General features: G+C 44.0%; 1 protein-coding gene across 3 annotated transcripts; it reads right to left on the bottom strand.

Annotated features, from left to right (window-relative positions):
• Positions 1-25021: 25021 nt before the first annotated feature.
• Positions 25022-451162, bottom strand: tmem178bb (transmembrane protein 178Bb). 3 transcript variants are annotated; one of them, XR_009513640.1, is made up of 5 exons: positions 450382-451162; positions 366281-366394; positions 78830-78967; positions 34844-37293; positions 26135-26271 (listed from the first exon to the last, which is right to left on the bottom strand). XR_009513640.1 is itself a non-coding variant. In XM_059977743.1 (4 exons), exons 1-4 carry the CDS (start codon positions 450758-450760, stop codon positions 26021-26023), a joined length of 882 nt encoding a protein of 293 aa, XP_059833726.1. In that variant the 5' UTR covers positions 450761-451162; the 3' UTR covers positions 25022-26020. The 3 variants fall into 3 exon arrangements, 2 of the variants coding, with proteins under 2 accessions (XP_059833726.1, XP_059833727.1); XM_059977743.1 differs by lacking the exon at positions 34844-37293 and having other exon boundaries at positions 25022-26271; XM_059977744.1 differs by lacking the exon at positions 34844-37293 and having other exon boundaries at positions 25022-26201.
• Positions 451163-464323: the final 13161 nt, after the last annotated feature.

The following is a 464323-nucleotide window of genomic DNA, read 5'->3' as shown; positions in this document are numbered from 1 at the left end:
AGAGGAGTGGATCATGGGAGAAACGGAAGGAGGGGAAGGGAAACAAATTACCATAAGCTGGAGAAATCAATGTTCATGCCATCGGGTTGGAGGCTACCTGGATGGAATATGAGGTTTTTTCTCCAACCTGAAGGTGACATTATCATGGCAGAAATGGAGGCCGTGGACTGGCGTGTTCATGAGGGCTGGGAGATGTGTGGGGAAATTGAACAACAGAGTAACTGGACTGTCACATAGATAGGCTGCGCTATCAGGTACCTTTCTTCAAACATCAACACAAGGTAGGTTACTGATCCTTTGGGTGCCAGCTTAATATAAAATCAGTCACATGCCAGTAAAACAGACCCAGCCTCATTACTGTGCTGCCTTATGCCATCAGCTCTTCAATTGCCCCTCCCCCGGACACTTAGTGCTCAACTAGATCCATTCCGTAAAGGCAACCTGAAAGGCCAATAGCCATGTCAGGTGGTTTAAAAAAGGTGCACAAGGGGAAACGGCTCCCAAACTTCAGCACCCTGTCTTGTTCTTATTAATTTACCCTCTAGATTGCTGGCTCTGTGCCAAAGGCGATCTGTAGCATTAGCATCTGATGTATAGGGCCCCGATGGTGTCTGCACAGTTAAACCATCTGCACATGAAAGGGAAGTCTGTTCCTGCCCTCCATATGCCCTCTCACAATGCACACATGCTGCACATACACGCACACTAACACGGCACACATCACATCCAAATGCACACAACTACATCCGTAGGCGTGCACACCATACATACATATTTCTCCGTACACTGATCTCCCTCCTGCTGTGCATGTTCATCGGTGTGACTGCCCCCTGCATGTCATCTTTCATCCTGAATTTGGTCTAAGCTTTGTCTAGGAAGGAGCTTGTTTCAAGCAGGCATGCTGGGCTCTGTGTTACCTGCAGCTGCTTGGTATATTCAGCTTGTCAACTTCACAGCTTCTTAGTAGTTCCTCAGCATTGAGGATGACTTGCTTCCACTCCAGTAGGTTCTGAGGTAACTTGGGACCATAGAGCATAAGACATAGGAGCAGGATGAGGCCATTCAGCCCACTATGTCTGCTTTGCTATTTGATCATACACTTTCTCTATCAACCCTGTTCCTCTGCCTTCTGATAACCTTTGATGCTTTTACTAATCAAAAACCTATCAACCTCCACTTTAAATATATCTAATGACTTGACCTCCAAAGCTGTCTGTGACAATGAGTTTCACAAATTCACCACCTTCTGGCTAAGAAAATTCCTTCCCTGCTTTAATGGGTAGACCTTGTACTTTCAAGTTGTACCCTCTGGTTCTAGACTCCCATCACTGGAACATGCTATGTGCATCCACTCTATCTAGACCTTTCAATATCCAATTGGCTTCAATGAGATTTCCCCTCATTCAGTGAGGACCCATCAAATGCTCCTCATATGTTTCATTCCTGGAATAATTCTCACAAGACAAAGGAGCAGAGGTAAGCCATTCGGCCCATCAAGTCTGCTCCGCCACTCCATTCTACTATGAACTAAACTATTCTCCCACCTAGTTCCAATTCCCGGCTCTTTCTCCATATTCCTTGATACCCTGACTAATTAGATATCAATCTATCTCCTCCTTAAACACCCTCAAAGATCGGGCCTCCACAGCTGTATGTGGCAACAAATTCCATAAGTTCTCATGAACTTCCTCTGGTCCTCTGCAATGCCAGCACGTGTTTTCTTAGATAATGGGCCCAGAAGTGCTCACAATACTCTTAAGTGCGGTCTGACCAATGCCTTATAAAACCTCAGCATTATATCCTTGCTTTTAAATCTAGTCCTCTCAAAATGAATGCTAACATTGCATTTTTCCTTCCCAACACCAGCTCAACCTGCAAGTCAACCTTTTTGGGATTTAGAGATGCACAAGGACTCCCACGTTTCTTCACACCTCTTGAGTTTTGAATTTCCTTTCCATTTAGAAAATAGTCCGTGGATTTATTCCTTCTACCAGTGTGCATGACCATACATTTCCCTACACTATATTCCATCTGCCACTTTGTCCATTCTCCCAATCTGTCTAAGTCCTGGGGACTTCCTGCTTCCTCAACACTTTCTGCCCTTGCATCTAACTTTATATTGTCTACAACCTTGGCCACAAAGCCATTAATTCCATCATCTAAATCATTGACATATAATGTGAAAAGAAGCTGTCGCAATTCCAAACCCTGCAAAAAACACGTCACTGGCAGCCAAGCAGAAAAGGCCCCCTTTATTCCCATTATTTACTCCCTGCCCGTCATCCAATCCTCTATCCATGCTAGTATCTCCCTATGTTACCATGGACTTTCATCTTGTTAATTAGCCTTATGTGCAGCACCTTGTTAAAGGCCTTCAGAAAATCCAGGTAAACTGCATCCACCAACTCTCCTTTGTCTATTCTGCCTGTTATTTCCTCAAAGAATTCCAACAGATTTGTCAGACAAGGTTCCCCTTAATGAAACCATGCTGACTTTGGTCTATTTTATTGTACACCTCCCAAGTACCCTGAACCCTCATCCTTAATAATGGACTACAACCAATCACTGAAGTCAGGCTAGCTAGCCTCCTTTATTTTGTTTCTCTTCTTAAAGAGCAGAGTAACATTTGCAGTTTTCCATTCCTCCAGAACCATTCCTGAATCTGATGATTCTTGAAAGATCATTATTAATGCTTCCACAGCCTCTTAAGCTACCTCTTTCAATAGCCTGTGGTGTAGTCTATCTGGTCCTTCAGACCTTTCAGCTTCCCAAACACCACCTCCTTAGTATTAGCAACTACACTCACTTCTATTCAAATTTCTGACACTGCTACTTTTTTCCACAGTGAAGACTGACAAAACTCTTACTGTTCATCTGCCATTTCTTTGTACCCCATTACTACCTCTCCAGCATCATTTTCCAGCTGTCTGGTATCCACTCTTGCCCCTCTTTTACTCTTTATATATCTGGGAAAAAACTTTTGATGCCCTAATTAATATTATTAGTTAGCTTTCCTTCATATTTCATCTTCTCTTTCTTCATGGCTTTCCTAGTTGTCTTCCATTGGATATTATAATCTTCCCAGTCTTCTAACTTCCCACTAATTTTTGCTATATTATAAACCCTCTCCTTTGCTTTTATGCCATCTTTGACTTAACTTGTCAGCCATGGTTGCCTCATCCTCCCTTTAGAATACTACTTTATCTTTAGGATACATCTATCTTGTGCCTACTCAATTGGCCTAGAAACTCCAGCTATTGCTATTCTGCCATCATCCCTGATGGTGTCTGCTTCCAATCAGCTTTGGGCCAGCTCCTCTCTCATGCCTCTGTAATTCCCTTTACTCTACTACTAATAGATCTGACTTCAGCTTCTCCTCCTCAAATTGTAGGATGAATTCTATCATTATCACTGCCTCCTAAGCGTTCCTTTGCCTTAGGCTACTTAATCAAATCTGGTTCAATACACAACATCCAATCCAGAACTGCCCTTTGGCTTGTGGGCTCATTACAAACTGCTCTAGAAGTTATTTCATATGCTTTCTTTTGGGATCTAGCAATAACCTGGTATTCCTCAGAGAAGAGCACTAAGAATGTAACTCAAAGGTGTGGAATCAAAACCAGGTTTATAATCACTGACACACAGTATGATGTGAAATATGTTATTTTGCAGCAGCAATACAGTGCAATGCATAAAAATCACTTTAAAAGTAAATAAACAGTTCAAAAAAAGGAAAAAGTAAGATCATGTTCATAGGCTCACAGACCGTTCAGAAATCTGATGGTGGATGGAGAAAAGGCTGTTCCTAAAATGTTGAGTGTGGATCTTCAGACTTATGTGCTTCCTCCCTGATGGTAGTAATGAGAAGAGGACATGTTCTGGATGAAGAATCCTTAATGGTAGATGCCGTTTTCTTGGGGTACTGCCTCTTGATGATGTCCTTCATGGTGGGGAGAGTGCCCATGATAGGACTGACTGTCTACAACCTTGTAGAGTCTTGTGGTCCTGTCCATTACAGCCTCAATACCAGACTGATGCAACCAGTCAGAATGTTCTCCACTGTACATCTGCTGAAATGTGCAAGAGACTTTAGTGATATACCAAGCTCCTAATGAAGTAGAGTCACTGGTGTGAATCAGGTTGTTTAAGATAGTGACTCGGGAGAGAGTGACCATAGTATTATAGAATTCAGCTTACAGTTTAAGGAAGAGAGCTGACATCTGATGTAAGACTATTACAGTTCAGTAAAGGTGTCTACAGAGGCCAAGAGGGGAGCTAGCCAGAGCTGATTGGAAGGGGACTCTAACAGGGATGACAGTGAAGTGGCAGGGACAGAGGTTTCTGGACATCATTTGGGAGGCATAGCAGAATTTTGTGCCAAGGACAAAGAAGCACACTAAAGGAAGGATGGGGCAGCTGTGGCTGACAGGAGAAGTCAGGGATAGGACAAGAAGGTACACCATTTGGCAAAGATTAAGGGGAATCCAGAGGAATTGGATGCAGTTACTAGCCAAATACTGTAAAGGGAGTTAAAAATACTGTAAGGGAGGAGAAGATGAAATATGAGGGTAAGCCAGCAAATAATATAAAAGATTACAAAAGGTTTTTTTTTGGTAGACGCATGAAGGTAAAAGAGAAGTAGGAGGGACATTGAATGGTGGAGAAATAGTAATGGAGAACAGGGAAGTGACAGATGGTTTCTTTACAGGATGGCTACCAGTAACTAGAGGAGTTCCACAAGGATCAGTGTTAGGCACCACAACTTTTCTCATTATACATTAATGATCTGGGTGGAGGAACTGGTAGCAATCTGGCAAAGTCTGCAGATGGTTTACAGATAGGTGAAGGAGCAGTTTGTGTTACAGAAACAAGGAGTGTGCAGAAGGGCTTGGACAGGTTGGGAAAGTGGGCAAAGTAGTGGCAGATGGAATACAGTGTAGGGAAAGATTTCAAAGGTACATTTAATGTCAGAGAAATGTAAACAATATATATCCCGAAATACTTTTTCTTCACAACCATCCATGAAAACAGAGAATGACAGTTAAATGTTAGAACCCCAAAGCCCCCCCAGCTCCTCCCTCCCACACGTAAACAGCAGCAAAGCAACGATCCCCCCATTACAACAGCAAAAAAAGCATCAGCGCTCCCCACTGAACACGCAAGCGTGCAGCAAGCATCAATATAGACCCAGACTTGCAGTGCCCCCAAAGACTACTTGTTCACCCGGTAATTCAACATACCACAGGCTCTCTTTCTCCCTAATAAGGGAAAAAGAGGTGTCCCTGTTTCATAGTGAGCAGGGAGACATTTACAATGTTAAAAGTCCAATGCATTGCTTTTTCCGAGCTCTGTGCCTAAAAAACTCAGGTCTCTGGGTACACAGCCAGCTCGCTGCTTTCGATCTTCCATCTCCCATGACACACCAGATTCCTGTGGAGACAATTACCTCAATTCTGCCAGAACCCTGAAGGCGCACTACAGTAGCCTTAATAGACAATAAGTGCAGGAGTAGGCCATTTGGCCCTTCGAGACAGCACCGCCATTCAATGTGATCATGGCTGATCATCCACAATCGGTAATCCGTTCCTGCCTTCTCCCCATATCCCTGGACTCTGCAATCTTTAAGAGCTCTATCTAACTCTTTCTTGAAAGCATCCAAAGAATTGGCCTCCACTGCCTTCTGAGGCAGAGCATTCCATAAATCCACAACTCTCTGAGTGAAAAAGTTTTTCCTCAACTCCGTTCTAAATGGCCTACCCCTTATTCTTAAACTGTGGCCTCTGGTTCTGGACTCCCCCAATATCGGGAGCATGTTTTCTGCCTCTAGCATGTCCAATCCCTTAATAATCTTATATGCTTCAATCAGATCCCCTTTCATCCTTCTAAATTCCAGTGTATACAAGCCCAGTTGCTCCAATCTTTCTTCTAGGCTGTCTCCTCGGTATATCGAATCGGCCAGTTGTGAGACCCTCAGAGCAGGTCTCATTCCTGCAAAGAACTGAAGTCAGCGTGTAACTCCAGGATCTTCAAAAGAACCCTGAAAGGGAAAAATAGAGATATTAAAGATAGAAATAAAGCTGTTTCTGAAGATGCAAGCAAGCGAGTCGCTGTTAGGCGCCATCATCTCCTAAGTTATAGGTTTGATAGGAGGAATAAAGGTGTAAGCTATTTTCTGAGTGAGGAGCTGCTGTAATTCAGAAGTTGAATGTACAAAGGGACTTGTTCAGGATTCCCTAAAAACAACATCTAGGTCTAGTTAAAGGTAAGGTTAGCAAATGAAGGTTTACATTCATAAAAGCGAGGATGTGCTCCTGAGGCTTTATATGGCATTGTTCAGCTCACATTTGGAATTGTAGACCCACATCTAAGAAGGGATGTGCTGGCCCTGAAGAGCTTCACAGGAAGGATCCTGGGAGTGAAAGGCTTAATGCCTGAGGAGAGCTTAATGTCTCTGGGTACTCGATGGAGTTCAAGATAGTGAGAGGATCTCATTGAAATCTACCGAATACTAAAGGTCCTGGACAGAGTGAGTATGGAGAAGACGTTTCCATCAGTGGGAGAGTCAAGGATCTGAGGATACAGCCTCAGAATAAAGGGACATCCCTTCAAAACTGAGATGAGAAGGAACTTCTTCAGTCAGAGGGTGGTGAACCTGTTAAATTTGTTGCCACAGAAAGAGGCAGAGGCCATGTCTTTTGGTACATTTAAGGCTGAGATTAATAGGTTTCTGATTGGTAAAATGGTTAAGAGGCATGGAAAGAAGGCAATCACCCATGACTAAATGGCAGAGCTGATTCAATAGGCCAAATGGCCTCACTCTGTTTCTATCTCTTATGGTCATTAGGTTGGAAAGAGTGCAGAAAAGACTACCAATGCTGTCGCTAGGACTGAAGGGATTGAGTTAAAGGTAGAGGGATTGGATGGGTTTGTTTTTCCCAGAGTGCAGGAGACCGAGTTACAGAGGTGTATAAAATAATGAAAGGTGGCTTTCCCAGGGCAGGCAAGTCTAAAACGGGAAGGCGTAGATTTGAGATGAGAGGAGAAAGCAGGTGATAGAGTAACTGCTTTACAGTAACAGAAACCCAGATTCGATCCTGACCGTTGGGGCTGTCAGTGTGGAGTTTTGCATGTTCTCCCTGTGTGCATCAGTTTCTTCTCACATCCCACAGATGTGTGGATTATTAGGCTAATTTGCCATTGTAAACAACCCCTAGTGTGGAGATGAGTGGTAGAATCTTGGGATAGTTGAAGAGAATGTGGGGAGAATTTTTTTTAAAAAGTGGGATTTGTGTGGGATTGCTACAAATGGGTGATTGATGCTCAGTGTGAACTCAATAGGCCAAAGGATCTGTTTCCATGATTGATCTCTCAAAGGATCTATGACTCTGGCAACATTCTGGAAGCTTCCTCTGTCACTCCCCAAGACCAAGAAATCAGCTTTAAGGATCAGTCAGCAGTAAATTCCAACCGATCGTAAGCCTGCTATCGCGTGCAGCTTGTTTCCAAGGAAGAAATGCTGAATTTTTAAATTTGAGGAGATGATTGGGGTAAGAAAAAAACATTTGAAGAGAGGTTTCAAAAGGAGACCAAGGTAGTTTCAAACATACAGATCTTAAAATAGCTCTTATTGCTCCGAGTTAGCTTCACAATCTGTCGTGAGGAACAGACGTGTTGAGAATTTTAAATGAGCAGGAAGTAGGGCTCCTGGGAAATCAGTGGGGTCTAGTGTTCACCAGTAGATATATGGAGATGAGATCCCCATGACAAGGACCTGACAGGATGTAATTTGGAAGACTGTTCAATGTGCACCTTCTGTGTGGCTGCAGGGATGGGACAGCATGACATCTTGTCAACCATCTTGGACAGGACCCAAAAAGGCTCTTGGCTAACACTGGTCAGTGTAAACATCCTCTTTCCTTCCCATTTAGCCCTTGCTTTCACCCTGATCATTACGTACTTCTTTCCTGCATTAATTTCTAGGTTTCCTTGAATCCTGTCCCCGGCATCATCTCTTCAAAATCAGAATCATGTTTATTGTCACTGACATATGTCATGAAGTTTGTTGCTTCATGGCAGCATTATAGTACAGGGCATAAAAATTGCTATAAGTTGGAAAAACTACAGTACTGTGCAAAAGTCTTAGGCATATGTAAAAAGTTGTGAAAGGCAAAGATGCTTTCAAAAATTATGAAATGAGTTTCTAAATATTAAAAAAATTACTATTAAGAGCAAGTAAACAGTCAAAAAAAAAACCAAATCAACATTTGGCGTGACCACCCTTTGCCTTTAAACCTGCCTCAATTCTCTTAGGTACACTGTTATGCGGTTTTATAATAAAATTGACTGGTACATTATTCCAAGCATCTTGGAGAACTTGCCACAGTTTTTCTGCAGACTTCAGCTGCCTTGCTTGCTTCTGTCTCTTCGTGTAATCCCAGGCAGCCTCGATGATCAGAATCAGGTTTAATATCACTGGCAGACATTGTGAAATTTGTTAACTTTGTAGCAGCAGTACAATGTTTTGTACAGTTTTTTTCTACATAATATAAAAAACTGAATTGCAGTATAAAATATGTGTATAAAATAGTTAAATAAGTAGTGCAAAAAGATAGAAATAAAAGAAATGATGATATAGTGTTCATGGATTTAATGTCCATTCAGAAATCAGATGGTAGAGGGGAAGAAACTGTTTCTGAATCATTGAGTGTGTGCCTTCAAGCTTCTGTACCTCCTTCCCTGATGGTAACAGTGAGAAGAGGGTGATGGAGGTCCTTAATGATCGACGCTGCCTTTTTAAGGCATCGCTCCTTGAAGATGTCCTGGATACTATGGAGACCAGTGCCCATGATGGAGCTGACTAAGTCTACAACTCTGCAGCTTACTTCAACCCTGTGCATTAACACCACCGCCCCCCCACACCATACCAGACAGTGATGCAGCCACCCTTAGGCTAGCTAAAGAACATTGAGGATAAAGGAGCTCTACAATGTCAAGGACATGAGGGAGAACATTAAGACACCAGGACATTAGAACCTTTGGACAGCAGGTGCCCTAATGGGCCAAAGAAAGATTGAATGTTTATTGTGAACCTAGAAAGGGATTCAGATCAACTCCTTTAAAAACTTTAAAAGAATGTCCCAGACTTTAAAGGAGTAGATCTGAGCACTTGGAGGTGATGTGGTCTGGACTGATGCTATGAGAACATGGTTGCCTTTTAAGGAGAGACTCAATCAAGATTGTGAGCTTTAGTTAAATGTTATCTGATGCCATGTTCAATTCAAAGATAGCTTCATAGGGTCATTTCTGGGAAGTTGTTTCAAACAATTGCATTAGCATTGAACACATTTAACAAGGGGACATCTACTGCCCTCTGAAGAAGTAAATTCCAGGCAGTCATCATCTTGGGTGGAGCAATTTCTGCTCATCTGACCACCTTTATACTGGGGTTACATTCCCCACCTCCAGAATTCCCAGCTTAATCTTGTATAACAACCTTTTCTGTAGCACCTGTTTTACTTTTTGGGAAAACAAAGCACCCTCAATATACTACATCCACTACCCCCCCCCCCTTATCCATCCTGAAATTGTGATTTAAGCATAGTACTTAACAGCTTTGAATGAGTTGCCCAGTGATCTCCCTTTAAGCCTTTCTCCCCGATCCGTGATTGAGGTGAAAAGTGCAGTAGGTATCTGCACAAGTTCAAATGGATCAGGAAAAGTTAGGAGTCTTAGCAGCAAATCGCCAAGGTCTGTTTTGGAACCTGATGGATTCCAGCGCCATTTGCCAGGGAGGTAATATTTGGGCTCCAGCCACTGCTCAGCTTGGTCTAGGAGAGGACACTGACTTTAATTCTGCTGCCAGAAAACATCAAATTTCATATTGTATGTCGGTGACAATAATCCTGCCTCAGAGCTGATTTGCTAATTGTGCCGGCAGGCTCAACGGATTTCACAAAGATAGCATGCAGTACCTCTCCAGTGCCTTGAGATGCCTGCAGGAGGGTTTCTGCCATTGACTATCCCTATTTATTTTTTGCACTATTTTGATTTGTCACACATTTTATAGTAATTTTATGTCTTTGCATTGTACTGTTGTTGCAACACATTTCACACTATATAAGTTAGTGATAATAAACTTGCTTCTGATTCTGACCATTAGCCCCAATTGCCACTACTCTAATTCTTCATCCAGCAACACCCCACCCCACCCCCCACCCCGGTCAGCCAGCCTGTGGCATCCTGCACTGTTACAATATGGCCCAAAGGTACACCTGAGGAACAAAATCTCATCTAAACTGTGGGCACACTACAGTCTTCTGGACTCCATACCAAACACAATACAGAGTAAGTCACTGAATCTGTGTGTATCACAACTGACCAGTAGACTGTTGTGTAGACTAATTTCTAAATGGGCAGTGAATTCAGGAATCTGAAGTGCCAATTGATCTAAGAGTCCTAGTGCAGGATTCTCTGAAGATTAACTTTGAGGTTGAGTCAGTAGAAAGGAAGGCAAGTGCAATGTTAACATTCGTTTTGAGATGACTGGAATATAAAAGCAAAATTATAAATGCTAAGCTTTATAAGGCATTGATCAGATCACGTTGGAGTACTATCAGCTGTTTTGTATCCCATATCTAAGAAAAGCTGTGCTGGCATTGGAGGATCCAGAGAAGGTTGCCAAGAATGATCCCGGCAATGAAAGGGTTAATGTGTGAGGATTGTCTGATTGTTCTGGGCCTGTTCTCATTGGTGTTTAGAAGAATAAGGAGGGACATCATTGAAACCCATCAAATATTGAAAGAGGATAAAGAAGATGTTTCCTATAGTGGGAGAATCTAGAACCATAGTCTCAGAATAGAAGGACATCACTTTCGAACAGAGATGAGGAGGAATTCCTTTAGCCAGAGGGAGGTGAATCTGTGGAATTCAGTGCCATAGATGCCTGAGGAATCCAAGTCATTGGGTATTTTTAAAGCAGACGTTGCTAAGTGCTTAATTAGGAAGGATGTAAAAGCTTACAGGGAGAAGGCAGGAGGATGGGGCTTAGATGGAAAAGATATCATCCACAATCAAAATGCACAGCAGATTCAATGGGCTGAATGGCCTAATTCTGCTCCCATGTCTTATGTACTTAGGACCAGCTCTGTGGTGGGCTCCCATCTACAGTATGGACTAGTTTTCCTCTAACATGCTGAACACTTCCTGCTGTTTAACTTTTCACTATTTCAACATGTCCTCCCTCCCTCTCTGCCTGTCCTCAGTAATCTAGCTTCACCAACAACTTATCCTCACGTCATCCCTATTAACAATATTCCTTTTGTCTATTCTCCTTTCCTCAAACCCTCTGCTTCTTAAAACTAACATTTTCTTTTTGATGAAGGGTGTTTGATCTGAAGCATTAACCCCATTTCCTTCTCCACAGGTGCCTTCTGACCTACTGAATGTTTCCAGTATTCACTTTTTTGAAAATTAAGAAGTAGTTTCTAGCTTGCTTTGAAGCTAAGAGAATAGAAGAAATGGACAGCCAGAGACTTTTTCCTAGGGTGGAAATGACTAACACAGGGGTATAATTTTAAGGTGATTGGAGGAATGTATGGGAGTGTGTCAGAAGCAGGTTTCCTGCACAGAGAGTGGTAAGTGTGTGAAACATGCTGCCAGGGTTGGTGGTAGAAGCAGATATATCAGGGGCATTTAAGGAAACTCTTAGAAAGGCATATGAGTGATAGAAAAATACAGAGCTATGTAAGGAGGAAAGGGTTAGGGTGATCTTAGAGAAGGTTGAATGGTTGGCACAACGTCGTGGGCAGAAGGGTTGTAAAGTTCTATGTTCTATGGTGTTCTGTATTCTAAGTCAAACCCTGTATGAAGGAATTTGGGTGAGCACAACATTGACAACTGCATTGGTGCTGTTTCATGCACCCATGCTCAGCTTGTCAATTTCATCAACTTTGCCTCCAACTTCCACCCTGCCCTTAAGTTCACTTGGTCCATTTCTGACACCTCTCTCGCCTTTCTCGATCTCTCTGATGCCATCTCTGGAGACAAACTGTCTACCAATATCTTTCATCACCTACCGATTCCCATGGCTAACTTGATGATAGCTCTTCCCACCCCGTCTCCTGTAAAAAAAAATGCTATTCCCTTTTCTCAGATCCTTCATCTTTGCTGCATCTCTTCCCAGGATGAGGCTTTGCTTTCCAGAACTTCAGAGATATCCTCTTTCTTCAAAGAGTGAGTTTTCCCTTCCTCCAGCGTTCAGCAGTCTGCATCTGTATCCACACACGCCATCTTCCCACTGCCTTAACAGGAATAGAGTTCCTCTTGTCCTCACCTACCGTCCCATGAACCTCCACATACGGCACATCATTATCCACAACTTTCGCCATCTTTAACAGGATCCTACCACTAAACACATCTTTACATCCACTCCACTCTCTGCATTCTGCAGGGATCGCTCCCCCTGAGACTCTCTTGTCCATTCATCCCAACCCATTAATCTCCCTCCAGGCACATATATATCCTTGCAAGCAACAGAAATGATACACCTGTCCATTCACCTCCTCCCTCACCACCATTTAACACCCGAAGCAGTCCTTTCAGGTGAGGCAGCACTTCAAATCTGTTGGGGTCGTCTACTATATCCTATGCTCCCAATTCAGTTTCCTCTGCGTTGGTTACACCCAACGTAAATTGGGGAACTGCTTTGTCGAGCACCTCCACTCCACCCACAAAAGACAGAAGTCTCCAGTGGCCAGTCATTTTAATTCTTATCCCCATTCCCATACTGACATGTTTGTCCATGATCACCTCTTCTACCACAATGAGGCCACTCTCAGGGTGAAGGAGCAACATTTTATATTCTCGTCTAGGTAGCCTCCAACCTGATGGCATGACCATCGATTTCTCCTTACAGTAGTTGTTTTCCCCTCCCCGTCCCTCTTTTTCTACTCCCTTCTAACCTCTTCTCCTCACCTGCCAACCACTTAACCACTGGTGCCTATCCTCCTTCCCTCTCTCCCATGTCCAATCTCCTCTCCGATTAGATTTCTCCTTCTTCAGCCTTTTGACTTTTTCATCCATCACCTCAAAGCTTCTTCCTTCAGCCCCTCTCCCCACCCACCTGGCTTCACCTATCGCCTTCTAACTTGTCCTCCTTCCCCTCCCTCTCCTCCTTATTGTGGCATCTGCCCCCTTCCTTTCCTGAAGAATGGTCTCAGCCTGAAAACATCGACTGTCTTATTCCTCTCCATAGATGCTGCCTGGTGTGATGAGTTCCTCCAGCATTTTGTGTGGGTTGAGATTGGTGTGATTGTTAGATTAAATTTTCATACTCCACATCATTTTATAAACTTCTGCATGAATCTCTCAAATCTCTTCTGCCCCCTCTACAGCTTGACAATGTTTTCTTACAATAGGGTGACTAAAACTGTACACAATACTCCAAGTGCAGCCTCACCAAATGATCACTAAACTCAGTGCCCTGACTGATGAAGACCAGCATGCTAAATGCCTTCTTCAAAACACACAAAGTGCTGGAGGAAGTCAGCAGGTCAGGCAGCATCTATGGAAAAGAGTATAGTCGATACTTCAGGCCAAAAAGAGTTGGTCTGTAGGTCTTGTGTACTTGCCTTTGGTTCAGTAGCTTTGTGTGAATGTAAGGTGTGAGATGGGGTTTCAAAGTTCAAAGTAAAATTTATTATCAGAGTACATACATGTCACTACATATAACCCTGATATTCTTTTACCGTGGGCGTAGTTAGCAAATCTATGGAACAGTAACTGTAAACAGGAACCACAAACAACAAATGTGCAAATAAATAACAAGCATGAACTAACACGAGAGTCCTCAAATAAGTGTAGTTATCCCCTTTTGTTCAAGAGTTTGATGGCTGAGGGGTAGTAATTGTTCTTGAACCCAGTGGTGTGAGTCCTGAGGCACCTGTACCTTCTACCTGATGGCAGCAGTGAGAAAAGAGCATGGCCTGAGTGAGGAGGATCTTTGATGGATGTTTCTTTTCTACGACATTTCAATGGTTGGGAAGGTTTTACCTGTGATGTACTGGGTCGAATCCATTACCTTTGGTAGGATTTTCCGTACAAAGGCATTGGTGTTCTCCTACCAGGTCATAATGAAACCAGTCAGCACACTTTCCACCACATATCTATAGACATTAGCCAAAGTTTTTGATGACATGCCAAATCTCTGCAGCATCCTGAGGAATTAGAAGCACTGTTGTGCTTTCTTCACAGTTAAATTTATATGGTGAGTCCAGGACAGGTCCTTTGAGATAGTAACACACAGGAATTATTGACTGTCCTCACCTCTGATCCTCCAATGATTACTGAATCATGGACCTTTGGTTTCCCTCTCCCGAAGTCTACAATCAGTTCCTTGGTGTTATTGACATTGAGTGAGATGTTGCTGTTATTACAACACTCAGTCAAATGTTCCTTCCTATATACTGATTCATCAGTATCTTTGATACAGCCCACAACAGTGGTATCATCAGCAAACTTCTATATGGTTGTTGAGCTGTACTTGGCCACACAGTCATAGGTATAAAGTGAGTAGAGCATGGGGTTAAGTACTCCTGTGCTCCTGTGCTGATAGAGGTTGTGGAGGAGATGTTTTTGACAATCCAAACTGACTGCGGTCTACAAGTGAGGAAAACCAGGATCCAATTGCACAAGAGAGTATTGAGGCCCAGGTCTTGGAGTTCACTGATTACTTTTGAGGAGATGATATTTAAATACTGAGCTGTAATTGATAAAGAGCATCCAGACGTATGCATCTTTGCTGTCCAGATGTTCCAGGGTTGTGTGAAGAGCCAAAGAGATGGCATCTACTGTGAACCTGTTTCTTCCCTAGGTGAATTGGAGTTGATCTAAGTCGCCACTCAGACAAGAGCTAATGTGCTTCAAAGCCAGCCTCGCAAAACACTTCACCATTGTGGATGTAAGTGCCACTGGGCAGGTTTGCCATGCTCTTCTTGTGTACCGGTATGATCGAAGCCTGCTTGAAGAAGATGGCTACCACGTTGACAGGGTGAGAGGCTGAAGATAGCCGTGAATACACCAGCGCATGTCCTCAGTACTCCGTCTAGACTGGATGCTTTCCTTGGATTCATTCTCTTGACCTTCACCTTCAGATACTGAGACCAAATGATCATCGGTGACACGGAGGTGCGTGATGGTTCCTCCCTGTTCTGGTGTTCAAAGCGAGCAGGGAAGCCATCGAGCTCATCTAGAAGTGAAACTCTGCTGCTCCTTATGTCGCAATATTTAACTTGGTAGGAGGTTGTGGCAGTCAAACCCTGCCACAGCTCTTGAGCATCCCTCGTTGATTTTAGTCTAGTCTGGAATCTCCACTTCGCCCATGAGGTGGCTTTCTGGAGGTCACACCTGCACCTCTTCATCTCCAGACTCAAATGCCTCTGATCTGCCTCTCCTTAGATTCCAGATTTCATTCCTCATCCAAGGTTTTTGATCAGGCAAAACCCTGAATGATTTTGTGGGGACACACTCATCCACAGCTGTTTTAATAAAGTCTGTAATGACCCTGGTGTAGTCATTCAGGTCATCAGATGAGTTCTTGAACACGGCCCTGTTCACTGACTCAAGGCAATCCTGTAATCATTCCTCTGTCTCCCACGACCACCTCTTGGTTGTCTTGATCTCTGGAGCCTTGGTCTTTAGCCTGTGTAACCTCTGTATGGAGGAACAGGAGTTCAGCCAAGTAATCCAGCTTGCTGGAATGTGGTCTCGGGAAGGAACGACAGGCGTTCCTTATCGTAGAGTTGCAGGTCTAGTGTGTTGGGACCCCTGGTCCAACAGGTTACGTGCTGGTGATAATTAGGCAGGGTTTTCTTCAAACAGGCCTGGTTAAAGTCGCCACCTGTAATTTGAAATGTGCGGGATGTTTCTTGTTACAGACAACGTTGCGCAGTTTCACAAGTGTGATATGTAAACTCCAGTCAGGATCATGGATGAGAACGCCAAGCAAATAGGATGGTCTACATTTAATCATTAGTTGTTCCAAGTCAGGGGAACAAGAAGTTGACATAACCCCAACAAACACGAGGAAATCTGCAGATGCTGGAAATTCAAACACACACAAAATGCTGGTGGAACACAGCAGGCCAGGCAGCATCTATAGGGAGAAGCACTGTCGACGTTTCGGGCTGATGAAGAGTCTTAGCCCGAAACGTCGACAGTGCTCCTCCTTATAGATGCTGCCTGGCCTGCTGTGTTCCACCAGCATTTTGTGTGTGTTGCTTGAATAACCCCAACATCCGTGCACCAACGAGAATTGACTAAAAAAACACACACCGCCACCTTTTCCTTTACCAGAGATCGCGGATCGATCCATTCTGAAAGTCGTAAGGCTGGGTTTAGGGTCCTGGTAAGTACTTGCATGTGTGTGGGTGTGCTGAGTGAGTTCAATGTTACGGAGAAGAGTTAACAGATGGAAGCCGAGTGCTCTGTGAGTAATGAGGATCTGAGACAGTGCAGGCGTCTGGTGATGCAGTTCCTTACGGATCACCCCATGGGTGATTCATCAAAACTCTAGATGAAATGCATGGACTTTTTTTTATATTTGTTTTCTTTCTTGTAAAATTTGGATATAATTTTTGTTTAATTAATGTTTTCTTGTGAATGCTGCTTGTATGAAGCTATGTGCCTGTGATTGCGCGATAGGTAGACAATGTCTCCCCCACCCTGATAACCACCTTCATGTGTGGCTGTATCAGGCTGCCTGTGGAACACTACATGCCGAGATTCTACCTGTCTCTGGTCTATCCCTGCTCTACTCAACACCACAGTCAGCTGGACATTGCTACACTACCTGTCATTCGTGAAAATGTTCTTCCAGACCAACACCTTTGACCACAAGACCATCAGGCAGTGGTCAACACCGAACATCCTGCAGACACTGCAGGAGAAGGACTTGATGGATACAATGGGGTTGTTTACTGAGCAGACTGTCCAGACCGTCTGGCAGAATGCCTCATTGACGGACCTCACCAACAGGAACCTAGACCTTGCTTGACTAGCGGTGAGAGGGGCCCTCCCAGTCAGATCCCTCCTGCATCACTCTGACCGCTCACTGCCCGTGGGATGGCTGTAGCGGTCTGAGGTGGTCATTCACTTTTTTGTGGACTGTGGGTTTGTGGAGAAAGAGGGAAGGGTCTGTATCACGGTCATACCACGCAGCAGTGTGTCAGAGGACTCGCTGATCTGCGGGCCCTTCTCGGGGACGTGTGCACAGATGGATATCAGGTGCTGCTGTCAGATCATCAACTCAGTGACAGACGCCGTTTGATCTGCTGCAACTTATTGATCTGCCAGCATATCAAGACGTGGTAAAGGAATGCTGCCAACTGGCATATCCCAGGTTGCAGGAGCACGTGCTGAGGGGCACACTGAAGCTCAGTGCAGCCACCTCAAGGGCTCGGTGGGGAAGGACCACAGCATAGGGTTGGTCTACTACTGGACAAGGGGAGGCTGGGCTGGGTGAGGAAGTCCCTCAGTTATTGTAATGCATCATCCCAAGGGGTCACATGAGTGACAGTGGTGCTACCGGTTTTAAACAATGAATTAAACTCTAAATGCCTCTGTCTACGAATGTAAGAAATAAACAGCTTTGCATAGTTTATTCTTATAAATCTTTTTATTACAAAAAAGTTTATTTTGGTTAATTAAAAAATTCCCTCATGATCCAAATCCATACATCCCTCAAGGTCGCTGCACAATTTGATAGGGTAGTTAAGAAGGCCTATGAAGCTAGGCTTCATTAACAGGGGGATTGAGTTCAAGAGTAGAGAGGTCATGTTGCAACTCTACAAATCTCTAGTGAGACCGCACTTCGAGTATTGTGTTCAGTTCTGGTCAACTCATTATGGGAAGGATGTGGAAGCACTAGAGAGGGTGCAGAGGAGATTTACCAGGATGTTGCCTGGATTGGAGAACAAGTCATATGAAGCACGGTTAGCAGAGCTGGGACTTTTCACTTTGGAGCGTAGAAGAATGAGAGGGGACTACAAGATTATGAGAGGCATAGATAGGGTGGATAGTCAGTACCTGTTTCCCAGGGCACCAATAGCAAACACCAGAGGGCATATGTACAAAATTAAGGGAGGGAAGTTTCGGGGAGACTTTAGGGGTAAGATTTTTTACACAGAGGGTTGTGAGTGCCTGGAATCACTTGCTAGGGATGGTGGTGGAGGCTAAAACATTAGGGATATTTAAGAGCCTCTTGGACAGGCACATGGATGAAAGAAAAATGGAGGGTTATGGGGTAGTGTGGGTTTAGTACTTTTTTTTAGGGATTATATGGGTCAGCACAACTTGGAGGGCTGAAGGGCCTGTACTGTGCTGTAGTGTTCTATGGTTCTATGGTTCTATCCTAGCCATCATTTTGCCTTCTTATCCACGTTCTCCTTGGGCATGTACGGAATATGATTGGGATTAGAAATCAGGACCAATATCTCATCTTGTATCAAGTTAATTGATAACTTGGATGCAGGGATAAAGATATTAAGAGTGTGTGTGTGCCCAAATTGGACGCACACAGATTAATTGACTGAACTAATTAGGCAGTCAAACCATGGAACTTAATATGGCGTGTATGAGATCATCCTCTTTGAAGGTAAGTCAGCATAGCTTGTCAAAGATAAGACTATTTATGGGCACTGGCACTGACTGTGCAATACTGCTGTTATATGGCTGTATTGGTATTGGTGTTGGTATTGGTTTATTATTCTCACATGTACCAAGATACAGTGAAAGTCTTGTCTTGTATACTCTTCATACAGATCAAATCATGGCAAAATGCATTGAGTTAGCTGGGAGAGGGGAGAGGAGAGGAGGTCCGGGGGGTGGGGGGGGGGAGGGTGGTGTAGTCTTTAAGTATGCTGGCTGTTTTATTGAGGCAACACAAAGTATAGACAGAGTCAGTAGAGGGGAGGCTGGTCTCCACGATGTGCTGAGTTGTGTCCACAACAATCTGCCAGCAATTGAAGAGCATTTACCATACCAATCAATTATGCACACAGATCACAGATGCTTTCCATGGTGCATTGTCAGCAGGGACATGTCCAATTTCTCAACACCTGCAAACGATGGTTGGAATATTGATCTCCTTTATCTCAAAGGAGCTGGACTGCATAGCAGGACAAATCCAGTTTTGGTAATCACCAGCATATCAATCTCCTCTTAGTCAACAGAAAAGTGCAGGAAAGAGTCATCTCCTGAGCTATCATGTGACATGTAGCAAAAGCTGCCCACTGCTGCCCAGTGTGGGTTTCTCCAGGTCCAGAGATTATCATAACCTTTGTCCACACATGGACAAAGTCCATACTCCAGAGGTGAACTGCCCAAGGGCAACATTTTGCTGAATGTGACATCAAGAAGCCCTCATTAAACTGAGATCCGTGGGCAGCAAGGGGAAAACACTCCTGTCTGGATGCAAACCTTATCCAAAGGAAAGTGTGGTACATCTCAAATGCTAGTCACCCCAACCCCAGGACATCACTGGTGGATTCCTTGGGGCAGGACCCAGGACACAACCTTCCTCCTGAGCTCAGATTTGGGAATGTCAATTTTTGGACCATGTTCAGTTTTATTCACAGTTCCTCAGCGTGGGAGAGTTCACGTCTGCATGCCACGAGGCCTGGACAATGCTTAGCCACTGGCTGGTTAGTAGAAAGTGACATTTGTGCCCTTGAAGTGCAGACACTGACCATGACCAACAAGAGAGAGTTGAACCATATGTGCATATTATTCAGTGGCACTATCATTTCTTAGTTCCCTGCCATCATTATCCTGGATAATTACCTTTGATCTGCCACTCAAACTGGACCATGAATAAAGACAGGAGGGTAAAGAACACACTCCAGTTGCCTGTTTGAATGTAGCTCCAAAAGCACGCAAATCGCTTGGTGCCAATCAGATCCCATAAAACTGTAAGGCCATGACATAGAAGAAGAATTAGGCCATTCGGCCCATTGAGCCTTCTCTTCCATTCTATCGCGGCTAATTTATTATCCCTCTCCCCCATTCTCCTGCCTTCTCCCTGTAGCCTTTGATGCCTTGACTAATCAAAAACCTACCAACCTCCACTTTAAATATACCCAATGGCTTGTCCTCCATAGCGGTCTGTGACAATGAATTCCACAGATTCACCACCCTCCGGCTAAAGACATTCCTCCTCATCTCTGTACTAAAGGGATGTCCTTGTACTCTAAGGCTGTCCCCTTCTAGTCCTGGACTCTCCCCTATAGGAGATGTCTTCATGTTCACTCTATCTAGGCCTTTCAATATTTGATAGGTTTCAGTGAGATCCCCTCTCATTCTTCTAAGCTCCAGTGACTGCCAGCCCAGAGCCTTCAAACGCTCCTCATACCTTTCATTCCTGGGATCATTTTCATGTACCTCCTCTGGACCCTCTGTCCATATGACTGGAACCCCATTGCCTAGCAATCCTGTGTGTTCCGTCCTTCTTCCCATCACCACCCAGAGTCTGATTCCACCACCTGCTGGTTCCCTCCACACCATAGTGGTTGTACGTAACTGCACGACATCTTGATGTAGAAACTTATTGGCTGTTCCTTCTTTGTTGTTGGGTCTGAATCCCAGAAATTTTGCCCCAACAAAGGGAGGTAGACTGCAGTGATTCAGATTGGAGAGCAAAGGAGAGGGTCACTCCTACTGCCTCAGGAGCAATGAATTTTGGCCTTGACAACACTTCCCATAGCTTGAAAGATGAATTGAAACGAAAGAATGCATCCATCAGTCCGAGCTCGGCACTGCTTCCTTGTGGAATGCTGGGATCAGTGCTGGGAAGTCAGCCACAGGTGGGTGAGATGCCTTTATACAGATCCACCAAAACAGCATTGGGAAAATTAAAGGTCGAGCAGGAAGAAGCCAGGAAGTGCATCTCCACACAAGGGAAGACAGAAGCCTGCTCCTCTGTCTCCAAGGAGATCTGTGTGATGGAGTTTCATGCTGTGACTGATGGATTGTTTTAGGTAAGGGGTAAGGCTGCAAGTGAGTCTGGAATTGTAATGTTTCTGCCAACAGAGGAAATACCTCATTTTCATAATTACCTTATTTACCTCAGAATACCTCATTATAATTACCTTATAATACTTCATTACAATTATCTTATAATACCTCATTTTTATCTCATCAGACAAGAAAGCGTGTTCTTTTCCAAATACATTTTGTTCGTGCAGTGCAGTTGCCTGTAATTTATTGCGTGGAGATTTTTTTTTCAGGAGAAAACATTAAGAGTTGTTGAAATTCAGAGGTGGGATTGATGACCTGGGATGACAGCACGAGCTTTTAGAGCTCCTGTGGGTTTATAACGTCAGTGGTGGGAAATCAGGCATCCAATCAGGGCAAGTTTGATCCCGAGCATCTCATTAATCAGTCAGTTAAACAACCTCGGAAATTTGTAATCCTTTTTCTCTCCCTCTCAATATTCACTAATGTTGTTGTGTAAGTAAAGTATAGCCTGTGAGGAGAGTTTGAGTCACCTGGGACTATTCTCGATAGGATTCAGAAGAATGCAAGTGAATCTAATAGAAACATATTAATGTGGGATAGATAATATAGAGACAGGAAAGTTGTTTCCACTGGTAGGTGAGACTGGAACTAAGGTCATAGCCTCAGAATTAGAGGGAATATATTTGAGGGAAGAAATGAGAACAAACTACTTTTCCCAGAGACCAGTGAATCTGTGGAATTCTCTGCCAGGGAAGCAGTAGATGCTACCTCATTAAATATATTTAAAACACAATTAGACAGATTTTTGTACAACAGGAATTAAGTGTCATAGGGTAAATGTGGTTAAGTGGAGCTGAGTTCACAGCCAGATCCGCCAAGACATTAAATCTGCAGGCTCAATGGGGCAGATGGCCCACTCAGGCTTGGCGGGCCAGAGGGCCCACACTGGCTCCTATTTCTTACGTTCCCATAATTTATACTAAATTAAGGTTATGTTAATTTTTGTTAACAATGTACTGCCATCAGGTTCTTGAACCAACCTTAAATCCCTAATTTTACCTCAAACTGTATTTCCCTCAGTTTGAACTAATACAGTTACATTATTTTTGTTTATAGTGTCATGTAAGTTTTGTAACTGATGTTCAACATGTTTGTAAAGAATCGTGCTGCTGCAGTATAAAGCTAATTTTCATGGCATTTATACTTTGGTTATGTATGCTTATGTCAACAAACTTGAACTTGCATATTAATGTTATGTAATAAGATCATCACCTTGTCGTGGTGAAGAGGCTTGTGAGTTCCTGAGAGAGATGCTGTCTGGAGTTTAGCTCCTGGTAGGGTCACCCATGGCGGTAAGATCAGGGGGGAGGTTCCAGTCAAAGGGCGATCCCGCCAAGATCTCAACGGTGGAGCTGCTGGAGGACAAAACATCACAACAGCAGTGAAGGTGGATGTAGGCTGCAGCTGTGAAGAGCCCTCAGTCGTCTTGCATTCAATGCCACTGGACTTGGATCCCAATCTGTCAAGGACCCCATGACGACTGTCTGTGCTTCAGCCTCCCCACATAAAACAAAGTTAACCACAGCTGTTCTCCATTAAGGGAATCCACCCCAACATCCTGGATTAAATTCAGTGTTGAAGGAAACAGGATTGTGAGGTCTGGAAGTCCCTGGTCAAAATATGGGGATCCCGGATCAGCCTCTACAGCCAAGTGTGGATCCCCTTTGGAGATCGACTCGAGTGATCACACCAGTACAATGTAAAGTCACAAGGTTGGGTGGGCGCTGAGTTCAGAAAAAGCCTGCACCAATATTTGGGCCTGGTGGTGTGTCGTCTGATCAGGGGAGGGCCCTTGACTAACACAATGTGTGCACATCCGTACACATGGTGCAGTGGGTCGACGATAGTTTGTTAGACTCCACTTGAACAAGGCTGATGGTGAGACTAACTTGGATCCCAAGCTAGGCCTTAACTAAAGAACTGAGGCCCAGTTTTGGCCTTATTTAAAGCTGGGCCGCTATTGAAGACTCCCATGTTTGTCCAGGTTCTTCCCTCTGTTACTGATCATCTACCCCTTTCCTGTGTGCTGGTCCTCAGTAACCCCAGGTCCCTTGGCCTGTGAGCTCCGCCACTCTGCAACCCACTGTGTGACTCCCCTCTTCAATTTGAAGGCAAGAGAAACTGCAGATGCTAAAACTTGGAAAAAGAAGGTGGAAGAACTCAGTGGGTTGAGCAGCATCTGTGGAGGTCAAATGAGTAAGTCACCTTTTCATGCTGGACACCAGGGATCCTGATGTGAGGTCTCGACTCAGGATGTCGACTTACCCCCATAGATGTTGCTCAACCCACCAGTTTCTTCCAGGTTTCATCTTTTCTTTCTCTCTTTCTTTTCCGACCTTGACAAGTTGCCTTCTCTATTGTGTGTGACCACACTGAGTCCTTGAAGGAGGATAATCTCTGTGTCCATCCACTGGACTGATCCGAGTGTTGGTGTGTGCCGAACTGGTGGGGAGTATAGCTCCAAGACAGGAGGTTGGGACTCTGGGAATGATACACAGAGAAGGTTCTTCCCTCGAGGCATTTGTCTATTTGGATTGTGAACATCCACTCAGAGTTAGATTCTAGGGGACCAATAGAAATGGAGACTGTGCAGGAGAGTGGAGTTGTAGTGGAAGACCTGTCTTGCTCAGCAAACAACCCTGCAAAGTTGTGCCTGTTCCTGTGACAAAACATAACTTCTAACAACTTGGATTTCTTTCCTCAGGAAAGGTTTTGGAAAACTGCGTAGATCTTTCTTCGAGTCATGAAAGGTATACAATGAATACTAGAGAGGTGTAGCTTATTTTATTTATAACCCATTGAAAGAGTGGAATTGACAACTAAGCATTAGGTGATTGAAGGCAGTGAAAAAGGAGCGCTAATATGGATTTCCCTACACCACGAAGGAAGGTCATTTGGCCCATCTAGCTTCGGCAAGCAATCTGAACAATCCTGTTTATCACTAATTTTGCCTGCAACCTATTCTTCCCTCATTTCCCTCTGATTCCACCATTCATCTACCCACTGAGGATGATTTATTAACCTATCAACCCCCACATCTTTGGGATGTGGGAGGAAACCACTGCAGTTGGGCGGAACCCATGTGGTTCCAGAGAGATGCTCCACATGGGACTGGATGTGAGGTCCCTGTTCATGGATTATTAAAATACAGTACGCAGAAAGACCTGTGCGAGGCTGGCTTTAATATCTCTGGGGCTGGAATACTGGGGAGTAGGAGTTATTCTGTAGCTGTACTGAGTTCGGTTCACACCATTTCTGGAGCAGTTCTAAACATTGTATCTTAAGAAGATTCAATTAACTGGACACATTTGGTGGAGAGAAAACTACATCGAGTTACTTTACGTACATGGATTTCCCAATCTGGGTTGTATTTCCTAGAATTCAGAACATTGGGAGCAATTGAATATGTTCAATGGAACTAATACTTTGAAAAAATATAAAGACCAAGTCTCTTGGTTTTGGGTGGCAAAGTGCTCAACTGGGAGAGACACCAGAGACAAGGGTTCGATCCCAGCCTCATGCTGTCAGGGTGGAATCTGCATGTTTTCCCCATGACTTGGCCAGTTCCCCTTGGGTATTCCAGATTCCTCTCGTGTATCCGAGACGGGTTGTTCGGTAAGTTAATTGGCTGCTGTAATTTGCCCTTAGTGTGTAGGTGAGTGGTAGAATCTGGGGGGAATTGATGGGGATGTGGGGAGAAAATGTAATTAATAGAGAATTAGTTTAAGTGGTGCTTGATGGCCAGCCTGACTCTGGAGACCAATTGGCCTCTCTTGTTGTGGCTGGAAAGTACAGCTTTAAAGCTGGTGGTAGATCTTTCAAACGTGGCCAAAAGAGTGATCGCAGAAACAAAAGAAGGAGTAATTCAAAACCCTCTGTAAATGGCTATTGGCTCTCAGTGAATTCAAAATAAATTTATTATCAAAGTATGTATATGTCACCATATACAACACTGAAATTCATTTTCTTGCAGGCATTCACAGTAGATACAAAGAGATACAATAGAGTCAATGAAAAGCTACACACAAGCAAGGACAGGTAAACAACCAATGTGCACAAGGAAACAAACCATGCAAATACAAAACAAAAACAAATAATAATGAATAAATAAGTAATAAACCATGTTGAGAATATGAGTTGTAGAGTCCTTGAAAGTGAGTCCATAGACAGTGGAATCAGTTCAGTGTTGGGGATGAGTGAAGTTATCCATCCTGGTTCAGGAGCCTACTGGTTGAAGGTAATAAATGTTCCAGAACCTGGTGGTGTAGGACCTAATAATTGTTAATCTTTGACCTGAGACAGTGTTAAAGGACACAGGACAAGGCAGCGTTATTTCAAAGCCCTGGTCTGATTGAGCAGTAGATTACAATAACCATCTCAAAGCCATTTGATGATGGGGTTGAACTTTAATTTTAAAAAAAAATGTAGATCGTCACACATTACCAAGGCATAATTCAGCCCCTGTTCAGACTCAGTTTCCAGTACAGTTTATTTCTGCAGGGAAGAAAATAAAATTACACTTTCACGAGTTACATTGATCATAAAATACACGCACGCCCACACACGCACACATGTTGGTATGAAAGTGAATGTGAAAATACATCCGACACACAAAGTTCTGGGCTTTAATGGAGGAGGTGTCTGTATACTACATCAGGGGGCATATCCACCATGATAAACTTGACTAATCAAATCTATTCATCGGCACAACCAAGATGTGGGAGTGTTGACCATTTCCATTGAATGGAACAGTATAGATACAGCATATACATTTGTGTTCTTCTTCATTCAGAGAATTAAGACTAACATATAAGTCAAGAATTATACACAGCTCAGGGTTTGCTGTTGAATAACTTCTGGCTTGTGCCATCAAAGGTCCATCAAGCCAGGCACCACGTGAGCAAGACCCCTGGCCTGGTCCCCCCTCTGAATTGGCCGCATCCGTGGAGCTCTAGCAGACAGTCCCATTCTCCGGTCTGGATTTTGGGTAGCTTGTCCTGGGGACGGTCTGGACTGAGGGCGCCAGGGTGCAGAAGAAGCCGGCGATGAGCGTCAAGCCGAGGCCGCCCCAGGCGCAGAACATGGACCAGCCGTAGCCGTGGCTGATGTCGTCGGGCAGGCCATACAGGTATCTGGGGTAGCGGGAGAGTTCAAAGTTAATTCCAGCGACGCACGTGCACAGAGAAATGATGCAAAACGTCCCTGTGAAAAGAAACAAGAACTTTGCATTAAATCCCCATAGTAGCAATAACGGTAGGAATACTAATGCACAGACAAAGCAGACCAAGAATCTTCCAGAAGCAGATTACCAGTGACATTGTGCTGTGGCCTTTCATTCAAAGGTTGTGTTGAAGGATTTCCCTCCCCTCTCCATAAAGCCACAAGATGTCGGTGCAGAATTGGGCCATTCAGCCCATCAAGTCGGCTCTGCCATTCCATTATGATAATTATCTCCCTCAACCCCACTCTCCTGCCCTCTCCCTGTAATCTTTGCCCCCCTTACCAATTAAGTACCTGTCAAACTCCACTTTAAATATAAATATACTTAATGACTTAGCCTCCACCTCTGTCTGTGGCACTGAATTCCACAGATTCACCACCCTCTGGCTAAAGAAATTCCTCTGCATCTCTTTCAGCTGTAAGGTCCTGGTTTCACACTGCCTCCTCCTCGACTGTTTGCTGTTTCCTTATACCTCCCCCCCACATAAGAAGGAGGTGAGGAATAAGATCATTGAGTAGAGACACGCAGGCACACAGAGTGAATGGTGGGGAGTCTATATAAACCATATAACAATTTCAGCATGGAAACAGGCCATCTCGGCCCTTCTAGTCCATGCTGAACGCTTACTCTCACCTAATCCCACCGACGCGCACACAGCCCATAACCCTCCATCCCTTTCCTGTCCATATACCTATCCAATTTTGCTTTAAGTGACAATACCGAACCTGCCTCTACCACTTCTACCGGAAGCTCATTCCACATAGCTACCACTCTCTGAGTAAAGAAATGCCCCCTCATGTTAAACTTTTGCCCCCAAAGTCTCAACTCATGTCCTCTTGTTTGAATCTCCCCTACTCTCAATGGAAAAAGCCTATCCACATTAACTATCTATCCCCCTCATAATTTTAAATACCTCTATCAAGTCCCCCCTCAACCTGCTATGCTCCAAAGAATAAAGGCCGAACTTGTTCAATCTTTCCCTGTAACTTAGGTGCTGAAACCCAGGTAACATTCTAGTAAATCTTCTCTGTACACTCTCTAATTTGTTGACATCTTTCCTATAATTCGGTGCCAAAACTGTACACAATACTCCAAATTCGGCCTTACCAATGTCTTGTACAATTTCAACATTACATCCCAACTCCTATACTCAATGCTCTGATTTATAAAGGCCAGCATACCAAAAGCTTTCTACACCACCCTATCCACATGAGATTCCACCTTCAGGGAACTATGCACCATTATTCCTAGATCACTCTGTTCTACTGCATTCTTCAATGCCCTACCATTTACCATGTGTGTCCTATTTGGATTATTCCTACCAAAATGTAGCACCTCACACTTATCAGCATTAAACTCCATCTGCCATCTTTCAGCCCACTCTTCTAACTGGCCTAAATTTCTCTGCAAACTTTGAAAACCTACTTCATTATCCACAACGCCACCTACCTTAATATCATCCGCATACTTACTAATCCAATTTACCACCCCATCATCCAGATCATTAATGTAAATGACAAACAACATTGGACCCAGTATGGATCCCTGAGGCACATCACTAGTCACCGACCTCCAACCTGACAGTTATCCACCTCTACTCTCTGGCATCTCCCATCCAGCCACTGTTGAATTAGTTTCACTACTTCAATATTAATACCTAATGACTGAACCTTCCTAACTAACCTTCCGTGCGGAACCTTGTCAAAAGCCTTACTGAAGTCCATATAGACAACATCCACAGCTTTACCCTCATCAACTTTCCTCATAACCTCTTCAAAAAATTCAATAAGATTTGTCAAACATGACCTTCCACGCACAAATCCATGTTGACTGTTCCTAATCAGACCCTGTCTATCCAGATAATTATATATACCATCTCTAAGAATACTTTCCATTAATTTACCCACCACTGACGACAAACTGACAGGCCGATAATTGCTAGGTTTACTCTTAGAACCCTTTTTAAACAATGGAACCACATGAGCAATACGCCAATCCTCCGGCACCATCCCCATTTCTAATGACAATTGAAATATTTCTGTTCGAGCCCCTACTATTTCTACACTAACCTCCCTCAAGGTCCTAGGGAATATTCTGTCAGGACCCAGAGATTTATCCACTTTTATATTCCTTAAAAGCACCAGTACTTCCTCCTCTTTAATTGTCATAATTTCCATAACTTCCCTACTTGTTTCCCTTACCTTACACAATTCAATATCCTTCTCCTTAGTGAATACCGAAGAAAAGAAATTGTTCAAAATCTCCCCCATCTCTTTCAGCTCCACACATAACTGCCCACTCTGATTCTCTAAGGGACCAATTTTATCCCTCACTCTCCTTTTGCTATTAATGTAACTGTAGAAACCCTTTGGATTTATTTTCACCTTACTTGCCAAAGCAACCTTGTATCTTCTTTTAACTTTTCTAATTTCTTTCTTAAGATTCTACTTACATTCCTTATATTCCTCGAGCACCTCATTTACTCCATGCTGCCTATATTTATTGTAGATATCTTTCTTTTTCCTAACCAAGTTTCCAATATCCTTTGAAAACCATGGCTCTCTCAAACTTTTAACCTTTCCTTTCAACCTAACAGGAACATAAAGATTCTGTATCCTCAAAATTTCATCTTTAAATGACCGCCATTTCTCTATTACATCCTTCCCATAAAACAAATTGTTCCAATCCACTCCTTCTAAATCCTTTCACATCGCCTCAAAGTTAGCCTTTCTCCAATCAAAAATCTCAACCCTGGGTCCAGTCCTATCCTTCTCCATAATTATATTGAAACTAATGTCATTGCGATCACTGGACCGGAAGTGCATCCCAACACATACCTCCGTCACCTGACCTATCTCATTTCTTAACAGGGGATCCAACGCTGCCCCTTCTCTAGTTGGTACCTCTATGTATTGCTGCAAAAAACTGTCCTGCACACATTTTACAAACTCCAAACCATCCATCCCTTTTACAGTATGAGCTTCCCAGTCCATGTGTGGAAAATTAAAATCTCTCACAATCACAACCCTGTGCTTACTACAAATATCTGCTATCTCCTTGCAAATTTGCTCCTCCAATTCTCGCTCCCCATTAGGTGGTCTACAATACACCCCTATAAGAGTTACTACACCTTTCCCATTCCTCAATACCACCCAAATAGCCTCCCTAGACGAGCCCTCTAATCTATCCTGCCAGAGCACCGCTGTAATATTTTCTCTGACAAGCAACACAACACTTCCCCCTCTTGTCCCTCTGATTCTGTCACACCTGAAGCAATGAAATCCAGGAGTATTTAGTTGCCAATCACACCCCTCCTGCAACTATGTTTTACTAATAGCTATAACATCATATTTCCAGTTATCAATTCATGCTCTAAGCTCATCCACCTTTCTTACAATGCTCCTAGCATTAAAATAAATACATTTAAAAATTCTCCACCTCTTCCTCTCTGTTTATCTCTAACAGTACAAAGAACTTTACTGTTTTCTTTTTCTTCCTTCTCCCATACATCTGTTCCTACACTCTGGTTCCCCTCCCCCCTTGTATCTAGTTTAAATCCACTGGATTCTCTCTAGCAAACCTACCTGCAAGAATATTTGACCCCCTCCAGTTCAGATGTAAACTGTACCTCCGGAACCTTCCCTGGAAAACTGCCCAATTATCTATAAGTCTGAAGCCCTCCCTCCTGCACCATGTCTTCAGCCACATGTTGATCTGTACTATCTTACTATTTCTAAACCCAACTGCACATGGCACTGGTAGCAATCCTGAGATTGCTATCCTGGAGGTCCTGTCCTTTAACTTGGCACCTAGCAACCTAAACTCACCTTTCAGGACCTCCTCACTCTTCCTACCCACGTCACTAGTCCCTGCATGGACCACAACATCTGGCTGCTCACCCTCCCTCTTGAGAATACTGAGAACTCGATCCGAGATATCGGATCCTGGCACCAGGGAGAAAACAGACCATCTGGGATTCGCGATCTTTTCCACAGAACCTCCTATCTGTCCCCCTAACTATCGAATCCCCTATCACTACAGCTGTCCTCTTTTCCCCCTTTCCCTTCTGAGCTGAGGGTCCAGTCTTGGTGCTAGAGATGCAACCACTGCAACTTGTCCCTGGTAGGTCGTCCCCACCAACAGTATCCAAAACGGTATACTTATTGTTGGGAACGGCCACAGGGGTGCTCTGCTCTTCCTGTCTATTCCCCTTCCCTCTCCCGACAGTCACCCAACTACCTACCTCCTGACTCCTAGGGTTGTCTATCTCCCCGAAACTCCTGTCTATTTCGGCCTCTGCCTCCCGAATGATCCGAAGTTCATCCAGCTCCAGCTCCAGTTTCCTAACACGGTTTGTCAGGAGCTGCAGCTGGATGCACCTTTCGCAGGTGTGGTCATCAGGGACAGCTGTGATCGCCCTGACTTCCCACAAACTGCAAACGGAGCACTCAACTGCCCTAACTGCTGCCTCTATTAGCTACTTCTAAGCTAATTACATTAATTAAAGGAGCTTACCCGGCCTTACCTCACCTGGAGTGAAGCTCGTACTCAGCCTCTGCTCGCTATTTAAATTCTCCCGCTGCCTCTCGGGCTGACTTTCACGCGCTTGCGCAGTTATGCCCCGTTCAAACCTCGCCGAAGCCCGATTGAGCCAAAGCCGACCCACTCCGGCTCAGTCACTCCGATGATGGCCGTTGTATATAGCAGTCTTTCTTTTTAAACCTTTGGCGCCACGTCACGTGCCTGCACAGTCTAGCCTCTTTACCGCGATCGATTAAAAACAACAGCTTCTCTTCGAGCTTTTTTTCTACCTCTTCCCTCTCCGCCTCTTGCTGCGATTTAAAAATCGGAAATAGAGTCCTTGCCTCTATTGCGTAGACCACGGAACAGTTCCGCTCAGGAACAAGCCCTTCAGCCCACAAAGTTTGTGACAAATTAAACCAATTCTTTACTGCCTGCACATCATTCAGGTGCCTATCTCCAGCCTCTGATACACCACTGGCTCCACCAGTGACAACACATTACCCATCACTCCCTGTTTAAAAAAATTATCTCTCTTAAACCTCCCTCTCTCACCTGAAGTGCATGTCCTCTGGCGCTTGACATTTCTACGCTGGGGTGGGGGTAGAAAAAGATTCTGACTGTCCACTCTATCTATACCTCTCATAACCTTACAGACTTTAATCAGGTTTCTCCTCAATTTCGAGAAAACAACCCAGGTTTGTCCAAACTCTCCTTGTAGCAGTTGGTCCGTGTGAGATGACAGCCCATTGAAAAATGAGGCAATATCACAGGAGCAATGATTACAGCAATGCTAAAGTGGCAGAAGAAGTGCCCCCTCTGGTCTAATAATTGGCATGTGAACCACTTTGAACCAATGATTTGCACTTATTGCCATCAGTAGGTGTGGCTAGCAGAACTGCTATCGACAGCACCAGTGACCCAGGTTCAATTCAGTCTCCACTGCTGTCTGTGTGGAGTCCACGTGTTCTCCCGGTGTGGGTTTGCCCTGGGTGCCCTGCTTTCCTCCCACATCCCAAAGATGTGGGTAGGTTAATGGGGGAGGGGGCACTGTAGATTGTCCTGAGTGAGTGCGTGTGTGTGTGTCTGGGTCTGTGTGCATGTTTAGATGTGTGTGTGAGTGGGGGTGTTGGTACTAGAATCTGGGGCAAATGATGGAAAATTGGGGAGAATAAAATGGGATTAGTGTAAATGGGGGTGAATAGTCAGTTTGGATGGGCAGAAGGGCCTGTTTCTGAGCTATAGGACTCTCTGTCTTGCTCCCCTGTGTGATATGAACAGAATCAAGGTCGGCTCTAGCCGACAACATTTCCTGACCGCTGTAAGAACTGCACAAGCTTATACTGGTTTCCTTTGGTTTTCTGTACTTTGTTCCTTGTTGCTGATTGGCGAGTGAAGGGATATGTTACTTTTTGTACCAGCGAGGGGTTGGGGATTTGGAGTCTGTTGATCTATTTGGTGTTTTCTGTGTGGGCGATCTGTTAGTTTTTGTGTGTGACAGAGGGGTTGGGGGTTTGATGCTCTTGTCGCTGTGCTTTTTTGGGAGGGAGGGTGCTTGGGGTTTGATGTTATTGTTGCTGGGGGGGGGCGTAGTTGATGTCTTTTCTTTCAACAGTGCTCATGGTCTTTCTGAATTTCATGGCTATCTGGAGTTGTATTGTACATACATACTTAGACAACAAAATGAACTTTAGAACCATGGGGTGGTAAAGCATCCCTGTGAGTAGAGCTGAGTTGAGTGAAAATTCAGCTTGAATATGTACTCCAGCTATGATACAGTTACAAATCTGTCCTTAGCGGTACTGCAGCCCAGTGTTATACTGTGACAGACCCATCCCCACTAGTACTGTGCTCCTGAATCATACAGTGATAGACCTGACCCCACCAGTACTGAACCCCAGTGTTATACAGTGACAGATCTGTCCCCAGTGGTATCATACCTTAGTGTTATGCAGTGGCAGACTTATCATACTGTGCTGTATTATAGAGCACAGACTTGTTGGCATCAAAGTGCCTTTCAGAGTTTTAACCCAACTGCGGAGGGATGGACAGCTTTTAAACTTCGCATGTCCACTACCAGCTAATGGATTTACTGGCACGGATTGCCCTGCGGGCGATAATGTTTCTCACTAACGCGTAAAATGCTGGCTAGAGCGCAGATGCCCCATAAGAAGAGGAAGGTGAGTCAGTGTTCACACAGCAAGGGCTTAAATGGAGCTGACGAGGGGAGAAGGCTGCAGTGAACTCGTCTCGCTGAAATGTTGACAGATTGAATGTTTCATGCGGTCTGAAGTGGAAGAGTTCAGGTGGGCTGAACCCTCTGATATACAATTATGTTCATAAAGGAGGAAACGATTGTTCAATCACACACTTAAAAATACATTTCCATCATTATGCACTTGACAGAACAGGTTGCTAAATGGATGGCATTTCAATTCAGTGAAATGTTGGATGGGTACATATTAAAATAGTTTTTTTATTTTAAACTGCCTCTAAAGTCTTCAAAGCACCTATAAATTAACCAAGAGTGGCTGTGCCATTATTAAGCAATATTTTCTTCCAGAAATTACTGATTTAGGAAGTGGTTTGATCAGGTGGTAATTGTACACATCTTCACCCTTCTGTCTAGGCTGCCCTGCATATAATCATAAGACAGAGGAACCTGGCCAATCGCCTCAATAGATCGGAATCATTATGTGTACTGGAATAGTGCTGACTTCTTCGCTTTCTCCATGCAGTAACAATTTGCTGATTGTGCATCCAATTGGCTCGAGGCAAGAGAAAATATAATTGGTACAGGCGATGGAAAATAAGAGAGGGAAAAGATACATTAATGAAGTAAGGACCTTTCCCTGCCCTTGGTGATAGTGCTGGCAATCTCACCTTCCAGACCAAAGATGAGCTCATAACTTAGTTCTACTAAGTAAACTAGGTTTACTAAATAAACTCAGTAAAACTTCATTCTACTATGTTTTAGGAACAGCTTCTTCCACTCTGCCATCAGATTTCTGAACTGACAATGAACCAACCCATCAACACTATGTCACTATTTTTTCCTCTCTTTTTGCACTGCTTATTTAATTTAAATAAATAAATATACAAATTAAAAAAACAAATTTCACTACATATGTCAGTGAAATTAAACCTGATTTTGATTCTAGCTCAGAAGTGGAAAGAGTGAGCAATTTCAAGTTCCTGGGTGACAAGATCTCTGAGGACCCAACCTGGTCCCAACATATCAATGCAGTTATAAAGAGGGCAAGACAGCGACTATATACAATCATACAAAATGACTAATTGTTTCAGACTATATCGAATTCTGTGAGAACACCTTTGTGCCAGCAGGACTGTACACAGGTTCCCCAACAACAAGCCCTGGATCACCAGTGACCTGAAGGAAGTTTTGAATATGAAGAAGAAAGCCTTCAGACAAGTACTAAGGTGAGTATTGAGTGAACTGAGGGTAAAGCTGAGGGTGTGGAAAGAATCCTACGAGATACTGGAGCACAAGCTCCAGCAGAATAGCCTTAGGGCATGAAACAGATTACTGGCTTCAATGTTATGGAAAGGAAGATCAAGGGCTGCCTGGACAGGGCCAACAAATTGGAACTTGTTTTTCCAACAGGTTCAGCATGGGAGCTCCTGCTGACCCCTCCCCCACTTGCCCAAACCCCACACCCTCCCTGCCCCCAAAACCACCTCCCTCCACCCCTGCCTCCATGGGAATGACCACCCTCCCCTGCCTGACTGTGACAGCAGGTCAGATTAAGAGACTGCTGGAGAAACTACATAATGGCAAGGCTGCTGGACTGGATGGTATCAGCCCCAGGGTACTGAAGACCTGTGTAAGCCAGCTCTCTGGTATTTTGCAGCACCTTTACAATCTGAGTCAAGGAAAGATATTGGTGCTATGGAAGACTTCCTGCTTAGTTCCTGTACCCTAGAAGGTGACTAGATCTGAACAAAGACTACAAACCAGCTGCCCTCACATCTCATGTGATGAAGGTATTGGTGAGGTTGGTCCTGACTTACCTTGGACCACAGGTGAGATCTTCATTGGACCCTCTATGCAGTTTGCCTACCAACCTCATGTGGGAGGGGATCATGTCATCATCTACCTGTTGTAGTGAGCTCATTCCCACCTGGGTGATGCTGGTGGCATTGTGAGAATCACATTCTTTGATTTTTCTAGTGCCTTCAATTCAGTCTGAGTGAGGAGCTGCCAAGGATGGGTGTAGACAAATCTCCTGGATCATTACCTGACAGACAGACCCCAGTTTGTACGGCTGGGTAGTTCTCTGTCTGAGATGGTGGTGCTTGGCACTGGAGTGCCACAAGGGACCGTCTCATCTCTGTTCACACTGTACACCTCAGACTTTCAGTACAGATCAGAGTCTTGTCACTTGCAGAAGTTCTGATAACTCAGCGGTGGTTGGGTGTATCAGAGATGGGCAGGAGTCAGAGTACAGAGGACTGGTGGACAAGTTGTTGCGGGGGGGGGGGGCACTGAGGAGGGCCCAAGTGCAGGACACCGGCACGTCCACTCAGTTGGGAAGGCTGGCGTGGACCTGAACGTAGAACAGGAAACCAGAGGAATCTTGAAGTGTGCCCCCACTGTAGAACCTGTGATCGAACAGCATCGGGTACAAAGAGGAGATTGGGAGGTCCGGTGTCTGGGGCGGGTTGCGTCCTTTGTTCCTCTTTGACTCTAGACTCGATCTCCCAGGTTAGGGCAGCCACTACACAGGATGGTGGAAGAATGGTCTCGGGGTTGGAAAGATCCTCCTCGGGCTTCCAGTTCTTGGACCCCGGACGATAGGTGAGGGAGAATCTGAACTGGCCAAAAAATAGTGCCTAACGGGCCTGGCGGGAATTCAGGCGTTTGGCGGTCTGGATATATTCAAGGTTCTTGTGGTCTGTCCAGACAATGGGTGAGTGTTCCGCCCCTCCAACCAGTGCCTCCATTCTTCCATCGCCAGATTGACCGCTAGTAGCTCCCGGTTCCCCACGTCGTAGTTTCGTTCAGCGGGAGACAGTGGACGAGAGAAGGCGGCACAGGGATGTAGTTTCTGATCCGGGCCCGAACGTTGGGACAGTACCGCTCCCACCCTGGAGTCAGAGGCGTCACCCTCCACAATGAACTGACAGGAGGGGTCTGGTTGAATCAGAACGCCGAGTCCGCCTCGGAGTTCCAAAGGGAAGGTGTGGCAGGTGAGGTAAGTCGGGTAAGGGGAGCCGCCACCTGACTGTAGTTTCTGATGAACCGGCGATAGAAGTTCGCAAACCCCAGGAACAGTTGGAGATGCTTGCGGTCCGTGGGTTTGCGCCACTCCGCCACAGCCCAGATCTTCTCGGGATCAGCTCTCACCTGTCTCCCCCCACCCCCCTCGATGATTCACCCTAGGAAGCTGACCGAGGGGACGTGGAATTCGCATTTCTCCGCCTTTACAAATAATTTGTTCTCCCCCAGCCTCTGCAGGACTTGACGGACATGGTGCATGTGTTGCTGGGGACTGCTGGAAAAGATCAGGATGTCATCCAGGTAGACAAACACAAAGCGGTTAATGGAGTCTCTTAGCACATCGTTAATCAAGGCTTGAAAAACGGCGGGGGCGGGGGATTGTTGAGGGCGAAAGGCATGACCAAGTACTCGAAGTGGCCTAAAGGGGTATTGAAGGCCGTCTTCCACTCGTCCCCCTCCGTTATCCAGACCAAATGGTAGGCGTATCGGAGGCCCAGCTCCGAGAAGATGGTGGCTCCATGAAGTGGCTCGAAAGCAGAACTTCAAGAGTCAGTGGGTACTTGTTTCTAATGGTTATGATTTAGGCCTCGGTAATCGATGCAGGGACGGAGGGAGCCATCCTCCTTCCCCTCAAAGAAGAATCCAGCGCCCACCGGGGAGGATGAGGGTCGAATAATGCCCGCCGCGAGAGACTCACTGATGGAACCTTCCACTGCTTCCCTCTCTGGCCAGGACAGGTTATACAGCCGACTGGCGGGTAGAGGAGCCCCGGGGAGAAGGTCGATGGCACAGTCGTTGTGGAGGCAGGGAAAAGGCGCATTGTTCACTAAACATTTGTACCAGGTCGTGGTACTCCGCTGGACCCCTGGACAACTCAACGGCAGACGAGGTCGTGGTGGTCCTTACAGGGGAAAGGGCCGACTGTAGACAAGTGGAGTGACAAAACGGACTCCAGCTGACGATCTTCGCGGTGGAAGAATCAATGCAAGGATTATGGCGGCTTAACCAGTGGTATCCAAGTACAATCGGGGCTTGAGAGGAGAGGAGATTAGGTTAAATTGTACCTGCTCCCGATGATTCCCAGAGAGGATCAAAGACAGTGGTGGTGTACGGTGAGTGACTTGAGCCAGAAATCCTCCGTCCAGTGCCCGGGCTTCCAGAGGGGTAGTCAACGGCTCCCGAGGAATTCCGGCCTGGACAGCTATGTCTTCATACAACATATTCCCCTCAGCACCGGAGTCTATCAAGGCAGACAAGAACAGGGACTGTTGGTTGTAGGTTACAGTAGCTTGGATCTGCATCCGGGATTGGGGGACAGAAGGGAATGTAGTCTGGCTCACCAGGGTCCCGCTTCCTACTGGTGAGCCCTCCCTTTTGGCCGAAGGGAACAGGTACCATGAAAATGGCCAGACTGACCACAATCCCCGACTCTGAATCTCCGGAGTCACCCTGTGGGAGAAAGACGGCTCCGTCCCAGCAACATTGGTTCCTCTCCCGGGGTGGTGGAAACGGCCGGGCCGGCTGCTATTCTAGGAACGGGAGGAGGAGAGGGGTTAGGGCTGGGAGTAGATGGTAAAACGTGCCGTGGGGTGGCCAAATGGGCAGGGTGGCCGGTTCTCTCCCTCTGCCGTTCTCGGAGTCGGTTGTCCAGCCAGTTGGCTAGGGAGATCACTGAATCCAGGCTGTTAGTGTCATCCCTAGCCGCCAGCTCGTCCTTTACCTTGTCACAGAGGCCGTGCCGGAATACCTCCTGGAGAGCCTAATCATTCCACCCCGAGTTGGCCGCTAGCGTCCGGTACTCCACGGAGTATTCGGTAACACTACGTGAGCCTTGACTGGCGGCATCCCTACCGCGGACGGGATAGTCAAAAATCTTCCTCATCTCTGAAATGAAGGTGGGCAAGGAAGAGCAGGTGCCAAATCGCGGTGGCCCGAGCTAGGGCATTTCCTCGCAACAAGCCCATAATGTAAACTATTTTTGCTCGGTCAGTGGCGTATGTGGATGGCTGCTGCCCGAACACCAAGGAGCATTGCAGAAGAAAAGCCCGTCACTTCCCCAGATCCCCGGCGTAGGGTTCTGGTTCGGGGACGTGCAGTGGACGCATCGGGCGTCGCCATTCTGGGTTGGTCAGACAGAGCTCCCGGGGGGTCGACGAGGTAAGATGGACGGATACTCGGTCAACCTGTTCACTGACCCTCTTTCCGTCTCCTGACAGGGAGCGGAAGTTCTTCATGACATCGCGAAGCTGCTGATCTTGTTAAAGCACAGTAGGGGGCCATGGCTGGCGAGGGCTTGTTGCAGGGAATTCGTGTCCGCTAGGTTCATGCTGGCCGGTTTGTTCTGTCGCGGGGGTGGGGGCGACTGAGGAGAACCCAAGTGTAGGACACCGGCACGTCCACTCAGTTGGGAAGTTTGGCGTAGACCTGAACGTAGAAGAGGAAACTGAAGGAACCTTGACAAGGAGACGGGATTTACAGGGACTATCTAGAAACTAGAGCGGAATTTAGAATTAAAGGTTCTAATCGGACTAGGGAACGAATTATCACATGAGAATTTACCATCAAACTGGCAGCCTACGATAGAGTCGCCATTGTTTTTATCTCCCAGTCTCTGATGAAAGCCAGGTGTACGGTAATTGGGTCAACTGGCAGCAGTTGACTGAAATTGGGGCATAATCGGGGAGAAGGAAGTGTTAAAGGGGAACGGCCTACCGGAACCATGACACAAGTTTGTGGAATGGTGTGGGAGGAAATCACCTGCTCCTGAATGTGGCCAAAACCAGGGAGATGGTGATTGAGTTTAGGAGGAAGAGGACTGTGACGAGTTCTGTATACATTCTGGAAGAAGTTGTTGTAGTGATGGGAGAGTACAAATACTTGAGTGTTCACCTCGGCAACAGACTTGACTGGAAAACCGACACCAAGGCTGTTGGCAAGAAGGGGATGAGCAGACTCTGTTTTCCAAGGAAGCTGAGATCCTTCGAAGTGTGCAGCAGGATGTTGGAGATCTTTTACCAGTCTGTTGTTGCGGGTGCAGTCTTCTTTGCGGCGTTATGTTGGGGGAGGAGCAGCAGTAGTGCTGGTGACGCAAAAAGTCTAAATAAACTCATCAGAAAGGCTGGATCCATCCTCAGCTACAACCCGGACTCTTCTGAGTTAGCGGTGGAGAGGATGTCCCTGAACCCATCGTGGCCAACCTGGCACATCCTCTCCACGACCTACTGAATTAACAGCGGAGCACCCTTTTGAACAGGTTTATTCAGCTGCACTGCCACAAGGATCATTACAGAGAATCTTTCCTGCCAAATGCAATGAGCATATACAACAGTTCATCTCTGTGCGACAGGGAAACACGCATCAGTGTCTGCTTTATTATTTTGTATGTTATTATTGCACATTGTTAAACTATTATTTTGCATATTATTCTGTACTTATTAGTCAATAGTATTATATTTACTATCATTGCTGTGTGTTTTTAAATGTTGCTGCTGTAACAAAATAATTTCCCACTCGGGATCAATAAAGTACTTATTATTATTTCATTAGGAGTTTCAGGAGATTTGGTTTGTCACCTGAAACACTCAAAAACTTCTACAGGTGTGTGTGTGTGTGTGTGTGTGTGTTCACAGGAACGAAAAAAACTACAGAAAGTTAAAAAATTAGTCAGCTCCATCATGGGTATTAGCTTCCGTAGTAACCAAGACATCTTCAAGGCCGGCGTCTCAAAAAGGGGGCATCTATTATTAAGGACCCCCATCACCAAGGACATGCGCTCTTCTCATGGTTACCACCCGGGAAGGAGATACAGAAGCCGAAGGTATACACTCAGTGAGTCAGGAACAGCTTCTTCCCCTCTGCCATCCGATTCCTAGATGGACATTGAATCCGTGAACACTACATCACTTTTTATTATTTCTGCTTCTGCACTACCTAATACATATTTACTGTAATTGATTGATTTATTTTTTTCTATATTATCATGAATTGTACGGCTGCCGCTGTTAACAAATTTCACACCATATGGTGATAATAAAGCTGAGTCTGATTCATTGCACTGTGTACTGATTCGATCTGTTTGAACAGTATGCAAGTCACTGCACCTCTGTACTTGTGACAATAATAAACTAATTCCAATTCCAGTAACAGATAGCGTCAGGTGTCCCTCCCACCTCTAGACAGCCCGGGGGGAAAAGCAGAAGGCGAGATCTTGCTTTCAGAAAAAAAAATCTGGATGTATGGGTCATATTGGAGGAGGAAGCAGGGAGAGATTTATAATTCTTGCAGTTCTGCTCCTTTGGACTGCTTGGAAATTAGAATTGTTTTCCTGACACGTAGAAGAGTGTTGCGGAGAAATAATTGATTCATTTTGATTTATATAACTCTTTCCCACGCGTCTCTGGTTTAGTCTTTCTATTGAGTTTGCGACTTAAGACGGCTTTATTTCATGGACTCTGGTGGGAGGAGGGAAATCTGCTGCCTTTACACCTGTCTCTCTAAATACCCCTTAAATGCCTTTATATTGTATCTGCTTCCACCAGTTCATCTGGCAGCCTATTCCAGGCCCCATTACCATCCGACAAAGCAAGGTTTTTTTTACACATCTCCTTTAATCAACCCCCCTCCAAAATTTGACAATTAATTACTTCATTATTAAACTCCTCTCGGGCTTCCAGCCCGGTATAAGTATTAATCCGCTATCTGTTCAGGATCTTGGCGATCTTTCCAGAAACCGTGGAAATACAGGGAAGACAGGCGGTAGCGATGGGTTCCTCCTAATTGTTAGCTTTCCTGGTTTTTCCGTCGGCCCTGTGAAGGCCCGATTGATTTCCCTCACCTCGTAGGAACGTCGTGCGTAATCGTTTTACTTCCCCGGGGCGACCCTCCGGGCCCGATATAGTTTTCGAACAGTTAATGCTATCAACAATAACGACCACCATCACGCCTCCCAACGGAGAGTGATCCTTTCCACTTTGATTAACCGCACGAGAACTATTTCGGTCCCGGAGGGTCTCCCCGAGGAAATAAAACGATTAGGCACGACAGAATGGCTACAAGGTGAAGGAAATCAAAGGGCCCTCAGAGGGCGACGGAAAACCTAACGACGAAGAACCCGTCGCTGCCGCATGCCTTCCCTATAAATCCACGGTTTCTGGAAGGATCACCAGGATCCTGAAGAATTACAGGACTAATACTATCCACAAACTCTTAAAGGGAGCTCAAAACACAGCCCATGCGTGCCAAAGATGACCTAGGAATCAGGACGACCAGCGTTACGGGATTCTCTGTGAATGCGGATCAATGTATATCAGCACGATGGAAACCCGCATCAAGGAGCAGGGGAGGTGTATCCGTTTGGGTTACCCGGAAAACACTGCATTCGCAAAGGCCATAGGATTGACTTCGACGGCACAAAACTACTGTGCCACGCCGATGGCTTTTGGGACCACCCGGTAAAGGAAGCCACTGAAATACAACTAGAGGGTAAAAAATAACGAAGACGAAGATATCGCTTAAAGAGCTGGAATACGATTGTAAACAGGGTGCGAAAGCAGAAGCCTGATTGGATGAGGACTAACCAATCAGGAGTGAATGACCACGGGGTTATAAATAGCACCGGACCGGCCCAGGCATCATCCCTGATGAAGATGGCAGAGTTTGTCAACGAGAAATGTCGGTTATAATCGATGTCTGTACCCGCTGAAAGCCCGATAAGAGTTTATTCGTCATATGCACTGGGAAAGCAACAGTTTCTTTATTATTTCATTATTGTTTGTGGGTTCTCACTATATTTGACCTAACAACAGCAATCGATTTGCAATGTGATATAGAAATGATAACGTTCTTGCTGAACAATTGTTGCCTCAGACATCCATGAAACTCACATCTAGAATGAGCCTGTAGCTCAGAAAATTGAGCCCTGCGAGGGGTAGGCATCTTTGTGATAATGTCAAGTCCTGATAAAGGGTCTCAGTCCAAATCCTTTCCATAGATGTTGCCTGACTTACTAAGTTCCTCCAGCATTTTGTGCTACACTGCGGCGCTCGTTTGTCACTACTTAACAGGACCACTTGGAAACATTTGCTCTCTTCCTTTTGGGTGATTAGTTTGTCCAGGATGGGTTCGGTGCCTTTCAGTGTCTCACCCAAACAAAGACTTCATCAGTAATTGCCATGAATGAGTCATTCATTCATTCATTACGTGCCGTGTCATATGACGGGGGTGGGGGGCGCAATCATGCTCTTGGCCATGAATATTCTTGGCAATTTTTTTCTACAAAAGTTGTTTGCCACTGCCTTCTGGGCAGAGTTTTTACAAGAAGTGTGACTCCAACCATTATCAATACTCGTCGGAGATTCTCTGCCTGGCTTTCGTGGTCCCATAACCAGGATGTGATGTGCTTAAACAACATCCACCACCTGCTCCCATGGCTTCACGTTACCCTGATCAGGGGGTTAAGCAAGTGCTACACCTTGCCCAAGGGTGACCTACAGACTAGCAGAGGGGAGGAACGCCTTACACCTCCTTTGGTAGATACGCATCTCCATCCCGCCACCGAACACGAATGATTAGATTACATGAATCATTTTAGTTGATGTCTTTGATGTCTTCACTTTAACACTTACTGCTGATTCTTTGTTAGGTTAGTGCCTAGATGCATTTACCAATGTTCATTGATCCGGACCCTGGGAAGTTCCATCATCTGACTCTTTGCTTCCAGTAATGTTGAACCTAAATGCTTGTCTTCACTTGCCTGAAACTGTATCTCGAGGCACTCTTTAATGGCGGCCATAACGCCCATAATCCCCTGAACTCCAGAAAATGCTCTATCCATTGGATGCTTGCATCCTATAAACTGTCAAGCCTCAGCAGGGCATTAGAAAACACTCGTGATTTTCCATGGGTTCTTTGCAGGGCTAATCTTTGACGCAGGAGACTCCAGGCGAGCTCCATATGAAACAGAAATTGAATGAGCCAGCCTGCCAATGTCTGTGCATTTCAAACACTAACATTCCTAGCTGGGTCTCAGGGGAAGAACTGAGTGAGGCTTTCTCTCTACAATCCGAGAACAGCTGTTTCCCCGCCTGAGCTGTCGACTGCAACCACTGTTTATAAAACAAAATCTCAGTCCTAGGAGATCGGGTTCTGTTACCGATTGGCCGATCACTGCAAGATGTTTCTCCCAAAGTCTCTGAGTCGGTCACATATTGGGCACTTTTTTTTGCCTAACATTGTCTGATTTCTCCAGCAATCGCTTCAGTTTGATTCACTCACTGGACCGCAGCTATCAGTTGTACCAGGCCACATTTCGATTCTGAGTGCACAACATCCCACACACTAAGCTTCTCCCCTTTCATCCCATCCAGATCGAGGCGGGCACCCCGTCCACTACGTGGAAAACGGTTACTTAGTGACCCGCCGCCTCTCCCCATAGCCACGTGGGTTTCCTCCGAGTGCTCCAGTTCCCTCCCACATCCCAAATACCTACGGGTCAGTATGTTAATTGGCTGGTGCAGGCTGATACTATGCTGTATCTCTAAATAAATAAAAACCTCCTGTAGATCAGAACCAAAGTCAGGTTAGCCTTGGCAACAGTGCAATGACCTTAGGACATGGCCTGGGTGATGGGGGTCCTTAACGATGGATGGCGGCTTTTTGATGCGTCGCTCCTTGAAGATGCCCTGGAAACTATACAGCTCACTAATGTAGTATGTGCCATCTACAAATTACAGCCCTCCCCCTCCCTCCCCACCCAAACTCATCTGTCCCTCTTCAAAGCAGGCCGATCCATGGGGAACAGCCCTTCCTGACGTGAAAGTGTACCATAAATTGTGGGATACTGAAGATTGGGAGAGAGTGCTGAGGAGATTTCTGCAGGTGTTTCCGAGGTTGGCGGTTGTGACAGGCAGTGATTATTAGGACAGAGGAAGTTCTGAGGAGATTTAAATGAGGTGCACGTGCTTTGAGATGGAGAGTATAAGGAAGGACCTGCTTCCTTTAGAAAGGAAAAACATTACAGGAGCATCATTGAAAGCTTTCTTTACGCACAGAGTGGGAGGAGTCTGAAGGAAGAAACTCTCTTCTCATTAAAAAAAAACTCACTGTTCACGCTGTGTGCCATAAACAGTGTGTGCTACATATGAGACCACGTACTTTTAAGATGTGTGCGGCCTTGATGTTATCAGATGCTGTTTGTTTGATTTCAAAGTGGCTGCCTTGAACTTCAGATGTGCTGTTGTAAGCCCAGCCTAGACTAAACAATAGAACTTGCAGCCACATTTAAATGAGCCCATAGAATCCAGACATCAGGACAATGGGCCAACCCGAGCTGCTACTCGGGTTGGATTGAAACATAGAAACATAGAAAACCTACAGCACAATACAGGCCCCTTGGCCCTCAAAATTGTGCTGAACATGTCCCAACCTTAGAAATTACTAGGCTTACTCATAGACTTTTATTTTTCTAAGCTCCATGTACCTATCCAAAAATCTCTTAAAAGACCCTATCGTATCCGCCTCCACCACTGTTGCCTGCAGCCCATTCTGCGCACTCACCACTCTCTGAGTAAAAAACTTATCCCTGACATCTCCTCTATAACTACTCCCCAGCACCTTAAACCTGTGTCTCTTGTGGCAACCACTTCAGCCCTGGGAAAAAGCCTCTGACTATCCACACAATCAATGCCTCTCAACATCTTATACACCACTATCAGGTTACCTCTCATCCTCCATCACTATAAGGAGAAAAGGCCAAGTTCACTCAACCTGTTCTCATAAGGCATGCTCCCCAATCCAGGCAACATCCTTGTAAATCTCCTCTGCACCCTTTCTATGGCTTCCACATCCTTCCTGTAGTGAGATGACCAGAACTGAGTACAGTACTCCAAGTTGTGTCTGACCAGGGTCCTATATAGCTGCAACATTACCTCTTGTCTCCTAAATTCAATTCCACGAATGATGAAGGACAATACACCGTACACCTTCTTAACCACAGAGCCAACTTGCGCAGCTTCTTTGAGTGTCCTATGGACTTGGACCCCAAGATTCCTCTGATCCTCCACACTGCCAAGAGTCTTACCATTAATACTATATTCTGCCATCATATTTGACCAACCAAAATAAACCACTTCACACTTATCTGAGTTGAACTCCACCTGCTACTTCTCAGCCCAGTTTCGCATCCTATCGATGTCCCGCTGTAACCTCTGTCAGCCCTCCACGCTATCCACAACACCTTTGTGTCATTAGCAAATTTACTAACCCATCCCTCCACTTACTCATCCAGGTCATTCATAAAAACCACGAAGAGTAAGGGTCCTAGAACAGATCCCTGAGGCACTCCACTGGTGACCAACCTCCATGCAGAATATGCTCCATCTGCAACCACTCTCTGCCTTCTGTGGGCAAGCCGGTTCTGGATCCACAAAGCAATGTCCTTTTGAATCCCATGCCTCCTTACTTTCTCAGTAAGCCTTGCATGGGGTACCTTATCAAGTGCCTTGCTGAATCCATGTACGCTACATCTACTGCTCTTCCTTCATCAATGTGTTTAGTCACATCCTCAAAAAATTCAATCAGGCTTGTAAGGCATGACCTGCCCTTGACAAAGCTATGCTGACTATTCCTAATCATATTATACCTCTCCAAATGTTCATAAATCCTGCCTCTCAGAATCTTCTCCATCAACTTACCAACCACTGTAGTAAGACTCACTGGTCTATAATTTCCTGGGGTATCTCTACTCCCTTTCTTGAATAAAGGAACAACATCCACAACCCTCTAATCCTCCGGAACCTCTCCCATCCCCATTGATGATGCAAAGATCATTGCCAGAGGCTCAGCAATCTCCTCCCTCGCCTCCCACAGTAGCCTGCTGTACATCTCATCCAGTCCCAGTGACTTATCCAACTTGATGCTTTCCAAAAGCTCCAGCACATCCTCTTTCTTAACATCTATATGCTCAAGCTTTTCAGTCTGCTGCAAGAAATCACTACAATCACCAAGATCCTTTTCCATAGTGAATACTGAAGTATTCATTAAGTACCTCTGCTACTTCCTCTGGTTCCATACAAAGTTTCCCACTGTCACACTTGACAGGTCCTATTCTTTCATGTCTTATCCTCTTGCTCTTCACATACTTGTAGAATGCCTTGGGGTTTTCCTTAATCCTGCCCTCCAAGGCTTCTCATGGCCCCTTCTGGCTCTCCCAATTTCCTTCTTAAGCTCCTTCCTAGTAGCCTTATAATTTTCTAGATATCTATCATTACCTAGCTCTCTGAATCTTTTATAAGCTTTTCCTTTCTTCTTGACTAGATTTATTACAGCCTTTGTACACCATGGTTCCTGTACCCTACCATAACTTCTCTGTCTCACTGGAACATACTTATGCAGAACTCCACACAAATATCCCCTGAACGTTTGTCACATTCCCTCTTTACTTTTCCCTGAGAACATCTGGTTCCCATTTAAGCTTCCAATTACCTGCCTGATAGCGCCATAATTCCTCATTCCAATTAAACACTTTTCTAACTTGTCTGTTCCTATCTACCTCCAATGCTATTGTAAAGGAGATAGCATTATGATCACTATCTCCATAATGCATTCCCACTGAGAGATCTGACACCTGACCATGTTCATTTCCCAATACCAAATCAAGTACAGCCTCTCCTCTTGTAGGCTTATCTACATATTGTGTCAAGCAACCTTCCTGACCACACCTGACAAACTCCACCCCTTCTAAACCCTTTGTTCTGGGGAGATGCCAATTGATATTTGGGAAATTAAAATCTCCTATCACAACAACTCTGTCATTATTACACCTTTCCAGGATCTGTTTCCTTTATCTGCTCCTCGATATCCCTGTTACTATTGGGCAGCCTATAAAAAACACCCAGTAAAGTTATTGACCCCTTCCTGTTCCTAACCTCCACCCACAGAGACTGCATAGACAATCCCTCCATGGTGTCCACCTTTTCTGCAGCCATGACACTATCTCTGATTAACAGTGCCATGCCCCCACCTCTTTTGTCTCCCTCCCTGTACTTTCTGAAACATCTAAAACCCGGCACTTGAAGTAACCATTCCTGTCCCTGAGCCATCCAAGTCTCTGTAATGGCCACAACACCATTGCTCCAAGTACTGATCCACATTCTAAGCTTGTCCGCTTTGTTCACAACACTCCTTGCTTTAAAATAGACACATCTCAAACCTTCGGTCAGAGCATGTCTCTTCTCTATCACCTGCCTATCCTCCCTCTCGCACTGTCTCCTAGCTTTCTTTATTTGTGAGCCAGCCACCTCTTCCCCAGTCTCTTCAGTTTGGTTCCCAACCCCAACAATTCTAGTTTAAACTCTCTCCAGTTGCCTTAGCAAACCTCCCCGCCAGGATATTGGTCCCCCTGGGATTCAAGTGCAATCTGTCCTTTTTGTACAGGGTTAAATAGCTCTTTAATTGGCAGCTTAGACACAATTGACCAAGTAGCCTTGAACTGAGCTGTAAACATCTATGGTTTGGTGACACTCTGTCGGTCAAATAGTGAACTCTCAGCCTGATGGTGCTGTATAGTGTCCACTGGTTGGGCAGCCGCTGTAAGAGTCACTACTTAAGGTCTGGCCAATAAATACAAGATGCAGAAACACACACAGCCCAAAGTTGAATAAGAAAGAAATAATTGTATTCCTAACAGCAAGTTTCACAACTGCCTCAGAATGGGAAAGTGTTTCTGTAAAGTTGGATGTGATTGTATATAGCAAGGTCCTGGAAGTAGCAATGTGATAACCACAAGACAAACATGCTGGATGAACTCAGCAGGTCGGACAGCATCCGTTGAAATGAGCAATCAACGTTTCGGGCCAAGACCCTTCATCGGGGCTGAAGAAGGAGGGGGCAGGGGCCCTAAAAAGAAGGTGGGTGGAGGGTGGAAGGTGCCAGGTGAAAAAGCAATCAGAGGAAAGATCAATGGGTGGGGGAGGGGAAGCAGGGAGGGGATAGGCAGGAAAGGTGAAGAAGGAATGAAAGGGGAAAGCACTGTGGGTAGTAGAAGAAGGCAGAGTCATGAGAGGTGATAGGCAGCTAGAAGAGGAGGCAGAGTGAAAGTGGGATGGTGGAAGGGAGAGGGAGGTAATTACCGAAAGTTGGAGAATTCAATGTTCATACCAAGGGGCTGGTCCACTTCCCCCTCCCCACAGATCTCCCACCTGGTACTTATCCCTGCAAGAGTAAGTGCTACACCTGTCCCTACACCTCCTCCCTTACCACCATTCAGGGCCCCAAACAGTCCTTCCAGGTGAGGTAACACTTCACTTGTGAGTCTGTTGGGGTAATCTATTGCATCCGGTGCTCCTGGTGTGGCCTCCTCTACATCGGCGAGACCCGACGCAGATTGGGGGACCGCTTCATCAAGCACCTCCGCTCCATCCGCCACAACAGACAGGATCTTCCGGTTGCCACCCACTTCAACTCTCCTTCACATTTCCATTTGGATATGTCCATACATGGCCTCCTCTACTGTCACGATGAGGCCAAACTCAGGTTGGAGAAGCGACACTTCATATACCATCTGGGTAGTCTCCAGCCCCTTGGTATGAACATCGAATTCTCCAACTTCTGGTAATTTCCTCCGTCTCCCTTCCCCCATCCCACTTTAACTCTGTCTCCTCTTCTAGCTGCCTATCACCTCTCTCATGATTCTGCCTTCTTCTACTACCCATAGTGCGTTCCCCTTTCATTCCTTCTTCACCCCTCTTGCCTATCCCCTCCCTGCTTCCCCTTCCCCACCCCTTGATCTTTCTCGATTGGTTTTTCACCTGGCTCCTTCCACCCTCCACCCACCTTCTTTATAGGGCCCCTGCCCCCTCCTTCTTCAGTCCTGACGAAGGGTCTCAGCCCGAAACGTTGACTTCTCCTTTAAACGGATGGCTGCTCGATCTGCTGAGTTCATCCAGCTTGTTTGTACGTGTTGATTTGATCACAGCATCTGCAGTGTACTTTGTGTGATAACCACAAGAGTCTTTTATTGATAAGGGATGGGTAAATCTTGTCTAGGAGAATATGTGTTACACCTGAGCTCTTTAGAATAGTGCCCTGTGGTCTTTTACATGCAGAATCAGAATTATTATCACTGGCCTACAATATGCTGTGAAATTTGTTGTTTTGCAGCACCAGTACAGAGCAATACATAAAAATAATTTACTATAAGTTACAATAAGAAACAAGTACATGGATGGGAAGGGTATTGAGTGCTACGATTAAACTAATGGCGCAGATTGATGGGACTAAGCAGGATAATAGTTCAGCATGGACTAGATGGGCCAAAGAGCCTGTTTCTGCATTGTAGTGCAGAAAGAGAGCAAAAAGAAGCCCTATCTCTCTAAACTTGAGAAAGATGGGGCTTCTGACCTTGCAGGATGCCCTCAGAACTGTACTGGAAGGCCTGTCGTGTGGAAGGGAGCTTAAACTCTGGATCTGATGACTGGTAGAGAAATGAACAGCCATCAGGCTCCTGAACCGGCATGGATAACTTTACTCATCTCATCTCTGAATGAACTCCACAATCTACAGGCTCATTTTCAAGGACTCTCGAACTACAACTACAACTCAGGCTGTCAGTATTCTTTATGTATTTTGTGTTTGCACAGTTTGTCTTCTTTTGCACATCGGCTGTTTGTCAGTCTTTGTTTATGTATTATTTTTCATAAACCCTATTGCACTTCTTTATTTATTGTAAATGCCTGCAAGAAAATGAATCTCAAGGTAGTACATTGTGACATGTGCATACTTCGATAATAAATTTAATTTGTCTCTGACTTTGAACTGAGCTTCAGTTAATATAAAGTTGAGGGGAAACTTCTAAAGATCCACCCACGTCATCACCAGTGTCGGACTAACTATAGACACTGCAGCACCATTTCAGCTCAACGCACCAAATGTCTAATAAAGTCTGCAGGCTTTATATGCATCTTTATTGAGCAATCTTACACCAATGAAGCAAGTAATGATCAAAACCCATTTTGATCAGAAGCTCCTCTAATTCTCCTCTGCTCTGATCTCTCAGGTAGCCACCTGGGGCTATTTGCAGTTTTCCGTAGCTCTCGCTGCACGCTATCAGCTCTTTATTGCTTTGCTGATGATCCCACTGGGACTTGGCCAGCACTCCAGGCCTTCCATTCTTCACTCCCGCCATTCCCTCCGTGTCCGCATCCCCTCACTTCCAGCCCCACCAGCATCCCCACAAGGTCCGTACCACAGAGGTTTGATGTATGTCTTTGTTTACCTTACTGATGAGCATTTAATTGGCACGACAGCACAGACACAGGTCCGCTGGCTCAGCGAGTCCATGACTGCACGGTTTTCTGCCTTGTCCCATTTACCTGCACCTGGACTGTAGCCTCCATACACCTCTCATCCACGCACCTACCCAAACTAATCTTAAATGTTGCAGTTGAACCCACATTCATCACTTTTGCTGAAGCTCGTTCCACACTCGCACCACCTTCTGAACGAAGAAGCTCCCCCTCAGATTTCCCCTTTCACCCCAGACCTATGACTTCTAGTTCCAGTCTTACCCACCCTGAGGGGGAAAAGCCTGCAGGTACAATACTTATCCCATCTCTACCCTCCCATAATTTGCGTACCTCAGTCAGCAGGAGAAGAGCAAGATTAAGAAGGATATCCGAATGTAGCGTTAGACCTGCCCACAAGTTTGAACATTCTCAGCAGCAATACAGCACAGTGTTCTATGCAGAGCACAAATCGTACATACAGATCAAATCGTCCTCCATCTTATCCCATTTACCACCCCAAGGCTAATACAAAGTGAATTAAAGTTCTCTTCAGTCAAACAAAATGGAGGTGCTGGAGGAACTCAGTAGGTCAGGCAATGTCTGTAGTAGAAAACGAACAGTCTGATTTTCAAGGTCAAGGCCTTCATCTGGACGGAAACAGTAGAGGGCAAACAACCAATATACAAAGGTGAAGGGGAGGGGTGGGTTAAGAGCTAGGCCCAAAAAGAAGAGGGGTGATTGGCAAATGAAGCCAAGTGGGAGTAGGGAAGGGTAGAGACAATGACAGAGGTGATCAGTGGAGGCAAGAGTATCCTCTACGTTGCCTCAAAGCTGGGACAGTACAAGATTAGATCGAGTGTGAAATTTCATCTGCAGGTTCCTGTTGAATACGAATGTGCTGTACCAATGAACACAAGGATCAGAGGATTCGAGGAGAAGGTCTGACAAGGGTATCGATTAGGGGCCAAAGAAGCCAAACCCTGGAGCATCCATCAAGTGCTGCCAGCATTACATCTGTGCATCTGGTTGGAAAATTGGAAATCAATGTCAATAATTCACTAATTATCTATGCATGCTTTGGAATTACAACGCATGATCTGCTCGGTATTATTAATCAAGTGGTGACATCTGATCAATTAGTTGAATATCATCAGTGGATTTATACTGTTGTTATTTATTACCCTGCATGGCTTCTGGTTCAAAGCTCAAAGTAAACTTATTGTCAAAGTACGTAGATGTCACCAAATACAATCCTGGGGTTCATTTTTTTTCAGGCATTCACAGTAACTACAATAGAATCAAAGAAAAACAACACACAAACAAAGACTAACAAGCAACCGATGTGAAGAAGAAGACAAACTATGCAAATAAATAATAAAGAAAGAAACAAACAAATATTACTGAGAACATGAGTTGTGGAGTCCTTGAAACCTGTAGGTTGTGGAATTGGCTGAGCTGAGTGAGGTTATCCACATTGGTTCAGGAGCCTAATGGTTGAAGGGTAATAACTGTTCCTGAACCTGGTGGTGTAGGACTTAAGGTTCCTGTATCACCTTCCTAATGGCAGCTTGTCTGTCAGTGCAGAAAGTGCATGGTTCTGCTTGCATTAAAAATTGCCCCAGATTGTAGGTTCAATCGGGTCTCCTTACAGGTACGTACCATTCTGAATACAGTGGTATTTTATCTGCACAACATGCACTTGGTGTGTGATAGAGTCATTCACATGAAGAGTTACACACCATGGAATTAGGCCCTTCGGCCCACCGAGGGTCTGCAGACCACCAAGCAGCAGATGGTGACCTATATCTACAAAAGGGTACGCTGGCATTGGAGAGGGTCCAGGAGGAGTTGACAAGAATGATCCCAGGAATGAAATGATTAGCCTATAAGGAGCATTTACTAACTCTAGGGCTGTACTCATTGGAGTTCAGAAGAATGAAACCCACAGAATATTGAAAGCCCTAGAGTGGATGTGGAGAAGATGTTTCCTATAGTGGGGGAGTCTAGGACCAGAGGGCACAGTCTCAGAACAGAAGGATGTCACTTTATAATAGAGATGAGGAGGAATTTCTTTTATCTGAGGGTGATGAATCTGTGAACATCATTGCCATTGATGGCTGTGGAGGACAAGTCATTGGGTATATTTAAAGCAGAGGTTGTTAGGTTCTTAATTACTAAGGGTGCCAATGGTTATGGGAAAGCAGAAGAATGGTGTTGAGAGGGAAAATCAATTAGACATGATTGACTGGCAGAACAGACTCGATGGGCTGAATGGCCTGTGTCTTACAGTGCCTGTACTGCTGCTTCACTCCAGGAGCAAAGGAAGAGTGTTCAGCAGACAATGTTTCTCTGCCAAGTGATTTTGCTGAGCAGCCTCAGCCAATTCAAACCACATAGGCACAAAGGGATGCTAGCACCATACCTCTACGGTCAGTCAGGTCTGCAGGAGCCCGACACCGCCCAGCTGAGTGGGGACCAGACATCTCCACTGCAAAATAATACACTCTTACAACTCAGCAGCTTGGAGAAACAATACTTCGTATTCTGCTTGAGTAGCCCCAGCCTGATGACATGAAGATCAATTCTTCTAACTTCGGATAATTATTCCTCTCTCACATCTCTCTTTTCCCATTCCCTATTCTGGTTGCCCTCTCACTCCTCCCCATCTCCTCAGCTGCCATCACTTCCCAATTGTTCCCCTCACCTTTCCCTTTCTTACATGGTCTGCTATCCTCTCCTATTAGATTCCACCTTCTATGGCCCTTTACCTCTTCCACCTATCCACTCCCAGCTTGTTACTTGATCCACCCTCCCCCCCCCCACCCAGCTTCCTTCCATCTCATCTGGTCTTACTTACCACCTACTAGTTTGTACTCCTCCCTCTCTCCCCACTTTCCTATTCTGACTTCTTCCTGCTTCCTTTCCGGTCCTGATGAAGGGTCTCGGCCCGAAACATCGACTGTTCATTTCCTTCCATATTTGCTGCCTGGCCTGCTGAGTTCCTGCAGCGTTGCTCAAGAACTCTTGCATCTGCAGAATCTATTGTGTCCACTCTCTCTGCAGCCCTGCCTTCCACAAGACAGGAGCATGTGGAGGAGGGAGGGATGACAGATCTGGGACAAGTGCTCCTTTCTTTTCTGTGAACGATCCATCTGAGAGAGATTCCTGCAAAAACAGACCTAATTACTAACAGCCCTGAAACTCAATTGTCTCTATTACTGACACACCATAGAGTTAACCATAAAGCAACAATGAATGCACGAGTCTGAACCTTCCAGAAAAAAATAATTGATGCAAGAACACCTTTTGTATACGATGGCAACTACTCAGTTTATGCCTGCCTCCCCTGTGTGCTTGCAAGTGCCAATGTCAAAGTCAAGTTTATTGCCATGTACACAAGTACGTGTATTCACAGGAGCAATCAAAAATGTACCTGCAGCAGCATCACACATAAATAGCATCATACAAAGTGCTTACAAGGAAATCATAATTTAAGCATAAACTATACACACTCTTACAAGAAAGAATTCAAATAGAAGGAAAAAACAAAGACATGAGAGATTCTGCATTGCTGGAAATCATCAACAATACACAAAATGCTGGAGGAACTCGGCAAGTCAGGTAGCATCTGTGGAAGGGAATAAACAGTCTACATTTCCGACTCTTCATCAGGACTGGAAAGGAAGGGGGCAGAAGCTAGAATAAGATGGCGGGGAGAGGAAGGAAGGAATAAAAGCTGGCAGATGGTAGGTGAAAAGGAAGGTGGGTGGGTGGTGGAGAGGGCATGATTTGAGCGGCTTGGAAGTGATAAGTGGGAAAGGTAAAGGGCTGAAGAAGGAAGAATTTAATAGCAGAGAAGAGTGGACCATGGGATAAAGGGAGGGAGGAATGGAACAAGTAAAAGGCGATGAGCAGATGGAGAGAAGGGGTGAGATGGTTACCAGAATGGGGAACGAAAAAGAGAGAAGGGTGGAGGTGGAACCAATTACCGGAAGTTAGAGATGTCAAATAGACCACAGTCTATTTTAGTGCAAAGTGATCATTGTGCTGCTAAACATTAGTCTTAGGGATGTGGAGTTTGGTTCAGAAATGAATAGTTGAAGGGAAGTAGCTGTTCCTCCGGCTTCTGATGGGGTTGTGAGAAGATGGCATGTCCCATTTTGAGGGATCTTGGATGATGGATGTTGCTATGCCATAAGGAAAGATATAATTAACAGCTAAGCCACCTTGCTCTGCAGTGAGCTAGCACTGGTGATCTCCCCTACTGAGCTCTAGTCCATTTGACTAGGGCAGGCCAATCTCTTGTATGCTTCCTCTAAAATGAGACGTAGTGCTGGGTTCCAAACTGGTTGTTGTGGGGACAGCAGAGTCCCAGTGTGTTTGCATTATCTCCTCTTTCTGGCCAGGCGAGCGGAAAAGGGGAAAACATTTGTGACAGTATGGGGAAGGGGTTGAGAAGGAAGATGCTTGCATTGTTTGTTCGTGGGTCAGAAGAGAGTGTGCCAAGGGGAGATAGAACATGAAAGGAAGCTCTGGGTCTTTGGTGTCAGTCCAAACCTATTTGGCTATCCCAGCTCTGACCATCAAGGTGAATGATCAGAATCCAAATGTGAAGCACGTTTATTATCATATGTCTTGACGTTTGTTGGCCCATGCAGCAAGATATAAAAATTACTATGTTTCATTAAAAATAGTGAAAAAGAGGGGTAGCAAGGTAGTGTTCATGGAAATCTGATGGTGCAGGGGAAAAAGCTTTTCCTGAAATGTTGAGTATGTGCCTCCAGGTTCCTATACCTTCTCCTCAATGGTAGTAATAAGAAGAGGGCTCATCCTCGATGGTGAGGGTCCTTAATGATAAGACGCCACCTTTTGAAGACTTCTGTGATGGAGCTGGCTGAATCTACAACACTCTTCAGCCTCTTTCGATCCTGTGCATTGGCACCATCATACCAAGTCTGAATGATCTCCACTGTACATCTATAGAAATTTGCTAGAGTCTTCATTGACGTACCAAATCTCCTCAAACTCCTAATGACGTATAGCCACTGACATGCCTTATTCATGATTGCATCAATATATAGGGCCCAGGATAGATCCTCTGAGATGTTGATACCCAGAAACTCGAAGCTGCTCACCCACTGCACTGCTGATCCCTCAATGAAGACTGGTGCGTGTTCTCTTGATTGCCCCTTCCTGAAGTCGATAGTCAATTCCTTGGTCTTGCTGATACAGAGAGCAAGACTGTAGTTCCGACACCACTCAACCAGCCAATCTATCTCACTCTGGTATGCCTCCTTGTCACCAGCTGAGTACTGTCCCCTGTTGTGCCAGGTCTGAGGTTCTCCAATGAGTGCTGTGCGAAGTGTCCAGACACTGAGATGTGGGTGTGAAGCCCACCTTAGAACCAGTGAGTGAGGATACCAGCATGAGCTACCTGATGGAGATGCTTGGTTGGTGATAACATGGATGGTGACGTATCTGAGGACAGGGTCACTGATCTTGGTGCTGTATGAAGTCATCATACAGGATGTTATCACTTTGCACGCAGACACCAGAGACTGCAGACACTGGAATCTGGAGCAACAAACAGTCTTGACAAAGAAACTCAGTGCGTCAGGCAGCAACTGTGGGGAGAGGTGGAAGGTTTTGGGTTGAAACCCTGCACTAGGTCCCAGATGAGCAATTCCTTTCCACCCACAGGTGCTGTTCGGCCTACTGAGTTCCTCCAGCAGTTTGCTTGTTGCTGAGATATTGCACTTTGGGACATGACAACTGAACTCAAAGGTCAAAGAGGTTAAAAGTAAATTTATTATCGAAGTATGTATATATCACCATATATACCATATATCACATTGGGATTCATTTTCTTGCAGGCATTTACAGGAAAATAAAGAATTTATGAAAAACTAAAGACTGATAAATAACCAGAGCTCAAAAGAAGACAAGTCGTGCAAATAGTAAAACAAAATAAGTAAATAATACTGAGAACATGAATTGTAGAGTGCTTGAAAGTGAATCAATAGCTTATGGAGTTAGTTTAGTGTTGAGGTGAGTGAAGTTATCCACACTGGCCCAGCAGCCTGATGGTTGTTGGGTAATAACTGTTCCTGAACGTGGTAGTGTGGACTCGACACTTATAGGTTTGTATTCTCACCTCTCTCCCAATTCACATCCCAAGGGTCTGCCCTGTGGATTGATGGAATCTTTTTAAATCTGTGTTATCAAAGTGCTCTGGATCCTTCTTCTTCCTTCCCCGTGTCCGCAGGTCTGATTCACTCCCTTCACAATTACAGGGCTCGAGTCCTGCCACATCCCTTGCGAGAGACGCAGCTTGACCTTTAACCAGCCTGAGTTAGCTCTAATGTGAGTGAGTTGCAACAATGGGCCCCCAGTGGAAACTAGGATGGAATTGAAGTGTTGAAATGAGCATCATAAAGTTGGGAACCTGTGTGATGAACACTAATTCACACTGTCAGTGCCGGTTGAAAAGCTCTCCATTTTAGTGAAACAAGCCTTGAAGAAATAAGTCATGAAACATCGGTCTCAAATGGATGGGTACCTGTTCGTCCCATGAACACCTTAAGTTGCCATAGTGTTCTTTTAGCATTGCTTGTACTTTCAGCACACACCGATTAAATGTGTGCTACATGAGTGCTGACACAAGAAAGCAACATCCATCATCAGGGACCCTACCACCCAGGCCTTGCTCACTTCTTGCCGTTCCCATGGGGAAGGCGGTTCAGGAGCCTTAGGTCCCAAACCACAAGGTTCAAGAACAGTCATTACCCTCTAAGCATTAGGTTCCTGACCCAAAACAGATAACTTCACTCTCCTCAACTCTGAACTGATTCCACAACCTACAGACTCATCTTCTCAGTATTATTTATTTGTTATTGTATTTGCACAAGTTGTCAGTGATTCTAAATGACTCTGATTCCTTCTCTCTCTGTTTCTCCTTCTCCATTTCCTTTTCCATCATCTTCTCTTCTTCCTCTCCTTCTCTTTCTTCTCTCTGTGCCTTGTTTTCTCTCCTTGACTCTAAAGTGGGGCTACGGATGGTGGGGATGGTTGGGTAACAACACAAACACGACTGAACACAGTACTGGATACAGTTCCCTCAAAAACACTTCACCCAGCTGCTTCATCACTCCAGCGATTGATCGGATGTTGACCACAGGAGACACTGGGATGAATGTGTGCTGCTTGGGGCCAAGTCATAAATGAAGAAACATTTCCAAGGAGCTTTTTGTTGCCTTCAAAATCAATTTGCAGGAATTGCATTTCTTTAGATAAATGCAGAATAGGTTCTACTGGGTCCCTTTACTCATTGAGAGAGAGAGAGAGAGAAATAAATTCCATATCTTCATGAAATGCAATAAAATAGATTTTTCTTTTCAATTCATCTGAAAAGAATACAGGGGGGAGCAGAAATTGAACTTTCAGCACCAGGGAGGTAATCCCCTAGGTAAAGATTCTGCACAATGGAAGCTGCAGAGATAGCAGCCCCAGACCTGTAACACTGCAGTGGGGGTAGCACAGAAAAACTATGTGAAAATGCAAGATCTTATGGAATGGAGACACAAGAGATCCAACAGATGCTGGAAATGTTTCGGGCCAATACCCTTCATCAGATCAGCAATCAGAACCATCATCAAGACAGTGCAAGGCATAAAAACATTATTATAAGTTAAAATATAAAAAAATATATAGTGCAGAAGAGGAATAGTGAGGTAGTGTTCATGGCTATTCAGAAATCTGATGGCGGAGGGGAAGAAGCTGTTGAGTATGGGTCTTCAGGCTCCTGTATTTCCTCCCTGATGGTAGTAATCCTACAGAATGATGGGACAGGATTGAGGGGCTAATTCGGCTCCTAATTCTTAAGATCCTAAACAATTGAACTTGACTTCTCCTATTGCCACTGTGGGATTTGATGGTTCAGACCCCGGCTCTTGGTGCTGGAGTTTAACCAGTGAACAACTCAACCCCTGTGTCGCTGGGCTGCGTACTCAATCTCAGCCCACTCAGTCCATGCCAACCAGTTATACCAATCCCATTAACCCATTAACCTCGCATACCTTAGATATTCAGATATTTCTTCAATATTGTGAGAGGCTCTGCCTCCAGCTCCCACTCCAGATCCCCAATCACCCAACGGCAGAAAAAGTTCTTCCACAGATCCTCTCTAAACCATGTAGACTTTGCTGTATACATATGCCCTATAATTTAGGATACTTCTGCTCTGGGTAAATAAATAAATATCCTGCCCATGCCCCTCATCATTCTGTACGACCTCCCAGGTAATGAATGGGTCTCATTTGCATAGATATTCTCAGTTCAATTTTGTCGATAAATCAGAAGCTGCACAAAAATTACTTGATGCGGTCACAGTGCCTTAACAGCATTGTAATAACTAGCATTCAAAGCACATGTCACCCACCCTATGTTAGACTGTAAGACATAGGAGTAGAATTAGTCCATTTGCCCGTAAGTCTGATCCGCCGTTCAATCATGGCTGATCCATTTTTTCCCCTTCTCAGCCCCACTCCCCAGCCTTCTCTCTGTAACCTTTAATGCTGTGGCAAATCAAGAATGTATCAATCTCTGTCTTAAATACACCCAGTGACCTGGCCATCACAGCTGCCTGTGGTAACAAATTCCACAAATTCACCAACCTCTGGCTAAAGAAATTTATCTGCATCTGTTTTAAATGGACGCCCCTCTATCCTGAGACTGTGCCCTCTTGTACTAGACTCCTCCACTATGGGAAACATCCTTTTCACATCTACCATGTCTACGCCTTTCAACATTTAAAAGGTTTCAATGAGATCCCCCCATGCTAAATTCCAGTGAGTACAGGCCCAGAGCCATCAAACGTTCCTCATATGATAACCCTTTCATTCCTGGAATCATCCTCGTGAACCGCCTCTGAACCCTCTCAAATGCAGTACATAGTTTCTCAGATGAGTCCAAAACTGTTCACAATACTCAAGCTGAGGCCTCACAGTGCCTTGTAAAGCCTCAGCATCACATCCTTTTGCATCTCAAATTTTTTGATTTTCTCCCCATTTAGAAAATAGTTTGCACATTTATTTCTTCTACTAAAGTGCATGACCATGCATTTTCCAACATTGTATTTCATTTGCCACTTTCTTACCCATTCTCCTAATCAGTCTAAGTCCTTCCGCAGCTTTCCTGTAATACCACGGGCTCTTAACTTAGTAAGCAGCCTCATATGTGGCACCTTGTCAAAGGCCTTCTGAAAGTCCAAATATACAACATCCACTGCATCCTGTTAATCTATCCTATTTGTAATCTCCTCAAAGAATTCCAACAGGTTTGTCAGGTAAGATTTTCCCTTAAGGAAACAATGCTGACTTTGTCCTATCTTGTCCTGTGTCACCAAGTACTCCATAACCTCATCCTTAACAATTGACTCAACATCTTCCCAACTACTGAGATCAGGCTAACTGGTTTTTAATTTCCTTTCTGCTGCCTTCCTCCTTTATTGAAGAGTGGAGTGACATTTGGAAATTTCCAGTACTCCAGAACCATGCCAGAGTTAAATGATTCTTGAAAGATTATTACTAATGCCTCCACAATATCTACCACTACCTCTTTCAGAACCCTAGGGTGCAGTTCATCAGTTCCGGGTGATTTATGTAACTTTAGGTCCTTCAGCTTTTTGAGCACTTGCTCCTTTGTAATAGTAACTGCACTCACTTCTCTTCCTTTGCACCCTTCATCACCTGGCACACTGCTAGTGTCTGCCACAGCGAAGACTGATGCAAAATATTCACTTAGTGCAACTGCCATTTCCTTGTACTCCGTTACTATTCCTGTGGCCTCATTTTCTAGCAGTCCTATATCCACTCTCATCTCTCTTTTATTTTTTCTATACTTGAAAAAGACTTTTCAATCTACCTTGATATTGTTTGCTAGCTTGATTTCATATTTCATTGTTTCTCTCCCAATGATTCTTTTAGTTGCTGTCTGCAGGTTTTTAAAAGCTTTCCAACCCTCTACCTTCCTGCTAATTTTTGCTTTGTTGTATGCCCTCTCTTTTGCTTTAACATGAGCTTTGACTTCCTTTGTTAGCCACAATTGTACTATTTTACCATTTGAGTATTTCTTTGTCTTTGGAGTACTTCTATCCTGCACCTTGTCCATTTTCCCCAGAAACTCATGCCATTGCTGCTCTGTTGTCATCCCTGCCATCATCCCCTCCCAGTTGACTTTGGCCAACTCCTCTCTCATACCACTGAAATATTGTTACTTGACTTTACTATCTCCCTATCAAATTTCAAGTTGAACTTAATCATATTGTGATCACTGTCTCCTTAAGTTTCTTTACCTTAAGCTCTCTAATCACCTCAGGTTCAGCACATAACACCCAATCCAGTATACAGTATAGCTGATCCCCTAGTAGGCTCAACAACATATAGCTCTAAAAAGCCATCTCATTGGCATTCAACAAATTCATTTCCTCGAGATCCATTATCAACCTGATTTTTGCAATCTACCTGCATGTTAAAATCTTTACAGTTTCTTAATCAGAATCCACAAGAATTCAACATCTTCCGAATCTACGTCACATCTTTCTACTGATGTGATATCATTCTTTACCAGCAGAGCCACGCCACCTGCTCTGTCTACCTTCCTGTCCCTCCAATACATTCAGCTCCCAACTATAACCATCCTTCAGCCACAATCCAGTGATGGCCACATCATACCCAACAATCTGTAAAAGCGCAACAAGATCATCACCTTATTTCTTATACTCCGTGCACTGAAATATAACACTTTGAGTACTGTATTTGCTACCCTTTTTGATTCTGCACCCCTAATGCACTGATACTCACCCTGCTGGCTGCAATGTTCAGATAGTCCTGCACCAACTTTCACTTAATATATATATAATCTGTCAAAGCATAGAAGCTAAACTTAGGTATAAAGGTTACACTCAGCAATTACTTTTACATTGTGTTTTATAGGAATGTTTTTTATATTGATATTGGTAGTGATTTTCATTATTATTTTGTTTTTTATGCTGCATTGAATCCAGAGTAATAATCATTGTGTTCTCCTTTACACTCGTACTGAAGAATGACAATAAACAATCTCGAATATTGAATAAGACTGGTAAGAAAGAACAATTACTAAAGGCTGAGGGGGTGGGAAGTAGGGGAGGGAATTGGGGAGAGAGAGATAGAAAAGGGGAGGGGGTAGTGAGAGGGACATGGTAAAGGAATGGGAAAGTAAGAGGGAGAGGGTGATTGTGAAGGGGAAAGGGAGAGGATGAGGGTGAGGGTGAAGGGGAGAGGGTGAGGGTGATGGCTAGGATGAGGAAGAGGGAGAGGGAGAGACTATTTTTGTGGCTCATATGTGCATATTATCAGACTGTTGAATTCACTAACTTTATGTGGGCTCATCCACATGTCTTTGTAACCTTGGGGGTGGCTTGGTTAACTCACTCAACTATTCCCTCAGCATCTATTGCTTGAAGGAATACAAATCCAGGCTATCCAACCCCTCCTTAAGAAAATGCTGCATTGTCAAAGGCACCTTCTTTTAGATGCAATATGAAATGCAAGCCCTGCCAGTTTTCTCGTGGACGTAGGAGGTGCTTGTATCTTATCTATATGCTAGGGAGTTGCTCGTGTTTACTTACCAACACACATTTCTCTATTAATGTCCCCAAAACTGACTGCATTGTTGTTAATGGAATGACACTCCTGTCTGTGGGTAGTGACTGTGTGGGGCTTGGGGGGGCTGTGTGCAGTACAGCAGAACCTATACTTCAAACTCAATTCAAAAGTCTGCAGACATAAATGGATGTGTTGTAAATGTATAATTTTCCTTCAAAACATCCATCTAAAATTATTTGCAGTAACACATAGAAAATGCTGGAGGGACTCAGCAGGCCAGGCCTCTGGTTGGAGAGGATAGGGGTCAACAGGAGAAAGGGAAGGAGGAGAGAACTCAGGGGAAGTAAAGGGTGGGTGAGAAGAAGTGAAAGGTCAGAGTGGGGAATAGAAGTGGGAGAGACAAAAATCATTCACTGGAAGGAGAAATCGCTATTCATGCCATCAGGTTGGAGGGGCCCGCTGGTGGTAGATGGCGCAGAAGGGCTCGAAGAATTAGTCCCCCAATTTATGACAGGTCTCACCAGTGTAGAGGAGGCCACACCAGGAGCACCAGACACAATAGGCAGCCCCAGAAGATTCGCAGGCAAAGTGTTACCTCACCTGGAAGGCCTATATGCAGCCCTGAATGGAGGTGAGGGAGGAGGTGTGTGGGCCGGTGTAGCACCTAGGCCGCTTACAGGAACAAGTGCCTGGGAGGGAGGGGCAAATGGTCAAAGGAATCACAGAGGGAGTAGAGGGGGTTGGGAGGTAAAGATATGTTTAACCCCTGTGGTTTCCCCCCTCTGTTATTGATGCTACCCTCACCTGCATCTTCTCAATTTCCCATCTTCCTGCCACCGTAATAATGATAGAATCCCTCTTCTCCTTACCTAGCACTCTATCAGCCAACACATTATCCTCCTCAACTTCCGCCATCTTCATCAGGATCCTGCCACTAAACATATCTTCACCTCCCCCCTCCACTTTCCACAGGGATTGTTCCCTCCATGATTCTTTTATCCACTCATCCCTCCACACTAATCTCCTTCCAGGCACTTACCCCTGCAAGTGGCATAAGTCCTATATCTGCCCCTACACCTCCTCCCTCACCTCTTTCCAGGTGAGGCAACACTTCTCCCGTGTCCTGTCTATTGTGCCCAATGCTTCTGATGCAGTCTCCTTTACATTTGTGAGACCCATAGTAAATTGGGGGACCATTTCGTCAAGCACTTCTGCACCATCTGCCACAAGCGGGATTTCCCGGTGGTAAAATATTTAAATTCCGATCCCCATTCCTCCTCTTTTGCCAGGATGAGTCAGGGTGGAGGAGCAACACTTTATACTCCATCTGGGTAGCCTCCAACCTGTTGGTATGAATATCAATTTCTCTTTCCAGTGAACAAATATCCTCCTTTTTCCTCTACTCCTTTCACTTCTTCTCATATGCCCATTACTTCCCCCTGGGTTCCCTCCTCTGACTCTTTCTCCTGTTCATTCTCCTTTCCTATCAGATTCTTTCTTCTCCAGCCCTTGACCTTTCCCACCTGCCTGGCTTCAACTATCACTTTCCAGCTAGCCTCCTTCCCTTCTCCCCCACCTTTTTATCCTGCCATCTTCCCCCTTCCTACTCAGTCCTGAAGAATCAACTGTTTACTCTTTTCCATTCCTCCTGCGTTCTGTGTGTGTTGCTTTGGATTTCCAGCATCTGCAGACTTGCTCATGTTGGTCAGAAATTATAAACCCACTTCCGGGGTGATACTGACATTGGATTCAGAATCAGGTTTATTATTACCAGCATATATTGTGAAAATGGTTGTTTTACCGCAGGTGTACAGTGTAATACATTAAAAAGAGCTATACATTACAAGTGTTATATGATACAGTATTGTGCAAAAGTCTTAGGCACCCTAGGTTTTTAATATAAATTTTGTTTTAGATGCGTATTTTTTTGTCTTCTGCAGTGGCATTGTCAGTGGATAAGAGCAAATTTTAGATTTTCAGACATACATTTTCCAAAAAAAAATTAAAATTAAAACTTGATTACTTAGTATGTATATAGCCCAGTGCATGATTAAGCAAAGATAACAATAGGATGCTAATGATCAAAGACATAATGAGTTGAAGGAACTAATCTGATTAACTGAAACAGAAGTGGGTGTAGAAGGAATCAAACTGGGTGATGGACAACCAAACTAAAAGGTGAGGGTGTGGCAAATGTGACAGTTTAACCTTCAAATCATCAATTCTTACACCATGGCAAGAGAGAGCAAAGCAGCAAGTCACAAGGTGGTCATTCTGCATCAGCAAGGTCTCTCCCAAGCAGAAATTTTGCGGCAGACGGGAGTTTCAAGACGTGCTGTCCAAGCTCTTCTGAAGCAGCACAAAAAATGGGCAAGGTTGAGGACCAGAAATGCAGTGGTCAGCCAGAGATACTGAGTGCTGCAGACGGGAGAGATGTCAAACTGACATCTCTTTTAAGTCAGAAGTCCAGCATTGCTATCTGCTCTGATCTTACAGAAACCACTGGAACCCAAGTACACCCTTCTACATTCTAGAGAAGTCTTGTCAGAAGTGGTCTTCATGGAAGAATTGCTGCCTCTGAAGTGGAAGCAAAGCCAAGAGACTCACCTATGCAAAGAAGCACAAGGACTAGGGTGCTGAACAATGGCAGCAGGTGGACTGGACTGACAAGTCAAAATTTGAAATTTTTAGCTCAACCAGGAGGTATTTTGTCTATTGAAGAGCTGAAGAGTGCTACATGGATGAGTGTCTGCAGCCAACAGCGAAATATGGTGGAGGTTCCCTGCAGGTTTGGGGTTGCATTACTGCAAATAGAGTTGGCAATCTGGTCAGAATTAATAGAATCCTCAATACTGAGAAGTTCATCTCAAGGAGGCAGCTGACTGGCCCAAGTTCAATCCACAACAGGACAAGCACCCCAAACACATGGCCAAGATCATAAAAAACTATCTTTGAAAAGAAGAACAAGGAGTTCTGCAACAGATGGTATGGCATCCGCAGAGCCCTGATTTCAACATCATCAAGACTGTCTGGGACTATCTGGAGAGACAGAAGCAAGAGATACAGCCAAAGTCTGCAGAAGAACTGTGGCAAGTTCTCCAAGTTGTCTGGAACAGCTTACCCACAAATTTTCTTACAAAACTGCACGACAGTGCACCTAAGGAACTGATGCAGTTTTAAGGACAAAGGGTGGTCACACCAAATGTTGATTTTGATCTAGTTTCTTACTGTTTCCTGCTCTTTATAGTAATTTTTGATACTTAGAAACTTTACATTTAATTATTTTTGAAAGCATCTTTGCTTTACAGAATTTTTTAACATGTGCCTAGGACCTTTGCACAGTACTGTATATGTGTGTGTGTGTATATATATATATATATATATATACACACACACAAACATTTGTATATATATACACCCCCACCTTAAATAACTATATTAATAAAAATATGAATGCAAAAAATAGTGAGATAGTGTTGATGGATTCATTGTCCATTCAGAAGTCTGATGATGGAGGGGAAGAAGCTGCTCCTAAAACAGGGTGGGGTGTGTGTGTGTGTGTGTGTGTGTGTGTGTGTGTGTGTGGTGTGTGTGTGTGTGTCTGTGTCTGTGTGGTGTGTGTGTGTGTGGTGTGTGTGTGTGTGTCTGTGTGTGTGTGGTGTGTGTGTGTGTGTGTGTGTGGTGTGTGTGTGGTGTGTGTGTGTGGTGTGTGTGTGTGTGTGTGTGTGTGTGTGTGTGTGTGGTGTGTGTGTGTGTGGTGTGTGTGTGTGTGTGTGTGTGTGTGTGTGTGTGTGGTGTGTGTGTGTGTGTCTGTGTGTGTGTGGTGTGTGTGTGTGGTGTGTGTGTGTGTGTGGTGTGTGTGTGTGGTGTGTGTGTGTATGTGTGTGTGTGTGTGGTGTGTGTGTGTGTGTGTGTGTGTGTGTGTGTGGTGTGTGTGTGTGTGTGTGTGTGTGTGTGTGTGTGTGGTGTGTGTGTGTGTGTGGTGTGTGTGTGTGGTGTGTGTGTGTGTCTGTGTGTGTGTGGTGTGTGTGTGTGTGTGGTGTGTGTGTGTGTGTGGTGTGTGTGTGTGTGTGTGGTGTGTGTGTGTGTGTGTGTGTGTGTGTGTGTGTGTGTGTGTGTGTGTGTGTGTGTGTGGTGTGTGTGTGTGGTGTGTGTGTGTCTGTCTGTCTCTGGGCTCCTATGCCTCCATTCTGATGGTGTCAGTGAGAAGAGGGCATGTTCTGAATGGCGAGGATCCTTAATGATGGATATCGCCTCTCTGAGACATCGGCTTTTGAAGATGTCCTTGATGGTGAGGAGGTTAATGTCCATGATGGAGCTGGCTGGGTTTACAACCCTCTGCAGCTTTTTTTCTGATGCTGTGCAGTGGCCCCTCCATACCAGATAGTGATGCAACAAGTTAGAATGATCTCCACAGTACATCTATAGAGATTTGCCAGAGTCTTGGTGTCACATCAAATCTCCTCAAACTCCCAATTAAATATAGCCACTGTCATGCCTTCTTTGCAATGAAGTTCACACCCAGGAATTTTAAACTGCTCACCTCTTCCACTTCTGATCCCTCAATGAGGACTGGTTTGTGCCTGCATGACTTCCTTTTCCTGAAGTCTACAATTAAAACACTAGCAGACTTGCAGAGATTCACAGACCCAGGTCTCCAGCCAACAGGCTTTGACTTCTGGTCTCTGTGAATCTACTGGTGTCATGAAAGACATGAATTGTTACTGTCTGGTGTTTGGGACTGGCTGCCACAGAATGGCCCAGGAATCAGGAGCTTAGCTGCTGGTTGCCTACTGAGCTACAGGAGTGGATAGCTTATCATTAATGTCAAGTATCCCATGATAGATTTTGCAGTGCTACCAAAGGCTAGTTCATATCTGGTTGATATTGTCATCAGAGAGTTTGGAGCTTGAGGCATGGTGTTTGGTGAAAGCAGTTTCTATGGTTAATGTTGAGATCAAGGCCTGAGAATCGAATTGAAAATCTGGAAGTCAAAGCCCATTAGCTGTAGCCTCAGATCTGAGAATCTGTTGGGTTGGTTGAAGGCCCGTGATCTGCATGTTGAAGGCCGCTGGAAGCTGGAGGCCGAAGGAAATGGACTCCATTGGGGTTAGAGGACTGTGTACGTGTGTGGGTGTGAGGGAGGATTGGGGCTTGTTTCTGCTGACGTTTTCTCTGTTGTGTTCTGTGTTGTTCTGCTGAACATACTGGGCCCGCTGTGTTGACACTGGATTGTGTGATGACACTAGTGAGCTGCCCCGCACCCTCTACACTTGAGTGTGTAGTCATTAACCCAAACAATGCATTTCACTGTATGTACCAATGTACAAGTAACTAATTAACCTGAATCTTGAATATTGAACTCCTTGACATTGTACAGTACGTGTCGCAGTGTAAAGCTCTTGGCTCCTGTTTCTCAGCACTGTGTCTGTCGCACGGTGAAATGTACAGGAGTTAATTTTTTTCTGCTTTTTCTATTCTTACTTGGACTTTCACTTCTTCAGTTTTGCTCTTAAGAGTTTCCTTCACTGTATGCATTTTAAACCGAGAACTCTCAGCAGAGATCTGCAAGACAACAAGACTTCTTCTGCCATTGAGAAATAGATGGATCAGTTAAATGCCTGGAGTTAGGAATAACTGATCACTGAGCAGAAACATGGGAGTGGGAAGGATAATGCAGATGGGGAGGAATGTGTTTTGGCTCTGATTGGTGGTTTCAATTCTCTGCAATTACCCGACACAGTGGTTAATGTAACACCTGTAGGACCAGTGACCTGGGTTCAATTCCTGCCACCGTCTGTGAGGAGTCTGTACGTTCTCTCCATTACCCCCTGAATTTACTCTCCTCCCACATTCTAAAGACGAATGGGTTAGTAGGTTAATTGGTCACATGGGTGTAACTGGGTGTCACAGTCTCATTGGGCCAGAAGGGCCTGTTACCATGCTGTGTCTTTAAATTAAAAAAAAATAAATCAAACAAAATCTGCTAACAGGCAAGGATGCAGGGTGCCCCCAGTTTGGCACTGTGCTGGAAGTAAATCTGTGTCAGGTAGGGATATTTAAATAAAACTGACTTTGGATCAATGCTCCCATTTAAAGAGGGTTATTTGTCTACCTGCTTCTGCCCTTTCCTTTCCAGAACTGAGTCCGAAATGTCGACTGTTTATTCCCCTCCATGGATGCTGTCTGACCTCCTGAGTTCCTCCAGCATTTTGTGTGCTGCGCATGATTTCCAGCTTGGAGCTGAATACTTGTCCATCTGCACTGCGCTTCCTGTACATTAACCCTACATTTTGCGTTTTGTTTTCTTTTCTCATTTCCTTGATGTAATTACCTTTCCAGCAGGATCTACCTGGATTGTGCATGTGACAATACTGATGCCAGTATCCTGGATGTCTTGTCATTCAGCCGAGAGCCGGGGAGGAGGGGGGAGGTGGACTCACAATGGGAACAGTGCTGGCTGCTGCGGCTTATGCCCTTTGCAAAATTATCCTTTAGCAACCCATAGGGGAAAACAGACACACTAAAGTATCCCAGGGTGATTTCTGAGCATTGAAGGCAACTACAGTCAACTGAAGGTGGTTATTAACTGGGTTTGTCTCTCAAAGACATTTACACTCTTTGGCCACTTTATTTGGTAGCCCTGAATATCTGCTTGTCACTGCGAATGTCTAATCGGCCAATCAAAAAACAGAACTCAATGCATAAAAGCATGCCAACGTGGTCAAGAGGTTCAGCTCTTGTTCAGACCAAACATCAAAACATAGAAGAAATGTGATCTAAGTGACTTTGACCGTGAAATGACTATTGACGCCACACAGAGTGTTTTGAGAATCTCAGAAACTGCTGATCTCCCCTGACCCTCACGCACAACTGTCTCTAGAGTTTTCAGAGATTGGTGTAATAAGCAAAAAAAAAAACAAACACATCCAGTGTGTGGCAGTCTGAGGGTGAAAATGTGTTGTTAATGAGAGAGGTACGAGGAGAATGGCCAGGGTGATTCATGCTGACAGGAAGGCGACAGTACACTCAATACCCACATTACAACAGTGGTGCACAGAAGAGCATCTCTGAATGCACAACACATCGAACTTTAAAGTGGATGGGCTACAGCAGCAGAGGGCAACAAACATACACTCAGTGATCATGTTACTAGGAACAGGATGTACCTAATAAAGTAGGAACTGAGTGTATCTGGCAGATCAAACCACTCTGGTCTTTCACAACTCACTGGTGCGACAGAATCTAGAATACTGCTTGGACATGATATTCAAAAGGGCACCTCGGCTGTACTGATGCCTCGGGATGAATGAGAAGAATCCACAAGAGACTCCCAGAGCCAAGTGAATTAGCAAGGTGAAAGGAGAATAATTGGGAGGACATGATCCTAATTCAGAGGCTGAAGCGCAGTGCTTAATTCGAGCAGTGAACGTAGAGTGCACTGACAGGAATATGAAATGAATAAACCTGTTTAGTTTTCCTTTTGCACTGCAGAGTAATGGACCTGGAGAATCAATTACTGGCTGAACCATTAATATTGTGTCAGTTATTGCAATGAGAAAAGTGTCCTGAAAATTGCATTAAGGAGATGGTTGGGGTTTGCGTAATCAATGCAGATTGCTTCTGACATGTACTCTGTTGAGTGTGATGGTATCTCAGTCCTAGTAATTATGCCACCGAAGCAAGTTTTTTTGGCCCATCTTGTCGATACTAACCATTAAGCATCTTGAACAACTTTTCGTACTAATCCCACTTCTCTTCTTGCATCACTGTTAACTTCAACCACTCCCCCTCCTACACAACTTGAGTACACTAGGAATAATTTAAAAGGGCCTGTTAATCTACCAACTCTCAAGTCCTTGGGATATGAGAGGAAAATGAAGCACCTGGAGGAAATCCATGTGGTCAACAGCTTCAAGTTCCTGGACTTCAACCCTCAGAGGATCTATCATGAAGGCAGGCTGCCAGTGGCTATACTTCATTAGGAGTTTGTGGAGATTTGCTTTGTCACAAAAGTCTCCAGCTTACTTCTACAGATGTACCATGGACAGTGTTCTGCCTAGCATGGAGACTCCAATACGTAGGACTGAAAGAGACTCCAGAGGGTTGTAGGCCCAGCTAGCTCCATCATGGGCACAAGCCTCTGGAACCTCTTTCGATCCTACACATTGAGGACGTCTTCAAAAGGTGGTGTCTCAAGAAGATGCCATCTGTCACTAAAGACCTTTATAATCCAGGACATGCCATCTGCTTGTTACTGTCATCAGGGAGGAAATACAGGAGCTTGAAGACCTACACTCAATATTTTAGGAGCAGCTTCTTCCCCTCTGCCATCAGATTTCCAATCAATGCATGAACCTATGAACACTACCTCTTTATTCATCTTTTGCTTTTTTTTGTATCTTATAGTAATTTTTTATGTCTTGCACTGTACTGCTTCCACAAAATGGCACGCTTCTCAACATATGTCAGTGATAATAAATCTGATTCTGACCCAAGGTTTGGTTTGAACTGTGAGGCAATGACAGTATGACACAGTTGGATTATTGGTATTGTCATGGTGACACAATTTGTCCCACTGACCCCGTGCTGTGACATCTGGGCCATCTCCACCTTACTCTTCCCTTTGTGGCTTAAGAGTGAAAAAAAACACAGCAGTCACTGGAAGTCTGAAACAGAAAGCAGAAAATAGTCACCGGGTCAGGCAGCATCTGAGGAGAGGGAAGCAGAGATGGTGTTTCAGTTCAACAATCGAGCATTAGCACAGGGACTAATGAGAAAATAGGTGTGGTTTAATTTGTAGAGGTGTAGAGAGAGCGGCAGAGGAGTGGGGGGGAACAGAGGGAATGTGTGAGATAAACAAGAGTCTCAGGAGTACCCTGGCAACAGAGGTGATGTTCCTGGAGAAGATTTAAGTAGAAGGACACAAACACCAGAGATTCTGCAGATGCTGGAAATCCAGAGCAACACACATAAAATGCTGGAGGAACTCAGTAGGTCAGGCAGCATCCATGGAGGGGAATAAACAGTCAATATTTCAGAATGAGATTCTGTCCCCTTCCTTTCCGGTCCTCATGAAGGGTCTTGGACCAAAACGTCAAGATTATTCTCCTCCATAGATGCTGCCTGACCTTCCAAGTTTCTCTGGCATTTTGTGTGTGTTGTAAATAGAAGGGAATGATCTTTTTTCTCATCTCTTGTTCTCATTCATTTCCTTCCACATGTCTTCCCTGGATTCCAACAGGGTTCTGGACCTGAGAACTGCTTGCAACCTGAGCCATTTACTGTCCAGAAATGTGGCCACACAATACGTTTAAATAAAAACATAGACCGGCCAAGGACAACATACAGTTAAACTGGGGTGTTTAACTCAAGCACTCAGACATTGACACAAAACGAGTCCCTATATGGCAGAAAATGCCTACAGCTTCACAACAGCCAGCAAATCCACCCTGCTGCTCTCCCAAATGTTTCTTTGCATGTACAGGCTGTACGTGAGCGGGGAGATCGTAACCTGGGGAGAATCTGCATTCATCCATCAACAGTAACATCCATTCTCTCAGGCTCCACCCTCCTGCAGACATTCCCTCTCTTCTGTCCCCTCGTTCCACCCCTTCTCTGCAACGTAAAGCATGCGGCTCCCCTCACTTTTCCCCGGGTCTGACGATGCTGCCAGGCCAGCTCAGTACCTCACTTGAGCTTCCGGTTCCTCAATGGTGTGTGAAGTAAAAGGCAGTTGTCCTTGGTCCCAGTCCTGATGATGGGTCTCAGCCTGAAAGGTTGATTGTCCATTTCCCTCCTTAGATACTGCCTGATCCGATGAGTTCCTGCAGCATTTTGTGTGCGTTGATGCAGGAACTGCTGCATCACTGTGTGGTATCGAAACTGTACTGGGCAGAGAGGAGGGCTGTACAACAGCTAGTTAAAACTGTCCAGTGCATCTCTGGCACTAGCCTACCCAACATCTGCATATACCCTAGATACAGGAACAGGCCAGTAACATTATGAGGGGTCCTACCCGCCCTGCTTATGGACTGTTTGTTCCACTCCCATCAGGGGGGAGGCTACACAGCATCCACACCAGACTCAAAAACAGTTACTTTCCCCAAACAGTAAGGCTGATCCACACCTCCACCCATTAACCCACCCCATCACTACTTTATCATTTCCTGTCAGAGTCACCTTATGTAAGACACTGCTGTGCCTAGCATCACTTTATGTCCATTCTGTCAGTTTATGTATACAAACAAATCTTATGCATTTAAATTTATTATGTTTTTCTTAGGCTTCATTGGATCTGGTGTAACAGTTATTTTGCTCTCATACTGATGAATGAGAATAAACAATCTTCAATCTTGAATCTGCCACCAGAGGAGATCCGGGCCATTTGGTGATAGTTCTGCCATTTGCCCTCTCTGCAACAGCTTCACAAGCAGCAGAGGTTTAAAGAGGCAGATGGAGGCAATGAGATGTCCTTGTGAATGGACGGGGTGAGCCACTCTATTTGCAGGGGAACTCTCCCATCAACCCTTCAGCCTTTCAGATACTGCAACGTGTAAAATAATGCAGGACTGATGGAATGAGAGCAGGTAAACATTTACATTCTGTCAATGCCACCTTGACTGTAAGGTTCTTTGGTGATGTTTCGGAATCCATTTACGTTAACAATTATCTTCAGGATTTTCGTTCACATCCAGTCAATCATCTTAATTAAATGGGGATAATCTGCTTGTGAGAGACAAAAAATCAAGGCCTGACAAACAGAGGGATGTGTTTAATTAGGATTCAAGTGTGCTGGGGAGATCAGGTGACAGTCCCAAAATAGACCAAAGACTGAAGAAATGACAAGCTTGTCAGTTAGTTTGGACAAAGTTGTTCCTTTGGATCCTGTATAGAAAAATGCTGGAGTGATCTGAAGCTCCTATTTTTGCGAATGTGGCTTAAGGGGATTTTTGAAAGCTCGGCTGGTAAAATGTGTAAGATAGCTTAGCAAGTAAACTCCAATGTTCTCTCCAGCACAGGGAAAGGAAGTGGTGAATTGATAAAGGTGTGCAAGATGATAAATGACATAAACTGGATGGCCAGAGACTTTTCCACTGGGTGGAGATGACCAATGCAAGGGGGCATAATTTTAAGGTGATTGGAGGAACATTTAGGGAGTTGTCAGAAGTAAGTTCCTTACACAGAGGTTGGTGGGTGCATTGAACGACCTGCCAGGGGTGGTGGTAGAGGCAGGCACGTTAGGGGAATTTAAGATAGGTGTGTAGGATGATAGAAAAACAGAGCTATGTAGGAGGGAAAGGGTAGATTGATGTTGAAGTAGGTTAAACAGCACAACATTGAGAGCTTGTTCTGTGCTGTAGTGTTATGTTCCATGTTCTTGAAACAAAGAGGACTGAGAAAGATAGGAAAATGGTGAGCAGGAGAACTAGAGACACAAGAAGCAGCTGATGCTGGAATCGAGAGAAGCAAATGAGGTGCTGGAGAAGCTCAGCAGGTCAGGCAGCATCAATGGAGGGAAGTGGACAGTCAACATTTTGGGTCAAGACCCTTCATCTGAACTTAAAGATCAAGGGGAGAAGGCCAGTATAAAGGGGCAAAGGGAAGTGATGGGGCAAGAAACTGCAGGTGGGTTAAGATGGATTTAGATGAGAAAGGTGTGATTGGTAGATGGAGGTGGGAAGAGTAAGGATAGCACTAGAGGCTGGGAGGTGATTGACAAAGGGCTGCAGAAGGGATCTAATAGGAAAGGTGGTACATGGAGTCAAGAGAGGGAGGGAAATTGGGGATAGTGTGGGTGGTGGGTGGAGAAAGGGAAAGAAACTGAGTGATAGAGGGCTGTGAAGGTGTTGGGTGTTTGTAAGACAACATGGGTAAATCTGAAGGAGAGGCAAAGGGGCAGGATAGGTCCCAGGATAACTCCTCTGCCCGCTTTGGAAGATTACTGAGCAGGGAGGGAAGCCGAGCTGGCAGCTGAGCAGCACTTCACATTACTGTCAGTAGAGACCCTGACTACAGAGAGGGAGGTGCTGCAGTTCTGTTCCCGATCTGCCCCAGTGAGCCCCCTGTGGGGAAGTGAGGTGGAGTCACACACACAGATAGAGGCTCTTCAGCCCACCATCAAGCCATTCAAGTCTGCCAGCACTTTCTGGCCTGGTGACCCAAATCCTCTGGAGATGTTTCTTGAATGTTGGGAAAGTAGACAGGCTGAGGATGGGCAAAGCTCTGTCGAGAAGCTTGCGGGGCCTACCTATGACAAAAAGACCTGACACCTGTTGAACATGGTAGACGATTCCTAACTCCCCCAGATCCACGTAGTAACAACTTAGTGGAAGGAAATGGGTCCCATGGTTGTGATTTTAATGGGAGTTCAGTTTGCAACACCCTGTGTTCCTTTGTCACCATGGGTTCACCCAAAACAAACCCCCAAACAGAAAAATGTGTTGTGCTCTGTGTAAAGGGTAGCAGCTGTTCCAAGAGTCCTGCAGAGGGGGCCAAGCTGGATTCTGGCCCTGACCATCTCTCTACAGACTTAGCCAGTAACTGCAGACACTAGCACATCCCCTCTCCTGCTTTATATCCGTACAGTGGATTCCCAGCCACCATTGCCTCATCCCCTCATTTTACCTTTCGACCTTAAAGTCCAGCGGTGACACGGAAGCATAGCGGGTAGCGTAGCGCATTGCTGTGCAAGCGATCGGGGTTCAATTCCCACCACTATCTGTAAGGAGTTTGTAATTCTCCCCCATGTCTACATGGATTTCCTCTGGGTGCTCCAGTTTCCTCCCACAGTCCAAAGACATGCAGGTTAGGGTTAACAGTCTGTCAGTATGGTAAGTTAGTGCTGGAAGCGTGGCGATACTTGCGGGCTGCCCTCAGGACATCCAAAAGCAACATATTTCACTGTATGTTTCAATGTTTCGATCTACATGTGACAAATAGGGTTAATCATTATCTTTATCTTTTTCATACACTGCACATTGAGTCCCTGTGGTGTAAGGGATTCCAATTCCCCACCTTTGACATTACTCTCTCCGGTGAACATCAAATTCATTACTGGATGTTTTTTTCCAATCTCCAAACATCTTTCCAAACATTGATATTATCTACTGTTAGCGTCGGGCACCTGAAGAACAGACAATAGATTTATCCATAATCCTTCAGGGAAAGTGAAAGCGTGGTTTCAGCAGATTGTGATACTGAATCTGAGAGACTTCAGCCAACATCACCATCTTAATGACTTTCTCACTTCTAGTGGATGCTACAAGAACATTAAAAGGCAATTAAATCTGTATCATGGGCGCACATGAGGGACAGAATATGCCAAGGATGGAGTTAAAAGAGAATAACATGTGTTGATTGAGTCCTCATTTATAAGCCCGAAAATCATAGAATCACAGAGTTATATAGCACCGGAACAAGCCCTCCAGCCCAACTTGTCTGTGCCAACCGAGGCACAGAGCTGAGGTAGTCCCACTTGCCCACGTTTGGTCAATGTCCCTCCAAAATCATTCCTATCCATGTACCTGTCAAAATGTCTATTAAGTGCAGTCACTATACCTGCCTCCATCACTTGCTCTTGTAGTCTGTTCTAGATATTTTACCCTTCAGCCTCTGTGTGAGAAACTTGCTCCTCAGGTCCCCATTAAATCCTGCCCCTCTCACCTTTATACCCTTTAGCTTTAGGCCTCATCCACACTAGACCAGATAAATCCGTAACCGAAGCCTTTTCTCTTCATTTTGACCCTCTGTCCACACTGAAACAACGTTTTCCTCCCTTGAAAATGGAGCTTTTCTTAAACACTCTCCAGAGTGTGTAAATCTGAAAATGCCAGCTGGGCGGTGTAGTGTGTATGGGGTAACCGGAGCTTTTTAAAAATGCTGTCATGACATGCCAGAACAGATGGCAGCGGCAGCACGGCACTTAATTGTTTTCTTGAACTAAGAGGAGGAAACGGAAATAGCATACTGTTTCTTCTTCACTTGTTTTCTGTAGATGTGTCCTGCGCACGTGCCCAGTAGGAGGAGATTCGCCCAAAGACCCGTTTTAATGTGGACGGAGGTATTTTCAAAAATACCTGGTGTGGACGCCTTTCATTTTTTTCGTGACGCCGGCATTTTCAAAATTCACTAACTCAGTGTGGATGTAGCCTTAGTCTTCACTGTCCTTGATTGTGACCATACACCTTATCTACACCCCTCATGATATAAAAGTCTATAAGGTCACCCCCTCAGCCTCCTTCACTCAAGGGAAAACAGTCCCAGCCTGTCCAGTCGCTCCTTATAACTCAAGCCCTCCAGTCTTGGTAACATCCTCGTGAATCTTTCCCTCACCCTCTTGAGCTTAATCACATTGTACTGTCACCAGAACTGCACAATACAATGTCATAATCCTTTCTGAGGCTACTGTCTCCATAAATTATCTTCAGAACATCAAACATAAAACAGTACAGCCCTTCCAGCCCTTAATGATGTGCTGACCATTTAAACTACTCCGAGAGCAATCTAACCCTTCCCTCCCACTCAGCCCTCCATATTTCATTCATCCATGTGCCTGTCTAAGAGTCTTGTAAATTTCCCTAATGTGTCTGCCTCTACCACCACCCAGGCAGCAAATTTCATGCACCCACCACTCTGTGTGTAAAAAAAACTTACCTCTGATTTTCGCTATACCCTCTTCCAATCAACTTCAAAGTATGTCCGCTCTTATTAGCCATTCACATGCTCAGAAAAGAGTGCTGGCTGTCCACACTATTTATGCCTCTTATCACCTTGTACACCTCTATCGAGTCTCTTCTCACCCTCCTTCATTCCAAAGAGAAAGGTCCAAGCCCACTCAACTTTTTCTCATAAGACATGCTGTCTAATCCAGGCGGCATTCTGGTAAATCTCTGCACCCTCTCTAAAGCTTCCACATCCTTCCTATAATGAGGTGACTAGAAATGAACACAAATATTCCAAGTGTTTATAGAACTGCACCATTATCCTGAGACTCTTGAACTCAGTCCCCCTGACTAATGAAAGCCAACAGACCATCCTATCACTTTTTGCGGCAAAACCTCAGGTTACCCAGGTATATCACAGTTCCTTCCTCCTGGAGGCAGGGGCTGCCTTGGTGCTCAGTTCCAGCTATTCAGGTTTGCAGCAGAGTGATCAGAACTGGATAGTGGCATGCATTTCCAGGCAGAGAAATTGATAATATTAGCACTTCTTGAAAATAGGACAGTGGTGAAACTCGCTGAGAAATTATGGTCTGGATATGAGATCGGAACCTTAATGGTGGCACGAGTATTCAGATGGCATGTTTCTATCAGAATCACGGGCCATGGGCTTATATTGGGAGGGTATCTGCATGTTTCTACTCTGGCAGATTGGAAATGGTATGATCTTATTGCCATCCAAAAGATGGTATCTGGGTCCTCAAGCTGGTATCTGGGCTGGAAAGTTGGCACTTGTGTGCTGCTTGGTGTCTGTGGCTGGAATATAGTTGAGGGAGGGGAACTTGGTGTCTGAGGTGAATATCTGGTGCTGAGGGTGTCTGGGGCAGGTTTATGGTGCAGGGGTTGGTGCCTGGGCTTGGTATTTGGTACTGAGTTGGCATTTGGGTCTTGTATCAGTGTTTTGGAGTTGGTATCTGGGAATGGTGTCTGGGCTTTGTATCTGACCTCTGTGATTGGTATCTGGGGTTCATATTTGGTGCTGCAATGGAATTTGGGGTTAGTGTTTAGGATTGGTATTTGGTATTTGCCTAGGCTGGTTTCTAGGACTGAACTCTGGGACTGATGTCTGGGGTGTGTCTGGGACTTGTGTCTTGGGTTGGAATCTGGGATTGGTGTCTGGGCCTGGTGTGTGGGGTCAGTGTCTTTGAATTAGGATTGGGAAGTTCAACTGTCGATTGATTTCTGCATCCTTCAATTCTGGACATTTCCTTGAAAAAAAATGATTTATATGTAACGCCCTGGCAAAGGTTTAACTGCGAATGTTGTAGGGTATTTCATGTAATGGTCTTCCTGTAGAAGCAGTGTTTGGGTTACTGCTTAGGAGAGTGGAACAGAGAGAAGGCTCTAGAGAAGGTTGGAGGAGTGGCTTTTGTGACTGACTCCAGTGTGGCTGAAGCCTGGTGGCTGTTAATGAGGGGCTAATGAGCAATTTCTAAAGATGCCCAATAACAAGGGTTTCAGATATTATCTGTCTTGGATAATAGAAATAGTGGTTCCCAGATAACTTCACCCCATTAGCCCTTCTCCAATTGCTACCTTCCAGCTTGCAGCCCTTCCTCTAGGACCAAAATGCACTTTTATTTTACTTTTAATTTCAGGAGCTGGCGTCAATGAAAAGGGCTCCTGAGAACTACTAGGTTCACCTTTAGGGTCTCGACCACTTCTGATGAAAGGCCATTGGGTATTAGTCCAAGACGTGGACTGTTAATTCTCTTCCATTGATGCTGCCTGATTTGCTGAGTTCCTCCAGCACTTTGTGTGCATTGCTCAAGATTTCCAGCATTTCATGTGTTTAAGAGGAATCCTATCCTTGGTCAGATGAGGGGTTTGTGGGAGAACGATGGGGTTTGATATGAAGGGATAATAGCGTATGGGGTTGATTAGGAGGGGTGATGAGCCAGTCCTGATGAAGGGTCTTGGCCCAAAACAGCAACTGTTAATTCTCCTCTATAGATGCTGCTTGACATGCTGAGTTCCAGCATCAGCAGAATCTGGAATAATAACTTCTTCCCTTTCCTCAAATGCTGCCTGACTTGCCAAATGCTTCCAGAATGTCCTATCAAGTTTACATCACCGGCAGTAACCTTGCCTTGGGACACGACCTGAAGGCATGGATGGATGGACAACCTTACCTCCCATAAGGAACAGTAAGCCAGCCACGTACTGCATCAGTCCCCGGTCCCAACAGCAGCCCAGGATCCCGATAATCCAGCCAAAAAGGATGATAGCAACTGCCATTCCCATGAATCCAGCTGTCATCCGACGGAGATCTGTAGAAGGAAAAGAAAAGAGAAGGCAGAGCTCATTAATCTTTACAGGGGAAATATAAAACGCCTGCTTAGACGATTGTTGTACCTGTCCTTAAAGAACTGTACAATAGGGAAACAGGCCCTTTGGCCAAATATGTCTATGCTGACCCTTTTGTACTTATTTAGATCAGTCCCACTTACCCGCATTTGGTACGTAGAGTTTAGTACTGGTCCTAAAAGAATGGGCTTGTCACACAGAGAGCAAACTCAGCAAATAATTGGGTTAGCAACTGACTCAGAAATCAAGGAGCCTGAAATGGTAGAATCAAATCCCAAAAGCTCAGCTTGTTTGTTGTTTTTTTTTATAAACCCTTTCCTTCTTTGAGTGGAGGATGTACCCACCTTGGCCAGCTAGGCTTATCTTCCTGCTCTGCATTTTTACACTTTTTCATCTATGTTCTCATTCATGACTGCTCCCAATCACTCAATGACGGGATAATCTTGTCTACAGCCTAACCTCACAGCCTACCAGAGATGTCCCCTCTCTGAAGCTTAATGAATTTAGCACACAAAATGCTGGAGGAGCTCAGAAGATCAGGTAACATCTATGGGGGGGAAATCAATAGTCGATATTTTGGGCCAGGTCCCATCGTCAGGATTCTTTATCATGAATTGACTGTTCATTTCCTCTCCATAGATGCTGCCTGACCTGCTGAGTACATCCACCGTTTTGGGTGTGTTGCTCCAGATATCTAGCATCTTCAGAATCTCTTGTGCCTCAGCTTAATGAGCTTCTCCCTCCTTCCAAGCTCTGACAAAGATTCTTTGTCCTGAAATGCTAACTCCTGCTTCTCTTCCTACAGACTGGCTGACCTGCTGTGTGTTACTATCATCAGGATAGAGAAAAGGCTGTCAAGAATTAGTTAATGAACAGTCTGATTAGTTCCCCGTTGGCTGGGGAAGTGGGGTTCCCTGATGACTGATGTGTCAGATGACCAATAGCAGGTGAGAGGTCGCAAGCTGAACTGGTCCAGTCAGAATTGGAAATCTTAGACACTGGAGCATTTGGCAAGAGTTAGCCTGCAAATTTGTCACCACCAGTGACTAATACTAGGGGCATAATTTTAAAGTGATCTGGAGGAAATTAAAGAGGGATTATCAGAGGTAAGTTCTTTATACAGAGAATGGTGGGTGTGTGGGATATTTAAGAAACTCTTAGATAAGCACATGGATGAAAGAAAAATGGAGGTCTATATGGGAGAGAAGGGTTAGTTGGATCTTGGCATAGGTTAAGAGGTCAAAGTTCAAAGTAAATGTATATGTCAAAGTATATATCAAAGTATTATCAAAGTATGTATATGTCACTAAATACTACCTTGAGATTCATTTTCTTGCAGGTATTTCACTTTTGAACAGAGAAGTACAATAGAATTAATGAAACACTACACAAAGACTGACAAACAACCACCATGCAAAAAGAAGAAAAACTGAGCAAAGAAAAAATAAGTAACTATAGAATATTGAGAACATGAGCTGTGGAGTCCTTGAAAGTGAATCCATCAGTTGTGGAATCAGTTCAGAGTTGAGGTGAGTGAAGTAATCCACACTGGTTCAGGAGTCTGATGGTTGAGGGGGTAAGAACTGTTCCAGAACCTGGTAGTATGAGATCTAAAGCTTCTGTACCTCCTTCTTGATTGAAGCAGTGAGAAGAGAGCATGGCCAGGATGGTGGGGGTCCTTGAAGATGGATGCTGCTTTCTTGTGGCAGTGTTCCTTGTAAATTTGCTCAATAGTGGGGAGTGCTTTTCCTGTGACTGTCAGGCAAAATCTCAGCACAACATTGTGGGCCAAAGGGCCTGTACTCTTTTGTATGTTCTACATTGTATGTTCTGTGATGGTATTGGGTTTGCTGACTGTGAAGTTCTAACCTCAAATGAAAACCCTAAGCCCGATTGGTTATAATTAGTCATGAGTACACTTACTAAAGGGAGATTATATTGCAGCTACCCAATCTTTAAAGACTATGTTACTTCCCTGTTTATTCTTCATAATGAGTTTAGTTGCCAATATCGACTAACTGAGCAGAGGATCTCCTCTCCCTACCAAGAGGAAGATACTTCCAGCAAACAAAGTAGTTTGAAACTCAAACAACACACACAAAATGCTGGTGGAACACAGCAGGCCAGGCAGCATCTATAGGGAGAAGCACTGTCGACATTTCGGGCCGAAACCCTTCGTCATGACCTTCAGGACGAAGTGTCTCAGCCCGAAATGTCAACAGTGAGTCCTGACGAAGGGCCTCGGCCTGAAACATCGACAGTGCTTCTCCCTATAGATGCTGCCTGGCCTGCTGTGTTCCACCAGCATTTTGTGTGTGTGTTGTTTGTATTTCCAGCATCTGCAGATTTCCTCGTGTTTGCAGTTTAAAACTCATTTCATTTTTTTTCTTTGATGCATGGTTAAATCCAAACAGCATTCTTAAAATACATTTAAAACACACAGAAAATTTCTATCTTATACATTTCCAAATTGCAAACCATTTCTAAAATACAAAACATTCCTGAAGCACAAACGATAAAGGATTTCCAAAACACAGGTACAATTCCTGTAAACTAAAAAGACATACCAAAGATGTAGATGAATGAACCGTACGTCGCAGGAACTGAAGCTAGAGGAATGGATTCTACTTCACCCCATGTTTCTTCCAGGTTTCTTGATATTTCTTATCCCATTCTCAATGAGTCTGAACACTTATACCCTTTCTCTGCCACGTGAATGACTTCACATGCATATGATATTTCCTCAGATTCCCTTCTTACGCAAATCGATTTGGAGATGCAGTTCTCAGCTTTCCACCATTAATGCCGTAAACCTAACTTCCTTGAGTACATAAAGCTCCCAATACATCAGCTATTTGATATGCTAAATGCTATTATCCATCAGGTCTATAAGTTTCCTTGAACTAAGCAACTTATTCAGCATGTCTGTTTTGCAACAAGCTGTTTTATAGACAGTGATAGTACCAAGTGGTTGAGCTTTCAGGAAGGTTCGACTGCATTAGAGAAGTAAACAGGCCTGTGAAGTGAATCACTAACTTGTAAAATTTATCATCTCTCTCAAAATACATCATCAAGACCTATTCATGGAACAACACAGCACTGTGGAAGCCCACCACTGGTTAATTTAAAGAATAACCCATTTAAGGCCGTTCCCTGCTCTTTCACTACACTATTGAAATTATACGCTTTCATACGCTACAGCTGAATTGTTGTTCAGCACTGCATCCGACTGTGCCAATCACTGCCAATCAATATGTCAATGTGTGGAGGTTCTGAATCTTTAACCATTCTCTCTTATGCTATGCCCCACCCCCTTATTATCACGTCCCCCTCCCACTGGACACAACTTAACTTACTTACTTTGTTTAAGTAATTATTATTTTCCATGCTTTCAAAAGCAGGAGACCGCGGGTTTAAATCTCAAGGATGAACACCTCACAGTGCACCTCCACTGTCTACTGTTTGCCAAATCTGCTCATGTCTCCAAGTGCCCGTATGTTAACAAACACCACAGCCAATTTTCTTACCATGTGGTCCCTTTCATGGGAAACCTGCCCCAAAATGGCTTGCAATCAATGAATTGGTGGAAGGCTGCAATGCAAGAGTTGATTTGCCACATCAACATCCCACAAAAGTTACACAATTACAGCCAGAGCATCAGTTTTTGCTGTGCGTGACAGGGTACATATTAACCAGGACACCAGCAGAGTTCTGTGTAATTTTGTGAATACCTCTGGGGGAGCCATGGGCAAGAAAACTCACCGATGCCTCTACTTCTTCAGGAGGCTAAAGAAACTTGCCATATCCCCATTGACTCCTATCAATTTTTATCAATGCGCCATAGAAAGGATTCTGTCTGGACGCATCACAGTTTGGTTTGGCAACTGCTCTGCATGTGACTGCAAAGAAAACTACAAAGAGTTGTGGACGCAGCTCAGCACATCACGCAAATCTATGGACACTGTCTATACTTCTTTCTGCTTCAGAAAAGTAGCCAGCAAAATCAAAGACCCCACCAATGTTCCCACTAATTTTTTTTACAGCCGCATGGACTAACCATTGCTCTGAGCATGAAATTTTTACATGGCTTGAAAACTGCACAGCACTTCAAAAATTATTTTTGTAATAATACATACCATGAATTTTTTACATGAGAATTTAAAAATCATGTACTTTTGATTTTATTTATTAATTGAATGGTATAATGAAATTCAGTACGAGGAAAATATTTCACGTTTTGTAACTTTTTCTGTCTTTATTACAAATCCATTGTCTATGAACACTGTCCTGATGAATTTCGCATCAAGATGAAAGATACATTTTAATCTTTATTACATCATCCAAATGTTTCACTTCAAGTCTGTTTCTGGATTTACATTTGATTGAATTCTTAAGACAGATTTCACGTTCACAGTCAGCACTAGAAGCTTGAAGTGTTCCAACGATGTCAACAAAAACTGAGTTTTTCAAACTCTTTGTTTCTAAACATGTAGTTTAAAATTTCAGAAAATGTCTTAGATGAACCAATCTTAAGTTTCTCAGAAAGTTGAAATGGCAAATTTGAAGTCACAGTATTGTTGTCATATTTTTGAGGCAAAGCTTTTGTTGTAGTTCATAGCTGTAGCTGAATATTTTTTGTCAACCATTCAACATTCTCTTTTCTCAGTGTTGTAAAATGTTTCAAAGGAAAGGTTGTGGTGCATTTATTATATTCAGAAAATTTATGGATTGTATTCAACAATTGTATTGCACAACATCGTGGGCCGAAGGGCCTGTAATGTGCTGTACTATTCTATGTTCTATTCCTTAACACATAATTTCAGAATATTTCACAATTATATTAATATAAATTTCAAAATTACATTATACAAAAGAAAATTCCAGCTGCATGGCACCAAAGTCTACGTGCACAGGAACATTTCAGTTACTGTGCAGCCGTGCACCTGTATAGCTTAGCAAGAACAGTGAGCTCCACCCACCCTGGATTCTCTCGTCTCCCCTTTCTCATCAGGCAGACGATACAAAGACCTGAAGGCATGCACTACCAGGCTCAAAGACAGCTTCTAACCCACTGTTATCAGATTCTTACACAGACCTTTCATAAAACAAGATGAAGTCTGGTTTTACAAAATAGGACACTATAATCTTGTTCTTTATTGTTTATCTGCACTGCATTTCTCAGTAGCGTTTACACTTTATTCTGCATTGTTATTGTTTTACCTTATTCTAGCTCAATGCACAGTGTAATAATCTGATCTGTATGCAAGATAAGCTTTTTAATAGTAAAGCAATACCAATACAGGTCCACAATCCCTTATCCGAAATTCTGAAATTCAATAAGCTCCGAAAACCGTAGTCTTTCTCACCAACAGCTAACGTCACTCAGGTGTGATGTGGCAGCACTAGCAGAGGCCGCCAGTCGTCAGTTGTGGCTCAGCTCTCATACTGGTTACACATGCATTTGCTATTTGCTGATATTTTGTGTTCACTGTTGACCTTGTGTTTAATTTCACTGTGAAGATGTCAAAAAGTGCTGCAGATACCCCTATGAGTAACAATGAGAAAAAGAGAAGGAAGCATCTATCATTATCAATGATGCAAAAAGTGGAGTCATTGCAGAAGCTTGATCATGGTGTGTCCGTGCAGTATCTTACTGAAGAATATGGTGTCGGAACTACCACTGTATATGATTTAAAGAAACAGAAAGACAAGTTACTGAAGTTTTATAGTGACAGTGATGCTCTACATTTATTCCAATAAGTCATTTACCATGTGTCGGATTCGGTTTGTTTGAAGCTGTATATTTTTATGTTTTACTGAATGTTTTTGTTGGAAATAAAATATTTTTCTTGTCATTATTCCCTAAACAATACAGTATAACAACTATTTACATTACATTTACATTGTGTTAGGTATTCTAAGTAATCTAGAGATGATTTAAAGTATACAGGAGGATGTGCGTAGGTCTGGAGGTCTGCCGGGTCCTAAAGTCTACCTGCACTGAGACAGGTTAAATAAGGGACTTGCGCATACTTGATTTTTGGTCCCGGAACCAATAAGGAGGGATAATGACATCCGAAAAATTCTGAATTCCGAAATGCAACTGGCCCCAAGGATTTCGGATGAGGGATTGTGGACCTGTATCTGATTTGAAGTGTCAGACAAGAGTCTAGAAAGGGATTTATCTTTTAAGGGTGTTAATATAGAGTCAGAGGCTCCAGAATCAGAATCAGATCAGGGTTATTATCATTGTCTTATATAACATGAAATATATTATTTTACAGGAGCAGTATTTGCAAAGACAGCGGAATAGTGAGGTAATGTTCATGGGTTCATGGATCATTCAGAAATCTAATGGCAGAGGGCCAAAAGCTGTTCCTGAATTGTTGTGTGTGGGTCTTCAGGCTCCTGTATCTTCACCCTGATAGCAGTAATGAGAAGAGGACATGCCTCTGATGGTGAGGGTCCTTAATAATGGATGCTGTCTTCTTGAGGTACAACTTCTTGAAGTTGCCTTCAGTGGTGGGAAGGGTTGTGCCCATGATGGAGCTGACTGGAGTTCCAAATAGATTCAAAGAAATCTATTTGGAAGGTGGTGGTAGGGGATCGATAGGTGAAAGCAGGTGAGGGAGAATGTCAGTGGATGAGGGAAGGGGATGAAATGAAAAGGTTCCCCCCCCACCCCCATCTTCTGGCTTTTCCCTCTTCGTTCCAGTCCTAATGAAGGATCTCAATCCAAAACGTCAGTTGCTCATTCCCCTCTATAGATGGTGTCTGACTTGCTGAGTTCCTCCAGCATTTTGTGTGTGTTGCTCAAGATTTCCAGCATCTGCAGAATCTCTTGTGTTTCAGATAGAGACCTACCTTTACCTAGCTTCTGGGAGCAAGAACCTTCACCTCAACGGAAGAGGGGGAAAACTGAGGAGCTCACCTACCAAAAGCAGATGGTTCCAAGTATCCAAGCTGTGACTGGGGCCAGGGCCCTCTGACACTGAGGCAAGATGTCACTGCCCAAGGCAAGCTGACACTGTTATGACTGTGCCCCAACTCTGAGGGGCCAAAGGGTACAAAGTAGCCCCCTCCTTTTTGAGAATCGCAAGATCACTATTAATGCGGGTGTGGGACCCAGGAAATAAGAGAAAGACATGCAGAATCCACAAGGGGTTTGGAATGTCATGGCCCCTCGGCAATACAAAGCCACAGAAAACGGCCATTGTCTCTTGGAGATGGAATTGTGTATTGAGCACTGTGCTATTCATCGAAGCCCTCAAGGAATGATCAGAGGGGGTTGGATGAGGGATTGCATCATCCCAACCTGATTGACATCTGAGACCCAGTGAGTAAGGATAAAAGAGGGTCTGGGGAACAACCCCTTTAGACGCACCAGGAGAAACGCTAGAAATCCCGTGACAGCGTTTAATAGAGACAGCCAGTGGAGAGCCCACGTGTGTCCTTTCCCGTTGCCTGGGATTGGGGCCTTACCACGGAATATGGCTTAGCTAAAGAAGAGATCACCACCGATGACACTTTGAAGGATCGACATAGTAAAAAGGAAAACGGGCAAGTTCTAAACCTCCGTCTTTCTCTCCAACCAAAAGCTGCTGCCTGAATGAACTGAGTGACTTTTATATTTCCATCGGACAATACATTACCCCCTAGACAACGATAGAGCTATTTCTTATTGATTATTATTATACCCGCGCTTTCAGATTTAGTATTGACGACGTATATTATCTGTATGTTTGCATTGATATTATTTTGTGTATTTTTATCAATAAATACTGTTAAAAATAATACCATCAGACTTCAACGGACCTCTCTATCTTTGCTGGTAAGCGACCCAGTTACGGGGTACGTAACAGGGAGAACAACTCCAGTAACAGTGATCATGATGGAAGCCTGCCCCACCCATAGTTAGAAGGTTACCTTAGCAACGTGTTTCCTGAAAAAGGCTCTTCAGCCCACCGTCAATGCTAATCATCAAGAACACACAATCCTGTGTTATTCATTCCTATCAACTCTCCACAAATCCTCCCAACCACATACGTACTAGGGGCAACTTATAGTACATTGACGGTGATATGATAGCTGCTGTTCCAGCTGCCTTCTGTCTCCTAGTATTCATGTGAGTCTGGCTGAGTCTCCCTGATCAACATTGGCATGGTTCTGCTAACAGTGCTGTTTAAATGCAAGCTGTTCTTTGTTTGCTTGGTTCTTGTGTCTACAAGCCATCCTGTATCAGTCAATGTTTCAGCTGTGCCCAAGTCTGTCCTCCCCAGATTTACCTGAGGATTTGTGGAGAGTTTATAGGAATGAATAACAAGGGATTGTTGTTTTGTGTACCTCTCCTCGCCTTGTATTTTCCTACTGCTGGCTAAGATCATCTTTTAGGAATGAATGGAAGGGTAACCTTCTCCTCTCAGTACAAACCAAAGTTGCTTAATTAGGGACTTGACATTAATTAAATGCTGAATATAAAATGAGAGGTGAACTGGATTGTCTTGCTGACAGCACTATTACATTTACGAAACCAGTGGTGATGTGATCATTCGAGTTGAGTGTGATGTTCTTCTAAGGAGTTGTCTATAGGTGGGTCCTCAGATGACTGTGGAGGCTGATCTAGGATCCACATATTCAGGTGCAGTGTGGGCAAGAGCACGTGGTGGCTGTGGTTAGTGGCCGGGTCTTTTGTTTGTTCAGTCTCTCCCTTCACAGCTCCCACATTTTCTCTGCAGACCAGCGGAGCTCATTTCCTATGTAGCACAGCTCCCTATTGAACGGAACTCTTCCAGGTGTATCTATTGGCTTCCCTGTTTTTTAGATGTAATGTTGAATTTCTTCAGGCAAGTGAAACTAAATAAGTCCGGATAAGAAGCCAATTGGAAGCTCCAAGCCCTTTGGCTCATTTAGTTCATTCCCTTAACCCCAACTGAAGGCTGGCTTGGGCTTCCCATGGGGTCACATGCCCAGGAATGCATCGGTGAGCCATATCAATCCCTGGAAAATGTGGCTGGGACACAGTGACTCACGTGTGGAGGTGGGTGCCAGAGCTCCTTGAACAGAGGGGCTGGACTTGACAACCAGAATAAATCAGCCATGATCAAATGGCAGAGCAGATTCAATGGAGCCAAATGGCTCCTATGTCTTATGGTCTTATCGTATTATTAGTGTGAGGTAACATTTACATTATTGGAGTGGTGTCCAGAGAATAGACCATAAGACATTGAAGTTGAATTAGGCCATTTGGCCCATCATGTCTGCTCCACCATTCCATCATGGCTGATTTATGATCCCTCTGAACCCCTTTCTCCTGCCTTCTCCCTGTAACTTCTCCCCAGTTATATACAGGCCTCTTAACAGCCACAGTGATGTAGACTACAAATTACAACAGGAAATAGAAAAAGGTTTGCCAGAAGGGCAGTGTTATGATAAATGTGGGGGATTTTAACACGCAAGTGGATTGGGAAAATCAGGTCGGCACTGGATCTCAAGAGAGAGAATTTGTAGAATGTCTACGAGATGGCTTTTTAGAACAGCTTGTTGTTGAGCCCACTAGGGTATTGGCTGTACTGGATTGGGTATTGTGTAATGAACCAGAGGTGATGAGAGAGATGGAAGCGAAGGAACCCTTAGGAGGCAGCAATCACAACATGATTGAGTTCACTGTGAAATTTGAGAAAGAGAAGCCGAAATCCGATGTGTCGGTATTTCAGTGGAGTAAAGGAAATTACAGTGGAATGGGAGATGAACTGGCTAAAATTGACTGGAAAGGGACACTAGCGGGAAGGACAGCAGAGCTGCAGTGGCTGGAGTTTATGCAAGAGCTGAGGAAGGTGCAAGACAGATATATTCCAAAAAAGAAGAAATTTTCGAATGGAAAAAGGATGCAACTGTGGCTGACAAGAGAAGTCAAAGCCAAAGTAAAAGCAAAGCAGAGGGCAAACAAGGAAGCAAAAATTAGTGGGAAGACAGAGGATTGGGAAGTTTTTAAAAGCTTACAAAAAGAAACTAAGAAGGTCATTAAGAGGGAAAAGATGAACTGTGAAAGGAAGCTAGCAAATAATATCAGAGGATACTAAAAGCCTTTTCAAGTATATGAAGAGTAAAAGACAGGTGAGAGTAGATATGGGACTGATAGAAAATGATGCTGGAGAAATTGTAATGAGAGATAAGGAGATGGCAGAGGAACTGTACGAGTATTTTGCATCAGTCTTCACTGAGGAAGACGTCAGCAGTATACCAGACTCTCAAGGGTGTCAGGGAAGAGTAGTGTGTGCAGTCACAATTACAACAGAGAAAGTACTCAGGAAGCTGAATAGTCCAAGGGTAGATAAATCTCCTGGACCAGATGGAATGCACCCTTGTGTTCCGAAGGAAGTAGCTGTGGAGATCGCAGAGGCATTAGCAATGATCTTACAAAGGTCAATTGATTCTGGCATGGTTCTGGAGGACTGGAAGATTGCAAATGTCACTCTGCTATTTAAGAAAGGGGCAAGGAAGCAAAAAGGAAATTATAGACCTGTTAGCTTGACATCGGTGGTTGGGAAGTTGTTGGAGTCGATTGTCAAGGATGAGGTTACAGAGTACCTGGAAGCATATGACAAGATAGGCAGAACTCAGCATGGTTTCCTTAAAGGAAAATCCTGCCTGACAAACCTATTGCAATTTTTTGAGGAAATTACAAGTAGGATAGACAAGGGAGATGCAGTGGCTGTTGTGCATTTGGATTTTCAGAAGGCCTTTGACAAGGTGCCTCACATGAGGCTGCTAAACAAGATAAGAGCCCATGGAATTATGGGAAAGTTACGTACGTGGATAGAGCGTCGGCTGAATGGCAGAAAACAGAGAGTGGGAATAAAGGGATCCCATTCTGGTTGGTTACCGGTTATCAGTGGTGTTCCACAGGGGTCTGTGTTGGGGCCGCTTCTCTTTATGTTGTATATCAACGATTTGGATTATGGAATAGATGGCTTTGTGGCTAAGTTTGCTGATGATACAAAGATAGGTGGAGGGGCCGGTAGTGCTGAGGAAACAGAGAGTCTGCTGAGAGACTTGGATAGATTGGGAGAATGGGCAAAGAAGTGGCAAATGAAATACAATGTTGGAAAGTGTATGGTCATGCACTTTGGTAGAAGAAATAAACGGGCAGACTATTATTTAAATGGGGAGAGAATTCAAAGTTCTGAGATGCAATGGGACTTGGGAGTCCTCGTGCAGGATACCCTTAAGGTTAACCTCCAGGTTGAGTTGGTGGTGAAGAAGGTGAATGCAATGTTGGCATTCGGTTCTAGTGGAATAGAGTATAGGAGCAGGGATGTGTTGTTTAAGCTCTAAAAGGCACTGGTAAGACCTCACTTGGAGTACTGTGTGCAGTCTTGGGCTCCTTATTTAAGAAAGGATGTGCTGATGTTAGAGAGGGTTCAGAGAAGATTCACTAGAAAGATTCTGGGAATGAGAGGGTTAACATATGAGGAACGTTTGACCGCTCTTGGACTGTACTCCTTGGAGTTTAGAAGAATGAAGGGGGACCTCATAGAAACATTTCGAATGTTGAAAGGCATGGACTGAGTGGACTAAATGGGAGATTGGATCAGCTCATGATAAAATGGCGGAGCAGACTCGATGAGCTGAATGGCCGACTTCTGCTCCTTTGTCTTATTATCTTCTGTTAACCTTTTGACACCATTACTAATCAAGAACCTATCAACCTCCACTTTAAATATACCCAATGACTTGGCCACAGCCATCTGGGGTGACAAATTCCGCAGATTCACCACCCTCTGGCAAAAGAATGCAAGTTCAAATCCTTCTGTGACAGTCTGAGCATTTCATCTCAACACAAAATAAAACAGCAAATTATGCAAATGTGCTCTCAATTAAAGGTGGACACGAGCCATGGGGTTTCTGTAAGCCATAAGTAATCTGAAGTGGAAAGGTATGGATGCTCTTAATGGTCTGACCCCCATCTCACACGCTGTGGCTGGTCCTTAACCGTGCTTTGGAGAGATGCAACTAGACCTCAGTTACATCTGTATCACAGAGTGAGTGTTTGCACCCTGTGCCACAGTGAGCCCTCAGATGATGCCTGTACAATCCAGCAGAAGCCGTTCAGTGGATTGCAGCAGTATTAACTCTATATGATGGTTATCTTCCATTCCAATGATGCCACAGAAATCCAAAGGAGATTACCCATGGTTCCTTATCAGCTGCTGTCTTCTCACATCTGGGAGGACCTGAGGGTCATGGGTTCCCACTCCAGAATCCAGTAATGAGTTTCTGATCCACACCGGAATATCAACCTAAGTTGCCTTGGAGGGGGTGGTGAAACCAAAACTCCAACCCTCTTAGGGAGATGAAAAAGTTCTTACACAACTGTATCAAAGAGCTCAGTTTGAAAGGCCCACGGTCATGGTCAGCAAATGCTCATTACCACATTCTCATGTGTAGCTCAAGATGGCAAATAATTCTACGCCACACAGAACAAGGCGATTCGGCCCATCAAGTCTATGGCAGCTCTCAGACTATCTATCCTATTCTCCCTGGGCAATACAGGCAAAATGCTGCTGGAATTCATCGTCATGCAGTATCTATGGAGGGAAACAAACAGGACACTCATCAGGACTCAGTCTGGACCAATTCCCCCACTTATTTTCTGTGGAACTAATTCCTTTACCTGCCCATTAATACCTCACTGATTCCTCTATTTCCTAACTACAATGGAGGTAATTTAAAGTGACCAATTGACCAAACAACCTGTGTATCTTCGGGATGTGGCACCCAGAGGAAACCCAAGAGATCCCAGATACAACGTACAGCTCCGCTGGCGATCAGGATTGAACCTCGGTCTCTGGCACTGCGAGGTACCAGTTGCACGCGATGCCCTTAAATCCCAAAAACAAATGAAAATAAAGACTTGCAGGCAGTTTCCAGAATGGCAGTCTGGGCATTAGTGAGCCTACCTGGGGTTTTCTATTCTCCCTCCTCTCCAGCCTCCGCGAGGGAGGCCAGGAGGTTCCCTCTGCACCTTGGCTGTGTTCATCCTTCAACCAAGAGCACAAAGACAAATTATTGTGATCATTTCTTTGTAGTTTGAGTGACTTTGCTCAGTGCAAATGATCTGCCACTCTTTCCCACAGTGTCTGCACAGCATAACAAGTACTTCATTGGCCATGACCTGCCTTGTTACATCGTGAGGAAGTGAAGGGCACTGTAGTAACACACCTTTTTTTCCCTCTTATCCCTGTGATCTTTGCTTTCAAGGGAAAGATTAAAATGTAATTAGATGAACAATTTACATAGAATTATAAAGTACTGTGGCACGGAATCAGGCCTTTTGGCCCATCCAGTCCATGCTGACTCAATCTTCTGCCTAGTCCCATCCACATGCATCTGGACCATAGGCCTTTATAGCCCTATCATCCACATACTTACTGAACCTTCTTTTATATGTTGCAGCTGACTCCGCATTCATCCCCTCCACTGGCAGCTTGTTCGACACTCGCACCACTCTCTACGTGAACACAATCCCACTCAGATTCCCCTTAAATACTTCAACTTTCACCGTGAACTTATGACGTCTTGTTCTTGTCTAACCCAAGCTCAGGGGAAAAAGCCTGCCTGCATTTACCCTATCTATATCCCTCATAATTTTATATACCTCTATAAGATCACCTCTCAGTCTCCAGTGCTCCAAGAAATAAAGCCCTAACCTATTCATCTGTTCCCTATAACTCAGGTCTGGCAAATTCTGATGTTTGCAGATCTATCCTTAAGTCATGGCAACATCCTTGTAAATTTTATCTGCACTCTTTCAAGCTTATTGATATATTTCCTGTAGGTAGGTGACCAGGTCTGCAGACAATACTCCAAATTCCTCACCAACATCTTATAGAACTTCATTATAACATCCTGTACTCAGTGCTCTGATTTATGAAGGTCAACGTGCCCAAAAGTCTCGTTACAATCTTATCTACCCATGACATGCAAGGAATTATGGATCTGTCTTCCCAGGTCCCTTTGTTCTATTGCACACCTCAGTGCCCTACCGTAAGTAAGTTACTCCTTCCAACTTGGAACACCATGTATAGGAAGATTAATGCAGGTAACGTTAGTCTAAGTAGGACCTCTAAGTAGTCACCTTACAAAGTATGATGAGCAGGCAAGATATATATAAAATGTTAAATAAATAGTGCAAGAAGAGCAAAAAAGGAAAGAAAGCAATGTGAGGTAGCGTTTGGTGGTTAATTGTCCGTTCAGTGGGGAAGAAGCTGTTCCTAAAATATTGAATCTGTGTCTTCAGGCTCCTGTACTTCCTCCCTGATGGTAGCAATGAGAAGAGGGTTTGTCCTGGTTGATGGTGGTCCTTACTGATGGATGCTGCCTTTTTAGGCATCACCTTTTGAAGCTGTCTTCAGTGCTGGGGAGGCTAGTCCCCAAGGTGGATCCAGCTGATGGAGATGCATGAGTAATCAATGGCAGTGTTAGTGAGGCAGTCAGAGGTGTATAGAGTGTTAATTGGTGTTGGTTTATTATTGTCACATATACCAAGACACAGTGAAAAGCTTATCTTGCATATACAAATGAAATTATTACGCAGTGCATTGATCAACATTAAACAGTAACAATGCAGAAAATAGAGTAAAAGCAACAGAGAAAGTACAGTTGATAAAGTGATCACAACGAGCTAGATTCTGAAGACAAGAGTCCGTATTATCATACAAGAGTCTGATAATGGTGGGACAGAAGCTGTCTCTGAGCCTGGTGATACATGCTTTCAGATTTTTGTATCTTCTGCTTGATGGCAGAGGGGAGAAGAGGCAATGTCCAGGTTGGGTAGGGTTTTTGATTGATAGTACAGGCACAGGTGACTGATGTTTGAAGGAACTGTTCCTCAAGTTCTGGCTGCTCTTCAGTCCCATGCTTCTGAATTGGTCAGGGGATCTCCTGGTTGGTTTGCCCCTGGGCTTGGCCAAGGTGGCCATTCACAGGTGTTATGAAATCCCGTAACTGGATCACTTACCAGCAAAGATAGAGAGGTCCATTGAAGTCTGATGGTACTACTTTTAAAAGTATTTATTGATAAAGGGCACAAAAATAAGATTAATGCAAACACACAGATAATATACGTCGTCAATACTAAATCTAAAGCGCGGGTATAATAATAACCAATAAGAAATAGCTCTATTGTTGTCTAGGGGATAATGTATTGTCCGATGGAAAGATAACAGTCACTATCAGTTCGTTCAAGCTGCAGTGTTGTTGAGTTTAAGAGCGATGCGGTTTAAACTTGCCCAGGTCTTTTATGATGCCAATCCGTTGAGTCAGGGGAGCGGATTCCCCTGTTGTTACCCATTGTTACCCGTTGGAACCCCGTTGAGCTGTTTTCCGTGGTTCCAGCCACCAATTCCCGCCATGGAATTGAACGCACATGGCCTCCTTCAGATGACTTCCTGCTGTTACGTGGTCGCTTAACTTTTCTTCTGGTGCGTCTGAGGGACTGTTCTTACAGACCCTCTTTTATCCTGACTTGCAGGGTCGCAGATGTCAATCAGGTTGGGGGTGTGCACTCTCTCCCTCAACCAGTCCACTTTGCTTGAGGGCGTTCACGTAGTATAGTAGCTCAATCCACAAATTGGTCTCCAAGAGACAATGGCCATGTCCCGTAGCTTAACATCGCCGGGGAAACGAGCCAGCCTCACGTCTCTTTTCCCATTTCCTGGGCCCCTTGACCCAACTCAACAGTGATCTTGCAATTCTCACAAAGGAGGGGGCTACGGACGTAACACAGGCGATGGGCAGTCATGAGTTCTGCCCTCTTCTGGGGTTATACCCATGCCTTTGTGTTCCTGGAAGAGGAGCATGCAGGGTGCATGGGTACAATGGGGGAGTTCTAGGACTGGTGGGTATCTCAGGTTTGAGTGAGCAATGACCATCTAATACTTGAACCTACCTTATTCTATTCCAAGCTCAATCTAACCGTTCCCTACCACAATAGCCCTTCATTTTTCTTTCATCATGTGCACTATTGGATTAATGTAGCACGATAGTGTGGGCTGAAGGGCCTGTTTCTGTGCTGTACGGTTCCATGTGCTTTGGGGATGGGAAGAGATTTTATGGTTTTTCAGAGGTGGGCAAGGACACATCAAAATGGAATATAATGTGAACAAATGAGGTCTGCAGTTAATGTTTAAGAAAAAAAAAGACAGTATTTTTTAAATGGTGGTGGATTGAGAGGATCTGAGTGTCCTTGCACACAAATCACTGGAAGTTAACGAGTATGTTGAGGAAGCTGTAAGGCAGGCAAACGAAATGTTGACCTTTATTGTGAGGAGGATCTGTCATAACTACAGAATCTGCTGTAGGGTTTACGTGCCCCTGCAGGTGGGCTGCGCAGCAGATTCGGCAATTGCAGTTGTGAATATGCATGTTTCAGCTAATTATTCCTTCATTATGGCAATACTTAACTCCCGTCTTTTTGTTGTAGCACTTGTCGAGACTTGAACAAAGCACAGCAACATTACACTGCCTGTTTGCATTCAGCCTTGCCTTAGAAAGTGAACTGTTGAGTCTAATGACGCTGAAGACCAGTGGCACACATTTCATGTTGAGATATTCCTTTCAGCTGCGGTGCTGGCATCTAGTTTTCCATTTGGGAATTTTAGTTAACGGCCCTGTTTGACCTAGCATTTATTGTTTTCTTTTCCCTCAAAATCCTATTCGCATTAAAGTCTGCTTCATTTTCAGTCTCAGTCCCCCTCCCTCCCCCTCTCTTGAAACTGCTCATCCTTTCCACTTCTCATCCTCTGATGAGGACTGGTGTACGTTCAGTTGATTTCCCCTTCCTGAAGTCCACAATTAACTCCTTGGCCTTACTGACATTGAGAGAAAGTTTGTTGTTGCAACACCTCTCAACCAGCTGATCCATCTTGCTCCTGTATGCCTCCGTGTCACCATCCTGAAATTCTGCCAACAGTACTTGTGTTGTTGGCAAATATATAGACGTTGTTTGAGCTGTGCCTAGCCACACAGTCGTGAGTGTAGAGAGTAGAGCAGTGGGCTAAGCATGTATCCTTGAGGCATGCCAGTGTTGATCGTCAGTGAGGAGGAGATGTTATTTCTGATCTGTACAGACTGTGGTCTCAAAGTGAGGAAGGAAGGATCCAGTTGCAGAGGGAGGTACAAAGGCCCAGGATTGGAGCATGGTGATTAGACCTGAGGGTATCATGGTGTTGAACACTGAGCTGTAATCAATGAACAGCAGCCTGATGTAGGTAATACTATTGTCCAGGTGATCCAAGACTAGTGAGGAGCCAGTGCGATTGTATTTGCTGGAGACCTATTGTGGTGGTAGGCAAATTACAGGTCCTTGCTTAGACCGGAGTTGATTCTAGCCATGACCAACTTCTCAAAGCACGTCATCACAGCAGATGTGAATGCAATTGGACGATAATCACCGAGGAAGCTCACCTTGCTTGTCTTGGTCCCTGGTATGATTGTTGCCCTTTTGAACCAGGGAACCTTTGATTTCAGTAGTGAGAGATTGAAGATGGCCTTAAGCACTGCTGCGAGAGGGTTGGTACTGGTTTTCAGAGGCCTACCAGGTACAACATCATGGCCTGATCCTTGCGAGGGTCCTTGCTTTTGAAAGATGGTCTGACGATGGCCTCCGAGATAGAGATCGCAGGATCACCGGATGCTGCAGGAATTCGCATAGAATAAGTTTTATTCTGCCTTTCAAAGTGAGCGTAAAAGGTGTGGAGCTCATCTGGGAGTGAAGCATCACAGCCATTTATGATGTTAGTTTTGCTTTGGAGGAAGTAATGGCCTGCAAAACTTGCCAGAGCTGACGTGCATCTGATACTATCCCTAATGTCAAACTGATTTTTTGTTTGCTCTTAAAATAGCCTTCCATTGGTCTTATCTGAACTTCTTGTACAGTTTTAAATCATTAGTCTTAAATGGCAGAGATCTAGCCCTCAGTGCACAAGGAATCTCCTGGTTCATCCATGTCCTTTGACTTGGGTATGTCCAGCATGTTGATCATACCTTCTTGATCGTCACCACTGGTGCTGTGGTCTTTAGTCTCTGCCTATACACTGGGAGTAGAAATATAGCCAGGAGATTGGATTTTCCTAAGAGTTCTTGATGGTGGTGTAACAGTGGTCATGTATATTGGCTTCTCTGGTTCCACAGGTGATACATTCGTGGTGGTTGTTCAGAGACTTCTTCATGCCGGCCTGGTTGAAATCCCCGGCAGTGACAGGGAAGGCATTAGGCTGTGCTCTTTTGTGCCTGCTGATTACAGTGCTCAGCTCCTCTAGTGCCTGCCTGATGTTGGCTTGAGGTGGAATGTACATCGCTACCAGGACGATGGCAGAAAACCCCTTTGGCAGATAATAAGGATGATGTTTGATTGCTAGATGTTCCTAGTAGGGTGAGCAGGAATGGGACAGAAGTGCCATGTCTGTGCACCACAATGAGTTAATCATAAAGCATACTCCACTTCCCCTGCCTTTAAAAGACTGAGCTGTTTTGTTTCTGCAGACACTGGTAAAACCATTAAGCTGCAGCACTGCATTCAAAATGGCAGGGGAAAGCCATGTCTCCATAAAGCAAAGTACACAGCAGTCCCTGATGTCTCTCTGGTACAGCAATCTTGATCTGAGGTCTTCAGTGTTATTTTCCAGAGACTGTACGCCAGCAGGGTAGTTGGGAGTGGGGAATCTAAACCATCTGCTTTCTTGATCAGTTCTTGAACTGATCTGAAGAACTCTAATTCTATCTTGGACGATATTTCCCTCAATTTGCACAAATGTCATTGTTTTTGTTTATAATGTCTTGTAAGTCATGTTTAATTTGTGTTTATGCAATTGAAGTATGTAACATACTGTTCTACTGCCACAAAAAGCTAGTTTTCATGGCTCTTACATGCTGGCACATGACAACAACCGTGAACTTGATCTTCATTGGGGTGAACCAGGTGACACTGTTTTACTGTCTAGGCTGAAAGGTTTGTTTCTGTGCTGCAGTGCTCTATGACTCTATGACTATGAGGTGTTGTCCATTTGGTCAGAGATAGGAAGAGAGAGGGCATTATTTGCCCAAGAGGATCAGCCACTGAGTGCGCTCAAGCTAAAACCCTTGATGTTTTTACACAGTAAGAGAGTTGGGGCATATAGGACGAGTACAAAAAAGTAGTACTGAGGGATAAGAGCAACCATGGTCTTTTTGAATGGTGGAGCAAGGAATGAGGGGCTGAATGGCCTTCTTGTGTATCTATTTCTCATAGTGATTGGTGCCCCCCACACATCATCTCCTCACCACTGAATAATGATAGTGGCGTCCCAACAATGGAGTAGTGATTGGACTCAAGTTCAAAGTAAATTTATTGTCAAATTACATAACTGTCACTGTATATTTCCCTGAAATTCATTTCTTTCAGGCATTCACTATAGAACAGAGGAATACAATAGGATCAATGAAAAACTACGCACAAAGACTGACAAACAACCAATGTGCAAAAGAAGACCAACTGTGCAAACACCCAAAAAATAATAAATAATCAAAATGCAAGCAAAGAAACAAATAAATAACAGTGAGAACATGAGTGCAGAGCCCTTGAAAGTGAGCCTGTAGGTTGTGGAATCAGTTCGGTGCTGGGGTGAGTGAAGTTATCCACATTGGTTCATGAGCCTAATGATAAAAGACTCTGTCTTTTAAACAGTGATCATTGCCTGGCACGTGCAGTGCCAGTGTTATTTACCACGTCAGCCCATAGCTCTTGGTTTCCCTAAGGAGCAATGTGATTCTGACTCCCTTCACTGAAACCACAGTGCCCTCAGCCTCTCCTGGACAGAGTGGCATCTGAGGATGTGACTGCTTCCCCTTTCCCTGCTCCACCTACCGCACCCAGCCCCCACCAGTCCGTGGCTCTCGGAGAGCCACCAGCCACCAGACTCAATAGATGGCAAAGAACTGGGACGTCAGCTTTAGGCCACACTATAAAGTATCCTCTCATGCTCTCAGTTCTTATGAAGGGTTTCTTCCCAAAGCATCAGCTCTTCATTCTTCTGCATAGATGCTGGCTGAGCTCCTCAGCATTTTATGTGTTATCCTCTACAGGACACATGAAGACACTCTTTGCTCTTGGATTTACGGATCTCCAGCCAATGCCATAAGTCCATAAGACATACGTGCAGAATTAGGCCTTTTGGCCCATTGAATCTGCTCTGCAATTCAATCATAGCTGATCCTTTTTCCCCTCCTCTACCTCACACCCTGGCCTCCTTGTAACCTTTGATGCCTTGGCCAATTAAGAACTTATCAATTCCCACCTTATATACACCCAACGACCTGGCCTCCACAGCTGCCTGTGGAAACAAATTCCACAAACTCTCCACCCACTGGCTAAAGAAATTTCTCCACATCTCTGTTTTAGATGGACGCCCCTCTATCCTGAGGCTGTGCCCCCCCACCATGTGCCCACCTTGCCATGTGGTTACCATGCGGGTCACACCTCTTGCTTAAGTACAGGAAGCGCCAGTCCTGCATTGTTTGGTGGGAGTCTCAGCTTCACCTGTTAATGATCAATTGAAATGATCAAACTGTTGTGGAGTTTTGGTGGAATTTGATTGCCGGGCGAGCTCGAGGAGTTTCTGCTCCCCCAACCCCCTGCTCCTCCGAGAACCATCTGCCACGAGCTGAACTGATGGAGATTTACAGCTCTGAAATAGGCCCTTCATGAGTATATTAACCACTATGCCCTATCTATACCCCCCCAGGTATACTCCTGTGTAGGATCAGGGTGGGGTCAGGACTGCCTTGCTTGACCAAAGGAATGTCGCCACAGCATTGTATTTCCAAGTCCTCACTTCTTTCTCAGTGCCGAGTGACACCTTGACATTGACAGTGTCTCACCTCACTGTATTAGCCAATTTACAGAAGCTGCGGTCATCTCCTTAGTAGTACTGTAAACTGAGAGACAGCCATTTCACAAGGACTGCTGACTTCCCAATGCTGTGAAGCGTTACGCTAACTGCTACACTACACTAGTGTACAGTGCCACCCAGTCCTGCTCCAGTTCCATCTTTCACTTCAAGGCAGAGTCAGATCAACCCAGGGAAAACCTCCAGATAAGAGGCTTCTTCTCAGGAAGCTGTTCTTAGACTGGGTGGTATGTGCTTTCAGGCTGTGGCTTCTTCTGAGTGTCCAGGGTGAGTAGAGTCTCTGATTATGCAGGCTGCACTGTGCTTGCAACTTTCATGGAAGGCCTGAAACAATTCAGCACCTTTCAAGCTGAAATATTAGGTGCTACACAACCCAAAATTGCAATGAAGGATTTACTTTTCTTATCTCGTGTGACTTCTTACTGATGAAATATGGCCCTGTGATATAATAAAAATGGAGTCACAGCACTAAGTTCAATGTGACACCAGCACGTGCAGGTCCTCTCCACATCACACATCATCCGGGTTTGGAATGATCACTCCTGGATCACTCTTCCTTCCAAATCTAAATTAAGGAACTTCCCCTCTCAGCAGCATAGTGGGAGCATCTTCACTCAGAACAGGACTTCAGGAAGGGGCTTACCACCATCTTCATCTTAGCCTTCATCGGTGGATAAAGCTGAAGGTTGAAGCACAGAACTCGGTGAATCCGGAATCAAGAAAGGTTGAAGACTGAAGTGGGTGAGTCCTGGAGTTAGAGGCCTAAAGGATGAGTTCTGCGAGCCCGGTCCAGGGGCTGAAACTTGGAAGCTTGACGACTGCGATGTCTGCGGGGCCAAGGACTGGCGGCATCAAGGTGGCCTGTCTATGTATGTGAAGGGGTGGGAAGGGCTTGTTTTGCTATTGTCGTGTTGTGCTGTTGCTGCTTGTACTGTTCTATTAAACACTGTGGGTTTGCTGTATTGGCTCAGAAATGCATGGTGACACACGCAGGCTACCCAGAGCACACCTGTGGGTTGTTAGTGAAAACGATGCATTTCACTGTAGGTTTCCATGTACGAACATGTGATAAATAAATCTGATTCTGAATCTGAATCAAGGGCAACTAGAGATGGGAAATAAATTAATTTTAAAGGCAGTGATGGAATAGAAAATTGGGTGAAGAAAGGAAGTGTAAAGTATTAAGTATTGCTCTGCGACTTAGCAGATCAATAGATATGAGTTCCCTTGAATAGACGGCCAATGCCTCTGTCTGCCATGTGCAGATGGGTTTCACCTGCATGACTGGTTTGGGAGCAGTGTTAAGTATGAAGTTCAAAAGATGCACAAATATAAACAACTGCTAGAAGGTGGAGGCAGGCTGATAGAATGTGCAGATAAGATTGTAGCAAACACACTGTGGAGAGCCTTCTAACTGATTGCATCACCATCTGGTATGGAGGCACCAATGCACAGGATTGAAAGGGGCTGCAGGGCATTGTAGATTCAGCCAGATCCATCACAGGCACAAACCTCCCTGCCATCGAGGATATCTTCAAAAGGCAGCCCTTAACCCATCATTAAAGACCCTCAGTATCTGGAATATGCCATCTTATTGTTAAAACCATCAGGGAGGATGTATAGGAGCATGAAGACACGCTTTCATCATTTTAGGAACAATTCTTCCCTTCTGCCATCAGATTTCTGAATGGTCCTTGAACCATGTACACTACCTCACTTTTCCTCTTTCACATTATTTACCTAAATTGTAATATTGTGTGGGGCTTTTCTCTTTGGAGCAAAGCAGGATGGAAGGGAACTTGAAAGAGGCATGTAGATGATGAGAGGCATTGATAGATTGGACAGCCGGAGCCTTTTTCCCAGGGCAGAAATGGTTAATGTGAGCAGGCATAATTTCCAGGTGATTGGACGAATAGATGAGGAGATGTCAGAGATAGGTTTTTTTACAATAAGTGGTGGGTGTGTGGAACACACTGTAGGGGTGGTGGTAGAAATGGACACATTAGGGAGATTTAAGAATGTCAGGCACATGGGTGATTGAAAAAGGATCTTGCAGCCTAACCATGCTCATCTATACTCATGTTATTCTACAAGTGCACAGTAGGGGGCATCCTAACAGGCTGCTTGGTAGGGAAATTGCACTGAACTACCTAACAGGAACTACCTGATGCATCACCAGCCTACCCACCATCAAGAACATATATACAGAAAGGTGCCATGAAAGGGCTAGTAACATCATGAAGGCTATCTTAAGAGTGAAACAATAATTCCAATTGAGTTTAGAAATGGAATTGGATGCACATCAGCTCTGGCAGGGTTTGCATGCCATTACTTACTACAACTCAAAACCCAACATCATGAATGGTTGTGATGCTCTCCTCCCAAGTGAGCTCAATGCCTTTTGATGCATGCTTCGAAAAGGAGAATAAAAGTACGCCAGTGTGAATCCCTGCAGCATCTGGTGACCCTGTAACCTTTGACTTGGAGGCCAACATCAGAACATCTTTCAGGATGGTGAACCCTTGCAAGGCGTCAGGCCCTGATGGCGTACCTGGTAGGACTCTGAAAATTTGTGCCAACCAATTGGTGTTCAATAACACCTTCAGTCTCTCACAGTTATAGTCAGAAGTTCCCACCTAATTCAAAAGGGCAACAATCATACCAATGCCCAAGAAGAGCAGAGTGAGTTGCCACATTGACTATCCTCCAGTGGCACTCACATTCAAAGACTCAAAGTATATTTGTTATCAAAGTATGTATGGAGTATACAACCTTGAAATTGTCTTCCCCACAGACAACTCTGGTCTACTACATCTACTGTGATGAAGTGCTTTGGGAGGTTGGTCATGGCTAGAATCAACTCCTGCCATAGCAAGGACCTGGACTTTATGCAACTTGCCTATCACCACAATAGATTCACAGCGGATCAATCTCACTTGGTTTCTGCTGAGCTTTGGATCACATGACTTGGACAATAGTAATACTTATGTCAGGCTGCTGTTTATAGACTACAGCTCAGCATTCAACACAATCATACCCTCAATTCTAATCAAAAAGCTCCAATACCTGGGCCTCTGTACGTCCTTCTGCCACTGGATTCCTGACTTCCTCACTGGGAGACCACAGTCTGAGCTGATTGGAAACAACATCTCCTCCTTGCTGACAAGCAACACTGGTGTACCCCAAGGATGTGTGCGTAGCCCACTGCTCCACTCTCTCTACACTCACAACTGTGGGGCTCAAATGCTTTCTATAAATATGCCAATGGCACAACTATTCTTAGCAGAATTTCAGGCGGTGACAAGGAGGCGTACAGGAGTGAGATAGGTCAGCCGGTTGAGTGGTGTTGTAGCAACAACCTTGCACCCAGTGTCAGCAAGACCAAAGAACTGATAGTGGCCTTCAGGAAGGGTAAGATGAGTGAACATATACCAGTCCTCATCAAAGGATTAGAGTGGAAAGGGTGAGCAGTTTCAAGTTCCTGGGTGCCAACATCTCTGAGGATCTACCTTGGGCTAAACATATTGATGCAATTACACAGAAGGCATGACAGTGGCTATACTTCATTGGGAGTTTGAAGAGACTTGGTATGTCACCAGAGACATCCACAAATTTCTACAGATGTACCGTGAAGAGCATTCTAACTGGTTACATCACTGTCTGGTACGGAAGGGCCACTGAATAGGATTGGAATAACCTCAGTCAGCTCCATCATGGCACTGGCCTCCCCGGCATCCAAGACACCCTCAAAAAGGTGGCATCCATCATTAAGGACCCCATCACCCAGGACATGGCCTTTCTCAATGCTACCATCAAGGATGAGGTACTGGAGCCTGAAGACATACACACTCAACATTTTAGAACAGATTCTTCCCCTCTGCCATCAGGTTTTTGAATGGACTATGGACCCATGAACATTTCCTCAGTATTTTTCCCTCATTTTTGCACAACATTTTAAGTATGTTTTTATATATACTTGTAATTTATAGTCTTCATTACTATGTATTGCAATGTACTGTTGCCACAAAGCAACAAATTTTGCAACTTATGCCAGTGTGATTAAACTTGATTCTGATTCTGAAGGATTCCATCCACCCTGCTCATGGACTGTTTGTCCCACTCCTATCAGGGAGAAGGCTACACAGCATCTACTCCAGGACCATCAGACTCTAAAACAGTTACTTTCCCTAAGCAGTAAGGCTGATCAACACCTCCACCCACTAACCCACCTCTCTACATCCCCAAATGCCACTACTTTATCATTTCCTGTCAGTCACCTTATGTACAGACACTCCTGTGCCTAGCATCACTTTATGGACATACAATCAATCTATGCATATAAGCTATCTTGTGTATTTATATTTATTATCTTTTTTATTATTATTGTGTTCTTTACCTTATTGTGATTTATTTTGTGCTGGAATTACAATTATTTCATTCTCCTTTACACTGGAAATGACATTAAAGATGAAACAATCTTGAAACAAATAATGGTTAGCACAACATTACGGCTGAAGGGCCTGTAGTTTTCTATGTTCAATGTAAGTTATTTGTTATGTCTTACACTGTACTACTGCCATAAAACAACCAATTTCATGACATATTTCAGTGATAAGAAACCTGATTCAGATTCTCATGAAGGAATGTCCCCTGCAACACACTTAGGGTATTAAAATGGGGAATGGGAACGTAAACTCCTTTGAAGGTAGTGGATGTTAGACTTGAAGATTCAAATACTGGGACTGGGACCACAGAGAGATAAAAGCCAGTAGAAATTTGTGTCACTGTATAGAGTCATAGTGCTCAAGAGTGTTAAATCATTGAGGACATTTGCAACGACATGCGAAGGTTTACAGAAAGGACATCAAAGCCATCGAGATTATAGGCTGCAGGAGAGACCTTTTACAATTTTTATTTCTGCTGGAGACGAAAAAGGCGACATTTAATGGATGTTGCATTACAAAACGTCTTTCTGGTGTGGATAAGGAAAGGTTATTTCCTATGGCTGTGAAAGGAGACTGCTAATTTAACATAGTCATTTAATCCCCAGAGTTCCAATTGGGACCAATAGATAAGGGTGTGGAGTAACAAACAGTCTGCTGGAGGAACTCAGCAGGTTGAGCTGTGGGAAGAAAGGAGTTGGCCACGTATGGGTTGAAACACCACTTCAGAATTAGTGGATGCTTTACGGTCCGGCAACTTATCGATTCTCTGGAACTGGGCTTTCAGAATTTAAGGTGATTGAGTTCTAATAGAACTTGCAAGATTCACAATCCAAGCTTATTTCTCACGTTTACATCGAAGCATACAGTGAAAGGCATCATTGCTTTAACAACCAACACACCCATGGGTGTGCTGGGGGCAGCCCACAAGTGTCGCTACACATTCCTGCGCAAGCATAACATGCTCATAATGCTCGGCAAAACAACATCACCAAGGACCCCCAGCATTGAGGCAATGCTCTCTTCTTGCTGCTGCCATCAGGAAGGAGACACAGGAGCCTTAGGTTCCACACCAACAGGTTCAGGAACAGTTATTACCCTACAACCATCAGGCTCCTGAACCAGAGCAGATAACTTCACTCACCTCAACACTGACTTGACTCCAGAATTTATGACGCACCTTGAAGGACTCTACAACTTATGTTCTGAGTATTAATTAATTCATTGCTTGTTTGATTTTAGCATTTGCACAGTTTGGCCTCTTTTGCATATCGATTGTTTGTTAGGCTTTGTGTGTAGTTTTTTATTGATTCAATTATATATTCTTTGTTCTACTGTGAATGCCTGCAAGAAAAGATTCTCAGAGTAGCATACAGACATATATGTACTTTGATAATAAACTTCCTTTTAATTTTGAACAGAGAACACTAGTAACAAAACAATGACAGCCAAACAAGCCTCGTAGTGTGGCAGAATGAGTTAAAACAGTCAATTGAATAGTGGAGGTGGATTATAGGACTGAATGGATTATCTTCTACCCCTATTTTTATCCTGTTCCCTTTAAATGGCCATTGAATATTCTCACTCAGGTACGTTCATCTTCATGACCCTATCAGTTACACGTCAGGCAAAAGGGAGCTTATTTGAAAGAGAAAGTTATGGACGTTTGTATGAAGATTTATCACATACCTACAGGCCATAGACTGACAATGACACCACACAGTCCGGTCACACCTATTGTCCCATTGATCGACTGCCATTTGGTTTCTTCATTATGTGATTATTCTTCTGCTTGACATGCAATATTCCGCTGACAAATGGCATAATGGAGTTGGCAAGGAAGGCAGGAGATTGAATCTGAGGAAGCAGTTTGTGGCAGGTACACAGTGGAATTAAATTTTTGATGTCATAAATCACCGGGGAGGGTGAATGTTCTCAAGGAGCTCATTTTTGCAGTGTCATTTACTTCGAATCTGCTGCTGTTCCAGTTCCATCTTTCACTCCAAGACACAGTCAGATCAACCCAAGGCAAGACTTCAGATAAGGAGACAGTTTAAATCGGGCAGTGGAAATTGTAATTAAGAGCGGAATCCATTTAGGACAGCCACAGAACACTCCTTTGTACAAAATATGCTTTCTTGGACACTCGAGTCTCGTTCATCCCTCAGTTAATTCAAGACTGACTTCAACTTCACCTCTATTCACCCACCCAGCTATCTATCCAACATCAGAGATAACCAATTAACACCCCCTACCCCACAAATAGAGAGTAATACTGTACCGAAACAGACTCTCTTTTTCCACTGAGGTTGTGTGGGACAACAACAAGAGGTCATGGGGTAAGGGTGAAAGGTGAACTGTTTAAGGGGAATCATATCTTCTCTCAGAGGGTGATGAGTGTGTAGAACAAGCTGCCAATGCAAGTGGTGCATGTGAGCCCAATTTCAACATTGAAGAGAAGTTTGGATGGTAGGGGTATGGAGGGCTATGGTCCTGGTGCAGACCGCTGGGAGTAGGCAGTTTAAATGGTTCGGCACGGAATATATTGGTCGACGGGCCTGTTTCTGTGCCGTAGTTTTCTATGACTCTCTGGTCCAACCTTTCCATGGTGATTAAGCTGCCCATAGTGGCTCACATTCTTCCAAAACTTTCCTACCCATGAACCTGTCTAAATGTCTTTTAAAGGTTGTTTATTATTTCCGCCTCAGTCACTTTCCCTGGCAGTGTAGACCTCCCTCTGCATGAAGAAGTTGCTCCTTAGGACTGCTTTCAATCCTTCCCCCCTCACCTGAAACCTATGCTCCTAGTTACATTTGGGGCATCGAAGGAACTCTTGATAGGCACATGGATGCCAGCAAGATGGAGCGTGGTGTAGGAGGGAAGGGTTAGATTGATCTTAGAGTAGGTTCAAAGGTTGGCACAACATTGTGGGCCCACTGTACTGTGCTGTGCTGTACTGTTCTTTGTTCTGTGTTGAGTTTGGCAGGAAAATATAAGTGTTTAGGAGTAATTAGCCAAGCAGGTCCACCAGTCCTGCCAGTGGGACTGGATTTATCAATGAATTGTGACAGAGAAACCTTGCACATGGTCAGGAGAGAATGATTATGCACACTGCTGCTTGACCAGGAGAGCTCTCCAGGTCAGACCCCAGCCCTTGAGTGCGAGAGAGCAGGATTTCTCACGATCAGCTGGGCTGGGAGAAACTTTGAATGAGGTGTCATAGTCAGCAACGTTGACTGATTTTATCTGATATTGTTTCCTATTGATTCCAGTTTTAGTTCTGCTCTGTTTTGAAGCAATTGACCTGGCTTGCATGGCCAATTCGTCAGCAGATAGCATTGAACAAAGATGGACGTGGATTAACAAGTCAGGCTGGGTATCCGTCTCTGAAGGACATCGGAAAAGGAATTCCCAAAAATGGGTCAAATTGAACAGCTTGTGACTGACAATAATAAACATTCTTAGCCTGTGTGGGAAAGAAAGCCTTTGATTTTTAAGGGTGAGTGTGTTATTGGGAAGTCCGTCATTTAATGCTTCTCCCTAACTGCCCTTGAACTGAATGGCTTGTTTGGTCACAAAGTCATTTAAGAGCCAGATGAACCAAGTGGATTTCTGTGAAATCCGCTATTTTTGTGATCATTGTTATGAAACAACATATTGAATATTAAGTTCCAGCTGACTGACAGAACATAAATTCCACAGCTGCCCTGGTGACATTCGAACTCAGGTTTCTAAACTGGTAGACCAGATCTCTGGTCTTGTAACTTCACTGTGGGGCACAGGAGGACTGACAATAGGCTATTCAATATTTCCTTACAACATAGAAGGAAGCAGTTTCGGCCCATCCAGTCTGTGCTGGCTCACAGAGCAACTTCATTCACCACTACTTTTCCTTGTAACTTTTTCATCCACAATCACACCAGTTCTACCACTTTTCCATGCTATTTATAAGAGCAAAGTAGCAGTTAATAAATATAGCAATGATCTAAAGATATAGGAGCAGAATTAGGCTATTTGATCCATCGAGTCTGCTCCACCATTCGGTCTTAGCTAACTTATTTTCTCTTTCAACCCCATTCACCTGCATTCTCCCTGTTACCTTTGACATCCTACTAATTAAGAAACCTATCAAACCCAGCTTTAAGTATACTAAATACTTAAACTAAAATATTTAAATTTAAATATTTAGCCTCGACAGCCATTCAGAACAATAAATTCCACAGATTCACCAGTCTCTGGCTAAAGAAATTTCTCCGCATCTCTGTTCCAAAGGAACATCCTTATATACCGAATCTGTGCCCTCTGGTCCTAGACTCCTCCATGACAGGAAACATCCTCTTCATGGCCACTCTGTCTAGGCCTTTCAATATTCGATAGGTTTCAATGAGATCCCCCCCTCATTCTTCTAAACTCTCACTGTCCTGTTAGTCAGTGACACATGCCCACACACAAAATTGTTATGATTGGAAATGAACCTCATTAGAAAACTTGGCTATATAACTGCAGTAGAAATGCACAAATCAGACACAAATGGAAATCGTTTGCCTTGCATTATATTCTCCCTGGGGAAGGAATAAATTTGGGGCCGGTACTCAATCTGAATGTAGCGCTGGGGATAAGGACTCCACCGATAGGAATTGAAACAACTGCCTGGTGCCTGAAAGCCAGAGGCACCGTAGCAAATGGAGCAGTGACATTTCCAGCACATGCTCATTATAATGTATTGGGGAGACATGCACATCACTCTGCTCTGTCAGGCTTTGTTATAATGTGCCACATTTCTACTACGTCCATCTATCCATATACCTGCCTCCTTCCGAATGCTCGCGTATCTGTGCAACAGGCCGTGCTCTTATTGCAAATGACTGGATTAACCTTGCTGGTTTGACTGAAACCTGGCTCCATGCTGGTGGTACCTCACCACTCTCTGAAGTCTTCCCACTACCACGTCTTCAACCATTTTAGCCTTGTCAGCAAACCCCACTTGTATCAGTCCCCTGGCTTGGTCTCTTTATTCAAGAATCTCGCCTCACACCATCACCCAAGTCATCCTACCGAGATATTTCCAGCACTCCTCTCAGTCATTCTCACCCTCACCGATCCCATCCTCCATCTTAGCTCATCATCCTTCTTCTGCTCCCAGTCTTCAGTCCTGCCTTTAATCTTCTCTTCTACAGAAACTCTCCATCATGTTGCACTTGTGATCCTTCATGCCAGTTCTCCTCCACCTTCAGAGCCAACACCAACCATCCTGTTTAGATTCTTCCTCCTGCTCCAAGATGTAGGGAATAGATTTCAGACAGAGATGAGGGGAAACTGCTCTTCCCACAGAGTAGTGAATCTGTGGAATTCTCTGCCCAGGGAAGCAGTAGGAACAAGCAGGTAGGTGGAGCCGAGTCTGCAGTCAGATCTTATTGAATGGTAGAGCAGGCTCATTGCGTCATTTGGCCTACACCTGCTCCAAGTTCTTATGTTTATGACCCCACTTTTTTTCCTCTACCTCTCTCTCTCCCTCTCCCTCCTTCTTTCTTTCTTCTTCTTTCTCTCTCTCCCCCACATTTGTCATTCACCTGCCCTGACCTTCCAACTCCACCTCACTCACCTCCCCTACCTGGCACCTCCTGCCTGGCATCTTACATCCCCCCTCAACGAATCTCAAGGTAGCATATGGTGGCGTATGCATACCTTGATAACACATTTACTTTGAACTTTTCCTTAGACCACCAAATGCTTCGGAATTGTTTTTACCACCCCCTTCCCCTCTCCGTGCCTGCCGTGCTGCCTCTCCACTGTCAAGTACAAGAAGGGAGTGCTGAGGGAAAACAGCAACCGTGGTCTTGTTGAATGGTGGAGCAAGTAATGAGGGGCTGAATGGCCTTCTTATATAACTATTTTACATAGTTATTGGTGACTGCTCCCACTCACCATCCACGTCGCCACTGAATAATGATGGTGAGGTCTCAGCAATGGCAGTAAACACCATGGGGGACCGGTTAGACTCAAAGTTCAAAAGAAAGTTATCATCAAAGTATGCATATGTCAACTTATATTTCCTTGAAATTCATTTTCTTGCAGGCATTCACTGTAGAACAAAGAAATACCATAGAATCAATGAAAACTACTGATAAATAAGCAAAGTGCAAAAGAAGACAAACTGCTGAGATATTGAACAAGCAAATAAATAAAACTGGGAATCATGAGGTCTAAAGTTCTTGAAGGCGATTCCATAGGTTGTGGAACCAGTTCAGCGTTGAGGAGAGTGAAGTTATCCACTCTGGTTCGGAAGCCTGATGTCTGAAGGGAACTTGGTGCTGTGAGACTTAAGGCTGCTGTACCTCCTGCCTGATGACAGCAGTGAGAAGATAGTAGGGATCCTTGATGAAGGGTGATGCTTTCTTGTGGCAGCACTCCTTGCAGATGTGGGGAAGCTTTCCCTGTCATGCACTGGGCTGTATTCACTACTTTTTGTCAGCTTTTCCGTTCATGAGCATTGGTACTTTCCAAGCAGTTGGTTTAGATTCCCAGAGGCCCACTCTTTGCCCTCTACTCTACCAAAACAGCCCAACAATTGACTACGACCTCAGTGCTCCCTACTTTAAAGTTAGAAAAATATTTGCTTTTCTCTCATTTCGAGGCATCTCTTGGCATTCAGCAATTTACGGAAGATTACCGCCAGAATTCCTGCAATTTCCTCCCTTATTTCCTTGAGAATCCTCAGATGCATCTTAATCACGTACTGAGGCTCATTTCTTGACAAACTTCGCACAGCTGCTTGGCAGCCTGACTGGCATTATAACCTATCCCTTTCCTTTCCCGACCAAGCAAGTTAACCATTTCCTCTTCGGTAACAAGACTGGAATAAAACATAGTTACCACCTGGCACTTAGCACCAGTTATCCAGCACTCCCGGGCTGCTTTATTCCCCAACACTTTCTATCACCACTTTCTTTCTCCCCATCCATGGATTCTGCTTCATGGGAAAGCAGCCAATATAATTAAAGACCCATTTCACCCTCTGCTAACCCCTTTCATCAGACAGAAGATATAACAGCTTGAAAACTTGCTCCTTCAGGCAGCTTCCACCTATTGTTATAAGACTGCTGAATGGAGATCTTGTACGTTGAAGGTAAAATATGAACTTCAAACATCAGAGGTTCACAGGAACTTAGGAATCCTCGAAGGGGACTCCCAGAAGGGTAATTTACAGGTTGAAGCTGTGATAAAGAAGGCAAATGCAATCTTGGCATTTATTTCAAGGGGAATAGAATACAAAAGCAAGGAGATAATGCTGATTTTTTTACAAGACACTAGTCAGGCTGCACTTGGAGTGTTGTCACAGCTTTGGGACCCATATCTCAGAAAGGATGTGTTGTCATTGGAGAGAGTCCAGAGGAGGTTCACAAGGATGATTCCAGCAATGAAGGGGTTAACATATGAGGATCATTTGGCAGCTTTGGGCCAATACCCACTGGAATACAGAAGAATACGGGGGATCTCATTGAAACCTACTGAATGTTGAAAGGACTAGATAGGGTGGATGTGGAGAGGATGTTTCCTATGGGGGGGGGGGGAGAGATATCCAGAACTAGAGGGCATAGCCAGAAAATTTTAGAACAGAGATAAGGAGGAATTTTTTTTAGCCAGAAAGTAGTGAATCAGTGGAATGCCCTGCCTCAGACTGCGGTGGAGGTCAAGTATGTGGGTATATTTAAGGCGGAAGTTGATTGTTTCCTGATCGGTCAGGGGAGGTGTGTGGGGTTGAGTGGGACACAGGATCAGCCATGATGGAATGGTGGAGCAGACTCAATGGGCTGAATGGCCTAATTTGCCGCTATGTCTTATGGTCTCATAGTCGACATCATCGAGGCCATGGCACCTGCACTGCCCTCTTGCTGAACTGTAACACTTTGTTCTGCATTCTGTTCTTGATTTCCCCTTGTACTACCTCAACATTTTGAAATGATCTGCACGGATGTCTTGCAAAACAAAGTGTTTTACTGTACCTCAGCGCACATTACTTAATAAACCCATTACCAATTACCATCTACCTGCACTTGATTCATTGTCTTCGTTGCCATGGTGATGATCAGAATCAGAGTCAGGTTTACCATCACTGACATATGTCATGAAATTTGTTGTTTTGGGGCAGCAGTTCAGTACAAAACATAAAATATACTACATATTACAATAAGAAGAGTATATGAACAAATAAATTAGTGTAAATAAAGGGCAAAATGCAGTGTTCATGGGTCTTCAGAGCATTCAGAAATCTGATAGCAGAGGGGAAGAAGCTGTTCCTAAAATGTTGAGTGTGTGATTTTAAGGCTCCTGCACATCCTTTCTGATGGTAGTAGTGAGAAGAGGGCATATCCTGGGTGGCGGCGGTCCTTAACGATGCTGCGTTCCTGAGGCATTGCCTTTTGAAGATATCCAATCCTGAATCTACACATTCCCTGCATTTTTTTCCAGTGGCCCCTCCATCCCAGACCAGTGCCAGATACTTATACTTAACAGGGCAGGAATGCCTTTAGGCTTGGGGCAGTACTGGCAATTCTACACATTGTTTATCTGATTGCAGAATTCCCTTCTTCAGTCACTCTGCCCTCACAGAGACTAGCACCAATCCATCAATATTACTCCAGTGATCAATGCTATTTTTTAGCATTTGGTTAGCAATTCTTGCCCATGTGACCGCTGGTGCTCATGACACACCTGACTTTGTTCTGAAGGACTGAGGGATTTATTACCTGATCAGCTCAATGATATTTTCTCCCCTTATTACCTCTTCAATGAATCAAGGCACGAAACAGACCACTGAATCCAGCTTGCCTTCCAATGCAGACATTATTATTCCAGCCAAAAGCTCATAATTTTTGTGTTCCTGGCTATTGCGACTGATCTCTTCTCTCACAGCTATAGATCAAAGCTTTCACCTTGTCATATGGCCGCATAACAATACATCACAGAAACAGGCCTTTTGGCCCAGAGCCCATACTGATCATCAATAACCCCTTTACACTTGGCTCATACCTATCAGCCCCCGCATATGGAACTAACTCAGAGTCATAAGGAGAGCTTGCAAACTCCACACAGACAGCTGATGTCGGGATTGAACCTGATCCTTGGCACTGTCAAGCAGCAGCTCTAACCACTGTGCTATGGTGCTGCCCTGTCACACTGACCCCTTTCAAAAATTCACCCCTGTAATAAAATGGTTCTGCACCTGTCATTTCTGCCTTTAGCTCCTCTCTCACACATGCCTCCCTACTGAAGTTGAAATATACTGTTACAGTGTCCACGTCTCTCCTTTCATGGCCTCATCTGAACGATTTATAACCATCCAAATATGCCTCCCATTGATTGGAATCATTCTACCATGCCCAGCAATGTTAATATCGTGCAATTCATCAACTCTTGCAAAGCTTCACAGGTCACATCCTACTTGTCAGCCCCGTGTTCATGTACTAATCCAACACAGTTAACCAGTGCTATATTACACGTCACCCCAGGCTCCATTTTCACAGAAGTCTTTTAGTCAATTTTCTCTGTGCTGGAAAATACCAAGAAATCAGTCAGTAAGGTAACCAAATCTCCTCAGAAATGTCATGACTGGAATCAAAATACAACCTAGAATGCAGAATTAGTAAAAGTGAAGAGACGGGGAGAACTAGCTCAGCCACTCTTATGTCAGATTTTCAACTTGATATTATGGGAGTTTGGTCTACTGCCTGTTAAAGAGACTCCAATAAACAGGATCAAAGAGAATTTTTTTTTCTCCGGTCCTGCTGAAAGGTTTTGGCCCGAAACGTTGACTGTTTACTCTTCTCCTGGCTGGCTTGGCCTGCTGAGTTCCTCCAGCATTTTGTGTGTGTTGAAGGTGTGAGCCGGTTGGCCAAACCTCTATAATCTGTAGCATTGTCTGAAAGTACCGAGCAGGTCATATAAGCATGGATGAAATAGAGTGATCTTGCTTATATCTCTGTCTCTTCCTCTCTGTCTTTCTGTTTCTCTGTGTCTGTCTACTGTCACTCTTTCTCTCTCTCACACTCACACACACACACACACACACACACACACACACACACACACACACACACACACACACACACACACACACACACACACTCACACTCTCTATCTCTTTCTGTCCCCTGAGTACTGGCTGTTTTCAGTCGAGTTGTAAACAAGTTGTTACTCTGCAGGGGGAAGCCAAAATAGCTGAGGGCTTGTGGAAAGTGACGTCACATGGAAGCAGCGTTTAATTAGCGAGAACTGAAACTGCTTCTGCAATACTTGGCTGGGTAATTGTCTTCATTCAGAAATTGTCTCCAAGGATAGGGTTGGAGGGGATGTTAGGTCCCTCAAAAGAGGGAAGGAAGAATCTCTGGAGGCCTCAGAAGAAGAGACGAGGGTAGAGTACCATCTCAGCAGCAAGACCAGCTGAAGGACTGGAGGGGAGGGAGTACATCCCACCTGGTTACAGTTGTCTCTCTGAACTTCAGTGGAGAGTATCCCAACTGGTGCATCATGTACCGGTGTGACCCATCATCTCGACTGTGCTGACATCGAGAAGGAGGTACAGGAGCCTTAAGCCCCACACTGCCTTCAACCATTAGGCTTCTGAACCAGCATGGATAATTCCACGATCAACACTGAACTGATTCCACAACCCATGGACACACTTTCAAGGACTCTACATCTCATGTTCTCAGCATTATTTATTAATTTTTAAAAATTATGACTTGCATGATTTGTCTTCTTTTGCACATTAGTTATTTTGTCAGTCTGTATGTATAGTTTTTCGTAAATTCTATTGTATTTTTTTTATTTTCCTCTAAATCACTGCATGAAAAATTAATCTTAAGGTAGCACAGGTATATGGTGACATATACATACTTTGATAATAAATTTAGTTTAACTTTATTTTGACTTTAACTTTGCAGTCCAGGTTAGTTTTGCTGATAGGAATACTGACATTAGACTGCTGATTTATGATTACAGCTCAGCTTTCAACACAATCATAAGTTCTAATCAACAAGGTCCAAAACCAGGCCTCTGTATCTCCCTCTGCAACTGGATCCTTGACTTCCTCACCAGGAGACCATAGTCAGTGAAGGTGAGAAATAACATCTCCTCCTCGCTGACAGTCAACACTGGGACATTTCAAGGATGCAGGACTAGCCCACTGCTCTACTCTTTCTGCACTCATGCTTGTGTGGATAGGCTCAACTCAAATGCCTTCTATAAATTTGCTGGCAACGCAACTATTGGTGGCAGAATTTCAGATGGTGATGAGGAGGCATACCGGAGTGAGATAGATCAGCTGGTTGAGAGGTGTTGCAGTAATAATCTTGCGCTCAATGTCAGTAAGACCAAGTAATTGACTGTGGACTGCAGGACGGGGAAGCTGAGGATGTCAGGAAATGTAGAGGAGGTTTGACCCAAAAGCAGAGCAGCAGAGACAATTTAGCATTAACCAATACTTTACTAATAAACTGCAAACTAACAAACCATGAGGGGCCACATAACAAGAGAGAACAGATATTTAACACAACAAGGAAATGAAGTGACTGAAGGCTAGGAGCAACTGGTTGAGGCAGGCTAGTTCAATAAGTAAACAAGGACTGTGGATGAGAGCTGGGTTTAAATAGGCTGCAGGTGATGAGTTAGAAACAAGTAGCAGGTGACTCCTGTTAGCTGGATGGAGACTGAGAGGTGTCTGCCTCTACAGGCCTGACAGGACTCACCCTCCTACAGCTGCCCTCCTACTCTGGATGGCTCCAGTGAAATTCCTTGATGGATCCAAGATGAAAGCGGACGGAACCCAAGACCTCTCCTCTGGGCCGTACCCTTTCCAGTTGACCAGGTACTGTCCACAATGATGTGAATCCATCAACTGGCAAACCGTGTACACTGGACCACCTTCCACCATCCTTCTCAGGTCCAGGTCCATGGACAACAGGCTTGAGGCATGACACGTGGGTGGTAGTTGTGATCCTGAGGGATGGTGGCAGCTGGAGACAGTAAGTGACTGACTGGGTTGATGTGATCGGTAATCTTAAAGAGACCAGTGAACCAGGGCGAGAGCTTGCAGGAGTCGGGGTGCAGGGGCAGATATTAGGTTGCCAGCCAAACATGATCCCCAGGCTGGAGTAGTGTGGCTGGGCACTGATAGTGGTTAGCTTGGTGACGGTAGATGCAGTTGACAGCTAGGATGACCCTCCGTGCCTCTTCCAAGCAACCCAACATCATCAAACCGCTCTGCCATGAGTGTCCTAAATCCCATGGTGTAAGTCAGCATCAAGTGAGTGTCTTGACACAGGCAAAGTAACTGACCAGATGGTCAAAAACCCAGCGCATTTCAGTGGTGAATTATCCATATTTATTGCACATGGTTGTTTTATTGTCCCAGTTAGTGGCAGCCCAGGTCCGAGCTCGCCCAGTCAGGAGAGAAATAATGAAGGCAGTCTTGGCTCAGTCCATCAGAAACAGAGATGGCTGGAGCTCGAAGTGTAAGAAGCACTGGGACAGCAAGTTGCAGTATTGGGTTGGGGTCCATCGATGTATTCGGCCATCAGAATCTGGGGCTCTGATGGAGGAGGTTGATTGGCATGGGGTTGCTCTATTGAGAGAAAGAGTTGGTTGAGAGTGGTGAGTAGATAGTCAATGGTTTCCTGCTCCTTCGGGATTGTGCTCCCATGTTGATGGATGACTGCCTTTAGGTGGGCATCTCTGCTGGGAAAATCATTGCTTCATCTAATCCTGTCAGGAAATGTAGAGGAGGCTTGACCCAAAACGGCAGCAGCAGAGATGATTTAGCAGTAAGTGATATCTTACTAATAAACTGCAATAAGGGGCCACCAACAAGAGAGAACAGATACTTCATCACAACAAGAGAATGTGGTAAAAAGGTTAGGAACATCTAGTTGAGGCAGGCTAGTTCAATAAGTAAACAAGGACTGTGGATACGAGCTGGGTTTAAATAGGCTGCAGGTGACGAGTTGTAAATGAGTGGCTGATGACTCCTGTTAGCTGAGCAGAGAATGGGAGGTGCCTACCTGTGCGGGCCTGACAGAGGGCACACACATCAGTCCTCATCAAGGGTTCAGTAGTGGAAAGAGTGAGCATTTTCAAGTTCCTCGGTGCCAACATCTCGGAGGATCGATCTTAGAGCCAACATATTGATGAAATTACAAAGAAGGCACAACCGCAGCTATATTTCATTGGGAGTTTGAGAGGAATTGGTATGTCACCAAAGACACTTGCAAATTTCTACAGATGTACTGTGGATTGCATTCTAACCAGTTGGATCACAGACTAGTTTGGAGGGGGTCACTGCACAGGATTGGAAAAAACTGCAGAAAGTAGTAAAGTCAGCCATCTCTATCATGGGCACTAGCCTCCCCAGCGTTGAGGACATCTTTAAAAGGCAGTGCCTCAAAAAGGTAGCCTCCATCATTAAAGACCACCTAGAGGTTGGTGTAGGGAGGTGTGGGCAGAGGGGGATGGTACCAACCAGCTCAGCTTCAGTCTCCCCTCACCAACTGCAAAGTGAAAGTGGTACCAGTGGGCTCCTAGCCTGAGGTCTCACTCTCCCTCAAGACAGAGTAGACGTGCAGAGGATGTTTCCAATAGTGAGAGAGTCTAGGACCAAAGGGCAAAGCCTCAGAACTCAAGATTGTCTCTTTAGAACAGAGACGAGAAAGTGAATTTCTTGGTGAATCTATGGAATTCATTGCCATAGACAGCTATGGAGGCCAAGTCTTCAGAATATTAAAAATGGAGGTTATTAAGCATGTCAAAGGTTATGGGGAGAAGGTAGGAGAATGGGGTTGAGAGAGAAAATAAAATTCAGCCATGATGAAGTGGTGGAGAAGACTCAATGGGTCAAATGGCCTAATTCTGCTCCTATATCTAGGGTCTTCTCTTGCCCTGTCTTTTGTTCAAAGGATGCTCCTGCTTTCTTTTGAAAGAATTAACCTGCATCCTTCACCCCTGCTGGCAGTGCTGACAAGTCAATAGCAATAAACCCCTTTTCTTTCCTACCACAGCTTTTATGCTCAATTATTTGAGATCTGTGAACTGTATCCTGCTGCCAGACATAGTTTCATTTGGAAGTGTCCATTCACGTCCTTCATAGCGACGACTGAGTCTCTGACATCAGGCAGTTGTGGGATAAACTGAGCAAATTTGGCACGTTCCCTTGCCATCAGCTCACTGGTTAGGACTCCTGGACAGAACGGTGGTGGAGCGGGTAGAGCCTCTTCCTCGTAACACCGGACACTGAGGTTCAATCCCCACCTTGGGTGCCATCCAGGCTCCTGGTGCTCCGGTTTCCTCCCAAACATATGCACCTCAGTTGGTTAATTGGCCATTGTAAATTGCCCCTTTTGCGTTGGTGAGTTGTTGAGTCTGAGGGTGGGGGTGTTGATTGGAATGAGAGAGAATATAAAGTGGGATCAGTGTAAATCCTACATTAGGATGGTCAGTGTGGATTGTTAGGCAGAAGTGCTTGTTTCTGTGCTGTGTCTCTCTGGGCAATTATACAGCCTCATATAAAAATCAGCTTTTTACAATAACAAGTTCAGTTCTCAAGTTACTACAGGGGAATAAAACACAGAATGTAGAAATTACAGTACAGGCCCTTCGGCCCATGATGTTGTGCTGATCATTTAACCCACGTCAAGATCAACCCAACCCTTCCCTCTCACATAGACATCCATTTTTCTTTCATCCAAATGCCTATCGAAGAGTCTCTTAAATGTCCCTAATATATTTGCTTCTACCACCTCCCCGGCATTGTGTTCCATGCACTTGCCTCTCTCTGTGTAAAAGACTTATCTCTAACATCTCCCTGCAATTTCATCCCAACGTCTTAAGTTATGCCCCCCCCCCCATATTAGCCATTTTCATCTTGGGGAAAAAGTTTCTGGCTGTCCACTCACCCTATGTGTCTGATCATCCTGTACACCTTTATCATGTCACCTCTCATCCCTCTTCTCTCCAAAGAGAAAAGCCCTAGCTCACTCAACATATCCTCACAAGACATGCTTTCTGGTAAACCTCCTCTGCACCCTCTCTATATTTCATTAGGAGTTTGATTAAGAGATTTGGTTCTCACCCGAAACACTTGAAAACTTCTATCGATGTACCATTGAAAGCATTCTGACAGGCTGCATCACTGTATGGGAGTGGGGGAGCTACTGCACAGGATCAAAAGAAGCTACAGAAAGTTGTAAAGGTAGTCAGCTCCATATTGGGTACTAGCCTCTGTAATATCCAAGGCATCTTCAAGGAGCAGTCCCTCAGAAAGGTGGCACCCATCATTAAGGACCCTCATCACCCAGGACATGCCCTCTTCTCATTGTTATCATCAGGAAGGAGGTACAGAAGCCTGAAGGCTCACGCTCAGTGATTCAGGATCAGCTACTTCTCCTCTGCCATACAATTCCTGTGGACATAGAACCCATGAACACTACCTCACTTTTTCAATATTATTTCTGTTTTTGCACTATTTTTAATTTAACTACTTAATATACATATATATACTTCCTGTAAAAAAAAATTGATTTACTTTTTTTTCTATATTATCTTGTATTACATTGTACTACTTGCTGGTAAGCAAACAAATTTCACAACATAAGCTGGTGATAATAAACCTGATTCTGATTCTGAAGTTTCCACATCCTTCCTATAATGAGGTAACCAGAACTGAACACAAATACTCCAAATGTGGACAAGCCAGGATTTTATAGAGCTGCAACATTACCTTGTACCTCTTGAACTCAGTCCCCTGAAGGCCAACACTCTCTACGCCTTCTTAACCACCCTATCAACCTGTGCTGCAACATTGAGGGATCTATGAAGGAGAACCCAAGATTCCCCCCACCTTCCTCCATACTGCTATTAATTCTATATTCTGAATTACTTCACACTTATCTGGACTGACCACCATCTACCATTTCTCCACCCAACTCTGCAATCTGTCAATGTCCCATTGTAATCTACAACGACCTTCTACATTATCTACAATACCACCAACCTTCATGTCGTTTGCAAACTTTCTAACCTGTCCTTCAACTTCTACTCCATGTCATTTATAGAAGTCTCGAAGAACCGGGGCCCCGGAACAGATTCCTGCAGAACATCATGGGTCACTGACCTCCAGGCAGACTACGGTCCATCTGCAACCAGTTCTGCCTTCTTTGACAAAGCCAATTCTGAATCCACACAGCCAGAGTTTCCCTGGATCCTGTGCTTCCGGATTTGCAGGGTGAGCCTGCCATGGGGAATGTTGTTAAATCCATACCCATAATGAATTCAGTTTTCAAATTCCTATGGTGGGATACAACCTCTGAATTATCAGCCTAGTTCCCAGTTTAGCGGTACAGTACTGTAAAAGAGTCACTCTGATACTTTACTCTCCAGTAAGCAGGTTAAATATTAGTTGATGCAGTCTTCTCTGAATTGCTCCTGACAGCTGCAGAAGGCACACTGCTGTCCCTCGGGGAACTGATAGGATCACTGACTCCTTGGCAAGGAGTTTTCATTTCTCACCCTCACCTGTCACACTCAACTTCTCGCTAGGCTGAGCAAGGTGCACGGCTAGGGGGAGGAAGGGGTGCAGGCAGTGGAGGTGTGGTATACGCTCGACGAGCCTTCCAAGCGAGGAGTAGTATCTGGGGGGAGGAATGGAAAGAGCTACTGCCCAGGAGGGTTATAGGAGGATTTTACAACACATGGACAGTACACTGGAGCTGGTAGAGCTGCTGTCTCACACCTCCAGAGACCTGGGTTCCATCCTAACCTCCAATGCTGTCTGTGTGGTGTTTTACAGTGCCCAATTAACCTAATCTGACAAATGTGTCCTGGATCTGCCTGTACGATCTTAATATACTTATGTTTGGAATTCAGTATTTTAGGAACAGCTTCTTTTCTTCTGCATTCTCATTTCTGAACGGTCCATGAACCCATGAACACTACCTCACTCTTCAGTTCTTGCACTATCATCTACTGACTTTTAACTTATAGCAATTTTTATGTCTGGTATTGTACTGCTGCCACAAGACATCAAATCTGACAACATTCGCCAGTGATAATAAACCTGATTCTGACTCTGATCTGCTTGGAAGGCATGAAAAATAAAAGTGTTTTCACCTGGATACATGTGACAATAATGAACCAATTGCCACCTATCGCCAAGTAACCAAACATTTTGTTGCTGTGGGATCTTGACATGCCACTCCGTCAACAGCGTGGACTGAGAATATGCTCCACTGCCGCTGGACTGTGGTGATTCCTCCCACCCAGGAAGATGTTCCACCTCCACATTCTGAGTGAGAAATGGTAAAACCCCAACAATATCTGGGGGAGGGGGCGGCTGGGGAAGCATTGCCTCAGTCCTAGCCTTCTCCACTGTCTGTGTGGAGTCCGCTTGCTCTGACCGTGACTACGTGGGCTTCAGTTGGGTCCTGCGGATTCCGTCCACCGCTGAAAGACGTGGGAGTGGGTTGGTAGGTTAATTGGCCCACTGTAAACTGCCCTTGGTATATGGGTGAAAAGGGGGGTTGGTAGGAATGTGGGCAGAGAAAAATGAAAATAGTGTGGGTGTGTGTTTGATGGCTGGAGTAGAGTAAACAGAAAGAGAGGAGAGAGAGAAAGTTACCGAACAGAACGAGAGGGAGAAGGGCAAGGGAGGGAGAGAGAGAGGAAGAGAAAGGCAGACAGTCAGAGGAGAAACAGAGAGAGATGCACAGAACAGAACGAGAGGGAGAAGGGCAAGGGAGGGGGAGAGAGAGGAAGAGAAAGGCAGACAGTCAGAGGAGAAACAGAGAGAGATGCACAGAACAGAACGAGAGGGAGAAGGGCAAGGGAGGGGGAGAGGGAGAGAGAGAGGGAGGGAAAGAGAGAGATAGAACAGAAACAGAGAAAGAGAAAGATGGAGAGATGGACAACAGATAGAAAAAGAGAGGGGGAGAGAGGGATGGAGATAGAGAAAGGGGAGGGGGAGAGAGGAGGGGGGAAGAGAGATTTATTTTATGGTTTTTGTATCTTCTCTCTGTGGGGAAAGGAGAAAGGACAGAATGCCCAGGGAGAGAGGGGACCCCTCAGTTGTGTAGGCTCTTTCCTGAGGGAGTGGGAAATGCAGACAGAGTCAATGAGTTGGTTTTCATGACTGAGCTGCGTCCACACCTCCCTGTAGTTTCTTGTGGATCTTAGGCAGAATAGTTGCAACGCGAAATTGTGACATATCTAAATCGAATTCTTTCTGTATTGGCTGAGATGAAATGCTGGCTGGCCCCCTGGAAAGAAATACCCTCACATATTGTAATGGGAGGGGTATTCTTTAGCCTCCACCTATCCTGGACAGATGTTAAATCCAAATTCTCTCAGCTCAATGCTGAACTGATTGCAGAGCCTATAGTCTCACTTTCATCGACGCTACAACTCCTTATGATTTATTTACTGTTTTTTATTATTTGTACAATTTGTCTTCATTTGCACATTAGTTGTTTGTCACTCTTCAGAGATTTCCACAAATTTGATGGTATTTATACTCCTGTAAATGGCTGCAAGAAAATAAATCTCAAGGTAATGGTGATATATGGCCACATATACATTCCTGTGCAAGTCTTAGGAACGTATAAATAGCTAGGGTGCCTAAGACCTTTGCACAGTATTGCAGTCGTTTTATGCATTGCACTGTGCTGCTGCCACAAGCAAAAACAAATTTCATGACATATGTGAGTGATGATAAACCTGATTCTGATACGGGTCTCTATTGTGGACTGCGAGTGGGAAGAAGGCAAGGAAAAGGGGAAGGGAGAGGGAAAGGAGCAGGAAGTACCAGAGAGACATTCTGTAATGATCAATAAACCAATTGTCTGGAATCAAATGACCTTGCCTGGTGTCTCGGGGCTGGGTGTGTCTACATCTGTGCACCACCCACCCTTGGCACTGCTTCCCTGCCATCTGTCCCCCACCCCTTCCGTGGCACTCCACCCTCGCCATTCCCAACATCCTTTGCTCCTGCTAGACCTACAAACTTGCTCACCACTGCACGTTGACAAATAGAGTACAGTACAAAAGTTTTAGGAACCCCTAGCTACACATTTATGTTCCTAAGACATTTGTGCAGTACTATACGTACTTTGATAATAATTAGTTTTGAAATTTGAACTAGAACAAGAGGTATTGAATGAAATGTTTGATACTCAGTCCTTGCTCTAATGTACCAACCTACCTTATATCTCAAGGCCTAGAACCACGTCTGCTACAGCACAGGGGAGAGTGCTACTAAATAACTCAAGCTGACATGTGCAAAATACCTTTAAAAGGAGAGCATTATAAGAGCAGAAAGCAGCCTCTGATGAAGGGTTTATATTTCTCCAAGGGAAGTCCAAGTGCTAATGAAATGTGAACAACAGAATTGAAAGGCCCGTCATCTTCTCAGTCTCTCAGGCTGCCTGTATGTTGCAGCTGTAAAGAGGACAGCGTGCCGACAGAGGTGAGCACACAAGGGGTCCTGGCTGCTTTATGCAACGTTCGCTCTTCAATGGATCACTGCGTGCTTTCAGTTAGAACAGGAAATGCATAAGATAGCAGGTGCACAATGAGTTCATTTACTAAACCAATCTGCTGAAACTCTGAAGAGATAAGCAATGAATAGCGGACCTGAGATATGACTTCTTCCTTTTGATAGAGCACTTACTGCATGAGGAGAACCTGTTCTTCTCAAAGGCACAGTGAAAGTGCTCTCTACAATACAGCCCATATGTCTGCTGCTTCACACAGCGCCAGCTCCTACTGCAAAGCCTCAGAGAAAAGACTTGAAGTTAAAAGATAAAGATTCAGATGGGCTTTACTCTAGTTGTCATGGACACTGAAACATACAGTGAAATGTGTTGCTTTTGCGCCAGCACGGTCTGATGACGTGGTTGGGTGAGTTCCGCACCCATGTAGCATGCCCACAACCCACTGACCCTAACCTGTACATCTTTGGATTGTGGCAGGTATCTGGGACACCCAGAGGGAACCCAAGTGGTCATGGGGGAACATACAAACTCCTTAAGGATAGGGGTGGGAATTGAACCCATTCGGTGATCGGTGACATCGTAAAGCAACTGCGCTGACTGCTACGCTATGGGAACCTGGTGAGCTTGAAATAGGATGCTTTGGGCTAAACTGTGACAAGGTTTGGGGCCACAGATTGGCAGGGATGTGGAAGAAAAGCAAAAAGAGGGAATAAAAATTAAAATTGTCATCCTTTGAATTTCTGTGTAAGGATGAAAGGGAATGAGTGAGGGAGCCATACACAGACATAGGAGCAGAATTAAGCCATTCAGTCCACTGAATCTGCTCCACCATTCCATCATGGCTGATCTATCATCCCTCTTAACCCCACTCTCCTGCCTTCTCCCTGTAACCTTTGATGCCCTTAGTAATCAAGAACCTATTGCATTTTGCTTTAAATTTTCCATTGATTTGGCCTCCATAGCTGTCTGTGGCACGAATACTAAATTCCCCACTGAAAAATGAATCTAGTCCTGTCTGATGTGATTGAAGTCTTACAGGCTCATGTATACAAGCCCTTCGACCTCATTCATTCATACTGACCAAACTGTCTCCCTGAGCTAGTCCATTTGTCCGTGTATGGGCTATATCCCTCTAAACCAGGGGTTCCCAACACTTTACTGCCATGGACCAATATCATTAACCCCAGGTTGGGAACCCATGTTCTAAACCTTTCCTGTCCAATTACTGTTCCAAATGTCTTTTAATTATACCTGCTTCTACAACTTCCTCTGTCAACTTGATCCATATACCTATCAGCCTCATGGACTTTAAAAATTGTTCCCTTTTCATCTTAAGCATACATGCCGTACTTCTTGATTCCCCTAGGTCAGGAAAAAGACCCCAACATCTACCTTATCCATAGCCTTAGTTTATTGATGGTGAATTTAAAATCTGCATGATTCCTAAGTACTATCATCCTCAAGCTTCCCTCCAAGCAAGGTTGTACCCAGGCGCCCTGCCATGATCCTGGAATCGGGATTAATCAGAAGCTACAGAGATGGGGAAGGAGGGGAATCTCAGATGAGTACATGAGGAGGCTGGTTGAATGGTGTGTCAACAAAGTTGCACTCAATGTCAGGAAGACCAAAGAATTGATTGTGAATTTCAGAAAGGGAAAGTTGTGAAGACACACATCAGTCTTCACTGAGGGATCAGCAGTGAAGAGGTTCACGTTGCTATGGGTCAACATCTCAGAGGATCTATCCTGGACCTAGCACACTGATGCAATCATGAAGATGGCATCCCAACAGCTGCATTTCATTAGGAGTCTGAGGACATTTGGTGTATCACCAAAGACTCTGGCAAGTTTCTACAGATGTCCAGTGAAGAGCATTCTGATTGGTTAAATCACTGTAGGGTGTAAAGGCTCCGATGCACAAGATCAGAAACAGCTGGTGAGGGTTGTAAACCCAGTCAGCTCCAACGTAGACATGAGCCTCCCCCCTTCATCAATGACGTTAACAAAAGGTGATGCCTCAAAAAAGTGACATCCATCATTAGGCAACCCACCATCTGGGAAATGCCCTTTTCTCATTGCTACATTGATCGGAGGTACAGGAGCCTGAAGACCTACACTCAACATTTTAGGAACAGCTTCTTCCTGTATGCCATCAGATTCCTGAATGGTGCATGAACCCATGAACACTACCTCACTAGTATGAACGTTGAACGCTGCCTCGGATGGGCAATCAATATTGGTGCAGCTGATGAAGCTCAGATCTAATAAAAATGGATGTAAGTAATAGAACTTGAAGTTGGGAAGGTCATGCTAGAACACTAATTAGAACATTGCATTTCATTCTGCTCATCACTGTACAGGAAAGATATGATACAGAAAGAGAGGGTGCATAGGGACAATATGAGGATGCTTGCAGGACTGAAGACTTGTAGCGATGAGATTGGTTAGGCTGGAGTAGTATATAATTGATAAAGCTGAGTGGAGGCTTAATTAAAGTCTATGAAATCATACGACACTGAGGCAGACTAAATGGGAAAGATAAATTTCCCTCATGAAAGACATCAAAAACCAGGTGGAACGGATTTAAAGCCTTTGGTAAGGAGAATTAAAGGGAAGACAAGGAAAGATGTTTCACCCAACACACATAAACGTGTAAGAGAATGAGGGGGGGATTTAATAGAACTATACAATATTATAGGTAGGGTAAATTCAAGCAGGCTTTTTTCTAAAAGATGATAGGCTGAGTGCTGGGTGGGGGGCTCTGGCTGGGGAAGCTTCCTCACCACTGACAATGGGCTGAATGGGAAGTTCCTTCAACTTCAGAGAACCAGTCTTGCAAAAAGAGTAGGTTTAGCCCCAGCCCTAAGTTTCCACCTGTGTGGGTTTTACAGTCCAAGCATGTCCTTCATTACCCAGACAGCGGCAGATTAATAGCTCCTCGCTCTGCTAAAAATGTTTATCTCCAAGGTGTTTATCCACCCTGTCTGACTCACATTGAATTACCGGCTGGAGTCCAACAACAAGCAGCAATGCTAAACACCAGCATTAAATCACAGCTGCCTGCAGATGCTCAGTTACAGCACTTAACTGTCTTAGGGGGGAGGGTAGGAGGGACGTTGGCGAGGTGTGGTGGGGGGGGTGGAGAACAGGGAGAGAGGAAGCAAGAGGAGGGGATTGGAGGAAAGAAGGGAAAGGGGCGGAAGAAAGACACGTAATTGGGAGGGGGTTGTTAAGAGGAGGAAGGGAAGAAGAAGCGGAGAGGAGAAAGTGAAGTGCAGAGGGCCGGGATTGGAGAAATAGTTGTAGATTATGAGCCACGGTTCTGCTACACACTGCTTGGTGAATGTGTGTTCTGGGCTTCACTTATTCACAACCTGAGGATGGGCAGCATTGTCTAAACTGCATCCAAAACAGAGGGAAGCTTTGTTGCTGATGTGTGGAGGGGAATGGATATCTACCTGATATCTGTTCCACTGTTCTCGGCGTCTTTGCTGACTGGGAGAGCCATTCAGCGAGCACAGACAAAATGCTGGAGTAACCCAGCAGGTCAGATTCAAGATTGTTTGATGTCATTTCCAGTACACAAGGGTAAAGGAGATCAAAGTAATCGTTACTCCAGATCAGAAGCAACACACAAAGAAACACAATGAAGTAAGCAACACAATGGTAACAGAGCACAATAAATACATGTAATTACATAGGATAGCTTACAGACAGAGGTTGAGTGTATGTCTGACTGAGGCCAGGCACAGGAGTGTCTGAGTGTCTGTACAGTCGGTGTCTGACTGGAGATGATAAAGTAGTGGTGATGGGGTGGGGGGGGGGGGGGAGTGTTAATCAGCCATACTGCTTGGGGAAATGGACATTCTCAAATGCTCCAGAGAAAGCAACCCTAGTTTGTCCAACCTCTCCTTACGGCACAAGTTCTTTAAGCAAGGCACCTTCCTGTGATGCTATACGTGTGTCTCCAGCAAGGCCAGCATTTATTGCCTGTGAGAACGTACGAGTGATCTGCAGTCCTCCTGGGGAAGGTGCTGTTGGAGAGGCAGCTCCAGGAGTTAGACCCATTTTGCAGATGGAGCACATTGCAACCACTGTAAGGCAGTGGCGGTGGGAGTCAGTGCCACCGGGGTTGATGGAGTCTAATGGGAAATCAATTCTGACACACTGATGGAGGAAGGGCACACACCGTAAAATAGTTAACCCAGAGCACAAAAAGAAGAAGTCTCACATGGTATAAAGGGGCGTGAAACACACTTCATATTCTAGGAATAAATTAATCAATACAATATATTGAAAATAAATTGTGGGAAACTCTTATCCATACTCAAGTATGTACATAGACACCCCCCCCCCCCAATATAGTATTCACACACAGATATATACACAGGCCCCACATACACACACACACAAACACACACACTCAGACGCACTCACACAGACACCCACATACACACACAAAAACAGACACTAACACCCACACATAGAGTATACACAGACATCCATACACACACGCTCACACACAAACATATACATGGACACTCACATACACACACAGACACATACAGACAGATAGACACACACACGCATGACGAAAGTGAAAATGTAATGTCTCCTTTTTTAATCATTGAAGTCAAAGAACTGAGATATGCCAATGCCAGTGGATACAAACGAAAGGACTCCACCTCTTCAGGGGTGGAATGTTGAAAGGCGTTGGACGACAGAACTGAAAACTACTCCCAGCACAATACCTTGAATGTAATGAATTGGTCTGACTTGCTAACTCACATTGCCTTGCCCTTCTTAACTTAATAAACGATCAAACCACTTTTCCTTAATCATTTGCGTAGTCAAATTTCCGCAGCAATATCTGTTGGCTAGGGCTTGGCTGTTACCTGATATGAGTAATTATATAATCCATGCCAGATCTGTTTGCAGCTCTGGTGTTATTGTTCCATTCACCAGCCAAGCGGCTGCATTCATCCCTGCCCGGTGATGCTGTGTGCTGGCTTTCATCATACGTCGAGTCACTTATTCACAAGCTGACGGTGGGCAGCAGTGCTTAAGCTACATCTGACGGAGGGAGAAGCTTTGTTCTTGATATGTGAAGAGGAAAGGGTAACCAGAACATGTTACCCTGGCAACAATTTATAATAGCTGATGTAGACCCTCCGTTGATCAAGCCAAACGTGGTTGTTGCACCCTAGCTGTCTACTAGGAGTCCGGAGGTAAGCCAGGGCAGTACAACACATAGAGCAAGCTGTTGTCCATGCAGCACGCACCCCGGCTCCACACAGCAGATGACCCCAAAGAAACAGCAGAGGCCGATACAGTTCGGTACCAGTGGTGTCACAGGAGTTGCCAGTCAGCATTGAACTCAATGCAGGACTGCCTTAGGAACTCCAACTCCAGATTTTTCCCTCGGGGTTTACTCCTGAAGTCCTTCCCCATGAGTGAGTATAGCCACAAGGCAACAAGGTTTGAAATCAGAGTTTTTCTTCTCCTAAATGAGCTGGCAACCACGGCTGACGAGCCCCATCTGCCTGAAGCGACTGGTCTTTAAGGTGCCAGTAACCTGCCTTTGCCCCTTCTCCTGTCAGTGGAGTTCCACTGGGCTTAGTTGCTAAGCCGTACGTGAAGGCCAGGAGCCGGACTTGGTTGTCAGAGGCTATTTGAGACCTTAAGGTTGTCATAGCTGAGTGGGTGAGTGGGGATAAGCTCTAACTACCTATTAAATGCTCCCAATGGTGTGGTTGATGAGAACCAGTGTAAATATAGGTACAGGCTCCATAAACATAATCCCAGGACAAGAATAACCAAACAACTCCATTGAAACATTGCTGGTTATAACATGAACAACTAGTACTCTGCATTCACATTGGGTTTCTATTTTATGCATGCATTTGGGTCTTTTGTAATGAACCAATAAAGTTCTGCTAAACAGACCAATGTTAGCGACGCAGTCTTAAGATTGCAATGTTAATATTCATTTCGAGAGGACTAGAATAGAAAGGCAAGGATGTAATGCTGAGGCTTTATAAGGCATTGGTCAGATTGCAGTTGGAGTAATGGCCCCCTTATCTAAGAAACAACATGCTGGCAATGAAGTGTATCCAGAGGAGGTTCAGGAGAATGATCCTGGGAATGAAAGGGTTAATGAATGAGAGTGTTTGAGGGCTCTGGGCCTGTACTCACTGGAGTTTAGGAGAATGAGGAGGGATCTCATTGATACCAATTGAATATTGAAAGATCCAGATACAGTGTACTGTAGGTGGAGAGGATGATTCCTAAAGTGGAGGAGTCTAGGTCCAGAGGGCACAGCCTCAGAATAGAAGGACACCCCTTTAGATCAGAGATGAGGAGGAATTTATTTAGCCAGAAAGTAGTGAATCTGTTTATTTCATTACCACAGACAATTGTCTGTGAATATATTTCAAGTCATTGAGTACATTTAAAGTGGAGGTTCATAGGTTCTTGATTGGTCGGCATCAAAGATTACAGGGAGAAGGCAGGAGAATGGGGTTAAGAGGGATAATAAATCAGCCATGATGGAATGGCCAAGAAGACCTAATGTGCCGAATGACCTAATTCTGGTCCTAATCAAACCCTGCGTTGATGGGGTAATAAATTTGTCACGTGTATTCTCTTATTCCTGAATAAGATTACTGTTGGCTACCTTCACCTGTCCCACGAAAACCCTCCAGGACACTCTCTGGTCCACCTGGCCTTCCCACTGGTCAGTCAAACATCAGGAGCACAGGGCTCTACTTCAGCCAACTATTAAAGAATTTTACATCGTTGAACACGCGAGGTGGGGTTTGTGATTGAATTCACCACTGCTTCAATGAACCCAGATCAACTGAAGAGAAGGGTGTCTGAAGATCAAGACTTCAGACAGGGCTTAAGATTCATGGTCTGTTAAGCAGTAGTGACCCCCCCCCCCCCCCACCTTCTGTATGCTTCTGATGTCTGGACTAGCTACAGCAGGCACTACAAGGCACAGTTCTAGTGTCCGCACCTAGGCTGTTATCTCCAGTATTGAGACCCAAACAACACTGGACAGGCCATGTTAGACCCCCAAAACTCTGAGCTCAGTCTTGGGAAGGGATGAAAGAGAGGACAGAGGGAAAAAAAGTTCATGGATACTTAAAGGGAGACCAAGGTTAAGTACAGCAACTAAAGGTTAATCTGTTTAATTCTCTGGTGGGAAACACTGATTTGAGATGGGACTAATAGTCACCTGGGTGAAAATGGATTAATTAAAACAAGTCAGCACACACTTATGGTAAAGAGTTAAGAATAAAGTTAATCTGATAGAGTTTTAGGATGAGATAACAGAATTGATGAAGGTAATGCAGTTATGTGGTGTATAAAGAGGTAACAATTTGTTCTATTTGTTACATGAACATTGAAACATACAGTGAAATGCATCACCTTGTGTCAAATCAAATCAGCAAGGATTGTGCTGGGGCAGCCCGCAAGTGTCACCATGCTTCTGGTATCAACACAGCATTCCCAAAACTCACTAACCCTAACCGTATCTCTTTGGACTGGGAGGGAACCAGCGCACCTGAAGGAAACCCACACAGTCATGAGAAGAATGTAAAAACTCCTTACAGGCAGCAGTGGCAATCAAACTCCGACCTCATATGGCTGGCGCTGTAAAGTGCTGCGCAAACTGCACGCTGTCTTGCCAGACTTGAAGAGTATGGTGCTTTCCAGGTTGCATTGACAAGATACTCCACATGTGTGTAATGTGTAAGCTCACCTTCAGTCACAGTGTGGATTTGCGCATATTCAGGCAGGGGAGTTTGCAAATGTTCCCGTGTCTACATTGTGATGAACAACCAAACTCTTATTTTATGTTGCTGAAATAACTCTCACTAATCTCATCTGTCCTCCCTCCTGGTGACGGATGGCTTATCAGGGACACTGTCACCAGCTTTGCAATGAGATTTGCAAGTTCGCTCAGCACATGCAATCACACCAGGCCAAAGATGGATGCAGCATGGAATTTCTCGGGAAAATGGGCTTCAATCACTGCAATCCTTGGGGAGTTGACAAGCAAGAATCTCTCCTAATGCAGTGGCTGCTGTTTAAACTCCATTCCAGAGCTGAGCATAAATCCAGGCTGCGGTGTCAAGTACATCACTGAGGGCATTTGGGAGACATTAAACCAAGGTTCTCCATTCTGAGGTAGATTTCCATAGAGTCAGAATATCTACAACAGGGAAATTTGTGGTCCATTGTAAATGTGATGACCTACAGATACAATGAAGGGCATTTATAGTGAGGATCTACAGGTATAATGTGTTCTGTATTTAACATCAGTAATATTTGAATAATATTGTAAATATATTGTTTGATTAAGCATTCTTGTTGTTTAAATAATTCATTATGGATTGAATGTGAATGGTATACATCATCACACCACTGCATCATACGTGCCCACTCCACTTCAAATAAAAGCATAACTAAGACAAGGTATTCCCAGCTCAGTATTTTATTTCAATTAGTTTTATGTTTTGGAGTTACCCATAAGATGTTATCCCTTACGAGTAAGACATCCTCCACAGAAATTAAATCTTTAGGCTTGAGTGGGACACTTTAAAATTTACTATGCTGTAGATGTCCATGTAGTAGTTGTATTATATAGTACACTGTATATGTATATAAATTGAGATGCATTCTGTATTGAGTTGGAGTTTATAGTTAAGCAGGAAGGAGTGTTGTGTATGTAATATTTGAGTAATATTATATGTAAAAGTATGTGAATGGCTTATGTCATTATGCCACTATGTCATACTTGCTTAAAATAAAAACAAAACTAAGACCTGCTCTCTTGGGCTTCCGTCTTTTTCTTTCAATTAGTTTTATGTTTTGGAGTTTCAAAACATAACAGGATAAAGGAGACTCATTGTATCTACGAGAGTCTGCAGATGGAATGAAGTTGGTTCATTGTGTCTGTGAGGGTCTAGAGATACTGTAGGAAGATGGTGGTACATTGTGTCTGTGAGGGTCTAGAGATACTGTAGGAAGATGGTGGTACATTGTGTCTGTGAGGGTCTAGAGATACTGTAGGAAGATGGTGGTACATTGTGTCTGTGAGGGTCTAGAGATACTGTAGGAAGATGGTGGTACATTGTGTCTGTGAGGGTCTAGAGATACTGTAGGAAGATGGTGGTACATTGTGTCTGTGAGGGTCTACAGATACTGTAGGAAGATGGTGGTTCATTGTGTCTGTGAGGGTCTACAGATACTGTAGGAAGATGGTGGTACATTGTGTCTGTGAGGGTCTACAGATACTGTAGGAAGATGGTGGTACATTGTGTCTGTGGGGGTCTACAGATACTGTAGGAAGATGGTGGTACATTGTGTCTGTGGGTAGAAGCTGCCCTTGAGCCTGGTGGTACATGTGTTCAAGCGTTTGTACTTACTGCCCAATGGAAGGGAGGAGAAGAGAGGATGTGTAGGGTGGCCATGTGATTAACAGAGACAAAGAAAGCCTAAGACCATAGAAGATAAAGGTGGCTATGACATTTGCACAGAAAATTGGCAAGAAGAGTTTAAGTAGGAGAAGTGTGAGATAATGCATTGGCGATTTGGAACCAGGCACAGAAGTATATAATAAATGGGAGGATATTGCACTACAGGGGGAACAGAGGGACCTTGGATTGCAGCTTCCAGACCTTTAAAGGCAGCAGGATAGGTTAGTGAGGAGGGGAATCAATGAGGGATCAGAAGTGGGGAGAGTGAGCAGTTTCAAGTTCCTGGGTGTCAAGATCTCTGAGGATATAACCTGGTCCCAACATATTGATACAGCTATAAAGAAGGCAAGACATTGACTATACTTTATTAGGAGTTTGAAGAGATTTGGTATGTCAACCAAAACACTCAGAAACTTCTATAGATGTACCATGGAGACAGGCTGCATCACTGTCTGGTATTGGAGGGCGGGGGGGGGGGGGCTACTGCACAGGACTGAAAGAAGCTGCAGAGGATTGTAAATTTAGTCAGCTCTATCTTGGGTACTAGCCCACAAAGCACCCAGGACATCTTCAAGGTGCAGTGTCTCAGAAAGGCAGCGTCCATTATTAAGGACCTCCAGCACCCAGGGCATGCCCTTTTCTTACTGTTACCATCAGGTAGGAGATACAGAAGCCTGAAGGCACACACTCAGCAATTCAGGAACAGCTTCTTCCCCTCTGCCATCTGATTCCTGAATGGACATTGAACCCATGAACACACTTTTTTAATATACATTATTTCTGTTTTTGCATGATTTTTAATCTATTCAATATATGTATACTGTATTTGATAGATAGATTGATTTTCTTCTTCTATATTATGTATTGCATTGAACTGCTGCTGCTAAATTAACAAATTTCACATCACATTTGATAATAAACCTGATTCTGATACTAATTCTGAAAAACACATTTGGGATGGCTTCCTGTCATTAGTTAAGGTGTAGAGTGGAAGAGTAGGGAGGCTATACTAGAATCATACACAACGCCAGTTAGATTACTGGTTCAGCAGTACATACAGTTCTGGTTTAAACATCACAGGAGAGTTGTGACTGTCACAGACATGTATGAGGAAGTTCTCAAAATAGGAAAATTGTAGCAGTGTGGAAAGGCGTTTCCTTTGAATCAGAACAGACTGAGTGGAAACTTCTTCGAGCTACATAAAATTATGATGGGTTTACAAGAGTAATTTGGAAGGTCTGTTCCCTCAGCTGTGGGTCAAAATCCAGAAGGAATATGTATAAAGAAATTGGCAATAGGATTAGAGGGGAGATGAGGGCCTTGTTTTTCACTCAGATGGTAGTGAGAACCAGGAATTCATGACCTGAATAGTGGGTAGAGGTGGAAAAACTCATCACCTTCAACCAGGATCTGGTTATTTTGGTGAAGTGCGGGAAGGTGGGATTAGACTGGGCAGTTTGCTTTCACAATCATTAGGTGTAATCATGGAATGGTTAGAGTATGTAAGTACACCATTTGGTCCATTGCATCCAGACCAGCTCAATATATGCTTGTGCCTCTCCATTGTCCTTTTCCCAGTGCAAATTCTTTCCTTTTAGGTATTTAGCAGTTTACGTTTGAACACCGCAACTGAATGTGTCTCTATGCTACATCTGACAGTAGATTGTAGACCTCAACCACAAAATGTGCAGCAAAATTTTCCTCTGATTCCTTTGCCAAGTACCTTCATTCTATCTGAAGACCCTAGTGGACACAGTGAACCCATGAACAGTATTTCACTGTTTTGCTTTTTCTCTACTATATTGCACTGTAACTGAACCACCTTCATTCAATCTCTAGACCCTCACGGACACAATGTACCACCCTCTTCCTACAGTATCTCTAGACCCCCACAGACACAATGTACCACCATCTTCCTACAGTATCTCTAGACCCGCACAGACACAATGTACCACCATCTTCCTATAGTATCTCTAGACCCGCACAGACACAATGTACCACCATCTTCCTACAGTATCTCTAGACCCTCACAGACACAATGTACCATCTTCCTACAGTATCTCTAGACCCCCACAGACATAATGTACCACCATCTTCCTACAGTATCTGTAGACCCTCACAGACACAATGTACCCCCATCTTCCTACAGTATCTCTAGACCTCCACAGACACAATGTACCACCATCTTCCTACAGTATCTCTAGACCCTCACAGACACAATGTACCATCTTCCTACAGTATCTGTAGACCCCCACAGACACAATGTACTACCATCTTCCTATAGTATCTCTAGACCCTCACAGACACAATGTACCACCATCTTCCTACAGTATCTGTAGACCCTCACAGACACAATGTACCACCATCTTCCTACAGTATCTCTAGACCCCCACAGACACAATGTACCACCATCTTCCTACAGTATCTGTAGACCCTCACAGACACAATGTACCACCATCTTCCTACAGTATCTACCCACTGATATAGGACTATTGAATGGTCCTTCTACATTAAGATAGACTCTTGACCTCACAATCTACCTGGTCATGGCCTTGCACTTTATCATTTGCCTGCTCTGCACTTCTCTGTAACAGTACAGTCTCCATTTTGTTATTATTTTCCCTTGTACGATCTCAATGTACAGATGTGATGAGATGATCTGCAAGGATAATATGCAAAACAACTTTTCCAATGTGCCTGGGTACATGTGACAGTAATAAATCAATTTATCAATTTTACTGATTTATGTACTGACTGCAAATTTCTTTATCACATCTGCCACCTTGAAGTCTGCATTATTAATGCACAGCAGAGAAAGAAAGGGGCTTAATGCTGAGTTCAGTGGAAACCCAAGTTATTCTTCTAGGTGAAGGGACCAGAAAGAAGCAAGAGGTAGTATAGGATTGGATACAAAGGGGGGGAAACAGGATCATCACCAGCTCCAGCCATCTGAGAAATTGGCATGTGATTTGAAACACATGGGGAATGGTTGCAGGAAAGCGGCATCCATCATCAGGGACCCCCACCACCCAGATCATGCTCTCATCTTGATGCTGCCATTAGGAAGGAGCCTCAGGACCCACAGCACCAGCTTCAGGAACATTTATTACCCCTCAACTATCAGTCTCTTGAACCAAAAGGGATAACTTCACTCAGCTTCACTCACTCCATAATTGAAATGTTCCCACAAGCTATGAACTAACTTTCAAGGACTCTTCATCTCATATTCTCAAAACTTATTGCTTATTTATTTATTATTATTGTTTCTTCCTTTTTGTATTTGCAGTTTATTTTCTTTTGCACAGTGGTTGAACACCCAAGTTGGTGCCGTCTTTCATTGAATCTATTATGGTTATTATTCTGTTATGGGTGTATTGAGTATGCCCACAAGAAAATGAATCACAGGGTTGTATATGGTGACATATATGTACTTTGATTATAAATTTACTTTGAACTTTGAAGTGCCCCAAAACAAGACCATAGGAGCATTTGGCCTGTTGTGTATGCTCCGCAATCCCACTATGGCCGATTTATTATTCTTCTCAATCCAGTTCCCTGCCTTCTCCCTATAACCTTCGACAGCCTCGCTAATCAAGAACCTATCAATTTCTGCTTTAAATATACTCTATGACTTGGCCTCCACAGCCTGAAGGAAGTTAATGGACCAAGATAGGAAGCCAAGCTGTTGGAATATTGCACACTTTTTGACAGAGGTCCCACTTGCCGTGGGTTTACCCTTACTCTATGGGAATATAGGCACAGGGTTCTGTAATAGAAACCTGGAGGTTTCACAAACACAGAACCTATCCTGGACATGCCTGTTTCCTTTCATTGATGTGGATAACCTGTTCCTCCTCAGCCTCCTGCATCATCTGGCGAGATCTGTTGAGCATCTTTCACTGGAGACACTGCTCTCTGATTTAGTATTTACTTCTGTTACCACAGTGCTTAGTTAACACAATGCTGGTGATATTGATGCTGATTCTAACCCTCTCCTGTCCCACTGCTCACTGTTAGACTCACACCTTTGAAACATCTTTTTCTCCTCAACTGACTGGCTTTATATTCCAGATTATACAAGACTGGTGAGTCCCAGAACCCCAGACATTGCTGAGTTCCATCCTAGCTTGCAGATCTAATGAAACAATCAGTTGCTTGTATGTTATCTCTGTGCTGGATCGCTGTGGGATCATATTCTACTCCATACGTGGATGTCGGCTGAATAGACTCCAACAAAGATCCCTGAAGGTGGCAGCACATAATGAAGATAATGAAGGCAAGTATCCCACATGCCCTTTTCAGATTAAAAGATTAAAGATTCGCTTTATTTGTCACACGTACATCGGAACATACAGTGCTGTTTGTGACAAATCAAATCAGTAAGGTTTCTGCTGAGCAGCCTGCAAATGTCACCACACTTCTGCCAACAACATAACATACACACTAGTCCTAACCTGTACGTCTTTGCGACGTGGGAGGAAACCCATGAGGTCACAGGGAGAACGTATAAACTCCTTACAGGCAACGGCAGGAGTTGAGTTCTGATCTTACAGCTGGTTCTGTAAAACAATGCACTAAGCTACTGCACTGCCCACCTTTCATAACGTGATGGAAAGGGCATATGGAATACTTGCGTTCGTTAGTTAGGGCTTCGATATAAGAGATAAGATATAAGATATAAGCTTATGTATGTTTTCAAAACATGGGTCAGTCCATGCCTGGTCAATGATCCATTGGTAGGACATGTTGCAATGGAGACGGTACAGGATGTTGCCTGTGATGGAGGGTTTTCAGAGGCACGGGACGGGTTCCACTTGCTTCCCTTTGAGAACTGGATCCCTCTCGAGCCCTCTATCAGGACAGAGGATCCAGTAGAGATACAGAGAATTAGGAGGGGGCACTGCTAGGACGATAAACTTTTCCTCATAGCAGAGGAGCCTAAAACAAGAGGGGGTAGGTTTGGGATAAGAGAAAGAGAGGGAATCTGAGCAAGAACCTTTTCCAACTGGAGAGTGGTGGGAATCTGGAACGCACTGCTGAGACTGTGCCTCTCACAATAGGAAATAGCATTTGTCAGAATGAATAAAGGCAAATCACAATCCTCATTGTGATATTTATCAAAATATTTCTGTGTGCTACTCAAGATTTCTAGCATCTGCTGAATATCTTGTGATCACAGTATTTATGAAGTACCTAGACAAGACATAATAGGTTAAGGAGCTGGTAACTGGGGCTAGTCTATTGGTGTACAGAGGTCAGCATAGTCATTGTGGGCAGAAGGGCCTGTTTCTATGCTGCATGGTTCTACGACTCTACGGCATCAGACCTCACGTAAATATGCAGTTGAAGATGAACCAGCGCATAACTCAGTAATACAGAGTGGCCAGAAATTCACTATCTCCCTGATCAGCTTTTCGAGTGGGCAAAGTAATAAAACGGTCGGAAATCTAAGAAAGCTAATCCTGTTCAGATTTGTTTAAAGGATACAATGCATTTGTTCCTCATATTCCATATCACTGTGGGAGTTGAATTGAGCAAAATAGCTTTTATTAAAATTCAGTTGATTCTTCCCCATGGAATTCCTTTCTGTAACATTCAAGTAGACGTCCCTTTTAATATCTTAGAAAAGGACAAGTTTGGAAAATAATGCCATCAAGTTTAAAATGGAACTACGTTTCACAGAATGAGCGAATGATAAATCTTTGCTTTAATCTCCACTCCTAGCCAGCCTGATACAGCAGAAAATGTTGAAATAAAAAGTGCAGGTATATACACTAAGTTACCACTTAATTAGGTACTGGAGGTGATCTATATTTGTGGTCTTCTGCTGCTGTAGCCCATGTGCTTCAAGGACCTACATTCGGAGATGGTCTTCTGCACACCACTGCTGTAACGCATAGTTTTTGAGCTACTGTCAGGTTGACCTAGTCTGGCTATTCTCTTCTGACTTCTCTCTTTAACAAGGTGTTTCACTCACAGAACTGTTGCTCACTAGACGGATAGAAAAATAAATAAAAAATAATTAAACACTGAAAACAGGAGTTGTGGAGTCCGTGAAGGTGAGTTCATAGATAGTGGAATCAGTTTGGTGCTGGGGTGAGTGAAGTTATCCACTCTGGTTCAGGAGCTTGAAGACTAAAGGATAATATCTGTTCCTGAATCTGGTAGTGTGGGACCTAAAGCTCCTAAACCTCCTGCCTGATGATAGTAGCGTGAAGAGAACATGGATGTTACCCTAATGGCACATCCAGATCCTCTGCATCTAGAAGGATAAGGCCACATGGCACAATGGAATAACAGGTAGAGAGTGCCTCACAGTTCCAGTAACCTGGGTCAGTCCTGACCTCTGGTATTGTCCGTGTTGACTTTGCATATTCCCCCAATGACTGAGTAGGCTTCCACTGGGAGTCCTGGTTCCCTCCCATCTCCCAAAGACTTGCAGAGGTTAACGAGGAGTTGGCCTCTAGTGTAGCGGTGAGTGGTAATATCCTGGAGGTGGAATTGATAGGCAAGTGGGGAGAATAAAGTGAGATTAGAGTAACTGTGTGCTTGAAGGTCAGCATGGGCTCAATGCACCAAAGGGCCTGGTGCCATGCTCTACGCTCCAAGTCAGGACCGTGTGTTCCCATTTCTCTGGGACCTTAACAGGAAAGAAGATGTTCCTAAAGCATTGAGTGTGTGTCTTCAGGTTACTGTAACTCTTCTCTGATGGTAATAATGAGAAGAGGGCATGTCTTGGGTGGTGGGAGTTCATAATGATAGATCCCGCCTTTTTGATGCATTGCCTTTTGAAGACGTTCTCGGTGCTGTGGAGGCTAGTGCCCACGATGGAACTGGCTGAGTTTACATTTCTCTGTAGCTTTTTCTGATCCTGTGCAGTCGCCCCTCCATACAAGATGGTGATGTAAACAATTAGAATGCTCTCCATGGTACATCTGTAGAACTTTGCTATATAGCCACTGACAAGCCTTCGTCATATCTGCATCAATATGTTGGGCCCAGGATAAATAATCGGAGATGTTGATACCCGGGAACTTGAAATTGCCCACTCTTTCCATTGCTGACCCTTCCAAAGGGGGTCAGTGATATAATGAATGGTTGTATCAGGGAAGGGGGCCACTGGACTGCTACAGTGCTCAGTGGGGCACACAGGCCATTCAGCAGGTCACCAAATATAACAGTGGTGGGAAAGGTTTGTGTGATACCATGGGTTCCCATGGGAGTGGGAAATAGTGGAATGTGGTGAGACTCAGATAGGCTAGATAGTGTCTGTTTCCTATGGGAGCAATGTTTAAAACCAGAGGTCTCATGTTTAAAGTGAAGGGGAGGAGGGTTGAAGGGGATTCTGAGGGATAATTCTTTTACATGGAATAGATGGTATCAAGAGTTAACTGCCAGAGGAGGTGGTGGAGGAAGAAACAAGAACAGGTTCAGGGTCAGTTATTACCCTTCAGGCTCCTGGACCAAAGAGGATAGCTTCACTCAACTCCACTTGCCCCATTATTGAAATATTCCCACAACCTATGGAATCACTTTCAAGGATTCTTCATCTCATGTCCTCGATACTTACTGTTTATTTACTTACTTATTATTATTTTTTCCTTTTTAAAATTTGCAGTTTGTTGTCTTCTGCAGGCTTGTTGAAAGCCCAAGTTGGGCAGTCTTTCATCAATTCTGTTATGGTTATTATTCTGTAGATTTATTGAGTATGGCCACAAGAAAATGAATCTCTGGGTTGTATATGGTGAAATACATGTACTTTGATAATAAATTTAATTTGAACATTGAACACTTAAAGAGGATCTGGACAGGTACTTGAAGGAGCAAGGTATAGAGGGATACAGAGTTAATGCAGGCAAGTTAGATTAGTATAGAAAGGCATGATGGTTGGCTTAGAAGCTGGCTGTCCTTCACAGGCAAAGCCCTCCCCACCATTGAGCACATTTACATGGAGTGCTGTCCAAGAGAGTAACGTCCATCATCAAAGACTCCCACTGTCCAGGCCATGCTTTCTTCATCGGTAGGGGATACAGAAGGCATAGGTCCCACACCACCAGGTTCAGGAACATCTCACTCCCCTCAACTCTGAACTGATCCTATGGTCTACAGACTCACTTTCAATTACTCTTTACAATCATGTTCTCAGTATTATTTTTATTTACACAGATTGTCTTCTCTTGCACACTGGTTGTTTGTTAGTCCTTGTCCGTTTATGCATTGTTTTCATAAAATTCTGTTGTGCTTCTTTATTTCCTGTTAATGCCTGCATGAAAATGAATCTCAAGATTCATTTTCAAGTGGTAAAATACTGTATATGTATTTTGATAATAAGTCTACTTTGAAGATTGAACTTTGATCGATATATTAGGCTGAAGGGCCTGTTTCTATGCTGAACAAGTAACAGGAACAAAATTTAAGAGGCATATGGACAGGCACTTCAATGAGCAGGGCACAGAGAGATAGGGAATTAATGCAGGTAAGTGAGATTATAGAAAGATATACTGGTTGGCAGAGATGTGTTGGGCCAAAGGGCCTGTTTCTATGCTGCATGTCTCTGTGTCTCAACGAGTCATTGGGAACAAGGTATCAAAGCTGCTGATCGGATAGATTCTATATCAAAAGGAATTTTCTCCTGATGCCAAGGGTAGTTACTCTCTCTTCCCCTCTAGGATCCAGCTTTTTTGGTCTAGCTCACAGGCTGAGTTCCTGGGCGAGACCCAGGCTGTGCCAGAATGGATGGGTTATTGATGAGTTGTTGCATTGTTGACGGCAGCCAACCTTGCATTGTTGATGATCGAGTGTGGGCTGTTGAGTTAGTAATTAGCCACAGTGGATCTGTCCTGCTTTTTCTGAGTGGGATGCACCTGGGCCATTTTTCAGGTTGGCGGTAGATGGCTGCTTTGTAACTGCAGTGGAACAGCTTGGTTCAAGACGCTGCTTGCTCTGAAGAACAGAGCTAGCCTTTGCTGAGTCCTGCACTCTCAGCCATTACATGATATTATTAGATGGAGTGAATTGGCTGCAGAGTACCTTCTCTGATGAAGGGAACCACCTCTCTCCAGTAGCCTGCTGACATTGAAAAATCTAGATAGAGTAGAAGTGGAGAAGATGTTTTGCAATAAAGGGAGAGTCTAAGACCAGAGAGTATAGATTCAGAAAGGGACTTCAGATGAGGAGGAAATTCTTTAGCTAGGGTCATAGTGCCATAAAACATTAAGTACAGAAATAGGCCCCTCTAGTCCATGGTGAACAATTATTCTACCTAGTGCCATTGACCTTCACCCGGACCACCATACCCCTCTCATCCACATACTTACCCAAACTTCTATTAATTGTTGAATTCAAACCCATATCCACCACTTGTAAACTTGCAACATTAGTCAGTTCCATCATGGGTACTAGCCTCCACCGTATCAAAGAAATCTCCAAGGTATGGTGCCCCAAAAAGGTGACGTTCATCATTAAGGATCCCCAACACGCAGGACATGCCCTCTTCACACTATTACCATCAGGAAGGAGGTACAGAAGCCAGAAGGCACACACTCAGTGATTCAGGAACAGCTTCTTCCCCTCTGCTATCCGATTCCTAAATGGACATTGTACTCATGAACACTACTTCACTACTTTTTAATTTTCTTTTTGCATGACTTATTTTAACTTTACTATTTAATAGACATGCTTAATGTAAGTCGGACTTTTTTCTCTACAATTATCATATATTTCATTGCACTGTTGACATCAACAAATTTCACGGCATATGCCGGTGATATTAAATCTGATTGAGCTTGTTCGACACTTGCACCGCCCTGTCAGTGACAAAGTTCCCTCTCATGTTCCCTTTAAATATTTTCCCCTTCGTCCTGAACCTATGACCTCTAGTTCTATTCTCACACAACCTCCATGGGAAAAAAAAAGCTTGCTTGCATTTACCTATCTATATCCCGCATAATTTTGTATACCTCTTAGAATAAAGTCCTAACCTTTTGTTATAACCCAGTGGATGGTGAACCTATAGAATGTACAGGACAAATTATTGGGTTTACTTAAAGCGGAGACTGATATGTACTTAATTTCTAAGAATAGCAAAGGTTATGGGGAGAAGGCAGGATAATGTAGTTGAGAAGGAAAATAAATCAGCCATGATTGAATTGTGGAGTGAACTTGATGGGCTGAATGGCCTAATTTGCTCCTATCTCTTTTGTTCTTATTGCCACCTCCATTCACAAAATGAGAGCTTTGACCTGACCTGTTTAAGTTTTGAGATTGTTTCACTCTGTCGTTGTAATGCTGTCTTTGCCGGTCAGCACAGGCGGGGAACTGTTGCAATTTTGCAAGGCTGTCGCCCCCCCCCCCCCCCCAGTTAGGAATACTTGGTGCTGTTTCCATCATGACCTTCTGTAGTCTTCATTGCACCAGAGGCTAATCTCTTCACTTGGTAGCAGTGGTAGTGAGGGCTACACCAGCTCTCTGATTCTGCTGCTGCCGGACCACACATCCCATCAGTTTGGGGTTTTATGCTGCTCCGTCCCATTTGCCACACGATGCAATGGACAATAATGCAAAGGTGGGACTCCTACTAATGTTGCCTTAGTGATAGGTGAGGTTGCAGCGCTTTGATCTGATCGACAAGTTCGTGAATGGCTGCTTAACTTTGCTGTACTGCTGATTTTGCTGGACAGTGACTGGAAAACCTAGGGCTATTTTCTTCCCCCTTTGAATTTAAACTTGATGGAGAGAAATTGCTTCCAAGGCAGCAGCAGCCCGAAGAGACAGATTTAAAATAATTGCCAAAAAATTCCAGATGGGAGGCGAGAGTATTTTTTACATAGAGCTGGAGGGGGTGCTGGAGGCACACTCAGTAATAACTAATTAAAGGAAGTAGATCTCCCTGTTAAAGATAAAAATACATGACCCATTTGAGGAAGGAGTAGTGGACTGTAGTAACTCATCCATTGCTCTTTCAACAGTGAGATAAATAGCCTCATTCTGTAGTGCATTGTAAAAATTATGGAATGGGATTTCAGGTTCTGGCAAGAGGAGAGAAACTCTCTAATATCTGCTCGGGGTTATGTGTTCAAGGCTCTGGATTAAAGCTTGAACCTTGATTATTTACAGCTACGAGGACTCCAGTACCAGTCCAGCTTCCTAGCAAAATCTGCATCCAAACAGACACAGAGTTTTTCAAATGCAGAAGAAACAACTTCAGAAGTCAAGCAGGTGTCACAAGACCCAATCCCCAGGGCGAAGAACTGCGGTTACCCGTAATTAGTGAGTCACTCTCTTGAAAGTACAGTCGGGGTTTTTTTTTTGTGTGATGAAATATTCATCAGCAGAAGATAAAGTAGAAAGCCGTGCTAGGAGAAAGGCGGATTCACCTGATCTCACTCCCTCAGAGGGAGCAGCCAAAGCACTAGTGGGTAGGGTGTGGGGAGGGAGGCTGTAAGGGGAGACGGGCAGAGGGGGGCACACAGCTGGGGCAACTAGAGATAGTCCAGACAATAGGAAAGAGGGGGCTGCTCACTCCCTCAAGCTTGGTCCTCGCATGGGCTCCTGATCCACACCAGACTCATCACGCCTCACTAGTGCTGGGGTACAGAAGGTGTAACCACCACAACCCCCTCATCCCCAGCCCCAACCTCAGTCCTCTCTTACAAATCAGAGTACAGAAGTTGGGATGTTAGGCTGACATTGTATGACACCTTGGTGAGACCTGACTGGGAGTATTATGTGCAGTTCTGGTCATCTACCTACAGGAAAGATATTAATAAGCTTGAAAGAGTGCAGAGACGATTTACAAGGATGTTGCCAGGACTTGAGGACCTGAGTTATAGGAAAAGATTGAACAGGTTTGGACTTTATTCCCAGGAGCATAGAAAAATGAGGGGAGATTTAATGGAGCTATGCAAAATTATGAGGGATATTGACAGGGTAAATGCAGGCAGGCTTTTTCCACTGTTGGGTGAGACTAGAACTGGAGGCCATAGGTTTAGAATGAGAAGCTGAAATATCTAAGGGGAATCTGAGGGGGAGCTTTTTCACACAGAGGGCAGTGTGAGTGTGGTACGAGCTGCCAGAGGAGGTGGTCGATGTGGTTATCTATTTATTTTTATTTGGAGATGCAGTGCTGAACAGGCCCATCTGGCCCAATGAGTTACTCCGCCCAACAAGGTATTTTACCTGATCACAGGACAATTTACAATGACTAATTGACCTATTAACTGGTACGTCTTTGGACTGTGGGAGGAAACTGAAGCACCTGGAGGATGTCCACGTAGTTTATGGGGAGAACATATGAACTCTGTACAGGTGGCGCCAGAAATGAACTCCGAACTCCAGAACACCCTGAGCTGTATCTGAGCCATGCTAACTGCGACACCACCACGGTGCCCAGATGAATTGCAACACTTAAGAGAAGTTTGGCTAAGTACATGAATGGGAGGGTACGGACCCTCGGGTCGATGGGACTTGGCAGGGTAGGTTTGACACAGACTAGATGGGCCCAAGGGCCTGTTTCTGTGCTGTAGTGCTCTATAACTCCATGACTTTATGATAAGGGGGATGCAGAGGGTAACGCCCAGATTTATTGAACATTCGGCACCAGCTGAAAATGCATTTGTGAGGGTGGATCATGGACCGTTTTTTGTAACTGTACAACTGGGTGAACCCCGTACAGGGCAGCAAAGGCTCAGCTGTGCCAGTGAAGTCTGGATCCACCTACACACCAGAGCCAACAAGGTGACACATCTCCTTGCCTGTGCATTGGAGTGAACTAGCTGATGTTGTCAAGTAACTTGGCCCCTAGCCCCTAGCCTCTTCTGAACAGAATCAGGATCAGGTTTATGATCACTGACATATGTCATGAAATTTATTATTTTATGGCAATGGTACAGTGCAAGGCATAAAAATGATGAAGTTACAATAGGAAATATATTAGAATAAATAAATGATGCAAAATGACCATATGATATAGGAGCAGAATTAGGCCATTCAGCCCATCAAGTCTGCTCCACCATTCCATCTTGGCTGATTTATTACCACTCTCAACCCCATTCTCCCTCCCTCTCCCCATAACCTTTGACACCTTACTAATCAACAGCCTATCGACCTCCACTTTAAATATACCCAATGATTTGGTCTCCACAGCCACCTGTAGCAAAGTATTCCACAGATTCACCACTCTCTGGCTAAGGGAATTCCTCCTCATCTCTGTTCTAAAGAGACATTTCTCTATCTGAGGTGGTGCCCTCTGGTCCTAGACTCCCCTACTATAGGAAACATTCTCTGCACACCCACTCTATCAAGATCTTTCAATATTTGATAAGTTTCAATGACACCCCAACCCCCCCCCACCCCAATCTTCTCAACTCCAGCAAGTACAGGTCCAGAACCATAAACTGCTCCTCATGCATTAACTTTTTCATTTCTGGGCTCATTCTCATGAACTTCCTCTGGACCTTCTCCATTGTCAGCACGTCTTAGATAAGGGGCCCAAAACAAGAGAAGAAAGTAGTGAGGTAGTGTTCATGGGCTCATTGTCCATTCTTATTTCCAGCTTGCTAAAGCCAGGTGGATAGATCTGGAGATTTCTGGGTTAATTAGCACTGGATTATCATTCCAGGACTAGAACTGCCAAACCATCCAGGGAATGATCTTCAAAGTGTTATAAACCAAGCTAATCTCCAAAGCAAAACTTATCTTCTTCTTGCTAACTGGCATCCTCAAATGGAAGCCTTAAACCTTCAGGTTGTTTTCACAGAGTATAAAAAAATAAAATTTAAATGACTTTGTCACTGCATAGTTGAGCTGTCTGATGTGCAGCTGCTGATCCTTTGGATTTTAAACCACAAAGCGGAGTGCTTGAATTTCACATTCATATTGGATCTGGATTTAGACAAGCACGACGTTACCAATTACCAATCTACTCCCTCTTCCCACACTCTGGCGTTTCTTCCAGCGGTGTGACTGGTTCTTAAAGCTACTGAGGGAAGAGACAGCAACTGGCAGAGATAGAGAGTCTTCTGATCCTCTTGAAAAAATACTCATACATATCCAGCAAGGAGAAGGTGGATTACCTTTTAGGAAGAGTCAGAACCTGTCAGCATTTTAACTCCACTAACGATGCCTCACCCAGAACACCATGTGTATGTGGCAGCAGTACAATGCAAGACATGAAAAAATTACTATAAAGTACAATAAAACTGTAAATATACAGTGCAAAAGAGGAATAGTGTGGTAGTGGGTTCATGGACTGTTCAGAAATCTGATGGCAGAAGGGAAGAAGCTGTTCGTAAAACATTGAGTGTGGGTCTTCAGACTCCTGTACCTGCTCCCTGATGGTAGCAAAGACAAGAGGGCATACCACAGATGGTGAAGTCCTTAGTGATGGATACTGCCCTCTTGACGCACCACTTTGAAGTATGTCCTCCAGTATTTGACATATTCATCCTGGGAAAAATGAGTCTTTCTACCCTATCTAAGCCCCTCAGTTTTATAGACCTCAGTCAGGTCACCTCTCAGCCTCTGTTGCTCTAGAGCTTGTCCAACCTCTCCTTCCAAGTCTGAATACACTCTAGTCCAGACAGCATCTTGGTGAACCTCTTTGGTACCCTCTCCAAAGCCTCCACATCTTTCCTATAATGGGCCAACCAGGACTGCACATGCTATTCCAGATGTGATCTGACCAAAGTTTTCTATGGCTACAATATGGCTTCCAGCTGTTATACTCCATGCCCTAGCTGATGAAGGCAAATATACTGTACAGAATCTTTACAACCCCACCCACATGTAGTGCCACTTTCAGGGAGTGATGGACTTACCTCCTAGAACCCTCTGTAATCGAAGCCCCAGAGGACCCTGCCAGTTACTGCATACTCACCTTTGAACCTGGTGTGGTTTTCGGCTGCTGCTGTAGCCCATCCACGTCAGGGTTCAACATGTTGTACATTCAGAGATAACGCATGGTTATTTGAGTTACTGTCAGCTAGTCATTCTCCTCTGACAGCTCTCATTAACAAGGCGACTTAACTGACAGAAATGCCATTTAAAATGTATTTTTGTTTCTCACACCATCCTCTGCAAACTCTAGAGACCGTTGTGCATGAAAATCCTAGAAGGTCAACAGTTTCTGAGGTACTCAAAACTCTCCATCTGGTACCAACAAACATTCCATGATCAGTCACGTGTACATCACATTTCTTCCCCATTCTAATGTGTAGTCTGAACAACCACTGAACCTGTTGCCATGTCTGCAGGCTTTTATGCATTGAGTTGCTGGTAAATGATTGGCTGATTAGATATTTGCATTAACGAGTAGGTGTATAGGTGTTCCTAATAAAGTGGCCACTGAGTCTATATTTTCCTTTTATACTGCAGCTCCCAAAGTACAACACCTCTCCTACAAATTCCATCCCTTCTTACCCCAGGGCTCACAAGCCAAAGATGCTCTCATTACTTTGGATTGAATGGATTCTGGACCCTCAGTGACTGGCTCTGAAACAGCTCGGAAAACCTCTCTGTTCAGGAGGAATAATGGGCATTTCAGCGGTTAGTGCTGCTGCCCAGTTCCTGAGACCTGGGGCCGAGTCTGCTCACGGCTGCTGTCTGCATAGAGTTTGCTCGTTCTCTCTGTGACCATGAAGGATCCTTCTGGGTGTCCTCCCACAGCCCAAAGATGTGCGGGTTGGTCGATGAATTGCCCCTGGAGTGGGTGGGTGGGTGGTAAGAGAATCTGGGGAGATGAGGGATATATGAGAGAGAAGAGGTTAGGAGTGAGGAAGTAGTGCAGTAAAAGAGTATTATTGTGAATATGTACTTGATGGTTGAAACAGCCCCAGTGGGCCAGAGGGCCCGAATCATATTGTGGTGTAGTCCATCGTTTATGATGGCAATAGATGATTGTTCTAGAGGTGATGTCCTTATGTTGTGAGCAAACTAACAGAAGGTAGGGCGGATCAAGTAATAATGCCCGATTTCTTTCTTGAAAGAAACCATTGAACCAGCGAGAGACTCGAGAGAGACTGCAGATGTTGGAAATCTGGAGTAACACACAAAATACTGTAGGTTGGGCAGCATCTATGGAAGGAAATGGACAGCTGACATTTAGAGCGCACACCCTCCCTCAGGACCCTAAACGTCGACTGTTTGGCATGTTGCATTGAACCTGTTGAATGTTTAATGCTGGATTCACAGTCAGAGTTATTTATTTTAGTTTTCTTTTTTGTGCAGATTTTCTTTCTCTCTGTTTGCTCTGTAGCCTTCTGATTTTGGCCTGTGCCAATGGCAAGCCATCCTTACTTTTAGCTCATGACACCGGAGGCCATTTGGCCCATCATGTTCATGCCAGTCCCCAAGGGAGCAGTCCCATAAATCCCCTTTCCCCTTCCTGACTTCACTGTATTCCTGCAACAAACCTCAAGATTCAGGGAATATATTTAGGACAGAGATGAGGAGGAACTACTTTTCCTAGAAATTAGTGAGTCTGTGGAATTCTCCACCTAGTGAAGGAGTAGAGGTTACTTATTAAATATATTGAAGAGAAGGTTAGACAGCTTGCATAGCAGAGTAATTAAGTGTTTTGTGTAAAAGGCAGGAAGTTGGGGCTGAGTCCACAGACAGATCAGCTATGATCTTATGATGGGCCAGACTCAATGAGCCACTCCTGCTCCTGTTTCTGACATTCTAAGGTCACACATGGCCATTGTTTGATTGTTTTGCTATCAAACATTCTGGAATGGTTAACCATACAGTGGCCAATTAGGCATAGCTTTGGGAGGTAGGAGGAATTCAGACTCTATGTCAAAACAGGGAGGATATACAAATCCATGCAGACAACGGTAGAGGTCAGTGTCAAAGCAGGGTTGCTGGAGGTGTAAAGGGGGCACCACTGCCTTCAGTTTTACCAGTTTACAGGAGAATTCAGAGGGCAGGTCTAGGCACAAGGACTGGGCAGAGGAAATATGGAGGACCAAACCAGAATGGCTGATCATGCTGGACAACAATTTTTTTCAAAAGTGTTGCTTCCTCAAAAATGTTTCTTGGTTATGATATGGCCACTTGAAGATGGGCACAAACATAATTTCAGACTACATGTATCAAAGAGGAATTTAGAGAAATGAGAAATTAACTTTTTTGAATATAATGTGTTATAATTGAATAACCATGCTGATGCTGTGCAATAGCGCAACTAAGCTAAAAATGTTTTGTTCATGATTTTTGTTTGTACTTGGTGTCGGAGTCTTCTTGCTTAAGTGTCCAACCAAAATTAGCCAGCGTTGATGGATTCCAGTCGCCCTGATGCAGTTGCTCCATGACCACAATGTCCTGGGGAAACCTTTCACCACCCTTGTCACCTCCGGTGCCAAGGTTTGCAGGGAAGAAGTATAAATGCAACAGATGTGAGGATCCCAGGCCTTGTCTTGGTTGCCAACTTTACACCCAAAGTAGAGCTCAAAGGCTTTCTTAATAAGAGGAATTATGCTCCATCTTTGAGACTTAAGTGTATATACTCACCACAAATATAACAGAAAGTATCGCGGCTGTTGCAACATTGGCGTGACATTTTGCTATCACAGATACTCCTGAAAATACAGTTACTATATTGTAATGAGTACACACAATATGTTATGCATGTAGAGCATGTGCATCAACTTGATCGCAAATCGATATGCATGTAAACACAATGTATAGAGCAGTGCGCGTGATGCTTTTATAGCCTTTTTGAAGCCTGTCCTACCATGCAAAATCCACCCTGCCTGAGCATGCCCAGGCCTGCTGGACAAGATTTCTGAGCTTACATCGTGGGCAACATTTTAATTGTCTTGAATTATGAAATGAAATAACAAGTATAGGCGATTACAAACAAAATAGTGCATGATAGGGAAATTTCATGGTGATTTTCATGATCAGCAGTCAAAATCCATAAGATACACCCCAAAGTATTCAGGAAACAAAGTCTTTGTTGTCCAGTGTAATTAGCTCTCAGATGGGAGAAGCAATTTAAAATGGGGGAAAGGAGGGAGGCCCCATCAATGAAGACATGGTACGAGAAAATACTTTGTGAATGTCACAGTGCATTTGGCAGCTAACTCAAAGTTTTTTAAAATTATGAGGACAGCCAGTCTGTAAATAGGCACAAAGCCCACCAGCACAGCCAGATGTTTTACCGAGGTCGCCAGGGCAACCATATTGGTCTGGATCCTGGGGGCAAACGCCCCGGCTCTTATTCAAGTTACTGCACTAGATTTTTTTGCAGCCCTGCAATAGGGCAAATGCAGTCTGAGTTTAAAGAGGCACAGCTCAAAACACTACAGAGAGGATATTAAAATTCAAATAATTAAAAATAAATCTGGAATTTAAAATAGTAATGATATTGGTAATGGTAAATATGAAACCACCAGATTGTTGTAAAGTAGTTCACTAATGCCATTCAGAGGAGGAAGCTGGCCGTCATTACCCCCTTCCTGTCTATTGGTGACTCCTGGCCCACCGATCTGGTTATCTGGTTGACCTTTCCCAACCTCCTCATTTCAGAGGGGCCATAGGGGATGGGCAATAAATGCTGGCACTGCCAGGGACCTCACGTCCCATGAATGAACGCGTTTTGGCAAGTGCCTCTGACAGTGCAGCACACCCTCGGTAAAGGAACGGCAGCCAGGACTGTGCAAGGAAGCCTTTGGAACCGGTCCTGAGATGCTGCGGCACACTAATTCACAGCTGACACCTTGTGTATGACACAGTGTTTCGGAGGATGGAGACACCCGAGGCTGATGATGATCTGGCACAGGCCGTGTGAAAGGTCGGCCCGCACTAGGTTTGCCATCTGTGCTTTGCACTGAATGCAGGATGGAGATATCACGTACAACACTGCAACTCCCTCGCCTCTGACAAATTAGCGCTGAAGTCATCCTGCACGCCAGCTTGCTTCCACCTGGGAGGAAAGTCATCTGTGGAGATACCGTTCTGCAGATGACAATGCCATGTCCTGTTTACTTCCCTTGGTTTGGGTTTATTTGTGTCGAACGTGATTTCTATCCTCACTGTGCTCTAATTTCTTTAAAGAGCAAACCATGTTGGCCCAAATACAGAAATTTAAAAAGTTCATGGAAGTAGGGCACAAAACAGAGACATACAGCTTGGAAACAAGCCCTTCGGCCCTACTTGTCCATGCTGACTACGTTGTCTACTTAAAGCTAATCTTATTTGCCTGCACCTGGCACACTTCCCTCTAAACTTTTCCTATCCTTGCACCTGAAATGCTGTAACTCTAGCAAGGTAGAGGGATGTTGGCAGTCAGACCTGACTGAATCCTTGCCTGCCTTGAGTTTTTAGCGTTTTACCTTTCTTTACAGATATTGGGGAGGGGGGGGAAGAAAAAGAGGTAAGAGGGGAGAATGACCGAGATATGGAAGGGGAGGAGAAAGAGTGGGAGGGTGGGAGGAGAGCAGTGGATAAAATGAGAGTGAGTGGGTAATAGAGAAACAGAGGGGAAAGAGGTGAGGGAGGGGAAAGAGAGAAAACATGGGCACTGAGGCACTAATCACAGGATAGACAGAGAGAAAGAGAGGAGACTGAGAAAGGGACAGTGGGAGGCCAGAGATAGAGATAGGTGAAAAACTGGAAAAAGATAAAGATCAGAGTAAATAGATAGTCTGACTGGGTGGAGGGGGGCGGCGATAAGAAAGAGAGATGCAGTGTTAGAGTGGGAGGGTCAACAGAAGGAAACAGTAGAAAATGGTGCCTGTAATGGGCAGCCAACAACCAACTGGGGGGCCAGCTCAGAGTGAAACTGAGGCTGTGGTAGGTCTCTCCTCAAGATTGTGAAGAGAAATCACTTGGAGTTCAGCTACACAGAACATCTCTCCAATACAGTCTGGGCTCCGTGAATTGGAGAAAGAGGTGTTCTTCTGCAAGTTTATTTGTTCAATTAACACACTAAGCTGAAGGGGAGGGATGTCAGGGACAATGCAGATCAGCAAGATGTATGCCCTACCTATTCTGCCTGGGAACTCTGGGACACTTGTGCATCCTGGACAACCACGAGTACAGGAACACAGGGGATACTGCAGATGATAGAAATCTTGAGAAACACACACACAAATGCTGGAGGAACTCAGCGAGTCTGACAACATCTGTGGAGTGTAGTAAGCAGCTGATGTTCCGGGCCAAGGCCCTGGAGCATCACTTGTTTATTCCTCTCCATAGGTACTGTCTGACTTGCTAAGCTCCCCCAGCATTTTGTGTGTTTTTCTCAAGTATAGGAACTTGTGTAATGCACACACATAAAATGCTGGAGGAACTCAGCAATTCAAATAGAATCTATGGAGGAATTTTGTGTCAACCGCAAGAGTTTGAGGTTCGTGTTGTGGTGCTTGAACATCATCTGACAGCCCTGGAATCTATCTGTGCATTAGTAATCTGAGGGTCACATATTTCTGGACATGGTCACCCTGATGAATGACGGCAGAGAGGGGAGAGGTAACTGCCAGATAGACTAAAAGAACAGGTGGATAAGCTCAGCAGAGAAATCCACTTGCAGTATCTACAGGGTCTGGTGCAGGTTTTCCTCTGTCTTCTCTCATTGTCCAATAAAACTCTGTGCTGATTCTGTCCAATCAGAGGCACAGGGGACATGATTGCATGATCTTCACAGTGTGATGGTCACAGAAAAATGCAGGGGAGCGGCACTAGCCACAATACACAAGCCCCTTAGCTAAGAAAGCATGTGCCGACATTGGAGAGGCTCCAGAGGGTTATCGTATGAGGAGCATTAAATGGCTTTGGGCCTGTCCTTGCTAGAGTTCAGAAGGGGGAAGGGGTGATCTCATTGAAATTTATCAAATATTGAAAGGCATAGATTGAGTTGACATGGAGAGGATATTTCCTATAATGACTAGAAGGCACAGCCTCAGAATAGAAGGATGCCCCTTTGGAACAGAGATGAGGAGGAATTTCTTTAGCCATAGCATGGTGAATCATTGCCACTGATAGATGCAGAGGCCGTCAGGGGCAGTACAGTAGCGTAGTGGTTAGTGAAATGCTTTACACCGCCAGTGATCCAGGTTCAATTCCTGCCGTTGTCTGTAAGGAGCTTGTATCTTCTCCCCATGACCACATGATTTTCCTCCAGATGCTACGGTCTCCACTCCTTTCCAAACATGTAGGTTAATTGGTTACATGGGTATAATTCGCTGGCACAGGCTCGTTGGGCCAGTAAGGCCTGTTATTTGGTATATTTAAAGTGAAAGCTGATAGGTTCTCGATTAGTAACAGCATCAAAGGCCACTGGGAGAAGGCAGAAGAATGGTGTTGAGAGGGAATAATCATCAGCCATCATGGAACCTTGAAATCTTCAGCCCACAATGTTGTGCTAACCATTAACCTGCTCTAGAAACTGCCTAGAATTTCTGTACTGCATAGCTCTCTATTTTTCTAAGCTCAATGTACCTATCTAAGAGTCTCCTAAAAGACCCTATTGTATCCGCCTCTACCACTGTCCCTGGCAGTGTATTCCACACACCCACCACTCTCTGTGTAAAAAACTTACCTCTAACATCCCCCTTGTAACTACTTCCAAGCACCTTAAAACTATACATCCTCATGTTAGCCATTTCAGCTCAGGGAAAAGCCCAGGATAGCCTCTGGCTATCCACACGATCAATATCTCTCATCATCTTATACACACTTATAACGTCACCTCTCATCCTCCGTCGCTCCAAGGAGAAAAGACTAAGTTCACTCAACCTATTCTCATAAGGCATGCTCTCTGATCCAGGCAACATCCTTGTGAATCTCCTCTGCACTCCCTCTATAGTATCCACATCCTTCCTGTAGTGAGGTGACCAGAAATGAACACCATACTCCATGGGGTCTAACTAACGTCTTGTATGGCGGAGCAGATTTATTGGGATGAATGATCTAATTCTGTTCCTATTTCTTACCATCTTTACAGAATAGACTCAGTTCCACAGTGGAAATTTCAGGTTAAAATTAGCTTCAGAACAGTGCAAGTCTGTTGTCAGAAGTGGCCCATCTGACATCTGACATCGGAAACGCCCATCTGGTGTACTGACGCCTCGAAGGAGGGACGGACGGACAGACACACACACTTCTACGGCCCTTTGGCCTAGTGTGGACCCCGATTACACACTGGCGAGGCTGACGCAGTGACCCCGGGTCACTCAGCTCCGCCACCGGTGATCGAAGGATCAAAGACGGCCCAGCGTATCCTTGAGGGGTGCCAGGTAATCAACCCCTCACCTCACGAAGGGACGCTTGTAATCGGGAGGTGGGGAGAGACGCGGCCAGTTTTCAGAGCCCATGAAGGGTACTGTGTTCTCCAATATCGGCGAGAGTGAGTGAATGGTAACTGTCCTTCACGGCTCACTGACACCCTTCGCAGGGAACAGGGAATTAAACAAGACAATTGTCGCAGCGGCAAGCTGGCTGTTTTCCATCATCCCTCTCCCCCCAAGGCCCAACTACTCTCCACCCCCCCATCCAACTGGACCCTGCTCCTCCCTTTCTCCTTGCGCCAATCCCTCAGCCCGGGCTGAAAAGGCAGGTGCGAAATGAGTCGGGTCCTGATGCACAGATGGCTCTCTCTCGCCGGAGAGCACTTCTCCCCTGTTGCGTGCACGGAATTAAAGCAGATTCACAGAGACTGGAAGTGAGCGGAGATGAGGTCCAGCGCGCACCCTTCGTGAGCCTCGACACAGTGTGGAGGATGGGGGGCACTGCCGGCTGCGCTCGGAGGCGGATGGGCAAGGACGAGGTAGAACAGAGGCAACACGAACTCTGCCAGTCGAGACGCACAGCGGACAGTCCGAGTTTGCTCATGCATTGGTCTGAGGAGACAGACGGGGAAGGCCGATATACCTCGCTCTCCTCTCACCAACCTCTCCCTTCCCTGATTTCTGGACAAATTCCCCTGAACCTGAAATGTACTTTCTCTGTAGCTGTTACACCGTATTCTGCAATGTTATTGCTTTTCCTTGTTCTCCATCAATGCACTGTGTAATGATCTGATCTGTATGAACAGTTTCAGAAACAAGCTCTCCACTGTATCTCCGTACTGGTGACAATTGGCACATGGGTGGCAGAAAACTGGAGGGCTAGGTGGAAGGGAAAGGTTTAGTTGATCTTGGAGTAGATGATTGTGGGCTGAGGGAACTTTGCGGCACCGTTCCGTGTTCTATCAACATGAATCCCACCTCTTCTTCCTTCATATTCATGCTGGCGTAGAGAGAAACAGTCACACCATTCCCACTCTCCCAATCCCCACAGGGCAGGTTGCACAGAGTAAAGAATGACCACCATTATACAGCAGGACATGCCAGAGGCAGGTTACACTTAGCAGGTCAAGAAAAATAAAACTCAGCCCTTATCCTTTACCCCACTCTACTTCACTGTTATAAGACTACTGAATGGTTCACTAGAATGAAGATGGACTCTTGACTTCACAATATACCCTGGTATGATCTTGCACCTTATTTTCTACCTGCACTGCACTCTCTCTGTAGCTGCTACACTTCATTCTGCATTCCATTATTGTTTAATCTTCTCCTTTCTCAGTGCATTGTGTAATGATTTGGCCTGTGGTATGCAAGACAAGCTTTTCACTATATAACAGCACATGTGACAATAATAAACCAATTCCAATGTCAAACAAATTGCCTCATTCATTCATCTGAGAGGAAAGCCAGGATACTGGTGTAATGTTATGTCTAATGGATCACTGAGCGTGCAGAGGTATCTCCATAGCTGTTTGCCATACTTCGCCTCATCAATTCTGTGACAGGATGGATCATAGTACAGCCTGTCTCAGTACTTACTGAGACCAGATGAGATATACCCCAGGCTACTGTGGGAGGTGAGGGAGGAGATTGCTGAGCCTCTGGCGATTATCTTTGCATCATCAATGGGGAAGGGAGAGGTTCCAGAGGATTGGAGGGTTGCGGATGTTGTTCCATTATTCAAGAAAGGGAGTAGAGATAGCCCAGGAAATTATAGACCAGTGAGTCTCACTTCAGTGGTTGGTAAGTTGATGGAGAAAATCCTGAGAGGCAGGATTTATGAACATTTGGAGAGGTATAAAATGATTAGGAATAGTCAGCATAGCTTTGTCAAGGGCAGATCATGCCTTACGAGCCTGATTGAATTTTTTGAGGATGTGACTAAACACATGGATGAAGGAAGAGCAGTAGATGTAGTGTATATGGATTCAGCAAGGCATTTGATAAGGTACCCCATGCAAGGCTTATTGAGAAAGTAAGAAGGCATGGGATCCAAGGGGACATTGCTTTGTGGATCCAGAACTGGCTTGCCCACAGAAGGCAAAGAGCAGTTGCAGATGGGTCATGTTCTACATGGAGGTCAGTGACCAGTGGAGGGCCTCAGGGATCTGTTCTGGGACCCTTACTCTTCATGATTATTTATAAATGTCCTGGATGAGGAAGTGGAGGGATGGGTTAGTACGTTTGCTGATGGCACAAAGGTTGGGGGTGTTGTGGATAGTGTGGAGGGCTGTCAGAGGTTACAGCGGGACATCGATAGGATGCAAAACTGGGCTGAGAAGTGGCAGATGGAGTTCAACCCAGATAAGTGTGAGGTGATTCATTTTGGTAGGTCAAATATGATGGCAGAATATAGTATTAATGGTAAGACTTTTGGCAGTGTGGAGGATCAGAGGAATCTATGGGTCCGAGTCCATAGAATGCTCAAAGCTGCTGTGCAGGTTGACTCTGGTTAAGAAGAAGTATGGTGTATTGGTATTCATCAATCATGGAATTGAATTTAGGAGCTGAGAGGTAATGTTGCAGCTATATAGGACCCTGGTCAGATCCCACTTGGAGTACTGTACTCAGTTCTGGTCGCCTCACTACAGGCAGGATGTGGAAACCATAGAAAGGGTGCAGAGGAGATTTACAAGGATGTTGCCTGGATTGGGGAGCATGCCTTATGAAAACAGATCGAGTGAACTTGGCTTTTTCTCCTTGGATCGATGGAGGATAAGAGGTGACCCGATAGAGGTGTATAAGATGATGAGAGGCATTGATTGTGTGGATAGTCAGAGGCTTTTTCCCAGGGATGAAATGGCTGCCACAAGAGGACACAGTTTTAAGGTGCTGGGGAGTAGGGACAGTGGAAATGTCAGTTTTTTACGCAAAGAGTGGTGAGTGAGTGGAAAGGGCTGCCGGCAATGGTGGTGGAGGTGGATCCGATAGGGTCTTTTAAGAGACTTGAGACTTTTGGATAGGTACACGGAGCTTAGAAAAATAGAGGGCTATGCATAACCCTAGTAATTTCTAAGGTAGGGAAATGTTTGGCACAACTTTGTGGGCCAAAGGGCCTGTATTGTGCTGTAGGTTTTCTGTGTTTCTATGTTTCTTACCCTCACAGTACAGACTCCCTCAGTACCAACCCTCACAGTACAGACCCCTTCAGTACCAACCCTCACAGTACAGACTCCCTCAGCACCAACCCTCACAGTACAGACCCCTTCAGTACCAACCCTCACAGTACAGACTCCCTCAGCACCAACCCTCACAGTACAGACCCCTTCAGTACCAACCCTCACAGTACAGACTCCCTCAGTACCAACCCTCACAGTACAGACTCACATGACATAACCATTTAATTGTTGACTCAAACTGTCCACAGATAATGCCCTTCGTTTGTTTTGACCTCATGTACTTCCCCTCCAATGAATGGTGAGCAGTACTGTTCCCTCTAAGCTGTACAGGTGCGTGGCAAAACGGTAACTGAAACACTCCCGTGCACACAGCTATTGTTGCTGCACCACTGGAATTTTCTTGTAAATACCATTTAATTAAAGTGCTGCACAGTTTTCAGGCTGTGTAAAAATCTCCTGCTCGGAGCAATGGTCCACGCAGCTGTAAATAAAAAGTAGTGGGAATTGTAATGAACAGTAGGACATGGACATCCCAAGGCTGGGTGGGAGGAAGTGAAGATTATTGAATCTTCCTCAGTGTGTAGGTTCTGATGGGCAAAGCATTCACTCTACTCACCTCCCAACTTTGCATTGCATTCGACAACCCCTGCCACCTCCTACCCCAGTTGAAACCTGAACCTTCAGACCCTATGAGTTACTTTCAGTTCAGGACAATAACGCGAGGATGTTCCAATCCGGAGTTATGTCTGAAGGCAGCACTGAGCTATCATTTGTATCCGACCAGATGGCACGATGCTGGGGCAGGGAAAAATTGAGGCATCTCAACACTGTTTTTTCACTCTCAGTACCTTGCCTCCCAGCTCCCCAATGTATAGCAAGTAAGGTCTCTCCACTTGCAGATCAGAGGTGGTGAGATCTTCAACTCAACTGACACATCCTTGATTTCCGATATGTTGCTATTACCATTTAGAAATTGAGTTAAATTCAAGAACTCTGCCCCCAAATACCTTCCCTCCACCTTTAAGAATCCCCCTCCTCTCTGACCCAGATTTTGCTCACCTGCTATGTGGTAAGGTCTTTTAAAAGACCAGCAACACTGGTCTATGAGCATTGAACATACTGTCAAAATATGTCATTGCAACATTTGGAAACTCCATCTGTTCCATTGTATAATTAAAGCAGGTCAGCACAGTTTTAGAAGTCTTGAACCTTTCTGCCATACAGCGGTTTGATCGGGGTGATTGATGCGGATTTGGGCGCTTTGGCGAAGTGGCCTCGCGGCCTTCGTTGGTTAGCGGCGTGGCACTGAACTGAACTAAACTGGATATGGCTGGGCTCCTGGTTTGATGTTTGATGTTCTATTTGTCATTTGCCTGCTTTTAGCTGTTTGCGCAATCTGTTGCTTCTTCAACTGAGAGTGACTTTAGAGAGAGCAGGACTAGCTTGAAGGGTCTCGGCCCAAAACGTCGACTGTACTTTTTTCCATAGATGCTGCCTGGCCTGCTGGGTTCCTCCAGCATTCTGTGTGTGTTGCTCAACATTTAAGAGGTTTGGATAAGTACATGGACAGGTTGGGTATGGAGGGCTATGATCTAGATGAAGGTAGAAGTGACGAGGCAGAATAAGATCAGCATAGACTGGATGGGCCGAAGGTACTGCTTCTGTGCTGTAGTGCTCTATGACTTCTCTAGCATGACTCAAAGAAGAGCTGCCAGCTCTCTTAGCACTGATCTGATGATGGGGGATGGCTGCCCGGGAAATAAGATTTGTTGCAGGGAGTGACGTATGTGTGACATGAAAGATATTTGCCACTTATCAGCCATACCGGAATCAGAAAAAGTCGGAAACACTATCAATGATTCTTCAATAACTGTTTCCTATCATGCTGAGTATTTGCAGCATTTTCTGTTTTTATGTTAGGCTTCCCGCATCTGCAGTTTTGCTTTGATTTTCATTTATTGAAGTGATGTTGCGGACTTTTTGCAGGAACAGACTGCTTCACTACCTGCGGACAAACCATCAGAACAGAACGCTAGGGTCAACCATCACAAAGACCCAACTTATTACAGCAGCACAAGAGATGAGTGTATGAGAGCTGCATGATGGACCATCAGGATATGATCCCCACTACCCTATCAGATAAATCACAAAAATAAACTACGTTAATTCTTCTCAAACAGAGAGTAAGTACTTTAGCCTCAGTGACAGAGGTTTGCTGATTCAAGTTCTGTTTCTGAGACTTGGACACAATATCTTAGCTGATAGTTGAACAGATCTGAGATCTATCTATCTTGTTTGGTAGATGAATGAGAAACGATATTGTTATTCAATGAGCTTAGGGGTTTCCCTCTACTGTACGCCTCTCAAACAATACAACATAAAGTAGGTGATCTGCTCATTATTCCCTTGCTGTCAGTAAGCATACTACCACACTTCCTTATGTAACACCAGGCGTTACTTGGCTGGGAAATATCTTGATTGGCTCGAGGATTTCCAAAAATTCTTTATCCTTCATCATCCAAAACACCTTTTGATAGAAGCGTGGTGGATAGCTCATAACCAGAAGTAGGACAAACAATTCAGAGATCTGTTTAATTTCCAATATGATGGTACTGTAAGTGAATTTAAATTCATTTGTAAACAATATGGAATTAAAAAAAATACAAACTATCGAATTGTCATGAACACCTACACCAAGTAGCCTCTTTATTAGGTACCTCCTGTACGTAATGTGTGGCTGTGCAGTGTATGTTTGTGGTCTTCATCTGCTGTTACCCCTCCACTTCAAGATTCACCTTATGCATTCCAAGATGCCCTTCTGCACACTGTTGTAACATGTGGTTATTTGAGTTATTTTTGCCCTCCTGTCAGCTTGAACCAGTCTGGCCATTCTCCTCTGCCATCTCTCATTAACAAGGTGTTTTTGCCCACAGAACTGCTGCTCACTGGATGTTTTTCTAAGTTTTTCACACCGTTCTCTGTAAACTCTAGATACTGTTGTGCATGAAAATTCCAGGAGATCAATAAAGATAATCAAACCACCTTGTCAGGCACCAATCACTCCATGCTCAAAGTCACTTAGACTTTGTTTATTTGTTGTGTTTTTGTTATTTCAATAGGGATCATTTTTTCCCTATTCTGATCTTTGATCTGAACAATAACTGAATGTCTCTACCATGCCTGCATGCTTTTCTGCCGCATGATTGCTTAATTAGATATCTGCATTAACAAGTGGGTATACAGGTGTACTTAATAAAGTGGCCACTGACTGTATTTAGTAACAAATTAGGTTCAGGGGAGGAAATCTGGCCTCCTTCCTGATCTGGTTTCTACTTGAAACCAAATCTGCAACAAGGTGAATAAATTTTAACCACTGTGGCACTGGGAGCAGCATCAACCATTGTATACGATCTCCTTCAGATTTACTAAAGCCTTTGACTCGTTCCAGTGAGTAGGACTATTGAGCACTCTCACACAGTTTGTATGTCCACAGACAGTCATTGATTGACTCTATCCTGCATGGTGGCAGATAAGTCATGATGCCAAAGAGTAATTGTATGATTGGCCACAGGATCTTAGATGTGTTTCTGACAAACATGGCTATCTTTACATATAGACAATGAACTTGAACTTTACATATAGACTGGAGAAGTCATATTAGCAGAAATTAGAATGTGAGAGCGTAAGACACAGGAACAGAATTAGGTCATTCAGACCATCAAGGCAGCTCCATCATTTCATCATGGCTGATTTATTATTACTCTCAATCCATTCACCTGCCTTCTCCCCATAATTCTTGATGCCCTGACTAATCAAGAATCAACCTCTGCTTTAAATATACCCAATGACTTCCCTTCCATAGTTGTCTAGGCAACAAATTCTACAGATTCACTACCCTCTGGCCAAAGAAATTCCACCTCATCTCTGTTGAAAAGAGACGTCCTTGAATTTCGAGGCTGTGCCCTCTAGTCCCAGACTCCCCCATTATAGGAGATGTGCTCCCCACATCAACTCTATTTAGGCCTTTCAATATTCGATAGGTTTCAATGAGATCCTCCCTCATTCTTCTAACCTCCGGAAGTACAGACTCGCTTCAAACACACCTCATGTGTTAACCCTTTCATTCCCAGGGCCATTCTCGTGAACCCCATCTGGATCCTCTGAAATGCCAGCAAATCCCTTCTTTGATAAGGGGCCCAAAACTGCTCACAATACTTAAGTACCACACAATAATCAGGTAGAAGGCAAATACTTGGTATGTAGAGTAGATAGTTTTGTAGGCCAATGTATTAGTAAATTGGCTTGGAAAAAGGAAATTTTAAGATCTAGAGTTGTACAATGGGAAAGGTTAATTAAATATCTAGTTGTAGTCTTGTAGGGAAGAGAGAGCATAATTTGACAGAAGTTTACACAGGGTCTTAAAGCTGACCAGGGATACAATCAAGGTATGAGTGGAGGTTACAATGTGGTTGATTTGTAAATTTTAAAAGTTATGACAGTGGTTGAGCAAATTCTTATATCTAAAAGTAATGCATGATCTTCAAAACAAAAACAGCATTATTTTACCCCATAAAATCACAACTGGAGAAGTATTCCATCCATGCTGACAGGAAGAATTAAAGGCAATATTATTTTGAAGGAAGGGGCTTATGAAAAAGGGATAGCTGGACAGGGAGACTTCGGGACATTTTGGAATGGAAAAGGAAGACCATGAGATTGACAAAGATGGAATATGAGGAAATCAAGAATTTTAATTGGTTTTTAGACCTTTGGAAGGCTTTGATAAGGTTCCACAAAGAGGTTGGTCAACAAGGTTAGAGGACTTTGTTGTGTGTTACAAACTAGCACAGACTGAGACCAGGCAGGAAGCAGTGAGGGAATTAATGTGTTTTTCTTGGTTTGACAAGATGGCAATTCAAAGCATCAGACTTTGTAGAAAGCTCACAGTTTACCAAGCAGCAATGACCCCTTCCCTCTTGTATACATCAGAGCTCTGGATGCACAGTAGCGTAGTTCTTAGTGTAATACTTTAGAGCACCAGATATCGGAAGTTTGTGGTGAAATTCCTGCCACTATCTATAAGGAGTTTATGCTCGTGACCGCGTGGGTGCTCTGAATGCTCTGGTTTCCTCCCACATTCCAAAGACATACAAGTTAGTGTTAGTAAGTTGTGGGCATGCTATGTTGGTAGCAGAAGCATGGTGACACATGCAGGCTGCCTCAGTACATCTTTGAATTGGGGTGGTCATTGATGCAAAAGGCACGTTTTACCGTAGGTTTTGATGTTTCGATGTACATGTGACAAATAAAACTCATCTAAAAAAATCTACGTTGACCTGTAACAGGAAGCTCAAAGCACTGGAAAGATTCCACTAACACTGTCTCCGCAAAATCCTCCAAATCTGTTGCCAGTATGAGTTCTTGGCTCCTGACTGATCGGACACCATCTGGGTTTGGCATTGAGATCAAAAGCCGGCAGCACACAGTAGAACAATGAAATCAAAGTGACCGATCACCCGTCCTGTCAGTACCCCCTGGTCCATCTGTGGAAGAGACCACGGATCTCACATTGGCTTCATCGTTTTGTCAATGCACTTCAGAAAGTATGCTATCCTGATGCAGGACCGGCTTGCACATGTCTGCAAGAAACTACAGAGGGTTGTGGACAGAGCTCAGCACATCACAGGAACCAGCCTGTCCTCCCTGGGCTCTGTCTACGCTTCTCGCTGCCTTGGAATAGCACCCAACGTAAGTAAGCACCTCTCCCATCCTTTACATTCTCTCTTCTCCCTTCTCCCACCGGGCAGAAGATCCAAAAGGTGGAAAACACGCACCACCAGGCTCAAGGGCAGCTTCTACCTGGCTGTTTTAAGGCTCTTGATCAGAACTCATGTAGGTTATGGTGAGTGTTGAACTCACAATCTACCTTGTCATGGCCCTCACACCTTATTGTTGGCCTGTGCTGCAGCTTCTTTCTAACCACAACATTTTATTCTGCATTCTGATATTGATTTTCCTCATTGTACTGATGTTTTAAAATGATCTAAATGAATGACATGCAAATCTAACTTTTTCACTGTATCTTCATACATGTGACAACAATAAATTAATTCCAATTCCACCTCACCTCAGAACCCACAGAACCTCAACCCAGACAAGGGGTCCTTTCCCCCTCTGACTTCAGTCAGATATTTTTATGCCAGTTGAATTGGAGCTGAAAGAAGTAATTTTTCAGATGAAAAAATAAATCACTCTTCTAAATTCAGTGCTAATTTTCTGCAACATTAAAGAAGCTGTTATCTGTAGTTTGGGCTTCACCTTGCTTTTAATCACAATTTTCCCAGTGTAAAAGTACTTTGTGATTAGTCTGGTGTGAACAAGTTCTGAATGGTGGTTCTCGTTTGACAGATTCTATATTTAATTTACTTTCGCTGCTGCGTCTGTAGCTATCAGTGTGCAAAGTGCAATGGCGAGGAGTTGATCAGCTCACCGTTCCACACTCCAATTTGCAACCAACCTCCTCCTCTTACCATAATAGACAGACAAGGAGTATCTCAAGGTCTCTGCATTTGCCCATTGGCACAGGACAATTGTACAACTGTCCTCCAAACTGCCGGGAAGATGGAAAGGTCAAAATATAAAACTTTAAAAGAGCTAATTCTACAGAATATTGCAAAATAATGAAAACATCAGAAGGAGTATTAACTTCCCTTAATGCCCCTCCTCCCCTTCTTACCCCAGACCTGATTTATTTATTTTCCCCCCTCCCCTTTTTGTTCTCTCTCTGCCCATTACTCTGCCTGTTCTCCATCTCCCTCTGATGTTCCCCTCCCCCTTTCTTTCTCCCTAGGCCTCCCGTCCCATGATCCTTCCCTTTCTCCAGCTCTGTATCCCTTTTGCCAATCACCTTTCCGGCTCTCAACTTCACCCCACCCTCTCCGGTCTTCTCCTATCATTTTGCATTTCCCCCTCCCCCCACTACTTTCAAATCTCTTAGTATCTTTCCTTTCAGTTAGTCCTGACGAAGGGTCTCAGCCTGAAACGTTGGCAGTCCTTCTGCCTGGCCTGCTGTGTTCCACCAGCATTTTGTGTGTGTTGCTTTATCTCTTGGCTGTCAGGAATGAAATATTGTAACGTGAAGCAGGGTCAACAGTAGAAATCTCTGGTGGTTCAGATTTAGGCAGCAGACTGGACCTGAGGTGGTCTGATTTCTCATCCCAAATGCAGATATATGGGCCGGGGAGGGCACTGCAGTCCAGATTAATCAGAATCAGAATCAGACTCATTATTACCCATATATGTTGTGAAATTTGTTGTTTTGTGGCTTGCGTGCCTCAATGACCCGAACAGCTCTGTTGGCTGGAGTAGGGGCCTTGTGCTTTGACTCTTGCTAGGATCACCCATGCAAACAGGTCAAAGGGTAGAGGCCAGAGTAAGAGTGGTCCACCGGTCCTCCAGGTTCGGGGGTTCAGCTCAGGGCTAAGACTGTTCAAAAAAAAACCCAATTGCTATGGAAATAGCAATGAAGGATCCTTCTGCATCTGCGTGCGATCAAGGGCAGAGATGGAGGACCTTCATTGCTGCCCTGAATGCCAGCAGTGCAACGGGCAGTAAGTATGACCATGCACCTTCTCTTCACCCTGCGATGCATCTTCTCTGCAACTGTACCACTGTATTCTGCATTCTGTTATTGTGTTTTCCTTGTAATACCTCAGTGTACTGATGTATGGATTGACCTGTATGGATGCATACGAACAACATATTTCACTTTATCTCTGTACATGAGACAGCATGAAACCAATTATAGATTCCTTTCCTTTTGGCAGGTCTGAAATAAGGGGGCATATCTTTAAAATTAAATGTGCCACCAGGATGATATCAGACACCATTCTTTCATACAGACAACTGTTAAAGTTTGGGGGGGTGGGGTGAGGAGGCAATAAAAAATGTCAAAATTGATGTTGCTTATCTGGCAAAATACAGCGCATTTGAAGCTAACTGATCTTTTAGCTCGCTGAGGCTGAATGAAACATTAGTTCACTTTAGTCGGATCAGCGCAGCAGGGTGGCATTGTAGTGCGGCTGCTAGAACCTCGTCCTCACAGTGCCACAGACTCAGGTTCGATCCTGACCCCTGCCACTCTCCTCCCACACCCCAGAGACGTGTGTTGGTGGGTTAACCAGCCACAGCAAACTTCCCCTAGTCTGTAACTGAGGGGTAGAATTGGGGGGTGGGGGAAGAGTGAATTTAGTGAGAATATGTGGATTAAAAAACTGGGATTAGTGCAAGTGATGGTTGATGGTTGGCACAGAGTCGATGGGCTGAAGCGCCTGTTTCCACGATCTATCCTTTGCAGACTCTATCCTATGACTGTGTGCTTACTAGCATTGTTTCAATGTGTGCACTGCTGGGATCTCTTTTATAAGTACACTCAGCGGCCACTTTATTAGGTACCACTGAGTGTGTGTTCATGGTTTTCTGCTGCTATAGCCCATCCACTTCAAGGTTCAACGTGTTGTGTATTCAGGAATGCTTTTCTGCACACCATTGATGTAACTTCTGTTTGTTTGGGTTACTGTCACCGTCCTGTCAGTTTGAACCAGTCTGGCCAGTCTCCTCATTAACAAGGCATTTTCACCCACAGAACTGCCGCTCACTGGATGACTTTTCTCTACAGACTATTGTGTGTGGAAATCAAAGGAGATCAGCATTTTCAGAGATACTCAAACCACCCCATCTGGCACCAACAATCATTTCACGGTCACAGTCACTTAGATCCCATTTCTTCCCTATTCTGATGTTTAACAACTGAATCTCTTGACCATATCTGCATGTTTTTATGCATTGAGTTGCTGCCGCATGATTGGCTGATTAGATATTTGCATTGATGAGCAGTTGTGCAGGTGTACCTGATAAACTGGCCACTGAGTCTATATACAGATCATCCTTACATGAGAAAATTGTCTCAGCACTGAAAGTATGGAAGATTGGAGACAGACAGTGTGAGGAAAGGCAAAGGGAACAAACAGGAACTTCAAGAAGCAAGTCAATTTATGATTCACCTCATCCAGGTATCACGACCTTTGAATCATTCAATTAAAAGAAACCTGAAGGTCAAAGACTTACTCTGTTGCATATGTCTCTGCATCTCTCTCGACTTTGCACCGCTTTGTTCTTACTTTCATCTGTTCAAGGGTAATGATCACATGATTTTGCCCCATCACCATCAAAGGCAATCAGCATTTAAACTGACATTTATGTTATCAGAAGGTGAGAGATGATGATGGTAGTGACAATTTAGATGTGAGGTGTGCAACCAGCTACGGAAGGTTGGTACCACGGGTGAAGAGAAAGTAGTGATTAAATTCACTCTTTCATGTCATTATCATAACACCTCTCAACACCTCGGGACATGCAAAGTGCATTACAATCAACTAACTACTTTTCAAAAGTGATCTCTGCAGGAAATACTACTGCCTGGAATTACAACAGCTAATCTGTGCACAGCGAGCTTCCATTAACAACAACCTGATAATGACCAGACAGTCTGTTCCACTGCAGTGGGTGAGGGATTAAATACCACCGAAGACAGCTTAAGAACTCCCCAATTCCCCTTCAAAGTTCACTATAGGAAGGATGGGGAATCTTTAGAGAAGGTGCCGAGGAGATTTACCAGGATGCTGCCTAGACTAGATGGCATGCCTTATGATGACAGGTTAAGCAAAGGAGAGTGAGGGGTGATTTGCCAGAGACGTACAAAATGATATGAAGCACAGCTAGAGGCTTTTCCCCAAGACAGAAATGGCTAATAGAAGGCAGCATAATTTTAAAGTGATTGGAGGAAATCATAGGGGATTATCAGAAGTAAGTTTTTTTTTTACACAGAAAGTGGTGGGTGCATGAAACATACTATCGGGGTGGTGATAGAGGCAGATACATCAATAGGTTTCAATTGGTACATTTAATGTCAGAAAAATGTATACCATTACAATATACACCCTGAAATTCTTTTTCTTCCCAAGCATCCACAAAAAGAGGCGTGCCCCAAAGAATGAATGATAGTCAAATGTTAGAACCCCATTGCCCCCCCAGCTTCCCCCTCCCACGCACAAGCAGCAGAAAGGCAATGGTCCACCCTCACCCCGTCCAGCAAAAAAGCATCGGCGCCCTCCACCGAGCACTCAAGCATGCAGCAAAGCATCAGTAAAGACACAGACATGCAGTACCCCAATGACTACTCGTTCACCTGATAATTTGACATATCACAGGCTCTCTCTCTCCCCCAATAAAGGAAAAAGAGGTGTCCCCATTTCACAGCGAGAGGGGAGACATAACAAAAAGAGGGGAGACATAACAGGGATATTTAAGAAACTTTTAGACAGGCATGGATGATAGAAAAATGGAGGGCTATGTGGGAGGGAAGGGTTAGATAGATCTGAGATTAAGTTAAAAAGTCAGCACAACATCATGGGCCAAGGGGCGTGTACTGCGCTGTAATGTTCTATTCTATAATATGTTCATTGTTCTAAAGTAGTGTCACAGCCACTTTCACAATCAGCTGATGAGGCCTCAGATAACATCCAGTCCAGAGCCTTCTGAAGGAGCAGGCTCATGTGCCCAGGGGAGTGGCAGCTGGAGTCATGTACCTACGTGGCTGGAATGGAACCTGAATTCCCATACCATTGTCAGCCAATCCCAATCAGCCATTGTGGCCTGGCTGGCAGGCAAACATCATCAAACATGTCACTGTGTTGCTGTTACTTGGACCACAAGTACTCATGTGCTGTGTGACACTGATTGGCTGTCTACTCTCTGACTTGTCAGACCAATGTGCTGGATGCCACTGACTAGCTAGTCTCTGACTCATAACATTCCTGTATTGTGTGCCACTGACTGGCTGGTCTCCAATTAAAACAACAAATGTGTTGCGTGCCTCTGACTCTTGCTCCCTGATTTGTAAGATCAATGTGTTGGGTGCCAGTTGCTGGCTGATCTCTGGTTCATAAGACCAATGTGTTGGCTCCCACTGATTGACTAATCTCTGACTGATCCAACCAATGTAATGGATGCCCCTGACTGGCTGGTCCCTGATTCGTCAAACCAATGTATTGGGTGTCCCTGATTGGTTGGTCTTTGATTCGTCAAGCCAATGAACTGTGCGCCACTGAATGACCTCAGATCCATTGGACTACACTAAATCATTTGGATTATAAATTGCAGATTTAGCAATCTCAACATTATAGCTGAGTAGCCTGCCCTTAAAATTGCTTCACTGGGGCAGAGGGAAACAGATGAACTGAGAAGGGATCTCCTGCCAGGCTCTTCAATTAACAATTTAAGGACAATCTGCAAACCCATCTGATGCAAGTCTGGCAAAGTAGAGGTTCTTTCGAAGATCCATGGGCCTGCAGAAGGATTGAAAATGATTTCAATAGGCCACTGTGAATAACTCAAGGTATAGGTAGGCACAAATGTTGAAATGGGGGAAGGGGACAGTTTTTGTTACAACTTAATCAGAAGCATGGCAGCTATCAATGCTTAATGGGCGGAGCCTGACTCAACCTCAACCTGTGCAATACCAGCTGCAGGGACTGATTACTGGGCACCCTATTTCATGTGTGCTGCTGAGTCCCTTCAGCCCATGGGTCTTGTGCTGGCCATCAGGCACCCTCCCAATCAATCTATACCAATTCATTTTATTTTCCCTGCAGTCCCATCGACTCCCCCCAGACTCCACCACTCACCTACACACTCAGGGTGATCTAAAGAAGGCAATTAACCTACTCATCTTTGGAAACAACCAATTAACCTCTGGAATTTTCTGCCCCAGAGGATGGAGAAGTCTAGAACATGAAATATACTTAAGATGGAGATAGATAAACATAGAAACACAGGAAACCTACAGCACAATACAGGCCCTTCAGCCCACAATGCTGTGCTGAACATGTACTTACTTTAGAAATTACCTAGGGCTACCCATAGTCTTCTATTTTCTAAGCTCCGTGTACCTATCCTAGTTGAACGGTAAAGGGATTATGAGCTGTCGGGCATTGGAACAGAGGAGGAGTTGAGTCATGGTCATATTGGCTGGTGGGGTGGCTGAAGGGGCCCAATGGCTTTCTGCTCTTACCTACTTATATTCACATCTCTTTGGGATGTGGGAGGAAGGAAACCTAATTTTTCTTTCTGGGGGGCACAGTGAGCAAAGCTGCTGCCTCACAGAGACTGAGGTTCAATCCTGACCTTGTGTGCTGCCTGTGGAATTTGCACATTCATGGACTTCTTCCTACATCCAAGATATTTTGAAAGGTAGATTGACCAGTGTTAATTGCCCCTAGTGTGTAGGTGCGTTACAGAATTTGAGCAGGAATTGCTGAGAAATTAGGGTGAATAAACAAAACTATGAGATTGGTGTAAAGATGGGTGGTGATGGCTAGCACAGACTCATTGGGCTGAAGAGTCAGCTTCCATACTGTATCTCTCTGTGACACCAAGAAGGTGGCAGTTCTTGCATCAGGAATGTCTGATGCAGAGTAGCGGATGCCCTTGAATGCACCATGCATCCATAAATATTAAAGATTAACTTTAACGGTGATATGTACATCAAAACATACAGCAAAATGTATTGGTTGCATCAAGGATGTCCCGGGGCGACCCATAAGTGTCGCCACACTTCACACACGCTCACAATTTAGTAATCCTATACCTAATCCATACATCTTTTGGAATGTGGGAGGAAACCGGAGCACCTGGAGGAAACCCATACAGTAACAGGGAAAACAGACAAACTCCTTTCAGGAATAGAACTTTGATCAGTGATTGCTGGTGCTGTAAAGTGTTATGCAAGCCACTAAGCTACAGCGCCCACTGAAGTTAAGCCGGGGAAGAGGGATCAAATGGTGGATGAACTGATATTAGGTGTTAAAGCTGAGTGACTCTATGCTTACTGGTGCTCTGCTTATTCACTGTGCTATCCTTCGGTGTGTAGGCTAGCTGCTTATCTTATCCCTCAATATTCACAGGCTACACCGTGACATGTTTATCTTTTCATTATGCCCAATCCATCCTTAAAATTAAGGAGAGAGGATAATCAGTAGAGCAAGTCATCCCCCTGCTGTAAATTATCTACCTGGCAGAGCCTTTAATTGGCTCCTGAGCAGGTGAGGAAGAACAGGGGAGGGTGGTGGTGAAGAGAGGTACTGATGCTAATGCACTGTTCATCACTTGGACAGGGGCTGGCTGATGATGACAGCATGGGCTAATGCTTGGGGCAAGGCTCACATCAATCAATCCCACTCAACAGTTCATCATGTTATTACAAATTAAGCAGAGAAGCCTACCACTTATCTGGCACTTCATCACATCTCTCGGCATCAGTTCAAAATACTGCATGTGGAATGAGTAACTTTGAAGTACCTACCTGAATCTTGTTGGAAAATGTGGCAGCCATGTTGCGTAGTATAGAATCCCAAGAATTGAAACAGATAACCAATTAACTTGTTTGATTCCACAATCTACAGACTCACTTTCAAGGACTCTCCAAATCATGTTCTCAGTATTATCTATCTGTCTATCTATTTTTACTTGCATATTTTGTCATTTCTGCACACTGGTTGTTTTTTCAATTTCTGTTTATGTATAGTTTTTCATAAATGTTATTATATTTCTATATTTTCTTGTAAATGCTCACAAGGAAATGAATCTCAAGGCAGTATATGGTGACATCTATGTATTTTGAAAATAAATTTACTTTGATTCTGATATCTTGGATGCTAACTGAGGGAGGGACACTCAAATAAAGACATCATGTCATTTAAAGAGCTGACCTCAATAAAAGACACACACTCACCAGAATGCCAAGAGAAAATAGAATGGATGCTCTGTCAGATTTTGACACACTTTCAGAAGGAATATAATTTTCTTTTACAGAAACATACAGAAATGAAGCTGAAAACATCAAATCCAACAGCTTCAGATAACCTGCCCCCCCCCCCCCCCCCCCCAGTTTGTGTTAGCACTTCTCGGTTGTAATGTAAAGTTGTCACCCTGAGATGTGAATGCCACTTTTAGGCTTTCCACAGATGTTGCATGATCTGCTGAGAATATCCGGTGTTCTCTTTTATTTCTCTTCTATTTCCAGTAGTTGTGATGTTTTGTACCCTACAGTTCCATCAGGGTTTATGTTTCCTCCCGTCCTTCGGCATTCACCTCTTCGTGTTTACACTTCCTTCATGCAGATCGTCCACACCTAACCGGCCTCCAACAGCCTCTTTCAGCCAGCACCATAACCATGTGTCATGCAGCTCCTTTTGGTCTTTACCCTATCACAGACATTCCCTTCATTCCTTCCACCCTTTCTCTGCAATGATTTATGTTCCACCCTTTCCCGTTTCTGATGAAACGTCAGCGAGTAACCCTGTTTCTTTCTGCACAGTCCTGGAGGAAAAGCTCCCATTTCTGGAAGCCATGGATAGTTTCTCAGTGTATCTCGGGATATGATCCCTCCACAGCTAGGTGAGCACCGGTTTCGTCATTGGTGAACGATCGCAGACTCTTCCCCAGGGTAAGGGAGTCCAAAACTAGGGTGACATAGATTTAGGGTGAGAGGAAAAAGATTTAAAAGGAAACTGGGGGGGGCAACTATTTCATTCAGAGGGCGGTGAATGTATGGAATAAATTGCTATAGAATATGGTTGAGGCAAGTCCAGTAGTATCATTCTGGGATCACTTGGATAGTTCAATAGGGGTGGCTGGATAAGGGCATCGCGGTAGCATGACTGTTAGCATTAACCTTTACAATGCCAGCAATCGGAAGGTTGGGGTTCTATTCTATGAGGAGTTTGTCCATTCTCCCATGACCATGTGGGTCTCCTCTAAGTGCAATGGTATGTCCCCAGCACATACTCAGACCAAACAATGCATTTCACTGTAAGTTTTGATGTACACGTGACAAATAAAGCTAAATCATTCATTACATGGAGCTACTTACAGCAGACTGAAACACTTGAGCATGTAGACATTAAGAAAGAGGATGTGCTGGAGCTTTTGAAAAGCATCAAGTTGGATAAGTTGCCGGAACAGTACCCCAGGCTACTGTGGAAAGCGAGGGAGGAGATTGCTGAGCCTCTTGTGATGAAATTTGCGCCATCAATAGGGACAGGAGAAGTACCAAAGGGTTAGAGGGTTGCAAATGTTGTTCCCTTGTTTGGGCTGAATGCAGGAAATCACTATTAACTGGGTAGGCACTGTGGTCAGCATGGACTCATTGGGCAGAAGGGCCTGCATCCATGATGTACTGGCCTGTGACATAATGTTTTATTTTTTTTTATCGCTGAAAATGTTGCAGGAACACAAGGAAGTCCTGTGAGACCACTCTGGCATCCTGTGAGACTGTGGGATGGCACAGTAGCACAGTAAGCTGAGCTGCTGCCCCACAGTTCCAGTGACCCAGGCATAGTTCTGATCTCAGACACTGAAGACACAAAAGAATGCAAGATGCCAGAACCTGGAGCAATAAAACAGTCCGTGGGAGAAACTCCGAGGGTCGAGTGGCATCTGTGGGAGGGTATGGAACTGTCATAGTTTCAGGTTCTGGTGGTAGGTTTTCACCTGAAGTAGCCGCAGGATTTTCTTGTTGCTCCCAACTTTTAGTGCTGACTGTGTGGAGTTTGCATGTTCTTTCCAAGAAATTCCATTGGGTTTCCCCCAAGAACTCATTTCGTCCCCCATCCCAAATAAGCACGGGTTGGTAGATTGGTCCTATCCTGTGTGGCAGCATCTGGGGTGGTGGTGATTAATGGAAAATAGGAAGAATAAAAAGGGATTCATGCAAGATTAATGCAAATGGGTGATAAATGGTCTATAAGTTGGGTTGAAGAGCCTCGTTCTAGATGATATCTCTCCACTTCATCCACCTACCCCTTAATTCCCCATCTCTCAATCCACCTGCCACAACCTACAGCTAGAAATGTCCAGAATTCACAGTTATTTGGGCAAGAGTTCTCTGATTTTCCTGTGTGTAAATTCTGCCGACAATAAAGCTTGGATATAAGGCCATTACAAGGTAGATTGTGAAGACAGGAGTACATCTTATTGTACAATGAAGCCATTCAATGTTTTGATAACAGTGGGATAGTACCTGGCCTTGAGCCTGGTGGTACATGCTTTGGGAGGGGGAAGAAGAGAGAATATCTAAGGATGGAGGGAATAATTCTGTTTTCAAAGTCAAAGTAAGTTTATTATCGTAGTGATAATATGTGTTTGACATCTCTGTTTTTAATGTTTCTGATGATTTTAATAGTAATGGTATAAGTAGAGATGCGATTTCTATCATTTAGGGGAGATGGATGTTTTGTTGGCCGGGAGAGATTTCGGATTTTAGAGAGAATTGTAAGCTTCTTAATGGCAAATAAGGATAAAAATTCTAAGGTTAATAGGAAGAAAGTTGGTGTAGAGACAGAGACATACACTTACACATATCCCTAACTGTTCTCTCAAAATTCCACAATCTTGAGACCTTGAGTGGAAAACTCTGGTTAATAAATACCTCCAGAGAGAGTTGACAGGGACTGCACATCAAATTAAAAGCAAAATTGTTGGTTTAATTTAAAAAAAATCTGCCAATAAAACATGGACTTAATTCATTCTCGAGGGGGTTTTGAATTTTAGCTTTAGCTTCTCGTAACCTGTGACACCCTGACTAATTAAGAACCTGTCAACCTTTGCTTTAAGTGATTTGGCCTCCACAGCTATCTGTGGCAATGAATTCCACAGATTCACCACTCCCTGGCTAATGGAATTTCTCCTCATCTATGTTCTAAAGGGACATCCCTCTAGTCTGAATCTGTACCCTCTGGTCCTAGACTCACCGACTATAGGAAACATCATCTCCACAACCATTGTATCTAGGTCTTTCAATATTGGATAGGTTTCAATGAGATTCCCCTTCTGAACTCCTGCAAGTAAAGGCCCAGAGCCATCAAACACTCCTCATACGTTAACCCTTTCATTCCTGGAATCATTCTTATGAACCTCCTTTGGACTCTCTCTAATGCCAGAGCCTCTTTTCTTAGATAAGGGACTCAAAACTGTTCACAATACTCCCAATGCAGTCTGGCCAATGCCTTGTAAAGCTCAGTTTTATAAGCCTCAGTATGCAGTGCAGCTTCTCTGTAATTCTTTACTCTGCATTCTGAACCGTTTTCCCTTGTACTACCTCAGTGTACTGATGAGATAAAATCTCCTATATGCACAAAAACTGGAGGAGCTCGGCAGGTTAGGCAGCATCTACGGAAGGGAATAAACAGTCGATGTTTCAGACTGAGACCCTTTATCAGCCTTGGCTGCATGACCTGATGAGTTCCTCCAGCATTTTGTGTGTGTTGCTTAAGATCTCCAGCATCTCTTGTATCTATGCTGAAGTGATCTGTATGGATTTCATGCTAAGCGATGTTTATCATTGTACCTCAATGCCTGTGACAATACTAAACCATTTTTTCCAATTTTAACAATTTACCCAACATTTTGCAAGATCGTTCTTGCTGCAGTGTTACTCTTAGCAAAATTCCTATAGGATTGGAACCATCCTTCATCACTAATGGAAAACTGTGAGACCTATGGACTCAGCGCTCAGAACCACGGTTGCCCAAGCCTCAGTAGTGAGAAGTGGCAAGCAGGAGAAGCTGGTGATCATGCACAGTCAGGGACTGAGCCCCAAGCCTTGTTCAATGAAGGACATGAGAGGGCAGGTCTTACACTCAGCATCTGCTGGGGAATAGTTCTCCACCACCCTGTCCCCACTGCACAACACCACCCCCAACGGCGAAGGCTCTGGAAAGTGTGGACCACCTCCTATACGTCAGGAACCAACTACACACCAGCATGCACACAGATTATAAACAATACACCCTACCCACAAATTCACACAGACTACATACCAACATACATCCTTCTATGATTACAGAGACACTGACACAAATGAATGCATACTTAGACAACACACACACACACACACACAAAATGCACTATCACAGACCCTCTCTCTGTCTCTGCCTCTATCAAGCTCAGTGCCTCTTTCCTCAGCCCTAGCTATTTGGTCAGCTCGGATGCTCAGAATCCAACATGCTCCAGCCAACATCCACTGCCTGTCTATAAATGATCCTCATATCAGTTTCAGCCAGTAATGTGCCAGCATTTGTTTATGATGATAATCAAAGTGGCATTAGGGGCTCTCGCTGGGAATTCATTCCACACATTCACTGCCTTGTGGGCAAGACAAACAATCCATCTGATTTCCAATCTCATTGCAGACTTGTTAATGTTCTCAGTATATGCCCCAGTGCTAAGCTTGCAGTGCAAGTTGATAGGCTACCTGCCCCAGTGAAATACAGTTTGTTCATATTTTATAGATCTGTACTCAGCCTTCTCCAAAGCCCTGTTTCTGATAGACAGCTTACAATTTGCAGGACGTAATCAGCCGCGTATTACTGATACCGCTTCCAAGTGTGTTTGAAATAAAACTGACATACTCAGTTGACAGAGTCTCTGTCCTTGTGCCATCCATATCCTCAGCCTAATAAAAATAGGGAAGGCAGGAACAATTTACATATGTTGGAATGGAGACAGTGCAGAGCAGATTTAACTGTTCAAAAGGAAACTGGGTTTGAGCAGAGGGATTTGGGCAGAGGGACAAGCCGGGTTGCTTTTGCAAAGGGCTGCCCTGGACATGATGGGGTGAATGGTCTCTTCTCCATGCTATAACCTTCCTGCAGTTCCACCTTACTCAAACTAAGATGAAATGGTTATCAGTAAAGTCCATACGCATAAAATGAGGAAACATAAACTGAAGACACCAGCAGGGAGTTTGTGAGCGTCTTTTTATCTACCAACAAAGCAGAACCTGGAACCAGCTACATGAGGATTAGCGGAGAGCAGAGCATTGATGCGTTTGAGGGAGAAAAGATTAAAAGGAATAGCTGTTAAGGTGAGGTGAAGATTGGTGGGAGGAGGCTTGAGTCGAGCATAAATACCAGCACCGGGGTGTTGGGCTGAGTGGCTTGCATTGTTCTATTTAAATACAGGATTTATTCCACAGCATGCAGGGATATCTCTGCACACTGGATTAATTCAAGGTTCATGTCAAATCCTGTTAGAGATAGGAGGGAAATGACAACGCTTTTTCACAAGAAAATAATGTAACTCATGACTAAAGTAACTTGAATCAGTGGGCATTGAGAGAAAACTGCATTTCTATCACTTCAGAATGTCCCACAACCCTTCACTGCCAGTTAACTGGTTAATGGGATCTGACCATCACTGCAAAGTCGGGAAGACAGCGACTGATCACCACTACAAGAGGGACAGGGAAGTAACTTTAAGTAATGATGGGTAGGGCACCAGGAAGAACACTTCACCAGAATTGACCAAGTGCTTTGTCCAGAAATGTTAGTTGATTCTCTCTCCACAGACACTATCTGACCTGGTGAGTGTTTCTACCTGTGTGGTATGAGACTATTGAATGATTCTCTCATACTATACGATAGACTCTTGACCTCAACCTCATTATGATCTTACACCCTTTTGTTCAGAATCAGAATCAGGTTTATTGTCACTTTGACATTAGTTGTGAAAGGTGTTGTTTTGTGGCAGCAGTACAGTGCAGGCATGACAAATTACTGTGTTACAATAAATAAAACAGGTAGTGTTCCTGGGTTCATGGGCCATTCACAAATCTGATGGTAGAGGGGAAGAAGCTGTTCCGAAAATGTTGAGTGCGAGTCTCCTCCTGATGGTAGTGATGAAAAGAGAGCGTGTCCTGGATGGCGAGGGTCCTTCATGATGCCTCCCCCCACACATGGACCAGTCAAGGGTCCATCACCCTCTGCCTTAACCATACATAAATGGTTAGCCTCCACAGCTGCCTGCGGCAAAGAATTCACCACTGTCTGGCTAAAATCTGCCAACTACAGCGAGAGGAATTCTGAATAAGAAAAAAAATCTAAGGATTTCATTTCTGGTTGTCTCACTACAGGAAGGATGTGGAAACCATAGAAAGGCTACAGAGGAGATTTACAAGGATGTTGCCTGGATTGGGGAGCATTCCTTATGTGAATAGGTTGAGTTAACTCGGCCTTTTTTCCTTGGAGTGACGGAGGATGAAGGGTGACCTGATAGAGGTGTATAAGATGATGAGAGACATTGATCCTGTGGATAGTCAGAGGCTTTTTCCCAGGGCTGAAATGGCTAGCATGAGAGGGCACAGGTTTAAGGTGCTTGGAAGTCGGTACACAGGAGATGTCAAAGGTAAGTTTTTTACACAGAGAGTGGTGAGTGCATGGAATGGGCTGCCAGCAACAGTGGTGGAGGTGGATATGATAGGGTCTTTTAAGAGATTCCTGGACAGGTACATGGAGCTCAGAAAAATAGAGGGCTATGGGTAACCCTAGGTAATTTCTCAGGTAAGGACATGTTCAGCACAGCTTTGTGGGCCGAAGGGCCTGTGTTGTGCTGTAGGTTTTCATGTTCTATGATGGATGCTGCCTTCTTAAGGCACCACCTTTTCAAGATGCTCTCTATAGATGCCATTTGCACTGTGCCTAGCCACATTGTCATGAGCGTAGAGCAGTAGGCTAAGCACACCTCCTTGAGGTTAATCTGCACTACATTTTCTATGTAGCTGTTATAACTTATTCTGCATTCTGTTATTGTTCTGCCTCAATGCACTGTGTAATAGCTTGATCTGTATAAACAATATGCAAGTTAGGTTTTTCACTGCATCTCACCACATATGAGAATAATAAACCAATACCAACACCAGTTCCAGCCATTCCTGTCTTGATTTCAGATCTTCAGCATCTGCAGTTTGATTTCCAGGAGGACCTCCCTTACTTTCCTTCTGCACGTGATGGGATCATTGCTATCCACCACATCTCATCTCAAAGGGACTGCCACTGAAGTTTGAGCACACTGAAGATTATAAGCTGACTTTGTGCTGAGACAACCAGCTTCTGTGGGTGGCTCAGTGGTACAGCTAACAGCACGGCTGCGTCACAGCCTCAAAGACCCGGGATCAATCCCCACCTTTCTGTGTGAAGTTTGCATACTCTCCCTATAACCATGTGGGTTTCTCCATGGCGTCCCAGTTCCCTCCCACATCTCAGGTTGGTCAGCTAATTGACCATGTAAACTGCCCCTAGTATGTAGGTCCATGGTAGAACGAGGGTAGGGAGAGCTGTTGATGGGAATTCAGGGAGAGTAAATGGGGTAATGTAAAATGGGTGATTGCTGGTCAGTGTAAACTTGGTGGAATGAAATCTGTATTGTACAACTCGATGAGAATCACAACTTCTCCCAGAGGCAAAAACATAAGCTCCACATTTCTTACCCCCTTGAGCTGAGCTGCTCTTACAGCAGCGGGTCTACAGTCTGTGGGTATATTTAAAGTACAGGCTGATAGGTTCTTGATTAGTAAGGGTGTCAAAGATTACAGGGGAATTCAGAAGAATGGGATTCAGAGGGAAAATAAATCAGCAGTGATGGAATGGTGGAGCAGACTCGATGGACCGAATGGCTTAATTCTGCCTGGTGCCTTATGGTCACGATCACAGATGGACATTCAATGTGCTGGACAAAGAACACGAGAGTGGAGATGTGGTGATGGGTGGGAGTAGAGGGAAAGGGGAGCGAAAGTTGTTCAAAGGCAAGTGCTACAGAGCCTTAGACTCCACAGTTCAAAGTAAATCAAAGTCAATTTATTATTAAAGTATATATAAGACCATAAGACATACAATTAGAATTAGGCCACTTAGTCCATCAAGTCTGTTCCACCATGACTGATTGATTACCCCTCTCAATCCCATTCTCCTGCCTTCTTGCCAAAGCCTTTAATCAAGAACCTACCAACCTCTATTTTAAATATGCCCAATGACTTGGCCTCCAAATTCATCTGTGTTAATGAATTCCACGGATTCATCACCCACTTGCTAAAGAAATTTCTCCTCATTGCTGTTCTAAATGCACATCTGTCCAGGTCTTTCAATATTCCATGGGTTTTAATGAGATCCCCCCTCATTCTTCTAAACTCTGGTGAGTACAGGCCCATAGCCATCAAACGTTCCTCATACATTAACCCTTTCATTCTCTGAATCATTCTTAGAACCTCTTCTGAACCCTCTCCAGTGCCAGCATATCCCTTCTTAGATAAGGGGCCCAAAACTGCTAACAATACTCCGAGTGCAGTCTGACCAAAGCCTCATAAAGCCTCTGCATCACGCCCTTGCTCTTATATACTAGACTTCTTAAAATGAATGCTGACATTGCATTTGCCTTGCTTCTCACCAACTCAACCTGCAAGTTAAACTTTAGGGAATTCTGCCTTAAGACTCCCAGGTCCCTTTTTACCCCAGATTTTTAAATTTTATCCCTGTTTAGAAAATAGTCCATGTGTTTATTCCCCCTACTGACGTGCATGATCATCAACTTCTCTTCACTGCCACTACTTTGCCCATTCTCCCAATCTAAAGTCCTTCTGCGACTCCCTGCTTCCTCAACACTACCTACCCCTCTACTTGTCTTGGTATCATCCACAAACTTGGCCTCAAAGCCATCAATTCTGTCATGCAAATCACTGGAATATACTGTGAAAAGAAGCGGTCCCAACACCGACTGCTGCAGAACACTACTAATCACCAGCAGCCACCCAGGATAGCTCCCTTTATTCCCACACTTTGCCGCCTGCTAGTCAGCCAATCTTCTATCCATGCTGGAACCTTTCCTGGTATACCGTGGGCTCTCATCTTGATAAGCACCCTCATGTGCGGCACCTTGTCAAAGGCCTTCTGAAAATTCAAATAAACAACATCCACTGACTCCCCTTTGTCTATCATCCCTGTTTCTTCCTCAAAGAATTCTAACAGATTTCCCCTTCAGGAAACCATGCTGACTTCACCCTATTTAATTGTGCGCCTCGAAGTACACCAAAATCCTATCCTTAAAAATGGACTCTAACATCGAACTAGCCATAAATAAGACTGACAAACAGCCAATGTGCAAAAGAAGGAAGAAATTGTGTAAATAATAAAAAATAATAGTACTGAGAATATGAGTTGTAGAGTCCTTGAAAGTGAGCCTGTAGGGTGTGGAATCAGCTCAGAGTTGAGGTGAGAGAAGCTATCCATGCTGGTTTAGGAGCCTGATGGTTGTAGGGTAATAACATCAGTTTGGTGCAGAGCTGTCTTGGAGAAGCCAGCGAGAGAGCAGACGCAAGAGAAATAAACGCTCAGTGTTATTACTGATGTGTATCACTGTGCTTTCTGTCCTCTGGAGACTGCAGCCATTCTATTAATATTCTCCAGACAAGCTGAGCCATTTCATGCATATTTCTAAGCAATTTATTTTTTTTTATCTAGCTGCTACCTTCTTGAGAAGTCATTTGAAGCCAATTTGAAGTTCTGACTATATCTGAGAGACCAATATCTCATTCCTGAGTCACATTCACTCACCTTCTCTCTCACACTGTTGCCTTGTGTTAGATGCAGACCTAATGAGACACCCCATACAGCAGGCCATTGTTCCAGTAGGTTGACTCCTGAAGTGCCACAAGACCACTTCCTTGCAGTAAGGTCACAAAAACACTCCATGTCAGTAAGACCATGGAATTGATACTGGACTTCAGGAAGAGGAAGTTGAGGGAACACATACCAGCACCAGCAGTGGAAAAGGCGGACAGTGTCAACATCACTGACCATCTATCCTGGGCCCAACATACTGATGCAATTACAGTGGCTATATTTCTTTAGGAGCTTCAGGATACTTGGTATGTCACCAAAGGCACTCGCAAATTCCTACACATGTTCTGTGGAGAGCATTCTAACTGGTTGCATCACCATCTGGTATGGAAGGACCACTGCACAGGATCGGAAAAAGCTGCAGAAATTTGTAAGCTCAGCCAGCTCCATCTTGGATGCTATACTCCCCAGCGTCAAGGTCACCTTCAAAAGATGATGTCTCAAAAATGTGACATCCATCATTAAGGATCCCCCATCACCCCGGACATGCTCTCTTCTCATTGCTACCATCTAGGAGGAGGTACAGGAGCCTGAAGACACACATTCAAAATTTCAGAAATAGCTTCTTCCTCTCCACAAGCTAATTTCTGAATGAAGAATGAATCCATGAACACCACCTCACTATTTTGTCCCTCTCTTTTTGCACTCTTTATTTAAATTTGTATACTAATAGACTAGTAACCTGAAGGTCACTGGTTCGAGCCTCAGCTGAGGCAGCGTGTTTGTGTCTTTGAGCAAGGCACTTAACCACACATTGTTCTGAGACATCACCGGTGCCAAGCTGCATGGGTCCTAGTGCCCTTCCCTTGGACAACATCGGTGGCGTGGAGAGGGGAAGGCCTGCAGCTTGGGCAACTGCCGGTCTCCCATACAACCCTGCCCAGGCCTGTGCCCTGGAAACTCCGGGCACAGATCCATGGTCTCTTGAGACCGACGGATGCCACCACGGTGTACAGTAAGCTAGTGGTGTTAAACCTGATTCAGATTCTGATTCAGCAGTAGGCAGCTCAGCCCCATAGCACAATTCCTGAGTTCATCTGGTGCTGTGTGGGTGTTCTCCCTGTGGCCCATGTGGGTTTACTCTGGGTTGTCTGGCTTCAATCCACATCCCATATGTTGGTAGGCTACCTGGCCTCTGTAGGGCAGGTAAATAGTAAAAGTAGCAAAGGGAAGTCAATGGGTATTAGCGAGAGAATGGGTTGGAATGAGGGGATTGCTCTGTTGAGAGTCAGAGATCTGATGGGCAGAATGGCCACCTGGGGTGCTGTGGAAAGCAGGATTCTGTCTGCCCTGAGTTGGCTGGATTCTTCTTTCCTGCTCTTCTGAGGCATGCAGGCCAATTCCAACGTCAACAACAAAAACTCCATGTTCAACACCAACACCACCACCTTCAATTCTAACTCAAAAGCAAACTTCACGATCAGTTTCAACAACAACTCCAACACCACCGTTCTCATCACTGACCCATCACTAACATCAACACCAGCAGCACACCAAGACTAACAGCAGCTCTAACTCCACCAACTCCAACACCATTACCTTCCACCCTAACTCTGAAACAAACTCCATGATCAGATCCCAACACCAATTCCCATTCCAATACCAACCCAGTTTGTGTTTTACACAGAAAGTGGTGAGAGCGTGGAAACACTGCCAGTTATGGTGATAGAGACAAATACATTAGGGACATTTAAGAAACTCTTAGATAATCACATGAATGACAGAAAAACAGAGGGTTATGTCAGGGGAAATGTTCAGATTGATCTTAGAGTTGGTTAAAAGGTGGGCACAACATTGTGGGCTGAAGGGCATATACTGTATTCTATGTTCTATGCAAAACATCGAAGCATACAGTGAAATTTGTTGTTTGCTTCAATGACTAACACAGTCCAAAGATTGTGCTGGAGGCAGCCCGCAAATGTTGCTGTTCTTCTGGCACTAACATAGCATGCCCACAGCTTAGTAACCCTAACCTGTATGTCTTCAGAATGTGGGAGGAAACCAGAATGGATTATACCTGGAAAATGGCTTCTGGGATAGAGAGATGGGAATTCCAGTCTGGATATAGAGATGGGCTTGAGAGAGACGAAAGAGGGGATGGAACCTGGAGCAGGAGGTGCAGAGAGGACAGTCCTGCTGAGTACTCTCCTTTCAATGTTCTAAATCTGAGGAGGGACGACAGAGGAGAGGGACAGAGGGAATGGGAAATACGAGGGAAGTCAGCCAGCTAATGATTGGGACAGGGGAAGGCCATTTTGTCCTTGGTACCTGCTCCGCAATTTGTTAAGACCGTGGCTGAGTATTTCTCTCAGTGTTACTCTCCTGCACTAACCTCCGTATCACTGAAAGGAATGAGTCAGAAAGTCCCAGAAGTCGAGGCCTGTTGACCACAGCCAAGCATGTGAATCTCTGTGAGTACGCGGGGGAAGCTGAAGCCCTGGGTCTGCTGGAGGCTGGAGGCTAGAGGCCTGTCCCGGGGTTAAAGGATTTGTGTAGATGCGAGGGAGGAACTGGCTTGTTCTGCTGCTGCTGTGTTGTTGCTAGTTGCGTTCTGCGTTGTTCTGCCAAACATTGTGGGCACGCTATGTTGGCACCAGAATGTGTGACAACACTTGCGGCTGCCCCCAGCACACCCTGTGGTGAGTTGGTTGTGAGCGCAAATGATGCATTGCGCTGCAGGTTCCAATGTACACGTGATCAATAAACTTGATTCTTCAGCCTTGGAATTCAGTCCTATGTCTGGTCTCCAGAAAATGCTGGCTGCCTTTCACTGAGCCCTTCTCTTTCAACTGGGAGGAGGCATGGACCGTAGTTTCCACATACCCCTCACCCCTTGGAGCACCAGATATGGGCACGGCGCAACTGCTAAATCTGCTGAGTTGAACAGTGTTCACCAAAGCCCTACCGGAGATAGCGTGACCTGGTCAGTGGGAAAACCAGAGATGGGTGGATAAATACCTATAACTCTAGAAGCTTTATGGTTATAATTTGGGGATTATATCCGAGAGAGTATAGAGTATATCCCAGCGAGTAGAGTCGTTGCCTCACAGAGCTGTGGGTTCAACCCCGACCTCAACTGCTGTTTCACTTTGTAACAAAAACATTCAATTAATTCAAGGAAAGACACGTGGAGTCCAAAGAATACAGGTGTAACTATGAGTTTACTTTAAGCGAGACACATATGTGATGATGTATACTATTCACATATTTCTACATATAATCCCATAAACGAACAAGAATGCTTAATAAAACAACATGTATACATTATTAAAATATTATAGAAATATCAAATACAGTCTGCATTGGTTTACCGTGAAGCTCCAGTTTACTCTCACATCCCAACTCGCTCAAGTCGGCGGGTTAACTAGCTGCCACCCCATGGCAGATGGCCAGTGGGATCTGCGGGGAGAGTGACGTGGGATCGGTGCAAATGGATGCTCGGTGGTCAGCGGAGTCTTGGTGGGGCTGAAGGGCTGACTCCCGTGAATGCGCCTGTCGTCGCTCGGTCACGTGAGCCCTTGAATGAAACCTCGATGGTTTCAGAGGCACCGCCCAGGCCAAGGGGATTATCCCCACTCCCCACCAGCACTCCTTCCACCCCCCCCCCAGGTAACACGAGGCCTGCCTCTCGCCTGCTGCCTGAAGCAAGGTGCTCACCCTGTATCGGCGAGGTTAATTGGGTTTAAGCCACGTGTTTATCCAGAGCTGCTCTAATCTAAAGGAAGCAACGAACAAAAGCCAGGGCCTTATTCTCCAGAGCCGAGAGCGTACTATTAATATTCAGGCCAGGGTGGCAGGGTGTCACGGTTACCATGGAAATGGAGGGGAGGCAGCTGTTAGCGACAGACAGCTGGAGAGGGGAAGAGTAATGAGCGCGGTCCCAGTCACAGAGGGAGAAGGGAGGCTCAGGGCAGCGAGTGTGTAGAACAGATAGCCGCTTTCATTTCAAGCTGCTGTTCCTCCTTACACTAACTGGGCCATTGAGATACATGGGCTGGTAGGTAATTCAAGCTCGGGTTGGCCTGCTTTTAGACCAGCAGACAAGGGAGCATAATTGGGCCATTAGGCCCATTGAGTGTGCTCCACCACTTGATGTCTTCTCCCTCTCAACCCCATTCTCCTGTCTTCTCCCCGTAAATTTTGATGCCCTGACTAATCCATAACCAGTGTTCCCACTGTTTGGGGCCTAAGAGATCAAAGCGCTTGATACTTGTCTGGCCCACGTACTCTCTGACCTGGATTTTACTGTAACACCTTCACTTGCATTGCAGCTTGTAACGGACACTGCCCTGCCCATGACCGCAAGGAACTGCGGAGAGTTGCGGACACAGCCCAGTCCATCAAACAAAACTGTCTTCCATTGACTGACTCTGTCTACACTTCCCGTGCCTTGGCAAAACAACTAACATAATCATGGACACCTTCCACCTCGGTCATTCTCCCATTTCCCCCTCCCTTTGGGTAGGAGAATCAAAATCTTGAAAGCACGTACCACCAGGGTCAAGGCTCTATCCCACTGTTATCAGACTCCTGAACAGACGTCTTATACGATAGAGAACTTCTGATCTTGCAATCTACCTCGGCATAGCTTTTGCACCTTACTTAACTTCTCGGCACTTTCATAGAAACACAGAAGACCTACAGCACAATACAGGCTCTTCAGCCCACAATGCTGTGCCGAACATGTCCTTACTTTAGGAATTACCTAGGGTTACCCATAACCCTCTATTTTTCTAATTTCATGTACCTACCCAAGAGTCTCTTAAAAGACCCTATCGTATCTGCCTCCACCACCATCGCCGGCAGCCCATTCATGCACTCACCACTCTCTTCGTAAAAAACCTACCCCCGACATCTCCTCTGTAACCACTTCCAAGTACCTTAAAACTGAGTAACAGTAGCACTATGTGCCACATTCTGTTATTGGTTTGCCTTTCATACTGCCTCGATGTGTGGGATCACCTGTCTGGACTGCATTCAAACAGAAGCTCATCACTACCTGTCTCTCCATGTGGCAATAATTATTATCACATGGAGAGAGAATTATATTATAATTATTATAATAAACCAACGATCAATACTTGCCGTCTAGGTATGACTGGCAAAGTTGGCAGCCCATGCCACACTCCAGTTCACCCCTGTTATCTGCTCACCTGGTGGTGAAGGACATTACTAACCAGGGTTCAAACAATGCATTGTTTGGCGGTGTTCCCACGCGCCTGCTCTCTTCTCCCATTGGTGTGTTCGATGGGGGGGGGGGATGTTCCCGCTTTAGTTTTGGCATCCAATCACGACGCACTCCTATTGATCATTGCACCCAACAGCATAGTGGCACATCTCACAGTGCCAGAAACCCAGGTTTAGTCCTGACCTGTGGCGCTGCCTGCGTGGAGTTTGTACGTTCTCCCTCTGACTCTGTTTCCTCCCACGTCCCAACAATGGGCAGTTTGGTGTGTGTGGAGAATAAAACAGAATCAATTGTGTTACTGGGTGTTTGTGGTTGATGGTTAGCATGGCCTTGATGGGCTGAAGGGCCTGTTCACACACTGTAATCTGCCAATAATTATAATGGCCGACTCTTGATCCACAGAATCACAGAAGTGAACAGCACACAAGGAGGCCATTCAGCCCCTTGTGACCACGCCAGCTCTCTGAAAAAGCAGCCCCCTATTCATTCTTATGACTTTCTTCATGGTTCCATCACTCTGGCAGTGCAACTCGATCATTCACTGTGTTGCCTACTGATGGCGCACTAGATGTCCCTCTTCGCTGTAATAGCTGGTCTAGCGAGTAGTGAGGTCTGGAATTGGTTTACTATTGTCACATGTATCGACTGGCAGTGAAACACATAGTGGTGAATTCATTACACAGTGCATTGAGTTGGTACAAGGTAACACAATAACCAAATTCAAACTGAAGTGTAATAACTACAGTGAAAGTGCAATGCAGGTAAACAACACGGTGCAAGCTCATAATGAGGCAGACTGTGAGGTCAGGAGCCTATCTTATCATACCGGGAAACCAATCTTATAACAATGAGACGGAAGCTGTGCTTACACTTGCTGGTACGTGCTTTTAGGCTTTTGTATCATCTGCCTGATGGGAGAGAGGTGAAGGGAGAATGTCCAGGGTGGGTGGGGTCTTTGATTATGCCGGCTGCTTTACTGAGACAGTGAGAAGTATAGACAGAGTATGTGGAGGGGAGGCTGGTTTCTATGATGTGCTGTCTCCACCTCTACAGAAATGTTCAAATCCATTCACAATTTTGAACATTTCTGTTTGATTTTTCTGTGGATTAAGAAAAAGCAAACATCATTTTCTCCTTTCCACATTTTTGTTTTGCATTCTCAGCAATGCTGTCTGCTCACCTTACTTTACATCAGTTCTAATGGTTTAATTCTGTGCTCCCATTATATCACAACACCTGCCACTTGGCTGTCTGGTAGGATTTCTTCTCCTGTTACAGGCTTGGAACTATTCCCATTCAACAGGAGCTAATGGACAGCACAATCAGGCGGGCATTGTGTCAAAAGTGTGGGGGGAGGGGTGCAGAAGGGAAGTGAGGAAGTGAAGGAAGAGAGGCGTTATCTGACTGACAAAGGATGTGCTCAAGAGGGGAAGAGGATCTGCAGGGAGCCAACATGCTGGGATTACAAACTGATTTTCAGGTAACGAGAATGCAGAGTTTCAATCCCCTTCTTGCTAGTGCTGCAGAGTACTGTGAATGCTTCATTCCTTTTGGGAACTCTACTGCAGAGACCCAAGGCCACTTATGCCTCCATTCCAGCTATTCCGCAAGGGAACAGAGGTAGACGGTGTAAGAGCATTGTGCCTATGCTCGAACTGCATACACAAGTTAGACTGCAGCTTGACTACAGTCCATCTGTTTACAGTAAAGTTACGTTCATGGAGGGGAGGGTGCAGTGGAGATAAAAGAGGATGTTGGCCGGACTGGTAATAGGCAGCTGTAGAGATAGGTTGGATAAGCAAAAATTGCTTTCTTTGGAACAGGGGAAGACTGAGTGGAGGTTTGTGTGAGTCACAGAGTACTACAGCACAGAAACAGGCCCTTTGGCCCATCTATTTCATGCCAACCTGGTTTTCTGCCTAGTTCCATCTACCCGCACCTAGACCATTGCCCATGTCGCAAATGAACCCACATCTAACAGACTGGCAGTCTTTTCCACTCTCACGTCACCCTCTGAGTAATGAAGCTCCCCTTCAGATTCCCCTTTCACCCCAAACCTATGACCTCTAGTTACAGTCACTCTGAGCCTGAGGGAAAAACACCTGTATGCATTCACTCTATGTATACCTCTCTTAATTTTGTATACCTCTATAAGAAATCCCCTCATTCTCCTGTGCTCTAGGGAATAATGTGCTAACCTGTTCAACCTTTTCCTGTAATTCAAGTCCTTAAGCCCTGGCAACACCCGCGTGAATTTTCTCTGTACTCTGTCAAGGTTTCTGTTGTGGCCAGCATAACACTTCATCTTCAGCCTCTCTAACATTTTATACAACTTCAACATAACATCCCAACTCCTGTACTTAACACCCTGATTTATGAAGGCCAATGTGTGAAAAGCTCTCTCTACAACCCCATCTACCTGGGATACCACAATCAGGGATTTATGGAACTGCACTCCCAGATCCCTTCATTCTACTGCACACCAGTCACTATGTACGTCCCGTCCTATTAAAGTACAACACCTCATACTAGTCTGCATTAAATTCCATCTGTGAGGGGATGTGGGGGGTAAGTTTTTTACTCAGAGACTCACGAGTGCCTGGAATGCGCTGCCTGGTATGGAGTAGAGGCAAGTACATCAGACGCTTTTAAGAGATGTTTGGATAGGCACATGGATGTCAGGAAGATGGAGGGATATGGAGATGGTGTAGGTAGGAGGGATTAGTGTTTGGGTGTTTTTGATTTACTATTGTGTTGGTTCAGCACAATATTGTGAGCTGAAGTGCCTATTCCTGTGCTGTACTCTTCTATGTTCTTTATACAGTTTTCATAGAAATGATGCAGGAGGTGGCACTTGGGCCTGTCGGGCTTATGTCATCCATTGCCACCGGCAGAGCGCAGATACAGGAGCCTGAAGCCACACACTCACACCCAGTGTTTCAGCAACAGCTTCTTCCCCTTCACCATCAGCTTTCTAATTGAACAATGAACTCGTGAGGGTGCAGCTCACTATTCCTGCTCTCTTTTGCATTACTTAATTTTTAAAATATATATAACTTATTGTAATTAATAGCTTATTGTAATTAATAGTGTATCATATGTAATGCACTGTACTGCTGCTGCAGAATAACAATTTTCACGACATATGCCAGTGATAATAAACAAGATTTCGATTCTGCCTCTCCCATCTCTTCAGGTAGGGAGTTCCACACCCCAGTACTCTCCAGATAAAACATTTTTCCCTCACCTCCTCTCCAAAATTTAAACTCATTATTTTAAGACTGGCTTATTAAAGTAATGGGCTTTTAATTTATTTTAAATCACTCCCTGGTTTTCAACCTCTCTGCTATGCGAAATACTTAACTCTGTTTAGGCCGCTTACAATATTAGATGCCTCAGTTCACTCTCCCCTCAGCACCTCTGTCCAACGAAAACAGCCCCAGTTCGTCTCATCGTTCCTCATAGCTGCCATGTTCCAGTGCTGAGAACATCTTCTCTTCGCCCTGTAATGTGGTGACCTGAACAGTGCACAGTACTCAAGCTGTGATCTAACTAGTGTTACAAAAAGTTCCAACAGATGCTTCCTGCTTTTCCATTTCATGCCTTGGTCAATAAAACAAAAACAGTCTATGTCTCCTTCTAACCATCAGTGCCCTGCTACCTTTAGATACGTCTGCACATGAACGCCAGGGGCCGCTCTGCCCCTCCACACTTCTCAATCCCCCCTATTGACTATGCAGTTTTTATTTAGAGAGGCAGTATGGTACCAGGCTCTTCCAAACCAATGAGCCGTCGGCGCCCAAGTGACCAATTAACCCACTGACCCGTACGTCTTTGGAATGTGGGAGGAAACCAGAGCACCCAAAGGGAACTCTTGCAGCTACCAAGGGAACGCACAAACTCCTTACAAACAGCGGCAGAATTGAACCGGGGTCACTGGCACTGTAGTAAACGTTTCGCTCCAGTGTTGCTGCCCATCTCCTTGCATCCCTACTTCCCTTTTTACCCCTGCACCCCAATGCAATGTATTACTTCACAGTCTTCAGGACTGAATTCCATCAGGCACATTTCTGACCAGCTCACCAAGTCATTGGGGTCTTCCTGTTGCCCAAATACTGTCAATCACATGGGCAGCCTGAGTATCATCTGCAGAATGCATCTACTGGATGTCACTTCTCCGGCCAGCAATCAGCTACATTTTGTGTTGTAAATGTACCATGACTTTAACACAGGAGGTGTTACAATCACAGTACCTGTACAATACAGTTCCTCCAGTATACAGGAGCAGCAACATGAACAGTATCTCTACTGTGACAAAGCCATTACCAATTCCAGTGGATAGGTCATGTCATGTGTAACTCGAGTCTCCGCACATCGATCCTTTCCTCCCAGCTGAAGGAAGGTTGGCAAGTCTCTGGTGGCCAAAGAAAATATTTCAAAGATAACATCAAAATCAGCCCGAAGGAATTCAATATCACATCTAAAGATTGGAAGACGTTGCATTCTGGAGGAAATCTGTTCAGGAGGGGGCTGTGTTATATGAGAGTGACCTCCACCGTGCCGCAGAGAAAAAAGCGGCAGCTGTGAAAGGAGAGACTGAGGAGCCAAAAGACCCGGCCACTAACCACAGATACCACTTATTCTTGCCTACACTGCACCAGAATATGTGGATCCCAGATCAGCCTCTACAGCCATCTGAGAATCCACCAATAGACAACCTCTTTGGAGAACATCATACTCGTGTGATTGCACTACCGATACGACGATAAAATTAGAAGCACCATCTTCCCAATGAGACATAAAACAATACCAAATCTCCCCTCTCAACTGAGCCTCCAATATGGGAGAAGGGGAAGGGTCCTGACCAATATCTGTTCCTCACTAAAACTGGTTACCGTGATGTTATTGCAGCCTGTTCACGTCAGCTTGTGGAGTACAAACTGGTCGCTGTATTTATAACTGCACGCACTGTGACACACTTCATTAGCTCATCGCAGTCTACTTTCAGAAACTCCAGGCTCGTCTTTTACATGTTCAACTGAGTCAGAAACACAAAATGGCAGGTGGAGTCTTGAGAAAGAAGTGCAGCCGGTGACTTGCCTGTGTCACGCTGGGAGCCCAACAGGGACTGCAGTGGCTGCTTCCCTGACCTTTACCTCAGCAAGCCTGATGCTTAAACTGTTAACATGAGCTAATCAGTTCATGGTGAGGCTTGACATTCATCAAACAAATGAGGCCAGGAAAATGCAAACAAAGTGTTGCAAGTTAAGCAGAATTGGAAAGCAGGATGTTAGGACACATCAATATCAAACCGGAGGCAGAATGCCCTTTGAGGGCAGTGAACAGGTTGGCTCACCATGTTCTGAACGTAGGCCGGATCTAGGCACTGAGGTATCAGTGCAATGAAGTTCAAAGTTCAAGTATGTATGACATATACAACCTTGAGATTCATTTTCTTGCAGGCACCCATAGGAAAACAAAGAAACACAATAGAATCCCTTTAAAACACACAAAGACCAACAAACAAAAGAGAAAAAAAACTGCAAGTAATAAAAAAATAACAAATAATACTGAAACACGAGCTGCAAAATCCCTGAAACTGAGTCCAGAGGCTGTGGAAGAATTTCAGGGATAATGCCCTAATCCAGAAAGTAACTAATGTGTAGATACAGGGGGTAGAAAGCAGTGATGCTCTTAAGATAACAGAGGATAACGACAAGGGTGTAAGTAGGGGCCTAACTTTAGTGGGATGGATTGAAGATGAAGAGTTGTAATAGGGGTTTGAGTGGTTTCTAAGCACTGATCTCCCCTGTCAGCTTGAATGGTTTGCCTCTGGGATGGAAGTTCTGGCACAGACTTCAAGTTCCTGGACATCAACATCTCAGAGGATCTGTCCTGGGACATCATATGATGCAATTACAAAAAAGCATGTCAGTGGCCAGACTTCATCAGGAGTTTGAGGAGATCTGATATGTCATCAAAGACACCAGCATGCTCTAAGACCATAAGACATAGGAGCAGATTGAAGACATTCGGCTTGTCGAGTCTGCTCCACCACTCAATCACGGCTGATTAATTATCCCTCTCAACCACATTCTCCTTCCTTCTCTCCATAACCTTTGATGCCCCGACTAATCAAAAACCTATCAACCTCCACTTTAAATATACTCAATGATTTGTCCTCCATTGCCACCAGTGGCAATGCATTCCACAGATTCACCACTCCCTGGCTAAAGAAATTCCTTCTCATCTCTGTTCTAAAGGGGTGTCCTTCTATTTTGCAGTTGTCCTCTCTGGTCCTAAACTCTCCCACTTTAGAGAACATCCTTTCCACATCCTATTTAGGTCTTACAATATTCAGAATATTTCAATGAGATCCCTCCTCATTCTCCTAAATTCCAGTGGGTATAAGGCCCAGAAGCATCAAACACTCCTTATATATTAACCGTTTCATTCCCAGGATCATTCTTGTGAACCTCCACTGGAGCCTCTCCAATGCCAGCACATCTTTTCTTAGAAAAGGGGCCCAAATAGACAAGGAGTCTCCATTGTACTGTTCCATACCTACTTACTGCTTGTTACACCTGCTGGGCAACAATGCAGATCCTCCATCTTTCTGTCCTTGGCTATCTTCGCTATTGTACCCCAACTGTAGTTCAGGGTCCACCATGCAAGTCCTGGGTGGAGACTCAGGAATACTGTCGCTCATAGATGTAAAAGGATTCTTCATTGCTGTTTCTGTAACTGTTTTGTTTGACCAATTAAGGTTGTTAGCCAGGAGCTGAACCCCCGAAGCTGGACGACTAGTGGAGGGCCAGGGGACCTCTCTCAGTCTGGTGTCTACAATTTGGCCTGTTTGGCATGGGTGACTCTACCAGGAGCCAAAGCACAAAGCCCTGACTCCAGCCAGCATAGCATGGGTCATTAAGGTACACAAGCCTCCAAACCATGACAAGGATGTGGTCCTCTTGGAGATGTACTCTTTCATGTCTTTTGTTAAATGAGGCATTCGGAACTTCTTATTATGTTCCTGTTGTGGTCTTACCTGTGCCTCAACTTTATGCTTTCCCGGTTCTCTATCACGAACTGCTCTCTCAACATGCCCTCCCTCTTTCAAGGATAGAACTACAGACACAGGTCACTCTGTAGTTGTGCAGAAGAGATAATAGTTGAAGTGCTATTCCACCAAGAGCACAAGATGTGAGGAGGTCTCATGTCGGGCAAAGGACACTTCAGTTTAATGCCCCTCCTGAAAGTTTTATATATATCAAACTGAATATCAGCTTTTATTTATCTTGCTTGGAGACAGTAGTCTACCCTGGTTATATATTAAAGTTCTGGAAAGTGGTCCTACAGCTGACACGCAGGTGGTCAAGTCTTGCCCGCTTTAGGATGACAAATGGTAGAAGTATTATTCAAATTGCACAGCAGTAGTTTTGCTCAATGCTATTAAATGCTTGTCATCTTCTGTTTCAGGGTTGGAGATTGCAGTGATATTAACAGTGATGAGCATTCAGAGAAGGTACAGCCATTATCGTCTTGTGATCCATATCGAAAGAAAGGACACTTGCGGAGTGCACCAGAAAGACTACAGATGCTGGAGTGACACAGAATTTTTAAAAATTGCTGGAGGAACTCAGTGGATCAGACAGTGGAGGGAAATGGTCCATGGACATTTTGGGCTGAGAACCTACATCAGGACTGGAAAGAAAGAGGGCAGAAGGCAGAATACAAGGGAGAGGGTAGAGGAAGGAGCAGGAGCTGGTGGGTGAGCAGTGAGGCCAAGTGAGATTCACTTATCACCCACCAGATGGGGAAATGGGGTGAGAAGATGGGAGGTGATAGGGGGAAGAGGCAAAGGGCTGGAGAAGATGGAATCTGATAGAAAAGGACAGTGGGTCATGGAAGAAAGGGAAAGAGGAGGGGATCCATAGGGAGGAAGACAAAGGTGATGGGCATTTCACCAGTGCAGGGGAGGAGAAATAAAAGGGGTAATGGGGATAAAGGGAAATGGGGGGGGGGGGAGTACAGGAACAGGGGGGAGTGGTTACCAGAAGAAAGAAAAATTGATACTGATGCCATCAGGTTGGAGATATCAAGATGGAATATGAGGTGTTGTTCTTCTATTCAGTTTGGGAATCAGAATCAGGTTTACTATTACTGATATACGAGGGGTGTTTGATAAGTTTGTGGCCTAAGGTAGGAGCAGTCAATTTTAGAAAACCTAGCGCATTTACTTTTCAACATACGTTCCCTCCCACATTTACACACTTAGTCCAGCGGTTGTGGAGCAAACGGATCTTGGACCTCCAGAAAGTGTCCACAGAAGGATGATTGAGAAGTTTGTGGCCTAAGGTAGATGGAGATGAGTTATACAGCTCTCGTTACATGCACATTCAGTTCAATTCTTTGAGTGATTATGCAGAAAGTTTGAAGTTAATAACTCATCTCCTTCTACCTTAGGCCATGAACTTATCAATCACCCCGATGAGTTATTAACTTCAAACTTTCTGCATAATCACTCAAAGAATTGAACTGCACGTGCATGTAACAAGAAAGTTTGAAGTTAATAACTCATCTCCTTCTACCTTAGGCCACGAACTTATCAATCACCCATGCTGTGGACACTTTCTGGAGGTTCAAGATCCGTATGCTCCACAACCGCTGGACTAAGTGGGTAAGTGTAGGAGGGGACTATATTGAAAAATTAACTTATCAATCACCCCTCGTATGTTGTGAAATTTCTTGTTCTGTGGCGGCACTACAGTGCAAGACATAAAAGTTTGGTATAAATTACAATGAAAAACAAAATAAGTAAATAATACAAAATAGTGTTCATGAGTTCATGGGACGTCCAGAAATCTGACAGCAGAGGGGAAGAAGCTGTTCCTAAAATGTTGAATGTGGGTCCTCAGGCTCCTGTACCTCTTCCCTGAAGGTTGGAATTAGAAGAGGGCATGTCCTGGATGGTGAAGGTCTTTAATGATAGACGTCACCTTCTTGTGCCACTTCTTCGACTGGTAGGAGAGGAGGCTATGAACAGATGTGCCAGTGTGGGAAGGGGAAGTGGAATTCAAGTGGCTGGCCACCAGGAGATACCTGTTGCTACGGCAGGCCGAGTGAAGATGCTCAGTGATGGACACGTCCTCCCCCTAATCTGCATCGGTTCTCACTGATGTAGGGGAGGCCAAACCGGGAGCAGCAGATTCAATAAATGTCACCATGTGAAGTGCTGCCTCGCCTGGAAGGACTGAACGGTGGTGATGGAAGAGGAAGCAGGCAACTGCTATATTGTTTGTTCAGCTGGAAGCCTATAGATTCAATAGCTATTCTGGAAGGGAGCAGACACACTATGCTCCCAGTTGTACGTTCAAGCTAAAATAAAATGCTGGAAATATTCAGCAAGTCAGGCGGCATCTGCGGTGAGAGAAACAGAATCTATGATCTAAAATCAGAACTGGATGAGTGACTGATCAAGCATGTTTAAAACTGCAGGTAGTGGGAGGTGTGGAGAGATCAGGCAGAATGTCTGTGGTTGGATGGAGACTATGAAACACAGGTGGTAGTGTTGGCTAGGAGAGGGTAGTGGAAGGTTGCTGAATGCGCCTGTTCTGTCTGCAGGAAGTGTCATAACAGAGAGATGCACGTGATGAGAAGAGAGAAGCAAATTCTATCAGACTGCAGTATACAAAAGCCTGCAGTTGCTGGAGTTCTGAAATAAAACAGAGAACACTGAGAATACTCAGCAAGTGCGGCAGCATCTGCAGAGAGAGGAACAGAGTCACAGTTACAGGTTGATGACCTTCCATCAGAACCATCAGTAGGGGAGATTCAAGCAAGAGGACATGAGTTGAGAGTAAGGGGGCAAAAGTTTAGGGGTAACACGAGGGGGAATTTCTTTACTCAGAGAGTGGTAGCTGTGTGGAACGAGCTTCCAGTAGAAGTGGTAGAGGCAAGTTCGATATTGTCATTTAAAGTAAAATTGGATAGGTATATGGACAGGAAAGGAATGGAGGGTTACAGGCTGAGTGCAGGTCAGTGGGACTAGGTGAGAGTAAGCGTTCGGCACGGACTAGAAGAGCCGAGATGGCCTGTTTCTGTGCTGTGATTGTTATATGGTTATTTCACATTGGACTTCAGTGGAAAGGCTGAAAACTGAGAGATCAAAGTGGGGCTATGATCCAGAGCTGAAATGACAGGCATCCGATGGTCAGGATCACTTTGCAGGCTATACCGAAGCATTCTACAATGCAGCACCCAATCTATGTTTGGTTCTGTGGAATTCATTGCCACAGATGGTTGTGGAAGCCAAGTCATTAGGTATATTTAAAGTGGAGCTCGACAGGTTCTTGATTAGTCAGGGTGTCAAAGATAACAGGGAGAAGGCAAGGGGAATGACATTGAGAGGGATAATAAATCAAGCAAAATGGAATGGCAGAGCACACTGGATGGGCTGAATGGCTTAATTCTGCTCCTATGTCTTATGGTCTTACAGTAAGCTGCTCAGGTAGCACTCTAGATTGGAAGAATCATTGATTCACTTGGAAAGACCCTGAAGAGTGGGAAGGGCAACAATAAAGGACATTCGTTGCTTCTCCAATGGTTGTGAGAGATGGAAGCGTGAACCAGGATTTGTGAAGGAGCAATCGTTTTGGAAACTGTGGGGAAGTGGGAGATGTGACTTGATAGAGGTGTACAAGATGATAAGAGGCATTGATCAAGTGGACCATCAGAAACTATTTTCCCAGTACATAAACAGTCAATACGAGGAGGCATCATTTAATGTTGATTGGAGGAAAGTACAGAAAAGATGTCAATGGTAATTTTCTTTAAACATAGACTGGTGAGTACATGGAACACACTGCCAGGGATGGTGGTTGAGGTAGATTCATTAGGGACACTTAAGAGGATGACGTGTGTGTGTAGAATATCATCCTACAGAAATAGAGGTGTATAAGATGATAGGAGGCACAGATGAATGGGCTGCCAGCAATGTTATAAACATAACATCCTTGTTCAAAAGTAGGTGCAGGGGTAAATCCAGGGTATCAACAGTAAAAATAAGTTGGCTAGGACTAGAACACTAGAAACTGTCAAAGTGGCTGAGTGCATCCATCAGAGGTGCTGGAGAAAAAAAAATGTTTCTCTTTCCACAGAACCTGCCCAACTGCTGAATACTTCCAACATTTTCTCCTTCAGTTTTCCAAAATATGCAGTTTTCGATAGGTATCAAAGCTTTCTATCTTAACTGTCTGTATGGACTTATTTCATATTTCAGTCACATTTGATGTTTTTTATCTCTGTCTGAACAGTTTCCTCAGAATCTGTGCAATTTTTATTCAATTTTGTAATTCCAGCCCCTCATTTAATGGGGCAACAGGAGGTCACCTTCCAATGATGTGAAGTCAATGTGACCCTCAACTCTCCCCACATGTCATATAAAAGAATCACTTCACACTCCAGGAAAAATTACATTAAAATTTAATGTCTAGCCGTCACACTCCCTGACTTTTAAAGCATGGCTATATTTTCTACAGGGATTTATACCGGCTCAATAGCAGGGGAGAGAAGGAATAATCACCTTCATTACACCTTAGGATGGAATAGCGGGGAAGGAACAGGAGTACAATGGAAAGGAAGATGCATTTAGACAGCAGTTCTTGTGATGTTGAGAGGTTCCAGTGTACTGGTCATTTAACCATTACAGCAACAGGCTGTTAGGTTGGTATTTGATGACTTGATGCTATGATGATGAAGGTCTGATACTTCGTGTATCTATGGTTACGGCAGTGTGTGGCACAGTAGCACAGTGAATAGAACTACTGCCCACGATGCCAGAGACCCAGGTTCAATCCTGACCTCGGGGGCTGTCGGCGTGGAGTTTGCATGTTCTCCCTGTGAAGTCTCCTCCAGCTGCTCTGGTAACCTCCCACATCCCAAAGATGTGCGGAATGCTAGGTTAATTGCTCACTGTGGATTGCTCCTGAGTGATGAATCAGGTGGAGTTGATGGGAATCTCTATGTCAGAATAGACTCAATGGGTTGAAGGGGCCTCCTATATCATATTGGATTGCATCTCGCTGTAGCTATATGTGGATTTATACAGTGATCCTGAGTGGATAGGTTAACAATGTCAGACACATTGTCTACACTACCAGCTTAAAGTCTCAAGCCTAAGCTTAAGGGTTCTGCCTTTAAAGTGGTGGTTCAACTTATCTGTAAATAACTTGCAAACTGAAGGCAAGGAACGGAGCTCTTCTTCAGGATTTCTAAAAGGCACTGAATACATTTCCTGGGGAAGGTCTAGGGTGGTTTCACAGATTTTGTACTGTGTTGTGCTGCCAATCTCATTTATTGATGGTCTCTGTGTTTACTGAGAGAGTGAGTGTACATTACTGCAAGGCAGGGTGGAGAGGGGTGCCAGGTTTGGCTTATCACAGGCACGGCTGAATGGGAATGAGAAAAGAGGGCTAAATCTGGAGTCTCTGCATGTGTGACTGCATTCGAGAGCCATTTGGAATGGAAGAGGGATGTTCTTTAAAGCGAGCAATATCACAGAAGCTGCAGGAGATTGCAACACTTCGAGAGGCCAATACCATATGGTAAGTGTGCGTGAAACAAAAAACAATGATCCTGACAGAGAATGGGCCAGAAACTTGCGGCTCAGTGAGAAATCTTCCCACTGAGATGAAGGATATCATGTTTAATGATGGACAATCACTTTAGTCTAAAGTTGCAAGAAAAACTTGAAAACTACACATTTGGGACCAGGGTGAGACAACAAGCGAGCATCTTGTTTCATCTCGTCCTTGGCTCTGCAGTTTTGGTGCTTGATCAGAACGTGTTCCCCCACCCACCAGCCTCACCATCTCCCCAGTGTGGGGACTGATAGGGCAGTGGGATCAGATATGCCTAGCCTGATGCCCACCTCTTTTCTCTGAGACCGTGCTGGGGAAGTACTCAGAAACAGAACTAGAGGACGCGGGTTGATCAGTAAAAGCCAGCATGGATGTCAAGGTAAATCATCTTTAAGTCACACAGCATAGGAAGATGCCTGTCAGATTGTTGTATCCAATAAGTACTGTCCCTATCTACTGTAGCCCTCTCTGTCACAGGATTTCAAATACTCACCTGAACATTTCTTAAACATTGTGAAGGTACCTGCCTCCATCACCAGTGCATTTCTTTCTTCAGTGTAATATTCCCCAAATCACCTCTAAGCTTCTCATTCCGCACCTGACAAATATTGTTGTTCCTCTCCGAGCCTTATGGTGCATCAGGTGGAGACCTTGCCATTTCTTTAGCATTTGTCTGGGTGGTTTAATGAGGCCAAGTTGCTAGCTTGACGCTCAACCTAGCAAGGATGGAAAGCGTGCAAGGAGCCGGCTGGATTTGAACCCGGGACTACTCGCCTGAAGTCTAGTCTGGATGCCACTACACCACCTGATAAACATACCCTCAACTTATAGGATCAAGAATCAACTTTATTCTCCACGTACATTACCATGCATTAGGAATTAGCTGTGAATTAACATTCAACAATTCTAAAGAACAATTATACAAAAATAAGTTAGAAGTTAAAGCACAGATATTAAATAAAATGTGCATAAATACATAAATACCAACATGTAATTGTAAACAGCATGAACAAAGTACTTGGAGTGCAGTGCAATGATTGAGGTAATAGTTAGAGGGGTGTGGGGGTGAGGGGCTAATTGGAATGATTGAACAGATTAATTGCCCAAAGGAGGAAACTTCTAAGATGGCATGAAGTTTTTCTTTAGGTAGTCCTATAGTGCTTTCCAGAAGGGAATTTTTGGAAAAGGCAGTTTGCAGGGTGGGTAGTGTCTGCAGTGACTTCCCCACCTCCTCCGTTTCTTTCTCCAGGAAAAATACAAATTCTGTTGTGATGGTAGAATGCAGTCAATGACGTTTTGCTGACCTGTCCTCTACTATACCGAAAAAATTTGCACCATCTGACCTATCATAATTACGTGAATTTTTTACAGGTTCCCCCATTGGTTTTCTTGGTTCCAAACTATTCAGCCTCTCTTCTTAACAGTTGCATTCCATCCCAGGGAATAGCGTGGTGAATCTCCAGTCTAATCACCTGTTCTCCAGGGGTTGCTGCTTCCCTTACGTATATAGTAGTTGCTTGGACTTGGGAGTACAGGGCACAGTTTCCAATTTTGCACATGACACAAAATTTAGAGGTATGACCAACCATGAGGAGGATGAAGATCGATTTCCTAAAGAGATGGACAAGCTGATGGAATAGACAGGAACATGGCAGGAAATGTTTAATGTAGTAAAGGGTTACATTTTACTGCAAAGGACAAGAGAGTTCATGTACACCAGAGAGCACAGTCCTAAAGGGGCACAGGAAGAGATGGATCTGGCAGCATATGTGTATAGTCTTTGAAAATACTCGAGCAAGTTTAAAAAGAAATCCATGGAACTTGGGTCTTATTGACAAAGAAAGACAAGAAAAAACCCTGTTCTCCATCATGGTCAGACTGGATGAAAGGTTTTTTTTCCTGTTCTACGTTCTATGACTAGAAGGCCTACTCTGGGGTAAAAGAGTGAGAAAAGATGTAAAAACATTGGAGTGGGTACCAAAGAGATTTACTGGGATAATTACAAGGACAAGGGTTGATAGACTGGTTGTACTTGGACTCAGGGAGGTTGTTGAGACATCTGATGAGGTTATTGCAAACCGTGAAGGGTTTGAAAAGAGTGGGAAATTTTTTCCATTGGTGGAAAGGTCATCAGCGAGGGCTCATAGAATGAAAATGAACACGAGAAAAAAACCATGGATATAATATGAGAAAAACAGTGCACCAGTAACCTCAGCAATATGGTACTGGCTGAGTAAAACCGCAGCGGAGGCAAAATCAGTTGTTCAAAAAGGATTTGGAGAAGTGTATATATGATCAATAAAGGACAAGGCAATGGGCAGAAGATGGGGTAAATACACCAACTAGACTGGTCTTATAAGCAGCCAGAGTATTCTTCATTTTTCCATACTGTGACCTTCCTATTATTGAATAAGGATTTGTCATCCACTTTGTCCCAGTTGTTCCATTGTGCTCCACGTATCAGCCGTGCTTTCAGCTATGACCTTTCTGAATGAAGCAGTCTTGGAAACACAGAGTAAGGCAGCCACACTCTGAAGAGAAATAATCAATGATCACTAAATTTCAGATGATGTGGGCCTAAGGAAGAGGCAACAGTGAAATCCGCCACATTCAGGCCAAATGCCCAAAAGGCAATGACATACTGTCGACAACTACTCATTAAAGTGATAGACACATTCCATATATTTCAAACAATCATGCGTCAAGCACACTGTACACTTCAAATAATAATCTGTCAAGAAAGCGATACACTTCAAAAATAATAGGTCAAAAACACAATGAACTGAAAACAATAATGTGTCAAATACAGTGTGCACCTACACACATCCTCTCAACCTCAATCACTGAAGACTCGTATACATGGCCTACAGAGCAAATAATCATGCAACTGGCACACCTTCATCTCCTCAAACACCGCAACTATGATACACTCTCACAGTCACAAACACCATAAATGTGACACACTCTCACCTTCTCAAACACCGTAACTGTGACACACTCTCACCTTCTCAAACACCGTAACTGTGACACAGCTTCATCTGCACAATCACCGTAGCTGGGTCACACACTCGCCTTCGCAAACACTGTAACTGTGACACACTCTGACATCCTCAAACATTGTAATTGTGACACTCTCACAACCTTAAACACCGTAACTATGACACTCTTATAAACTCAAACACTATAACTGTGTCACATTCTCACATATTCAAACACCATAACTGTGACATATTCTCACTGTCTCAAACACTGTAACTGTGACACACTCTCACCATCTAATACACCATAACTGTGACACACCTTCATCTGCTCAATTACCATAATTGTGTCACCCCCTCACCTTCTCAAACACCATAACTGTGACACACTGTGACAATCTCAAACATTGTAACTGTGACACACACTTACAGTCTCAAACAATGTAATTGTGGCACCCTTACACTTCCCGAAACACCATAACTGTGACACACTCTCACCGTCTCAAAAACCAAAACTGTCTCACAATCTCACCGTCTCAAACACCGAAACTGTGATATGCTCCGATTTTCAAACAATGCAACTGTGACACAGTCTCACCATCTCAAACACTGTAACAATGACATGCTCTCACCATCTCAAACACCATAAATGTGACACACTCTCACCTTCTCAAACACCGTAACTGTGACACACTCTCACATCCTCAAACACTGTAAGTGTGACACACTCTCAGCTTCTGAAACACCATAATTGCAACACACTCTCACATCCTCAAACACCATTACTGTGACACAACCTCACCGTCTCAATCACTGTAACCGTGACACACTCTCACTGTCTCAAACACCGTAACTGTGACACATTCTGACATCCTCAAACACCCTAACTATGACACTCTCTCATATCCTCAAACACCATAACTGTGACACATTATCAAAGCCTCAAACACCATAACTGTGACACACTCTCACATCCTCAAACACAATAACTGCGATAAACTCTCACATCCTCAAACACTGTAACTGTGTCACCCTTTCACCATGTCAAACACCGTAACTGTGAGATACTCCGATTCTCAAACAACTTGACTGTGACACACTCTCACCGTCCCAAATACTGTAACTGTGACACATTCTCATCTTCTCCAAGACTGTAACTGTGACACACTCTTACCATCTCAATCACCAGAAATGTGAAACACTCTCACCCTCTCAAACATCGTAACGGTGACAGTCTTACTGACTCAAACACAGTAACTGTGACAATCTCAAACAGCGTAACGGTGACACATTCTTACCATCGCAAACACCGTAACGGTGACACACTCTTATCGTCTCAAATACTGTAACTCTGACACACTCTCATCTTCTCCAGAACTCTGTGACATACTCTCATGTCCTCAAAACATGTAACTGTGAAACACTCTCACCTTCAGAAACACCGTGACTGTGACACACTCTATCCGTCTCAAACATCGTAACTGTGACACACTCTCACCATCTCATACACCATAACTGTGACACACCTTCATCTGCTCAATTACCATAATTGTGTCACCCCCTCACCTTCTCAAACACCGTAACTGTGACACACTGTGACAATCTCAAACATTGTAACTGTGACACACACTTACCGTCTCAAACAATGTAATTGTGGCACCCTTACACTTCCCGAAACACCATAACTGTGACACACTCTCACCGTCTCAAAAACCAAAACTGTCTCACAATCTCACCGTCTCAAACACCGAAACTGTGATATGCTCCGATTTTCAAGCAATGCAACTGTGACACAGTCTCACCATCTCAAACACTGTAACAATGACATGCTCTCACCATCTCAAACACCATAACTGTGACACACTCTCACATCCTCAAACACTGTAAGTGTGACACACTCTCAGCTTCTGAAACACCGTAACTGTGACACACTCTCCCCGTCGCAAACACCATAATTGCGACACACTCTCACATCCTCAAACACCATTACTGTGACACACCCACCCTGTCTCAATCACTGTAACTGTGACACACTCTCACTGTCTCAAACACTGTAACTGTGACACATTCTGTCATCCTCAAACACCCTAACTATGACACTCTCTCACATCCTCAAACACAATAACTGTGATAAACTCTCACATCCTCAAACACCATAACTGTGTCACCCTTACACCATGTCAAATACCGTAACTGTGAGATACTCCGATTCTCAAACAACATGACTGTGACACACTCTCACCGTCTCAAACACTGTAACTGTGACACACTCTCATCTTCTCCAAGACTGTAACTGTGACACACTCTCACCATCTCAATCACCGGAACTGTGAAATACTCTCACCTTCAGAAACACCGTAACTGTGACACACTCTCACCATCTCATACACCATAACTGTGACACACCTTCATCTGCTCAATTACCGTAATTGTGGCACCCTCTCACCTTCTCAAACTCCGTAACTGTGACACACTGTGACAATCTCAAACATTGTAACTGTGACACACACTTACCGTCTCAAACACCGCAATTGTGAAACACTCTCAACTTCTGAAACACCGTAACCATGACAGACTCTTACCATCTCAAACACTGTAACCGTGACACTCTCACCATCTCAAACACGGTAAATGTGACACACCTTCATCTCATACACCGTAGCTGTGACACACCTTCATCTGCTCAATTATTGTAACTGTGCCACCCTCTCAACTTCTCAAACACCGTATCTGTGACACACTCTCACCGTCTCAAACACCGACACTGTCACACACTTACCATCTCAAACACCGCAATTGTGAAACACTCTCAACTTCTGAAACACCGTAACCGTGACAGACTCTTACCATCTCAAACACTGTAACCGTGACACTCTCACCATCTCAAACACGGTAAATGTGACACACCTTCATCTCATACACCGTAGCTGTGACACACCTTCATCTGCTCAATTATCGTAACTGTGCCACCCTCTCAACTTCTCAAACACCGTAACTGTGACACACTCTCACCATCTCAAACACCGTACCAATGACAAGCTCTCACCATCTCAAACACTGTAACTGGGACACACTCCCACCATCTCAAACACCCTAACTGTGACACACTCTCACAGCCTCAAACACCCTAACTGTGACACACTCTCACATCCTCAAACACCCTAACTGTGACACTCTCTCACAGCCTCAAACACCCTAACTGTGACACACTCTCACATCCTCAAACACCCTAACTGTGACACTCTCTCACATCCTCCAACACGTAAGTGTAACACACACTAACCGTCTCAAGCACCGTAACTGTCACACACCCTCACATGATCAAACACCGTAAGTTTGACACAGTCTGACCATCTGAAACACCGTAACTGTGACACACTCTCACCATCTCAAACACCGCAATTGTGAAACACTCTCACCTTCTGAAACACAGTAACTGTGACAGGCTCTTACCATCTCAAACACCACAACTGTGACACAATCTCACCATCTCAAACACCATAACTGTGACACACTCTCACTGTCTCAAACACCGTAATAATGACACGCTCTCACCATCTCACACACCGTAACTGTGACACATTATCACATCCTCAAACACCGTAAATGTGTCACCCTCTCACCATGTCAAACAACATAACTGTGACACTCTCTCACCGCCTCAAACACCGAAAATCTGAGATACTCTCACATCCTGAAACACCGTAACTATGACACACTCACCATCTCAAACACCACAATTGTGAAACTCTCTCACCTTCTGAAACACAGTAACTGTGACAGACTCTTACCATGTCAAACACCGTAACTGTGATACACTCTCATCTTCTCCAAGACTGTAACTGTGACACACTCTCACCATCTCAATCACCGGAACTGTGAAACACTCTCACCTTCTCAAACACCGTAACTGTGACCCATTCTCACCACCTGAAACACCATAACTGTGACAAAGTCTCACAGCCTCAAACACCCTAAATGTGACACACTCTCACATCCTCAAACACCCTAACTGTGACACTCTCTCACATCCTCCAACGCGTAAGTGTAACACACTCTAACCGTCTCAAACACCGTATCTGTCACACACCCACACATGATCAAACACTGTAACTTTGACACAGTCTCACCATCTCAAACTCTGTAACTATGACATGCTCTCACCATCTCACACACTGAAACAGTGACACACTATCACATCCTCAAACACCGTAACTGTGACATACTCTCACCATCTCTAACACCATAACTGTGACACACTCTCATCTTCTCCAAAACTCTGTGACACACTCTCATGTCCTCAAAACATGTAACTGTGACAGACTCTCACCATCTCAATCACCGGAACTCTGAAACAATCGCACCTTCTGAAACACCGTGACTGTGACACACTCTATCCTTCTCAAACACCGTGACAGTGACATACTCTCACCGTCTCAAACACCGTAAATCTGAGATACTCTCACACCCTCAAACACCGTAACTATGACACACTCTCACCATCTCAAACACCGCAATTGTGAAACACTCTCACATCCTCAAACACTGTAAGTGTGACACACTCTCAGCTTCTGAAACACCGTGACTGCGACAAACTCTCACAGCCTCAAGTACCGTAACTGTGACACACTCTCACTGTCTCAAACACCGTAACTGTGAGATACTCTCACATCCTCAAACACCGTTACTATGACACACTCTCACCATCTCAAACACCCTGACTGCGACAAATTCTATCCGTCTCAAACACCATAGCTGTGACAAACACTCATAGCCTCAACTACCATAACTGTGACATGCACTCACATCCTCAAACACCCTAACTGTGACACTCTCTCACATCCTCCAACGCGTAAGTGTAACACACTCTAACCGTCTCAAACACCGTAACTGTCACACACCCACACATGATCAAACACCGTAACTTTGACACAGTCTCACCATATCAAACTCCGTAACTATGACATGCTCTCACCATCTCACACACCGTAACTGTGACACACTATCACATCCTCAAACACCGTAACTGTGACACGCTCTCACCCTCTCAAACACCGTAACGGTGACACAGTCTTATTGCCTCAAACACAGTAACTGTGACAATCTCAAACACCGTAACTGTGACACATTCTTACCATCGCAAATACCGTAACTGTGACACACTCTCATCTTCTCCAATACTCTGAGACACACTCTCACATCCTCAAAACATGTAACTGTGACAGACTCTCACCATCTCAATCACCGGAACTCTGAAACAATCGCACCTTCTGAAACACCGTGACTGTGACACACTCTATCCTTCTCAAACATCGTAAATCTGAGATACTCTCACACCCTCAAACACCGTAACTATGACACACTCTCACCATCTCAAACACTGCAATTGTGAAACACTCTCACCTTCTGAAACACCGTAACAGTGACAGACTCTTACCATCTCAAACACCGTAACTGTGACACACTCTCACGTCCTCAAACACTGTAAGTGTGACACACTCTCAGCTTCTGAAACACCGTAACTGTGACACACCCTCACCGTCTCAATCACTGTACCTGTGACACACTCTCACTGTCTCAAACACCGTAACTGTGACACATTCTGACATCCTCAAACACCCTAACTATGACTCTCTCACATCCTCAAACACCATAACTGTGACACACTATCACAGCCTCAAACACCGTAACTGTCACACACTCTCACATCCTCAAACACCATAACTGTGACACACTATCACAGCCTCAAACACCGTAACTGTCACACACTCTCACATCCTCAAACACCATAACTGTGACACACTATCACAGCCTCAAACACCGTAACTGTCACACACTCTCACATCCTCAAACACCGTAACTGTCACCCTTTCACCATGTCAAACACCGTAACTGTGAGAAACTCCGATTCTCAAACAACATGACTGTGACACACTCTCACCGTCTCAAACACTGTAACTGTGACACACTCTCATCTTCTCCAAGACTGTAACTGTGACACACTCTCACCATCTCAATCACCGGAACTGTGAAATACTCTCACCTTCAGAAACACCGTAACTGTGTCACCCTCTCACCGTCTCAAACATCGTAACTGTGACACACTGTGACAATCTCAAACATTGTAATTGTGACACACACTTACCGTCTCAAACACCGCAATTGTGAAACACTCTCACTTTCCGAAACACCGTAACCGTGACAGACTCTTACCATCTCAAACACCGTAACCGTGACACTCTCACCATCTCAAACACGGTGAATGTGACACACCTTCACCATCTCATACACCGTAGTTGTGACACACCTTCATCTGCTCAATTACCGTAACTGTGCCACCTTCTCAACTTCTCAAACACCGTAACTGTGACACACTGTGACAATCTCAAACACTGTAACTGTGACACACACTTACCATCTCAAACAATGGAATTGAGGGACCCTTACACATCCTGAAACACCATAACTGTGACACACTCTCACCGTCTCAAACACCGACACTGTCACACACTCACCGTCTCAAACACCGTAACTGTGAATTGCTCCGATTTTCAAACACCGTAACTGTGACACACTCTCACCATCTCAAACACCATAACAATGACAAGCTCTCACCATCTTAAACACCGTATCTGTGACACACTCTTATCGTCTCAAACACTGTAACTGTGACTAACTCTCATCTTCTCCAAGACTGTAACTGTGACACACTCTCACCAACTCAATCACTGGAAATGTGAAACACTCTCACCTTCTGAAACACCGTAACTGTGACACACTCTCACCATCCCAAAAACCAAAACTGTCACACAATCTCACCGTCTCAAACACTTTTACAATGACACGCTCTCACCATCTGAAACACCATAACTGTGACACAGTATCACATCCACAAACTCCGTAACTGTGATACACTCTCACCCTCCCAAACACCGTAACAGTGACACAGTCTTACTGACTCAAACACAGTAACTGTGACACATTCTTACCATCGCAAACACTGTAACAGTGACACACTTTTATCATCTCAAATACTGTAACTGTGACACACTCTCAGCTTCTCCAAAACTCTGTGACATACTCTCATGTCCTCAAAACATGTAACTGTGACAGACTCTCACCATCTCAATCACCGGAACTGTGAAACACTCTCACCTTCAGAAACACTGTGATTGTGCTACACTCTATCTGCCTCAAACACCGTAACTGTGACACACTTTCACTGGCTCAAACACTGCAATTGTGAAACACACTAACGTTCTGAAGCACAGTAACTGTGGCAGACTCTCACCATTTCAAACACCACTATTGTGAAACACTCTCACCTTCTGAAACACCCTGACTGCGACAAACTCTATCCGTCTCAAACACCGTAACTGTGACACACTCTCACCGCCTCAAACACCGCAAATAGTGAGATGCTTCGATTTTCAAACAACGTAACTGTGACACACTCCCACTGTCTCAAACACTGTAACTGTGACACACTCTCATCTTCTCCAAGAGTGTAACTGTGACACACTCTCACCATCTCAAACACCGTAATAATGACACGCTCTCACCATCTCACACACCGTAACTGTGACACATTATCACATCCTCAAACACCGTAAATGTGTCACACTCTCACCATCTCAAACACCATAACTGTGACACACTTTTGTCGTCTCAAACACTGTAACTGTGACACACTCTCATCTTCTCCAAAACTCTGTGAAACACTCTCACGTTCTGAAACACCGTGACTGTGACAAACTCTATCTGTCTCAAACACCGTAACTGTGACACACTATCACATCCTCAAACAGCGTATCTGTGTCCCACCTCACCATCTCAAATACAGTAACTGTGAGTTACTCCAGATTTCAAACAACTTAACTGTGACACACTCTCACTGTCTCAAACACCGGAACTGTGAAACACTCTCACCTTCTGAAACACCGTAACTGTGACACATGCTATTCTTCTCAAACACCATAACTGTGACCCATTCTCACCACCTGAAACACCATAACTGTGACATGCTCTCATAGCCTCAACTACCGTAACTGTGACACTCTCTCACATCCTCAAAGGCGAAAGTGTAACACACTCTCACCGTCTCAAACACCAAAACTGTCACACAATCTCACGTCTCAAACACCGACACTGTCACACACTCTCCGTCTCAAACACTGTAACTATGATATGTTCCGATTTTCAAACAATGTAACTGTGACAGAGTCTCACCATCTCAAACACCGTAACAATGACATGCTCTCACCATCTCAAACACCGTAACTGTGACCCATTCTCACCACCTGAAACACAGTAACTGTGACAGACTGTTACCATCTCAAACACCGTAACTGTGATACACTCATCTTCTCCAAGACTGTAACTGTGACACACTCTCACCATCTCAATCCCCGGAACTGTGAAACACTCACCTTCTCAAACACCGTAACTGTGACCCATTCTCACCACCTGAAACACCATAACTGTGACAAACTCTCACAGCCTCAACTACCGTAACTGTGACACACTCTTACATCCTCAAACACCCTAACTGTGACACTCTCTCACATCCTCCAACGCGTAAGTGTAACACACTCTAACCGTCTCAAACACCGTAACTGTCACACACCCACACATGATCAAACACAGTAACTTTGACACAGTCTCACCAATTCAAACTCCGTAACTGTGACACACTCTCACCCTCTCAAACACCGTAACGGTGACACAGTCTTACTGCCTCAAACACAGTAACTGTGACAATCTCAAACACTGTAACTGTGACACATTCTTACCATCGCAAACACCGTGACTGTGACACACTCTCATCTTCTCCAAAACACTGTGGCACACTCTCACATCCTCAAAACATGTAACTGTGACAGACTCTCACCATCTCAATCACCGGAACTCTGAAACAATCGCACCTTCTGAAACACCGTGACTGTGACACTCTCTATCCATCTCAAACACCATAACTGTGACACACTCTCACTGTCTCAAACACCGTAAATCTGAGATGCACTCACACCCTCAAACACCGTAACTATGACACACTCTCTCCATCTCAAACACCGCAATTGTGAAACACTCTCACCTTCTGAAACACAGTAACTGTGACAGACTCTTACCAACTCAAACACCGTAACTGTGATACAATCTCACCATCTCAAACACCGTAACTGTGACACAATCTCACCGTCTTAAACACTGTAATAGTGACACTCTCACCATCTCAAACATCGTAAATGTGACACACTTTCACCATCTCATAGACCGCAACTGTGACAGACTATCACATCCTCAAACACCATAACTGTGTCACCCTCTCACCATGTCAAACACCGTAACTGTGAGATTCTCTGATTTTCAAACAACATAACTGTGACACACTCTCACCACCTCAAACACCGTAAATCTGAGATACTCTCACATCCTGAAACACCGTAACTATGACACACTCACCATCTCAAACACCGGAACTGTGAAACAATCTCATCTTCTCAAACACCGTAACTGTGACCCATTCTCACCACCTGAAACACCATAACTGTGACAAACTCTCACAGCCTGAACTACTGTAACTGTGACACACTCTTACATCCTCAAACACCCTAACTGTGACACTCTCTCACATCCTCAAACGCATAAGTGTAACACACTCTAACCGTCTCAAACACTGTAACTGTCAAACACCCACACATGATCAAACACCGTAACTTTGACACAGTCTCACCATCTCAAACTCTAACTATGACATGCTCTCACCATCTCACACACTGTAACAGTGACACACTATCACATCCTCAAACACCGTACCTGTGACATACTCTCACCATCTCTAACACCATAACTGTGACACACTCTCATCTTCTCCAAAACTCTGTGACTCACTCTCATGTCCTCAAAACATGTAACTGTGACAGACTCTCACTCTCTCAATCACCCGAACTGTGAAACACTCTCACCTTCTGAAACACCGTGACTGCGACAAACTCTATCCGTCTCAAACACCATGACTGTGAACCATTCTCACCACCTGAAACACCATAACTGTGACAAACTCTCACAGCCTCAACTACCGTAACTGTGACACACTCTCACCTCCTCTAACACCGTGGCACATGCTCTCATGTCCTCAAGCACCACAACTGTGACACACTCTCACTGTCTCAAACACCACAATTGTGAAACACTCTCACCTTCTGAAACACCGTGACTGTGACACTCTCTATCCATCTCAAACACCGTGACTGTGATGCACTCTATCCGTCTCAAACACCATAACTGTGACACACTCTCACCGTCTCAAGCACCCTAAATCTGAGATACTCTCACACCCTCAAACACCGTAACTATGACACACTCTCTCCATCTCAAACACCGCAATTGTGAAACACTCTCAACTTCTGAAACACCGTAACCGTGACAGACTCTTACCATCTCAAACACTGTAACCGTGACACTCTCACCATCTCAAACACGGTAAATGTGACACACCTTCATCTCATACACCGTAGCTGTGACACACCTTCATCTGCTCAATTATCGTAACTGTGCCACCCTCTCAACTTCTCAAACACCGTAACTGTGACACACTCTCACCATCTCAAACACCGTACCAATGACAAGCTCTCACCATCTCAAACAACGTAACTGTGACACACTCTTATCATCTCAAACACTGTAACTGGGACACACTCCCACCATCTCAAACACCCTAACTGTGACACACTCTCACAGCCTCAAACACCCTAACTGTGACACACTCTCACATCCTCAAACACCCTAACTGTGACACTCTCTCACAGCCTCAAACACCCTAACTGTGACACACTCTCACATCCTCAAACACCCTAACTGTGACACTCTCTCACATCCTCCAACACGTAAGTGTAACACACACTAACCGTCTCAAGCACCGTAACTGTCACACACCCTCACATGATCAAACACCGTAAGTTTGACACAGTCTGACCATCTGAAACACCGCAATTGTGAAACACTCTCACCTTCTGAAACACAGTAACTGTGACAGGCTCTTACCATCTCAAACACCACAACTGTGACACAATCTCACCATCTCAAACACCATAACTGTGACACACTCTCACTGTCTCAAACACCGTAATAATGACACGCTCTCACCATCTCACACACCGTAACTGTGACACATTATCACATCCTCAAACACCGTAAATGTGTCACCCTCTCACCATGTCAAACAACATAACTGTGACACTCTCTCACCGCCTCAAACACCGAAAATCTGAGATACTCTCACATCCTGAAACACCGTAACTATGACACACTCACCATCTCAAACACCACAATTGTGAAACTCTCTCACCTTCTGAAACACAGTAACTGTGACAGACTCTTACCATGTCAAACACCGTAACTGTGATACACTCTCATCTTCTCCAAGACTGTAACTGTGACACACTCTCACCATCTCAATCACCGGAACTGTGAAACACTCTCACCTTCTCAAACACCGTAACTGTGACCCATTCTCACCACCTGAAACACCATAACTGTGACAAAGTCTCACAGCCTCAAACACCCTAAATGTGACACACTCTCACATCCTCAAACACCCTAACTGTGACACTCTCTCACATCCTCCAACGCGTAAGTGTAACACACTCTAACCGTCTCAAACACCGTATCTGTCACACACCCACACATGATCAAACACTGTAACTTTGACACAGTCTCACCATCTCAAACTCTGTAACTATGACATGCTCTCACCATCTCACACACTGAAACAGTGACACACTATCACATCCTCAAACACCGTAACTGTGACATACTCTCACCATCTCTAACACCATAACTGTGACACACTCTCATCTTCTCCAAAACTCTGTGACACACTCTCATGTCCTCAAAACATGTAACTGTGACAGACTCTCACCATCTCAATCACCGGAACTCTGAAACAATCGCACCTTCTGAAACACCGTGACTGTGACACACTCTATCCTTCTCAAACACCGTGACAGTGACATACTCTCACCGTCTCAAACACCGTAAATCTGAGATACTCTCACACCCTCAAACACCGTAACTATGACACACTCTCACCATCTCAAACACCGCAATTGTGAAACACTCTCACATCCTCAAACACTGTAAGTGTGACACACTCTCAGCTTCTGAAACACCGTGACTGCGACAAACTCTCACAGCCTCAAGTACCGTAACTGTGACACACTCTCACTGTCTCAAACACCGTAACTGTGAGATACTCTCACATCCTCAAACACCGTTACTATGACACACTCTCACCATCTCAAACACCCTGACTGCGACAAATTCTATCCGTCTCAAACACCATAGCTGTGACAAACACTCATAGCCTCAACTACCATAACTGTGACATGCACTCACATCCTCAAACACCCTAACTGTGACACTCTCTCACATCCTCCAACGCGTAAGTGTAACACACTCTAACCGTCTCAAACACCGTAACTGTCACACACCCACACATGATCAAACACCGTAACTTTGACACAGTCTCACCATATCAAACTCCGTAACTATGACATGCTCTCACCATCTCACACACCGTAACTGTGACACACTATCACATCCTCAAACACCGTAACTGTGACACGCTCTCACCCTCTCAAACACCGTAACGGTGACACAGTCTTATTGCCTCAAACACAGTAACTGTGACAATCTCAAACACCGTAACTGTGACACATTCTTACCATCGCAAATACCGTAACTGTGACACACTCTCATCTTCTCCAATACTCTGAGACACACTCTCACATCCTCAAAACATGTAACTGTGACAGACTCTCACCATCTCAATCACCGGAACTCTGAAACAATCGCACCTTCTGAAACACCGTGACTGTGACACACTCTATCCTTCTCAAACATCGTAAATCTGAGATACTCTCACACCCTCAAACACCGTAACTATGACACACTCTCACCATCTCAAACACTGCAATTGTGAAACACTCTCACCTTCTGAAACACCGTAACAGTGACAGACTCTTACCATCTCAAACACCGTAACTGTGACACACTCTCACGTCCTCAAACACTGTAAGTGTGACACACTCTCAGCTTCTGAAACACCGTAACTGTGACACACCCTCACCGTCTCAATCACTGTACCTGTGACACACTCTCACTGTCTCAAACACCGTAACTGTGACACATTCTGACATCCTCAAACACCCTAACTATGACTCTCTCACATCCTCAAACACCATAACTGTGACACACTATCACAGCCTCAAACACCGTAACTGTCACACACTCTCACATCCTCAAACACCATAACTGTGACACACTATCACAGCCTCAAACACCGTAACTGTCACACACTCTCACATCCTCAAACACCATAACTGTGACACACTATCACAGCCTCAAACACCGTAACTGTCACACACTCTCACATCCTCAAACACCGTAACTGTCACCCTTTCACCATGTCAAACACCGTAACTGTGAGAAACTCCGATTCTCAAACAACATGACTGTGACACACTCTCACCGTCTCAAACACTGTAACTGTGACACACTCTCATCTTCTCCAAGACTGTAACTGTGACACACTCTCACCATCTCAATCACCGGAACTGTGAAATACTCTCACCTTCAGAAACACCGTAACTGTGTCACCCTCTCACCGTCTCAAACATCGTAACTGTGACACACTGTGACAATCTCAAACATTGTAATTGTGACACACACTTACCGTCTCAAACACCGCAATTGTGAAACACTCTCACTTTCCGAAACACCGTAACCGTGACAGACTCTTACCATCTCAAACACCGTAACCGTGACACTCTCACCATCTCAAACACGGTGAATGTGACACACCTTCACCATCTCATACACCGTAGTTGTGACACACCTTCATCTGCTCAATTACCGTAACTGTGCCACCTTCTCAACTTCTCAAACACCGTAACTGTGACACACTGTGACAATCTCAAACACTGTAACTGTGACACACACTTACCATCTCAAACAATGGAATTGAGGGACCCTTACACATCCTGAAACACCATAACTGTGACACACTCTCACCGTCTCAAACACCGACACTGTCACACACTCACCGTCTCAAACACCGTAACTGTGAATTGCTCCGATTTTCAAACACCGTAACTGTGACACACTCTCACCATCTCAAACACCATAACAATGACAAGCTCTCACCATCTTAAACACCGTATCTGTGACACACTCTTATCGTCTCAAACACTGTAACTGTGACTAACTCTCATCTTCTCCAAGACTGTAACTGTGACACACTCTCACCAACTCAATCACTGGAAATGTGAAACACTCTCACCTTCTGAAACACCGTAACTGTGACACATTCTCACCATCTCAAACACCATAACTGTGACACACTCTCACCATCCCAAAAACCAAAACTGTCACACAATCTCACCGTCTCAAACACTTTTACAATGACACGCTCTCACCATCTGAAACACCATAACTGTGACACAGTATCACATCCACAAACTCCGTAACTGTGATACACTCTCACCCTCCCAAACACCGTAACAGTGACACAGTCTTACTGACTCAAACACAGTAACTGTGACACATTCTTACCATCGCAAACACTGTAACAGTGACACACTTTTATCATCTCAAATACTGTAACTGTGACACACTCTCAGCTTCTCCAAAACTCTGTGACATACTCTCATGTCCTCAAAACATGTAACTGTGACAGACTCTCACCATCTCAATCACCGGAACTGTGAAACACTCTCACCTTCAGAAACACTGTGATTGTGCTACACTCTATCTGCCTCAAACACCGTAACTGTGACACACTTTCACTGGCTCAAACACTGCAATTGTGAAACACACTAACGTTCTGAAGCACAGTAACTGTGGCAGACTCTCACCATTTCAAACACCACTATTGTGAAACACTCTCACCTTCTGAAACACCCTGACTGCGACAAACTCTATCCGTCTCAAACACCGTAACTGTGACACACTCTCACCGCCTCAAACACCGCAAATAGTGAGATGCTTCGATTTTCAAACAACGTAACTGTGACACACTCCCACTGTCTCAAACACTGTAACTGTGACACACTCTCATCTTCTCCAAGAGTGTAACTGTGACACACTCTCACCATCTCAAACACCGTAATAATGACACGCTCTCACCATCTCACACACCGTAACTGTGACACATTATCACATCCTCAAACACCGTAAATGTGTCACACTCTCACCATCTCAAACACCATAACTGTGACACACTTTTGTCGTCTCAAACACTGTAACTGTGACACACTCTCATCTTCTCCAAAACTCTGTGAAACACTCTCACGTTCTGAAACACCGTGACTGTGACAAACTCTATCTGTCTCAAACACCGTAACTGTGACACACTATCACATCCTCAAACAGCGTATCTGTGTCCCACCTCACCATCTCAAATACAGTAACTGTGAGTTACTCCAGATTTCAAACAACTTAACTGTGACACACTCTCACTGTCTCAAACACCGGAACTGTGAAACACTCTCACCTTCTGAAACACCGTAACTGTGACACATGCTATTCTTCTCAAACACCATAACTGTGACCCATTCTCACCACCTGAAACACCATAACTGTGACATGCTCTCATAGCCTCAACTACCGTAACTGTGACACTCTCTCACATCCTCAAAGGCGTAAGTGTAACACACTCTCACCGTCTCAAACACCAAAACTGTCACACAATCTCACGTCTCAAACACCGACACTGTCACACACTCTCCGTCTCAAACACTGTAACTATGATATGTTCCGATTTTCAAACAATGTAACTGTGACAGAGTCTCACCATCTCAAACACCGTAACAATGACATGCTCTCACCATCTCAAACACCGTAACTGTGACCCATTCTCACCACCTGAAACACAGTAACTGTGACAGACTGTTACCATCTCAAACACCGTAACTGTGATACACTCATCTTCTCCAAGACTGTAACTGTGACACACTCTCACCATCTCAATCCCCGGAACTGTGAAACACTCACCTTCTCAAACACCGTAACTGTGACCCATTCTCACCACCTGAAACACCATAACTGTGACAAACTCTCACAGCCTCAACTACCGTAACTGTGACACACTCTTACATCCTCAAACACCCTAACTGTGACACTCTCTCACATCCTCCAACGCGTAAGTGTAACACACTCTAACCGTCTCAAACACCGTAACTGTCACACACCCACACATGATCAAACACAGTAACTTTGACACAGTCTCACCATTTCAAACTCCGTAACTGTGACACACTCTCACCCTCTCAAACACCGTAACGGTGACACAGTCTTACTGCCTCAAACACAGTAACTGTGACAATCTCAAACACTGTAACTGTGACACATTCTTACCATCGCAAACACCGTGACTGTGACACACTCTCATCTTCTCCAAAACACTGTGACACACTCTCACATCCTCAAAACATGTAACTGTGACAGACTCTCACCATCTCAATCACCGGAACTCTGAAACAATCGCACCTTCTGAAACACCATGACTGTGACACTCTCTATCCGTCTCAAACACCGTGACTGTGACGCACTCTATCCGTCTCAAACACCATAACTGTGACACACTCTCACCGTCTCAAACACCCTAAATCTGAGATACTCTCACACCCTCAAACACCGTAACTATGACACACTCTCTCCATCTCAAACACCGCAATTGTGAAACACTCTCACCTTCTGAAACACAGTAACTGTGACAGACTCTTACCATCTCAAAGACCGTAACTGTGATACAATCTCACCATCTCAAACACTGTAACTGTGACACAATCTCACCATCTCAAACACCGTAACTGTGACACAATCTCACCGTCTTAAACATTGTAATAGTGACACTCTCACCATCTCAAATGTCGTAAATGTGACACACTTTCACCATCTCATAGACCGTAACTGTGTCACACTATCACATCCTCAAACACCGTAACTGTGACACACTCTCACCATCTCTAACACCATAACTGTGACACATTCTCATCTTCTCCAAAACTCTGTGACACACTCTCATGTCCTCAAAACATGTAACTGTGACAGACTCTCACTCTCTCAATCACCGGAACTCTGAAACAATCGCACCTTCTGAAACACTGTGACTGTGACACACTCTATCCGTCTCAAACACCGTGACTGTGACACACTATCACATCCTCAAACAGCGTTTCTGTGTCACCACCTCACCATCTCAAACACCGTAACTGTGAGATACTCTGATTTTCAAACAACTTAACTGTGACACACTCTCACCGTCTCAAACACCAGAACTGTGATACACTCTCACCTTCTGAAACACCGTGACTGAGACAAACTCTATCCGTCTCAAACACCATAACTGTGACCCATTCTCACCACCTGAAACACCATAACTGTGACAAACTCTCACAGCCTCAACTACCGTAACTGTGACACACTCTCACCTCCTCTAACACCGTGGCACATGCTCTCATGTCCTCAAGCACCACAACTGTGACACACTCTCACTGTCTCAAACACCGTAAATCTGAGATACTCTCACACCCTCAAACACCGTAACTGTGACAGACTTTCACCATCTCAATCACCGGAACTCTGAAACAATCGCACCTTCTGAAACACCGTGACTGTGACACACTCTATCCGTCTCAAACACCGTAAATCTGAGATACTCTCACACCCTCAAACACCGTAACTATGACACACTCTCACCATCTCAAACACCACAACTGTGAAACACTCTCACCTTCTGAAACACAGTAACTGTGACAGACTTACCATCTCAAACACCGCAACTGTGACACAATCTCACCATCTCAAACACCGCAACTGTGACACAATCTCACCATCTCAAACACCGCAACTGTGACACAATCTCACCATCTCAAACACCGTAACTGTGACACAATCTCACCATCTTAAACACTGTAATAGTGACACTCTCACCATCTCAATCATCGTAAATGTGACACACTTTCACCATCTCATAGACCGCAACTGTGACACACTATCACATCCTCAAACACCGTAACTGTCACCCTCTAACCATGTCAAACACCGTAACTGTGAGATTCTCCGATTTTCAAACAACATAACTGTGACACACTCTCACCGCCTCAAACACCGTAAATCTGAGATACTCTCACATCCTGAAACACCGTAACTATGACACACTCTCACCATCTCAAACAGCACAATTGTGAAACACTCTCATCTTCTGAAACACAGTAAATGTGACAGACTCTTACCATCTCAGACACCGGAACTGTGAAACACTCTCATCTTCTCAAACACCGTAACTGTGACCCATTCTCACCACCTGAAACACCATAACTGTGACAAACTCTCACAGCCTCAACTACCGTAACTGTGACACACTCTTACATCCTCAAACACCCTAACTGTGACACTCTCTCACATCCTCAAACGCTTAAGTGTAACACACTCTAACCGTCTCACACCCACACATGATCAAACACCGTAACTTTGACAGTCTCACCATCTCAAACTCTAACTATGACATGCTCTCATCATCTCACACACTGTAACAGTGACACACTATCACATCCTCAAACACCGTAACTGTGACATACTCTCACCATCTCTAACACCATAACTGTGACACATTCTCATCTTCTCCAAAACTCTGTGACACACTCTCATGTCCTCAAAACATGTAACTGTGACAGACTCTCACTCTCTCAATCACCCGAACTGTGAAACACTCTCACCTTCTGAAACACCGTGACTGCGACAAACTCTATCCGTCTCAAACACCATAACTGTGAACCATTCTCACCACCTGAAACACCATAACTGTGACAAACTCTCACAGCCTCAACTACCGTAACTGTGACACACTCTCACCTCCTCTAACACCGTGGCACATGCTCTCATGTCCTCAAGCACCACAACTGTGACACACTCTCACTGTCTCAAACACCGTAAATCTGAGATACTCTCACACCCTCAAACACCGTAACTATGACACACTCTCTCCATCTCAAACACCACAATTGTGAAACACTCTCACTTTCTGAAACACAGTAACTGTGACAGAATCTCACCATCTCAAACACCGCAACTGTGACACAATCTCACCATCTTAAACACTGTAATAGTGACACTCTCACCATCTCAAACATCGTAAATGTGACACACTTACCCCATCTCACAGACCGTAACTGTGACACACTATCACATCCTCAAACACCGTAACAGTGACACACTCTCACCATCTCTAACACCATAACTGTGACACACTGTGACAATCTCAAACACTGTAACTGTGACACACACTTACCATCTCAAACAATGGAATTGAGGGACCCTTACACATCCTGAAACACCATAACTGTGACGCACTCTCACCGTCTCAAACACCGACATTGTCACACACTCACCGTCTCAAACACCGTAACGGTGACACAGTCTTACTGAATCAAACACAGTAACTGTGACAATCTCAAACACCATAACTGTGACACATTCTTACCATCACTAACACCGTAACTGTGACACACTCTTATCGTCTCAAACACTGTAACACACTCTCATCTTCTCCAAGACTGTAACTGTGACACACTCTCACCATCTCAAACACCATAACTGTGACACACTCTCATGTCCTCAAAACATGTAACTGTGACAGACTTTCACCATCTCAATCACTGGAAGTGTGAAACACTCTCACCTTCTGAAATACCGTAACCGTGACACACTCTCACCGTCTCAAACACCATAACTGTGACCTATTCTCACCACCTGAAACACCATAACTGTGACAAACTCTCACAGCCTCAACTACCGTAACTGTGACACACTCTCACCTCCTCAAACAACCTAAGTGTCAAATGCTCTCATGTCCTCAAGCACCATAACTGTGACACACTCTCACCATCTGAAACACCATAACTGTGACAAACTCTCACATCCTCAAACACCATAACTGTGACACACAATCACATCCTCAATCACAATAACTGTGACAAACACTCACATCCTCAAACACAGTAACTGTGACACACTGCGACGATCTCAAACACCGTAACTGTGACACATTCTTACCATCGCAAACACCGTAACTGTGACACACTCTCACCATCTCTAACACCATAACTGTGACACACTCTCATCTTCTCCAAAACTCTGTGACACACTCTCATGTCCTCAAAACATGTAACTGTGACAGACTCTCACTCTCTCAATCACCCGAACTGTGAAACACTCTCACCTTCTGAAACACCGTGACTGAGACAAACTCTATCCGTCTCAGACACCATAACTGTGAACCATTCTCACCACCTGAAACACCATAACTGTGACAAACTCTCACAGCCTCAACTACCGTAACTGTGACACACTCTCACCTCCTCTAACACCGTGGCACATGCTCTCATGTCCTCAAGCACCACAACTGTGACACACTCTCACTGTCTCAAACACCGTAAATCTGAGATACTCTCACACCCTCAAACACCGTAACTGTGACACACTCTCACCGTCTCAAACACCGTAACTGTGACACACCCTCATCTTCACAGAACTCTGTGACACACTCTCATCTTCTCCAATACTCTGAGACACACTCTCACATCCTCAAAACATGTAACTGTGACAGACTTTCACCATCTCAATCACCGGAACTCTGAAACAATCGCACCTTCTGAAACACCGTGACTGTGACACACTCTATCCGTCTCAAACACCGTAAATCTGAGATACTCTCACACCCTCAAACACCGTAACTATGACACACTCTCACCATCTCAAACACCACAATTGTGAAACACTCTCACCTTCTGAAACACAGTAACTGTGACAGACTTACCATCTGAAACACCGCAACTGTGACACAATCTCACCATCTCAAACACAGTAACTGTGACACAATCTCACCGTCTTAAACACTGTAATAGTGACACTCTCACCATCTCAAACATCGTAAATTTGACACACTCTCACCGTCTCAAACACCAAAACTGTCACACAATCTCACGTCTCAAACACCGACACTGTCACACACTCACCGTCTCAAACACCTTAACTATGACATGTTCCGATTTTCAAACAATGTAACTGTGACAGAGTCTCACCATCTCAAACACCATAACTGTGACACAATCTCACCATCTCAAACACCGTAACTGTGACACAATCTCACCGTCTTAAACACTGTAACTGTGACACAATCTCACCGTCTTAAACACTGTAATAGTGACACTCTCACCATCTCAAACATCGTAAATGTGACACACTTTCACCATCTCATAGACCGTAACTGTGTCACCCTCTCACCATGTCAAACACCGCAACTGTGAGATTCTCCGATTTTCAAACAACATAACTGTGACACACTCTCACAGTCTCAAACACTGTAAATCTGAGATACTCTCATACCCTCAAACACCGTAACTATGACACACTCCCACCATCTCAAACACAATTGTGAAACACACTCACCTTCTGAAACACCGTAACTGTGACACACTCTCACCTCCTCAAACACCCTAAGTGTCATATGCTCTCATGTCATCAAGCACCATAACTGTGACACACTCTCACCATCAGAAACAATGTAATTGTGACACTCTCTCACATCCTCAAACAACATAACTCTGACACACTATCACATCCTCAAATACCGTAACTGTGACACACTCACATCCACAACCACAATAACTGTGACACACTCTCACCATCTCAAACACGGTAAATGTGACACACTTTCACCATCTCATACATCATAACTGTGACACACCTTCATCTGCTCAATTACTGTAACTGTGTCATCCTCTCACCTTCTCAAACACCGTAACTGTGACACACTGTGACAATCTAAAACACCATAATAATGACACACTCTTACTGACACAAACACTGTAATTGTGGCACAATCTCTCATGCGGATACACCATAACTGGGACACACACTCACCAAAACTCAGTAACTCTCACCGTATAAAACACGGTAACTGTGACACACTCTGAGTTTCAAACAGCATTACTGTGACACTGTCACAACCACAAACACCATAACTGTGACACACTATCACATCCTCAATCACCGTAACTGACACAGTCTCACTGTCTCAGACACCGTAACTGTGAAACACGCTCACCCTCTGAAACACCGTAACTGTAACACATTCTATCCGTCTCAAACACCATAACTGTGACACACTCTCACATCATCAAACACTGTAACTGTGACACACTCTCACCTCCTCAAACATCGTAACTGTGACACACTCTCTCCATCTCAAACACCGCAACTATGAAACACTCTCACCTTCTGAAACACCTTAACTGGAACACACTCTCACCATCTCAAATACCTTAACTGTGACATATTCTCACCGTCTCAAACACGGTAAGTGTGACACACTGTCACTGACTACAACACCATAACTGTGACACACTCTCACTGTCTCAAACACCGTAGTTGTAACACACTCTCAGTTCCTCAAACACAGTAATTGTGACACACTCTCACCGTCTCAAAAACAGTAACTGTGACACAGTCTGACTTTCTGAAACACCATAACTGTGACACACTCTCTCCATCTCAAACACTGCAACTATGAAACACTCTCACCTTCTGAAACACCTTAACTGCGACACACTCTCACCGACTACAACACCGTAACTGTGACACACTCTCACTGTCTCAAGCACCATAAGTGTGACACACTCTGACAAAATCAAACACCGTAACTGTGACACAGTCTCACTGTCTCAACCACCGTAAATGTGACACACTCTCACCATATCAAACACCATAACTGTGACACTCTCACAACCTCAAACACTGTAACTGTGACACAGTCTCACTGTCTCAAAAACCGTAACCGTAACTGTGACTTTCTGAAACACTGTAACTGTGACACACTCTCACCATTACAAACACTGTTAATGTGACACACTCTCACAGACACAAACACCTTAACTGTGACAAACTCTGACCTTCTCAAACACAGTAGCTGTGACACACTCTCACCATCTCAAACACTGTAACTGCGACACACTCTCACCTTCTGAAACACCTTAACTGGAACACACTCTCACCATCTCAAACACTGTAACTGTGACACACTCTTGCCTTCTGAATCACTGTAACTGTGACACACTCTCACATCCTCAAACACAGTAACTGTGTCACACTCTCACCGGCTACAACACCGTAACTGTGACACACTCTCACTGTCTCAAGCACCGTAAGTGTAACACACTCTCACCATATCAAACTCCATAACTGTGACACTCTCACAACCTCAAACACTGTAACTGTGACACAGTCTCACCGTCTCAATCACCGTAACTGTGACACACTCTGACAAATTCAAACACTGTAACTGTGACACAGTCTCACTGTCTCAAACACCGTAACTGTGACACACTCTCTCCATCTCAAACACTGCAACTATGAAACACTCTCACCTTCTGAAACACCTTAAATGGAACACACTCTCACCATCTCAAACACCGTAACTGTGACACACTCCCTCCATCTCAAACACCGCAACTATGAAACACTCGCACCTTCTGAAACACCTTAACTGGAACACACTCCCACCGTCTCAAAAACCGTAACGGTGACACAGTCTGACTTTCTGAAACATCGTAACTGTGACACACTTTCACCATTGCAAACACTGTTACTGTGACACACTCTCACTGTCGCAAACACCGTAACTGTGATGAACTCTGACCTTCTCAAATACAGTAACTGTGACACACTCTCACCGTCTCAAACACCGTAAGTGTCACATGCTCTCATCTTCTCAACCGCCATAACTGTGACCCATTTTCACCACCTGAAACATCATAACTGTGACAAACTCTCACATCCTCAACCACCGTAAATGTGACGCAGTCTCCCCATCAACACCGTAACTGTGACAGTCTCACAACCTCAAACACAGTAACTGTGTCACACTCTCACTGACTACAACACCGTAACTGTGACACACTCTCACTGTCTCAAGCACCTTAACTGTGAAACACTCTCACCTTCTGAAACACCGTGACTGAGACACACTCTGACAAATTCAAATACTGTAACTGTGACATAGTCTCACTGTCTCAAAAACTGTAACTGTGACACACTCTGACTTTCTGAAACACCGTAACTGTGATACAGTCGCACTGTCTCAAATACTGTAACCGTGACACACTCTTAACATCTCAAACACTGTAACTGTCGCACACTCACACATCCTGAAACACCGCAACTGTGCTACTCTCTCACATCCTCAAACACGGTAACTGTAACACAATCTAACCGTCTGAAACACTGTAACTGTGACACACCCTCACATGATCAAACACCGTCACTGTGACACACTCTCATCGTCTCAAACATTGCAACTGTGACACACTCTTACCATCTCAAACAGCATAACTGTGACACACTCTCACCATCTGAAACACCATAAATGTGACACACTCTGAATTTCTGAAACACCTTACCTCTGACACACTCTCATCAAACAAGGTAACTGTGACAAACTCACCGGTCTCAAGCACCGTAACTGTGACACAGTCTCACCCTCTAAAACACTGTAACTGTGACACACTCTTACCGTTTCAAACACCGTAATTGTGGCACACTCACACATCCTGAAACACCATAACTGTGACACACTCTCACCATCTCAAACACCGCAACTGTGACACACTCTCACTGACTCAAACACCGTAATGTTGACACGCTCACTGTCTCAAGCACCATAACTGCGACGAACACTGACCTTCTCAAACACTGTAGCTGTGACACACTCTCACCGTCTCACACCCTGTAAAAGTGACACACTCTCACTGTCTCAAATACCGAAACTGTCACACACTCACCGTCTCAAACACTGTAACTGTGACACAGTCTGACAATTTCAAACAGGGTAACGGACACACAATCTCACCTTCTCAAACAGCAAATCTGCCACACACTCTCACCGTCTCAAACACTGTAACTGTGTCACACTATCACATCCTCAAACACCGTAACTGTGACACAGTCTCACTGTCTCAAACACCGTAACTGTGAAACACACTCACCCTCTGAAACACCGTAACTGTGACACACTCTATCCGTCACAAACACCGTAAATGTGACACACTCACACATCCTCAAACACCATAACTGTGACACACTCTCTCCATCTCAAACAACGCAACTATGAAACACTCTCACCTTCTGAAACACCTTAACTGTGACACACTCTCAGCGTCTCAAACACTGTACTGCTGACACGCTCACTATCTCAAGCACCGTAACTGTAACACACATTCACCTTCTCAAAACGTAACTGTGTGACACTCTCACCGTCACAAACACCGTAACAGTGAAACATTCTCACCTTCTCACCGTTGCAAACACCGTAACTGCGACAAACACTGACCTTCTGAAACACTGTAGCTGTGACACACTCTCACCATCTCACACCCTGTAAAAGTGACACACTCTCACTGTCTCAAATACTAAAACTGTCGCACACTCTCACAACCTCAATCACTGTAACTGTGACACTCTCACTATTTCAATCACCAGAACTGTAAAACACGCTCACCTTCTGAAACACTGTAACTGTGACACACTCACACCATCTCAAGCATTGTAACTGTGACACACTCTGACAATTTCAAACACCGTAACTGACACACACCCTCACTTTCTCAAACACCAAAACTGTCACACACTCTCAGACTCAAACACTGTAACTGTGACACACTATCACAACCTCAAACACCATAACTGTGACACAGTCTTGCTGTCTCAAACACAGTAACTGTAAAACACGCTCACCCTCTGAAACACTGTATCTGTAACACACTCTATCCATCTCAAACACCATAACTGTGACACACTCTCACATCCTCAAACACTGTAACTGTGACACACGCTCACCTCCTCAAACACTGTATCTGTAACACACCCTATCCATTTCAAACACCATAACTGTGACACACTCACACATCCTCAAACACTGTAACTGTGACACACGCTCACCTCCTCAAACACTGTAACTGTGACACACTCTCACCATCTCAAACACAGCAAATATGAAACACTCTCACCTTCTGAAACACCTTAACTGGAACACACTCTCACCATCACAAACACCGTAACTGTGACATATTCTCACTGTCTCAAACACGGTAAGTGTGACACACTCTTACCATGTCAAACAGCGTAACTGTGACACAATCACACCGTAATGTTGACATGCTCACTGTCTCAAGCACCGTATCTGTAACACACTTTCACCTTCTCAAAACGTAACTGTGAGACACTCTCACCGTCACAAACACCGCAACTGTGACACACTCTCACCTTCTGAAAAACCTTAACTGACACACTCTCACCATCTCAAACACTGTTACTGTGACACACTCTCACCTTCTGAAACACTGTAACTGTGACACACTCTCACATCCTCAAACACAGTAACTGTGTCACACTCTCACCGACTACAACACCGTAACTGTGACACACTCTCACTGTCTCAAGCACCGTAAGTGTGACACACTCTGACAAAATCAAACACCGTAACTGTGACACAGTCTCACTGTCTCAACCACCGAAATGTTACACACTCACTCTCACCATATCAAACACCATAACTGTGACACTCTCACAACCTCAAACACTGTAACTGTGACACAGTCTCACCGTCTCAATCACCGTAACTGTGACGCACTCTCACTCTCTAAAACACTGTAACTGTGACACACTCTCACCATCTCAAACACTGTAACTGTGACACACTCTCACTGACTACAACAGCGTAACGGTGACACATTCTCACTGTCTCAAGCACCTTAACTGTAAAACACTCAGTTCCTCAAACACTGTAATTGTAACACACTCTCACCGTCTCAAAAACCATAACTGAGACACACTCTGACAACTTCAAACACCGTAACTGTGACACAGTCTCACTGTCTCAAAAACTGTAACTGTGACACACTCTCACCATCTCAAACACCGGAACTGTGAAACACGCTCACCTTCTGAAACACCGTATCTGTGACACACTCACACCATCTCAAACACTGTAACTGTGACAAACTCTCACAATTTTAAACATCGTAACTGACACACACTCTCACCCTCGCAAACACCAAATCTGCCACACACTCTCACCGTCTCAAACACTGTAACTGTGTCACACTATCACATCCTCAAACTCCGTAACTGTGACACAGTCTCACTGTCTCAAACACCGTAACTGTGACAGGCTCTATCCGTCACAAACACCATAAATGTGACACACTCTCACATCCTCAAACACCATAACTGTGACACACTCTCTCCATCTCAAACACTGCAACTATGAAACACTCTCACCTTCTGAAACACCTGAACTGCGACACACTCTCACCGACTACAACACCGTAACTGTGACACACTCTCACCATTACAAACACTGTTAATGTGACACTCTCACGGACACAAACACCTTAACAGTGACAAACTCTGACCTTCTTAAACACAGTAGCTGTGACACACTCTCACCGTCTCTCACCCTGTAACAGTGACACACTCTCACCATCTCAAACACCGTACCTGTGACACTCTCACAACCTCAAACACCGCAACTATGAAACACTCTCACCATCTGAAACACCTTAACTGGAAAACACTCTTGCCATCTCAAACACTGCAACTATGAAACACTCTCACCTTCTGAAACACCTTAACTGGAACACACTCTCACCATCTCAAACACTGTAACTATGAAACACTCTCACCTTCTGAAACACCTTAACTGGAACACACTCTTGCCATCTCAAACACCATAACTGTGAAACACTCTCACCTTCTGAAACACCTTAACTGGATCACACTCTCACCATCTCAAACACTGTAACTATGAAACACTCTCACCTTCTGAAACACCTTAACTGGAACACACTCTCACCATCTCAAACACTGTAACTGTGACACACTCTATCCATCTCAAACACCATAACTGTGCCACACTCTCACATCCTCAAACACTGTAACTGTGACACACTCTCACTTCCTCAAACACCGTAACTGTGACACACTCTCTCCATCTCAAACACTGCAACTATGAAACACTCTCACCTTCTGAAACACCTTAAATGGAACACTCTCTCAGCATCTCAAACAATGTAACTGTGACACACTCTCACCTTCTGAAACACCTTAACTGGAACACACTCTCACCATCTCAAACACCGTAACTGTGACACACTCCCTCCATCTCAAACACCGCAACTATGAAACACTCGCACCTTCTGAAACACCTTAACTGGAACACACTCCCACCGTCTCAAAAACCGTAACAGTGACACAGTCTGACTTTCTGAAACATCGTAACTGTGACACACTTTCACCATTACAAACACTGTTACTGTGACACACTCTCACTGTCGCAAACACCGTAACTGTGATGAACTCTGACCTTCTCAAACACAGTAACTGTGACACACTCTCACCGTCTCAAACACCATAAGTGTCACATGCTCTCATCTTCTCAACCGCCATAACTGTGACCCATTTTCACCACCTGAAACATCATAACTGTGACAAACTCTCACCGACTACAACACCGTAACTGTGACACACTCTCACTGTCTCAAGCACCGTAAGTGTGACACACTCTGACAAAATCAAACACCGTAACTGTGACACAGTCTCACTGTCTCAACCACCGTAAATGTGACACACTCTCACCATATCAAACACCATAACTGTGACACTCTCACAACCTCAAACACTGTAACTGTGACACAGTCTCACCGTCTCAGTCACCGTAACTGTGGCACACTCTGACAAATTCAAACACCGTAACTGTGACACAGTCTCACTGTCTCAAAAACCGTAACCGTAACTGTGACTTTCTGAAACACTGTAACTGTGACACACTCTCACTGTCTCAAGCACCGTAAGTGTGAAACACTCTGACAAAATCAAACACCGTAACTGTGACACAGTCTCACTGTCTCAAGCACCGTAAGTGTGACACACTCTGACAAAATCAAACACCGTAACTGTGACACAGTCTCACTGTCTCAACCACCGTAAATGTGACACACTCACAACCTCAAACACTGTAACTGTGACATAGTCTCACCGTCTCAATCACCGTAACTGTGACGCACTCTCACTCTCTAAAACACTGTAACTGTGACACACTCTCACCATCTCAAACACTGTAACTGTGACAGACTCTCACTGACTACAACACCGTAACGGTGACACATTCTCACTGTCTCAAGCACCTTAACTGTAAAACACTCAGTTCCTTAAACACTGTAATTGTAACACACTCTCACCGTCTGAAAAACCACAACTGAGACACACTCTGACAACTTCAAACACCGTAACTGTGACACAGTCTCACTGTCTCAAAAACTGTAACTGTGACACACTCTCACCATCTCAAACACCGGAACTGTGAAACACACTCACCCTCTGAAACACCATAACTGTGACACACTCTATCCGTCACAAACACCGTAAATGTGACACACTCACACATCCTCAAACACCATAACTGTGACACACTCTCTCCATATCAAACACCATAACTGTGACACTCTCACAACCTCAAACACTGTAACTGTGACACAGTCTCACCATCTCAAACACCGGAACTGTGAAACACGCTCACCTTCTGAAACACCGTATCTGTGACACACTCACACCATCTCAAACACTGTAACTGTGACAAACTCTCACAATTTTAAACATCGTAACTGACACACACTCTCACCCTCGCAAACACCAAATCTGCCACACACTCTCACCGTCTCAAACACTGTAACTGTGTCACACTATCACATCCTCAAACTCCGTAACTGTGACACAGTCTCACTGTCTCAAACACCGTAACTGTGACAGGCTCTATCCGTCACAAACACCATAAATGTGACACACTCTCACATCCTCAAACACCATAACTGTGACACACTCTCTCCATCTCAAACACTGCAACTATGAAACACTCTCACCTTCTGAAACACCTGAACTGCGACACACTCTCACCGACTACAACACCGTAACTGTGACACACTCTCACCATTACAAACACTGTTAATGTGACACTCTCACGGACACAAACACCTTAACAGTGACAAACTCTGACCTTCTTAAACACAGTAGCTGTGACACACTCTCACCGTCTCTCACCCTGTAACAGTGACACACTCTCACCATCTCAAACACCGTACCTGTGACACTCTCACAACCTCAAACACCGCAACTATGAAACACTCTCACCATCTGAAACACCTTAACTGGAAAACACTCTTGCCATCTCAAACACTGCAACTATGAAACACTCTCACCTTCTGAAACACCTTAACTGGAACACACTCTCACCATCTCAAACACTGTAACTATGAAACACTCTCACCTTCTGAAACACCTTAACTGGAACACACTCTTGCCATCTCAAACACCATAACTGTGAAACACTCTCACCTTCTGAAACACCTTAACTGGATCACACTCTCACCATCTCAAACACTGTAACTATGAAACACTCTCACCTTCTGAAACACCTTAACTGGAACACACTCTCACCATCTCAAACACTGTAACTGTGACACACTCTATCCATCTCAAACACCATAACTGTGCCACACTCTCACATCCTCAAACACTGTAACTGTGACACACTCTCACTTCCTCAAACACCGTAACTGTGACACACTCTCTCCATCTCAAACACTGCAACTATGAAACACTCTCACCTTCTGAAACACCTTAAATGGAACACTCTCTCAGCATCTCAAACAATGTAACTGTGACACACTCTCACCTTCTGAAACACCTTAACTGGAACACACTCTCACCATCTCAAACACCGTAACTGTGACACACTCCCTCCATCTCAAACACCGCAACTATGAAACACTCGCACCTTCTGAAACACCTTAACTGGAACACACTCCCACCGTCTCAAAAACCGTAACAGTGACACAGTCTGACTTTCTGAAACATCGTAACTGTGACACACTTTCACCATTACAAACACTGTTACTGTGACACACTCTCACTGTCGCAAACACCGTAACTGTGATGAACTCTGACCTTCTCAAACACAGTAACTGTGATACACTCTCACCGTCTCAAACACCATAAGTGTCACATGCTCTCATCTTCTCAACCGCCATAACTGTGACCCATTTTCACCACCTGAAACATCATAACTGTGACAAACTCTCACCGACTACAACACCGTAACTGTGACACACTCTCACTGTCTCAAGCACCGTAAGTGTGACACACTCTGACAAAATCAAACACCGTAACTGTGACACAGTCTCACTGTCTCAACCACCGTAAATGTGACACACTCTCACCATATCAAACACCATAACTGTGACACTCTCACAACCTCAAACACTGTAACTGTGACACAGTCTCACCGTCTCAGTCACCGTAACTGTGGCACACTCTGACAAATTCAAACACCGTAACTGTGACACAGTCTCACTGTCTCAAAAACCGTAACCGTAACTGTGACTTTCTGAAACACTGTAACTGTGACACACTCTCACTGTCTCAAGCACCGTAAGTGTGAAACACTCTGACAAAATCAAACACCGTAACTGTGACACAGTCTCACTGTCTCAAGCACCGTAAGTGTGACACACTCTGACAAAATCAAACACCGTAACTGTGACACAGTCTCACTGTCTCAACCACCGTAAATGTGACACACTCACAACCTCAAACACTGTAACTGTGACATAGTCTCACCGTCTCAATCACCGTAACTGTGACGCACTCTCACTCTCTAAAACACTGTAACTGTGACACACTCTCACCATCTCAAACACTGTAACTGTGACAGACTCTCACTGACTACAACACCGTAACGGTGACACATTCTCACTGTCTCAAGCACCTTAACTGTAAAACACTCAGTTCCTTAAACACTGTAATTGTAACACACTCTCACCGTCTGAAAAACCACAACTGAGACACACTCTGACAACTTCAAACACCGTAACTGTGACACAGTCTCACTGTCTCAAAAACTGTAACTGTGACACACTCTCACCATCTCAAACACCGGAACTGTGAAACACACTCACCCTCTGAAACACCGTAACTGTGACACACTCTATCCGTCACAAACACCGTAAATGTGACACACTCACACATCCTCAAACACCATAACTGTGACACACTCTCTCCATATCAAACACCATAACTGTGACACTCTCACAACCTCAAACACTGTAACTGTGACACAGTCTCACCGTCTCAGTCACCGTAACTGTGGCACACTCTGACAAATTCAAACACCGTAACTGTGACAGTCTCACTGTCTCAAAAACCGTAACCGTAACTGTGACTTTCTGAAACACTGTAACTGTGACACACTCTCACCATTACAAACATTGTTAATGTGACACACTCTCACAGACACAAACACCTTAACTGTGACAAACTCTGACCTTCTCAAACACAGTAGCTGTGACACAATCTCACTATCTCACACCCTGTAACAGTGACACACTCTCACCATCCCAAACACCGTAACTGTGACACACTCTCACCATCTCAAACACTGTAACTGTGACACACTCTCACCTTCTGAAACACCTTAACTGGAACACACTCTCACCATCTCAAATACTGTAACTGTGACACACTCTTGCCTTCTGAAACACCTTAACTGGAAAACACTCTCACCATCTCAAACAGTGTAACTGTGACACACTCTTGCCATCTGAATCACTGTAACTGTGACACACTCTCACATCCTCAAACACAGTAACTGTGTCACACTCTCACCGACTACAACACCGTAACTGTGACACACTCTCACTGTCTCAAGCACCGTAAGTGTGACACACTCTCACCATATCAAACTCCATAACTGTGACACTCTCACAACCTCAAACACTGTAACTGTGACACAGTCTCACCATCTCAATCACTGTAACTGTGACACACTCTGACAAATTCAAACACTGTAACTGTGACACAGTCTCACTGTCTCAAAAACTGTAACTGTGACACACTCTCACCATCTCAAACACCGGAACTGTGAAACACACTCACCCTCTGAAACACCGTAACTGTGACACACTCTATCCGTCACAAACACCGTAAATGTGACACACTCACACATCCTCAAACACCATAACTGTGACACACTCTCACATCCTCAAACACTGCAACTATGAAACACTCACACATCCTCAAACACCATAACTGTGACACACTCTCTCCATCTCAAACAACGCAACTATGAAACACTCTCACCTTCTGAAACACCTTAACTGTGACACACTCTCAGCGTCTCAAACACTGTACTGTTGACACGCTCACTATCTCAAGCACCGTAACTGTAACACACATTCACCTTCTCAAAACGTAACTGTGTGACACTCTCACCATCACAAACACCGTAACAGTGAAACATTCTCACCTTCTCACCGTTGCAAACACCGTAACTGCGACAAACACTGACCTTCTGAAACACTGTAGCTGTGACACACTCTCACCATCTCACACCCTGTAAAAGTGACACACTCTCACTGTCTCAAATACTGAATGTCGCACACTCTCACAACCTCAAACACTGTAACTGTGACACTCTCACTATTTCAATCACCAGAACTGTAAAAAAAGCTTACCTTCTGAAACACTGTAACTGTGACACACTCTCACCATCACAAACACCGTAACTGTGACATATTCTCACCGTCTCAAACACGGTAAGTGTGACACACTCTTACCATGTCAAACAGCGTAACTGTGACACAATCACACCGTAATGTTGACATGCTCACTGTCTCAAGCACCGTATCTGTAACACACTTTCACCTTCTCAAAACGTAACTGTGAGACACTCTCACCGTCACAAACACCGCAACTGTGACACACTCTCACCTTCTGAAAAACCTTAACTGACACACTCTCACCATCTCAAACACTGTAACTGTGACATACTCTCACCTTCTGAAACACCTTAACTGGAACACACTCTCACCATCTAAAACACTGTTACTGTGACACACTCTCACCTTCTGAAACACTGTAACTGTGACACACTCTCACATCCTCAAACACAGTAGCTGTGACACAATCTCACTATCTCACACCCTGTAACAGTGACACACTCTCACCATCCCAAACACCGTAACTGTGACACACTCTCACCATCTCAAACACTGTAACTGTGACACACTCTCACCTTCTGAAACACCTTAACTGGAACACACTCTCACCATCTCAAACACTGTAACTGTGACACACTCTGGCCTTCTGAAACACCTTAACTGGAAAACACTCTCACCATCTGAATCACTGTAACTGTGACACACTCTCACATCCTCAAACACAGTAACTGTGTCACACTCTCACCGACTACAACACCGTAACTGTGACACACTCTCACCGTCTCAAGCACCGTAAGTGTGACACACTCTCACCATATCAAACTCCATAACTGTGACACTCTCACAACCTCAAACACTGTAACTGTGACACAGTCTCACCGTCTCAATCACCGTAACTGTGACACACTCTGACAAATTCAAACACTGTAACTGTGACACAGTCTCACTGTCTCAAAAACTGTAACTGTGACACACTCTCACCATCTCAAACACTGCAACTATGAAACACTCTCACCTTCTGAAACACCTTAACTGTGACACACTCTCTCCATCTCAAACAACGCAACTATGAAACACTCTCACCTTCTGAAACACCTTAACTGTGACACACTCTCAGCGTCTCAAACACTGTACTGTTGACACGCTCACTATCTCAAGCACCGTAACTGTAACACACATTCACCTTCTCAAAACGTAACTGTGTGACACTCTCACCATCAAAAACACCGTAACAGTGAAACATTCTCACCTTCTCACCGTTGCAAACACCGTAACTGCGACAAACACTGACCTTCTGAAACACTGTAGCTGTGACACACTCTCACCATCTCACACCCTGTAAAAGTGACACACTCTCACTGTCTCAAATACTGAATGTCGCACACTCTCACAACCTCAAACACTGTAACTGTGACACTCTCACTATTTCAATCACCAGAACTGTAAAACACGCTTACCTTCTGAAACACTGTAACTGTGACACACTCTCACCATCACAAACACCGTAACTGTGACATATTCTCACCGTCTCAAACACGGTAAGTGTGACACACTCTTACCATGTCAAACAGCGTAACTGTGACACAATCACACCGTAATGTTGACATGCTCACTGTCTCAAGCACCGTATCTGTAACACACTTTCACCTTCTCAAAACGTAACTGTGAGACACTCTCACCGTCACAAACACCGCAACTGTGACACACGCTCACCTTCTGAAAAACCTTAACTGACACACTCTCACCATCTCAAACACTGTAACTGTGACATACTCTCACCTTCTGAAACACCTTAACTGGAACACACTCTCACCATCTAAAACACTGTTAACGTGACACACTCTCAACTTCTGAAACACCTTAACTGGAACACACTCTCACCATCTCAAACACTGTAACTGTGACATACTCTCACCTTCTGAAACACCTTAACTGGAACACACTCTCACCATCTAAAACACCGTTACTGTGACACACTCTCACCTTCTGAAACACTGTAACTGTGACACACTCTCACATCCTCAAACACAGTAACTGTGTCACACTCTCACCGACTACAACACCGTAACTGTGACACTCTCTGACAAAATCAAACACCGTAACTGTGACACAGTCTCACTGTCTCAACCACCGTAAATGTGACACACTCACTCTCACCATATCAAACACCATAACTGTGACACTCTCACAACCTCAAACACTGTAACTGTGACACAGTCTCACCGTCTCAATCACCGTAACAGTGACACACTCTCACCATCTCAAACACCGTACCTGTGACACTCTCACAACCTCAAACACCGCAACTATGAAACACTCTCAACATCTGAAAAACCATAACTGTGACACACTCTCTCCATCTCAAACACTGCAACTATGAAACACTCTCACCTTCTGAAACACCTTAACTGTGACACACTCTCAGCGTCTCAAACACTGTACTGTTGACACGCTCTCTATCTCAAGCACCGTAACTGTAACACACATTCACCTTCTCAAAACGTAACTGTGTGACACTCACCATCACAAACACCGTAACAGTGAAACATTCTCACCTTCTCACTGTTGCAAACACCGTAACTGCGACAAACACTGACCTTCTGAAACACTGTAGCTGTGACACACTCTCACTGTCTCAAATACTGAATGTCGCACACTCTCACAACCTCAAACACTGTAACTGTGACACTCTCACTATTTCAATCACCAGAACTGTAAAACACGCTTACCTTCTGAAACACTGTAACTGTGACACACTCACACCATCTCAAGCATTGTAACTGTGACACACTCTGACAATTTCAAACACCGTAACTGACACACACCCTCACTTTCTCAAACACCAAAACTGTCACATAGTCTCAGACTCAAACACTGTAACTGTGACACACTATCACATCCTCAAACACCATAACTGTGACACAGTCTTGCTGTCTCAAACACAGTAACTGTAAAACACGCTCACCCTCTGAAACACTGTATCTGTAACACACTCTATCCATCTCAAACACCATAACTGTGACACACTCTCACATCCTCAAACACTGTAACTGTGACACACTCTCACCATCTCAAACACCGCAACTATGAAACACTCTCACCTTCTGAAACACCTTAACTGGAACACACTCTCACCATCACAAACACCGTAACTGTGACATATTCTCACCGTCTCAAACACGGTAAGTGTGACACACTCTTACCATGTCAAACAGCGTAACTGTGACACAATCACACCGTAATGTTGACATGCTCACTGTCTCAAGCACCGTATCTGTAACACACTTTCACCTTCTCAAAACGTAACTGTGAGACACTCTCACCGTCACAAATACCGCAACTGTGACACACTCTCACCTTCTGAAAAACCTTAACTGACACACTCTCACCATCTCAAACACTGTAACTGTGACATACTCTCACCTTCTGAAACACCTTAACTGGAACACACTCTCACCATCTAAAACACTGTTACTGTGACACACTCTCAACTTCTGAAACACCTTAACTGGAACACACTCTCACCATCTCAAACACTGTAACTGTGACATACTCTCACCTTCTGAAACACCTTAACTGGATCACACTCTCACAACCTCAAACACCGTAACTGTGACACACTCTATCCATCTCAAACACCATAACTGTGACACACTCTCACATCCTCAAACACTGTAACTGTGACACACTCTCACTTCCTCAAACACCTTAAATGGAACACTCTCTCAGCATCTCAAACACTGTAACTGTGACACACTCTCACCTTCTGAAACACCTTAACTGGAACACACTCTCACCATCTCAAACACCGTAACTGTGACACACTCCCTCCATCTCAAACACCGCAACTATGAAACACTCGCACCTTCTGAAACACCTTAACTGGAACACACTCCCACCGTCTCAAAAACCGTAACAGTGACACAGTCTGACTTTCTGAAACATCGTAACTGTGACACACTTTCACCATTACAAACACTGTTACTGTGACACACTCTCACTGTCGCAAACACCGTAACTGTGATGAAATCTGACCTTCTCAAACACAGTAACTGTGACACACTCTCACCGTCTCAAACAGCGTAAGTGACACATGCTCTCATCTTCTCAACCGCCATAACTGTGACCCATTTTCACCACCTGAAACATCATAACTGTGACAAACTCTCACATCCTCAACCACCGTAAATGTGATGCAGTCTCCCCATCAACACCATAACTGTGACAGTCTCACAACCTCAAACACAGTAACTGTGTCACACTCTCACTGACTACAACACCATAACTGTGACACACTCTCACTGTCTCAAGCACCTTAACTGTAACACACTCAGTTCCTCAACCACCGTAATTGTGACACACTCTCACCATCTCAAAAACCATAACTGTGACACACTCTGACTTTCTGAAACACCGTAACTGTGACACACTCTCTCCATCTCAAACACTGCAACTATGAAACACTCTCACCTTCTGAAACACCTTAACTGTGACACACTCTCTCCATCTCAAACACTGCAACTATGAAACACTCTCACCTTCTGAAACACCTTAACTGTGACACACTCTCAGCGTCTCAAACACTGTACTGTTGACACGCTCACTATCTCAAGCACCGTAATTGTGTGACACTCTCACCATCACAAACACCGTAACAGTGAAACATTCTCACCTTCTCACCGTTGCAAACACCATAACTGCGACAAACACTGACCTTCTGAAACACTGTAACTGTGACACACTCACACCATCTCAAGCATTGTAACTGTGACACACTCTGACAATTTCAAACACCGTAACTGACACACACCCTCACTTTCTCAAACACCAAAACTGTCACATACTCTCAGACTCAAACACTGTAACTGTGACACACTATCACATCCTCAAACACCATAACTGTGACACAGTCTTGCTGTCTCAAACACAGTAACTGTAAAACACGCTCACCCTCTGAAACACTGTATCTGTAACACACTCTATCCATCTCAAACACCATAACTGTGACACACTCTCACATCCTCAAACACTGTAACTGTGACACACTCTCACCATCTCAAACACCGCAACTATGAAACACTCTCACCTTCTGAAACACCTTAACTGGAACACACTCTCACCATCACAAACACCATAACTGTGACATATTCTCACCGTCTCAAACACGGTAAGTGTGACACACTCTTATCATGTCAAACAGCGTAACTGTGACACAATCACACCGTAATGTTGACATGCTCACTGTCTCAAGCACCGTATCTGGAACACACTTTCACCTTCTCAAAACGTAACTGTGAGACACTCTCACCGTCACAAACACCGCAACTGTGACACACTCTCACCTTCTGAAAAACCTTAACTGACACACTCTCACCATCTCAAACACTGTAACTGTGACATACTCTCACCTTCTGAAACACCTTAACTGGAACACACTCTCACCATCTAAAACACTGTTACTGTGACACACTCTCACCTTCTGAAACACTGTAACTGTGACACACTCTCACATCCTCAAACACAGTAACTGTGTCACACTCTCACCGACTACAACACCGTAACTGTGACACACTCTCACTGTCTCAAGCACCGTACGTGTGACACACTCTGACAAAATCAAACACCGTAACTGTGACACAGTCTCACTGTCTCAACCACCGTAAATGTGACACACTCACTCTCACCATATCAAACACCATAACTGTGACACACTCTCACAACCTCAAACACTGTAACTGTGACACAGTCTCACCGTCTCAATCACCGTAACTGTGATGCACTCTCACTCTCTAAAACACTGTAACTGTGACCCACTCTCACCATCTCAAACACTGTAACTGTGACACACTCTCGCTGACTACAACACCGTAACGGTGACACATTCTCACTGTCTCAAGCACCTTAACTGTAAAACACTCAGTTCCTCAAACACTGTAATTGTAACACACTCTCACCGTCTCAAAAACCATAACTGAGACACACTCTGACAACTTCAAACACCGTAACTGTGACACAGTCTCACTGTCTCAAAAACTGTAACTGTGACACACTCTCACCATCTCAAACACTGTAACTGTGACAAACTCTCACAATTTTAAACATCGTAACTGACACACACTCTCACCTTCGCAAACACCAAATCTGCCACACACTCTCACCGTCTCAAACACTGTAACTGTGTCACACTATCACATCCTCAAACACCGTAACTGTGACACAGTCTCACTGTCTCAAACACTGTAACTGTGACAGGCTCTCACCTTCTGAAACACCTTAACTGCGACACACTCTCACCGACTACAACACCGTAACTGTGACACACTCTCACCATATCAAACACCATAACTGTGACACTCTCACAACCTCAAACACTGTAACTGTGACAGAGTCTCACCGTCTCAGTCACCGTAACTGTGGCACACTCTGACAAATTCAAACACCGTAACTGTGACACAGTCTCACTGTCTCAAAAACCGTAACCGTAACTGTGACTTTCTGAAACACTGTAACTGTGACATACTTTCACCATTACAAACACTGTTAATGTGACACACTCTCACAGACACAAACACCTTAACTGTGACAAACTCTGACCTTCTCAAACACAGTAGCTGTGACACAATCTCACTATCTCACACCCTGTAACAGTGACACACACTCACCATCCCAAACACCGTAACTGTGACACACTCTCACCATCTCAAACACCGTAACTGACACACACCCTCACTTTCTCAAAAACCAAAACTGTCACATACTCTCAGACTCAAACACTGTAACTGTGACACACTATCACATCCTCAAACACTGTAACTGTGACACACGCTCACCTCCTCAAACACTGTAACTGTGACACACTCTCACCATCTCAAACACCGCAACTATGAAACACTCTCACCTTCTGAAACACCTTAACTGGAACACACTCTCACCATCACAAACACCGTAACTGTGACATATTCTCACCGTCTCAAACACGGTAAGTGTGACACACTCTTACCATGTCAAACAGCGTAACTGTGACATACTCTCACCTTCTGAAACACCTTAACTGGAACACACTCACACCATCTCAAGCATTGTAACTGTGACACACTCTGACAATTTCAAACACCGTAACTGACACACACCCTCACTTTCTCAAAAACCAAAACTGTCACATACTCTCAGACTCAAACACTGTAACTGTGACACACTCTCACATCCTCAAACACAGTAACTGTGTCACACTCTCACCGACTACAACACCGTAACTGTGACACACTCTCACTGTCTCAAGCACCGTAAATGTGACACACTCACTCTCACCATATCAAACACCATAACTGTGACACTCTCACAACCTCAAACACTGTAACTGTGACACAGTCTCACCGTCTCAATCACCGTAACTGTGACGCACTCTCACTCTCTAAAACACTGTAACTGTGACACACTCTCACCATCTCAAACACTGTAACTGTGACACACTCTCACTGACTACAACACCGTAACGGTGACACATTCTCACTGTCTCAAGCACCTTAACTGTAAAACACTCAGTTCCTCAAACACTGTAATTGTAACACACTCTCACCGTCTCAAAAACCATAACTGAGACACACTCTGACAACTTCAAACACCATAACTGTGACACAGTCTCACTGTCTCAAAAACTGTAACTGTGACACACTCACACCATCTCAAACACTGTAACTGTGACAAACTCTCACAATTTTAAACATCGTAACTGACACACACACTCACCTTCGCAAACACCAAATCTGCCACACACTCTCACCGTCTCAAACACTGTAACTGTGTCACACTCTCACATCCTCAAACACTGCAACTATGAAACACTCTCACCTTCTGAAACACCTTAACTGCGACACACTCTCACCGACTACAACACCGTAACTGTGACACACTCTCACTGTCTCAAGCACCGTAAGTGTGACACACTCTGACAAAATCAAACACCGTAACTGTGACACAGTCTCACTGTCTCAACCACCGTAAATGTGACACACTCTCACCATATCAAACACCATAACTGTGACACTCTCACAACCTCAAACACTGTAACTGTGACACAGTCTCACCGTCTCAGTCACGGTAACTGTGGCACACTCTGACAAATTCAAACACCGTAACTGTGACACAGTCTCACTGTCTCAAAAACCGTAACCGTAACTGTGACTTTCTGAAACACTGTAACTGTGACACACTCTCACCATTACAAACACAGTTAATGTGGCACACTCTCACAGACACAAACACCTGAACTGTGACAAACTCTGACCTTCTCAAACACAGTAGCTGTGACACAATCTCACTATCTCACACCCTGTAACAGTGACACACTCTCACCATCCCAAACACCATAACTGTGACACACTCTCACCATCTCAAACACTGTAACTGTGACACACTCTCACCTTCTGAAACACCTTAACTGGAACACACTCTCACCATCTCAAACACTGTAACTGTGACACACTCTTGCCTTCTGAAACACCTTAACTGGAACACACTCTCACCATCTCAAACAGTGTAACTGTGACACACTCTTGCCATCTGAATCACTGTAACTGTGACACACTCTCACATCCTCAAACACAGTAACTGTGTCACACTCTCACCGACTCCAACACCGTAACTGTGACACACTCTCACTGTCTCAAGCACCGTAAGTGTGACACACTCTCACCATATCAAACTCCATAACTGTGACACTCTCACAACCTCAAACACTGTAACTGTGACACAGTCTCACCGTCTCAATCACCGTAACTGTGACCCACTCTGACAAATTCAAACACTGTAACTGTGACACAGTCTCACTGTCTCAAAAACCATAACTGTGACATACTCTGACTTTCTGAAACACCGTAACTGTGACACACTCTCACCATTACAAACACTGTTAATGTGACACTCTCATGGACACAAACACCTTAACAGTTACAAACTCTGACCTTCTTAAACACAGTAGCTGTGACACACTCTCACCGTCTCTCACCCTGTAACAGTGACACACTCTCACCATCTCAAACACCGTACCTGTGACACTCTCACAACCTCAAACACCGCAACTATGAAACACTCTCACCTTCTGAAACACCTTAACTGGAACACACTCTCACCATCTCAAACACTGTAACTGTGAGACACTCTTATCATCTCAAACACCGCAACTATGAAACACTCTCACCTTCTGAAACACCTTAACTGGATCACACTCTCACCATCTCAAACACTGTAACTATGAAACACTCTCACCTTCTGAAACACCTTAACTGGAACACACTCTCACCATCTCAAACACCGGAACTGTGACAAACTCTCACAATTTTAAACATCGTAACTGACACACACTCTCACCTTCGCAAACACCAAATCTGCCACACACTCTCACCATCTCAAACACTGTAACTGTGTCACACTATCACATCCTCAAACACCGTAACAGTGACACAGTCTCACTGTCTCAAACACCGTAACTGTGACAGGCTCTATCCGTCACAAACACCATAAATGTGACACACTCTCACATCCTCAAACACCATAACTGTGACACACTCTCTCCATCTCAAACACTGCAACTATGAAACACTCTCACCTTCTGAAACACCTTAACTGCGACACACTCTCACCGACTACAACACTGTAACTGTGACACACTCTCAGTATCTCAAGCACCGTAAGTGTGACACACTCTGACAAAATCAAACACCGTAACTGTGACACTGTCTCACTGTCTCAACCACCGTAAATGTGACACACTCTCACCATATCAAACACCATAACTGTGACACTCTCACAACCTCAAACACTGTAACTGTGACACAGTCTCACCGTCTCAGTCACCGTAACTGTGGCACACTCTGACAAATTCAAACACCGTAACTGTGACACAGTCTCACTGTCTCAAAAATCGTAACCGTAACTGTGACTTTCTGAAACACTGTAACTGTGACACACTCTCACCATTACAAACACTGTTAATGTGACACACTCTCACAGACACAAACACCTTAACTGTGACAAACTCTGACCTTCTCAAACACAGTAGCTGTGACACAATCTCACTATCTCACACCCTGTAACAGTGACACACTCTCACCATCCCAAACACCGTAACTGTGACACACTCTCACCATCTCAAACACTGTAACTGTGACACACTCTCACCTTCTGAAACACCTTAACTGGAACACACTCTCACCATCTCAAACACTGTAACTGTGACACACTCTTGCCTTCTGAAACACCTTAACTGGAACACACTCTCACCATCTCAAACAGTGTAACTGTGACACACTCTTGCCATCTGAATCACTGTAACTGTGACACACTCTCACATCCTCAAACACAGTAACTGTGTCACACTCTCACCGACTGCAACACCGTAACTGTGACACACTCTCACTGTCTCAAGCACCGTAAGTGTGACACACTCTCACCATATCAAACTCCATAACTGTGACACTCTCACAACCTCAAACACTGTAACTGTGACACAGTCTCACCGTCTCAATCACCGTAACTGTGACCCACTCTGACAAATTCAAACACTGTAACTGTGACACACTCTCACCATCTCAAACAGTGTAACTGTGACACACTCTCACCTTCTGAAACACCGTAACTCTCACACACTCACCGTCTCAAACACTGTAACTGTGAAACTCTCACCATCTCAATCACCGGAACTGTGAAACATGCTCACCTTCTGAAACACCGTAACTGTGACACACTCACACCGTCTCAAACACTGTAACTGTGATACACTCTGACAATTTCAAACAGGGTAACTGACACACAATCTCACCTTCTCAAACAGCAAATCTGCCACACACTCTCACTGTCTCAAACACTGTAACTGTGTCACACTATCACATCCTCAAACACCGTAACTGTGACACAGTCTCACTGTCTCAAACACCGTAACTGTGAAACACTCTCACCCTCTGAAACACCGTAACTGTGACACACTCTATCCGTCACAAACACCGTAAATGTGACACATTCACACATCCTCAAACACCATAACTGTGACACACTCTCTCCATCTCAAACAACGCAACTATGAAACACTCTCACCTTCTGAAACACCTTAACTGTGACACACTCTCAGCGTCTCAAACACTGTACTGTTGACACGCTCACTATCTCAAGCACCGTAACTGTAACACACATTCACCTTCTCAAAACGTAACTGTGTGACACTCTCACCGTCACAAACACCGTAACAGTGAAACATTCTCACCTTCTCACCGTTGCAAACAGCGTAACTGCGACAAACACTGACCTTCTGAAACACTGTAGCTGTGACACACTCTCACCATCTCACACCCTGTAAAAGTGACACACTCTCACTGTCGCAAATACTGAATGTCGCACACTCTCACAACCTCAAACACTGTAACTGTGACACTCTCACTATTTCAATCACCAGAACTGTAACACACGCTCACCTTCTGAAACACTGTAACTGTGACACACTCTCACCATCACAAACACCGTAACTGTGTCATATTCTCACCGTCTCAAACACGGTAAGTGTGACACACTCTTACCATGTCAAACAGCGTAACTGTGACACAATCACACCGTAATGTTGACATGCTCACTGTCTCAAGCACCGTATCTGTAACACACTTTCACCTTCTCAAAACGTAACTGTGAGACACTCTCACCATCACAAACACCGCAACTGTGACACACGCTCACCTTCTGAAAAACCTTAACTGACACACTCTCACCATCTCAAACACTGTAACTGTGACATACTCTCACCTTCTGAAACACCTTAACTGGAACACACTCTCACCATCTAAAACACTGTTACTGTGACACACTCTCACCTTCTGAAACACTGTAACTGTGACACACTCTCACATCCTCAAACACAGTAACTGTGTCACACTCTCACTGTCTCAAGCACCATAAATGTGACACACTCACTCTCATCATATCAAACTCCATAACTGTGACACTCTCACAACCTCAAACACTGTAACTGTGACACAGTCTCACCGTCTCAATCACCGTAACTGTGACGCACTCTCACTCTCTAAAACACTGTAACTGTGACACACTCTCACCATCTCAAACACTGTAACTGTGACACACTCTCACTGACTACAACACCGTAACGGTGACACATTCTCACTGTCTCAAGCACCTTAACTGTAAAACACTCAGTTCCTCAAACACTGTAATTGTAACACACTCTCACCGTATCAAAAACCATAACTGAGACACACTCTGACAACTTCAAACACCATAACTGTGACACAGTCTCACTGTCTCAAAAACTGTAACTGTGACACACTCTCACCATCTCAATCACCGTAACTGTGACCCACTCTGACAAATTCAAACACTGTAACTGTGACACAGTCTCACTGTCTCAAAAACCATAACTGTGACATACTCTGACTTTCTGAAACACCGTAACTGTGACACACTCTCACCATTACAAACACTGTTAATGTGACACTCTCATGGACACAAACACCTTAACAGTTACAAACTCTGACCTTCTTAAACACAGTAGCTGTGACACACTCTCACCGTCTCTCACCCTGTAACAGTGACACACTCTCACCATCTCAAACACCGTACCTGTGACACTCTCACAACCTCAAACACCGCAACTATGAAACACTCTCACCTTCTGAAACACCTTAACTGGAACACACTCTCACCATCTCAAACACTGTAACTGTGAGACACTCTTATCATCTCAAACACCGCAACTATGAAACACTCTCACCTTCTGAAACACCTTAACTGGATCACACTCTCACCATCTCAAACACTGTAACTATGAAACACTCTCACCTTCTGAAACACCTTAACTGGAACACACTTTCACCATCTCAAACACCGGAACTGTGACAAACTCTCACAATTTTAAACATCGTAACTGACACACACTCTCACCTTCGCAAACACCAAATCTGCCACACACTCTCACCATCTCAAACACTGTAACTGTGTCACACTATCACATCCTCAAACACCGTAACAGTGACACAGTCTCACTGTCTCAAACACCGTAACTGTGACAGGCTCTATCCGTCACAAACACCATAAATGTGACACACTCTCACATCCTCAAACACCATAACTGTGACACACTCTCTCCATCTCAAACACTGCAACTATGAAACACTCTCACCTTCTGAAACACCTTAACTGCGACACACTCTCACCGACTACAACACTGTAACTGTGACACACTCTCAGTATCTCAAGCACCGTAAGTGTGACACACTCTGACAAAATCAAACACCGTAACTGTGACACTGTCTCACTGTCTCAACCACCGTAAATGTGACACACTCTCACCATATCAAACACCATAACTGTGACACTCTCACAACCTCAAACACTGTAACTGTGACACAGTCTCACCGTCTCAGTCACCGTAACTGTGGCACACTCTGACAAATTCAAACACCGTAACTGTGACACAGTCTCACTGTCTCAAAAATCGTAACCGTAACTGTGACTTTCTGAAACACTGTAACTGTGACACACTCTCACCATTACAAACACTGTTAATGTGACACACTCTCACAGACACAAACACCTTAACTGTGACAAACTCTGACCTTCTCAAACACAGTAGCTGTGACACAATCTCACTATCTCACACCCTGTAACAGTGACACACTCTCACCATCCCAAACACCGTAACTGTGACACACTCTCACCATCTCAAACACTGTAACTGTGACACACTCTCACCTTCTGAAACACCTTAACTGGAACACACTCTCACCATCTCAAACACTGTAACTGTGACACACTCTTGCCTTCTGAAACACCTTAACTGGAACACACTCTCACCATCTCAAACAGTGTAACTGTGACACACTCTTGCCATCTGAATCACTGTAACTGTGACACACTCTCACATCCTCAAACACAGTAACTGTGTCACACTCTCACCGACTGCAACACCGTAACTGTGACACACTCTCACTGTCTCAAGCACCGTAAGTGTGACACACTCTCACCATATCAAACTCCATAACTGTGACACTCTCACAACCTCAAACACTGTAACTGTGACACAGTCTCACCGTCTCAATCACCGTAACTGTGACCCACTCTGACAAATTCAAACACTGTAACTGTGACACACTCTCACCATCTCAAACAGTGTAACTGTGACACACTCTCACCTTCTGAAACACCGTAACTCTCACACTCTCACCGTCTCAAACACTGTAACTGTGAAACTCTCACCATCTCAATCACCGGAACTGTGAAACATGCTCACCTTCTGAAACACCGTAACTGTGACACACTCACACCGTCTCAAACACTGTAACTGTGATACACTCTGACAATTTCAAACAGGGTAACTGACACACAATCTCACCTTCTCAAACAGCAAATCTGCCACACACTCTCACTGTCTCAAACACTGTAACTGTGTCACACTATCACATCCTCAAACACCGTAACTGTGACACAGTCTCACTGTCTCAAACACCGTAACTGTGAAACACTCTCACCCTCTGAAACACCGTAACTGTGACACACTCTATCCGTCACAAACACCGTAAATGTGACACATTCACACATCCTCAAACACCATAACTGTGACACACTCTCTCCATCTCAAACAACGCAACTATGAAACACTCTCACCTTCTGAAACACCTTAACTGTGACACACTCTCAGCGTCTCAAACACTGTACTGTTGACACGCTCACTATCTCAAGCACCGTAACTGTAACACACATTCACCTTCTCAAAACGTAACTGTGTGACACTCTCACCGTCACAAACACCGTAACAGTGAAACATTCTCACCTTCTCACCGTTGCAAACAGCGTAACTGCGACAAACACTGACCTTCTGAAACACTGTAGCTGTGACACACTCTCACCATCTCACACCCTGTAAAAGTGACACACTCTCACTGTCGCAAATACTGAATGTCGCACACTCTCACAACCTCAAACACTGTAACTGTGACACTCTCACTATTTCAATCACCAGAACTGTAACACACGCTCACCTTCTGAAACACTGTAACTGTGACACACTCTCACCATCACAAACACCGTAACTGTGTCATATTCTCACCGTCTCAAACACGGTAAGTGTGACACACTCTTACCATGTCAAACAGCGTAACTGTGACACAATCACACCGTAATGTTGACATGCTCACTGTCTCAAGCACCGTATCTGTAACACACTTTCACCTTCTCAAAACGTAACTGTGAGACACTCTCACCATCACAAACACCGCAACTGTGACACACGCTCACCTTCTGAAAAACCTTAACTGACACACTCTCACCATCTCAAACACTGTAACTGTGACATACTCTCACCTTCTGAAACACCATAACTGGAACACACTCTCACCATCTAAAACACTGTTACTGTGACACACTCTCACCTTCTGAAACACTGTAACTGTGACACACTCTCACATCCTCAAACACAGTAACTGTGTCACACTCTCACTGTCTCAAGCACCGTAAATGTGACACACTCACTCTCATCATATCAAACTCCATAACTGTGACACTCTCACAACCTCAAACACTGTAACTGTGACACAGTCTCACCGTCTCAATCACCGTAACTGTGACGCACTCTCACTCTCTAAAACACTGTAACTGTGACACACTCTCACCATCTCAAACACTGTAACTGTGACACACTCTCACTGACTACAACACCGTAACGGTGACACATTCTCACTGTCTCAAGCACCTTAACTGTAAAACACTCAGTTCCTCAAACACTGTAATTGTAACACACTCTCACCGTATCAAAAACCATAACTGAGACACACTCTGACAACTTCAAACACCATAACTGTGACACAGTCTCACTGTCTCAAAAACTGTAACTGTGACACACTCTCACCATCTCAAACACCGGAACTGTGAAACACGCTCACCTTCTGAAACACCATATCTGTGACACACTCACACCATCTCAAACACTGTAACTGTGACAAACTCTCACAATTTTAAACATCGTAACTGACACACACTCTCACCTTCGCAAACACCAAATCTGCCACACACTCTCACCGTCTCAAACACTGTAACTGTGTCACACTCTCACATCCTCAAACACCATAACTGTGACACACTCTCTCCATCTCAAACACTGCAACTATGAAACACTCTCACCTTCTGAAACACCTTAACTGCGACACACTCTCACCGACTACAACACCATAACTGTGACACACTCTCACTGTCTCAAGCACCGTAAGTGTGACACACTCTGACAAAATCAAACACCGTAACTGTGACACAGTCTCACTGTCTCAACCACCGTAAATGTGACACACTCTCACCATATCAAACACCATAACTGTGACACTCTCACAATGTCAAACACTGTAACTGTGACACAGTCTCACCGTCTCAGTCACCGTAACTGTGGCACACTCTGACAAATTCAAACACCGTAACTGTGACACAGTATCACTGTCTCAAAAACCGTAACCGTAACTGTGACTTTCTGAAACACTGTAACTGTGACACACTCTCACCATTACAAACACTGTTAATGTGGCACACTCTCACAGACACAAACACCTGAACTGTGACAAACTCTGACCTTCTCAAACACAGTAGCTGTGAAACAATCTCACTATCTCACACCCTGTAACAGTGACACACTCTCACCATCCCAAACACCATAACTGTGACACACTCTCACCTTCTGAAACACCTTAACTGGAACGCACTCTCACCATCTCAAACACTGTAACTGTGACACACTCTTGCCTTCTGAAACACCTTAACTGGAACACACTCTCACCATCTCAAACAGTGTAACTGTGACACACTCTTGCCATCTGAATCACTGTAACTGTAACACACTCTCACATCCTCAAACACAGTAACTGTGTCACACTCTCACCGACTACAACACCGTAACTGTGACACACTCTCACCATATCAAACTCCATAACTGTGACACTCTCACAACCTCAAACACTGTAACTGTGACACAGTCTCACCATCTCAATCACCGTAACTGTGACCCACTCTGACAAATTCAAACACTGTAACTGTGACACAGTCTCACTGTCTCAAAAACCATAACTGTGACATACTCTGACTTTCTGAAACACCGTAACTGTGACACACTCTCACCATTACAAACACTGTTAATGTGACACTCTCACGGACACAAACACCTTAACAGTTACAAACTCTGACCTTCTTAAACACAGTAGCTGTGACACACTCTCACCATCTCAAACACCGTACCTGTGACACTCTCACAACCTCAAACACCGCAACTATGAAACACTCTCACCATCTGAAACACCTTAACTGGAACACACTCTTGCCATCTCAAACACCGCAACTATGAAACACTCTCACCTTCTGAAACACCTTAACTGGAACACACTCTCACCATCTCAAACACTGTAACTGTGACACACTCTTACCATCTCAAACACCGCAACTATGAAACACTCTCACCTTCTGAAACACCTTAACTGGATCACACTCTCACAACCTCAAACACCGTAACTGTGACACACTCTATCCACCTCAAACACCATAACTGTGACACACTCTCACATCCTCAAACACTGTAACTGTGACACACTCTCACTTCCTCAAACACCGTAACTGTGACACACTCTCTCCATCTCAAACACTGCAACTATGAAACACTCTCACCTTCTGAAACACCTTAAATGGAACACTCTCTCAGCATCTCAAACACTGTAACTGTGACACACTCTCACCTTCTGAAACACCTTAACTGGAACACACTCTCACCATCTCAAACACCGTAACTGTGACACACTCGCACCTTCTGAAACACCTTAACTGGATCAAACTCTCACCATCTCAAACACCGTAACTGTGACACAGTCTCACTGTCTCAAACACCGTAACTGTGACAGGCTCTATCCATCACAAACACCATAAATGTGACACACTCTCACATCCTCAAACACCATAACTGTGACACACTCTCTCCATCTCAAACACTGCAACTATGAAACACTCTCACCTTCTGAAACACCTTAACTGCGACACACTCTCACCGACTACAACACTGTAACTGTGACACACTCTCACTGTCTCAAGCACCGTAAGTGTGACACACTCTGACAAAATCAAACACCGTAACTCTGACACAGTCTCACTGTCTCAAAAACCGTAACCGTAACTGTGACTTTCTGAAACACTGTAACTGTGACACACTCTCACCATTACAAACACTGTTAATGTGGCACACTCTCACAGACACAAACACCTGAACTGTGACAAACTCTGACCTTCTCAAACACAGTAGCTGTGAAACAATCTCACTATCTCACACCCTGTAACAGTGACACACTCTCACCATCCCAAACACCATAACTGTGACACACTCTCACCTTCTGAAACACCTTAACTGGAACGCACTCTCACCATCTCAAACACTGTAACTGTGACACACTCTTGCCTTCTGAAACACCTTAACTGGAACACACTCTCACCATCTCAAACAGTGTAACTGTGACACACTCTTGCCATCTGAATCACTGTAACTGTAACACACTCTCACATCCTCAAACACTGTAACTGTGACACAGTCTCACCATCTCAATCACCGTAACTGTGACCCACTCTGACAAATTCAAACACTGTAACTGTGACACAGTCTCACTGTCTCAAAAACCATAACTGTGACATACTCTGACTTTCTGAAACACCGTAACTGTGACACACTCTCACCATTACAAACACTGTTAATGTGACACTCTCACGGACACAAACACCTTAACAGTTACAAACTCTGACCTTCTTAAACACAGTAGCTGTGACACACTCTCACCATCTCAAACACCGTACCTGTGACACTCTCACAACCTCAAACACCGCAACTATGAAACACTCTCACCATCTGAAACACCTTAACTGGAACACACTCTTGCCATCTCAAACACCGCAACTATGAAACACTCTCACCTTCTGAAACACCTTAACTGGAACACACTCTCACCATCTCAAACACTGTAACTGTGACACACTCTTACCATCTCAAACACCGCAACTATGAAACACTCTCACCTTCTGAAACACCTTAACTGGATCACACTCTCACAACCTCAAACACCGTAACTGTGACACACTCTATCCACCTCAAACACCATAACTGTGACACACTCTCACATCCTCAAACACTGTAACTGTGACACACTCTCACTTCCTCAAACACCGTAACTGTGACACACTCTCTCCATCTCAAACACTGCAACTATGAAACACTCTCACCTTCTGAAACACCTTAAATGGAACACTCTCTCAGCATCTCAAACACTGTAACTGTGACACACTCTCACCTTCTGAAACACCTTAACTGGAACACACTCTCACCATCTCAAACACCGTAACTGTGACACACTCGCACCTTCTGAAACACCTTAACTGGATCAAACTCTCACCATCTCAAACACCGTAACTGTGACACAGTCTCACTGTCTCAAACACCGTAACTGTGACAGGCTCTATCCATCACAAACACCATAAATGTGACACACTCTCACATCCTCAAACACCATAACTGTGACACACTCTCTCCATCTCAAACACTGCAACTATGAAACACTCTCACCTTCTGAAACACCTTAACTGCGACACACTCTCACCGACTACAACACTGTAACTGTGACACACTCTCACTGTCTCAAGCACCGTAAGTGTGACACACTCTGACAAAATCAAACCGTAACTGTGACACAGTCTCACTGTCTCAACCACCGTAAATGTGACACACTCTCACCATATCAAACACCATAACTGTGACACTCTCACAACCTCAAACACTGTAACTGTGACACAGTCTCACCGTCTCAGTCACCGTAACTGTGGCACACTCTGACAAATTCAAACACCGTAACTGTGACACAGTCTCACTGTCTCAAAAACCGTAACCGTAACTGTGACTTTCTGAAACACTGTAACTGTGACATACTTTCACCATTACAAACACTGTTAATGTGACACACTCTCACCATCTCAAACACTGCAACTATGAAACACTCTCACCTTCTGAAACACCTGAACTGCGACACACTCTCACCGACTACAACACCGTAACTGTGACACACTCTCACCATTACAAACACTGTTAATGTGACACTCTCACGGACACAAACACCTTAACAGTGACAAACTCTGACCTTCTTAAACACAGTAGCTGTGACACACTCTCACCGTCTCTCACCCTGTAACAGTGACACACTGTCACCATCCCAAACACCGTACCTGTGACACTCTCACAACCTCAAACACTGCAACTATGAAACACTCTCACCATCTGAAACACCTTAACTGGAAAACACTCTTGCCATCTCAAACACCGCAACTATGAAACACTCTCACCTTCTGAAACACCTTAACCGGAACACACTCTCACCATCTCAAACACTGTAACTGTGACACACTCTCACCTTCTGAAACACCTTAACTGGAACACACTCTCACCTTCTGAAACACCTTAACTGGAATGCACTCTCACCATCTCAAACACTGTAACTGTGACACACTCTTGCCTTCTGAAACACCTTAACTGGAACACACTCTCACCATCTCAAACAGTGTAACTGTGACACACTCTTGCCATCTGAATCACTGTAACTGTGACACACTCTCACATCCTCAAACACAGTAACTGTGTCACACTCTCACCGACTACAACACCGTAACTGTGACACACTCTCACTGTCTCAAGCACCGTAAGTGTGACACACTCTCACCATATCAAACTCCATAACTGTGACACTCTCACAACCTCAAACACTGTAACTCTGACACAGTCTCACCGTCTCAATCACCGTAACTGTGACACACTCTGACAAATTCAAACACTGTAACTGTGACACAGTCTCACTGTCTCAAAAACCATAACTGTGACATACTCTGACTTTCTGAAACACCGTAACTGTGACACACTCTCACCATTACAAACACTGTTAATGTGACACTCTCACGGACACAAACACCTTAACAGTGACAAACTCTGACCTTCTTAAACACAGTAGCTGTGACACACTCTCACCGTCTCTCACCCTGTAACAGTGACACACTCTCACCATCTCAAACACCGTACCTGTGACACTCTCACAACCTCAAACACCGCAACTATGAAACACTCTCACCATCTGAAACACCTTAACTGGAAAACACTCTTGCCATCTCAAACACCGCAACTATGAAACACTCTCACCTTCTGAAACACCTTAACCGGAACACACTCTCACCATCTCAAACACTGTAACTATGAAACACTCTCACCTTCTGAAACACCTTAACTGGAACACACTCTTGCCATCTCAAACACCATAACTGTGAAACACTCTCACCTTCTGAAACACCTTAACTGGATCACACTCTCACCATCTCAAACACTGTAACTATGAAACACTCTCACCTTCTGAAACACCTTAACTGGAACACACTCTCACCATCTCAAACACTGTAACTGTGACACACTCTTACCATCTCAAACACTGCAACTATGAAACACTCTCACCTTCTGAAACACCTTAACTGGATCACACTCTCACCATCTCAAACACCGGAACTGTGAAACACGCTCACCTTCTGAAACACCGTGTCTGTGACACACTCACACCATCTCAAACACTGTAACTGTGACAAACTCTCACAATTTTAAACATCTTAACTGACACACACTCTCACCTTCGCAAACACCAAATCTGCCACACACTCTCACCGTCTCAAACACTGTAACTGTGTCACACTATCACATCCTCAAACACCGTAACTGTGACACAGTCTCACTGTCTCAAACACCGTAACTGTGACAAGCTCTATCCGTCACAAACACCATAAATGTGACACACTCTCACATCCTCAAACACCATAACTGTGACACACTCTCTCCATCTCAAACACTGCAACTATGAAACACTCTCACCTTCTGAAACACCTTAACTGCGACACACTCTCACCGACTACAACACTGTAACTGTGACACACTCTCACTGTCTCAACCACTGTAAATGTGACACACTCTCACCATATCAAACACCATAACTGTGACACTCTCACAACCTCAAACACTGTAACTGTGACACAGTCTCACCGTCTCAGTCACCGTAACTGTGGCACACTCTGACAAATTCAAACACCGTAACTGTGACACAGTCTCACTGTCTCAAAAACCGTAACCGTAACTGTGACTTTCTGAAACACTGTAACTGTGACACACTCTCACCATTACAAACACTGTTAATGTGACACACTCTCACAGACACAAACACCTTAACTGTGACAAACTCTGACCTTCTCAAAGACAGTAGCTGTGACACGATCTCACTATCTCACACCCTGTAACAGTGACACACTCTCACCATCCCAAACACCGTAACTGTGACACACTCTCACCATCTCAAACACTGTAACTGTGACACACTCTCACCTTCTGAAACACCTTAACTGGAACACACTCTCACCATCTCAAACATTGTAACTGTGACACACTCTTGCCTTCTGAAACACCTTAACTGGAACACACTCTCACCATCTCAAACAGTGTAACTGTGACACACTCTTGCCATCTGAATCACTGTAACTGTGACACACTCTCACATCCTCAAACACAATAACTGTGTCACACTCTCACCGACTATAACACCGTAACTGTGACACACTCTCACTGTCTCAAGCACCGTAAGTGTGACACACTCTCACCATATCAAACTCCATAACTGTGACACTCTCACAACCTCAAACACTGTAACTGTGACACAGTCTCACCATCTCAATCATCGTAACTGTGACACACTCTGACAAATTCGAACACTGTAACTGTGACACAGTCTCACTGTCTCAAAAACCATAACTGTGACATACTCTGACTTTCTGAAACACCGTAACAGTGACACACTCTCACCATCTCAAACAGTGTAACTGTGACACACTCTTGCCATCTGAATCACTGTAACTGTGACACACTCTCACATCCTCAAACACAATAACTGTGTCACACTCTCACCGACTATAACACCGTAACTGTGACACACTCTCACTGTCTCAAGCACCGTAAGTGTGACACACTCTCACCATATCAAACTCCATAACTGTGACACTCTCACAACCTCAAACACTGTAACTGTGACACAGTCTCACCATCTCAATCATCGTAACTGTGACACACTCTGACAAATTCGAACACTGTAACTGTGACACAGTCTCACTGTCTCAAAAACCATAACTGTGACATACTCTGACTTTCTGAAACACCGTAACAGTGACACACTCTCACCATCTCAAACACCGTACCTGTGACACTCTCACAAACTCAAACACCGCAACTATGAAACACTCTCACCATCTGAAACACCTTAACTGGAAAACACTCTCACCATCTCAAACACCTTAACTGGATCACACTCTCACCATCTCAAACACTGTAACTATGAAACACTCTCACCTTCTGAAACACCTTAACTGGAACACACTCTCACCATCTCAAACACAGTAACTGTGACACACTCTTACCATCTCAAACACCGCAACTATGAAACACTCTCACCTTCTGAAACACCTTAACTGGATCACACTCTCACCATCTCAAACACCGGAACTGTGAAACACGCTCACCTTCTGAAACACCGTGTCTGTGACACACTCACACCATCTCAAACACTGTAACTGTGACACACTCTCACCTTCTGAAACACCTTAACTGGAACACACTCTCACCATCTCAAACTGTAACTGTGACACACTCTTGCCTTCTGAAACACCTTAACTGGAACACACTCTCACCATCTCAAACAGTGTAACTGTGACACACTCTTGCCATCTGAATCACTGTAACTGTGACACACTCTCACATCCTCAAACACTGTAACTGTGACACAGTCTCACCGTCTCAATCACCGTAACTGTGACCCACTCTGACAAATTCAAACACTGTAACTGTGACACAGTCTCACTGTCTCAAAAACCATAACTGTGACATACTCTGACTTTCTGAAACACCGTAACTGTGACACACTCTCACCATCTCAAACACCGGAACTGTGAAACACGCTCACCTTCTGAAACACCGTGTCTGTGACACACTCACACCATCTCAAACACTGTAACTGTGACAAACTCTCACAATTTTAAACGTAACTGACACACACTCTCACCTTCGCAAACACCAAATCTGCCACACACTCTCACCGTCTCAAACACTGTAACTGTGTCACACTATCACATCCTCAAACACCGTAACTGTGACACAGTCTCACTGTCTCAAACACCGTAACTGTGACAGGCTCTATCCGTCACAAACACCATAAATGTGACACACTCTCACATCCTCAAACACCATAACTGTGACACACGCTCTCCATCTCAAACACTGCAACTATGAAACACTCTCACCTTCTGAAACACCTTAACTGCGACACACTCTCACCGACTACAACACCGTAACTGTGACACACTCTCACTGTCTCAAGCACCGTAAGTGTGACACACTCTGACAAAATCAAACACCGTAACTGTGACACTGTCTCACTGTCTCAACCACCGTAAATGTGACACACTCTCACCATATCAAACACCATAACTGTGACACTCTCACAACCTCAAACACTGTAACTGTGACACAGTCTCACTGTCTCAAAAACCGTAACCGTAACTGTGACTTTCTGAAACACTGTAACTGTTACACACTCTCACCATTACAAACACTGTTAATGTGACACACTCTCACAGACACAAACACCTTAACTGTGACAAACTCTGACCTTCTCAAACACAGTAGCTGTGACACAATCTCACTATCTCACACCCTGTAACAGTGACACACTCTCACCATCCCAAACACCGTAACTGTGACACACTCTCACCATCTCAAACACTGTAACTGTGACACACTCTCACCTTCTGAAACACCTTAACTGGAACACACTCTCACCATCTCAAACAGTGTAACTGTGACACACTCTTGCCATCTGAATCACTGTAACTGTGACACACTCTCACATCCTCAAACACAGTAACTGTGTCACACTCTCACCGACTACAACACCGTAACTGTGACACACTCTCACCATATCAAACTCCATAACTGTGACACTCTCACAACCTCAAACACTGTAACTGTGACACAGTCTCACCGTCTCAATCACCGTAACTGTGACCCACTCTGACAAATTCAAACACTGTAACTGTGACACAGTCTCACTGTCTCAAAAACCATAACTGTGACATACTCTGACTTTCTGAAACACCGTAACTGTGACACACTCTCACCATTACAAACACTGTTAATGTGACACTCTCACGGACACAAACACCTTAACAGTGACAAACTCTGACCTTCTTAAACACAGTAGCTGTGACACACTCTCACCGTCTCTCACCCTGTAACAGTGACACACTCTCACCATCTCAAACACCGTACCTGTGACACTCTCACAACCTCAAACACCGCAACTATGAAACACTCTCACCATCTGAAACACCTTAACTGGAAAACACTCTTGCCATCTCAAACACCGCAACTATGAAACACTCTCACCTTCTGAAACACCTTAACCGGAACACACTCTCACCATCTCAAACACTGTAACTGTGACACACTCTTACCATCTCAAACACCGCAACTATGAAACACTCTCACCTTCTGAAACACCTTAACTGGAACACACTCTCACCATCTCAAACACTGTAACTATGACACACTCTCACCGTCTGAAACACTGTAACTATGACACTCTTACATCCTCAAACACTGTAACTCTGTCACACTCTCACCGACTACGACACCGTAACTGTGACACAATCTCACTGTCTCAAGCACCGTAAGTGTGACACACTCTGAAAAAATCAAACACCGTAACTGTGACACAGTCTCACTGTCTCAACCACCGTAAATGTGACACACTCTCACCATATCAAACACCATAACTGTGACACTCTCACAAAGTCAAACACTGTAACTGTGACACAGTCTCACCGTCTCAGTCACGGTAACTGTGGCACACTCTCACCATCTCAAACACCGTACCTGTGACACTCTCACAACCTCAAACACCGCAACTATGAAACACTCTCAACTTCTGAAAAACCATAACTGTGACACACTCTCTCCATCTCAAACACTGCAACTATGAAACACTCTCACCTTCTGAAACACCTTAACTGCGACACACTCTCACCGACTACAACACTGTAACTGTGACACACTCTCACTGTCTCAAGCACCGTAAGTGTGACACACTCTGACAAAATCAAACACCGTAACTGTGACACTGTCTCACTGTCTCAACCACCGTAACTGTGACACACTCTCTCCATCTCAAACACTGCAACTATGAAACACTCTCACCTTCTGAAACACCTTAACTGCGACACACTCTCACCGACTACAACACTGTAACTGTGACACACTCTCACTGTCTCAAGCACCGTAAGTGTGACACACTCTGACAAAATCAAACACCGTAACTCTGACACAGTCTCACTGTCTCAAAAACCGTAACCGTAACTGTGACTTTCTGAAACACTGTAACTGTGACACACTCTCACCATTACAAACACTGTTAATGTGGCACACTCTCACAGACACAAACACCTGAACTGTGACAAACTCTGACCTTCTCAAACACAGTAGCTGTGAAACAATCTCACTATCTCACACCCTGTAACAGTGACACACTCTCACCATCCCAAACACCATAACTGTGACACACTCTCACCTTCTGAAACACCTTAACTGGAACGCACTCTCACCATCTCAAACACTGTAACTGTGACACACTCTTGCCTTCTGAAACACCTTAACTGGAACACACTCTCACCATCTCAAACAGTGTAACTGTGACACACTCTTGCCATCTGAATCACTGTAACTGTGACACACTCTCACATCCTCAAACACAGTAACTGTGTCACACTCTCACCGACTACAACACCGTAACTGTGACACACTCTCACTGTCTCAAGCACCGTAAGTGTGACACACTCTCACCATATCAAACTCCATAACTGTGACACTCTCACAACCTCAAACACTGTAACTGTGACACAGTCTCACCATCTCAATCACCGTAACTGTGACCCACTCTGACAAATTCAAACACTGTAACTGTGACACAGTCTCACTGTCTCAAAAACCATAACTGTGACATACTCTGACTTTCTGAAACACCGTAACTGTGACACACTCTCACCATCTCAAACACCGTACCTGTGACACTCTCACAACCTCAAACACCGCAACTATGAAACACTCTCACCATCTGAAACACCTTAACTGGAACACACTCTTGCCATCTCAAACACCGCAACTATGAAACACTCTCACCTTCTGAAACACCTTAACTGGAACACACTCTCACCATCTCAAACACTGTAACTGTGACACACTCTTACCATCTCAAACACCGCAACTATGAAACACTCTCACTCTTCTGAAACACCTTAACTGGAACACACTCTCACCATCTCAAACACTGTAACTGTGACACACTCTTACCATCTCAAACACCGCAACTATGAAACACTCTCACCTTCTGAAACACCTTAACTGGATCACACTCTCACAACCTCAAACACCGTAACTGTGACACACTCTATCCATCTCAAACACCATAACTGTGACACACTCTCACATCCTCAAACACTGTAACTGTGACACACTCTCACTTCCTCAAACACCGTAACTGTGACACACTCTCTCCATCTCAAACACTGCAACTATGAAACACTCTCACCTTCTGAAACACCTGAACTGCGACACACTCTCACCGACTACAACACCGTAACTGTGACACACTCTCACCATTACAAACACTGTTAATGTGACACACTCTCACAGACACAAACACCTTAACTGTGACAAACTCTGACCTTCTCAAACACAGTAGCTGTGACACAATCTCACCATCTCACACCTTGTAACAGTGACACACTCTCACCATCCCAAACACTGTAACTGTGACACACTCTTGCCATCTGAATCACTGTAACTGTGACACAATCTCACTGTCTCAAGCACCGTAAGTGTGACACACTCTGAAAAAATCAAACACCGTAACTGTGACACAGTCTCACTGTCTCAACCACTGTAAATGTGACACACTTTCACCATATCAAACACCATTACTGTGACACTCTCACAACCTCAAACACTGTAACTGTGACACAGTCTCACCGTCTCAATCACCGTAACTGTGATGCACTCTCACTCTCTAAAACACTGTAACTGTGACACACTCTCACCTTCTGAAACACCTTAACTGGAACACACACTCACCATCTCAAACACCGTAACTGTGACACACTCTCACCATCTCAAACACTGTAACTGTGACACACTCTCACTGACTACAACACCGTAACGGTGACACACTCTCACTGTCTCAAGCACCTTAACTGTAACACACTCAGTTCCTCAAACACCATAATTGTGACACTCTCACCGTCTCAAAAACCATAACTATGACACACTCTGACTTTCTGAAACACCGTAACTGTGACACAGTCTCACTGTCTCAAAAACTGTAACTGTGACACTCTCACCATCTCAATCACTGGAAATGTGAAACACGCTCACCTTCTGAAACTCTGTAACTGTGCACACTCACACCATCTCAAACACTGTAACTGTGACACACTCTGACAATTTCAAACACGGTAACTGACACACACCCTCACCTTCTCAAACACCAAATCTGCCACACACTCTCACCGTCTCAAACACTGTAACTGTGTCACACTATCACATCCTCAAACACCGTAACTGTGTCACTGTCTCACTGTCTCAAACACCGTAACTGTGAAACATGCTCACCCTCTTAAAAACCGTAACTGTGACACACTCTATCCGTCACAAACACCGCAACTATGAAACACTCTCACCTTCTGAAACACCTTAACTGGAACACACTCTCACCATCTCAAACACCGTAACTGTGACACACTCTCACTGTCTCAAGCCCGGTAAGTGTGACACACTCTGACAAAATCAAACACCGTAACTGTGACACAGTCTCACTGTCTCAACCACTATAAATGTGACACACTCCCACCATATCAAACACCATAACTGTGACACTCTCACAACCTCAAACACTGTAACTGTGACACAGTCTCACCGTCTCAATCACCGTAACTGTGACACTCTCTCACTCTCTAAAACACCGTAACTGTGACACATGCTTACCATCTCAAACACTGTAATTGTCGCACACTCACACATCCTGAAACACCGTAACTGTGATACTCTCTCACATCCTCAAACACGGTATCTGTAACACACTCTAACCATCTGAAACACTGTAACTGTGACACACCCTCACATGATCAAACACCGTCACTGTGACACACTCTCATCGTCTCAAACATTGCAACTGTGACACACTCTTACCATCTCAAACAGCATAACTGTGACACACTCTCACCGTCTGAAACACCGTAAATGTGACACACTCTGAATTTCTGAAACACCTTGCCTCTGACACACTTTCACCTTCTCAAAACGTAACTGTGACACACTCTCACCATCTCAAACACCACAACTGTGACACACTCTCACTGTCTCAAACACCGTAATGTTGACACGCTCACTGTCTCAAGCACCGTAACTGAAACACACTTTTACCTTCTCAACCACTGTAATTGTCGCACACTCACACATCCTGAAACACCGTAACTGTGATACTCTCTCACATCCTCAAACACGGTAACTGTAACACACTCTAACCGTCTGAAACACCGTCACTGTGACACACTCTCACTGTCTCAAACACTGCAACTGTGACACACTCTTACCATCACGAACAGCATAACTGTGACACACTCTCAGTGTCTGAAACACCGTAAATGTGACACACTCTGAATTTCTGAAACACCTTACCTCTGACACACTGTCATCAAACAAGGTAACTGTGACAAACTCACCCTGTCTCAAACACCGTAACTGTGACACACTTTCACCTCCTCAAACCATGTAACTCTGATACACTTTCACCATCTCAATCACCGGAACTGTGAAACACTCTCACCTTCTGAAACACGGTAAGTGTGACACACTCACACCATCTCAAACACTGTAACTGTGACACACTCTCACATCGTCAAACGCCGTAACTGACACACACTCTCACCTTCTCAAACACCAAAACTGTTACACACTCTCACCATCTCAATCACCAGAACTGTGAAACACTCTCACCTTCTGAAACACTATAACTGACACATTCACACCATCTCAAACACTGTAACTGTGACACACTCACTGTGACATAGTCTCACTCTCTAAAACTCCGTAACTGTGACACACTGTGACAATCTTAAACACTGTAATTGTGGCACACTCACACATCCTGAAACACCATAACTGTGACACACTCTCACTGTCTCAAGCACCGTAACTGTAACACACTTTCACCTTCTCACACCCTGTAACTGTGACACACTCTCACCTCCTCAAACCAGGTAACTGTGATACACTTTCACCATCTCAATCACCGGAACTGTGAAACACTCTCACCTGAAACACGGTAAGTGTGACACACTCACACCATCTCAAACACTGTAACTGTGACACACTCTCACTGACTACAACACCGTAACGGTGACACACTCTCACTGTCTCAAGCACCTTAACTGTAACACACTCAGTTCCTCAAACAACATAATTGTGACACTCTCACCGTCTCAAAAACCATAACTATGACACACTCTGACTTTCTGAAACACCGTAACTGTGACACAGTCTCACTGTCTCAAAAACTGTAACTGTGACACTCTCACCATCTCAATCACCGGAAATGTGAAACACGCTCACCTTCTGAAACTCTGTAACTGTGCACACTCACACCATCTCAAACACTGTAACTGTGACACACTCTGACAATTTCAAACACGGTAACTGACACACACCCTCACCTTCTCAAACACCAAATCTGCCACACACTCTCACCGTCTCAAACACTGTAACTGTGTCACACTATCACATCCTCAAACACCGTAACTGTGACACTGTCTCACTGTCTCAAACACCGTAACTGTGAAACATGCTCACCCTCTTAAAAACCGTAACTGTGACACACTCTATCCGTCACAAACACCGCAACTATGAAACACTCTCACCTTCTGAAACACCTTAACTGGAACACACTCTCACCATCTCAAACACCGTAACTGTGATGCACTCTCACTGTCTCAACCACTATAAATGTGACACACTCCCACCATATCAAACACCATAACTGTGACACTCTCACAACCTCAAACACTGTAACTGTGACACAGTCTCACCGTCTCAATCACCGTAACTGTGACACACTCTCACTCTCTAAAACACCGTAACTGTGACACATGCTTACCATCTCAAACACTGTAATTGTCGCACACTCACACATCCTGAAACACCGTAACTGTGATACTCTCTCACATCCTCAAACACGGTATCTGTAACACACTCTAACCATCTGAAACACTGTAACTGTGACACACCCTCACATGATCAAACACCGTCACTGTGACACACTCTCATCGTCTCAAACATTGCAACTGTGACACACTCTTACCATCTCAAACAGCATAACTGTGACACACTCTCACCGTCTGAAACACCGTAAATGTGACACACTCTGAATTTCTGAAACACCTTACCTCTGACACACTTTCACCTTCTCAAAACGTAACTATGACACACTCTCACCATCTCAAACACCACAACTGTGACACACTCTCACTGTCTCAAACACCGTAATGTTGACACGCTCACTGTCTCAAGCACCGTAACTGTAACACACTTTTACCTTCTCAACCACTGTAATTGTCGCACACTCACACATCCTGAAACACCGTAACTGTGATACTCTCTCACATCCTCAAACACGGTAACTGTAACACACTCTAACCATCTGAAACACCGTCACTGTGACACACTCTCACCGTCTCAAACACTGCAACTGTGACACACTCTTACCATCACGAACAGCATAACTGTGACACACTCTCAGTGTCTGAAACACCGTAAATGTGACACACTCTGAATTTCTGAAACACCTTACCTCTGACACACTGTCATCAAACAAGGTAACTGTGACAAACTCACCCTGTCTCAAACACTGTAACTGTGACACACTTTCACCTCCTCAAACCATGTAACTGTGATACACTTTCACCATCTCAATCACCGGAACTGTGAAACACTCTCACCTTCTGAAACACGGTAAGTGTGACACACTCACACCATCTCAAACACTGTAACTGTGACACACTCTCACATCGTCAAACACCGTAACTGACACACACTCTCACCTTCTCAAACACCAAAACTGTTACACACTTTCACCATCTCAATCACCGGAACTGTGAAACACTCTCACCTTCTGAAACACGGTAAGTGTGACACACTCACACCATCTCAAACACTGTAACTGTGACACACTCTCACATCGTCAAACACCGTAACTGACACACACTCTCACCTTCTCAAACACCAAAACTGTTACACACTCTCACCATCTCAATCACCAGAACTGTGAAACACTCTCACCTTCTGAAACACTATAACTGACACATTCACACCATCTCAAACACTGTAACTGTGACACACTCACTGTGACATAGTCTCACTCTCTAAAACTCCGTAACTGTGACACACTGTGACAATCTTAAACACTGTAATTGTGGCACACTCACACATCCTGAAACACCATAACTGTGACACACTCTCACTGTCTCAAGCACCGTAACTGTAACACACTTTCACCTTCTCACACCCTGTAACTGTGACACACTCTCACCTCCTCAAACCATGTAACTGTGATACACTTTCACCATCTCAATCACCGGAACTGTGAAACACTCTCACCTGAAACACGGTAAGTGTGACACACTCACACCATCTCAAACACTGTAACTGTGACACACTCTCACTGACTACAACACCGTAACGGTGACACACTCTCACTGTCTCAAGCACCTTAACTGTAACACACTCAGTTCCTCAAACACCATAATTGTGACACTCTCACCGTCTCAAAAACCATAACTATGACACACTCTGACTTTCTGAAACACCGTAACTGTGACACAGTCTCACTGTCTCAAAAACTGTAACTGTGACACTCTCACCATCTCAATCACCGGAAATGTGAAACACGCTCACCTTCTGAAACTCTGTAACTGTGCACACTCACACCATCTCAAACACTGTAACTGTGACACACTCTGACAATTTCAAACACGGTAACTGACACACACCCTCACCTTCTCAAACACCAAATCTGCCACACACTCTCACCGTCTCAAACACTGTAACTGTGTCACACTATCACATCCTCAAACACCGTAACTGTGACACTGTCTCACTGTCTCAAACACCGTAACTGTGAAACATGCTCACCCTCTTAAAAACCGTAACTGTGACACACTCTATCCGTCACAAACACCGCAACTATGAAACACTCTCACCTTCTGAAACACCTTAACTGGAACACACTCTCACCATCTCAAACACCGTAACTGTGACGCACTCTCACTGTCTCAACCACTATAAATGTGACACACTCCCACCATATCAAACACCATAACTGTGACACTCTCACAACCTCAAACACTGTAACTGTGACACAGTCTCACCGTCTCAATCACCGTAACTGTGACACACTCTCACTCTCTAAAACACCGTAACTGTGACACATGCTTACCATCTCAAACACTGTAATTGTCGCACACTCACACATCCTGAAACACCGTAACTGTGATACTCTCTCACATCCTCAAACACGGTATCTGTAACACACTCTAACCATCTGAAACACTGTAACTGTGACACACCCTCACATGATCAAACACCGTCACTGTGACACACTCTCATCGTCTCAAACATTGCAACTGTGACACACTCTTACCATCTCAAACAGCATAACTGTGACACACTCTCACCGTCTGAAACACCGTAAATGTGACACACTCTGAATTTCTGAAACACCTTACCTCTGACACACTTTCACCTTCTCAAAACGTAACTGTGACACACTCTCACCATCTCAAACACCACAACTGTGACACACTCTCACTGTCTCAAACACCGTAATGTTGACACGCTCACTGTCTCAAGCACCGTAACTGTAACACACTTTTACCTTCTCAACCACTGTAATTGTCGCACACTCACACATCCTGAAACACCGTAACTGTGATACTCTCTCACATCCTCAAACACGGTAACTGTAACACACTCTAACCGTCTGAAACACCGTCACTGTGACACACTCTCACCGTCTCAAACACTGCAACTGTGACACACTCTTACCATCACGAACAGCATAACTGTGACACACTCTCAGTGTCTGAAACACCGTAAATGTGACACACTCTGAATTTCTGAAACACCTTACCTCTGACACACTGTCATCAAACAAGGTAACTGTGACAAACTCACCCTGTCTCAAACACCGTAACTGTGACACACTTTCACCTCCTCAAACCATGTAACTGTGATACACTTTCACCATCTCAATCACCGGAACTGTGAAACACTCTCACCTTCTGAAACACGGTAAGTGTGACACACTCACACCATCTCAAACACTGTAACTGTGACACACTCTCACATCGTCAAACGCCGTAACTGACACACACTCTCACCTTCTCAAACACCAAAACTGTTACACACTCTCACCATCTCAATCACCAGAACTGTGAAACACTCTCACCTTCTGAAACACTATAACTGACACATTCACACCATCTCAAACACTGTAACTGTGACACACTCACTGTGACATAGTCTCACTCTCTAAAACTCCGTAACTGTGACACACTGTGACAATCTTAAACACTGTAATTGTGGCACACTCACACATCCTGAAACACCATAACTGTGACACACTCTCACTGTCTCAAGCACCGTAACTGTAACACACTTTCACCTTCTCACACCCTGTAACTGTGACACACTCTCACCTCCTCAAACCATGTAACTGTGATACACTTTCACCATCTCAATCACCGGAACTGTGAAACACTCTCACCTGAAACACGGTAAGTGTGACACACTCACACCATCTCAAACACTGTAACTGTGACACACTCTCACTGACTACAACACCGTAACGGTGACACACTCTCACTGTCTCAAGCACCTTAACTGTAACACACTCAGTTCCTCAAACACCATAATTGTGACACTCTCACCGTCTCAAAAACCATAACTATGACACACTCTGACTTTCTGAAACACCGTAACTGTGACACAGTCTCACTGTCTCAAAAACTGTAACTGTGACACTCTCACCATCTCAATCACCGGAAATGTGAAACACGCTCACCTTCTGAAACTCTGTAACTGTGCACACTCACACCATCTCAAACACTGTAACTGTGACACACTCTGACAATTTCAAACACGGTAACTGACACACACCCTCACCTTCTCAAACACCAAATCTGCCACACACTCTCACCGTCTCAAACACTGTAACTGTGTCACACTATCACATCCTCAAACACCGTAACTGTGACACTGTCTCACTGTCTCAAACACCGTAACTGTGAAACATGCTCACCCTCTTAAAAACCGTAACTGTGACACACTCTATCCGTCACAAACACCGCAACTATGAAACACTCTCACCTTCTGAAACACCTTAACTGGAACACACTCTCACCATCTCAAACACCGTAACTGTGACGCACTCTCACTGTCTCAACCACTATAAATGTGACACACTCCCACCATATCAAACACCATAACTGTGACACTCTCACAACCTCAAACACTGTAACTGTGACACAGTCTCACCGTCTCAATCACCGTAACTGTGACACACTCTCACTCTCTAAAACACCGTAACTGTGACACATGCTTACCATCTCAAACACTGTAATTGTCGCACACTCACACATCCTGAAACACCGTAACTGTGATACTCTCTCACATCCTCAAACACGGTATCTGTAACACACTCTAACCATCTGAAACACTGTAACTGTGACACACCCTCACATGATCAAACACCGTCACTGTGACACACTCTCATCGTCTCAAACATTGCAACTGTGACACACTCTTACCATCTCAAACAGCATAACTGTGACACACTCTCACCGTCTGAAACACCGTAAATGTGACACACTCTGAATTTCTGAAACACCTTACCTCTGACACACTTTCACCTTCTCAAAACGTAACTGTGACACACTCTCACCATCTCAAACACCACAACTGTGACACACTCTCACTGTCTCAAACACCGTAATGTTGACACGCTCACTGTCTCAAGCACCGTAACTGTAACACACTTTTACCTTCTCAACCACTGTAATTGTCGCACACTCACACATCCTGAAACACCGTAACTGTGATACTCTCTCACATCCTCAAACACGGTAACTGTAACACACTCTAACCATCTGAAACACCGTCACTGTGACACACTCTCACCGTCTCAAACACTGCAACTGTGACACACTCTTACCATCACGAACAGCATAACTGTGACACACTCTCAGTGTCTGAAACACCGTAAATGTGACACACTCTGAATTTCTGAAACACCTTACCTCTGACACACTGTCATCAAACAAGGTAACTGTGACAAACTCACCCTGTCTCAAACACTGTAACTGTGACACACTTTCACCTCCTCAAACCATGTAACTGTGATACACTTTCACCATCTCAATCACCGGAACTGTGAAACACTCTCACCTTCTGAAACACGGTAAGTGTGACACACTCACACCATCTCAAACACTGTAACTGTGACACACTCTCACATCGTCAAACACCGTAACTGACACACACTCTCACCTTCTCAAACACCAAAACTGTTACACACTTTCACCATCTCAATCACCGGAACTGTGAAACACTCTCACCTTCTGAAACACGGTAAGTGTGACACACTCACACCATCTCAAACACTGTAACTGTGACACACTCTCACATCGTCAAACACCGTAACTGACACACACTCTCACCTTCTCAAACACCAAAACTGTTACACACTCTCACCATCTCAATCACCAGAACTGTGAAACACTCTCACCTTCTGAAACACTATAACTGACACATTCACACCATCTCAAACACTGTAACTGTGACACACTCACTGTGACATAGTCTCACTCTCTAAAACTCCGTAACTGTGACACACTGTGACAATCTTAAACACTGTAATTGTGGCACACTCACACATCCTGAAACACCATAACTGTGACACACTCTCACTGTCTCAAGCACCGTAACTGTAACACACTTTCACCTTCTCACACCCTGTAACTGTGACACACTCTCACCTCCTCAAACCATGTAACTGTGATACACTTTCACCATCTCAATCACCGGAACTGTGAAACACTCTCACCTGAAACACGGTAAGTGTGACACACTCACACCATCTCAAACACTGTAACTGTGACACACTCTCACTGACTACAACACCGTAACGGTGACACACTCTCACTGTCTCAAGCACCTTAACTGTAACACACTCAGTTCCTCAAACAACATAATTGTGACACTCTCACCGTCTCAAAAACCATAACTATGACACACTCTGACTTTCTGAAACACCGTAACTGTGACACAGTCTCACTGTCTCAAAAACTGTAACTGTGACACTCTCACCATCTCAATCACCGGAAATGTGAAACACGCTCACCTTCTGAAACTCTGTAACTGTGCACACTCACACCATCTCAAACACTGTAACTGTGACACACTCTGACAATTTCAAACACGGTAACTGACACACACCCTCACCTTCTCAAACACCTAATCTGCCACACACTCTCACCGTCTCAAACACTGTAACTATGACACTCTTACATCCTCAAACACAGTAACTGTGTCACACTCTCACCGACTACGACACCGTAACTGTGACACAATCTCACTGTCTCAAGCACTGTAAATGTGACACAATCTCACTGTCTCAAGCACCGTAAGTGTGACACACTCTGAAAAAATCAAACACCGTAACTGTGACACAGTCTCACTGTCTCAACCACTGTAAATGTGACACACTTTCACCATATCAAACACCATTACTGTGACACTCTCACAACCTCAAACACTGTAACTGCGACACAGTCTCACCGTCTCAATCACCGTAACTGTGACGCACTCTCACTCTCTAAAACACTGTAACTGTGACACACTCTCACCTTCTGAAACACCTTAACTGGAACACACTCTCACCATCTCAAACACTGTAACTGTGACACACTCTCACTGACTACAACACCGTAACGGTGACACACTCTCACTGTCTCAAGCACCTTAACTGTAACACACTCAGTTCCTCAAACACCATAATTGTGACACTCTCACCGTCTCAAAAACCATAACTATGACACACTCTGACTTTCTGAAACACCGTAACTGTGACACAGTCTCACTGTCTCAAAAACTGTAACTGTGACACTCTCACCATCTCAATCACCGGAAATGTGAAACACGCTCACCTTCTGAAACTCTGTAACTGTGCACACTCACACCATCTCAAACACTGTAACTGTGACACACTCTGACAATTTCAAACACGGTAACTGACACACACCCTCACCTTCTCAAACACCAAATCTGCCACACACTCTCACCGTCTCAAACACTGTAACTGTGTCACACTATCACATCCTCAAACACCGTAACTGTGACACTGTCTCACTGTCTCAAACACCGTAACTGTGAAACATGCTCACCCTCTTAAAAACCGTAACTGTGACACACTCTATCCGTCACAAACACCGCAACTATGAAACACTCTCACCTTCTGAAACACCTTAACTGGAACACACTCTCACCATCTCAAACACCGTAACTGTGACGCACTCTCACTGTCTCAACCACTATAAATGTGACACACTCCCACCATATCAAACACCATAACTGTGACACTCTCACAACCTCAAACACTGTATCTGTGACACAGTCTCACCGTCTCAATCACCGTAACTGTGACACTCTCTCACTCTCTAAAACACCGTAACTGTGACACATGCTTACCATCTCAAACACTGTAATTGTCGCACACTCACACATCCTGAAACACCGTAACTGTGATACTCTCTCACATCCTCAAACACGGTATCTGTAACACACTCTAACCATCTGAAACACTGTAACTGTGACACACCCTCACATGATCAAACACCGTCACTGTGACACACTCTCATCGTCTCAAACATTGCAACTGTGACACACTCTTACCATCTCAAACAGCATAACTGTGACACACTCTCACCGTCTGAAACACCGTAAATGTGACACACTCTGAATTTCTGAAACACCTTACCTCTGACACACTTTCACCTTCTCAAAACGTAACTGTGACACACTCTCACCATCTCAAACACCACAACTGTGACACACTCTCACTGTCTCAAACACCGTAATGTTGACACGCTCACTGTCTCAAGCACCGTAACTGTAACACACTTTTACCTTCTCAACCACTGTAATTGTCGCACACTCACACATCCTGAAACACCGTAACTGTGATACTCTCTCACATCCTCAAACACGGTAACTGTAACACACTCTAACCGTCTGAAACACCGTCACTGTGACACACTCTCACCGTCTCAAACACTGCAACTGTGACACACTCTTACCATCACGAACAGCATAACTGTGACACACTCTCAGTGTCTGAAACACCGTAAATGTGACACACTCTGAATTTCTGAAACACCTTACCTCTGACACACTGTCATCAAACAAGGTAACTGTGACAAACTCACCCTGTCTCAAACACTGTAACTGTGACACACTTTCACCTCCTCAAACCATGTAACTGTGATACACTTTCACCATCTCAATCACCGGAACTGTGAAACACTCTCACCTTCTGAAACACGGTAAGTGTGACACACTCACACCATCTCAAACACTGTAACTGTGACACACTCTCACATCGTCAAACACCGTAACTGACACACACTCTCACCTTCTCAAACACCAAAACTGTTACACACTTTCACCATCTCAATCACCGGAACTGTGAAACACTCTCACCTTCTGAAACACGGTAAGTGTGACACACTCACACCATCTCAAACACTGTAACTGTGACACACTCTCACATCGTCAAACACCGTAACTGACACACACTCTCACCTTCTCAAACACCAAAACTGTTACACACTCTCACCATCTCAATCACCAGAACTGTGAAACACTCTCACCTTCTGAAACACTATAACTGACACATTCACACCATCTCAAACACTGTAACTGTGACACACTCACTGTGACATAGTCTCACTCTCTAAAACTCCGTAACTGTGACACACTGTGACAATCTTAAACACTGTAATTGTGGCACACTCACACATCCTGAAACACCATAACTGTGACACACTCTCACTGTCTCAAGCACCGTAACTGTAACACACTTTCACCTTCTCACACCCTGTAACTGTGACACACTCTCACCTCCTCAAACCATGTAACTGTGATACACTTTCACCATCTCAATCACCGGAACTGTGAAACACTCTCACCTGAAACACGGTAAGTGTGACACACTCACACCATCTCAAACACTGTAACTGTGACACACTCTCACTGACTACAACACCGTAACGGTGACACACTCTCACTGTCTCAAGCACCTTAACTGTAACACACTCAGTTCCTCAAACAACATAATTGTGACACTCTCACCGTCTCAAAAACCATAACTATGACACACTCTGACTTTCTGAAACACCGTAACTGTGACACAGTCTCACTGTCTCAAAAACTGTAACTGTGACACTCTCACCATCTCAATCACCGGAAATGTGAAACACGCTCACCTTCTGAAACTCTGTAACTGTGCACACTCACACCATCTCAAACACTGTAACTGTGACACACTCTGACAATTTCAAACACGGTAACTGACACACACCCTCACCTTCTCAAACACCTAATCTGCCACACACTCTCACCGTCTCAAACACTGTAACTATGACACTCTTACATCCTCAAACACAGTAACTGTGTCACACTCTCACCGACTACGACACCGTAACTGTGACACAATCTCACTGTCTCAAGCACCGTAAGTGTGACACACTCTGAAAAAATCAAACACCGTAACTGTGACACAGTCTCACTGTCTCAACCACTGTAAATGTGACACAATCTCACTGTCTCAAGCACCGTAAGTGTGACACACTCTGAAAAAATCAAACACCGTAACTGTGACACAGTCTCACTGTCTCAACCACTGTAAATGTGACACACTTTCACCATATCAAACACCATTACTGTGACACTCTCACAACCTCAAACACTGTAACTGTGACACAGTCTCACTGTCTCAATCACCGTAACTGTGACGCACTCTCACTCTCTAAAACACTGTAACTGTGACACACTCTCACCTTCTGAAACACCTTAACTGGAACACACTCTCACCATCTCAAACACTGTAACTGTGACACACTTTCACCTCCTCAAACCATGTAACTGTGATACACTTTCACCATCTCAATCACCGGAACTGTGAAACACTCTCACCTTCTGAAACACGGTAAGTGTGACACACTCACACCATCTCAAACACTGTAACTGTGACACACTCTCACATCGTCAAACACCGTAACTGACTCACACTCTCACCTTCTCAAACACCAAAACTGTTACACACTTTCACCATCTCAATCACCGGAACTGTGAAACACTCTCACCTTCTGAAACACGGTAAGTGTGACACACTCACACCATCTCAAACACTGTAACTGTGACACACTCTCACATCGTCAAACACCGTAACTGACACACACTCTCACCTTCTCAAACACCAAAACTGTTACACACTCTCACCATCTCAATCACCAGAACTGTGAAACACTCTCACCTTCTGAAACACTATAACTGACACATTCACACCATCTCAAACACTGTAACTGTGACACACTCACTGTGACATAGTCTCACTCTCTAAAACTCCGTAACTGTGACACACTGTGACAATCTTAAACACTGTAATTGTGGCACACTCACACATCCTGAAACACCATAACTGTGACACACTCTCACTGTCTCAAGCACCGTAACTGTAACACACTTTCACCTTCTCACACCCTGTAACTGTGACACACTCTCACCTCCTCAAACCATGTAACTGTGATACACTTTCACCATCTCAATCACCGGAACTGTGAAACACTCTCACCTGAAACACGGTAAGTGTGACACACTCACACCATCTCAAACACTGTAACTGTGACACACTCTCACTGACTACAACACCGTAATGGTGACACACTCTCACTGTCTCAAGCACCTTAACTGTAACACACTCAGTTCCTCAAACAACATAATTGTGACACTCTCACCGTCTCAAAAACCATAACTATGACACACTCTGACTTTCTGAAACACCGTAACTGTGACACAGTCTCACTGTCTCAAAAACTGTAACTGTGACACTCTCACCATCTCAATCACCGGAAATGTGAAACACGCTCACCTTCTGAAACTCTGTAACTGTGCACACTCACACCATCTCAAACACTGTAACTGTGACACACTCTGACAATTTCAAACACGGTAACTGACACACACCCTCACCTTCTCAAACACCTAATCTGCCACACACTCTCACCGTCTCAAACACTGTAACTATGACACTCTTACATCCTCAAACACAGTAACTGTGTCACACTCTCACCGACTACGACACCGTAACTGTGACACAATCTCACTGTCTCAAGCACCGTAAGTGTGACACACTCTGAAAAAATCAAACACCGTAACTGTGACACAGTCTCACTGTCTCAACCACTGTAAATGTGACACAATCTCACTGTCTCAAGCACCGTAAGTGTGACACACTCTGAAAAAATCAAACACCGTAACTGTGACACAGTCTCACTGTCTCAACCACTGTAAATGTGACACACTTTCACCATATCAAACACCATTACTGTGACACTCTCACAACCTCAAACACTGTAACTGTGACACAGTCTCACTGTCTCAATCACCGTAACTGTGACGCACTCTCACTCTCTAAAACACTGTAACTGTGACACACTCTCACCTTCTGAAACACCTTAACTGGAACACACTCTCACCATCTCAAACACTGTAACTGTGACACACTCTCACTGACTACAACACCGTAACGGTGACACACTCTCACTGTCTCAAGCACCTTAACTGTAACACACTCAGTTCCTCAAACACCATAATTGTGACACTCTCACCGTCTCAAAAACCATAACTATGACACACTCTGACTTTCTGAAACACCGTAACTGTGACACAGTCTCACTGTCTCAAAAACTGTAACTGTGACACTCTCACCATCTCAATCACCGGAAATGTGAAACACGCTCACCTTCTGAAACTCTGTAACTGTGCACACTCACACCATCTCAAACACTGTAACTGTGACACACTCTGACAATTTCAAACATGGTAACTGACACACACCCTCACCTTCTCAAACACCAAATCTGCCACACACTCTCACCGTCTCAAACACTGTAACTGTGTCACACTATCACATCCTCAAACACCGTAACTGTGACACTGTCTCACTGTCTCAAACACCGTAACTGTGAAACATGCTCACCCTCTTAAAAACCGTAACTGTGACACACTCTATCCGTCACAAACACCGCAACTATGAAACACTCTCACCTTCTGAAACACCTTAACTGGAACACACTCTCACCATCTCAAACACCGTAACTATGACGCACTCTCACTGTCTCAACCACTATAAATGTGACACACTCCCACCATATCAAACACCATAACTGTGACACTCTCACAACCTCAAACACTGTAACTGTGACACAGTCTCACCGTCTCAATCACCGTAACTGTGACACACTCTCACTCTCTAAAACACCGTAACTGTGACATATGCTTACCATCTCAAACACTGTAATTGTCGCACACTCACACATCCTGAAACACCGTAACTGTGATACTCTCTCACATCCTCAAACACGGTATCTGTAACACACTCTAACCATCTGAAACACTGTAACTGTGACACACCCTCACATGATCAAACACCGTCACTGTGACACACTCTCATCGTCTCAAACATTGCAACTGTGACACACTCTTACCATCTCAAACAGCATAACTGTGACACACTCTCACCGTCTGAAACACCGTAAATGTGACACACTCTGAATTTCTGAAACACCTTACCTCTGACACACTTTCACCTTCTCAAAACGTAACTGTGACACACTCTCACCATCTCAAACACCACAACTGTGACACACTCTCACTGTCTCAAACACCGTAATGTTGACACGCTCACTGTCTCAAGCACCGTAACTGTAACACACTTTTACCTTCTCAACCACTGTAATTGTCGCACACTCACACATCCTGAAACACCGTAACTGTGATACTCTCTCACATCCTCAAACACGGTAACTGTAACACACTCTAACCGTCTGAAACACCGTCACTGTGACACACTCTCACTGTCTCAAACACTGCAACTGTGACACACTCTTACCATCACGAACAGCATAACTGTGACACACTCTCAGTGTCTGAAACACCGTAAATGTGACACACTCTGAATTTCTGAAACACCTTACCTCTGACACACTGTCATCAAACAAGGTAACTGTGACAAACTCACCCTGTCTCAAACACTGTAACTGTGACACACTTTCACCTCCTCAAACCATGTAACTGTGATACACTTTCACCATCTCAATCACCGGAACTGTGAAACACTCTCACCTTCTGAAACACGGTAAGTGTGACACACTCACACCATCTCAAACACTGTAACTGTGACACACTCTCACATCGTCAAACACCGTAACTGACACACACTCTCACCATCTCAAACACCAAAACTGTTACACACTCTCACCATCTCAATCACCAGAACTGTGAAACACTCTCACCTTCTGAAACACTATAACTGACACACTCACACCATCTCAAACACTGTAACTGTGACACACTCACTGTGACATAGTCTCACTCTCTAAAACTCCGTAACTGTGACACACTGTGACAATCTTAAACACTGTAATTGTGGCACACTCACACATCCTGAAACACCATAACTGTGACACACTCTCACTGTCTCAAGCACCGTAACTGTAACACACTTTCACCTTCTCACACCCTGTAACTCTGACACTCTCTCACATCCTCAAACACCATATCTGTGACACACTCTCACCATGTCAAACACTGTAATTGTGACACTCTCACATCATCAAACACCATAACTGTTACACACCCTCACATCCTCAAACACCGTACCTTTGACACACTCTCACCATCTCAAACACTGTAACTGTGACACACTCTCAGCGTCTCAAACACTGTAACTGTGACACACTCTTACCTTCTCAAACACTGTAACTGTGACACACTCTCGCCGTCTCAAACACTGTAACTGTGACACACTCTCGCCGTCTCAAACACTGTAACTGTGACACACTCTCAGCGTTTCAAACACCGTAACTGTCACACACTCTTACCTTCTGAAACACCGTAAATGTGACAGACTCTGACCATCTCAAATACCAACAGATGTGACAAAACTTCATCTCCTCAAGCACCAGTAGCTGTTTCACACTCTCACCTCCTCAAACACTGACAGATCTGGCAGACTGTCGACAGCCAACACACCTGAGCGATCATATTGTCAAGTATGTCACATCAGTCTGCATAGTTAACTAAATTGATGCATTTATATTTACTGTGTTCTTTATGCTGCATCTGATCCAGGGAAACAATCATTTTGTTTGCCTTTACATTTGTGTCTTGGTAAATGACAAAAATCTCAAACCTTGAATTAAACAAGACTGACACACAGACTACACCTCAAACTCTAACAGGACCTACACACTGATTACCCCTCAAACACTAACAGGTCTGACGTGCTGTCTATAACTGAGTCACTATGATATATCACAGATTGTCTGCACCTCAAATACAAGCAGCTCAGACACTGTCTACACCTGAACAACTGGGTAGTTTGACGCATTACCTACCCCTCAAATTCTAGCATATCTGACCCAAAGTAGCACTGTAACTGTTGAGAAAACAGAAAGATACACAGAGGTTAAATCAAGTTTGTCTTGCTGGCAGGTCAGGCAAGGGGTATGGAAGGTCTGGTGCTCTAAGCCACATTCATTTTGTGACGAATGGCCTGACAGGAAAGGAAGATGTGTTCAGAGCACGGACAGCCACATGGGATGTTGATATTATAGCTATTACGGAAACATGGCTGAGGAATGTGGAGAACCGACAACTCAGTGCTCTTGGGATGAGTTAAGAGAGGAGAGACAGCTGCACTATTGATTAGGGGAACATTCAGGAATTCTCAGAGAGAATATTCCCAGGGGAACATCCAATGGTTTCTGAGTGGAACCTAACAATAAGAAAGCAGTGATTACTTTATTAGGCTTATACTACAGGTCCCCAATAGTTAGTAGGAATTAGAGGAGGGAGATTGCAGATAACTGCAGGAATGATAGTAGGTGATTAAGGATTAAAAATTAGTTTTCTTTGTCACATACAAATTGAAGCATACAGTGAAATGTGTGGATCTGCATCAAATCAGATCAGTAAGGATTCTGCTGTGCAGTCTGGAAGTGTCACCACATTTCCAGCACCAACATAGCATGCTAAAAACTCCCAAACCTTAACTGTATGTCTTGGAAACCAAGAAGGAACCCATATGGTCATGGGAAGAATGTACAAACTCCTTACAGACAATGGCCGGAATTAAACCCCGATCTTATAGCTGGTGTTGCAGAGCTTTACACCTCAGAACAAGAAGGACATGGAAGCTAGTGAGGTCAGGGAAGGGAACAGTGATATCCTAGATAATATATAGGAGGAGGTGTTTGTGTACTTGAAAAGGATAAAGGTGGATAAATCCACATGGCATGAGTAGGTGCATCCTTGGATGTTATTGGAAGCAAGGAAGGAGATTGTTCAGGCTTTGGCAAGAAATGTTTGTATTATGTTGGCCATAGAAGAATTACCAAAAGACTGGAGGATATCCAATGTTGTGCCATTTATTTAAGAAGAGCAGCAGGTATAAGCTGGGAAACTATGATTGGAGAGCCTTACCTCAGTGGTGGGGGAAAGTTACTGGAAAAGGTTCTGAGGATCACAATGTATTTGAATTTGGAAAAGCAAGTATGGATTAGGGATAGTTAACATGGCTTTGCATCTGGGTAATCATGATTCACCATTGAAGTGAACTTGTTGATGATGTGACCAAGAGGATAGATGGGAGCAGGGTTGTGATGTTGTCTTTATGGAGTATTGCAAGGCTTTTGACAAAGTACTGCATGGTAGGCTGGTGTGGAAGGTTAGATCACTTGGGATCCACTAGCACTGAGTACAAGAGCTGTCATGTCAAGCTAAGGCTGCACAGTCTATATAGACAATAGACAATAGGTGCAGAAGTAGACCATTCAGCCCTTTGAGCCTGCACCGCCATTCTGAGATCATGGCTGATCCATTCCTATCAATAACCGGTTCCTGCCTTGTCCCCATATCCCTTGATTCCCCTATCCATAAGATACCTATCTAGCTCCTTCTTGAAAGCAGCCAGAGAATTGGCCTCCACTACATTCCGAGGCAGTGCATTCCAGACACCCACAACTCTTTGGGGGAAGAAGTTTTCCCTTAACTCTGTCCTAAATGACCTACCCCTTATTCTCAAGCCATGCCCTCTGGTACTGGACTCTCCCAGCATCTGGAACATATTTCCTGCCTCTATCTTGTCCAATCCCTTAATAATCTTAGATGTTTCAATCAGATTCCCCTCTCAATCTCCTTAATTCCAGCGTGTACAAGCCCAGTCTCTCTAACCTCTCTGTGTAAGACAGTCCAGACATCCCAGGAATTAACCTCGTGAATCTACGGTGCACTTCCTCTACAGCCAGGATGTCCTTCCTTAACCCTGGAGACCAAAACTGTACACAATACTCCAGGTGTGGTCTCACCAGGGCTCTGTACAAATGCAAGAGGATTTCCTTGCTCTTGTACTCAATTCCCTTTGTAATAAAGGCCAATATTCCATTAGCCTTCTTCACTGCCTGCTGCACTTGCTCATTCACCTTCAGTAACTGATGAACAAGGACTCCTAGATCTCTTTGTATTTCTCCCTTACCTAACTCTACACCATTCAGATAATAATCTGCCTTCCTGTTCTTACTCCCAAAGTGGATAACCTCACACTTATTCACATTAAACGCCATATGCCAAGTATCTGCCCACTCACCCAGCCTATCCAAGTCACCCTGAATTCTCCTAACATCCTCATCACATGTCACACTGCCACCCAGCTTAGTATCATCAGCAAATTTGCTGATGTTATTTTCTATGCCTTCATCCAAATCGTTAACGTAAATGGTAAACTGCTGTGGTCCCAATACCGAGCCCTGTGGCACCCCACTCGTCACCACCTGTCATTCCGAGAAACACCCATTCACCGCTACCCTTTGCTTTCTATCTGCCAACCAGTTTTCTATCCATGTCAATGCCTTCCCCCGATGCCCTGAGCTTTGATTTTACCCACCAATCTTCTATGTGAGACCTTATCAAATGCCTTCTGAAAATCGAGGTACACTACATCCACTGGATCTCCCCCGTCTAACTTCCTGGTTACATCCTCGAAAAACTCCAACAGATTAGTCAAGCATGATTTACCCTTGGTAAATCCATGCTGGCTCGGCCCAATCCTATCACTGCTATCTAGATATGCCACTATTTCATCCTTAATAATGGACTCTAGCATCTTTCCCACCACCGATGTCAGGCTGACAGGTCGATAGTTCTCTGTTTTCTCCCTCCCTCCTTTCTTAAAAAGTGGGATAACATTAGCCATTCTCCAATCCTCAGGAACTGATCCTGAATCTAAGGAACATTGGAAAATGATTACCAATGCATCCGCAATTTCCAGGGCCACCTCCTTTAGTACCCTAGGGTGCAGACCATCTGGACCTGGGGATTTGTCAGCCTTCAGTCCCATCAGTCTTCTCATCATCGTTTCCTTCCGAATGTCAATCTGTTTCATTTCCTTTGTTACCCTATGTCCTTGGCCCATCCATACATCTGGGAGATTGCTTGTGTCTTCCTTAGTGAAAACAGATCTAAAGTACTCATTAAGTTCTTCTGCCATTTCTCCGTTTCCCATAACAATTTCACCCAATTCATTCTTCAAGGGCCCAACATTGTTCTTAACTATCTTCTTTCTCTTCACATACCTAAAAAAGCTTTTGCTATTCTCCTTTATATTCCTGGCTAGCTTGCGTTCGTACCTTATTTTTTCTCCCCGTATTGTCTTTTTAGTTAAGTTCTGTTGTTCCTTAAAAACTTCCCAATCATTTGTCCTCCCTCTCACCTTAGCTCTGTCATATTTCCTTTTTTTAAAAATGCTATGCAGTCTCTGACTTCCTTTGTCAATCACTGAGGCCCCTTTCTCCCCTTTGAATCCTTCCTTCTCTGGGGGATGAACTGATTTTGCACCTTGTGCATTATTCCCAAGAATACCTGCCATTGCTGTTCCACTGTCTTTTCTGCAAGGCTATCCATCCAGTCAACTTTGGCCAGCTCCTCCCTCATGGCTCCATAGTCTCCTTTGTTCAACTGCAACACTGACACCTCCGAGCTGCCCTTATCCTTCTCAAATTGCAGATAAAAACTTATCGTATTGTGATTACTACCTCCTAATGGCTCCTTTTCTGCAAGATCGCTTATCAAATCCTGTTCATTACATAACACTAAATCCAGAATAGTCTTGTCCCTGGTCGGCTCTCGTACAAGCTGTTCCAAGAATGCATCCCGTAGGCACTCTACAAACTCCCTATCCTGGGGTCCAGCACCAACCTGATTCTCCCAGTTCACCTGCATGTTGAAATCCCCCATAACTACTGTGACATTACCTTTGCCACATGCCAGTGTTAACTCCCTATTCAACTTGCACCCAATAGCCATGCTACTGTTTGGTGGCCCGCAGACAACACCCATTTGGGTCCTTTTGCCCTTACTATTCCTCAGTTCTATCCACACAGACTCTACTTCTCCTGACCCTATGTCCCCCCTTGCAAAGGACTGAATCTCATTCCTCACCAACAGGGCCACCCCACCCCCTCTGCCCACATTTCTGTCCCTACGATAGCATGTATACCCTTGTACATTAATTTCCCAGGTCAGATCTCCCTGCAGCCATGTCTCCGTTATCCCAACAACATCATAGTTACCCATTCGCACCTGGGCTTTAAGCTCAAACGCCTTATTTCTGACACTTCGTGCATTCAGATATAGAATTTTTAACCCATTTCTCCTCTCTCTGTTTGAATTGCTGCCTATTGTGCTTAACCCAGCTCCCCGAACTCCCATCAGGCTATACGCCCCTAGAATTTTGTTGTCCTTCCTACATTTACTTATTCTATCAACACATTTAACTCCATGTTCCGTCAGACCATCCCTCTGTACGAGTCCTCCTTATCACTTGTTCCGCCCCACCTTCCTCTACTACACACTTAATATTCCAGAACCATGATGTCCCCATCTGTCCTTTATTCTTCCTCTCGCTATCCTCTCTCTCATTCTGGATCTCCGCCCCCTGCAAATTTAGTTTAAACCCCCCCAAGAAGCTCTAGCAATCTTCCCTGCAAGAATGTTAGTACCGCCCCAGTTCAGGTGTAAACCGTCCCTTCGGAACAGATCCCACCTTCCCTGGAACAAGGCCCAATTATCTACAACCCTGAAGCTCTCCCTCCTGCACCATCCTCTCAGCCACGTATTAATCTGTATAATCCTTCTGTTCCTTGCCTCACTCGCACGTGGCACGGGTAGCAATCCTGAGATTGTTACCCTGGAGGTCCTGCTCTTCAGCTTCGCACCTAACTCCCTGAACTCCCAACACAGGACCCCCTCACTCATCCTACCCACGTCGTTGGTCCCGACATGGACCACAACATCTGGGTTCTTGCCCTCCCTCTCAAGAATAACCTGCACCCGATCTGAGATGTCTCGGACCCCGGCACCAGGGAAGCAACATACCATCCGAGACTCCCGATCTTCCCCACAAAATCTCCTATCTGCCCCTGACTATAGAATCCCCTATCAACACCGCTCTCTCCCCTTCCCTCCTCCCCTTCCTAGTCGAGGGTCCAACTTCAGTTCCAGAGACAGGACCACTGCAGCTTGTTCCTGGTAGGTCATCCCCACCAACAGTATCCAAAACGGTATACTTATTGTTGATGGGAACGGCCACAGGGGTGCTCTTCTCTCTCTGTCTGCTCCCCCTGCCTCTCTTGACTGTCACCCAATTGCCTATCTCCTGTCTTTTCGGTGTGACTACCTCCCGATAACTCTTATCTATCTCTGCCTCTGCCTCCCGAATGATCCGTAGTTCATCCAGCTCCTGCTCCAATTCCCTAACTCGGTCTGATAGGAGCTGCAGCTGGATGCACCTACTGCAGGTGTGGTCATCAGGGACAACTGTGTTGACCCTGACCTCCCACATACTACATACGGAGCCACACCACTGCTCTAACCGTGTCCCCCATTACCTGATCCCAGATTAGTCAGAATAAACGAAAAGCAGGCTTCTTGTCAAAGTCCTCTTGCGCCGAAGCCCAGCACTCTGCTCCTGCGCACTCTGCTGCCCACACCGACGCTGCCCGCTCCTGAAAGTGGGTCGTTTTTTAAAGCCCGCACTCGCCACTGACGTCACCCGCGCTTGCGCAGCTTTGCCTTCCTCCTCAGGTATTCTCCAGGTAGGTCCGAGGGTCTCGGCCTACCTACAACGGCTGATCCTCCGATCTCCAGTCGTCTGTCGATCACGAGCACTCCTTACTCCCACTCCGCTGCCCGCACCGACACTCGAAGTACTGTATACACTTCTGGTCAGCTAACTACAGGCAGGATGTGATTAGTTCAAAGGTCAAAGTAAATTTGTTATTGAAGTATATATGTACATGTACCCTGAGATAGATTTTCTTGTAGGCAGTCACAGTAGAATGAATACAATAGAATCAAGACTGACAAACAATCAATATGCAAAGAAGACAAACTGTTCGAGTACAAAAAATATAATAAATAGCTAGAGAGAGCTAGATAGAGAGATAGAGAATGAGGTATAGAGATAGAGATAGACAGAGAGAATGGAGAGATAAATGGAGAAATAGATAGACAGATAAAAAGAGGTAGAGATAGATAGATACTACTGAGAATATGATCTGTAGAGTCCTTGAAAATGAGTCTATAGGTTGTGGAATCAGTTCAGAGTTGATTAGGATGGAAAGGAAGCAAAGATTCACAAGCATGTTGCTGGGACTGGAGGGCCTGAGGTATAAGGGGAAACTACGCAGATATTTCTCCTGAAGTGAAGTGGACTGATGGGCTGCCTCATAGGGGTTTATAAAATCATAAGGGGCATAGATAGGGTACATAGTCACAGTGCTTTTTCCAGAGTGCCAAAAACCTGCATTGAAAGGGGAAGAGATGTAGGAGATCTGAGTGACAAGTTTTGTACACCGAGGGAGGCGAGTGAAAGGACCTGAAATGCTGAAGGAAGTGGTGGAGGTGGGTACAATTATAGTATATAAAAGACATTTGGATGGATACATAGATAGGAAAGGTTTATAGGGTTACAGGCTAAACTCAGGCAGTTGGGACTAGCACAGGTTGACACCTTGGTCAGCATTGATGAGTTGGGTTGAAAGGCCTGTTTTCATGCTGTAATACTATATAGCTCTGTGACGAACAGTTATCACCCTCTCTCTGCACCACAAGCAGTAATGGGTCTGACATATTGTCTACACTAACAGAACTGACATACCTCCTGCATCTAAAATACTGTGGAATCGGACACACTGTCTACATGTCAAACACCAATTGATCCGAAACTGTCTACACCTCACACATATGAGTAGATCTGTCACACTTAATGTATGTACCTCAAATACTAAGTGCCCTGTCACACACTCTAGCCCCTCAGTCATTAATGGGACTGACACCTGAAATATTAATGGCCTGACACAATGCCTACAGCTCAAACATTGTCTTCCCTGAAATAGTAATACCGTTCACACACTGTCTACATCTCAAACCCTATTGGGTCTGACACACTGCCTACATCTCAGGCACTAACAGTGCTTATCCTGTCTATGCCGGAATCATTAAGGTGACTGCACATCATTTACATTTCAAACAGTAAAGTGCCTGACACATTTTATACATCTCCACTGATGGGTATGACACAGTGTCTACACCAAAGTACTAATGGGATAGACACATTGCCTACGCTTCAAATACTATTGTATCATACACTGTCCACACCACATGATCTAACAGTCTGGCATATTGTCCACATATTGTCCACCTGAAACATTAATGAATCTGAAAAACCACAGGAGATTCTGAAGATGCTGGACGGACACACACACAATATCTATGGAGGGGAATAAACCATTGACATTTTGCGGTGAGACACCTTAAGAAGACTGAGGACCTTGGCTTGAAAGATCAGATGGGCCTGACACATCGTTTGCACGATGATCACTAAAAGATTTGACACACTGTGTATACATCAAACACTAACTGTTTGACACGTTATCTTTACTTCAACCACAAAAGATATGCCATCCTGTCTGCATCTCAAATACCTAATGTTCTGATACACTGGCATCAAGTGGACCAACACATCTTTCACACCTCAAACACTAACAAGTCTGATTTATCATCTACAAACAAAACACTTAATTGTTCTGACAAACTGTCTACAACTCATTTGCTAATGGGTCTCACACTGTCGACATCAGACACAAATAGGCATGACGCTCTCTACATCTCAAACACTTACAGGTCTGATAATCTGTCTATAACTCCGTATCTCCAACACAAATGCATCTGACACACTGACCATACCTCAAAGTGTCTAACACACTGACTACATCTCAACCATTGATGACCTGATGCAGTGTCTACACCTCAAACACTAACAGTTCTGATACACTGTCTGCACTTCAAACACCAATGGTCTGATATGCTGTTACACCTGAACCATCAATAGTCTGATACACTGTCTGCACCTTAGACATCAACAATCTGATACACTGTCCACACCTTGAAATCACTAGCAGGTCAGGTAAACTATCTACTCAGATACCAGTGTTCTGAATCACTGTCTACACCTTAAGCTCCAATGGTCAGATATACAGTCTACACCTCAAATATCAATGGTCTAATCCATTGTCTATGTCTGTAACACCAATGGTCTGATATACTGTCTTCACCTCAAACACCAATCATCTGTTGCACTGTCATCACCTCAAACGCCAATGGCCAGGTATACTATTTGCACCTCAAACTCCAGTGATCTGATTGAGTGTGAACCTCAAACTCCAATGGTCTGATACATTGTCTACACCTCAAACTCCAATGGTCTGATACATTGTCTACACCTCAAACTCCAATGGTCTGGTACATTGTCTACACCTCAAACTCCAATGGTCTGATACATTGTCTACACCTCAAACTCCAATGGTCTGATACATTGTCTACACCTCAAACTCCAATGGTCTGGTACATTGTCTACACCTCAAACTCCAATGGTCTGATACATTGTCTACACCTCAAACTCCAATGGTCTGATACATTGTCTACACCTCAAACTCCAATGGTCTGGTACATTGTCTACACCTCAAACTCCAATGGTCTGATACATTGTCTACACCTCAAACTCCAATGGTCTGATACATTGTCTACACCTCAAACTCCAATGGTCTGGTACATTGTCTACACCTCAAACTCCAATGGTCTGATACATTGTCTACACCTCAAACTCCAATGGTCTGATACATTGTCTACACCTCAAACTCCAATGGTCTGGTACATTGTCTACACCTCAAACTCCAATGGTCTGATACATTGTCTACACCTCAAACTCCAATGGTCTGGTACATTGTCTACACCTCAAACTCCAATGGTCTGATACATTGTCTACACCTCAAACTCCAATGGTCTGGTACATTGTCTACACCTCAAACTCCAATGGTCTGGTACATTGTCTACACCTCAAACTCCAATGGTCTGGTACATGGTCTACACATCAAAAGCAATTGTCTCACACCTCAAACACTAACAGTATCAAAACAAACACTATCTTTACTTCAAACACCAGCGGTCTGACTCACTATGTGCATGTCAAACTCTAATGGTATGATACACTGTCAGCAGCTCAAGCACCAATCATCTGATACACTCCACACCTCAAACTCCAAAGGTCTGATTCACTGTCTACACCTCAGACAAAATGACTTGATACCCTGTCCACACCTCAAACACTGATGGTCATATATACTGTCTACACATCAGACACCAATGTTCTAATACACTGTCCCATCTCAAACATCAATAATCTGATATGCGGTCTGCACCTCAGACACCAATGGTCTGATATGCAGTCTACACATCAAACACCCACAGTCTGATACGCTGTCCAGACATCAAACACCAATGTTCACTTACAGTACCTATAAAAAGAATTCACAACCCCTTGGAAGTTATCATGTTTTATTGTTTTACAACGTTGAATAACAGTGGATTTAATTTGGCTTTTTTGACACTGATCAATAGAAAAAGACTCCCCCATGTCAAAGTGAAAATAGATCTCTACAAAGTAATCTAAATTATTTACAAATATAAATCACAAAATAATTGATTGCATAAGTATTCACCCGCTTCAAATCAGTATTTAGTAGATGCACCTTTGGCAGTAATTAGAGTCTTCAGTCTGTGTGGATGGATCTCTACCAGCTTTGCACATCTGACACTGCAGTTTTTCCCCATTCTTCCTTATAAAACTGCTCAAAATCTGTCAGATTGCATGGGATCATGAATGAACAGAACCTTTTCAAGTCCAGCCACAAATTCTCAATTCAATCGAGGTCTGGACTATGACTTGGCCACTCCAGGACATTAATTTTGTTGTTTTTAAGCCGTTCCTGAGTATCTTTGGTGTCATTGTTTTGCTGGAAAACAAATCTCTTAATTCACAATTCTCTTACAGACTGCATCTGGTTTTCCTCCAAGATTTCCTAGTATTTTGCTCCATTCATTTAACCCTCTACCTTCACAATCCTTTCTGGGCCTGCTGCAGTGAAGAATCCCCACAGCACAATACAGCTGCCACCACATTTCATGGTAGGCATGCTGTGTTTTGGATGGCGTGTGGTATTTGGCTTACGCCAAGTATAGTGTTTAGCCTGATGACCAAAAAGCTCAATTTTGGTTTCATCAGACCATAGAACCTTCTTCCAGTTGACTTCAAAATCTCCTACATGGCTTCTGGCAAACTGGCTGAGATTTCATGTGAGTTTCTTTTTCAACAGTGGCTTTCTCTTTGCCACTCTCCCATAAAGCTGAGAATGGTGAACCAGCTGGGCAGCAGTTGTTGTGTGCACACTCTCTTTCACATCAGCCACCGAAGCTTGTATTGTACCTCCTCCAGAGTTGTCCTAGGTCTCTTGGTGGCTTCCCTCACTAGTCCCCTTCTTGCACGATCACTCAGTTGTTCAGGACGCTTGCTCTAGGCAGATTTATATCTGTGCAATATCCTTTCCAATTCTTGATCATTGTCTTTACTGCAAAGGATATTCAGTGACTTGGACATTTTCTTGTAACCATCTCTTGACTCGTGCTTTTTGATAACATTTTAATGGAGTTACTTGGAGTGTTCTTTTGTCTTCATGGTGTAGTTTTTGCCAGGATACTAACTCACCAGCAGTTGGACCTTCCAGATACAGGTGTATTTTTACTACAATCAATTGGAGCACCTTGACTGCACACAGGTCTCCAAGAACAGATCTCCATTTAACTAATCATGTGACTTCTAAAACCAATTGGCTGCACCAGTGATGGTTTGGTGTATCATAATCAGGAGGGGGGTGAATATATATGCAATCAATTATTTTGTGTTTTATATTTGTAATTAATCTAGATCACTTTGCAGAGATCTGTTTTCACTTTGACACATAAGTCTTTTTCTGTTGATCAGTGTCATAAAAGCCAAAATAAATCCACTGTGATTCAATGTTATAAAACAATAAAATATGAAAACTTCCAGGGGTGGGAGGATGAATACATTTTATAGGCACTGTATACTGTCTACACCTCAAACACCAATGGCCTGATGCACTATCTTCACCTCAAACAACAATAGTCTGATACACTGTCTCAAGCACCAATGGTCAGACATACTGTCTGTACCTCAAACATCAATAATCTGATGCTGTCCATATCTTGAAATCACTAACTGGTCGGGCAAACTATCTGCATCTCAAATATCAGTGCTCTGAATCATTGTCTAGACCTCGAGCTCCAAAGGTTGATTATACAGTCTGCATCTTAAACACCAACAGCCTGATTCACTGTCTAAACCTTAAACACCAATGGTCAGACATACTCTCAAACACACTCTCAAATACCTCTCAAACACTATTGGTCATACGCACTGTCTACACTTCCAGCACTAATGGTCTAATACACTATCTACACCTCAAGCACCGCTGGTCATATATACTGTCTATACCACAAATACCAATGTTCTAATACACTCTCTGCACCTCAAACTCCAAATTTCAAATACACTTTTCACATCTCAAACACCAATGACCAGATACACTGTCCGTACCTCAGACACCAATGCTCTGATACACTGTCCGCACCTCAAATGCCAACAGTTTAAGTAGACTATCTATACCTCAAACACTAGTGATGCACTGTCTCCAGCTGAAACAGCAATGATCTGATTCATTGTCTACCCCCAAACACCAATGGTCGGATACACTGCTTTAACCTAAATGCTAAGAATTCTTCATCAGAATCATGTTTATTATCATTGGCATGTGACTTGAAATTTGTTGACTTAGCAGCAGCGGTTCAATGCCATACATAATACAAGAAAAAATAATAATAAATAAGTAAATCAATTACAATATATGTATGTTCAATCGGTTAAAAATCGAGCAAAAAACAGAAATACTGTATATTGAAAAAAGGTAGTATCCAAGGGTTCAATGTCCATTTAGGAATTGGATGGCAGAGGGGAAGAAGCTGTTCCTGACTCACTGAGTGTGTACCTTCAGGCTTCTGTATCTCCTACCTGATGGTAACAGTGAGAAAAGGGCATGCTCTGGGTGCTGGAGGTCCTTAATAATGGACACTGCCTTTCTGAGACACTGCACCTTGAAGATGTCCTGGGTACTTTGTAGGCTAGTGCCCAAGATGGAGCCGACTAGATTTACAATCCTCCTTAGCTTCTTTCATTCCTGTGCAGTAGCGCCCCCCTCTCCCAATACCAGACAGTGATACAGCCTGTCAGAATGCTCTCCACTGTACATCTATAGAAGTCGTTGACATACCAAATCTCTTCAAACTCCTAATGAAGTACAGCCACTCTCTTGCCTTCTTTAAAACTGCTTCGATATTTTGGGACCAGGTTAGATCCTCAGAGATCTTGACATCCAGGAACTTGAAACTGCTCACTCTCTCCACTTCTGATCCCTCTATGAGGATTGGTATGTGTTTCTCCGTCTTACCCTCTCCGAAGTCCACAATCAGCTCTTTCGTCTTACTGACATTGAGTGCCAGGTTGTTGCTGCGGCACCACTACAGGCATATTTCATTCCTGTACACCCTCTCATCACCACCTTGGATTGTACCAACAATGGTTGTATGGTCAGCAAATGTATACATGGTATTTGAGCTACACCTAGCCATGCAGTCATGGGTATATAGAGAGTAGAACAGTGGGCTAAGCACACACTCCCAAGGTGCACCAGTGTTGATCGTCAGTGAGGACACTTTGACTACACCTTAAACACTCATGGTCAATCCTCAAATCTTCCACCTTTAATTCATGTTAGTCAGTCACCCTGAGCTCCTTTTACGTCCCCTCATTTTATTTGGCTCCACCCCTCCTTGGTGTAAAAAAAAGCACTTCAAAACCTGACCTTTTCCAATTTGTATTCTGCTTTAACACTCGCTCGGACCTGATTGGTTTCAGCTCCCTTGGTACTTTCTCCTGGAACCAGCCCAGCATGGTGGTGTTGCAAGCTTGCAGAAGTCCTGCTAGAAGGATTGCACCCTGCCACTCTTCTTCATCAACTGAACCCACAGTGAATGGATTAGTGGCCATTTCCATTCAAAGAGCTATGACTCACTCCATTTTATTTGAATAATTTAAATCAATTGGTAGAAAACTGTCCTCAGCTCTTTGTTAATGGTTATTATATTGTGGGAAAGCTGCAGATACTGCAATAACCAGTGGATCGCTGCATCCGTCTAACATTCCTTATCCTTATTATGGAGTGAAGCATAGAGACATTAAGTGAAGGGCTGGCAGGCAGTTATGTGGAGTCTTCTTCTATCTTAGGATGTCTCAGAGTTTTCACAAGCAGTAAATGGTTTATTTTTATCTGCACTCAATGATGTAACAAAGGAGTAGATAAGGTATGTACAGCAAAATAGTATTCGAAACTCGATTCTCAAATCGGTTAATTCAACCGCTCTTTGTGCTCGCCATTGCCTTTTACAGTTTAAGATTGTTCATAGAGCCCAAATGTCTAAATCTAAACTATCTCGATTTTACCCTAATATTAGTCCTCTCTGTGATAAATGCAAAAGGGGCGAGGCCTCTCTCATTCATATGTACTGGTTTTGTCCTAGCTTGGAGAAATTTTGGAAAGATGTCTTCATAACGTTATCTTATATTCTGAATCACCACCTATAACCTAACCCTTTAATTGCTTTGTTTGGTTTTTTGGATGAGACAGATTTATGTCTGAGTTCGACTAAGTGTCGAATATTATCTTTTGCTTCTCTCCTGGCTAGATGTTTAATCCTCCTTAGATGGAGAGATGTTGCCCCGCCCATGCATGCTCAATGGCTTAATGATATTATGTCCTGCTTAGACCTTGAAAAAATTCATTATTCAGTTCTTAATTCGGATATAAAGTTCCATAAGGTCTGGGGACCTTTTATTGAGTACTTTCATAACCTTCCTCTTAACTAAGGTTTTTTTTTCGGTCCCTTGCTTTCAGCTCCTTTTTTTTGGTAGTAGGCATTAATATCTTCTGTTGCTAAGTGTATTTACAGTTTTGGGGGTTTGAATGTCCTGATGTATACTCTCTATATTGTGTTGTGGTTGGTCTGGAGTTTTTTTTGTTGCAGGGCTTGGGGAGGATACTAATTTTACATATCTTCAATTTGGGTGCTTTCTCAATGATCTTCTTTTGTATTATATTATTATTGTATGTTTAGTTTTGCACTGTATTAATGTTCTTCATTTCAATCTGGGTTTTTTTTATCTGTAGCGATATAGAAAATGTATAAAAAAACTAATTTAAAAAATAGTATTCGAACCAGAAGCATAGAATCATGAGCAACAGGTCTTTCAGCCCATCTAGTCCATGCCACCTGTTTTGCTGCCTAGTCCCATCTAGCCGCACTTGGACCACAGCCCTCCATATCTCTCTCATCCATGTACTGTATCTATCCAAACTTCTCTTAAATTTTGAAATTGTACCCACATCTATTACTCCTGCTGACAGCTCATTCCAGCCTCAGAGTAAAGAAGTTTTCCCTCAGGTTCTCCTTATATATTTCACCTTAAACCCATGGCCACTAATTCTAATCCCATTCAATCTGAGGGGAAAAAAACCTGCATGCATTCACCACTCATAATTTTGTATGCCTCCATAAGATCTCCCCTCACTCTCCCCAATTCCAACATAAGAAGGGGCTAGTTAGTTAGTTTAGGTGCTGGTCTGAGGTAAATGCATCACATTCTACGAGGACTCTCAGAGAGCACAGCAGTCCCTCTCACTGCACTGAAGTGTCCATCATGACTGGAGCGAGGAGTGCAAACTCCTGTCTCCAGCTCAAGCTTTCACTGAGTCATCGCTTCGTTAAGCATCTAATGTTTTTCAGCCGCAGTGAGCCGGATTTGTCCCTGGCCTGTGTGGAGTTTGCACACATCCTTCCTTCAGTTTCTCTGCCTTTTCTATCACACCCCAGTGAGGTGTAGTTGTGTTAACCGGTTAGTGCAAAGCAAAGTAGGTGGTCAGAGAATTAGATCATAGAGGAGTGACCCAGAAACAGACCCTCCTGCACTGAACATCAGCTACTGATTTACACCAATCCTGCATAAATCCCATTTTATTCATCCCAGGTTCCCATCAACTCCATCACCACCCCAACCAGACTCCAGCTCTCACCCACACAGGAGAGGCAATTCTCAGAGGCCTGTTAACCTTCCATTGGGATGGGGAGCAACTGGAGGAACTCCGCAAGATCACACAGGGAAAATGTACGAACTCCACACTGGCATCCGCTGAGGTCAGGATCGTACCCAGGTCTCCAGCGGTCTGAGGCAGTGGCTCTACCCGCTACACCACTGGGTTGCCCGAGCTAATGGGTATGTGAAAGAGATCGGGAAGTAAGTGGGGGAATAGGACAGGTGGGAGTGCTCTGTGAGTCAGTACTAACTTACTGAGCTGAACGGCCTCCTTTTGTTGCAAAGTACACTTGGGGCCACTTTATTCGGTACTCCTGAACAGCAGCTTGTCAATGCAAATATCTAAAAAGCTAAATATGTGGCAGCCACTCAATGCATAAAAGCATGCTGATGTGGTCAAGAGGTTCAGTTGTCATTCAGATCAAACATCAGAATGTGATCTAAGTGACTTTGACTGTGGAATGATCTAACACACTGGTGCCAGATGGGGTGGATTGAGTATCTCACAAACTGCTGATCTCCTGGGTCTTTCACGCACAACTGTCTCCAGAGTTTACAGAGGATGGTCAGAAAAACAATAAAAATAAATTCAAAGAGCATAAGTTCTGTGGGTGAAAACCCCCTTGTTAGTAAGAGAGATCAGAGGAGAATGGCCAAACTGGTTCAGACTGACAAGAAGCTCACAGTAACTCAAATAACCACGCGTTACAACAGTGGTGTGCAGAAAAGCATCTCTGAATGAACAACACATCAAACCTTGAAATGGATGGGCTACAGCAGCAGAAGACCATGAGCATACACTTAGTAGTTACTTTATTAGGTACAGGAGTAACTTTATAAAGTGGCCACTGAGTGTATGAGAACTCTGGAAGTACTTTGCATTGCCCTGGTCCTCTGATTGGTTAGAACTAACCTAATTACCACTGAGGAGAATACCAACCAGTATCCCTCTTCCCAGCTCCATCACCGCTGTGTGTTAGTGTGGAAGTGTGAACTCTCGGGGACATTAACCGTTCCTAGCATCTATTTATACTGAATTGTGTCCAGAACTTTGTGTCTAACACAGCTCCCACGATGGTCCCAGGTCTCACACACAGGCCACTGGGAGTCTGTGGGACTTTAAACTACTGAGCAGAATTATTGAACAAGAACCAGTTTAATATGAAATGGGTTGCTAAATCTAACATCTGTGGTCTGCCATCTAAGCAAAATTTCAATAATGAACCAAGACTGGTCTTCAGACTGATGTGGGCTGGTCCTAATATCAATCTTAAATGGAGTTGGTCCAGTCAACTGGGTGGAGGTTGGCTCCTATTGCTTATGGGATAGGAAGAGTAATTTATCAGGGTCATCTACACAAGGATGCCTAAAATTGTCTAATAGAACAATGTACAAATGAACCACCAAGCAAAGGACAACTAATTTACTTGGCACTGATCACCAGCAGAGCATGACTAAACTCCATGTCTCTGTACAACATTGTGTCTACAACCAAACCAACTGATTATACAACCATATGACCACATCCAAACCAGCTCTTTATGCAACTATATGCCCACAACCAAACCAGCTCTTTATACAGCTACACATCCATCAGCTCTTTGTACAGTCATATGACTACAATCAACTGAGCTCTTTATACAGACATATGACTACAGCCAAAGTAGGTCTTTCTGACCATATGACTGTAACCAAAACAGCTATTTCTATTCCTGAAGAGTACAACAAAACTGGCCCCTGCAGTACAACAGTTAGGCTATGTAAGACTGAATTACCTGATAAAGTACTACCAGATAGGATCTCACCACTCAGTTAGTCTCTGTACATCTGCCAGAGTATGGGTGCACTTGCAGAATCTCCGCAGCTCATTGAACATACCTCCCTGCTTATCACTGCTCACCTTGTGGTATATAACTTAACTAAATGTGAGCAAGTGAGTTAGCACACCAGAACCACAGGTACTTGAACACCCAGCGGAGTATGGTTCAGCTGGCTGGCTTTCTACATCTCACAAAGTGTAGCACAATCGACAGCCCCTGGAGATCCTGACAGAGAGGTGCTTAACTCACCTCCCGTAATCTAGATTGTGTGTGTGTGTGTCTGAGAGAGAGAGAGAGAGAGAGAGAGAGAGAGAGAGAGAGAGAGAGAGAGCGAGAGCGAGAGCGAGAGAGAGAGAGAGAATGAGTCACAAGCACATTTAGCAGAATGAGGATGTTTGAAACACCTTTGTCCACACATACGTAAGAGTACAGACACTCTGCAAACTCCTGATCACCATTCTTGTGGCTCTATGCCTTTTCCCCAGGGCAGGGTGTAGGTTTACACTGAGAGAGGATAGATTTAAAAGGGACCCAGGGGACAACGTTTTCATACAGAGGGCGGTGTATATATGGAGCAAGCAAGCCTGTGGAACTGGTTGAGGCAGGTACAACAGTATCATTTAAGAAGTACTTGGATAAGGATGACACTATTCCAGTCCTTGACTAGGGCTTGGGCTGGAAGTAGGAAATTGGAACTAGTTTGTTGGGCACTGTAGACATCATCCATCAAAGGGGTATCCATTATAAAGGACCCCCATCACCCAGGACATGTGCTCTTCTATTGCTACCATACAGGAGTCTGAAGACACAACACTTTAGGAGCAGCTTCTTCTCTTCCGCCATCAGATTTCTGAATGGACAATGAACCCAATAAACCATCTCTTTTTGCACTATTTATTTAATTTAACTTTCTTTGTTTGTATGTACTTCTTATTGTAACTTTTATCTTTTATTATTATGAATTGCAATGCACTGCTGCCGCAAAACAACAAACTTCATGACATGATGCTAGTGATACAAAATCTGGTTCTGATTCACGGGTTGGTTGGGCTGTATCTGTTCTGTACTGCTCCATGATTCGTATGAATATGACTGGACCCATTATCTCTATTCACAGAGCAGTGAGACTCTTTGTACTGATAGAGGGAATCCAACTGAACCCATTTCTTGTGTAGACTCTCTAGTGACAGCTCTGTATAAATGGTATAGACACTCCAGTGTGGGACTGAACTTTCCTCTGGCACTTCTCCAGGACAAAGTGACTAGTGGTGACTCCTCATGCTGTAGAAGGGTTTCAGCACTTCCCCCCTTCCCCTGGAGGCAGCAACACAAACTTCTCATTAAAGGCTGCTGCTTTAACTATTCAGTCATGGCAACACAGCAAGGCGCAAATAACAGGGTGTTCTGTATGTGATTGAAAACTAAAATCCGACTGTGCTGGAATCAAGCCTACTGCTTCCACTTTGCTCCTTTCTTAAATATTACCTTCCTCACCCTTTCTGTTCCTGAATGAATATAAAGATCCTGCGTTGGCACTAGCTGATAGATACAGGGCATCAGCCTGATGGTGGGACATTAGGATTATTTTATGTGTGAGACTCAGTTTCAGTTGTACTGCTGTTCAACTCAGCTCTACAGCAGCTCCAGCTCTTGAGTGTCAACATCTCAGAGGATCTGACCTGGGTCTAATCCGTTGGTACAATCATGAAGAAGGCACACCAGCAGCCAGCAGGGATGTGTGCTTAGCCCAGTGCTCTACTCTCTCTACACCCATGACTGTGTGGCTAGGCACAACTCAAAAGCTTCTATAAATTAGCTGGTGATACAACCACTGTTAGCAGAATCTCAGCTGGTGGCGAGAGGGCATACAGGAGCGAGATTTACCAGCTAGTTGAGTGGTGTCGCAGCAGCAACCTTGCGCTCAACATCAGTAAGATCAAGGAATTGATTGTGGATTTCAGAAAGGGTAAGACAAGGGAACTTACACTAATCCTCGTAGAGGGATCAGAAGTGGAGAGAATGAGAAATTGCAAGTTCCTTGGTGTTAATATCTCTAAGGACTTCACCTGGACCGAACATATCAATGCAGCCACTAGAAGGCAAGACAGGGGCTATATTTCATTCGGAGTTTGAGGAAATTTGGTATGTCACCAAAAACACTTGCAAATTTCTACAAGTGCACTGTGGAGAACATTCTAACTGAATCACTATCAGGGTACGTGGAGGGGAAGGCTACTGCACAGGATTGAAGTAAACTGCAGAGAGTTGTAAAATTAGTTATCTCCATCATGGGCACTAACTTCCATAGTATTTTGGACATCTTCAAGGAGTTGTACCACAAAAAAGCCTCATCCACCATTAAGGATCCCCATCACCCAGAACATGTCCTCTTCTCATTGTTACCATCAGGAAGGAAGTACAGGAGCCTGAAGGCACAAATGCAATGATTCAGGAACAGCTTCTTCCCCTCTGCTATCCAATTTCTGAATGGACATTGAACCCATGAACGCCATCTCACTACTTTTTTATTTCTATTTTCTGAACTACTGATTTATTGTATGCATACTTACTGCAATTCACAGGCTTTTCTCTTTATCATTACATATTGCATTGTCCTGCTGCCGCAAAGTTATCAAATTCCATGATGTATGCTGGTAATATTAAACATGATTCTGATTCTCATACATAATTAGAAGTTTGAGGAGATTCGGTATGTCATCGAAGATGTATGGAGGAGAGTATTTGACTACTTGCATCAGCACCTGGTATAGAGGCTCCAATACACAGGATTCAGTTAGCCCCATCACGGGCAGAACCTTCCCCACCGTAAAGGGCATCTTCAAGAGACAATGGCTCAGGAAGGTTGCATCCGTCAACAAAGACCCTCACCATCCAGGCCATGCCCTTTTCTCTTTATTACTAAGGTACAGGAGCCTGGAGATACACAATCAACATTTTAGGAATAGTTTCTCCCCCTCTATCATCAGATTTCTAAATGGTCCATGAAGCTATGATCACTGCCTCCCTATTCCTCTTTTGAACTATTTATTTAGCTATTTTTATTTTAACTTGATTTTTTTTTTGTTAGGTATGTACTGAGCTGCTGCTACAGGATAACAAATTTCACGACGTATACAAAATGCTGGAGTAACTCAGCAGGTCGGGCAGCATCTATGGAGGGGAAAGAACAGTTGAAGTTTCGGGCGAAGACCCTTCCTCAGTCCTGTTGCCTTGCAGCTCCGGTGATTTGGTCTCAATCCTGACGTCGGGTAAAGCCTGTGTGGAGATTGCACCTTCTCTGTGTGACTCTGGGCGTGTGGGCCAATGTAAACTTGCCTTAATGTGCAGGTAGGTGGTAGAATCCAGGGGTAAGGGGGTGAGGGTTGTCAAAGGGAATAAAGTGGGTTGTTATTTCCACTGTCCCCTACCCAATCTGCCCTTCATGCCCTCCTCACCTGGACCTACCTATCACCTGCCAGCTGTCACTTCAGCCTTTCCCCTGTCCTCCTTATACTGCCTACTGCCCCCTCCATAACACTATAGGATCAGCAGTAGGTCATTCATTCCTTTGAGTCTGCTCCACCACGTGATCATTGCTGAGTTATTTTCCCATTCAACCACATTCAACTGCCTTCTCCCTGTAATCTTTGATGCCCTTTCTCATCAAGAACATATCAAACTCTGCTTTAACTATACCCAATGACTTGGCCTCCACAGCCGGACAAGGCACTGAATTCCACAGATTCACCACCCTCTGGCTAAAGGAATTCCTCCTCCTCTCTGTTCTAAAGGGATGTTCTTGTGCTCCGAGGCTCTGGCCTCTGGTCCTGGACTCTCCCAATTACTGGAAAAATCCTCTCCACATCCACTCCATCTCGGCCTTCCATTTCTCTAGTTCCGATGAAGGGCCTCAACTTGAAATGTCAACTATCCCTTTCCTTGTTCAGATGCTGCCCGACCTGCTGACTTCTTTCAGCATTTTGTTTTATTCCTCCAGATTCCAGCACCTGCAGTCCCTTACATCTCCGGAATAAAATGATCACCGTGGAGAATTAGTGTGTATGGGTGCTCGAGGGCCGGCACAGATGCAGTAGGCTGAAGGGCCTGATTCTGTGCTCTACTCATGGCCTGAGTGTATTATATGAAAAGGGCCTGATAGGCTGAATGAATGGGAGGAGTGCCAGGCACATCTTGCTCTTAAGCCGACTGACTCTGGGTTCTGAGCTGAGAGCAGGCAGGCTTTGCAGTGCCAGTATAAAACAGGGATTGTTGCTAATCTGTCACACAGCAACAGCCCACTGTTATCACCAGAGAAAGAATAGCAACCCCAGTGCAATTTAGATTAGCAGCACAGCAACACAGCATGGAGTGCAGTGTCTCAGCAGGCCGGATACAAAAGTCTGATTACTTCATTTAATCTGCTTCCAGGTACATGCGCGAGAGAGGGAGGGAATTTATCTTCTTGTTGAACTGCCCACATTTGGCAGAGAACAAACAGATTAAATTTGCCAGGGAAATCTGTGGGTAAAATGCCCTGCAGGTTGTGATGGGGGGTGGGGGGGGGGGGGGGAATGAATATGACACAAGCTGCAAACTGCCTCTACCTGCCAGATAATTTGAGTTTCTCTACTCTGAGCCCTATGGGAACGCCTCAGCACCTAGAGAAACCCCACACGTTAATTAGAATCTAAACTCCCTGCAGAAAACGAAAACTGCATGCAATAATGCAGGAGTTTCTTTAGTGACAAGACCCGGCAATTGCATTCAATCTTTCTGGCCCAAAAAGGGAGTTTTAAACCACAGGGTCTGAAAGCTCTCCGCTTCTTCGGGGAGGATATTGTGAGCAGTTTTGGGCCTCTATCTAAGAAAGATAACTAGGTGCTGACATTGGTGATAGTCCAGAGGACGCTCAGGAGAATGATCCAGGAAATGAAAGGGTTAATGTATGAGGAGCGTTTGATGGCTCTGGGCCTGTACTCACTGGGGTTTAGAAGAATGAGGGGGACTATCATCGAGACCCATTAAATATTGAAAGGCCTAAATATAGAGTGGACATGATGAATGTTTCCTATTTTAAGGGAGTCTGAAAACACAAGGCCTGCCTCATGCCTTTAGAAAGCAGCCATGATGTAAATGGTGGACCAGAGGTTCGATGGGCCGAATGCCTTAATTCAGCTTCCATGTCATGGTCTAATGGCCTTTCTGGACAACAGACTTACCAACTCCCCTCCTCCACCTGGTGGAACTGGTCCGCACGGTCAACCATTTTCCCATTCGGCTCCTTCCATTTTCTTCAAATCCAAGTTTTAGCCATGGGCACCCACCTGAACCTCAGCTATGCCTGCCCTTTCAACCGTTACGTGGAACTGTCCATGTTCTAACCCTACACCGCCAACGCTCGCCAAATCTTTCTACACTACTTTGCTGAGTGCATTGGTGCTGCTTCCTGCACCCATGCTGAGCTTGCCAATTTCATCAGTCTTGCCTCCAACTTCCACCCTGTCCTCAAGATTACTTGGTGCATTTCTGACACCTCTCTCCACTTTCTCAATCTTATTGCCTCCATCTCTGGAGACACACTATCTACTGACATCTTTTACAAGCCTACTGACTCTCACTGTTATCTTGACTACACCTCTCCCCACCTTGCCATTTGTAAAATTGCTATTCCCTTCTCTCAGTTGCTCTGACTCCATCACATCCGTTCTCAGGATGAGGCTTTCCATTCTGGGATGTCTAATATGTCCTGACTCTCAGTTCTTTGAAATGTCTGTAAACATTTTAATTGTTCACATCTGTCTGCCACCCTCTCCTTTCTACTTGTGATACACACCCTTCCCTGTTGTCCCTCTGAGGGAGATACGTGGCCAGTCCTGCTGTTCACATTGGATCCCAATGCCCTCACTGCCCTCCCTGCAGTTACCATCGCACAACCCCATTAAAAGAACTGTAAGCCAAAGTGTTATGGGCAAAGGCCTGTCAGACCAGGGACATCCATCTCACTCCCTGCAGCATCTGATTCTGAGCCAGAGGCTACCACTGGAATGCCCAAGTTGGGATACTATTGTAACATATGCACGGAGAAATACCAACAACGGAGCAGATGGATTAAATATTATGTTCACTGTTGTACATACTGGGCAACTTTCAGTGCGGGAGCTACAAACCAGGCCAGTTGAGACAAAGCATGTGCATTTGAAAGCTCATGGGATAAAAGAGAGCCTGCCAAGCCTACAAGGCCCAATCGATCGGCCGCAGGGGCCCCTGCCACATTCACACAATCCATCTGATATGATTCATCCCTCCTCCCTATAGACAGGAACCACAAAGGAAGGGAATGTGTGTGGTAAACAGAGAAAAATTATGAAATGTCTGTCCTGCTTGGTACCAGTCAACTGGGTGGTGTACCCTTGTGGACTGGCTCAGGGAGGAGGCAGATTGTCACTCTGTGCTTTCCTGGTTAGCTGATGCCGAGCGCAATGTGTTGGATGTGCTTCAATTATAAGGTGAGTTTGGATTGGACTGATCCCTTTGTACTTGTCTTCAAATCAAGTGAGGTACAAGTAAACGGTATCATCCCCATCTCACGTTAACCTCAAAAGTTTGATGTCCAGAGCGTGCAAGATTGATTGCTGGCTCTTGCTGGAGTGAGATACAATAGGGGAACAGGCTTATTGGCCCATCTAGTCCATGCTAACCACCGAGGACGATTTACATCCCAGTTTTTTTTCATTCTCTAGATGTTCATAGAGAATTGCCAAGAAGAAGTGTGTGAGGTGAGCACTGATACATTTCAGTGACTCCAGCCATCTGCCCTTGTCTCAGCCCCAGTAAACCAGGACAGGATATACACAGTGAATGGTAGGGACCTGGAGAATGTCTTTGAGCAGGAAAACTTAGGGATACAAGTAGTACCTGATTCTGACAGTGATACATGGGTGGAAGAGGTGATGAAGAGTGGCATGCTTCAGTGGCTGAGGCATCGGATACAAGAGTTGGGATGACATGTTACAGTTACAAAAGATGTTGGTGTGTGGTCCTGGTTCCTGTACTATAGAAAGATCGTGATTAAGCTAGAAAGGATGCAGAAAAGATTCATGAGGATATTGTTGGAAATGCAGAGCTTACAAAGAGAGGCTGGAATGGATCAGCTGCAATTGGTTTCCCTGGAGTGAATGAAGCTGAGGAGTGATCTTGTAGAGGTTTGTACAATTATGAGGGACATGGTTAGGACAGATCATCCACAGTATGTTTCTCTGGATAGACGAGTCCAAGACTAGGCAGCATAGGTTAAAGGTGAAAGATTTCAAGGAGGCATGAGGGGCAGGTTTTTCACACAGAGGGTGGTGGGTGTCTGCAACAAGGAGGAGGTAGAGGCAGGTACAATGACAATGCTTAGAAAATTATTTGGCTAGGTATGTGGATGGGAAAGGTTTAGCAAGATATGGACCAATGCATGGAATGGAATTAGCTTAGTCAGGCAGCTGGTTGGCATGAATGAGATGGGCCAAAGGGCCTATTTCCATGACAGAAGAGTTTCGCAGATGCTGGAAATCTGGAGCAACTCACACCAAATGCTAGAGGAACTCCATAAGCTTTCATCAGGACCTTCTTGTTGAAGGGTCTTGGCCTGAAATGCCGACTGTTTATTCCCCTCCATAGACACTGCCAAATAGGAGGAGTAGGTCATCTCGTTTTGCCATTTATCCTAATCATGTCTAATTCAGGACCCCATTTTCATGCACTCTTCCCATATCCTTTAATTCCCTTAACAGCCAGAAACCTACCGATGAATCCTCAATGTGTTCTCTCTGCCTCTAGTGTGCTAAGGCCTGTGCGTATCTTAAACATAGATTCTACAGATATTGGAAATCCAGAGTAACACACAAAAATGCTGGAGGAACTCAGCAGGCCCACCCCCTACCTTTTTATTTTGGTTTCTTTCTCCTTCCTTTCCTGTCCTGATGAAGGGTCTCAGCACAAAACACTGACTGTTTATTCCTTTCCATAAATACTGCATGACCTGCTGAGACCCTCCAGCATTTTGTGTGTGCTACTCTGTACGTAAATGGTAAAATTTCAATTTTTTTAAATTCTAGAGAATGCAGGTGCAGTCTACTCAAACTCACTCTGTAAGGCCAGCTCCTGTCACTGAGCTGAATCTTCGTCACACTCCCTCTATGGAAAGTGCATCTACTTCTTTGGCCAAAATATGAGGCAAAACTCCAGGTGCAAGCTCCCCACTGCTCTCGATAATTACAGTAAGGTATCATTACTCCTGTCTGCAAATCCTCTTGGAATAAAGGCCCACGTGCCATCTGCCTTCCTAGCGGTTAACACAGCTGCACATTATCTCTCGGTGATGTGTGCAAGGACACCCAGGTCCCTTTGCACATCAAACGCTCCCCAATCCATTCCCACATATAAAACACTCAGCACTTGTGCAACACAGTGGGCACCCTCGCCTTGTCCCAGAGTACATTCAGTCTGCACGTGCACCTCCATTGTGTAGATTGCTGTAATACAGACAGTGGTGGAAGGTACAAGAGCACCTTTTGAACTAGACTGGTGGGGTTTGAAAAAGAAGTTAATTTTTGAACGACAGAATCACACAGCACATCGGGGGGGGGGTCTTTCAGCCCATTTAATCTATGCTAACCCCGGAGTATATGCCCACTAATCTCATTTGCCTGCATTAGGCCTGTATCCTTCTATGCCAGGGGTTTCCAACCTGGAGTCATGGACCCCTTGAGTTAAAGGTAAGGGTCCCTGGCATAAAAAAGGTTGGGAATATATGCCCATCCTGTCAAAATATCCTACTTAAATGTGCTTTAAAAAGGTACTATGGTATTACACTTTGGGGTGTTGAAGTTCAGAGTTTAACTCCAGCATCGTCTCTATGAAGTTTGTACGTCCTTCCCATAAGCTCGTGGATGTCCTCCGTGGGCTCCAGTTCCCTCCCACAGTCCAAAGACTGTGGAAGGAAACTGGTTAATAGGTTAATTAGTCATTGTAAATTGTCCTATGATTAGGCTAGGGTTAAATAGGTGGGTTGCTGTGCAGTGGGGCTCATTGCACTGGAAGGACCTGTTCAGCACAGTGTCTCCAAAATTTAAAAAAAATGTAATTCAATCTGCCTCCACCACCTTCTCTGGTAGCTTGTTTAATATACCGATCATCCTCTGTGTGAAAAATCTACCCCTCAGATTGCCTTCAAATTTCTCCCCTTTCACTGTATTCATGTGGCCTCTTGTTCTAGCCATCCTGCCCTGGGAGAAATTTTCCATTCTGTGTCCCTCACCATTTTATTCATCTACATTCCAATGAGAATGAATAAACAGTTGACGTTTCAGGTCAAGGTTCTTCATCAGGACCAGAAAGGAAGGGGGAAGATGCCAGAATAGGAAAGTGGGGGAGGGGAAGGTGATAAGTGAAACCAGGTGTATGGGAGAAGGGGGATGAAATAAGAAGCTGGGAGATGGTTAGGTCTAAAAAGTAAAGAGCTGGAGAAGAAGGAATCTGATAGGAGAGGAGAGTGGATCAGAGGGGAAAAGGAAGGAGTTGGGGCAATAGGGGAAGGTGAAAGGCAGGTGAAGAGAAGAGATAAGAGGCCCATTTATTTATTTTGCTTACTCGCTCTCTCTCCCTCCCTCCCTCGATACCACATCCCTCCTGTAATCTGGTGACCAGAACTGTACACAATAGTCCAATGTGGTTGGGCCAGAGTTTTATACAATTGCAACATGGTATAGAAGTTCTTATACTGAATGCCTCAGCCTTTGAAGGCTATCACACCAAATGCCTTATTCACTTGTAACTTGTGAAACCCCACCCTATCTCTGTAAATCAACACTCCTAAGGTCTGTACCATATGACCTACGAGAATTTGACTTCCAAAAATGCATTACGTCACATTTGTTTGAACTAAGTTCCACCTCCCTCAGCTTCGCCCAATTTTCCAGCCAATCTGTGATCTACTGTATCTTTAGTCAATTTTCTTTGCTATCTTCAACTCCAACAATTTTCACTTCATTTGCAAACTGATGATCAGGCCAATACCACTTGCCACTGCTTGTTGCTAAGTTGTCCAGTGAGCTGTAGCAAGGAAGGAATACCTCATGGAACACAAGCTGCTTCAGTTATTGGAAAGGGAGAGCAGCTTCAAGTTGCCAGGCCTCAACATCTCAGAGGATCTATCCTGAGCTGAGCATGTTGATGCAATCCTGAAGAAGCCATGCCAGCATCTACAATTTCATTAGTAGTTTGAGGAGATTTGATATGCCATCAGAGACTAGCAAAATTTCTACAGTGGTACAGTGGAGAGTGTTTTGACTGGTTGTATCATAGCCTGGCATGGAGGCTCCAATGCACGGGATCAAGAAAGGTTACAGAGGCTGGTAGACTCAGCCAGCTCCAGCGTGGGTATAAGCCTTCCCACCATCAAGGGCATATTCAAAAGGTAGTGCCTTCAGAAGACAGCATCCATCTTTAAAGAACTGCACCATGCAGGACATGCACTCTTCTCATTGCTATTATCAAGTAGGAGGTACAGGAGACTGAAGACTCACACTCATTGTTCAGGAGCAACTTTTTCCCCTTTGCCTCTTGATTTCTGAACAGTCTTGAACACAACCTTGCGATTCCTCTTTTCGCTATTTATTACTCTTATTTCTAATTGTACGTTGTGGTAATTTTTTATGTCTTGTGTTATACAGCTGCCACAAAGCAACAAGTTTCATAGCCTATGTTAATGATAAAAACCTTATTCTGATTCCAGTGTTGACCCCTCCGCTGTCAGCCCATGGATTTGCCAGCCTGACTCATCCTTCAGACAACTCCACCCACTTTCACATTGATATGGACAGGGGTCTGGCAATTCAGGGGTATCAGCTGCTCTGGACTCTTGCATTGGTGGCTTAGACCAGACTCAACTGGACCTCAGAACCCAGACACAGGCACTGTCACCCCAGCCAGCCCAATGCTGCATACACTCCGTCTCTCGCTCAGGAGCTCAGTTGGGCCTCAGCTGATGCCGGCAGCTACGCCAGCTGGGCAGTAGGACCAGGCAGGCTCGGGGAGCAGATGGCAGTTTACAATGGCCAGAAGCGGGAGACCTCCAACCTCTGCCCATCGCAGGTCCAGGGTGACCTGTCGACAGCAGGAGCTGTCACATTTATGCTGCACTGTGACAACAGAAGGGAAGTGAAGGCTGCTCAGGTAACTAATGGCACTATTAATGTAACAATCATTTCAATGTCCTGCATGAGTGCCCTACATTACTCAGGTGTGCTCTCCAGCAGTGCTCCAGCTCTCAGCATAGAGAAGCTGAAGTGCGGTGCAATCATTAACCACTGCAAGGCACAGTGCAATCATTAATCACTGCAAGGTACAGTGCAATCATTAATCACTGCAAGGTACAGTGTAATCATTAATCACTGCAAGGTACAGTGTAATCATTAACCATTGCAAGACCCAGTGCAACCATTAATCACTGCAAGGTACAGTGTAATCATTAACCATTGCAAGACACAGTGCAACCATTAATCACTGCAAGGCACAGTGAAATCATTAACCATTGCAAGGCACAGTGTAATCATTAACCACTGCAATTAATGTTTGATGGTGTGGCTCTGTCAGTAAGAGATGGAATTACATCTTTAGAAAGAGGTGACATAGGGTCAGAGAATGTTGAATCTTTGTGTGGAGTTAAGAAACTGCAAGGGTTAAAAAAAAGCATTATGGGAACCATATATAGGACTCCAAATAGTAGCCAAGATGTGGGGTTGAGATTGCAAAGGGAGCTGGAAAAGGCATGTAATAAGGGTAGTGACACAATTGTAATGGGGCTCTTCAATAAGCAAGGGGATTTGGAAAATCAGGTTGGTGCCAGATCACAAGAGAGGGAATTTTTTGAGTGCTTACGAGATGGCTTTTTAAAGCAGCTGGTGTTTGAGCCTACTCAGGGAAAAGCTATCTTAGATTGCATGTTGTGTAGTGACCCAGATCTTATTATGGAGCTTAACGTAAAGGAACCCTTAGGAGGTAGTGATCATTATATGATTGAAGTCACACTGCAATCTGAGAGGGAGAAGCATGAGTCACACGTATCAGTATCGCAATGGAATAAAGGGAATTACAGAGGCATGAGGAAGGTGCTTGCCAGGTGGAGTGGAGGAGGATACTGGCAGGGATGACAGCAGAGCAGAGATGGCTGAAGTTTCTGGGAATAGTTCACAAGGCTTAGGATAGATATGTCCCATAGAGGAAGAAGTTCTCAAATGGCAGGGTAGGCAACTGTGGCTGACAAAGGAAGTTAAGGACTGCATAAAAACCATGGAAAGGGCATATAAGGTAGCAAAAGCAAGTGTGAAGTTGGATGGTTGGGAAACTTTTAAAATCCAACAAAAGGTAACTAAAAAAGCTATAAGAAGGGGGAAGATAAAATATGAGGGCAGACTAGCCAATAATATAAAACAGGATCCAAAACGTTTTTCAGTTTATATAAAGAGTAAAAGCGAAGTGAGTGTTGATATTGGACCACTGGAAATTGATGGTAGTAAATGGGGACAAAGAAATGGCAGATGAACTTAATGGATACTTTGTATCTGTCTTCACTGTGGAAGACCCTAGCAGTGTGCCAGAGGTCCTCGAGTGTCAGGGAGCAGGAGTGAGTGCTGTTGCTATCACAAAGGAAAAGGTGCTAGGCAAACTCAAAGGTCTTAAGGTGGATAAGTCACCTGGACCATATGGACTACATCCCAGAGTCCTAAGAGAGGTTGCTGAAGAGATAACGGATGCATTGGTCATGACCTTTCAAGAATCACTTGATTCTGGCATGATCCCAGACGACTGGAAGATTGCAAATGTCACTCCACTCTTTAAGAAGGGAGGAAGGCTAAAGCAAGGAAATTATAGGCCAGTTAGCCTGACTTCAGTAGCTGGGAAAGTGTATTATTAAAGATGAGGTTTCAGGGTACTTGAAGACAAATGATAAAATAAGTCAAAGCCAGCATGGTTTCTGTCATGGGAAATCATGCCTGACAAATCTGTTAGAGCTGTTTGAGGAAGTAACAAGCAGGGTGGACAAAGGCAAGGCAGTGAATGTCATTTACTTGGATTTTCAGAAGGCATTTGATCAGCTACCACACATGAGGCTGCTTAACAAGATAAAATCCTATAGCATTACAGGAAAGATACTGACATAGATAGAGGAATGACTGACAGGCAGGAGGCAGCGAGTGGGAATAAAAGGGCCATTTCTGGTTGGCTGTCGGTGACTAGTGGTGTTCCTCAGGGGTCAATATTGGAACTGCTACTTTTCACATTGTTTATCAATGATTTAGATAATGGAACTGATGCCTTGTGGCAAAGTTTGTGGATGACATGAAGATAAGTGTTGGGGTAGGCAGTGTTGAGGAAGCAATGTGATTGCAGCAGGACTTAGACAAATTGGAAAATTGGGTAAAAAAAGTGGCAGATGGAATACAGTGTTGAGAAATGTATGATAATGCATTTTGGTAAAAGGGACAATAGTGCGGATTATTATCTAAATGGGGAGAAGGTTCAAACTTCAGAGGTGCAGAGGGACTCAGGAGTCCTCCTGCAAGGCTCCCAGAAGGTTAATTTTCAGGTTGAGTCTGTGGTAAAGAAGGCAAATGCAATGTTGGCATTTATTTCAAGGGGAATAGAATATAAAAGCAAGGAGATAATGCTGAGCCTTTATAAGACACTAGTCAGGCCACACTTGGAGTATTGTCAACAGTTTTGGGCCCCATATCTCAGAAAGAATGTGTTGTCATTGGGGATAGTCCAGAGGAGGTTCACAAGGATGATTCCAGCAATGAAGGGGTTAACATATGAGGAGTGTTTGGCAGCATTGGGCCTGTACTCACTGGAATTTAGAAGAATGTGGGGGGGGGGGGAATCTCAATAAAACTACCAAATGTTGAAAGGACTAGACAAAGTGGATGTGGAGAGGAAGTTTCTTATGGTGGGGGTATCCAGAACTAGAGAGCACAGCCTCAAAATTGAGGGGGTGACCCTTTAGACAGAAGTAAGGAGGGATTTTTAAAGCCAGAGAGTAGTGAATGTGTGGACTGCTCTGCCACAGACTGCGGTGGAGGCCAGGTTCGTGTGTATATTTAAGGCAGAAACTAATCGTTTCCTGCTCGGTCGGGGTATCAAAAGATATGGTGAGAAGCCAGGTGTATGGGGTTGAGTGGGATCTGGGATCAGCCATGATGGAATGGCCTAATTCTGCCCCTACGTCATATGGTCAAGGCACAGTGCAATCATTAACCATTGCAAGGTACAATATAATCATTAGCCACTGCAAGGCACATTGTAATCTAACACCAGCACAATGCCAGGATATGCAGTGTAAGTGAGCACCTGGAACTTAGGATGAACATCAAGCCGGGCATCTGTCTAGAGAGGGATTCTGGATTGGACTGTGTGTCCTAGTGACAGGGAATCTGGGATCAAACTGGATATTCCATTGTGGGTGAGAATGGATTAGACTGACTGTCCTCTGTGGGTTAGTCTCGGATCAGTCCGTGTGTTCCACCGTGAGTGAGTTTGGGATCAAACCGGGTGCCCTACTATGGAGGACTCGGGGGATAAACCAGGTTTTAGTGAACTGCATGTTGCCGAGCTCCATGGCTCCATGGCCATTGAGAAGGTGGTGAGGGTGAGCTGCCTTATTGAACCACCGCAGCTGTTCAGTGAAGTTGTGTCCAAAATGTGGTTGTGGAGGCTGCTCCAGAACTTACACCTGGTGGTGATGATGGACTGGTGGTATATTTCCAAGTCAGGATTGTGGGGAAGCTGCAGGTGGTGGTGTTCCCTCCACTAACTGTCCTCAGTGGTAGAATTCGTGAGTTTGGGAGCAGTTGTTGGAGTAGCCTGGTAGAATGCGAACATTGCAATTTGTACCTGCTGCTCACTACAGCTGATGTGCGCCAGTGTTCGTTGTTTAGAATGGATCATGAGGTAATGTCTTAGAGAAACGCTGGAGCTGTAACCAGCCAGCAAATGCAGAGTGCTGCATCACTGAGTTGTGCCTCACGTGAGGACCTTGGGGTTTCAGGAGGCGACCCACTCACGGCGGTTACAAAGCTTTTGATCTGCTTTAAATTCCTGCTCTTTCTGTAGCTGGGGCCATTGATTCGCTCGTTATTGGTCACTCTCAGCAAGGGGACTTAGTGATTGTAATGTCATTAAACGTCAAAAATAAATAATTAGACTCTTGTGTTGAAGGCAGCACAACAGTCTGTTAGTTTGGTAACAAGATTGTTACTTGCCACTGAGCAGCCTGTGTCTGAACGTTATCTTGCCTCACGCAGGCATAGGCTGCTTCATTTGCTAAGGAGTTTTCTATGCGATTGAACATTATGCAATCATCTTGTAAACATCCTCACTTCTGACCTTATGGCAGAAGGAAGGTTACAGATGAAGTAGCTGGAGACAGTTGGACCCAGTACACTGCCTTAAGGAACTCCAGCAACCACAACTGGCTTTGGTATGCCACCATTTTGTATGCCAATATTTGCTGTGTCTCCAAAGACTCTATAGATGTACAGTGGAAAGCATCATGGAGGTGCCAATGCACAAGTTTGAAAGAGGCTGCAGAAGGTTGTAGGCCCAGCCAACTCCACCACAGGCACAGGCTATCCCACCACTGAGGACATCTTTAAAAAGTGGCATCTCAAGAAGGTAGTATCAATCAGTAGGAACTCTCACCATTCAGAGCAGGCCCTCTTCGTGTTACTACCATTGGGGAGGAGGTACAGGTGCCTAAAGACTCACTCAGTATTTTAGGAACAGCTTCTTCTCCTCCACATCAGATTACTGAACATTCCATCAACCCATGAACACTACCTCACTATTCCTCTTCAGTACTATTTATCTATCTTATTATAACTTACCATACTTTTTTATTCTTGCATTATACTGCTGCTACAGAACAACAAATTTCATAACCAATGGCATTGACAATGAACCTGATTTTGATTCTGAAAGTCTGGCTTTTGAACTCTCAGTCCTCCCTGTCAAGAACCTCCTCTAGAACACCAGTCCTCCAAGAGTTTCCTTATTACTTCCTGTACCACTACAAGAAGTGTAATCCCTGCACTCTCAGCTCCTGTGTTGCCAGTGTTGTGGCTCTCTACACAGGTGAGCTAGTGATGTCCTTGTTCCCTAGTTGCTTCACCAAGTTAGCTGCCCGTGCTTTAGTCTCCCCTGCAGTGAGATTGAAGCAGGCTCCACTCTTCCCCTTTTTTAGTCAGAGGCAAGAGCTAGTGACAGAATTCACCCTTCTCCCATCATTTCCCTGCCCTTCACCATCTCCCAAGGCAGTTCTTACTTCATCACTATCTTGGAAGCCCCGCCAGAAGTGACGAGCCCTCACCAAGGCCCGCCACCACCACGTCACTTCCAACAAGGTTTGGCTCGGGGCTCTTTCCTTCCAAATCCTGCCCTTCTCAGGGACCCTGCTCCTTCCATTCCACCAGAACCAGAGCACAAATCAGGCTATGCGTTGTCACGTCCACTGGTATTGCTTTTAATGGCCTCATCAGATACATTAATCCCCCAGTGCTGACGAGGATTAGGGGCACAGCTCACAACGGAATCAGTTCACATTTATCATGTTGATCATCCTAATCACCCCCACTCCCCTCTGCAAGCGATATTTATTCTTCAAAACCACAGATTTAAAAGGAAGTATGTCTTTTTGGTAAATGTGATTCAAAGGTCCTGCAGATATTTATTCAGTGACTCAAATCTCCTGCTGGTTTTATTCAGCTGCAATGGATTTTTTTCTTTTATTTCTCTTCCCCCCAGCCCCCCACCCATCTCTCTGTCTTTCTGTTTCTCTTTATCGCTATCACTCTCTCTCTAAATATATCTCTCACTGTCTGCCTCAGGTTGTCTCTATCCTTGTCTCTGTCTCTTGTTATCTCTGTCCCTGTGCTTGTCTCTTTCTGTGTCTCTCTTTTTGTCTGTGTCTGTCTCCACATCTAACTCTCCCTCTGTCTCCATGCCTGTCTCTCTCTCATTCTCTCTTTCGATCTAGCTCTGTTGGATAGGCTTCACTGGTCAGCTCCATTTGCTAAAATATCCCAAGTAAAAATCCTGTCACTCAGTCAGTCCCACCAACAAAGCTTACACGGGTAAGGGCACGTGTGGATACATCACCAACCTTGTGTTTCATCGGTATCTCCTTTCATAAAGCTAGTAAGGACGTGTGAAATACAGGGCCCTCCAAAAACCTGCGCCATTCTGAAATGATTAAAATCATCTGTATTTTAAGTTAGAAGGAGGTTATTTCATGAAGCCTACATTGGCTCTGTGAATAGGGCGGCACGGTAGTGTAGTGGTTAGCACAATGCTTTATGGTACCAGCAACCCAGGTTCAATTCCTTTCACTGCCTGTAAGGAGTTTGTACGTTCTCCTCACAACCACGTGGGTTTCCTCCGGGTGCTCCGGTTTCCGACCACAGTCCAAAGACATACCGACTAGTAGGTTAATTGGTCATTGTAAATTGTCCCATAATTAGGCTAGGATTAAACTGGAGATTGCTGGGCAGTGTGGCTCAAAGCCTATTCCCTGTGTATTCCAAAAAGTAATAAATTCTCCTGTAATCTCTTCTCCCCACTTTCCCCTCAGATTCCACCGCTCACCCACACACTAGGAGCAGCTTGCAGTGGCCAGTTAACCTACCAATCCACACAACACTGGGATGCAGGAGCACCTGGAGGAATCTCATTTGGTTACAGGGAGAACGTGCAAACTCCACACAGTCAGTGCCGGAGGTCAGCATCGAACCCCGGTCACTGGAGCTGAGGGGCAGAGGCTCTGCTAACTGCACCACTGTGCCAACAGATCTGCCTCTGTCACTTTGGCAATAATGAATGAATGAATTAAAGTTCTGGTTCATTCTTCAGGTTCAGTTTATCCCATTACTCAGTCGTCTTCCCAAGTCCTAAGATCCCAATTTTAAAAAGCAGGCCAAGCAAATGGTAATATTTATAGATCATCATGCAAAAGTATTTCACACCATAAGCTACAATAGTTCCCACTGGACACAGTTAGGTTAAGCAGTACAATTACCTTAAGACCATAAGAGATTTGATCCATCAGGCATGCCTTGTTGTTTCTTCCTGGCTGATTTATTTTCCCTCTTAACCCCTTTCTCCTGCCTTCTCCCCATGACCTTTGATGCCCTTACTCATCAATAACTTATCAATGTCTACTTTAAATATAACCAATGATTTGGCCTCCGCAGATGAATTCCATAGCAATGTATTCCACAGATTCACTGCCCTCTGGCTAAAGAAATTCCTCCTCATTTTCATTCTAAAAGGAACATCCTTCTAGTTAATTACCTCAAATTTGTGAACAGGCCTTTTCCCCCAATTAGGTCATTTCACCCAAACAACTGCAGCCACTTTATTAGATACACCTATATCCCTGATCATTTATACAATTATCTAATCAGCCAATCATGCAGCAGAAACTCAATGCATAAAAGCACGCAGACGTGGTTAAGAGGTTCAGTTATTATTCAGGCCAACATCAGAATAGGGACAAAAGTGACTTTGACCATGGAATGATTGTTGGCATCAGACAGGGTGGTTTGAGTATCTCAGAAACTGCTGATCCCTTGGGATTTTCACATGCAACAGTCTCTAGAGTTTATAGAGAATGATGTGAAAAAACAAGAAGTGTTCAGTTAGAGGCGGTTCTGCAAGCAAAAACGCTGCATTAATGAGCGGTTTGAGGAGAATGGCCAGACCGGTTCAAGCTGACAGGAAGGCGACAGTAACTCAAATAACAGTGGTGTGCAGAAGTGCATCGCTGAATGCACAACACATTGAACCTTGAAGTCAGTGTCCACCAACGTACAGTATGTCCTTGGAATAGGGGAGAAAACCAGAGCACCCGGAGGAAAACCCATGGGTCACGAGGAGAACGTACAAACTCCTTACAGGCAGCGGCAGGAATCGAACTCTGATCTGAGATTGAGTAAAGCAATTGCGCTAACCGCTCCACTACCGTGCGACTTCTTACACTTACTGTGCTGGTTCCCCTACCCACCCCTCTTCCATATTTCTCCAGGTGTTATCTATTCCTCAAAACCACATACTTAAAACAAAAAACATCATTTTGGTAAATGTGATTGAAATGTCCTTGGCACACTCCACTAGTTATGATTCTCCATTTTATTCTGACTATCTTCTGTGTAATAACCAGTCTTCAATCCAAGTTAATGCACTTTCCCCAATGCTTCAAGCTCTTATCTTGTGAACCAGCTTTTCATGTGGCACCTTGTCAAATGCCTTTTAAAAGTCCGAATACCTTATCTGGTGTTAGCAGATGAGAGGGATGGGGCTCAGTGTAAAGGGGAAATATGTCACTAAAGGGGAATTCATGGTGCGATGATAATGATGCTACAGAGAGCATCAATTGTACTACAGGGATTTTTAGGGGATTGTTTAATTAAGACTATTAGGATTCAGAAGGGGCAAGTTTACCAGGAGAGTAAACTAAAGAGTGATCAGATAGTACGGGATCGCACTGACAGCGCTACCTGCCTGCAGAGAAATCTCTCCCGCCACAGGCTTTCCTCCCCTTCCACTGAACTCAAGGAGCTAGGAGCAGGAGGAGGCCACTCGGCCCCTCAGTACCACCCGGCCATTCAATATGATCGTGGCTAAACTGCCCCAGCTCTCACTTCCTTTTCTTACCTGTCCCACACAACCCTGAATTCCCTGATGTTTCAAAAATGTACGGAATGCTTCTTTAAATTCACCCAATGATCTGACCTCTGAAAACCCCCGGAGCAGAGAAATACGGAGGATTACCACAGTCAGCAAGACATTCCTATGTACTTCAATACTGTCCCCTAATCTTATAATTATTTTCCCTCACTCATGACCTTTGCACTAGTGAAAACATCTCAGCATCTAGCCCAGGCATGGGCAAACTACGGCCCGCGGGCCATATGCGGCCCGTTAAACTTTTTAATCCGGCCCGCAGAACTTGATGAAATTATATTAATAAACCTTGTTAACGTTTTTTCCCCGCAATTCTGGCGTTTTCCCAATAGATGACGCACTCTATATACATTGACCTTTGTTGAGGTGCAGCGTATTACTCCACATTTGCGCTTTACTCTTTGTTCGGCTCGACCTATTTGTGTGAACAGGCGTTCAGCGTCATGAACATCAACAAAGCCAGCCACAGATACAAGTTAACTGACCAACACCTCAGATCCATCCTGAGAATCGCCACAACAAAACTAAATCCAGACTTTGATGCGCTGGCTAAAAAGTCATTAATTTCTGTTCCCACTGAAATTAAAAATAAGTTTCTTCGTTGTGTTATGTAAAAAATGCATTTGAAAATATTTTTTTCAATAAGCCTTACATGTTACATGTCATTTCTTTTAAGTGATGGACATGAGTAGGGCGCAGGTGCATGTACATTCTCAAAATAAAAAAAATGCGCTCCAGTTCAAATAACGCGCTCCACATACTGGCGCGCTGTCACTGGTCTGTCTTTGTGCTGGTCGTTGTTGAGTTTTGGCACAGGGGACAATTGAATAAGAAGGAGCAGGACAAGTAGACCTGCATCTCCTACCGTTTTTGAAATAAAGACGGTCAGGAGGAGAGTGATGATGATAATATCTTGAAGGATAACAGAATTTTCAGTGCTTTAAAATAATAACTGTTACTATTAAAAAAAGCTGTATTTTATTCATTGAATTTTCAGTTTTTTAAAAGTCATTTCAATAAATAGCTAAATACCATGGGACTTCAAAGACAGATATTTTGTAATGCATTTGTTCATTTTCAATTGAAATTAAAGCACATGTTTTCTACATATCCCATGATATTTTATTTTCTCTTATGAGGTGTATTACCAAAACACTCCGTCCATCTGCTCCTGGTCCGGCCCCCCCTGTCAAATTTTAGAACCCTTTGTGGCCCACAAGTCAAAAAGTTTGCCCATCCCTGATCTAGCCCATTGCATCCGATCGGGATCCTATGTGTTTCAAAGAACCCCTTCATTCTAAACTCCAAAGGATACAGATCCAATTTCTTCAGCTTCTCTTAATAGAACAGCCTTCTCAACCCAGGAATTAGCTTAATGAATCTCTTTCCGACTGCTTCCAAAACCAATCTTCTTACAGAAGGGGAACTAAAGTATGCACAGTATGTCGAGCCAAACTCACCAACACCCTCTACACTGTAACAATACTTACAAACTCCAGCCCACGTTGCAATGAAAAGCAACAGACCATTTGCCTTCCTGTTCAGCTGCTAGACCTACCCTGTAGTGTTTTGTGACTCGTGCACCAAAACACCCAGCCCTCTCCGAAAATTATACTTTGGCAGGCTCTCATCATTGAGATAGTAATACGCTTTTTGATTCCTCTTATCCGAGTGCATAACTTCACACTTTCCCACACTGAACTCTGTGCGCCAAGATTTTAACCCACTCGCTGAATCTATCCACACCCCACTGCTTGCTCGAGCCCTCTCAGCAATTGCAGAGTCAACAGCAAACATCCTGTTCCCTCCGCCAAGACATTGATGCAAATGAGAAATACCTGAAGGTCAAAGACTGATCGTTGGCACACTCCACTAGTCACAACTCTTCAGTCTTAAAAGGACCTGTTTGTTCTGACTCTTTATCTTCTATGTGATAACCAGTCTTCAATCCACGTTAGCACTCTTCCCCCGACACCTTCAGCTCACATCTTGTGAACCACACTTTCATATGGCACCTTTTCATCTAAATATGTTATATCTGCAGCTTCCCCTTTAGGAGAAGAGATCATCCTCATAAGCTGCATCTCTCCATAACATGGAAACTGCACTACCGCAGTCAGGAGGGCTCTATCATGAGAAGTCAATGCCCCATGCATCACTGGCACCAGCCTACCCACCATCAAAAGGATGTACTGTATATACAGAAAGGTGCTGGGAAAGGGCCAGTAGCATCACGAAGGACTTCTCCCCCTCCCAATGCTGCTCATGGGCTGTTTGTCCCAGTCCCGTCAGGGAAGAGGCTACGTAGCATCCACACTAGGACCACCAGACGCAGAAATAGTTACTTTCCCCAAGCAGTAAGAATGATCAACACCTCCACCCACTAACCCACCTCTCCACTCTCCCAACCACAACCATTTTATTATTTCCTGTCAGTCACCTTATGTACAGTGCCCAGCATCGCTTTGTGGACATACAATCAGTCTGCGTATATAGGCTATCTTATGTATCTGTATTTATTCATTTTATTATTATGTTCTTTATCTTGTGTTTTCTTGAGCTGCTGTGGATCTGGAGTAACAATTAATCTGTTCTCTGTTACATTTGTGTACTGGAAATGACATTAAAAAGTCTTGAATGGACCCTGTTTATTGTACCATTGAACTCTGGCAAATTTGTCAAACATGATTTCTCTTTCATAAAACCATGTTGATTTGGCTTGATTGCAGTGAGCTTCTATAAATGACAAGTTAATTTTTTCCATGATTATTTCACCAACAACAGATGTTAACCAACAGGCCAACGGCTTCCTGCTTTTTGGCTTCCTTCCTTCTTGAACAAGGACACCACGGTCACAGATTTCCAGTCCGTTCCTGCCCACCCAGAACTCAGTCAATTTTGACAAATTTCAACCAATGGCTCCACTCTCTCAAGTCACTTCCCTTAAAATCTTTGGATGCAGGCCATCAGCTCCTGGTGACTTGTTGGCCTTTATTCCCAGTTTGTCCCCTGTACCTTGTTATAGGGATTGATACAGTCCTTTTCTTGCTACTTGAACCCAGCCCGTCTATCATCTTTGGATTTTTTTTAATGTCCTCTACCACTGTCATGAATCCCGTAACTGGATAACTTACCAGCAACGATAGAGAGGTCTGTTGAAGTCTGTTGTCACTATTTTCAAACGTTTTTATTTATAAAGGGACACAAAAGTAGGGTTAATACATACATTCAGATAGTGCACATCGTCAACATTCAATCTAAAGCGCGGGTATAGTAATAATCATCATTAAGAAGTGAGCTCTGCTGGTGTCTAGGGGTTAATAGATTGTCCGTTGGAAAATATAAAAGTCACTCTGAACGTCTGCGGGCCTCAGCTCTTGGAAAATCGCTGGGTTTTGCGTGGGGCGACCGAGAGAGAGAGATTGGGGGAGAAGAGAAAGAACTTGCCGAGTCTCGATGAATCTTCCGTGAAATCGGGGGAGCGTTGGTTTCCTCTCCCCGATGTTAGTTAAAGTGGTTTTCTGTGATTCCAGCCACAAATTCCAATCCCGAAATCTAACGCACGTGGCTTCCTTCAGAATGGCTTCCCACTGCTGCGGGAACACTCTCATGTCTTCTTTGTGCGTCTCAGGGGGCTGTCCCCCTGAGACTCTCCTTTATACTTCCTCACGGGGTCGCAGGTGTCAATCAGGTTGTGATGATGCAATCTCTCTCTCAACCAGCCCACCTTGCCCGAGGGCTTTTCACGTGGTCTCCATGAGACAATAGTCGCTGTTGTCTTTATTCTGTATCCCTGGTGGTACCTGCAATTTGGCACGTCTCTCTCTCTCTCTCTCCGACTGGGTCTACTGACCCCCCCCCCCTTTCGACGGGTGCTCTTGCAATTCTCACAAAGGAGGGGGCTGGGATCATAACACCATAAAGACAGATTCGAAGTACTGGTTTATATTACCTAGCATTTCTGTGTATCCCGTTAATAATTCCCAATCTTACTCTCCAAAGTCCTAACTTTCCCATAGCTGTCATTTTCTCTTTTAAACATCCATAGAAGTCCTTGCTGTATGTTTTGATAGTATTTTCAGGTTTTCTCTCATAATTAATCTCCCTCTCTTTATTGGTTTCCATTGGCCCTCTCTGTGGGTTCCTGCGAAGTTTCCTGTGTCCCACTAACACTTGCCAAAAATGCGCAGGCTTTGGTTTTCAATTTAATAACTTCCTTGATCTCCTTTGTTATGGAATCCCTCTTTCCAATCCGGAATAATTTCTGCTGTACGTTAGGAGTCTCAATGACTGAATGTCACGACGTTTGCTGGCAATATTGGAACCCTCGTGCAGAGGAAAAAGACTCTGATCACAAAGAGAGTTTATTCAGAATTCCAAAAGAACATCACTGCTCAGCTGAGCGACCCCGTGAGAAGTAACATTCACAAAACTAGGATCCTGTGATTAGCGCTAATTGGGCATCCGCTTAAATAATCCAAGTTACACAGAATCTGCAAGCCTATCAAAATAAACTGATCAAGCTTAAACTGAAAGTGCCAGCAGACTGCAACACAAAGAATGAGTTGCTTGAGAAAAACACAAGGATCTCTAAACGATTAATGGCTGTCGTTAAGCAACAATTAACCAATTCTAACAAGCTCAGAGCCCAGCACTCTCCATTTCTTTTTGGATTAGAGAAATCCAAAAGTTAGAGAAATCAAAGTTCATGCCATCAGGTTGGAGGCTACCCAGACGGAATATAAGGTGTTGTTCCTCCAACCTGAGTGTGGCTTCATCTTGACAGTAGAGGAGGCCATGGACATATCAGAATGTGAATGGGACGTGGAATTAAAATGTGTAGTCACTGGGAGCTCCTGCTTTCTCTGGTGGACCTAGTGTAGGTGTTCAGCGAAACGGTCTCCCAGTCTGCTTCAGGTCTCACCAATATATAAAAGGCCACACCGGGAGCACCCGACGCAGTACATCACCCCAGCAGACTCACAAGTGAAGTATTGCCTCACCTGGAAGGACTGTCTGGGGCCCTGAATGGTGGTGAGGGAGGAAGTGTAAGGGCAGGTGTAGCATTTGTTCCGCTTACAAGGATAAGTGCCGGGAGGGAGATCGGTGGGAAGGGATGTGGGGGACAAGTAGATAAGGGAGTCGTGTAGGAAATGATCCCTGCAGAAAGCAGAAAGTGGGGGTGAGCGAGGGAAAGGTGTGCTTGGTGGTGGGATCCCGTTGGAGATGGTGGAAGTTACGAAGAATTATACGTTGGACATGGAGGCTGGTGGGGTGGTAGGTGAGGACAAGAGGAACTCTATCCCAAGTGGGGTGGTGGGAGGATGGGGTGAGAGCAGATGTGCATGAAACGGGAGAGATGCGTTTGAGGGTAGAGTTAATGGTGGAGGAAGGGAAGCCCCTTTCTTTAAAAAAAGGAAGACATCTTCTTCGGCCTGGTGTAAAAAAAACTCATTCTGAGAGCAGATGTTGCAGAGATGGAGGAATTGAGAGAAGAAGGTGGCACTTTTACAAGTAACAGGAGGTGAAGAGGAATATTCCAGGTAGCTGTGAGAGTCCGTGGGCTTATAATAGACATCAGTAGATGAGCTGTCCCCAGAGATAGAGACAGAGAGATCAAGGAAGGGGAGGGAGGTGTCGGAAATGGACCAGGTAAATTGGAGGGCAGGGTGGAAGTTGGAGGCAAAGTTGATGAAGTCAACGAGCTCAGCATGTGTGCAGGAGGCAGTGCCGATGCACTCGTTGATGTAGTGAATGAAAACTGGGGGCAGATACCAGTATAGGCTTGGAACATGGACTGTTCCGCATTGTCAACAAAAAGGCAGGCATAGCTGGGACCCATATGGGTGCCCATGGCTACACCTTTAGTTTGAAGGTAGTGGGAGGAGCCAAAGAAGAAAATATTAAGAGTTAGGACCAATTCTGCTAGACAGAGGAGAGTGGTGGTAGAGGGGAACTTGTTGGGTCTGGAATCCAAAAAAGAAATGGGGAGCTTTGAGACCTTCCTGGTGGGGGATGGAGGTATATAGGGACTGGACATCCATGGTGAAAATAAGACGATGGGGGCCAGGGAACTTGAAATCATTGAAAAAATCCAGAGCATAAGAAGTGTTGCGAACATAGGTGGGAGGGAATTGAACAAGGGGGAATAAAACAGTGTCAAGGTCTGCAGAAATGAGTTCGGTGGGGCAGGAGCAAACTGAGACAATGGGTCTACCTGGATGGGCAGGTTTGTGGATCTTGGGTAAGAGGTAGAAACAGAAAGTGCGGGGTGTGGGAACTATGAGGTTGGTGGATGGGAGATCCTTAGAGCTGATAAGGTTGGTGATGGTATGGGAGACAATGGCCTGGTGCTCCTTAGTGGGGTCATGTTCGAGGGGTAAATGAGAGGAGGTATCAGCAAGTTGTTGCTGTGCCTTGGCAAGGTAGAGGTCAGTACGCCAGACAACAACAGCTCCCCCCTTATCAGCGGGCTTTATAGTGAGGTTGGGATTGGTGCGGAGGGAGTGGAGAGCAGGGCGTCTGGAAGGAGTGAGGTTGGAATTGGAACACGGTGTGGTGAAGTTGAGACGGTTGATGTCCCGTCGGCAGTTAGCAAAACAGAGATCCAGAGCGGTATGTCCATACAGAGGAAGAGGGTTGAAGACGGGAGAAGGGGGTCATCGGTGGGGGTAGGAGAGTCCTTGCTGAAGAAGTAAGCTCGGAGACAGAGCCAGCGGAAGAAGAGTTCAGTGTCATGGCGCATGCAGAACTCACTGAGGTGTGGGTGAAGGGGGACAAAGGTGAGGCCCTTACTGAGGACAGAGCACTCTGCTTGAAGGTTGGAGGGGATAGTAAAGACCCGGCACAGATGAGAGCTGGGATCAGAGGGGGGAGGGAGGTCAGTAGAGTCAGTGGAGAGGAGGGTTGAGGTGAGAGGAAGATGGAGCCTCTGATGGCCCAGAAGCTGATGATGGGATCTGAGGGATCTTGTGTTTGCAATGTATTTCACTGAAGGTTTCCATAGACGCAATAAGTAAATCCGAATCTGAATCTGAGGAAGGAGGCAGAAAGCCTAAGGGACAAGAACCTTTCCTTCAAGGACAGCAATCCAGAGGAGGTAGTCACTGACTTCAGGAACAGGGCAGTGTACACACCCCTTTATGTATCAATGGTGCTGAGGTGGAGATGATTGAGAACATCAGAACCTTCAGTGTAAATATCACCAATCCTGGGTCAAAAGGCCAATACTGTGTTGTACTAACTTCCCCTGGTCTAACCATGGCCAAGAAAGTACATCAGTGCCTCTGCTCCCTCAGAGGGTGGAGAAATTCGACATGTCCCCAGTGGCCCTCACCAGTTTGTTTTCGATGCACCATAGAAGGCATCCTATCGAGATGAACCACAGCTTTGTAAGGGAACTGCTCTGTCCCCTGACTGCAAGAATTAGCAGTGTTGTGAAAGCAGCCCTGTCCATCATGAAAAGCAGCCTCCCCTCCGTGGACTCGGTCCACACCTCACTCTACTTCAGAAAAGCAGCCAACATTATCAGAGACCTTTCTTTTCTCCCTACTTCTACTCAGCAGGAAGTAGAAAATGTAGAAAACAAGTGCACCAAGTTCAAGGACAGCTTCAATCCCGTTGTTATAAGACATTGAATGGAGTGTTTATGTGATAAAGATGAACTCTTGATTTTGAGACCTAACTTGTCATAACCCTTTCACTTTGTTTGTCTACCTGCATTGCACTCTGTAGCTGTAACAGTACTTTCTGCATTAGAAACATAGAAAACCTACAGCACAACACAGGCCCTTCAGTCCACAAAACTGTGCTGAACATGTCCTTTCCTTAGAAATTACCTAGGGTTACCCATAGCCCTTTATTTTTCCAAGCTCCAGGTACCTGTCCAGGATTCTCCTAAAAGACCCTATCGTATCTGCCTCCACAATCATTGCCGGCAGCCCATTCCATGCACTCACCACTCTGCATAAAAAACTTACCCCTGACATCTCCTCTGTACCTGATTCCAAGAACCTGCGCCCTCTCATATTAGCCATTTCAGCCCTGGGAAAAAGCCTCTGACTATCCACACAATCAATGCCTCTCATCATCTCATACACCTCTATCAGAACACCTCTGATCCTCCATCGCTCCAAAGTGAAAAGACCGAGTTTACTCAATGTATTCTCATAAGGCATGCTCCCCAATCCAGGCAACATCCTTGCAAATCTCCTCTGCACCCTTTCCATGGTTTCCACATCTTTCCTGTAGTGAGGTGACCAGAACTGAGCACAATACTCCAAGTGGGGTCCAACCAGGGTCCCATATAGAGCAAGAGCAAGGATGTGGTGCTGAGGCTTTATAAGGCACTGGTGAGACCTCACCCCGAGCACCATGAGCAATTGTGGGCCACTCATCTTAGAAAAGATGTGCTGGCACTGGAGAGGATCCAGAGGAGGTTCACGAGGATGATTCCAGGAATGAAGAGGTTATCAAATGAGAAGCATCTGATGGCTCTGGGTCTGCACTCGCTGGAAGGATGAGGAGGGATCCCATTGACTCCCCCCCCCCCCCCGCCATGCCGAAAGGCCAAGACAAAGCAGATGCAAAAGAGGTGCCCCCCACAGTGGGAGAGTCCTGGACAAGATGACACAGCCCTCTGTTCTGCTTCTGTATTATCTTAATGCACTTGCGTATGGAGTGATCAGTCTGGGTACCAAGCAAACAAAAGCTTTTCACTGTATCTCGCTACATGCAACAATAACAAATCGATTACTCCTTAAATAAATTCCAGGCTTTAAAATCGAATAGAGCTTCCACAGAGGTGGGAGGGGAAGGAGGAGGAAAAGAGAGAGGTTAGTGCTGTCAACGATAGATCAGGAAAAGGACAGAAATGTTCCAGTGAAAATCCTAGGTCCAGAATTGCTTCACTTATTGAGCCTCTGATCACTAACGCTCAAAGTGGTAGGTAACAAAACCCCAGGAGGAGACCGGGTTAGGATTACCAACAGAGGCCGGATCTCGATGACGAGGCACACATTTATGGGGTGCTTACACCAAGTGTAAGTGGGCTAATTCTGGTTACTGCTGGTTGTTTGCGGCCCCATTATCCTTCTCCGTAAGCCGGGATCAATATTTGAAACATGAACACAATTGTTTAGCAAAGCGCCGTGAAGTGTTACAAGAAGCTCATGTTGCTAAGAAACAGTAATCACGTGAAGATGCAAAGGGTCACAGCTCGACCTGCGTTAAAGGAGCAATGGAACCTGTCAGTAAACAGATCAATAACCGGAGCATTCTGAGCATTCTAATCAGTTCTTGCTCTGTTGTTTTGCAAATGGCTTGCACCCATATTGGGGCACCACTTGGGATACTTTACAGAGTTAAATGGAGTGCATCAAAGCATTCGTTGCGGCTGTTTGATTTGGTGCATGTGTTGAAAGATGCTCCCCTAAGGAAGGCTAAGCTTAAATTGATGAAAATGTGACTGCAGGGTTCTTGTATGGTGCGGTGTGTGCCCCACCCACCGATCACTCTCACTCCCAGAGAGAGAATGGCGAGGCTTGCCTGTGCAACAACAAGAAATCCAAAGGATCTGATAATTCAGGGACCAGATCATGCTCAGAAATTCCCATTGCAGAACTTAGAGGGCTGGCTTGATGAATAGTTCAGTTACATATCCAATAAGAGTCTAGGCAAAGGAGCAGAATTAAGCCATTCAGCCCACCGAGTCTGTTCCTCCATTCCATCATAGCAGATTTAATTTCCCTCTCAACCCCATTCTTCTACCTTCTCCTTGTAACCTTTGATGCCCTTACTAATCGAGAACTTATCAATCTCCATTTTAAATATTCCTCTTGTCTTGGCCTCCACAGCCATCTGTGGCAATGAAGTCAACAGATTCACCACCCACTGGCTAAGGAAGTTTATCCTCATCTCTAGGCTAAAGGATCATCCTTTATTCTGAGGCTGTGCCCTTTGGTCCAAGACTCTCCCAATATTGGAAACATCCTCTGCGTGTCAACTCTATCTCGGCCTTTTAATGTTCAATATACTTCATGAGATCTCCTCCTCCTTGCCCTCCCCCCATTCTTCTAAACTCCAGTTAGTACAGACTCAGAGCCATCAATTGCTCCTCAGTTGGTAACCCTTTCATTCCCAGGATCATCCTCGTAAACCTCTCGACCCTCCTCAATGCCAGAAGATCCTTTCTCAAATATGTGGCACAGACAGACAGGGTTGCAAGGAGGCAGAGACGGAGGTGGAATTAAGATGGCGCTAAACGGCGACTCCTTTGCTTGCATCTTCAGAAACAGCTCTATTTCCATCTTTAGTATACTTATTTTTCCCTTTCAAGGTTCTTTTGAAGACCTTGATCTGGAGTTACACGCTGACTTCAGTTTTTTGCAGGAATGGGATCCGTTCTCAGGGTTTCAGGACCGGCTGATGTTTGGCACGCCAAGGGTTCGGCCTGAGAAGTGGCCTAGTGTTTGGAAGCCTAAGATCTCGGGGTTCTGTAGACGGGCAATTCGAGGGTCGGTGTCACAGCAGGAGACTCGTGTGTCGTCAGGGAAGCCGGAAAATGTTTTGCTAAGGGCCTGAAAAAAGTGACGAAACAGACTTTTTAACATTGTTGTTATGTCTCCTGCTCACTGTGAAAATGGGGGACAGCTCCTTCTCCCTTAATAGGGAGAGAGAAAGCCTGTGGGCTGCTGAATGCCGGATGAAATGCAATAGTCTTTGGGGTAACTGCAAGGTCAGTGTCCTTGCTATTGCCTAGCTCAGGCTTGTGCTCGGTAGTGGGTGCACTTTTTGTTTTGCTGGTGGGGGAGGGGCGATTGTCGCTCACCACCGCTTATGCACTGGGGGGGGGACTTTGGGGTTCTCACATTTAACTGTTGTTCATTCTTTGAGGCACTTCTCTGTTTTCGTGGATGTTTTGCGAAGAAAAAGCATTTCAGGATGTATATTGTATTCATTTCTCTGACATTAAATTGAACCTTTGAATTTGAGTGGGCTATATAACATTGGGAAGCTTCAGGCATCATGGTGGAGCAAGTAGTGAGGAGGTTCCCAAATCAGCGAGTTCCAGATGGAGCATGCAATTGCTGTGAGCATTGTGGTGTGTGACTATGTATAAGGCTCTGGTCTCATAGCAGCTCAGGCAAGCAAAGTCAGTCTGTGAGGGCCCTCTGCCCTTGTCTTCCTCAACAGGAGATAAAACTGGCCCAGGAACCAATTGTACATTTTCTCTTTGAAAATGGGCCTTGAGAAAGTGTGTGCCAGGCCTGTGTTTTACTTCTGGTAATGACAGAGAGAAGCAAGGAACTGATTTCATGAGAGGCCCAGTTATGTACTTACTGGCTCAGGGCTGGTCACACTAATCCTAACCCTAACCCTCTCCTTGTACTCCGCCATCTACAAAGTTCAGCACAGAAATCGCCAACCCCCAGAGGACAAAGGCAATTACATACCAGCCAGAAGTGCAGTATCACGGTGCCAGAGACATGTGGTCAATCCTGGCCTCCAACACTGTCTGTGTGGAGTTTGCACATTCTCCATAAGACTGCGTGGGTTTCCTCTGGGTGCTCCGGTTTCCAGCAGCATCCTATCGGGATGCACAATGGCTTGGTTGGCAACTGGCCTGTCTGAGACCACATAAAAACTGCAAAGAGTTGTGGACACAGCTCAGCACAGCACAGAAACATGGACTCTGTTATTACTTTTCACTGCCTCAGTAAAGGAGTTGGCATCATCAAAGACCCCACCCATCCCACACTTTCTCTCTTCTCTCCTCTCCCTTTGGGCAGAGGATATCAAACGCTTGAAAGCATGTACCACTAGGCTCAAGTACAACATCTACCCTACTGTTATCAGACTCTTGAATGGACGTCTTGAGAGGGCAAGATGATTCGTTATTCTACCCTGCCATGGCCTCGAACATTATTGTCTGCGTGTGTTGCACTTCCCCTACAGCAGGTACACTTTATTCTGCATTCTGCAATTGCTTTTCCCTTGTACTACCTCAATGTACTGTGGTAATGAAAAGATCTGTATTAATGGCATACAAAACTAAGCTTTTTACTGTACCTTGGGACATACGACAATAATAAACCAATTTATCAATTTCCTCCCACAACTCAAAGACATGAGGGTTTGTAGGTTAGTTGGCCACTGTAAGTTGTCCCCATGTTGTAGGGGGGAGGAGAGTTGATGGGAATGTGGGCAGGATAAAACAGGATTAATGTAGGCTTAGTGTGAGTGAGTTGGACAGACACTGTGGGCCGAAGGGTCTGTTTCCAATTTTCACCTTGACTTGACTTCAATGACTCAGGCCAAGATTTTCCCCAAGAATCTGGACTGGGGGACCTTCACTGCCCCGTAACTGCAGCAACACAATGACAACTCTTTGTCAAAAAAATGAAATCAAAAAAAAAAAATCTGCCCAGCTGAAGGTAGAATTCTGTTGACCGTGTCAGAGTCTGAGAGTGGCCGAACATCGTACTCTTCTTTCCCCAGCCCAGAGGAGGTGAGAGGCAAAATTTGGAGTCAGTTGATGGGATCGCAGGAAGAATAAGAGAGATCAGTGTAAATGGTTGGCATGTATTTGATGGGCCGAAGTGCCTACTTCCCTGCTCTATGGCTCCACCTCGGAAGCTCACTGCTGAAAACTGATGTTCTGGTGACAGGCACAGCTCGGATTCGTGACCAGTCTCCTCCTTTAGAAACCCAACAGTGGGGTCTTATTGGCAACAGGGCACCAAGGAGAAGGGGAGAGGACTGCTTTATGGAAGTGCACTTGGCATTGAGATTACAGGGGGTAACGGTGTGGATGGTATTCACTGACCAAGACCAGCCTCTCAGCTTACAGGTACGGACATCATGTTCTGATGGCAGGACCTGCGGCAGTCTCCATCAGCCTGCACAGGCTTGAGTTTAGTGTTCTCCCTCTGGGCACCTCTCAACACACTGCCCATTCACTGAGAAAATGCTGCCAGAGCCTCTTAGAACATAGAACAATACAGCACACTACATCTTGCTGTGCCAATCTGAAAATCTACTCTAAGGTTAACCTAACCTTCTCTCCTACAGAGTGCTCAATTTTTCCAGCAGACATGCACCTAATGTATCTGTTTCCACCATCACTCCCAGCAGTGCTCCCCACACACCCACAACTCTCTGTGCAAAAATCCCACCCAACATCTCCCCTCATTCCCTCCTCCAGCCACCCTAAAGCTATTCCCTCTTGTACTAGCTACTCCACCCCAGCAAAAAGCCTCTGTCTAACCGTTTGATGCCTGCCTCCAACCATCCTGCACACTTCCACCAAGCCACACCCCCACCTGAAAGAGAAAAGCCTCAGTAAACTCAACCCCAGAAGACATGCTCCCCAATCTAGCGAGGACCCTCGCAAATCTCCCCCATATCCCCACCCCTCTAAAAGGGAGAAGTCCCAACCCACTCAACCCATCCCCAGAGATGCTCTCCAATCCAGGGAGCCCCCTGGCAAATCTCCCCCGCACCCCCACCACTCCAAAACCCTCTCATCCCCTCCTCCCTAAATTTCTTCCAGGAATGGAAGCAGTAACCAAGGAGATGCGTTGAGGAGTGCAGACTAAGGTTCTGCTGTGCTACTGGAGCATTTGACGACAGCAATCTTCAGCCTTTCTGCCTGTTCATGACACTGCCCTTGGGGATTAGCTGATTAGCAACCATAGGGCAACTTGGAAGCTAAACATAACAACCGGGCCCAAGACTCCCAGGAAGCATAATGTCCAGGCCTCCAGATGATCAAGTACATTTACACGGAGCGCTGTCACAAAAGCCAACAACAAAGTCAAGGTCCCGCATGCTCGCTTCTCACTTCTACCATCTGGCAGGTGGTGCAGGAGCCGTAGGCTCTGCACCACCAGGTTCAGGGTCAGTTATTACCCAACAACCATCAGGCTAAACCAACATGGATAACTTCACTTACCTCAAATCTGAACTGATTTGAGTTGTTGCTATTGTTGCTGTTTTATTTCTGCAGGGGAAGGGCTGGGGGATTTTGGGGTCTGTGAGTTTTGTTTCTTTTTCTTTTTCATGCCGGTGGTGGTGGGGTGGGGAGGTTGATGTCTTTTCTTTCAACCATGTCCATAGTCTTTCTGAATTTCGTGGCTGTCTGGAGAAGACGAATATCAGAGATGTATTGTACATGCATACTTTGACAATAAAATGAACCTTTGTATCTTTGATTCTGCAATGCAGACTCACTTTCAAGGATTCTACAACTCATGTTCTCAATATTATTTATTTATTGCACAAGTTGTCTTCTTTTGCATATTGGTTGTTTGTCAATCCTTGTTTATATGTGAATTTTCATAAATTCTATTGTAATTCTTTATTTTCATGTAAATACCCACAAGAAAATGAATCTCAGGGCAGTACATGGTGACATGTATGTACTCTGATAATATACTTACTTTGATTTTGCATATAAATGTGTGTGTGAATGCTGCCATTCATTCTGAAGGCTGTCCGTGGCAGATGGTTTACAGATGTGCTCAGTAGTGGGGCCTGTTTTCAACCCGTCCACCGTCAACATGAGGGTTAATTCTGTTCTCAGGACCTGGTAAGGAAAGGTCTCTCCACTCTCTGGGAGCTGCCAAAAGAATATGGCAAGCTTCAATCTTAGCCATCAAACAATTTCTCAATGCCATGAAAGAAGGCAGCATATTCACCACTGTTTCCTCTACAGCTTGCTTTCCATCAATCATCTGACAAAACCTGCCAACATTTTTCATTCATAAATCCTGCCTTATCACACCTCTCCAGTCTATTGTCGGTGTCCTGCAACTGACTAGGAAAGATGACACTAAAAACACTAAAGCTGAAGCAAGACCTTTGTTGCTTCAGGAAAGGAGGCTTGTATTTCATCTTTTCTCGGGATATGAAAGGGTTCCATTCAGCCCATTGAGTCTATGCCAGCTCTTGGGAATGTAAGTATTTTTCCATTTCTTAGCACATTATTTCCTCTCGCATGTCCACCTACTCTCCTCGGTTTCTAACTAATTCACCAGGGGCAAATTATGGTGAACAATTAACATACCAACCTCCACATCTTTAGAATGTGCAAGAAAAAGCGCGGTGGAACCCCGCATGACCACCGGGAGAGAGTGCAAACTCCACAAAGACAGTACCTGAGATCGGTCCACTTCCCCCGCCCCCCACCAGAGTTCTGGCCAATCCCAATCTGTCAACCAGTGTTGTACCCTTCTCCCATTACTACCATCAGAGAGGAGGTACAGGATCCTGAAGACACACATTCAACAGTTTAGGCACAGCTTCTTCCCCTCCATAATGGACAATGTTCCCATGAGTGCTATCTTACTATATTTGTTCTCATTTTGCACGACATTTCAGATTTTATGTGTAATTCTTATTATAATTTGTAGTATATTTTCTGTATTGCACTTGACTGCTGAGGTAAAATAACAAATTATACAGCATGTCAGCGATAATAAAACCAATTCTGATTCACTCCACCACACTGCATAAGTTAGGATCTCGCAGAGTACAGGCTGGTTCCTGAACTTCACCATCACCCCAGAGAATACACTTCTGCATTGGCTGGGAAAGCACTTTGCAGTCACCTGAAGATGCAGCAGGGCTGAAAGGGAGACACAGCCTTTTTCTTCTGACTCGGCACCGCCACAATAAGAGTGACAGAGAATGTGAAAGAAGTCAAAATTCATCTTAATTATTTCCAAATTGCGATTTGTTAAACATAAGCTCGCACTAAGTTACTGACCACTGGAGCAAGAAACAAAGCGGTGGAGGAACTCAGCAGGTCAGGCAGCATCTGTAGAGCAGGGTATTTCCTGCCTTTTTTATTTTACCACCCTACTAATAACTTGTGCAGCCACAACTTACCATTAACCAAGGGGTCAGTGGACTTCAGGCTGGGAACTGCTGCAGTGTAGAGGAAATGGACAATCAGTACCAGGTGCAAGCTGTCCATTCCTCTCCTCAGATGCTGCCTGACCTGCTGAGTTCTTCCACCATATTGCTTTTGCTCTAGATTTCAGTCTCTGCAGTCTCTTGTCTCTGCAATTTTACTGATCGCTGAATCATTTCAGTCAGCATTCTTCCCCTGTAGTTTCCCATCCTATCTCCTTGCAGGAGGCCTTTCTGCTACATTTTGGAGGTTAATCTGGCCAAGTGTGAAATGTTGCATGACTGGCGGGGGTAAAGGGACGGTGCAGAATGTATGACAGAACCCTTAAGAGTATTATAGGCCTCCGTTATAGTCTCGTGAGACCATGGATTTGCGCCTTGGAAAGTTTCCAGGGCGCAAGCCTGGGCAACGTTGTATGGAAGACCAGCAGTTGCTTCTGCTGCAAGTCTCCCCTTTCCACGTACCGCTGTTGTCCAAGGGAAGGGCATTAGGACCCATACAGCTTGACACCGGTGTCGTCCCAGAGCAGTGTGTGGTTAAGTGCCTTGCTCAAGGACAGAACACGAAGCCTCAGCCAAGGCTCGCCAACTTAAGAGTATTACTGTGCAGAGGAATCTTGGAGTCCCTTCAGGGCCACAGCTTCCTGAAAGTGGCTGCACAAGGTATCAGTAGGGTGGTAAAATAAGCATATGGCATGCTTGCCTTTATTTCTCAGGGCACTGAGTTCAAGAGTCAGAAAGTTTAACGCAGCTTTATAAATCTCTGACGAAGGATCTTGGCCTGAATGTCGACGGTGCTTCTCCTTATAGATGCTGTCTGGCCTGCTGTGTTCCACCAGCATTTTGTGTGTGTTGTTTGAATTTCCAGCATCTGCAGATTTCCTCGTGTTTGCTTTATAAATCTCTGATTAGGCCACATCTGGAATACTGTATTCAGTCCTGGTCGCCTCATTATAGGGAGTATATTGAGGCTTTGGAAAGGGTGCAGAAGAGGTTTACCAGGATGGGCAAATGGTGGAGATAGAGTATCGTCATCTAATAGAGTAATATCTAATAAGGGGGCATGCATTTAAAGTGAGAACGCAGAAGTTAAAGGAGATGTGCAGGGTAGCGTCTTTACATGGAGAGCGGTAGGTGCCTGGGGCAGTGGAGACAAATATGATAGGGGTATTCAAGAGGCTCTGGGACAGGCAGATGAATGTGCATAGAATGGAGGGATGTGGACCTCATCTATACTGAAATGATTAGTTTAGCAAGGCATTGAATTACTGGTTTAATTAACTCGGCTCAACATTGTCAGCAAAAGGACCTGTTCTATATGCTGTCTTTTAGCCACACTTTGTATGGCTGTTTCAGGCTTACTGAAGTAACCATGCAGACTACCTTTGACATCCTGTGACGGAACTGCCTGCCTTCGTTAGTAACCCACCCATGACACAAGGCTGACTCTCGCGGATGACACGTTGAATACCACAGTGCTTACTCAGCAGCACCTCTTCCCACATTGCAACACTCCCTCAGTGCCGGTTGCCTCCCGCTGAACCACCCCCTCAACGCCGCTTTGAAGTGTCAGTCTGAACGAGGGACTCTAACTCCGATAAACAACCTGATAGAGGAACTGGACTGGGGCAGAGGTCCCGATTCAGGGTGGGGAAAGGACTCGAGAGCAAAGTGGGGAAAAAAAGGAGTAACTCAGCGAAAATTTTATCGTTCATCTAACATCGTTAAAATGGAATAAATGTTCACAATCACATCTCAGTTTTCGAGATCTTATAATATGCAAATTGGCTGCTGTATTTTCTACGTTACAACAGACCTACATTGGGTGTAAAGCAGGTTGGGGCGTTCTCACATTATGTAAGGCACACAACGTGCCAAATTATTCCAGTTTCTAGTCATGTGTGTGTGCTTTTCTCCAGCACTTAATCCACGTTTCTCTTCGTAGGCATAGTGAATTTGTCAGTGACTAAGCCTGAACTTCCTGGGGCTGTGTGAAGATACCAGAAGGTTACAGGACTGGGTCGCTGCTTTTTGATACCAGGACTTCCAGCCTTGCAGGTGGCACTGGAGTTGCCACTTCATGGCTTCAGAGACAAAGGTTCGAAACTGAATGCTGCCTGTGCGTGGAGTTTGCACCATCTCCCTGTGACCATGCGCCCCAAAGACGTGTGGCTTGATACATTAACTAGCTGCTGTACATTGCCCCAGTGCTGTGAAGTGTCAAAGAGGTTGAATGGCATGTGAGAGAGAATAAACTGCTTGGCTGCAGGGAAGGAAAGAAAAGAGTACCCAGCCCTTGAGTGCCATATAGGTGATGGGATGAATGGCCTCTTCTAAGTTATAGTAACTAACCTAGGGCTGATAGTCACAGTATTGGCTACTATAACTGTAGCCTGACCCAATAGACCCAATTAGAGGTATCCTTGACCCTGGCACCTGAGAGGCAATAGGTATTTCTTTCACATCCATAGAATCTGCTTTCTGTTCCTCTAATTATGGAATTGCCCACCTGCACCTGCACTTCTCCCCCTTCCCTTCTGAGCCACAGTGCCAGAGGCCTGGTTGCTGTGATTTATCCTGGTAGGTCATCCCCCAACAGTATCCAAAGCAGTATATTTATTCTTGAGGGGAATGGCCACAGGGGTGCTCTGCACTAGCTGTCTATTTACCTTCCCGCTCCTGACCGTCACCCAGGTACCTGCCTCCTGCAATTTAGGGGCAACTACCTCCCGGTAGCCACTATCCATCATCTCCTCAGTTTCCCACATGAGCCAAAGGTTACCGAGCTGCAGCTCCAGTTCCTTCAAAGGCTATAATAAATCTAGTCAAGAAGAAAAGAAAAGCTTGCAAAAGATTCAGAGAGCTAGATAATGTTAGAAATCTAGAAGATTATAAGGTTAACAGGAAGGAGCTTAAGAAGGAAATTGGGAGAGCCAGAAGGGGCCATGAGAAGGCCTTGGTGGGCAGGATTAAGGAAAACCCCAAGGCATTCTACAAGTATGTGAAGAACAGGAGGATAAGACGTGAAAGAATAGGACCTATCAAGTGAGACCATGGGAAAGTGTGTATGGAACTGTATGGTACTTAATGAATACTTTACTTCAGTATTCTATGGAAAAGGATCTTGGTGATTGTAGTGATTTCTTGCAGCAGACTGAAAAGCTTGAGCATGTAGATATTAAGAAAGAGGATGTGGTGGAGCTTTTAGAAAGCATGAAGTTGGATAAGTTGCCGGGACCAGATGAGAAGTACCCCAGGCTACTGTGGAAGATGAGGGAGGAGATTGCTGAGCCTCTGGCGATGATCTTTGCATCATCAATAGGGACGGCAGAGGTTCCAGAGGATTGGAGGGTTGCGGATGTTGTTCCCTTGTTCAAGAAAGGGAGTAGGGATAGCCCAGGAAATTATAGACCAGTGAGTCTTACTTTAGCTGTTGTTAAGTTGATGGAGAAGATCCTAAGAGACAGGATTTATGAACATTTGGAGAGGTATAACATGATTAGGAATAGTCAGCATGGCTTTGTCAAGGTCAGGTCATGCCTTACAAGCCTGATTGAGTTTTTTGAGGATGTGACTAAACACATTGATGAAGGAAGAACAGTAGATGTAGAGCATATGGATTTCAGCAAGGCATTTGATAAGGTACCCCATGCAAGGCTTATTGAGAAAGTAAGGAGGCAATGGGATTCAAGGGGACATTGCTTTATGGATCCAGAACTGGCTTGCCCACAGAAGGCAAAGAGTGGTTGTAGATGGGTCATATTCTGCATGGAGGTCGGTAACCAATGGTGTGTCTCAGGGATCTGTTCTGGGACTCTTACTCTTCGTGATTTTTATAAATGACCTGGATGAGGAAGTGGAGGGATGGGTTAGCAACTTTGCTGATGAGACAAAGGTTGGAGGTGTTGTGGATAGTGTGGAGGGCTGTCAGAGTTTACAGCAGGTCATTGATAGGATGCAAAACTGGGCTGAGAAGTGGCAGATGGAGTTCAACCTAGATAAGTGTGAGGTGGTTCATTTTGGTGGGTCAAATATGATGGCAGAATATAGTATTAATGGTAAGGCTCTTGGCAGTGTGGCGGGTCAGAGGGATCTTGGGGTCCGAGTCTATAGGACGCTCAAAGCAGCTGCGCAGGTTGACTCTGTGGTTAAGAAGGCGTAGTGTGTATTGGCCTTCATCAATTGTGGAATTGAATTTAGGAGCCAAGAGGTAATGTTGCAGCTATATAGGACCCTGGTCAGACCCCAGGAGTACTGTGCTCAGTTCTGGTCGCCTCACTACAGCAAGGATGTGAAAGCCATAGAAAGGGTGCAGAGGAGATTTACAAGGATGTTGCCTGGATTGGGGAGCATGTCTTATGAGAATAGGTTGAGTGAACTCGGCCTTTTCTCCTTGGAGAGATGAAGGATGAGAGGTGACCTGATAGAGGTGTATAAGATGTTGAGAGGCATTGTTCATGTGGATAGTCACAGGCTTTTTCCCAGGGCTGAAATGGTTGCCACAAGAGGACACAGGTTTAAGGTGCTGGGGAGAAGGTACAGAGAAGATATCAGGGGTAAGTTTTATACTCAGAGAGTGGTGAGTGCGTGGAATGGGCTGCCGACAATGGAATTCGGATACGATAGGGTCTTTTAAGAAACTTTTGGATAGGTACGTGGAACTTAGAAAAATAGAGGGCTATGGGTAAGCCTAGTAATTTCTAAGTTTGGGAAATGTTTGGCACAATTTTGTGGGCCGAAGGACCTGTATTGTGCTGTAGGTTTTCTATGTTACTATGTTTTCTATGTTTCTATCACCAATGAATGATCTCGTGTGCTGATTTCAGCCTGCAGAAGTTCCCCTTTTTCACTGTTCTCTTTATGATCATGGTATCAATATATTTTGCTACCAATTCCTTGGGATGTGGACCACACTGGCAGTTCTTGCACAAGATTAATTGCCCAAAGGCTTGCTAACTTGAGGTTAAGAGTCCATTATGGGGTTCAGTAATGCGGCATTAAATCAGAAATGATCTTCCTTCCACAAAAAAAAATGATCGATTATGTCATCTTTCCCTACAATCCAATAGTTCAATGGCTATAGAACACAAGTACAGATGGTAGTTTGGATGGCTAATTCAGTAAACTGGAAACCATTGTACTGTTGAAATAGAATAAAACAGTACAGGAACAGGCCCCTTTCTCCCACAATTTTGTGCCAAACTAATTAAATTAGTAAGTAAATGCCTAACTAAAATAATCCCATCTGTCTACACAAGGTCCATATCCCTCCATTTTCTGTATGTTCATGCGCCTAAGAGCCCTTTAAATGTCTCTATTGTATTTGCCTTCAGTACCAGCCCTGGCAATGCATTACAGGCACCCGCCATTCTCTCTTTTTAAAAAACTTGCCTCACACATCTCCTTTGAACTTGCACCCTCGCACCTCTCACACCTGCAAACTTCCTCCAGCATTTTGTGTGTGCTGAGATGAATCAGCTTGGCAGCTGCCCAATTCTAGCAGTCAGTGCAACCTCTGCCAGCATGACCATCATGATTATCTAGCACAAGGACAGGACACTGCTTAATTGAATTTTGCTGGCAAGGTACATACTCTGAAATAACTTTGCCCTGTGTCTAACCAGTTTTTGTTTCACTCTGTGTGGTTCCCGGACTGGGCGTATTGGATGGGACTGTGTGTAAGGATCATGGCTCTGTCTCTGCCCTGGGAATGTTTGCTTACTGAGACAGTTTTACAGTTCCCTGAACTTCATCTGCCCTAGGCGTATTTGTTAGGACAGAGTTCAGAAACAGAATCAGAATCCAGTTTATTAGTATCGCCTTACATGATGTGAAACTTGTTTTGTGGCAGCAAAGACATAAAACTTACTAAATAAATTTCAAAATAAATAAATAGTGCCAAAATAAGGGATATTGAGGTGGTGCTGATGACTCACCTCTCTGGGTGTTTGATAGAGCAGTAGAGCTGGGGCAATTGTTCAACTCACCCATCTTTTTTCTTACCCTTGGAATGTTTGAGAGGACAGTGGACACAGGGCTTCCCCCTCTACCCAAACCCTTCTCCCATCTACCCCGGGAAGTTTTCTTACAGAACAGTGCAGAATGCGGCAGCATCCGACATCGACACAAAAACCCATGAAACGAGAACATCTTCTGCATCTGAGCCCCTGACTTCCCCCCCACCCACAGAAGAATGATCTTTGAAAAGAAACAACGAGGTTCGGAACCCACGAGGCAGCCTAGCCAAGCACCTCCTTCCTCATAACCTAGTTCACCCAGTTGTGTAAAGGAATTCTGTGGTACACTGGGAGTGATTGTGTCTTGCAAAGATACATCCCTAGGAAAGACGTTATGTACTCAACATTATACAAATAGTCCTTGAAAAGGAACTGCCTCCCAAATTGAGGGAAATGCCATTTCACTCAGTGCTTAGGACATCCAATGATACCTCTGAACAGAATCTAAGGACTCTGACACTAATATGTGATGCTTTCCCCATCCTGTAATCATTAGGTTACACTCCGTAGTGACAAAGCACATTGATGCAAGTTGAGCAGTGGATGTGTGTACATGGATTTTAGTAAAGTATTTGACAAGGTTCTCCACAGTAAGTTCATTCAGAAAGTCAGGAGACATGGGATCCAGGGAAACATGGCTGTACAGATTCAGAATTGGTTTGCCCACACTAGGTAGAGTGTTATAGTAGATGGAGTGCACTCTGCCTGGAGGTTGCGGACCAGTAGTGTTCCACAAGGGTCTGTTCTGGGAGCCCTGCTCTTTGTGATTTTTATAAGTGACTTGGATGAGGAAGAGGAAGGGTGGGTTAGTAAGTCTGCAGATGACACAAAGGTTGGTGACACTGCAGAGAGTGTAGAAGGTTCTCATAGGTCACAACGGGACATTGATAGGATGCAGAGCTGGGCTGAGAAATGGCAAATGGAGTTCCACCTAAAAATGTGTGAATTGATTCACTATGGACGGTCAGACTTAAAGGCAGAATACAGGGTTAATGGCAGGATTCTTAACAGTGTGGAGGAACAGAGGGATCTTGGGGTAGCTCCCTCAATATTGCAGCGCAAGTTGATAGGGAAGTTGATAAGAAGTTGTGTTGCCCTTCTCTAGTTGGGGATTGAGTTCAAGAGCCACGAGGTAATGTCGCAGACTGGTTATTTCACACTTGTAATATTGTGCTCAGTTCTGGTTGTCTCATTATAGGAAGGATGTGGAATCTTTAGAGAGGGTACAGAGGAGATTTACCAGGATGCTTTCTGGATTGGAGAGCATGTTTAATGAGGATAGTCTGTATAAGGTAGGGCTTTTCTCTTTGGAGAGGAGGAAGATGAGAGGTGACTTGACAAAGGTGTACAAGATGATAAGAGACACAGAGTGAGTGGACTCTGTGGATGGAAATAGCTGATACAAAGGGGCATAATTTTAGGGCGATTGGAGTATAGGGGGATGTCAGAGGTAGTTTTTTTTTACACACAGAGCGGTGGGTGCATGGAACATACTGTCAAAGGTGGTGATGGAGGCAGATACATTAGGGGTATTTAAGACTCTCTTAGATAGGCACATGGGTGACAGAAAAATAAACAGAGGGCTCTGTGGGAAGGAAGGATTAGATTGATCGTGGAGTAGGTTAAAGGGTCAGCACAACATCTTGGGCTGAAGGGCCTGTTCTGTTCAAATACTTTGTGGTTTACAGCTGGTGTTGCATCTATCCTGGTGCTGAAGATGATACAGACGACGAGATCCTTATTGGTGTGTTCACTCACCACTAACGTAGCCCCCTGCTGATTCGCTCCAGTTTAACCATTGCAACTCCTGGACTACAGCAGTGGGCCATTGGGCAAAGAGCCTTCCTCCCATTCCCCCCCACCCCGCTTCTGATATCTTTCCAGTAACATGGCTAAAGGAGAATGCGGGATAGAGTGAAAATAAAGAATGGAATATAGAGAGGAAGGATCAGGATCATGCAGATAAGATAAAGCAGGGAGCATGAGAAGATGTAGGGGCAATACAGAGAGTGAAGACAAGGCGGGGCCCTGTGTTGGCTCTATGAAACTGCTTTCTGATCAGTCCCAGATTCCACTTGTTCCCCACTGCACTGCAAATGTTCTTTCTTCAGTGTTTATCAATTTCTCTTATGAATGTTATTGAGAAATTCCCTGGTCAGCACAACTTACAGTGTAAAGTCTGGTCATGTTCCCTATCATCCCTACACCCTTTATCAGTAAGCTTGAATTCCCAACAGGAAACCCTGACGTATATTATGAACACCCCTCCTGATATCTCCAATAGAGCCCCCTCATGTTTCTCTGCCGCATTGAGAACAAGCTCCGTTCCTCCAGTCCGGGTTATTCCACTGAGGGCACACAGCAGCACTCTGGTGCAATGTTTCCATTCCTTTTGATCAAATATCTCATCCCAACGTGTCCCTGCACCCACCCATGCTGGCCCTCTCCGGACTATCTGGGGGCACCAAAACCAGCCTCTCCTTTGTGGTCTCGGTCTAACCTCTTGCTGCTTCAGTAAAGGACTTCCCCCACCCCAAACATTCTCTCTTATCTTCACTCTCATCAGGCAGAAGATACAAACTCAAGGACAGCTTCTATCTCATTGGTATCAGGCTCCTGAATGGACCTCTTATACAATGAGATCAACACTTGGCCTCACGATCTTCCTCGATATGATCTTGTACTTCATTGCTTACCTGCAGTGAATTCTCTTGGTAGCTGTTACACTTTAGTCTACATTGATATCGCTTTACCTTGTTCTCCCTTAATCCACTGTGTAATGATTTGATCTGTATGAACAAAATTTTTGCTGTATCTTGGTACATGTGACAGTAATAAACTATTTTCAATTCCAATTCTAGAGCAAGCCCCCCCCCCCCCCACCAAGAACAACACTGTTGCTTGGAAGAGTACCAAAGTGGATATCCGGGTTGACGTTGAGTGGCAACCAAACTGCCTTAACCAAGACTGTGTAACGGCAGGGTCTAAGCAACAGTGAGGGCTGTAACTGTGGAACCCTGCTGATCTGTGTGGCTCATTCCCACACAGCTGTCATCACCTTTCCCTGAAGGAGGCCCAACCATTCAGTTGGAAGAATCACTTCCACTTCCCATTCCCTTTCGGACCATCTGATCCAGCACAGTTCTTTCCCACCGCAGCTCACATCCCTTCCCCCATCCTCCAAACAGACACCTTGCCTCTGATTTCTGTCTCATTAATTATATAATGAGATGCTCGCCTACCTAGGGCTCAATGTGCGCAGAAACATAGGGCCTTTTTTTAAATCTTCAGACGAGTGAGGTAAAATCAAAGCATCTGTCAGGGGGAAAAAAAGCTTTCTCTTCTTGCTTTTGTCTCCTGGTTTGAGTTATCTACTAATGTCTGTGTTCCGACCCACTCAGAGAGTGCCTGCCACCTGTCAGTAAGCAATGATGCGTTAATTAGCAGCCAAGCTGAACCGATGGATAATTACACTGAGATGTTCCTTATCCAGCCCACTTATGTCAAATTCTACTTACAAAACACTGCTGTCATATCCAGTGGCAGGGGGTAAACATACTGCCTGTCTTACTTTTTGCCTGATGCCTCCTGCCCACCTGATCAGCCTTTCCCATCCCCAAGCCCAGCTCTCGCCCACCTGTCACCCCACCTCTACTAAGTTTACAGGTACGAGGAATTTGCTGCAGTGTGTTGGCACGACATGCAATGGAAAGAATAACATTCTCCAATGATAAATAAGGAATTATATAAAAATTACCTCAGCCTGACTCTCTGCCCCAACCTTATCCTGAATTCTGTTCTACCTCTCTCTCGCAAACCCCCCTCATCTCTCAGCTGGTCCTTCATTAACATAGAGATGGAAACAATGCCTGTCTGAACCACTTTTGCACACAGGTTTGGTCACCTTATCTGAGAGGATATAGTAGCACTGGAGGCTGCCCAAAGGAGATTGACCAGGCTAATCCCTGGGATGAGGGAGCTGGCCTATTAAGATAGACTGATCGGGTTAGGTCTGTACTTCTCAGAGTTTGGAAGAATGAAACATGTAAGATCCTGAGAGGGTATTGGTATATTAGTGTCACATGTACTGAAATATAGTGAAAAGCTTATCTTGCATACTCTTCATACAGATCAAATCATTATACAGAGCATTGAGGTAGAACGAGGTAAAACAATAACATGCAGAATAAAGTGTAAAAGCTATGGAAAGCATGCAATGCAGATATACCATACTGTGTAAAAGCCTTAGGCACACACATATATAGAGATAGGGTGCTTAAGACTTTTGCACAGCGCTGTAATTGTCAACATGAAGCCGAGAGTGAGTTTTTAAATCTGGCGGGAGCAAAGAATGTTGGGAATGGTGATGGTTGAGTACTGAGGGAGAGATATGGGACAGCTGGCAGAGAAGGAGTGCCAATGGCAGGGGATGGCACATCCAGCTCTGAGACACGAGGCAGGGTCATTTGATTCCAAACACTTGAGTTGTTGATCATCACAGAGTGTCTCTCTCTGGTGCTCTGCACTCCTTCCCCTTTCCCCAACCATGATTCCCCTCTCCCTACCCTCTTCCCATTCTCAGTCCATAATAGAGAGCCATATCACAATCAGGTTTATCATCACTCACTTATGTCAATATATTTGTTTTTTTTGTGGCAGCAGTACAGTGCGATACATAAAATGACTACAGCACTGTGCTAAAGTCTTGGCACCCTAGCTATGTATATGTGCCTAAGATTTTGGCACAGTACTATATGATAAAGTGCACAATCATTACAAGGTGGGGTTGTGAGGCCAAGAATCAATCTTATCAGACAAGAGGGCCATTCAATAGTCCGATATCAGTGGGATAGAAGCTGTCCTTGAGCCTGTTCAGGTGTTTGTATCTTCTGCTCTATGGGAGGGGTAAGTAGAGAAAATATCCGGGATCTTGGATTATGCTGACCGCTTTTCCTAGACGGCGAGAAGTATGGATAGAAAGAGGCAGGTTTCCATGATGCGCTAAGACTATGTTCACAGATTTCTGTAGTTTCTTATGGTCCTAAAGAGAGAATTACACTGTAATGATTTGATCTGTATGGACAGTGTGCAAGACAAGCTGTTTGCTGTATCTCTGTACATGTGTCAAAAGTAAATCAATACCAATACCAAATGGGAGAGAATTGTGTTTGCAGAACATATGATGCAATTTGTGGAAGAGTAGACCTGTTCTGTGAGCCATGTGATGTGATGAATTTAATCCTGTGTCCAATGGGACATTTTTAATTTGTTTGGTGAATGGAGATGTATTGGCAAGGCCAGCATTTAACACAAATGTCTATTTGACCTTGCTGAGCCACTTCTTTGGAAAGCTGCAATCACTTGATGCAGAGCAGGTGTTCCAACAGTCCACGAAAATAACTCAGTCACACATTGGCACCACGCTTCCGAACGGAGATGACGTGCGACTTGGAAGGGAATTTCGAGATGGGGCTGCTCACATACATCTCAGCCCTTATTTTTCCAAAGTAGGTACTGTTGAAGAAGACCAGATGGAGGACCTTATACTCAGAGCAGAATACAGCCAAGCTACACCCACAGTGGAGGAACATAGAATGTAGAAGAGTACAGCACTGGGCAGGCCATTCAGCCCGGAACGCTGTGCTAGTGATGTGAAGGAAGCACTGATGTGGTGCCGATTGAGTGAAGTGAAAGACAGAGGAGACTGGAAACACAGGCAGCTTCTGTGCAGCAGCAAATGCAGTGACTGTCTCCTCTGATGGCTTTTCAACTGAACTTCAAATGATTGGAGATAAAAGCTGCAGAGAAAGGGAGATGTGCAGAGTAAACAAGGTCTCCGACGGACATCTGTGGTCCAGGCCTCTGCATCCTCCCCCTGCTTGACAACCAGCACCCAGGAGTCCTCATGAGGACGCACGAGGACCCATTAGTCGAGTTACCAGAGTTCAAGGTCCCATCGTTGACTAGTCCAGGCCTCAATACCACAGACCAGAGCTCAAAGGTCAATCAGTGGTCCGGAAGTTGAAACCTGATGGCCAAAGCCGGGAGACCGGAGGCCTGTACTGGATTTCAAGGACTGTCGGTGAGGGTGGGTAGGTGGAGGAGAGGGTGGGGGGGAGGAACGGGGTTTGTTTTGCTGTTGTTGCTTTGTTGCTTGTTGTGTTCTGTGTTGGTCGCCTGAGCATTGTGGATAGCTATGTTGTCACCGGAATGTGTGGCAACACTGGGGCCTGTCCCCAGCTCATCATGTTAGTTGTTAAGACAGATATCGTATTTCATGAGCAACACACACAACACGCTGGAGGAACTCAGCAGGCCAGACAGCATCCAGGAAAAGAGTGCAGTTGATGTTTCAAGCCGAAACCCTTCGGCAGGACTCGGTACAACCTGACAGCGAAGACATGGGGCCCCGAAAGAAGTCCTGCCGAAGGGTTTCGGCCCAAAATATCTAGTACTCTTTTCCTAGATGCTTCCTGGCCTGCTGAGTTCCTCCAGCATTTTGTGTCTGTTGATCGGATTTCCAGCATCTTGCTGTTATCACATTTCATGGTATGTTCTAATGTTCACATGATGAATACCATAAATCTGAAAGTACAGATTGATTGTGTGAAATATCTAGTCCTGGCATTTAGTCATTATCAACCAATCCACAAAACATACATAGAATCTTTGTCCCCTTGGAGTTTCACTCAGGGACAATTAGGCTCTAAGCATCAGAGAGAGATTGAGACAGATTTGCAAATCATACTGCGAGCAGTGGATCCGAAGATGATCCTCTCAGGTATGGACACACCCAGGAGCTTGAGGCTGCTCACCCTTTCCACAGCAGTCCCCTTTATGAGGCCTGGAATCATGTAACATCTCTACTGGGCCTAACACATTAATGCAATTACAAAGAAGGCATGCCTGCAGCTGTATTTCATTAGGAATTTGTGAAGGTTGTTGTGTCACCAAAGACTAGCAAGTTTCAATAGATATACTGTGCAGAGCATTCTAACTGCATCACATCACTGTTTAGTACGGACGGGGCCCTGCACAGCATCAGGAAAAGCTGCAGATGGTTACAGACTTGGCCAGCTCCATCACGGGCTCTAATATGTACATCTTCAAATGCAATGTCTCAGAAACAGGCATCCATCATTAAGGACCCCCACCATCTGGGGCAGGCCCTCTTCTCACTGCTACCATCAGAAAGGAAGTACAGGAGCCTGAATACACACACTCAATGGCTTAGGAACAGCTTCTTCCTCATTGCCATTAGATTTCTGAATGGTCCATGAACCAATGAACACTACCTCACTATTTTTCCTCACTTTTTGATCAAGCATGAGACGAGGGAAGCGAGATGAGAAGCATCAGGGAGAGGGTCTGTCCGACAGCGGACCAATGCACACCAGCCCATGGCCAACAACTCTCTGCAGAGGAACGCAGCACGGGACGCGGCTATGAAACAGGCAGAAGGGTTTAGGGACCGGCAGTACTTCCACCGCACGCTAGAGCAGTGTGGCACCAGTGAGGATTATAAATTGTAATTTACTTTCTGAATTGACCTTAACATTCAGTACACAAAGTGTGGCGCCAGGAATTAAGATAAAGGCCACGTTTAAGTGAACAGCCTCTGCTGCGGAATACAGAGATCTGCAGCACCGCCGTGGATTTCTGACCACAGGCTAAAAGGACAGGCTTATCTCTCTGTTACAGTGGAGAGCAAGCAGCAGTAATTCACCATCTAAATAGGAGACTGCTCCAGGCAGGTGCGTATATATCGCTCAATGCTAGATCTTTTCACAAAGCTCCAGCAGTGCTTTGTTCAACTCTGGACACTCATACCTAAACCTGGATGAATGCAAACACTGACAGAAGCAGTGGCTTCCAGTTTCTATGCAGCATCAATGGCAAGGAGCTGTGTGAATCCCAGGGCACAGAGTGCCAGCCTCTGCATTAGAAGGTAGCTGATATACCCTCTCTACATCATTTTCCGTGTGGCTCGGCACAGTGCGAATGCCATCCACAAAGCATTACAAGGCAGTTGGAGCATTGTGAGCAGTCTGACACCCCTTATCTAAGATCCTCCCTGAGGATGAGCGGGTCACATGGATTCGCGCCCAGCTGAGGGACCCCTCGGCTCAGAACGCCACTTCTGCCTCTCTCCACCACTTAAATCAACACAGCTTATTTAGGGTTTCTACCGCAACGCACCGTTGAGTTAGATGTGCTGATGTATCATTTGTATCAGGCTCCGAGTGAAGCAGATGTCCACCTGGACAAATGAACCTAATTAGGGAGAAGCAATAGCATTGTGATGAATGAACCCAACCGCATGCCTTTGGATGCAAATATTCCAAAATGAATGGATGAGTCAGAGAGCAGCCAGTTTTCGTCCTCGCTGAGAAAATATTTCAACAAAGCCCTGCGGCAATAGATAAATCCCGGAGCCACCATTAATCTGTGCAATAACATTCACACCATATATACTTCAGAGAGTAACTACTGATCTCCCCAACATGGGTCTTCCAAACATTCATCGACATGTTGTGGGCTATGTAAATAAAGACTCGAGCCAGGTAGGTACCTCGGCTGGACAAGAAGGTCAGAGCCTGAGTCAAGTCTGTACTTAGCTCCTGATTCTGTTACCAAAGCACCGGAGGAAGCTTTCTGTCTAGATGCAAAACAGCTTGTTACGGCAACTGCTCTGGACATAACCGCAGAAAACTGCAGAGGGTTGTGGACACGGCTCAGCACGTCACAGGAACCAGCCTCTCTCCATGGACTCTGTCTACACTTTTCACCGCCTCAGTAAAGTGGTCAACATAACCAAGGATCCTACGAACTCCAGACATTCTCTCTTCACCCCTCTAGCATCGAACAGAAGATAAAAAAGCTTGAAAGCATGTACCACCAGACTCAAGAGCTTCTATCCCACTGTTATCAGACTCTTGAACAGACCTCTCATATGTTAAGATGGAGACTTGGCCTCATAATCTACGTCATTGTGATCTTGCACTTTATAGTTTACCTGCACTGCACTTTTTTGGTGGGTTTTATGAGGGGTGATTGATAAGTTTGTGTCCTAGGATAGACACAGTCAATTTTAGAAAACCTAGCACATTTATTTTTCCTACACGTACACACTTAGTTTGGCAGTTGAGGAGCATACGGATCCCTTCTTTGTAGAAGTCAGCATCTTGGACCACCAGAAGTGGTCGACAGCATTGGGTGATTGATAAGTTTGTGGCCCAAAGTAGAAGGAGATGAGTTATTAACTTAAAAATTTCTGCATTTTCACTCAAAGAGTTGAACTGTACGTGCATGTAACAAGAGCTGTATATCTCATCTCCTTCTACCTTAGGCCACAAACTTATCAATCACCCCTGCTGTGGACCACCTGGGGGGGTCCAAGACGCTCTCGTTACATGCACATGTACATGCACATTACAACTCTGAGTGAAAATGCAGAAAGCTTGAAGTTAATAACTCATCTCCTTCTACCTTAGGCCACAAACTTATCAATCACCCCTGCTGTGGACACTTTCTGGAGGTCCAAGATCCATATGCTCCATGACCTCTGGACTAAGTGTGTCAATGTAGGAGGGGACTATGTTGAAAAATAAATGTGCTGGGTTTTCTAAAATTGGCTCCTTCTTCCTTAGGCCACAAACTTATCAATCACCCTTCGTACACTTTATTCTGCACTGTTATTGTTTTACCTTATTCTAGCTCTATGTACTGTGCAGAGATTTGATCTCTATGAAGAGTAAGTAAGACAAGCTTTTCACTATGTCCTGGTATGTGTGACAATAATAGACCAATAGCAATTCCAACGTTAAGGTCTACCACCATCTACATGTCAAAAGGAGTATGGAGAAACACCCTTCCATCTGCCTGGGAGAGTACAGCTCCATCAACAATCAAGAAGCTCATCATCTGATTCTGAATGTTCCATGAACTCATGACCACCACCTCACCATTCTTCTTCTACACCACTTATTTCATTTTTTATATTGCAAGTTATAATAGTTTTCTAATGTTTTGCACTGTCTTCAAAAGGCGATGCCTCAAGAAAAAAAGTAGCATCCGTCCATAATGACCCTCAGCATCCAGGACATGCCCTCTGTTATTGATCATTGTTCTCATCAGGGCAGAGGTACAGGAACCTGAAGGCACACTCTCAGTGATTCAGAAACAGCCTCTTTCCCTCCATCATCAGATTTCCTTGCGACTGCAGCTCTGCCACCACATCCCTATGACAACCTCCCTGTGACCACCTCCATGCACTGTCTCTGTGTAATGGTGACCACCATGTGACTATCTCCTTGCAACCATCTCTCCGCGATCATCGCCGTGCACCCATCTCCCCGTGACCATCTCTATGCAACGTCTCAGGGACAGGAGGCAAACAGCAACTGGAACTGATTATCTTTGAGCCTCTATGAGAAGGGCCAACACAAGCTGGTCTACCAAGCCCCCAAGCAGAGATGAGATAGGAATCAGAATCCCTATCATGGGATCAGCAATGGAAAAAGGTGAGCAGTTTGAAGCTCCTGGGTGTCAATATCTCTACTGACCTATCCTGCACCTAATCTGTTGATGCAGTTAGAAAGAAGGTACACCCGCAGCTATATTTCACTCAGAGTTTGAGGAAACGTGGTATGCCACCAAAGGCTAACAAATTCTACAGATGTAGAAATGTGGAGAGCAGTCTGACTAGTTGCATCACCATCTGGTATGGGCAACCACTGCAGAGGACCTGAACAAAGCTGCAGAGGGTTGTAATCTCAGCCAACTCCATCACAGGCACGAGCTCGCCACCATTTTGGACATCTTTAAAAGGCAATACCTCTAAAAGACGACATCCAACATGAAGGACTCTGACCACCCAGAACATGCTCTCTTATTATTACTACCATCAGAGAGGAGGTGCCTGCAGACGCACCTTCAACATTTTAGGAACAGCTTCTTCCCTCCTCTATCAGATTTCTGAATTGACAATGAACCCATAAACACTGCCTCACTATTCTAGCTCCCTTTTTGCACTCCCTACTCACACATATACACTCATACGCACACACACATACACACACTCACAAAGAAGCTGCACAGGATTGTAAATCTAGCCAGCTCCATATTGGGTACTAGCCTACAAAGTACCCAGGACATCTTCAGGGAGCATTGTCTCAGAAAGGCAGCGTCCATTATTAAGGACCTCCAGCACCCAGGGCATGCCCTTTCTTCACTGTTACCATCAAGTAGGAGATACAGAAGCCTGAAGGCACACACTCAGTGATTCAGGAACAGCTTCTTCCCCTCTGCCATCCGATTCCTAAATGGACTTTGAACCCTTGGATACTACCTCACTATTCTAATACGTTTGTATATATTATTTCTGTTTTTTTGCATGATTTTTAATCTATTCAATATACATGTACTGTAATTGATTTATTTATTTATTATTATTATTTTATTTTGTTTTTTTTCTTCTATATTATGTATTGTATTGAACTGCTGCTGCCAAGTTAACAAATTTCATGTTACATGCCGGTGATAATAAACCTGATTCTGATATATATATATACTGTATATACATACACACACACATACTATATAACCTGAACAAATGTAAACAATATGATTTGTTTTATATATAAATACACACACACACACACATTTATACATTATATATATATAGTAATTTATAGCAACTTTTATGTATTGCACTGTACTGCTGCTGAAAAACAATAAATTTTACAACATGTGCCTGAGCCTGTTACCTGATGCTGTCGGGAAGACAGAAATTGCTCACTTGCCCCACACACTCCCACCCTACCTCCCACAGTAGATTCCCACAGATAGAAACGACAGGGCTGACTGACCCCACCTGGGAACCAAGTCAAGTTCAATTTTTTGTCATCTGCACAAATACATGTGTGCACAGGTTCAATAAAAAAAACCTCCTTGCCGCAACATCACAGGCACATAGCATCAGATAAGTAGCATTGACAAAAAGTATATGTATTAATCACAAATTATACACAATTTTTAGAAGAGCACAATTAGAACAAAACGAAATTGATTTTAGTGCACAGTGGTCACAGTGTTGTTAAATTGTATTGTTTACGTCTGTTTGGGTTAATTCATGAATTGAATGATCCATAATAATTTGCTGTATAAATTAAATTTTACATGCATTTCAGTTAGATAATTTAAGCAGATTACTATAGTCCCTAATTTATTAAATTAATTTTAAAACACTGATTTAGCTCCTTCTCCAGCCTCAGTCTGTTCCAGCCCATGGGAGACAATGAGTATGCAAAGAGTGAGTGAACGGGGCTGACACAGTAGCAAACGTGCTTGGCCCTGTGAGAAGTTAGTGGGTTATAAGCCATTCCAGAGAAGTTGCCCAAAAGTCTTGATGGATGCCGTTGTGATGTTGTGGGAGAGCTCTATTGCCAGAGACTGAGTTCCCAATTAAACACAGCCTTCTCTCCCTCCACCGCACATTCGTACCCTGCCTTTGGTGGGAGGCACGGTATCGTAGCTGTTAGTGTAATACCAGGGACCCAGATTCAATTCTGCCACTGTCCATATGGAGTTTGATCGCATAGGTTTTCTCTGGGTTCTCCTGATACTTCCTATATTCCAAAGAGTTGGTAGGTTAATTGTTCACAATGCCTCATTGAGTCAAAAGGGTCTCTTACCATGCTGTGCTTCCAAATAAAAAATAAACATCTCAGACGGTTGTGAGGATCCCAAGATATTATTTCAAGAACCATCCTGGCCACTAAAAATCAGTCAATTACATTTCCAGAGCAGATTATCTGGACAGTAACACAGTGATTTGTCTTTGAACAAAACACGTTTCCTACCTCATGACAATGACTAAAATAAACGTACCATACTTTGGGACTTCTTGAAAGATGCTATGTATCAGAATCAGGTTTACGATCATTGACATGTGTCGTGATATTTGTTCTTCTGAGGCAGCAGTACAGTGCAAGATGTAAAAATTACTGTAAAATTACACAAGATAAACAAATCATGTAAAAGAGGATTAGTGAGGCAGCGTTCATGGACTATTTAGAATTCTGATGGTGGAGAAGAATCTGCTCCTAAAATGTTGACTGTGCATTCTTGGGCTCCTGTACCTCCTCCCTGATGGCAGTAACGAGAAGAGGACATGTCCCAGATGGTGAGGCTCCCTAGTTAAGTACGCTGTATTTTTGAGACACCACCTTTTGAAGATGTCCTTGATGGAGGGGAGGCTTGTGTATGTGATGGAGCTGGCTGAACCTATTATCCTCTGCAGCCTCTTTCAATTCTGTGCATCAAAGCCTCCATACCAGGCGGCGATGCGACCAGTGCTGTCGCACTTCACAAAGGAGAGCCTTGCCTTTGGGGATGCTGGATTAACACCACAGGATCTTGGGGAACAGAAGGAAGCTCCTTTGTTTACTGGGCTTGTTCCAGCTGGTTTAAAGTACTGCCAATTCATCCCACTCTCTCCACTTCCCCACTGTTTATCCCTTTGAAGTATCAATCTTCCCCCTTTCAAAATCTACAGAACAGTCAGCCTAAATAATACTCCATCATTTGGTACAAGGTCCTCACCGTCCCTCAGGACCTCTGCTGACTGCATTAAACACAAGTCCTGTGGGTTACTCACCTTTTGTTAATTGCTCCACCAGGACTCTTCCTGAATTTGAACACTTTCATTAAACCTCCCCACTAACCATTGCTGTTCCTCCGCATGAGCAGAGATTCATTTGAGTTGGTTCACAAATTGAATGGTTGAAGGGGCCCAACAAACAGTAGCAAGCGAACAGTCACAGGGGCAGACACAGTTGCAAGCGTGCCTGCCCTCGTGAGAAGGTAGTGGGTTCAAGACCCATTACAGAGAAGTTACCCAAATATCGCAACTGATGCTGCCATGATGTTGAGGGAGTGCTGCATTGTCAGAGGCGGGGTTCCCAATTAAACACAGTCTTCTCTGTCCCCACCAGGCAACTGCACCCTGCCGTTTGGGCGGGGAGAGCACAGTAGCATAGCAGTTAGCGTAATGTTATTATAGTGCCAACAACCCAGCTTCAATTCCCGCTTCTGCCTTTCAAGAGTTTGTACGTTCCCCGTGGCCACACAAGTTCCCTCCCATGTGCTCTGGACTCAATGGAGCCCCTCCTAAATTCACCTCCATTAAACCTACCACTAACCTCCATCTGAAGGAAAACCATCACTGTTCTTCTACGTGAACAGAGATTAGCTTAACGTCCCCAACATCAGTAATACTAGCAATCCAGGAAGCAGCTGCAAGATAACCGGTGATCGCAGAAGGCAAGTACACAAGGTTATCAATGCCAGCTGACAGAGGATATTTTACTTGGGCTGCATTAAATAGATGCTCTGTTAGAAGGCTTGATTTCTTCAAAGGCAGAATTATCATATTAGAGCAGCTGGGTGCCATTCAGATTTAAAGCAGTTTGCAAAGTAGAGCTGATTCTGCAGCTCGGTCTGTCAATAAGGCAATTCATGATTTTAAGTTGATAGAAGGTGCCCTTCCCACTGGATCCCTTCTCATTGTTTGCATCCAGTCCTGTGAGGTGATTTTTGGGTGGTGTCTGTTCCCGAGGGGCCACACACACACACACACACACCAGTTAAGAGGGGTGAGTTAACGAGGGTCCCCTCTCCTGATTGATCTTCAGCCAACAGGGTAGAGGTTGAGGAAGAGCCTGCACAGGGCTAGAAAAGGAGCCTCTGGAAGGAAGGAGGCTGAGGAGATCCTTACAGAAACCTGACAGGATGGGCGCATGGGAAAAGAGGCAACAAGTAAAAGATAGTAAACACTGGAAATACTCAGCCGATCAGATAGCACCTGAGACAAGAGAAACCCAGCTCGTGCCTCAGGGGAGAGGTGGTGGACAACCAGGGTTGTGTTTGGCTGCAGACTGCTGTGGAATTCATGGACTCAGAGACTTGGACTGTGTTATTTTTTGTGGGACTGTGTTTTACTGCTGCCTTGCCTATGTTACGCGTGCCTTGTGCTCTGCGGACAGTGGGGGTGGTGTGCGGCCTAAGTCGTAGCGATGACTAGATCTCCAGCCATGGTGCCACCTGCTTGTGGGTGTCCAGGGGAGAGGTGATGAGGTTGGTGCTGCCATCTAGAGTTTGTTTGCCAGAAGACAAGCTATATTATGTTTGACTGCAGACTGCTGCAACGTTCATGGACTCGGGGACTTGGAGAATTTTTTTTGTGTGACCATATTTTACTGCAATCATACTGATGTATGGCCTTGAGACTCTCAAAAATAATCAAATTCATGCTCCAGGACATGCCCTCTTCTCATTATTACCAACAGAGAGGAGATACTGGAGCCTAAAGACCCATCAAATTTCTAAACAGTCCATGAACCCATGAACACTACTTCCTTTATTGAGGTATTTATTTATTTATTTGTTATTGTAACTTACAGTATTTTTTTATGTCTTGCCCTGTACAGTTGCCACAAAACAACAAATTTCACAACATATGTCAACAATAATAAACCTGATTCTAGCTCTGAACGCTCTTTAACAAGACCTTGCTCTTTGACAGAGTCTCCCTTCTGGTAACCTCTTTACCCTTTCTTCCTCTCCACTTTCTTGTATCTAATGAAATGGCCACTGAGTGTATGTAGTCCATCAAGGTTCAAGGTTCACCATGTTGTGCATTCAGAGATGTTCTTCTGCACACCACTGTTGTAATAGAACCATACAACATTACAGCACAGAAACAGGCCTTTTGGCCCTTCTTGGCTGTGCTGAACCATTTTTCTGCCTAGTCCCACTGACCTGCACCTGGTATCCCTCTATAGACATATCCCTCTATACCCCTCTCATCCATGTACCTGTCCAAGTTTTTCTTAAATGTTAGAAGTGAGCCCGCATTTACCACTTCATCGGGTAGCTCATTCCATACTCCCACCACTCTCGGCGTGAAGAAGCCCCTCCTAATGTTCCCTTTAAACTTTTCCCCTTCACCCTTAACCCATGTCCTCTGTTTTTTTTCTCCCCTAGCTTCAGTGGAAAAAGCCTGCTTGCATTCACTCTATCTCTACCCAACATAATTTTATATATCTCTATCAAATCTCCCCTCATTCTTCTATGCTCCAGGGAATGAAGTCCTAACCTATTCAACCTTTCTCTTGTAATTCAGTTTCTCAAGTCCCGGCAACATCCTTGTAAACCTTCTCTGCACTCTTTCAACCTTATTAATATCTCCCCTGTAATTCGGTGACCAAAATGCTAATGTGTGGTTATTTGAGTCACTGTCACCATCCTGTCAGTGTGAATTAGTCTGGCCATTCTCCTTTGACCTCTCTCATTAACCAGGCATTTTCACTACAGAACTGGATGTTTTCTTTTGTTTTCCACACAGTTCAATGTAAGCTCTAGGGAATGTTATACATGAAAATCCCAGGAGATCAGTAAACTCTGAGATACTCAAACCACCCCATCTGGCACCAACAATCATTCCATAGTCAAAGTAACCTAGATCACCTTTCATCCCCATTCTGATATTTGGTCTGAACAACAACTGAACCCCTTGACCTTGTCTGCATGCATACATTGAGCTGCTGCCAGATGATTGGCTGATTAGATATTTGCATTAATGAGCAGGTGTACAGGCTTACCTCATAAATTGGCAACTGGGTGTACTTATTCTGTAATTCAAATCCTCTTGCAATAAACCTTGTCTTAGACTCCTTGCCTGCTAACCAGAAGTGCTACCAAGCAAGCAATAACAAGTGTTTAAAGAGAGTTTTGCCCATCTTGTTCCTGCATCTTAAAGGAGCAGGTCGGAGGAAGAGATACACTGCCACTCTCATCAACACAAAAGGGGACATTGAGCGCACACAAACAACAACTGGTGTTACAATGGTCACACATTAAGATTAGTTGCCCTTGCTACTCACAGACACAGAGAGACACAAAATGGAAACAGGCCTTTCAACCCATCGAGTTTGGACTCACCATCAACCACTCATTTGTATTTATCCTTCCTTAATCCCACTTTTAAAATTTCCCTCCCAGTGTTCTGCCTCCCACCTACGTGCTAAGGGCAAATTAAAAGGCCATTTAACAAGCTAACCTTCATAATTTCAGGATGGGGAAATTAGAGCATGCACACGGTCACAGGGAGAGCATGCAGTCTCCTCATGGGCAGTGCCTGAGATCAGGATTGAACCAGGTTGCTGGGGCTGTGAGGTTGGTGAGTTACAGTGGCACACCCCTCCCCATCCCCAGTGCACTGCTTCATGCCAGTGTGTGTTGCCCACTTGCCTGGTCTCCTTGGCAATGACCTAAAGGTGTCTAAGAACTTTTCCTGGGAAAGATTTCTGACAGCTGTAGCCTCTACACTTGCTATTCCAAGATCCTGATGATCAGACTCCCACTGGATCTGATTGCATCAGAGGTGAAAATGCAGGAATTAATGGTGAAGTATTTCTTAAATCTAGAGCCTCTTGACTCTACTTCTGCAGCTAGTCAGCAGGAGTGTGAAATCCTAGCAGATTTCTTTAAAATTCTTAGTAGCATTACACACATAAATAGGCCCTTCAGCCCACCAAGTCTGTATCAGCCATTAAACACCCATTTAGACTCATCTCTCACTCTCCCCACATTCCTATCAACTCTTCCAAGAGTCTATTCCACACACTCGGGATGTTTTGCAGTGGCCAATTAACCCACCAACATGTATATCTTTGGGATGTGGGGGTGGTGGGGGAAGAAATTCAGAGCAGCAGCAGGAAATCCATGCAGAGCCTGCAGACTCCACACAGACAGCACCAGAGGTCAGGATTGAACCCAGGCCTCTGGCTCCTCGAGGCAGCTGCTTTACCCGCTGCGTCACTGTTGCGTGAAATTCAGTTCAGGATCTCTTTGACAGAACTCAAAGGGTGGACCCTTAAGCTCTAACGCTGGGTGAAATTCAGGAGCCCAGGTCGGTTTGGTTCCTGCTGGCTCGAACTGCTTAGGATCATGGTCAGGTTACCAAATTTTTCAAAAATTCAATCAATGATATCTCTGGGAGGCATGGAATTAAAGAAAAACATCTACTAAAAGTGACCTTCTGAAACAATTCTGACTGGCTGGCTACAGAGACACAGTGTGATTGTCATACAGTCCTAGGACTTCCTGCCCATCTCATCCATGCTGAGCAAGATACTCATCCAAAGTAGTCCTATTTGCAGGCACTTTGCCCATATCCCTCTTATTCCCATCAACAGAGCTGTCCAAATGTCTTTTAAATGTTCTTACTATCCCTGCCCGAGGAACCTTCTCTGGCAGCGTCCATATAGACACCATCCTCAGTGTGAACAAGTTGCCCCTCAGGTTCCTTTTAAATCTTTCTCCTTCCAACTTAAACCCATGCCCTGTAGGTTTTGATCTTCTGGGAAAAAGACTGCGTGTGTATTCACTTTATTTATGTCTCTCACAATTATATACAGCCTTATAAAGTCACTCCTCAATCCTCAATCCTTCAAGGAATAACATCCTAGCCTGTTGAGTCCCGGCAACATTCTCATCAAATTTTCCTTCCACTCATTACAACTTAATTACATCTTTAATTTCAACTTAATTACACTTAGGTCTCTCTGTCCACCAACACTTCCCTGGGCCCCACCATTCGCTGTTAAATTCCTGCTTTGATTTCCCAACATGCAACACTTTGCACTTAGCTGAATTGAAGGCCAGTGGTCATTTTTCAGCCCACTTACCCAGTTGATCACATTATCCCTGTAATCTTTGATAACCTTCTTCATGTCTATATCACCATTTATTTCAGTCCTGATGAAGGGTTGTGGCCCAAAACGTTGACTGGTTATTCCTCTCCAGAGCTGCCTCCTGACCTGATGAGTTCCTTCAGCATTGTGTGCATGTTACTTTGGACTTCCAACATCTATAGAATACCTGTGCTTACCACTTATTTCAGTGTCATGTAGCAATGCCTTGTATGTTCCCATTCAAATCTTTAATATAAATGACAAACAACAACTGGCCTAGCAGCAACCCCTGAGGCACACTGCTCGTCATTGGCCTCTAATCTGAAAAACAACCCTCTGTTATCGCCCTCTGCTTCCTACCATCAATCTTGCATCCAGCTAGTTAGCTCTCCCTGGATCACATGCAGCCTAACCTTCCAGACCATGTGGAACATTGTCAAAGGCCTTGCTAAAGTCTATACACACAACATACACCACCTTGTCTCTGTCTATCCTCTTGGCTTCTTTTGAATGCTGGCTGCAGATTAAAGAATGAGCGGGGGGTGGGGGGGTGCAGTCTTATTGAAGCCTATCTAATTGTGAATGGCCTAGACAGAGTGGAGGTGCAAAGGATGTTTAGAATGCTGGGACTGTCTAGGACCAGAGGGCACAACTTCAGAATAGAGGGACCTCCCTTTAGAACAAGATGAGGAGGAATTTCTTTAACCAGAGGGTGGTGAATCTGTGGAATTTGTTGCCAGAAATGCTTATGGAGGCCAAGTCATTGGGTATATTTACAGTGGAGATTGATAAGCACTTGATTAGTCAGGACTTCCAGAAGGGTAAGATGAAGGAGCACATACCAGTTCTCATAGAGGGATCAGAAGTGGAGAGAGTGAGTAGCTTCAAGTTCCTGGGTGTCAACATCTCTGGTCCCAACATATTGATGCAGTTATAAAGAAGGCAAGACAGTGGCTATACTTTATTAGCAGTTTGAAGAGATTTATTATGTCAATAAATACACTCAAAAACTTTTACAGATGCGCCATGGAGAATATTCTGACAGGCTGCATCATTGACTGGTATTGGAGGTGGGAGGCTACTGCACAGGACCGAAAGAAGCTGCAGAGGGTTGTAAGTATAGTCAGCTCCATCTTGGGTATGAGCCTACAAGGTACCCAGGACATCTTCAAGAAGCGGTGTCTCAGAAAGGCAGTGTCCATTATTAAGGACCTCCAGCACCCAGGGCATGCTTTTTTCTCACTGTTACCATCAGGTAGGAGGTACAGATGCCTGAGGGCACGCACTCAGCGATTCAGGAACAGCTTCTTTTCCTGTGCCATCTGATTCTAACATGGACATTGAACCCTTGGATATTACCTTTTTTTAATTTCTGTTTTTTCTTGATTTTTAATCTATTCAATATACATATACTGTAATTGATTTACTTATTTATTTATTATTCTTTTCCTTCTTTTTTACTTCTATATTATGTATTGTGTTGAACTGCTGCTACTAATTTCACGTCGCATGCCAATGATGATAAACCTGATTCTGATAGAGGTGGGGGAGAGGATTGAGAACGGACAGAGGACTGATCCTCACAATGTAGGTGAATCTCGGCCTGACACTGGATAACCCGGAATGGACACAGGTGGACGACTGAAGGATGCCTTTGGATGGCCAGGGAATTCTCACTCCAACATTAATATCCCTCACTTCACAATTTCTCTCCCCCAATCTACATTCTTCGATAGTTGTTATAGTTGCTGGATCCAAGTGCTTTTGCAATCCAAAGATTCTTCAGAAGTTAAGAATGAGGCATAAGACTTTCTGCTTAAAGCCTTTTTGTTAAGTGTTACTAGAGCAAAGAAGGAGGAGAAGAAGAAGTGACAAAAGAAACTCAAAAGAGAGGACTACCGTAAATGTAGTCATGGTTACGAGGCTAGAGATAACAGGAATTTCATTGCCAACAAGCCAGTTAACAAATAAAATAGTCAGATTCAAGTAATGTGTAATCGCCTTTGAAACTAAGAAGTTTCCCAAAAAAATGCAAAGGGAACTGTACCATAATTACTGGAAAATTCACTGAACAATGACATGTATATAGGTGATCATATAAAAATACAAGCAAGCATCAGAAAGTTAAGCTACAAGAGAATAAAACAATTCTACAACCCAATCTTACATAGTGATTACAAGTCCTTTCCCCTGTCTCACTGGTTCCCTTTGCCTTCCTCCTCTCTGCCTGTATTCCATCACTCAGCTCTCACCCACTGCACCACTTTCCTTCTCTTGTCCTCTCTCAACATCCTCTGTTCTAAACAATTCAATCCCATCTGAGCCAACGTTAATAAACTGGTCCAGCCCATCTTCTTTGCCCATGTTGTCCATGAAGTCTACCCTTGATGCTTTCCTGACCAAGCTAGAGTCATAGAGAAACAACCTAGAAACAGGCCATTCAGCCACTGAATCCATTCTAACCATCATCCAACCATTATGCTAACGTTACATTAATTTTATTTTATTCACACCACTTTCCAATCAACCCTGTGAGTCTACTATTCACCCACACACTAGGGCCGATTTACAGCAGCCAATCAACCTACTAGCCTGCAAGTATTTGGGAGTTGGGAGGAAACTGGAGCACGTGCAAGAAGCCCAGACAGCCACATGAACTTGCAGACTCCATACAGAGAGAACCTGAGGTCAGGATTGAAGCAGGATGTCTGGCATTATCAGGCAGGGCTCATCTATCTGAGTCATTGTTCCTTGTCTCATTTATCTCACACCCTCATGGAGTCATAGTGCACTCCAGCACAAACAGGCTCTTCAGCTCATCTAGACTGGTTTTCTATCCAGTCCCACCTACCTGCACCGAAAACACAGCCCTCACTATCTCCTCATCCATTTACCTATCCAAACTTTGCTTAAGTGTTACAATTGAACATGCACCCACCACTTGTACTAGCAGCTCATTCCACACTCGAGTGAAGAAGATCCTCCTCAGTTTCTCCATAAATATTTAATCTTTCACCCTAAACCTATGACCTCTAGTTCTAGTGTCACCCAGCCTCAGGGCAAAAGGCCTGAATGCATTCACCTTAACCATTTTAATTAATTTGGAGATACAGCATGGTAATAGGCCTTTCCAGCCCAGTGAGCCCATGTGGTACAGGCCCTTTTGGCCCAATGAGCCCATGTGGTTACAGGCCCTTTTGGCCCAATGAGCCCATGTGGTAACAGGCCTTTCTGACCCATTGAGCCCATGTGGTTACAGGCCCTTTTGGCCCAATGAGCCCATGTGGTTACAGGCCCTTTTGGCCTAATGAGCCCGTATGGTAACAGGCCCATCTGGCCCAATGAGCCCATGTGGTTACAGGCCCTTTTGGCCCAATGAGCCCATGTGGTTACAGGCCCATCTGGCCCAATGAGCCCACATGGTTACAGGCCCTTTTGGCCTAATGAGCCCGTGTGGTAACAGGCCCTTTTGGCCTAATGAGCCCGTATGGTAACAGGCCCATCTGGCCCAATGACCCCAATCCACACAACTACAACCAAGACACTAATTAACCTACCAACTGGTACATCTTTGGGAAGTGGGAGGAAACCTGAGCACTTGGAGGAAACCCACACAGTCATGGGGAGAACGTACTAATTCCTTACAGACAGCAGCAGGAATGAGGTCACTGGCACCGTACTAACACTATGCTAACCACTACAATACAATGCCATCCCTATTGAAATCCCCATACCCCTCATAATTTTATATATCTCTCTAAGATCTCCCTTCATTCTCCTGCACCTCAGAGAGTAAAGTCATAATTTATTCTACCTTTCCCGTAATTCAGGCGCTCAAGTTCGATGTTTGGTGACCCAAGCTGGCTGTTCTACTAACAACACTTCAGCTCTGAATCCTCAGACTCACTCTCCCACCTCTGAAACCTCCTGCTGCCCTAATTCTAAATTTCTGCTCTTCTGTAATTGTCAGTTTTCATTACTCTCCCAAAGGCAGCCTGTTTTTGACTTTAGAAATCCTTAAAACAAGATTTTCCTCATCAGTCCTCACAGCTCCTTGTGTAGTTCAGGGTCAAATTTTGTCCAGGTTATTTGCTAAGCCTATAGATGACAAGGCACCTTATCAGTGGGCCCATAACAGAGCCAATCACGGTAAAGGTCAGTGGTATGTCATTGCCCCAAAGCTTTTCTCAATCTTTTTCACCACAACATTGCACTCCATCTCTAACAAGCTTCCTACAGGGATAAAGCACAACTGCAGGACTAATAGAAAACGGCTCGACTGCGGTCACTCCTTGACAACCAAGGTCGCCCCTGCAGAATGCAGATGGCACCTGCCTCTGCGCATGCTCAGATGCTGAGTTCCAAGTCACCATTCACTCATTCACTGAAGCACTCATGAAGACTGGCCTTACACTCAACATCCACAAGACCAAGGTCCTCCTTCAGACTGCCCGGGTTATACATCGCAATCCCCCACCCCTCCCCCTTCATGATAATTAAGACTCTAAAACGTGTGGTCATCTCCCACATTTCAGGAGCCACCTGAGATGTGGGACATACCTGGGCCATCTGAGATTTGTTTTATTTGTGCAGTTTGTCTTTTGTACACTGGTTGTTAGTATTTGTTTGCATATGGTTTTATTATTGTTTATTATTTTGATAATGAATTTACTTTAACTTCCTGGCCGAGGCAGATATTGGTGATGAAATTCTCCAGTGACTTCAGACATCTGAGGAATAGGACGTGCAAAACCTCAAATCCAACACAAAGCACTCACTCTACAGAGTAGCGGTGATCTGTGTCCTCCTGCATACTTTGGAGTCATGACCTACATAAAGCAGGGACCTCAAAGGGAAAGAAAGTTGCCTCAAATTGTTTCAGTCCTCTGAATGTATCAGCAGGGTAAGTGAACCAACATCGATATTCTTTCTAAGGCTATGTCCCCAGTTTTACATACAGCTGGGTAGATCATGTCCAACACCAGACTTCTAAAAAAGTTCCACATTCTGACCTCTCTTAGGGGAGGAGATTACCAGGCAGAGGGAGGAAAAGACTCAAAGATATGCTCAAAATCCTCTTGAGAAAATACAACGCTCCTGCTGCCTCCTGGGAATCCGTGCCCCATGATTACTGAAAGCGGAGAAGAAACATTCTGGATCGTACTGAGGATCAGCTATCAGGAGCACACAAAGGTTCTGTGTGAGCAATGCCACCTCACAACCCTCCCTCATCGGACACCACCTGCCCCATCTGTGGAAGGGTCTGCAGCTCAGGACCCACAGAACCAGAGTCACCCTCGATCCGGAGAGACTCCCTGCAAAGAAGGCCCTATCTCCACAACAGGTAATCAAACCTGCCCAGTGTATCACTGGCCCCAGCCTACCTGCCATCGAGGACACATATACAGAAAAGGGCCAGTAACATCATGAAGGATCCCACACACCCTGCTCAAGGACTGTTTGTCCCACTCCCATCAGGGAGGAGGCTGCGTAGCATCCATGCCAGGATCACCAAATCCAAAACAGTTACTTTCCCCAAGCAGTAACATCTCCACCTACTAACTCCATCACTATTTTATTATTTCCCGCCAGTCACCCTATGGACAGACAATCAATCTATGTACAGAATTTATCTTATGTATTTATTTTATGTTTATTAATAATATGTTCTTTATCTTTTATTTGTGCTGCATCAGATCTGGAGTAGGAATTGTTCTGTTCTCCTTTACAATTGCGCACAGTAAATAACTTTAAACAATTTTGAATCTTTTCCAAACAAGCCACAGAAATCTCATCAAATACAGACAAATCTCAGTCTGTGGGAGCAAGATAAGCACAAGAGTTAGAGACTTACGCAGGGAGTGCCACTCGTCTTGCCGGATGGTTTTTGTGATGTTGTATGAAAGGTTTTTCGGAAGGATTGCTGAGGAGTAGTGATACTTGATTGGCGTACACCTGTCTATTTCACCTGCCGGAGGGAAAACAAAGGGTATCAGGTACACTTTCAAACACACAGCACAGTACTTCTCCTGTGTAGCTCACCGCAGTGGGTTCTGCTAATTCCACACCCACCCCCCCACCCCAACAACATGACCGGCTTCCTCTGAGCTTTCACCTCTCCCAACCGTTGGTACACAGGGAGGTGTGTGTGTGTGTGTGTGTGTGTGTGTGTGTGTGTGTGTGTGTGTGTGTGTGTGTGTGTGTGTGTGTGTGTGTGTGTGTGTGTGTGTGTGTGTGTGTGTGTGTGTGCATGTGTGAGTGACCCAGAAGTGTCACACAAAGGTACAGCTGGTAGTTGCAAAGGCCAACAGAACACTAGGATTCATTGTAAAGGGGAGATAGAGACAGTGGTAACACATACATCTGGGTCTCCAGACTTAGGGAGTGGTCTGCCTGTGAGACATCACACAGAAGTTTCATTATGATGAGGAGAATGGATCTATCCTCTCTACAAATAAGTATGATTGGAGATCTTGTTGGAGGAGAATTGATAGGGTAGATGTTCCCCCTCTTAGCAGGGTCTGGGAATGGCCAACACAATCTCATGGACCTGAATTTGGCTATTTACAATTGAGGTGAGAAGGAATCGCTTCTTCCGTTGAATTTTGAATTTTGGAATTCTTTATTCTGGGCAGTTTTGTCATTAAAGATATTCGGAGCTGGATGACATGATAATGGGAATCGGGAAGGAGAGTGGGGTTAGGCTAGTGTTGGGTCAGCTGTGGCCTTACTGATTGGTAAAGAGGAACTGAAAGGCTGTGTGTGTCTGGTCCAATTGCTACATCATATTCTCATTCCTCATCTTCTCTCTCCATCCCCCACCTTCTCCTCCATCTTCCCAGCATGCCCCTTGTTTCCCCCTGCTGCCTCTTGTTTTCTCTCCTCTCACTCTCATTGTCACTCGTTTCTCTCACAAAGTCAGAAAGGCTCTCGAGTCCTACCATTTCATGCTGGCCAAATGTTCCGTCCAGTCCAGTCCCATTTGCCAGCAGTTGGCCCATAACTTTCTAAATCTTTCCGGTACATGCACCTGCCCAGCTGACTTTGTAAGGTTGTTAACATATATACCTTAACCACTTCCTCTGGCATTCCACATAACCACCACTCTGTGTAAATGAAACTTGCCATCCAAATTCGAGTTAAAGTTCAATTAATTGTCATGTATACTGCCAAACAAAACAACATTCCTCTGGACTAAGATGCACAATCTAGTATATAACACACAGAACACAAAGTTATATTGCCACAACTAAACTAACAAATAATAGTGTAATTATGACACGTTAAAAAGTGAACAGTATAACACTACTGGCACTTCATAAGTGATGAGTTCAGTAGTCGTAAAGCCTGGAGGAAGAAGCTGTTGCTCACCCTAACAGCTCTTGTCTTAATGGTACCTCCCACCCGATGATAGAGGATCTTGAGATTGTTGGGTGGATAGGAAGGATTACTGACTGTCATGTAGGCCTTGTGTACTAAATGCTCCAGATAAATATCTCCAATGGGTGGAAAGGAGACTTGATGACCCTTCCAGCAGCCCTCACAATCCTATGTAGGCACTTGCAGTCAGACACCTCGTAATTCCCATACCAGACAGAGATGTGTTGATCAGGACATTCTCGATGGTGCTCCTATAATATTTGCTAGAATTGAGAGGAGGAGGGAGCTTTCTACCTCATTCTCCTCAGAAAGAGGAGACAGTGCTGCTCTTTCTTGACACAGGAGGTGGTGTAGAAGGACCAAGTGAGTTCACTTGCTGTGGTCTGTCCATGGAGGACAGTGGGGAGTGGTCAGCCAGCACCTTCCTGAAGTCTCGTCCACGCTGAGACCTGAGTTGTTGTGCTCGCACCATTCTACCAGCCGCTCTACCTCCTCTCTGTGCTCCATCTCGTTGTTGCTGAGGCCAGCCACTGTTGTGTCATCGGCAGAGTAGATGATTCACTTTGAACTGGATCTGGCAATCTAGTCATGTGTCAGCAGCGTGAACAGCAGCGGGCTGAGCACGCAGGTGGGGTGTGGGGGGGGGGGGGAGCTTCAGTGCTCAGCATGATGGAGCTAGAGATGTTTCTGCCAAAATGGACTTTTCCTTCAAGAAATCCAAGATGCAGTTACAGAGAAAGGTGTTGTGACCAACGAGGACAGTTTGCCCACCAGCTTCTGAGAGATTATCATCTTAGATGCCAAGCTGAAGTTGATGAACAGCAGCCTGGTGTACGAGGCATCAATTTCCAGCAGGGACAGGACAGGGAGTAATGCAGGGGCCATGGCCTTATAAAAGTGATGAGTGAGCTGGAAAGGGTCCAGTGCAGCAGGAACGAGAGAGAATCTGCAGACACTGGAAATCCAAAGCAACACACACACACAAAATGCTGGAGGAACTCAGCAGGCTAGGCAGCATCTATGGAAAAAAGTACAGTCGAAGTTTCAGGCCGAAACCCTTCGGCAGGGTTCTGCATTCTGCGTGTGTTGCAATGCAAAAGGAAGATTGGATTTAATGTGATCAGTAACCAACCAGTAACCAGTTCTTCATTATTGTTGTGGCTAGTGCCACTGGATGGTGGTCATTAAGACAGGGTACCCTCTTGGGCACTGAGATGATGATGGCCGGTGGGGACAGTAAACTGTTAGAACCTCTGTTAACTGGGCTGTAAACTCCCTTAGCACCCGATCAGGCATTTTATCAGGACCCTTAACTTTATATGGGTTGATCTTGGTGAGGGTCTTCTACACATCAGCCCTAATGCCTGCTCCTTGGGGGGAGGTGGGGGGGAGTGTGGCTTCCTCGCCAGCACCTCTTTCCATGCATCAAACTGAGCATAAAAGGCATTCAGTATTTGGAAGAGGCGTCACTGTCGATGCTTAAAATCTCTGTCCTCTCACCCTAAACCTGTGCTCTCTAGTTCTCCATTCGCCAACCTTAATTAAAAGTCTTCAATGCCCCCCAGATTTTATACACCTCTGAAAGATCACCTCTCAGTCTCCTACCCTCCAAGGAATAAAGCCTTAGCTTAGCAAAATTCTCCCTATAATTCAGTCCCTTAGGTCCTGGCAACATCCTTGTCATTTTTTTCTGCACTCTTTCCTGTTTAACACCTTTCCTGTAGCAGGGTGAACAAAACCAAACACATTATTCCAAGTCCAGTCTCACTAGCACCCTGCGCACTCTTCTCTTTTTTGCTGTTTCTCGTTGCTACTTTATCTCTTTGTCAATCTATCTTTCTTTCCCCCTCTTTACCTCCCCATCTCACAGACACACACTCACTCACACACACACGCTTCTTACCTCTCATTCACTTTCTATCTGTCTGAATCTGACAGTGTTTGAAACCAACTTTCTTATTAGAAAACACACCTAGATACAAGCCATAAACACTAAAGATTCTGCAGATGCTGTAAATCCAGAGTAACACACACAGAATTTTGTCGAAAATGCTGCAGGTCAGGTAGCATCTGTGGAGGGGAATAAAGAGACAAACATCCCGAAATGTCCCTAACCCTCAACATCAGCTCATTATTCCTCTCCATAGATCCGTTGAGTTCCTCCAGCATTTGCGTGCACCGGCTTAGACCCCAGGCTCATCACTGGACTTTAGCTTCGGAACAGCCTCATCACTCTCAACATCTGACCTCCATTCTGAACTCTGCTTCACTGGGAATTTGGCACAACTGTGGAAAACACTAAAGGGTGAGCGTCAATTGTGTGCATTGGCAAAGCTAGCCCACACCAGCAGGGAATAAAAGCGGTGAAGGCCAAGGATAGTGATTGAGAGCAGGACTTCCGACGCACGATGTCTCTCAGGGACAAGAGCACAGAGGGCATCCAAATTAAACCAGGCTTCATTTTGAGCGTGCAGAGGTAGTTTACCAGCATGCTGACTGGATTAAACATCTTATTGAGGAGAGGTTGAATGAGCTAGGGCTTCTCACTTCGGAGTGAAGAAGGATGAGACAAGACTTGAGAGAGGTGTACAAGACGATAAAAGGAGTGGATAGCCGGCGTCTTTTTCCTGGGGCAGCAATGGCCAATGCCAGAGGTCATTTAAGGTATTTGAGGAAAGTTTATGGGAATGTCAGAGGTAGTTTTTTTTTTATATACAGATACTGGAAAGTGCATGAAATGCCCTGCTGAGCGTATGGTAGAGGATGATACATTAGGGACATGGATGAAAGGAAAATGGAGGACTATGTGGGAGGGAAGGATTAGATTGATTTTGGAGTAGGTTAAAAGGTTGGCTCAACATAATAGGCCAAAGAACCTGTGCAGTGTTGTGATTTTCTATGCTCTAGGCCTCCTTTCACCCTGCTCAGCTTCAACATCAAATGTCATTGTTAAGCCAGACTGATTTTTATGTGACAACCGTCCCCACACTTATGCATTGACTCCTAGTTGTCTTGCTCGGTTGAGCTAGAAATCCCTCAGGCACAGAAGAGGGGCCGGCCATTACTTTCTTAGGAATAATAGGATGTGCAAGCCTGGAAGTTTGGACAAGAACTGCTCCAGCAGAAACTGCCTGACTGGTGGCGCTGAATGCTGGAAGCTCAGGTCCACCACAGACACCAGTCAGTGCTAACATGAACACACCAATCACCGTATTATATAACACCACTCTCACCAATCTAGCTAAATATAGTAATGAATTTGAGGGCAGTTGTTAGAAAAACAATGGAATTCACTGCCTCAAGCCAACACCAACTGAATGCTTAATTATTTAAGGAAGCTTCAATTATTTATCATTTTAGCTTTTGGATTAACAGGCAGTCTCCTGCATTCTTCCTCACACATCTCACTTGACTCATCACCAATGTGCTCTTCACTGACTATCTGCATTCCACTCTGTCATCCCCTCAAAAGTAATCAATAGGCTTCAAGACCAAGGTCCTCAGTACCTCCTTGCGCAACTGGATCCTCGATTTCCTCACATGCAGACCAAAGTCAGTTCAGATTGGCAACAACATTTCCTCCACAATCTCCACTGGCACAGGTGCACCATGGGGCTGTGTGCTTAGTCCCCTACTCTACTCGCTTTGGACTTATGACTGTGAGGCTAAGCACAGCTCCAATGCCATATAGGCTTGCTGACGACACCACTGTCAGTGGCCGAATCAAAGGTGGTGACGAATCAGCATTTAGGAGGGAGATTGAAAATCTGGGCTGAGTGGTGCCACAACAAGAACCTCCCACTCAATGCAAAAGACACAAAATGCTGGAGGAACTGAGGAGGTCAGACAGCATTTATGAAAGTTAATAAACAGTCAACGCTTTGGGTCGGGACCCTTCTTCCGGACTGGAAAGGAAGGTGGTGGGGAGGGGGTGGAAGCCAGAATAAAAAGGTGAGGGGAAAGGTGGGTGGGAAAGGTAAAGGACTGGAGAGGAAGGAATGTGACAGGAGAGGAGAGTGGACCATGGGAGAAAGGTTTTTAAAACCGTAAGTTGAAATTGATGTTCATGCCATCAGGTTGGAGGTTATCCAGGCGGTATTTGAGGTGTTGCTCCTCCACCCTGAGAGTACCCTCATCGTGGCACCACAGGAGATCATGGACGGACATGTCAGAATGGGAACTAACATGATTAGCCACTGGGAAATTTCACTTTTGGCAGATGGAGTGCAGATGCTCGACAAAGCAGTCCCACAAATTGCAAGGGGTCTCACCAGTGTAGAGGAGGCCACATTGGGAACACCGGACACAATAAACAACCCCAGCAGATTCACAAGTGAAGTGTTACCTCACCTGGAAGGATTGTTCGGGGCCCTGAATGGAGATGAGGAAGGAGGTGAATGGGCAGGTGTAGCACTTTGGCCGCTTGCAGGGTTAAGTGCCGGGAGGGGGATTAGTGGGGAGGGACAAATGGACAAAGGAATCACAGAGGGAGTGATCCTTGGGGAAAGCCGGGAGAGGTGATGTGAAGATGTGGTTGGTGGTAGGATCACTTTGGAGATGGCAGAAGTCACAGAGACTGATGCAGACTCATGGGGTGGTAGGTTAGGACAGGAGGAACTCTATCCCTGCTAAGGCAGCAGGAAGGTGGGGTAAGCTTAGACATCTGGGAAATGGAGGAGATGCGGGTTAGGGCAGCATCAATGGTGGTCAAAGGAAATCGCCGCCTTTGAAGGAGGAGGGCAACTCTGATATCCGGGAAAGGGAAGTCTCATCCTGGCAGCAGGTGCCGCGGAGGCGAAGGAACTGTGAAGAGGGAATGGCATTCTTACAGGAGACGGGGTGGGAGGAGGTATAGTCAAGTTAGCCATGGGGATCTGTAGGTTTATAAAAGATGTTGTTAGACAGTTTGTCTCCAGAGATGGAGACAGAGAGATCAAGAAAGGGGACGGAGGTGTCAGAAAAAAAAAACTCTCACTCAATGTCAGCAAGACCAAGGAGCTGATTATCGATTTCAGGAGGAAGAAACCGGAGGCCCATGAGCCAGTTCTCACTGAGGCTTCAGAAGTGGAGAGGGTCAGCAGCTTCATATTCCTCAGTTTTATCATTTCAGAGGATCTGCCCTGGATCCAACACACAACTGCTGTTATGAAGAAACAAGGCAGTACCTTTTTCTCAGATGTTTATGAAGATTCTGCATGACACCTGAAACTTTTACAAACTTCTAAAGATGTATGGTGGAGAGTATATTGATTGGTTGCATCACAACCTTCTACAGAAGCACAGATATCCTTGAATGGAAAAACCTACAAAAAGTAGTAGATATGGCCCAGTCCATCATGGATAAAGCCCTCCCCTCCCTTGAGCACATCCTGCTATTGCAGGAAAGCAGCATCTATCATCAAGGACCCTCAACATCCAGGACATGCTCTCCTCTCACTGCTGCATTAGGAAGAAGGTACTGGAGCCTCAGGACTCACACCACCAGGTTCAGAAGCAGTTATTACCCCTCAACCATCAGGCTCTTGAATCAAAGGAGATAACTTCACTTACCCCATTGCTGAAATGTTCCCACAAACTATGGACTCACTTTCAAAGACTCTTCTTCTCATGTTCTTAATAGTTATTGCTTATTTATTTATTATTATTTTCTTTCTTTTTGTACTTGCACTGTTTGTTGTGTTTTGCACATTGTTTGTTTGTCTGAGTGCGATCTTCCATCGATCCTATCGTATTTTTTGTATGAATTGCAATCGTCCACAAGAAAATGAATCTCGGGGCTGTATGTGGTGACATATGTACACGTTGATAATAGATTTACTTTGAACTTCTGAACATTGCTTACAGCACCCAGTCTACTGTAAGAACTCAGTTCTTCCACACTTTGCCTGCCGCTCAGCACCCTCTACCTAAGCTGGGAATGACATCCAAGCGCAATCCACAGTGACAGAATTAGGGGACACATTGTACAGTATATAAGCACTGCACAATTCCCACTCAAATCTGTGGAAGGAAAAGGGAGGAGGAGGGATAACAGGGCAACACGATGGGCAAGTGAGGTGAACCAAAGGGGTAAGAGGGGAGCCAGAATGGGGAATAAAAAAGCAGAGAAGGGGAAGGGAGGAGAAAATAGCAGATTTAGGAAAATTTCTTCCTTCCCTTTCTCCCATGGTGCACTGTCTTCATATTAGATTCTTTCTTCCTCTGCCTTTACCTTTTCCACCTATTCTCACACCTACCTATCACATGGTACTCTTCCTCCTCTCCCTACTTCCACATTCTGTCTTCTTCCCTTTCCTCCCAGTCCTGATGAAGGACATCACCTCACAACATCAACTGTATATTCCACTCCATAGATGCTGCCCAACCTGCTGAGTTCTCCTAGCACTTTGTGCAACATATTGAATCTCAACTCAACTATTCCAAATGATTCACTGACTGACCCTGCTCCCCCATCCACTAGCATCCATGAATTTAAGCTAGAGCACAAACACTGCTGTTAGTGCTAGGTCACCCATCAATGACCTACGATGATACACTGCCCCTGTTTTAAAATCCTCCCCCTTGTCCTCATATCTCTCCGTGATGTCTAACTCTATAAACACTTTCAGCCAGCAACCCTTCATACTGATAAAAACAGATTGTTCGGCTGGTCAGGCAGCATCTGTAGAGAGAGAAATAAATTGAGGGTTTCAGTTCCGTCAGGATGAAGGAAAGTGAGGAAGCAAGCCTATTTCAGAGTGCACAGAAAGGGCTGGGATGAAGAGTGCAGAACGCAGAGGTTGGAGATGCTATGCAAGGCTGGATGCCAAGAGAGACTGACAATGCAAGTGATGGTGGCACCTGCTGAGAGAGGGTGGGTGTGGAGTTGTTATTTTTAGTTCATGGTAGCTAATGCCTGAAGGACGGGTAAACCAAAAGAGATGAATGAGAACTGAGGTGTAACATTTAATAAACTTGTAAGCACATTTTTGACAAATGCATAATTACCAGAGAAGAATAATGGGGAATTTCGGTTACCTTTTTGTTATTCAAGATACAGTCAGTTTGACAGCACAGATGACAGATAATTGTTAAATTATCTGCGTGAGAATCCTATTTGGTCATTATACAGCAAGCAGGTTCCAGATTTAATTTTTTTTTTGGATTGAAGCTGGATAAGTGGATGGAGTATCAGTAGTGATCACAATTAAGTTAGAATTAGCATTGTAATGGAAAAGGACAGAGATAAGATTGGAACAGATTATCTAAATTGTGTTAAGATCAAATCTACAGGTCTGGAAAATGTCTATTCAGAAATCGGATGGCAGAGGGGAAGAAGCTTTTCCTGAATCATTGAGTGTGTGCCTTCAAGCTTCTGTACTTCCTTCCTGATGGTAGCAATGAGAACAAGGCATGACCTGGGTGATGGGGGTCCTTAATGATTTACACACCTTTTTGAGACTTTACTCCTCAAAGATGTCCTGGATTCCACGGTGGACCGAGATGGATACAGAGAAGAAGGGGGTTATGAGGACCAAAAGAAACTGATTTACATAGGTGGTGGCGGGGGCTACTGAGGTAGAATGGTGACCACTGCTGGATCATTCCTTGAAGGCTGTTTCAGAATCAGGTTTAATATCACCTGTACATGCCACAAAAGTTGCTGTCCTTGTGGCTGCAGTACAATCCAATACATAATATTAGATGGGAACCAGTTACTAGAAGGTAAATCAGTACTGAAGCAGCAGGAAGTATTTAGGGAAGTGGCATGATCCAGGAAAACGCCTCACAGAAAGTTTGGGAATATGAAATCCCTAAGAGCCTTCCATATGCCAAGATGCTGAAAAGGTAGAATAAAGCAGAAAATGGAAGCATATGTTAGATATTGCAGGGTCAATATAGCAGAAAGCCTGGGGAGAAGAGAAAGTGTTGAGCTGAAACTGGAAGGAACAGCAGGAAAGCAAAGGGACAGCATGAAAAACTGTTGACAAGTAAAATCCAATAAAATCTGGTAAAATTCACTGTGGAAGACACTAGCAGTACGTCAGAATTTTGAGAGTGAGAGGGGACAGACGCGAGTGTAGTTGCTATTACTAAGGAGGTGGTTCTTGGGAAGCAGAGAGGTCTGAAGTTAGGTAAGTCACCTGGACCAGATGGACACCCCAGGGTTCTGAAAGAATTAGTTGAAAAGATTATGGAGGCATTAGTAGTGATCTTTCAAGAATCACTAGATTCTGGCATGGTTCCGGAGGACTGGAAAATTGCAAATGTCTCTCCACTCTTTAAGAAGGGAGGGAGACAAAAATCAGAAAATTATAGGCTAGTTATCTTTACTTCAGTAGTTGGAAAGATGTTGAGATCCATTGTTAAGGATGAAGTCTCAGGGTACTTGAAGGGAACATGATAAAATAGGCCAAAGCCAGCATGGTTACCTTAAAGGGAAATTTGGGCCTGACAAATCTTTTGGAATTCTTTGAGGAAATAACAAGCAGGATTGACAAAGGATAGTCAGTGGAAGTTGTTTACTTGAATTTTCAGAAGACTTTTGACAGGGTGCCACACACGAGGATGCTTGCAAGATAAGAGCTCATTTTATTACAGGAAAGATGTTAGCATTGATGGAATATTGGCTGATTGGCAGGAGGCCAATCAGTGTGGGAATAAAGTGGGCCTTTTCTTGCTGGCTGCCTGTGGCTAGTGATGTTCTGCAGGGGCTGGTGTTGGCACCACTTCTTCTCATGTTGTATATCAATGATTGGATGATGGAAATGATGGCTTTGTGGCCAAGCCTGCAAATGATACAAAGATGTGTGGAGGGACAGGTAGTGTTGAGAAAGCAGGGAGTCTGCAGAGGGGCTTGGACAGATCAGGAAAATAGACAAAGTAGCCGTAGATAGAGGAAAGTGTATGGTCATGCACTTTAGTAGAAGAAATAAAGTCATAGACTATATTCTAAACAGGAGAAAATGCAGAAATCAGAGGAACAAGGGGACTTGGGAGTCCTTGTGCAGAACTCCTTAAAGGTTAGCTTGCAAGCAGAGTCAGGGATACAATGTTAGCATTCATTTCGAGAGGACTAGAATTTAAAAGCAAGAATGTAATGCTGGGGCTTAATGAGGCATTCTTTAGACCACACTTGGAATATTGTGAGCAGTTTTTGATCCCTTATCTTTAAAAAAAAGGATGTGCTGGCCTGAGGAGGTGTCCTGAGGGGTTTCACGAGAATGATCTTGGGAATTAAAGGGTTAATGTGTGAGTTGTGTTTGACGGCTCTGGGCTTGAATTTACAGAAGTTTAGAAGAAAGAGGGTGGGATATCATTGAAACCTATCAAATATTTGGCCTAGCTAAAGTGGAAATGGAGAAGATATTTCCTAAAGTGGAGGAAGCTAGAACCAGAGGGCACAGCCTTAGAAGTCAAGGATTTCCCTTTAGAATGGAAATGAAGAGGAGTTTCGTTAGTTAGGTGAATGTGTGAAATTCATTGTCAAGAATGGCAGTGCAGGCCAAATTATTGGATATATTTAAAGCAGAGGTTGATATGTTCTTGAATAGTAAGGGTGTCTTATGTTACGGGGAGAAGTCAGAAAAATGGGGTTGAGTGGGATAATAAATCAGCCATGATGGAATAACAAAGCACACTAAAATGGGCTGAATGGACTAATTCTGCTCTATGTCTTATGGTCTTATATTTTATACACACATAATGAGAAAAGTGATTTATTCCAGATTAGTCAGAACCAGAATAATAGTCACTGACATCTGTCATGAAATTTGATGTTTTGTGCCAGCAGTACAGTACAGTACAATACATAAAATATACTATAAATTACAATAATATATATATTTATCTATATTATATATAACATATATACTATGTATTAAGAGTTTCTTTTTTATATTAGAAATGTATTTGTAATGTAAGGAGTCAAAGGACACAGTAAGACATAGAATATTTAGTGACCATTTTCACCAAATTGAAGAAGAATATTTCATAGTTGATATGAATGAATGAAAAATACTGTATAGGATACACACAGCAAGAGCCTCGGTATCTAATGTTTTGGAAAAGATAAGTTGCCAAATCAGGAAGCAATGTATCCCATTTTTTAAAAGCAGAAAGGAAGGAAATTGCAAACGCTCTGTCTACAAGTTTTCAACGGGAGGCTGCTACCAGTTCTATAATTGTTTTAGAAGTGTCTAAGGAAATTAGTTACAGACTTTTTTAAAAAAAAAGCTCAGTGCTGGGCAAATTATTGGAATCTATTCTAAGGTATAGAATTGAGTGACAGTAGACAGTGAGTAAGGATTTGGTAAGGAGAGGTTGACTCTCGCTAATTTGGCTGAATTCTTTGAGGAGGTAATAAAGAGGGCCAATAGAGGTACAGTGCTTGCTCAGTCTACGTGGATTTAATGAGGCTCTTCACGAGGTCTTACATGGTAGGCTGGTTGCAAATTAAAACCCCTTGGGATCCACTCCAGTTCCACAAGTTCTTGCATAAACTGGTCCTAAATGTGAGGCAGAATTGTAGAGAAGCTCACAGCTGACAAAAGGAAAAGGTTGTAAGTTTGAACTAGAGAGTTTTAGACTGCTGAGATACAGATGGCCTGGTCAGCTGGGCAGAAAAACTTGCAAACAGAAATTAATCCAGAACGATATGAGGTCATGCCTTAGAAGGTGAGAGAATTCTTAACAAGCTGTTGAGTGATGTGGATGAACAAGGGGACCTTGATCCATAAATTCTGAAAGGAGGTCAGGCAGTGGTTTAAAAGGCACAGGGTATGCTTTTCATTGTAGCTGAGGCAAAGGGTATAAGCATAAAGGGCTCAGAACTGGAGAGAGGGAGCAATTTCAAGTTCCCAGGTGTCACTATCGTTGACGATCTAACCTGGGCCCAACATATCGACGCAGCTACAAACTGCAGAGAGTTGTAAACCTTCATAGGCACTAGCCTCTGAAACATCCAGGGCACCTTCAAGGAGTGATGTCTCAAAAAGGCAGCGTAATTCAATAAGGACCCCATCAGCCAGGTCTATACTTGTTCTCATTGCTATCATCAGGGAGGAAGTCCAGAAGCCTGAAGTCACACACTCAATGATTCAGGAACAGCTTCTTCCCCACTGTCATCCAATTTCTGAATGGATATTGAACCCATGTAGCACATCACTACTTCTTTATTTCTATTTTTGCATTACTTATTTAATTTAATGATTTTCTATATATACTGTATGCTTAACGGAATTCACATTTTTTCTATTATTATGTATTGCATTGTACTGCTGCTGCAAAGACAACAGATTTCATGGTATATACCAGTGATATTAAATCCGATTCTGAAACAGCCTTCAAGGAACGATCCACCAGTGTTTACCACCCGACCTCAGTAGATCCCACCACCACCTGTATCATTCAGTTTCTCTTGGTCTTCATCATATCACTCACAACCCCTTTCTTCTCTCTATCCACCCCACTTTCTGACCTGTAGAATGCTCCAAGCAGTTTTTGTTTTGAGTATAAGAAAGCGTAAGGCCAGTGAGATTGTGACAGAACTGTAGCCAGAGTTGAGTTAGACCTCAGTGCTGATCACTACATTACAGGAAAATTTAGGAGGATGATGCCAGGATTGGAAAATTGTAGCTGTGAGGGAAGATTGGATTGGCAGGGGTTGTTTTCATTGGAACAGGGGAGATTGAAGGTTGTCTCAATGTGGTGTGTAAAAATAAGGAGCTTAAATAGTCTCAATAGGAAAAATCTACAACACTGCAGAAGTCTTAGGCACATATGCCTAAGACTTTTCCACAATACTGAATTTGTCAATGTGGAACAGAGATCAAGTTTGTAAATCTGGCCGGAGTAAAGGATGTTGGGAATGGCGAGGGTGGTGCACTGTGGGAGGGGTGTGGGACAAGTGGCAGTGAAGGAGTTCTGGGGTGCGGGGTAGCACGGGTGCAGACACACCCAGCCCTGAGACACCAGGCAAGGTAACTTGATTCCCAACAGTTGGTTCATTCATCATTACCAAATGTCTCTCCGGTACTTCCCGATCTGTCCCCTCTCCCTTCCCCTTTTTCCAACCATGATTCCCCTCTCCCCACCCCTTTCCCACTCTCAGTTCCCATTTAGAGACACGAATCAGAAACAGGTTTATCATCACTCACATGTGTCTTAAAATTTGTTTTCTTTTTTGCATCAACAGTACAGTGCAATACATTAAATTGATATATTACTGTGCAAAATGCTTAGGCACCCAAGATATTTTATATATATATACCCAAGACTTTTGCACAGTATTGTATTTATCTTAGCAGAAGGGTCAACAAAGAGGGATAAATACTAGGCATGATTGATAAGTTCATGGCCTAAGGAAGAAGAGATGAGTTATTAACTTTCTGCATAACACTCAGAGTTGAAATGCATGTGCATGTAACGAGAGCTATATAACTCATCTCCTTCTACCTTAGGCCACAAACTTATCAATCACCCCTGCTGTCGACCACTTCTGGAGGTCCAAGATGCTGACTTCTACAAAGAAGGGACCTGTATGCCCCACAACCGCAGGACAAAGTGTGTACATGTAGGAAGGGACTATGTTGAAAAATAAATGTGCTAGGTTTTCTAAAATTGACTTCTTCTACCTTAGGCCACAAATTTATCAATCACCCCTCGTACTTTTTACAAATACTGGTAGACAGATGAGGGGAGATAAGGAACACAGCTTTAAGAGGAGTGGGGGACAGTTTAAAGGGTTTGAGTGGGGCAAGAATACAGAAATTGGTAGATGCCTGGAATGGGCTGTCAAGATGTAGTGGTGGAAGCAGGTAGGATGCTAGTAATCATGAGGCTTTGCGAAAAGCACGGAATGGAAGGATGTGCATCACATGTAGGCAGAAGGGATCGTTTCAATATGGCATCATAGTAGTCAAGGACATCTTGGGCTGAAGTGTTTGCACCTGTGCTGTCATGTTCTATGTTCTTTGTTGAGTGGTGTGGTCTGAAGAAGTGGGAGACACAGAAACACTCAGCACAGTTTAACAGCAATCTGTAGATGTTTGGATTTTAGGGATGTAAAGGGACAGAGGTGCACAATAAAAGATCATCTGTGATTGAGTGAGATAGTGTAATGAGAGCCGAATGGCCCACTCTCTCATCGTTCTTATGTTCTTAAAAAGGTGCTACCACAATGCAGATCATTGCTAAAGAGTCATCAACTTTCCTGATGTGTGTTTAGCACCCAATAACCTTTACTTGGGCTGAGGTAACCTGCAGCTGGTTGGTACTTCCTTCTCCAGTCTTGTGAATGAATTTCTCACGGCTCAGATTACGATGAGCTGGTGGAATGGTGGCTGAGGAACGCTGGCCAGGACACTGGAAGAAGTCCATCATCTCTAGTCAATATCACGCTACCTATAGCTTCCACCTGATTCCACCAACACAGCATATATGCATTTAGGTGATGCAGGAGGCCAGTCAGCCCATTGAGTGTATGCCAGTTTTTAAAGCAATCCCATCCACTCCCTGAAGCTCATTCCCCCTTACACATGTCCATGAACCCACACCAAGCCTGCCCCTTTGATAGGGGTATTTTAAAGTAACCAAAAACCTGAGCTCCTTTGGGACGTGGGAGGGAACGAGAGCACCCAGAGGAAAGCTGCATTACCACAGGGAGAACATTGAAAACTCCACAAACACTGCACTCAGTATGAGCAAACTGAAAGATAACACGGAGTTGGTGTTTGAAATAACAGCTGAAACCGATCTATCTGAGCATCAATTTGGACGAGCCTCGACATTCTCAATTGATGTGATTACCCATAAAACTACATTTTGAAGACTTAATTAAGTAGCAGGCTTGGTCCTGATTACAAAATAAAATGATTATACACAGGTCTAGCAGTAAATCCAATTTACTATTACAACAATGAGTATATGCTATAAAACAATTCTTAATGTTCCTGAAACTTGGATGTCATCACTACTACATTCCATGTCTCTATCTTCACCTGTGGTTCCTGGTTACCACATTAGCACAATCGAACCTATTTACTAGTTATTAGCCCTGACAGTTCTCTCCCCTAGATCACACCTGACCTCAGAACTACTGGAGCATTGAGACAGTGATACTACTTCACTATGCTTCCCTAACAGGCACCACAGCATCATTGAATTAACCCTGCACTTACTGCAAGGACACACAGAAACAGAGAAGTTTGGAGAAATGACACGAGCGCACCACTATTGCCTCCCTTTCTCCCTGCTCACACTAATACCCCTGCTGATAATCTGTTCCCTCTCGCCTCTGCTCACTCCCTCATTGTTTCCAGTTCCCCGCTCTCCATTGTGGAGCAGAACTGGCCAAGGACAGAGTTGGAGTGGACCCTCCAGCTCTCATTGGTCTCACTGACACAGCAGCTCCTTATCTCAAGAGCCTGCTCCACCTTTCCTCAGCTCCAGAACTTTAATTCCTGCGATGCGAGTGGCATCACCAAAGCTGGAATTCATTCCCCATACACCCCCTTCTCATTGAGAAGCCGATGGTGCGTCTGACTGAACTGTGAGGTGTTGCACATTGGGAGTACCAACCAGAATAGGTTTTACACGGTGAGCAGTAGGAGTGTGGTAGAACAGAGGGATTTGGGAACATAGTTCCTTAATTCCTTGAAAGTGGTGTCACAGGTAGATAGCGTCATAGCAAAAGCTTTTAGCCCATTGGCCTTCAAAAATCAAAGTACTAAGTACAGGAGTTGGGACGTTATGTTGAAGTTGTATAAGGCGTTGGTGAGGTCTAGTTTGGAGTACTGGGTGCATTTTTGGTCTCCTGCCTACAGGAAAGATGTGAATAAGATTAAAAGAGTACAGAGAAAATTTACAAGGATGTTGTCAGAACTCGAGGACCTGAGATATATGGAAAGGTTTTATAGGTCAGGATTTTATTCCCTAGAATGTAGAAGACTGAGGGGAGATTTGACAGAGATATACAAGATTATGAGGGGTGTAGAAAGGGTAAATGCAAGTGGGCTTTTTCCACTGAGGTTGGGTGAGACTACAACTGGAGGTCAGGGGTTAAGGGTGAAAAGTGAAATGTTTAAGGGGAACGTGAGGAGGAACCTCTTCACTCAGATGTGGTGAGAGTGGGGAACTCTCACTAGAAGAAGTGATGGATGTGGGTTTAATTTCAACATTTAAGAGAAATTTGGATAGGTATATGGATGGGAGGGGTATGGAGGGCTATGGTCCAGGTGCAGGTCAATGGAATTTGGCAGTTTAATGGTTCAGCACAGACTAGATGGACTGAAGGGTCTGCTTCTGTGCTGTAGTGTTCCATAACTCTAACTGCACCAAGCAAATATCTCCAAGAATCCTATCCTTCCATGAGCCACACAAATCAATCTCATCATCACTGTACTGAGTCACATCAGCCAGTGAGATTCTTTCCCTCAGGATCGGTAATGAAATGGATGGAAATTATTGTAATTCTGACTCCTTCATGGTCACACCTACCTATGTTGTAACAGCTTGCTTCTTGCAGTGTTAAAGTCATTGTCACCAACAAGGACATCTTCAAAGTCAGTGACTCACGAATTCACAAGGACCCTGACCACCTGGGACATGCCCTGTTCTCATTACTAGCACTAAGGAGGTATAAGAGCCTGAAGATCCACACTCAAGGTTTTACAAACAACTTCTTCCCCTCCACCATCACATTTCAGGACAGTCCATGAACCAATGAACATCATTCCCGTTAACTTTGCTCTATTTATTTACTTTATGTTTTATTGTAACTTATAGTAATTTCTATGTCTTGCGCAAACTGTTGCTACAACAAATTTCATGACGTATGTCAGTGGTAATGAACTTGATTCTGACAAGATGCAAATCAGATTTAATTCCGAAATCTGTGAAAATCGGGTTCCAATTCTGATTTTCTGAACTATCATTCTATCAGTGAATCAGTGAAAGTGCTTCAGTGCCAGCCCCCACACTGCCGTTCCAGGAATGGGGGCACTGGAATACTGCAGCAAGGACAGTCGGCTGGTGTAATCAGTGGGCAGTGGAGCATCCGTGGGGTAAAGGAACTGCTGATGTTTCGGGTGGAGACCTCATGTCGGGACCCAAACCATCAGCATTTCTTTTCCCCATAGACGCTGCTCAACCACCTGAGTTATTCCTGCAGTTTGTCTTCACTCTACATCCTAGCATCTGCAGTCTGTCGTGTTTCCGGTGTGTTACAGGTCCATTACTATGAATGTTACAATACCATACTCCTCCTCCAATTTTATTCAAATACAGTTTTAATTTCTTTCTCTCAAATAATTTTTTGCAAGATGTTTGTTCAGTTAAGAGCTTTGGTACACTGATCTTTTCCCAAAGCACTTTGGTACCCTATAAACTGCCGTTTCCAAAAGCTCCCTCCTTAAAAGTGATATTAAAACAAAAAACTTCATTCCATCTTAGAAGTTTCTTCTCCAATGCAGATAATCTGATCAACCATTCTGGTTACCCCCATCACTGCACTACACTGTACATACATTGTAAATATATGCTGGCATCTATGTATTTATGCACATTTTGTTCAATATTCATATTTAAGACCTAACTTTATTTTTAGATAATTATTTATTCTTTATAATTGTTGAATATTGTTCTTTGTTCCATGTCGCATCCTGAACCAACACACCATCCCAAATTCCTAGTATGTGCAAATATTTACGGTAAACAAAGTTGATCCTTCAGAAATCAAAATAGTGAGTACAGGAGTTGAGATATTATGTTGAAGTTGTATAAAGCACTCGTGAGGCTGAACTTGGAGTACTGTGTGCAGTTCTAGTCACCTACTTGCAGAAAAGATGTCAATAAACTTGAAGGAGTGCAGGGAACATTTACAGGGATGTTGCCAGACTTGGGGATCTGAGTTATAGGGAAAAGGTTGAATAGGTTCACCGGAGCATCGAAGAATGAAGGGATATCTGATAGAGACATACACATTTAAGAGGGGTAGAGATAGGCAAGTACCTGTAGGCTTGAAATTCTCAGGTTTAATAGAACTGGAGGTCATATTAGAGACTAGAACTGGAGGTCATATTAGAGACTAGAAGAGGTCATATTAGAGACTAGAACTAGAGGTCATATTAGAGACTAGAACTGGAGGTCATATTAGAGACTAGAACTGGAGGTCATATTAGAGACTAGAAGAGGTCATATTAGAGACTAGAACTAGAGGTCATATTAGAGACTAGAACTGGAGGTCATATTAGAGACTAGAACTGGAGGTCATATTAGAGACTAGAAGAGGTCATATTAGAGACTAGAACTAGAGGTCATATTAGAGACTAGAACTGGAGGTCATATTAGAGACTAGAACTAGAGGTCATACTGTAGGTTTAGAGAGAAAGGTGAAATATTTAAGGGGAACTTCTTCACTCAGAGGGTGGTGCGAGTATGGATGAACTACCAGAAGTGATGGACGCGGGTTCAATTGCAACATTTAAGAGACATTTGGATAGGTACATGGGCAGAAGAGATATGGCGGGCTGTGGCTTCTGTCTGCAATTAGACAGAAAACCAGGTCAACACAGACTAGATGGGCCAAAAGCCTGTTTCAGTACTTCATTGCTTTATGACTCTATGACTAAGATACAGATGCTGTTAGCAAGGCCAGCATCTATTGCCCATCCCTAACTACAGCTGAAGAGAGGAGGTAGCTAATAGTCAGCATTGGAGGGCAGATGGGATGAGGCACATGGGTAGATTTCTTCTCATGATGGGCATTCACAAACTAGATGGATTTTTACAACAACCATTATATCCACATTTGTCTACTCGAAGGCTGTCACTGACTAGTCCACTGCTGAGATAGAAAGTGGGCTATGCAGGAACTAAGTGTTGTGGGAATCAGACAGGAAAGTGGAGCTGAGGCAAGAAGTTCAATCAGCAATGATCATGCAGAGTAGAGAAGACTTGTAAGGAGAGAGGAGAAAGATTTAAAAGGGACTTGATGGCCAATTTCATCAGATCAGAGGGTCTTATAAAAGGGTATAAAAACATGAGTGGCACGGATAGGGTAAATTCACTCAGCCTTTTTCCCAGGATTAGGGAATCATGAACAAGAGGGCAAATGTTTAAGGTGAGAGGGAAAAGATTTAATAGAAATTCAATGGGCAATTCTTTTCTCCCCACACAGAGGTTGCTACATACATGGAACGAGCTGCCAGAGTAAGTGATTGAGGTACAACAAGAGTGAAGAAGAAAGCATGGACTGGATGGTGGGACTCTGTGATGAAGGATGTTGCTTTTTTGGGTCAGCATTCCATGTAAATGTAGTCAATGGTGGGGAGGGCTTTGCCAATGGTGGACTGGGCTATATCCATCACTTTCTGTAGCCTTTTCTGTGTCTAGGCAATGGTGTTTCCATACCAGGCCATGATGTAAGCAATTACAACACTCTCCACTGAGCATCTATTAAAGTTTGTCAAAGCTTTTGATGACAAGTCAAATTTACACAACCTTCCAAGAAAGTGCAGTACCTTCTTTATGAAGACACTTACATGTGGGTCAAGTTTACTAGAAGCACAGAGGTGTAGCTAGTGATCCGCTGCTTCAGAGCCCCACAGATACAGGTACATTCTGCTCTCTGGCGTTCTCCGTGTGGAGCCTGCACAGTGTCCTTGTGACTGTGCGGATTTCCTCTCACATCCCAAAGACGTGTGGGTTGGAAGGTTAATTGACCACTGTAAGCTGTCCCTAGCGTGTAGGTGAGTGGTAGAATTTGGAGGGAGTTGATAGGATGTCAGGAGACTCAGTGAGTCAGTTTCCATGCTGAATAGCTCGACACACACACACACACACACACACACACACACGACACCACAGTACAGCTCCAGGAACGTAGCCATCATTTTGATTTCCTTTGGGTAATCTAGTGGGCTACTAATATGGCAATGTACCCTTGTTCCGCCCACCACTGAAACATCCTCTGGGTTATTGGCCTTGCAATGGTCCCTGAGGTTGTTTTTGTTTACAGCTGCATGGACCAAACATTGCTCTGAGCAGGAAATATTTATACGGCACATTTACAAAACATTATACAAAAGAATACTCCAGCTGCGCGGCAACAAAGGCTACGTGCGTGGCAGCGTTTCCGTCACTGAGCGGCCGCGCAGCATAGAGGGAACAGCGGGGCCTCATAATATATCCACTGAAATGCGGAGTCGACCCATTCCCCGCGTGGGAACTGGGAGGACAGATGAGAACTATTCGCAAGGCTGTGGAGAATTGGATTGATGACATTGTGGTGAGTGAGCAAAGACCAGATGGGTTAAACATTCCTCTTCTGTGCTGCAACTATAACAAGGTAATCTGTTGTTCTAGGAATGTAACCACCAATGTACTGTTCCACATGACATTGTCTTTTTATATATTTTCTTTAGAAATATGGCACGGTAACAGGCCCTTCTAGCCTAACAATCCCACACAGTCCAATTACACCCACGTGACCAATTGACCTATTAATCCGTACACCTTTGGAATATGGGAGGAATCCAGAGCATTCTGAGGAAATCCTCATGGTCACAGGGAGAAAGTACAAGTTCCTTGCAGACAGTGGTGGAATTGAACCCAGGTTGCTGATGCGATAATAGTGTTACACTAAGCACTGTGCTGGGAGTCCTGCAGGGTTACTAGGAGGCCTCCATAACTAAGCCATGACATAATTCATCCCAAATCATCACTAGGTAAATTGCCCATTCTCAGATTGTGAGTTTGTATCTATAATAGAGTCAGTTCTAACACTGTCACCAGCAAAGCAGCTGCTTCACAACCAGCATATATTGTATGTGATTACAGCTTCATGATGCCTGTTGCTTAGTCCTACTGACCACAGACGAGAGGGAGTACGAAATCTGTGACATGTTGATCAGTATCTAATAAACAGCTGATGTGCCGGGCTGAGACCCTTCATCAGGACTGGAGAAGGAGGAAAAAGCCAAAAGGTGGGGGAAGGGGAAGGAGTACTAACTGGCAAGGGATAGGTGAATCCAGGTGAGGGGAGAAGATGGATGAGTGAGTAAGGAGATGAATGAGAAACTGGGAGGTGATAGATGGAAGAGGTAAGGAAGGAATCTCTTAGGAGAGAAGAGTGGACATTAGGAGAAAGGGAAGGAGGAGGGGCACCAGATGGAGGTGGTGAGCAGGTGAGGAGAAGGGAAGGACATATTCTGTAGCAAGTGAGTGGGAAGTTGGATGATTGGGAAGCAACTAAAAAAGCTATAAAAAGGGAAAAGATGAAATATGAGGGCAAACACACCAATAATATAAAGCAGGATACAAGAAGTTTTTTCAATTATATGAAGAGTAAAATGGAGGTGAGAGTTGATATTGGACCACTTGAAAATGATGCTGGTGAGGTAGTAAAAGGGGACAAAGATGGCAGATGAACTTAATGATTACTTTGCATCAGTCTTCACTGTGGAAGACACTAGCCATTTGCCAGAGGTCCATGAATGTCAAGGAGCAGGAATAAGTGCCATTATTATTATAATGAAAATTACAAAGGAAAAAGTGCTAGGCAGACTGAAAGGTCTTAAGGTGGATAAGTCACCTGGACCATATGGACTACATCCCAGAGTCCTGAGAGAGGTTGCTGAAGAGATAACGGATGCATTGGTCATGATTTTTCAAGAATCACTTGATTCTGGCAGAGCACTGGAAGATTGCAAATGCCACTCCACACTTTATGAAGGGAGGAGGGCAAAAGAAAGGAAATTATAGGCCAGGTAGCCTAACCTCAGTAGTTGGGAAAGTATTGGAGTTTATTATCAAGGATAAGGTTTCAGTGTACTTGGAGACTAATGATAAAGTAAGTCAAAATCAACGTGGTTTCTGTAAAGGGAAATCGTGCCAAGCAAATCTGTTATTCAAGGAAGTGACAAGCAGGGTGGACAAAGGAGAAGTAGTCGATGTCATGTACTTGGATTTTCAGAAGGCATTTGATAAAGTGCCACACATGAAGCTGCTTAACAAGATAAAGTCCTATAGCATTACAGGAAAGATACTGACATAGATAGAGGAATGACTGACAGGCAGTAGGCAATGAGTGGGAATAAAAGGGGCCTTTTCTGGTTGGCTGTCGGTGACTAGTGGTGTTTCTCAGAAGTCAGAGTTGGGACCACTATTTTCACATTGCTTATCAATGATTTAGAAAGTGGAATTGATGGCTTTGTGGCAAAGTTTGTTGATGCTACAAAGATAGCTGGAGGGAAAGGTAGTGCTGAGGAAGCAATGCGATTGCAGCAGAACTTGGACAAATTGGAAGAATGGGCAAAATATGGCAGATGGAATACAGTGTTGGGAAATGTATGATAATGTATTTCAGTAAAAGGAACAATAGTGCAGAATATTATCTAAATGAGGTGAAAATCCAAACATCAATGGACTTAGGAACCCTCATGCAAGACTCCCAGAAGGTTAATTTACAGGTTGAGTCTGTGGTAAAGAAGGCAAATGCAATGTTGGCATTTATTTCAAGGGGAATATAATATAAAAGCAAGAAGATAATGCTGAGGCTTTATAAGACACTAATCAGGCCACACGAGTATTATCAACAGTTTTGGGCCCCATATCTCAAAAGAAATACGTTGTCATTGGAGAGAGTCCAGAGGAGGTTCACAAAGATTATTCTGGGACTGAAGGGGTTAATACATGAGCAGCGTTTGTCAGCTTTGGGGCCTATACTCACTGGAATTTAGAAGAATGCAAGGAGATCTCACTGAAACCTACTCAAGGATGCAAGGACTAGATAAGGTGGATGTGGAGAGGATGTTTCCTATGGTGGGGTATGCCAAACTAGAGGGCACAGTCTCAAAACTGAGGGGTGACCTTTTATATCAGAGGTTAGGAGGAATTTTTTTAGCCAGAGAGTAGTGAATCTGTGGAATGCTCTGCCACAGACTGCAGTGGAGGCCAAGTCCATGGGTATATTTAGAGCGGAAGTTGATAGTTTCCTGATTGGTTAGGGCATCAAAGGATATGGCAAGAAGGCTGGTGTATGGGGTTGAGTGGGATCCGAGATCAGCCATGATGGAATGGCAGAGCAGACTCCATGGGCTGAATGGCTTAATCCTGCTCCTATGTCTTATGGTCTAAGAGAATGGGGAATGGAAAACAGAGAAAGGGAAGAGGGAGAATTTTCCAGAAGTGACTCTTTGACCTGGTGATATTTATAAGAGGTGTGGTTGCCAGCATCTCACAGGTCTCCAGTAGCTCCTACATGCTGCAGTTATAAAATATCAGCCACCTTACAAACCCGGTGGAGAAGTTTTCATTATGGGGATTTACTGGAGAAGATGCTATTCCTCCTGGCCTTGAGGAAATCGCACTCCTTGCGGGGGTCCAAATGCACTATAGGGGGAAGAGGCGGAGGTAAATTCAAACTGTGGCTTTCAAAGGGAAGCATCGAAACCAAAAGGGTTTGCAGGGCTGTGGGGACGGAGACCAGCAGAGCCCTCTGCAGAGCCAGCATGGAGGCCACATCACAGGAATTAAATAGTAAGGTAGAGAAGGCACAGAGAAAAAAAAATCAGAAAGTTGTTGCCCTGATTGAAGGGCTTGAGTTGCCAGGAGAGAACAGAGAGGACAGGTCTGTTTCTCTTGCAGGTAGGAGACTGACAGGTAAGATGATAGACACATATAAAAATTATGAAAGGAGTAGATAGGGTAAATAAGCAGTTTCAGATTCATGGTAAGAGTATCTACAAATTGAGGACATAGGATTAACATGGGAGGGTAAAGTAAATGGATCAAGGTATATTTTTCACAATGTACTTGGCATCTGGAATGAGTTGCCAGAGAAGTGGTGGAAGCAGGAATAGTAACAAGACCTGTATGGTTGGGGCATAGAGTGATGAATTAATGATATAGAATTAATTATAGAGTGATATGGATTTGCTAGGTATGAGACATGATGGGCTGAAGGGCCTATTTTGATGCTGGAAAACATCACAACTTGGCTGGCAGAATGGTCTCTTGTGTGGTAACAACTCTGGGATTAGAGAGTCACATAAAGCGCAGCTTAACCAGGACACACTTTAGGAGAGGACAAAAGGCCAGAAGCAATGTTCCCTCTAACGTGTAACACAGGTGCACACACACACCTTTTGCTGCTAATGCACAAAGGAGTTTAAACTGCGCACAAATCGTTGTCACCCTCTACCTCGTTGGCATGTTATGTGTATTTCACGATTGTACACAATTACATTTCCTTTTCTGGTTTCTGAGGCAGACAGTGTTGACAACATGGACTTCACGATGAAAGATAGTCATTTAAAGTGGAATGGCTTAATGGAACAGTAGAAACTGCTACATTGAAAGCTCATGAGGTCAAGAATGTGCAGCTACAAGAAATATTTATATACAGTATAAAAACATTTGATACCTATGTGCATTGTCACGATGCAAAAGTGGCTGGAGAATTTGCAAGTAGGAAGAAATGGAGTGATATTTAGAAACTTGACTTTTTAAAGTGTCATTTAGCAAGCAAATCACATGTGGACAGTGTAAAAACTCAGCTGAGAATGTCCTTCGTTATCAGCTGTGGGCCCGCTGCGTGTTTTATGAGTGAAGAACAAGGGTGAAAATGATCAAACCCTGAGGAGATCAAAGTTCTTATTGACAGTATTTTATTTCTTTTCAACAATGGACAACAAACTGAACTTTGTAGTTTACTATCCTTAGAATAGGTTCAGATGTCCTTCCACTAAAAAATTCAGTGCTCACATGTTGTTGTGTCACTGGGCAATAAATTGCACAGAACAAGATTTTTGCACACACTGGTCATTATAAGTTAGTGGAAACATTGGTCAGAAGCCAGGTGAATAAAGAAGTGAGAGATACCACCATACCTCCAATTCAAATTTCTTAATGTAAGAAGCACAAATTTGGCCTATTGAGTCCACCGTAGCTCTCAGAAAATCCCCTCAATTATTCTCCACCACATAGCCATAAACATTGCAACCAGCACCGACACCACAGGCAATTTACAGTAACCAATTTATATTAAAAAACTGTCCTAAAGGGACATGACCATGTAAAATTGCCCAGGTAACTTCCTCCCTTCTTGTTATAACATATTGCTTGCAGCTTAGAAAATCTTTGAGATTTGGGCTATGGGATGACAAGGGAAACCCATCTGGTCACAGGGAGAGCGTGAAACCTACAAGTATCATCTGAGACTGGACTGGACTGTTAGGGTCACTGCAGTAGTTTAGGCAGAAAATATTCACAGCCACAGTGTTGTATTTACAGTTTACGGTGTACAAGACTAGATGTGGTATCACTGACTATTTAACTTTTAATGGATAAGCTAATTGATTAAAGAACAAAACAGATATCAAGTTATTGAAAACCTAAACAAATTGAGTGTGGCTATCAAGTTCTCTTGGGATTATAAGGCAAGCGATTGTAACTGGAGCATGTGAGAGCTGGTGATGATTAGAGAGATGCTGACACTGTCATAAGAATCACCATTTTTTGAGATTTTGAAGACAATATGATAGAACAGGAATGGTGGGTGGGGGGTGGGTGGTAGCTGGGTGTATATCTGAGAAACTTACCTGGGCACTTCGATCTAAGAAAAATTCAACTCCCTGTAGGTTAGGTGGCAGCCAGGATTGGGCAGAAGTTGATAACTCTGAGGTAGACAGGAATGAGGAAATCAGAAGGCAGGTGGGAAAAGTTCACTTGGGAGAATGTTCTCTCCAGGCTGTCTGCTTCAAAGACCTCGATAAGAGGTCCTCTTTATCTCAAAACTCCAGAGAGCATCAACCTAACAATCATCAAGATGCAAAAGCCTGAGAATGTTTACCACCAGGCTCAATGCAGCTTTTATCCTGCTGTTACAAAACACTTGTATAGACTTCTGATACGTTGAAGATTGTCTGTTGATCTCTCAGTTGACATCATCATGGTCCTTGCACTTTGTCTACCTGCATTGCACTTCCTCTGCAAATGTAACATTACTTTCCGCATTCTGGTTTCTGTTTTCTTTTGTATTACCTCAATGTACCTATATGCGGAATGATCTGCCTGGATAGCATGCAAAAATAAACCATCTTTTCACTGTATCTCAATATAACCAACCATTTACCAATCCACTCATTCTTTCATGATAGGCTTCATCCCAGGAACCATTGAATGAATGTTCCCTGCACTGCCTCCAAGATAAATATATTTTTATCTAAATACAGATACTGATGCCCTCTTACTAAAGCTCTGCACAGTTTTTCTTTCTATTTCAGCTAACTCATTGCCTCATCTCCTGGGAATTTTCAACATTCTCCTTTTGGTATTAGGTTTCATCCACAGCACTGTGTTGTGGTTAGCATAACACTATTACAGAGCCAACAACCCACTTCAATTCCCACTACTGTCTGTGAGGAGTTTGTACGTTCTCCCCATGACCATATGGGTTTCATCCAAATGCACCAGTTTCTTCCAACATCCTTAAAACTAACATTTTAGCAGGTTAATTGGTCACGCGGGTACAATAGGACAGCATGGGCTCATTTGGCCAGAAAGGTCTGCAGCTGTGCTTTATACAATTAACATGTCTCTTGGTTTGCTTCCCCTCTCTCTAACTTCACTCATGAACCTATCAATGAGATGGTTTCTCAAATACCTGATCACAACGGCATTCGCAGCCTTACCTAATCAGAGCTGTTCCCTTGCCCCATCCATCCCTCTCTTGCCCACAATGCCATCGTAACCTAGAGTTGTTTTTCTCTGAAGGTCACTGGCCTAAAGCATGAACTGCTCTCACCATCAAAGACTTCTTCAAAAGGCAGTGCCTGATCATTAGGACCATCATCACCAGGCATGTCCCTTTTCCACCGGGGAGGAGGTTCAGGAGAACTTGAAACTCACACAATGTTTTAGAAAGAGCTTCTTCCCCTCCACCATCGAATTTTTGAATGTTCCACCCTCAGCTGTGTTGGCTGTTATCACAAACAACATATTTTACTATACACGTGATAAATAAACTTGAACATTAACTCACTTTTCCTCGTGTTGCACTATTTATTTATTAATTCTTATTGTAGCATATATTATTTTTTTTTAAGTCTTACACTGTAACTGTACTGCTGCCAAAAAACAACAAATTCCATGGCATGCCAGTAAAAATAAACCTGATTCTGACTTACATAATATGCTATGTTACTACTCCTTCAATCAAAAATGGATTACTTCACACCTCCGTGCATTATGCACCATCTGTTGTCTCTTGGCCTGCTTACATCCTTATCTCCTTTAAGGCTCCTCACAAAATAACTCCCTCCTCCCCCACACCCTCTTTGTATCTTCAGCCAACTTGGCTGGAACACAGTTGGTCCCTTCTTCTGTCAGCAATGCGGGTTTTAAATAGTCGAAGGCTCAGCTGTGGTAACCCTCTGGTAACCGCTTGTCAGTCTGAAGCTGTCACATTCGTCTTTGAAACACAACACTGACATAAAAACAGAAGGTCCCGGAAGCACTGAGGATGTCAGGCAGCTTCCATGCTTCAAGCCGATGACCTTTTATCAAATAACCTAGATGACAGTGTAATAAATCCTGTGACACATTTATAGGATCATGGAATTTGTAAGATTGATCACAAGTCCAGATATTGAGCCCTGAGGGCCAGACCCCCAGCACTGCAAATCTCTGCGAGTTCACTAGGGAAGCCAAAGACCTAAAATCTGCACATCTTCAGATCACTAGAGGCTGGAGGTTGAAAAAAATGGCCTGTCCTGAGGTTAGTGGATTGCGTTTGTGCATGGGAGGGAGGGAGGGAGGTAAGAATGGGGCTTGTTTTGCTGTTGTTGTTTTGTTACTTGCTCTGTTCCGTTTTGTTGTTCTAGTATTGTGAGCAAATTATGTTGGTGCCGAAATGCGTGGCAACACTAGCGGTCTGTCCCCAGGACATCCTACAGTGCATTGGTTGTTAACACAAATGATGCATTTCACTGTATGTTTCGATGTACAGAGGACTAATGAAGCAGAATCTGAATTGTACAGCACTGCAAGGACCCATATGAACTACCTTATCCATGCCAATTGTGCCAACTCTCTATGCTATTCCCATTTGCCCATTTTTGAACCTTATCCCTCTATTTCCTACCCAAATACCTGTCCAAGTGCCTCTTCAGTGCTGTTATTGTATATACTTCCACATTCCCCGTGTGAAAAATTACCCCTCAGATGTCCTTTAAGTTTCACCCCTCTCACCTGAAACCTGTGCCATGTTCTAGATTCCCCTGCCCTGGAAAGTTCCATTTGCCATTTTTCAGCCCACTTTTCCAGCTGGTCCAGATCCCACTGCAAACTTTGATAGCCTTCCTCACTGCCCCCAATCTTGGTGTCGTCTGCAGACTTGCTGATCCAGTTTACTACAATATCACTCAGATAGTTGATATACATGACAAAGAAAATGGACACAGCATTGATCTTTGCAATACACTGCTAGTCACAGGCCTTCAGTCAGAGAGGCAACCATCTACTACCACTCTTTGATACTTTCACGAAACCAATGTTAAGTCTATTTTACTACTGCATTGTGAATGCTATTCAATTAAACATTCTTGTCTAAACTTCCATGCAGGTTCTTGTCAAAGGCCTTGCTGAAGTCCATGTAGGCAAGATCTACTGTCTTTCCTGCCTGAACTTTCCTGGTAACTTTCTTGAAAACCTCTATAAGATTGATTAGAGGCAATCTACCAAGACAAAGCCATATTGACAATCCTTAATCATATCTAAATCTAAATACTTATATATCCAGTCCCTTACAATACCTTCCAATAATTTACCAATGACTGATCTCAGACTCCCTGGACTATAATTTCCTGGGATATTCTTAGACCCTATCTTAACCAATGGAACAATAGGTACCTTCCAATCCTGCAGCATATTCCCCATGGCTAAGGACATTTTAAATACCAGCTATTGCTGCACTAACCCTTCAGAAGGTCCAAGGGAACACTTTGTCAGATCCTGGGGATCTATCCACTCTAATTTGCCTCAAGACAGCAAGCACCTCCTCCTCTGTAATCCATGTATGGTTCATGGCCTTGCTGTTGTTTTGCCTTAGTTTTATAGACTTTGTGTCCATCTCTCAACATCTCTTGAATAAATATATTGTAGGAGCAAAAACTTAATTTAAAATCTCCTCCATCTCTTTAAGCTCCATGCATAGACAAACACACTGATCTTCAAGAGATCTAATTTTGTCCCTTGTTATTCATTTGCTCTTAATATATTTATAGAACCCCTTGGGATTGTCCTTCACCTTGTCTGCCAGAGCAACCTCATGCCTTCTTTTAACCCCAATTCCTTCTTAAGTAGCATAAATGAAACGTTGGAGGAACTCAGCAGGTCAGGCAGCATCTACGGAAGCGAATGGACAGTCACGTTTCAGGCTGAAACCTATTTATCGGAAGTGGAAAGGAAGGGGGAGGATGCCAGAATAAAAAAGTGGGGAAGGGGAAGAAGGATAGCTAGAGGGGAGAGGGAGGCTTTTTCTTTTACCTGAAGGAGAAATAGATATTCATGCCACCAGGTGGGACACTATCTAGCTGGAATATACTGTGTTACTCCTCCAACATGAGCATGGCCTCATTGTGGCACAAGAGCATTGCTTATACTCTTTAAGTACCTCATTTGTTCCATGTTTCCTATACCAGCTATGCACCTCCTCATTTTTAACCAGAGCCTCAATATCTATCAAAATCCAAGGTTCCCTAAACATGTTAGTCTTGCTTTTATTCTAATAGGAACGTAAACACTCTGTACTTGCCCAGTTTCACTTTTGAAGGTCTCCTACTTACCACGCATCTCTTTGCCAGAAAACATCCTAACCCAATTCACAACTGCCAGATCCTTTCTGATGCCATCAAAATTAGCCTTTCTCCAATTTAGAACCTCAATCTGAGCACCAGACCTATCATTCTCCATAATTACCTTGAAACTAATGGAATTATGATCACAATGTCCGAAGTACTCCACTACTTGCACTTGTCACCTACCCTGTCTTAATCCCTAATATGAGATTTTCTCTCTCCCTCTCCCTCTCCCTCTCCTAGATATTAAGAAACATTTTCTGAACACATCTGACAATTCAATACAGCCCTTTAACAGTTTGTCCCAGCCAATATGTGGAAAGTTAAAATCAGCTGCTGTACTATCTCAACCTTATGTTTCTTGCAACAGTCTGTGATTTCTCGACAAATTTCTCTAAATCCCGCCAGCTATTGGGTGGTTGATACTATAGTCACATTAATGTTATCATCCCTTTATTATTCCTCAGTTCCACCCATATACCTTCAGCAGATGAGTGAGCCCTCCAGTCTGTCTTGTCTGCACAATGCTGCGACAATGTAGTTGTCATTTTAGGGTCAATGGAAGTACCATTGATGATCTATGCACGAGATCAGAATCTTGGTTTTACTTGTGACACCAAGCTGGAACCCTGAAATCTAGGTGACATTGGGAAAAATCTTTGTATGTTACTAATAAGAGTCTGTGTTCCATAAAATGCATTACAGTCAACTTGCATAATGTCCAGCTTTCCATGTAGGAACAATATTGTTATATGGTTGATGGAAATCCTGTGGCATTGCTCTACAAGTGAAAGGACTTAAGTGTTTAACAATCTCCTTCTATTTTTCATATTGAGAAAGCTGTCAAAAGTCCCTGAAATAGTTCAGAAGGAAGATATTATTTCATAAGACCATAAGACCTAGGAGCAGAACTAGGCCATTGGGCCCATTGGCCATTAGCTAATTAGCTAATTTATTATCCCTCTCAACCATTCTCCTGCCTTCTCCCTGTAACCTTTGATGTCTTGATTAATCAAGAAGCTGTCAACCTCGGCCTTAAATATACCAATTACTTGCCTGCACAGAAAACCCTGGCAAAGAATTTCACAGATTCGCCACCCTCTGGCTAAAGAAATATTTCCTCATCTCAGTTCTAAATGGATATCCCTCAATTCTGAGGCAGTGCCCTCTGTCCTCGACTCCCTACTATAGGAAACATGCCTCAACATCCACTCTTTCCAGACCTTTCAATATTCGGTAGATTTCAATGAGATCCCCCCCCCCCCCATTCTTCTAAACTCCAACAAGTACAGACCCAGAGCCATTGAATGCTCACATGTTAACCCTTTCATTCCTGGGGTCATTCTCATGAACCTCCTCTGAACTCTTTCCAATGCCAGCACATCCTTTCTTCTATAAGGAGCCCAATACGATTCAAAATACCCCAAGCGTGGTCTAACCAATGCTTTATCAAGCCTCAGCATTACATCCTTGATTTTGTATTCTTGTCTTCTTGAAATGAATGTTAACATTGCTCTTGTCTTCCTTACTGACTTAACTTGCACGTTGAACTTTAGGGAATCCTACATGAGGAATCCCAAGTCCCTCTGATCCTCTGATTTTTTAAATTCTCTTCCCTTTTAACAAAAAAAGGCCAGTGTTTATTCCTTCTGCCAAGTGCATAACCTTGCACTTCCCTACATTATATTCCATCTGCCACATCTTTGCCCAGTCTGTTTAAGTCCTTTTGCAGACACTCTGCTTCCTCAACACTACCTGCCATTCCACGTATCTTATATCATCTACAAACTTGGCCACAAAGCCATTAATTTCTTCATCCAAATCATTGACATATGCACAAAATGAAAGGAAACGGTCCAAACACTGGCCCCTGCAGAACACCATTAGTCACCAGGAACCACACAGGAAAGGCCCCCTTTATGTCCAGTATTTACCTCCAGCCAGTCAGCCTATCTTCTATTCATTTTTTTCCATAATACAATGGACTCTTGTTTTGTTAAGCAGCCTCATGTGTGGTATCTTATCAAAGGCCTTCTGAAAAGCCAAATAGACCATATCCACCGACTCTCCTTTATCTATTCTGCCTGTAATTTCCTCGAAGAATTCCAACAGATTTGTCAGGCAAGATTCCTCTTTTAAAAAACTATGCTGAATTTGGCTTATTTTATAATGTCCCTCCAAAATCTCACCCTTAGTAATAGACCAACATCTGAAGTTGGGCTCACTGGCTTCTAATTTCCTTTCTTCTGCCTCTCTCCCATTTAAAGAGTGGAGTGATATTTGCAATTTTCCATTCTTCGGGAATTTTTACAAAAATTTAGTGATTCTTGAAAGATCATTGCTAATGCCTCCACATTCTTTTCTGCTACCTCTTTCAGAACCCTGGGGTGTGGTCCATCTGGTCCAGGTAACTTATCTACATTCAGACCTTTCAGCTTCCCAAGCACCTTCTCATTAGTAATAGCAACTACACTTACTTCCACCTCCATACATTCACATTTCTGGCATTCTGCTCAGGTCTTCGACATTGAAAACAGATGCAAAATACTTACTACCATTTCTACACCATTTCTTTGTGCACCATTGTCATTTGTGCTCCAGTGTCATTTTCCAGCAGTCCAATATCTGATCTAGTCTGTATATATCTGAAAAACTTGAAATATGAACTTGCCTTCATATTTAATCTTTTCTCTCATTAGGTTTTTTAGTTGCCTTCTGTTAGTTTTTAAAAGCTTCCCAATCCTCTACCTTCCCACTATTTTTTTTGCTATATTATATGCCCTCTCTTTTGCTTTTATGCTGTCTTTGAATTCTCTTGTCAGCCACAGTTGCCTCATCTGCACTATAAATCTTCTTCTTCGGGATCTATCAACTGAATTTACAATTAGAATAAAGCAGAGACGCTGACAAGGGCCAATCAGGAGCAATGTTGTGGAAATCAATCATCCATCTGAGATGAGGTCACTAGGACGTAAAGCTCAGTGAGAGAAAAGCACTCTTACAAAGACAAATTCTGCTTTTAGTTCTAAACCGTCCATTGAAACAGCACATTGCAAATAACTTTTCATATGAGAAGCTTATAATAGACAAGGATCAGGTGTTGGTATTTCAGATACAAGGCTTGACTGACAAAACTTCACCAATTCATCCCTGAGATTCATTACAAGGACTCTGAAGAAAGGAAAGCAACTTACTAATCCTCTTTTGGTTTAAGTACATGCTGTTAGGAACAGAACTCTCTACAGAACTCTCTACAACTACACTCAGAGGCCACTTTATTAGGTACACACGTACACCTACGTGATAATGTAAATATCCAATCAGCCAATCACTTGGCAGCAACTCAATGCCTAAAACAATGAGGACATGGTCAAGAGGTTGAGTTGTTGTTCAGACCAAATAACAGAATGGGGAATAAAATGTGATCTGAGTGACTCTGACTATGGAATGAAACTTGGTGCCAGACAGGATGGTTTGATTGTCTCAGAAGATGCTGACCTCCTAGGATTTTCATGCACAACAGTCTCTGGGGTTTACAAAGAATGGTGCAAGAAACAAAAAAAAATCCATGATCAGCAGATCTGTGTGCAAAAATGCCTTGTTGATGAGATAAGTAGGTCAGATGAGAATGGGCAGACTGGTTCAAGCTGACAGGAAGGTAACAGTAACTCAAATAACCACACGTTAAAACAGTTGTATGCAGAAGAGCATCTCTGAATGGACAACACATTGAACCTTGAAGTGGGTGGGTTACAGCAGCAGAAGACCATGAACAAATGCTCAGAGGCCACTTTATTCCAGGTACCTCCTGTATAAACCGGTCACTGAGGGTAAAAGAGCAACAAATGATATTGCTGTTGGCATTGCACCAACAAGCACTCCCTGAGTGGATGCCGAGTGGAGTCAGACACAGTAAAGTCCACTTTGCATTAGCACAGGCATGACATCCTTTGAGTGGGACGCAGAGTTGAACATCACAGGCTGAGGTAAATTAGAAACCATGGAAGAAGTCGCAGAGAAAGGGGAAGCAAGACAGACTGGATGACGTAAGAGGTGGCAGTGCCTGCTGAGAGAGGCCAGTGAATGCTTACCAATCATAGCCAGTGTGAGTGGAAGGAGATGAATGACAACCAGTGCTGTAATATTCTTATGTGAGATATAAAGAGGGAGTTTTGCTAAAGGGCCTTGGCCTGAGCAGTCAACTGTTTATCCCTTTCCATCGATACTGCCTGACCTGCTGAATTCCTCCAGCATTTTGTGTTACTAGAAAACTGAAATTAAAGAATTTTGGTGGTGCTTGGGTCAGATTGGCAACTGCGGAGAGAGATGATTGGAATTAATGTTACAGATGGAATGCCTTTCATCAGAACCAGCCAATCCAGATACAAACTGGAGTGGCTGGCTATCTTAAGTCCTTGAATGCATTGCAGTTCTGAGGGATGTAGTTTGTCTGTTCACAAGCTGATTTAGTGCTCTTTGATCTTGAGGCCATAGAGAGAGAAGGAGGTTGGAGTGGGAGGGTGATGGACACTGAGGGTCATCTGCCAATGCCTGTCACTTTACTTCCCATTCAGAGGACTACTCAGTTCTGATGACAGGGCATAACAATACTCTCTCTCCACAGTTACTGCCCAATCTGCTGAATATTTCTAGATCTCCAGCATCTCTAGATTATAAGAACTTAAGGAATAGGAGCAGAATCAGACCATCTGACCCATTGAATCTGCTGTGCCATTCAATATGATCATGGCTGATCTGACCATGGACTCAGTCTTATCTACCTGCCTATTTCCCTATAACGCTTAATGCCCCTGCTATGCAAAAATCTATTGTACTCAGTACTTGCGGTGTGGTAGAGCATGGACTCCATTAAGATGGAAATTCAGTGTACGCAACCATACCAAACAGTCAAGAGTGGTATGGAATAAAACCCAAAATCGTTACAGTACTGAAGGAGGCCATTTGACCCCAGAGTCCATACATGATCTATGTAAGACGAATACAAGCAGGGTCTTACCCAACCCCTTCCCAATTCCTCCACCCAACCCACTAACCCCTGCCACCCACCACCAATCTCTCCCCTTATTGATCTTACTAACTGTAAAGGGGATTTCTTCTTTTTCTTTGTTACTGTGTATGAATTCAAAATGGCTTCTTTGTTTTGTTAAAAGTAGGAATGCTTCTTCGTTGCGAGAGAGTGCTGGAAGCTTGTTTGGGTTAAAATTTACTGATAACGAGAATTGTATTCCTTTGTAAACCAATTGGGATTAATGTTGTTCTTTCTTCTGAGTCTGTAAGCTATTGTTGGTGGGCTTTTGGGCAGATCGGTGTGAGGGGGTGAGAGAGAGAGGATGCGATGCTGTAAACTGGGCGAGGAATGGACCCCAAGGGGGGGGGGATCCAAGGCCAGGAGGTACCCTGAGGAGAGGAGACAACGATAGACGTGCTTGGTTGACCATTTCGGGTGGTCCTGAGCTGCGAGTCGAGGAGTTCGAAGGGGATCGAATGGTGGCCAGAAGACTTCAGTAATTGAGCTCCAACGGTTGTGCACGAAGTGGTTTGGACTTTGATAAGTTTGGTGCCTTTTCTTTATTGTTTTTCCTTCATATATACTGTATCGTTATAAATCACTTAGTTATAGTAATCCTTATAAATTATACTCATTTAATCGCATATGGTGTACTGTCTGTTTTTGGGCGAGGTGGGGACATCACACAGCATCCACACCAGCTGATTACTCAGTTTGGCGGGGCCGAAGGCTGCTCCCCCTAGACGAGAACAAGCTGAGCGAGCCTGAGGTGACCCAGGGGTTACATAACTCATTTTGAACATTGTATCTGCCTCCACTTCAACCCCTGGCAGTGCATTTCAGAACCCAATTACTCACTGCACAAAATACTTCTCCTCACATCTCTTCTAGTTCCTGTACCAATCTCCTTCATCCATCATCCCCTAGTTCTTGAATCCTTCACTAAAGAGGGCAGTTTATCTTTATCCATTCATTTTTTACCCATTGCGATTATAAATCTCTTCATCAGAACTTCCACTGTTCCAGTGAGAACAACACTAGCTTCTCCCATACACCTACCCAACTAAAGTTCTACTTCAGCGAAGTTACCACGTGGAATCATTTCTGTGCCCTCCTCTATAACCCAATACAAAATATGTTTTCCAGAGATTCACCCTCCGGTGCTCTTTCTCCATTCCTAAAGCCCAAGTCCCATTATGAAAATTAAAACAAAAATGTTGAAACTACACATCAGGTCAGGCAGCATCTGTGGAAAGAGAAACAATGTCAACATTTCAGATAGAAGATCTGTTACTGAAGCTAAGAAAGAGGGATAAAAAGGTAGCTCTTAAGCCCATCTCCATGTGCCATTCGCCAATTTGACTGGACAATCACTGCAACTCATCACCAGGGATACCTTGCTTCATCAGCCATGGAACACAGGGCTTTAATTTCCCTGTCCTTCTCCCTGATTACCTCTTCTTTAATGACCTACGGTACTGTCTCCTACAGTATCATCCACAGAGATTTGTTTCTCATTCATCTGCATCAGGTCTACTCTCATCCTGATAGAATGTTCTATATTATTTTCCATGGATATTCCAAATCCTTTTGACATTATGATCACAGTTCCCTAGATGTGTCCCACTGCCATTCCCCCCCCCCAACTTTGCCTGATTAATTTCACAGAGCCAAGTGCAGCAACCTCATCTTCCACCTTGAGGTAGGAAGCTCCTGGTCTAAGCATGTTTCAGAAACTCTGCCTCCCCTTGTCCAAGTCTTGGTGTCCAAGTCTATATTTGGATAGCAATTCTGCCCCCCCCCCATTCTCTCTAATTATGGCCTTCATACATCTTAGCTATTTCTATGCAAGTTTACTTCCAGTATTCTTCCTACTGGTTGGCATGCTCTGTAGTGTAATCACACTTCCACTGCATATTCAGATTCTAAACAGATGATTTCTGTCCTTGATCGCTCTGGGATATCCTCTCTCCAGCACTGAAACATTCTCCTTCATCATTATTTCTCTCCCTCTTCTTTTCTTCTTCTCCTACTTTTTCTGATGGACTTCTGTTGAAGAATATTTAGAATATAACCCTGCCCCTTTCATTAAAGCCAGGGCCACACCCATCACCCACTACATGCCCTCTTCTCATTACTACCATCAGAGAGGAGGTACACAGCCCTAAGACCCACACTCAATGTTTTAGGAACAACTTCTTTCCCTCCACTATCACATTGCTGAATGGTCTATTAACCCATGAACTCAATGCAATACATAATATAGAAGAAAAAAAACAAAATAAAATTATAATATTAATAAGTAAATCAATTACAGTATATGTATATCAAATAGATTAAAAATCATGCAAAAAACAGAAATACTATGTATTTTTAAAATTGTGAGGTGGTGCCCAAGGGTTCAATGTCCATTTAGGAATTGGATACTATAATATTTATATGTATATATACAGTATGGTTTATATGTATAATTATATTTAGATATACAAATTACATAATTTGTAATTAGGAAGGACATTTGTCTCAATCTGTAAAAGGATTGAAAACCAGTGAGAGATGACACCAATTTTAAGTGAAAGCTACAAATAATCCACTGAATCATACAAAGATTGTCACCAACTGCGGTGACCAGCTGTCTTTCTCCAGCCTCTACGGATACAGAAACCTCAGCTCTAGAATAAAGACTGACACATCCCTGAAGCCCTCTATACCCAACTGTGTTCTGATGCTCATACGGAGTACAAAGTCCTTGCTAATTGCCGATAATGGTACTGAATCCTCACATTGAGGTAGAGGCATAGGAGCAGAATTAGGTGATTCAATCCGTTGAGTCTGCTCCACCATTCTATCGCCCCTCTCAACCCAATTCTTCTGCCTTCTCCCCATAACCTTTGATGCCCTTAATCAAGAGCCTATCAACCTCCACTTTAAATACGCCCAACGACTTGTTTGCCACTGCCATCTGTGGTAATGAATTCCACAGATTCACTACTTTCTGGCTAAAGAAATTCCTCCTCATCTCTGCTCTAAAGGGACAGTCTTCTTTTCTGAGACTTTGCCCTCGACTCCTATACTCCTCTACCGTAGGAAACATCTTCTCCACAAGACCCAGTCAAAGCTGATGCACATCAAGCCCAGTGTCCTTGGATAGCAGGCTGTCTAGTTATCCATTGATCCCTCCTGATTTCAGGGAATGTTTAAGACATCATAAATGGAAGTTAGGAACAAAATAAGCTGCTAGACAAATTTGGAGCTCTGGCAGCATCAATAAATGTCCTACCATCAGCCTAGGCCAAAACAGAAGTTTAACGTCAACCTGTTTGGATCTGTTGCTACCATCCCCTCTATCACCACCCAGAATGGAGACAGTGAAAGGATTTAAGTATCTTAGCAGCTTCGTTTGTCATGACAGCTCATTAGACAGAGAAATCAGTGCCAAGATTTGCAGGGGCTGAAAGAGCCTTGGTCGGCTGTAATCGCTTGTGATGACCCAACACAATATCTGCCTGTCCTACAAAGCTAAAAGCTGTCTCAGCTGTCTCAAGTCCTCAGCAGTCTCCTGTATGGATGTAAAACTTGAAGCATATACAAAAGATGAGGGCTTCCTCATGTGTAGTCAAAAGGCAACAGGAAACAACAATCTCCTGAACATAGGAAACTTGTAATGATGACCAGGTACTTTGTGGTACCCAGCAGGAAAGACAGTTGCACACTTGGGACCTGATATCTGCACAGATAATTAACCTGCAGGGGATGAAAAGGGCCAGAAATGAACACAGCAACTGATGGGGATGCCTCTGGTCAGTCACTCAATGGGACACCACACCCACCCTAAAGCTGCATTGGCAATAAAGCTGTGGACAAGGTCAGATACCTTCAGCTTAGTTCCATGGCTCACAGCTGAGATGCAAAAGTTAGCAAACATTTTGGCACCGTTTGCAAACACATCCCCTGTGTCTGCAGCTGCTATCTGTTTACCCTGAACACAAAGAAGTCTGTGAGTTTTGTATCCACAGTGCCTTGTCTCTTGCCACATACTCAAAATGAGAAGGAAACTGACAGTTGAAGGGCCTTGACCAGAAACAGAGACAATCTATTCCCCTTTTGCACATTAGTTGTCAGTTTTTGCTTATGTATATTTTTTCATAAATTCTATTGTGTTTTTTTTTTATTTTCCTGTAAATGCCTGCAAGAAAATGAATCTCAAGGTAGCATATGGTGACATACACACACTTTGATTGTAAATTTACTTTGACTTTATTGATGCTGTCTGACCCACTGAGTTCTTCCAGCAGGTTTTTTTTTTGCTCTTAGCTTCCACTTACGATGTTTTATGAAATTCCCTGAAATCACGAGGGAGCACTGGATGTTCAGACAGCCTAAAATCCACACAAACTATGCTTGATGCACAGTGGCTTTGTGATTGAGTCCTGTGGATAGAACTGTGCCCGGTAACGGATTTATGAGTTACCCACAACGCCAGGAAGGCGAGGGCTCAGCCACAATGATGACCTTTGCACTTCAGGCACAGCTCTAACAGGCAGTCCGGGTTTGAGCCTGACCTGGGCTGCTGCCTGCGTGTGAAGTTTGCACATTCTCCCTGCGACCAGGTCTGTTTCCCCAGGTGCTCCATTTCCCAAAGGTGGGTGGGCACTTTCAAGAGCAGGGTGGTAGTATGATTTGCCACTGTAAATTGCCTCTTGTGCAGGGAGCTCGTATGGATGTGGAGAGCACAGATTACAGGGAAAATCAGAGGATGGGGGGATAAAATTATTCTGCGAGCCAGCATACATACCCATCCCATCCATGCACCAATCCAAACTTCCCTTCAATGTTACAACTGAATTCACATCCACCACATCCACTGGCAGCTTGTTCCATACTCACACCAGCTTTCAAGTGAAGAAGCTTCCTCCTCGAGTTCCCCTTCAATATTTCAGCTTCCACTAATGTTATGACCTCTAGTTGAATAGAAATGGTTATATTGTAAGTAAATATGGGAAAAATGCACAAAGGCTTCCTCTCCCCAGCCTAATGCAGTTGGATACGTTGTGAAGCTCCCACTATTTTACCATTCAGAACACCTAAGGAAATTACAGCTCCGTCAGTAAGTGTAGCTGAGAGAGGGGGTAAAGATTCTCTGTGCTGTTTGTCACATTAAAACTAGCAGAGAAGGTTCACCATGAATCAAATCGTTCCAGAGAAAGCAACAGTGCAAGTTGGATATAGAGTAAACCCCTTCTAAGCAGATCCAGGACCAGCTCTTGGTTATGTAGAATATGGGTTAGTTACTGAGTAAATCTCCCTCATCAGTACCTTGATACCCCTGCAACAAAGAGAAAATATAAAGATCCAGTTGTACAGCTGCATCAAAAGGTCAAGCTCATGAAGGCCGTGTAAAGCTCCATCTGCAATTGCCTTCTGGAGGCTCAAAGTAGATTAGATACCAAATAATTCTCTCTCAAAGTGGACTGATCAAACACATCCAGATCAGAAGTGGAACAAGTTGAATATAGCTCTTTGCAATCTCCTTTGAAGTGCCATCAGGACAGAAGAACACAAGCTGTGTACAAAGTAAAGTTCCTTCTGCACTGCCCATCCACCAACACCCTGGGCATATGTAGCACAAGGCAGGTATGGATTAAAAGCTTGTCCCAGGGAAGGAAAGGCATGGGTTGGGGAAAACTTCCCTCGGAGAGCACCTTTAATTCCATTCACAACCCTAGAGCAAATGAATCAGGCCTGCAGCAGTAAGTCTTAGCATTCAGGCTGAGGCAGATAAGGTGCACAGCATAAAAGTGCCACACAATGAACTTCTCCACAGTGACCGTCTTCATCAAGAGACATTTCAGCTGACTTCAGCTCTCAAAGTCATTACCATGTTGGAGTCCTCCGCCATCAATCTCCTGACCAGAAATGTAACTGAACCAGCTACATCAACACTATAGCTACAAGAGGTTGGGTATCTCTCATCCCTGGATTCCCCGAGATCTTCCCATCATCTACAAAGCCGAAGGCAGCAGTGAGATGGAATATACTCCACCTCCTGATGATGGTGCATCCCCAACAATGTTTGATTCGCACCTTCTCCTCACGGGCGCACAGTGCCTGCTGTGTGTGTCATCACTGCTGTTCCTTGCCCAGGCTACTCCAACCCTAGCTTTGCACTCCCAACACCACAGCTTCTACCTCGAAGAAGGACAAAGGCTTCAGCAGTGGGGAATAGAGCTTCTCAGAATCAGATTCAGGTATGTTGTCACTGACATGTGTCATGAAATTTGCTGTTTTGCAGCAGGAGGGCAGTGCAATACATGATATACAATAAATTACAGTAAGAAATAAAAATTAAAGGATAAAAGAGAGCAAAAATACTGAGGTAGTCTTCATGGATTCATTGCCTGTTCAGAAATCTGAGGGTGGAGAGGGAAGAATTTGTTCCTAAAAACATTGAGTGTGTGGCTTCAGGAGTTTTGAGCTCCTCCCTGATGGTAGCAATGAGAAGATGGCATGTCCTGGATGGTGGGGGTCCTTAAGGCTGGATGCTGACATTCTTGAGCCATCACCTTTTGAAGGTGTCCCTGATGGAGCTGGCTGAGTTTACAACTAGCTGCAGCTTTTTCTGATCCTGTGCAGTGGGCCCTCCATGCCAGACGTTGATGCAGCCTGTTCGAATGCTCTCCATAGTATATCAGTAGTAATTTGTGAGTGTCCTCAAACTCCTAATGAAATATAGCCACTGTTGTGCCTTCTTTGTAATTGCATCAATATATTGGACTAATTGAGTTGCCTCAATGCAACTCAACTGCCCCAACCAATGCCCCCCCAAGATTTGTACAACAACAATTGGGAATTTACTATAAACAACCCCGGAAAACTTTCCCAGTACAGGTTAGACACAGGGTAAAGCCCCCATCTTGTTTTACAAATATGCACTTGCACAAGCTAGATACAGTACAGAGTAAAATTCTTCTGTACTGACCTATTAAGTATTTCTAAGTACAGCTCAAGTCTTAAGCATTCTCACTGTCCTGGGACAGGAACAATACAGATTAGGAAAACCAATCAAATATAACCCCATTACTACTTCTGGTATAAGTACAGCTGAGTTTGTATACAGAATAAATTTTGCACAGATTATTTACCCTCAAGCATTTCTACTTTGACAGTGTTTATTAAATTACAGTACAACTCTCTCTGGGCTACCCCACTGCAGATGAGAATGAAAAGTTCACCATAACCCTTCATACCAGTTCCATCCATGTACCAATCAAAACTTCTCATATATGTAGCAATTGAACTCATATTTAGTACTCCTGATGGCAGCTTGTTCCACACTCATACCATCCTGAGTGAAGAACCCCCTCAGGTTCCCCTTATATATTTAATTTCCAGTTGCAGTAAGATGGAAGCTCATTCAAATGCCACTCCAGGTCCAATCAAAGATATATTTTTGTCTTGTATGTCTTTTTTTTAACAATTGCAAGCCTCAGCTGGATACTAAGAACATTTAATTAATGCAGGACCATCCCATCTGAGAGTTGCTTCATAGTGTTGGAAATGGACTTATTGCATTGTTGTGCTGTCATCTGGACTTGTTGTGTACCGTTGGATAGTGCTTAGTCGAAAGAAAAAGATAGAAGTGATTGTCTTGGACATTATCATTGCAATTGCAAGACCCTGCTAGACATTGGTAACATAGAATACAGTAAATTGGGTTTACTGGTTCATTGGTGAGACTGATGGCAGGGAGGCTGCATTGTGAGAACTAGGCCCAGCCCAGTGTGTGTTGCTTTGGTTAAATAGAGCAGTGGCACGGTAGGTAATCTACTGCTTCACTGCTCCAACAATGCGGGTTCACTCCTGACCTAGAGTGCTGTTCACCTGGAGGTTTCTCATTCTCCGTATGACTGCATAGGTGTCCTTTGGGTGCTCTGCTTTTGCTCCCACATCTTAAGTGCATGCTGGGAAGGCAGTTGGGTGCATAAATGAGTGATTGGATGGGGTGTGAGGGTGGGTGGGTGAGAGGAGCATGTGGGGAATCAGACTGGTGGATTTGCTCTGAGATTGAGCATGAAACAGATGGGCCGATTGGCCTTCTGTGCCTTGTGTAAATCTAAGAAACAAATGAATTGAGATTTTCCTAGATTTAATGAGCAACATAAAGAAAGTGCAGAGATAAGAGGTTAATACAGTGGATTGTAGGTTTTGGAGATCAGTTCCCAGTGACTAAATTCGGGTTATTCAGAGTATAGTGTCGGGATACTGATGCCCAGTAGGGTTCTAAGTCTTGTGGAGGTGTCAGAAGGAGGCAGAGGAAGATGATAGAGCAATTTGAATGCATGGTAGAAGGTGTTAAGTCTGAGAAACACTCAGTGCTATTAATGGCAGTTTTTGTTTTGGAATGTGCTTTATGTGAGAAGTTGAGAACAAAATAATTCACAGTTAAACCCCGAAACTAAGGCAGGAGCTGGGATGTTCATTGGAAAACGTTATTTAACAGAGTGAATATCTGAGTAAACTGCGGGTACTGGGTTTGAAATAAAACCAGAAACGCTCTGCAGGTCAGACGGCTTTGGGGGATGAGAAATGGAGCTGGCATTTTCAGACTGATGGCCTTGTGTTAGAAGTAAAAACCATACCTTATTTAATTTGACCATTCCTTTGGTCACCTGCCTTAATATATCCTTCTCAAGTTTTCTCCAATTTTATTCCTGTGAGTTACCTTGGGATATTCATATCAATATGAACTAATGTTGAACAATATAATTTAATGCCAAACCTGATGGTTGTGAAGAAATATTGGGTTTATAGAGCTAAAATGGCTGAAGTCATATTTTAAACATCCTTGACCCTTCCTCAACGTACCATTTGGTCTTAACAAACTGCCCCAAATCATTGTTCAGCACACTATGTGTTTGTACACTGATCCTGTGCTCCCAGTGCACGCCATTCAGGTAGACAAGGCAGTATAAGTCATGCCGTCTCCATCTTAAAACACAAGAGATTCAAAGAGGCTAGGCCCGAAACATCAACTGTTATTTCCTTTCCACAGATGCTACCTGACCTGCTGAGTCCCTGCAGCATTTTATAGATGTAACTTTGTCTCCATCTTCTAATGCAGCCACTCTCTTCCACTATAACTGTTGCACTGTGGAATATCTTTGTCATTTTAGTTAAACAAAAATCTATTATTCAATTCAACTTACTTAGTCATATTTTCAATTTTCTTAATTAAGCTATTTTATTCCAATTTTAAAGACTACCAATTTAAATGGTTTGTTTTTCTGACACCTTGTTCCATTATTTTCAAGCACTAATAATGGAACATTAACCCATCCTCATTTTTTAGTTTATTAATTCACAGACAAACTTCTATAGATGTGTGGTTGAGAGTGCTTTATAGTGACTGGTTGCATCACAGCCTGGTATGGAAACACCAATGCCTTTGAACTGCTGTGAAAAATACTGCACGAAGTAGAGGATATGGCCCAGTCCATCACAATTACCCCCACCAATGACTACATCTACAAGGAGCTCTGTTGCAGGAAAGAAGCAACCTTCTCAAGGACCCCACTACCCAGGACATGCTGTCTTCTTGCTGCTGCCATCAGGAAGGTATAGGAGCCTTAGAACCCACACCACCAGGTTCAGTTAGTCATTACCCCTGAACCATCAAACTCTTGAAACAAGGGGATAACTTCACTTGCCCCATCATTGAAATGTTCCCACAACAATGAACTCACTTTCAAGCATTCTTCATTTCATGCTCTTGATATTTATTGTTACTATATTATTATTATTCTCTTTTGCTTTTTGCAGAGTTTGGTGTCTTTTGCATATTGGCTATCTGTCTGTCCTGATGGGTGCAGTCCTTCATTGAATCTATTGTGTTTCTTGGACATACTGTGTATGCCCACAAGAAAATAATCTCGAGGATTTATATGGTGACATATATGTACTTTGATTATAAACTTACTTTGAACACGATCACCATAAATACTTTCAGTTTGTGACTTTATGCATGCCCTCTGTGAAGAAAGCTCAAATTTACAGCCTGCATTATGGAGGCATTAGGAAGTGTAATATGCTATCAATGCTTGGTTGCTGCATAATAGACAATTGTAATTAAAATGGAAATATTGAGCTTGACAACACAAAGCATCCGATAAACATTTCACTGTGTGACAGTAACAGAGAGATAGAAAGAATTAGGATCCAAAATAAACACATAAGATTCAGCAGATGCTGGAAATCTCTAAGCACAGACAAAATTTTGGAGGAACTCAGCAAATCAGGCCGCATCTATAGAGGGGAATAAACAGCCAACATTTCAGGCCAAGACATTTCGAGAGGTGTTAATGAAAGGTCTCAGCACGAAATGCTGACTGTTTTTCCCCTTCATAGATCTTGGATGCTACATATAAGTGATTAAACAAAATTAGATACTAATGCTTATTGGACCAGGTACCAGGAATTAATTCATTACAGAATTGGTCAAGAGTTCAGTTGTTGTTCAGACCAAACATCAGAATGGGGAACAAATGCGATCTAAGTGACCTTGACCGTGGAATGGTTGTTGGTGCCAGACTGTGTGGATCGAGCATCTCAGAAACTGCTCATCTCCTGAGAGAGTCACACACAAACTCTAGAGTTTATAGGGAATGGTGTGAAAAACAAAATCATCCAGTGAGCGGCATTTCTGTGGGGAAAAATGCCTTGTTAACAAGAGAGGTCAGAGGAGAAAGGCCAGACTGGTTCAAGGTGACAGGAAGGCAACAGAAACTCAGATAACTACCTATTACAACAGTGGTGTGCAGAAGAGCATCTCGGAACAACATGTTGAACCTTGAAGTGGGTGGGTTACAGCAGCAAAAGACCATGAACAGTGGACACTTTATTAGGTACAGGATAATATCTGAACCTACAGGCAATTATAGATATTTAGTCAAAGTATATCAACACAATCAATAGATCAATACTAATCAGACAAGGTAAATAGTTTTAACACAATGAAATAAAGCACGAAAATCTAAAAATACTCAGCAGGTCAGGCAGTGTAAAGTCGATAGTGTAAAGTTAAAAGATTGAATATGGGTTGGGGGGGGAATGTGCAGGGTTGGAGAAAATGAAGGCAATGCCGGTACTGGTGTGGAGACCAAGAGAAAGTGAATGATATGGGGCATATGTGTCAGCCAAGAGAGGACGGTGAAGATTTGTCAACTGTAGCTGATCTCACTCGAGGTGGGAACAGAGAGAAAGGAAAAGAAGGGTAACGGGGCAATGTTGTAACTGTGAGTGACAGAACACTACAACTACTGAAAATCTGAAATAAAACAGAAAGCTGACGATATCCAGCAGTGCAGGCAGCATATGTGAAATAACCAAAGAGCTGAGTTTAAGGCTATAATGTCTGATGTAAAACTGACTGTCATCTCAGGGCTCAATGATTAAAAGTTAGTTAAGGGATTGATAGGTTCAACCCAGGAAAACACTGATATCCCTACAGACCTGCTCAGCAAAATTAGTACAGTACAAAAATAAGTGATTAGACCATAAGAAATAGGAATATAATTAGGCCATTCCGCCCATTGAGTCTCTTCTGCCATTTGATCATGGCTGATTTATTATCCGTCTCAACCCATCTCCTACATTTTCACCATAATCTTTGATGCTCTTGTTAATCAAGAAATGACCAATCTCCACTTTAAATATCCCCAATGACTTGGCCTCGAAAGCCATGAATTCCACAGATTCACCACCCTCTGGGTAAAGAAATTCTGTTCAAAAGGGATGTGCTTGTATATGGAGGCCGTGCCCTCAGGTCCTAGATTCGTCCATCATTGGAAATATCCTCTCAATGTCCACTCTATCTAGGCTTCCAATTTTCAATAGGTTTTAATGAGATTCCCTTTCCTTCTTCCAAACTCCCAGAACCAAGCAATCCTCATACGTTAACCCTTTCACTTACAGAATCATTCTTGTGAACATCCTCTGGACTCTTTCAAATGTTTTAGATAATGAGACCAAAACTGCTGATGATACTCCAAATCTGGTCCAACCAATAATTTCAGTCATTCAGCTTATTCATTTTGCTTCGGCTCCTTCATTGAGTAATCTATTAGGTTGGAATTGTTTCCTCCTTTGCATCTTCACCCAATTTTCTTTAGGTGGCATTTGAATCTGAATCCAGCACCCCACCAGATAATTCATCCCAATCCTCTTCTCTGGTGTAAAAACATCCACTAATTTCACTTCTGAATTTTTCCATCTTTCTCTTTTATTTCATTTTAAGTTTCCAACATCAGGGGTTCTTACCAGAAACAGATTGTTTCTATATTATGTAAACCCTCCAAGGTTTGAGTCACTGGAATTAAAGTTCCTTAGACTTCTCTGCTCTATGGACAACAATGCAACCTTAGCACAAAACTATAATCCCTCATTCCTGAATCCACACCATTAAATTTGTCTGTTTTCACTAAATTTTCTCGATGTTTTCCCTAAAAAATCACATTCACTTTAAGGTACAGTCCCCTGAATTGGATACAGTACTGCAGCCGGTATGAATCCTGATGTCTTATGTAGGCTTACCATATTTTAATGGCTCTTGTACTCTAAAATTTAAAGCATTTAATATGTAATTAATTACCTTATAAACAGTGGAATGGAAACTAGAGAGTTGTGACAAATGGTTGCTTTTTATATGGAGAATAGCCAGCAACGTTCTCTAGGGGTCAGTGCTGGGACCATGGCTTTTATTTGAAATAAACATATTAATAACTTGCACCTGGGTGATTGGGATATAATGTTAAAATTTGCTGATGACCCAAATATTGGAAGTGTGGTAAACAGCAAGGAGGATAATAATGTCCTGTAAGGAGAAAGACAGGTAAGATGAATGGGCAGACAGATAGAAATCCATAGAGAAAAGTGTGAAGTGGTAGGCTCTGGCATTAAAAAATGTAAAGAAAGGCAATATAGAATAAATGGCGCAGTTTGCAAGGCGTGTGCAGGAACGGAGGGATCTGGGTGAACAAATGCATCAGTTCTTGAAAGTGGCTCAGTATAATGAGAGAGCAGTAAGTGAATCTTGAGGATACTCACTCAGCATTTTAGGAACAGCTTCTTTCCCTCTGCCTTCAGACTTCTGAATGGGCAATGAATCCATGAATAATATCTCATTATTTTTGCACTACTTAATGAATATTAAATAGTGAATTATAATTTATAGTATTGTACTGTACAGCAGCTGCAAAACCAACAAATGTCATGACGTATCAATGATAATAAACCTGATTCTGTCTATGATTCTTGGATTCATAAACAGAGGTTAAGACTAGGATAAATGGGATAACTGGAGTATTATACCTAACATTCCTGGGTGAAGTGTTAGTTCAGCCACCAAGGCAGTGCTGTAACAAGCTCTGGTCAGTTCACCCTAGGAAGGAGAGGGTTGTACAAGGGAAGATGCAGCAGAGTCGTACTAGACTGGATCCAGGAATGAGAGATTTTATCTGCAACAACAGAGTGGAGAAAATGGGGTTGTCCTCCTTGAGAAAAAACTGAGAGGAGTTTTGAAAGGGATTGTACAAAATGGTTCAAGAACCAGCAGTAATCAATTAAAAGCTTGCGGCAAAAGATCCAATGAAGGTGCAAGGAACACAGTTTGTTGTTGAGGGCAATAATGATCTAGATCTCACTGCCTGTAGGGCAGGTTGAGAAAGAACTGGATAGGAGAAGATTAATGGGAAAGAGCAGAAAGACTGTAGGAGATTGGGACTGTGGTCTGAGCAAGTTCTTTCATTAGGTGCTGACACACACTCAAGGGCTGAATGGCCTCTTTCGGTACTGTAATGACTCCATGCACAACTGAGCAAATAAACCGAAGAAAATAGGCAAACAAATTCCACCACTCAAGTAAACGGGGAGCAAAAGATTTGAATGTAGTCTCATAGTCTGCAACATTTTTGAAACTCTTAGTAAATATAGTCTTTAAAATAATCGGCGATCTGTAGGAGGGAGTATATATCTGAAAGAGTACCTCTCACAAAATTGTCATTCACCAGAACTGATGCTGAATGCTAAATATAACCATGTATGATACAACCAGCCCAGGTGGCGGTACCTCCCTAGAGGAGGCATTCACTGAATGCCAGATTGACATATGCAATTTATTTAGAAAGAGGCTTTTGAAGCTAATGGATCTTAAGGCTGCAAAACCACATAAGCAGATGCATAGAGTAAGCATGAGGTGCTGCACTGATCATGCATTCTCTGATCTACTCATTAATTTATAATAACATGATGTTGGCCTAGAATTAGATTGGGCCCAAATACCATTAATTGGCGGTGTCACTTTATCATCAGTCAGGCGAGCAGCCAATGTTACTCAGAAGGATACTTAGGACTAGGGACCGACAAAATGGCTTCATGATACTTCAAATAGACAACCAAACCCTCCCACTTGAAGTGTTGTGACAAGTAACAAAAGGGGTGGGAGTTTTCAGCTCTTATTTTCTTTCACTCTTTAGTATATTTCAGCCCTGGTGCATGTCCATTCACATGAAATGTTACCTTTGCTCTCTCTTTAATTTCATCAAGGCCTCTTCCGAAAGAGAAGCCGAGCCCTCCTCAAGCTGCAGAATCCCCTAACTCATGGGCAGACCATCTCAGAGGCTGGCACGGAGACTGCCTTCAGATGGTAGATCGTGAGTCTCAGCTATGATACAGGAGGTAGAATCCACGGATAGAGTTAGGTAGGTGAGATCACACACAACACTGAACTTTGACACCAGATGCTGGGGTTGGGTGGCTGAAGGTGACTACTGATCAATGATAAAGTCTATAATCACCCATCAACTCATATGCAATGGCTCATTACAAGTAGGAATTCAGCTCCAATTTGAAGTGCCAAGTATAGAGACACTTCACTGCAAAACTCCCTTAAAATAATTTAATACTTCGAGCACGTAACCTGCTCACCTTTGTAAGACCAGTCTACCCACAACATGGAAGATACCTACATGATCTTACAGCGTCAGATACTGGCTTTAAATTTACAAAATGAACACAACAGATTGAATTTTAAGACTATTCAATATGCATGAGTGGTGGGCAATTAATTTAACAATTGTACAAAGTTTTATAAACACAAGAGATTGTGCATGTGCTGGAAATCCAGAGTAACACACACAAAATACTGGAGGAACACAACAGGTCAGACAGCATTTATGAAAAGGAATAAAGAGTTGAGTTTTCGGCCAAGAACCTTCATCACACCTTGACCCAAACCTCGACTCTTTATTCCTTTCCAAAGTGGCTGCCTGACCTGCTGACTTCCTCCAACATTTTGTGTGTAAAGCAGCACTTTAATGTCCAACTGGGTTTAGATACCAATAAATATGATCTCCCTGCTTTCTAATGTGGATTAAGAAGCAGCAATTGGGTTTACACAAATCAGCAATGTGTAGAGAGCATCTTATCATCATCACTCAGGTTGGCAGAGAGCGCCAGTATACTTAGAGATAATTTCCTATCCAGGAATGGTAGGCTTCTCCCTGGCAATAATGGGTTTACATTACTCATGTCAAATACAGCATTTGTCAATATGGAAACAGGCCCTTCTGGCCACTAAGTCTATGCATACCAGTAATAACTGTCTGCCTCTGGGTCCCTCTTACCAAAGTATATAGCCTCACATTTATCTACATCTAAATGCCTAGACCTGCACCCAGACCATAGCCCTCTATACCCCTACCATCCATGTGTTTATCCAAACTTTTTAAAAGTTGAAATTGAACCCACATCTACTACTCTTGTTCCTCACTCACACCACTCTCTTAATGAAGAAGCTCCCCCTCATATTCCCCTTAATTATTCCATTTTTCACCCATGACTAAGTTCTAGTCTCACCCAACCTCAACTGAAAAATCCTGCTTGCATTTACACTATCTGTACACCTCATAATTTTGTATACAAAAGTCAGTTAATTTGCAACCTTGTAATTTTTATTTCAATATACAATGACCTATCTTTACACTAATGCTACCTTAACACATTTTATCCTCCCAGTATTCCCAACAACAATTTGTCAACTACCTGTGTACACACCTGGGGTAATTTAGAGCAGCCAATTGACCTACCAGTCGGCATATTGTTGGGTGCGGGTGGACACTGGCGTGACTAGGGGGGCCCCATGTAGTACAGGGAGAAGTCCATACAGATGGATCCCAAGGTCAGGATTGAACCCAGGGTGCTGGAGCTGTATGGGAGTAGCTCTACCTGCTGTACCAGATGCTGCATGGTTCTATGAACCTCTTTCACACCTCACCAAACCATGACTGGAAGGATAAAACCTCACTTTAAACATGCTTGTAAATGTTAGATGTGGTAGGAATGTACAGCAAAGATTTGAGTTTGTCTCCTAATTATTCCCTCAAAAGGCCCATCACTAAAGATATAACTGCAGCCAATGTACGGCCAAGGATAACATCACCTAATCCTCGCTGACACAAAGTGACAATTACTTCCCTAGGTACTTGGGATCATGCAACATAGAGCATCGAATATAACAGCACAGAACAGGCTCTTTGTCCCATGATGCTGTGCTGATCTTTAACCTACCCTAACCTTCCCCTCCATTTTTCTATCATCCATGCCCCTATCTGATTAACTAGACAAAGTAAATTTATTATCAATGTACATATATGTCATCATATAAAAACTGTGCATTACAAAAGACTGACAACCTACATGCAAAAGGAGACAAATTGGAAAGGGAAGGAGTAGAAGCCAGATAAGAAGGTGGCGAAGGGGAAGAAGTTCAAGCTAGAAGGTGATAGATGAAGCTGTGGGTGTGGGAGGGGGTAATAAAGTAAGAAGTTGAGAGGAAGTAAGTGGAAGAGGTAAAGGGTTGGAGAAGAAAGAATCTTATAGAAGTGAGTAGACCATGGGAGAAAAGGAAAGAGAAGGGGTGCCTGGGGGAGGTGAAGGCAAGTGAGGAGAAGAAAAGAGGTAAGAGGGGAGCCAGAATGAGGAATGGCAGAAGAGGGAAGGGAGAGGGGGTAAAAATTACTGGAATTTAGAGGAATTGAAATTCATGCCATCAGGTTTGGTAGTAGGATCTCATTGAAGATGGTGGAAGTTGTGTAAAATAATGTGCTGGATGTGAAGGCTCATAGGGAAGTAGGTGAGGACAAGAGGAACTCTATCCCTGTAAAGGTGGCAGGAAGATGGGGTTAGGGAAGATGTCTAGGAAATGGAGGAGATGCAGGTGAGGGCGGCATCAATGGTGGAAGAAAATAAACTGAGCTCTTTGAAGGAGGACCTGATGTCCTGGAAAGGAAAGCCTCATCCTGGGAGCAGATGTGATGGAAATAAAGGAACTGAGAAAAGGGAATAGAATTCTGATAGTCTTACTTTCACCACGTATGCCAATCACCTCATTTTCAATATAGATGATCCGTCCATGATTCAGGGTCGCAAACAGTCCTTTGTCAAGTCAAGTCACTTTTTATTGTCATTTCGACCATAACTGCTATATACAGTACATAGTAAAATGAGACAACGTTTTTTCAGGACCATGGTGTTACATGACACATTACAAAAATTAGGCTGGACTACGTAAAAAAAAAAGGAAAAAAAAATTCACTAGACTACAAACCTACCCAGGACTGCAGAAAGTGCACAAAACAGTGCAGGTATTACAATAAATAATAAACAAGACAATAGGGCAGTAAGGTGTCAGTCCAGGCTCTGGGTATTGAGGAGTCTGCTAGCTTGGGGGAAGAAACTGTTACATCGCCTGGTCGTGAGAGCCCGAATGCTTTGGTGCCTTTTCCCAGATGGCAGGAGGGAGAAGAGATTGTATGAAGGGTGCGTGGGGTCCTTCATAATGCTGTTTGCTTTGCGGATGCAGCGTGTAGTGTAAATGTCCATAATGGCGGGAAAAGAGACCCCGATGATCTTCTCAGCTGTCTTCACTATCCGCTGTAAGGTCTTGCAATCTGAAATGGTGCAATTTCCGAACCAGGCAGTGATGCAGCTGCTCAGGATACTCTCAATACAACCCCTGTAGAATGTGATGAGGATGGGGGGTGGGAGATGGACTTTCCTCAGCCTTCGCAGAAAGTAGAGGCGCTGCTGGGCTTTCTTTGCTATGCAGCTGGTGTTGAGGGACCAGGTGAGATTCTCCACCAGGTGAACACCAAGAAATTTGGTGCTCTTAACAATCTCTACCAAGGAGCCGTCGATGTTCAGTGGGGAGTGGTCGCTCCATGCCCTCCTGAAGTCAACAACCATCTCTTTGGTTTTGTTCACATTCAGAGACAAGTTGTTGGCTCTGTCCCAGTCTGTTAGCTGCTGCACCTCATCTCTGTAAGCTGAATCATCGTTCTTGCTGATGAGACCCACCACGGTTGTGTCATCAGCGAACTTAATGATGTGGTTTCAGCTGTGTGTTGCAGCACAGTCATGGGTCAGCAGAGTGAACAGCAGTGGACTGAGCACACAGCCCTGGGGGGCCCATGCTCAGTGTGATGGTGTTGGAGATGCTGCTCCCGATTCGGACAGACTGAGGTCTCCCAGTCAGGAAGTCTAGGATCCAGTTGCAGAGGGAGGTGTCCAGGCCCAGTAGGCTCAGCTTTCCAATCAGTTTCTGAGGAATGATTGTGTTGAATGCTGAACTGAAGTCTATGAACAGCATTCAAACGTATGTATCTTTTTTGTCCAGGTGGGTTAGGGCCAAGTTGAGGGTGATGGGAATGGTGTCGTCTATTGAGCTGTTGGAACGATACGCAAACTGCCAGGGGTCCAGTGAGGGGGGCAGCAGGGGCTTGATGTGCCTCATGACAAGCCTCTCAAAACACTTCATGATGATGGATGTGAGTGCAATGGGACGGTGGTCATTGAGGCAGGACACTGAAGACTTCTTCAGCACGGGGACGATGGTGGCGGCCTTGAAGCACGTTGGAATGGTGGCGCTGCTCAGGGAAATGTTGAAGATGTCAGTGAGAACATCTGCTAGCTGGTCTGCACATCCTCTGAGCACTCTACCAGGGATGTTGTCTGGTCCAGCAGCCTTCCGTGGGTTGACCCTGCACAGGGTTCTTCTCACATCAGCCACGGTGAGACACAGTGGTCACTTGTAGGAGGGGTGGACTTCCTCGCCACCATGTCATTTTCTTTGAGGTGAGGCAACACTTTACCTGCAAATCTGTTAGGGTTATCTACTGTATCCATTGCTTCCCATGCAGCTTCCTCTACACTGATAAGACCTAGTATAGATTGGGGTACCACTTTGTCAGCACCTTCACTCCATCTCCCTTCTTCCCCCTTCCTTTCCAGTCCTGCTGAAGTTTCTTGGTACAAAATGTCAACTGTTTATTCTTTTCCATAAAAACAGCCTGACCTACTAAGTTCCTCAAGCATTTTATCTGTGTTGCTCAAGCAAGACCAAATGTTTTCTTCACATCCCTATTCCCTTGGGTCACCATTTTCAGTAAGCTATAGACTAATAATTCAAGAGCTCTCTGTACACACCTGAGGTCCTTGCCATTGACTCCATATCCCACCAGAATCTGACTTCCAAAGGTGCATTATCTCACAATTGTCTTACTAAATGATCTTTACATACAGGGATATATTTTCAGAATTATCCTATAGACCCTCCCACAAGAAAAAGTTTTCACTGAACATACTCGAAATCTGCCTGAGTGGGTGATAAGGCCGAACATTCTCATAGCATTCAACAAATATTTCAACGAGTATTTGAATCATCTAGGCATAGAAGGTGATGGACTAAGTGCTATAATTAGGTTTGGTATGGCCTATTTTAACTATTTAATTTTTATTGCAACTTCAGTAATTCTTCTTGCAGTGTACTGCTGTCACAAGACAACAAATTTCACAACCTTCAGCAATGATAGTACACCTGATTCTGATTTGGACTTGGTGACTCAAAGGGGCCGGTTTCTGTATTCTATGATTCTACAACTTTATGACGAAAAGCTATGCATCCTGGTCAGAGTTGAATGCATGCAATTTGCAACTTGCTAGGTTTTAATTCTGTGATGAGAAATTCAAGAAGTTACTAATTGGGTGCACTGACCTTTGTGGCGTTTTCTTTACCCGTCAGGTGAGATCAGCAGAAGTAGATGAAAGAGTTTGCTAATCTGTTACTTGTGGTGCAAAGCCTCTACATAAAACACACACACTACATCATTACAATCACTTTCATTCACTGGAACTATCTGGTAACAACGTGAGCATCAACAATCTCTTTCATAAATTCAGTGAGAACAAATCAGTTCATTTTCACAGAAGCATTTGAAAACACTTGCTGGAGAAAAATGGGAAAGTAGAATAGATTACTGTGGATTCTGGATTACTGGTCCATCGGTTAATCGGGACAGTCACTTATTTGGGACAACCCTTAAAGAACAAAAACTAATCAAGAAAATAGCCGGGATTCCCTTTATTTATTTCAAACATCATTATGCTTAATTGGAACAGGAGACTGTTGCCAAACAATCTCTAACTAACATCAGTCACATGAACTTGTGTGACCATTAGACAAACACCAAGCTTGGAACAAGCAGTTTTTAAATAGTGTCAGCTGCATGTCTTCAAAAATCAATGATTTTTGTCACTGATAGTTGGGAAGAAATAAGCAGTAAGACCATTTAGATTTCTTTTACTCACTGCAGTTTCAAACATTCAGGTTTGGAGATGCCAGAAATGGCCAGGAATGAAAATTAAACAATTTCACTATTTTAACAAGTCAGTAACTACAAATAACTATCAACAATCATCTTGAATGGTGCAAAGAAAATGAAGATTTTGAGGATGCATTCATTAAAAGGCAGTCCATTATCTGTACTAGCTGTCTGTGCTAACTTTGCTCATTTACAGTCAATCAAAAGAACACAACAGTATGTTGGTTGTCTGTCATATCTGGCAATAACAGTGAGACCTGTGCGGAAACATGAGGAAATCTGCAGATAATGGAAATTCAAACAACACACACAAAATGCTGGTGGAACGCAGCAGGCCAGGCAGCACCTATAGGAAGAAGTACAGTCGACGTTTTGGCTGAGACTCTTCATCAGGAAGGGTTTTTAAGGTGGAAAAGTCATTACACTGGGCTAGTTTCACTCTCTCAACATAATTAGTTTGAATCCAATGGTACGAGTAGTCATCACAAACTGGGGTCTTCCTTGGTTGCAGTGGATGACCATGACTTGTTCTGTGCCTTGTTGTGCCATTTGCTCTCCATGAAGGGCATGATAAGAACTGCCTTCCTAGACACTGAATCTTACTATTGATCTCATCTGCCTAGTCTGCCAGAACCAACTTCACATGCTAAGACAGGCATGTCCCTATTTCACTGGGTATAAGGACCATCGGTTACCATTGCCTGGTATAGCCCAACTGTCAAAGTGGAGTACCATAGTGTGACCACTGCCGCATGCAAACAGCTACTTGGAGTTACAGGTGAGAGCTGAGCATCTGGTGAGAACCTAAGGTGAGTGAACTGCCCCAGAATAGACACGGCAAGCCCCTTCATCAGAGGTGCTACCCCTCCCTGGGCATCCCATACAGGGCAGTGTACAGTGAATGCTGTCAATGACTATTAAGAACTAATATTCAATTTTATAGTACTGTACTGGCATTAGTAGTGTTCTGATTTGTTCTATATTCAATTTAAATACATAATTTATTGCTCAGTTAAATAGTAGTCTGTCTTTTTTATATACCTTTTTAACTATTTCTATGAAACTGGCTAATTGGGGCAGACACTTAAGTGGGACAAAATGTACTGGTCCCAATGTGTCCCAATTAACTAGAATTCATTGTATTTGTTTATTTATTTATAAAACAGCTCTTCTCAAAAAAAGATCAATAAGTCTTTCAATAACATTCGCCAATCTGACCAGAATCAACCCATTGTATCAGGCAGCTAAAAAAAATTTTATTACCACTTGACCTGCCGCACCTACAGGTATGTGGTGACCCCAATACAAGTGGATTAATCTTAGACCATAAACAATGCAGTGCTGAGGGAGGACTGGACTGCTGCAGTTGTTATTTTTGGATGCAATATTAAGCAAAACCTTCTAATGTCTCATGAATAAGAGACAAAGAGTAGGTTTTCTCCCAGAATTATGGCCAAAATCCTACACACACCCAAAATGCTGCAGGAACGCAGCAGGCCAGGAAGTATCTATGGTAAAGAGTGAACAGTCAGAGTTTCAGGCTGAGACCCTTCATCAGGACTGGATAAAACGATTAGCTTTTTTCTTTACCAATTTTAATGAGGGGTCTTGGCCCAAAACGTCAGCTGTTTACTCTTTCCCATAGATGCTGCCAGGCCTGCTGAGTTCCTCCAGCATTCTGTGTTATATTGCTCTGGATATCCCGCATCTGCAGATTTTCTTGTCATTGTTCTACCCATAGACACCAACTGATCACTCATTGCAATGTTATTTCAGCGAAAGTGCTAGGCAGTTTGCCAATGATCTTGCCCACATTGCAGAAACTGGATAACAATCTAACTCAATTCAAGCTCTATGGAGCACTGGGGTTTGATTTTAGCAATATGTTGCAGCATTATAGAAAAAAAAAGAATGATTTATTTAAAATCTATTTATGAAGTGCTAATTTATTTGAAAATAACTTGTAGGACACAATTGAAAAAAGTAAGTCCACGTATGCTGTAATGTATCAAATGCACTCGTCCAGGAAATTTACATTCTGTGACCACCTTATTAGGTACCTCCTGAACCTAATGAAGAGTCTCTGAGTGTCTCGTCATGGTCTTCTGCTGCTGTAGCCCATCCACTTCAAGGTTCTATGTGTTGTGTGTTCAAAGATGCTCCTCTACACACACCATTGTTGCTATTTGAGTTATTGTTTTCTTCCTCTCAGTTTGAACTAATCTGGCCATTCTCCTCTAACCTCTCTCATTAACAAGGCTTTTCTGCCCACAGAAATGCCACTCACTGTATTTTTCTTTCATTTTTTGCACCAACCTCGCTAATCTCTAAAGACTGTTGTGCATGAAAATACCAGTTTATGAGATACTCAAATCACCCCATTTGGCACCAAAAGCATCCCATGGTCAAAGTCACCTTAGATCACATTTCTTCCCCTTTGTGATGTTTGGTCTGAACAACAACTGAACCACTTGACTATGTCTGCATGCTTTCATACATTGACTTGCTGCCACTTGATTGGCTGATTAGATATTTATATTAATGAGGTGTATATGTGTACCTAAAAAAAGTGGCCACTAAGTGTATGTTACAAAGAAATCAAAATATAAGATGTTTTAAATACTTAGGAGGTCAGGCAGCATTTGTGAAGTAGAGTTAAAGGACCTTAACTTTTCATTATAACTCAACAATTAATACAATTTTGGTCTCTGGCTGCACAGTTTTTGGGTAGGTATTCAATAAGGTTCCATACAAGAGATTATTAAACAGATCTTCCAGTATTGGGAGGAGCCGACTAGCATCCTCCAAATATTCATTTTCATTCAAACATTTAACTGATTGTCAATACCTTCAAATTCTTTGTAGCTCTTAAATTGTTGAAGTAGTTAAATCATTTCACTTTCACTCCCAGCCATTTCTTGCATCTCCAAGCCCAAATGCTTGAAACTGTAGTGAGCAAAATGGTTCTGAATGGTCTTATTGCTTATTTCTCACCAACTACTGGTGACAAAAATCACTGCTTTTTGAAAACAAACACATGCAACTGATGCTATTTAAAAACTGCTCTCTCTGAGCACAAAGCAGTGTCTAATGGCCATGCAAGTGCACGTGACTGACATTCATTAGAAACTGTTTGCAACAGTTGCCTGTCCCAATTAACTGGCATAAGAGTCCCAAATAAATTAAGGGAATCCCAGCTATTTTCTTGAATAGCTTTTGTTCTTTAAGAGTTGTCCATTAGAAGCAGCTGGCCCAATTAATTGATGGCTGAATTAACTGGAATCCTCCATATTAGGGATATGCAGGCAATTGGTACCAAGGTAAATGAGTAGCCGTGATATCACCGAATGGGAAAGCAGAACCAAAGGTTTGAAGAAGAAGAAGAACTGACTTTATTTCTTACACCCTTCACATACATGAGGAGCCAAAATCTTTATGTTACAACTCTGACTGAATGTGCGATCATAGTAATTTATAATAAATAGAACAGTCAATGTAATATAGAGTACACTCAAATCAGTGTGAGTTCATCAGTTTGATGGTCTGGTGGAAGAAGCTGTCCTGGAACCTGTTGGTCCTGGTTTTTGCGCTGTGGTACTGTTTCCCAGATGGTAACAACTGGAATAGATTGTGTTTGGGGTGACTCGGGTCCCCAATGATCCTACAGGCCCTTTCTGCACACCTGTCTTTGTAAATGTCCTGCATCATGGGAAGTTCACAACCGCAGGTGCACTGGGCTGTCCACACCACTCTCAGCAGAGTCCTGTGATTAAGGGTGGTACAGTTCCCATACTACGTAGTGATGCAGCCAGTCAGGATGCTCTCAACTGTGCCCTGTAGAAAGCTCTTAGAATCTGGGGGCCTGTACCAAACTTCCTCAACTGTCTGAGGTGAAAGAGGTGCTGTTGTGCCTTTTTTCACCACATAGCCAGTATGTACAGGCCACATGAGGTCCTCGGTGATGTGGATGCCGAGGAACTTGAAGCTGTTTACTCTTTCAACCCCAGATCCATTGATCTCAATAGGGATTAGCCCATCTCCATTCCTGCTGTAATCCATAACCAGCTCTTTTGTTTTTGCGACATTGAGGGAGACGTCATTTTCTTGACACCACTGTCAGAGAGGTGACTTCTTCCCTGTAGGGCACCTCGTTATTCTCTGAGATAGGCCAATCAATGTAGTGCTGTCAGGAAATTTAATTAGCAGATTGGAGCTGTGGGTGGCGATACAGTCATGGGTGTACAGGGAGTAAAGGAGGGGACTTAGTACACAGCCCTGACGGGCCCCTATATTGAGAGTTAGAGGGTGGGAGGTGAGGGAGCCCATTCTTACAACCTGCTGGTGATCTGACAGGAATTCCAAGATCCAGCAACACAAGGCAGGGTCAAGGCCGAGGTCTCTGAGCTTCTTATTGAGCCTGGATGGAACTATGGTTTTGAATGCTGAACTGTAGTCCAAGATCAGCATTCTCACATAAGCATCTTTCTTCTCCAGATGTGTAAGGACAGTACGTAGAGCAGTGGCTATTGCATCATCTGTCAATCAGTTGTGTCAGTAGGCGAATTGTAGGGGTCCATTTTGGGTTGTAGCAAACTGCAGATGTAATCCTTGACCAGCCTCTCAAAATATTTGCTTATTATTGAGGTGAGTGCGACAGGACGCCAGTCATTCAAGCATGTTACCTTGGTCTTTTTTAGCACAAGGACAATTTGGATAATTTGAGGAAGAGATTAGAAATGTCAGTAAACACACCTGCCAGTTGTGTTGCGCTCATCCTAAGTACTTGCCCTGGGATGCCTTCCAGTCCTGCAGCCTTGCAACTGTCCACTCATTGGAAACGTCTACGTACCTCAGCCTCAGAAATGACCAGGTTGCAGGTTGTAGCGGTGGCTTTCCTCGGAGGCTCAGAGTTAGTGACATCGAACCGAGCGTAAAAGCAATTGAGCTCATCTGGGAGAAAGGCCACAATGTTGGCGGCACCACAACATTTGGCTTTGAAGTTTGCAATGGTATGCAGCACTCACCACAAGCCATGTGTGCTATTCGTTGTAAATCTTGACTCAATCATGGACTATTCCTGTAATTATTTCTTACATTCTTTTGTTATGAAATTAGGACAGTTGCCATAGTAACACATACATGCTGATCACAGTCATACAATGTCCATAATACAGTGTAGAAAGCAGGTATCTAGAAATTGGATTGCACCAACTTTGGTCTGCTTAACATCTTTGTAGCATCACATTGGACCACAGCTGCCCCCACAGCACCACCTCAAAAATTGTTTAAAAATAGCAAGTGTGCAGCGGAATTAGTGTGGCTTCATCTCATCTCAACCTGCAATCTCTCTCCTATAGTATCATTGGGGCAGAGCAAAGTAGAGGAGGCTGTTTCACACTCATATGTGATCATCAGTCTTTAAAGATTTAGATTTTGAACAGAATCAGAGGGTTGTAAACTCATCCAGCTCCGTCATGGGTACTAGCCTCCCCACCTCAGAGGAAATCTTCAAAAGGTAAAGCCTCAGAAAGGCATTGTCCATCATTAAATACCCCACTGGCTCTGCCATCAGCCTTCTGCATGGACAATTAACTCTAACTCACTATTTTTGCTAATCTTTTGCACTAATTTAGATATGTATATGTACACACATTATGTAATTTGTTCTGCAAATTATGATATATTTAATGTCTTACACAGTATTACTGCTGTAAAACAACAAATTTTACAACATATATCAATGATAATAAACCTGATTCTGATATGATCCTGATAAGGTATGATCCTGATTGGAGCCAAACGCCAATGGCACAGAGGTTTCCATAGGGAAGGGAGAGGGAATTGTAGGATACATGTCATCTTCCATGACGAGCTTTACATCCTGACCACTGCTCAGGCTTGTGCTACCTACCAGGATCGGTGATCCAAACTTAACATATTCCAAGAAGCATGTTCTTAACAATAACACAGAAATGGGCAGGTTGGAGAGTTCCAGTAAGCTTTGCAACTGGTTTCTGGTGGCTCATTGCCAGCAAGTGACATTGGGGATGTGAGGAGAATAAATCTGAGGTTAGCATACCTAAGTGCTTAAGGGTTGGTGTGGATTCAGTGGGTCAAAGGGTTGGTTCAATTCTATGATACTCGAACATTTAAATACGCCTAATTTAGGACTATTGCATTGAAGTGTACTTTGATGTGGTTTTTGCAACAATGGCATTTTTGGCTCACGGAATGGACACACAGTGCTCAATGGATGACCTCATTAGGTTGACATCCAATACTGAGAAGATGCTGGACCCACTAATGGGAATCACACCCGGTCCAATCTTGCAACCATTGCAATTTCACACAGTTAACACAATACACTCTGATGAAAGCTTTTTCCCACAGCACCAAGAAGGAAACAATACTGAGCAAGCTTATTTCCAGGCAAGAGTGACCAGCCTGTAAAGGTCAGCTTTTGCTGCATCTCAGATGTACTTATTACATGTGTGACCTGGAAGCGTCACTGCACATTCTGGTGTCAACAAAGCATGCCCATAAAACTTGGCAGAACAACACAGAACATAGCAAAACATAACATAATCAAACGACAAAGCAACGGCAGCTAATCAAGTCCCATTCTGCAGTATTTACTTCACTTTCTACTGGATATGCTCATACAATATTCTGAAGAAATCTGATTCAAATTCATATGAATGGAAAGTAAAGCTTAATCTATTTCAAAATGTTTCTGTTATAGAGTCACTTCTAGATCTATAACGACAATTACAGATTATGTCAGGAAGCAGTGAATTATCACTAGACTGCTGTGTCAACATCACTTTCTTTAGAACGCATTATACATTTCAGGACAACGGATAGCTCAGCTGCAGTAAGCAAGTGCAAAGCACTTTATCGAATTTCAGCACTGCTGACAGCTCCAGTATAACAATAAAGATACTGTCTATATGATGTGTGTTACTGAACATCAAAACAAAGGATAGCTTAAATATCGTGAGGATACTGGCCCCACAGACATTTGCAGCCTTGCAGGCATCTTTAGGATTATAAACAAAGGGAGAATGAATGCCATGAATTGTTTCATGAATTTAGATAGCTCCATTTGGCAGCAGCAGTGTACAAGTGCTTTGTATCTGTGCATCTTACTGAGCAACACAGCTGTCAGGAGTAAACCCATTCTGCTGTAATAAAACAAAGGACAAAAGATTCTGTTGATTTCCAGATACCTAGAGAGTTGAGTGAGATCTGCTAAACTCGTAAAATGTGTAAATATTAAGTGAAACACAATGTGGTATTGGGAGTATGCCAAAAATCAGAATATTAATCCAAATGCAGACTTTATATTTGCAGTGACTTTTTTAAGCTTGGAGAATGGATCATTTTTTAGCTGCAATATGTTAGATTTTCCTTTTTCTAATATCTTCCTCCACCAATATCTAATCCTCACTCTTTCATCTGCAATTCCTTCTTTCTCAAAAGCTCCAGACATGAGGGACTCTGTCAACTCATCCTACAGATGTCAACCTTTTGGACCCCAAGCTTGATTTCATCTAAGATTATCATGAGCTATAGTGACACCATGTCAAAAGCCATTCAGTCCAATGGGTTTGACTAACATCCTAGTTCATCTACCTTTCTCACTTGGCACACATTAATCCATGTCCTTCATTCTTCTTGGTTATTTATTTTCCCCCTTAAGCATTAATCTGAAGTAACGTGGCTACTCCTAGGGTAGTGTTTTCTAAATTCTTGACACTCAGTACAAAGGGGCCACTCCTAATTTCTCCATACTGGACATGTCGATGACTGCATTTCATTTGTGGTTATGAAATCAAGCTTTCACAAGAGGAAGCGTGGTAAACAAAAGAGGTTCTGCAAATGCTGTAAGTCCAGAGGAACAAACACAAGATGCTGGAGGAGCACAGCAGGTCAGGCAGCATCTACAGTTTGACAGAATGGGAATGGGAGTATGCACCCATTTCCCTTTCTCATTTTGATATGTTGGTCCATGGCCTCCTCTACTGCTGCAATGAGTCCACCCTCAGGTTAGAGGAGCGAAACCTCATATTCCATCTGGGTAGCTTCCAACATGACATGAACATTGATTTCTCTAACTTCCTCCCTCTTCCCCCTTCTCTGTTTTTCTATTCCCCATTCTGGCTCCCTTCTTACCCTTTCTCTTCTCCTTGCCTGCCTCTCACCACCCTCTGGTGCCCCTCCTCCTTCCCTTCCTCCCATTCTCCATTCTTGTCTCCTACCACGTTCCCTCTTCAGTCCTTTACCTTTTCCATCTATCACCTCAGGTTCTCACTTCATCTTCCTCACCTTCAACACATGTTGAATTTTACTGTTGGTTCTAGTCAGTATGGTAGATTTTCCTCAGTTGCTGAAACTGACGCAAGTTTGGGATTTCCTGTGTGAAGCACAAGCTTTATTTGGCAGGCAGGATCCATCAGTTCACTCCATCTCTGAAATGCCTAATTGTCTCTGGACTGCTGTACCAGAGTCAGTCTAACAGCAATCTCCCAGCTTAAGGGTCAGACTTTGGGGGCACAGACATTCTGAAGGGATGGGCAGATGCATAGATATAAAGTTTAACACAATAAATGCTAAGATATAATTCTGATAAGGGCAATATGAATAGGAACCATGTTATATTTTTGCTCCATAGCTTTGAACACAAAGTAAAAACATTTTCTCTACATCTGATTTATTAAATCTTCAGTATTTTTATATTTGTCCCATATTCCCCAGCCTTCATTTTCCTACAGCAAGTAGCATCAACTCATTCAATCTCACTGATGCTTTAATTTTTCAGTTCCAGTATGAATTTATAGAATTGATTGAATTGTTTTTTGTTCTTTCTGTGATTCTTCACTATCTCATTGTGTAACATGGTACCAGATATATGCGCAGTATACCTCATGTGATGTAAGGTTCTACAAAGGTTTAACACATTTCATTGCTTTTCAATTCTCTTCCGCTAGAAATCAACTTTATGCTGGTGTTGCTGTATTAAGTTGAGTCACTCTCATTAATGATTTAAGTGTCTAAACCATAGCATCTTTTTGCCCTTCTGCTCCATTTATCTTCTTATCCGAGCAATCTAGTTACCTACCAAAATACATTGTACAGAAATTCATTTCCTAATTATGCTGCAATGCTACGCTACAAATTTATTGATGCAATCTTGTTCATTTTTACAACCCTTGTTTCAATTAACCATACTTTTCAATTACATATTGCCTTTAAAATCATAAATTCCATTTCAAATCATATGACAAACCATCAATATGAATTATGGACAACAGGGGTCCTAGTGCCGGTACTGTGAAACATCTGTGGCCAATTTAAGAAACTCTGCTTACTCCAAATTCAATTTTGTATTCTGCACTCAGTACTGTGTTCACTCTGTGGCCAATCCCTTGAACCCAAGTGTTCTGAATGTAGTTGTACATCTACTATGTAGCTCCTTTCTTTTGTTTTGGTGTGAGACTCGGTAAGCATTGGTTTCCTATCCCCAGCCACCCTTGAGAAGTTCCAGTTCAATTATACTGCTAAATGAAATGTCATTCCTCTGGGACCAAGGTGCAAAACACAGTACATATGGTCACACAACAACATGTATAGTTACAATCCAGCAGGTAAAATCACAAAATAAAATTAGCACAAGTCCCTGAAAGGCAAGGCCTGAAGATTGACAGGTTAAAATAAAGTGCCAGGTGCATTTTTATGTAAGGCAGTATGAAGTGACCAGGTCTGGGTGAATGTGTGCCTGTGACTGAGGGGTGACAGGTGTGGGGTAGGCGGCAGGGCATTCAGACAGTGTACGTCTGTGCTGGGTGGACGCAGGGTGGTAAGAAGTCTAATAGCCTGGAGAAGAAGCTAATACCTATCCTTACAGTTCTGGTTCTTATGCTATGATAGCTTCTGCCTGGTAGCAGGAGGTCAGAGCAGTAGTGGGAGAAATAGAAGGGGTCTTTAACAATGCTGGAGGCACTGCATATGCAGCACTCCTGTTACATGTGCAGAATGGAGGATGGGTAGTGAGAGAGGCCCCGATGACGTTTTCAACAGTCCTCACTAATCAATAGTGTCTTGGGATCTGACACATCGCAATTCTCATACCAGACAGTGATGCAGTTAGTCTTTCTGGTGAAAATTCTCCACTGGTCTGATTGAGTAAAGCATTTCTCTGTTTCAATGTAGCATTTGGTGAGTATTTCAGCATGTATTCAGGACTCAAACACCAGGGAGATTCTGGTGTCACAAGGAGGACAGATAGGGGCAAGTTGGACAAAAATTTTTTTGCCGAAGAATATTAGTAAATTGATGTACTAACAGTTGTTGAACTACGTAATGTTGAGCAAACAGTTTGTGTGGCCATTGTAATGAAGGCCAATTGGTTTTTACCTGAAGTTCACAATAAGCATTGTGTTACAGTGGGATTTGAACATGTGTTTCTGCATTGTTAGTTCAAGTCTGGTAATTTAGTCAAAATGCAACCACTTCCCTCAGACCTTTTCAAGAGAGAGACCTTTGAAAATCCAAAAGCATCTCCTCTTCCTGTTACACCTTGAAAGAATTCAAAAACCTTTCTATTTTAGAGTTGCATTCACAGCTCTGTTGTATAATTGGCTTCCAGAGGTACTTTTGTCATCCCTTGTTTTCCACTTTAATTCTCAATCACAGCAACTGCTGAACTCAGCAGTCTGAATTTTCCCTCTGCCGGGAGGTTAGGGTTCAAGTCCCACTCCAGAGATTTAAGCGCAAAACTCTGTACTTGTGAATTGCCGAGGGAATGCAGCAGTGAAGGAGCTGACAAATTTCACGTGGCATGTTAAGTTCTTTCAGGTAGATGTAACAGAGCCCATATCAATCATAGCTGTGCTCCCAGCCAAGGTTTTTTAATTGACTAATTATCAGTAAGGAAATTATCTGGTTATTTACCTCATTGATGAATTGCAGGAGTGCTGTATGTTAATAAGTTGATAAATTTCTCTATGTCACGTTAATGGCATCAATTCAGAATAAGCTGGTCAGTCCTGTATTTATGAAATGTACCAAAGAATCGCTATAATATTATTAATTAGTCATATTCTGCACTGATGATGGGTCTCGGCCCAAAACATCAACTGTTTATTCATTTCCATAAATGACCTTTTGAGTTTCTCAGCATCCTGCATGTGTTGCTCTGGATTTCCAGCATCTGCAGAATCTCATGCTTACATTCTGCACTTTGTTCTCCAGGTTGCTCATTTACTTCACAAATATAGAAGTTGAGCTTTACTGTGTATTATGTACTTGAAATAAGACTTTAATGAACTCAGAACCAGGGCAAAAGAGCTAGTGCAATGTAGTTAACAGAAACTAATCAAAAGATGCCAGTTTCTTAGCTGAAGAGGAAAATAACATCATAAAGATTTTGTCGATCAATTGTGAGGAACCAATGCTGTAATAAAGAAAGGCAGGTTAATATTTCAAACACTTGTGCCCAGATTAGCTTTTTATCTCAGGTTTTGATTAACTTGATGTTGATTCTTTATTTAGTTCAGTAATGTATGGCACATTTATATCAGATGCTGTAGCTAGTGGCATTGGTAATTAAATGGTGTAAACACAAGTCACAGATGTTCTATCCCACGCAGAAAACAAATGTAGTGTCCTTGGAATATACTGCAGGGTATTTTAGCATCTGATCTGTGTAGGTGCCTTGTTCAGTATATTTCCCAACTTGCATTAAATCAGCTTGCGCTCTGCCAGCTCAGATCCAGACCTGCAGATAAAAGCCTTGCATTTCCTATTTCCCAATACCTTTCCTGGATGCCAGTTGATGCAGTTATTGGATCTTCTCATACCCAGCTGCAAAATGAGCATCACTCAAGACTAGAGATTCAAGCAAATGTATCTGCAAAAATACATATAACTTTCATGTAATGTCAATATACATGGTTGCCCCCCCCCAAAAAAGCTTTCTTCATGACTCCAGTGCTAGTTGCAATTCCGTTGTAGCCTAGCCGACATGCAGTATTGTCACCTGGACAGCCTTGGATTCAGTCCTATCGTGAAAACTTACTCCAATCCCTGCTTTCTTTCCCCTCTCTGCAACTAAGAGCATGTTTTTTTTTCCACTTTTGATGGTCATCAACCTGAAGTGTTGACTCTGAATATCTCTCAACAGATGTGCCCACATATTATTTTCAGATTTCCAGCATCATCAGCTTTCTATTGTCCAATGAACATAACATCCTTAGTTTTACCAACATAAAACACTACAACAGTGTAGGCCCTGCAGCCTATGATGCTGTGCCAAACTTTTAATCTACAGTCAGATCAATCTAACCTTCCCCTCCTACAATAAAAAATACAGTATCCTACTGTGTCCTGACCAGGAGCCACAGCTCCTTATTCCCCCTTAGCTTACTGATAGTCCCAAGCTCAGAGCTCTATGAATACCTACACAATGCCAATAATTTACAGTCACCTGCTTTTTAGTGTTCCAAATGCCACTAGAACTCACCCTGCACCTAAATGAATAGATCAGCTTCATCTTCAACATTGATTTCGAAAGGACTGAAATATACAAGCAAGGATGTAATGGAGAAGCTCTACAAGGTATTGGTCAGACCACACTTCAAGTATGGTGAGCTATTTTGGGCCCCTTATCTAAGAAAGGATGTGGTGGCATTGGAGAATTATCCCATGGATAAAGCATTAATGTACAGCTACAGTGCGAAATCATAGGTGCATACATATCGCTAAGGTGCCTAAGACAGTAGTAATTTTATGTATTACACTGTCATCATCATCGTCATCAGGTGCCATGCCCACTTTGAGCTTTGACTGCCACGGCTCACACACTCCTGTTTCCGGTCAAGTGGATCAATTCATTGGTATTCATTTCCAGTCTCCATCATCATTTGTCTTTGCCTTTCTCTTGCTTTCTTCCTTTCAATCTTTCCCATAATTACCATGCATTCTAACTCCTCTTTCCTAATCACGTGTCCAATGAAGTTACATTGCCTTTTCATGATCTCATAGGTTATTTCTCTTTTTGTGCTTGCTCTGTTCATGACATCATTAGATATTCATTTCATCCATGATATTCTTTGCATCCTTCTCAAAAACCACATCTCTGCCACTTCAATTCACTTCCTCATGTTACTAGATATTACACTGTATTGCTGCCAAAAAATAATCATGACATATGTGAATGATGATGAACCAGATTCTGGGATGGGTCTCTATTGTGGACTGAGAGTGAAAAGGCCATTAGACCATAAGATATTGGAGCCCATCAAATCTGCTCCACTATTTCATTACGGCTGATCCAATTTTTCTCTCAGCTCCCTTCCCCCCCATATCTCTTCATTCCCTGACCAATCAAGAATCTATCAACCACTGCCTTAAATACACATAAAGACTTGGCCTCCACAGCTGCCTTTGACAAAGAATTCCACAGATTCACCACTTTCTAGCCATAGAAATTCCTCCTCATCTCCATTCTAAAAGGACGTCCCTCTATTCTAAGGCTGGTCTTTGATTCTCCCACCATAGGAAACATCCTCGCCACATCCACTTTATCAAGGCCTTACACCATTCCATAGATTTCAATGAGGTCACCCCTCATTCTTATGAATTCTAGTGAATGCAGGCCCAGAGCCATCAAACGTTCTTCATATGATAAGCCTTTCAATCCTGGAATCATTCTTGTGAACCTCCTTTGCATCCTCTCCAGTTTCAGCACATCCTTTCTGAGAAGGGGCCCAATTTTGCTCACAATACTCCTAGTGAGGCCTCACCAGTGTTTTATAAAGTCTCAACATTAAAAGGGGACAGAGAGAGAGAGAAGGGAATCACAATTGGGAAAAGGGGAAGAAGTGGGAAGCACCAGGGAGGCATTCTGTAATAATCAATAAACTAATTGTTTGAGATCAAATAACCTTGTCTGGTGCCTCAAGGCTGGGTGTCAGTGTCAGTGCACTCATGCCACCCCCCACAGCCTGGCAATTCTTCTCTGCCACAAGTCCCACACCCCTCCCATGGTGCTCCGCCCTGGCCTATCCCAACATCCTTTTGCTCCAGCCAAATGTACAAAGTCACTCTCTGCTCCATGCTGACAAATACAATACTGGGGCAAAATGCTTCGGCACCCTAGCTAAGACTTTTGCACAGTACTGGAGAGGGGCTCTAGGACCAGAGGACACAGCCTCAGAATACAAGGATGTCTATCTAGAATAAAGATGAGAAGGCATTTCCTTTAGCCAAAAAGTGATGAATCTGTGGATTTCATTACCACAGACAGCTGTGGAGGTGAAGTCAATGGGTGTATTGAAAGTAGAGATTGACAGGTTCTTGATTAGTATTGGTATCAAAGATTACAGGGAGAACACAAGCAAACAGGATTGAGAGGGATAATAAATGAAACATGATAGAATGGCAGAGCAGTTTGGATGGACTGAATGGCATAATTCTGTTCCTACGTCTTCTGATCTTATTTCAGGAGTAATTCATGTAATTACTAGCTCAATGGAGCTTGGCAGCGTTTCAGCACTCTGGATAGCTCCTCTGCTCTAAAGTGGTCAGGATCCTCATGTGCACCATCATTTCACCCAACTGACAGCTGCAAATTAAGTAAAGGTTGTGACAGCGACGAGCACTGTGCAGTTTTTGCATCTCATGTAGCTCCAATCTGATTGTTTTGTACTTCCTTCCCTCTTGCCCAACATGTAACAGTCACAGAGTTTTAGCTGTGTATTTTCCAGACACATTAATGCAGATTTTTCATAAAACATTATGTGCCATTGTGACCCCATCACCAACATCTTCACTATTTAATCTACACATTATTGATTTCCCTACACTCACTCAGAACAGTAATAACATTAAGCATTAAAAGACATTTCAAATGATTCTGAAGATGTCACATAAATTAATTCCAAGGTAGCAATTTCACGGAGTGATTTCCACCAAGAAATCAACAAAGCCTCATGTTTCTTCCCACCGTGCCTGTGCCTCAGCATCTTAACATGACATTAGCATTTAAATAACTGCGGGAGAGTGGTTGATAGTGATGAGATGGGGGGGGGGGGGGGATGGTTCAATGAAGTTCATGCTCATCCTCTCCAGACACAGTGCAATAGGCAATTTGTATTACAGAAGCTAAGGCATGATCACTGTCTGCAACCGCAGCCAGGAATTAGGAAATATTTGGTTGCAACTTCTGGATATCCCAAAGCATGTTAAAGCCAATGTCATAAGGCAGCTGATTTGTTTGAGAGAGCCTGGCACAAACAGCGAGGCAATAATCGCCAAATAATCAGGTTTATCAGTCATGTTAATTGTGGGCTAACGACTGGCAGGACACCAGGGACAATCTCCAAACAAGTACAATGCGATCTTTGATGCCTTGATGCAATGTGCAAACTGGGTCCTGGTTTAACACCTTCTCCGAAAGATAATATAGAATTCATCAGTGCTTCTCTGGTGTATCAACATCAATTTTAGTTGGATTAAACCTGTCACATTCAGATTCTGGGACTACTGCTAGTAAGTGAGACTCAGTTGATAGTGGAAAGTCAGTGGAAGCTACAACTGACCAGTGATCTACTTATCCAGTGAGTGAGAATTCGAAGCACCTGGCCCATTGTCTCTGTACAAGTAGAAATGCTTTCCTCCAAACTGATCCACCTACCAGTGCTGGGTGTGCACCTTTGGATGTCACAGCTCTTTAACTACACATCCAAATGTTGTTTGAGTGTGATAAGCGTTCTAATCTCTATTATTCTTTCAATTTTGAGTTCCAGACCCAATCACTACAGAAAAACCTTCTTCCTTAGATCCCCCACCCACCACCCACCAATCCTTCTGCATTGAGTTGGTGACCTCTGGTCTTGGGCTCCTCAGTGAAGTGAAAATCAGTCCTTCCTATTTATTGTGCCTGTACCTCTTGAAATTTTGTGTTAGTCTCCCCTCCACCACTCCTGTTCAAAGAAAGCAACCCAAGCCCACATTGTCCCTGGTCATAGCAACATTGTCATTTCCTCCCCATCTCCTTTCCACCCTCACCAGTTAAATCATCGTTCTAGTAATGTGTTGACCACAGCTCTGTAGTACACAGAATTTTGTCTAATTAGTGTTGTATACAGTTCCAACACAATCTTCCTGCCTAAATATAACAGGCAAAAATTAATGAGACAATGTGATCTGGCATAAACTCATTGGGCCAAAATGGCCTCCTTCTGTCACAAGAAGCAAGCAGGAAAAATCATTGTGGTCACTAGCCTTTTCCAAAAGCTCACTTCTATAAAGCACTATTAAAACAAACACCATCTTAAAAATTTTCTCCCCCAGGCAGTTAACCTGATCAATCATTTATTCTTCCCCCACTCCATTCTATTATCCCAGTCCCTGCACTGCTCTGTAAACACTTTAAACCACTTTTTATAATGCTGTTTACATTGTGAATACATTTACTTGTGCACATTAACAGTACTTTGTCCTCCAACCTTATATTTTATGTAATTCTTTATAATGGTTGAATGGTGTTGTTTTTGTTGCATGTCATACCAAAAGTCCTGACCAACATACCACAGCAAATTCCTAATAGAGTACATGTAAATGCATATGGCAAATCAAGTTGATCCTTCCTAAGATAAAATGGACAGTATATTCCCTGCCTTGCCTGATATAGTGAAGCATCCTGTATGACATTTTAGGCATTTGATCTGCTTATCCAGTTACCTTGAAGGATCACTGGCCATCCACTGCAAGGTCTCTCTGTCCAAATCCTCGCATTTGTTCTGCAGTTCCTGTTATTGTTGCACCTTTGCAATTGCATTCCCACACACTTCCTCCCCCACTTCTCTGGGCTAAATTTCATTTGCCACTCTTCTGTCCAACTGACTAATCACCTACATCCTCCTGAAGTTGAAAGCTTCTCTTCTCCTTGCCAAACATGTGACCAACTTTTGCCTCATCTAATATCTTACATAGACCAGTACTGCACAAGAGCAGGCCTTTGGCCCACACTGTTATGCTGAATCAACTAAATTAGTAATCAAATAGGCAACTAAACAAATCCTTCTGCCTACACAATATCCATATCCTTCCATTTTCTTCACATTCATGTGCCCATCTAAACACTTCTTAAAAGTCCCTAGTGTATTTGCCTAACCACCACCTCAGGCAGCACATTCCAGGCACCCACCATTCTCGGTTTAAAAAAGCTTGCCTCTCACCTTTCCTTTGAACTTGCCACCTCTCATGTTAAATGCATGCTCTCTGGTATTGAACATTTCAACCTTGGGAAAAAGATACTATCTGCCTACTCTATCTATGCCTCTCATAATCTTATGAAGCTCTATCAGATCTCCCCTCAGCCTCTGCCACTCCAAAGAAAATAATCCAGGTTTACCTAACCTCTCATTATAGCACATGCCCTCTAATCCAAGCAGCATCCTGCTAATCTTCTTCTGCACCCTCTCCAAAACTTCAATATTTTCCTATAATGAGGCAACCAGAACTCTATACAATACTCAGATGTGACCTTACTAGGGTTTTATAAAGCTGCAACATTAAATCAGAGTACCATACAAAGAATCTATAGAACCCAATAATAGCCCTTAATACTAACAATACCCATCAATAATTATCCTCTGCTCCCAGCCAGTGAGCCAACTCTTAGTCCAAAATGCAACTCTCCTTGGACCCCATGCATCTTATTACTTTGACTAGCAGCCATGCAAGACCAAGCTAAAATCATTACTGAATATTTGTACTTATTGTACATATTTGTACTTCTTGACTCTGTCACCTCCTTAAAAATTAAATTGAGATAGTCAGCCATAGCCTTCCCTAAAGACATCTATCCTAATCTATCTCTCTAAATGAAGCGTTATATGGTCCCTCAGAATTGATTCCAATAATTTGTCACCACTTAAGCTAACCTCCTCTTAGTACTCTGTTATCCTTTTATTACTGTTTAGCACTTCACTTTCAAAAGAATAGTATTAAGACCAGCAGTCCTCCAGTGCTCTGGCATCACAATTTTACTATCAACATTGAATTTGGGTGGAGACTACCATCAATTGTCAGGACCAAAGGTTGCTACCTCTACTGACCATGAGCTGAACCAATATGGACTTTCATTTGCATGGCGTAGGATACTCTGATCACCAGTCCTGATGCAGAGCTTTGACCCGAAATGTTTACAGCTCCTTCCCCCCCCCCTCAGATACTGCTCAGCTCATTGTGTTTCTTTTCCAGCAGATTGTCTGTTGCTTCAAATTCCAACATGTGTAATCTCTTGTGCCTCCAGCTGTACTGACCACACCACTATGTTACCCAGTGTTGACCAGGAACTAGTCAGCAGCTCATCACTTTAAATCTGTCCTGTTCTCTTTTTAAACTTCTCACCTTTGGCCTCCTATATTCCTCCAATGATGCTCAACATGAAGTTGAGGAACGACATCACATCTTCCATTAGAGATATGTAAGCGTAGCAGTTAGCGCATCACTTTACAATGGCAGCAGTCACCAGCTGGAGTTCAGTTCCTGCCACTGTCATGAAGGAGTTTGTATGTTGATCCCTGTGACCACATTTTCCTCCAGGAACTCTGGTTTCTTGCACATTGCAAAGACTTATGGTTTGGGTTAGTGAGTTGTGGGCATGCAATGTTGGCACTGGGAGCATGGCAACACTTGGGAGTTGCTCAGCACAGTCCTTGCTGATCTGATTTGACACAAGTACATTTCACTGCATATTTTGATGTACATGTGAAAGCTCATCTTTAAATCTTCAGCTATGTTGAATTCCCTGTACTTTATACCAAATTTAACAACTTCAGGTAACCACTACAATTTTTGCATCATTCTCCGCTGGTGTGGTTCTTCTTCCTGTTTTCTTGTTTGTTTATTTTTTGTGCCATCAACTGCTAGCTTTTAGAAGCCATTGCTACCTTTACATCCATCCCTTGTCTGCAACTCAATGCACTTGTTCTTTCACTTCCTGATGAAGGATCATTGGCCTACAGAATCACCCTTGTTTCTCATAACCCTGACCGCTTGTACTACATCTCATTTTGTTTCAGCTTTTCAACATCTGCAATATTTGAAGGAAAGCATTTTTCTGTCCTTAGTCAGCAATTATGGAGAGGATTGAACATTCCACATTTCGGACCGAGACCCTTCATCAGTCTCAACTGCTTATTCCTCTCTATAGATGCAGCTTGGCCTGCTGAATTCCTCCAGCATTTTGTGTGTGTTAGTCTGGATTTCCAGCATCTACAGAATCTCTCTGGTATTTATTTTTCTGTTTTTGTTTACCCATATACAGTACTAAAATTGCAGAGTCACAGGAAAGGGTGAACACCTTTGAGTTCCCATATGTCAACACCTCAGAGGATCTGGCTTGGGCCCGACACATTGATGCAATCATAAACAAGCCATGCCAGTGGCTATACTTCCTCAGAAGTTTTAGGAGATTTGCTATGTCCTGAACTGAACTGTTCCCACAAACCTATGGACTCATTTTCAAGGACTCTTCCATCTCATATTCTCAATATGTATTATTTGTTATTATTATTTCTTTATGTATTTGCACGGTGGTTGTACACCCATTGATTCTATGGTTAGTGGACTTATTGAGAATGCCTGCAAGAAAATGAATCTCAGGGTTGTATATGGTGACATGAACGTACTTTGATAATAAATTTACTTTGAACTTTGTCAAAGACTTTAGCAATTTTCAGTAGATGTATGGTGGACAGCATTCTAAATGGTTGCATCACTATCTAACACAGAGCCTCCAATGCACAGGATCATAAGTGGCTTTAGCGGGCTGTACACTCAGCCAGCTCCATCATGAGCACAACCCAAAAGCACAACAAAATTCAGAGTGCCGCAATTCAAGGCAGGCCTGAGTACCAAAATGTAAGATTCTTTCTTCATGCTTATTAAACCACCAATAATATCCCATCCACAGAAGAAATACTCTAACAATGAAACGGCATTATCATTTCAGTGGATCTGTCCTGGGACCAGCACACATTGTCATCATAAAGAATGTGCATCAGTGTCTTTGCTCTCTTAGAAATCTGTGTAGATTCAGTGTAGCAATTAAAAACTTTGACAGACCACTAGAGATGCAGAGTGAAGAGTATCCCAACTGCTTGTATCATGGCTTGGTAAGGAAACACCAATGCCTGTGAATGGAAAGCTTTACAGAAAATAATGGATGGAGCCCAGTCCAACATAGGCAAAGCCCTCCCCACCATTGAGCACATTTACATGGAGTGTTGCCACAAGAAAGCAGCATCCATCATCAAGGACCCCTAACATCCAGGTCACGTGCTTTTCTCTCTTCTACTACCACTGGTCAGAAAGTACAGAACCCTAAGGTCCCACACCACCAGGTTCAGGAACTGTTAATACCCTACAACTATCAGGCTCTTGATGCAGCGCAAATAACTCCATTCACCATTATTCTGAACTGATCCTGCAGGCTCACTTTCAGGGACTTTTTACAATTTATGTTCTCATTATTATTTTATTTGTACAATTCATCTTCGTTTACACTTTGGTTGTTTGTTAATCTTAGTTTATTTATAGTTTTCCATAAATTTTGTTGTATTTCTTTATTTTCCTGTAAATGGCTGCAAGAAAATTAATCTCGGCACAGTATATGCTAACATGTAAGTACTTCGATAATAAGTTTACTTTGACTTTGATATAATGCCCAGCCAGCACAAACAAATACCACAGCTTCTTGTCTGAATTCTAAAATGATATCCTATCAAACTTTCCATCATATACATCCATTGTATGGGCTGGTAAGGGAAGGAATATTCCCATTCAGGCCTGTCAGATTTAAATAAGGCTGCAAATATTTCCACAGGTTAACAATAATCTCCAAGGAAAGACAAAAGATATGAAAACAACAGCATTGCCACCTGTCAGCCTATTAACTAGCTTAGCAGTTCTTCCACTACTTCACACTGCTTTCCAAGGGACACGGGTAAAGATACAAAAACAACATGAGCTCAAATCTCTGGAGTGGGCTTTCAATTCACATTCTTCCGACTCTGTGCAACCACTGAGACATGGTTGATAGCCAATTAAACCAGAAAATCATTCAACACAGATGGCTTGTTGAAAATGCAACTAAAATCGCCCTACGTAACAAGCCTGTGAGGCACAATGGGGTGTCAGCAAGATCAAGGAATTGATAGTGGACTTACAGAAGGTGAAGTCAGGAGAACACACACCGGTCCTCATTCAGGGTGGAAAGGGTGAGTAGCTTCAAGCTGCTGGGTGGCATCCTGGGGCCAACATGTTGATGCCGCTATGTAGAAGGTACATATGTGGCTACACTTCATTAGGAGTTTGAGGAGATTTGGTATGTCACCAAAGACAAACATTTCTACCGATGTGTGGTGGAGAACATTCTGACTGGTTACATCACCACCTGGTATGGAGGTTCCAATATATAGACTAAACCAACCCTTTCATAGGCATTATCCTCACTACCATTGAGGACATCTTCAAAAAGCAATATCTCAAGAAAGCGGCACCCACCATTAAGGACCTTCACTACTCTTCACAATACTACCATCAGGGAGGACGCACAGAATCCTGATGACTCACCTTCTTCCTGTCTGCCAGCAAATTTCTGAATAGTCAGTGAACCCATTACCTGTTCCACTGTTGCACTATTTAGTTTACGTACTGCTGTGACAAAGTAACAAAGTTCACAAGGTTCATCAGTGATAATAAACCTGATTCTGACCCTGACATTGATCTAGGAAAATACGAGGTAAAACGGGTAGGGCCACTTCAGCAAACCAGGTTCAATCCTAACCCCAGGCACTGTCTGTGTCAAGTTTGCACACCTTCCCTGTGGCCATATAGGTTCCGGTTTCTTCCCATATCGCTAAGACTTGCAAGTTGGTAAGTAATTGGCCACTGTAAATTGCCCTCAGCATTAGTTGGTGTTTGAATCTGGAGGGAGATGATGGAAGTGTGGGAGGAAAGACGTGTGTCGGGGTAGTGTTAATGGCTGGTGTGGAACTGGTGGACTGAAATCCCTGTTTACTTCTGCATTTCTCTAGTCCTATTGTTGTCTGGCAGCTTGGTTCATCAATTGACTGAGCTAGATTCACTTAACTGAAATACTTACACCTTCTTGTCCTACACCAGGGAGGCAAGCTGCGGTGTCGGTTGATCTGTATCACATCCTGTCCCAGGTTTTAATGCAGCTTGCTCATTCTTATAGTCCCAGAGCATCCTTTATTGTTTTCCTCAACCACAGCCGCCCAGACAAAGCCACAGGCAACATGCTAAATGTGGTGTGGTTTTGACCTGCACAGAATGAACTAATTTCTTTGATGATTTAATCATAACTCTGAAAATGCTGTCCAATACCAGCTTCATGCTGACAGGATATTCTCCATGAACCTCTGCCTTTTCTATATTAGATAACAGGCTGGCTATTCTCCTCTGTGAATGCATGTACCCACTGTGACAAATTAATCGTTTAGCTCATCATCTTCCCATGTTTTCTTCTCCTTAAGATCTGATGTCATGCACTCCAAATATTTCAATGTAGCCTTAACAATGAACTCTGAAATAAATAGGAACCCTTCCACTGCTCCTGAACTACTAAGAATGATTTCCAATTTTTCCAATGCTCTTTACTTGAAGCCTCATGCACTATTCTCATTACTAGTGCAGCCAACTAGGTGCCAGGTGACGCAAACAAATAATACTAACCAGCATTAGCAGACCACAATCTGTTGCAAACTACTACCTTGCATTTGCAATCTTGTATTGCGGCAAATTAATATCACTAATTGATGCTAGGATTTACTGATGCCAACAGTTCAATCAAGCCAAACTGAGTTAATAAGGTAGCTGAATGGTGTAGTGGTTAACACAATTGCTTTACAGCCACCAGCAATTGGAAGATCAGGGTTCAAATCCCCCTGCTGTCTGTAAGGAGTCTGAGCACTCTCCCCTTGACCATGTGGGTTTCCTCCAGGTGCTCAGGTTTCCTCCCTCATTCCAAAGACATAAGGATTAGGGTTAGTGAATTGTGGGTATGCTGTGTTGGGCTAGGAAGCATGGCGACACCCGCAGACTGCTCCAGCACAACTCTCACTGATTTGACTTTGAGGAGGAATTCCTTTAGCCAGATGGTGGTGAGTCTGTGGAATTCATCGCCAAAGATGGTCTTGTAAGCCAAATCATTGGGAATATTTAAAGCAGAGGTTGATAGGTTTTTTTATTAGTCAGGACATCAAAGGTTACGGGGAAGAATGGGGTTGAGAGAGATAACAAAACAGCCGTGATAGAATGGCAGAAAAAACTTGATGGGCCAAATGGCCTAATTCTGCTCGTACTTCTTACAGTCTTATAATATATCCACACTAAGCAGTGCTAACAATTTCTTATCACAAACCAGCTAGAAATATTCCACCGGTAGCAAAGATTTGCAGCTTTTCGAACCCAATACTTAACTGGTAGTTCTAAATCACAGAAATTTACAGCACAGAATGAAGGCACTCAACTCATCACCTCCATGCAGACTAAACGGAAATATTAAGACTAATCCCATGTCCAATGGTCAGTCCTTATCCCTGTAAATCATATCAGAGCAGGTGCTGAACCAAAAACACTGAGTACAATCAGGGACTCTGCTTCCATCATTTTCAGCTAGGGAGCTTCATTTCCCTACCTTAGACCAATGCCTGCAGCCTATCAATACTCACTTAAGCTAACTAGTCAATATCATTAACCATTGATCACTGCAAACCAAGCACCAGATCAATAACTGATACCAGCATGACTACCACATGGAATATAGGAGCAGTTATATATAGGCATATAGGCATATGGAATATAGGCACATAGGAGCAGTTCTGTCATCATTAACCCATTTCTAGCTGTCTAAAATCACCATTGAGAATTATCACCCATCCACAGCTAATAAGCCAGTGACAAAATCTGGCCTGCCTTTTCAAATGTCCTCATTTCAAAATTTTATTGGCTATCAATTAGCTGTCACTCACTGCTCATGCCTCAAGTTGTACTCTCTGACTAATGTGATGATTGGTAACTAACACCTGCCGGTTCGATTCCTGCCGCTGTCTGCAAGGAGTTTGCATGTTCTCGCCATGGGAGTGTGGGTTCCCTCTAGCTGCTCCAGCTTCCTTCCACATTCTAAAGATGTACGGTTTGGGTTAGTGAGTTACGGGCAAGCTACGTTGGTAATGGAAGTGAGGCGACCCTTGCAGGCTGCCCAGCACAACACTTGCTGATGACATTTGATGCAAACAAAGCACTTCACTGTATTTTTCAATGTTTCAATGTACAAGTGACAAATAAAGCTAATTTAACCCCTCATTTCAAAATGTTAGACTTTTATGAGCTTTCACCATCAATTAGCTATCACTCACCGACTGTGCCTTGAATGGTGCTTTCTGAATAATGTATACCAGTGCTAGAAGTCCGATGTTACCAACAGACCCCACTACTCCAATATCGCCAACATTATCAAAATCCCTAACATCAATAATTATTGTCACCAGTCCAAGATCAATAATGCTTCCTAGCAATTGTGCATCTCTGATGATTGTCAGTAAACTAGCACAGGTAGTCTTATGTCACCATTGGTGCTTGTAGTCTAATGCTACTAACCAGCACAGTGTCAATGATCTCTCCCTGATGCGAGCTGTGTAATTTCACCAAAGAGCAAGAGGAGTCTATTGTCTCTAACCAGTTAGAGTATTAAAATATGATTAAGAGTGCTGGCAATCTAATCTTATTACACAATGGAAGCAATTTAATATCACTGACTAGTGATAACAGTCTAATGCTAATAAAAGATGCTGCCAATCCAATATTGCTGCTGGTGATTTAACTCCCTTCTCTGTCTAAGCTCAGTAAGGAATGCAGTTATATTAATAGCATTAACCAGTACGATTACCAGTACTTTTACAGGCAATGTCTTAGCTTACGGTTAGTGCAATCGCGTTACAGCATCCGCGATCAGGGTTCAATTTCTACCACGGAATATGAGGAGTTCATATATTCTCCCCATGACTGCATAGGTTTCCTCCAGGTGCTCTGGGTTCCTCCCACATTCCAAAGGCCTACAGATTAGGGTTAATAAACAGTGGACACTTGTGAGCTGTCCCCAGCACGACCCTCAGTCAGTGGTGATCATTGACCGAATCAACACATTTCATTGTAACAAATAAAGCTGATCTTTATTTTCATCTAATGTCAATGACCCGTGACAATATTTTACTTTCGGCAACTGATCGACAATTCCAGTAACACAACCCAATAATTCCCATCTAACTAAGTGTTGTTGCTCCTTTATAATATGTAACTAGGTACTGCTTCTACCTTCTGGAAAACAGACTAGTGTTTATAATCACAAGAGATTCTGCAGATGCTGTAAATCAAGATTAACTAACACACACACACACACACACACACACACACACACACACACACACAAATGCTGGAGAAACTCAGCAGGACAGGCAGCGTCTACAGAAAGGAATAAATAGTTGACGCTTTGTGCCAAGACCTTTCTTCAGGACTGGAAAGGAAGGGGCAAGAAGCCCGAATGAGAAGGTGGGTGGAGGGGAACAAGTGCAAGCTAAGTGAGGGAGAACATTGGTGGTTGGAAAAGGAGGATGAAGTGAGAAGCAGGTGGAAAAAGTAAAGAGCTGAAGCAGAAGGAATCTGAAAGGAGAGGGAAGTGGACCATGGGAGAAGGACCTGCAGAGATCCCCCAGCATTTGTGTGTATTACTAGTAAAACAGGGTCACTAACCATGGCTCATGATGCCAATTGGACAGGTTGGGTGGGTTCCATTGTCTGAGTGTCACATTGTTACCAGGACTAGCACCCTACAAGATTCTCAGATCAGAATTTTTGTTTAATTGTAACACTTCCAAAAAATCTTTTAAAAATCAAGTAGTGATTAGTTGTTCTCCACCCACGTAGGTGTATGCCAGCTGGTGGCATTCTCAGTTACAGAGCTGCACAAACACAACCACCCACCTCCAGGCAGGGAACATGATGATAAAAGACACGGATGACGGAATTCCATTCGATCCTTTGAAACTGTGAACTGTGCCATCTACCAACACCCTCTCTGTAATCTCAGTGTACTAAAACCTACACTGGGTGTTATGGTATCGTAGCAGTTAGCACATTGCCTTACAGCACCAGTGACCCGGGTACAATTCTTGCATCTTTCTGTAAAGAATTTGTAGTTTCCCCATGTGGGTTTCTTTCAGGTGCTCAGATTTCCTCCCACATTCCAAAGATGTACAGTTTAGGGTTAGTAAATTGTGGAAGTACTATGTTCACACCAGAAGCAAGGCTGTCCCCAGCACATGTCCAAATTTCATTGGTCGTTGATGCAAATGGCTCATTTCACTGCCTGTTTCGATATTTTGATGCATATGTGATAAATAAAGCTGATCTTTCTGATCATATACACCCTTCTCGAACTCACTTCTACTTCTTTTCAAACCCATGGAACTCCTCGCCTGTCTCATTATTGCCTTCTCCTGCCATCTGCAAACACCTTAGTATGGCCTCTTCTTCCCTCCTGCCCTCTCATACTCTGGAGACCTCTTGATCCCAGCCTCTGGCTTTTCAATCATAAGAAGGGCACTGCTTTGCCCGTGTTACCCTGGTGAGTTTGGCAACCAGAGATCGAAACAGGAAAATCTTCATCTTTCAGTCACCACATGTCAGCTTAATTTTACTCTATAGGAAACTGTGATGCAAGATCAGAGGAACTATAGATGACCTACTTGAGGACTATGCACTTTCTCATTGTCGAGTAGTTCTCGGAATTCAAAACCAGAATCCCTGTTCTGTTGTGTTATTCCAGAACTTGCTTCTCATTTGGTATTTTTTCTGGATATTAAGGAGATCAAGGAATATGGGGTCAGTGTAGGAAAGTAGCACTGAGTATTAAAAGAATATTAGCCCTGGAATTACTATAGGTTGGGGCAGGAACAGGAGGTCAAATGGTCTACCCCTGTTTTTGGTTTTGTATGCTACAATCATATTCTGAATCACCTGCATCCAATCCTTTCCCTCATCCACAGAGCTGATGCAGGGTTAGGAGATCTGAGACTAAGGTACAGGTCCAGAAGTCCACTCGTCTTCAGCCCACTCACCCATGTGCCCATAGTTGGGTAGTGTTGATGGAAGAACCAAGCACAAACTTGTGTTTCTCTCCACTGTGGAACAGGCTGCCAATGATCAGGCATGATCTACACAACCGCCATTGGTAGCAAAGTGCCGATGGGTGGATGGGGCAGGCTTGAACAGTTCCCTGCAGGTTATTTACATCATCCCACCTGATTGAGGTGGGGAGGTGGTCAAGGGAAAACACCAGGAGTTCAGAAATTATAACATTCCTCCCCAACACCCAGCTTCACTGAAGCTAGGACACTGGGAGTGCTGAACGTAGAGGGTGTAAACACATAACTTTACCGGAGCATTTGAAAAAAAAATTCAAGGTCCGTCCAATCTGACCCGTGTCCCCCATTAATTAACCAGTCTCTCATCGTTCCCTGCCCAGGTAGAATATAATTGCTAGAAATTCATAATGACCTCCGAGTGAAAGTAAAGTTACAATCACTGGTTTATATTCATCCTACCCCCTCCCCATGAGTGCTTGGCTAGACTTCGTAGGTGATAAGGAACATCGGTAGGCAAACAGAAAGGAGAAAAAAAAATGACTGAGCGAGGGAAATTAAGGATAAAGGGGTAACGTGTAGGGAGTTCTCCTCAACCCACGGTGCTGAAATAATGTCCGGCGCCCCTCTTTCAACACCGACTTCCTGTTTTGTTGTTGTTTTGCCGGGCTTTCAGGAGCGGGAGTGGGTAAATGCAACTGGGCAGAAGGGTCTCTTGTCAACACAAACATCTCCCACCCCCTCCACAGTCCACGTACCTTTGGCGATGAGTTCGGCGATATCCTGGTCGAAGCCGAGCCGGTGGCACCTCCTCCACAGGCCGGTGTTGGTAGAGTTGTACATCCTGCTGCACTCATCCGCCGCGCTCATGGCGAAGAGCTGCCGCCGGTTGCGGGCGCCGAGCAGCTTCTCCTCCCAGCGGTCGAGCCGGCGGCGGCTGGCGCGGAGGGGCAGGTTGTTGGAGGTGTAGATGAAGCCCGGGTGGTTGGTGCGGCTGGCGTAATTCTTGCACCTCTCCCGGTGCCTCCTGGCGTCTGTCTGGTACCAGTGGTCGGAGCAGATGGCCACAGCCAGCATACCCAGGGCGCAGAGGGCCATGGAGAGGCCGGCGTAAAGCAAGAGCCGGCCGGCTGCCATCTCATTCACGCCACAGCCTTCAGCATCCTAGCAGCGGGGGGAAGCAAAGAGACTCAGAGAAGAGGGGAGGGGGTGAGAGAGGGGCGATACTGAACAAACGGGGTGCAGCCAGAGGAGGGAGCTGACCATTCGCCACCAACTTCCGGGACGGCTTCGCACGGGGAGTAGGTAATGTCCCTCACGTCAGTGGGCTGCAGCCTCCAGTACTGGCATCTGCCTTGTCTTAGGTCGGGAGCTCTCCTCCACCATTCCCCACAGCCCGCCGTCGATCTCCGGGACAAGCGGGACGGGGCTGTGTGCGAGGTGGCAGTCTAAACTATCTAATAAAATTTAACAAAAAAAAAGGCATCCTATTAAAATAAATGATGATCTGCGGCCACAAACAAGCGTGCAGCCCCGGAATGAAGATCTCCCAGGAATGAAATACAACAGAGTCAGCCAGAGAGGAGGGAGAGGAAAGAACTGATGTCATTCAGCCGAAGGCTGGATCATATTTTATTTATCCACCTGCTTAAAGCGAGGGCGTCCGATTAGCGTGCTGCAAAGAGCCGCCCTTCAGTCACGGGGACCCCGGCTCCAGACACCGAGAACAACGATCCGGTTACATGTCCCTTTTTAATGTTTTGCATTGTGCTAAAGGAAATATAAAATAAACGGGTGTTTTCTTTCAACCGCTCAGTTAAGCCACGCCTTTTGCAATATTCAACGCACATTAATGAAACGCGTCAATATCGTGAAAGACTCATAGGGCCGATACTCTCGCTTTAGCTTGTAAAATGAACACTGACATCTTTTGAATGTCCGGATTTATTTTGGTTTATTGTGGAACAGAGTGGCATTAAAGCGGCACCGCGCCCGCGGAAGCGTTGAGACGGGGTGGGGGGGCGGGTTAGAAGCAGCGCGTTATTTTGCGAATCGGTATTCATATTGTAACTTGATATCTCATCGAGCTGAATTGTGAATTGACACTAATTCATCGTCATTTATTCATCCGTCATGTAACCTGAAAGGGAGGGATAATCCACAAAACTATGGCAAAGGATTCATTTATATATATATAGAAACACAAGTGATTCTGCAGATGCTGGAAATCTTGATCAATACGCACAAAATGCTGGTGGGTCAGGCAGCATCTATGGAGGGGAATAAACAGTCAACGTTTTGGGGCCAAGAAGAAGACAGATTTTTGGGAGCTTACTTTCAGATATGTTTGGGTAAACGCCTCCGATTGTTTAGGAACATGCTGAACGGCGCAGATGAACCGGGCATGACGCTGTTTTTAAAGTTGGGATCAGCGTATTACCTTGGGGGGGCATGTCCTCAGATTGGTGTGTCTCACTCCTTACAACCATGGTTTCTTATTAGGATTATATTATGTGCACGCCAGTTATCGCTTCATTGGCCCGTTATAACCTAGATCAGGGCAGACCGAACATCACCCCACTCTCAGACGTGGAAACTCTAAAACCAGAGAAAATCCGAGTAACACAAACGAAATGCTGGAGGAACTCAGCAGGTCAGGCAGCACCTATGGGAAAAAAAAGTACAGTCGGCGTTTCCGGTGCAGAGCTGGTGGCAGGCAGGATTTGGCAGTGACAACTGTGTTCACCTGTGGAAATCCTGCCACAGATCTGAGTATATTCAAAATTGATGGGTTCCTGACTAGTAAGGGCACCAAAGGTTATGGAGAGAGGACTGGAGAATAGGGTTGAGAAGGATAATAAATCAGCCATGATGGAATGAATTGCCTAATTCTGTTCCCATTTCTTATAGTCCAATCCCACTTTGGAATGGCTTGGGGTGGGGGCTGATCCTCAAGGCCACAAAAGGAAAGAGAATCCTGATGCCCAGGGGAAGTTCAGTATTCTTCCTGTTACTAGCACCAGAGGGAAATTCTACTCAGTGCAAATCCTGTGGGGACAATAAAGAAGAATTGAGCACTATAATCCTTCAGAAAGACTTTGATTCAATTACTGACTGAGTTGATAGGCAAAGGAATAAAAGAGAGGCCAAGGTCGAGCAATGTTCTGCTGTTGCAAGAAGGAGCAGGGGTCTACACTCCTATCCATACAGAAAATTGCTTGGACTCACAGGACCCACCACCCACTCATGTACGAGACATTCCACAGGAACCACTAGGTCTGAAGTCTGAAAAGAGATAAAGACCAGCCACAAATTTGAATAAAGTATAAATAAAGTTTTGGGGTGGGTGGAGAGGGGAGGAGGAGAAAAGGAAGAGAAAGAGGGAGAGGAGGAGGGAAAGGGAGAAAGAGAGAGAGAGAGAGAGAGAAAAAAAGAGAGGAAGAGAGAGAGAAAGAAAGAGCGAGAGAGAGGGGGGAGGTTGTATAGGTTTCTGGAAGGCATAATGGTCAGTTATGTTCTCTTGTAGACAGGAGAGAAAGAACTGGATCTTTTCAACAGTTGGGAATTAAGTGAGTCAGGGAATAAATGTTCTGACAAGATCTTTGAATAATTAAATCAATGGATCTACAGATAGGAGCTCCAGAGCCCAAGGCAGCAACAGGTCAACCCACGCTCATAGTTTTCTTACAAGGCTTAAAAGAATAACAAATAGGTAGAAGTGCATGGAAATGGGTGAAATATCCTCAGACAGACTCACTTAGAATTCAGAACACTTTCTGATTCATCTCTTGTAATGTTTTCAGAAGCTTTCCATTTAACTCAGATGACCACACACTCCATATGCTCTCAGTGGCCACATTGTTAGGCACCTCCGGTTTCTAATAAAGTGGCCACTGAGTGTATGTTTGTGGTTTCTGCTGCTGTAGCCCATCCTCATCCAGGTTCAATGTGTTGTGTGTTAAGAGATGCTCTTCTGTACATCAGTGTTGTAACACATGGTTATTTGAGTTACTGTCACCTTCCTATCAGCTTGAACCAGTCTGGCCATGCTCCTCTGATCTTGCTCATTATCAAAGTGTTTTCGCCCACAGAACTGCCACTCAATGGATTTTTTTTTTGTTTTTTTGTTTCTCATGCCATTCTCTGTAAACTCTAGAGATCATTGTGTGTGAAAATCCCAGGAGATCAGCAGTTTTCTGAGATACTCAAACTACCTCTAATGGCACCAATGATCATTCCATGGTCAAAGTTCCTTAGATCACATTTCTTTGCTATTCCAAAGTTTGATCTGAACAACAACTGGACCTCTTGGCCATGTCTGCATGCTTTTATGGATTGAGTTGCTGTCACCTGATTGGCTAATTAAATACTTGCATTAACAAACAGGTGTATAGTTGTACCTAATGAAGTCGCCACTGAGTGTAAGGTATTACTTGTTTCACTTGGGGAAGAGTGGTTAATGGGGATGTGATCTTCAAAATCTTCAGAATTTCCAACTGTGCTATCAAATACATGTGATACATCTGCATTTGGTATGTGAGTAGAAAGCCTTGATCAAGAAGGGGGAGCTCCCCAGAACACAAGCTAAACAAATAGTCAGCACACTTGTGAACAAATAAAGACTTTTTCTTCTCAAACAACCAAAATCTGGATCCACCCTGAGAAAAAGCACAGAGATGATGCAGTTAGATAGCAGACCACAATCTGGACTGAAAGAGGGCCACACATGAGCTGCAAGTGATGATGCCTTCACCAGGGAAAGACGCAACTCCTCCTATAGATGATATGGAAAGCTTGACCAATGGGAGCAGGTGTGCGTGTTAAAAGTGTAAATTTCTAGAGAAAATGCCAAAGCGACAATAAAGGGAAAGACAGGAGCGTAAGGAGACCAGAGCATGAAGACCCTTGAAAATAGCAGGGAGAGTGAGAACACGGGATATTGGAACCTCAAATCTTCAGGACAACTCAGAGAAAAGAAATCCACTAACCAATCAGCTCAGAAAATGGACAAGAAGTAAATCCACTCCTCTTGGCATCAAGCCAATACTGGAAACAGGAGTGTAAGGCAATATTTTACCAAGCAGGTTATTCCAAAAGATCTTCCTGAGAAACATGAAAGATTATGGATATCCAAAAGCAAATTTCCAGCACTTGGAATTACCCAAAGGATGCAGAAAGGGCAAGAATCATTCCTAGGATGAGTATGTAATTTGCCAGTTAACCAAATGTTCTGTATCTCAATGATGGAAGGAATTGCCTTCCTGGGTCTGAGAACCTGTGAGGAAGTACTGTTGATCTCAGTAAACTAGAAGTTAAAAGAGATGGCACTAAGAATTCAATGCCAACCTAAAATCCATCTTCAACGAAAGACCAAACAGACTGACTAGAAATGTTTTACATGCATTTAATGTTACAGTTTGCGCTTCTGAAGATTTTGAAGATCACATCACCATTGACGTCTATTTGTCAAGTGAAACCAGTGATATTTTACATGGAGTGTGGGCCAGTTGAGTTAAACAGAAAGTTTCTGAAGAAATTGCAAGAGGTGCATCATAATAGGTTATAGTCAAGCTCACTGTCAATATTCCAGGGGAATTCCATTATGATGAAGGAAAAACCCTTTGATGGCAAGGATGATACCTAGACCCAAATGTTTTCAATCAGGCTATCGGGTGGTATAACTGTCCATAGTTCATTGCACCACTGCCACTGGTTACGTTTTCAACAGACATGGTACCTTTAAAGAGAACTAGAATAGGTGGCTTGATAAGCAACCTTCACTGTTGACAGTACTTAGCACACCTAATCATCCACTTCTTAAATCTAAAGCTCATGTGGTATGCCTACAATCTCTTTATATCTTTGAATACAAGCTCCAAAATCTACCTTCAGGCCTCAGAATAAGCGATGATTTATTTCAGCTGAAAATTGCCATGATCTACAGAGAATGCAAGGCAGAAGTAGGCATAGCAGATGAGATCTAGATTCAAGGAGTGGATGACAAGGTCAATGACTGTCATCCACATGAAGCAATAAAAAGAACCAGAAAAGACTGAATACAAACTAAAGGCTGATAAGTGTCTTATAAAAGAAAAAAAAAACAGCTGTGCATGGATCTGGCATCCATGCCAAACGGCTGCAAAGGGAATAAAGATATCAAAAACTAGAAAGAGAAGCTTTCCAACCCTATTCCACTGCATGGATTCTTTCATTCCTCTCATGTCAAAACATATGACAAACCTAAGGGAACCAATGAAGAAAGTTGCTGAATAACAGAGGCCAAAATCCATTAAATCAGTTTTAACAAATTTAAAAATGACCAACGTGATTCTGTCACATCAGAACAGGAAGAAACAAAAATCATTTTATTGATAAGATGCCTGAGAGCAGCTCCAATACAAGAAACTATCAATAGCATTTACATCAAAATCACTAACATCAGCAGAAGTGTGGTATGCCAATATAGAATGGAAACTATTAACAGAAGGAAATTCCATACCTTTTCCAAGTATAGAGAACTGATATATGAAAATGTTTAGCAAACCCTTGAGTAAATCAAGAGGGAAAAAGTGTGTAGAGCACCAAAAAGACCATTAAAAATATTTTCAGTCCTCAAATGGTATTAAGAAACCAGGAATAGAAATGATATCCATCATTATCTATCAGCCCAACAGAAGCTGGAGTGAGGGATCAAGGTCTTGATGTCATGTCACAAATGAATAAGGTTACAGACAAAACCAACAAAGAAAGGGAGATGTGTATGTATTCTTAACAAGTGATTGAGGAGTGGTCCCTGAAAAGACATAACAAGTATTGCCAACAATCAGAGGGCTCTGGTCAATCAGGGAAGACATCTTCCTGGAAGATGTTATTCCACAGGTGTCTACAGAATCATAAGAACTAAGAAGATGCATAGAAAATTGCTCTGTGAGATTCATGAAGGCCAGATGGGTATAGTGAACCTTTCTCCAATTTATCAAAAACAAATGGACATAGGGTTAAGATAAGAACTATGAGAATTAATGGGGATCTGATGGTTAAGGTTTTCAAAGTAGTGGTTGATATTTGAAATGCATTGTCAGAGGAAGTGGTGGAATCGGATACAGCCGCTACATATAAGAGGCATTTATTTACATGTAGACATGTAAATGGGCGACATATACAAACACACAGAGATACAGCCCTAATGTGAACAAATGGAATTAGTACAGAATGACAAAAAAAAAACTGGTGGACCAAAGGACCCATCTCTGAGCTGTATGACTCTATGTGAGACCTGAGAGACAGATCAACCATGGATTGGATCATTTTCAACAAAGATACAGAGAGAATAATGTCAGCATGTCGCATATTCTGAAATATCAAAGTACACAAATAGCAGAGGAAATGGCTACCAAGATATAACCAAGACTATAGCAGACAAATGATGCTAATTTATTTACATACATCCGAGAATGCTTTTCATAGCTACAGGCCACAATAAAGGTGTAATGCTGAGGGCCACAAATACCACCACAACCCTTCTAGATGTTCTTTATGTAAGAGATTCCTTGCCATACATTTCTTGAGAACTTAGTGAGCTTACAGAGTGATGTTCATAATGTTGTCATCTCAGTATCCAACAAAACAAGTGTCATAGGCAGAACTGCACAATCAACTCTGAGAGAAAATAAAAGACCTGACCCTTGCCTAATTGTCACTCCTGGCTACATCTCTTGATATTGACTAGCAAAAAGTAGGAGAGAGTTTTACCAAGCAAGCTTTATCCTCCACAAAACTAACACAAGGACTTACTGATGTGTCAGGTAAAAAGGCCAACATTACAATAACCATACATCATTTCTTGAATGGGGAAACAGTTTATGTCCAAAACCTGGAACCCAGGTTAAAGTTATCAATGAAATTAATATTCCCCAAATTATTCATCAAAATAGGGACATGTCTGTGGAACAAGTCTGTAGAATTAACCCCAGGTGTCTGGTGCTGTAATAACGTTAAGCTACCCATTATGTTACCATGCCATTCCTTAAATGTTGCATGTCAATTTCCACTTAGGAGATTCCAGAAAGGGCAATAAGATTAATAACCAATTCATCTTATTTTAATGAAATTGGTTTGGGGAAGAATGCTACACACATCACCAGGAGAACCTGTGAACTCAAATCTCAAATCATGCCCCAGGAACCTTATAGGCTATGATGATGATGATGATGATGATGATGATAATAATAATAATAGTAATAAATCAGAAACAACCTGATGAATTATACCTTGGCACACCTTCAATACATGGACGATTTGAAATTATACGCTCCTTCTTCATCAGAAAAACTAAAGCAATTAATTCAAATAGTAGAACTATTTTCAAAATATATAAACATGAACTTTGGACTAGAAAAGTGCAGAACATTAAACATAAAGAAAGGTGCAATAGAGCTAGTAGAATATAAGACAGAGCAGCAGGATATAATAAAACCGATGGATGAATATGAAACATATAAGTAAGTAAAGAAAATAGATCTGAGTGTGATAAAAGGAAAACTTTCAACAGAATTTACTTCAAGGCTTAAGAAAATCTGCCAGAGCTCCATAGTAAAAATATAACAAAAGCAATAAAACCTTTCACAATACCCATTTTAATGTATTCTCTAGGCATAATATTTTTGTCCAAAATTGATCTGGAAAACTTACAAACAAAAATAGGAACTGAAATGACACATTTTAAAAAGCACTATTTATACTCTAATGCATTTAGATAAATACTTCCTAGGATAGAAGGAGGAAGAGAAACAGTCCAATAAAACTTCTAAGAATATATCTTCATCAACGAAATACGGACTTCAAATGAGCATATACAATTCTGATAAGAAATACACACCACTAAACTTAAATGAAAACATAGCCCAGAAAGATAAAGGAAGAATTGCTATAGAAGAAAACATTAACTACCAGAAGAGACTCTCCATGGAAGACATCCCCATGATCTGAGCAGACTAGATGTCAACAAAGAAGTGTTGAATGCTTGGCTCTGAGTTAGAGGCCTCTTCCCAGAAACAGTGGGGTTTCTTGTGCCAATACTAGAACAGGTGGTTAACAGAAAAAAATGGTCAAAAATACATAATAAAAGACCAACAATTTCAGATGATAAATGTAGAAAATGCCAAGAGAAACCAGAAACAATCCCAAACATTACAGGATCATGCAGAAGTTTAACTCAATCTAATTACTTAGGCACAATCAAATGGCAAACCTCATTCACTAAAACCTTGTTTTAAAATACAAATACATAAAAGACATCATACTGCACTATAAATACAAGCCTGATCCAGTTTTAGAGTCGGTGTCCTCCAAATTATATTACAACTTATCCATTATTACAGATAGGACAATCTATAATAACTGTCCAGATATAATATTACAGAATAAACAAGCAAGAACAACTTATTTAATAGACATAGCCATTCCAAACACACACAACATACAGAAATCAATAAGTTAAAACACCTATATGCTGAATTAAAAGAGGAAATTGAAAGACTATGGAACATGGACAGGGTATATATTGTCCCAATAGTAATATCTACAACTGGTATCATCCCAAAGTCACTACACAATAGCATTATACAATTAGGACTACAGAACAATATTTATGTAAATCTCCTGAAGACCACAATACTAAACACCACTAGAATAGTCTGAAAGTTCTAGCAGTTCAGAAATGAGTGCATTTGGCTATGCCCGTACCTCAGGCTTTAGCTGAGAAAAAATAATATAATAACTTTATTTATAGAGCTATTTTCATACAGGTGATGTACTTCAAAGTGCTTTACAATGGGATAAAAGTACAAATATAAAATTAAATTTACAAATAAACATAAAAATGAAAATAAAAGACAAAAAGATGTTAGTTAAAAGCAAGGTTAAATAAATAGGTTTTAACTGGCATTTAAAAGTGTCAATTGAGTCTACACCCCTTATGGTGTCAGGTTTAGAAGCGTTGTTCAAAAAAGCCAACCTGCCAATTATCTTTTGAGGTAGATTGTTTAAATTTAAGAGGCCGGCAGAAGAAGACCTGAGAACTTGAGCAGTATTATAAAACAAGAATGATTCTGTGATGTACTCTAGCCCTAGACCATTAAGAGCTTTAAAAGTAAGGAAGAGATCTTGAAATCATATTTAAAAGATACAGGAAGTCCATGCAGAACAGCCAGAATGGGATGATGTGCTTCATCATCCTGGTTTTGGTTAGAAGTCTAGCAGTGGCATCTGAATGGTTTGAAGTTTGTCAATAGATTGCTTTAATAGATCAATAAATGCCAATGAAGCTCAAAATGGTCTGGACCCACAAGAGAGAGTATTAACTGCCTGTAGTCCCTACTGGGGAAAGGGTGAGGTACAATCCATTTCTCTTTTCCTCAATGATTAATACAGCTGACTGCAACTAACAGGAAGATCAGTGAAGACCAGACTCTGATTCCATATTGGCCATTTTCTCTATGTGCAGCATTGGGAAGCATCATGGTAATGGCTTTTTCACTTGTAGTATGCCAATACATCCTAATATTTGTTATTACTGCTCATTATAACATGGGAAAGACAATGTTATAATCAGAGAATGATAGACAAGCTGGATCATGATGTTAAGTGATGCTCTATAAAGGGAAAATGTGTTAATCTGATTTATCCCTTTAAAAAGTAAAATTGAGTTACTGGAAATAAATGCACACTGAGGCCAATTATGGGCCAATGCTGCATGTGCAGACTCAACCAGCTCCATCACAGACACAAAACTCCTCAACATCTTCAAGAGACAGTGCCTCAACAAGACAGTATCCATCCCCATCAATAACATGCCCTCTTCTCGTTACTACTATCATGGAGGAGGTACAGGAGCCTGAAGATGCATACTCAATGATTCAGAAACAGCTTCTTCTCTTCTGCCATTCAATTTCCCAATGGTCCATGAACCCATGAATATTACCTGGTTATTAGTTTTTTGGGGCACTATTTATTTATTTTGTACCTTACAACATGTAAAGATCTTGCATTGTACTGCTGCCACAAAACATCAAATTTCAAACCATTTAAGCCTGTGATCATAAATCTGAGTCTACTTATGTGAGAGGCCCAATTTTGATCAGCAGCAGCTTATATATTCTTAACACCAAGTCAGAAGGAAACAACTAGCATTAAAATATTTGGTGAAGACTGATGGATTTGACTGTGCTGCTCCCTCACCATCTATGATCCTGTGGTGAGCAGCAAAGATCCAGATTTCTGTCCATGAAACCCATGAGGAGAGAAACACAGATTAGCTGAAAGGGGTGGACAGATGGAGGGAGACAAAGAGCATCAGGTAATGCGGAATATCCTGAAAGATACAAGGCACCGGGCAAGGTATGAAAACAAAACTACAAATGCTGGAAATCTGAAGTAAAATCAGAGAATGCTAGAAACACCCAGCAGGTCAGGTTATGTCTGTAGGAAGAGAAACACAGCTAATGTTTCGGTTCAAAAAGTCTTCCTTAGAACTGCCTGACCAGCTGAGGGTTTCCAATGATTTCACTGCAATATTTGACCTACGTATCAAACACAGTTTGTTTTTTAAAGCATTAAGTGTTAGAGGCATGGAATTGTGGGATTTTGAAATGCAGGGGGAATATGTTTGGTCTGAGGAAGAGCCGTTTACTTCATTCCATGTCATCCCTTTCCCACATCTTCTTTGAAGTTTATTTATCAAATTGAACCTTACCTTCTGAAGTTACTCTGGATCCTGAACAACTTTTACACCATGTCCAAATAACTTGTAGTACATAAATAATTACCAAACACTTTCCTCTGTTCTTTCAATGATCTGAGCTTGACTCCCACTGTTCATTGATTAGATTGGACAACAAATTTTTTCATAGGTGTTGCTTCTTCGGAATTTTTTTTGTTTATGATAGACTGCTTGAAGCTGAGCACAACTATAACTTCAGACTACTTGTATCACGCAGGAAGTTGGAAAAACAAGAAATTAACTTTTATTAAATAAATTTGCATTTAATTGTATAACAGTGCCTACACTTTGCAGTAGTTCAACTAAGCTAAGAATGTTTTGCTGATGATTTTTTATTTGAACTCAGTGTCTGAGGCTTCGCGCTTAAGTGTCCAACAATAATCAGCCAGCATTGTTGGATTTCAGTTGCCCTGATACTGGTTCTCTATGACCACAATGGCCTGGTGAAACCTTTCACCATGCTCATCACTGTCAGTGCCAAAGTTTGCAAGGAAGAAGTCCAAATGGGGATGCAGAAAATTAATATTTAGTGACATGTTGTGCTTCATGTTTTGTATGCTTGAAGCATGTTGTCAACCAGCTGCACATAGTTTGGTACTCTGTAGCTGCCAAGAAAATTTTCAACATCCTTGCATGCCTTCCGTGTGATTTTCTCTGGTTCCACGGAAAGTTCTTTGAATTGCCTGTCATTGATGGCCTATTTAATTTGTAGAAAAACAAAAATGCCTTCCTTAATCTTTGCATCAGTTATTCTGACTTGAATCATGTATTGAAATAAAAAATATAGGTGATTTTTTTTAAAAAGGTGCATGATAGGGAAATTTCATGGTGATATTCATGATCAACAGCCCAAAATCCATAAGATACACCCAAAAGTATTCAGGAAGCAAAATCTTTGCTGTCCAGTGTTTTTGATCTATGAAGATCATTGTTCCTCCTCTTTTGAAACCCCTCAATGGTTGAGTTAAAGTCAAAGTAAATATCAGAATCAGAATCAGGTTTATTATCACTGGCATGTGTCATGAAATTTGTTAACTTAGCAGCAGCAGTTCAATGTAATATATAACCCAGAAGAAAGAAAATAATAAATAAAACAAATAAATTACTGTATATGTATGTTGAATCGATTAAAAATCGTGCAAAAGACAGAAATAATACATATTAAAAAAGTGAGGTAGTGTTCAATATCCATTTAGGAATTGGATGGCAGAGGGGGAAAAGCTGTTCCTGAATCACTGAGTGTGTGCCTTCAGGCTTCTGTACTTCCGACTTCAGATTCAGATTCAGTTTATTGTTATTTAGAAACCACAAATGCAATGCAGTTAAAAAATGAGACAATGTTCCTCCAGAATGTTATCACAAAAACGCATGACAAAACAGACCACACCAGAAAATCCACATAACATTTGGCAATTTCCAATCCAGAGTCCGGAGAGGCTGCTGCATATTAATACCACGCTACCATCTTAGCGTGTTCCCCGGAAAGGAGCTCCAATCCCACCAGACAAACAAGACCAAAAACTAAAGCTACAAGACCTGCACAAAACCACATAGTTACAACATATAGTTACAACAGTGCAAACAATAGCATAATTGATAAAAAAAAACAGACCATGGGCACAGTAAAAATAGTCCAAAGATGTTAAAAGTTTGAAAGAACTGTTACTTGATGGTAACAGTGAGAAAAGGGCATGCCCTGGGTGCTGGAGGTCCTTAATAATGGATGCTGCCTTTCTGAGACACCGCTCCTTGAAGATGCCCTGGGTACTTCGTAGGCTAGTACCCAAGATGGAGCCGACTAAATTTACAATACTCTGCAGCTTCTTTCGGTCCTGTGCAGTAGCACCCCCCCCCCCCCCAATACCAGACAGTGATGCAGCCTGTCAGAATGCTCTCCATGGTACATCTATAGAAGTTTTTGAGTGTATTTATTGACATACCAAATCTCTTCAAACTCCTAATGAAGAATAGTGGCTGTCTTGCATTCTTTAAAACTGCAGCGATATGTTGGGACCAGGTTAGGTCCTCAGAGATCTTGACACCCAGGAACTTGAAACTGCTCACTCTCTCCATTTCTGATCCCTCTACGAGGATTGGTATGTGTTCCTTCATCTTACCCTTCCTGAAGTCCACAATCAGTTCTTTTGTCTTACTGACGTTGAGTGCCAGGTTGTTGCTGCGGCATTACTCCATTAGTTGACATATCTCACTCCTGTATGCCCTCTCGTCACCATCTGAGATTCTACCAACATCATCAGCAAAGTTGTAGAAGGTATTTGAGCTATGCTTAGCCACACAGTCATGGGTATAGAGATAGAGCAGTGGGCTAAGCACACACCCCTGAAGTGCACCAGTGTCGATCGTCAGCAAGGAGGAGATATTATTACCAATCTGCACAGATTGTGGTCTTCCAGTTAGGAAGTCAAGGATCCAATTGCAGAGGGAGGTACAGAGGCCCAGGTTCTGTAACTTCTCTATCAGGATTGTGGGAATGATGGTATTAAATTCTGAGTTATATTCTATGAACAGCATTCTGACATAGGTGTTTGTGTTGTCCAGGTGGTCTAAAGCCATAAGAAGAGCCATTGAGATTGTATCTGCCGTTGACCTATTGTGGCAGTAGGCAAATTGCAATAGATCCAGGTTCTTGCTTAGGCAGGAGTTCAGTCTAGTCATGGCCAACCTCAATATATTATCAAAATGGATTTTTGTTAACATATACTACCTTGAGATTCATTTTCTTGCAGACATTTACAAGAAAATGAAGAAATACTATAGAATTCATGAAAAATGATACAGAAACAAAGCCTGGCATAAAACCAATGTGTGAAAGAAGACAAATTGTGAAAATAATAGTAAAAAGGAGCTTTTCAATTCTCTTAACATCTTTGTTACCATCTGAAGACTACAGTTCCTCTAGT

Source organism: Hypanus sabinus, chromosome 8 (genome assembly GCF_030144855.1).
Source record: "Hypanus sabinus isolate sHypSab1 chromosome 8, sHypSab1.hap1, whole genome shotgun sequence".
NCBI classification, from domain to species: domain Eukaryota; kingdom Metazoa; phylum Chordata; class Chondrichthyes; order Myliobatiformes; family Dasyatidae; genus Hypanus; species Hypanus sabinus.
Note: the sequence above shows the minus strand (reverse complement) of the source record. Positions and strands in the feature narration are given on the sequence as shown.

Coding starts and splice junctions, on each gene's coding strand:
- tmem178bb (XM_059977743.1), bottom strand. CDS start 450,760: ATGGCAGCCGGCCGGCTCTTGCTTTACGCCGGCCTCTCCATGGCCCTC. Junction 366,395..450,381: donor CGCCGAACTCATCGCCAAAG/GTACGTGGACTG, acceptor TCCCTCCGGCAG/GTGAAATAGACAGGTGTACG. Junction 78,968..366,280: donor AGACGAGTGGCACTCCCTGC/GTAAGTCTCTAA, acceptor TTCCTTCTACAG/ATCTCCGTCGGATGACAGCT.